This window comes from Rana temporaria, chromosome 4, assembly GCF_905171775.1.
Source record: "Rana temporaria chromosome 4, aRanTem1.1, whole genome shotgun sequence".
Taxonomy (NCBI): Eukaryota; Metazoa; Chordata; class Amphibia; order Anura; family Ranidae; genus Rana; species Rana temporaria.
Window position 1 is genome coordinate 339,771,805 of NC_053492.1, and position 541,793 is coordinate 340,313,597.

Genomic DNA, 541,793 nt, shown 5'->3' on the forward strand with positions numbered 1-541,793 from the left:
AGGATCCATATGAGGAATGTTCTGTATGTGCCAGATCTTGAAAGCAACCTTTTGTCAGTAAAGAAACTCATTAACCAAGGCAATGTAGTCACATTTCAGGGTGACAGTTGTATCATAACAAAAGGGGATTGCTTGCTTGCAAAGGCTAAAATCATAGATGAACTATATCAGCTGAACTGCAGTGAAATGGTTAAAATAGCCAAAGAGGATAAACATTCAAACTGCATCCACACTTGGCACTTGAGCACACGCCGGTCTCTGAGACTAGCCAAGTAACGTAGCTTACACGCTGGCTTTTAGCAGCCACGAGCACGGCTCTCAGCAGACTACGGTCCTTATTTTGTTTATCCATTTCTTTTAAGTATACAACAACTTTTTTTATTTATGCTATAGTTGTGCACTTCTTGCAAGGAGTGATTTTGGGGACATTGCTACTGTCTGTACCCTTTGTAGTGGCTTGCCCCACAGCAGGCTATTGCATGGCACTATTTTAATAAATATAGATTTTATCTAAGCCACCAAGGTCTCATGCTATATCACACTATTGGAGCCCTCGATTTTTTCTTTTTGAGGAACTAAGAAAACAGAATACTGGGAACGTTTACAGTCCACACATTTATTTGGGAAAGAGAGGAAGCAGTGGAGTGGACCAGCAGCTACAGGATTCCCCGATATATGCATGCTACCCCAAGAGGGGACTTCGTTCTGGTGAGTGGGGAATCTTGAGGGGAGCACCGGGATCACGTCGAATTCTGTTGTAGGAGCACCTCATCTGCCACACTCTGCTTCACCAAGACTCTTCCATATATTATATATATGTTTTTCCCTATGCTTAAGGACTAGCGGACATGGATGGACTTTAGATGCTATTTACACTTACTGTTTCCAGGATTTTCTGTATTTATTTTCCTTGACATTCTAGCATCACGGATTATTTTCTATTTTATATGTGGTTAGATTGCAGTTGCGGTACTGATGCCGGCCTTCATTGCATCTGATACTGACCTTTGATATAATCTTATTGGTATTTTCTGTATCTTGTTAACATTTATTGTTAGGGTGAGGTTCCTTTTGTCTATTAGGGACACATCGATACTTGTACTACCACTGTCTAGCAGCACACTTCCTTTAGGTTCAGCTTTTGCGCTTCACCAGCAGAGCACTTAAGTGTAGCTGATGGCCATTTGAGCCTAGACTCATTGGTCCCTGTGGGACATTGGATCATACCCCTTAGGCTTGCTGGTCTATTGGAGATCCAGGCACCCCCCTTGGGGCTATTTCTGACACCTATTCCTGGTTAGGTAGCACACCTCCAGGGTTTATTACAGCAGGTGTACACTTAGGCAGCGCCACTTATCCTACTTACATACTTACAGACGATTGGGGCACAGAAATTCTGATACAATAAAGAAAATAGTTGAGAATAACTATGCAAGTGGTATTAAGATTAATCCATGTGATCACATAATGATTTGTACCAGCTGTATTAAAGGAAAAATGGCAAGGACACCTTTTCCCAAGCAGACCAACAGCAAAGCTCAAAAACCTCTGGACTTAATACATTCAGATCTTTGTGGTCCAATGAAAACTATGACTCCAGGAAAGAAAAAGTACTTCCTGACCTTCATTGATGATTACTCCAGATATACCACAGTATTTCTACTTCACAATAAGGATGAAGTGCCAGAGAAATTAGAAGAGTATCTCGCTCAAGTAAATAATATTTTTGGCGGAATGCCCAGAGTACTACGAACAGATAATGGCTCAGAATATACAAGTGGTAAAACACAAGCCATTCTCAGGAAGCATGGAATTATGTTCCAGACAACAGTTCCATATAACCCGGAGCAAAATGGAGTTGCAGAGAGAATGAACCGCACACTGTGTGAAAGTGGGAGGAGCATGCTATTTGATGCTGATATGCCAACTACATACTGGGGAGAAGCTATCACAACTGCATGTTATCTTCAAAATCGCTTGCCGGGAAAAGCAACTATGAACTGTGGAACAAAAGGAAACCAGATTTAAGACACATCAGAATTTTTGGAAGTAAAGCTTATGTACACATTCCAAAAGAAAAACTTACAAAATGGGATGCATGTGCAAAAGAAGGTGTACTTGTGGGGTACAGTGAATCTCAAAAAGGATACAGGATATTGCATCAAGACACGAACAAGGTAACAGTCAGCAGAAGTGTGATTATTGATGAAACTTCTTTGTGCTCAAAGTTTGAACCACAGACACAAACTATTCAAACCGAGAAAGAATCAACATCAGTCACTCAAGAAAATAAGGAAAGTGATACAGAAATAGAAATTACTGCAGAAGAATCAAAACCTGAATCTGAACCAGAAATACCTTCAGTCATAAAATCAACCAGAATCAATAAAGGTGTTCCAGCTGAACGTTTATCTTACATAGCTCGCAGAGCTGTTCAAACTGAACCAGGTTCATGGAAAGAGATGCAGAAACTGCCAATGCATGAGAAACAAGTATGGAATAAAGCCTCTGATGAAGAAATGACATCACTCGAAGATCTCCAGACATGGACACTTTCAGAGCTACCTCAAGGTAAACATGCCATAGGATGTAAATGGGTTTTTAAAACCAAATGTAACTCTGAAGGGAAAGTCTGTCGGTACAAGGCAAGGCTGGTTGCTAAAGGTTACTCACAGAAGTTTGGTGAGGACTATGATGCTACTTTTGCTCCAGTTGCTAAACAAAGTACATTCAGAACACTAATGACAGTGGCTGCCATGCGTACAATGATTGTGAAACATCACGATATTAAGACAGCTTTTCTTAATGGTGATATTGAAGAAGAAATTTACATGTCACAGCCAGAAGGATATTTGAAAAGGGGACAAGAGCATCTTGTCTGCAAGTTGAATAAATCTCTTTATGGCCTTAAACAATCAGCTCGAGCATGGAACCTGAAGATTAATCAAGTTCTACTAAATGAAGGATTTACAAGAAGCAAAGCTGATCCGTGCCTATATGCTAAACAAGTAGACACTGAGTGGATGTATCTGCTAATTTATGTAGATGACCTGATCATTGCTCACAAAAACAAAAATGAAATTGCAAAGTTAACAGGAGTACTCAACGAGCACTTTGAAACTAAAGACCTAGGTGAAGTGACATATTATCTTGGAATTGACATCCAGCGTGAGAAAGATGGAAGTTTCCTGTTGAATCAGAGTGCACAAATTGAATCTATTCTTCAGCAATTCAACATGACAGAGGCGAAAGGAGCAAGCACACCTATGGATACATCCTATCCAAAGTTAGGAGATGATCTTCTCACATCCAATGAACAATACAGACAAGCAGTGGGGGCACTTCTCTACATTGCAACCACTACACGTCCAGACATTGCAGCCAGCATGTCTCTTCTTTGCAGGCGAGTTGATAAACCACGTCAAAGAGACTGGAATGTGATCAAAAGAGTTATGAGATATCTGAAACAGACAAAAGACTTAAATTTGAAACTGTCAGCAAGTGGTGATTTAAACCTCGTGGGATATGTGGACTCCGATTGGGCAGGTGATCACAGCACATGCAAATCCACAAGTGGTTACTTATTAAAATTGGGAGACAGTCCTATATCATGGTCCAGCAAGAAACAGATGTCAGTGGCATTGTCCTCTACAGAAGCCGAATACATATCTGCAGCTTATGCCAGTCAAGAAGTTGTGTGGTTACAGCAATTACTCAAGGATCTTGGAGAAGCAACATCAGAACCTACCGTCTTATTTGTAGACAATCAGGGTTGCATTAAGCTTGCAACAAGTGAGAAGATTAATGGAAGAACCAAGCACATCGATGTCAGACATCATTACATTCATGACTTAGTTGATCAAAAAGTGATTGAACTTGTGTATTGTGAGTCGGAAAAAATGATTGCTGATGCTTTGACAAAGCCACTAGCTAGAAACAGATTTGTTGATCTTAGATCAGAAATGGGATTGACATAGATAGTAGTTGTTGAGTGGGGGTGTTAGCATACAAGGTTTGTATTTAATAAGCAACAACCACTATATGTCATTGCTGTGTGCCTACTACATTGTATGATCACTAGATGGCAGTGTTACGTTTGTGAGTTCATGTTTTGTCTATGCCTTATAAGTAATAAGAGTTCCTGTTCCTGTCGCAGTTTTTCCAGAGAAACAACAGAATGTCTGTGTGTACTTTGTTTAGCCCCAAAAGATTATATCTAACAGTGAAGACTTTTGATTCCGCCCCCCCCCCCCCTGTACCCACAGTTTTTTTATTCTCCTCTCCTTTTGCTTTTCTCATCACATTTTTCCTTTTTCCACAAAAAACACACCACTCCAGAACCTCCCTTCAACTGCAGGGGAACCAGGGTGCTAGCCAGGGGAACCTGCCCCTTTTTTAATGCAAGAAATGAAACTGTGCATTGCTATTGACATGATTCAAGGTACAAAACTTTATTGAATCAAAAAGGTACGCTGTGATTCCCTGCCTGAAAACTGCACCTGCTGACACATTTCACCATTACAGGCTTAGTCATAGTGAACCTTTTTGTTCAATACATTTTTCTATTTTGAATGAAATCAGCATTCAGCCCTTTTATTTTAGAAATTTTTGGAATGTTTACATAATATAACAGCTCTTGCTGAAAATAAAAATTAAAGACATCTAACCATAGGTGTGTGCAGCCTAGTGCATTTAAGGTTTGTACCCCTAAACTACAACACAGAGCAACAGAGGCAGTGGCCAGGGGGGTAATCACTTTTAATTCTGTCCAAAACTAAAAAAAAAAATTGCCCTTAGTTATACTTTAATATGAAAATAGTAATAAGATACTCCCCTAATATAATGCCTTTGTTTGTTAGGTGCATAGGCATGCACCAGAGCCGATAAGGTAGTACAGCCTGCCCTCCTGTACCAGGCCGGATCCGTGTACTATAAGATCTAATGGGGTGCCTGGGCACCTGCCGAGCAGAAGGACTGGCTGTACTTCCTTATTGCAGATACCAAAGCTCTTGTTTCTCCCCCTGCAGCGCTACTGGCTTCTCCTCCTCCTCCGGCTGGAGGATCAGTTCTAGCATCTGTCACCCCCCCCCCCATCCTGTCCGCAGCCCCTTTCGCAGTCTTAAATGTAAGACACCAGGGGTCGAACCCTGATATTTCACCAAAGCCTCCAAAAGGGCATTTGCAAATGCAAAAGAAAGAAAAATGAAGAACTGGTAATGGACTGTGGGGGGGACCCCTGCTGTTTTTTTTAATGAGTTTAATCTGTATTGCCCGGACCGACAATTCATTAATAGCCTCGGGTAGTTTTAAATGGCTTTTTTTCCTTTAGAAATTGCACTTTGTGCAGGGACAGTTCTAAACACGGGAAACATGCACTACTTTACAGGCATACTATACACACCCCCCAGGTATGCAATTTAAAGGAATATTTCACTTTTATTGTTTCACTTTAAGCATTATTAAAATCACTGCTCCCGAAAAAACTGCTGGTTTTTAAAACTTTTTTTTTGCATTGATGCATGTCCCCTGGGGCAGGACCCGGGTCCCCAAACACTTTTTATGACAATAACTTGCATTTTAACCTTTAAAATTAGCACTTTTGATTTCTCCCATAGACTGGCCTTCAGGAGAAAGATCAAGACCCATCTCTTCTGAGGGCCCAGGGAATGGATACCAAGCACCCAGAGGCGATTCAGTTTGCATGTGTTGCGCTATATAAGTTCCTCACTCACTCAATTTTAAAGGGTGTTCTGCGGCTTTTCAAATGTCCCCCGAACACCCCAAATTTTTTGCCGAACAAGCGAACAGCCGATGTTCGAGTCAAACTCATGTTTGACTCGAACATAAAGCTCATCCCTATTCCTGAGTGTTTTGGATGGCTGCCTCTTCCCACTAGCCACTGTGGCACCCCACACCAGCTGCTATGCAAGGAGTGTGTCAATGCAGCAAACATTCAACAAACCTGGAATTGTCAGATATTGAAGACTCTAGTTACGCCTCAACCCTTTCAACACAGATGAACCCTTGAAATAACTTTCTGGACCCCTGCAAAAAATTACTATATTTGCAATTCATGATATATTAGTGTGATGGTTAGTGAGAATAATGCTCCTTATACTTGTGATTATAGGAAAGAATTACCCCCTTTGAAGATAGTTAAAAGTCTCTAAGGCCGCGTACACCCGGTCGTTCCAAACCGATGAAAATGGTCCGATGGGCCATTTCCATCGGTTGACCGCTGAAGTGGCCTGATGGTCTGATGTGCGTACACACCATCGTTCCAAAAACCGATCGGGTCAGAACGCGGTGACGTCAAACACACGATGTGCTGAATAAAACGAAGTTCAATGCTTCCAAGCATGCGTCGACTTGATTCTGAGCATGCGTGGGTTTTGAACCGATGCTTTCTGTACTAACCATCGGTTTGGACTGATCGGGCAGCGGGCCATCGGTTCGATTTTAAAGCATGTTTTAAAATTTTGGACCGAAGGACAACAGACCGATGGGCTTTACACACGGTCGGTTTTGACCGATGAAACTGAACCTCGGTCCATTCTCATCGGTTTTGTCCGACCGTGTGTATGCGGCCTAAAGCAGGAAGTAAGAGATATTTTCAAAGTTAGGGGTTTTCCCCCCAGACAGTCATCACCAGAACAGTCATGCCACTACTACATTCTGTGCTGAAGACATTGATCACCAGGATTAATAGTGAGGTCAATATCCGGAGTTGGCATTAACAAAAAAACAGGCAAAAGGTTCTAAATCTTCCAAAGTTCCTTAAAAAAAAAAAGTTTACAAATAAACCTTTTATTTAAAGATGAAAAAAAGTTTTGGCTTTACATACACTTGAAGCAATATAACAACGAAGCAGCTCTCACAATCCATATTTCATTGCTTTCTGTGTTAACAGGTTCAGGTGCAAATACCTTTGAATCCTTTGATTCCTCCTTTTTACTTTCCTCTGCGTTTCCATTTTCTAACAAAAGCAACATAGCTTCATCAGTCATTTCTTCCTCAAATCTACTCTTCTTCATGGTGAGGTCCAACTTTTTTCTCCAGCTTCGACAGCATGATCTCTTGCAGGCGTTCTTGAAACTGGATGTGGAACATACCTAGCTTGTTGGCTAACCATCTTGCATTAGCTGTTTTCCCAGTGCCACCTGTTCCAATCAAGAGGACTCTTAAGGGTGGTGCCTGAAAAAGCAGTGAGAAACTTGTACAATGCCACAATAAAATCAAAAAGGTATTACAAGTTCAAATGTATTCATAAGTACTATTGGGGTCTAAGCTTGATATAAAAATTGCATTACTTGTAATGGTTCTTTATGGACAACATAATTCTCAGGATTCTGTAGAAATGTATTTCTTGCTTCAGGGCTTGAGCAGTAGTATGTCTTCTCTCTGTATAAAGCTGCATTATCCTGGAGTCCTGGCTGTAGAATAAAGTTGTCCTTTATTGCGACTGGGCAGACGTGTTTGGAATCCCCATAGTGCTTCTTTTCACTTATAACTTCTTCATCCTGTGTGCGATAGTATTGTTTTGAATGAAATTAAATATTACTGTCCAGTTGGTATATATAGAGAAAACAAATGAAAAAAAAAGTGAGATATAAACAATCTTATTGAGTGTAACTACTATAATAATTTTTATGGAAAAATGTATTTAAGAGACCAAAATACATGCCAATTTTTCCGACAACATGTGTGACCGCGTGTATGCAACACAAGTTTGAGCCAACATTCCGTAGTCAAAAAACCCACGGTTTTGTTGTCAGAAATTCCGATCGTGTGTACGCGGCAAAATAGTGCACCCAAAAAGAGTGCACCCACAGACTTCGTTGATGGGCTAACATTCATAAAAATGAATCAGTCTTGGATCAGCATCCATCAAGCACCAGATGCTGATGTAACTGATTGAATTTGCTATGGATCTGGGATCCCTTGAAGACTGTCTATGCTGACCATCTTATTCCTCCTCAATCTTGATGATGCTAGCTTCCAACAATATTTTTGGTTTAGGGCATCATCACCACCACCCAAGGACAATTTTTCTGTCCCTGTTTAACAGGGACATGCAATTGCTATTTTTTATATAATATTTCACAGCAGGGCCCTTTCCTGTGTCCAACAAGAGTAACTGTGAGGGGTTACAGTGTTGTGGCACCACCACCCAAGGCCCAATTCTTCTGCTCCTGTTTAACAGGGATATGTAATTACAATTTTTGATATAATATTTCACAGCAGGGCCCATTTCTGTGCCCAACAAGAGTATCTGTGAGGGGTTAGTGTTGTGGCATGTCCTGCAAGCAGCATCTAAATGAGCCGCGCATTCAAAGCGCCATAACACGGGCGTTAACCCCTTCTTTGGGCGCTAGTGGGGGTTAAAAGTGCCCTGTTAGTGGCCAAAAAGCACCGCTTAAACAGCGCTAAAGCACCTCTACAACAAACACCGCTAACGGTGTAAAAGGGGTCTGTGCCCTATCCTGAAAAAAGCCCTAGTTAGTCATTTTAAAAATATGTAATCCGTTTTGTAAACTGATTTTTTTTTTTTACAGACCCCTGACATCTCCCCTTTGAGACAGAGAAAAGACTGAGGACACAGTTTCCCCAGTTCCTTTCTCAGCACTGAACATGGAGAGGAGACAGAGGCTCCTGTCCATTCATAAAACTAAAGCAAGTTTACTCTGCTTGGTTATCACAGGACACAGGAGCGACCTCACTCACTGTGTCCAATTCAGACAAGGAAGAGGTCAGTAAATGACATATTTACCCAGCCCCTTCCTCCGCTCTCCATCCTGACAGATCCCCCTCAGCTGGCAGGAGACAAGTGAAGCCGGCTGAGGGGGCAGAGGAGCAGGACAGAGGGGGGTGGAGACAGACAGGGGATCAGAGGAGCAGCACACAGGGAACAGCGGGAAATATTTGGTGCAGCCGGGAATAGGTTTTTAGCTGACAGCCACAGGAGGGAGAGAAGGGGAAGTGTCTGTAAGCTAAAAATCTATACAAAGAGATCAGTGTTCACAGCTGTTCCCCGCACCACTTCAATATCAGGAACTTTCGCCCCTTCCTGCCCAGGACAATTTTCAGCTTTCAGCGCTGTCACACTTTGAATGACACGGTACCCAAACAAATTTTTTATAATTTTCTTCCCACAAATAGCTTTCTTTTGGTGGTATTTGATCATCTCTGGGGTTTTTATTTTTTTCTAAACAAACTAGCACCAATATATATTGGGCAACAGTGATGTGTTAATGACAGGTGTTACTGCTGGGCACTGAGGTGGGCACTTTTTTTTTATTGGGGCACTGATTGGTAGCCGATTTGCACATCTGAGGGGGCTGTGCTGATAATCAATGTGCGGATTATCAGCACAGACCCCCTCCCTCTGACAAGAACTATCAATTTCGGCTCTCCCTGTCAGTGCCAACCGAGGAATGACGTTTACCGGCACTTCCTGGTTCACGCGATGATCAGCTGTGATTGGTCACAGCTGATCACGTGGTAAGAAGCCTCTGACAGAGGCTTCTTATCACGATCGTAGATGCGGGGTGTCAGACTGACACGCTGCGCGCCCCTACAGGCGCGCACCGGCATGTTATCCTGCTGGACGTCATATGACGCCCAGTCAGGATAACAGAACCACTTCCCGGCCGTCATTCTGCAGGCGGTAAGTGGTTAAAGCGGGGGTTCGCCCTAAAAACACATTTTTAACATTAGAGCCAGCATACTAAGGACATTTACTGTATGCAGCTCTACTTTTTTTTTTTTTTTTCTCCTTACATACCGTTATATTCTGATTTTTGTCCAGGGCTTCTGGGATCTGATGACTGCGGGACTAGGCGTTCCTATCCCTGCCTCAGGCCCCATACACACGAGAGGATTTATCCGCGGATACGGTCCAGCGGACCGTATCCGCGGATAAATCCTCTCGAGGATTTCAGCAGATTTCTATGCGATGGCGTGTACACACCATCGCATTGAAATCCGCGCCGAAATCCTCTGGCGATGACGTGTCGCGCCGTCGCCGCGATTATGACGCGGCGACGGGCGCGACGCTGTCATATAAGGAATTCCACGCATGCGTCAAATCATTACGACGCGTGCGGGGAATCCCTTTGGACGGATGGATCCGGTGAGTCTGTACAGACGAGCGGATCCATCCGTGGGATCCGATTCCAGCAGATAGATATTCGGTGCATGTCGACAAATATTTATCTGCTGGAATTCGGAAATATCCGCGGATAAATATCCGCCGGAGTGTACACACCATAGAATCTATCCGCTGAAACCCATTCGATGGGATTTATCTGCGGATAGATTCTATCGTGTGTATGGGGCCTCAGGGTTCTAGGGACTGGGTGTTCCTATCCTTGGATTACATGATTGACGGCTTGTGAAACAGTTCCCCTGTCGCACAATGCGCGTCACCAGATTTCTGGAAATAGCCGAGCTGCGAGCCGGCACTATACGGCGCCTGCGCAGTCGGCTCTACACGGCGGGCGCAGGCGCCGTATAGTGCCGACTCGCAGCTCGGCTTTTTCCGGAAATCTGGTGACGCGCGTTGTGCGACAGGGGAGCTGTTTTTAACAAGCCGTCAATCATGTAATCCAAGGATCACGCTCCAGATGATGTCATTAGACGAAACCGGTCGAGCAGCAGATGATTCCATATTTCATATTTATTTTTATTTTTTATAATATATGTTTTTTGTCCTAATAATTTTTGTCATAACATGGATTTTGCACATTTCTAATATAACGTTTAAATCACGCTAATTATTACTAGCGGACTATATCACAGCTATATATTGGTTAAGCATTGGTTTTTGTCATTTTACATATTTTTTATATACATCCAAATATATTTATTTTTTCACTTTTATGTAACAGGAGGCGCCACCACCTACTACCCCAACCTCATTCAAGGATAGGAACGCCCAGTCCCGCAGTCATCAGAACCCGGAAGCCCTGGACAAAATGACAATATAACGGTATGTACGGAGGAAAAAAAAATTACCTGCATACAGTAAATGTCCTTAGTATGCTGGATGTGATGTTAAAAAATAAAATTAAAATTTGGGTGAACCCCCGCTTTAAGGACCGAGCCTCTTTCTGACAATTGTTGTTTACAAGTTAAAAACTCTTTTTTTTTGTTAGAAAATTACTTAGAACCCCCAAACATTATATAAAAAAATTCTAACACCCTAGAGAATAAAATGGCCGTCGCAATACTTTGTCACACCGTATATTTGCGCAGCGGTCTTTCAAGCAAACTTTTTTTTTAAGAAATACACTGTTTTGAATTAACCACTTCAGACCCGCGCTATTGACAAAAGACGTCAACAGCGCGGCTCTCAAGTGCCGGGTGGACGTCTTTTTAAAAGCATTACCCGTGCGCGCCACTGGGTGGCGCGCAGCGGGTAAACACTGTCCCGGCGCATCGCTGAAGAGCCGATGCGTGTACCTGGTGGCCGCGATGTCCGCCGGGTACACGCGATCGGCGGTGACACAGCCAGTGACAGCAGGGACGTGGAGCTCTGCTGTCAGAGGAGAGGAGACCGATCTGTGTCGCTTGTACATAGGGACACAGCATCGGTTACCTTCCCCAGTCAGCCCCCTCCCCCCACACAGAACACACCCAGGGAATACATTTAACCCCTTCCTCACCCCCTAGTGTTAACCCCTTCCCTGCCAGTCACATTTATACAGTAATTAGTGCATTTTTATAGCACTGATTGCTGTATAAATGTAAATGGTCCCAAATTTGTGTCAAGTGTCCGATATGTCCGCCGCAATATCGCAGTCCCAATAAAAATCGCAGATCGCCGCCATTACTAGTAAAAAAAATCAATAAAAAAAATCATAATTCTGTCCCCTATTTTGCGCTATAACTTTTGCGCAAACCAGTCGCTTATTGCGATTTTTTTTTTTTTTTTACAAAAATACGTAGAAAAATACATATCGGCCTTAACTGAGAAAAAATATATATAAAAAAAAAAAAAAAATGGGATATTTATTATAGCAACAAGTAAAAAAAATATATATTTTTTTTAAATTGTCACTCTTTTTTTGTTTAAAATATATAGTGCAAAAAATAAAAACCGCAGAGGTGATCAAATACCACCAAAATAAAGCTCTATTTGTGGGGAAAAAGGATGTCAATTTTGTTTGGGAGCCACGTTGCACGACCGCGCAAATTTCAGTTAAAGCGACGCAGTGCTGGAAGCTGAAATTTCGCCTGGGCACGAAGGGGGTTTATGTGCCCAGTAAGCAAGTGGTTAAATAAGACGAGTAAAGTTAGCCCAATTTTTTTTATGTTTTAAAAGATAAAGTTATGTTGAGTAAGTTGATACCCAACACGTCATGCTTCAAAATTGCGCCCACTCGTGGTTTGGCGACAAACTTTTACCCTTAAAAATCTCCATAGGCGACGTTTAAAAAAACAGGTTGCATGTTTTGGGCTACAGAGGAGGTCTAGGGCTAGAATTATTGCTCTAGCTCTACCGCTCGCGGCGATACCTCACACGTGTTGTTTTAACACCGTTTTCATATATGGGCGCTGCTCACGTATACTTCTGCATGCGAGTTCGGTGGGACAGGGCACGTTTTTAAAAAAAAACATTTATTTTACCTTTTATTTTTTACACTGTTTTTAAAAAATAAATAAATGTCACTTGTATTCCTATAACAAGGGATGTATACATCCATCTATACATACATGTAATAGAAAAAAAGCGAAGTGCGCCACGGCAAAAATGGGCATGGCTTACACTTAGTATTGGGCGTGGCTTAAATGGGCGTGACTCAAAGGGGTGTGTGGTTAGCATTTGAGATGAACAAGGGATGGAGGGGAGAAATAAAGAAAGAGCACGAAATAAAGAAAGAAAGAGCGCGAAATAAAGAAAGAAAGAGAGCGAAAGAAAGAGAGCGAAATAAATAAAGAAAGAAAGAGAGCGAAATAAAGAAAGCGAAATAAAGAGAGAAAGAGAGCGAAATAAAGAGAGAAAGAGAGCGAAATAAAGAAATGGAGGGACAACAGGCCCAGATCCTACACCACAATAGAAATATGTATTTCCGAAAATGTAACAATCAGCAGATAAAGATACTCCAAACACCTGGTGTTAGCGCTTCGATCATCTCTGCACCATGGTGTCAGGATTAGAGTTGAGCGGACACCTGGATGTTCGGGTTCGGCCGAACTTCGGAAAAAAGTCCGGGTTCGGGACCCGAACTTGAACTCGAACCCCATTGAAGTCAATGGGGACCCAGACTTTTGACTACTAAAATGTCTCTAAGGCTCCATTCACATCTAGGCAGACAAAATTTGCGGCGTTTTGTCCCGCGAATTGCGGTGGCAAATAGCGGCGTTTTGTACCGCGACAAAACGCTGCGATTGTCCGCCTAGATGTGCCCCTCTATGGAGATGGTTCCCGAAGGCCGCCTGAAAAAAAGGTCCAGGACCTTTTTGCAGGCGGCAGGCGACATGCGGCAGGCGTTCGGCGTGGAGATGTGAACCATCTCCATAGAGGGCAATGTCTTTTCATCCCTCTGGCGGCAGCGGCGTCGCACTACAGGCGACAAAACGCCTAGATGTGAATGGGGACTAAAAAACTAATGGAAAGAGCTAGAGGGCTGCAAATGGCAGCAAAATGTCAGTAAGAGCATGGAAAGTACTCTGCAAATAAATGTGGACTGGAAAATAACTTAAAATAACACAAAAAAAAAAAACATAATAATCTTGACCTAGGAGGATGAGGTCCATATGGAGGTGGCGGTGGATGTGGCGGTGTAGGTGGACGAGGTAGCCAACACAGCTTTTTGTTTTTAATTTATTTATTTTTTAAATTGGGGTATACCCCAAAAGAGTGAAAAAGATCTAGGGTTGCCACCTCATCCCTTTAAACCCGAACACATAGTAATTTCACAGGTTCTGGGGCTAATTTAATGTCGATAAGGCACCAAGTGAGTTTAATTAGCACCTTAATCAGCCAGAGAACCTGTGTAATTAATGTTTTCGGTTTTAAAGGGATGAGGTGGCAACCCTAGAAAAATCAGAAATACAAAAATGGCTGGGTAAGGCCGGTATACGTGTCTATTCTGCACAAGGTACGGACAAGTCCTGTGGGATCCATGCCTGGTTCATTTTAATGAACGTGAGTTTGTCCACATTGGCTCTGGACAGGCGGCTGCGCTTGTCTGTTATAACGCCCCCTGCCGTGCTAAATACACATTCAGATTATACACTGGATGCAGGGCAGGCCAGCACCTCCAAGGCGTAAGGGGCAATCTCAGGCCATGTGCCCAATTTAGATACCCAGAAGTTTAGGGGGGCAGACCCGTCATTCAGTACGTGTAGGTGTGTGCACAGATACTGCTCCACCATGTTGGTGAAATGCTGCCTCCTGCTAAAACGTTCCATTTCAGCTGGTGGTGCTGTTTGTTGTGGCGTGCTGACAAAGCTTTTCCACATTTCGGCCATGCTAACCCTGCCTTCTGAGGTGCTGGCGGTGCCCCGGCTGCGGTGGCGACCTCTTCCTCCTCTGCCTTCGCCTTGTGCTTCCACTGTGCCCCCGCTGTTAGGTGGAAATTCCGCCAGCAGCGCGTCTACCAGCGTGCACTTGTACTCACGCATCTTGCGATCACGCAAGGACGGTACATTGTACTTGTAACGGGGATCCAGCAGTGATCCACCCAGTAATCAGCACCTGTTAAACTGTGCAAAACACAGCGCTCGTTGTGGAGACACTGCAGCATGCAATCGCTCATGTGTGCCAGGCTGCACAGAGGCAACGAAAAGCTGTCCTCTGTGGGAGGTGTATCGGCTGTGTCCTCTGTATCCCCCCGGCCATGAGCTAGTCTGGATGCCACCCTGCTCCTCCTCCTCGTCATCCTCCAGAACTGTGCCCTTGCTGGACAATTGTGTACCTGGCCTTTGTTGGTGCAGGAACCCACCCTCGGAGCCACTTGTGAATGACTGCCCTGAAAGCCTTGGAAATGATCCCGATTCCTCCTCCTTCTGTGCCACATCCTCTTCCATCATCGCCCAAAGCGTTTTTTCAAGGAGGCATAGAACTGGGATAGTAACGCTGAGAACGGCGTCATCGGCACTGGCCATGTTGGTTGAGTACTCGAAACAGCGCAACAAGGCTCTCGCATGGAGGCCCAGTTATTGGTGGTAAAGTGGTTCTGTTCCGCAGAGCGGCTCACGCGTGCGTGCTGCAGCTGAAACTCCACTATCGCCTGCTGCTGCTCGCACAGTCTGGCCAGCATGTGCAAGGTGGAGTTCCACATTGTGGGCACGTCACATATGAGGCGGTGAGTGGGAAGGCCGAAGTTACGCTGTAGCGCTGCCAGGCGAGCAGCAGCAGGGTGAGAACACCGAAAGTGCGCACAGACAGCCCAGACTTTCTGCAGCAGCTGTGGCATATCTGGGTAAGTTTTAAGGAACCTCTGCACCACCAAATTCAGCACAAGCGCCAGGCAAGGGATGTGCGTCAAACCGGCTAGGCCCAGAGCTGCTACGAGATTTCGGCCATTATCGCACACCACCAGGCCCGGCTTGAGGCTCACTGACGCCAACCACTCATCGGTCTGTTGTTTCTTGTCCCTCCACAACTTCTGCGCGGTGTGGGTTTTTTCCCCCAAACAGGAAAGTTTTTAAACTGCCTGCTGTCGTTTACCCATGGCTGTGCTGAAGTTGGTGGTGAATGTATTACGCTGACCGGGTGAGGAGGCGGTAGAGGATGAGGAAGCGGAGTAGGTGGAGTTAGCAACAGGAGGCAAACTGAAGCGCCCTACAATCCTCGGTGGTGGAAGAACATGCGTATGCGCCTCAGGCCCAGCCGCCACTGCATTTACCCAGTGCGCTGTTGGGGAGCTATAATGTCCCTGGCCGTGCTTACTGGTCCACGTATCCATAGTTAGGTGGACCTTGGCACAGATGGCGTTTCGCAGTGCACACCTGATTTTGTCCCCCACTTGGTTGTGCAGCGAAGGGATGGCTCGCCTGGAAAAGTAGTGGCGGCTAGGCACGACGTACTGTGGAACAGCCAATGCCATCAGGCTTTTAAAACTCTGCATCTCCACCAGACGGAATGACAGCATTTCAAAGGCCAGGAATTTTGAAATGCTGGCATTCAGGGCCAGGGATCGCGGGTGGGTAGAGGGGTACTTCCTCTTCCGCTCCAGTGTTTGGGAGATAGAGAGCTGAATGCTTCCATGGGACATTGTGGAGATGTTTGGTGACCCAGGTGGTAGTGTTGCTTGCCGGTCCTCTAATTGAGGGGTGGCAGGTGGCACTGTCACTACAGAGGTGGATGAAGAGGCCGAGAGGCCCGAGACTGAAGCAGAAGAGGAAGCAGGAGGAGCCAAAGACCTTTCTTGGTTTTTGAGGCGTCTACTCCACTGCAGCTCGTGCCTTGCACTTAGATGCCTGGTCATGCAGGTTGAGAACGTTTATACCTCGCTTCAGGCTCTGATTGCACAGCGTGCAAACCACTTGTGTCTTGTCATCAGCACATTGTGTGAAGAACTGCCACGCTCGGGATCTCCTTGGACCTGGCTTTGGTGTGCTCGGTCCCTTGCTGCATTGGGCAGTAGCAGGCGTACTGTCTAGGGGACGGACGCGCCGCTTTGGCACCCTGCTCCCTCTTCTGCTGTGCTGGTGGCTCTGTGCGACCACCGCCTCTTCCTCCGAACTACATGGGTCACCTGCATGAGGTTGATTCCATGTGGGGTCGAGGACCTCATCGTCCACCACATCATCTTCCACCCAGTCTTCACCACTGCCCTCCTTGTCGGTCTGCACAATTGCGAAAGCCGCAACAGTTGGCAACTGTGTTTCTTCATCATCCGAGACGTGATGTGATGGTCCCCCCATGTACTCATTTTGAAACATAAGTGGTTGGGCTTCGGTGCACTCAATCTCTTCCACTTCTGGGGCAGGGCTAGTTGGATGGCCCTGGGAAACCATGCTAACAGAGTCATCAAAAAGCAGAAGAGACTGCTGCATGATTTGGGGCTCAGACTGCTTGGCTGATTTGGAAGGGGGTGAGGTGAAAGACTGATGGACATCGGCTGCAGGTGCCAACTCTGATCTTTCAGCACAAGACTGGTTGGGAGACAATGTGAAGAAACTGGAGGCACTGTCAGCAACATAATTTACTATCGCCTATTCTGCTCCTGGCCTCAACATTCGTAGAGCCGGATTAGGCCCCACCAAATACTGCTGCAGGCTCTGTCGCCTACTCGCACCTGAGAAAGGTGTTTCACTTGTGCGTGTAGCTGGCACAGATCGACCACGTCCTCTCCCTGTAACAGGAGCTCCACCAGCAGCACCACCACGACAGCGGCCATGTCCCTTATTTGACGTTCTCCTCATATTTTTCAAATGTAGGATCTTGCCCTAAATGGGTGTTTTTTGAATAGAACAATAGAAGAACACTAGCTAAAGTGTTTATCTCACACCTACAGATATGCAGGAAACGCACCAAAAAAAAGATTTGCCCTAAATTGTTTTTTTGAATAGCACAATAGAAAACAGTATGTAAAGTGTGTATCTCGCACGTACAGGCAAGACTGCAAACACTGGAGGAAAAACTGCAGAGTATCTCACAGGAACATATGCAGTGCTGGTGCAATATGCAGAGTATCTCACAGGAACATATGCAGTTCTGCTGCACTTTGATTTGTGAAGCAGGACAGACTCCTATATATTTCTCTCCCTAGAAGCACAATCAGGAAACTTGCCTTAAACTATCTTGCAGAGTATCTCTCAGTAACATATGCAGTGCTGGTGTTTCTGAAGCAGGACAGTCTGATCTAAATCTCTCCCCGAGAGCAGCAACATTTCCCTACCCTAGCTAAAGCAGAGTGACAAGCTGTGCTATGTGCCTCTAGCTTATATAGAGGCTGGGTCACATGCTGCACTGGCCAATCACAGCCATGCCATTAGTAGGCATGGCTGTAATGGCTTCTAGGTCACACAAGTAAAACAAATGGTGATTGGCTGCCCTGCAGCGTGCCATTACATTGCCGAACACCGGACCCGAACTTACAGCAAATTGTTCGGGTTCAGGTCCGGGTACCAAAAATCCCAAAAATTTGGTACGAACCCAAACTTTACAGTTCGGGTTCGCTCAACCCTAGTCAGGGTGGTTGAAGTGCATTATTACAATTATTACATTGTAATATAAAATTAAATACTCACCCTAATGCAGAATCAATGGGAACCCCGAGTGTGTCACTTGCTATGTTGCCTGCCACCAGGCAGCCCCCTTACATCAGGTATTCCCCAGCATGCAGAGACTCTCTCCGCTGCCATTATGAACAACACGATCAAGTGTAACTAAATAAGCGGAGCCGCTAGGTGGCTGCCAATATAAATTCAGCTGTGACACTACCCACCCCCGCCCCTTCCCACACACTACACAGACAGACCAGCAGCAGGGCGGGAGGTATTGGCAGCCAACCCTGGCCTCTAGTTTGTGCTGGTCTTCAGGAAAATGGCGGCCGGTGAAGACAATGTCTCCGCCGGCCGCTGACCCCTAGCGGCGGCGAAAATTGGGAATACAAGAATTTCTCTGGTCCTTTTCTGGGAATCGCAAAAAAAAATGGAAAATGCTCTAAATCCTGTAACATTCTGGACAGTAGGTATGTCCGAAGTGGAGCTTGTGTGCTGAGGATTCAAGCAAAATCTTAGTCAGGCGGGTCAGGTCAGCATAGGATCGGGCAAAGATGTACACGATCGAAATCCAGAGGGTGGTCAGGCAGGCAGAGGTCATACACAAACTGCCTGAATTCCTGACGATGCTTGCTGATTTTGTGCTTCAATGCCAGAGGTTCACACGTGGCAATCCACGCCACACACCTTATCACAACACCCAGGGAACTAGTCCAACAAACAGGCACTGAAAGACACGAAGTGCTGCTATTTGTGGGAAGCTTTGATTGTAGATTGTCCACAGCTGGCAGCAGGTGGGGCTAGTGAGTCCAATGTAATGCTTCAAACTGAGAGGACATTGCTATAACTCCAGATCTCCTCAGTGGCAGAACAAGTAAAGCCAAGACAGGCAACCATATCTAAATAGAGTATACAATGAAGTCCAAGACTCTCAGTAGCATAGACATAAAGAAGCTATCAGAACACAGCATTTTCACTGAGCTTTCATACATGATTAGTGGCTTGTAGTTGGTGCTTTGGGATATGACCCTAACGAGAATATTGAGTACATAGTAACTGTAGTACTCTGTTCTTCTCTTGCATCTCTTTTGGAGATTTTAATCTATGTGTGGTAGCAATAAAGCTGTTCCGAAAAAAAAACTGTCTTGTCGGCCGGGCACGGGGGCGTGTCCAGACATCACAGTCACGTGACGGTTGCAAGCTAGCACTCCTGGCCTCTGAGAAAGGCGCATGCGTAGTGGCTGCTTCTTCCAACGGCCGCTGAGCCTAACTGTCGGGAGAGAAAGCTGGGGCATAAACAATAACAACAACAAAGTGACGCAGTGGGATTTATCCTGGGTCCCTATACCGGTGTGCGACGCCGACCTTTGACAGCGAGGAGAACAGGCGGCCAGTGAGACGGAGAGGGGGAGGGGAGACGGGGTGCCCGCTGCTATCACCCTGCCGGGGGAGACTGGCATCTGTCAGGTGACGCCCGTTGGCCCCCCGGAGTGTCTGCCATGAGGTGCTGGTGATCTCGTCCTCCTCACGATCACCGGGGCTGCTGTGTGCGTGTGGGCCCGAGAGGGCAGTGCGAGCAGCTGCGGCCTCCTGTGTGATCCTGAGGTAACTGATGTGTGCAGACAAGTGTCCTATATGTACAGGCTGTCCCCTCACAGCGGTGTCCATGAGCCGCCAGCCATCTCTTCTCCCCTCAGGGGTGCTGCTGCTGTGTGTTCCCTGTCCCTCCATATGCTGCCCCTGCTAAGGGGCACCCTCCTCCCTCGCCCTGTACGTATGGATCCTCTGCCCTAAGAAAGGCCTCTGCAGTCGGGGACGTGTGATCGCTGTGGGCCGGAGCCATCCATTCAGGTGGCCTGTTTGCTTCAGGGGTTCTATTGTGAGGACCTAGAGGAAGGAACGAGTCATGCAGGCACCCCAGCTCCAGTACGATTTCTTCAGCGAGGAAAATGCCCCCAAGTGGAGGAATCTGCTGGTAACCTCCCTGAAGAAGGTGAGCCGTCCATTCCTTCTACTCCACCAACCTGTCTTTTCTCTTCTCACCTCTGTCAACAAAATGATCAGGTTTTGTTTATTTTAGAAAATATAGAATGAGGAATTGAAGGTCGCTTCCAAGTTTTGATAGCCTATTCATTTCAAATGGAATGCCAAACGTAACTGAACGCGGAAAAAACGCTACTTTTTCAGATCCCGGTGCGGTGGCCCCAAATGCTCTGCATTTTGTGGCGCCATTAATAACTAATTTGCGCCCGCACGTGTCTTACAAGGGCACACTTGTGTGAGCCAGCCCTAGGACTGTAGCAAGATTCCAGGTATATCACATGACCATTAAAGGTGCGGACCAGGAAAAGTGGGGCCACCCACTTAACTGTTTATGTCTAGTAGAGATGGGTGTGTTTGGGATCCCACTTGCCTGATCCTACCAGGAAGCCGATACTGCACACCGCTAATCACAGATAGTGAGACATTTTCCCGATCCCCATCTTCACAGATCGAGAAATGTCTCACTGCTTGTGATTAGCCGTGAGCAGTGTTGACTTCCTAGTGGGATCCCAAACACGCCCATCTCTAATGTCTAGGGGATTTGTACAATATTTTTTTTACCTAATCCTCTGCTCCTGCAGGCGCCTCCATGCTGCTAGGGCAGTCCCTGTAACCTCCTGTCCCCATCACAACGATGGCCTAAGGTCCTCTGATGTCATCATGACCGATGCAGGGGACAGACCACTGCTGGAGCAGAGGATCGGGTAAGTAAAATGCTTATACAGTCACCTAGGCCTCTAAGAGCAGTTGAAGGCCAAGTTCACTTTTGTGAACATGTTACACCCATATTTAGGGTTTAACATGTCCAACATCTGTCTTCTCTCACCCCAATCCACCTTCACAGTGACAGCGGGCCAGGGATTCTCTCCCCGCACAATTGAAGAAGAGTGCAGCTGTCCGGGGCTCTGCCAATACAGGCAAGTCATTAATTCTGTGTTCTGTGAATGAATGAATTCCCAAGTAATTCCAGCATTTGTGGCTGATGATTTGTAGTCCTCAATGAACCGATGAGCACTTTAGGTAGTTTGTTGATCTTCCTGCCATCAGTAACTGCTTGCCTGTATCGAAGGTAAGGGCAGACAGCTACACTGACAGTTTTAAGGAGCCTGACATTGTACCTGCAATCTGCTGATCACGGTACAATGCTTTACATTGCTCCTAAAAAATAAAAATATGCATTTATTATGTTCTATTTTTCCTGATTACCATTATTAAAATGAAAGTGAAAGAAAATCTTAAATTTTGGGTTGTCCCTGGAACAGGAGTAGAGAGGAAATCTGGTGATAACCAAGGGCTTCCTCACTTTACAGGGATTTCCTCTCATTTCCTGTTCTGGCTATCGAACAGAAAGTGAAGGAAAATCTCCCCAATTGGACACATAGGGCAGGAAATCCCTGAGAGGGGTTATAGCCCTCCCTTATTCTATTCAACCACTTCAGCCTCGGAAGGATTTACCCCCTTAATGACCAGGCCATTTGTTTGCTATACGGCACTGCGTCACTTTAACTGACAATTGCGTGGGCGTACAATGCTGTACCCAAATAAAATGTATTATTTTTTCCCCCCACAATTAGAGCTTTCTTTTGGTGGTATTTGATCACCTCTGCGGTTTTTATTTTTGCGCTATAAACAAAAAAAGACTCCCCTGTCAGAACGGGGATCTGCTTTGTTTACATAGGCAGTTTCCCATTCTGCCTCTCTGTGGAGCGATTGCGGGTGGCTGGCGGACATCATGGCTGGCGGACATCATGGCTGGCGGACTCCCCTGTCGTGCAGCAGACGCACGCAGTGTGTCGTTCACGAAATTACGTATGGGTACGTCTTTTTTTTTTTTCTTGCACAATAGGGCCGCCCTGCCGCAGTATATATGTGGTGGCCAGTCCTTAAGTGGTTAAAGTAAAAAAATTAAAAGGTGAACTAACGCCATACACCCTCCTTACACCCCTGGTCCTTGCTGTACTTGCCTTCAATGATGCTGAGCTGTCAGTGCCCACACAGTGTCTCACTGTGCATGTGCTGACCAATCGGAATCACTCTGGTCTATCCTGGAAGCACTGCATAGAGAACTACGGGATTTCAAATCCTCGGACCACTGGACTGTGGACACCTCAGCATCATTGAGCGGGGACTAGGTGGGGGGAAAGGGTGTATAGTGTTCACTTTTTAATTTTGTCTGAAAAGGTATAATGAGAAGTACAGCCAAAGCTCGTTTCGGGGGGAAAGAGAATAAGCAGAGAGTCGGTGACTGACAATCAGCCGTGTTTCATCACTCTTGGAGCTGGCGGGGGACAGATGAAGCACCAGACCAATGCTGCATCCACCTAGGCAAGTATGATTTAAAAAATAAAATAAAAAATACCAAACTTTCCTTTTAACAAACACTTTAACCCCTTTCCTCCGAGTGTACGCAGATATGCGTCCTCGGCTTTAAGGGGTTGTACCGGGATGATGCCTGCAGCTGCAGGCATCATCCTGGTATAATTTTTTAGAGCGGGTGACTTGTCGTTAAGGTTCCCCTATCGAGATGGTTCCTGTAAGGACTGCGCAGGCGCAATCCTTGCCGACAGAAATCTCCGAACCTCGGCCGGCATCCAAGCTCATTCTTTAACATCCCCGTGGATTGGAGGATGTTAAAAAAAAGAGCCAGGAGGCCGAGCGAAGCCACTTCCCTTAAATTCCACGTCGCCCTGGATGCCGGCCGAGGTTCGGAGATTTCCGTCGGCAAGGATTGCGCCTGCGCAGTCCTTACAGGAACCATCTCGATAGCCAGAACCATATCGGCAGATCACCGGCGATTGGCTTTTCTAGGATAACAACTGATGCAGCTAAAAGCCGCTCGGTTGTTATCCCGGAGGAGCAAGAGGGGACACCCTCCCTCCCGCCGCCTCCGCCGCTCTTACTGTGCCTCCTGTCCCACCGGGAGACCTGATCCACGATGCGCCACCTCCTGGGGCCTAGAGAGAGACTGAATCGAAGCCGCGAACGGCTTTGATTCAGTCTCTTAAATGTAAATACGGAAGCAACGTCATCATGTCCCTTCCGGGTTACTTGGATTTAAAAAAATATACAGTCTTCAGAATTGCCGCTTTCGCCAATCTGAATACTTTGAAGTGCAAAAGAGGGATTGGGGGTCTTTTTGACCCCCGATCCCTCCATGAAGAGTCACCACTTTTTACTGTCACAATGGATGTTTAACCAGTTCCCGACCCCCGCATGTACATATACGTCCACAATATGGCACGTACAGGCACATGGGCGTACATGTACGTCCTTGCCTATTAGCGGGTGGGGGGTCCGATCGGGACCCCCCCCGCTACATGCGGAGGTCGGGTCCGCTCGGGGAGCGATCCGGGACCACGGCGCGGCTATTTGTTTATAGCCGCTCCGTCGCGATCGCTCCCCGGAGCTGAAGAACGGGGAGAGCCGTGTGTAAACACGGCTTCCCCGTGCTTCACTATGGCGGCGCATCGATCGCGTCATTCCCTTTATAGGGAAGACACGATCGATGACGTCATTCCTACAGCCACACCCCCCTACAGTTGTAAACACATACTAGGTGCACCCTAACTCCTACAGCGCCACCTGTGGTTAACTCCCAAACTGCAACTGTCATTTTCACAATAAAGAATGCAATTTAAATGCATTTTTTGCTGTGAAAATGATAATGGTCCCAAAAATGTGTCAAAATTGTCCGAAGTGTCCGCCATAATGTCGCAGTCACGAAAAAAATTGCTGATCACCGCCATTAGTAGTAAAAAAAAAAAATTAATAAAAATGCAATAAAACTATCCCCTATTTTGTAAACGCTATAAATTTTGCGCAAACCAATCGATAAACGCTTATTGCGATTTTTTTTTTACTAAAAATAGGTAGAAGAATACGTATCGGCCTAAACTGAGGAAAAAAAATGTTTTTATATATGTTTTTGGGGGATATTTATTACAGCAAAAAGTAAAAAATATTGCATTTTTTTCAAAATTGTCGCTCTATTTTTGTTTATAGCGCAAAAACTAAAAACCGCAGATGTGATCAAATACCACCAAAAGAAAGCTCTATTTGTGGGGGAAAAAGGACGCCAATTTTGTTTGGGAGCCACGTCGCACGACCGCGCAATTGTCTGTTAAAGCGACGCAGTCCCGAACTGTAAAAACACCTTGGGTCTTTAGGCTGCATATTGGTCCGGGGCTTAACTGGTTAAAAACACAATTTTGTCTTATAAAAATAAATAAGAATTATTATTTAATTTTTTTTAAAGCGCCCCTGTGCCTGCGAGCTTGTGCAGCAAAGAAAACGCATATGTAAATCGCTCTTTTACATTATAAAAAAAAATTGGGTTAACTTTACTTTTAAATTTTTTTTTTTTAATTCATGAAAGTAAATTTTTCCAAAAAAATTGTGTTTAAAACACTGCTGCACAAATACCTTGTGACATAAAATATTGCAACAATCGCTGTTTTATTCTCTAGATTCTCTGCTACAAATATATATATATATATATATATATATATATATATATATATATATATATATATATATATATATATATATATATATATATATATATATATATATAATGTTTGGGGGTTCTAAGTAATTTTCTAGCAAAAAATATGAATTTTAAAGTGGAGGTTCACCCGGAAATACCATTTTTTACCCTTAGATTCCTGCTCATTTTGTCTAGGGGAATCGGCTAGTTGTTTTAAAATCGAAGCTGTACTTACCGTTTACGAGATGCATCTTCTCCGCCGCTTCCGGATATGGGCTGCGGGACTGGGCGTTCCTATTTTAATTGACAGTCTTCCGACAGGCTTCCGACGGTCGTATCCATCGCGTCACGATTTTCCGAAAGTAGCCGAACGTCGGTGCGCAGGCCCCGTATAGAGCCGCACTGACGTTCGGATTCTTTCGGCTACTCGTGACGCGATGGATGCGACCATCGGAAGCCTGTCGGAAGACTGTCAATCAAAATAGGAACACCCAGTCCCGAAGACCATAACCGGAAGCGGCGGAGAAGATCGCTCTCTACAACGGTAAGTACAGCTTCGATTTTAAAACAACTAGCCGATTTCCCTAGACAAAATGAGCATCAATCTAAGGGTAAAAAAAATGTTATGGGTGAACTCCCGCTTTAACTTGTAAAAACCAAATGTCAGAAATAGGCTTAGACACGAAAGGGTTAAAGTTAAACTCCAGGTGTGATCTACAGATGTCATTAGAAAAATTTGAGTACCGTACAAAAGTTAATTTATTTCACTAATGCAACTTAAAAGGTGAAACTAATATATGAGATACTCATTACATGCAAAGCAAGATAGTTCAAGCCGTGATTTGTTATAATTGTGATGATTACAGTTTACAGATCATGAAAACTCAAAATCCACAATCTCAGAAAATTTGAATATTACATGCAATCAATAAAAAAAGGATTGTACATATTGAAAAGTATAAGCATGCATATGTACGCAGTACTCGGTTTGGGCCACTTTTTGCAGCAATTGCTGCCTCAATGCGGCGTGGATCAGCCTGTGGCACTGCTGAGATGTTCTAAAAGACCAGGATGCTTCAATAGCGGCCTTCAGCTCTTCTGCATTGCTCGGTCTCATGTCTGTCATCTCTCTCTTGGCAATGCTCCATTGATTCTCTATGGCAGGGGTCACCAAATCCTGGGCTGTTCCTGAAGCCCACACCTTTTCTCAGCCGCCCAGCTGGGCTGTTCCTGATGCCCACTCAGCCTCTTTGCAGTTGCCCATTCAGTTCACGGCATGGCTTGGGGGGCAGAGAACTAGATGTCAGCTGACTGGTGAGGAATGTGAAGTGGGAGGGGCTGGAGGAGACCCTATCTCCTGATTTCGGCATAGGTGTCACTGCCGCGAGACACCACAAAGTCAGAGACAAAGTGAGTGACACTACCTGTGATCATAGTTGTCATTAAAAGTCCCCACCACAGTTGTCAGAGTCAGATCAGCAGATGACATTGATCAAGAGCACCCAAGTTGGCTGATCAGAACTCCCCCCAGCATTGCTACTCACCCCCCCCCCCCCACCACCAAGGAGTAATAGAAGAAATACAAATAGAGAATTATATGCAAGGGAGAGGAAAAGAGGGGGAGGAACAAAGTAAAAGGGGGGGGGGGGAAGAATAAGAGAAAGAACTGGAAAGGCTGGTAGACAGAAGGATGGGGGGGGACAAGAAATTAGGATAGAGACAGATGAAAGGGAAAGAAATGAGAACAAAATGAAAGAGTGGTACATCCTAAAATGTACCATAAGGGGTTTTATTACTGTACAAGTAAAAAGGAGCACTAAATGTCTGTGGGTTAGGGGTGCAAATTACTTGTCTTGCCTTGGATGCCAAAAACCCACGCTACAATTTTTTTTTTTACTGTTAGGGGTCCCCACAACTTGGGAATATTTATCAAGGGGTCAAGGCACTTGTAGGTTGAGAACCACTGCTCTGTGGGGGTTCAGGTCAGGCGAGTTTGCTGGCCAATCAAGCACAGTAATCTCACGGTCATTGAACCAGGTTTTGGTGCTTTTGGCAGTGTGGGAGGTGCCAAGTCCTGCTGGAAAATGAAGTCGGCATCCCCATAGAGCTCGTCTGCGGAAGGAAGCATGAAGTGCTCCAAAATCTCCTGGTAGACGGCTGTGTTGACCCTGGACTTAATGAAGCACAGTGGACCAACACCAGTAGATGACATGGCTCCACAAATCAACACAGACTGGAAACTTCACACTGGACTTAAAGCATCTTGCAGTGTGTTCCTCTCCATTCTTCCTCCATACTCCGGCTTCTTGGTTTCCAAATGAGATGCAAAATGTGCTCTCATCAGAAAAGAGGACTTTGGACCACTGAGCAACAGACCAGGTCTGTTTTACTTTAGTCCAGGTAAGACGCTTCTGACGTTTTTTGTTGTTCAGGAGTGGCTTGACAATTGGCACAGGACCTGAAAGAATGCAGCAATTACTGTATTAGCATCATCTACTATAGTGATTGCCATCTTTCACAGAGGTGCAAACTTGCATTGTTCCAAGAATACGACATTTGAAGCCCATGTCCAGGATCCGTCTGTGGTGGCTCTTGATACACGGACTCCAGCCTCGATCCACTCCTTGTGAAAGTCCCCAACACTTTTGAATGGCCTTTTCCTGACAATCTTCTCCAGGCTGCGGTCATACCTGCTGCTTGTGCACCTTTTTCTTCCACGCTTTCCCCTTCCACATAACTTTCTATTAATGTGCTTTAATACAACACTTTGGGAACATCCAACTTCTTTTGCAATTACCTTTTGAGGCTTTTCATCCTTATGGAGGGTGTCAATGATGGTTTTCTGCACAACTGTCAGGTCAGCAGTCTTTCCCATGATTGTGATTCCTACTGAACCAGACTGAGAGACCATTTAAAGGCTCAGGAACCCTTTGCAGATGTTATGGCTTAATTAGCTGATTAGAGTGGGACACTTTCAGCCTAGAATATTGCACCTTTTCACAATATTCAAATTTTCTGAGATTGTGGATTTGGGGTTTTCATGAGCTGCATACCATGATCATCACAATTATGACAAATCACGGCTTGAACGATCTTGCTTTGCATGTAATGAGTATCTCATATATTAGTTTCACCTTTTACGTTGCATTAGTGAAATAAATGAACTTTTGCACGATATTCAATTTTTTCGAGTTTCAGCTGTATGTTATGTCTTTACATTGGTCAGGCTTGGAACAATGCAAGTTTGCACCTCTGTGAAAGATGACAATCACTATAGTAGATGATGCTACTACAGTAATTGCTGCATTCTTTCAGGTCCTGTGCCAATTGGCTGCATACTGTTCACCGAGGCTCACTCACTTGGCATTGCTGCCAGCTGCTGCAAAGTCTCCCAGCTAGAATGCTCACTTTCTAGAAGCTGCAAAGTATGCAGGGAATCCTGGAGGTTGTAGAAAGAGATGACCAGCAGACAGGCAGGACTTTTCAAGATGGCTTATATTGGATTGTCATATACAACAATTTTTTGTATCGCTATTACAATGCGTATGTTATAAAGTGTAAGTTGTGACCATAGATTTCCTTTAAAAAAATAAATTGACATGTATTGTAATATAAAACAAGTAAAACATGAACCAATGGTATATTTAGGCCTCTTGCACACAGGTCGTTTTTACAGCCGCTTTTACCAGCGTCAGAGGTATTTATTTTTTGCAGTTTAACCATTTTGCCGCTCGCCATATAGCAAAATGACGGTGGCAAAGTGGTTGTGTTATCCTGATCGGATGTCATGTGACGTGATCGTTGCGGCGTGTCACTCGGTCTGACACCGTGACTCTGATCTAGATAAAGAGTCTCTGACGGAGACTCTTTACCACGTGATCAGCCGTGTCCAATCATGACTGATCACAATGTAAACAGGAAGAGCCGTTAATCGGCACTTCCTACCTTGCGTCTGACAGACGCGAGCCGATTGGCTGCTCTCCTGAAGGAGGGGGGGGGGTCTGTGCTGATTGTTTATCTGCACAACCCCCCCCGCGGATGAGCACCCAGGACCACCAGGGGTACCACCAGTGATGACCACCAGGGGTGGTATCCCTGGTGGCCATGGATGGCAATGTGTGCCCACACATGATGCCAATCGGTGCTTCCTAATCAGTGTTGCCCATCAGTGCCCATCAGTATCACCTCATTGGTGCCGCCTCATACGCGCTCATCAATGCCACTTTATCAGAGCCCATCACTGCAGCCTCATCAGTGGCCATTAGTGGTGCAACGGATCGTCACCGATCCGGCATCCGAACAGGTCACCCTGTTTGGATCGGCACGCGATCCGCGGGGCTCTCCTCGGCCATAGAATAGTCCCCACCTTCGGCATAGCTCCGGAGCGGCGGCCATCTTGGTACACCCGGCGGCAGCTGTCTCGTCAGGAAGTTATGTTTCGTCGCCGCCATCTTGCTCCACCCCACACTCCTGCACAGTAATGCTACTGAGAAGCGGGCATCTTGTTACACCCAACAGAGGTTTAGATTTCACAGTTCTTTTCAACACAAAATTGTGCTTCTGTGTTTTAAATACAGTATTTGTAAATCTGACAGACTGTTTACATGTTAAATTTTAAAAGCAGCAAATTCACTCTCACCCCTCAGATATGAATTCTATACGCTAAGATACCGGATGTCCCTCCCCTTGCACTAGATTATTTCATTCCCTTTGCAGCGCCATCCAATGGATGATAGCGCTCAATTGGAGATCTAATACTATACTATGGTCACAGGTATTGGATAGAATGGAGATGCTTAAGATATCAGAGAGAATCTACCATACCCTTAATGACAGCCTCCATCTATTTAACCTCAAGTGGTCATACTGGAACCTCACGCAATAATCCTGCTACCTTTCCACACATCATTCCTCAGTCTGCTTCTCCTTACCCCTCCTACCTGTTTCATTAGAGGCCTCATTTCATATTCTCCTTCCTCACACTCCGCTCTATTTTGTTATTTCGCTCCGTGATGTATGACGTGTTCTATATTTTTCCCGTTGACGTATTAGTGAATATATTCTCATTCTCTGTATGCATTCCCTTTTGTTTATTTTTTTTTATATCTACAATAAACTTTTGTAAACAATTTATTTTTTAAAAGCAGCAGCAAACCTTACATGTGCTAACAAGTATCTTATATGCGTGAACAGACAGTTCAAAAAGATAAACAGCGCTAATGAGATGTTATGTCAACTCAAAAAATAAAGAATTTAAAAGCCAGTGGACCCAGTTGGTGTAAAGGTAATCAAATCCTAAGTGTCAGTGCACCAAGAACAGCTCAAGAAAAAGGTACCTCTGTAGGTGGCCAAACTCACCCACCAGGGGTGTGAGTCTACCACAATAGAGCAGGGTTGAAGCTCTATAAATACACCATCTGGTCCTCCAGGTATTAATACGTCAAACACACGTCTCAGCAAGGTGTCATGTAAGGCAAATAAAGAAACAAATGATAGTGCAATAATGCCTGAATGAGCCTGACTACAGAGGGTTAAAAAACCTAAAGTGAGTGCCCGTACAATAAATCACTCAAAGATATGCATAAAAAACGATCACCGCTGTCACCGTCGTTTAGAATCCTCCAGGGGCCGCGCGCGTGCTGAGCAGAAGCTGTTATGACAGGCGCTGGATCGAGGTTGGTGGATGGTGGAGCGCGGTGGAACGCAGGCTATGTCCGTATGTAGCGTCGTTGTAGCCACGCCCTGACACGTTTCGTCACTTCCTGACTTCAACAGAGGGCGTGAAAACACGTCAGGGCGTGGCTACAACGACGCTACATACGGACATAGCCTGCGTTCCACCGCGCTCCACCATCCACCAACCTCGATCCAGCGCCTGTCATAACAGCTTCTGCTCAGGACGCGCGCGGCCCCTGGAGGATTCTAAACGACGGTGACAGCGGTGATCGTTTTTTATGCTTATCTTTCAGTGATTTATTGTACGGGCACTCACTTTAGGTTTTTTAACCCTCTGTAGTCAGGCTCATTCAGGCATTATTGCACTATCATTTGTTTCTTTATTTGCCTTACATGACACCTTGCTGAGACGTGTGTTTGACGTATTAATACCTGGAGGACCAGATGGTGTATTTATAGAGCTTCAACCCTGCTCTATTGTGGTAGACTCACACCCCTGGTGGGTGAGTTTGGCCACCTACAGAGGTACCTTTTTCTTGAGCTGTTCTTGGTGCACTGACACTTAGGATTTGATTACCTTTACACCAACTGGGTCCACTGGCTTTTAAATTCTTTATTTTTTGAGTTGACATAACATCTCATTAGCGCTGTTTATCTTTTTGAACTGTCTGTTCACGCATATAAGATACTTGTTAGCACTACTTTAAATGGGGCTTCCCTGTTTTATCTAAACAGCTGCTTATTAGACAACACCTCTTTCACTATTTGAGGTGTTCTCTCACATTTTGTTTGGTAACTTTTATGCCACTTTACACATAGTCACTTTAAAGGTGTTTTTGCAACACTAAGCGCCGGCAGTGCAATAGTAGGCCTTTTATTAGCACTCTTCACTTTATAGCAAACCTTACATGCTTGCTAATGTGACAGAACACCTCTGATTTTCACATTTAGTTCAATGTGAAAATCAGAGGTGTCCTGTCACATTAGCAAGCATGTAAGGTCAGCAGGTTTGCTGCCGCTTTTAAAATTTAACATGTAAACAGTCCGTCAGATTTACAAATACTGTATTTAAACACATAAGCACCGTTTTGTGTTGAAAATAACTGTGAAATCTAAAACTCCGGTGGGTGTAACAAGATTTGTCTTGTCTTGTATATTATTATTTTTTTTTATTTTTTTTGCTGATCCGAAAAATGATCTGATCCGTGACTCTGATCCGAGGATAGATCCGATCCGTGAGTTTTTTGATCCGTTGCACCCCTAGTGCCCATCAGTGAAGGAGAAAACTTAATTATTTACTACATTTTATAACAAACTTTTTGAAAAAAAAAAAAGAAAAAAAAAATTCGGTCTTTTTTTAAATAGCAACACATAAAAACTGCAGATGTGATCAAATACCACCAAAATAAATATTTTTTTTTTGTAACAAAATAACAATTTTGTTTGGGTACAGTGTAGTATGGATTGCGCAATTGTCATTTAAACTACGACAGCTCTGAAAGCTGCAAAAAAAAGAAGACAACCCAGGTGCCAATGTTTTCTGAAGACCAGTGTTACAGCTGTAAACAGGTTTGACACTGCTAAATGACACTAAATGGATACAGTGTTAAAGCGGAGGTTCACCCAAATAACATTTATATAAGACCAAATTCTTTATACTACCAGCATGTACAGTCGGCACTTTTTTTTTTTTTTTTTAGGCTGTACATACCTTATAATCTATATTTGCAATCCAGAGTCCGGGTACTTCTTCTGCAGGAGTAGGCGTTTCCAAGCTGATCCGCAATGTAATCTGGGCGTTCGCCCAGATGATTGATGTCTATTAGAAAATGTTCCCACCCGGCAGATAAGGCCCCGCCCCCGTATTGCGTAGTTGTGTCACTGAGTTTCCGAAATGAGCCAAACAGGTAAAGCTGCGAGTCGGCTCTATACTGTGCCTGCGCAGTCAGCTCTACACGGCTCCTAGTCGGTGTGCAGTCGCCGTGTAGAGCCGACTCGCCCCTTTACATGTTCGACTTTTTTTGGAAATTCCGTGACGCGCCTTTTTTTTTTTTTTTTTTTTCAGGCTTCCCAGCCTAGAGGTGAGATGTGGGATCTTATTGACCCCATATCTCACTGTAAAGGGGACCTGTCATGCTATATTCCTATTACAAGGGATGTTTACATTCCTTGTAATAGGAATAAAAGTGATCAAAACATTTATACATAAAAACGTGTCAAACTAAAAAAGTAAAATGAACAATAAAAAAAAATATTTTTTTTTAAAGCGCCCCTGTTCCCGTGTGCTCAGAAGCGACCGCACACGTAAGTCCCGCCCACATATTTTTCATATGTTCAAACCACGCATGTGAGGTATCGCTGCGAACATTAGAGCGAAAGCAATCATTTTGGCCCTAGACCTCTTCAACTAAAAAGATGTAATCAGTAAAAATATTTAAAGCGTCACCTATGTGGATTTTTAAGTAGCGAAGTTTGGTGCCATTCCACAAGCGTGTGCAATTTTGAAGGGTGACATGTTGGGTATCTATTGACTAAAAAAAAATCTTGATTTTTGCAAAGAATTGTGGGAAAAAATGACAACTTCAAAAAACTCACCATGCCTCTTTCTAAATACCTTGGAATGTCTTCTTTCCAAAAAGGGGTCATTTGGGGGGTATTCGTATATTTCTGGCCTGTTAGGGTCTCAAGAAATGAGATGGGCCGTCAGTACTGCAGATGTGATCAATTTTCAGATATTGGCACCATAGCTTGTGGACCTTATAACTTTCACCCAGACAAAATAATATCCAAATTTGTTTTGTTACCAAAGATATGTAGGCATTTTAGGCCAAATTTATGAAGAAAAATATTTTTTTTGCAAAATGTTATAATAGAAATGAAGAAAAAATCATTTTTTTTACAAAATTTCCGTTCTTTTTTTCATTTATAGCGAAAAAAAAAAAAACGCAGAGGTGATCAAATACCACCAAAAGAAAGCTCTATTTGTGGGGAAAAAAGGACAAAAATTTCATTTGGTTACAGTGTTGTATGTCTGAGTTATTGTCATTCAAAATGTGAGAGCACTGAAAATTGGTCTGGTTATTAAGGGTGTTTAAGTGCCCAGTGGTCAAGTGGTTAACATTGGCTGCGCCATCTTTTTGGTGGAATAACTTTAGGCCTGAAAACGCCTTGCGTAAACGGCGTATCTTAACTGCGACGGGCAAGCGCACGTTCGTGAATAGGCGTATCTTGCTGATTTACGCATTCTAGGCGTAAATCGACGTACACGCCCCTAGCGGCCGGCCTAAAAAGACAGTTAAAATACGACGGCGCCCGCGCTCGTATCTTAGCTAGATTTAAGTGTATCTCAATTTGAGAATACACTTAAATTTACGACGGCACAGATTCAGAGTTACGCCGGCGTATCTACTGATACGCCAGCGTAACTATACCGTCTGATACTGCGCGTCACGAGTTGCCGAAAGAAGCCGAACGTCGGTGCGCAGGCGCCGTATAGAGCTGCACCGATGTTCGGCTTCTTTTGGCAACTCGTGACGCGCTGTATGCGACGGTCGGAAGCCTGTCAATCAATTAGGAACGCCCAGTCCCGCAGAAGACATACCCGGAAGCGGCGGTGAAAATACAGTATGTACGGGGATAAAATAAAAAAAAAACAGCCAATTATCATTATGACAACTCGGCTGAACGTAATGTTAAAAATGTTTTTTGGGGTGAACCCCCTGCTTTAAGGTATCTTAAATAGAAAACTATTTTTAGATAGATTTTTACTCCAAAAGCATTGTATTAAAATACATTCAATAAAAATCAAAAATATTGATTTAAATCAAAAGAATGTGATTTAAATAAAAAAAATCATTATTTTATTTAAAAAATAAAATCATTGATTTTTTTTTTTATCCACCCTGGATTGAAGTTGAAATGTTCAAAGCTTGGGATATTATTATTATTATTTTTTTTATAATAATCTAACCCTGCTTTAAACTTTATCCCTGACCTGTGTGGTGTGTTCCTTGGCCTTCATGATGCTGTTTTGTTCACAAAGGTTCTCTAACCTCCTGAGGGCTTCACAGAACAGCTGTATTTGTACTGAGATTAAATTACACACAGGTGAACTCCATTTACTAATCGGGTGACTTCTGAGGGCAATTGGTTCCACTAGATTTTCGTTAGGGAGTATCGGAGTAAAAATGCACGCCACACTTTTCAAATATTTTATGCAAAGAGACACGAAACACAGCATCATCAATTACAATAAAGAGGCACAGTGGTATAGCATAATGTGAACCAACATACCATGTCATAAACAAAGTTGTTATATACAAGTAAGCATAGCGTATCATGCTCTTCCTTCATTCTTCACAAGTATCGTCATCCCGTTGAAGGGTCCGTGAAGAAGTGGCTGAAAGCCTCAACAATTGGGCAATTAACTGTCTATTTCACCGGGATTCAGTACGCTACAATGAGCAGTTCCGTGGATCCTGCTCCAACATTTTAAAATATTATATAGCAGTGGAAAAATATAGAGATATGAATAGGAAAGGGCAAATCGTGGGAAAACATTAGGGGGAGGGTGAGAGGGAAGGGTTGGGGGAGGGGGGGAGGGGGGGATGGCCCATGGGCAAAATTTTCACATACTGTATTTGCAAAAAGTCTTGAAAACCATTCATCATTTTTCTTCCACTTCACAATTATGTGACACTCTGTGTTGGTTTATCACATAAAATCCCAATAAAATACATTTACGTTGTATGATTGTACCGTGACAAAATGTGTAACATTTCAAGGGGTACCTGCCTAGAGTTCATAAGTTTTATTCTAGGATGTTCTGAAACTGCTTTTTTATTTTATTTGTTTTTTGTACTGTTTCAGCTTGGATTTCTGCTGGACATGACAATCTTCTCTTTGTATGTTGACAGCAGATACATTTAGAATGCCTAACATTGAACAGGATATGTTAGAAACCCCATATTTCAATTTGTCTTTAGTTCTTTGTGAAAAACACCTTTCACTCATTGTGATAGTCTCCCTGCTTAGAACCCCCGTTGAGAAGCTATCTGCAGAGTTAAAACAAATAGCTCTGGGCCATTGTCAAATTTTTGGATTTGTTCTCTACTTTTTGTTCTTGATATAAACATTTTAAAGAATTACAAAATTATGCAATAAGGGCAATTCACACATTACAGCATCATGAGTGGAAGTTACGGTAATTTGATCTGTTCTTATTTGCAATTCACAAAAGCTGGAATCGTCGTTGCATACTCAGTTTACTCTGTGATATGTGTGCATTAAACTGGTGTTGTTTTAACATCAGGGACTTTATTTTATCAGTATTATGGTAGCTCAATGGGTGGAGCAGATGACTGTTTAACTTTCATCACGTCTAAAGCAGAAGTTAAAGTGGATGTAAACCCACTCTCATCAATTATATAGTCCCCAAAAACGGCAGATTTAGTGGGCAGGTCTGTTATCGGCGCTCAGTGGGCGGAGTCATGATGTCAGCAGATTCCCCGCCACCTCTACACTCCCCTTGGCCAGAGCCTGCACAGGAGAGGCAGAGCGCGTTCTGGTCAAAAGCAGAGCACACTCACAGCCCCCTGTCACCTCCTGTACACACATGTGAATGTCCAGTGACAGTTGGGGATGATCGGTGCAACGGGACAGCTGTGAGCACCGACCCCTGCATGATTTTCATCATCTACTCCTTCTCCCTCCTGTGGCTTTCACCTGAAAAGCCATGCAGGGGAATCGGTGCTGACACCAGTCCCCGTCTCACTGATCATCCCTGACTTTTCCCTTGTGTTTTTCTCCAGCGCAGTGTTCTCCTCCGCGCCCCCCCACATGTGTCCACAACCCCCCTGCTGTGTTGTCTTCCTTCTCCACCCCTCCCCCGCAGCCACCAGCTCTCCTCTCCCGTGGGCTGCAGGGGGGGGGGCACGGGGGAATCTGTCAGGATGGATATTGGTGAAAGGGGCCGGTCAATTACTGGCCCCTTTCTTTTCTAAATGGGACAGCGAGCGTTCGTTACAAATCGCTCTGTGTCCTGTGATAACTGAGCAGAGTAACCTGTGTGTTACTCTGCTTCAGTTTATGAATGGAGAGGAGCCGCTGTCTTCTCTCCATTCATTTTCAATGCAGAGAAAAGAACTGTTGAATCTGTGTCCTCTGTCCCTTTCTCTGTCTCAAAGGGGAGATGTCAGAGGTCTCAGATTAGACCCCTGACATGTCACCAAAGCCCCCAGCAGGGCTGATTAAAAAAAAAAAAATCCAAAATCCAAGTTGTAAAAAAAAAATGAATTTAAAAAAAAAAATGACTGACACCACAATCGCCACCCCCTTACCGACACGGTCCAGAGCCCCAAGACCACTAACACGACCACTGACACCGTCCACTGCCCCATCCCCCACACCCCCTTTCCCAAAAGCACTGTGAAAAAATATATTTTAAAAATAAAACCACATTGTTTAAAATGGTTAAAAAAAAAATTAAAAACCTTTTGAAAAAACAAAAAAATTTAATTGTAAAATAAAAAAATAAACTACTGACACTGTCCACTATCCTGACACCGTCCTGCACGTACTACCCACCACTGTACACTCCGCATTCCTGTGATTCGCACCGCATTGCTGTTCAGATCACATGTGATGTCTGTGCGATTTGATTTTGTATGTTTGTATGGCTGATATCGCACCGCATTCAGACCAAATGCACACTGGACCCTTTTTTTAGTCCGCACTAGAATCGGATCGCATGGGTGTTCACACCTATGCGATCCCATTTATGTCCAAACTATCAGTTTGCATTGTGATATGCGAGCTGAAATAGGGGTGTCGTTAACATTGTATAACACTCCCCAGCAGTTGGCATATGGCAGTGTGAACTGCTGTGCGAGTCGGGTGCGATGTGGGAACCCGCAGTGGATTCGCAGGGTTCCCGCATCGCACAAGTGTGAACCCAGCCTTGGTGGGAGCAGTCAGGTGACATTTGTAGGCTGTATGCTTTGAGCTCATTTAATATTGCACCATGTCAATAAGCAGATGACTGGAGCTTCTCCTCTGCCCAGCTCTGACAAAATGCATCTCCCCTAAATCAAATCACTTGTCTGTGTATCTTCTGCTGGCTGTCCTGTGAGTTTACCATGCATTTCCTTCTCAGTGCATTTCCTTTTTCACACTGAATTGTGGATCACACCCCATGATGAGAAACATCCAGTCAAAACACAGGAAAGGCAGCCAATCCTGGGAGGAGTAGAGTAGAGTAGAGTAGAGTAGAGTAGAGTAGAGTAGAGTAGAGTAGAGTAGAGTAGAGTAGAGTAGAGTAGAGTAGAGTAGAGTAGAGTAGAGTAGAGTAGAGTAGAGTAGAGTAGAGTAGAGTGTCTCAGGCTTGTGCATGAGATATGTAAATCACCTGTCATTCACAGAATGGGGGAAGAATGGACAAAGTTTTCTCTGTCTGTTTTATCTTGCTGAAAAAAGGATTTTTGTACTCACCGTAAAATCCATTTCTCTGAGTTCATAGACGGACACAGCAGCCTTTGACCTTAGGGTTATGCTTCTTCCTAAGGTCAAAGGCTGCTGTGTCCGTCTATGAACGAAAGAGAAAAAAGGATTTTTGTACTCACCGTAAAATCCATTTCTCTGAGTTCATAGACGGACACAGCAGCCTTGGCCCTTAGGAAGAAGCATAACCCTAAGGTCAAAGGCTGCTGTGTCTAATTAGAGGGAAGGAGATGGCAGTGAAAACACAGGGTAAGCTCCATTAGTCTTGTCATGCCAATGGCCACCACAAGATGGCGCCAGATCACAGAAAGGCCCAACACGATCGTGCGGTGGGAGAGGTGGGGGCGCATGGAGACACAGGATGGTCAGGCCGCGGGCAGCTGGTAATTGAGGCCGCGGCTTTGCGGCCTTCTGCAGGCCTATGCTTCCTTCCCCAGGCGCCAGGTCGTGAATTCTAGTTGCAAAAGTCCTTTTGTTAAACTTCCATAAAAGCAAATAGTCACACACCACAAGACAGTAGCAAGTGCATCAGGTAGACATGTTTTCACCCGATTTACATTGTGCTTGCTCATTACCAATGGTAATACTTCAGTGTGCAGCCACTCCTCCTTTTTTAAATTTTTTTTTTTTTTTTTAATCGGCCAATGTTTCCCGACATTCACCTCGTGTGTACCTGGCTTTATTTCTCATGGCAGGATATTGACTTATTGACTTGGCTCAAAGAGGAAACTGTGACTTTGATCCATTATTCTGCAGGATGGCTTGGAAAGAAGTGTTTTGAATCAAGCCTGTGGAGTAAGCCAATTGATGTACAATGCATTTTTTAACCACTTAAGACCCGGACCATTATGCAGGTTAAGGACCTTGTCCCTTTTTTGCGATTCGGCACTGTCGCTTTAACTGACAATTGCGCGGTCGTCCGACGTGGCTCCCAAACAAAATTGGCGTCCTTTTTTTCCCACAAATAGAGCTTTATTTTGGTGGTATTTGACAGGGCTGTGGAGTCGGAGGAAATTTTGGTTACCTGGAGTCGGAGGAAATTTTGGGTACCTGGAGTCGGAGTCAGCAAACAATGCGCCGACTCCAACTCCTACTAAATTTAGATTGTCGGAACATTTAGGAGTCAAAACATGTATCTACCGACTCCACAGCCCTGGTATTTGAGCACCTCCGCAGGTTTTTATTTTTTGCGCTATAAACAAAAATAGAGCGACAATTTTGAAAAACATGCAATATTTTTTTCTATAATTAATATCCCCCAAAAATATAAGTTTAGGCCGATACGTATTCTACCTATTTTTGTTAAAAAAAATCGCAATAATCGTTTATCGATTGGTTTGCGCAAAATTGATAGCGTTTACAAAATAGGGGATAGTTTTATTGCATTTTTATTAATACATTTTTATTTATTTTTTTACTACTGATCAGCGTTTTTTTTTTTTTTTTTTTTTTTCTCGTGACTGCGACATTATGGCGGACACATCGGACAATTTTGACACATTTTTGGGACCATTATAATTTTTCACTTCCTCCAGAGGTTGTTCTGGCCAGATCAGTAAATTCCTTTAAAAAATGTTTTTGTTTTAATGTACATAATATGGGTATTAACATTTTTACAGGTGAAGTTGATCCAGGGAAAATCCGATTGCCTCTTGGGGGGATCAGGAAGGATTTTTTTTTTTTTCCCCTGCTGTAGCGAATTGGAAAATGTTTTACCAGTGTTTTCCGCCTTTCTCTGGATCAACTGCATGTGTGTTCATGTTTTTTTTTTCTTGGTTGAACTAAAAAATGTGTGTATTTGAATCTTTACTCGGATGCTCTTTGGAGCTGAAGTTTTGTGATTGATCGGGCTGTGTACTATTGCTGATTATCACCGGCCCCAGAACACCTGCAGTTATCTTGTCCTTGGGTCATGTGATATTTCAAAGTACAATAGGAGACAGAGGCAAGCAACCTGCCTGCCTTTACTTCCCGGGGCCTCCATTTTGACAGGAAGTCCATTGGCAACAATGTTCAGGCAGCAATCTGCCTGTACACAACTTGTGCAGACATGCACTGTTTTTGTATTTTTCTATTGATTTGTAACATTTACATCACTTGGAGTTTGTGCTTGTCTGTTACTATGCATTTTGTAAGACAAGGAAGATGTAAAGACAAAATATGTGGTAAAGAACATACAGTGATGAAAATAAGTATTTGAACACCCTGCTATTTTTCAAGTTCTCCCACTTGGAAATCATGGAGGGGTCTGAAATTGTTATCGTAGGTGCATGTCCACTGTGAGAGACATAATAAAAAAAAAAATCCAGAAATCACAATGTATGATTTTTTTAACTATTTATTTGTATGATACAGCTGCAAATAAGTATTTGAACACCTGAGAAAATCAATGTTAATATTTGGTACAGTAGCCTTTGTTTGCAATTAGAGGTCAAACGTTTCTTGTAGTTTTTCACCAGGTTTGCACACACTGGAGGAGGGATTTTGGCCCACTCCTCCACACAGATCTTCTCAGATCAGTCAGGTTTCTGGGCTGTCGCTGAGAAACACGGAGTTTGAGCTCCCTCCAAAGATTCTCTATTGGGTTTAGGTCTGGAGACTGGCTAGGCCACGCCAGAACCTTGATATGCTTCTTACAGAGCCACTCCTTGGTTATCCTGGCTGTGTGCTTCGGGTCATTGTCATGCTGGAAGACCCAGCCTCGACCCATCTTCAAAGCTCTAACTGAGGGAAGGAGGTTGTTGCCCAAAATCTCGCAATACATGGCCCCGGTCATCCTCTCCTTAATACAGTGCAGTCGCCCTGTCCCATGTGCAGAAAAACACCCCCAAAGCATGATGCTACCACCCCCATGCTTCACAGTAGGGATGGTGTTCTTGGGATGGTACTCATCATTCTTCTTCCTCCAAACACGGTTAGTGGAATTATGACCAAAAAGTTCTATTTTGGTCTCATCTGACCACATGACTTTCTCCCATGACTCCTCTGGATCATCCAAATGGTCATTGGCAAACTTAAGATGGGCCTTGACATGTGCTGGTTTAAGCAGGGGAACCTTCCATGCCATGCATGATTTCAAACCATGACGTCTTAGTGTATTACCAACAGTAACCTTGGAAACGGTGGTCCCAGCTCTTTTCAGGTCATTGACCAGCTCCTCCCGTGTAGTCCTGGGCTGATTTCTCACCTTTCTTAGGATCATTGAGACCCCACGAGGTGAGATTTTGCATGGAGCCCCAGTCCGAGGGAGATTGACAGTCATGTTTAGCTTCTTCCATTTTCTAATGATTGCTCCAACAGTGGACCTTTTTTCACCAAGCTGCTTGGCAATTTCCCCGTAGCCCTTTCCAGCCTTGTGGAGGTGTACAATTTTGTCTCTAGTGTCTTTGGACAGCTCTTTGGTCTTGGCCATGTTAGTAGTTGGATTCTTACTGATTGTATGGGGTGGACAGGTGTCTTTATGCATCTAATGACCTCAAACAGGTGCATCTAATTTAGGATAATAAATGGAGTGGAGGTGGACATTTTAAAGGCAGACTAACAGGTCTTTGAGGGTCAGAATTCTAGCTGATAGACAGGTGTTCAAATACTTATTTGCAGCTGTATCATACAAATAAATAGTTAAAAAATCATAAATTGTGATTTCTGGAATTTTTTTTTTTTTTTGATTATGTCTCTCACAGTGGATATGCACCTACGATGACAATTTCAGACCCCTCCATGATTTCCAAGTGGGAGAACTTGCAAAATAGCAGGGTGTTCAAATACTTATTTTCCTCACTGTATAGTCAAACTTAGATCACATCAGCTTGGTTTTTTTTTTATAGTAAGGGGAAAAAGTTGCGCTACTGGTAAGAAATGATCAGTGTAGCTGCCTGCACCAACAATAAGACAATATTGTGTACAAAAGTGAAAGGAAAAAAAGTGCGGCGATAGATATGATATAGTATGACCTATAATCAAAAAAACAAAGTGTATAGTGTCCCTAGTGATAATAAATGTCACCTTGTGTGTATAAATAAACTAAAAACAACTAATAACAGCAATAATTAGTGACATATGACCATTACTATATAACTGTGCATATGAGTGTATCACAATGGACCGAACAGGGTGGTACAAGTCCAGATTAGCCACAGATATATGTGAGATCAACACACAATAGTGGGATGGCATCCCATATGGCCAATGAGCAGAAAAGTCCCGTTGTGCGATTATGCTGAAGCATGTGAGGTGAGTCGCATCATTTCAGAAGTTTGAAAGCTCACTGGTGGGTCCACCATACAATCCAGAGATAGCCAAGACATGTAAGAAATGTATATTCTTACCAGACGTGTTGGACACACTCGCCAGCGGCGGTATGTCAGACAAGCGTAAACAAAATCCTCAGGATGATGACATCAACAGAGAAAGCGATGAAGCTTCAGGGATATCGTTGTGGTTCCACGTCTTTGGGTCTTGTATGTCTGAGATAAAGTAAACGGCAATGGAAACTCCTCATAGAGGGCAGTAGGAGAGCATACTCATGTGAAGGAACATGGAAAAAAATAAAGAGGCTCCACATAGTGTAGTTAATCCCAATGGGAGGTAGAAAATCCTTTATTGGCGTAAATAAAATAAGGATAAAAACAGTAAAAATACAAGCCCTTGTGAAGAGGCAGGTAGGTACAGGTGATCACAAAAAAATATATAGCAGAGCGTGGTGAACAAGTAGCTGTAGTAGGCTATGTACCCGACATGTTTCGAGCGATGGCTCTTCAACTGGGGCTCTTCAAAACCGTTGTTTTGTTTTCAATTTCATGCACACTGGAAGCTAAAAAAAAAGCTATAAAAAACGCCAGTAGCTTTTCAGGGAGCCTTTCAAAGTTTTTTAGCGTTTTTCCAATAGCGTTTATTAGCATATTTCAGTGTAGCGATTTTTAGCTTTTTTTTTCAATGGATAAAAAACGCTAAACGCTGGCGAGCTGCCTTTTTGAGCGCTTATTATCGTTTATCTGCGTTTTTTTGTGTTTTTCCCTGACGAAAAACGGCACTTTGAACTCAAATTTCTGGCATTCAGAAAAAAGCCCATAAACTCCACTGCTCATTAACACTAAAAAACATCCATGTGTGCATTGACATATAGGCTAACATAGGGTGCAGTTTATGGGCTTTTTAAAAAAAAAAAAGCCAATAAACTACAGTTTTTCAGCTTCAGTGTGCATGGAGCCTTAGGGTCCTTTCACACGAAGCGGACCGTTTCTGTGTCCGCTCCGTGTGTCCGCCAAAGCTCAGCGGGGATCCCCGCTGAGCTGTCGGCAGATAGGGCGGTCCCCGCACACAGTGCAGAGACCGCCCTGTGTCTGCTCCGCTCTCCCCTATGAGGGGTCGGATGCAGACGGACCGTCTGTCCGTCTGCATCCGATCCGTTCCGCCGAACGGAAGAAAAATAGGGTTTCTTCCGTTCGCAAAAGCGGATCCCGACGGACGCTAGCGGATGCTCCATCCGCTAACGGACGCGATCCCATAGGGATTCATTACAAGTCCGTTAACGGACTTGTAATGAACGGACGAACGGTCCGCTAGTGTGAAAGGACCCTTTATCTTTCTCAAATGCAAAAAGCTTTTACAATTGTACAAGATTCAGTTACAATATACATTATTCCCACTAATTATTCGATGTACCGAGTCTTGATAAGTATCTACTGATTACTTTCTCATTAAAACAATATACCTTTCATCATTTATCAGCTTGGTTGTTGGTCATGTTAGCAGCAGCACTGAAGCACTTGGATGTGTTTCTTTGTATAATTGTATAGTATGCTTGCAGAATATGTTCTGTTTAGTTCTTAATGTCCCTATTTGACTGCACATAATTTTAGTTTTAGATTTTTATATACAGTAGTATAATGTTCTTTCCATGACGTGAAATCTGATATTGCACGCCATCACTGCTATCTGCGCCTTCTAAAAGAATGTTTCTGGTTAAAGGATGCCATACACATTTTTTTTTCAATCTTAACCTGTGGTAAGTTTGGATTCAAAGCATATACCGTATTTATCGGGCTATAGCGCGCCCCGGCGTATATGGCGCAAAAAAAAATACTTAGTTTGGATGCCCCTCGTCGGTGTCTTGCCCGTCGTCCATCGCGTCCTGCCGTCGTCCATTGGCGCTTTCGTCCGGTCCGGCGTCCTTCTGCGGCCATCGTGGCGTCCTCCCCGCTCGATCCCCACTTCCCGCGCTGTGTTCGAACCACTGCGCCGACATATACCGAGCGGAGTACACTCGGGTATAGTCGGGCGGGCTCGGCTCCTCTCGCGTAAAGGACGTACAGGGCGCACAGGACGTGACCGCGAGAGTAGCCGAACCTTGCCCGACTATACCCGAGTGTACTGCGCTCGGTATATGTCGGCGCAGTGGTTCGAACAAAGCACGGGAAGCGGGTATCGGCGTATATCGCGCACCCACGATTTTGCCCTGATTTTCAGGGCAAAAAAGTGCGCGTTATACGCCGATAAATACGGTAATACCCTTTATTGGGTAGCTAAAAGTTATATTAAAGGATAAGTATAGCTAAAGTTCTATTGGCTATACTTCTCCTGAGGATCACAGGAGTGCAGTTCATTCTGCACAAATGTGACTTGTTTTCAGTCAACAGCAAGCCAAAGTCTGTCGGCTGACGTCACTTAGCCGAGCCAGGCTTGGTAAAGGTCCTAACTTTACAGTCTAAATCCACCAACATGCCTGGATCGGCAATGGTGGCTCAGGTTCTCAGCGAGCCGTTGAGAGCCTGAGCCAGCCTCTCCAGTCCCTTCCACAGCCCACTAAGCACTGATGGGCAGAGAAGAAAGACTGTGACTGACAGTTACAGGCTCTCAGCTCACTGAAGGCTGAGAACCGAGCATTCAATGGTCTTTACTCGGATTTCAGTCTTAAAGCTGGCGGGGTACAGATGCAGCATTGAATCGATGCTGCATCCATCTAGGGGAGTATAAATGGTTATTTTTTCACAAGCCATACTTCTCGTTTTAAGATTCATATTTAAGCAATTTTTTAATAAATGAGAACTTGTGCTTTTTATTTCACTTCCATAGTTGCATAGGTTGAAAAAGGTCCATCTAGTTCAGCCATAAAAATAAATAAAATAAAAAATATCATACAATCCCATATACCCAATTCTGTACCCACAGTTGATCCAGGGGAAGGCGAAAAACCCCAGCAGGACATGATCCAATTTGCTACAGTCGGGGAAAAAATTCCTTCCTGAAACCCCAAGAGGCAATCGGATTTTCCCTGAATCAACTTTACCCATTACTGTTAGTACCAGGGCTGTGGAGTCGGTAGATAAATGTTCCGACTCCTCAGTTTTTTGTACTTCCGACTCCTCTATTAATATGCGAATGTATAAGTATTGCCGCTCCTAATTGTGCATTGCGTGCCATATAGTGAAGCACATGAAAAGCATGCTTCTTCACGGTCACTTAACGTGTTCATTTTGCGGTTACGTGAGGCACTGCATGCATTGGTCTTTATTCTTACAGTAGAGAAGTCATTAATTATAACTTTTTGTGAATTGGGACATTTAAACTTGCTTTTTTAATTCCAATCTAAATTTAGTAGGAGTCGGAGTCGATGCATTGTTTGCCGACTCCGACTCCAGGTACCCAAAATATCCTCTTAGTACCCAGTTATATTATGTACATTTAGGAAAGTATCCAGACCTTTCTTAAAGCAATCTACTGAGCTGGCCAGAATCGCCTCTGGAGGGAGTCTGTTCCACATTTTCACAGCTCTTACTGTGAAGAAACCTTCCCGTATTTTGAGATAAAAATCTCTTTTCCTCTAGACGTAAAGAGTGCCCCCTTGTCCTCAGTGTTGACTGTAAAGTAAATAACTCCACCAAGTTCACTATATGAACCCCTTATATATTTGTATCCCCCGTTAATCTCCTCTTCTCAAGAGTAAATAAAATAATTTCCTTTAATTTTTCCTCATAGCCGAGTTCCTCAATGCCTCATCAATTTGGTTGCCCTTCTCTTTCTTCAGTTCCCAGATATTGTTTTTGAGAACTGGTGCCCAAAACTGAACTGCATATTCCAGATGAGGTCTTACAAAATTCTCTCTCGCTCTTTTGAGTCCTGCAGGAGTCTCTTCTGTGTGCTCGCTCCCATTTGCCACTACAATGTTACATGCAGCTGTTCACAGCGCTGCATACGCAAGCATTGCAAGATGGACACACTGCCATGTTTTTCCTCCTCCACAGCTCAAGAACCTGTCAGTCACTGCTGTAGAGAAGGAGAGCTGTGATTTTGGCTCTGCGTCCCTCTTGCACTGCGTGTGTGTGTGTGGTGCTGTGAACAACTGCGTGTAAAATTGTATTGCATCATTTACCCAGGTGTACTGATCTGTTCACCCTTGGAAAAGCCATCTTCGTCTGCATTTGGGAACACACCTGCATGTCTGTTAATTTTATATGTTACTGAGAGCCTTGCTTCACAATAATTTTGAAAAGTGATTTTGCAGCAAAAAAATAAAATGTCCATGGGTTAAATGGCGGTTGTGCTGTCATTATCCCAGTTTATTTACAGCATATTAAAGTGTCTTTCAAGTCTAACACTAAGGCCCCATACACACGAGAGAATTTATCCGCGGATACGGTCCAGCGGACCGTTTCCACGGATAAATCCTCTCAAAGATTTCCGCAGATTTCGATGCGATGGAGTGTACACACCATCGCATTGAAATCCGCCCGGAAATCATCTGGCGATGACGTGTCGCGCCGTCGCCGCGATTATGACGCGGCGACGGCGCGACGCTGTCATATAAGGAATTCCACGCATGCGTCAAATCATTACGACGCGTGCGGGGAATCCCTTTGGACGGATGGATCCGGTAAGTCTGTACAGACGAGCGGATCCATCCGTTGGAATGGATTCCAGCAGATGGATTTGTTGTGCATGTCAGCAAATATCCGATCTGCTGGAATCCATCCCAGAGGAGATTTCTCCGCGGAAACAGATCCGCTGGCGTGTACACACCATAGAATCTATCCGCAGAAACCCATTTGCTGGGATTTATCTGCGGATGGATTCTATCGTGTGTATGGGGCCTTACAGTTCTTTAAAATGATTCCTTTCCCTCTCCTACCTATCCTACATAAAAAAAGATCTGTTTCAGCTGCTGCAGGGGAGAGGAGAAAGCACTGACAGGAACTGAACTTATTCACTCTTGAGCAGAGGAGAATTGGGGGGGATATGATCCACATGTACAAATATATAATGGGTCCATATAGTGAACTTGGTGTTGAGTTATTCACTTTACAGTCAACACTGAGGACAAGGGGGCACTCTTTACGTCTAGAGGAAAAGGGATTTCATCTCCAAATACGGAAAGGTTTCTTCACAGTAAGAGCTGTGAAAATGTGGAACAGACTCCCTCCAGAGGTGGTTCTGGCCAGCTCAGTAGATTGCTTTAAGAAACGTCTGGATTCTTTCCTAAATGTACAGAATATAACTGAGTACTAAGGTTTGTAGGTAAAGTTGATCCAGGGTAAATCCAATAGCCTCTCGGGGGATCAGGAAGGAATTTTTTCGTCTCGGATATACAGTTTGTGCTTTGTTCAGCTTTCATGACTAAGGCTTACAACCATTTTAAGGTGAAATACGTTTTAAAAGTTGCTGTGCCCCCCTCCCCTCTAAACGCTTCCCTCCTGCATCGATCCAGCTCTGAGCCTGACTGTAATCTTCTCTCCTCTATCCCTCTTAACACAGGAATAAACAGGCAGCAGCGGGAACCAACAGGAGCCATTGGCTCATGCTGTTGACATTACAATTCACTGAGGAGGGAGCAGGGGGGCTGGGCTGAGCCACACGGTGTGTACCTATAAACGAACACAGTGAGGCTCGGGATGGAGCCAGTACTAGTGTCGTCACAGCAAGTGGCTTGCTATGGAGACAGTTGGAAAAGAGGAGAGGCCAGGATCGCAGGCGGGGAACCCCAGAAGAGGACGTTCAGGGCCACTCTGTGCAATAGCATTGCACAGAGCAGGTAAGTATAACATGTTTGTTTTGAAAAAACTCAGGAGCCTTTACAGTCCCTGAAAGATTAGCAGGTGTTCAAGGGTTTGTAAAGGATTTTTTTTTATCTTAATAGCTTCCTTTACCTTAATGCAGTGCTGTTTTCATGTCCTCATTGTTCGTTTTTGATCTCAAGTTGCTGTAATTCTTCTCTGATCTCCACACTTCCTGGTTGTCAGTTTCCTGATAACCACAGTACTGGGAGCTTTCTCTCTGTGGTCACTATAATCAAGGAGGTGCGATTACTGTGTGTCTAAAACCGCACAGCACCAATCAGTTTCGTTTTACAAACCATCACTGCCCTGTATTGGCTCTCTGGCTCTGTACATCACAGAAGCAGGAAACAGCATGCAAAAACGAAACTAAAACTGTAGGTACATTATATGATTGATTTTTATCTATTTTTAATAATTTTTAAAAGGAATCAGTTAACTATTATGTCTCTATGCCCTGTAAACAGTCATTTCAGCAAAAAAAAAAAATGTTCCTTTACAACTCCTTTTAAGCTTGAATTCCACTTCAATTTTCATAGGCAAACCTGTGCTGGTATTATCATTAAAATATGAAATGTGATATTTGGGTAGACACTAGAAGGCTGAATTTAGTTATTTGGTGCTATCATCAAAAAGGGGAGTGTTCTTGGTAAATTAACTCCCCCCCCCCTTTATTAGGGGGGGGAAATAATAGGCTTGCTGCCCCCTTCCACTTACAACCGCAGTGAGACTCTGACAAGGGGATAACATCTTAGCAGTTCCTAAAAGTTTCAAGAAAGTTAAGGGGTGATTTAAAGGATTTTTTTTGGCTGAAATGACGGTTTACAGGGTATAGAGACATAATAGTTAACTGATTCCTTTTAAAATGATTAAAAATAGATAAAAACCAATCATATAATGTACCTGCAGTTTAGTTTAGTTTTTGCTGTTGTTTCCTGGTTCTCTGATGTACAGAGACAAAGAGCCAATAGAGGGCAGTGATGCTTTGTAAAACTAAACTGGATTGGTGCTGAGAAGTTTTAGACACACAGTAATCACACCTCCTTGATTAGTGACCACAGTGAGAAATCTCCCAGTACTGTGGTGATCAGGAAACCGACAACCAGGAAGTGTCCAGAACAGAGAGGAATTACAGCAACATCAAAGCAAAAACGAACAATGAGGACATGAAACCAGTACTGCAGTAAGGTAAAGGAAGCTATTTAGCTCAAAAAAAAAAAAAAATTCCTTTAGTGACCCTTTAAAAACACCTTTTATTGAATTATGCTTGCTGGCTGGGCAAGTGTCACAAGTTTGTAATAAAATGCAGGTTTGCATCTTTATATTTATCCATGTGCCTCTAATTTTCAAACCTTGTAGGAGTGAAAATAACTGTCGCCTGAAAGTAATGCTTCTTATTCTTGTACTAGCTTTGAGAACCGAGTCTTGCCTCATTTACTATCATTGATAAGAAAGATTATTTGCAAAGCGTTGCGGAAACTGTTGGCGCTATAAAAATTCTGTATAATATTAATAATTTTATCATTGTTAAGAAAGGTTGTTTTTTCTGCATAATGTTATCCCTTTCTCCCAGCAAACCACCTTGCAGGATACTAGTAGAGTGCAACAGAGCCTTGGGGAGAGCGAGAGTTTTTTTTTTTTTTCAGTAAAACAAATGAAAGATGATCTGAACTTGGCAATGGAAACATGATTGGAATTTGATGTGTGCATAGTTTTCTGTGGGAAAGAGCTCACACTATTGCTGTTCCCATGACACATTTACATATAGTGAGTGGTTCCTTTCTTGTGTGGATTCGGTTGCTAAATGAGACTTGATTAAGAGTTGCATTTCTTTTAATACCTGATTAAATCATATTGATATCATTCTGATACTTTCCTTCAAAATTACTTTCCAGTCAGAATTGAAAGTTAAGCCTTGAAATGTATACAGGACACAAGTGCCATCTGCTCAGGGTTTCTGTTTTCATCCAGGCATTAATTTAGTAGATCAGGCCACCCCACTGCTTTAACCAATTCAGCCTCGGAAGAATTGGCTGCTCAATGACCATGCCATTTTTTTGCAATACAGCAAAACAAAGCTGACATCCTCCCCCCCCCCCCCCCCCAAATAGAGATTTATTTTGGTGGTATTTAATCACCCCTACGGTTTAAAATGTTTGTGCTATAAACATCAGTTTAGGCCTATATGTATTCTACATATTTTTGGCGTCTACAAAATAGGGGATAGATTTATGGAATTTTTTATTATTATTTTTCTACTAGTAATGGCGGCGATCTGTGATTATTTTTTAGTTTTTAGTTTTTTTTATTGGGACTGCGACATAATGGTGGACAGATCAAAAACTTTAAGTGCTATAAAAATGCACTGATTACTGTGTAAATGTCACTGGCAGGGAATGGGTTAACACTAGGGGGCGATGAAGGGGTTAATTGTGTTCTCTAATGTGTGTTCTAACTGCGGGGCATGGGACTATAGGAGATGACAGATTGTGTGTTCCTGCAATCTGGGAACCACGATCTGCATCTCCTCTCAGAACATCGATGTGTGTGTGTTCTTCCTCTCGCGACCGCTCGTAGCTGACGGTCATTGCGACCATTGGTCACAAGCATCGGCACCCCCTGCTGTGCACCCCCAGCTATCACGCTTAAAGAGATTGACTTACAGCTACGATGGTCTGCAGGAACGAACCGACCTGCTGCAGTAAAATGACAGCGGCTGGCCGGCAAGCGGTTGAAGTGTATGTTATCCCATTAAATTCTATCTTACATATGGGTCTGTTATATCATATTGGTTGGGCTAAATCTAGCCTGTTTCTTTGGTATTTTTTTTTTTCAGGATTGTGGTCAATGGAGAAATTACACTTTGGTTGCTTCTAGGGAAAAAAGTTATAGGCTGGAGTGCTAAGTAGAAACTGTTTGCAAGTCTGAATGTCCAGAATTTACTCTGATCTATTGAAAAACACTCAGGAGTAGGTAGGTACTCAAGGCTCTGGGGGGGGGGGGGGCGGAACTACCACTGTAGGTAGAGGTGTGAAACGTTCTGCGATGTCAGGTTCAGTTATAGCTGGAGCTCCAGAAACTGCTGTAGCCGATGCAATAGTGAGAAACTGGATGCAACCGACCAACAATACCTAATACCCTTCTTGAAAATTCTTCATAGCCTAGGTCAAAGCGCAAATCCACTGACATAAATGGGGAGATTTACTAAAACTGGTGCACTCAGAATCTGTTGCAGCTGTGCAAAGTAACCAACCGGCTTCCAGGTTTTAGTGCCGGTTCACACTTCTGCGATCACAGACATTGCATGTGATGTATACCACACTGCTGTACAGATCACATGCTATGACTGTGCGATGCGAATTCAGCCATACAGATTCACACTTCGCACTGGAATATGCAATCTGATCTGGGGGTGTCTTTACTTTTGTATTGAAACCTGCAGTGGTTCACATAGGGCAGTGTGAACTGCCTGTGAGTTGTGTGCAATGTGGGAACCAGCACTTGAGCTACTTTCACACTGAGTCGCTTTAGCTGCAAAATATATAATGCGCCTCTTTTCTCACTTCAGTGTAAAAGCCTGAGTGCTTTCACGCTGGAGTGGTGCACTGGCAGGATGCTTAAAAGTCCTGCAAGCAGCATCTTTGAGGCGGTGTGTACTCCGCTTCTAAAGCGCCCCTACCCATTGAAAACCATGGGCAGCACTGGCATAGCAGCGCTTTGCATGCCCTCAACATGGGGGGTGGATGCTTTGGGGCAGGGGGGCGCACTGCAGGCCCCCCTACCCCAAAGCACCCTGTCCATATGTTGATGAGGACAAGGGCCTCTTTCCCATAACCCTGGCCATTGGTTGTCGGGGTCTGTGGGAGGGGAGCTTATCGGAATTTGGGAGCCCCCTTTAATAAGGTGGCCCCAGGTCTCGGCCCCCCACCCTATGTGAATGAGTACCCCTACCCATTCACCTGGGGGGAAAAAGTGTCAATAAAAAACACACCCACTACACAGGTTTTTAAAGTAATTAGGCAGCTCTGGGGGTCTTCTTACTTCGTGGGTCTCTTCTGACTTCTCTCCGGCCTCTTCTCCCGCTCTCCGATGCCTTCTGTCAGCCTCCTCCGCTATCTTCTGCCAGCTCTTTTACTAGCGTTGGCCTGGTCTTCTCCGTCCTCTTCTTCCCTCTTCTCTTCTACCGATGCTAACACGACGCTCTATCCCGCTGTAATGCTGTGTGCGCTGTGCACAACGACTTGTATAAGCATGGAATGTGGTCACTGGGTGATGTCGCCCGGTGACCCCCGCCCCTTATGATGTCACCACCCCCATCATGCCCCGTGCAGGGACACCATAAGGGACAGGGGCACCAGGTGACATCACCCGGTGACCACGCCCCATACCTATATAAGTCGTTGTGCACAGCGCACACGGCATTACAGCAGGAGAGAGTGTTGTCAACATCGGAAGAAGAGATGAGGGAAGAAGACGGAGAAGACCGGACCAACGCTAGTAAAAGAGCTGGCAGAAGATAGCAGAAGCCGGAGAGCGTGGAAGAAGACCCCCTGGAGCTCCCTAATAAATTACTTTAAAAACCTGTGTAGTTTTTTTTTTTCTTCACTTTTTTTTCGCCCCTGGTGAATGGGTAGGGGTGCGAATGGCCGGGCTGCGTGCTCGGATAAGGGTCTGGTATGGATTTTGGGGGGACCCTCACGCCGTTTTTTCTGCATAGGGGTTCCCCTTATAATCCATACTAGACCGCAGGGCCTGGTATGCTCTTGGAAGGGGAACCCAATGCCGTTTTTTTTTTATTTAAAATTTGCCGTGGAGTTCCAAGTTCCAACTCAAGTTCACCAGAGCACAAGTCGCATGCTAAAGTCGGATCATGCAAGACGGAGTTCCGACTTTGATCAGACTTCAATCCGACTTCAATGGGCTTCAAAGTCGGACCAAAGTAGTACAAGGAGCATTTTCAAAGTCGGACCGACATGTGTCGGACCAGTTTAGACGGCTCCCATAGGGAAACATTGATTTTCACACGACATGGGCTCCCAATGTCGGAGCGTTTGTCGCACCAGTGTGAACCCAGCCTCTTTGTCAAAGCTTAATTGAACAAGCTGAAGTTAGAAGTTAATTGTTTACTATGCACAGCTGCATCAGATTCTGTGTGTACTTGTTCTAGTAAATCTCCCCCTCAATGTCCAGTTAAATAAATTCAATTTTAAATAAAAGGTATACATATATAGATCGATAAGTTGTATATAGATTATTACTTTCAATGTTTCACAGTATAAATGAACCCCTTTATAGTAGTGATAATCTGCTGATTTTGTACTAAAGCAGGGGTCTCCAGCCATGAGAGCCAGGTAGATGAGTGATGCAGGCGGGAAAGCAAAGATGACATCTCTCTCCACTCCCCCCATCACCGCTCTTCAGCCCTCACAGCCAGTGTTCTGCCAGCCTCAATGTCGGAGGTTCGGCGGGCCCACATAACCGCTCTTCTGCCTTCACTTGGAACCCACCACAGGCCTCTGTGCTAAATGGACTAGAATTTCCACCAGTGCAGTGGCGATTCACATCTGGTGGCAGGCAGTGTGGCAAGTGACAATCCACATCAGGTGGCAGGAAACAAGCTGCATATGAAGGCAGGTGACGTGGCAAGTGACAATCCACATCTGGCAACAGGCAGCTTAGCAAGTGACAAACCACATCTGGCGGCAGGCAGCGTGGCAAGTGACATTCCGCATCTGGTGGCAGGCAGCATGGCAAGTGATATTCTGCATCTGGTGGCAAGTGACATGCTCATGGCTCCCACCGATTCTGCATTATGGTGAGTTTAACTATTTCATTTATTACTACATTGTAATAATAGAAATAATGTGCTTCAATCACCTGATGCCATATCAAGCATGGTGCTGTGATGATTGAAGCGCTAACACCAGCCATTGCCCTGACATATTGGCTGTGAAAAATCGCTTCTAAATGTCTTGGTTTTAAGTTTTAGACCACATGTTGTTATTTTATAGGTTTTTATCTGATTATTCAAAACAATAATTGGCCCACTAATTCACAATGAAAATGATCATTAGTTGCAGCCCTACAGAGAACACACAGCAAGAAGGTCGATGTAACACACCTTAGTGATTCTGTTGTTTGTGTAGTCTATTGCAAAGCTCATGCCAAACTCATTGGTACAGTGAAGCCCAGCTAAGGCCCGCCCACACTCTGTCAGGGCTGATCTTTTGAGGCATATACTCAGAGTGACTTACTGTTTGTAAGCTGGACCAGGGATTGTTTGGCCTGTAGCTTGGCTGATTGTGCACATATACTCCCAAAAGGCCATGTAATTCAGAGTTCTGTGAATGAGTGAACTGCATGTCCCGACATGCTTCTAAATGAGCTATCAGGGCGCTGGTGAGCGTTCTAGTAGTTCGTTAAACTGAATGTATTGTAAACCCACTCTCATCCTTTCTAAACTACTGCCATAGTGCTGATCTATAAGGATATACATGCCTCCTGCATGTATCCTCACCTGTCAAATGTCTCCCCTCTGTCCGTTATAAGAACTGAAGAACTGCAGATTCTGTGGGTGGATCTGTTGTCTGGAGCTCGGTGGGTGGAGTACTGATGTCAGTAGACACCTCGCCCACCTCTACACTCCCCTTGTCAACATCCATTTTCTTGTGTGTTTTTCTTACACGGAACTTCTGCTATGATCACTAACATCCAGTCAAGTCCAGAAAAGTAACCACATGACTTCAGGAAAGGAGTGGGGGTGGGAATTAAAGAAATAATGCTTGTCTCCAGGCTAGTGCATGAGATATGTAAATAACCTGTCACTCACAGCAAGGGGGCGGAACGGACTAAGGTTTTTCTCTGTAAGTTTGTTTTAATTCACTGAATAATAAGAGGATTGCTCAGAGCTGGATTAACTCTGTGTGGCAAGACTGGGCACAGATGATAGGAAATCTTATACTGTACATTGGGACATCAACAAAAACAATTTGGGTTTACATCCACTTTAATTCTTCCTGTCATTCAGTATCTGCCTACCCGTACAATGTACAGGTAGACCACTATATACAGACAGTCTGCAGGAGCCTGAGATTGCACCTGTGAGCTGTGTGATCGCAGGTACAATGCTTTACAGGCGTATAAAAAAAAAAAAAAAAAACATTTTTTTTTACCTGCAAAAAATGCATTTTTTTTTTATATATATATTTTTTTTTTAGGAAAACTTTATACTTTAAGGCCTCATGTCCACGGACGTTTTTACAGCCACTTTTCTGAGCATTTTTTGCAGCTTAATGTCCCTCCATGTTAGCCTATGGCCTCATGCCCACCATGACGTTTTTGAGCTGTAAATGGCTGAGCTGTTTTTAAGCTGCAAAAAAACCCAGGACCAGTGCGTTCTGAAGCTCCAGCATTAGAGCTGTAAAGACGTCAGACGCCGGTAAACGTGATTTAAGGAGGCTTAACGCTGTGTTAAGACTTATCCAGCGTTTCTTTCTCCATTCAAAATCAATGGTTCCCTATGGGAGCCCATTGATTTGAATAGAGGTCACACCAGAAGTCAGATCAAGATGATCCGACTTGCGGGGCGACTCAAGTGCGGAGGATCTTGAAGGGGAACCCCACGAAAATAAAAATAAAAAATTTGCCTGAGGTTCCCCCCAGGATGATACCAGACCCATCGGTCTGGTATGGATCTTAAGAGGAAACCCCCACACCGAAAAAAAAAAAAAAAACGATGTGGGTGTTCCCCCCCAGGATCCATACCAAACCCTTATCCGAGCATGAAGCCCGGCAGGTCAGGAACGGGTCGGCAATCGAGCCATACCAGGCCACATGCCCTCAACATGGGGGGCGGGGTTGGTGCTTGATGGGCACCAGGGCCTCTTCCCGACAACCCTGGCCGTTGGTTGTCGCAGGCGGAGGGCTTATCGGAATCTGGGATCCCCTTTAATAATGGTGCCCCCAGATCCCGGCCCCCTACCCATTCACCTGGGGGAAAAAAGTGTCAATAAAAAAAAGCTACAGGTTTTTAAAATAATTTATTAGGCAGCTTCGGATATGGGTCTGGTGTGAATCCTGGGGGGAACCCCCACGCCATTTTTTTTTTCGGTGTGGGGGATTTCCCTTAAGATCCATACCAGACCCGAAGGGTCTGGTATCCTGGGGGGGAACCTCACACAAGTTTTTTTTTTCGTGGGGTTCCCTTTCACGATTCGCCGCACACAATCATCTTGATCCGACTTCTGGTTCGACCCCTATTCAAATCAATGGGCTCCCATAGGGAACCATTGATTTTGAATAGAGAAAGGTAAAACGCGGCTGAATTCAATGCAAAATGTGGAAAAAAATTGCGTTTAAAAATGCTTCTTTTTTTCCTGGCGTCTGTACTAGCTTTACAGCCCGTTTTAAAAACGTTCGTAGGCATGAGGCCTAAAACAGCAGCTGGCTCTTTCTAAATCATCAAAGTGCACTGTTCATTAAACATTTTTTTAAAGCGGTTGTAAACCGCATAAACATTTTTTTTTTTTTTACAAACCTGCAAGGCAAAAGGCATACTCAGCAAGTATGCACCGCATACTGGCTGATTATGAAATACTTACCTCGGAACGAGGTGAAGAACACTTACCTGGTCCACGCCGAGCAAGATGTCATCTTGCTCCAGCGTGTCTTCCGGGTATCGCCGCTCCAGCGCTGTGATTGGCTGGAGCGGCGATGACGATTTAAATTCGGCAAGGTCCGGCGGCTGCCGGTCCTTTCGGCGTGGATTCCCCCCTGCGCATGCGCCGCTGCAATCAGCGGCGCATTGCGAGGGGAATATCTCCTAAACCGTACAGGTTTAGGAGATATTCTTTATACCTACAGGTAAGCCTTATTATAGGCTTACCTGTAGGTAAAAGTGGGTTTACAACCACTTTAATGGTTCCTTGCTGCAAAATATGTGTTTCCAAACCTGCTGTCTTCTCAAAAACATAATATTCCAGCAGGCAGGGTAGAATATATCTGTTATGTGTACCTTTTATCCAAGTCACAGTGGCAATAGCTTTATTTTCATTTTCGATTGTCTGCTCTTGGCTCTTTATCTTGGAATGCTGTATTGGGACATGCAGACCTTTTTTTGGCAACGACTTGTGTAGGAGTCTCAGGTCATTGTCTGCAAAAACATTAAATGTTTTATTGTAATGAGCCTGAAAAATTATGCTTTCAAAGCAGGTTCCTCTTTGTTTACTGAGCAAACCTATGAGATGGCAAAATAGCATTCTTGGAATTGAATTTGGTCTCGTGACCTTCCGTAAGAAGACTGTTGTAACCATAAAAACCACATATGCAGTGATGTGAAAACAAAGCCTTAATTCATTTTACTTTTTTAATGCTACGAGCACAATTTGAATGTCTCTTCTGTAGATTACTTAAGGTATTGACCAGGTTTTTTGTTAATCTGAATTATTCTCCTTGTACAAGAAACAAGTACCGTATATACTTAAAGCGGAGGTTCGCCGGTAAAATGGTGTTTTTACCCTTAGATGTATGCTCATTTAGTCTAGGGGAATCGGGTTGTTGTTTAAAAATCCGAGCATTACTTACCGTTTTAGAGGGCGATCTTCTCCGCCACTTCCGGGTATGGGCTGCGGGACTGGGCGTTCCTTCTTGATTGAAAGTCTTCCGACAGGCTTCCGACGGTCGCATCCATCGCGTCACGATTTTCCGAAAGTAGCCGAACGTCGGTGCGCAGGCGCAGTATAGAGCCGCACCGATGTTCGGCTTCTTTCGGCTACTCGTGATGCAATGGATGCGACCGTCCGAAGCCTTTCGGAAGACTGTCAATCAAGAAGGAACGCCCACTCCCGAAGACCCATACCCGGAAGTGGCGGAGAAGGTCGCCCTCTACAACGGTAAGTAATGCTCGGATTTTTAAACAACAACCCGATTCCCCTAGACTAAATGAGCATACATCTAAGGGTAAAAGAGCAGAAACGGCCTTTATGGGTGAACTCCCGCTTTAAGTATAAGCCGACCCGAATATAATCCGAGCCACCTAATTTTACCACAAAAAAATGGGAAAAATTATTGACTCGAGTTTAAGCCTAGGGTGTCCATCTGCATGCCTCACTGTGCCTCCATGCCTCACTGTGCCTCCCTGTGCCCATGCCTCCCTGTGTCCATGACTAGACTGACATTTTAACATGGGCGTCTGGAATGGGTGCCTGGGTTTGAAAAATCGGTGCTCCCCGGCCATAGGTCCCCCGGACAACATACTTTGCACACTTGTAAAGGAAGAGTGGGGAACCTATGGCCGGCCAGTACCGGGTCCCCAAAGTCCAGGAGATTGAGATCAGGCACAAAAAATTTACTCGAGTATAAGCCGAGGGGGCATTTTCAGCACAAAAAAATTTGCAGAAAAACTCGGCTTATACTCGAGTATATACAGTATTTGTATTTGTTCCTGAAGCAGTTGTAATATTGTTGTTTTGCTTAGAATTTTTTTTTATAGTTCAATGTTTTTATTAAAGTAGTAAGACGATGTCATATAAAGCACAATCTTGGCACAATAGTTCAAATTGGTGTAAAACCATAAACACAGGAGTATTCTCCCCTAAAATATGCATAGACATAAAACTTCCTAATGTAAAACAGGGAGAACCCAACAATAAACAAACATTCTCAGTAGAGATACCAGTAAAGACAAGAAAACTGTTCATTAAAGTGGTTGTAAACCCTTTACAACCACTTTTACCTACAGGTCACACCAGAAGTCGGATTAAGGGGTTGTAAAGGTTTGTTTTTTATTTTCTAAACGGGTTCCTTTTAAGCTAGTGCATTGTTGGTTCACTTTTCCTTAGATTTCCCTAAGTTTGCCCCCAGAACAGCTTACTGAGGAGGAACAGGAAGTGAAAAAATTCAGACAAAGAAAAAAACATTTAGAAGGGATATCGAAGGAAACAATGCACCAATAATGCACTAGCTTAAAGGAACCTATTTAGAAAATAAAAAACCTTTACAACTTCTTTTTAAAGAGGAAGTAAACCCTGATGGTAAAAAAAGGTAAAGCATAATGGACTACTATGCATCGCATAGTAGCCCATTATGTGACGCTTACCTGCAGGAGAAGCCCGTGATGTCCCTGTCTTCCTCGCGAGTAGCGAGCGGCATTTTTTCTTCACCCCTCTTCCTTCCGGGGCCACGAACTCCGGCTTTGTGAGTGGCTGGAGGCGCGGGAGCCTCCACTCACGGCATTACCCGAGTTAGAAAGGGCACAGCGTGCCCTTTCTAACTGGCGCATGCGCAGAACAAATTGCCATACGGCAGTTTGCAAATATCTCCTAGACTGTGCAAGTCTGGGCGATCAAGCACCTACAGGTAAGCCTTAATCCTAGACTTATATGTAGGTTAAAGTGGTTGTAAAGGGTTTACAACCACTTTAAGGCTTACCTGTAGGTGCTCGAAATATCTCCTAAACCTCCACGGTTTAGGAGATATTTACAATAATGACAGGCACAGGTGTACTTTCTAAACGGCGATCATGACGTGACTGGCGACTCCTGCTCGCATGCACCGGCCAATCGCCGGAGCGGCGATACCTGAAAGTAACCCCCTGGAAGAGATGTCGGCCGCCTGAGTGGTGTACGAGGACAGCTGTGGGGGCTTCGATCTGAGGCGAGTATTGCATAATGAGCTAGTGTGCTATGCATACTAGCTCATTATGCCTTTGTCTTGCAGGTGGTGTTTTATTTTATTTGAAAAGTGGGTTTACAACCACTTTAAAATATAATTATTACCAACAGGGTCGGGGATATGTCCAATTCACTAAGGATTGATTGCGCGATGTCCCATAAGGCCAACGTGGTATGTGAAACTGGTAATGATTATTTCACGGGTAAAAAAAAAAAAAAAACGTAGGGGGCAGGGAGGGAACAGGAGGAAAAGAAAAGAGGGTGTTGGGTGTGGGACAGAGAGAGAAAAAAATTGCATAGCAAGTGACGTTCCGCATCTGATGGCAGGCAGTGTGGCAAGTGGCATTCTGCATCTGGTGGCAGGCAGCGTACCAAGTGAAATCTCGCTATTTTCGGTGGAATTAAACAGCCACAAAGAAAAAATTTAAGGAGAAAAGGAGAGAAAAGAGGATAGATCAATGAAAAGAAAGAGAGAGAGGAGAAAGATAAGAGAAACTCATTAGTTTACAGATAAGTATTGTATCCATGAGTCCCATGTCGCATCAAATTGTTTAGTAGAGTTACGAAGAATACAGGGAAGTCTATCGTTAACCATGATCCAGTTAAGTTTATTCTTCATGTATTTAAGGGAATTGTTGACTGCTTCCAATGTTTAGCAATAGTTATTCTAGCTGCTAAAAATATATATGTAACGAGTTTCGCTGATTTATTAGGGACCTCATCAGGAAACTTTTGAAAAAGCACTGGTTCTGAGGATCTACGGATATTAGCCCCTGTCACTGAATATATCAAATTAAATATTTGGATCCAAAATCTGGAGACTAAAGGGCACTGCCACCAAACATGGTACATTGTACTCACCTGGCCACAAAGCCGAAAACAGTTAAAACAATTAGGGGTGTAGATGGGTGTATCCTAGCAACTGTGGTCGGGACCAAATACCAACGTAGGAGTGGTTTTAATATTTTGCCTCAATAAGCGTTGTGTTAATAGATACTTTTCGATAAAGCATAGGCAATATCTTGACAGTCAGACAAGTGGTATTTAAGTCCAGTTCCTATTGAGTCCTATAATGGAGCTTGGTAGTGGGGTCAGTAAGAGTGGCGTACACCGCAGATACTCGTCTCTGTAAAAGACCTTTTGTTTGACAAGATAATTAAAAATTTGTGAGTGTAAGGGGTCCTGCTAGCAGATTAAGTTTACTGCATACAAAAGAGATAAGCTGATTGTACCTAAATATTTCACTAGAGGGCATGTGCAACGCATCCTTAAAATGTTGAAATGAGTATGGTTCATCACCGTTGAGGTAATCCCCTATCCTAAAGAGCCCTTTGTTGAGCCACCATTGGAGTCAGTCTGGGGGAAAAAAAACAGGGTTGCAGAACAAGGGGGCAAGCGGGGTATGTGGAGATGACAGGGGTTTTAAATGTTTCAGTTCATCCCAAACTGCTAGTAAATGAGACAAGGTAGGACACAGAATTGGGGCAAAGATGGCTAGGAAGCCACATTGGAGAACCAATGGCAAAAGGGTGGGAGGGCTTCAATTGAGACCCAGAGGGGTGTAGGTCCCTTGGCCATTGTGTAGGAAATCAGTTATTTGGGCTGCTTGATGGTAGGCCTGTAAATTAGGAAGGCCAATTCCACCACTCGGTCAATTTATTTATTCAAGGTTTGTTAGTACCCCAAATAAAGCATAGAACTCCTGATTTGTAAACTTTGTAGATCTCCCTTTGGAACGGCAATTGGTAAAGTACGAAAATAGTAAAGTATCCTGGGTAGAAATGTCATTTTAATTCAGTTGATTCTGCCAAACCAAGATGAGGGATAATCTGCCCATCCTTTAAGATCTTCTTGAAGTCGACGAAAAAGTAGAGGATAATTCGTTCAATAAAGAGTGTCAATTGAAGGAGTCAAATGGATGCCTAAATATGGAAGGGAGCTTAACGCCCATTGAAGACTATAAGTATTTTATAAGGTCTGAACCTCTGAGGGAGTTAAAGGGCCGCTGTTTTTTTGGGGTATTCAAGGAAAGGCTTGAGATCTGAGAAAATTGACGTAACAGTGTTTCGAAAATTAGGCAGGGTAGTTTGAGGATTAGTAATATACTGTACATGAGGACGTCTTCAGCAAATGAGTAGCATTTATGCTCCTGTTGCCCACAACATATGCCATGTAGAGTAAAATGAGATCTAATTGCTATAGCTAAAGGTTCAATCACTAACACAAACGGCAATGGAGAAAGTGGACAGCCTTGTCTTGTTTTGCGTTGAATAGAAAATGACAACGACCTATAGCCTTTGATGGAAACCTGGGCCGACGGATTGCTATAAATTAGGGCTGTTACTGATTAAAATTTTCGTGTTCGATTAATCGATTTTTTTTTTTTAAATCGATTAATCGACTAATTTCGATTAATTATAACACACATAGATTTTTCGGATCACCACCATATATAGTCCCCACTGTAATATCCACAGACATCTCCCCTACTGTAATATCCACAGACATCTCCCCTACTGTAATATCCACAGACCTCTCCCCCACTGTAATATCCACAGACCTCTCCCCCACTGTAATATCCACAGACATTTCCCCCACTGTAATATGGTCCACATCTCCCCCATTGTATAGGAAGATTAGTGCTTGCTTAGTCTTACCAGAGAAGCCGGCTGAACACGAGCAGTTGAGGCCGGGTGATGACATCAGCGCGCCGCTCTAGGCTCACCTAGGCCGCTGCCGGGTGGACCAAGATGACCGCCCGCTCCGGGAGCTAGGCCGAAGCCACGGCTTTTCCTATGGCCGAGGCAGCAGCGGAACACCGTGGATCATGTGATGTGCCGATCCACATATGGTGATTTGTTCGGATAATGGATCATTTACAATCCGTTGCACCACTAGTACCAATCAAAATAATTTTGATCGATCAAAAAAATTTAAGATTAATCGAGGAATTAATCTTTAATTTCCACAGCCCTACTATAAATGTTTGAGTGAAATAAAAGTAGAGCCAAATCCAAAGGCCTCCGAAGTGGTATATAAGTAGTCCTAATTTAAACTATCAAAGGCCTTGTGAAGGTTCAATGAAAGAATTAATAGATAAAGGGGTATCCCACTTGGAGCGTCCTGCAGAAATCTGTGCTATAGACAGACGTATCTGGTCTTACGTTTGGCGTTTAGTTATAAATCCAGATTGGTCTCTATGGATATGTTGCACAAAGCTAGAAGTTTTGTCAGAATCTTGAGATCACAATCAAGGATATAGGGAGGTTATTAAGGATGTCAGTGGAGTCCTTGTTCAATTTGGGGATGACGCTAATGTAAGCCCTATTCCTCAAGATGGACTTCACCATGCATAGAATTAAAACAGAGAGCCATATAAGGAGCCAATTGTTCGGAGAACGTTGTATAGTAACTATTGGGAAGCCCGTCAGGACTAGGTAATTTATGAAATTACAATGTTTTAATAGTACTATGAATTTCTTCACCTGTAAAAGGTTGGTCCATAAGTTCCTTATGAGATTCAGTGAGAGATGGTAGAGATAAAGTATTCCGGAAATGGCTAAGGGAAGAATGAGAGTCTAATTTTCAGGAGGACTGTATGGGTATGTTTCGGGGTAAGTTTACATGCTAACAGTGAACCTGGTCAATCACACCAGGTAAAAAATCTGGTTCAACGTAAGCATTTTTCTGCCTTCGTAGTAAGCCAAATTTTATGTTCAGTACAGGCTTGGTTGAGTTTGTGCAACAAATCAGGGTGTGGGGAATGTTTGTGTTAAATAGCTAGGGCTTCATATTCCTTAGTTTTGGTAGTGATCACCTTGTTGCAGGCTTTCCTTAGTCTGGATGCCAACTGGATCAGAAAACCTTGAATGGAAGCTTTGTGTGCTGCCCAATTGATGACTAGATTTGTGTTCTCTGCCTTAATGAGATCAAAATAGGCTTTCAAATGGGTCTGGATATCTAAGCAGCAAGATTTGTTACTGAGAATAGATTTGTTTAATCGCCAATGAGATTTTGCCAATTTAAATGGTCACTAAAGGATTTTTTTTTTTTAGCTAAATAGCTTCCTTTACCTTACTGCAGTCCTGGTTTCATGTCCTCATTGCGTGTTTTTGCTCTGATGTTGCTGTAAAACTGCTCTGTTCTGGACACTTTCTGGTTGTCTGGCTCTGTATGAAAAAAGTCATGGGAGAGTTTAGTTTAGTTTTCCTAGCCATGAATCTCTATGGCACGGTCCAGCACAGAGGCATAAAATAACATGCAAAGACTAAACTACTTTCAGTTTCGTTTTTGCATCTAATGGGCACATTATATGATTGATTTTTATCTATTTTTAATCGTTTTTAAAAGGAATCGGTTAACTATTATGTCTCTATACCCTGTAAACAGTAATTTCAGCAAAAAAAATATTTTCCTTTTAGTGATCCTTTAATCGTCAAGTATTTAATGGAAGATCCCTCAAGGTTTTTTTTAGCAGCGAGATAAGTATTTGAAAAGTAAAAGATGTTACGTAAAATTGATATTTATTTATTAGTTAAATGATATCAAAAATGTTTTCCATAATTACATAGAAGTCAGTCGTAAAATAGTTATAGCCCTAACATTGGAAAACTACACATAACTCATGTTGTGTAAACTCTTTGTACCTTTATAGCGCTTCACACAATATTCCTACGCGTTTCGACCTTTCTTGATCTTCTTCAGGGGATAAATTGCTATGTGAAAAAGAAAAGATTTACAAATGATGTTTATAGATACAGTACATCATTTATATACTGTATTTATCGGCGTATAACACACACCCTAACTTTAAGAGGGAAGTTTCAGGAAAAAAACTTTCCACAGCCCCCTGCATATAACACGCAGGCACAGTTTACACTCCATTTTCAGGGTAAAAAAGTGAGTGTTATACGCCAATAAATACAGTAATTTTGTATATTCTAATACAACAGAGTAGTAATATATATATATATATATATATATATATATATATATATATATATATATATATATATATATATATATATATATATATATATATATATATATATATATATATATATATATATATATATATATATATATATATATATATAAAATCTCTACCACTTTTCAATGAGGAAGCCATGTCCTGTGGCCAGACAAATCGCTGTTTCTCTAAAAGCACACCAAGCCTCAATGGTCCAGATTGTCCACACGCTGCTCATCTGCCCTCCATGGACGAGCCCCCGCCTTCACATCTTTTTCTACTATAGCTCAGGGCGTCGAGACCATCTTACAGAGAACAATTTGGTTAGTTGACCAAATGATTAATTTGTGAATAGTGATTATGAGCTCTAGAAAAATGGGAGTAGTCTCGAGTGGTAGTATTGGCCTCCCTCCAAGCATCAATAAGATCATGATGATGTAACAGCTGAGCACGTTTGCGGCTTCGATTAAGGGGGGAATGTAGTCAAGATATGTGAGATTTGTCTAATATATGATGCAGCGCCAGATTAGCGTCGCTGGCCAAGATAGCATCCCCTTCTAACTCTGACGCAAGAGATAAAAGTAAGGAATGGAAAAAAGACACCTGGTTCGTATTAGGGGCATATTAACCACTTCCGGACCGCACGCCGTCGGTTTACGTCGCTACTTTGAAGAGGAATACCGTTGTTATGGCATAAACTAGCTGCCATAACCCTGGTATCCTCTTCAAGAGTGGGCAGTCCGCTTTCCGATTAGAAGTGGTACCTGCGTCGGATTTTCAGCGAGATCACTTTTATCTGCGGCGGGAAAGGGCCCCCCCTTACTGGAGCTGCCGGTAGCGACTGAGGCGATCAAATTCTCTTATGTCAGTGATATGGAGATGAGTGAGGGGAAGATGACCCCCACATGTTTCCATACCATTGCAGGACAGAAGCAACGTCAAAACGTTGCTTCCACCCAATAAACTTAAAGAGACATATTTTTTTATTTCTTTTTTTTTTTTTAAATGACATTTAAAATTTTTTTTATGTTTTTTTTTTTATTTCTTTTTTATTGCATTTTAGTGTAAATATGAGGTGCTTTTAACCCCAGATCTCATATTTAAGAGGTCCTGTCATGCTTTTTTTTATATTACAAAGGATGTATGTTTCTAGATTGTAAGCTCTAACGAGCAGGGTTCTCTGATCCCTCCTGTATTGAATTGAATTGAATTGTATTGTAACTTTACTGTCTTCCCTGATGTGGTAAAGCGCTGTGAAAACTGTTGGCGCTATATAAATCCTGTATAGTAATAATAATATATACATTCCTTGTAATTAGAAATACAAAGGGACACTTATTTTTTTACACTGTACTTATTAAAAAAAAAAAAAGGTAAAATCAATAACACGCCCAGTCCCACCGAGCTCATGTGCAGAGAAGCTAACGCATACGTGAGCAGCACCCGCATATGAAAATGGTGTTTAAAACCACACATGTGAGGTATCTCCATGATCGCTGGATCGAGAGCAATAATTCTAGCACTAGACCTCCTTTTGTAACTCAAACATGCAACCTGTAGAATTTTTTAAGAGTAAACATTTGTCGCCATCGCAGGAGATGGTGCATTTTTTTGAAGCTTGACATGTTTGGTATCAATTTGCTCTGCGTAACATTATCTTTCACAATATACAAAGAAATTTACTGTTGTCTTATTTTTTTAATTCCAAAAAGTGTATTTTTTCCCAAAAAAGTGCGCTTGTAAGACCACTGTGCAAATACGGTGTGACAAAGTATTGCAACGACCGCCATTTTATTCTCTAGGGTGTTAGAAAAAATAATATATAATGTTTGTTTTTCTAGCAAAAAAAATCATTTTTTACTTTTAAACGCCAATTCTCAAAAAGAGGCTCACTTTAGTGGCTAAACCAAAAATGTTACCAAGTTCTCTCCCAAGTACCCTTTTACTAAAAAGTATCGCCTTCTTTGTCTTTTAGTATTGTAGTTTAATGAAAGCTGCCGTGATAAGCAGAACATCAGCCCCCGTTTTTTCTCTGTAGCAATAGCAAAGTAACAAAGTAATCTTTATGTACATATCGGGGAATAAAATGCATTTCCTGAAGAGCTACAATATCAGCGCCTAGCGACCTATAGTGATTAAATACCTTAATAACTTGGACATGGTAAAAAGATAAAAGATAAACTGTAGACTGACAGACTTACCCACCAGCGGACACGAATCTTGGAAATCCAATAGAAATTGGGAGGAGTCCGACAAACTGGGGAGGGCATAGCTTCCTTCCAGCACAAATATTATATAGGAAGTAATATAAAGTGCCCTCCTAGGAGTTCTTGGCCACTTAAGCCCCGGACCATTTTGTTGCTAAATGCCCAGGCCAGGTTTTTGCGAATCGGCCCATGCGTCGCTTTAACAGACAATTGCGCGGTCGTGCGACATGGCTCCCAAACAAAATTGGCGTCCTTTTTCCCCCACAAATAGAGCTTTCTTTTGGTGGTATTTGATCACCTCTGCGGTTTTTATTTTTTGCGCTATAAACAAAAATAGAGCGACAATTTTGAAAAAAATGCAATATTTTTTAGTTTTTGCTATAATAAATATCCCCCAAAAACATATATAACATTTTTTTTCCTCAGTTTAGGCCGATGCGTTTTTTTTTATACCAAAAATAGGTAGAAGAATACGTAATAAGCGTTTATCGATTGGTTTGCGCAAAATTTATAGCGTTTACAAAATAGGGGATAGTTTTATTGCATTTTTATTAATTTTTTTTTTTTTTTTACTACTAATGGCGGCGATCAGCGATTTTTTTTTTTTTTCGTGACTGCGACATTATGGCGGACACTTCGGACAATTTTGACACATTTTTGGGACCATTTTCACAGCAAAAAATGCATTTAAATTGCATTGTTTATTGTGAAAATGACAGTTGCAGTTTGGGAGTTAACCACAGGGGGTGCTGTAGGAGTTAGGGTTCACCTAGTGTGTGTTTACAACTGTAGGGGGGGTGGCTGTAGGACTGACGTCATCGATCGAGTCTCCCTATAAAAGGGATGACTCGATCAATGCAGCCGCCACAGTGAAGCACGGGGAAGCCGTGTTTACATACGGCTCTCCCCGTTCTTCAGCTCCGGGGAGCGATCGCGACGGAGCAGCTATAAACGAATAGCCACACTGTCGTCCCGGATCGCTCCCCGCGGGAATCCGACCGCCGCATGTAGCGGGGGGGACCCCTGAACCGCGGAAAGGCGGGGACGTACCTGTACGCCCATATACCTGTACGTGCCATTCTGTGGACGTACATATACATGCGGCGGTCGGCAAGTGGTTAAGCAAAAAATAAATTTTTATAATAGACCAACAGTAAATAAGTCTATAAATGAACAAGACCCAGGTAACCTAGAAAACAAACACCAGGTTTAAGGCACATAAAAAATGTAAACAAAACATAGGCAGTGCCTAATGTCCCGTAAGTGGACCACTGAGACGCCACCACCACAAGAAAGAATCAACTGATGTCGTTCAGTAAGTTCTCAGGTAACTCTGTGTGGAGTTGCAACTTTCTTCGATAAGGAAGACCAGAGAGGTGAAAGCGGAGGAGGGGATCTTGGTTCTGGAACGAGGGGCTATTTGAAATTAATCCCAACTTAAGCAGAATCGTTTCACCATCTGCAAATGTAGAGAAGGAGTATGATCTACCGTTATAGGTAAATTGCAATCGGAAAGGCTAGTTCCAGAGGTAATGTTACGTTACCAGCGAAAAAAGCAACGGTTTAAATGCTCTCCGTTTCTGAATGGTAGCTTGTGAAATGTCTGAAATCTGGATTCTTTAGCCTTCAACTTTCAAATACGGATGTTCTCTGGCATATCACATGATTGCTTCCTTGACGCTAAACAAAAGGGGTTTCACAATCACATCTCTAGGGGGCGCGTCAGGTTTTGTGGGAACTAGAGGGCTGCTTGTGGAGGCTGGAAGTGCTAGAAGCGGCTTATCTGCTCATTAGAGGTCGACCAATGTATCAGCAGATTTTTGGCACTTTTTTTTTTTTTCAATTGTTTTTATTAAAGTTTTCACAACATACAGAAAAGAAAAAAAAAAGAATATTTAAACAGACAAGACATAGACATACAATTACACAGCTCAATTGTGCATACAGTATATAGGAAACTTTGTGCTACAGTTCACTACCACAGTGCGCTTCAGTTGCTATGTCAGGCACGATGGGGGCAGGGGTGTATCCAGCTATCAGTATGTCATTAATTCACATGTCGACACCTGAGACTAATCTATATCAGCGGTGGGGCCTAGGTTAAATGATAGACTTGACGGTTATATGGAATAATCAGCCAGCAGTTTCCGACTCAGCCAACCAGGCTCGCCAAATTTTATCATATTTCTGCGGGCATCCACGGTTGAAATAAGTATCTTTGTACAGGGGGAGGCTGGAGTTGACCAGACGTCTCCACTGCATTAGGGAGGGGGGCGTGGATTTCTTCCAGTGCATAGCAATATTCTTACGTGCATAAAAAAGAAGCAGGCTTACCAGTGTACGTTTAGCGGAGGATAGAACAATATTTTCAACGATACCCAGGAGGCAGACCTCCATTGCCAGGGGCAGTTGAACTGCCGCAACCTTGTTAACCAATGCAAGCACCTCCTCCCAATATTGTTTCACTACAAGGCATTGCCAGAAGATGTGAGAGAAGTCGCCAGGGGAGGCGTTGCATCTCCAACACTCCGGGGAGTGTGCAGGGTTCATTTTATGGAGTCTATGCGGGGTGAAGTATGCTCTATGTACTATTTTGAATTGCACTAGCCTGTCCCGAACCGAGACCAGGGCGCTAAAGGGGAGGTCCCACACGTCATCCCAATCGTCTGTATCTAATGTAGGTATGTCACTCTGCCACCTGGATCTCAGCCCGTCCAGGGGAGGGAGAGACACAAAGGTCAGGTAGGAGTACAAGCGCGAAGTGGGCTTCACATCGCACCCAAACCTAAGTGTTCTCTCCAGCTCCGACTGGGCCACGATGCATGATGACCGAGGAAATTGGGCTGTAAACGCATGTGACAGTTGGTGATGTCTGAAAGCGTAGTGTGGAGGTAGATTAAATGTGGACCGGAGCTCCTCGAAGGACACCAACTTGTTTTGCGAGACAATGTGTGACATCAACTTGATGCCGCGTCTCGACCACGCAACAGGATCTGGAAGTCTATGGAAGTGGTCTAAGGTAGGGTTCAGCCAGATAGGGGCATTGGGGGAAACCTCGGTGGGTTTACATTTTTCAATAGCTAGTCCCGTCCGCCATGCCCGTAGCGTGGTAAGCATGGAAGGTGTCAGGGGGTACGGCGCGCGTGGGCCCCGGAACAGCAAGAACCGGAGGGCCTCCAGCGAGCCGACCACCGATGCCTCCAGAGCAGTGGAGGTGTTTGTCCCGTCCGGGCATAACCACCAGGCCGCTGTCACTAACTGGGTTGCCAGAAAGTATTTGTAGCAGTCGGGGAATGCCATTCCCCCCTGCGTCCGAGGCCTCATTAAAGTTGCCAATTTGTAACGTGGCGGAGAGGTGCCCCAAATGAAAGAGGAGAAAATTTGGTTTAATTTGCAAAAGAAGGACTTGGGCACCCACTGGGGGGAGTGGCGGAAGAGGTATGTAAGCTTTGGGACAATTTTCATTTTGAGGAGATTAACCCTTCCCCAAACAGATAGTGGGAGATTTTCCCAGGCCTTAATCCTCGACTGAGTCTCCAGGAGGAGTGGGGTCAGATTTAGTAGAATAAAGTCTGTGGCCAAGGCTGAGACATGTACTCCTAGGTACTTGAATGAATCAACCCAACAGAGGGGATTATCAGGCGGGGAGGTAGACCTGGCCGCCTGGTCAATCGGGAAGAGCAGCGACTTGGACCAATTCACCCTGAGTCCAGTGACCAAGGCGAACGCATCCAGCACAGTCAGTGCACCCCGCAGCGAGGGACCCGCGTCATTTAAGAATAGCAGCATATCGTCCGCGTACAGGGCCACCCTCTCCTCCAGCAAGCCCACACGAAGTCCTCTAATAAGTGGTGAGGTGCGGAGAGCCTCCGCCACCGGTTCAATGGCAAGGGCAAAAAGGGCTGGAGAGAGAGGGCAACCCTGCCTCGTTCCCCGGTAAAGCCTGAAGGGGACAGATAGTCCCCCATTCAGACGCACCGAGGAGGTGGGAGCCCTGTAAATTACTTGAAGCCAGTCGATAAACCGTAAAGGGAATCCCATTCTTCGCAGCGTTTCCCATAGAAAAGGCCATTCGACCGTGTCGAAGGCCTTTTCGACGTCCAGCGAGGCCACAGTCCTCGTTCCTACGTTTAGGTGTTGGGTGTGTATGTTGGTGAAAAGCCTTCTGAGGTTCACATCCGTGGACCTCCGGGGCATGAAACCCGTCTGGTCTGAGTCTATTACCGTGGGCAGCATGGGATATAGTCGAAGGGCGAGGAGTTTAGTCAGTATTTTAAAGTCGGTGTTGAGGAGAGCAATGGGCCGGTACGAAGCACACAGAGTTGGGTCCTTGGGAGGTTTGTATATCAGTGTCAAGTGTGCATGGTACATGGACAAAGGAAGATTCCCGTCTGTCAGGCTTGAAGTGTATATCTGGGCCAGCAGGGGGGCCAAGAGGCCTACATGTGCCCTGTAAAAATCTAGGGGGAGCCCATCTGGGCCAGGCGCCTTCCCCGGCGGGAAGGACTGAATTGCATTCTGTACCTCAAGGGCCGTGATCGCTCTAACCAGAGTCTCCCTCTCCCCGTCCGAAAGCCAGCCTAGTGCCAACGGGTCCAACAACGCATTCAGGGACTCGGGTCGGAAATCTGTGGGTAAACTGGAGGAATACAATGTCTTATAGAAATCCCCAAAGGTTTGGAGAACATCTTGTTGGGAGGACACGGTTCCCCCCTTAGGAGTCTGAAGGGACGAGATTGTCGTGAGGGGTTGGTCGTGTTGGGCCATCATAGCCAGCAGGCGACCATTGCGGTCCCCTTGTTCAAAGGCCCGCTGCTTGCTCTTTTGGATTTCCAGGCGCGTTGCCTCTGCCAAATGCAGCTGCATGTCCCTTTGGGCCGCCATCATGAGATCAAAGTGATCCGGGGTGGGGTCCAAGTTGTATCTGTCAGTTCTGTCAGTGGCGATGCGTTCTAGCTCACTAGTTTGGGCCGAGTGTTGTTTCTTGACATTGGCTATGGAGGAGATGTATTGCCCTCTAGTGAATGCCTTAAAGGCATCCCAGACAACCCCGGGGGAGGAAGTTCCTGCGTTATGTACCCAGAACTCCGATAGTAGGGGGGGTAAGGTTTCGGCTATGTCAGGGTGAGTGACCCACTGCGCTCCCAGCCGCCACAGCGCAGCACTGCGCGATGTCGGAGACCGGAGCTCTATTACCAAAGGATTGTGATCCGACAGCCCGCTAGGAAGATATTCCGCCCCCAACACATCCGCTAACAGTGCGGGGTTGGAGAAGGCCAAATCTATCCGAGACGCCGTCTTGTAAGAAGCCGAGAAGCACGAATAAGCCCTCGCCCCTGGGTGTTTCCATCTCCAGATCTCCTCCAGACCCACCGCCTGAGCCCAGGCAGGCAGGTCTAGGGACCTATGTTTAGGCGGCACCGGTCTGTCTAAATCATGTGACAGTATAGAGTTGAAGTCCCCCATTATCAGAACCCTCCCCGGACAGAACGGGGTAATCTTATCCATCACCTCGTACAGTAAGGCAGGTGAGAAGGGGGGGGGATGTAGAGGTTAACAATAATGTATCTCTGAGCCCAGAGCGTGAAGACCAATATCACATATTTACCTAGGGGGTCCGTACGGACCTCCTCAATCACACAAGGGAAATTTTTGTGAATAAGGATTGACACCCCCCTGGCATATGTAGAATAGGTAGCATGTATCGCCCGTTGAACCCATGGTTTTTTAAGAGTTAGGATCTTGCTGCCCATAAGATGAGTCTCCTGAAGCAGAATGAGCTGGGGTGAGCGGGCTTTTAGGTATTGGAAGAGGGTGGCGCGTTTAAACTTGGAGTTCAGGCCCCTGACATTCCAAGAAAGGATCGAGAATGAATCAGGCGAGCGGTCAGCCATTCGGTAGAATAGGCAAAAAATGGAAAGGATAACTATCTAGATACACCCCAGGGCATCCCAGGGGCAGCAAGATCCCAAGCACACAGCACTGTACATTACAAGTATCTATGTTTGGCACATTCAAAAGGCAGTAAAAGTCATTGAGCGTAGCACACTGAACAGACAATAAAAAGAACAACATTCCCAGGCACTGAGTGCCTATCCTACTATGTCCCGGCCCCCAAACAACGGTCAGGGGGGCGGGAATAGTTTTTCCCCAATAACAGTCAAAAAAAGAAGGTGTAAATGAGCCCCTAAAAATTGGGGGCCCTACACAACAGGCGCCAGGTCGCCTACTTTGGTACCCGGGCAGCGGGTATAACCCAGACCGACGGTCTGTGTCCAGGCTATTAATAGCAAGCGTGTCCAAAAAAAAAAAAGAAAAAAAAAACACAACAGCGGAGGGGGCAAGTCACACAGGGGGGGGGGGGTAGCAACCTGGAGAGCCACCCCGTCCGTGGGCCGAGAAGGTGTATTCTAGCTTGTGCACTGAGCAGCCTCCGCTCCTATGGACCATAAGAGAGCTGATTCCTGAGCAGAGCAATGCACAGCTGCCGCTTCCCAGAATCCATGAAGGAGGAGGGGGCCTGTGGGAGGTCAGGGTCACTAATGTATACTGGAAGAAAAATGGTGGGAAGTAAAAAATTAAAATGCGAGGCAAAAAAAGAAATAAAATTTGGGAAGGGACCATAGGTATATGCATAGGGAGCAGGGAGAGGATGGCGGAGCCAGAGTCTAGTGTCAGGAGACCTCACAGGTAGGCCAGACAACCCGCAGATCCACCAGTGTAGGGAGTGAAGGAGGAGGGGGAGGGATCCCGATTACTGTAAAACAGGCTTGAGCGGCACATAGAAAGGGAACAGAGAAGTAAAAATGTAAAAAATGGGAGCATAAAATAAAAGTATATATAGAGAAAAAAAAAAGGGGATGCATCCAGGGGATGGGAGCCAGTGCAGGTACAGGAGGCAGTATCTGAAAGATGGCAATGCCGGCCAACTCGCCAAATGGGGGGGAGGCTGACATCACAGGGGGAGCCAAGTGGGCAACAGAGAAGGATACTTGCCACGAAGTGAAGACCCTCAGCGACTCTCCAGCCATGACATGGCCGCCTCTGGATCCATGAAGAAGCGTGTGCGGTCCCCGTCGATCACTCGCAACTTGCTGGGATAGAGTAGGCTAAATTTGAGGCCTTGATCCCGCAGGCATCTTCTCACCTCTGTGAAGGAGCGACGTCGGTGCTGCACCTCTGGAGAGTAGTCAGGGAACAACATGATCTTGGCTCCGTTGTAGAGTAGGTCTCGCTTCTCTCTGGCAGCAGCAAGGATACGGTCCCTGTCTCTGTAATTTAGCAGGCGGAGGAGGAAAGGCCGAGGAGGGGCTCCCGGGATCGGAGGCTTGGGGGGGACCCGGTGAGCTCTTTCCACAACGAAAGTAGGCGGCATGGCCGGCAGGCCCAGGAGGTCAATCAGGAAAGTCTCGGTGAATTCTGCAGGCCTGGGGCCCTCCGCCCTCTCAGGGAGGCCAAGGATCCGAATATTATTCCTCCTGAGCCTGTTTTCGGTGTCTATAGATTTCTCTTGCAGGGCCTTAACCTGGAGTTGCAAGGCATGCAGGTCCCTGGAGTCAGCTCGTGTGGAATCTTCCAGCTGTGAGATGCGGCCCTCCGCCTCCATGAAGCGGGCCCTAAATTTGTCCATGTCATGGCGGATCAAGCTGACATCCGCAACTAGGTGGTCAATTTTAACCATGACTGAATCCCGACCCTCCTTAATCGCCGCCAGAAGCTCAGCATGCGAGGCGGCGTGGGATGGCTGTGGATTAGGGGAGGCTGGAGAGGCAGCCGACATCTCCTGCGCTGGAAGCCTCGTGGGCAAGATGGCCGCTGCAGCTCGGTCCCCTGTCCCCCCGGAGGAGCGTAGCTTACCCGGAGACAGTGGAGGGGGTCTCGGAGTACCGGGTGCCTTCTTGCGCCCCAGGGTGTCGGGCTGATGGGTACTGAAAGACGGAAACAGCGCTGGAAAACTGCCCAGGATAACGGTAGGAGCGGAGCTCAGCTAGCACACGTCTGGTCTCTCTCACATCCCGGCCACGCCCCCATTTTTGGCACTTTTTAATTAATTGGCATCGGCCGATTGCTTTAAAAAAAAAAAAAAAGACGATTTACTTCAGCGTGACTTGCAAATAACATCTGCATCATAGAAGTCAATGAGTTGTCTCTGGGCAGCCTGCCATGTGTGAGGAAAGAATACAATGTTTCTACTTATCAATGAACTCAACTCTGTGTGTAGAAGTTCTCAGTTTAGTCTCTTATAACCCAGCTAGCGGCCGATGAAGAGGTTAATTGCGCCCGTGTAGCACCGCTGCAGAAGCGCTTTGCAGGCGCTTCGGCAGCAGTGCCCATTCATTTCAATGGGCAGGAGTGGTGGAGGAGCAGTATACACCGTTCCAAAGATGCTGCTTGCATGACTCTTTTTAACGTCCTGCCAGCGCACCGCCTCAGTGTGAAAGCACTCGGGTGTTCACACTGAGACTGCAGGGGAGCCGTTTTGCAGGCACTTTACAGGTGCTATTTTTAGCCCAAAAGCACCTGAAACACACCCCAGTGTGAAAGAGGTCCAACTGTTAGATTTTATGAGATTAAGGGGAATTTTTTATTTTTTTTCTTAAATCAGTTTAACAGCCCAAAAAAAATTGGCATCATATATTGGCCATCGGATGCCGCAATTTCTAAATATCGGCATCGGCCAAAGAAAAACCCATATCGGTCGACCTCTACTGCTCATGCTTCCCGTGCATGCGCTCCTTTACACTGTAGAAAAATATTTTATTAATGCATTTTGAAAAAATATTTTTATGGCAAGTGTTCCAGTATTTCTTGGTAGAACATTGTTTTACCAAGTTTCTCCAGTCCAGTCTACTTCCTGTATGCTAACCCCTTTTAATCTGTAAATGGGATTACTATGCAAACTTTTTTGAATAATGGTTTCCCACCAAAATGCAGGGGATGGGGGGATTTATAAACAAAAAAAGCCGCGCCACAAAACAGCCTGTTGGAATACAGTCTCTGAGCTTGTGATTTTGATCCGTGATTGATTAAATAGCAGTTGTATGTTCACGAGGTAGGCAGATTAGACCCTGGCGATAGTACTTCATACGTTCCACACCACCAAGTGACACCTAAACAAAAGTGACCCTGCACCGGAAAGAAGAGCCGCTTACCAGAGGGCAAGCAGTTAGGGCAGATGGCTATAACCCAGCCGAGGCCTTTAATCCTTGGACGTTTTCCATCAGGGAGCCCACTGTCTTTTGAGCGTGATGAGTGTCGGCTCCCTTTTTTCTGATCTGATCGCCGTTTCAGCATGTCCTGTTCCCTGCCATTCCAGTTCATTAACCACCTGGTGAAGGAGACTTCACCAGGTAGTTAATGATCTGGAATGGCAGGGAACAGGACATGATGACACGGCGATCAGATCAGAAAAAAGGAGCTGACACTCATCACGCTCAAAGGACAGTGGGCTCCCTGGTGGAAAACGTCCAAGGATTAAAGGCCTCGGCTGGGTTATAGCCATTTGCCCTCTGGTAAGCGGCTCTTCTCTCTGGTGGAGGGTCACTTTTGTTTATGTGTCACTTGGTGGTGTGGAACGTATGAAGTACTATCGCCAGGGTCTAATCTGCCTACCTCGTGAACATACAACTGCTATTTAATCAATCACGGATCAAAATCACAAGCTCAGAGACTGTGTATTCCAACAGGCTGTTTTGTGGCGCGGCTTTTTTTTTGTTTATTTTTGCCTTTGTGTTATCGCACGCCAGCTGCTGCCTGGGGTCAGAGGGTGGGAGGACACTAGCGCGGTTTCTTGTTTTTTCTTTGATGGGGGGATTTACTTAAACTGGAGCAGCTGTACATAGTAAACAAGCAACTTCTAACTTCAGGTTGTCAAGTAGAGCTTTGAAAATGAAAGCTGCACAATAAGGCAGTTAGTTGTACTGCAGTGCTGTGCTGACAAGGAACATGTTGACAGATCATTAGTTTGCAGCTTCCCCCTTTCACTGTCTAAATACAGGGTTTTGGGGGGGGGGGGACAAGATCTGTAAGTGTTGCTTAATTTCAGCAGTTCTAACTAGTGAGGTTTACCTGAACGTCTGTCCCTTCCCGCCAGACAGCTCAGCCTTTGCTCCCATAGTTGTATTTCATTTGTGTATTAGCTGTTAGCCTGTAGTTCAGTTTTTAGGGCCTTTTCATTCTAATGCATTACGGTAATGGTACGTTACATGTGTTGGTGAGCTGCATGCAGTTGATTTTGAATGGCTTCCCAATGACCGATGCGTTGTGGTGCACTGGGTTACTCATTCAGCCAATGACAACTTTTGTGATATCTGTGGTTTGTCACAGGTATCCCATGGTACAAAGCAGCTATGATTGGCCTTGTACCATGTGATCGCTTTGACCACTTACAGAGATCACAGTAGTTAACAATGACACCATTAATGACAGCCATTGTTTGCTACTATTTACTGTGATCACTGTGATTGGTCACATCAATAACATGGTACAGGGCAAATCGGTGTCCATAAATCCCGATCTGTGATCTGGACACAACAGTCGCAGATCGTGTTGCTGTGTGAGTGAGTGAAAAACTTGTAAAGCGCAACACATGCGAACTGAATCGCCTCTGGGCGCTGTATCCATTTCATGGGTAAGGAACCCCTTGACCTCAGAAGAGATGGGTTTTAATCTTTCTCCTGAAGGCCAAGTGGTCCGACTCCAGTCGGATGGTAGTTGGTAGAGCATTCCACAGTCGAGGTCCCTGGACTGCAAATCTTCGATCTCCTTTGGACTTGTATCTGGCTTTGGGTATCTGGAGTAGATTTTGATTGGTGGATCGCAGAATGCGATTGGGGTTATGGGCTTTTATTTTTTCGCATCGATATTGGGGGGCGTTGCCTTGAATACACTTATGTATTAGACAGAGTGCCTTGAAAGTGATTCTTTCTTTTACTGGCAACCAATGAAGGGATCTCAGTGAAGGTGAGATTGATTCCCATGTTTTTTTTCCGGTCACTAGTCGAGCGGCCGTATTTTGAACGACTTGCAGAGGAGTGATTTGGTATTTGGGGAGACCGAGATAGAGGGCATTTGCATAGTCCAGTCTGGAATTGATGATTGTTCCCACCACGACAGCAATGTCCTCTTTTGGGATAAAGGTGGCGAGTCTGCGTAGTAGGCGCAGCAGATGGTGCGATCAGCTGACTACTGACCCTATTTGTGCTTCTGAAACCATGCACATGCAACAAGAGGCGTTACCTGTATGTCCACCCCACCCACATTGGCGCTGCTCCTGTCCACCGATATATGTACATTGGCTGGACTGGAGGTGTTTAGTGATGACATTTTCAAGTGCTGCATGACATCCACTTTATTAGAATTCATGCATCTTAAATCTGCGATTTACATTATGTGACAACATACGGCTACCTTAACATGCCAAATGTGTGTATTGTGTAATTGTGTTCCCAATAGCACTAATTATATTTATTTTGTTAATTTTGCAGGTTCAAGTACAGGTCCATCCAAACCTCTCATCAGCCGAAGATGCTCTCCAGTATGTCGAAGAGTTAATTCTACAACTGCTAAGCATGCTTTGCCAGGCGCAGCCCCGCAGTGTCCTGGATGTTGAGGTACTTGGAAATAGTTTTATATATTTATATGCTCATAAAGATGGCACTTAAAAGTATTGCATTTTATTCCATTCCCAAAGACTGTGCTCAGACAAAAAATCCATCAATCTTCCTTTTTGCTCTGTAGCTACAATATTTGGAACCGTTTTATTTTGGCTTATGTAATATAGTTTCTGCATTTTTGCTATCAGCTATAAATCGGTTGTGATGCAAGGATAGTAAAGTTTTTATACAATGGTGGACACATATTGTGTTCTGTCTCAAATGTTGTTTTATGTAACAACATACCTTCTGAGACCCAGGCTGCATGGAGCATGTAGAAACATTTTGGATTTGAACAGATCCACACGCAGAGTTATGTACCAAAAAGACACAGAATTATTATCCAAGGCAGGGCCAGATTAAGAACATCATGGGCCTGGTGCTGAGGATTTTGGTGGGGCCTTTTATAAATAATAAATAAATGCGTGGGAATGACATCAACGCAGCCCGGCCAAGGCAAGTGACCAAAAGCACAGAACCCAGAAGGAAGACCGGGTGAAGATGGAATCGCCCGGGCCCCGCCGCATTCATCACAGCCCAGCACTGGAGGGCTCAGTCTGAAAATTTAAGTGTACCCTAATGTGCTAATATGCTGTGTATACTTGTACGTTGTGGCATAACCTACCCCAGGGCCTCTAAAAAGTAGTAATGTCAGGAAAGTTTACTACCGCTTTAATATCACAGGATCCCAGGAGCATCTCATGGGGCCCCCTACTGACCCGGTGGGCGGTGGGCAGTGCCTAAGTGCATAGTTGCCAACATTTAAAAAATATTTTCAGGGACACTTTTTTTATACAAGTGCTATATTTAGAGTAGCTGAGATCCCCCTATGTTCCTCTATACATCACAGTAGTAATCACAAAATTAAATGAGTACTAATAATGGGGCAGAACAAATATGAGTACTGGGATTTCCTTTGGTTGAACTATCAAAAGTGTGTCCATTCTAGAGCTGGTAACATTGAGGGTATTGAGTATAATTTTAAAGAACTGTTTTTGTGGCTAAGCGACATAGGAGAGGAGTATGGACGGTATATAAGTGGGAAGTATGTGCAGGTGAGGGAGAAGAATGTGGAGGGTCCAACAGTGGGCATTATGTACAGGAGAGGAGTCCAAAGGGTACGGCAAAAGGCACTATGTACAGGAGAGGAGTGTGAAGGGTATGACAGTGGGTAGTATGTACAGGAGAGGAATGTGGTGGGGATGACAGTGAGCAGTATGTACAGAAGAGAAATGTGGAGGGTATGACAGTGGGCAGTATGTACAGGAGAGAAGTGTATGACAGCAGGCACTATGTACAGGAGAGCAGTGTGAAGGGTATGACAGTGGGCAGTGTGTACAGGAGGAGTGGGGGGGTATGACAGAGGGTAGTATGTAACAGAGAGAAGTGTGGAGGGTATGATGGGGCAGTATGTACAGGAGAGGAGTGTGGAGGGTATGAGAGTGGGCAGTATGTACAGGAGAGGAATGTGGACGGTATGATAGTGGGCACTATGGAGAGGAGTGTGGAGGGTATGACAGTGAACAGTATGTACAGGAGAGGAGTGTGGAGAGTATGACAGTGGGCACTATGTACAGAAGAGAAGTGTATGACAGCACGCAATATGTAAAGGAGAGGAGTGTGAAGGGTAGCACAGTGGGCGCTCTGTATAGGAGAGGAGTGTGGAGGGTATGACAGTGGGCACTATGTACAGGAGAGGAGTGTGGAGAGTATGACAGTGAGCACTATGTACAGGAGTGGAAGGATGTTTAGGGACTGCGTAGTGGTTAAGCCGGTCATGCATGGAAAAAATTACGCCAATTATGCAGAGACCAACCATAGTGGATCTATGTATGGGCTAGCTGGTTTTACACAAGTCATTCTATTAATCAACTTGAGTACAACCAGCCTGTTAGGTTTTTCCCAAAACAATCAGTGCTGCCAGCTATAGTTAGCAACACTGATCATTGTACACACTGGCAGAACACAATAACACTACAGGAGTGATTCCCCCATCCACAGGTCAGCAGGTGAGAGGGTGTGTGGGGACAGGCTGGGGAGAGATACCAGTCAGTGGCTGGGTAGGCACTGGCTAGTATCAGAGCCAGATAAACACAGGTTACATACGCCACGATCGTTAGAGCGAGAACAATAATTCTAGTACTAGACCTCCTTTGTAACTCTAAACATGTGACCTAAAAAAAATTTAAAGCATCGCTTAGGATACCAAAAAAAATCGTGCTAACTTTAGTGTTTTTTTTTAATGAATGAAACAGTTTATTTCCAAAAAAACACGCTTAAAAATTGCTGCGCAAATACCGTGCTAGAGCTGCACAATTAATCGTTAAAAAAATCGTGATTTAGATTCAACCCCCCTGACGATCTGCAATGCAGAGTTTACTGATTCTTTCATATAACAAGTGGAGAGACTTTCAGGTGTCAAAAGAAAATATCTGGGGAGTCTGCCAAGTTTTTTTTTTCACATTTACTCTTTTATTTTCCTTTTTTCAATTATAACAAGGTCACAAGAGATTATCATACAAATATATACAATCATACATTCCATTATTCTAGACATAATGTCTCTTCCAAAAAAAATAAAAAAAATAAACAGACACAAATCCAAAAACACAGTTATAGCCAATTCAGTTTTCACTCTTATTCTTAACTACACCCGTTATCGATTCGGCCTACTTTGTCTGCTCCCTTAGTTAAAAAATGTATAACTTCAAGCGCCTCCTCCCTTCTGTTTCCTTGTTATCGGTATGCCCTTACTTATCTAACCCCTTAGATGGGGACCCCCCAAACTACACAAAGCAAAACAGAACAAAACAAAAAAACTAAAAAAAAAAAAAAATTTTAGATTTTTTCCTGAGCCACATTCTTCTCTCTCTCCCTCCCCCCCCCTCCAACCGCACAGGTCCCCCCCGGCTTCCAGTCTTCCTTACCTTCGGCTCACTTCTATTCAGTTGAACTCCCTCACCTCCCGTCCCTCTTCCGATAGTTTCTTCCCCTCTTCTGTAAGTATGAACTCATTCCATCCTGCCCATGTTTCTACGTATTGTTCCCTTCTATTCCTAGACGAAAGCATTAAGTCCTCCATAGCTCAAATTTCCCTGACCCTATTGAGCCATCTCGCTACAGAGGGAGGTCTACTGTCTCTCCACTGGAGACTTATTCCCATTTTTGCTGTATTTATCAGATGCCGAAGCACCGACTTTTGATACTCCCCTACTGGAATCTGTGAGCTATGGAGGAGAAAAAAAGCTGGGTCATCTGGAATTTCGTAAATTTTTGTCCTATTCTATGCACCTCCTTCCAGTAGTCTTTCACCTTTACGCAGTCCCAGAATATATGCCGCAAAGTCCCCTGCTCCAGACCACATCTCCAGCAATTCTCTGAGTTTTCGTTAGAGAGTTTGTGCAACTTTACTGGAGTGTAGTACCACTGCGACAGTAATTTATAATTGCATTCCTGGATCCGTGTTGATGCAGATGAATTTAAAGCCAGAAATACTATTTGTTTTCGTTGGGTCTGTGAAAAGGTTATCCCCAGGTTTCTTTCCCATTTGATGATTCCTGGGAAGACAAAATCCTCCCGGGGAACATTCAATATTTTATACATTTTAGAGCCTACTTGCTGTATTGGTTCTTCCTCATCACAATATTTTTCGAATTTTGTCAGTTGCCGCCGAAAATTTGAAGGGTGTCCCAACGAGCTTAGGGAATGTCTAGTTTGGAGCGCCTGCCAGAAATTTAACTCATATTCTCCCCCTACCCTCATCAGTTCAGCTATTGGTGGCCACCCATCTGTTTTCAAAAAATGGGATACCTGGACTTTACCTTTCCCTTTCAAATTATTATAAACTGCTCCGGCCATCCCCGGTGTAAATCCTGGGTTCCCCAGTACCGGGTATAGGGGTGAGTGTTTAGATGAGAATTTAGAGTTTTTACATATTTTAGCAGTGACGGACAAGGTCGCTCCAATTAAAGGGTGTTTCTTCATCTTACTTGATAGTAGTTTATAGCACCAGGGTGCCCTACCTAGTGCCACTGGGGAGATCTGCTGTTCTACCTCAACCCACCTTTTATATTGTCTATTTCTACACCAGTCTATTAATCTCGTCAGGTGGGCTGCTTGATAATATTTAGCTATATCCGGGATTGCCATCCTTTCCCAGCTCTTTGGAAATTTCAACACCTCTTTTTTTATCCTTGGCCTTTTCCCGTTCCAAACAAAACTCATCAAAGCTGTGTCCAGTTGCCGGAGAAAGGCCAAGGGTATTTTAATCGGCAGGGTCTGAAACAGGTACGTTATTTTTGGCAAAATACAAATTTTCACTATATTGTTCCTACCGAACCATGAGTGTATTCCATATTGCCATTTCTTCATAAGCTTGCTAACTGAGTTAAGGAGAGGTGGGAAGTTTAATTTAAACGTTTCTTTTATGTTTGCTGGAATTAGAGTACCCAAAAATTTTAGCGCCGTCTTCCATTTAAATCTGAAATTTTGTTGTATTATAGTCCGCATCTGTATTGGTACTGCCACAGTGACTGCTTCAGATTTAGCCTGATTTACTTTTAAATTGGATAATTCTCCAAATTTTACAATTTCTTTAACCAGATTGGGAAGAGAGACATGTGGTTTTGAAATAGCAAACAGCAGATCATCCGCGAACGCTATTACCTTATGACTCCCCACCCCCATCTGAATGCCCTGTATATCTGAATTTTGCCGAATTCTTTTTAAAAGAGGTTCCAGGGACAGAACAAAGAGCAATGGTGACAGGGGGCATCCCTGTCGTGTTCCGTTCGAAGTTGCAAATACTTTAGAATGTATCCCATTTACTCTCACCGAGGCTCGTGGGTCAGTGTACACACTTCTGATCCAGCCCAACATATTTTCTCCTAGGCCCACGCGTCGCAACACAGAGAACAGGAACTTCCAGCTGACTCTGTCAAAAGCCTTCTCGGCATCGGTATTTAGGAACACGGCAGGGATGCCTCCCTCAGATGCCCCCTGAACCAGATTTAGGGCCCTTATCGTACCATCTCTTGCCTCTCGCGTGGGGATAAATCCTACCTGGTCTCTATCTATCAACTCCGGAAGCCACACTTGTAGCCTACTAGCTAATATCTTCGTGAACAGTTTCAAGTCAGAGTTTAACAACGAGATTGGCCTGTAACTGCTGCACTCCGCCGGATCCTTCCCCTCTTTAGGGATCACTGTGATATGGGCTAACAAAGCCTCCAGTGGGAATGCAGCAGATTGACCCATCTCATTGAAAACTTTTGTCATTTGGTTACTCAGGAATGGTAAAAACTCCTTATAATATCTTATCGTGTAACCATCTGGCCCCGGAGCTTTCCCATCTTTCATAGTTTTTAACGTTGACTCTAATTCTTCTACTGAGATGGGAATATCTAAGCTGGCCTGAGCGATAGGTGGTAGTCTAACTAGATCCGCTGTTGAAAGATAATCGTCTATCTCTGTTTGGGACACCGATGTCTGAACCAGATTGTACAGATTGGAATAGTATCTGCCAAATTCCTCCGCTATCTCCTTTGGTTTCCGTTTTAATTGCCCCTCCTGCCCCTTGATTTGTGGGATATACGTTGCTTGGCTCTTTTCTTTCAGCTTCCCTGCCAGCAGTTTGCTACACTTGTCCCCAAATTCGTAGTTTGTTTTTTTACCCCTTTGTATAATTGCTTTAGCCTTGTATCGTAATAATTCTGTGATCTGCCTCCTCAAATGGCTCAATTCTCTACCTATTTGGGGGGTCAATGTCTTTTTATGCTGGAGTTCTAATGTTTGGATATCTGCTAATAGATTCTTTACCTGTTGGTCACGTTTCTTTTTTATTTTCGCTCCATGTCTCATCAATGTCCCTCTAATTACTGCCTTGTGGGCTTGCCACACCATCCCAGGGTTGCTCCCAGGAATATCATTCAGTTGGAAGTATTCTGTGATTTCCCGGGCAACATCTTCTCTCACTTCTTCATTCTGTAGGAGACTCTCGTTGAGACGCCACCTTCTTTCCTGTGCCAACTCCGTCCCTGCCAGCGAGATACATAAGCTCACCGGCGCGTGGTCTGACCACGTTATGTTTCCTATGGATACCTCTGTTATAGATGGAATCAGATACTGGGGTACCATAAACAGATCGATCCTAGAGTACACCTGATGTGGGTTGGAGTAAAAAGTGTAGTCTTTCTCCTCTCCATGCAACGTTCTCCATACATCCACTAACTGGGCCTCATAGAATCTACCCAACACACCCCGTCTGATTCCATCTGCAACAGAAGAAGTCCCCCCGGAGCAGTCAATCTTTGGATTTAGCGGAATATTAAAATCGCCCCCCAGGATTAATTTACCTTCCGAAATTGCCATCAGATCCTTCAGGGTTTTCCTCAGAAATACATCCTGTTGTACGTTAGGTAAATACACCGTAGCTAGAGTCACCTTAATCCCTCTTATTGTCCCCTTTAGAAAAAGATATCTCCCTTTTGGATCTTGATATATATTTTCAAGTATCCAAGGAATCCTATTAGAAATCAAGATAGAAACCCCTTTGGATTTCGCTTCTTGGTTTTCCGCATGATACACATATGGATAATATTTATTTTGTAGCATGGGGAGCCCTCCTGATCTAAAGTGCGTCTCCTGAATATAACCGATGTCTGTTTCTGTAGATCTCATATCCCTCAATAGCATCCTGCGTTTCTCAGGGGTGTTAAGTCCTCTAACATTTAAAGATGTAATTTTTATTCCCTCCATCTGGGCACCAAGGGGAAAAGCTGTGCCCGGGGGGAGCAAGAGAGGCAGAAAAACCGGGATACCGGAGTGGCCCAAAAAAAAAAAAAAAAAAAAAGGGGGGGGGGGGGGGGAAACCCCTTTATATTTTAGGGTGAGTCCCACACCCAATAACCCCCCTCTATTTCCCTGTTCCCCTTCCCTCCCACCTCCCCCCCTTATGTCTCACCTGGAGAAAGAACCCACTTGTGACCCCCAACCCCAATTGGTCAGTGGATAATCCTATTCCAGGGAATGGACCAATTTGGCAGAGCGCTGAATCTGGTTTTATCTGATTATTCCCACTTAACCGTAATATAAATATAGAGAAACAAAAAAAAAAAAAAAAAGATTCCCAAAAATAATATATAAAGACGTGGAAATTTTTTTTACTCCCAGCTACTCCACCCCCGCCCCTCCGATTTACTGATACCCTATAGATTCGTCCCAATTTCCTTCCCATCTCATTTTCCTCCCTCCTTAACCTCCCCTCTTCCCACTACCACAACCCAAGCCTCCCCCCCCCCCCTCCTCAGGTCGACCCTCCTCTCCTCCTGGGGTTCCCAATATTCTGCTTCTCGCTTCCTCTTCTCCCCTACCCCCCGCCCCCCCCACAGATCCACTGGGGGGGAGAGGAGGCATGGGGGGCAGGGGGGAACACCCCCATCGAAGGCGGGGAGGACCTCCTACATCCCACCCTCCCATCCACATACCACTAATTTAGTGCACTATACTGTGCTCCCTATCTATTTCAGGGGGTATAGGGGCCGGCTCCCCCGCCTTCAACCCACCCCTCCCCTCCTCCTTCTTAGTGCTTGCACACCCACTTCGTGATTTAACATACATATTACTTGTGTTATCAGTGTTTGACCTCTAGGGTCTACTGTGTTATACTCTCGTCTCCTCTTCGAGGGGATCAGAGTAATTATAATACAATTATACAATTATAATGAAAAAAAAAAAAGAAAGATCCAGTGTCACACATATTCTAACAATAACACACTTATGATATTCCCTTCATATCACTCTTGATGTTGTACATCCTCTGTGGGCAACAACACCTCATTTAAAAAAACACCCTTCTTTAGGGTCTCCCAAACAAAAGTAAAACTTGGGGGAGACATATTAATAAGTCGGAACTCCAGTTCCTAATAGGGCCTAAGCTCCCCAGTAAACACATCTAAATAAAGTGAAGCCAAATAACGTAGCGTTAATCCAAAGAAAAAAGAAAAAAAAAACGTGTTTTTATATGTGGTATGTGGTATTGATGGGCCCCTCCAAGTTGTCCCCGCCCGCAGTCCAGTAAATCCACTGGAGGTCAGGCAGGGGGCCCCAAGGAGGCATGAACCTCCAAGAGAAGGGTTAGCCTAGAAATAAGAAACTACCTGGAAAAAAAAAAAAAAAAAAGGGGGGGGGGGGACGGTACGTGGGGGATCAATAGACCAGTAGAAGGGGAAAAATCACCCCCTCCCTCTCTGGCCCTGGTGGCACAGGGATTCCGTGAAAAAGACCTTGAGTTTGAACTTATGACCTTCAGGGTAAAAAAAAAAAAAAAAAAAACTGAGCCCCCAAAAATAGAGGATAAAAAAAAAAACACCACTTTAGGCCCTTCGTTCCTCTATTTTTGGTCAAACAAAGCAATAATAATCCATCATTCCTCTAATGGTCACAAGTCCTATCACATTATGGGGTATAAGGACGTTATATCCTATGAAGACACTGCTCTTCCCTGGCCCCTTTCTATCCTCTCTGATCTCTTTGGCCCAGTGAAGTTTGTTGTATTGTAGGTTCGGTTTGGTAGGTGTTGTAGCCAATTTGGGACCTCCATCTCCTCCATCTCCATAAACCTAAACATCTCAGGTAACTCCATAGGCTGTTGTAAATGAAATGACTGTGCATTCTTCTTAATAACGACCGCTATGGGGTACCCCCAACGATATGTTCCGCCTGCTTGTTTAACCTTATCTAATACCAAGCGCAGCATGGCTCTCCTTTGTAAGGTAGCACGGGAGAGATCTGGCAGTATTTGTATTCTAGTCCCTTCATACACCACTCCTCCTGCGTCCCAAGCTTTCCGACTCACAAGTTCTTTATGTGAAAAGTTCAAGAAGCAACCAATCGCATCTCTTGGTTTACTGGGGTTCGGTGAGGGGGGGCCCAGCGCTCTATGCAGCCGCTCAAACTCCAATGGTTGGGAAAGGCCCTGGCCCACCAATTGTTGACAAATTGCTACTATGCATTGCTGCAGCGACTCAGTCCCCACTGTCTCGGGAACCCCCCTGAACCTCAAATTTTTTCGTCTGCTTCTGTCCTCAATCTCTTCTATCTTTAACTGTAGGAGATCAACTTGCAGGGAATGTGTACTCTGTATTTGTTCTAATTTAGCTACTCGCTTTTCCAACATTCCCCCCTCAGTTTCAACATGTGTCAACTTATCTGTCAGATGTTGTATCTCCCCATGGACAGACTCCATCTCTCTCCGGTGGGATTCCTCCATTCGTGTTACCAGCGCCTCCATCTCTGCACGTGTAGGGAGCGCTAATATGTCAGCCCGCGTTGGTAAGGTTTGTAACACCTCCTTTAGGGACCTCAGTTCTCCCTCTTGCAGTCCCTGCTGTGGCTCCATCTCCAGTTGTCTCCTCTCTCCCAGGCACAAGCTACCAACGCCCCCTCCTTTTGCTCCGCTGTCTGTGACAGCGCCGACCTGGGGGAACTCACTTTGATCTGCTTTCTCTCTGTGTGTGGACGAGGACGCTGACGGAGCACACGCTTCCTTACTCCCACGTGACTCGGCTGCTCGAATCCGGTTCACCGCCGCCCGTGTCTGGGGGAAGAACTGCTGGATATCAGCTTGTACACGCACTCTGGAGGGTCTGGAGGTTCTCTCCTCCTGCTTCATCCCCAGTACACCTCTTACTGGGTTTAGATCCCCGGAACCGCCATGCCACTACTCCCTCCAACCAAGCAGGTAAGATGCACTTTTCCCGGCCATAGGGTATTGCTCAGCTACTCACTAAAGTCCGGAGGTAAACAGGGGTTTAGAGGAGCTCTGGAGTCAACTTGCCTCTACTCCGCCATCGTTAGGCCACTCCCCCCCCGACCACAATCGTCTGCCAAGTTTTTAACAGGAAACATTGTAACTAATGCTTCCTTCTTGGATCAAAGGGATACACTTCTGTGTGTAAAGAACAAATCCCCCAAGTTTGTAACAACATGAAACATTGTAACCAACTATGTTCTTGGATCAAACTTCTGTGTGTAAACAGGAAATTTAACCACTTAAAGTCCAACACTTTTTTCTTAAGTTAAAAAGCAATATTTTTTGCTCGAAAATTACTTGGAACTGCCAAACATTATATATATTTGAGACTCTAGGGAATAAAATGGCTATTGTTGCAATATTTTATGTCACACTGCATTTGCCCATTTCAATGAATAATAAAAACCACAAAAACAAAACTGTAAAGTTAGCCCATTTTTTTGTTTTGTTTTAATGTGAAAGATGATGTTAATCTGCAAGAATCGTGAGAGAATCGTGATCTATCTTCTAAGCAAAAAAATGCAATTCCTATTTTAAACAGAATCGTGCAGCTCTACACCGTGCAACATAAAACATTGCAAAGACCACCATAGAGTATTTTTCTAGCAGAGAAGTTGTAGTAGAGAAGTGTCAGAATTGGCCTGGGTGGCAAGGGATTAATTACCATGAGTAATATACAAATAATTATTATAAGCACTGTGATCCTATCAGTCTGCTGCAGTGTGTCAGCTTGTATTTATATTGGCCGCTCTAAATGTAGCTTCTGACAGGCTGTGCAAGCAGGCCCGTATCTCCGGAACCATAAATGATAGCCGTCCCATATTTTGACCAGGGGTAGATCTTCAACTGCCTACCCCCCAAATGTGGTGTGTCTGTGACCTCTGGTCATCGAGCTACAACCTTCTTTTTTTTTTTGGGCAAATGGGCCTATCTTGAGAAAGGGGCCTGGAGCTGCAGCTCCATCAGCCCCTATGTTAATCCGGCCCTGATCCAAGGTGGTTTAACCCAGATTTTAGACAAAAATATGTTTTTTGCGTTTCCCTGCAGGTAAAAATTAATCCATCGGCATCTATATCTTCTCTAACTTTTACTCTTGTATTTCTTTTTATCTAGTTCTGAGATTAACACAGCTCTTCCACACAAGCTATCATTGTCTTGCAGTGGAGAAGACCTTAATTTTTAATTTTTTTTTGCAGTTCAAGGTCTAACTGTGGTGACTTCCCAGAAGGGACCAATACCTGCAGTACAGACCATGGGACCCCTGTTACTCTATGCACGTCCTCATCTGGAGTCTTCTACAACTCCACAGCGGTATACCAAGTCCTCATTTGCGTCCACAAGATCTTTAAAGTGATTTGTAAAGGAAACATTTTTACAAAAAACAAATGTCATACTTGCCTGCTCTGTGCAGCCGTTTTACACAGAGGAGCCCCTATGCTCCTCTTCTCAAGTCCCCCGCCGACTTGAGAACGGGGCCACTCATGTGTGCTCGTTCCCGAGCTCAGCCCTGCACCTGCTCCCACCTCACTAGCTGTGACTGACAGAGGGAGCAAATGGCTTCTAAATGCACTGTGGAACTTCTGATCTTTAAAGTGTATGTAAACCCTCACCTTGTAAAACAACTCATTCAGGCTAAAATAGAAATGAAAGGCAAAACATTTGTGTATAGATATAAAAAAAAAAAAAAAAAAATTATATACTTTTTTTTTTTTTCCCCTTCTTTTTTTTTTTTTTATAAGTGATCACATACCCTCTGTTCACAGCACAGAGAGGTGGGGGAGGAGAAACGGCAGCACACTGATCTTCCCACTGATAGGCTGTGCGAGGGGGTTGTGTCAGGTGGAGAGTACACGCAGTTCCCAGCACAGCTAGAGAACTGACAACACAGTGTGCGCTCATGCCTGATGCACCTTTTAATAGTAAATTAGAGAGACTGACAGGAACACCAGAGGAAAAGGATTACAGTGGACACATACTAAAAATGACATTTAAATCCTGCACGGCTATATAAAACACCTGACCATATTCAGCAAATAAGCAAAAAATATGGGGATTTGGTCACACTATATGACCACATAGTGCGTAAGTCCACTATTGCGTCAAAGTACCCCATTAACAGTGGGTTCTACACTATTCATAGAATGAATGGCAAGTACACCAGGGAATTCACACAAAAGAAGCGATACAAAGACAACAGGACACTTTTTCATACAAATACACCATGCTCCTATCAGGATTATGAAATGTTGGCTTTACACATTTATTAATGGTCTTCTACCCCTAAGTGTGCCAAAGGCCCTATTATCATCTCTGATAGATTCAGAATAATCACTGCTTTCCCCTGAAAGCAAGTTTCATATGACTCAGCTTTACAATACTTTTTTGATCTTCTACTGCAGTGTGTTCTGTCCTGTATTTGATTTACTGTCCTGCTGTCCCAGGCACAGGGTCTTTAAGGGGATACAAAGAATGTCACAATACATTTATTCATAAGTGGTTTCTGTGCATTTGTAGACATTTTAGTCATTCACCTAAACAAACATACCACCGAACAGGTTGATGTTCTTACCTTTTTGATTTCCCTATTTGGGTTTCAGTTTGAGTCACAACCTTATTGGTGGTAAACATGCCTGGATGGGCATTTGCCCGGTGGGCCACATATCTTTTTGGGTCATGACTCCCTAGGCAGCTGGACTGCTGCTTGGGCCGACGACTGTCACATGGCCAGCTCCACAAGAGGACCGCATGTCCTTCTGGCTGGGTCCAGAATCCCAAGGCAGCAGGGCTGCTCCTTGGAACGGCACCGCTCACCTGGCTTTTCCAAAGTCGTCCGGCCTCCTATTCAGTTCAGGCCCTCAGAGTCAGGAGTGGAAATTGGGTGTCTGAGCTAACCGTGAAGGAGGAGGAGCTGGAGGAGACCCCTTCGCCTGATGTTCGGAGGGGTGTCACACCAGGGCCTGAACCGCTGATAAAGTGAGTTCCACTATGCCAGACTGCCTGTTTGCCAAATAAGATGATTTTTGTACACTGAAAACTCTTTCTCTCACACAATGTGAGTAATGCTGAACAGAGGGTAACGGAAGGTAAAGTGATGGCATCAGACATTGTGTGAGAGAGAGTTCTTGGACCCAAAAGGTGTCCTCCATTTAAAGTGAATATATGATATTTTTAAAGCTGCACTTACCGAGCCAGTACTAAATATACCATAATTTATATATAAAATGTGTTTGTACATACACAAAATATGGTTGTCCATGAAAAAACTTAAGCAGTCCAAAGTTGCACAGAAAATGTCTCCTTTTTACAAAGAGCCAGTGGTCAAAAAGTACTTGAACAATGCTTTCTTCTATGAATAATAAAGTGCCACACTCCCCACCTGCGTTTTAACCAATTAAGGACAGTCCGAAGCTCCGTGACCGTGGGACCAGCTGACCCGATCGCCGCTGGAGTCCCGCGATCAATTCCCGGAGCTGAAGAAAGGGGAGAGCTGTGTGTAAACAGAGCTTCCCTGTTCTTCACTGTGGCGCCGTCATTGATCGTGTGTTCCCTTTTATAGGGAAACACAATCAATGACGTCACACCTACAGCCACACCCCCCTACAGTTAGAAACACAAATGAGGTCACACTTAACCCCTTCAGCGCCCCTTTGTGATTACCTCCCAAACTGCAATTGTAATTTTCACAGTAAACAATGCATTTTTAATGCATTTTTTGCTGTGAAAATGACAATGGTCCCAAAAATGTGTCAAAATTGTCAGGAGTGTCCGCCATAATGTCGCAGTCACTAAAAAAAATCGCTGATCGCCGCCATTAGTAGTAAAAAAAAAAAAAAATTATAATAAAAATGCAATAAAACTATCCCCTATTTTATAAACGCTATAAATTTTGCAGCAAACCAATCGATAAACGCTTATTGCGTTTTTTTTTTTAACCAAAAATAGGTAGAAGAATACGTATCTGCCTAAACTGAGGAAAAAAAAATGTTATATATTTTTGGGGGATATTTATTATAGCAAAAAGTAAAAAAATATTGAATTTTTTTCAAAATTGTCGCTCTATTTTTGTTTATAGCGCAAAAAATAAAAACCGCACAGGTGATCGAATACCACCAAAAGAAAGCTCTATTTGTGGGAAAAAAAGGACGCCAATTTTGTTTGGGAGCCACGTCGCACGCCCGCGCAATTGTCAGTTAAAGCGACGCAGTGCCGAATCGCAAAAACTGGCCAGGTCCTTTAGCTGCCTAAAGGTCCGGCTCTTAAGTGGTTAAAGTAGTTGTAAAGGATTTATTTTTAAATAACAAACATGTCATACTTGCCTGATCTGTATAATGGTTTTGCACAGAGCCGCCCTAATCCTCCTTTTTTTGGGTGCTCTGGGCTCCTCTCTCTTGCTGGTGCCCCCAATAGTAAACCGATTCCCATGGAGGCACGCGTGTGCTCGCTCCCGAGCCACGCTGCTGCGTCTATTGACACAGACAGTGGGAGTCGGCTCTATCCCCTGATGCCTCTTCACTAGATTTGATTGACAGGAACAAGAGCCAATGGCTCCTACTTCTATCGTACTGCCCAGGGAGAAGGTACAAAGCCAGGCGAGCCGCAGCTCTCATGCACAGCGCTGGATCATGATGGGGTTCAGGTAGAGGGGGTGAGTCTGTGACACAGATTTTTCTTTTCCGTACATCACGGGACACAGAGCGGCATATTCATTACTATGTGGGTTATATGGAGTACCTTCAGGTGATGGACACTGGCAATCTCAAACAGGAAGTCCCCTCCCTATATAACCCCCTCCCATAGGAGGAGTACCTCAGTTTTTTTGCCAGTGTCTTAGGTGTTGGTCACAAAGAAGTTTGCCTCCAGGTCCTTGAGACTAGGCAGACTATACCGGATCTGTCCAGAGTGCCTCAGAGCCAAAGTGGACAGTACCCGGGCCCCAAGTCGTGGGGTTTCGCCTAGAATGCCTCTTCGCAAGGGGCTGGATCCTGGGCCCAGAACTTTGAGCTTTCTAATGCCCAAAAGGTACTGTTGCCAGGATGCTGTATAGGTCCAGGGCAGTGGTGTTCCACAGGACCCGGGTCCCTGAAGGTCTAGTACAGAACCCACGGAGATGGGAGAAGATTGGGCCTCTTGCTTTTGCAATACCCTGCAGCGTGGAGCAGGTAAGAGGGGGGCCTGCGGAACTTGGTTCGTCGGCAGGTCCCTCAGGGGGAAGACTAGTTGGGTTAGCCTGGGATGCTCTGCATGGGCAACTATTACCACTATGTCTGCTAGACAGGATGGTCACCTCCCATTTACTAGTATACCCCCCCCACCCCCACGGACTGTGTTGCTTGTGGCTGTCCCGCATGGTTTTGGGGGGTAGAGGCTCTTTGCCTGGTTCTAGGACAAGCAGGGCAAGCCCACCCCCCGTTATCTCTCGGCTAAAAGGCCAGGGGCTTTCCTGTATTGGGTGCGTTTTTTCCCCTGCAGCTCTGGGTCCTCTTGCGCCGCCGGCGTGCTGCTCCTCTCCTCAGAGACATGCTTCCCCTCTGGGACGCGCGCGCGCGTGCGCGCGCATATGATATAGATACGCGCTGAGGGGGCGGGGAGCGTCGCGACGTCGGCGGGGAGAGAGGGGCGTTCCCCCCTCGCTGTTATCTTCAGCAGTTCTGTCCTCCGGTCAGTGTAGGATTCGTCTGCTGACTGGAGGGACATAGAGCAGGACAGAGCGGAGCAGGGTGACACCTAGTGGCGGTAAAAGAGACCTGTTTAGGTCTGGAGCTAAGCTCCTCACTGACTAAGGGGAGAAAATAGGAGATGTTCCCCTGATTTTCTCTATTAGCCAAAGGTCTTTTTTTGACAGCAGTCTGGCTTTCACACAGTCCCTTTAAAGTGCAAAAAAAAAAAAAAAAAAAGGATTAAATATTTAAAAAAAAAAAAAGTTTTCTTTCAGGGAAAAGGTGTGCACTACCTTCCCATTGGCTTATAAGGTTTCGGGCCTTAAGCTACTTATATTATTATTTCTTTTGTTCTCCTTGCTACATCAGTCAGCTGTTAGTAGCGGAGTGCCTCAGTATTGTATCATGGGCCCTAAAGGTTCGGGGACTAAAAGTGCTAAAAATGCAAAGAAACAGAAGGGTTCCCCCTCTAGCTCTGAGGATCTTAATCAGACTATGCCGGTTCTGTCCTCTCCTAAAAAGCTAGAAGATGCCGCCTTTGAGGAGCCATTAGGTGTGGTGGGTGCTGTGGCTGGCCCCATTCTGCCCGACCCAGTGTTTGTCACGCAGGATATGTTATCTGTCTCCCTGCAGGGGTTAGAACAGAGGCTGACAACTTTGCTTACTAATTCTCTGGCAGGCAAAAAGCGGACTAGATCTCCGTCCCCGAAGTTGGTGTCCTCTGATGCTGAGATTCTCTCCCCAGAGGAGTTAGAATCCCAGGAGGACCAAACGGATCAGATCCTAGAAGGTTCAGACATTGAGGAGTCCACTATTGAGGAACCTTTTTCGGTCTCTCAAGCAGAGAATCTGTGGGTACAGTCTTTAACGGACATGGTCCGCTCAGCTTTTAAGCTGCCCTCGCCAGGGCCTCAGATTCCTGCCGTGTCTTCTTTGGGCTCCTTAAAAGCTCCATTAAGTAATGCAGTGTTTCCGGTTCACCCTTTGTTGGAAGACCTGATCTTTCAAGATTGGGCCCGGCCCGATAAAATTTTTGTGCCTCCTAAAAGGTTTTCTGTTTTGTACCCCATGGAGGAAAGATTTTCAAAAAAATGGGTGCTTCCCGCCGTGGATGCGGCGGTCTCCTGCGTAAACAAATCTTTAACTTGCCCAGTAGAGAACATACAGATGTTCAAGGATCCGGTTGATAAGCGGTTGGAAACCCTTTTGAAAGCATCCTTTTCTACAGCAGGGGCAGTTGTGCAACCGGCCGTGGCTGCAATTGGCGTTTGTCAGGCGTTAAAAGACCAGACTAAGCAGATGCTAAGAGAGCTCCCGGCTCAGCAAGCACAGGATCTGGCCGACCTTCCCAGGGCTCTGTGTTTCGCGGTGGATGCCATAAAGGACTCCATCCAACAAGCTTCCCGTCTGTCGCTATTTTTGGTACATATGCGAAGGCTCCTGTGGCTAAAGAATTGGTCGGCAGAGACTCCGTGTAAAAAGCTGTTGGCGGGTTTTCCCTTCCACGGAGGAAGGCTTTTTGGGGAAGATCTGGATAAGTACATACAGACAATATCAAGTGGCAAGAGTACTCTTTTACCGGTCAAAAAGAGATTTCGAGGTCCGGCGTTTAAGCGGCAGCAATCCCCAGCCCCAGGGCCCTCGGCCCCCAGGCAGTATCGACGGCCTCCCGCACGGTCAAACTTTGGTAATAAGTCGCAAGGGCAGGCCGCGGGTGGCAAGCGACCATGGGCCCGCAAGCCAGTTAAGCCTGCTCCAAAGTCAGCTTTATGAAGGGGGGCCCCCACTCAATCGGGTGGGGGGCAGGCTTCGATTCTTTGCAAAAGTTTGGGAAGCCAAGATCCCCGACAAATGGGTTCTTTCCTTGGTGGCGGCTGGCTACAAAATAGAGTTTCGGGAGTTTCCCCCTCCGCATTTTCAGGAATCAAGAATTCCAAGCGATTCGGAAAGGAGGGCTGCCTTGCTAACAGCCTTGGATCATCTTCTAAACCAAGGGGTAATCGTAGAGGTACCAGTTCAGGAGCACAAGCTAGGCTTTTACTCCAATCTGTTCATCGTGCCAAAGCCCAACGGAATCTAAAGATTCTAAACTCTTACCTGAGGATTCGGTCCTTTCGGATGGAATCCATACGGTCTGCCGCCGCAGCCTTGCAGCGGAACGATTTTTTGGCCTCGATAGACATAAGAGACGCGTATCTTCATGTTCCAATTTTTCAGGGGCATCAAAAATTCCTACGGTTTGCAATCGCAGGGCGCCACTATCAATTTGTGGCTCTCCCTTTCGGGTTGGCTACAGCCCCCCGTGTGTTTACGAAGGTCCTGGCCCCCATCTTAGCCAATCTAAGGACCCAGGGAATCCTGATCCTGGCCTATTTGGACGACCTCCTGATCATAGATCACTCAGCTTCGGACCTGGGTCGAGCGGTAGCCCTTTCAGTTCAGTACCTCGAGGTATTCGGTTGGGTTTTAAACCAAGAAAAGTCGGCTTTACAGCCCACAAAACGATTGGAATACCTCGGCATGCTGCTAGACACGGAGAAACAAAGAGTGTTTCTTCCTTTAGAGAAGTTCAAAGGGATCAAAGAATTGATCCAGTTGGTGCTAAGCAAAAGGAAGCCAACTATCCGATTGTGCATGAGATTACTGGGAAAGATGGTGGCCACCTTCGAGGCAATGCCATACGCTCAGGCACACACTCGAATCCTACAGACAACCATCCTGTCAGCATGGAACAAAGATCCACAACGCCTGGATCTTCCGTTGATCCTTCCATCAAGGGTCCGGCAAAGTCTCTACTGGTGGCTAAAGCCTCGGAACCTCCTAAAAGGAAAATCATTCAGTCCCATCATCTGGAAGTTGGTAACCACAGATGCCAGCCTGAAGGGCTGGGGAGCAGTCTTGGATGGGCAAGTCCAGCAGGGGGTTTGGACAGAGTCGGAAAGAGGGCTGCCAATCAATGTCCTGGAGATCAGGGCGGCACGCTTAGCCTTAAAAGCCTGGACGTCCAGACTTCAGGGGTTTCCAGTGAGGGTGCAGTCCGACAATGCCACGGCGGTGGCATATATAAATCACCAAGGGGGCATGAAAAGTCGAGCCGCCCAAAGGGAAGTGAGCTTAATTTTCCTATGGGCAGAGTCGCATGTACCATGCATCTCGGCGATTTTTATCCCAGGGGTGGACAATTTACAGGCGGACTTCTTAAGTCGCCAGCAGCTGGTGTCAGGGGAGTGGTCCCTCCATCCCCAAGTCTTTCAGGAAATCTGCCAGAGATGGGGATCTCCGGATGTGGACATCATGGCGTCAAGGTTCAACAGGAAACTGAGCAAGTTCGTATCCCGATCAAGGGACCCTCTGGCCTGTGGAACCGATGCGTTGGTTTGTCCTTGGCATCCGTTCAGTCTGCTGTACGCCTTCCCCCCGTTACAGATGCTGCCCCGCCTGCTGCGCAGGATCAGGGTGGAGAACAGACCAGTCATTCTGATAGCCCCAGCATGGCCCCGGAGGTCGTGGTACTCACTAATCGTGAGAATGTCAGTGGGAGAACCATGGACCCTTCCACTTCGGCCAGACCTACTCTCTCAAGGCCCGATACTCCACCCTGCCTTACGGCATCTAAATTTGGCGGCTGAATCCCTGATCCTCAGGGGTAGGGGCCTATCTAGCCAAGTTATTTCTACTCTGATTAAAGCTAGAAAACCAGTCTCCAGAGTAATTTATTACAGGGTCTGGAGGGCCTACGTAAGCTGGTGTGAGTCCCAGAGATGGCTTCCACGCAAATACACCGTTGACAGGGTATTGCGTTTCCTCCAGATAGGGGTAGATAAGGGCTTGGCCTTAAGTACTATTAAAGGACAGATTTCTGCCTTATCAGTATGGTTTCAGAGGCCGTTAGCCACGCACTCTTTGGTTAAAACCTTTTTACAGGGGGTCTTGCGCATTAATCCCCCCATCAAATCTCCGGTTTGTCCGTGGGATTTGAATCTTGTGTTGTCAGCGCTGCAAAAACAGCCATTTGAGCCTCTGGCAGAGGTTCCGTTGGTATTACTGACTCGGAAGTTGGTATTTTTGGTCGCTATGGCTTCTGCTAGAAGAGTTTCAGAGCTGGCAGCCTTGTCTTGTAAAGAACCATACCTCATTCTGCATAAAGACAGGGTGGTTCTCCGTCCACATCCGTCTTTTCTGCCTAAGGTGGTGTCCAGTTTTCACTTGAACCAGGATTTGGTCCTACCATCCTTTTTTCCAAAGCCCACTTCTAGAAAGGAAGGGTTGCTGCACACCTTGGATATTGTCAGGGCCATGAAGGCCTATCTCAAGGCTACAGAAGAGATTCGAGAGACGGATACATTGTTCATTCTGCCGGAAGGGCCCAAGAGAGGTCAGGCGGCAGCTAAAGCTACCATCTCTAGATGGATTAAGCAGGTAATCGGTCAGGCCTACGGCTTGAAGGGGTTGCCTCCTCCTTTATCTGTTAAGGCCCATTCTACTAGGGCCATGAGCGCCTCCTGGGCAGCACACCACCAGATCTCTATGGCTCAGGTTTGCAAGGCGGCAACCTGGTCATCGGTCCACACGTTCACAAAATTTTACCAATTGGACGTGAGACGAAGGGCCGATGCAGCCTTTGGACAGGCAGTGCTGCAGGCTGCGATTTGAGATCCTCAAGATTCGGGGCACCCTTGGTTAATTAATGAATTAATTAAATTAATCAGAATAATTATTTTTTGTTGGATTTAATTTGGATTTATTATGATTTAAAGAATACTTTCTGAATTAAATCTCCTGGCTGAGATGTCTCCCTCCCCTCATTGGAAGCATTGCTTTCGGACATCCCACATAGTAATGAATATGCCGCTCTGTGTCCCGTGATGTACGGAAAAGAAAAGGGGATTTTTAATACAGCTTACCTGTAAAATCCTTTTCTTGGAGTACATCACGGGACACAGAGCTCCCACCCCTCTTATGGGGAACATTTTGGGTGGCATACTGCTTGCTACAAAACTGAGGTACTCCTCCTATGGGAGGGGGTTATATAGGGAGGGGACTTCCTGTTTGAGATTGCCAGTGTCCATCACCTGAAGGTACTCCATATAACCCACATAGTAATGAATATGCCACTCTGTGTCCCGTGATGTACTCCAAGAAAAGGATTTTACAGGTAAGCTGTATTAAAAATCCCCTTTTTACCTTGATGCATAGAATGCATTGTGGTAAAAAATGTTGGGGCTTTAGAATTCCCATCTATTGTACATTTTTCTAAACGTCTCGGTAAAGATGCAACTGGCTGCATTCAGCTCTAAGCACACAGTGAGAGGAAACAATGTTGTTCCTCTCACTGTGTGACATCAGAAACAGGAAGCAACATGGATTTCGTTGCTTCCTGTTTCTGTTCTTTGGTTGCTTCACTGGCCATTAATGGCCAGGTAAACAATCAGACTCTAACAGACCACAGGTCTCTCCATAAAGAAGACCTGTCACGGCCCATGCTATTACAAGGATGTTGAAATTGCAGTCTTCTGGATGGAAAGGATGAGGCTCTTTGATAAACTTGCTCTCAAAAACAACTGTTAACAAAGTAAAACAAGCTATTTGGATGCTTATCCAGGAAAATATTTCCAAAGAACGGGAAGCTGGGATGTATTCAATTCAGACTGATAAAGCTCAAGGATTCACTTCCAAAGATCAATGCTCCATAATTATTCGCTATGTGACTACAGTGGAACCTTGGTTTACGAGTAACGCGGTTTATGAGCGTTTTGAAAGACGAGCAACTTTTTTCAAAATTTTTGCTTTGGTTTGCGAGCGCCGTTTTGATATACAGCCCTGGTTCACACTGGATACGATTTGGAACGATTTGAGATGCGATTTGACATGTCAAATCGCATCTCAAATCGGCGGCATTTGCCAGCAATTGTCGGCAATGGCACTGTCCTAATCAGTGCGACGCCGCATCTGCGATTTTAAAAAGTAGTTCCTGTACTACTTTTTGCGATTTCGGGCAGCGATTGTTATTAAATTGCGGCGAAATCGCGGTAAAATCGCGCATTTTCCCGCGATTTTGAATTCGCAGCAGTGTGAACCTAGGCTCAAGCATGTTTTTTTTTTTTTTTGTTTTTTTATGTTAAAGCGGGGGTTCACCCTATATAAAAAAAAAAAAAAAAAAATTTCCCTCTAGCATTAAATCCGGCGTACTCACTGTTATAGCGTACATAGAAGATTCCGGGGAATGGGCGTTCCTATGGACAGGGAAGGTGATTGACGGCCGGCCGTGGCACGTCACGCTTCTCCGGAAATAGCCGAAATAGGCTTGGCTCTTCACGGCGCCTGCGCATAGCCTGTGCGCAGGCGCCGTGAAGAGCCGAGACCTACTCCGGCTGTCTTCGGGGAGCTTGACGTGCCAGAGCCGGCCTCCCTCTTGCTAGGAAAGCCCATTCCCCGCGGCAGACGGAATCGTCAATGCACGATATAACCGTGAGTACCGGGATAAAAAAATTAAGACCGGCATAGTGTAGCTCGCGCTACTATGCCGGATTTTATGCTGCATTGTTCTTAAGGAGGGTGAACTACCGCTTTAAGAAAAATAATTACAATCGCATTTGAAGGATTCCGTTGGCCATCCTTGCAAAACCGCCGTGTATATGACCAGTTAAGCCGCACAGTGCAGTATACAGCACAGCTTTGTGCACTGTATGTGGCCAGAGGACGACTCACAGCACTTCCTGGAGACAATCGGACACTCCCAGCAAGGGCGGGCTTACCCGCAAGTGATGTCGACAGTTCAGAGTTCTCCAGGAAGTGCTGTGAGCTGATGTTGTGGACACATGCAGCGTTTTTGTGTACTGTACACCAGCTATACTAAATACAGTACCCTGTACAGTAAAAATATAAGCACCAACCCCTTTGGTCAGCTTCTCTACATACAGTACAGTATACAAAGCAGGTGAGCACCAGACTTCTTAACACTGTGCACATTCTTTTACTGTACTTTTGCAACACAGAACCACTGCAAGTTGAGTTTAATTTGTTTTATGTTTACAGTAAAAAAATGTTTACTGTATTTTGTTTTGCCGTAATCATTTTTATATGAATAAATGGTTGTGGAACAAATTATCTGAGTTTCCATTATTTCCTATGGGAAAATTTGATTTGATATAAGCGTTATTTGGTTTAGGAGCATGCTTCCGGAACAAATTATGCTCTTAAACCAAGGTTCCACTGCACATCAATGAAAAGCTTCTTGCAGTTGTTGAATATGAGTCTTCAACAGAACTAAACCTTTTTAAATTGCTAATGGAAGCCTTAAAATCATGCAAACGTAATATTACCAATTGCAATGGCAATTCAATGGATGGAGCAGCAAATATGCAAGGCCAATACAATGGTTTCACTTCCTGGCTGTCAACTAAATCACCAGGGAAAATTCATATCTGGTGCTATGCACACAGTCTGAATTTAGTACTTGCAGATACGATAAAGGTGGTAGTTGAAAGTGCATAACTGTTCAGTTTGCTGAATATTGCGGTGTTTGTGATTCTTATCATTGTATTACCTAGCAACAAGTTAGCCAAGACCCTTACCATTTTTGAAGAATTTCAGTAATTGGGGAAATACGCTGGTGGTCAAAAGATGCTGCTTTAAGAAAAGCGTTTGGGGAATTTTCAAAACCTGAGATGCGTGTCATCGAAACCTGAGGTGTGTGTTAGAGCAAAATCTTATGATGAATCCTTGCTCAAATATAAAACCATTCTCGCAGCTACATTTTTCTGCGAATATTTGAATTGATAACACCATTGTCCAAATATCTGCAAACAACTCAGATGGTTATCTCGAAAGCTTTTCAAATGGTACAGGGCATTTATGAAAAACTATCACCAGAGATTTTGATGCCATTCAAATCACTGCTGATAAGTTTTTAAGTAGGCAAATTACATTATTCAAGAAGAAGAAATTTTCTCAACTCCAGTCATCAAGGCGCCCCAACAGGTCATGTTTTCATTATTTCCCTCAGATGATACGGGCTGTGGTAATTACTAAGGCAGTGAAACTGATCAAATCACTTGTGCAAAATAATGGAAATCCTGAAAACATGACCTGTTGGGGCGCCTTGAGGACTGGAGTTGAGAAACACTGACCTAGAAGTACAGACCACTCTGCCTCAAAAAGAAAAAGAAAGCAATGGAAGTACTAGGCAAACGATTAGATTTTATGAGAGAGCAACATCCGAAAATTTGCGTTTGCAATGCAGTGGGACAGGCTGAAAACATCCCTCCTTGAAGAATATAGTATTGTAATATTGGAGAGGACTAACACTTGTTAGTTTTTATTGCCATCTGTGTCCCTGAGGGAGATTCACCCTCTCTATTTGTCCTGTTTACTATTATCAGTGAAAGTAAATGAAAATCCAGAATTTTGGGTTGTTCCCAGAAAAATAATGGAGGGGAAATTTTCCAACTGGTGACTTGGGGGTCCGCAAGAGACTCTCTTAACCACTTAAGCCCCGGACCAATATGCAGCCTAAAGACCCAAGGTGTTTTTACAGTTCGGGACTGCGTCGCTTTAACAGACAATTGCGCGGTCGTGCGACGTGGCTCCCAAACAAAATTGGCGTCCTTTTTTCCCCACAAATAGAGCTTTCTTTTGGTGGTATTTGATCACATCTGCGGTTTTTAGTTTTTGCGCTATAAACAAAAATAGAGCGACAATTTTGAAAAAAAAGCAATATTTTTTACTTTTTGCTGTAATAAATATCCCCCAAAAACATATATAAAAACATTTTTTTTCCTCAGTTTAGGCCGATACGTATTCTTCTACCTATTTTTAGTAAAAAAAATCGCAATAAGCGTTTATCGATTGGTTTGCGCAAAATTTATAGTGTTTACAAAATAGGGGATAGTTTTATTGCATTTTTATTATTTTTTTTTTTTTTTACTACTAATGGCGGCGATCAGCAATTTTTTTCGTGACTGCGACATTATGGCGGACACTTCGGACAATTTTGACACATTTTTGGGACCATTGTCATTTTCACAGCAAAAAATGCATTTAAATTGCATTCTTTATTGTGAAAATGACAGTTGCAGTTTGGGAGTTAACCACAGGTGGCGCTGTAGGAGTTAGGGTGCACCTAGTATGTGTTTACAACTGTTTGGCGGTGTGGCTGTAGGAATGACGTCATCGATCGTGTCTTCCCTATAAAGGGAATGACGCGATCGATGCGCCGCCATAGTGAAGGACGGGGAAGCCGTGTTTACACACGGCTCTCCCCGTTCTTCAGCTCCGGGGAGCGATCGCGACGGAGCGGCTATAAACAAATAGCCGCGCCGTGGTCCCGGATCGCTCCCCGAGCGGACCCGACCTCCGCATGTAGCGGGGGGGGGGGTCCCGATCGGACCCCCCACCCGCTAATAGGCGAGGACGTACGTGTACGCCCATGTGCCTGTACGTGCCATATTGTGGACGTATATGTACATGCGGGGGTCGGGAACTGGTTAATTTGCAGGATTTTCCTTTCACTTCCTGTTTGGCTAGGGGACAGAAAGTGAAGGGAAATCTCTGAAATGGAACACAGATAGTGAATTTTTTTTGACAGGGGTTATAACCCTCCCTCACCAAAATGAAAAAAAAGTTTTGCCTGTAGTTCTACAAAGAAGTGGGCAATTTCTGTAGTTGATCCTGCGGTCTCTGTCCTAAATAAGCATCTCGCTGTACCTATTGAACATATTCCTTCTTTCAAAGATTCTGCAGATTTTGAGGCGCTCTCCTTAAATGGTATGTGAACCCTAAACTTGTAAAACGGCCCATTGAGTTTTAAATATAAATGAAATAAATAACGTTTGTGTGTATAGATGGATGTGTGTGCATAACACTTTTTGCTTTTTAATAAGTGATGACGTAACCTGTTCTCATTTGCATAAGGGGCATAGACAGACGGTTGGAGACTCCTGATGATGTCAGGGGAGGGATGTGTTCTTGAACCAGCAGATGGAGCAGAGAACAGACTCTGTTCTGTGTAAAATGCAGACAGAAATATAAGCTGGGTGGGGGGGTGTCTGCAGGAGGCAGTAAAGCAGTAGTACAATGGTCTTCCAAGTGAAGAGCTGTGTGTGTGTGTGTGTGTGTGTGTGTGTGTGTGTGTGTGTGTGTGTGCGTGCGTGCGTGCGAGGGGGAGTGGGGGCACATGTATGCACTTTACCAATTTATCGAAAGATGTCACTGATTGGAAGGTTTTACTTCTACAGCGAATGGTCCCAAAACTATATTATTCAGCTCTCCAAAACACAGTTCAGCCCTTTGTACTAGAGTTGATCCACCACAGCTACCAAGCCTTTCCCAAAGCCCTCTTAAAAATGAAGGGGTGCCCTCACCTTGAAGAGTGGGGGTTGTCTGTTACAGTATGTCTCGTTTTGGGCCACAGACATCACAGACCTGTGGATTCAATTGGTGTGTTCAAAAGGGTACAAAATAAAGGTTAATACTCTACCACCTCACCGCTTTCCTTTTTCAAATCGACCAAAACTGACCAAGGACAGATTTTTTTAAATGCCCAGAACCACCTCTTGTCCCAGGTAGTCGTTGTGCCAATACAGCCAGAAGACAGGTTGAGAGGTTTCTACTCAACTCATACATACATGACATATGTGAATATCCCAAATGCCTATCTACATTGTACCCATTTACCTTGCCTCAGCTCTTACTGCACTTTGCTTTTGCAGACAACCACTTCTAGTTTGTTGCACTTCCCTTTGGCCTAGCCTCTGTTCCTAGAATATTTTGCAAAGTTCTTGGGACCTCTGCATGCCCTGCACAGAACTCGGGGCATCCAAGTCACAGGCTATCTAGATAACTGTGTTCTGAAAGACTCCTCTCCCTTGCAGCAGGCTTTTGTCTTGGTGATCAGTTTCAGCAAATCTTTTCTCCAGCCTTCTCTTCACCTGGAAGGAATACTTGGATCTGGTCCTGGATACATCCCAAGAAAATCTTTCTACCAGGGAAAAAAAATGCAGCATTATTTGTTTACATATCAGGAAATACAGTGAAGCACACATACAGCTCAGTACACAGTCTATACATGTCAGTAAGTGCCTGAGAACTTGTGAATGTGTGAGGAGCAATGCCTCATGGGACATATAGTCCTGGGCAGGAAGTGAGATGTTCTATGCTTTTTCCTCATCCTCCCTGCCTGTCAGCTAGTCAATCTGCTCCCCGCCCCTCCCTCCCTGATACTAAAATAACGCTGTCTTATTCCTAGAATCCACTGTTCGACCAAGTTTATGTGCCCCAATGTACGTGCTTTTAAAAAATAATTGAGTATTATACCTTATTTCACAGTGCTGCTTGGTGCTCACGTGACCGCCTGCCTCTCTCATCCCCTCCTCTTGACTGACATCAGTGGGGGATTCTCAGCCCCTCCCATTGTAATTATCAGATCAGAAGAGGAGAGCGACAGGCAGTCACGTGAGAGCCGAGTGCGGTTCTGAAATAAGGTATAAAGCTGCATATTTTTTTTATAAAGCACGTACACTGGGGCCATAACTTTAATCTAAAGTGGATTCTTGGAATAAAACACAGTGGCTTTGCAACCACTTTAAGCCTGCCTTGCAGCACCTTGTGCTTCCTTAGGGTCTCAAATTTGGTTCTCATTAACCTGCAGAAGCCACCTTTCTTTATCGTACATCACGGGACACAGAGCAGCATAGCCATTACATATGGGTTATATATTGTACCTTCAGGTGATGGACACTGGCACTCTCCGACAGGAAGTTCCCTCCCTATATAACCCCCACCCATAGTGGGAGTACCTCAGTTTTTTCGCCAGTGTCTTAGGTGTTGGTGCACGTTGAAGAGCTCTGCCTATAGTTGTCCTTGGGACCCGGGCAAGCCTACCGGATCCGTCCAAGGTGCTTCATATCCAAAGTGGACGGTACCCGTGCCCCAAGTCGTGGAGGGGTTCTGCCTATAATGCCTCTCCTTTTGGGAGGGCTGGACTCTGGGTTCCAGGACTGGTTTTCAATCTAGCAATCCTGATGCCAGCAGTGCTATATAGGTCCAGGTGTGTGGGGTTCCTAAATTGGACCCCGGTCCCTGAAGGTCTATGACCATATCCACGGAGATGGGGGAAGATTGGGGCCTTTGGCAATACCCTGCGGCGTGGAGAAGGTAAGCGAGGGCCCACGGAACTTGGTTTGTCAGTGGGCCCTCCACAGGGGATTCGGGGGCAGCCTATATCATGCCTCTGTGCAGGGGCAATATATATCACCACAAAGTCTGTTGGCACTGGATGGTTTTCTCCCCCATGTAAATTTTCCCCTGGCTGGTCTAGAGGCTTGCTGCGCTGCCATAGAGGGAAGGGTCCTGGAAAAAGTAAGCTGGACTTACCTCCCAGAGATGGGAGTCTTCCCTGGGTGCCTGTCTCTCCCCATAGCTCCATCAGCGTCCACGCTGTCTCCCTGAGACTTCCTGGTTCCTCCAGCAGCGTCAGACGTGCGCGCGCACGTTGTAAATAACTTCGGCGACGCAGCGTGGGGGGGCGGGCTGAGCGTAGGGCGGTCCTTCTGAAGCCTATATTAGGCTCTCAGTCAGTCACGATCGCCGTGGGACACGGAGCTGCAGCCTGAGCTGCGTATGGTTTGTTATACCAGGGTTTTTTTTGGGGAGAGTGACACCCGGTGGCCAAATTGGAGTACGCACCCTAATAAGAGCTTGGCTCTTAAATAGTGATTCTAAAAGCCGGTGTACTTGCAGCAGCCTAAGCTAGTGGGTAAACCCAGGCTTCTGGACCAGCAATTTAAGGGGGTAATACCTGACTCATAGTGGTCCTGTGAGTGACAAGCCCTTGGGGCATTGTATTACCTATCCTCTTAGGTTTGGGAAACAAGGATTTGTAATATTACCCTAACCTATTACTATTTCTATTTTAGTAACTGACGCCTCTCTTGTTAGGGGGCGTGTATTTACTCCGACTTAATAGTCAGTGGTATTATAGCGGAGTACCTTGGGTTTGTATCATGGCTCCTAAGGGCGCAGGAGGCTCCAAAAATGCCAAGGGCCCAAAGAAACAGAAGGGTTCCCCATCGGGCTCTGAGGATCTCAGCCAATCGTCGGCTGTGCCTTCCTCCCCAGATAAACTGGAGGTTGCTGCCCTAGATGTGCCATCAGGGTTGTTGGATGCTGCGGCTGGCCCCATTCAACCAGCTCCTACCTTTGTTACGGAGGAGATGTTAGCCACCACCTTGAGTGGTTTTGAGCGGAGAATGGCTGCTTTGATTTCAGCCTCATTACCTGGGAAGAAGCGGGCTAGGTCCCCATCCCCTAGGGTTGAGTCTCCAGATGAAGAGATCCTTTCCGCAGAGGAATTAGATTTCTCAAGGGAGCAAGGGGAAGACCACTTGGAACAGGGTTCTGAGGAGTCAACAATGGAGGAACCGTTTTTAGCTTCCCAAGCAGAGAGGTTATGGATCCAGTCCCTAGCGGACATGGTACGGACGGAGTTTACAAGATACAAGGCGTGGCTATGGGCACCTTCTGTGCCCCGGCCTACGCCAACTTGTATCTGGGGGGGTGGGAGAGGGAGCTTTTCTCTGATGATACCATGTCACAATATACTGACCGCATCCCTTGTTGGATGCGGTATATTGATGACGTCTTTTTTGTATGGACAGATACCAGGGAAAGGCTGGATGACTTTGTCCGGAAGTTGAACTTAAACATCTTTAACTTGAAATTTACTTTTGAATGTAACACGAATAAAACCAACTTTCTTGATATAACCGTGTTCCGTAGTGGGGATGATTCCCTAGCAGCTGATCTATACCGTAAGAAGACTGCCGGTAACACTTTGTTACATGCATCTAGTTCACACTCCCCAGCTCTAATACGTAGCATACCTTACGCACAATACATTCGCTTAAGACGTAACTGTACCCTATTATCGGACTTTCAAAGCCAATCCAAATTGCTCCAGACCCGCCTACTGGCTCGAGGATATAGCAAAAAACTGCTATGTCAGGCATACAACAAAGCACTTAATCAAACCAGAAACGCCTTGCTATTCACAAACAAAATTAGAATACCAAATACCACAGTCAAATTCATTACCAAATTCTGTTCCCAGCATGACAGTATTAAGTCTATTCTGGAAACCCACTGGCACCTACTACGAGAGGATGTGACCCTGATGAAATATGTGGGTACTCACCCACAGATAATATTCAGACGAGCATCGTCTATACGTGATAAACTAGTCAAAAGTTATTATACCAGACCAACTATAGACCGTCTCCCCCTTCCTTCGGGGACTTCCCGCTGTGGTGCTTGCTCCTTTTGTAAATGGATAGCTCCGTGTAAAACTGCTAAACTCCCTAATGGTGAGATTTTGACACCAAAATTCTCTGCCAACTGCCGTACACAGGGCCTAGTGTATCTGATGACATGTAATTGTGGGGCCTTTTATGTGGGGAAGACAGTCAGGCAATTCCGTCAAAGAATCAATGATCATGTATACTATTCAGGGAACGGCAAAATGCTAACTCCCATTAGCAGACATCTGGATTTGTATCATCATTTTGATACATCTTGTATCAGTTTCATTGCCCTGGCTGTCATTCCCCAGAACCCAAGAGGAGGTGAATGGGACAGATTTGTTCTCCAAAGGGAGACCATCTGGATCGAGAGGCTCAATGCCACCCAATCCCCTGGACTAAATGAAACGCAATCGTACAAACCTTTCCTATAGTTTTATTTGGGCACTTTGATCACTGAATATTATTTTGGTTTACACTTATGATATCACCTGGTTTCAATATAGAATATAACAATATAAAAAATCTATGGATACCCTATGTTCTTGATGACATAGGCATTATCCTCTAATCTTGTTAACATTACTCACTTTAAAATTAATTCTTTACTGTTTATTATTTTTTTGATTGCTGTTGATGTGACCATCCTTCCCCCCCCCCTCCCCTCCCCTTCCCCCCTCCTTCTTTTCCTAGTCACACAAAGTATTCCATGTGTGACATTCATATAATTGATTCCCTATGAGGCATATTGACTCGTTATTATTACACAAAATATTTTTTACACTTATATTATCTAACTCACAATAATTCTTTTTCCTTTCCCTTTTTCACTTTAAACATCACCTCACCTCTATATGATATATACTTAGACCCAAATAACCTAATATATTATAGGTGTACAATCTGTCTCAATAAATCCTCCTTATTCCCCATTTCATTCACTCCTGTGTAGTCGCTTCCTCTCTCCCCTTTCCCCCCCCCCCCCCCCCAAAAAACAATTACACTGTGAGTTTTCGACCAACAAATCTATATACACGAATGACCCCTTAAAAATAGACTAATGAACAGTGACTGGTCAAAAAGAGTATGCACAGTTATATATAATTGTCTGATATGCTAGTATAATGAATATCTGACCGGTGTCAAATAAATTGAAAATTGTATATTCTCCAGCTATTACTTTTGAAATATGAGAAACTTTTTAATTCTTCTTTGTTCATGATTGAGATGAATGTTTTAAATCTTTATTCAGTGCAGCATCCCTGACATCAGGGATTATGCATTATGTGTATTCATAGTAATAATGTCTGCCAGGCTAGTGCGGTGCAGCATTGGGCTGTGTTGTGTCCCTTTTAACCTATGTCTCTCAATTCTCCACTTAAACTGTTAGCTTCCGTCAATTTTCCTTACTTCCCATTTACACTACTAAATGGATAAAGATCCACCAAGCCGACTAGGGAATCCTGTATTTTATGTGCATGTTCCCCGTCGACTATGGAGTTCCTCTCCCATTCTCTTCCCCTGCAGGATTGTTTATTGTTGGGCTCCGGCGGCATGCCCGCCCCTCTGGGCGGATCTCTTGCTGATCCGTCGATGTGTACTGTGTGACGCTGTTGGACGTCCCCACCGTAACCCACGTGGGGACGACCATATGTTGCACATCCATCTCCAGACCGTGAGGCGGTACCCTGCCCTTCCACTCGTTTTTCCAGGCCTCTGATTGGATGGGATGCTTGTTGCATCCGCCCCCATCACCGCCCCCACCATCCACCAACCCTAAGCTTTGAGCCGGTCATGTGATGAGCGATCGATGATGACGTCATCACGGGTGCGACGGGCTACGCCGATCCAGCTGATCCAACTTATCAACAACCAGGTAGGGGGATATATAAAACGGACACAACACACTTTACAACGTATCGGCGTCATCGCTTTCCTGGGGACACATGCGGTTTTCACCTTGCTGATCAGGCTGCAGGTACACTGAATCGTTACAGACTCTAATATTAGGGCTGCAATAACCTTACCCTGGTGTTATTTGTTTCCTTATAGGAACTAGCTCTGGGAATCCTATACAATACCTCTGGGTTTATATACCCAGGATTTTTTGGATTGCCCTATGATATGTTAATATATATCCTGTTCAGCCCAGCTCTGTGAAATTTTGAAATAACCGCATGCTAGTGATCCCTGGATCCGAATTTCTAGTGCCTACCAGCACTTGACTGTCCGAACACTTGTATGCTTACAAATCAGTGTTTTTGGTGAGTAAGCTTTTATCCATGCTGGTGGTGGCTGCTCTTTATCAATTTCTTTCCCTCCCCTCCCCCCCTACTTTTTGGTCAAACCCTCCCCCTCCTCCCTTCCCCCTCCCTTTCCCCTATTGTGTCCCAGAGAAACAATATACTTATTTATGTTTAAAGCCCAATTCTTTATCATTTACAGATTATCTCCCCACGTTTGGCTGGCTTGATATAGCTTGTCCGCCCAGCCACTGTGGGGCTAACACGCTATTATCGCTTGGTTACCCCCAATGCGACCTATTTTTGTAAGTCATGTCTTGCTGCTACATATTCAACATATTTATATCTCTTCCTTTTTTCTTTTTCCCTTCCCCATTCAATTACAAAATTTCCTATGACACTGCCCCCCCTTTTTTCCTTTTCTCCCTTTCTCCTCCTGATCTACGTGGGCTTTGGGTGACGCACCACTACCCCCCTGCTGTACCGCACTCGTACTGATAGACATAAATAATCTTTTTAGTTTTATAAACTGTTTTTGGTTCTCCTTTATTTACTGTATTATGTATATTTTTACTGTATATAAGAAACTCCTTTTTATATATGTATACTTGTGAACTCATTGTTTTCTTGTATATATGTTTCAGTAGATGCAATATCTTATGCTCCTGAGGAAGCGCTAACGCGCGTAACATGTAGAGCAAGCTCTTTACCAAATCTTGGAATACTACACTGGATATGCAACTCAACATTGTACCTGTAACTGTGCTTTCTAAATGAAGCCTATATATGATATGATTGTATAGTGTTGTAATCACAGCTGTGGTATTAGTTGCTGACCTACTCTCTTTTGATTTTATGTCATTCCACTTTTATGATATTTCATACTAAATAAATCTCTAGTTTTCTACATCTTTTGGTATTGTGTGCCCTTAAAGCCCAATTTATTAGTCCTTTCTTCAAATAACGGACGGAGTTTAAGTTACCCCTGCCTGAACCTCAGGCTGCCGTATCCTCTCTAGGTTCCCTAAGGGCACCTCAATCCAATGCAGTGTTTCCGGTCCATCCCTTACTGAGGGACCTAATTTTTCAGGACTGGGTCAAACCAGATAGGATTTTTCTTCCTCCTAAAAGGTTCTCAGTGCTGTATCCTTTGGAAGAAAGTTTTTCTAAGAAATGGGTTGTCCCTACAGTGGACGCAGCCATTTCATGTGTTAACAACGCCTTAACTTGTCCAGTAGACAATATTCATATGTTCAAGGACCCTGTCGATAAGAGACTTGAAACATTGTTAAAGGCCTCCTTTGCCACTGCAGGTGCAGTAGTTCAACCAGCTGTGGCTGCCATAGGAGTATGCCAGGCATTGAAGGAACAGACCAAACAGGTCTTAAGGGACCTTCCGGCACAACAAGCTCAGGACCTAGCTGACTTGCCCAGAGCCTTATGTTTTGCCGTAGACGCCATTAAGGATTCCATCCAGCAAGCTTATTTCTGGTTCATATGAGAAGGCTTCTCTGGTTAAAAAACTGGTCTGCAGAAACCCCCTGCAAGAAACTCTTAACGGGTTTTTCCTTCCAGGGTGAAAGATTGTTTGGAGATGATCTAGACAAATATATTCAGAAGATCTCCAGTGGCAAAAGCACTCTTTTGCCTGTTAAGAAGAGGTTTCGGGGGCCTACCTTTAAACGTCCAACCTCTCCAGTCTCAGGACCGTCACCCTCTAGGCAGTATCAACGGCCTGCTGGCCGTTCGCCTGCTAACAGGTCGCAAGGGCAAGCTTCAGGCAACAAGAAGCCATGGTTTCGTAAACCAATTAAAGCTGCCCCTAAAGCGAATTTGTGAAGGGACGCCCCCACTCTCTTGGGTGGGGGGAAGACTCCGCTTCTTCTCGGAGCTTTGGAAGGCCAGAATCTCCGACCAATGGGTTCTGTCCTCAGTGGCCCAGGGGTACAAGCTGGAGTTTTGGGGGTTTCCCCCTCCCCACTTCCAGGAGTCAAGGCTCCCAAGCGATCCTTAAAAAGGAGTCTCGCTTCTCGCGGGCCTAGACCGCCTCTTAAATCAAGGGGTGATTATGGAGGTACCAGCCCTGGAGCGCGGACAAGGATTTTATTCAAATCTATTTGTAGTCCCGAAGCCCAACGGCGATGTAAGACCAATATTGGATCTAAAAGCCCTAAACCGCTTCCTAAAGATTCGCTCTTTCCGAATGGAATCTATTTGTTCGGTAGTGGCCGCCCTACAAGGGAAAGAATTCCTCGCATCTATCGATTATCAAGGATGCATACCTGCACGTCCCGATCTTTCCCGGGCATTTCAAGTTTCTCCGATTTGCTCTGGGACATCGGCATTTTCCGTTCGTGGCCTTGCCCTTCGGGCTAGCCACGGCCCCTCGGGTTTTCACAAAAATTCTGGCCCCAGTTCTGGCCAACCTAAGATCTCAGGGGATCCTGGTTATGGCTTATTTAGACGATCTTATAGTGATCGATCTCTCAGAGGCCAGTCTGAGGCAAGCAGTAGGCCTAGTGGTAACCTACCTGGAATCTCTGGGTTGGATCCTAAATCAGGACAAATCAGCCTTACAGCCCACAAGAAGATTGGAATATCTTGGGCTGATTCTAGATACTGTGCATCAGAAAATCTTTCTTCCCCAGTCCAGGGTGGATTCTATAAGGGAGCTAATTCAAGTAATTCTAAGCAGCGCAAGGCCGACCGTTCGTCTGTGTATGCGCCTATTGGGCAAGTTGGTGGCGACCTTCGAAGCGGTGCCCTACGCCCAAATCCACTCTCGAAAACTACAGAGAGCAATTCTCGCAGCCTGGGACAAGAGGGTCCAGGCCCTGGATCTTCCCATATCTCTATCCCATGCAGCACGTCAGAGTCTGTGCTGGTGGTTAGCCCCGCACAACCTTCTAAGGGGAAGATCGTTCAGTCCAGTCTCATGGAGAATTGTCACCACAGACGCGAGTCTATCGGGTTGGGGTGCAGTCCTGGAAGGATTGACCCAGCAGGGGAAGTGGTCAAAAAGAGAGTCGACTCTATCCATAAATGTCCTAGAGATACGAGCAGCCCGGTTGGCTCTAGTGGCATGGACGGATGTATTACAGGACTCCCCAGTAAGGATGCAGTCCGACAACGCCACTGCTGTGGCTTATATAAACCACCAGGGCGGCACCAGAAGTCTGGCAGCCCAGAGAGAGGTGGACCGAATCTTTTCTTGGGCAGAGACCCATATTCCATGCATTTCAGCAGTGTTTATCCCCGGAGTGGACAATTGGCAGGCGGATTTTCTCAGCCGCCAACAAATGTCCCCGGGAGAATGGTCTCTCCATCCCGAAGTGTTTCAGGACATCTGCCAGAGATGGGGAACTCCGGAGGTGGATGTCATGGCCTCCAGGTTCAATACGAAACTAATCAAATTTGTATCCCGGACAAGGGATCCATTGGCCTGCGGGACGGACGCCCTGGTATGTCCTTGGCAACAGTTTGCGCTGATCTACGCCTTCCCTCCGTTACGGATGCTACCCCGTCTTCTTCACAGAATCCAGGTGGAGCGCAAACCAACGATTCTGGTAGCCCCAGCTTGGCCCCGGAGGCCTTGGTACTCCTTAATAATAAGGATGGCAATAGAGGAACCTTGGGTCCTCCCGTTGCGGCCGGACCTCCTCTCACAAGGGCCGTTCTTCCATCCTGCCTTACGGGCCTTAAATTTGACGGCCTGGCGGCTGAATCCCTAATTCTTAAAGACAGGGGCCTTTCTGGCCAGGTTATTTCCACCCTAGTTAATGCTAGAAAGCCAGTTTCTAGACTTATATACTATAGGGTGTGGAAAGCCTACATTGCATGGTGTGAGGCTAGGAAGTGGCATCCCCGCAAGTATGTCATCGGGAGAATCTTGGATTTCCTACAGTTAGGAGTAGAGAAGGGTCTAGCTGTTAGCACAATCAAGGGGCAGGTTTCTGCCTTATCAGTCTTTTTCCAAAGACCCTTGGCCTCTCACTCTCTAATAAAGTCGTTCTTACAAGGGGTTATTCGGATTAATCCTCCGGTGAAGGTTCCCCTGTATCCTTGGGATTTAAATTTGGTTCTATCGGCCTTACAATTCCAGCCTTTTGAACCCTTATCTGAGATCCCGCTGGTCTTGTTAACTAGGAAATTGTTTTTTTTGGTGGCTGTCTTCCGCCAGAAGGGTGTCCGAACTGGCAGCCTTGTCGTGTAAGGCACCCTATTTAGTACTACATAAGGACAGGGTCGTTCTTCGGCCACATCCGTCCTTTCTTCCGAAAGTAGTATCTAATTTTCATCTAAATCAGGACTTGATTCTTCCGTCATTTTTTCCTAAACCTTCTTCAAAGAAGGAGAGATTACTACATTCCTTAGATGTGGTCAGGGCTGTTAGGATTTATTTGAAAGCCACAGCCCAGGTTCGCAAGACTGACGTCTTGTTTATTCTGCCAGAAGGACCCAAGAAGGGTCAGGCAGCGTCTAAAGCCACCATTTCCAAGTGGATTAGACAGTTGATTATTCAGGCCTATGGCATAAAAGGGAAAAACCCGCCTTTGTCGGTTAAGGCTCACTCCACTAGAGCTGTGAGCGCCTCTTGGGCAGCGTATCACCAGGTCTCTATGGCTCAAGTCTGCAGGGCAGCGACCTGGTCATCTGTTCATACGTTTGCTAAATTTTATCAAATGGACGTTAGGAGGAACGCTGATTCAGCCTTCGGGCAGGCGGTTCTACAGGCCGCAGTATAAAGTCCTCTTGTCCTTTGGCACCCGCTGTTTTTTTGCTTTACCTGGATGCTCTCCCTCCCCTCATTTAGCATTGCTTGGGGACATCCCATATGTAATGGCTATGCTGCTCTGTGTCCCGTGATGTACGATAAAGAAAAAGGGATTTTTAATAACAGCTTACCTGTAAAATTATTTTCTTGTAGTACATCACGGGACACAGAGCTCCCACCCCTCTTATGGGGAATTTTTGGGAGACATATTGCTTGCTACAAAACTGAGGTACTCCCACTATGGGTGGGGGTTATATAGGGACGGAACTTCCTGTCGGAGAGTGCCAGTGTCCATCACCTGAAGGTACACTATATAACCCATATGTAATGGCTATGCTGCTCTGTGTCCCGTGATGTACTACAAGAAAAGGATTTTACAGGTAAGCTGTTATTAAAAATCCCTTTTTTAAACCTATCGGGGATATCCTTTCAGAAGATTTCTCATGCAAAATAGCTCTTTTGGTCACTGACATCTTTCTGACATGTTTCTGAACTGATAGCCCTTTATTGTAAAGAGCTTTTTCTCATTCTTTACAATGACAAGCTTGTCTAGCGTCCAAAGCCATTCTTTCTTAAAGCGGTCTCAGCATTCCACCTCAACAAGGACATTATTCTCCCATCCTTATGGCTTGCTCTCAAGGATCCTAAGAAAATCTCTCTACATTGTCTGAATGTAGTGAGAGCCATTAGCGTATATACCACAAGGCTACAGCTCGAATAGGACACATGGATTCCCTCTTTGTCCTGTTCTTAGGACCTTACAAGGGACAATGGTGTATGACAGCCCTCAAAATTTCCACTCGCCTACTAGCATTTGGCGAGTTGATTTAAAGCGGATTTCCGGCCACAATTTCACTTTTTCCGGCCCTGTAATACACAAGCTTAATGTATTCTAGTAAAGTTGGCCTGTAAACTAAGGTCCGTTTTGTTAGGTTGTTACAGCATTTAGACACTTTATAAAATAGAAATTGACTGGGGCCATCTTAAGTGTGGGCATCATGAAGCCAGACTGTATGACTTCCTGGATTTCAGCCTTGCAGATCTCGAACATCCTCAGTGCTGCACAAGCAGTGTCAGATCAGGTTTCAGCACCTGTACTGTCCAAGTCACATGATTCTTTGAGACTGGGGAGTGCACAGACTCCTGGAAAGTTACACCCACTACATTCCCAGTAGTCTGTGCGGTGTAGGTTAGGAAGAATTAAGCACCTAGGTGCAGGAAGTGGGAAGATTAACTATTCTGCCTAGCAACAACACTTTGAAGGCATCTAAAAAAAAAAATAAAAAAAAAATTCGTAAAGGACTAATGACATTTTTTTAAAACTACTGATGTAATGTTATATTTATGGGTGGAACTCCACTTGAAGCTGGGGGCGAGTGATGACAGCGATACATGACCAATCTCCCTCCAATCTGTGCCTACAATTAGAGTCCCGATGAGATTGGCGGCTCACTGAAAGTTCCCCTGACATGAGAGCTGCAGCCTTCCAGTTTGTGCAGTTTTCTTCTCCTTGTGCTCCATGTAAGTGTTCAGCCTGAGCACTGTGAACAGACTGTGTGCTGTGCGGTGTCAGTGTGCGCTGTGCTATGGTGTCAATGGCTGTGCAGTTGTGTGGATCTCAGCGCTGGATTGCACTCCCTAACGCTGTGCTGCAGCTCCTTTCCTCACTGCCAGCCTGAATAAAAGGGGGAAGTGGGGACATGCAAGTGTGGAGCCGCACACACAGGCTCTGATGATGAGATGAATAGGAGAGGGAGGGAGAGAGAGAGAGAGAGGATGGATGGCAGTTACAGAGGAGACAGCAAGAGAATGGGGAAGAGACCCAGTTCTAGTGCCCTGTCCCCCTGGTCTGCCCCCAGTGCCCTGTTCCATTTTGTTAAATTTGTTGTTGGTAATATTTAATTGTGTAACTTGATTCTGCATAAAACATTTAACAGTGTCATTCTATGAGATAATCTACGAGGGAGTGTTTACAGGTGCAATTAGGCGCAGGGCAGTGTATGAATTAGGTGGGGCAACTGGTGGCGAGTAACTCTTGAGGCCTGGCTAGTAGCTCAGGACTTGACATTTTGAGCCCTGGTGTATGATATATTAATGTTTTTAATCCCTAAGTGCATTAAGGTCAAGTAAGTTGGAGACCTTCTGTAGGAATGTTATTCCAGTGCATAGCTTGGTGTCCTCTGCAAACACAGGAATGGTCTTTTTTTTTTTTTTTTATCCCAGACTTTATATTTAATAATATAATTTATAAATAAGTTAAAAAGTAAGGGTCCCAACCCTGAACCTTGGGGTACACAACTGATCACCTTGTTATGTCCTGCTATGCCTCATGGGACTTGTAGTTCTGCAACTGCTGGAGGTCCACTAATTACATATCCCTGTCTTAGACCATTCAGTATTTGAATCATTAATCGCTAATCTTTTACAATCTTTAGCTAGTTTTGCATCTGTTCACAAACTGAAATTTGTAAGCCTGTATACTTCAATTTATACATTAGCTTTGTGTGGGGAACTGTATCAAACGCTTTTGCAAAGTCCAAGTATACTCTATCCACAAGCCACTCTTTTAGCTATGTTTTTGACTGCTTCTCCAGAAAAGGAAAGAAGATTTGTTTGACAGTTTTTTTCATTAATTCATTGCTTCAAATATTGTTTTCTAACAAAAACTGTATGTGATCTGTAGTTACTTGGTAAAGACTTTTTGATCCCCTTTAAGACCCCTTTCACACTGGGGTGCTTTGCAGGCACTATAACGCAAAAAATAGCGACTGCAAAGTGCCCTAAAACAGCCGCTGCTGTGTCTCCAGTGTGAAAGCCCCGAGGGCTTTCACACTGGAGCGGTGCGCTAGCAGGACGGTAAAAAAAGTCAACAGAGGCGCTTTGCGGTGGTGATAACCCTTTCTCGGCTGCTAGTGGGGGGCTAGTGGCCAAATAGTGCAGCAAAATTGACGGTAAAACACCACTAAAAATAGCGGCGCTTTGCCGCCGACGCACCCACCGCCCCAGTGTGAAAGGAGCCTTAAGTATAGGCACCGCATTGGCCTTGCATCAGTCTTGTGGTAACGAGCCAGTCAACAAAGAGACTCTAAAAATTGAAAACAATAGCTTTGAAATAACAGAGTTCAACACTTTTTTGAGAACAAATGGGTGTAAACCATCTGGTCCAGGTGCTTTATTCACCTTTTATTTTGTTTTAGATGTTTAGACCATATAAACTTTAAGCCATTGGGGTTCTTTTGTCAATAGTACCCTCTTTAGACCCCTTTCACACTGAGGCATTTTTCAGGCGTTTTAGCGCTAAAAATAGCACCTGAAACCTGCCTCCCATGTATCTCAATGTAACCTTTCACAGTGAGGTGTTGCGCTGTCTGGGCGTTGACAAAACTCCTGCAAGCAGCATCTTTGGAGCATGTTTGGGGCGCTTTAAATAGTGCTATAAAAATGCCTATCTCCAAAGAAATTAATGGGAACCACTGTAAATGTGCCCTAAAAGCGTCTGAAAACTGCCCACAAGCTGTGGGAAGGTCACATGACCGCAGTACAGTGGAGGATGCTGGAATACCAGGAAATCTGGTTGGCAAGTGGAGAGGAGACAGACGGAAATGATGGATGATGAATCAAACCAGGATATGCAGCCTAGAGCTGAGGAAGTCTGTAGAACAGAGAGAGCCTCTGCCTGTCTGTAGAACCGGAAGAGTTTATCCACAATGAGCGGTCACACAGAACTGTGGAATAAGAAGCATCAGTGGTATGCCAATCGAATCAAGAATAGTGCTGGATGGAATGCAGTTGCCACCCTTCATATTCCACACTGGCTTTACCTAACCAGAAATCAGAAAACCAGCAAAAGTAAGTTCAAATCCCAACTTAGCCCCAATCCCGCTACCCTTTACCCTATACCCTATTCCCAGTCCCGTGAGTCCCTAACCATAATCCCAATTCCTATGGTCCCAAAGCCCCAACCCTTATCCCACTCCCGGTAGTCCCTAATCCCAAACACCTAACCCTAATCCCAGTCCTGGTAGTCTCTAACCCTAATCCCAGTCGCTATAGTCCCAAACCCCTAATCCCAGTCCTTATAGTGCCTAACCCTAATCTCAGTCCCAATAGTCCCTAACCCTAATTCCACTCCTGATAGTCCCAAACACCCAACCCTAACTTTAATCCCACTCCTAATAGTCCCTAATCCCTAACCCCAGTCCCGGTAGTCCCTAACCCTTAACATGATTGTATTGATGTTTGTAGTTTTTACATTATAAATGAAATGTGAATGACTCACAAAAATATTAAGTGTATTTATGATAACATGCCTGTAGTCAATTGATACATCAAATATTATAGCAGAAGGCTATAATCTAACTAAATATATACAGACATATAACAATTCCAAAGAAATATGTATCAAATATAATTAAGCCTCTAAATTGCATATATTTGAAGGGTTTAATCATATCTCCTTGCCAACTTTGTGCACCATTCATTGTGCAAATTCATCCCTTATTGTGAAACCCACTCTCGGACCACGAACATGAGGGAAATCAGCTGGTTCCATATTGTGTGCCAATGTGTCTTCAAAATTTACGACATCTCTCTCCCGTACAAAATTATGTAACACACATGCTACCTTTATTACTTTACATGCATTTTCAACTTTTAGGTTTATCGGTTTTAAGAAAAATTTGCCATTTGTTTGCTAGTATACTAAAAGGGAAAATGAAAAAGCTGCGCTATTAAAATGAAAACTAATAATATAAGGTGAACTATAAATAAATACGAATTAAATCAATAATAAGTGCTGTACTTGTACTAAGACACACTCCATGTAAAAAGAGAGTGACTATATAGACATACAGTGCCTTGCGAAAGTATTCGGCCCCCTTGAACTTTGCGACCTTTTGCCACATTTCAGGCTTCAAACATAAAGATATAAAACTGTAATTTTTTTGGAAGAATCAACAAGTGGGACAAAATCATGAAGTGGAACGAAATTTATTGGATATTTCCAACTTTTTTAACAAACAAAAAACTGAAAAATTGGGCGTGGAAAATTATTCAGCCCCTTTACTTTCAGTGCAGCAAACTCTCTCCAGAAGTTCAGTGAGGATCTCTGAATGATCCAATGTTGACCTAAATGACTAATGATGATAAATAGAATCCACCTGTGTGTAATCAAGTCTCTGTATAAATGCACCTGCACTGTGATGGTCTCAGAGGTCCGTTTAAAGCGCAGAGAGCATCATGAAAAACAAGGAACACACCAGGCAGGTACGAGATACTGTTGTGGAGAAGTTTAAAGCCGGATTTGGATACAAAAAGATTTCCCAAGCTTTAAACATCCCAAGGAGCACTGTGCAAGCGATAATATTGAAATGGAAGGAGTATCAGACCACTGCAAATCTACGAAGACCTGGCCGTCCCTCTAAACTTTCAGCTCATACAAGGAGAAGACTGATCAGAGATGCAGCCAAGTGGCCCATGATCACTCTGGATGAACTGCAGAGATCTACAGCTGAGGTGGGAGACTCTGTCTATAGGACAACAATCGGTCATATACTGCACAAATCTGGCCTTTATGGAAGAGTGGCAAGAAGAAAGCTATTTCTTAAAGATATCCACAAAAAGTGTTTAAAGTTTGCCACGAGCCACCTGGGGGACACACCAAACATGTGGAAGAAGGTGCTCTGGTCAGATGAAACCAAAATCAAACTTTTTGGCAACAGTGCAAAATGTTATGTTTGGCGTAAAAGCAACACAGCTCATCACCCTGAACACACCATCCCCACTGTCAAACATGGTGGTGGCAGCATCATGGTTTGGGCCTGCTTTTCTTCAGCAGGGACAGGGAAGATGGTTAAAATTGATGGGAAGATGGATGGAGCCAAATACAGGACCATTCTGGAAGAAAACCTGATGGAGTCTGCAAAAGACCTGAGACTGGGACGGAGATTTGTCTTCCAACAAGACAATGATCCAAAACATAAAGCAAAATCTACAATGGAATGGTTCACAAATAAACATATCCAGGTGTTAGAATGGCCAAGTCAAAGTCCAGACCTGAATCCAATCGAGAATCTGTGGAAAGAACTGAAAAATGCTGTTCACAAATGCTCTCCATCCAACCTCACTGAGCTCAAGCTGTTTTGCAAGGAGGAATGGGAAAAAATTTAAGTCTCTCGATGTGCAAAACTGATAGAGACATACCCCAAGCGACTTACAGCTGTAATCGCAGCAAAAGGTGGCGCTACAAAGTATTAACTTAAGGGGGCTGAATAATTTTGCACGCCCAATTTTTCAGTTGTTTGTTAACGTTTGAAATATCCAATAAATTTCGTTCCACTTCATGATTGTGTCCCACTTGTTGGACAGTTTTATATCTTTGTTTGAAGCCTGAAATGTGGCAAAAGGTCGCAAAGTTCGAGGGGGCCGAATACTTTCACAAGGCACTGTATGTGAAATATAATAATCCGGTGACAGGTGAAATCACTCAGTCCAAATAATGAACAATCCATCTACATAAAAATTTTCAAATTGTAATCTTCAAGTGAGAATCCACAACATCCAGGAAGCGTGAGGATAGAAAGGCACCTCCACCATAAGTAATTGCTGCCTTTTATCAGCTAGGTGTAGGTATTCTCATTCAGTGTATATAAAGATGTGCCATATAAGAGAGAAGGACTCGCATAGTGTAAATTCCAAGATGCATTTAATTTAAAACTTAAACATGCCCACTTACAAAGATATCCAATGTTAGAAGCATAAAAGTATCGATCCGACCGACTCCTTGATCTGCCTGCCCATGTCTTCCGGGTTTGGCGGGTAACGCGGTGACGTCAGAACATCGCTTGCCCAACGTTTCGTCTCAAAGGGGACTTGTTCACAAGATCTAAAGCACATTTAACTTGTCTACATGCCCGACAGAGCCGGTAATTGAATATTCTCTTCCGGGTGTCGAGATTTCTCAGCGAGTAGGGCTTCATTAGATGTTCATGGATAGCAAATGCGTCATCAGCCACAAAACAAATGGCTTTTTAGGACCTTCTGTCCCGGGCAATGGTCGGTTCTCGGGCAAATCAAGTTGATTAGAAGCGGGACGCTTTCCGAATTTAGAATTCTGGAAAACGGTGGAGTCTGCACAGCTCCCAAACGATCCTATATCAACAAAAATGTATTTATAGTCCTGCATCTACCACAGCCATCAAAACAGCTAAAAAATACTTCTTGTAGTTTTAGTAATGACTTCCACTATGGCATGGTTTTATTAACCTAATATGTTTGCCATCTATTGCTCCTAGACAGTTAGGAAAGTTAGTCTTGCTCAAGAACCGCCGGTGTAACATCTTCCCATTTCTCTTTATTTGGAATAGGCATGAATGTATTTTTCAGATTCCAGATTGCATCACGTTTGCTTTATAATATCATCAATGCAAAATTCATACTGCAGTGATGTGTACTTATTACTGTGGCAAGATATCTGTAAAAAGAAAACAATTCATTTTATCTTTTGGTACTCATGTTGAAGATTTGATGGAAGATAATGCAAAGTAATTTTTGTAGAGTTCACAAAATATAAGAAGTGGGGCAAGCGGCAAATCCGGTAAAGTTTATTTACATTATTCAGAGCTCCAATTTTTGAAGCCCGTGATGCAGCAGAGACGGTAAGTATACTTAAATATACACTATTTAATCATTTTTATTCAAGTAATTTATAAAAATAATAGCAATGATCATGTAGCATTGTCCAATTTATTTATTTTTTCTCCAGAACAGAAAGCAATATTAGCTCAGATTCTGAGGAGGAGGTGAACCCGACACAATGTCGAAAACATCGACAATGCCCAATTACTTTTCGACGAGGAAGATGCAGGAGATGCACCAGAGCACACACCGGAGCCACAGATGGGAAAAAAAAACAAGATAAAAAACAGACACAACAAACTCAAGAATTTATTAATGTTGTGAAGAACCTTATTACCTCCAAAAAAATGAATTGGGTGAAATTGCCTCCTTCACAATGAGTTTGAGTTTAAAGGGGTTGTAAAGGTAAAATACATTTCCCCTAAATAGCTTCCTTTACCTTAGTGCAGTCCTCCTTCACTTACCTCATCCTTCGATTTTGCTTTTAAATGTCTTTATTCTGAGAAATCCTCACTTCCTGCTCTTCTGTCTGTAACTCCACACAGTAATGCAAGGCTTTCTCCCAGGTGTGGAGTGTCGTGCTCGCCCCCTCCCTTGAGGGGGAGGGGGCGAGCAGGAGAGTCAGGACGCTCTCTGCGTTGCAGATAGAGAAAGGAGCTGTGTGTTAGTGGGCATCCTGACTCTCCTGCTCGCCCCCTCCCCCTCAAGGGAGGGGGCGAGCACGACACTTCACACCAGGGATAAAGCCTTGCATTACTGTGTGGAGTTAGACAGAAGAACAGGAAGTGAGGATTTCTCAGAAGAAATTAGGACATTTAGACCCCTTTCACACTGAAGCATTTTTACAACGTTTTGGCGTTAAAAATAGTGCTCTTAAAATGCTCATAAAATGCTCTCCATGCATCTCAATGTCCTGCAAGCAGCATCTTTGGAGCAGCTTTTGAGTGCTGAAAAAAATGCTCCAAAAACTTTCCTCTCCATTGAAATGAATTGAAAGCGCTGTAAAAACGCCTTACCCTTTCACACTGAGGCACTGCAAAAATGCCCTAAAACGTTAGGGTCTTAGCGGTGCTTTACCAGCACATTGGGATTGCAGATGAGGCTTCGCTCGAATAACGCTCAAAAAACGCCCCAGTGTAAAGGGGCCTTAAAAGCAAAATCGAAGGATGAGGTAAGTGAAGGAGGACTGCACTAAGGTAAAGGAAGCTATTTAGGGGATTTTTTTTACCTTTACAACCCCTTTAATCCCTCAAATGTAGAAGGTTGATCAGGGGTTGCATTGTGACCCAAGAATTGATATGATGAGACTCATACAGTCATATTAACAGAGATCATGGTCTACATCTGTCCGCTTTCAGACATATGATGATCCCAACCCAATGGCAGTCAAGCATTGGGAACATCATATGAATCTTGTGTCATGTCCTTCCCACCTATACCAGGACCAAATCAGAGGCCTCCCCGCTACAATAATGCCAGTTTTCAGGGTGGGCCATATGACATGCCCCTTTATCGTCCCCCCAACCCAACATCCCCCTCCCTTTGAGAGGATTCACACCTTCTACCACCGTTTTACCAAGAGCTGTAGATTGTTTGCCTAGTCATCAAAGTTAAAATGCAATTTATAGTTTTATATGTTTTGAATAAAGTTTTCATAAAATTTTGTTATTAATATTATTACGTTTCTGATCAAAGTTTTATCATATTAATATATAACTTTTTTATAATAAGAGTTTAATGAAGTTAATTTTATATATATATATATATATATATATATATATATATATATATATATATATATATATATATATATGGCCAGATTCAGAAAGCATTTACGTCGGCGTATCTCCAAATACGCCGCCGTAATTTCAAATGTGCGCCGTCGCATCTTTGCACCGATTCACAAAGCAAGATACGTCCAAAAACATGGCTTCAGCCGTCCGATGTAACTTGCCTATGCCGGCGTATCGTGGGCGCATAGTTACGCTGGACGCATTCAGCATTCCCATTATAAAGATGCAAATGACCTAGATACGCCGATTCACGAACGTACTTGCACCCGGCGTATTAATATACGCTGTTTACGTAAGGCGTACGACCGGCGTAACTTTACCCCTCATAAAGCGGGGTAAGTCATGTTAAAGTGGAGGTTCACCCAAAAACACATCCAAACTAGCATCAGCTAAAGTATGCCTTTTTTTTTTAATGCGCTGTACTTACGGTTTAATCCGTAAGTTTCGTTTCAGACACCCGCGGGGAATGGGCGTTCCTATGAAGAGTGGAACATGATTGACGGCCGGCTATGGTGCGTCCCACGTTCCGAAAATAGCCGGAGTAGGACTCGGCTCTTCAAGGCGCTATACGGCGCCTGCGCATCAGACTAGAAGCTGACTGCGCAGGCGCCGTATATGTCGGTGTCCTATTTTGGCTTTTTTCGGAAGGCATGACGCGCCATAGCTGGACGTCAATCAAGTACCCCTCTTCATAGGAAGGCCCATTTCCCGGCCGGAGTCTGAAACGAAAGTTACGGATTAAACCGTAAGTACAGCTAAAAAAAAAGGCATACTGTAGCTGACGCTAGTATGCTCGTTTGTATGGTAGATCAATAAAAAAAAAAAATTCAGGTCGAACCCCCGCTTTAAGGTATGAAAGTCGGAACGACCGTCGAAATTTACATAGTTTACGTAAGTTGTACATGCATAGGGCTGTGCGTAAGGTACGTTTACATCGTAGGCAGTGTTCGACGTATCTTGGGCATTCTAGGCGACGTGATTTTGAGCATGCACACTGGGATACGTCCACGGACGGCGCATGCGCCGTTCGTTCAGCCCCTCATTTACATGAGGTCACGGCTCATTGTTATACAACACGCCCACTGCCTTGATAATTTGAATTAGGCGAGCTTACGCCGGCCCATTTACATTACGCGACATAACTTAGGGCGCAAGTTCTTTCTGAATACGGTACTCGCCTCTCTAAGTTATGGCGGCGTAGCGTATATGAGATGCGCTACGCCCCCCGAAAGTTATGCCATTCTTTCTGAATCTGGCCCATTATGTTTCTAAAGTTTTATAATATATTTTTTATTTATGCACATGTTGTGCAATTGTATGTTTGAAACAGGGATACAGTTAATAAATGTTTACAGTTTATCCAAAAAGTTTTGTGTTTTATGTATTATGAGTTTACATATAAACGCGTTGATTCATCATATAAATTACCTCAGCGTTATAAGTAAGTGTTCGCATGTTGTTATTGCATCCCTGCAATTGGTATCCTGTCTCAACAAAGCAGGTGTCAACCGATCAAGAAGAAAGTCAAATCTAGTGAAAGAAATAGATCTGTTGTTAACAACAACGGAAGGTGGTGGCTTCAGAATCAGCCAATAAGACACTTGTATTCTTTCGAAAGAACCAATCACACACATGTATATATTCAAATAGAATTCCAGTATTGATGTGTGCAGAGTCATGTGGCAAGCGTCTTGTGAGACACTTTTGTGTCTCACAATCTGAACAAAACTTACATGGCTCTGAACACTTATCGGACGCCCATTCCCACTGCTACCAGATCTGCTGTGTCCACGGGACGGTTTCCGCAGCCAATGGTCTTCCACCAACTTCTGTGCAAATATGCTCGCTTGAGTGTATTTACAGCAAAACTGAAACTGGGGGACATCTGACAACACTTGCCACTTGACATTAACCACTTGCTTGCTATTACAAAATGACGGTGGCAAAGTGGTTTTAATATCCTGACCCGACGTCTTCAGGATATTAAGCCGATGCGTGCCCCCGGGAGCGTGCATTGCGGCGATCGTTGTTGCGGTGTGTCAGTCTGACACCCTGCAACACTGATCTAGTTAAAGAGTCTGACGGAAACTCTTTACAACTTGATCAGCCGTGTCCAATCACGGCTGATCACGATGTAAACAAGAAGAGCCGGTGATCGGCTTTTCCTCACTCGTGTCTGTCAGACGTGAGTGGAGGAGAGCCGATCGGCTGCTCCTCTGACAGTGGGATCTGTACTGATCTATTATCAGCGCAGCCCCCCCCCCTGAGTATGCCCACACTAGACCACCAGGGATGCCACCAGACAATCAGGGATGCCCACCACCAGGTATGCCACCCTAGACCACCAGGGATGCCAATCAGTGCTCACAATAGATGCCAATCAGTGCCCACAATGGGCATCACTGATTGGCAGGCATTATTGTTTGGCACTGATTGGCGTCCATCAGTACAATATATTACAGTACATACGTGCCACCTATCGGTGTCCATCTATACCCATTCGTGCCGCCTATTGGTGCCCATCTGTGCCACCTATCGGTGCCCCATCAGTGCTGTATATTAGTGCCCATCAATGCCACCTCATCAGTGCCTCTTCATTGGTGCCACCTTATCGGTGCCCGTCAGTGCAGCCCCATCAGTGAAGGAGAAAACTTATTTACAAAGTTTTATAACTGAAACAAAAAAAAACATTTGTTTTTCAAAATGTTTTAATTTTTTTTAGCAGAAAAAAAAAATCCCAGAGGTGATTAAATACCACCAAAAAAAAGCTCCATTTGTGGGAACAAAATTATAAAAATGTAGTTTGGGTACAGTGTAGCATGACCGCGCAATTGTCATTCAAAGTGCAACAGCGCTGAAAGCTGAAAATTGGTCTGGGTAGGAAGGTGTATAATTGCCCAGCATTGAAGTGGTTAATAAAAAATGTCCTATTTTTTTTTTTTGCGCTATAATCAAAAAAAGACTGCTAATTTAAAAAAACAAAAAAAAAACTATTTTTTACTTTATGCTATAAAACATATAGCAGGTTTAAGCAAGGGTTGTGGTGCTTTGACTAGTGGAAGAGACAGGTTCTAGTCCCTGCTTTGCAGAGACACATGATCGCCCCTTTCCCTTGTCGGAACTAAGATAAACCTTGTTTACATAGGCATATCTCCGTTCTTTGTGTTTTACCGACGGTCGGTGGGTGCTGAAGAACATCTCTTGTCCCCAGAATCCGCAGATCCACTTCTGCTGTGAATCATTACAGCAGAAGTGGCCCGCGTGCACACCCTGAGGGCGGAAATGCAGATTCATGTGTATATATACATGTTTATGCCTACAGCTGCCGCCCTGAACTGTAAAAGTGCTATAGGGCGGTCAGCAAGTGGTTAAAGTGTCACAAAACACTGAAGTTACTATATTTGGCCTCCCACAGTACACAGAACATCGAAATGCAATCATTTTTTTGTATACTGCTAAATATCTTTTCTCATCAGCAGTGTATAGCAGTCTTTTGACTTTTATCAGTGTCCGGCCAAGCACTGGTTAAAGCAGGTAAGAGGAGTTTTAATTCTCTTCTGACTGCCACATGTGGCTGCATGACCCCTGATCCTCTGTCTGGCCCTGTGTTGATCACATACAACCAACCTCCTAGCAATACACACCAAACTGAGCAAGGCTCTGTACTATTAGGAGATGGATTGGGAACTGTGGAAGAAGGGGAGGATCAGAGAAGAAAGAATCAAACAGCCTTTTTACACAATGCACATGATTAACCCGTTATGCCGTGTAGACACCATCACTTTATGTGATGAAAAAAAAACTACGTTTTAAATCATGAAAAAAAAATAATTTTTTGGAAATTCATTTTCAAAAACGACTTTGCCTACACACCATCGTTTTTTCAAAATGCTCTAGCAAAGCGCGGTTACTTTCAGCACCTTTTTTCCATTGAAGCTAGCTTCATAACTTGCTTCTGAGCATGCGGGGTTTAAAAACGTAGTTTTAAACGTCGTTTTGCCCACACACTATCATTTTAATTGACACAAAAAACAACGTTTTGAAAAACGACACAAAAAATTGAAGCATGCTTCAATTTTTTTTTGTTGTTTTCCACAAGACCTAAAACGTAGTTTTCCCCCCACACACGGTCATTTTAATTGACGATTTTCAAAACGTCGTTTTTTTCATCACATAAAGTGATGGTGCATTAGGTTTCACAGTAAAACAAGCATACTTTTCTGCATATACAGACTGGTTTTACTGTTTTTGGTTTAGTAACATTTTAAGACATGATTACAGAATACTTCCAATTTCTTTATCGTACATCACGGGACACAGAGCCTAGTAATTACTAAGTGGGTTATATTCCACCTCCAGGTGCTAGACACTGGTGTAATCAATTAGACCGGAAGTTTTCTCCCTATATAACGCCTCCCATACTGGGACCTCGGTTTTTTCGACAATGTCTAAGGTGTTGGTCACGAGTGAAGATGTGCTCTGAGGAGCTCCACTGGAGGGATCCATGCTGGATTTAAATGGCCTCCATAAAGACCAGATCCATCCAAAGTGCCATTGAGGCCAAAGTGGATGGTACCTGGGGCCTCGTACCCGAAGCACAAGGTTTTTGCCTGTAATGCCTCTCTTCGGAAGCGTGGATCCTGGGTTCCAGTACTTTGGTTATAACCACATACCAAAGATTTTCTGGCAGAATGTGGTACAGGTGCAGGGGTGTGGAAACCCTGTCTAGGATCCTAGTCCCTGAAGGTCTGTTGACTTAACCCGCCGTGATGGGTGAACATTGGGTCTGTCTGTGCTCAGCAGTATCCTGCGGTGGGGATAAGGTAAGTGAAGACAATTCTAGGTAAATACCTTAAGGATTATCTTCCATGAGTAGCTGCATGTCTTATCTTTTTTTCCCCACTAGAGGCAGTAAAGAGACATACTTGGTGTTTCACTTACCATGCTCTCCAGGAACGAAAGCTCGGTGTCAGCCGGTTGAGCGGCTCACTTCCTCCGATTCGTAGTCCGAGGTCCACGGTGCTCCTTTTGAGGGATCTCGCTCTCCCCCCCCCCCACCATTTCCTTACGCGTGCGTGAAGGGAGCATGCTTTTGAAGCCGGTAGGCTGTGGGTTGCCACTGGTGTGCGCGCCGGCTCATGGTGCAGGCGCAGGGCGGGCCCTTCCAAAAAGCCCCAGACGTCAGAGCTCTGTAATGCCAGAGGGACACAGCAGCATGGGGCACGTAAGCACCTCCTGTGTGTTGGATACAATCATACAAGACGCCTAGTCAGCATCAAGCTGTGCAGATTAGCAGGCATTGTGTTTTTGCTAGACTAAGTTCAGCTGTTGATGCACCTGTGTTAAGTTCCTATGCTTTTAGCTTAGGACTATGTCTCCCTGTAGAAAAGGTTCAGGGGCAGGAATATAAAAGGGCACCAAGATATCGCCATCTGAATCTGGTGGCTCTAATCATGCTTGCATGATACCATCCTCCCCTATAGAGACTTGAGGCAGCCGCACAGGTTGAGCTATCGGCCCTGTCAGGCATTGCAGCCTCCCCCAACATTGCAGCCACTCTGCATATGTCAGTTTGGAAGTTTTTTTTTTTTTTTTTGCATTGCATTTGTTGGTCTATAAGAGGTTAACTGCTATATTCGCAGCATCCTCACAAAAAGCAGAAACCGGAGTGTGCACCTTTCCCTGCTTTTAAATCCTCAAACAAGAGGATTAAAGTCCTGAGGATGAAAGTTCACTGTTGGAGGACAGGAAACAGGTGCAGTCTAACGAGGCTGAGGTATCGGAAGCCTTACAAGTTCTGGAGTGGCAGCTGCAGTCTTTTTCAGAGATTTATAGTGCGTATAACTTGCCCTCAGCCTAGACGGCCAAAGCCTCTGTCTTCTCCTTGGGGTTAAAAAATATAAAATAAAAAGTTCCATAGGTTGCTTGTACCTTCCCACTCCATCCATTACTGCAACAGTTTATTTCTGCTGGTTGGACAGCCACATAAGCAGTTTTTTTTTCTCCTAAAAACTCTAGCCGAGGAGTATAGGTTGCTAGAAAAACCTCCACAGTATCCTCATCCTGGTGCTGGCTTCAGGCTAGCCAAACACACAACTGCTGGGATGCACAGTTGCTGGTGCACATTGCTAACGCACAACAGCTATATTGCATGATTGCGGTAACGCACATCTGCAGAGGATACCAGTTGTGACAGGAAGTCAGGTAAATCTGTGGGTGTTGTCACAGACGGGACATACATTTCTGCCTTGTTTAGACAATACACCAATTGTTATTAGGCGTCGGCTGCAGAAGTAGCCAGAAAAGGTATAAGGGCATTGAAAAACTTCAGCTGTTCAGAATGAGGCAATTAACCACTTAAGCCCCGGACCAATATGCAGCCTAAAGACCCAAGGTGTTTTTACAGTTCGGGACTGCGTCGCTTTAACAGACAATTGCGCGGTCGTGCGACGTGGCTCCCAAACAAAATTGGCGTCCTTTTTTCCCCACAAATAGAGCTTTCTTTTGGTGGTATTTGATCACATCTGCGGTTTTTAGTTTTTGCGCTATAAACAAAAATAGAGCGACAATTTTGAAAAAAAAAGCAATATTTTTTACTTTTTGCTGTAATAAATATCCCCCAAAAACATATATAAAAACATTTTTTTTTCCTCAGTTTAGGCCGATACGTATTCTTCTACCTATTTTTAGTAAAAAAAAATCGCAATAAGCGTTTATCGATTGGTTTGCGCAAAATTTATAGTGTTTACAAAATAGGGGATAGTTTTATTGCATTTTTATTTTTTATTTTTTTTTTACTACTAATGGCGGCGATCAGCAATTTTTTTCGTGACTGCGACATTATGGCGGACACTTCGGACAATTTTGACACATTTTTGGGACCATTGTCATTTTCACAGCAAAAATGCATTTAAATTGCATTCTTTATTGTGAAAATGACAGTTGCAGTTTGGGAGTTAACCACAGGTGGCGCTGTAGGAGTTAGGGTGCACCTAGTATGTGTTTACAACTGTTTGGGGGTGTGGCTGTAGGAATGACGTCATCGATCGTGTCTTCCCTATAAAGGGAATGACGCGATCGATGCGCCGACATAGTGAAGGACGGGGAAGCCGTGTTTACACACGGCTCTCCTCGTTCTTCAGCTCCGGGGAGCGATCGCGACGGAGCGGCTATAAACAAATAGCCGCGCCGTGGTCCCGGATCGCTCCCCGAGCGGACCCGACCTCCGCATGTAGCGGGGGGGGTCCCGATCGGACCCCCCACCCGCTAATAGGCGAGGACGTACCTATACGCCCATGTGCCTGTACGTGCCATATTGTGGACGTATATGTACATGGGGTGGTCCTTAAGTGGTTAAGGCCTCTATAAGTAATCCAGAGGATTACCACTGATTTGCTGCATCCCGAGGCTTTGTGAGTAAGGAGAGCAGTGTACTGAAAGTCTTCTGAGGAGGTGATTGATTTTTCTGTGTGATAAAAATCAAGACTATTGTTTTTCTGCTGTATGACCAGCAGTGTCTGCCCAGCACTAGGCTGTGCCAGACTCCATAGATAGGTTCCTGTGTGGTGAAGATAGACGCCCCAAGTGGCCAGGATTTATTTTATGTTTGATTTTGTTTATGCTGTTTGGATGCTTGCACTTGTTTCCAGCAAGAATAAACCAAAATCTTTGTTTTCAACCGTCTTCGACTGCCTGTCTGTATAAATTCAGTGTGTAGTGAACCCATCCAAGGGGTCACACACCCCGCTACCAAGCTAACCCCTTACACAGTCCACATGTTTGCATAAATACATGAGTTTGGAATGTACAAAATGCATGTGGTGTAAAAACAAGTAACAGAACATGTTTATTGTTGATCACATAAAGATACATGTTTCTGTTTGTATGGATTTACATATTTTTTGCATAGTCGCATGAGGATGCTTGTAAACATTAAAGTGTTAAGTCGCACGAGAGGCTTGTTTGCACAGAAATGCCTAAAATTGCATAAAAATGCTTTATTGCATAAAGATGCTGGGTCACACAGGGGTGCTTGATCACACAAGAGTCCTTGGTCACACAAGGGTACTTGTCCGCACAGTAGTGCTTAAAATGCATAAGATGTTTGATCGCATAAAAAATGCTAAATCGCATAAGTATGCATGATCGCCTAAAGTTGCATGTTCGCCTAGATTTTGCATGGTTGCATAATAAGGCATGATAATTTAAGTTTCCTTAATTATACAGGATTCCTTGTGTTCATATAGGAATACGTGTCTGCATGGGTACATGTTGCGCAATGTTGCATAACACATTCATAAATGCTTGCTTGCAAGATGATCGTTCCATAGCACACGTGCTATATGTATACGTGTATACAGCGCACGCTTTTTTTATGTTTTGCCTAAAACATATTTGTATGAATTCATGCTTCCATGAAAACACGCTTCCATAGAGGCATATGGCTTTAACACTTGCCACATACACATATGGGGAGCTATTTACATATGTGTTCATTTAGATGGGACTGCTGAGGTTGTCTTTATTTCGCAGGGGAACAGCATCTTCTCTAGTTGGTGGTCTTGCCCTTTGGGTTAACCACCATGCCCGGATTTACATGGTGCTAGGGCCCGCCTCTAGCAGGTCTAAAGGCCCAGGGTATAGCAGTAATGGCAGGGTTTGACAAATTTGCTTGGAATCTAGGAGTCAGCTTCAAAAGTTAGGAGCCAGAAAACGCACCCCGTCCCGACGAGCTTGCGCGCAGAAGCGAACACATACGTGAGCAGCGCCCGCATATGTAAACGGTGTTCAAACCACACATGTGAGGTATCGCCGCGATTGGTAGAGCGAGAGCAATAATTCTAGCCCTGGACCTCTGTAACTCAAAACATGCAACCTGTAGATTTTTTTAAACGTCGCCTATGAAGATTTTAAAGGGTAAAAGTTTGTCGGCATTCCACGAGCGGACGCAATTTTGAAGCGTGACATGTTGGGTATGAATTTACTCGGCATAACATTATCTTTCATAGTATTAAAAAAAATGGGGATAACTTTACTGTTTATTTTTTAATTAAAAAAAGTGTAATTTTTTCCCAAAAAAGTGCGCTTGTAAGACCGCTGCGCAAATACGGCGTGACAAAGTATTGCAAAGATCGCCATTTTATTCTCTAGGGTGTTAGGATAAAAAATATATATAATGTTTGGGGGTTCTAATTAGAGGGAAGAAGATGGCAGTGAAAATAGTGAAAAATTACATTAGAATTGCTGTTTAACTTGTAATGCTTAACTTGTAATACCAACGGCCACCACCAGATGGCGCCAGCTCACACAAGGAAGAGCTGGGGACTTCACAAAATTTTTTTATTTTTTTTTTGCCCACCTTCCAAGCCAAGTCGCCAGGATGCTATTTCTAGTCGCCATGGCGACCAGGATTTGTCGAGCCCAGGTAATGGCATACCAAGGCAATTTGCTGCCGATAGATCAGTCAGTAGCATGGCTGGACCTAAGTGTGTCCAGCTTGATCAAGTATGTGGAACTTCTGGGTTAGGAACCCAGTTCGGTAAGAAGCTTTGGAATGTTTGGGACACAGACCAAAAAGGAATCGTAAGGGTGATAGTAGAGGACCCAGGGTCCCTTACATCTTGTCCAGACCTACTTCGTAAGGGGGCATTCCATCCTGTCTTGCAAACATGGGAATTGATGGACTGGCTGTTTTAGCCCGCATTCTTGAGGATCGGGGCTTTCAGATTCAGGGACAAATTACCTTGATTCGTACAGGAGAGCTGGCCTCCAGCACCATGTATCATAGGATCTGGAAGGCCCATGTTCCTGGTGTGAAACCAAGGGGTGGCATCCTTGAAAGTATGTCATTGTCAAAATTCTTGCCTTCCTACATTAGGAAAGGAGATGGTGCTAGCCTTAAGTTTCATCAAGAAACCGATCGCGGCCTTGTCAGTATTTTCAAAGGCCGCTTGCTTTGCACTCTTTGATACAGGCCTTTATACAAGGGGTAACGCGTATACGTCCGCCAGTTAGGTCACCCTTGTGCTCGGGGGGATTAAGTCTAGTTTTGTCGGCTTACAAGTCAGCACCTTGGGCTGATGCACCATATTTCCCTTCATCTTTCTAACAAGGGAATTGGTGTTCTTGGTTGCGTTGGCCTCCGCAAGTGTATTAGCAGCGTTCTTTGTATAGAGCCATTATTATGGACTTAATTATTCTTAAGGATAGGGTGATGTTAAATCCTCACCCAGCCTTATTTTCTAGAAGGATCTAGTTTTTATTTGAATCAAGATGTTTTTTTGCCTTCCTTTTTTTCCAGGGTCTTGTTCTGCGGAAAGAAAAGTTTTATTACTGTTCTCTCAATATAGATGAGAGCAGTTAAAAATCCATCTGAAGGTTTCAGATATAGGAAACTGACGTTTTGTTGTGCTGCCAGAAGACCCTAGAAATAGGCAGGTAGTGTTCAAATCAGCTATTAAAAGGGTTACACTCTCTCGTTAGAGCAGTCAAGGCATATTTTAAGCGGCTGTTTAGATACGGAAAACTGATGTTGCGCCATCAGGAGGCCCCCGGCAAAGGTTAGGCAGGGTCTAAATCAACTGTTTCTATGTGGATTCATCAGGTTTGATTTAGGCTTGTGGTTTAAAGAGAGGGTTTTTCACCGTTTCCTTTAGAGTACACCCTACCAGGATAGTAAGCGCTTCATGCGCAGTGCATAACAAGCCTTTATGACTCAGATTTGCAAGGCTGCAACTTGGTCGTCGGTGGATACGTTCACTAGTTTCTATTAGGTAAATGTGAAACTGCAAGAGGCTGACACTTTTTGGCGCAGTATGCTGCAGGCAGCAGTATAGGTCCTCACGTCCGATGGCAGTCTGCGTTATTTGTGTCTCCCTTTCCTCAGTAGGAATTGCTTTGGGACGTCCCACTTAGTAATTACTAGGCTCTGTGTCCCGTGATGTACAATAAAAATAGGATTTTTATAACGGCTTACCAGTAAAATCCTTTTCTTGGAGTACATCTGGGGATATTGGGACACTTTGCTACAAAAACTGAGGTGCTCCCAGTATGGCAGGGGTTATATAGGGAGGAAACTTCCTGTCTAATTGATTACACCAGTGTCCAGCACCTGATGGTGGAATATAACCCACCTAGTAATTAGTAGGCTCTGTGTCCCGTGATGTACTCCAAGAAAAGGATTCTACGGGTGAGCTATTATACAAATCATATTTCCCCTCTTCTTCATAACATGGGGGGTTTGTGGTTCACATATGTACAGTAGCTGGAAACCGTGCTAACTGATGAGAGTACAGGAAATTATCAGCTTACCAATATTTTTTTTTTTTTTTTTAAATAAGTGATGTATATTTGACTTCAATTATTTTTATAGTGATCTGTTTTTCCTTGTTTTTTCTTTTTTTTTCACTTTACTACATTTTAGAAATGGGTACACATTCAGTCAAGCACATACTTGCTCAAAACAAGATAAACCTTTTGGATATTTTTTTTTCTTAAACATACCTAGTAATTATGCTATTCACTTTTAGTTTCACATTCATTAATTTCTTTCTTACTTTTTTTCCTGTAGGAGCGAGTTCAGAAAAGCTTCCCTCACCCCATAGATAAGTGGGCAATCGCTGATGCTCAATCTGCACTTGAGAAGAAGAAGCGACGAAATCCTTTATCTCTCCCTGTAGATAAAATCCATCCTTTACTAAAGGTAAAGAAAACAAAGAAATTGAACTTCATGCATGAAAATTTGGAAGCTTATGGAAAGCAATGAGGTTTATTTACTAAAAGCAAATCCACTTTGCACTGTAAGTGCAAGGAAAATAAAAAACTGCATTTTTGCTTGTACATGATTGGATGATAAAATCAGCAGACCTTCCCCTCGTTTCAGACCTTCCCCTCGTTTCAGACCTTCCCCTCGTTTCAGACCTTCCCCTCGTTTCAGACCTTCCCCTCGTTTCAGACCTTCCCCTCGTTTCAGACCTCCCCCTTCCCTCATTTCAGGGTCTCCCCCCTTCCCTCATTTCAGGGTCTCCCCCCTTCCCTCATTTCAGGGTCTCCCCCCCTTCCCTCATTTCAGGGTCTCCCCCCTTCCCTCATTTCAGGGTCTCCCCCCTTCCCTCATTTCAGGGTCTCCCCCCTTCCCTCATTTCAGTGTCTTTCTGTTTAAATCCAATTTTACAAGACTGCGAGGTAAAGGAGAAGTATGGCCAAAGCTCTTTTGGCCTGCCTTCTCCTGTGGGTCACAGAAGTGCACCCTTGTGACTCAGATGACAGTGGACTATAAAACTCGCTGTTGGCTGACGTCACTGAATCAGTCCAGACTCTGGAGGCATCCCGACTTTAAGAACCACTTAAGGACCGGAAAATTTTCTCCCTTAATGACCGTGCCATTTTTGGTGATGCGGCCCTGCGTCGCTTTAACTGACAATTGCACGGTCGTGCGACACTGTACCCAAACAAAATTTACATCCTTTTTTCCCACAAATAGAGCTTTCTTTTGGTGGTATTTGATCACAACTCTGGGTTTTATTTTTTGGACACTGGCAAACCCAATTAAAATTGAGTTCCTCCCCTATATAACCCCTCCGAAATGGAGAGTACCTCAGTTTTGTAGCAAAGTAATAAGTGTTCCACGTTTAACTCCGAAGAGGGGTGGGAGCTCTGTGTCCCGTGATGTATTCCCAAGAAAAGGATTTTTACAGGTAAGCTGTATTAAAAAATCCTATTTTCTTGATCATACATCACGGGACACAGAGCCTTAATTACTTAATGGGATGTCCCATAGCAATGCTAAAATTTGAGGGGAGGGAGACACCGATCAGAATAAGACCGCCATTGAGCCAGAGGATCTATACTGCTGCCTGCAGCACACTACGACCAAAGGCGGCATCCTCGTAACCTCTCACATCTACCTGGTAGAACTTAGTAAATGTATGGACCGAAGACCAAGTAGCAGCCTTGCAGATCTGAGCCATGGAGGCCTGGTGATGCACTGCCCATGAAGCACCATCTGCTCTAGTCGAGTGCGCTTTCACCTGAAACATTCTCCATTTTTAGACAATTTGTCTTAACGTGGACTGTTGAACAGCAATTATTTTGGAGATACTTTTATAACCCTTTACAGCTTTATGCAAGTCAACAATTCTCAATCGTGGGTCTTCTGAGAGCTCTTTTGTGCGAGACATCATTCACATAAGGCAATGTTTCTTGTGAAAAGCAAACCCAGAACTGGTATGTGTTTTTTATAGGGCAGGGCAGCTGTAACCAACACCTCCAATCTCATCTCACCGATTGGACTCCAGTTGGCTGACACCTCACTCCAATTAGCTCTTGAAGATGTCATTAGTCTAGAGGTTCACATACTTTTTCCACATGCACTGTGAATGTTACATGGTGTGTTCAATAAAAACATGGTAATATTTTAATTCTTTGTGTGTTATTAGTTTAAAGGGGTTGTAAAGTTTTGTTTTTTATGTTCTTAATAGTTACTTTAAGCTAGTGCATTGTTGGTTCACTTACCTTTTTCTTTCAATTTCCCTTCTAAAGGTTTTTTTTATTTGTCTGAATTTCTCACTTCCTGTTCCTCCTCAGTAAGGTGTTCAGTAAGCTGTTTTAAATTACTTTCCACCGCTCGTATGATGGTGGAAAGCTTACTGAGGAGGAACAGGAAGTGAGGAATTCAGAGAAAATAAGACAAATTTTTACAACCGCTTTAAGCAGACTGTGATTGTATATTGTTGTGACTTAGATGAAGATCAGATCACATTTTATGACCAATTTGTGCAGAAATCTATATCATTCCAAAAGGGTTCACATACTTTTTCTTGCAACTGTATGATTTAAAAACATGTTGGGTGTAGAGACCATTCTCCTGGACTCAGTTGCTGGCGGCTCAAAAAATCCACTTGACAATTTTCTACCCCTGGAATGAAGACCGCAGATAGGCAAGGAATATGCTTTTCTGCCCAGGCCAAGATGTGATTCACCTCTTTTTGGGCATCCAGACTTCTGATGCCTCCTTGGTGATTGATATAGGCCACGGCTGTAGCATTGTCGGACTGAACCCGAACAGGCCAGCCTTACAGTCTGTAAGATCAAACTTTGAGGGCCAAATGAATTGCCCGAATCTCCAGAATGTTGATGGGTAGGAGCTTTTAAGCCCCGAACCAATTCCCCTGGGCAGATGCTTCTGCCCCCCAGCCCAGAAGAACGGTGCCTGTTCACCACTTTCCAGGTAACTGGAGTGAAGGATTTTCCTTCTGACAGATTTTGGGGGAGCAACCACCAATTGAGGCTCTGGCGAACCCCTGGAGATAAGATCATAGGAAGATCCAGGGCCTGAACATCTTTGTTCCAAGCTGACAGAATTCTGCCCTGTAACGGTCTTGAGTGAAACTGGGCGTAAGGGACAGCCTCGAATGAGGCTACCATCTTTTTCAATAATCTTATGCATAGACAGGTGGAAGGCCTTCTTTTCGTCTTTACCACTCAGACCAAGTCTCCTATGACTTTTGCCTTTGGCTTGGGAAGTAATACCTTGCTTAGAGACATGTCTATAATCATGCCCAAGTACTCTAGCCTTTTTTGAGGCTGCAAGGAATATTTCTTCAGATTAAGGACCCAGCCTAGGTACTCTAAATATTCCACTGTGCTGTGCACATTATGGCCCAAGCGTTTGGCGGACTGATCTATGATCAACAGATTGTCCAGGTAGGCTGTTACTGCTATGTCTCGTGCCCTTAGCCTTGCTAGGGCTAGGGCCAGTATTTTTGTGAACACTCGAGGTGCTGTAGCCAGCCCGAAAAGGAAGGGCCACAAACTGAAAGTAGCACTGATCCACCGTAAGCCTTAGAAACCTTTGGTGAGTGGGAAATATTGGCACATGTAGATATGCATCTCTGATGCCTATTGATGCCAGGAATTATCCTTCCTGAAGGGTGAAAACAACTGAATGGACAGACTCCATGCGGAAGGAGCGAATGTTCAGAAACTAATTCGGACTTTTCAGATCTAGGATAGGTCTGACATCCCCGTTTGGGTTTGGAACTGTAAACAGGTTTGAATAGACCCCTGATCCTCTGGGGGTAACTCCATGATTACCCCTTGGCACAACAGGTGTTCTAAGGCCAACAGTAAAGGCCTTCTTTTTTCTGGATCTTTGGCAACTCTTGATCTCAGAAAACAGGCTGGCGGAAGTTCTCTGAATTCTAGCTTGTAGCCTGTGGACACTGTGGCGATGACCCACTTGTCCTGAACTTCGTTTAAAAAATGCAGCAGCCTTCCCCCCTACTCGGCCAAGCGGGGCATCCCTTCATAGGGAAGTTTTGGGGGTCTGTTTAGACTTTGAACCCCAAGTTCTTTTCTGCCCTTCAGCTTGGCTCTGGTCTTTTCCCCTAGTGTTAGACTAGGGAGGCCGTTGCCACTGCCTAGAGACTGAGTTTCCAGGGGTTGGAGAAAAAGTATGTTTAAATGAGGGACGCTTAAGCTTAACCCGGCAACAGAGTAGACTTGCCTCCGGTAATCTTTTGGATGTATTTATCCAGCTCATCCCCAAACAGGCGTTCTCCCCCAAAGGGGAACACTGCCAAGTATTTTTTTTTTTTTTTTGAAAGAAGCCTCGGCCTCCCAAAGTTTTAACCAAAGGGACCTGCGCATGTGTACCTGCAGGAGATTCAAGCGAGATGCTTGTTGAACATGTCCATAATCGCATCAATCGCAAAGGCCTTAAGACTGTCCATATAAACCTCAATCTCCTCTGTAGGGAGGAGGTTAGTCATTTGCTTCATTTGTTCCTTGAGGAACTGACATACACCAATGGCTGCAACTGCAGTTTGTACTACAGCCCCAGCCATGGAGGAGGCGGCTTTTAATAGGGACTCCAGCTTTTTATCGGTTGAATCCTTAAAACCCTGCGTGTTGTCTAAAGCACAGGTCAGGTTTTTGTTTGCACAAGAAATGGCTGTATCAATAGCAGGTACCCCCCATTTCTTGGTGAAACCTTCCTCCATAGCATAAAGGAGAGAAAACTGTTTATCTGGGTGAACCCAGTCATCATACATCAGTTTATCCAGCAAGGGATGAACTGGAAAGGCTCATGCAGCCTGCAGGGATTTCCGGCATCCCAAAGAGGAAACAGAGGGCCTAGAACAGGGGTGTCAAACTGGCAGCCCTCCAGCTGTTCCGAAACTACAAGTCCCATCATGCTTCTGCCTGTGAGAGTCATGCTTGTAACTGTTAGCCTTGCAATGCCTCATGGGACTTGTAGTTTTGCAACAGCTGGAGGGCCACCAGTTTGACACCCCTGGCCTAGAAGCTTCAACAGGAGGCAATTTGTAAGTGGCATGCACCATCTCTGCATAATATTGCACCTGCATCTTTAGCGACTGAGAGGTAGCAGGAATACTCTCATCCTCTGAATCCTCAGACTGCACATGATCCTCATCTCCAGAGAGATTTTTCACCCTCAGAAGGCTCATCTGAAAAAAGAGCCAGAGCAAATGAAGTGGGATCTAACCCCTTTTTCTGCTATCTCTTAAGGAGGTTGCGACAATATTGGCAATCCTTCCTTCTTCTAAGCCACCCAGGGCAACTTTTTTAAAGCGTCCTCAGTGACGTATACAGGAGCTGCCATAGAAGAAGCTGCCAAACCAGACAGGGGCTCATCCTGTGAGGCTGCTATCAGGCTGACAGAGGGGGATGGTAAACTGCAGGCAAGCTCAGAATCCTAAGCCGTACGCAGGGATTTTCTGGTGCCTCTTTTACTAGCCCTATACCCTCTTCTCAGGGACTTAGTCCTTACTGCAAAGCAAAGGTACTATCCACAAATCCAAATGCAATCACTGTTGTTCTATAGTCTTACAATACAGAAAATATCAGCACAACCTGATGACGAGTTGAAGTCTTGAGTTTGCCTGGTTCAATCCACAGGGATGCTTACAGCCCACAGCTCTGTGTCCATGCCACTTACAGAAGACTCTGGCGTGCTGGGCTTTTGAACCAGCCTCTTGGCGCCTGCACACAGGTGTCCTGCGTTGCGCACGGATCACTAGCACCCTATCCATGTCTCATTAGACAGCAAAAAGCACGCTCCCTGCGCGCGCACACGCTGCTGTCATGGCGGCGTCCAGGAGATGAGAAAGAGGGGGGAGAGATTACTGGGGGGCATCATTGTGGACCCCTGTATGCGTATTGTGGCAGAGCCTGCAGCAGAAGTAGGTGAGTAGTGTTATATTTGACCGACTTCACTGAGCATGTATCCTGGAAGGCTATGCAAGAAAAACACCAGGTTTGCACTTGCTTCCTCCAGTGGTGAGAACCAGGAAAGACATCCTACTCAAAAGAAGATAATACATAAATAAAATTATTCTCTTATTTTATCCACGCTGCAGGAAAGCTTCTAAAAGTAGTTCCAGCTTTCACCCATCATGGTGGGCAAATTTTGCAAAGCTTCAGGTTTACCAAGGGTTTTATTACAGAAAACCTCATACCTGGACCTGTAGAAGACTCTGCCAGAAACTTTTCATGCCACAGATGTATTAGTATACCAAAGTCTGGATCCCAGAGCCCAGACCTCCGCAGAGAGACGTTACAGGCGAACCTTGTTTCTTCTTACACGAGGCCCGGGTACCAACCATCTTGGGCCTTTGATATCAGCCCGGGGAATGGATCCGGTAATAGCTCCTAGGTCTCCACTGCCAGACCCTCAAAAGAGCATTTTCTTCTTAGCACATGTTGAACGTGACCAACCACCTTAAACACTGCCGAAAAAACGGAGGTACTCTCCATTTGGGAGGGGTTATATTGGGGAGGAACTCAATTTTAATTGGGTTTGCCAGCAGGGATGGACTGGCCATTGGGACTACAGGGAGTTTCCCGGTGGGCCGATGGCTCAGTGGGCCAGCTTCAGTGACAGTGGACCGCCGCCCCCCCCTCCGCTCCGCTGTCTCTCCCTTCCCACGACGCTCACCTCCTCTCCCTCCCTGCAGCGCTCAACTGGGGGGAGCAGAGAAGCAGGGGGAGGAGCAGGGGGGACAACAGAGAAGCATGGGAGAGGGAACAGACAGCTGACTCAACAGCTATGGCCTGGGAGTTTCTCACTTCTGCCTAATCTTGTCCCATAAGGGGGGGCACCGAACTGATTCTTTCCCCTGGGTGAAATAATGTCTAGCTTTCCCACTGGTACTGCCTATAAGAGTATCAGTACCAGCCATTCTACTCTAATAAAGTAGAATGGTTAATGAAGGGGGAAAGAGGGGGCTTGGGTGGCTGGGGGGGGGGGTGCGGGAGTTGTCCGGTCACCATGGAAGAGACCTGTCAAAGTGGGCCAGTCTGGATGAAGTCCAGGGCCAAATTTTTGTCCCAGTCCAGCCCTGTTTGCCAGTGTCCAATCACCTGTGGTGACTACATAACCCATTAAGGCTCTTTGTCCCGTGATGTATGATCAAGAAAAAACTATTTCTTTGCTATAATAAATATCCCCAAAAAAATATGTAAAAATACATTTCTTCATCTGTTTAGGCCAATATGTATTCTTCTACATATAAAAAAAATCGCAATAAGCATATATGGTTTGCACAAAAGTTATAGCGTCTACAAAATAGGGGCTAGATTCATGGCAGACCCGTGAACGCTGTGTCCACTGGCCGCAGTGATCAGTACCAGCAGCCAGGGTATCATGTGATCAATATAATTGGTCATAGCGATCACATGATTCCAGTGTGATGCTGTGATTGGCCCACAATTTTCACATGGTACCTAGGCCAATCACAGCACCCCATACCACGTTATTGGCTGTAGCCAATCACAGATCATAATAGTAATAAAGCTGTCATGAATGAAAATGTATATCTGTAACTCAATATATACCAGTAACACTTATTTTTTTTTACAGGAGGTCTTGGGTTATAAAATTGACCATCAAGTATCTGTTTACATAGTAGCAGTATTAGAATACATTTCTGCTGATATATTAAAACTTGCTGGGAATTATGTACGGAATATCAGGCATTATGAAATTACAAAACAAGACATCAAGGTTGCAATGTGTGTGGATAAGGTAAGTGCAGGATTTCCTTTGTAAACCAACACATTTTCTGCTTGTGTGTTTTATTCTAGCTTGAATTATGTGCATCCAGGGCACCTCCTTACTATGAATCCTATGTTTGGTCATTATTAATATTTCTGCTATTCCAACTTGCAAATGAGTAGAGCAGGAGCCTTTGGTTTCCTTTGCTTTAAAACGGTCACTAAAGGAATTTTTTTTTTTAAGCTAAATAGCTTCCTTTACCTTACTGCAGTACTGGTTTCATGTCCTCATTGTTCGTTTTTGCTTTGAAGTTGCTGTAATTCTGCTGTGATCTCCACACTTCCTGGTTGCCTGTTTCCTTATAACCATGGTACTGGGAGATTTTCACGGTGGTCTAAGCTGTCATTACTGTGTGTCTAAAACTCCTCAGAACCAATCAGATTCATTTTAAAAACAAAACACTGCCCTGGATTTGTTTGTTTTTGTTCTGTGAATCTTCCCGACTCACCTCTCACCCGGAACTTCACTTATGGACCTTTAAAACCGAAAGTGAAACTAGAGGCACATTATATGATAGATTAAATTCAATTTTTAATCATTTTTAAAAGGAATCAGTTAACTTTTATGTCTCTATACCCAATAAACAGTCATTTCAGCAAAACATTTTTTTTCCTTTAGTGACCCTTTAAATATTTGCAGGTTTAAGATTAGCAAATTATGGTAATTTGCGGTTTCATCTTTGCATGCATTTTGTGTGTTCAGGGCTCTCATTTTCTGTGAATCCTGTTAGCGGGTATCACAGTCTGTTGGATCTCCATGATTCCTAACCTGCAAATATGCAGGCCATAGAAATCAAAGTCCCCTACTATGCCCATCTGCAAGTATGGGGATATCGAAAATATTTATGCTTATTATTATTATTATTAATATTATTATGTAGGGCTGATAATTCATAAGAGAAATTACCCAAACTGCCTTCAATATGGCTTCCTCCCCAGTTAATGTTACACAGTACAGAATGTTTAGCACCGTTTGTTTTTTGTCAGGATTTATCAGAATATTTGATGCTCTTCATCATTTTCTGTGCATACATTTTCATATATATTTTGATTTAATGTTTTATTGAGACAGTTTTCCAGTGTTACTGCCATACATTAAAAGTATATTGTCAGATCAATACCTGCTACAAACTGATTACATACATGGGTGTTGAGGTGTCATCTTCAAACGCCATGGTTAGCAGCCTGAGAGCCTTGAAATCTGAAGCATTGTTATATGCACATTTCAGTCCTTCCCTGTAGTGTAAATGGCAGGCCTTCAAGCTTGTGTACATCCTAATTGGCCTGTGAAGTTACCCATCATGAGTCAATAGGCAGATATAGGAGGGAAGTGATTTGCCTGCAATTCCAGAAATGTTAAACTTTAGTTATTTAAGAACTCTAGTTTTTAGTATTCCCAAGACATTCATGAAGAAATCTGAAGATGTATGCTTTCACATGCAAGTTCATTTTCAAAGGGTTTTCACCTGACTGGTATACTTTAAATTGCCAATATGGAATATACCTTTTAGGAACTGAATGGATAATATCAAAATATCTTAATTATACTGTGTAGGGCACATACTGGATATTCATAGATCCTGTTTTTTTTTTTTTTAGGATGCTACCTTCAGATGTTTGGAAACGGGCAAAAGCTTTGCTGGGCATGCACTCTTATAACGCCACAACACTCCATGTGTCCTTAATATTTTTTTGCTAGTGTCTTTAACGACTTGCCTACTGTGCACATACACCCCCTTCCTGCCCAGACAAAATTTTAGCTTCCGGCACTGCGTCGCTTTAACTGACAATTGCGCGGTCGTGTGACGTGGCTCCCAAACAAAATTGACGTCCTTTTTTCCCCACAAATAGAGATTTCTTTTGGTGGTATTTGATCGCCTGTGCGGTTTTTATTTTTTGGGCTATAAACAAAAAAAAAAGCGTAAATTTTGAAAAAAAAAACACTATTTTTTACTTTTTGCTATAATAAATATCCAATTTTTTTAAAAAAATTAAAATTTTATCTCAGTTTAGGCCGATACCGATTCTTCTAAATATTTTTGGTAAAAAAAAAAAAAAAAATCGCAATAACTGTATAGTGACTGGTTTGCGCAAAAGTTATATTGCCTACAAAATAGGGGACATAATTATGATTTTTTTATTTTTTTTTACTAGGAATGGCGGCGAACTGCAATTTTTTTTTTTTGGGACTGCGACATTATAGCGGACACATGTGACACATTTTTGGGACCATTCACATTTATACAGTGAACAGTGCTATAAATATGCATTGATTACTGTATAAATGTGACTGGCAGGGAAGGGGTTAACCACTAGGGGGCGGGGAAGGGGTTAAATGTGTCGCCTAGTGAGTGTTCTAACTGTAGGGGGGTGACTGGGGGAGGTGACCGATCTGTGTTCCTATGTACAAGGGACACAGCATCGGTCTCCTCTCCCTGACAGGACATGGATTTCTGTGTTTACACACAGAGATCCACGGTCCTGCTCAGTTATTGGGCAATCGCGGGTGCCCGGCGGCCGCCGGGCATGCGCATTGTGTTCCCAGTAACGCGACGGTTGACAAGCAGTTAAAAGATGGACCTTCTTTTTCTTGTGAACTATACCCTGCACTGTGGGTACAGCCTGTAATATTACTTTGGGCACTGGATCCTGCTTTGGAGCTCCCCTTGGTACCTGTGTGGTTAGCTGCAGGTTGCTATACAGGTCCAGGACTCTGGTCCATTCGTTTGGTTCCCAGACACCAAGACTCTGATGCTTTCTCCAGGGCTATGCCTACTATGATGGAGAAAGCCTGGACCCATATAGGGACTAGCGTTATGGAATCTTAAGACAGGTTTATCCTTGTTATCGGATTGCTACTGTAGCTTCACAGCAAGTGTCAAACACAGTACCCCTATGACTTGCAGTATACTTATTTAAGGGTCTACTGAATAGTATGCACTTTGTGCAAAACTATCAAGAAGTTGGGAATGTGTTCGAGTTTATAACTTATTTGGAGTTTAAACCCTCAGTTTTGGCAGTTAAAAAATCCACCATTCAGAGTGTAGTGTCAGGTGGATGACTAGGTGATGCATCACACCACAGGTCGCATTTTACTACTACTTTTTCCAAAAGCCCTTATAAGGTACTATAGCATTCCTCCCACCCTTTTGCCACGAGGACTTCGCTCAACACAACTCACTTCCTCAGGGACACCGGGCAGTCTTAAAGGAAGTAAGTCTGATTCCCTGCTGGGCGGACAGCCACTTCCCAGCAATTTCTGCTGTTCACATTTCCCCCACTGGAGCAAATTGAATTCATGCTTAATTTATTTCTTATTTTTTTGCCTTTTCTATGGATCATCTGTGGGTATAGGATAGTGTATATGGAGGTTCTCTATTTATTTGAGTATTTTATTTATTTATTTTTTTTCCTCTTGAACTGGATGAACTTTGTGTCTTTTCGACCAGTCTATGTAACATTCCGGTTGTGGGAAATTAGCAGACAGATTTCCTCAGCTGTCACTGTGTGGACCAGGAAAAATTGTCCCTTCATCCTGACATCTTCAATTTCATAGATCAGAAATGGTGGATTCCAGGAGAGGACATTCTGGCCTCCCAGGTTCAACGACAAGTTACCTCTGTGTGACCAGAAACAAGGAGCCCCTAGCACTGGCATTGCAAGCCCTGGTAATTTCCTGTATTTCTTATTAAATTTGTTTATTGATGTTATGGATACTCATAGAGTTTGGAAGTACAGAGGGCAATAAAACATAGTGTACAATGAATACAGTTTTGTCGAGTCCCTGTAACAAACCGGAAAAGTCACTAGAATGAAATAACACCATAACAGTGGAGTGGGAGGAAAAAAAAGGGGGTAGAAGGAAGGAGGCACGAGAGGAAAGAAAGGGTAGTGGGGATAGATCCACAAGCTGAACTATAGGGACAGGAGTTCGCTGTTAAATCCTACGGGAAGGTTACCTAAGGTTCATGGTCCCCAAATTTCTTGGTACTTTTTGATCATGTCTGTAAGTTGCGCTTGGATCTTCTTATGCAAATGAACCATGTTTATTCTAGAAATGGTCTCACCTAGGAACAGAGTAGGAAAGTTTCATTCTTTAGCAATGTTTGTTTAGTCGCTATAAAAATGTGCAGTGCTTGTTTATTCCTGGGGGATTGAAATTTAACAGACCATATTGGGGAACATATGGAATAGGGGTATCAAAAAGTTCTGAGATCATCAGATTATAGCGGACTAAAAATGGTGTGCTATGGGACATTGCCACCAAACGTAAAGGAACGAGCCAATCTACCTCTAGTTGCAAAAGCACCGAGCAGTGTCCTGAGTTGTAGCGAGCCACTCTAGTGTGGATGAGGTACCACCTAGTCATAACTTTGTACCTCGTCTCCACTGCCTGCACATTTGTGGAACATGGTATCCCAAATTTAGGCCCATGTCTGGGAATCCGATTTTGTATCAAGGTCTGGTACCCATTTTTCGGTATCGGCAGGGAGTTGCTAGGACAGGGGTGATAGAAATAGCGCATAAAGGAAGGAGATCATGCCAAGAATGTGTGGGTCAGAAGTGCATTTGGACTCCTAATATATGAGTATTCTGGGGCCTTCAGGGTACGTTGTTTTGTAGAAAGTTTTTTATCTGTCGGTATCAAAGTTTGTTGTGCGGGAGTTTTTTTTGTTGTTGTTCAATGAAGGGTTTCACCCCTGCTCTAGTTACCAGGTGTTGCACTTTAGTGAAATTTTTAGCAATCCATTCATAATATACTGAGGGGTCTGAGAGGCCTAGAGGAAATGCAGAATAATAGGTGGAATCCATGAGGGATTTGTGTGAAGAGGGTTATGGGAGACCGCATCCCAGACTCTTAAGCTAAATTTGGTAATGGGATTAGTAATAAAGCGTCTGTCTGAAGGGAGGATCCAGAATAGATTGTTGACCTGTACAGGGTCACAGCTTAACACTTCCAAGGAGACCCAGATACATTCCCTGGATTTAATTCAGGTTAATGTAATCCTTCTTTTCAGCGCAGACTGTTCTCGACTACTCTGCAATATAGAGGAAGTGAAGAAATCAGAGATTCTGAAGGGGCGTGGCTTGCTGGAGCTGAAAATGAATGCTTAATTGTACAGCTCCTCTGTGAGGGAGAAATAACAGGGGGACTAGAGCCCGGTATCGGCGCACATTCCTTGTCAAAATCACCTCAGAGCTGCTACTAGTTCCAGCCGACGATGTCCCGCAAACGGATGGGAGATTACAAGCCTAAAAAACTCACCACCTTCATGTTCCCGCTTGAGGCCCAGGTTCGTGTATATCCTGAGGTAAATGGCAGCCGTGACGCATTGAGGGAGGCTTATACAGACTTGCCTGATGATAAGCAGGCTGATAATACTGTCACAACACTACCAATACCTCCCACACCTGATACAGAGATTGATCCCTTCACATGCAGCCCAGCTAAGGCAAAGATGCGGATGGATGCACTGCTCCCTCAGCCACCCCAAGCGCAAATTGGGCCCCAGGCTTTTAATCCACTGCAATCTCACCAGGCCATGTCATCCTTCCCCACTACAGGGAACCTGTCATGGATACCACTTTAAAGGATATGCTCATATCCTTCCATACTTCTCTGATGACTGATTTGTCCTCCCTTTTTCACCAAATTAATACTGGCATGCAATGTATGGGCCAGAGAGTCGCAACAATTGAACAAGGGATGACTGAATGCACAACTACTGTGAATGATCTAATAGATACGATTGAGGAGGTGAAGGATGAACAAGACTGCGTCCGGGCCAAGCTGTCCGATTTAGAAGATAGATCAAGACGCAATAACATAAAACTGAGGGGAGTCCCTGAAACTATATTGCAGATTGACTTGCAGAAATATGCCAGAGAACTCATACATACCATTTTACCTGATGCTTCGCCGAGACATTGTTGTTGACAGGATCCACAGAATTGCGAAGCCCAACCATCTAGCAGCATCTGTGCCCAGAGATGTACTTATGCGCATACATTTCTTTCACATTAAAGAAAGGCTGTTATATGAAGCAAGATCCAAATAGCCTCTCCCTCGTCCATATGAAGAGATCCAAATGTTTCCAGATCTATCTAAATACACACTGCAACTTGGAAGGAACCTGAATCCTGTTACTAAGGGCCTCCTGAACCATAAAATTCAATACAAGTGGCGTTATCCTGAAACTCTTCTGATTTCTAAAAATGGCACCACCCATGTTGTCAGTGACTTACAAAAAGGATTGCATCTCTTGCAAGACTGGGGCATCGTTTTGGAACCCATCTCGTCTGGCATCCCACACCTGCAACAACGTAAGGCACAACCATCTTGACGCTCTCAAGGGAACACAAGATCCAAACAATGATCTATTACTTGATTTCTATGGGCTTATATCAAATATAAAGCCTTTCCCTCACTGGTTTTCTGGTACTCACTTTGTTTCTTAAGTTACTAACTGTTTACTGCCACTGTCGGCTTAGCTGATTTCAGCTTATTTTTGCTTGTTTTTGCTGCATCTCTTTTTATTTATACATCTTAACAGGAGAATCTTTTTTTTTTTTTTTTGTTTGTTTGTATTATTGTTTTAACTTATTGCCTTATTTCGCAGCTCCAGTTTTACTTTTGCAGGATCACAGCGCCTTTTTAACGGTTGCATTGCAACCTTTGATTGAACTGTTTGCTCCTGCCACGTACCTACCATCATCTAACTGTAAGGCCTCGTACACACGACGGGACATGTCCGATGAAAACGGTCCGCGGACCTTTTTTATCGGACATGTCCGCTGCCGGAATTTGGTCTGATGGCTGTACACACCATCAGACCAAATTTCCCGTGGACAGCGAACACGGTGACGTGGCTGCGCCATCGCCGCGACGACGTGTGCGACCCTGGAAGGTCAATGCTTCCATGCATGCGTCGAATCACTTCGATGCATGCGAGGGCTTTCGGTGAGTCGTACAGACGACCGAACATGTCCGACGGACAGGCTTCCAGCGGACATGTTTCTTAGCATGCTAAGAAACATTTGTCCGCTGGAAACCTGTCCGATCCGCCGGAAATTTGTCCGGTCGGCCGTACACACGATCGAACATGTCCGCGGAAACTGGTCTGACGGACCAGTTTCAGCAGACATGTTCGGTCGTGTGTACGAGGCCTAAGTGTTTTACTACCTTATCTTACTTACCACATAACACAGGAAGACTACCATGCCGTTCACTGTTCTATCACTCAATGTAAAAGGTTTGAACCACCCAGTCAAACGGCAATCTCTATGGCTCACAGCAGAAAATCTCAATAGTGATATCGTTTGTGTCCAGGAGACGCACCTATTATCCGACTCCAAAGCTCTTTGCTATAACGCCAAATATCCTATGGTGTACCACGCAACATTGACTTTCACCTGATACGGGAAATCTCTGATCCCTATGGCAGATACCTTATTTTATTATGTACTCTCAATGGCATCAACTACACTCTGCTGAATCTATATGCCCCTAATACCCAACAGATGAACTTCATTCGGAGGACCATATGTAAAGCTCAATTACTCAAGCAGGGCCACCTACTTGTTTGTGGAGACTTCAATTTAACGTTTGATATACATATGGATTCCACTTCAGCAGCCAAGAGAAGAAAGTCCCCCTTGAAACAGTTCCTCACGTCACAGGATTTATTTGACGTTTGGAGATGTCATCACAGTTCCGAAAAAGATTATACATACTACTCTCCGCGGCATAATTCATACTCGCGTATAGATATGTTCCTTACAGACAAATGGTTATTACAAAAGATTAGCACATCTGTAAACCACGCTCCAAATCACGATTACCATTAACGACACTGGACATCAGAGGAATGCGTTTCTCTGGAGAGCCAATAACTATGTTTTACAACATTCAGTCTACTCCCAGAAAATAACCAAAAATTTAAAAGAATATTTTGAAATTAATGATGGTTCGGTCGGGGACCCCGCCGTGGTGTGGAATGCGCACAAAGCGGTAATTAGAGGTATCATAATGAAATTCAGTCACATATGTAAAATGAAGAGGACGCAGCGTATTGACGAATTAACTTCACGTATAGCCAATCTTGAGACCCTCCATAAAGCCAATTCCTGCCCGACACACCTGGCCCAATTGCTAGTTCTTAGGCAGGAATTGGGGACAACACTCCTTGACTCCTTCGAGAGAGTGCAACGTAAATTTAAAGCCACCTCTTACTCCACTTCTAATAAGGCAGGGAAAAAACTGGCACAACGCCTGAAAGGTAGAAGAACCAAATCAAAGATAACTCACTTAATTCACCCTCACACCAATCAGAAATTGACTAATCCTCAGGATATTGCAGATCCGTTTAGTGACTATTACAGTAACCTATATAACATTAGAAGTGACCCCTCTTCGCCACAACTCTCAAGGACTGACATTGACGCATTCCTTCAACAAATCACACTCCCTACTTTAACAGAAGCACAACTGTCCTCCCTGAATAGACCCTTCACTGGTCAGGAAATACTTGCAACTATTAAATCGTTACCCTCTGAGAAAGCTCCAGGACCAGACATCTTAACAGGGGAATATTATCAACGATACTCCGACCAACTAATCCCATACCTGACACAATTTTGTAATGACGCTGCCTCCTCTTCCACATTTGCTAAAGAGTCTTTAAATGCTATTATTGTTACGCTCCCGAAACCAGGGAAGGATCCAACTTCCCCACAAAATTTCCGCCCCATATTCCTCCTAAATGCAGACGTTAAGATCTATGCCAAATCCATCGCTAGACGTTTGTTAGAAATTATGCCGACTCTCATACACTTGGATCAATCCGGCTTCATCAAGGGGAGACAGGCACCTGATGCCACGAGACGTATGATAGATCTGATACACCGTGCTGAATCCAGCGGAACGCCTTCTCTGTTGCTTTCTTCGAACGCAGAGAAGGCATTTGATAGGGTACATTGGGTGTATCTGCAAGAGGTACTCCATAAATTTGGTTTTCGGGACCACATCTTCAGGGCTATCATGGCACTCTATTCAAATCCTTCGGCGCAAGTGTATACTGCGGACATGTTATCTCGACCATTTGACATAACAAATGGCACACGCCAAGGTTGCCCCTTATCGCCACTAATATTTGATCTGTTAATGAAACCTCTAGCGGCGCATGTACGATCGAACCCCTTGATCACAGGTTTGACAATAGGCAATACGGCACATAAGATAAGTCTCTTCGCGGATGATGTCATCTTGATCCTGTCTAATCCGATAACTTCATTGGCAGAAACATACAAGTTACTGGTATGGTTTCCTATTACAAACTTAATACGTCTAAGCCGCAAATTATGGACCTTAATCTCGATGCCACATTAAAAAATTTTATACAGCTCCAATATCCGTTCGCTTGGTCAGATAAGGACATTTCTTATCTCGGGATCCATCTCACTAAATCGGTTTAACACCTTTTCTCGGCCAACTATAAACCACTCCTTTCCAAATTACAATCTGACATTCAATCTATCCACAAACATGAACTATCGTGGTCAGGCAGGCTAGTAGCATTCAAAATGCTCCACTTACCACAAATTCTATATTTATTTAGAACTCTCCCGATACCCGTACCTAAGTACTTCTTCTTTAAATCTCTCCAAACCTTGCTTAATAAATGCATATGGAGGGGTCTAGACCCAGATGTGCTCACTCCACCCTTAAAAAAAAAAAAAAATCAGCAGGGGGATCGGGCACTATTGATTTTAAGGATTATTATACAGCTTCACTGTTAGATCAACTTACAGAATGGTTTCAACCGTGTCCCACTAAATTGTGGAGCATTATTGAGGCTTTAACACTAATACGCCCGAATCTTAAGTGGTGGGTGATGAGCACTCCCCTTAAGACTAAATTACCTTTAGCAATACCTCCCACCATGTTGGCATCGGCTTTGGCATGAAAAACATTGACCCAGGAAATTATTGTACACCCAAAAGCCCCACAGATACCATTCCCTCTAGAAGTTCTTTATCGTTTAACCCTTTCACGCCGACGGGACGCATATATGCGTCCTCGGCGTTCGGGGGTTATACTGCAGGCATCATCCCGGTACCGTTGTTTAGAGCGGGCGATCGGCTATCCAAACATAACCGATGCGGCTAAAAGCCGCTCGGTTGTTATGCCGGAGGAGCGGGAGGGGACATCCCCCCCCTCCCGCCGCCTTTCGCCGCTCTGACCGGGCCTCCCGTCCCACCGGGAGACCCGATCCTCCATCCGCCGCGTTCTGTGTTCAGGCGGAGACTGACACTAAGCCGTAAACGGCTTTGATTCAGTCTCCGCATTGAAACCACGGAAGCGGCGTCATGACGTCACTTTCGGGTTTCTCGGCTGCCAATGGCGCCGGATTTAAAAAAGTACACAGTATTCAGAATCGCTGTTTTCGGCGATCTGAATACTTTGAAGTGCAAAAGAGGGCTCGGAGGTCTTTTAGACCCCCGATCCCTCCATAAAGAGTACCTGTTACCACCTATTGCTGTCACAAGGGATGTTTACATTCCTTGTGACAGCAATAAAAGTCATCAAAATGTAAAAAAATAAAAAAACACAATTTAACCAGTTAAGCCCCGGACCAATATGCAGCCTAAAGACCCAAGGTGTTTTTACAGTTCGGGACTGCGTCGCTTTAACAGACAATTGCGCGGTCGTGCGACGTGGCTCCCAAACAAAATTGGCGTCCTTTTTCCCCCCACAAATAGAGCTTTCTTTTGGTGGTATTTGATCACATCTGCGGTTTTTAGTTTTTGCGCTATAAACAAAAATAGAGCGACAATTTTGAAAAAAATTCAATATTTTTTACTTTTTGCTGTAATAAATATCCCCCAAAAACATATATAAAAACATTTTTTTTCCTCAGTTTAGGCCGATACGTATTCTTCTACCTATTTTTAGTAAAAAAAATCGCAATAAGCGTTTATCGATTGGTTTGCGCAAAATTTATAGTGTTTACAAAATAGGGGATAGTTTTATTGCATTTTTATAAATTTTTTTTTTTTTTACTACTAATGGCTGCGATCAGCAATTTTTTTCGTGACTGCGACATTATGGCGGACACTTTGGACAATTTTGACACATTTTTGGGACCATTGTCATTTTCACAGCAAAAAATGCATTTAAATTGCATTCTTTATTGTGAAAATGACAGTTACAGTTTGGGAGTTAACCACAGGTGGCGCTGTAGGAGTTAGGGTGCACCTAGTATGTGTTTACAACTGTAGGGGGGTGTGGCTGTAGGAATGACGTCATCGATCGTGTCTTCCCTATAAAGGGAATGACGCGATCGATGCGCCGCCATAGTGAAGGACGGGGAAGCCGTGTTTACATACGGCTCTCCCCGTTCTTCAGCTCCGGGGAGCGATCGCGACGGAGCGGCTATAAACAAATAGCCGCGCCGTGGTCCCGGATCGCTCCCCGAGCGGACCCGACCTCCGCATGTAGCGCGGGGGGGGGTCCCGATCGGACCCCCCACTCGCTAATAGGCAAGGACGTACATGTACGCCCATGTGCCTGTACGTGCCATATTGTGGACGTATATGTACATGCGGGGGTCGGGAACTGGTTAATATTATAAAAAAAAAAATAAGAAAACAAAAAATTTTTTTTTTTAAAGCGCCCCCCTCCCCATGAGCTTGCGCAGCAAAGAAAACGCATACGGAAGTCGCGCCCGCATATGAAAACGGTGTTCAAATCACACATGTGAGGTATCGCCGCGATCGTCAGAGCGAGAGCAATAATTCTAGCACTAGACCTACTCTATAACTCTAACCTGGTAACCGTAAAAAAGTTTAAAGCGTCGCCTATGGAGATTTTTAGGTACCGTAGTTTGTCGCAATTCCATGAGTGCGTGCAATTATAAAGCGTGACATGCTTGGTATCTATTTACTCGGCGTAACATCATCTTTCACATTATGCAAAAAAAATTGGCTAATTTTACTTTTTCATTTTTTTAAAATTCATGAAAGTAAATTTTTTCCAAAAAGTTGTGTTTAAAACACCGCCGCACAAATACCGTATGACATAAAATATTGCAACAATCGCCATTTTATTCTCTAGATTCTCTGCTAAAAAAATATATATAATATTTGGGGGTTCGAAGTAATTTTCTAGCCAAAAATATGGATTTTAACTTGTAAACACCAAATGTCATACATAGGTGTAGGCATGAAAGGGTTAACCTGTCCATAAATCATTGGTCTGCCCGGGGTATCATATCTATTCAAGATTTATTTAAAGACTCCAGTCTGAAATCATTTTGTCTCCTTCAAACATAATTTAACTTACCATCCTCTGAACTCTCTACTTACTTCAAGGTTAAAAGATACATAGACACATTTCAATCGCCTATCTACACAATACACCCGAAGGCTTGGGAACGCCTAAATAGTGATTCCCGCAAAATTAAGGGCATATCTTTGTTTTATAATGTACTACAACAAAAACACCAATTTGATAAACTTTCCCCCCCACACACGTTGGGAAAACGATTTGGGCCGAACTTACACAAACCACCAGTGGCAACAAGCATTGCAGTCTATTTATAAGGCTACTCAAAAACTGTCCCTCAGATGGTACTTGACTCCAGCGAAACTGGCCTCATTCGGTCTCAATGTCAATGACATGTGTTGGAGATGTAATTCAGCCAAAGGTGATTTATTTCACATAATGTGGAATTGCAATTCTCTCACGCCTTATTGGAGGACTATCTTCCAAATTCTATCAGACATCTTGAACCAACACATTGCCCCCACACCTGACCTAGCGGTCCTCCAATCTTTCTATAGATTCAGTACCCCCTATTGCCAGGCATGTGACTACACACATATTATTAGCAGCTAGACTGTCTATAACTAGACTGTGGAAGTCAGATAAAATTCCCTCCATAGAAAACACACTTGACTTGGTGAACCTTCATTATGGATATGAAATGACTATGGTGTCTAGTGGTGGATATTGGATTAGGGGAAAAACACTTGGTCACTTTAGGAAAAATGGAATAGAGCTGTGAAGTTTCTTTGACTTTGATTGTTCTTAGTTCATAGTGTCATTAATGAAGGCAAGTTCAGCCATGTGAGCTCTCATTATACATGATGTTTGTCGCCTGTGACATACCTCCGGGAAGGTAAAGAGATCCCAGTTGGGTTCCTGGGGGTATGGTATTGGTGACTCCTGTGAATGTATTTCTTACAATGTATTTATTAACATATGATTTGCGATCTAGATTTTCCAGTTAAATGATATTTTAGCCTTATATTTGTATTTTGAAATGTCAACGGATTTCTGTAAACAATGTACAATGTACACATTGTCTTTCAATGTTTATGATAAAAACTGATTGATGGAAAACAAAAAATCAGAGATTCTCATTGCACCAATCTGGCCCAGAAGAACATAATACACACATACAAAAACTTCTGGCAGAGGACCCCTGGCTTCTTCCAAACAAGCTCAGTTCAGCGCTTTTCCCCTGTGTGGGATGAGCTACACTGGAAATGGACACTATTTGATGACATCACAGCTGGGGCACACTCAGGTTTACAGCATGGCTTAGCCTTCCGAGCGATAATGGGGTTATGTGTTGGCCAAGTGGCTCTGACACTGCTGTGATCTCTAGGGTATGGTGAGTTGGCCCAACCTCACCATGTTTATTGCTGCTTCTTGGGGTCCCTTGGTGTTTTTTTGGGCATAATATTTTCTGATGATTGGGTTTGCATACTGATTTCATTGGCCTACTCATTCTTCCCATTTGTCAGATGAGTTCTTTCCCTCCAATCTCTCTCACTGTCTCGTCTACGAGATCCTCACATGGCTGTGTGTGACCTATTTTCTTGGTAAATTACAGCCTCAGTCCCTGGCTGGAGTTGTTCCAGGGGTTTTTACTACAACCTGTTTTCGCTTCTAAAGGAGGGAGGGGTCTGGCTGATCTTGGGCCTTGGTAACTAAATTCTTTGGTGTGGCTATGCTAGCTTAAGATGGTTTCCATCTGTTCCATGGTGACCTCTTCTCATCTGGGGAATCCATGTTCTCCATGGACCCCAAGGATAAGTATTTACATGCTCCAATCTGGGCTGGAGTCCAGAGATTCCTGCACTTGTGGTAGGGGGCGCTTGGTAACAACTTTTGGTCTAGCCTTGCCCCTCAGGTCCTGATGTTACTGAGACGATGAGGGCTAGCCGTGGTAGGCTATCTAGAGGTCGTCCTCCTCGGAGCAGTCTCATTTTCTGCTGCTGGACAACGTGGCTCACTATATGCACTCTACGGGAGTTTGGCTGGGTTCTGCACGTTTGCAAGGAAGTTCTTTATGTCTTTTGTGTGGTGTGTGCTGGCTGAATCCCAGACTAGCAGACCTCTTTGGCCACCTCTCAAAACAAGTGGCAGCATTAAATCGACCCACTTCCTTATAACTGCTTGTGTGCACCAGCCTTTTTCGGTTTCAAGAACCTAAATGCCTGAAACATGTTCAATCTTATCTTTATTGCCCTTTGCAATGATTAGCGGTGTGGCTTTCTTTCCATCCCGACAAATTGCCAAAATACAGGTAACACGTACACTTTCATAATCAGTGGAGGGAACGTAGATTGGCGATGCTCTCCTCTGATCAATTGTCGTTTGAGAGCCTTGGCCCATAAACACTGCAGTTTCATCCATAGCAAGTTAGAGTTGCTATGGATGTTGCTAAAGAACTTTAATGCAAGTGCACGTTTAACATGTCGATCTTCTTAGAGACAGTCAATTTCGCTGAAGGAAGCCAGCCAGTAGTGTGATGCTTTTAAATTGTTCTGGGGATAGTTCAAACTGTGGTGCCACTGCCATTGCAAGAGCAAATGCTTGAATATCAGCCCAGCGTACAACCAAAGCCTTTGCACTTTTGTCAGCAATCCATTCACAGATGATGGCTGTCGACCTGATCCACACTTGCGCTTCTTAGCATTTCCCTTGTCCACCTTTTGACCGAGGTTAATGGCCATACTCTGCTCGCCTTTTTCTGACCATTCGAGGATCTAATTTAATCTCTTTGCAGAAAGCCGTAAGATTTTTAACTTGGGAGTCCTCCACGATTCCTTTCTTGTAGCTCTTTCCTTTTGCATCCTCTTGTCTGTGGATCAAAATACCGCATTCACTGCTTAACCACTTCAGCCCCGGACCATTTTGCTGGTCAATGACCGGGCCACTTTTTGCGATTCGGCACTGCGTCGCTTTAATTGACAATTGCGCGGTCGTGCGACGTGGCTCAAAAACAAAATTGACGTCCCTTTTTTCCCCCACAAATGGAGCTTTCTTTTGGTGTTATTTGATCACCTCTGCGGTTTTTATTTTTTGCGCTATAAACAAAAATAGGGTGACAATTTTGAAAGAAATTCAATATTTTTGACTTTATGCTATAATAAATATCCCCCCAAAACATATAAAAAACATTTTTTTCCTCAGTTTAGGCCGATGCGTATTCTACATATTTTTCATAAAAAAAAAATCGCAATAATCGTTTGGTTTGCGCAAAAGTTATAGCGTCTACAAAATAGGGGATAGTTTTATGACATTTTTATTAATATTTTATTTTTTACTAGTAATGGCGGCAATCTGCAATTTTTATCGGTACTGCGACCTTATGATGGACACATCGGACACTTTTGACACATTTTTGGGACCATTGGCATTTTTATAGCGATCAGTGCTATAAAAATGCATTGATTGAAATTGCATTACTGTAAAAATGTCACTGGCAAGGAAGGGGTTAACACTAGGGGCGATCAAGGGGTTAATTATCTTCCCTAACGTGTGCTCTAACTGAAGGGGGGATGGGACTGACACGCACAGCTCCCGGTTCTTGCTTTGTGACGAGTGATTGCGGTTCCCCGGCGGTGATCACGCCCGCCGGGCACTCGCATCAGCACCAGGGGTGGCCGCATAGCAACATCATGTTATATTACGTGATTTTGCGCAGCCGAGCCGACCTACCGCAGTAAATCTGCGGTGGGTGGTCGGCAAGCGGTTAAAGACCTCCCCACTGATTGGACAGTGGGTTTCCGGCGGACCCAATGTCTGCCTGGACCCGCCGATCGTTCCCGAGACAGATCGTCGGTCTGCCTACGTAAAAATTTTTGTCAGAGGGGATGATGGAGAGTTTGTGTTTCTGCTAAGCAGGAACACATCTCTCTTTCCCCAGTCAAAGCATCCCCCACACAGTTAGCAAGCACTCCCAGGGAACACATTTTAACCCTTTGATAACCCCTGATGTTAACCCCTTCCCTGCCAGTGTCATTAGTACAGTGACCGTGCATTTGTTTTTTAGCACTGATCACTGTATTGGTGTCACTGGTTCCCAAAAAGTATCACTTAAGTGTGAGGCCCCGTACACACGATAGAATCCATCCGCAGATAAATCCCAGCAAATGGGTTTCTGCGGATAGATCCTATGGTGTGTACACGCCAGCGGATCTGTTTCCGCGGAGAAATCTCCTCTGGGATGGATTCCAGCAGATCGGATATTTGCTGTGCTGCACAACAAATCCATCTGCTGGAATCCATTCCAACGGATGGATCTGCTCGTCTGTACAGACTTACCGGATCCATTCGTCCAAAGGGATTCCCCGCACGCGTCGTAATGATTTGACGCATGCGTGGAATTCCTTATATGACAGCGTCGCGCCCGTCGCCGCGTCATAATCGCGGCGACGGCGCGACACGTCATCGGCAGAGGATTTCCGCGCGGATTTCAATGCGATGGTGTGTACACTCCATCCCATCGAAATCAGCGGAAATCTTTGAGAGGATTTATCCGTGGAAACGGTCCGCTGGACCGTATCTGCGGATAAATCCTCTCGTGTGTACGGGGCCTGAGATGTGTTTGCCGCAATGTCGCAGTCCTGCTAAAAATTGATGATCGCCGCCATTACTAGTAAAAAAAAAAATCCATAAATATATCCCATAGTTTTGTAAATGCTATAACTTTTGCGCAAACCAATCAATATATTTTTTTGGGGATTTTTTACCAAAAACATGTGGCAGAATACATATTGGCCTAAATTGATTACATTTTTTATATTGGATATGTTTTATAGCAGAAAGTAAAAAATATTGTATTTTTTTTTAACCACTTAAGGACCGCCTCCTGCACATATACGTTGGCAGAATGGCACGGCTGGGCACATGTACGTACAGATACGTCCTGTACTAGTACCCAGCCGTGGGTCGCGGGAGCGCCCGCGACCCGGTCCGTAGCTCCGGGACCCGCGGACCCGATCACCGCTGGAGTCCCGCGATCGGTCCCCGGAGCTGAGGAACGGGGAGAGCTGCATCGCTCGTGTCATCCCTTTTATAGGGGGACACAATCGATGCACTCCTACAGCCACACCCCCCTACAGTTGTAAACACACTTCAGGGAACACAACCCCAACAGCACCCCCTAGTGGTTATCTCCCAAACTGCAACTGTCATTTTCACAATAAACAATGCATTTTAAATGCATTTTTTTTGCTGTGAAAATGACAATGGTTTCAAAAATGTGTCAAAATTGTCCGAAGTGTCCGCTATAATGTCGCAGTCACGAAAAAAAATCGATGATCGCCGCCATTAGTAGTAAAAAAATTTTTTTTATAAAAATGCAATAAAACTATCCCCTATTTTGTAAACACGATAAATTTTGCGCAAACCAAACGATAAACGCTTATTGCGATTTTTTTTTTTTTTTTTACCAAAAATAGGTAGAAGAATACGTATCGGCCTAAACTGAGGAAAACATTTTTTTTAGATATTTTTGGGGGATATTTATTAAAGCAAAAAGTAAAAAATATTTAATTTTTTTCAAAATTGTCGCTCTATTTTTGTTTATAGCGCATAAAATAAAAACTGCAGAAGTGATCAAATACCACCAAAAAAAAGCTCTATTTGTGGGGAAAAAAGGACGCCAATTTTGTTTGGGAGCCACGTCGCAAGACCGCGCAATTGTCAGTTAAAGCGACGCAATGCCGAATCGCAAAAAGGGGCAAGGTTTTTTAGCTGCATTTTGGTCCGGGTCTTAAGTGGTTAAATGGTCTTTTTTTGTTTATGGCATAAAAAATAAAAACCGCAGAGGTGATCAAATACCACCAAGAGAAAGCTCTATTTGTGGGGGGGAAAAAAGGACATAATTTTTTTTTGTGTACAGCATCACACAACCGCACAATTGTCAGTTAAAGCAACACAGTGCAGTATCGCAAAAAATGCCCTTGTCAGGCAGGGGGATGAATCTTTCCTGAGCTCAGTGGTTAATATACCATACACATCACGTGCGCAATAAGGTTTGAGTCTGTCTGGCTGGTGATCTTAAGGTGGTTGTAACCCTAATAAAAAAATATCCTGATTCTGTCTGGCTGGTGATCTTAACCACTTCAGCCCCGAAGGATTTGGCTGCTGAATGACCAGAGCACTTTTTACAATTTGGCACTGATAAAGGTTTTAACTCCCTGAATGCCCCCTAGTTAACCCTTTCACCAGTGATCACCTTATAAGTGGGGTAACGCTGGTTAGTTTTCTTTTTATAGCTTCAGGGCACCCGTTTTAACTGGTAATTACGCGGTCATGCAATGCTGTACCCAAACAAAATTTGCGTCCTTTTGTTCCCCACAAATAGAGATTTCTTTTGATGGTATGTTATTGCCTCTGCGATTTTTTTTTTTTTTTATTGCGATATAAATAGAAAACGACCCAACATTTTTTTGTATTTAGCCACATGTCATTGGTAAAAAAAAAAAAATGTCAATAAGCGTATATTTATTGGTTTGCGCACAAGTTATAGGGTCTACAAACTAGGATATATTTTTGGGAATTTACATAGCTTTTAGTTTATGACTGCCTCTATTTTCTTGAGGTGCTAAAATGGCAGGGCAGTACAACCCCCAAAATGACCCCCCCCCCATCTACCCCATTTTGGAAAGTAGACACCCCAAGGAAATTGCTGAGAGGCATGTTGAGCCCATTGAATATTTTTTTTTTTTTTGTCACAAGTGATTGAAAAATGACAAAAAAATACACAAAGTTGTCACGAAATGATATATTGCTCACACATACCATGGTTATATGTGGAATTACACCCCAAAATACATTCTGCTGCTTCTCCTGAGTATGAGGATACCTCGTGTGAGACTTTTTAGGAGCCTTGCCGCATACAGGACCTCGAAAACCAATCGCCGCCTTCAGAATTTCTAAGGGCATACATTTTTGGTTTCACTCCTCACTACCTATAACAGTTTCGAAGGCCATAAAATGCCAAGAAGTCAACATCCGAGAGAATAGAGTTCATTGTAATAGGATGTAAAGCACTCATGGCCCTAGAGGAAGTCTGTCTGACCCCCACCGTCAACCAATGAGGGGACGCTCACGGAGGCCGATTGCTCCCTGACCAACCATGCCAGCAGCTAACCCCCCCCTGTTCACACTCCTCAAAGATCCTCTGGGACTGTTTGAGTAGTTTCTTTTTAGTAAGTGAGGTGCGAAGCAACATGCCCTCTCTGGTGCCCTCTTGGAGTTTAGTGTGGAGCTCTGAGTCCCCCGACTGGGCATAATAGGCCCTCAATTGTCTGCTAGCACCGCCAATAAGTGTTTGGTAATGGCCCATGGAGGAGGTCTTAAAGGCATCCCACACCACCGCTGCTGAGGCCGACCCCGTGTTACAGTGGGGATCGAAAGTTTGGGCACCCCAGGTAAAAATTTGTATTAATGTGCATAACGAAGCCAAGGAAAGATGGAAAAATCTCCAAAAGGCATCACATTACAGATTAGACATTCTTATAATATGTCAAAAAAAAAGTTAGATTTTATTTCCATCATTTACACTTTCAAAATTACAGAAAACAAAAAAATGGCGTCTGCAAAAGTTTGGGCACCCTGCAGAGTTAATATCTTGTACTGCCCCCTTTGGCAAGTATCACAGCTTGTAAACGCTGTTTGTAGCCAGCCAAGAGTCTTTCAATTCTTGTTTGAGGTATCTTTGCCCATTCTTCCTTACAAAAATCTTCCAGTTCTTTGAGATCTCTGGGCTGTCTGTCACGCACTGCTCTTTTAAGGTCTATCCATAGATTTTCAATTATGTTGAGGTCAGGAGATTGTGAAGGCCATGGCAAAACCTTCAGTTTACGCCTCTTGATGTAATCCCCTGTGGATTTTGAGGTGTGTTTAGGATCATTATCCATTTGTAGAAGCCATCCTCTCTTTAACCTCAGCTTTTTCACAGATGGCATCAAGTTACCATCCAAAATTTGCTGAAATTTTATTGAATCGATTTTTCCTTCTACATGTGAAATGTTCCCTGTGCCACTGGTTGCAATACAACCCCAAAGCATGATTGATCCACCCCCATGCTTAATAGTTGGACAGAGGTTCTTTTCATTTAAATTCTGTGCCCTTTCTTCTCCAAACATACCTTTGCTCATTCCGGCCAAAAAGTTATATTTTAACCTCATCGGTCCACAGAACTTGTTTCCAAAATGCATCAGGCTTGTCTATATGTTCATTTGCAAAGTTCAAACGCTGATTTTTGTGGTGAGGACGTAGAAGAGGTTTTCTTCTGATGACTCTTCCATGAAGACCATATTTGTACAAGTATCTCTTTATAGTGGAATAGTGTACCACAACTCCAGTGTCTGCCAGATCTTTCTGGAGGGATTGTGCAGTCAAACGTAGGTTTTAAATTGCTTTTCTCACAATCCTGTGAGCTGTTCTGTCTGATCTTTTTCTTGGTCTTCCAGATCTTGCTTTAACTTCCTCTGTTCCTGATGACTGCCATTTCTTATTTAACATTCCGAACAGAGGATATTGACATCTGAAAACGCTTTGCTATCTTCTTATAGCCTTCTCCAGTTTTGTGAGCGTCAACCATTTTCAGTTTCAGTTTTCTAGACAACTGCTTAGAAGAACCCATGGTGATGATTGTTGGGGCAAGGTCAGATGAGTCTGGGCATTTAAAACCTTTGAGATTGACATCACCTGGTCTTCCCAGACGATGATTGAGAACAATCCATGACACTGGCAGGTCTCAGCTTTGCAAAGGGGGCAGTGCATGCTATAAATTCTGCAGGGTGCCCAAACTTTTGCAGACGCCATTTTTTTGTTTTCTGTAATTTTGAAAGTGTAAATGATGGAAATAAAATCTAACTTTTTTTTTTACATATTATAAGAATGTCTAATCTGTAATTTGATGCCTTTTGGAGATGTTTCCATCTTTCCTTGGCTTCATTATGCACATTAATACAAATTTTTACCTGGGGTGCCCAAACATTCGATCCCCACTGTAAGTGCCCAGTAAGTGTGCGTTTTTGTAGGCAAAACCCGGAATCCACCCCAAGGTTAGAGATCCAGAATCTCGACAGTCTCCACAATCTATCCAAACACAATGACGGCACGAAGGAGGGAAATTTGAACCACAATACCACACAAAGTGGATAAATAAATAGTTATAAAAAGGGAAGGGGAGGAAGGGAAACGAAAAGTCCAGTGACTGGATGATAATAAAGCATGGTAATGAAAGTCACAATATTTAAAGTTTGTGTATAAACAGTTCAAAATGACATGTACACCGTGGCAGCACTTTGGAAAGTGAAGCAAGACTCTGTAATGGCAAAAAAAAAAATGCGCTTACTAAGTGCAGTATGTCTGATAATATGGAATTTATTCATTAAAACAGCCAAATGGCTACTCACTAAAAAGTAGTAAAAAATGTGCTCATAAGAAGGGAAGTGTAGTCACTGTGTATCGTCAGCCGATAATGGTGGCTTCTCTGGTGAAGGTTTTGTTGATTGCTGTCTAGGGAAGAAGTGAGGCAGAGCACTGCGGGCAAAGCGAAACCCGGAAGTAACTGTTCGGCGGCGTGCGTTCCAGCCTAGAGCGCCCACGACTCTCTGCGACAGGAAGTGACGTCAGGCAGGGACTCAAGATGACGCGTTTCAATGCTTCCGCATTTTCATCAGATCTAATGGGAGGAGGAGACTGGCATGCTTATATATGCTCTGTGGGGCGATGATAATGGGCGGTCATTTTTAAAAAAAGGCAGGAAACATACTGAGCCTTACATAACATACACTTAAAGGGCAACAACTCAAAATACCAGGAAATGGCTATAACGGACAAAAATACAAGATTACAAAAATGCAAATAAATGACTATTAATGCAAATATCCGCTATATATATATATATATATATATATATATAATCAAATCAATAATCAAATCAATAATCAAATATGTATAAAAAATCTATATATGACTCAAATGATAAAAAAAAGGGAGAAAAAAGGGTAAAATTATAAAAAAAAATGATAGAGAGAAATGTACATCCCTCATTATTATTTTATGTATGTATATATGCAAGTCTTAGTATTATTCCTAGTATTATTATTTTTGACATATAAATTTTATTGAGATGTAATAATACAGGACTTATTCTTCAGTATGTATTTCACAGTATGTACGCAGGTACATGGACTTGCATATATACATACATAACATTGTAGTAATGATGGTTGTCCATTTCTCTCTCTTTTTTATCATTTTTTTTTTTTTTATAATTTCCCCCCTTTTTTCTCCCTTTTCTTTTCCCCATTTTTATCATTTGAGTCATATATATATATATATATATATATATATATATATATTTATACATATTGGGTTTTTTATATATAGTTGATATTTGCATTTATTTGCATTTTTGTAATTTTGTATTTTTGTCCATTATGGCCATTTCCTGGTATTTTGAGTTGTTGCCCTTTAAGTGTATGTTATGCAAGGCTCAGTATATTTCCGTCCTTTTTTTAAAAATGACCGCGCATTATCATTGCTTTCCAGCCCCATTTCGCCCCACAGAGCATATATAAGCATGCCAGTCTCCTCCTCCCATTTAATCTGATGAAAATGCGGAAGCATTGAAACGCATCATCACCACGAGCCCCTGCCTGACGTCACTTCCTGTCGCAGAGAGCTGTATGTGCTTCAGACTGGAACGCACGCCGCCGAACAGTTACTTCCGGGTTTCGCTGTGCCCGCAGTGCTCTGCCTCACTTCCTCCCTGGACAGCAATCAACAAAACCTTCACCAGAGAAGCCACCATCATCCGCTGACGATCCACAGTGACTACACTTCCCTTCTTATGAGCGCATTTTATACTTCTTTTTAGTGAGTAGCCATTTGGCTGTTTTAATTAATAAATTCCATATTATCAGACATACTGCACTTAGTAAGCGCATTTTTTCTTTTTGTTTCCACAATCTATCTGCAGGGGATCCCACCAAAGACAACTTGAGGAGTGGGGCATGGTCGGATATTCCCCTAGGATGATTGGAGATCTGCTGGACCCTAGGTAATAGAGGTCTCCACGCGTACATCAAATCAATGCACGAGAGAGTTCTATGGGTGGCCGAATGGCAGGTAAAGAACCTATTGGAGGGGTGACGCCACCTCCACAGGTCTGTCAGTCCATAAGTCTCTGCCCAGACCGAGAGATCCAAAGTGGATCCCCCTGCTGAGTTAAGGCAATCTAGCCCAGGGTTAGGTGGCATGTTAAAGTCCCCCACAAGCATCAGATTTTCTGTACCATAGTTGACAATGAGAGGGCCCAGTTTGTGAAGTACCTTGATCGAGACGGTGGGGGGTGGGGCAAATAGACACCCACCAGCACCATCTCAAGACTCTCCACCATTGCATGCAATATTATGAAGCGTCCATCCGGGTCAAGCACCAGCCTAAACGACAGGGACTTTCTCACAAGTATACTAGAGCGCAGCAGCCGCTTGGTAAACATGGTGGTATCATTCCCCTCTGCTCCCTCAGACAGCCCTATGATGCGCAAATTGTTGTTGTCTGTTACGATTCTCAGAATCATCAGCGTGGGACTCCAGGTGCTTGACTCTGATTTTTAGTGTATGGAGGTCAGCCGTGTGCTCCCTCTGCACATCTTCTGCTGCAGACACACGCTGCTCCACCTGTGTCACCCTGCCCTTAAAAGCATCCATGTCTCTCCTAATCGGGCCCAGTTCAATGTACACACTATCAATTTTCTCAATCGGCCGTTTTACAGCCATAAATTGCTTCCAGGAGTGCTGTGTGCTTGCAGGGGAGGGGGGGGGGCTCAAGGAGCTGCAGCCTCGTGACTCATCTCCTATCCCTGAGCTGACATGGTGGGGGAGACTGCCGCGGCCTTCCCCTCAGTATGCCGCGCAGTTTCGGTCTTTTTTGGCTCTGTCGGCGCACTACTCCCCCTCCTCTGTAGCCAGGCATGGCCAGGCAAAAAGCAGATCGTTATGCCAGCGTATGGGCTCCCAGCACCGCAGGGATGGTGGATTACAGATCCGGGCGGCAGGGCGGAGTTAAAACACGTCCGCTCCTGTCGCCATCTTGTACACGCCCCCCCCCCCCCCGACATGTTTGTTATTAAAAAAATAATAATAAACCTTTACAATCACTTTAAAGGGTGAAAAAAAGATTACCCAAGCCTCAACCTCTAACACTTTTTTTTGTAAAATCTTGATTTGTGAACGGCAAAGTAGTACATCACAACACAAGTTGTCAGACGCATTTGCAGCAGACAGTAAGCCATAAAGTATTCAACATAACATAAAAACAAATTGGACATTGAAAACCGAGAAACATGTAAACCCATCGGGACCCAGTATCCTAATGGGCATAACTTAAACTTTTAGACCAGGCAGCGAGCCGGGGGTGAAGTCTCCCCCTCCGTATAAAACACTTTAGCCGAAAAACAAAGCGTGAGAGACACATTTCGAGCCTCTCATCGACTGATAAAGATGGGTGCTGGCTAAGGAGGGGCAAGGGCCGGAAGTCGAGCCGGCCGGTCAACTGGACAGCAATTGGTACATTAAATAATGCACAGATTCGAGGGTAAGCCAGCTGAGCGCGCACAAGGGGGGGGCCTCTATAGACCTCCAGCTTACCTCCCTGCATGCAACGACCTCGACCGACCTCCACAGTGATCGAGACGCCCGCCCCAAGGTGGTAAAATAAGTGCCTGTCCCCAAAGGGGAACAAGCTGCCCCTCGGCAACGGGATCTCGAGTCTGTCCGACCGGCCGACACCCCCAATGCTCACACCCCTCCCGGTGTATCAGCAACCAGGTCACTCAATGTCAGAAGGTTACTAGAAGGAAGGCAGAGAAAAATAGGGCAAAGAAGACAAGGGAGAGAAAGAGATAAAAGAAGAAAATAATTAGAATCAGTAGGAACATACCTGTGGTCGCACGTCCAGCTCCTCCCCCACACCACTTGCCTCCACCACCTCACAATCTATTAGTAGCTGAAAAGGAAAATTGCCTCATCTCCCTTCCTCCTCTGGCTGCCTAATGAGGCCAAAACCATGTTATCGAGGGCTCTCTACCAAGCTAGGTAGCCCGAGATCTTTGCTTAAGGGAAGGGTCTGCCAGCTCCAACAATGGCACATCCAAACTGGAAGTGACATATCCTGGATCCGAGACATACGTTGCCCAGGTCGACCAGGTGCTGGAAATGCACTCCCGAGTATTCCTGCAGGTGGCGATCCAGTCCTCCATCTCCCGGAAGCAGCCGATTCGCTGCATTCAGAAGGTGGGGCAGTACACTGCGTCTGTATTGGCTCACTGGCAGGGGAGAAGTGTGCAATAGAATGTGGATCGGGGAAAAAGAAATTGTGTAATTGTCTGTAGCGCCAAAAGTCCATGGGAAAAGTCCTGTGTCGTTCTCGAAGTGTCTCTAGGGGCAAGAGTTTACCGTCTCGCAGAAACTTACCACAGCTAGCGCTATTATCCTCGACCCAGGGCCCAAAGAACGCCACTTGTTCCCGGCGGGAACCACAGCCTCCCAATGGGGACACGGGGGGGGGGGGGCCGGAGCCAGTCTAGCATTAAGCCGATCACAGATTCCTAAGGTCTGAGTCGTCAATGGGAAAGTAAACTCTGACAGCCCCCTGTCCCCCCGAGACAACCACGGGGCATAAGACGGGTTCCTACCCGCCCTACACTTCTCCAGGGAAACCCAGAGCTTGGAGGCAGTGTGGAAGCGCCAATTGAGTATCCTCCTGAGGATGATCGCCCTATGATACCTTTGAATATCCGACAGACCCAAACCCCCCGCCTCCCTCGGGCGTGTCCGCAACCTAAGCGCAATTCTCGGTTTCCGGTCGTGCCAGATAAATTTCGATATCAGACTGGACACCTGGGTAAAGAAACCCCTAGGGAGGGACATGGGTATCATCTGCATATAGAACAGAATGCGTGGGAGGATGTTCATCTTTACTACAGCCAGCCTCCCCATCCAGGTAAAGGCTGTCTTAGTCCAAGTGGCCAAGTCGTTTTTCACTGTAGCTAACAAGGGGGGGGGGGAAATTGGCTGCATAAAAGGTGTCGTAATTGTCAACCAGACACCCAGGTATTTCAAGGATGACTTAGCCCAAGTAAAGGGGAAGGCAGTTTGCAACCGGTCAGCCAGCGGGGGTGGTATCTGAATGGGGAGTATTTCTGATTTTGAATAATTAATTTTAAAATTAGAAAGCGACCCAAAATGGTTAAGTTCCCACAGCAGATTTGGCAACGAGATCAGGGGTTCCGGAACGTCAGGTGGAATAGCACATCGCCAGCGTATGCTGAGAGTTTGTGCTCTGTATGGCCCACCGTCAGTCCTTTTAATGTTGACATTAGCCCGTACGGTGCATAGAAATGGCTCTAGCACCAGGGCAAACAGGATAGGCGATAGCGGGCACCCCTGTCTCGTGCCATTTCTGATCGGGAATCTGGGGGAAAGGAATCCGTTGACCTTAACTTGTGCACATGGGTGCGAGCACAACACCATGATCCAGGTCAGCATGTGTGTGCGGAGACCCATGCTTTCAAGTACGGCACCTAAGTAGGTCCAATCCACCTGATCAAACGCTTTCTCCGCGTCGGTAGAAAAATGAGATACGGGGGAGAGTCAGGGGGAGGTACGCGCCCAGTGAATGAGCTGTATAGCTCTGACGGAATTGTCTCTGGCTTCACGGCCTGCAACAAACCCAGTCTGGTCGGGGTGGACAATGAGCGGGATTAGATGTTTCAATCTGGTGGCGAGGATCTTTGCTAAAAATTTTACGTCCACATTGAGGAGGCATATGGGTCTGTAACTTTGGTGCAGTGTCGGGTCCTTCCTCTCGTTGGGGATGACTGAGATATGACCCAGCAGCGCCTCCCCAGGAATGGCGTTCCTGTCTGCTATGGAGTTGAAGTAGCTACACATCGACTCTGACAGCAGAGGTAGGAATTGCTTATAATAAGCTTTAGTGAACCCGTCAGGGCCAGGGCTCTTACCATTGGGCAGAGACTTCACCGTTGCCTCTATCTCAGCAGGGGGGATAGGGGATTCTAGCTGGGAACTTTGCTTGTCCGTCAGCGGGGGAAGGCCAGACGCTGCTAAGTAAGTTTGGATGTCAGTCAGTCTCGTATCACAAACCCCCGGGGAGCGTGTCGAACCTAGGTCATAAAGGGCAGCATAATAATCTCGGAACACAGAGGCTTTGGGAGGACCTGACCACGAGTAACCCAGAGGGTAGGCACAGCTTATGTACCAGCATTTGCGCACGTTTCTTCCTGAGAGCTCTAGCGAGCATTCGGCCACATTTATTGCCATGCTCATAATACTTGTGTGACATGTAGCGCAATTGTTTACGCGCCTGGCGATCTAGTAAACGCAAGAATAATTCCCTCATATCGGTCAACTCCCGCAAAGCCTCCGGGTCACCGGTATGTTTATGTCTGAGTTCAGCCTTTTGGAGAGCTTGGAGCACCCTGTTGAAGTCTGCCTGCTGGGCCTTAAGTCTAGATCCTTGAGAGATCAGTTCACCCCTCAGCACCGCCTTGTGACCTTCCCAAACAATCCCCTTGCTCACCCCCTCAGTCGTATTTTCCCGAAAGTAGTGGGACAAAATGTCCGCAACCTCCGAGACTGTCGCCTCATCGTCCAGCAAGGACTCGTTCAACCTCCATGACCAAGCCAGACAGGCATCCGGCTGCAAGGCCAACGTGGTCGTTGCAGGAGCATGGTCAGATATAGTGAGACCCCCAATAGATGAAGCCTGCAGCACCTCCAGGGCCAGGTGATCTACACAGATTAAGTCTATATGGGTATAGACATCATGGACCCTCGAATAATAACTGTAATCTCTGTCAGAGGGGTGTAGTACACGCCAGCTGTCAAACAAACAGTGGGTCTGTAGGGATCTACGAAAGTGCCTAAGGAAAGCGTGCGAATGGAAGGGTCGGTTGTGGGAAGTGTCGAGCTGCGGATCAGGACTGACATTAAAGTCGCCTCTCAGGACAAGAGGACCCTCCCTAAAGTCCGCCAGGAGTGCTATCAAGGAATGAAAGTTCACCCGAATTAGGGGCGTAGATCGTAGCTACAGTGAGTTTCTGACCCATTACTGAACCCTTCAAAAAACATACCATCCCAAGAGGTCTACTCTGCTCTCTGCGACTTGGAAGGGGCAAGATTTATGTATTGCAATAGCCATGCCCTTAGATTTAGGGTCCGGTGAGTTGCTTAAGAACCATTGGTTGTATAAGTGGGTTGGCAGTTTGGGCATTGACCGGGGGGTAAAATGCGTTTCCTGTAAAAGGATCACCTGTGCCCCTCACCGCTTCAGTTCCCACCACAGCTTACTACGTTTACATGGAGAGCAAAGACCTCGGACATTATAAGAAAGTACCTTAAGTGAAGCCATCAGAGGGTCTGTTTGCTGGAGGCTGTCGTGTCACAGAGATGGGTGTAGTGCGGGGGGCGGAGCTGGAGGCCGTTCCTGTGGAAAAAAATGAAAGCAAGAGAGAAAAAATAGAAGGGGGAAAAAGAGAAACGGCGAGGAACAGTAAAACAAACACATAATACATATGGTAACTTAGGGGAGAGAGCCCCATACCAAAACAGGGGGATGAGCCCCGGGGTCAGCCCTACATGGGAGTGATCTCCGAGACTCATTCCCATTTCCAAAAAGGAAATATACCTAGCAAGGTACGGCCTATGGGGGGAACGTGGACCAATGTGAGAGGGCAGGGTGCGAGGGTCAGCCCCCGCACCCCACCGCACAGTTAACATATAGCAATCATTTAGGAGGGGAAATCGGCTTATCAAAACCCAAAAATAAGGAGAATAAAATTAACAAAACATGAACTGGGACTTCAGGGAAGCCATCAGTGGGATCAGGGTCAGACAGGGGGCAAGGCCTCAGCTACAGTTCGTCCACAATGGCCGATGATAGGGAGTCCAAAGTGGCCCCAGTCCCTGCAGCAAGGCATGCAAAGGCGCATAGCGCAACAATGTCTAAACCCACCCACCCAAAACGGAGATGACTTCACAAGGTCTGGGCATTGAAGGAGTTGCAAAAGTAGCAATGGGTGAAGATAAACCCAAGGGGGAGGCAGACAGCAGCTGGGAAGCAGCAAAAGGTGCACAAAGGTTAAAGTTCCATTAGTTCCCTGTGGGCTCCGAGCCCCGGGGGGAGTTGGTAGAGGGACGTCCTTGGTCCCGCCTGCGACTCTTGCGGCTAACCGGCATCCATGGTTGTGGAAGTTGTAGGTAGGGATGTTCAGACAGTCCCCTCCAGTCAGGAAAATCCACCGGCTCTAGCCCCAGGGTATCCAGAAAATGCGGAAGGTCATCCTTATTGCACAGTGTGGCTTGCTTGCCATCTTTGGTCGCCTGGAGGTAAAAAGCAAACCCCCCAGCGGTAAGGCAGTTCCGCTTTTTGTATAGCTTCCAGCAGCGGGCGGAGGGCTCTACGCTGCATGAGGGTACGCCGTGAGATATCTTGGTAAAAGGAAAGTTTGGCCCCATCAAAGTCAAGGTACTCCCTCCCTCGCGTCTTTTGCATGATCCTGTCCTTCAAAGTATACTTGTGAACCCTGCATATTATGTCTCTAGGATTATCCAAATCCTGGGAGGGGGGTCTAAGGGCCCTATGGGAACGGTCGATCTCAATGATCGCTGTTGCAGGCAAACCCAGAATCTCCCTGAATACATCTTCCAGGGTAGGAACAAGATCTTTGTGAGCAGTGGCTTCTGGCAGGCCGCATATGCGAATGTTACCCTCCCTGGTGCGATTCTCAAAATCGTCTAGCTGGCAGAGTAAAGCTTCTATTTTCCGGTCCTGGGCACTGCACCTGTCCTGTAGCATGGAGATGGCTGGCAAGGCCTCATCCAGCCCTCTGTTCCACTGACTCCATTCTAGCCCCCAGGTGATTGGTGTCTGCTTTGAGCTGTGCTATGTCCGCTGTGAAGGCCTTCTCCACTCTAGCAGTGAATCTTTCCAGGTCTGCACGTGTGGGGAGAGACCAAATATGGCGCTTCAAATCCCCATCGCTCAGAACGTCCGCCATGTCGGGGCCCTGATCATGGGAGGTGGAGGATCCCGGGGAAGGCGGGGGGAGCAGTGTCAATCACCAATTCCGGAGAGGGGATCTGGAAGTCCGCAAGCTGCTGCTGCTGGGCCGCAGCTTTCTGTGCTGCCTTGGATGCCTTAGTCGCCTTTGGCTTCGGTGCTATCTTGGAGGTTTCAGGGCCCGGTCCGCGGGACCCGCCAAAGAAGGCTTCCAGCTGCTCCTGCCGGGTCCCATCTGTCCTCGACTGCTGGGAGAGTGCCCGCTGTCCCTGGGACATCGTTTCTGACGCTATGGGGGTGAGTCGCCCCTCCGTGCTGATGATTACTGCGGCGGTGTACGAGGAGCTGAGGCATTGCACGTCCTCACTCCTCCATAGTCAAGCCACACCCCCGTCAACTAGCTTTAAACCTACAGAACTGTGCAGGATTTTGAATTCAAATACTGTATGTAATTATAATTACAGTACCCATTTATCTTTATTTAGAGTTGGACCTACCCAGGTTGTGATATGCGTATTTGCATATTTAACCTCTTGACCACTGGGCACTTAAACCCCCTTCCTGACCAGACCAATTTTCAGCTTTCGGTGCTCTCACAATTTGAATGACAATTACTCCGTCATACAACATTGTACCCATTTGAAATTTTTGTCCTTTTTTTCACACAAATAGAGCTTTCTTTTGGTGGTATTAGATCACCTCTGGGTTTTTTATTTTTTGCGCTATAAAAGAAAAACGACCGAAAATTCTGTAAAAAAAAAAATAACTTGTTTCTGTTATATTCGCAGGTTATTTCTCACACACAGCATATGCATACCACGAATGACACCCCAAAACACATTCTGCTATTCCTCCCGAGTATGGCGATACCCTATGTGTGCAACTTTTACACAGCGTGGCCACATACAGAGGCCCAACATGCAGGGAGCGCCATCAGGCGTTCTGGAGCACCCAGGCCAATTCTGACATTTCTCTCCTACATGGAAAAATCACAATTTATTTGCTAGAAAATTACATAGAACCCCAAAACATTATATATGCGGAGTATTGGGGTATTGCGGAGTATTTGGGTATTGCAGAGTATTGGGGTATTGGGGGTATTGCAGTGTATTGGGGTATTGCGGAGTATTTGGGTATTGGGGGTATTGCAGAGTATTGGGGTATTGCAGAGTATCGCGCAGGGATATCGGGGTATTGCAGAGTATGGGGTATTGCAGAGTATCGGGGTATGGCAGAGTATCGGGGTATGGCAGAGTATCGGGGTATGGCAGAGTATCGGGGTATGGCAGAGTATCGGGGTATGGCAGAGTATCGGGGTATGGCAGAGTATCGGGGTATGGCAGAGTATCGGGGTATGGCAGAGTATCGGGGTATGGCAGAGTATCGGGGTATGGCAGAGTATTGCGCAGGGAGGGATGGCAGAGTATGGGGTATGGCAGAGTATTGCGCAGGGAGGGATGGCAGAGTATGGGGTATGGCAGAGTATTGCGCAGGGAGGGATGGCAGAGTATGGGGTATGGCAGAGTATTGCGCAGGGAGGGATGGCAGAGTATGGGGTATGGCAGAGTATTGCGCAGGGAGGGATGGCAGAGTATGGGGTATGGCAGAGTATTGCGCAGGGAGGGATGGCAGAGTATGGGGTATGGCAGAGTATTGCGCAGGGAGGGATGGCAGAGTATGGGGTATGGCAGAGTATTGCGCAGGGAGGGATGGCAGAGTATGGTGTATGGCAGAGTATTGCGCAGGGAGGGATGGCAGAGTATTGATGGTACTGCAGAGTATTGATGGTACTGCAGAGTATTGCGCAGGGAGGGATGGCAGAGTATGGGGTATTGCAGAGTATTGATGGTACTGCAGAGTATTGCGCAGGGAGGGATGGCTGGATCTGTGACTGCAGTTGTCACAGATCCAGCCCACAGCAGCTGCTGACACCCCGCGCTCCCCCCCTCCTCTCCTCTCCTCTCGCACTGTACCGAACGGTACAGAGAGGAGAGGGAGGAACCGGCGTCATCAAATGACGCCGGTTTGTTTACAAGTGATCGCTCCGTCATTTGACGGAGCGATCACGTGGTAAACAGCCGCGATTCGCGGCAATTTACCGTGATCCGTGATGCGCCGGGTCTTCTAGACCCGGCGAGCACGGACACTTCCGCGAGCGCGCCCCAGGGGACGCGCAAACGCAGAAGTGCACGAGGACGTCCCAGGGACGTCCTGTCACAGTAACTCGACCGCGCTGTAGCAGTATTTTTGCTATAGCGCGGTCGGCAAGAGGTTAATATAGACATGCGTATGCAGGGTCAGTAATTCAACAGGAAGTAATGGAAGGATAAGGCTTGACAGCCTTGGAGTCTGCACATTCAAGAAGCAAGCCAGCAATGGTATATTTTACCATGTGACCAAATCCAGGAAATTTCAAAAATCTCCTTATGCATTGTGGCTGCACCCACACTGCAAGGGCTACCTGCTTGTTTAGGTCTAGGGGAGAGCTGAGCCGGCAGATGACAAGTTCGTCTCTGCTCACTGTGGAGAGATGGACCTGTCAGATCTCTGCTTTCCTCTATGGGGAGATCCGATGAAAACTGACCGCCTGTCTGTTTTCATGCGATCCGCCAGACGGATGGAAAATAGGGTTTCCAATCCGTCTGGATTTAGTGGATCGGAGATATGTCACCGCTAACATCCGGTGCTCCATACAGGTAGATGGAGCGTTCGTTCAGGTCTGCCTGAAAAAACTGACAGGCAGACCTGAACGGTCTGCATGTGTGAAAAGCTCCTAAGTAGGTAGCACTTCTGCCTGGCAGGACTAGGGTTGTCTGCTTGAATCACAAACGCAGCACTATCTTCCTGTAGTTAACGTGTTCTGCCTGTGCCACAATTCAAAAGATTGTAAGCTCCTTGTTCCGATGGACTGGTGTAATGGTACAATATATAAATTATTAGCTGCGTAAATGATCGGCACTATAGAAGTACCTGTAATAAGAAAATGCATACAACATTTCTTAGTTTCTTACAGGCACTCCATTTTGAAGCTTTGACTTAAAATCTGGTCACTTACTATTTTACAATCCGCCGCCGATCCTCATAGATATTCAAAAAAGATAGTTTATAAAACTATATCTACACTGTTGTCATTTTGCTTGTGGGCTATGTGAAGCCTACAGGCACTTACTTCCTGGAAGTCTTGAATGGGGAGTGATAATTGGACAGCGCACTGCATCCTGGGAAATGATGAGACACATTTCCCAGGAGCATTAGAGGGAGGTGTCAGAATCCTAGGTGGTTTCAAAGGCAGATTTCGTGGGACCGCATAGCAACAGGCATTTCCAGATGAGTAAAAAAAAAATGTTCTTTTTTTTTTTTCTTTTTTAGTCGTAAGCTACAGTTTAAAGCAAAATTGTTTTTTTTTTATGGAACCTCCACTTTAATGAGTAGCTGCATTCCAAACCATCAAAGATTATTGAATCTGACACACCAAGTATATATTGTTAGGTTAGAGCAGTAATATTTTTTTTTAACTTTCTCCAATGAGATGAGAATTTTGTGAATGCAGGCTGTACTAATTGTCATTTGCATGTTTAAATTTGGCAAAAGCTTTAATCCACAGATTTGTGTAGGTATATGTAGTTACTTCTAAATTAGTGATTGTGGTACCCATTTACCTACATTTACAGACCAACACTTACCCCCCTTCCTGCCCAAGCTAATTTTCAGCGCTGTCGCTGTTTAAATGACAATTGCACGGTGATGCTACACTGTACCCAAACAGAATTTCTATCATTTTGTTCCCACAAATAGAGCTTTCTTTTGGCGGTATTTGATCACCTCTGCGGTTTTTATTTTTGCTAAACAAATAAAAAAAGACAGAAAATGTTGAAAAAAATAAAGTTTTGCTTTTGTTTCTGTAATAAAATTTAGTAAATAAGTAAGTTTTCTCCTTCACTGATGGGCACTGATAAGGTGGTACCAATGAGCGGGCACTGATGGGCACCGACGATGGACACTCATGGGTGGCACTAATAGGCACAGATAGGTGACACTGATAGGCAGCACTTCTGGGCATTCATACGTGGCACTGATGGGCATCCCTGGTTGCATTTCCCTGGTGGTCTAGGGGGGGGGGGGGGCATACCTGGTGGTCCAGTGTGGATGGCCATCCTGGTGGTCCTGGGCAGCATGATGGTGGTCCTGGGCGGGATCCGAGGGGGGGCTGCGCTGATAAACAATCAGCACAGACCCCCCCTGTCAGGAGAGCAGCCAATAGGCTCTCCTCTACCCGCGCCTGTCTAGCGATGTCCATGAGTCCCTCAGCTGTCAGGGACTCTGCCTCCTGATTGGCTAATGGCTGCTGTGTCTCAACCAATCAGGAGGGAGAGGGGGCGGTGTCGAGTGGCAGCGCCATGTCTGAATGGACACACAGAGCTGCATCTTGGCACGGGTGCCCCATAGCAAGCTGATTGTTGTGGGTGCACTCGACAGGAGGGAGGGGCCAGGAGCAGTGAAGAGGGACCCGAGAAGAGGAGGATCCAGGCTCCCCTGTGCAAAACCACTGCACAGAGCAGGTAAGTATAACATGTTTGTTATAAAAAAAAAAATAGACTTTACAATCACTTTACCTATGACCGTGCACTTTAAAGTATGGAATTAAAAAGCAAATCTTTTTAGAACTAGGATTTTGGGTTGGGCTAAAGAAACCTATCAGCGGTTAGTCTATATAGTTAAAGATTTTTGTAAAAAGCTTTCCCTAATTGTCCTTTATGAGGAGAATATCTATTTTGCTCTCTCTCTCTCTCTCAGTATATGTTAACGCCTCAAGGCAGGTGGTAGCACCCATAGCGATAAGATGATTGAAACTAATTTAGGAAGCGCTTTTGAGGTACCTAGAACATTTAAGAAGCTAATAGATGAGGAATTACACTTACAACTGACTTATCACTTTTGGGTAGACTTGCTTTTATTGTATAATATTTTATTTTCTTGTCTCAAACTTTCATTTTGTTTGAATTTGGTGTCCTCTAAATACTGCCACCCTTCTTTTACACAGGTGTTGATGGATATGTTTCACCAAGATGAGGAAGACATGAGCGTATTGTGCCTAGCTGATGAAGAGCCATCCACTTTAGGGGAACAAACATATTATGACCTTGTGAAGTCTTTTATGGCGGAAGTTAGACAATATATAAGGGAACTGAACCTCATCATTAAAGTATTTCGAGAACCTTTTGCCTCCAACACAAAGCTGTTTTCAACTCATGTGAGTTTTTCACCTCACACTCCTGTTTAATATATTGCGTTACTCTTACATTTTTCAATAATTTATATGTGAGTTCTGTTGCTATTATTTATAAATGGGGACGAGAAACTCCTGCCTGGGTTTGATTCTGGGCCAGTTTCACAAACTATTCTCAAAATGTGGAAATCCTTAACATCTTCCCAAACCCTAATGTAGTCTATGAAGGGTGGAAGAGTCTTTATATTCAGTTAGTTTCTTTTGTGGGGACTAATAAGCAAACTACTGTCAAACAAAAGATATAGGAAACGGAGCATTGCCAGGGCGAATATTTACAAAAGCCAAAAAAACAAAAAACAAAACAAATGGCCTTTTCATGCTGCTTCAAGGACAACATTAAAATGATTAAAAACATGTAACCACTTGTTACAGGTCACTTATACCTCCTTCCTGCCCAGGCCAGCTTTCAGCGCTGTCGCACTTTGACAATTGTGTGGTCGTGCAGCACTTTTTTTCACACCAATAGAATTTTTTGCTAAACAAACAAAAAAAGACTAAATGTTTTTCATATTTGGTTTATAAAATTTTGCACACAGGTAATTTCTCCTTCACTGATGGGCACTGATAGTGGGCACTGATGGCACTAATAAGCAGCACTGGCAGGCAGCACTGACAAGTAGCACTGATGATGAGGCAGTGGTGGGCACTGGTAGGCAGCACTGGGCATCACTGATGAGGCAGTGATGGGCACTGGTAAGTGGCACTGATGGGCACTGGTAGGCGGCACTGCTAAGTAGCACTGATGATGAGGCATTGATGGGCACTGATTAGCAGTACTGATGGGCACTGGAGGGCAATGATTGGCAGAACTGGTGGGGACTAAGGGGACCGATGTCCCTCTAACCCAGGGATCTGCAATTAGCGGACCTCCAGCTGTTGCAAAACTACAAGTCCCATCATGCCTCTGCCTCTGGGTGTCATGCTTGTGGCTGTCAGAGTCTTGCTATGCCTCATGGGACTTGTAGTTCTGAAACAGCTGGAGGTCCGCTAATTGCATATCCCTGCTCTAACCGAAGCCGGTTAATGGCTTTATTATTTTTTTTTCACACTGACAGCGTGAGAAAAAAAAAAGTTGATAACCAGCTTTTGTTTACTTCTGCAATCAGCTGTTGGCTGACAGCTGATCATGTGATAAAGGACTCGCTGTGATTGGCCCTTTACCCTGATCGGTGATCAGCTGAGTCCCAAGGACTCAGCAATCACAGAGCGCGCCGCCTGGGCAGAGTGAAAACGGGAGGACGTCCATGTACGCCTTCCCAGCATTTTAAGCCCGTGCTGTAGCCGTCAAGTCATTAAATTCCAGGTTTGCGGGTTCAATAAAGCTTTCCATGCTGTTGAAGAATATCATGATTTTCAAAAACAGCCTGAGAAAAAGCAAACTGACAGCTCATACTTGCATACTTGCATAGTTACATAGTAGGTGAGGTTTAAAAAAGACAAGTCCATCAAGTCCAACCTGTGTGTGTTCTTTTATGTTAGTATTACATTGTACAGTATATCCCCCTGTATGTTGTGGTCTTTCAGGTGCCTATCTAACAGTTTTTTTTAAATATTCGAAGTTCCCTTCTGAAACCACTGCCTGTGGAAGAGAATTCCACATCCTTACCGCTCTTACAGTAAGGAACCCTCTACACAATTTAAGGATAAACCGCTTCTCTTCTAATTTTAGTGAATGGCCTCATAACCAAGGTCCTGCCGTGCCCTTTATTAGCTTTGTTGCCCTTCTCTGGACTCTCTCCAGTTCCAGCACATCCTTCCCGAGGACTGGTGCCCAGAACTGGACCGCATACTCCAGATGCAGCCCGGACCAGAGTCTTTTAGAGTGGGAGAATTCTCGTTTTATCTCTGGAGTTGATCTCCTTTCTAATGCATGCCAATATTATGTTTGCTTTGCTTGTGTTAGATTTTAAATTTATTAATATTTTTATGTGATAAACGTTTCTGAATAAATGTTTAAACATGGTAGTTTTAAGATTTGCTGAGGATAGAGAAATGCCATCTGTCGTAGACTACATTTATTCTTGAAGTTCTACGTCAAGACAGTGGGTGGAGATATGTTACTTAAATATACTCAAGTGGGTGTTACGTTTGTGACAGAAGCTTGCCACCATCCTTGGAGCTATTCTAAATGTGAATTATGCTTAGCTTGGCTTTTAAAACAGTATAAGAACACATGTAGTGTGCGTAGCTAGCTAGGGACCTCAGGGTCACTCAACCCGACGGGGAAGGGACCCTATCCAGCAGAGAGATGTACCATCTAATTCCTTCTTCTGAATTATCATCCTGCCATGTTTTACCAGCTGCCAATATGTAAGCATTGACTGTCTTGCTATCCTGTCTTTGGAAGAATAAACATCGTATTATGAAGAAAACCTGAGTCTGTATATTGGGAACGAAGAGCGCCTGGGAAGGAGACTATTGACATATCACATGACACGTGTTAAAAATGTCCCCTATCTCCCACATTCTACAGCTTGCAACAGCTTGGCATTGCATACCACTGCCGAGTCCATCATCCACTAGGACCTCCAGGTCCTTTTCCATCCTAGATTCCCCTAAAGTTCTCCCCCTAGTGATTAGATTGCATTCATATTTTTGCCACCCAAATGCATTATTTTAAATTTTTCTACATTAAACCTCATTTGCCACATTGTTGCCCACCACATTAATTTGTTCAAATCTTCTTGCAAGGTTTGCACATCCTGCGGAGAAATTATTGCCCTGCTTAGCTTAGTATCATCTGCAAATACGGAGATTGAGCTGTTTATCCCATCCTCCAGGGCGTTTATGAATAAATTAAATAGGATTGGTCCCAGGACCCTGGGGGACCCCGCTTTCCACACCGGACCATTCCTAGTACTTCCCATTTATCACTACCGTCTGAACTCACCCCTGTAGCCAGTTTCAATACATGTACTCACCCTATGGTCTATTGCAACAGACCTTAGTTTGTACAGTAAACGTTTATGGGAAACTGTATCAAATGTCTTTGCAAAATCCAGATACAACATGTCTAGGCCTTCCTTTTTTAGATGACACCTCACCCCCCTTTTGATGTTATTAGATTGGTTTGGCAAGAACGATTCTTCATGAATCCATGCTGATTACTGCTAATGATACCATTTTCAGTACTAATCATCCCCTCCAAGAGCTTGCATGCTATTGATGTTAGGCGAACTGGTCTATAATTCCCAGGGATGCATCGTGGCCCTTTTTTAAATATTGGAGCTACTTTGGCTTTTCTCCAATCTGGTACCATTCCAGTCAATAGATATATATAAAAGGTACTACAGTGCTAATATGATCAAATAAGGAAAAAACAACAAAAAAAATAACCAAATGATAAAGCTGCATACATATAGGTGCTAAACCAGTGAAAAAAATTGGATAAATTAGGATGAATGCGCTAAATCAACCCTTGCTATTGTACAGTACACATCAAGTGTGTGTGTGTGTGTGTGTGTATATATATATATATAGATATGTGTAAATAATGTGTGTAAACACTCAGATGTTCAAATGAAACAATATACAAAAACAAAAAAAAGTACCCAAAAATATATAAAGTGCACTTGTGCATCAGTGCAAACACTGTGAAGTGAAAAACACCACGTAAAAGCAACAAGAAACGAACCATTCACAGTTCCAGCATGTAGACTGACTTAATGATAGAGAGCACCTGTGATATGCTCAGCACTTCACCATACCTCCCATCCACAGTCCAATACTGCCACTTGCTGATTTAGAAAGCCAGCTCATAGAGAGGGAAGAGAAGAAAAAACAAAGGAGAATGCTCATAGTGTAGTATGGCCGAGAAAAAACAGAGATTGTGGACTGATTAGAGAAACCACACTCCACAAATCCTTTACCACATAGACAGCCTGTAGATACAGCTCAGTGTGGCGATATCCTCATGCGGATGTATTTCCTTTGATCGCGTCACTTAGGCTTCTCCACAATTCAATTCCAATTCAATATCCAATTCCAGTCAGTAGATCGTTAGTAAAATTTAGGAACAATGGTCTGGCAATTACTTGACTTTTGGATTTTTTAAGTAGTTTACATTCAGCAGCAGTGCCACAACTTGATTAACTTCAGTCGAAAAAAAAAATAATTCTCTTGTAATTTTGTCATTGACAAAGGTGTCGATGTAGACCACATCATTTTATTCCACCCATGTGTAATAAATAGTGAAAAGAACAGCGCTGAACAGCAGACATAAAAAAGATCCTCAGGTACAAGACAATAGCACTTTATTCCATTGGAAGTGAAAATAATCACCAAAGCATACAGCAGTCTGTCCGTTTTCAGACTGCTGTATGCTTTGGTGGTCATCTTCACTTCCAATGGAATAAAGTGCTATTGTCTTGTACCTGAGGATCTTTTTTATGTCTGTTGTTCAGCTCTGTTTTCCCCGTTTTGTTTGCTTCCATCTCATTGGTCACTGAGTTCAAGACCGCAATGGCCAGCTCCATTCATTAATTTTCTATTTACTTGGTATTTTGTCTATGCACCTGGGCATTTGTTTTACCCATGTATAATGCCTAGGGTTTGGGAAGATCAAAAAGCCCCCCCCCCCTCCTCTTTTGCCTAATAGTAGCACAAGCACACAGGCAGAGATCAATAAACTCTCCAAAGTGGGCCTGCATACATTAACAGTTTGAACCAATGCCAACCTCAGTTTACACATGGATAAGCTTATGTTTTCCTATGGAGTTTATATTATTAAAATGGCTGTAAACATCTGACCTTTTTTCTTCTGCATCAGGAATTGGTGAAAGGAAACTTGAGAAGTCTGATGAGTTGCCTTTGGGGCAGTGTCACCAGAAGGATTTGAATGACTTCTAACTGATGTTATCGTCAATATATACTTGCCCCTTTACAACCTTCTTCCTTCTTTTCAGCCTCTCTATCTGGCCCCCCCCCCCCCCTATTCTGCCATCTTTGGCACTTGTGCAGTCTGGCTCCTCATATTCAACCACCTCTTCTTCACAGGAGACTTCTTTACATTGCGCTCTGGCTATTGTCAATCTGCTGTCTTTTTCTGCCTGCTGTCCCCTGCCTCTAGCATTACTGAGCTACTCTCTTCCTCTATATAGGCATCCCATTTGCACATCACACTTATCTTCCTATAGCTGCAAATCTGTTATGATACAGTCAAGATGTTTTACAGACTACTTAGTCTTTAGAACTATAGTGGGATTAGTGGTGGAGGAGAGGAGTAAAGTGTGCAATAGTAATGCTGGCAGACAACTGGCCGCTCTGCGACTGGGAGGATATAGGTATGAATGGTTTGGTCAGCAAGTTGACTGCTGGCTGTGCTGTGGATGTATTGGTCGGCCATTCTAGGGAAAACGACTTCTAGTTTGTGTGGCCTCACCACTGCTACAGTGGGAATAATAATTATTTAACCCCCTGCAGATTTTGTAAGTTTAATAATAGTAAACAAAAAATGTAGCGCTAAAAACCAAAAACTCCAGAGTATGTAATACCATGTGAGGTGACAAGGTTCGTATGAAAGTGCATATACATAAACCACTGACATATAAATGTAAATAGCTCAAACAGTGCTTGATGCAAAAGAAAAAGTCTATATTACAAAGTAGAAAAAATCAATTGAGTGATGGGTGCAGGGAAAACAGATGAGCTGCTATCCGTTGATTGGGATACAACAGGTGCACAAGTTGTCTGTAGCACTCTATGAGGATCACAATCACATCAAGGTAGGTAGTGGATGAAATACGCTTACCGGATGGGTTGGACTCTACTACTGTACAGCAAAGAGTCAGCCAGACATAGTGGTCTTTGGAAACCGGGACCACTCAAACCGGAATGGGACCATAAGCGAGACTGGAACTCCAAATTGACATGGACGGCAGGAACCAGCAGAGCTTGAATGGTGTGTTGGATCAATACCACGAGCTTTGAATAATCCTTAGACCATCAGTCAGGAGATGCAAGGCAGGATGTTGCTAAAGCTCTCAGGAAACCATGGAGTGGATGATATAAAAATGGAAAAAGAACTCCAATAGTGCAGGTCAATTAAAACCAATGAGGTTTATTTGTAAAAAGTCATGGGTAAATATGACAAGGATAAAAAGTGATCACGTACAGAGAATGGCAATGTGGGGTGCTCAATAGCAATACCCGACGCGTTTCGGCTAAGTAAGCCTTCAACAGGGGCATAAGGATGCACCCCCACATTGCTCGCTTAAATACACAGAATGGTTATAAGACCCTCCCCCAACAGGGCGGTGCCCTAAAACAGGATGTGATGTAATAGATGTGCATTGTGACAGACATAATATAAAAGGAAATGATTCTTTAAACAAGTATATATCACATACTAATATCACCTCAATCACATAGAAATGCAACAAATACCACCATATTATACATATCATATCAATGAGAGGCAATCATCTGCAACATTCTATGATAAAAAATATAAATATAAATATAAATATCACAGCTGTTGCTGTGTCACCGGATGAGGAAACTCTCATAATTCTATGAGCGGGGACACTGCGCCATCATGTTGTTTTTACAAACGTTACTTTGACAAGTATTCCCACTGAGCATCTACTGACTGCTTCCTTGTAAGGGCGCTCGTCCTTGGGGCTAGACAACCCCACTGTGCTCATAGATTAAACACGATCGCCCCAAATTGTCACCGATCGGTACAGCGCTGATACCAGCAGTCCGCGCGTGCACCAATCAGGTGCATTGGGGGCGTGGCATAGAGCCAAGGCGGCCAGTCAGCGAGCATCTATAGCTAACCTCCACACCCATCATGTGTGCAGCGATGCTCACACCAATGGGATGTGGAGGGGCGTAGCTTATGATCGCACCATCCAACCAGCGGTCGGACGTTCCCTAAACCAATCGGGAGGGGGGCACGAGTCACATGGACACGGCTTTCAATAGGCTAGCGCCGTGAACCTGACAGCGCATCGCGCATCGGAGCCCCGCCCCCCGAACCGAGGGGGTACTCGGAGCTACAAGGCATGATAGCCCGAGACATGGCAGTGCCCCTGGTCGATGGAACGGCCCCAAGCGTGGTCACAAATATCGAGTGCTCCAACTACACGAGCACTGCAGTACACGGGCAATTCACCTAGATGTTATAATAACTCGCAAGGCATGTAGGAGACTCCTCGGCACCTTTAAACATAGATAAAGGGGACTGTATGCATTGTGAGGATGGCCCCAATTGGCCCGCCCAGACTGGGACAGCGGGGACCACCCACAATGCAGAACTGTACTGTAAGAGGGACTTATAATAAAGAGTCAGCATGAATGACAAAGTCACCATATTGAATCTAAAACTGATGGAGAAATGAATAGACATAGAACATAAAGGAAAAATAATAAGGATAAACGAGCTCAGGATGCTCACCCCTGGTTAATGAAACAGTTGATGTCCCAGTCAACGTTCATACCATAAGGGGTGTAGCACCTGAGCTCGTGTATCCAAAAAGTCTCGAGTCTCGAGACGCCCCTTAATCTGGAGTCTCCTCTCCAGTGAGGGACGAATCTGTCGATCACCTGAAACAATGATCCCTTGGGATCGGAGTTATGGTGCTCGAGATAGTGGCGTGAGACAGTATGTTTGGGACAACCCTTTCGGATTTTAGCTATGTGCTCGTTGACTCTGATGGAAAAGTTCCTTATAGTCCGTCCCACATATTGGGATTTGCATGGACATGTTATAAGATATACGATAAAGCTAGTGAAACATGTGGTAAACTGCTTCATAGTGTATATCCGACCTGTCACTGTAGAGGAAAAAGAGTCTATCTTACGTCTGACTATGGTGTTGGTGACACAAACATTACAGGAGCGACATGGATAGAATCCATTAGCCTCTGGGAAGAAGGATATCTTCTTTGGGGGGTCGATAGTATTAGGAGCTATGTCGCTTTGAACAGAGCGGGCACCCCTGAAAATGATGCCGGCTCTATCTGGTAGCGACGGCCCCAAAATCCTATCGTTGAGAAGGATTTTCCAATGTCTATTTAGGATTTTGCTAATCTCACTGTGTTGGATGGAATAACTGGTGAAGAAAGACCACTTGAAGCTATCCTGTTTAGCCATCTTAGGTTTAACCTGTAGGAGAGAAGTCCTATCCGTTGCAGACACCAAATTGATAAGTTTGCCCACGTACAACAAAATTAAGGGTCTATAATTATCATAGGTGTATTTTAAATGATAGAGACAGAATTTCAACCAAAAATCCAGAAAAAACACAATACAAATGTTATAAATGGAGTTGCAGTTCAGTGAGTAAAATAAGTATTTGCTCCCATACCAACTAACAATGATTCTGGCTTCCACAGACAGGCTAAAGCATGTGCTCTTGTGGTACACCGATTAATCCTGTTAATTTAAGAATGTGCTCCGAACAACAACTTGTTATGTGTATAAAAGACACTTGTCCACAGAATCCTTTTTCCATTCAAACCTCACCATCATGGATAATTTTATTTATTTTATTTTTATTTTTATTTTTGCTATAATAAATATCTGCCAAAAATATATAAGAAATTTTATTTTTTTCCTCAGTTTAGGCCGATACATATTCTTCTACCTATTTTTGGTAAAAACAAATTATAGCGTTTACAAAATAGGGGATAGTTTTATTGCATTTTTATTAATTTTTTTTGTTTTACTACTAATGGCGGCGATCAGCGTTTTTTTTTTTTTCGTGACTGCGACATTATGGCGGACACTTCGGACAATTTTGACAAGTTTTTCGGACCATTGTCATTTTCACAGCAAAAAAATGCATTTTTAGAGGGAGCTGCGGTGGCTCAACGCGATTGGCACTGCGCTGACAAGCCATTCACCTCTGCAGCTAGGGGTTCGGATCCCGGTCTCGGCTTAATGTGAATTGAGTTTGGTGGTCTCAGCCCGGCTCCCGGTGGGTGTGCTATGCAAGGTAAGCCTGTGCTTAGTACACCCACCCCCCTCCCACAAAAACCACCACACCTACACACGCACTCTAAATTGGGTTAACACACGCACATTGACCACGCGGTCTCTAAAGAGAGGTGAAGGACTAATGGGGCTGGTTGAGCGGGCTAATCCTCTCACTCCCTTATAGGGAGTCCCTCTGCCCTGTTGGGCTTCAAAGCGGAGCAGGTAGGGCGGGCTGTGTGGGAGGACCCCCTCACACACCCGCCATTGCCACCCGGGGCATGGAGAAAGGTGGCAGATTGCCTCTGGGGGAGGCCTGCCTACTCCCAACTCCTGCAGTCCGGCTCCTCTCTCGAGTACACGCACAAAAATACACTTTAAAAAAAAAAAAAAAAAAAAAAAAAAAAAAAAAAAAAAAAAAAAATGCATTTAAAATGCATTGTTTACTGTGAAAATGACAATTGCAGTTTGAAAGTTAACCACAAGGGGGCGCTGATGGGGTTATGTGTGACCTCATGTGTGTTTACAACTGTAGGGGGGTGTGGCTGTAGGTGTGACGTCATCGATTGCGATTCCCTATATAAGGGAACACACGATCGATCACGGCGCCACAGTGAAGAACGGGGAAGCTGTGTTTACACACAGCTCTCCCCGTTCTTCAGCTCCGGGGACTGATCGCGGGACTCCAGCGGCGATCGGCTCCGCGAGTCCCGTGGCCACGGAGCTTCGGACCGGGTCGCGTGCACGCCCCCGCGCCCACGGCTGGGCTTAAAGGGCAACTTACAGGTACGTTGATGTTCCCAGCCGTGCCATTCTGCCGACGTATATCGGCGTGAAGGGGTCCTTAAGTGGTTGATGAATAATAAAAAAAAAAACAATGAGCTACTCCGATTTCTTTGTATAACGTGAAAGATGATGTTACACTGAGTAAATAGATACTTAACATGTAATGCTTTATTTTATTTTTTTAATGGATTAAAAAAAAAAAGAAAGAAAATCCATGTAATCGTGGACGAGAACCAGACGTGATGTCGGAGGTGGCTTCGGTCCTCCAAGTGCATAGAGCCGAGTGGGGGCCATATTTCCCTCACTTTGCTGCCTGCCCAGCAAACGTCCGCACCCACCGGATGGGTATGAGAAGGGCGGGTTGGCCTCTCCTGATCGCCTATAAAAGTGATTCCCTGGTGATTGCGCCGGCAATACTACTTTTTTATCGTGTAGAGAGTTGCCCACAATACATGATACAGGGGTTATGGCAGCTAGCTGCTGCCATAACACCGGTATTTAAAGACAAAATAATGACTTGTATTTACTGTGGCCATTCGGCAAGTGGTTAAATTGATCGTAAAGTCTTCTTTTTTTTTTTTTTTAAATAACAAATATGTTATACTTTCCTCCTCTGTGCAGTAGTGTTACACAGAGTAGCCTGGATCCTCCTCTTCTTGAGTCCCTCTTTGGCTCTCATGGCCCCTCCCTCCTGTCAAGTGCCCCCACAGCAAGCAGCTTACTATGGGGGCACCTGAGGCGAGCTGCAGCTCCATGTGTCCATTCAGACACAGAGCTGCTGTTTGGCCCCACCTCCTCTCTCCTGTTTGGCTAACTGACTTTCATTGACTACCACGGTAGCCAATGGCACCGCTGCTGTGTCTCAATCAGGAGAGTCCCGGACTGCTGAAAGACTGGCGGACATTGCTGGAGAGAGATGGGGCTCAGATAAGTATTAGAGGTTGCTGGGGAGGCTGCTACACACGTTGTTTATCCTAATGCATATAATGCATGAAGATAAAAATCCTTATGCCTTTACAACTCCTTTAAGGCAGCTGGGACCACAGTTCTCAAACAAACCATTGGTAACACAATACACCATCGTGGATTGAAACCCTGCAGCGCCTGCAAGGTCCCCCCCTTAAGGCACATGCCCAGGCCTGTCTGAAGTTCGCCAATGAACATCTAAATGATTCAGAGAAGAATTAGAAGAAAGTGAGTTCTTTGGCATTAACTCATCTCATCACCGTGTTTGGAAAAATGCTGACTATTACACTAAGAACACAATTCCTACAGTGAAACACTGAGGTGGAAACCATTATTCTATGGAGCTGTTTCTCTGCTAAAGGTACAGGCCAACTTTGCTGCATTGTGGGGCCATTGGACAGGGCCATGTATTGGATCTTGGATTAAAACGACCTCTTAGCCAGAACACTGAAGATGGGTCGTGGATGGGTCTTCCAGCATGACAATGACAAAAAACATACCGCTAAGGCAACAAAAGAGTGGTTCAAGAAGAAGCACATGAAAGGGGTTCTAACCCCCCCTTTTTTATGCAAAAACAAAACAAACGTGCCTATACTTACCTGCTGTGTGCAATCATTTTCACAGGGCAGCCCTGTTCCTCTTCTTAGGGCACCCTGCCACCTCTCCAAGCCCCTCCACTTTATCTGGTGCACCCACAGAAAGCTGCTTTCCTTGGGGGCACCCGTGCAGGCTCACTCCCGAGTCCCACTGCTGCGTCTATTGACACACATAGTAGGATCATCTCACTGAATTTGATTGAAAGCAGCTGGAGGCAATGCCTCCTGCTGCTATCAATCACTTTAATGAGGAGAAAGACAGCCTCTGGAACCGCTGCGCTCGTGCACATCGCTGGATTGAATCGGGCTCGGGTAAGAAAATGGGGGTCGTGGGGAAGCTGCAGCACAGGTTTTTCCACCTTACTGCATAGAATACATAACTTTAAAGTGATTGTAAAGACAGAAATTTTTAGAAGTTTTTTTTATCTTAATGCATTATATGCATTAAGATAACAACTTCTATTTGCAGCAACTAGAGGTCCATCTAGTTTCAGCGATGTTGTAGGAGTGTGTCTGCTGCCTGGGACTCCCCCCCTCATTGGCTGAGAAAGCAGCAGGGCGCCATTGGCTCCTGCTGCTGTCAGCCAGCCAATGAGGAGAGAGAGGGGGACAGGCAGCGATTCTGTGTCTGAATGTACACAGGGAGCTGTGGCTCGGCTCACGTGCCCCCATAGCAAGCTGCTTGTTGTGGGGGCACTCAACAGGAGGAAGGGGCCAGGAGCGCTGAAGAGGGACCCGAGAAGAGGAGTATCTAGAAATATAGACTTTAGTACCACTTTAAGGTCATGGAGTGGCCTAGCCAGTCTCCAGACCATAATCCTATAGAAAATTTATAGAGGGAGCTAAAACTTCGAGTTGCCAAGAAATCTTAAAACCACTAACTGTCCAGCCGCCAGTTTTACGGCGGCAGGTCAGCTCGGCTGCGCGTAACGACGTAATATTACGTAATTTTGCATTTCAGCCATTAGGTTCGCCGTATGCGCGTGCTGCCTGCTCGCCCCTGGTGCCGACGGGCGCGATCGCCGGGCACGCGCAATCGCTCGTTATAGAGCGAGAACGGGGAGCTGTGTGTGTAAACACACAGCTCCCAGTCCTGTCAGGGGGAGAAATTACAGATCGTCTGTTCATAGAATGTATGAACAGTGATCTGTCGTTTCCCCTAGTCAGTCCCACCCCCCCTTCAGTTAGAACACACCTAGGGAACATAATTAACCCCTTACTCGCCCCCTAGTGTTACCCCTTCCCTGCCAGTGACATTTTTACAGTAATCAATGCATTTTTATAGCACTGGTCGCTATAAAAATGCCAATGGTCCCAAAAATGTGTCAAGTGTCCGCCATAAGGTCGCAGTACCAATAAAAATCGCTGATCGCCGCCATTACTAGTAAAAAAAAAAATGCCATAAAAATATCCCCTATTTTGTAGACGCTATAACTTTTGCGCAAACCAATCAAATGCTTATTGCGTTTTTCTTTTTTTTTTTACGAAAAATATGTAGAAGAATACGTATTGGCCTAAACTGAGAGAGAATTTTTTTTATATATTTTTGGGGGATATTTATTACAGCAAAAAGTAAAAAATATATATTTTTTTCAAAATTGTCGCTCTATTTTTGTTTATAGCGCAAAAAATAAAAATACCACCAATAGAAAGCTCTATTTGTGGGAAAAGGACGCCAATTTTGTTTGGGAGCCACATCACACGACCGTGCAATTGTCAGTTAAAGCGACACAGTGCCGAATCTCAAAAAGTGGCCTGGTCATTGAGCAGCAAAATGGTCCGGGGCTGAAGTGTTTAAGGATTTAGAGAAGATCTGTAAAGAAGAGTGGACCAAATTCCCTCCTGATATGTGTGCAAACCTAGTAACCAACTACAAGAAATGTCTTACCTCTGTGCTTGCCTACAAGGGTTTCTCCACCAAGTACAAAGTCATGTTTTGCTTGGGGTTTAAATATTATTTTGCTCACTGAACCGCAACTCAATTTATAACATTTGTGTCATATGTTTTTCTGTAAAAGTGGTATGTAAATGAATAAGAAATATTGCCAAATACAGTTGCCACAAAAAGTATACGAACCCTTTTGGAGTGATATGGATTTCTGCACAAATTGGTCATAAAATGTGATTTGATCTTCATCTAAGTCACAACAGTAGACGCTCACAGTCTGCTTAAACAAATAACACACAATTAAATGTTACCATGTTTTTATTGAACACACCATGTAAGCATTCACAGTGCAGGTGGAAAAAGTATGTGAACCCCAAGACTAATGACATTTCCAAGAGCTAATTGGAGTGAGGTGTCAGCCAACTGGAGTCCAGTCAATGAGATGAGATTGGAGGTGTTGGTTACAGCTGCCCTGCCCTATAAAAAACACACACCAGTTCTGGGTTTGCTTTTCACAAGAAGCATTGCCTTATGTGAATGATGCCTCGCACAAAAGAGCTCTCAGAAGACCTATGATTAAGAATTGTTGACTTGCATAAAGCTGGAAAGGGTTATAAAAGTATCTCCAAAAGCCTTGCTTTTCAACAGTCCACAGTAAGACAAATTGTCTATAAATGAAGAAAGTTCAGCACTGCTGCTACTCTCCCTAGGAGTGGCCATCCTGTAAAGATGACTGCAAGAGCACAGCGCAGACTGCTCAATGAGGTGAAGAAAAATCCTAGAGTGTCAGCTAAAGACTTACAAAAGTCTCTGGCATATGCTAACATCCCTGTTAGAAAATCTATGATACGTAAAACGCTAAACAAGAATGGATTTCATCTGAGGAAACCACAGAGGAAGCCACTGCTGTCCAAAAAAATCATTGCTGCACGTTTACAGTTTGCACAAGAGCACCTGGATGTTCCACAGCAGTACTGGCAAAATATTATGTGGACAGGTAAAACCAAAGTTGAGTTGTTTGGAGAAACACACAACACTATGTGTGGAGAAAAAGAGGCACAGCACACCAACATCAAAACCTCATCCCAACTGTGAAGTATGGTGGTGGGGGCATCATGGTTTGGGGCTGCTTTGCTGCGTCAGGGCCTGGACGGATTGCTATCATCAAAGGAAAAGTGAATTCCCAAGTTTATCAAGACATTTTGCAGGAGAACTTAAGGCCATCTGTCCACCAGCTGAAGCTCAACAGAAGATGGGTGTTGCAGCAGGACAACGACTCAAAGCATAGAGGTAAATCAACAACAGAATGGCTTAAACAGAAGAAAATACGCCTTCTGGAGTGGCCCAGTCATAGTCCTGACCTCAACCCGATTGAGATGCTGTGGCATGACATCAAGAAAGCCATTCACACCAGACATCCCATGAATATTGCTGAACTGAAACAGTTCTGTAAAGAGGAATGGTCAAGAATTACTCCTGACCATTGTGCATGTGTGATCTGCAACTACAGAAAACGTTTGGTTGAAGTTATTGCTGCCTTGATTAGTGACCACAGAGAGAAATCTCCCAGTACTGTGGTTATCAGGAAACAGACAACCAGGAAGTCTCCAGAACAGAGAGGAATTACAGCAACATCAAAGCAAAAACGAACAATGAGGACATGAAACCAGGACTGCAGTAAGGTAAAGGAAGCTATTTAGCTAAAACAAAAAATTCCTTTAGTGACCCTTTAAGCAGACTGTGATTGTCTATTGTGACTTGGATGAAGATCAGATCACATTTTATGACCAATTTGTGCAGAAATCCATATCATTCCAAAAAGGTTCACATGCTTTTTGTGGCAACTGTATGACATGGGGATCCATGATCTTTGGTCATAAAAGGGTTAACAGTAACAACTAAGCAGGTAATTGACTCCTTGCAAAGTAACTATACTTGCTGTAACTGATAAAAAAATTTTTTGCCATTGAATAGGGCCATTAGATGGAATGTGTCAGGATGGACATTTGGGAGCTGCCATTCCCTGTTTGTTTTCAAAGGTGCGTATACTAGATCTGTTAACCTTATCATTCCTTTACTATTGAGTCACCGACCCAGAACGAGGATGTACATGTGGTGTGCACAGCTGAATACCTGAAATGCACATGCTTGTACTAGGTCAGTGATTGAGCAAGTAGTTACGGAAGGATAAGGATGACAGCTCTGGGGCCTCCACCTTTTACTACAAGTTAGCAATAGCAGCTTTAACCACGTAGGCACTTGAAACAATGACAGAAAATATTGAAAAAAAAAACTTTTAGTGTGCCGTGTTGACTCTTTTTAAAGCAAATCTCAACCAGCCACTGTAGTCAGCTTAGCTGTGTGTGTATGTGTATGTATGTGTGTATATATGTGTGTGTGTGTATATATATATATATATATATATATATATATATATATATATACATACACACACACACACACACACACACACAAATGATGACTTGTATTGCATTATTTGCATATTTAATCGCTGAATGTTTCCATCTTTTTATTTAAAATTCAGATTGCTAAAGAATGATTCTGCATTTAACTCTTGTTAATTTTTTTATATTTTTTTGTTGTATAAGTAGTAGTAAAAATAGTTGTATGTTTTCTTGCTGTAAAAAAAAAGTTGTTTTGTTGGCAGTTGTGACACTAAATGTACAACAATGTGATATATTGCACCATAGAAGTAACTGAGCCCTCTTCTATCATTTCCCATGTAGGATGTTGAAAATATTTTTAGTCGCATCATCGATATCCATGAACTAAGTGTAAAGCTTCTGGGCCTTATTGAGGACACAGTAGAAATGACAGATGAAGGCAGTCCTCATCCTTTAGTAGGTAGCTGCTTTGAGGACCTAGCAGAGGTGAGTTCTGGGATAAGCGTTTTTTTCCCCCATCTCTATATTGATTTATTTAGTTAATTTACTTACCAAGTTTATTGGCCATATATACAGTATCTCACAAAAGTGAGTACACCCCTCACATTTTTGTAAATATTTTATTATATCTTCATGTGACAACACTGAAGAAATTACACTTTGCTACAATGTAAAGTAATGAGTCTACAGCTTGTAGAACAGTGTAAATTTACTGTCCCCTCAAAATAACTCAACACACAGCCATTAATGTCTAAACCACTGGCAACAAAAGTGAGTACACCCCTAAGTGAAAATGTCCAAATTGTGCTCAATTAGCCACTTTCCCTCCCCGGTGTCATGTGACTTGTTAGAGTTTTAAGGTCTCAGGTGTGAATGGGGAGCAGGTGTGTTAAATTTGGTGTTTGCACTCTCACTCATACTGGTCACTGAAAGTTCAACATGGCACCTCATGGCAAAGAACTCTCTGAGGATCTAAAATAAAAAAAAAAAGAATTGTTTTTCTATATAAAGATGGCCTAGGCTATAAGAAGATTGCCAAGACCATACAGCGGTTTAACAGAACAGGTTCCACACAACCAAAAAAGTTAAATGCACATACTCTGCTTCGTATCCAGAGGTTGTCTTTGGGAAAAAGACTTGAGTGCTGCCAGCATTGCTGCAGAGGTTGAAGGGGTGGAGAGTCAGCCTGTCAGTGCTCAGACCATACGCCACTCACTGCATCATATTGGTCTGCATGGCTGTCGTCCCAGAAGGAAGCCTCTTCTAAAGATGATGCACAAGAAAGCCTGCAAACAGTTTGCTGAAGACAAGCAGACCAAGGACATGGTTTTCTGGAACCATGTCCTGTTTGTCTCTTGAGAACCAGATAAACTTATTTGGTTCAGATAGTGTCAAGCGTGTGTGGGGGCAACCAGGTGAGGAGTACAAAGACAAGTGTGTCTTGCCTACAGTCAAGCATGGTGGTGGGAATGTCATGGTCTGGGGCTGCATGAGTGTTGCTGGCACTGGGGAGCTACAGTTTGAGGGAACCATGAATGCCAACATGTACTGTGACATACTGAAGCAGAGCATGATCCCCCCCCTTCGGAGACTGGGCCGCAGGGCAGTAATCCAACATGGTAACATGCCTAAACACACCTCCAGGACAACCACTGCCTTGCTAAAGAAGCTTAGGGTAAAGGTGATGGACTGGTCAAGCATGTCTCCAGACCTAAACCCTATTGAGCATCTGTGGGGCATCCTCAAACGAAAGGTGGAGGAGCGCAAGATCTCCAACATCCACCAGCTCGGGTTGGGTGGAGCATTTCCAAAGATGGACGTGTGAGCGAGTGATGTGACGTGTGATGGGCGGATTTCCTGTGTGAGGCATCCAGCAGGCTCCCTGCAGCTACCAGCGTGTGTGAGACGCTAGTTTTGAAGTGCCAAGGGATTCCCCTCTTTCCATGTGAGGCTTCCAGCAAGGCTCCCAGCAGCTATGAGCGTGTGTGTGACGCCAGCTCTTAAGTGCCGAGGGGTTCCCCCGCCCGCCCCTTAGATCGGCTTTAGAGATAACACTGCATTTATGCTATTGAATCCCCGCTGAATCCCGGAGGAGCGCGGGGAAGAATTAATTTTTTTGAATTTTGGCGGCTACGGAGGTACTGTCCTATCTGCTCGTGCTGGTTGGATGCTGGGGTAGAGGAGGAGGAGGAGCAGAGGTGTTAGCCTCCGTGGTGTCTGGCTCCGGTGCCCTGGTTCTCGGCGATCTGTGACTGACATCTCGGGATTTCAGTTGCTTGGTTCCTGGGTCCTGGCGGCTGGCTGTTCAGCCGCTTGGTGCGGGGGTGACTGCACTTTCCAGCTCTCCCTGCTCTTGGACTGTCCACGCTTCTGTATCCTCCTACTCCCGGTGGCCAGTTAACCCTCAGGTGACGAGACGGACGATTAGACCTTGGTTGGTCTCCCCTGCCTTTTTTTTTCTCACCCTACCACTGCACGGTTTTAAAAGACTTTGTATTCTTAGGTTGGAAGGGGGAAAGACGTCGGATATAGAACATTTCGCATTATTATTATTACGACTGACCCCCTTCCATAAGATTCACGGTGCTGTTGGAAAGTTATAGATACAGATACACTTAGACAAAGGAGCGAAGGTGAAATATCTGGACTGACATATCTTATAGGAGGAAATAGAGCCAGATGGTTCAGAGTAAAACACTCAAAGCTCAAATCAATACGCCTTGCATCTCCCCTTCCCAAAAGTTAGCTAAGGCAGCAGAAAAAGGAGTGGTTGGATCTCCCCAGACCGGACTGTCCATAAATACACAGAAATTTACAGCTATAGCTAAGGAAATGGAACAGGAACACGCACCACCTGGGAAAGATATTATGGCAGCTATTAAACTGTGTAGTGAAACACTTACAGTAAAAATTGATGCATTAGCTATAGATATTAAAATCATGAGACATGACTTTAAAAAAAGTCAAACAAAAGACTTCAGAAATGGAAGTCCGGGTATCAAAGGAGGAAGACATGACAAGAGTGGACCTTAAGGAGTTAAATGCGTTAAAAAAACAAATTAATATTCTGCAAGACAGGGCAGTAGATCCTGAGGGGCGTCTGAGGAGAAATAACATTAGGATTATAGGCCTACCAGAGAGAGTTGTTGGAGATAAACCGTTGGAATTTATTGATAAATGTTTTGCATCTCTCGAATAGCTCATAGAGCTCATAGAATCTCTTTCCGTACACCAAAACCGGATTTTTTTTATTTATTTTTTCCCCCGGTAACACAGTAATGAAATTATTTTTTATACAGATCTATTTAATATGGAAAAACACTAAGGATAAATAAGATATAGGTAACATGTATGAAATATAAATACCGTAGAGCCCATCACACGGCAGAATGGAAGGACAATTGTATTTGGTGTTGGGGAGGGTGGAGTTTGAGATATGGTGGGTACTGATCATGAAATAGATACTATGATCAGTGGAAAAAGGGATGGTCGAAGTGCCTCTCCATTCTCGTTCAGATATGGATGGGATTTTAGGTGGAGAGGGATAGGGTGGGAGGGATATTAGGTGGGAGGAGGGAGGGCGGTGTTAAGAATGATGGGTGTAAGTGTTCAGAGGTGTAGTTCAGGATTCAACAAGGTACTCCCCCCCCCCCAACTGAAAGGCGTAGGAGGCAGCTATATGAGCTCTAAATATAATGCCAGGTAAAAATAATAGTTATTCTGTAATACAGTCCTGATCAAAAGTTTAAGACCACTTGAAAAATGGCAAAAAATCATATTTTTACATTGTTGGATCTTAAAAAGGTTCCAAGTAGAGCTTCAACATGCAACAAGGACAAATTAGAGTGAGACACAACATTTTTTGAGAATTCAATTAATTGAAAATAATGAATAAACTGAAACGGGCTGTTTTTCAGCTGATCAAAAGTTTAGGACCACATGCCTTTTAAAAGGCCAAATCTGTGCAAAGATGTGGATTCATTGTCATTTTCTGTCAGGTAGTCACACGTTGTGATGGCAAAGGCAAAAAAACTAAATTTTTTAACGTGGTCGGGTTGCTGAACTGCATAAGCAGGGTCTCTCCTGAAGACACTGGACGATCCTCGACCCAAATTAAGGCCCTTACTGGTGCTGACTGCAGCCCCATAACCATCAGACGGCATCTGAGACTGAAGGGCTTCAAAAACAAAAAACTTCTTCAAAAACCTTGTCTCCTTGAACGCCACAGAACTGCTCGTTTGGACTTTGCAAGAGAGCACCAAACATGGGACATTCAAATGTGGAAGAAAGTTTTATTCTCTGATGAGAAAAAATTTAACCTCGATGGTCCTGATGGTTTCCAACGTTACTGGCATGACAAGCAGATCCCACCTGAGATGTTTTCTACGTGCCACAGTGGAGGGGGCACCATAATGGTCTGGGGTGCTTTTTCCTTCAGTGAAACAATGGAGCTTCAGGAAGTGCAGGGGCGTCAAACGGCCGCTGGCTATGTCCAGATGTTGCAGAGAGCATTCCTCATGACTGAGGGCCCTCGTCTGTGTGGTGACAACTGGGTTTTTCAACAGGACAACGCTACAGTACACAATGCCCGCAGGACAAGGGACTTCCAGGAGAATAACATCACTCTTTTGGCCCATCCTGCGTGTTCCCCTGATCTAAATCCAATTGAGAACCTTTGAGGATGGATGGCAAGGGAAGTTTACAAAAATGGACAACAGTTCCAGACAGTAGATGGCCTTCGTGCGGCTGTCTTCACCACTTGGAGATATGTTCCCACTCACCTCATGGAAACGCTTGTATCAAGCATGCCGAAACAAATTTTTGAAGTAATCAACAATAACGGCGAAGCTACTCATTACTGAGTTCATGTTTGGAAGTTGGATTTCTGTTTTGGGGGGGTTTCGTTTTTTTTTTTTGGAGGTGTGGTCCTAAACTTTTGATCAGCTGAAAAACAGCCTGTTGCAGTTTTTTTTTTTTAAAGGTAAATTGCCTGTTGCAGTTTATTCGTTATTTTCAATTAATTGAATGCTCAAAACATGTTTTGACTCACTCTCATTTCTTCTTGTTGCATGTTGAAGCTCTACTTTTAAACCTTGTTAACTACTTGCCGACCTGCCGCCGTCGTTTTACGGCGGCAGTTCGGTTCCCCTGCGCAAGAGCCCGTAGCTCTACGTCGGCTCTCGCAGGCGCGATCGCCGACGGGCACACGCGATCGCCGACGGGCACACGCGATCGCTCGTTAGAGCGGGGTCCTGTCAGGGGGGGAAATGCTGATCCTCTGTTCATACAATGTATGAACGGAAGATCAGTGATTTCCCCTAGTGAGGCCACCTCCCCTACAGTTAGAACACACCCAGGGAACATACTTAACCCCTTCCCCGCCCCCTTCACTGCCAGTGCCATTTTTATAGTAATCCAATGCATTTTTATAGCACTGATCGCTATAAAAATGCCAATGGTCCCAAAAATGTGTCAGAAGTGTCCGCCATAATGTCGCAGTACCGAAAAAAAACCGCTGATCGCCGCCATTACTAGTAAAAAAAAAATATTAATAAAAATACCCCCTATTTTGTAAACGCTATAACTTTTGCGCAAACCAATCAAACGCTTATTGCGATTTTTTTTACGAAAAATATGTAGAAGAATACGTATCGGCCTAAACTGAGGGAAAAAAAGTTATATTTTATATATTTTTGGGGGATATTTATTACAGCAAAAAGTAAATATAAATTTTTTTCAAAATTGTTGCTCTATTTTTGTTTATAGCGCAAAAACTAAAAACCGCAGCAGTGATCAAATACCACCAAAAGAAAGCTCTTTGTGGGAAAAAAAGGACGCCAATTTTGTTTGGGAGCCACGTCGCACGACCGCGCAATTGTCAGTTAAAGCGACGCAGTGCCGAATCGCAAAAAGTGCTCTGGTCTTTGACCAGCAATATGGTCCGGGGGTTAGATGGTTAAGATCCAACAATTTAAAATATGATTTTTTGCAATTTTTTCAAGTGGTCTTAAACTTTTGATCAGGACTGTATCATGGAATGTCAGAGGATTAAACTCTAAGTTTAACCACTTCGTTACTAAGCCTGTTTTTCAGATTCAGTGTTTACGAGACTAAAACAGTTTTTTTTGCTAGAATATTACTTAAAACCCCCAAACATTATATATATATTTTTTTCTAACACCCTAGAGAATAAAATGGCAGTCATTGCAATACTTTTTGTCACACCGTATTTGCGCAGCGGTCTTACAAGCGCACTTTTTTTGGAAAAAATTCACTTTTTTAAATTAAAAAATAACACAACAATAAATTTGGCCCAATTTTTTTATATATTGTGAAAGATAATGTTACGCCGAGTAAAATGATACGCAACATGTCACGCTTAAAAATTGCGCCCGCTCGTGGCATGGCGTCAAACTTTTACCCTTAAAAATCTTGATAGGCGACGTTTAAAAAATTCTACAGGTTGCATTTTTTGAGTTACAGAGTAGGCCTAAGGCTAAAATTATTGCTCTCGCTCTAACGATCGCGGTGATACCTCACTTGTGTGGTTTGAATACCGTTTTCATATGTCGGCGCTACTCGCGTATACGTTCGCTTCTACGCGCGAGCTCGTCGGGACGGGGCGCTTTAAAAAATTTTTTTTTTGCTTTTCGCATTTATTTTTAGTTATTTTAAAATTTTTAACACTGAAATAAAAACAAAAAATTATCACTTTTATTCCTATTACAAGGAATGTAAACATCCCTTGTAATAGAAAAAAGCATGACAGGTCCTCTTAAATATGAGATCTGGGGTCAAAAAGACCTCAGATCTCATATTTGGGCTTAAATGCAAAAAAAAAAATTGGAAATGTCATTTTTTCAAATGACAAAAAAAAAGTCTCTTTAAGAGGCTGGGCGGGACTGACGTTTTGATGTCACTTCCGCCCAGCAGAGCTATGGGGGACGGGCGAAGGAGATTTTTCCTTCAGTCTCGTCCCCGCTCAGCTGCCGGATGGTCGCGATCCCCTCCGCCGCTACCGACGGCTCCGGTAAGCGGCGGAGGGCGCAGGACAGCGGCGGGAGGGGGGGGGGCCCTCTCCCGCGACCGATAACGGCGATCTCGCGGCGAATTCGTCGCGGAGACCGCCGTTATCGTGTACAGGACCGTCGGCACTAAAGATGGATACCTCAGTTGTGGCAGCAGCTGCTGCCGTTACTGAGATATCCATCTTTAAAAACAGGACGTATTTTGACAATAGGCTGGAAAGCAAAGTGGTTAAACAAGCTCTGATGTTTCAACATATAAGAAAACACAGCCCTCAACTGATTATACTTTAGGAGACATATCTAATGGGGGGAAAAGAACAACGCTAAAAAAAAGCCTGGGTACAAAAAGAATACCCTGCCACTTACTCATCCTATGCCAGAGTGGTATCAGTCCTAGTCAATAAATCCTTCCTGTGGAAGGTGGAAAAAGAATATCTAGACTTATAAGGGAAATATGTGATTCTACTGTATACGATTGGGCAACAAAGGTGTATTATAGTGGCAGTATATATCCCACCACCCTTCTCGGTTGTAATCCTGAATGAAATCATGGAAAAAATTATTCAATATCTTCCAGAAAAGTTTCTGCTTATTGGATATTTTAATTCAGTGCTGTCTGCCGATCTAGATAGACCTAGACCTCCAAAGCAGCACTCAGCTGATTTATATAATTGGGCACAAGCGACAGGGGTAACAGAGATATGGAGATGGAAAAACCCAGAAAAAATAATGTATTCATGCTAGTCCACCTCCTATAAAACAGCTTCTAGGATAGATCTGGCATTCGCAGATTCTGCAATGTTAATGGACATTGCAGATGTGGTATATTTACTGAGCGGCTTGTCGGATCATGCCCCCTAATTTGTTACACTACGGATTCCTAATTCCAGAGATGCAGCATTTTGGAGGCTATCCCCACAATGGGTGCTATATCCAGAAATAGCAGAAAAGATAACTATAATAAATGATATCCTCTGTGGATATGGTCTGGGACGCGTTCAAGGCATACCTGCGTGGACAATATATTTCAAATATTGCAGCAGTAAATAAAAAAAAGAATGTTGAGGTACAAGAGTTACAAATACAGGTAGAGCACAGTAGGGAAAAATAAGTCATGATTCAAGCAATCCCAATTTTGATTTAATGATGGCTGCACAAAGAGAGTTACAACTACACATGGAGGAGATAACAAGGTTGGACATACATAGAAAGAAACAAAATATCTTTGAACAAGGGGATAAAAGTGGGAGGTTTATGGCTAGACTGGCACAACAAGAGTATCAAGCTACAACCATAGCAGAGATAGAGACAGCAGAAGGAATGAGAGTAAAGGAACCCGAGGAGATCCTGAAGGCCTTTAGCGATTACTATAGTGGGTTATACGCCTCCTCTCTGCCCTCCGATTTCCGACCGGAGAGCATGTCGGATCTATTAGACTGGGTGGCCCTCGGTTGGTTATCGGATAGGGAGAGGGAGGCATTGATGGATCCAATTACAAGTGAAGAGCTAATCAAGGTCATAGTTGAATTCTATAAAAAAATATGAAGCCCTATTGGCTCCAAAACTGGCAGAGGTATTCACAAGTGGGCTGATGAAAGGGACACTACCAGACTCAATGAGGCAGGCACATATAACTTTAATATATAAAGAAGGGAAAGATCCAAAAATATGCTCTTCATATAGGCCGATAGCATTATTGAATATAGATTTCAAAATATTAACAAAAATATTAACAATAAGACTACAGCCACTATTAACCACTTCCTTACTGGGCACATATACCCCTTCCTGACCAGGTGAAATTTCAGCTTGTGGCACTGCTTCACTTTAACTGACAATTGCGCGGTCGTGCGACGTGGCTCCCAAACAAAATTGGCGTCCTTTTTTCCCCCACAAATAGAGCTTTCTTTTGGTTGTATTTGATCGCCTCTGCCGTTTTTATTTTATGCGCTATAAACAAAAAAAGAGCGACAATTTTGAAAAAAAAAAACTATTTTTTACTTGTTGCTATAATAAATAGCCCAATTTTTTTTAAAAAACATTTTTTTTCTCAGTCTAGGCGATACGTATTCTTCTACATATTTTTGGGGAAAAAAATAATAAAAAAATCGCAAGAAGCGTCTGGTTTGCGCAAAAGTTATTGCGCTTACAAAATAGGGGACAGAATTATTATTTTTATTATTTTTTTTTACTACTAATGGCGGCGATCAGCATTTTTTTCGTGACTGCGACATTATGGCGGACACATCGGACACTTTTGACACATTTTTGGCGCCATTCACATTTATACAGCGATCAGTGCTATAAATATGCACTAATTACTGTATAAATGTGACTGGCATTGAATGGGTTAACACTAGGGGGTGAGGAAGGGGGTAAATGTGTACCCTAAATTGTGTTCTAACTGTAGGTGGAGGGGGGGTGACTGGGGGAGGTGACCGATCTATGTCCCTATGTACAAGGGACACAGATCGGTCTCCTCTCTCCCCTGACAGGACATGGATCTCTGTGTTTACACACAGAGCTCCACGTCTTGTCCCTGTAGCTGCCGATCCCGAGTCCCTGGCGGACATCACGGCCGCCAGGCACTCGCATCGGCATCTCAGCGATGCGGCGAGCATGCGCGCGCCGCCGGACGCGTGCGCGCCCGCGCCGCTGGATGCGCGCGCAGGCTGTAAAAACAAGGCCTGTTAGAGATTCAGAACCACCCCGCGGCCGTATAAAGTCGTACGGCCGTCGGGTAGTGGTTAAAAACCATGATAGATTCAGATCAGACAGGATTTATGCCGCAGAGAACGACAGATGTTAACTTACGTAGACTATTTACGAACATACATGCTCACCACAACTGTGAATGAAATAGGACAGTGGTCTCATTAGATATAGAGAAGGCGTTCGATACAATCAAATGGCCTTTTCTATGGGAGGTACTTAGAAGAATGGGGTTTCCATTAGTATTCATTAATTGGGTACAAACAATATATAGAAAACCCATGTCAGCGGTTAGATTAGGAGAACAACTTTCATCTGCTTTCAGTTATATAGAGGCACAAGACAGGGTTGCCCTCTTTCTCCAGCACTCTTTGCAGTAGCAATAGAACCAGTGGAAGAGGCTCTGAGGACCTCGCAAAAGATCCAGGGACTTCGAGTAGGGGGGCTGGAGGAGAGGGTAGCCCTGTACGCCGATGATATGTTCTTGTTTTTGAGGGATGCGGGTCCATCATTGGAGGGAGCCTTGGAATTTCTGAATACCTTCTAATTTTTTACCGGACTTAAAGTAAACTGGGCTAAATCACTGCCATTTGCCATTGATAAAGGAGCACAGGATACAGCGAACCCAATTATGCCATTAAAATGGGTAACAGAATTCAAATATTTAGGTATAATAATATCGCAACAGGTGGAAGAATATAAAAGGTTGAATTTAGATCCAGTATTGCAGGAAAATAAGAAAAAACAAAAGCTATGGGAGACTCTCCCTCTTTAGCTACTGGGGCGCATAAATTTAATAATAATTAAGATTCTGCCAAGGCTGCTATACTAATTTAGAAACTCACCGCAATGGCTACCAAATGTTTTTTTTTCATACAGTTGCATGGTATATTATCTTCATTTATATGGCAAAATAAATCAGCTAGAATAAAACTGAGTACACTTATGCGCCCAGTGGCACAGGGGGGATTAGCCTTCCCAGATCTTCGTAAATATTACTTAGCAACACAGCTGGTGACAGTGGGAAGGTGGTTAAACCCTGATGGATATGACACTGCTACAATGGTGGAGGCCGCAGTGGTCCAATCTGTGGAGGCACTGCCATTCCGCGGGTTAAAATATAGGCGAGATTTAACTCCATCAATGATAACGCATGGAAAGCCGACATGGCAAGAGAAAGTAACTCAAAAAACAGAAATATCTCCGAATGCTCCATTATGGAGAAATCCAGAGTTTACACATTTGGCCTCCATTCAAGATCCTAGAGCATGGACAAAAATATAAAGTTAAAAAAATATCACAAGTAATACATGAGGGGAAAATATGCTCATTTGCAGATATGAGAAAAAACTGTAATGTGCCCGAGAGCTATTTTTTTTTAGACATATGGCACATTGGCACATGCCTTGTTGGTTCAGTTTTCCGAAGGCATTCCACAATTAATAGAATCAGGTTTGGAACAAACGGTGAGAGAGAAGGAAAAAAAGGGATGATTTCAATTTTATATACCCATTTACTAGAGACAGAAGTGTCAGATATGAATAAATTGTGTGAAGGTTGGATGTGAGAGGTCGGTAGAAAAATGGGGAAAGATATATAAATTTCCATTCCAAATTCTAGTCTCACTTCGAGAAAAATTAATTCAATTCAAAATAACACATGGGAGTTATTATACACTGTATAAAATGTTCAAAATATTTCCATCAAATTCCCAAAACTGTTGGAGATGTGCAGGCACTCCAGGAAAATGTATTCATATATTCTGGTCCTGTCCGAAGATAGTGCTATTCTGGAGAGAGGTCTTGAGAGTAATTGATAAAGTGACGTCAGTACAGTTCGATCTAGAGGCAGAGGTCTGCCTATTGGGACTGGTAGAGGAAAACATGGCCCCTATAGAAAGAACACAGGTAGGCCTGCTGCTCTTCTATGCAAGAAAGGCAATAGTATTAAATTGGAAGAGGGTAGAAGCTCCCTCGTTGGCGCAATGGAAACATTTGGTCAATAGCAACTTGTCGCTGTATAAGGAGACATATTGTAATAGAGGAAACAGGGAGAAATGCGGAAAGGTATGGGCAAACTGGATAGAGAATATGACAACGGCTTCAGGATAGGGGAGTACAGAAGTGGGAGGGAACTACACCAATGGAAGAAAGGGTTAAGAAAGAGGTTAAATGTATATAATATACTAATGAAAAGTATGTAATTGTAATGAAATAATTTGTATGATCTTATAGCAATTTGGAGTAAGTTGACAAATGTGAAACGTGAAAGATATATTTGAATATGAGAAAAAGAGAAAATTTAATAAAGAGATTTATAAAAAAAAAAAAAAAGCATCCACCAGCTCCGTGATGTCATCATGGAGGAGTGAAAGAGGACTCCAGTGGCAATCTGTGAAGTTCTGGTGAACTCCATGCCCAAGAGGGTTAAGGCAGTGCTGAAAAATAATGGTGGCCACACAGAATATTGACACTTTGGGCCCAATTTGAAAATTTTAATTTAAGGGTGTACTCACTTTTGTTGCCAGCGGTTTAGACATTAATGGCTGTGTGAGTTATTTTGAGGGGACAGCAGATTTACACTATTATACAAGCGGTACACTCACTCCTTTACATTGTAGCAAAGTGTCACATGAAAAGATAGAATATAATATTTATAAAAATGTGGGGTGTACTCACTTTTGTGAGATACTGTATGTGTATAAAAAAAAAAAAAAAATATATATATATATATATATATATATATATATAAGGGGTGCTGAATATAATCGATGCATCGAGATTCGGGGGCCCCCGATTCTGCATCGATGCATGTGATTCCAATAATCGATGTCGGGTGACGTCATCCCGACTTGCCCCGCCCCTCCCGGGAGAGCGCTCCGAGCGTGTGTTTTAAAATGCTCGTTTTGCAATACATGCTGCTATAATCCATTCAGGGGACACTGCTGCGTGTGCTTTTTAAAATATACTGTGTTTTATTCCTATATTTCTGTCTGTATACACTGTCTGTATATTCCCCTTATGTGACTGCACGCTCTGGCCCGCCTCTGACCTCCCACGTCCTGACGTCAGCCCCAAACGCCTCTACTCATCTGATAGCTACAGTACAGACGGTGGGCGGGGCTGAGAACTCCCACTGATGTTGGGAAAGAGGAGAACGAGAGGCAAGAGGCGGGCTGTACAGGACAGGACAGAGTCACGTCCGGAATATAGAGCATACACAGACAGAAATGCAGGTATGAGAAGCTGTATATATTTTAAAAAGCACATGCAGCAGTGGACATTTAATGGTTTAGAACGGCATGTATTACAAAACGGGTATTCTTAGTTACAGCAGTATTCTTTCTCCTACACGTGCTCTGTGTTGACATTTCCCTGGTCTCCTAAATTTGCACATTCCATTGTGTTAACTCCTAGTGTGCTGGAATGTGTGAACTTGGGAATCCAGGGAAATTTCATCACAGACACAGTACAGGGAACTTCACAGGGCTGTTTGCTGTGGATTATAATCTCTCCTGACCTCCCAGCACCACATGTGTATATGTCTGTACCCTGTAGTGCACCGGATTAGTGCACTACTTATAGCGGAGTTCCACCGTTTTTTAGTTTAGTAAAAGTCACCAGCTACAAAAAGTGTAGCTGGTGACTTTTATTAAACTGACACTTACCTGTCCCTCAGTCCAGCGATGCAGCCGCACAGAGCCCCGTACACTTCCCCGCTCCTCAACCCCGCCATATCTACTGTGGGCACCCGGCCATGATAGCTTACGGCTTCATGGCCAGGCACGCACTGTGATCTGCCATTGGCCAGCCAATCTTCTGGGACCTGTGTCCCAGAAGATTGCTGGCAAGGAGGAGCCACCTAGGGCGACAGGAGGAGTCACCTAGGCAGCTGGGACAGAAAGTCCCATTAAAAAATGACACCCCCCCCCCCAAAAAAATGGCAGGGGGCGAGGAGTGCTTAAAGCAGAAGTTCCACTTTTGGGTGGAACTCCACTTTAAGGGAATGAGGTTATTTTTATTTAAAAGCAGAGTTCAGTAAAAAATTATTAAAAGTCAGCAGCTTCAAAAAACAGTGTATCTTCTGACTTTTAATAAAGACACTCACCTGTCCCACAATCCAGCGACGTGGCCACCCGAACCCTCCATTCTGTCCACGGCGCTGGCAATACTACTGTGGGCATCCGGCTGTGACAGCTTGCAGCTTTACAGCCAGGTGCGCATGTCTCACTGCGCTGTCCTGCATAGCTGGGCAATCTTCTGGGACCTGTGATGTGTCTCAGAAGATTGCGGGGATGAAGGTCCACCTAGGCGGGCCTAAGCGGAAGTGAGAGCTCGTTGGTAATCTTGATGCATCGTGATGCATCGCGGAATCGAATCGAATCGTTGACCAGATAATCGTAATCAAATCGAATCGTGAGACCGGTGAAGATGCGCACCCCTAATATATATATATATATATATAATATGTGCGTGTGTGTGACATTTTAGCAACAGAAGGAAAGTACTAGATTGTTTACATTTCAAGAATATATTTGTACCATTTTGATCATTTGGGCAAAGAAGCTGGTTATTTGATAATACCCTTTATTAGTACAACTAAACCCACTGATGCAATCTTACAAAAATCTAAGCTCTTTTAAATTTACAGTCTCATCACTTAAACATAAAAAACTCACATGTGGACCAGATACAGAAGTTGAAGAAAGTCTACCAGTTTTGTCCTTTTAGCAAAAGTATTTTGGATATCCTACTATAATTATAGAGCTTGTGATGATGGGAACCTGCTATTAGTGTAACTGCATGAGATTGATATCCATTTGCAAGTCATTAACTGTTCCCTGGCTCTTTATGTTTCAATAGTTTTTATTAAAGTTTTACAAAAAAAATTTTTGCCTTATGAAATATCCTACCTTATCAGGGTGACACATTGGTATACCGGTACACTTGCGGAAACCTCCTCTCATATCATGCATAGCCCATTTTTACAGTCCAATACACTTTGCTACTTGGACCATGTCCCATAGTATACCCCCTATTGTAGGACATGGAGCACCCCTCGCCCCCCCCCCTGCTCAAGGACCATCTATCGGAGGGGTATCCAACATCTCCAGCCACGGGTGGGGGCCTCCCCACGCCCCTCAAGGCCAAGTGTCACCAAAGGCGAGCAGACTAAAGCCAAAAATTTAAGCCTAACCATAACAATAACAAAATGGGTTGGAACAATAAAAAGAAAGAAAAGGCACTAAGGGAAAGACAGAGAAGGAAAAATTGGGAGGGGGGGGGGGGGGACTGTGGCTCCGTGCTCAGCACAGCAATCCTCAGGACTGCATCTAAGTAATGATCGTCCTGGTATCAGTTGTCAAATATCTAATCCATGGGTCACAAACTTTGTGAAATAACATCATCTTATCTTGTACCCGATCTGTTAACCGTTCATTCAACATAAGCCATGACAGTTTATGTTTAAGTTAGTCAAATGGCAGAGCTGCAGACCTCCAGTTTCTAGCTATAGTTATTTTAGCTGATATGAATATAAAAGTAAGGAGCCGCCTGTGGGATCCGGATGCCTCAGCTACCCTGCCACCCAGGAGTGTGTGTGTTTTGCGGATTTAATCAGGTTAGTCTGGGTAAGGGTATAGATGAAATTGTACACTCTGATCCAAAATCTCCTGACCTTAGGGCACGTCCACCAGTTCCCTGACTCTTTAATTTCCATTTTTCTAAAGAAAATTTGGTATGAAATAAACTACATGTGTCAGAAGCAGTGTTTATTTTTAAATCAAATTTCGAGTTAGTTTTAGTTATAGTTGTTTGAGTAAAATGCCATTTTAGTTGTAGTCGTATTTTAGTCATCTGAATTGTTTTAAACCTCCAGTACACAGGCGACTAAAATCTAAGCCCCTTTCACACGGTCGGACCGCTCAAGGTCCGTCTTTCAGTTTTGTCGGCGGACCTGAACGGCCACTCCATTCATCTCTGTGGAGTGTCTGATGTCAGCTGAGACATGTCCGCTGACATCCGACCCTATCCGGGTTCATCAGATGTCAGTTTTCATCAGATCTCTCCATAGGAGACAGCGGCGCTCGACAAGCCCCTCCCCGCTCAGTGAGCAGAGAGGGACTTGTCATCCGGCTCAGTGGAGATCCACTGAGAGATCTCCCACTGAGCTGGCAGGAGCTGGTGGACTCCGCTGAGACGGATCCGCCTAGTGTCCACCTAGCCTAGGGGCCTAATGGGTTTAGTTAATTTGTAATGCAATATTTAAGCATTTCTCCAGAATTGCCAAACTCGTATACTCCTGGAGTAAAGATTTTATAACCTGTTGTTATTTATGGTATTAAGGTTCGAACATGCACTTTTAGACACAGGTTTAGCCAGGTTTCATAAACAAGCAAAAATATTGCTTTTTGACAAACAGAAGTGCAGCTTTAAGGCCCCGTGCACACTGGACATTAAAATAAAGTTTTGCAGTGAGTTTTTCGACTTTTGTCAACGTTTTTTTGCAATAGCGTTTTTAAGCATTTATTAGAGTTTTTTGTGTGTTTTTTTTTCGAAGACCTTTTTTTTTCCCAATGGATCAAAAATATTAAATGCTGGTGAGCGATGTTTTTGAGCGTTTTATCAGCGTTGGAGCATTTTTACAGCTGTAAAAGAGTCTCTCAAAACCCACACTTTTTTTTTTTCACTGCTCAAAAACGCCACTGCCCAAAATTGCTAATAACAGCCTATGTGTGCAAGGACACATAGGATAACATGATAGAGAGTTAAATGACTGTAGAAAAAAACGTCTACAGCCGAAAACAGCTGCTGTAAAAACGTAAAAAAAACGTCCAGGGTGCATCTAAAAAACAATATGATGGCACCCCAGTCTGGCCACTCCTGTGTACCATATTGGTGCTTCCACATCAGTGAAGGAGAAAAATTACTTTACAACATTTTCTGACAAACTAAGAAAAGCTTTTTATTTGTTTTCAAAATTTTCGGATTAAGTTTTTTTAACAAAAAACAAACAAACAGTGGTGATTAAAGCGGATGTGCCATGGGAAAATAATATTAAAAGCCAGCAGCTACAAATACTGCAGCTGCTGACTTTTAATATAAGGACACTTACCTGTCCTGGAGTCCAGCGCCGATCGCAGCAGAGGACGAGCGATCGCTCGTCTCTCTGCTGCTCCCCCTGCCATCCACGCTGAGGGAACCAGGAAGTGAAGCGCTGTGGCTTCACTGCCCAGTTCCCTACGGCGCATGCGCGAGTCGCGCCGCGCCCGCCGATTGGCTCCCGCTGTGTGCTGGGAGCCGAGTGTTCCCAGCGCACAACGGGGGGGCGACGGGATGTGACGGAATGCCCGTCTTTTGCCCGAGAATGCCGGGCCGTAAGTGGGTGCAGATACCTGTCTTTAGACAGGTATCTGCACCCCCCTCCCCCCTGAAAGGTGTCAAATGTGACACCGGAGGGGGGGAGGGTTCCGATTAGCGGACTCCACTTTAGGGTGGAGAACCGCTTTAAATTCCACCAAAAGAGTTTGTTAGCTCCCACGTGAATGCACTGAGTAGATTAGATACTGAGCCATAGGGAGCAGAAAATAACTGTCAAAAGACCTGCATAACAAGGTAATGGAACTTTATATAGATGGAAAAGGATATAAAAAGATATCCAAAAGTCTTAAATTTGCTAGGAAGTACTGTTCCATAACTTTATAAGAAGTGGAAAATTTGGAAATCTCTTGATGCCATGGTCGAGCAGACCAAGATTGATTGCAGCCACAACTGCCAAAGGAAATGTTCAGGATGCAAAGAAAACCCCACAGCTAAACTCAGGAGAAATACAGCCTGCTCTGGAAAAAGTTGTGTGGTTGTTTTTAGGAAGCACACTTCAATACTTGAACAAAAATTATGTGCATGGTCTAGTTGCCAGAAATAAGCCTTTACTGTGCCAATGCCAATAAAACGCTTGGTTAAAATATGCCTGACAACAACTTGACATGCCTCACCATGCTTATTTTGTGGTATTGGTGCAGTAAAGGCTTCTTTCTGGCAACTCAACCATGCAGATAATTTTTAAGTATTATCATATTGTGCTTCTAAATACAATCACACTGTCCTTTTCCAGAGTAGCCTGTATTTCTCCTGAGGTTACCTGTGGGTTTTTCTTTGTATCCTGACAAATTCCTCTGGTGGTTGTGGCTACAATCTTTCTTGGTCTTCCTGATCTTGGCTTGGTATCAGGAGATGCCCTAATTTTCCACTTTTTAATAAGTGTTTGATCAGTTTTCACTGGCAAATTTAAGGCTTTGGATATCTTTTTATATCTTTATAAAGTTCCATTACATTGTTACGCAGGTGCTTTTTCAGTTCTGTCCTGCTCTCCATGGCTCAGTATTAGCCTGCTCAGTACATCCACATGAGAGCCAACACTCTCATTGACAATTTGTACACAGATGCCAATTGCAATTCAAAAAGCCACAGATGTGGGGAATTAACCTTTAATTGGCATTTAAACTGTGTGTTTCACCTTGTATATCTGTACCAAGGCCAAGAATTCCAGGGTATTTAAACTTTTGGTCAGGGCCATTTGGGTGATTTCTGTTATTTTGATTTAAAAAGGTTTTCTGGCATGATGATTCATATTTTAAACATTGATGCCGAATATTTACGTATGTAAACTCTTGAACACAACTATTTTTTTCCCTCTTGGGTAGATCAGAGAGTGGTTAAAACCAACAGAATTTTTTTTTGGCATCTGTGTGCCTTTGAGAAAATTCCCCTTTTTTATGTACTGTAAACACTACAGGAAGTGAAAGATATATCTTTAAAGTGGGGGAAATCCCTTTTTATAAAGATGCAACTAAGCTATTAACCACATTACATTGCCCCTCTATTTCTGTTTTGGTGGCAAAACAGAGTTTTGGATTTTCCCTCACTTTCATTCCTAGTAATAGTAGTCTCCAGGACAAATGGTAAAAGTAAATCCCCATAACTGGGATACAGAACTCAATAAAAATCTAACTTGGGATGTAAACCTTTACCGCTTTATCCAAACAAAAAAAAAGATTTGACATTTTAATACGCTTTTTCACTAAGTATGATATTTATCATTTTGAATAGCATTAAACTTGTTAAAAGCAATATGAACAGTGTGATTACGCAGTTGTATATAGTGCATTTTACTATGATTTATCTTACTTTGTCTCCTTGTAGGAATTGGCTTTTGACCCATATGAGTCTTATGCTCAGGATATTCTTCGACCAGGTTTTCATGATCACTTCCTTGGTCAACTTTCAAAGCCTGGTGCTGCTCTTTATTTACAGGTAATACAAGCTGTTTAGGGGACAAGATATAAATTTAACTTGTAGCTCTTCAAAATTATTTTGTAACTTTTACTCCTGTTTAATATTTTCTTTTGCAAATTTGTCTGTCATATTGTACTGATGTTTTTGCGGTGCTTTTCGGCCACTAGCGGGGTGCTTTTAACCCCTGCTAGTGGTCGAAAAAGGGTTAAATGGTTGAGTTCAATGGGCAGGGGCGCTTTAGGAGCAAAATTGACGGTAAAGCGCCACTAAAAATAGCGGTGCTTACCGCCGACTCTTCCCCGACCCAGTGTGAAAGGGGTCTAAGCGAGACAGCAACACAACCAGTTTTTTTATAAGTAGGTCAATAATGGTACTCATGTATAACTTTTAGCGCAGTTACTTTAAAATTATGTAAAGAGGGCATTGAAGGATTGGCTACTGAAAAGCTTTAGGTCACTGGAAGTGACAATGTGACCTTCCCCTTCCAGAAGTAATGTTGTGTCTGTTCAAGATAGTTACTTATAGGCTCAAGGATGAGTCATCTGGAAGCAGAGATTTTCCCAACTGTGAGAATACCAGACACAGGTTAACAAGCATTAGCTTTATTTAGCCTAAGATACAGAAATCTGCTCCCTTCAAAATCATTGTTCTGTGAGTTGTAAGGGGTTAGCTCGGTAGCGGGGTGTGTGACCCCTTGGATGGGTTCACTACACACTGAATTTATACAGACAGGCAGTCGAAGACGGTTGAAAACAAAGATTTTGGTTTATTCTTCCATCTTGCTGGAAACAAGTGCAAGCATCCAAACAGCATAAACAAAATCAAACCTAAAATAAACCCTGGCCACTTTGGGCATCTATTTTCACCACACAGGAACCTATCTATGGAGTCTGGCACAGCCTAGTGCTGGGCAGACACTGCTGGTCATACAGCAGAAAAACAATACTCTTTTGATTTTTATCACACAGAAAAATCAATCACCTTTTCACCTCCTCAGAAGACTTTCAGTACACTGCTCTCCTTACTCACAAAGCCTCAGGATGCAACAAATCAGTGGTAATCCTCTGGATTACTTATAGAGGCCTTAATTGCCTCATTCTGAACAGCTGAAGTTTTCCAACGCCCTTAGACCTTTTCTGGCTACTTTTGCAGCCGACGCCTAATAACAATTGGTGTATTGTCTAAACAAGGCAGAAATGTATGTCCCGTTTGTGACAACACCCACAGATTTACCTGACTTCCTGTCACATAGTGTACACAAGTCCATCAAGTCCAACCTACGGAATGTTATTTTGAAAAACATGGCAGTCATCTAAAAAAACAACATTTCAGGATGGTGACATGTAAAAGAAACTGCACAATTACAAATAAATCAAACAATTTAAAAGGCCTGCTGTATCGGTTATGACATCATATTGTCAGATTCTAGTCTAAATGTTGTAATTAAACTATATTTTGGGATTCGCAAACCATCTGCTCGGATTCCAAGTTGATGCCTGAACTTCCTGACACAAGTCGGCTGCTATCAGAATTCACAATTCTTTTACAATACAAAAAATCTACAACTGGTCATAGAAAGCAATTATCGATGCTCCCCGCTGAAACCACTGCCTGTGGAAGAGGATTCCACATCCTTACCGCTCTTACAGTAAAGAACCCTCTACGCAGTTTAAGGTTAAACCAGTTCTCTTCTAATTTTGGTGAATGGCCGCGTGTTTTTTTTTTAAATTCCCTTTTGCGGAAAAGTTTTATACCTATTGTGGGGTCACGGTATTGGTACATTGAAATCATATCCCCTCTCAAGCGTCTCTTCTCCAGAGAAAATAAGTTCAGTGCTTGTATCATTTCCTTATAACCAAGGTCCTCCAGTCCCTTTATTAGCTTTGTTGCCCTTCTCTGGACTCTCTCCAGTTCCAGCACATCCTTCCTGATGACTGGTGCCCAGAACTGGATGGCATAGTCCAGATGCAGCTGGACCAGAGTCTTTTAGAGTGAGGAAAAATATAGTTTTATCTCTGTTGTTAATCCCCTTTTTAATGCATGCCAATATTCTGTTTGCTTTGCTTGCAGCAACTTGGCTTTGCATGCCATTGCTGAGCCTGTCGTCTTCTTAGACCCCAGGTCCTTTTCCATCCTAGATTGCCCCAGAGGTTCTCCCCCTAGAGAGTAAATTGCATTCATATTTTTGCCACCCAAATGCATTATTTTACATTTTTCTACATTAACCCTCATTTGTCATGTAGTTGCCCATCACATTAATTCAGATCTTGCAAGATTTCCACATCCTGTGGATACATTATTGCCCTGCTTAGCTTAGTATTGTCCGCAAATACTGATATTGTGCTGTTTATCCTATTCTCCTGGTCGTTTATGAATAAATTAAATAGGATTGGTCCCAGGACAGGACCCTGGGGGACCCCGCTTTCCACACCGGACCATTCCTAGTACTCCCCATTTATCACTACCCTCTGAACTCGCCCCTGTAGCCAGTTTTCAATTCATATGCTCTATGGTCCATGCCGACAGACCTTAGTTGGTACAATGAACATTTATGGGGAACAATCCAGATACATCACATCTACGGCCCTTCCTTTATCTAGATGGCAGCTCACCTCCTCGTAGAAGGTTAATAGGTTGGTTTGGCAAGAACGATTCTTCATGAATCCATGCTGATTACTGCTAATGATACCATTTTCATTACTAAAATCTTGTATATAGTCTCTTATCGTTCTCTCCAAAAGCTTGCATACTATTGATGTTAAGCTAACTGTTCTGTAATTCCCAGGGATGTACAGTTGTGCTCATAAGTTTACATAGCCTGGCAGACTTCATAATTTCTTGGCCATTTTTCATAAAATATGAATGATAAAACAAAAACTTTCCTTTCACTCATGGTTAGTGTTTGGCTGAAGCCATTTATTATCAATCAACTGTGTTTACTCTTTTTAAATCATAATGGCAACAGAAACTACCCAAATGACCCTGATCAAAAGTTTACATACCCCAGTTCTTAATACTGTATATTGCCCCCTTTAACATCAATGACAGCTTAAAACCTTTTGTGGTATTTGTAGATGAGGCTCTTTATCTTTGGATGGTAAAGCTGCCCATTGCTCTTGGCAAAAAGCCTCCAGTTCCTGTAAATTCTTAGGCTGTCTTGCATGAACTGCGTGTCTGAGATCTTCTCAGAGTGGCTCAAGATATTGAGGTCAGGAGACTGAGATGGCCACTCCATAACCTTCATTTTATTCTGCTGTAGCCAATGATAGGTCAACGTGGCCTTGTGTTTTGGATCATTGTCATGTTGGAATGTCGGAATGTTGGAAGTACGTTCCGTGCGCAGCTTCCTGGCTGATGAATGACAATTTTTCTCCAGTATTTTTTGATAACATACTGCATTTAGCTTGACAACAATTTTTACCAAATTTCCTGTGACTTTGTAGCTCACAAATCCCCAAAACATCAGCGATTCACCTCCGTACTTTTCATCATAGGCCTTGTTGACTCCTTTCCGAATGTAGTGTTTATGGTTGTGGCCAAAAAGCTAAATGTTGGTCTCATCACTCCAAATGACTTTGTGCCAGAAGGTTTAAGGCTTGTCTCTATGCTGTTTGGTGTATTGTAGGCAGGGGATACTTTGTGGCATTTGCGTAGTAATGGCTTTCTTCTGGCGACTCGACCATGCAGCCCATCTTTCTTTCAAATGCCTCCTTATTTTGCATCTTGAAATGCCCACACCACGTGTTTTCAGAGTCCTGTATTTCACCTGAAGTCCAGAACAATTTTCCTGGCAGTTGTGGCTGAAACTTAAGTTGGTCTACCTGACCGTTGTTTGGTTTCAACGGAACCCCTCATTTTCCACTTCTTGATTAGAGTTTGAACACTGCTGATTGGCATTCTTAATTCCTTGGATATCGTTTTATATCCCTTTCCTGTTTTATACAGTTCAACTACCTTTTCCCGCAGATCCTTTGACAATTCTTTTGCTTTCCCCATGACTCAGAATCCCGAAACGTCAGTGCAGCAATTGATGAAAGATGAAGAAATCATAAATTCTATTGTATGTAAACTTATGAGCACAACTGTATCTTGGCCCTTTTTTAAATATTGGAGCTTCATTGGCTTTTCTCCAATCTTCTGGTACCATTCTAGTCAGTAGACTTTGTAAAAATTACTGGTAGTGGTACTGGTGGATCCACAATCTCCAGGTGAATGTGACAGCTCATCACCTCAGTGCAAAGTTCCCCCTTTCTCAATCAAGCTGCACACCACCAGATTGGTAAGTGCTTTATAGTATCTCAAATTTGCAAGGCTGCCACCTGGATTTCTGTTTGCTTTATGTATCGTTAAGTTTTACCAGATAGATGTTCCAGTCGTCAGCAAGTGCCCATGGAGCATACAGACGGTCAGATTGTCCGAAACATATCCGTCGGACCATTGTTGTCGAAAAGTCCGATTGTGTGTATGGGCCTGTAATGGAATGACCCGTGACAAACAGAGACTTTGGAAGGATGAGGGGTACTCCTGTGCCAGCGTCACTAATAACTCTTGTGTCTAGGGTCACCCTGTGTCCCTTTTGGGCATAGGGTGACTGAGAAATATTAATTAGAAATGACATGACAGGGGACATTACTGATGGCTCATATTGCAGGATCTTGAGATATTGCAAAGTGTTGGTTTATTCTGACCCTACCGGTCAATAGAATGACTCTTTCAATGCTTAGCCCAGGCTATTGAGTTGTTAAATGAGACTGGCTCCTGAAAGGCCTTTCATTGTGTGATAACACTGTTTAAAGCCTATTGATGATCAGGTGTGAATACCTCTCTGTCGGAGACAGACCGTCTGTCTAAAGATGTGGATTGAGGGGAAATCATTGTGTGATGGTGTTTTGTTTGAATTCTATTAATAAAGGAATGTGACTTCTCAGGTGTAGTGATTATGTCATGTTAATTATAGACCGGCGCAAAATGTCTGGAATGTTTAGTAATTAGCCAATCTGAAGGTGTATTGAAGCCCCCCCAGTGTGTTATGTGTGGGTGGAGAGTTTGATTGTTCCTGTGATCACTTAAACATGCCTTGTAAACTGTATATAAACTTGAGAGCTAACCATTAAAAATGTTCATACATTTTGAAGCAGAGAATTGAGCTGTCAGTCTAATTTTCTGGGGAATTGATATGGATTGTGTCTGCTGGTATGTCGGATAAGCGGTCGTGGGTTGATGGAAGGTCGTAAACGGTGGTGACCGTTACAGGGCCTTTAGAAGAAAAAAAATAAAAAACCTGTGGGGGAAAATATTAATCATTATACTTATCACTAGCTTCTGCCTAGGTGAAGTTGATGTCACCATCATTAAGCAAGATGCTGGGGAATGCAGAGTAGCCCACGCTCTGGACTGTGCAGGAGCATTGTCTTGGGAAATTTGGGCTACTTCACATTCATCAAGATCTTGTTAAAAGAATGACGACATCACTCCCTGCAGCACAGAAACTTGGGGGGAGGGGGTAAATTTATTATTTTAAAGTGATTGTAAACAATCACCTTGTAAAACAACCCATTCCATTTAAAATAGAAATGAAAGGCAAGCCATTCTGTGTAGATATAAAAAAACATAAATATCTTCTTTTTTTTCCCCCTTTTTTATAAGTAATCACAATTCCTCTGTTCTCAGCTGCATAAGAGCTGGGGAGAGGAGAAACAGCAGCACACTGAGCTTCCCAGTAAATGTTTTTTTGCAGTGGGGGGATGTAAGGACATGTCTAATTATTGGAGGAGAGCAGCCTAAGTTCCCAGCCCAGCTACAGAACTGACCATGATGTGATTTCCTGCTTAGTGTGGTCCATTTTCAATAGGAAAGAAAGGGGACTAGCAGGAACACCAGGGATTTCACATAAAGGAAGCAATACAAAGAGAACAGGATACTTTCTCATACAAATACATGGTACAGCAGGCACATATCAAGAATATGTGTTGGGGTAACAAACGCTTTAACTTTCCCCCACACAGGTTTTTGTTTTCTATTTAGTTCAGCCTTTTAGCAAGGGGGAAGGGGTCCTTATAAAAACAAACCATTACTGGGATTTGTAACACTTTAATAGTTCAGTTTTATGTGTTATGAAGTGTTTTTAATGTCTAATTATTTTTCTCTACATTATTTACAGTCTATAGGTGAAGGTTTTAAAGAAGCTGTGCAATATGTTTTGCCTCGGCTACTTCTAGCTCCTGTTTACTACTGCCTGCACTACTTTGAATTCATTAAGGTAAGATGGAGTTTTAGGGAGGAGTTTTTTTTAAATCAGTAAATAATTTTATAAAAAATGTTATAGTTAAAGTGAAACTGAAGTCTCATTTTTTTTCTCATTAAAAATAACAACCATGTTATAAATATCTTCTCTGTGCAGTGGTTTTACACAGAGCAGCCCAGATCTTTCTCTTCTCTGCGCTCCTAGCCCCCTCACTCTTGTCAAGCAGCTTGCTATGGGGCACACCCGAGGCGTAGCTGTGTGTGTCCATTCAGGCACGGAGCCACGGTTCGGGCCGCTTCTGTGTCTCAGCCAATCAGGATGGAAAGCCCTGGTTGGCCGAGGCACTCGTGCACATCGCTGGATCGAGATGGGGTTCAGGTAAGTATTAGGGGGCTGCAGCACATGGAAGGCTTTTTATCTTCATGTATAGAATGCATGAACATAAAAAACCTTCTGACTTTACAACCACTTTAATTTAACTCATTAGTTTAAAGGGGTTGTAAAGATTTGTTTTTTATTTTCTAAATAGGTTCCTTTAAGCTAGTGCATTGTTGGTTCACTTACCTTTTCCTTCGATTTCCCTTCTAAAAAAAAAAATCTTTGTCTGAATTTCTCACTTCCTGATTCTCCCCAGTAACGGTGCTTTTTTCCCCAGTGTGCAGGTTACCAAGCTAATTTTAAGTCCTCCGCTCAAAGTATCTAGGATCAGCACTGGCACAAAGAGGATAATTTAGTAATCAGTAAGCTGCCTGAGCTGGGAGGTCTTTTTGATAATCTGGACTTCTTCATTTAGATATTTTCCTTCAGATATTTGTTTTCCAGGTCCTATACTGTATATCTAAGCTGCTTAGTTTAGATGATCCTTCTTTATCGTATATCACGAGACACATAGCAACCATAATAGTGACTATATGGGTTATACGCCACCTACTGATGGATGGACACTGGCAGATAGTCAAACAGGAAGTCCACCCCTATATAACCCCTCCTACCTCTGTTTTTTCACCAGTGTCTGTAAGGTGGATGGGTCACTGATGTGATACATGTGCTCTTGGAGCATACTTGGAGGTCTGGACTGTTCTATTTAGAATCATGGACTTCATTTTGATCCATTTAAAAAAGCTATCAGCCAAAATAGATGGTACCCAAGTCTGATTAGAAGGAGAGAAGATTCTTCAAGGTTTTTTGGAGCCCTGTGCAGTGTTTTTTTCTGATTTAAGTTGCTTTCCTACAGGGTGCGATACAGGTCCAGGGGAGTGGACCCCACATTAAGGGGGACCCAGTCTCTGAGGGTCTTTTATTAAAAAGCTCTCCGTGATGGGTGAAGATTGGACACCTGTTATGTTTAGAGTCCTGCAGTAGGAATAGTAAGTTTGCAGTTTCTCTTTAAAAAAAAAAAAAAAAAAAGAGAGATCCGACTGTCTGTTTTTCCCAGTGGCCACTGGGGGCAGTGTGCTGTTTAATCATGCTGTGTACTTCTTAGTCGTGTGGGCTGCTGATTCTTCCAGTCGCTAGAGGGCTCAGGCTTGCTCAGTATGGCCTATTTTTATATAGGCAGGAAGTGGAAGGGTGGCCATGAAGTTGACCGCTTCAGCAGGGCCTCTTAACCAGGCCATCGATACTCGTGAAGTGTGAGTACTTACTATGGGAGAACTGTATAGCTTGCATGCTTGAATAAACACATGTTTTGCAAAGATCATGCATGCATACATGTGGCATAAGCACATATTTGGAAGTTAATGGGCATCGGTGCACTTTAAGACGTTGTCTCCAGAATAGCATGCATTGGGTCTGCATAAGCTTAGTTTTGGGTTCCCTTTTCACACTTGTGCGATTTGAAAGTCATGTATTTTGGCTGCAACTTTGATGCGATTTTGCAGCGACATGAAGCAGTGCCTGTGTAATCTTGAGGTCGCGCCAAGGTCAGACCGGAGTGGTGCAGGGGCTGCTTTTGAGGTCGCTGCGACTTGAAGTCGCACGGATGTGAAGAGTACTCATTGGTAATCAGGGGGTGCGACTTGTCAGGCGACTTTGAAGTCCCAAGTCGCAGGATGGGTCGCGCAGGTGTGGAAGAGGCCTTTGGCTGTTGAAGCAGCATAGAGGCTGCACTGGATGCCTATGTGCTTGGCTAATCCTGACTATAACTAATATGGGCCCAGGTGCTGTTGAGCAGGTGCAGCATAGTATACATGCTTGCTTACTTGCATAGAACACAAGCCTCCATAGGCACATGTTTGCAGAGGGCCCCGCCCCGTGACCCCCATTCTCGACAAACAGGTGCCGCCCAGCATGCAGCCCCCCAAGGCTTGCAAGGCTTGCTGTGCGTTTTGGGTGGACGCATTTTGCATAGACGCAGGTTTTTATAAGCATTTATTTGTATAGACGTGTGGGCATAAGTGTGTATGCATGTTGCATAGATATGTGTTTGCGTGGATGCATGTTTGCATAAACACATGGCGCATAGACACATATTTGCATAGTTGCGTAATATGTTACATAAACGCGTTTTAAAAAACGCATGCTTGCTTGTTCCGTAAATGCATGTCTCCATGGGCACGTATTGCATAAGTGCGTGTTTGTATGGACACGCGCTTTCGTGTTTTGCTTAAATGCATATTTGCTTAAGCACATACCTACATGCTTCCATGCATGGAAGGGATGACGTCAATGGCGGTGCGGAGGATGGTCAAGATGTGGACAGCTTTAACCCAGATGTGCTTATTGCCTTGAGCTGCAAACATAAATGGCAAGAATACTTGCATACCTGGGTACCTGCATACCTACAGGGTTGTATAGCAGTAGACCAGCATTGTCTCGGCCTGCATCCTTGTGGAACTGCATATTAGTTTGTCTAATACAGTCACTTTATTATGTATCTGTTACACCACCCTTAGGTTCAGTGGTCTGGCAAGGTTCACGTCTCCTGTTGGACCAATGGTATCGGGGTGATCTGAGCCACTGTGGCGCCTGGTTAGTACTTGAATGGGAGACTGCCCAAGTTTCCCTCCTAAGTGAGGGAGGCATCTGAGGTTGCTGTGTTTAAGAGTATCTCAGACCATAAGATTTTAGACCAGTCTCTGAGGTGGTTCGCTCCTTCCTTAATCGGGTCTGCCTAGGCCTTACGTTGGGTCTTGGAGCAAAAGTTATGGGCTCATTATTGTAAAACAATTAAATGGTAGCAGCTTCAAAACTGAATAGGGACATGAAGTCTATCTTAAGATCTCAATCCGCTGGGCATCCTTCTGGTTCAGATAGGCTCTGTCTGTTCAGTGATGACCTCTCTGCAAGAGGTAGATTGCGGGGGCCCATAATAATCGGGAAACGCACAGCTTCATGTGCCTGGTTGTTTCCAGCCTCATCAGATTTCTGTAGTTGCAGCGGAAAGTCATCTCTTTTATTTTTTGTGACCATTCTTTGTGCTGGCCACAGCGTCTGTGGTTCACAAAGCTCCTTGCTCCGGTGCTGGACTTGCTAAAGACGCAGTATACCTCAACCTTTTTTCAGGAAGCAGTTGGTCCAGATTTTTATTCAATACATTTTGCAGTAGGAAGCTGTATCTTGGTCCAACCACATTCCTTATGTACAGTCCTACTCCAGGTCTTGGTAGAGGATAATTTTCTGTGTTTGGAACTTGACGATCCAGGCATTGGATTGTCCAAGGGCTCTGTTCCCGGGGTGTTGCACAGCTAAAGATTGGTGGTTGATGGGTTGAATTCTTCCTTTCAGGTATTGGAATATAATAACCACGGATGACAGTTTCTCTGTTTGGTTTGAGGGTGGTTACAGTTCAGTGGACTTGGTCTCCACAGGAGAGTATACTGCCCATAAGTACTTGGAGCTTTTAGCCAGTACGTCTTGCTCTGGATTATGGTACAAACCAGTTGTAGGTTTTATCCAGAAAAGCCTTTGTAGGGACATATATATCAACCCCCAGTGCGGCACAAAGAGTCTTGCGGCTCAGGAAGGTGAACCACATTCTGTCTGGGACAGCACAAGTGCTGTCTCTTCCAGGTATAGAATAGTGGCGGGGGAACTCTGCCGGTGAATCTACTAGATTCCAAGTTCTCCAACAAGTTGGGGCAGGTTGTGTCCGGGACGAGTGTCCCACTGGCAATGGGGATAGATGCACTGGGTAACGCCTTAGGGACCATTTCTCCCTTATTTGATGCTTTCCCTCTGTTTCGACTTCTGCCACATCTTTTGCGAAGAATCCGGAAGGTGGTAACACTGATAATGTTAGCCGTAACACTGATGTTAGCCGAATTAACCCAGGAGGGCTTGGTACACTGAGCGAGTCTTGCAGTGGTTGCTCCTGGGGCACTCCCAGTCCAGCGGGACCTATTGGTTTTGAGTCCTGTAACTCTGCACTGTTGAGCCCCTGGAAGCCAGCTTTGGGGAACTTCAATTACAGGACTTGGAAATATTTTTTTTTTTGCCTGGGGTGAAGACCAGGAAATGACACACGCAGATATGTGAGTGGGAGATTTTCTTTTTCTTTCTCCAATCGGCAGGGGAAATGAGATTGGCCTTAAGTACCGTTACGTCCCTATAATTTTTTTTCCAGGGGTTGTTGTTTCTCACTCCTTGATTTATACAGCGTGTAACGTACAGTCTTGCCTGTCAGGACATTCTTGTGTCCTTGGGACTTGAATTTGATCTTGACTGTCCTTGCAGAGGCCACTTTTTGAACCATTTGGGAGATAGGGCACTAACAATCTCAGAAGGTGGCTTCTTTGGTTGCTATCACTTCACTATGTGGAGTGTCCGAGTTGGTGGCTCTTTTATGCAAGGACCCGTTTTTGGTCTTGCATCATGTTAAGGTGCTGTTGCGTCCTCATTCATTTTTTGCCAAGAATGGTGTCTAGTTTTCACTTGAATCAAGACAATGTCTTGCCTTCTTTTCTGATCCTCAGTTGACAGGAGTTTGATCACTGCATATTCTGGAAGTAGTTCTGGCGGTCAGAATTACTTTATTTGTACAGGTCAGGAATCCTGGTTTGTGCTACCAGTAGAGCCCAGGATGGGCGGGAGGCATCCAAGTTAACTATTTTCATTTGGATTTGCCAGTTAATTATTTGAGCCTATAGCTTTTTTTTGGTAAAAAGTTCTCTCTACCAGGTGTGTGGGGGCATCTTGGGCCATCCACCATCAGTTGTCAGTGGCTCAGGATTTACATGGTCTTTTGTTCATACATTCACAGAATTTTACCAGATGGCTATCAAACCCACGAAGGATACTGCTTTGGCCACAGTATGTCTTGGGCCGCAGAAGGAGTCCTTCTCAGGTGGCAGTTTTTGTGATTGTCTCCCTCTCCTCAAGTCCATTGCTTTAGGACATTTCATATGGTCATTATTATGGTTGCTCTGTGTCCCGTGATGTACGATAAAGAAAATAGGATTTTTTTCATCATACTTGCCTGTAAAATTATTTTCGGGGAGTACATCACGGGACACAGAGGTCCCTCCCATCCATTTTTTGGGATATTCATTGATTTGCTATGTGTAGGAAGGGTTATATAGGGGTGGACTTCCTGTTTGACTATATGACAGTGTCCATTCATCAGTAGGTGGCCTATAACCCATATAGGCATTATTATGGTTGCTCTGTGCCCCGAGATTTACTCCAAGAAAAGGATTTTACAGGTAAGTATGACAAAAAAAAAAAAAATTCCTTTAGGTATTTGTTTAGTTCGTCTCGTTTATTACCACAGTGATTGTGACACCTCAATATGCTTTATTCGGATGCTGCATACATTTCAATATACAGTAAAACCTTGGATTGCGAGCATAGTTTGTTACAGAAACATGCTTGTAATCCAAAGCACTTGTATATCAAAGCAAATTTCCCCATAAGAAATAATAGAAACTCAAATGATTCATTCCACAACCATTTATTCGTAAGTCCATCGGTTTATAGTCCATATAAAAAGATTATAGCAATGTGAAAATGTTTATTCACAAATCGCAGCTTCCACTAGGGGATTAGAAGCAAAATCCAGCAGGAGCTACAGAGCATAAAAGAGAAGAAAGGCACCTCTAAGTATAGAAATATGGTTACATTTAATGAAGGTATAACATTTTAGCAACTCACATGGTTGATGATTAAAAGAGGCACATCTAAGTATGCAGGCATCTGGGTTAAAGCTGTCCACATAAGCCATCCTCCGCACTGCCATCTCTCACCGCTGTCAGTCTGCAATCATAACCGGGAAGATTACCCTAAAGTAGAGCAATCTGAAAGCGAAGCCTGAAGCACTCGCGGAGCGCAGTGTGGAAGGGATAACGTCAATGGCGGTGTGGAGGATGGTCTATGTGGACAACTTTACCCCAGATGCCTGCATATTTAGATATGCCTCTTTTAATCATCAACCATGTGAATTGCTAAATGTTGTACTTTCATTAAATGTAACTGTACACTTAGAGGCCCCTCTCTTCTCTTTTATACTCAGTTGTTACTTTACGCTACTTCAGACATTTTTTAAGACATCACTCGTTTATCAAGTCAAAATGTATTAAAAGTTTTTGCTTGTCTTGCAAAACTCTTTCAAACCAAGTTACTCTCAAACCAAGGTTTTACTGTACTGTTGCTTTGAAAAATTAAATTTCAGTGTTCCATGATACCAAGTGTTATCTTGATTGGCTATGCCAAAAGCATGTTTGTGGACTTCAATATTTCTTGAAGCTGGTGGCTTTAATAATTTTATTTTTAAAACCGTTTCTGTTCTTCATTACAGCAATTGGAAGAAAAAAGTGAGGATGAGGAAGACAAAGAATGTTTAAAACAGTCGATCACTGCTCTACTTAACCTTCAGAGCAGTATGGAAAGGATATGTTCTAAGAGCCTGGCAAAGAGACGACTCAGGTATTCAGGAACTGTACATGTCATTGCTTTTTAAGGGTTCTTATTTTATTTTTATTGGCCATTGTTTCTTTGAAATGTGTATGGAAGAAAATAAAAAATCTATATCGTCAAATGTTAGACAGCTGTTAATGACAGGAAGTTGTCATGTTTACAATGTAGATTAATACAATAACGTCATTGGCACATATAAAAAAAACACCTTTTCTCTTATCGTCCATGGACGGACACAGCTCCTTAAATCTTGACAAGTGGGTTATGTTCCTGTTCACAGGAGAGGACTAGGCAGAAACATATTAGATAATTAAATACATGTTACTTTAACAGAGTTGAACAGCCCCGCCCAGGGGGGCGGTCCCTCCGGACATAACACTCCTCTCTGCAGTATGCAGCCTCAGTTTCTTTCTGCCTAGCAAAGGAGAAGGACGTATGGCTCCCCTTTGGGCCCAGCGCCCAGAGGAAATTTTTCTTTTCTTTTCTTCTGAAGAATCTTCTATCAACTGTCGGCTGAGAGACAGGCTGGATATTATAGATCCTTGTAGTCTTCTCAGTCCGGCCAGCGAGCGTGAGCACACCTTTACAAAGAGGCTGGGTCTGCCACAACAAACCCCATGGCTCCTGGGGTGGCCGGTGAGCTTTGGCTCCAGGGTCCACATATGACTGGGCTGTGGTGTTGTCTCACTCACAGTGGACCGGGCCGACAGCTACTCCTACGCGGTGTAGGTCTTTCAGGAATGCGTCAGTGGGTCCTTGCATGGACGGGTAAGTACAGTCCTTCCCGCTTCGACTGGTCGGTACGGTTGGGCATTCCTGAGGCCTTCTCATCCTTGTCGCAGCGTTTTGTCGCCATTTTTTGCAGTGCCGGTGCCATGTTTTTGTAGCTTGTTGCTACCATTGTAAATCTCCATTGGTGGCCATTTTGTTGTGGCCGCGCTATGGCTCAGTTTGCTATTGCGGTCGGCCATTTACCTGTGGCCGTTCCCTGCTCCACCTGAGGCGTCCGGCGGCCATTTTGGAGGGGGTTTTGGCCTCTAGTGCTGGGCTTATACAGCGCACATCACGGATCATCTCCATGTTTTTTGCTTTACCTCACAGCATTTCTCCCCACACACACACGCTGTGTTCTGAGTGAAGGCAGCTGTGCTAAACGGTCTCCTCTGGTGATTGGTGAGTCCCCTGGGTAGCCCCCGGTCAGTGTCTGGTCTTCCTCCCCAAGGCATGCCAAAGGTGGCAGCTGGGGTTCCTGTAGTTAATGGACACTTTGTTAGAGCAGCGTGTGTGTGTTCGGGGGGGTTGAAATGTGCCCCCTCCCCCCACCATCCCCTGGGGACTGCTCTGCCTCAGACCGGGACCTGGCTGTCACGTCCCTGGTTCTGTGTGGTCTGTGTAAGTGGACCAGGACCCTTTTTGTGAGAAAAACTCCTCACTGGGGTCAGTGACAGGGCACTTGTCAGTGCGCTGCTGCAAGAAACTTGCTTATGTTGTATTGTGCAGCGGAGGTATCCTCTGAGGGCTCGGTCTTTTTTGTGCAGACAATCCAGACCGCTTTGTAAAGGTTTTCCTTATATATCCTTTTCTTTTGACAAGTTCCTTCATAAGGAATGGGAAATCCGTAGAAGTCTGTGTAGTTCCTCAGCGCCTGGCGGTTTGGTACCCCTTTGAGGAGAGTTTTTAAAAAAATATATATATACGCTTCTCCTCAGGTAGTGGCCTCCGGTGCCAGGTTAAAAATGGGTGACCACTCTCCCTATAATAGGGACCCCTGTCTTCAAGGACCATTCTGATAGGAGGTCCAAGGCGCTGACCCGCTCCATGCTGTGGTCTGCATTGGGGCCTGTTGTGGCCGCAATCTTGGTGTCTCGCTGGTGACACCCGCTGAATGGGCAAGGTTTTGCACCAGACTGTGGAGGAGCACCAGTTCCCCCCCTGATTTGTTAGACTGGCCGACCAGTTGGTCCAGGGCCTTGTATATGTCTGTGATGCTACATGGGATGCAGCATCCTTGATATCCAGAGCCTCTGTTTAGGCGGTAGTTTTGCGCCGCCTGATTTGGTGGAAATGCTGGTCTGCTGACCAAGCATCCAAAAAGCCCTGGCTGATTTACCCCTCGGGTAGGAGGTTTTGGTACCTCCGAGAATGACATTATCAAGAATGTCACTGGGGGTAAGAGCACTCTCCTCCCTCGCTGGGGGGAAGGAACCACGCCGTGTGCCGGGTCCTTCATTCCCCGCTCAGAAGCAGTATTTTTCATCAGTCAGGGCCCACGGGTAAACCCTCCCAGGCTGACAAAAGCTCAGCTGGGGGACGGGATCGTCTCTGGGTGCGTAGGCCGAACACGCGGCAACCAAACCCGCCAATATACCGTATTTATCGGGCTATAACGCGCCCCAGCGTATAGCGCGCACCCCCGAATTTGAAGGAAGATTCCTGCAAAAAAAAAAAATACTTAGTTTGTATGCCCCTCGTCGGTGTCTTGCCCATCGCGTCCTGCCCGTCGTCCAGCGCGTCCATCAGCGACCTCGTCCGGTCCGGCGTCCTACTGCGGCCATCCCCACTCGATCCCCGCTTCCCGCGCTCTGTTCGAACCACTGCGCCGACATATACCGAGCGGAGTGCACTCGTGTATAGTCGGGCGGGCTTGGCTCCTCTCGCGTAAACGACGTACAGGACGCACACGACGTGACTGCGGGAGGAGCCGAGCCTGCCTGACTATACCCGAGTGTACTGCGCTCGGTATATGTCGGCGCAGTGGTTTGAACAAAGCGCAGGTATCGGCGTATATCGCGCACCCTCGATTTTGCCCTGTTTTTCAGGGCAAAAAAGTGCGTGGTATACGCCGGTAAATACGTTATGTAGCTTCCCGTCTCATGGGGGGGGGGTGGATTTGCAGGTTCACAACTCGGTGAACCTTCCTGCTCTCCGACCAGTGGGTCTGCGAGGTGGTCTCTTCGGAGTACTAGATAGGGTTCCTCCTATCCACTGAACAGATTCTTTCCCTCGAGTCTCCCTCTCCTTCTGGCTCGTCTGTCGGCCCTGCTGGGGCAGTGTGGGACTTGCTAAGCTACGGGGTAATTTTACCTGTCCTGCAAGGTTTTAGGGATTCTAATCAAATCTGTTCTCGGTCCCCGAAGACGGACGGGGTCCGTCAAATTTTGGGCCTCACAGCCCTAAATGCCTTTGTGAGAGTTAGGTAGTTCCGCATGGAATCCATTCGTAGCTGCGCTCCAGCCGGGGGACTTTCTGGCATCCTTGGACATCAAGGACTCATACTTGCATGTCCCAATTTGCGCTTCGCAATAGGGGAGGACCACTTTCAGTTTTGTGGCCCCTCCTTGTGATCTAACGCCAGCACCAAGAGTTTTCACCAGCTCGCACTGATCCTAGCTTTGCTGGGACAGCGAGGCTTTGCCATCGTGGGTTACTTAGACGACTTTTTTCTGAGAGCAGCTTCTGGCTCAGAATTAGAGGAGGATGTGTCTATAGCCAGTCAGACCCTCCAAGAATTTGGGTGGTTGTTAAACATTTAGAAGTCGGTCCTGGTTCCGACTTAGCGTTTGGAATACCTAGGGTTGATCATGGACTCCTAGGTGGCAAAGGTTTTTCTTCCCCTGGAGAAATTGCAGACTCTTCAGTCTGCAGTGAAGGTGTTGGCATCACTCAATCGGTCATCTCTCCGTTTTTGTGTGCGAGTCCTGGGCCTTTTGGTAGCCTCCTTCGAGGCGGTTCTGTATGCCACGGCTGTGGCTTGGGTCTCTTATTGGGTAAACTCACAGGCGGACTACCTGAGTCGCCAGATGCTGGTTCAGGGCGACTGGTCTTTGCACTCAGGGATGTTTCAACTCCCTTGCAGGAGATGAGGCTCACAGGGCATGGATCTCCTGGCCGCCCATCTAAACTGCATGGTGTGGAAGTTCGTGGCCAGGTTTGGTATTCCTGTTAAGACGCGTTGGTGGGGTCAGCATCGCCTACTTTTTATGCCTTTCCTCCATTGTAGTTGCTTCTTCGGCTGCTCCACAGAGTGGAGGCCGAGGGGATCCCGATGATCCTAATCGCTCCAGATTGGCCTTGGCGTCCTTGGTATGCTGATCTCGGGCGCCTGGTGGCGGATGTACCCTGGCGGTTGCCAAGGAGGGAGGTCCTTCTGTCTCAAGATCCCATACTTCATTCTGTTGTACAGTCGCTAGCTTGCACGGCATGGCTTTTGGTAACCAGGTTTTTAGAGGACCAGGGTCTGTCCGACTCGGTCATCTCAACCATGCTGAGGGCACGGTAGTCTTCTTCCAGAAAGATCTACCATCGTACCTGGAAGGCCTACATCTTTTTGTGCGAAATGATGGGGTGACGTCCGCGGACATACTCGGTGTCCAGGGTCCTGCTGTTTTTCCAGCTTGGAGTGGATCTGTAAACTGTCTTAAGCACCGTTAGGGGGCAGTTTTCAGCCTTGGCTGTGCTTTTTTCAGTGGCCTTTTGCGGCCCATTCTCGAGGGGGTTTGTCATTAACTTCCCCCTCTTGACCCACCTCTTCCCCCATGAGTTTTGACTCTGGTGCTCTTGGTTCTTCAGGAACCTTCCTTTTGAAAACATCAGAGAGATTCCTCTCTTGGCACTCTCAGTAGGTGGCCTTTGTTTGGTGGCCATTACTTCTGTCAGAAGGCTTTCTGAGTTGGCGGCCTTGTCTTGCAATTCGCCATACTGGATCCTTCATAAGGCTAGGGCGGTGTTGCGCCCGCAACCTTCCTTTCTTTCGAGGGTGGTTTCGGCCTTTCACCTGGATGAGGACATTGTTCTTCTATCCTTATGTCCTCAGCCGGCGCATCCTAGAGAGGTTGCGCTACATACTTTGGACGTAGTACGCACTTTACGGGTGTACCTGTCTGCTACGGCTCTGTTTCGGAGATCTGATGAACTTTTTGTGTCAGTGTCTGGTCCACAAAAGGGCCTGGCGGTCTCATCAGCCACTATTTCTCAGCGGATCAGGCACACCGTCATACAGGCTCATGCTCTTAGGGGGCGGGCACCCCCTTTTCCGGTCACAGCACATTCGACCAGGGCAAATGGTGCTTCCTGGGTTTTACGACATCTTGCGTCTGTCTCACAGGTGTGCAAGGCGGCGACTTGGTAGTCCGTTCACATTTTTTCCAAGTTTTACAAGGTGGATGTGAGTGCATCATCTGATGCTTCTTTCGGCCGCAAGGTTTTGCAGGCGGCTGGTTAAAGTTCTGCTTGTTTGGGATGAAGTTAATTTGTTTTTACTGATACTGTTCCCACCCCTCGTTTTTGACACTGCTTGGGGAAGTCCCACTTGTCAAGATTTAAGGAGCTGTGTCCGTCCATGGACGTTAGGAGAAAATAGGATTTTTTGTACTCAACGTAAAATCCTTTTCTCTGTCGTCCATGGACGGACACAGCACCTACCCCTCCTTTTTAAGTTTGTACTGCTTGTTACTAGCTGAGGCTGCATGCTGCAGGGAGGAGAGTTCTGTCTGGAGGGACCGCCCCCTGGGCGGGCCTGTTTAACTCTGTTAAAGTAACAAGTATTTAATGATCTAACATGTTTCTGCCTAGTCCTCTCCTGTGAACAAGAACATAACCCACTTGTCAAGATTTAAGGAGATGTGTCCGTCCATGGATGGCAGAGAAAAGGATTTTTCGGTGAGTACAAAAAAATCCTATTTTCTTAATTGTACTACATTAAGGGACTTAGGACGACATATTCACATACATTGGCTTATGCTGCTGCCTTCAGAAGATTGGATACTGGCAAACAGCCTAGTATGACCTCCTTCTCACTTACTGGCCATGTCAGCAGGTGAAAAAAAGCTTTAAAAAAAAGAAAACCAAATGCAGCCACCATATTTAAGAATTGGTAAGCTGCACTACTGTAATGGTAATTTTTAGTTTTTGGTTTGAATACCACTTTAACATCCTGGATGTCTTAACAGCCCCCAGGCTGTTAAGATGCTTTTATTCCTTTGCCTTTTGCGATCTGTGTTTGAATAGTGATTGGCTTAACCACTTTAGCCCCGGGAGGATTTAACCCCTTTAATGACAGGCCGTTTTGTGCACTATTGCACTGCATCTCTTTACCTGACAATTGCGCGGTCATGAAACGCTGTACCCAAACAATTGATGTCCTTTTTCCCACAAATAGAGCTTTCTTTTGGTGGTATTTGATCACCTCTGTGTTTTTTTATTTTTTGTGCTATAAATAAAAAATGACTAACAATTAAAAAAAAATATATATATATATATATATATATATATATATATATATATATATATATATATATATATATTTTTACTTTCTGCTATGATATATATGCCCAAAAAATATATTAAAAAATAACTAATTTATTCATCAGTTTAAGCCAATGTATATTCTTCTGCCTATTTTTGGTAAAAAAAAATCGCAATAAGTTATAGCGTCTACAAACTATGGGATAGATTTATGGACTTTAATTAATTTTTTTATTGTTTTTACTGGTAACGGTGGTGATTTTTACCGGGACTGCGGGAGACAAATCTGACCCCAACTGACAGTTTTTGGGGACCAGTGATATTATTACATTATTTTATTCCCCCGATCTCTGGTGGCTGGCGGACATAGTCTGCCGGACCCGCGGCCGTGCTCCCTCCCACATTATCACATGCAAGGACCGACCTTGCTGCAGTATATATGCAGAAGACGGTCGGCAAGTGGTTGATACAGATATTTTTTGCTCCTTCCAGGTGTTTTGCCCCTGAATATCGTATTGAGTAGGGGTTCCTAAAAATAAAAAGTAGAATGTCCCTGTTGTGCACCAAGGCATCATTCTTCTTTGCAGGCCCTGCAACTTGCCATTGCTGCCATTTCCATCTGCCAGACCTTGGGTGTCTGGTCTAAGGACATGTTTCGGAATCCTCCATCTATCCTGAAGAATCCTTTTGTCCTCATGCTACTGGAATGCATGCCCGTGGCTCTTTTTCTACTGTGTTGAATTGTAATGAAATATCCAGAATTGGCCTCCTTTCGATATACATGCAGAGAATCCTTTGGCTCAAATGTTTGTCTGTGGAGCATCAGTGCAAGAAATGCCTCATGTATACTCTTTTGTCAAAGCTTAGATACCTTTATCAAGGAGGTTGCCTGGGGAAGAGAATGTTGAAAGAGAAGTATGGACTTTATCCCGCTGTCGGCTCAAAAGGGGTCACATGAGTGCATACTAAACTGCAGTTCTGTGACATACAGGAGAAGTATAGCCACCTTGGACTGTCTACTTTAAAAAATATATATATATCTATAAGATAGATCTATCTATTTTATATATATATATATATATATATATATATATATATATATATATATATATATATATATATACTCGATCTCTTCCTACAGACTAAATAATATACACTGATTTGGGTTATTTTCACCTAAGAAATTTAGCAGTATAAATTTTGATCTAATGTTACGAAGAAAGATTATTTATTTGCAAAATTCGATTACAGAAACGGAAAAAAATTGTCAATTTTCTCAAAAAAAAAAATGATTTCTTTGGCAATAAAAAAAAAAAAAAACAGCAGTGATTAAATACCATCAAAAGAAAGCTTTATTTGTGTGAAAAAATGATATGATAACAATTTCACTTGAGTACAGTGTTGCATGCGCAATTGTCCGTCAAAGAGTGACAGCACACCCCCTTTCTGCCCAGGAAACTCAATTCTCATCTGCTTTGCAGGACTGAGATGGAGGGCACTCTGGTGATGTTCATTGCTCCTGACTGGCCCTGGCAGATGTGGTAAGCTGATCTGGTAAGACTCCCGGCATACACACTGTGGGAGTGTCTGGATCTTCTGTTGCAAGGATCGCTAAAACCTAGGAAGTCTATTTATATTAAGGTTTTTCATTGGACATAAAAGGCATTGTTTACTTGACTGAGTTGGGGCTTTCACCCGAAGAGTTTCTCTGTGGGATGAATCCGGTCTAGACCAGCCTTTGGCTTTCAGCACTATAAAGGATCAGATTTCTGCCTTTTCTTTTTGTTTCAGAAGCCATTGGCCTCTCATTCTTCTTACTTTTTTTAATTAAGTGGTCTTGCATAGCAAGAGCACTTATTGTAATCTCACATATATATTATTAAGTGGTCTTGCATAGCAAGAGCACTTATTGTTATCTCACATATATATTATTATTATTCTTATAGCCAAATTTGCCCCCCTAACTCCTCCCACAGTTTTTACACTACATAGACGAGTAATATATCGAATCGTGCGGATTGTTCCCGATCGGTGGGCTATTACTGTGTGGAAAATTTCGCCGAATCGTTCGCGAAATATTGTAATTTTTGCGGCAAAATTTTCCCATAGGAATGAATGGGGAGCGGTAGAGTGTGGGATTTCTAAAAATGAAAAATCATTACATGATTTGCAAACTGCGACCACACCCTTATTTTCAAGCCGACCTACACAAATCTTATATCAAAACGTTCAGCTATCCCTGCTGCCTCCACACGTGTTCACGGCTGAGTGATTGATCAAACCGTTTTCACAATATGATAATTTGTTTGCAACCTACGCCATCCATTATTTCAATGGAAGTCAATGGAGGTCAAAGTTTAGAAAACTAAAATCATCTTTGGAATTTGTAAACTGCGACTGTGCCTTCAATTTTATTATTTCAGAGACATACTATACATCAAAATGTAGGTCTGGGTCTTGTGATTCGTAAAATATAAAGATATTCGCTGTACGATTCATAGTTTTTAAAATACAACCATTTGAATAGGACAAGTATTTAAGAAAAATCCAGGATCTGAGTCTCTGCTTAGAGGCTGCATGCTTATGTTTACATTGGTTTCCTAGGAGACGCTGAGGTAATAAAAACTCCTCACGCACAGCTGTAAGGGGATTCTATAGCTCCTCCCACACAGTTGTGAGGCAGTTGTGAGGTGTTTTCTGTGAGGTAAATACCTTCATACACACAGTTGTGAGGTAGTTGTGAGGTGTTTTCTGTGAGGTAAATACCTTCATACACACAGTTGTGAGGTAGTTGTGAGGCGTTTTCTGTGAGGTAAATACCTTCATACACACAGTTGTGAGGCAGTTGTGAGGTGTTTTCTGTGAGGTAAATACCTTCATACACACAGTTGTGAGGTAGTTGTGAGGTGTTTTCTGTGAGGTAAATACCTTCATACACACAGTTGTGAGGTAGTTGTGAGGCGTTTTCTGTGAGGTAAATACCTTCATACACACAGTTGTGAGGTAGCTGTGAGGTGTTTTCTGTGAGGTAAATACCTTAATTTGAAGGACAAGTATTAAAAAAAAATTCCTCAATTTCTGATGTGTTTACAGAGAGCCTGCAAACCAAACAATTGGTTTCCTAGGAAACGCTGAGGAGTTTAATAACACCTCACAAACAGCTGTGAGGTGAGTTGGCTCCTCCCACACAAGGCTGAGGGAACTTTCCTCTGCTAACAAGGGTCTCAAACTGGTGGCCCTACAGCTGTTGTAAAACTACAAGTCCCATCATGCCTCTGCCTGTGGGAGTCATGCTGGTAACTGTCATTCTTGCAATGCCTCATTGGACTTGTAGTTTTGCAACAGCTGGAGGGCCGCCAGTTTGAGACTCGAGTGTGTTTGCATATGTTTACATTGGTTTCCTAGGAGACGCTGAGGTAAAATCCTTCATACACACATCTGTGAGGGCTTTCTATAGCTCCTCCCACACACTGTGAGGTGATATGGCTCAGTTTTTTTTGGCTCTGCGTAACTTCTGCATGCTCTGCATATAGCAACCATACATAGCAACCAGTCCATAGAAACCAGTCCATAGCAACCAGACCATAGCAACCCTCCATAGCAACCAGTCCATAGCAACCAGTCCATAGCAACCGTCTATAGCAACCAGTCCATAGCAACCAATCCAGAGCAACCGTCAATACCAACCAGTCCATAGCAACCAGTCCATAGCAACCAGTCCATAGCAACCGGTCCATAGCAACCGGTCCATAGCAACCGGTCCATAGCAACCGGTCCATAGCAACCGTCCATAGCAACCGTCCATAGCAACCGTCCATAGCAACCAGTCCATAGCAACCAATCCATAGCAACCAATCCATAGCAACCGGTCCATAGCAACCATCCATAGCAACCAGTCCATAGGAACCCGTCCATAGCAACCAGACCATAGCAACCAGTCTCTAGCAACCACTCCATAGCAACCACTCCATAGCAACTGTCCATAGCAACCATTCCATAGCAACCATTCCATAGCAACCGTCTATAGCAACCAGTCCATAGCAACCACTCCATAGCAACCACTCCATAGCAACCAGTCCATAGCAACCAGTCCATAGCAACCAATCCAGAGCAACCGTCAATACCAACCAGTCCATAGCAACCAGTCCATAGCAATCAATCCAGAGCAACCGTCCATAGCAACCAGTCCATAGCAACCAGTCCATAGCAACTGTCCATAGCAACCAGTCCATAGCAACCCGTCCATAGCCATCAGTCCATAGAAACCAGTCCATAGCAACCGGTCCATAGCAACCAGTCCATAGCAACCAGTCCATAGCAACCAGTCCATAGCAACCCATCCATAGGAACCGGTCCATAGCAACAGGTCCATAGCAACAGGTCCATAGCAACCGGTCCATAGCAACCAGTCCATAGCAACCGTCCATAGGAACCCGACCATAGCAACCGTCCATAGCCACCAGTCTCTAGCAACCAGTCTCTAGCAACCAGTCCATAGCAACCAGTCCATAGCAACCACTCCGTAGCAACCACTCCATAGCAACCACTCCATAGCAACCACTCCATAGCAACCAGTCCATAGCAACCAGTCCATGGCAACCCTCCATAGCAACCAGTTTTTGATGGGGCAAATAGGATGGTGCAGTTTTGATGGGGTAGTTTTTAATGGAGCAGTTTTTGATGGGGCAATGGACCGAACTGGCTCGACACACTGTTGGATCACATTTACATCTCCAGGGGCACCGTCTCCAGTCAGGAGTATTGGTGGAGGCAAGACCACGCCACACAATTTCCCCAGAAATTGTATCTTTTCTAGTTATTATTCTTATTATTATAGCCAAATTTTAAACGGTATCTCCTCCCACAGTTTTTACACTGCATAGTTGAGTAATATATCGAAACGTGAGGATTGTTCCAGAATGGTGTGCTACTACTTTGTGGAACGTTTCGCCAAATCGTTTGCGAAATATCGTCATTTTTGCGGCAAAATTTTCCCATAGGAATGAATGGGGAGAGCTAGAGTGTGAAATGTCAAAAACTGAAAAATCATTACATGATTTGTAAACTGCGACCACTCCCTCATTTTCAAGCCGACCTACACAAATCTTATATCAAAACGTTCAGCTATCCCTGCTGCCACTACACGTGTTCACGGCTAAGCGATAGCCCCAAGCGTTTTCACAATACGACAATTTGTTTGCAACCCACGTCAAACACTGACCTCCATTGACTTCCATTGAAATTCAAATCAAAACCCCTAAAAATCTTAGGACAATATATAAACTGCGACTGTGCTTTCAATTTTAATATTTCAGAGACATACTATACATCGACAGATGTATAGTAAAAGATATTCGCTGTACGATTTATAGTTTTTAAAATACAACCATTTGAACAGGACAAGAATTTAAAAAAAAAATCCTCAATTTCTGCTGTGTTATGGAGCAACCACTCCATAGCAACCAGTCCATAGCAACCGTCAATAGCAACCCGTCCATAGCCATCAGTCCATAGAAACCAGTCCATAGCAACCCATCCATAGCAACTCATCCATAGCAACCAGTCCATAGCAACCAGTCCATAGCAATCAGTCCATAGCAACCATTCCATAGCAACCATTCCATAGCATCCAGTCCAAAGCAACCAGTCCATAGCAACCATCCATAGCAACCCATCCATAGCAACCCTCCATAGCAACCCTCCATAGCAACCAGTCCATAGCAACCCTCCATAGCAACCAGTCCATAGCAACCCTCCATAGCAACCAGTCCATAGAAACCGTCCAAAGCAACCAGTCCGTAGCAACCACTCCATAGCAACCGTCCATAGCAGCCCTCCATAGCAACCAGTCCATAGCAACCACTCCATAGCAACCACTCCATAGCAATCCGTCCATAGCAACCAGTCCATAGCAACCAGTCCATAGCAACCCTCCATAGCAACCAGTTTTTGATAGGGGAAAAAGGATGGTGCAGTTTTGATGATGCAGTTTTGATGGTGCAGTTTTGATGGGGTAGTTTTTGATGGAGCAGTTTTTGATGGGGCAATGGATCGAACTGGATTGACACACTGTTGGATCACATTTACATCTCCAGGGGCACCGTCTCCAGTCAGGAGTATTGGTGGAGGCAAGACCACGCCGCACAATTTCCCCAGAAATTGTATCTTTTCTAGTTTTTTATTATTTTAACGAGAACTGCCTCTCATTTTTTTACACCTTTGTGTTAAAGCTGCACGATTAATCGTTAAAAAAATCGCAATCTCGATTTAACCCCCCTCACGATCTTAATACAGCATTTCCTCAATTCAGTGCAGAGAGTTCTCTGCTCACAGCTGACAGTTGTCAAAAAAACAGGCAACCTGCCAAGTTTATCACAACATTGTCATGCTGGGAGATGACTATAAACAAAGTATCATTTAGATCTTTTAGATCAAAGGAATGAACTTTGGTTTGTAAATGAGGTCAGTTTAACCATTTAAAGACTTGGCCCCCTTTCACACTTATACAACTTGTCCCACGATTTTGGACTGCAAAATCGCATGACAAGTCATTCTCCATGATTTTGAATGACTACCATTCATATTGGCACGACTTTAAGTTGTGGCGACTTCAAAGTAGTTCCTGCGCTACTTTATTTCTGAAGTCAGATCAAAGTCGGATTCTGTATTAACAGATCCGACTTTGGCATGCGAGTTGTGCATGAAGGGGAACTCCGCCCATTTTTTTGAAAAAACAAACAAAAACGCATGGATTCCCATGGGTTCCCCCTTCATGAGCATACCGGGCCCATCGGTCTGGTAAGGATTTTAAGAGGAACCACCACACCAAAAAAACGGCCCCCCCCCCCCCCCCCCCAAAAAAAAAATATCCATTTGACAGTCTTGTCAAAATCGCGGCAAAATCACGCAACTTTGAAGTCACACAAGTGTGAAAGAGGCTTAAGCCTTTTTTTGACACTTGTTGCTTACAAGTTAAAATCAGTATTTTTTGCTAAAAAATTACTTAGAACCTACAAACATATATATATTTTTTTTAGCAGAGACCCTAGAGAATAAAATGGCAGTTGTTACAATATTTTATGTTACACTGTATTTACGCAGCGGTCTTTCAAATGCAATTTTTGAGGAAAATATACACTTTTTAACGAATTAAATAAAAAAAAAAACACTAAATAGTAAAATTAGCCCAATTTTTTGGTATAATGTGAAAGATGATGTTTTGCTGTGAGAATCGTGAGAGAATAGTGATCTTTATTCGAAGCAAAAAAAAAGTGATTCACATTTTAGCTAGAATCGTGCAGCTCTATGTACAGTATTTCACCCTTTAAATTTCGCAGTGATGCTATAGGATTTTAATCTTCTTCTCTCTGCACTCTGATGGGTTAAGACTAACATTTTAACCTAATAGAGACATTCCTGTATCTGCTCTCACCCACAAGGTAGTTTTCCTTGTAGCAGTGACATGATTGTGACATCCACCCACCTCTTCTCTTTTCCCAAAGGAAGCCTTTATTCATTGATAAAAATAGAAGGCTTTTCCTAAATTTTGGGGATGTAAGAAGACCGACTCTATCTATACCCAGCAGCAGACAGGACGTGTCTCATACTGCTGCTGGAACACAGAGATACTTACTGTATGTAGCTTTTGCTACTACACTCTGTTACAGCATCCCTAGCGACCAAACTATTCTGACAAGAAAACTATTTAACGTGATGTAAACAAGGCCATAATGGCTGAAACGTGTTAACATCTGCTGTATGTATTCATCTTTTATAGAGTTACAATAAATTTGGACTTATTGAAGAGCATGTATGGAATTGTGGATTGTCTTCTATTCAGTAATCCCAATTTGGCTTTTTACAGCCAAACTGGGAAAACACCTTCTTTATATTTGTTACATGCCCCCATTCACTTTGAATACTTATTATAAAAATGCAGCTTACCTTTTTTTAGACACTCTATTCTGGTCCCTCCAGCAAGGAAAATGCTAGGTAGAGCTCTGTTTATGAGGGGACTTGGCAGCTTCCATAAGTTGACCATAGTTAACATTGTCTGTGCAGTGCAGGCAGATCTTCATTATCAATTTTATATAAATTAAGTAACTAGACTTGAGCACAGTCTGTCCTAACAAAGGGTTAAAGATGTAAAGGCTTGGCTTCTGGCACTGTATGTTAATGAGGACAGACATGGGACAGGCTCACTTTAACATTGTTCTAAAAACTTTGCAGCCAGCCATGACACTACCTCCTGAGAAACCCTACAGGGGTCTAAAACTGGTGGCCCTCCAGCTGTTGTGAAACTACAAGTCCCATGAGGCATTGCAAGGCTGAAAGTTACAAGCATGACTTCCACAGGCAGATGCATGACGGGACTTGTAGTTTTACAACAACTGGAGGGCCACCAGTTTGAGACCCCTGCGCCTAAAAGGTCTAAATATTTTAAACATATAATGGGGATTTGACTGCAAAAGTGCAAATACACTGTACAATACAGTGTAGTTTCACCGATCTATTAAACAAATGCGATACATTTAGTACAGTGCAATCATCAGTAAAGTGATAATATAACATACATAAAACGCAATATAAGTGTACCAAAAATAAAAAAGTCTCAATATGCTAGTACCGGTATATAAACACAATTCACTCTTCTTCCCAAAAACTTGAAAAAAACAAAACATTCAAAACTAGAAACAAACAAATAAATCTTTAGATCGAATATTCTTCAACGATCACAATAAATAAAAAAAAGGGGCTCATGCAGTCCACCACCAGTGCAGCTCACCTCCAACTGTGACTCCTGTTTTACCAGAGTTAAAGCATGCAGTTCCCCTTTGAGGGATATGGAGATCTGTGCAGATGGATGGATATCCTTATAGCTTTCATAGCCCAGCTCTCTCCTTCATGGGATGCTAGTGCTCCCTGTAAAAAAAATTGCCATACAATCCTTATAGTGGTTCACTCACATAAAAGGCACTGAAAGCCGTGCCAGCTGAAAATTGCACAATGTAAAATCCACCGGCTTGCCACTGTCCAGTGGCAAGCGTTCGCTGCCAACTCCATACGCGTTGTGTCCTCGTATGGACGACTTCTTCAGCCCACTGAAGAAGTCCATACGAGGACGAAAAATGTATGGAATAAGGAGTTGGCAGCTGACGCTATCCTGCGACCATTCTTAACCAGATGGCAGTAAGCAATTTTCAGCTGGCACGGCTTTCAGTTCCTTTTATGTGAGTGAACCACTATAAGATTTTATGGCAATACATTTATTTTTTACAGAGAGCACTAGATGGTTTGTTTTCTGTTTTATATGGTGAGTATTGCATGTGAACATCCCATGAAGGAAAGAGCTGGGCTGTGAAAGCTATAAGGATATCATCCATCTGCACAGATCTCCATATCAAGGAGAACTGCATGCTTTGTCTCTCTCTGGTAAAACAGTAGTCAAAGCTGAAGGTGAGCTGCTAGAGAGCACTGGTGGTGGATTTCACCTGTTTTTGATTTATTGTGATCATTAAACACAGAGGTGGCAAGAATATTCGATCTAAGGATTTATTTGTTCTTTTTCTAGTTTTGAATGTTTTTTTTTCCAGGTTTTTGGAAAGGATCGTGAATTGTGTTGATATACTTGGCTATTAAGAGACTTTTTTCTTTCTGGTACACTTCTATGTGTTTTATGTATGTTATATTATCACTTTACTGATAATTGTGCTGTACCAAATGTATTCTATATGAGTTAAAAGTTGAGGTGAAAACACTTTTTCAAGTACTGACAACAATCTATTCACTGCTGGCATTTAGTGCTGATTGATATTTGTTTGCCCTGATTAATACAATATATACACACTGTATTAAACAAATGGGACTTGCGTGTCAACTGTGAAAGTAGTTTGAAGCCCTCTACTAGTTTGGTTTAAACATCTATACACCCAGAGTGGACAAGGCAGATTTGCCATTACTTAAAGGGGAAGTCCACCCTAACACTAAAATTCCTACATTTAAAGGCATTCACAATCTAAGACTAATGTATCTAACCCTGTAAAGAAGAAATCGCTATACATACCTTTTTTGAAGCCGAGCCAGTCCAGTCTCCAGCGGACACAGCTGACAACAGCTGTGAAATGAATGGGGAGTGACGTGGTCCATAGAGTTACTATGGGGCTTCTGTTGTCGGCTGCCTCCTCTGCGGACCAGACCTGTTCATCTTCAGAAAAGGGCTAGATAAGTTAGTCTTAGATCGTGGATGTCTGTTGATGTAGAGATTTTATTGATAGGGTGGACTTACCCTTTAAGATAACAGAGTAATACATTTATTTTTTTAGGACAAACAATGATGTTGTCTTGTACAATGATTTTCCATTTTATGCAATCCATAGACCAAAAAATATCAAAACAAAAAAAATGTACTTCCTTCTACTTTTTGCTCAGTGTTGGTTTAAAAAAAGATTATTACTGTAGATCAAAAGTAAAAAATATATGATTTATCCTGTTTAAAATTGCACTGAATTATGATTCTGGTAAAAAGTATTGCAACAAATGCTTTTTGTTTCTCAATTTTGCTAATATTTATTTTCCCAAAACGGCTTTCAGGACAGCACCTGAGAGATATCATGGCTCCTCCTCCAAAGGAAACACCTCCTCCAATCAAGACTTCAAAGGGAGGCCTCCCCTTCCACTCCCCAGTTTTTTGTGTTTCCTCCAGCTGGAGGAACACCTCCGGTGGGGGCCATGATATCTCTCAGGGCTGCCTGGGAGACGTGTGGTTCTCACCCTTACCTTTTTTCTTGAGGGAAATGACTCTCCCACTTGCCTGGTGAGGGTGGTCCGTGGGTTCCTTCTCCCTCTTCTGTGCTCGGGGAGAGCCCGTACGCCCGGAAGTTGTGGCCCGTTTTTTCCGACGGAGCAGCGGGGTCCGTGAAACCCCATCGCAAGGCGAGAGGCTCCGGCGTCAGAGGAGGGCCTCAGACGCGTCCTGTATTCAGGAAGTGGCAGCGCTTCCGGGTCGGCGCAGCGTAATTTCCGGCGCAGGCACAGAGGGAGGAGGCAGGGTCTCCTGGTGCCTTAAAGGGGACTTCCGGTTCCGGGTCAGCGTGGCGGCGTTTTTGAATCCTGGAACCGTGTCCTCATTCAACTGCACGCTGCTGCAATACTCTGCAATGGAGGAGGATACTGCAGCTAAGGGGGCAAGCCAAGGCACCAGCAAGGCTAAGGTAAGGGAAGTGTCCTGCACTACCTTCAGCTATCTCTCTCTTAGGGGGGTTACTTCACCCATCTCCCCCTTTCCCCACCTTCCACCTCCCTGTCTGGTCTGTGTCTATATGGATGTATCTACCTACATAGGGGTGCCATGGTGGTGATGGTCTTGGCTTGTAGGGCACAGGGGATTACTGCTAAGTTTCCTTAGTGCACCTGGGTGTCAGTTTATTACTGTCATTTTAGTTTTTGAGCGTGCATGCTTTGTCTTGTCTGTTTAGACAGGGAAAAGGCTCTGCTCAGATTGTGAAGAAGCGATGCCCTGTTTGCAAAGAGAAGCTCAGTGATTCTTGGAGTAAAACTCTTTGTGCAGACTGTACTAAAGATGTGCTGAAAGAAGCTCCTTCCGTGGGTGGGGACTTAATATCCACCCTTAAGAAAGAACTCCGTACCACATTTCAGGCCTTTAGATCAAGCCTGGATCGGGCCAGACCTGTGGAGGAGGCTGGAGTTTCACAAGACCCTTCGCTGGGTGAAAGGCATAACCTCTTTAACCCTTTAAACCAGGACGATTCTCAAGAAATCCCGCTAAATTCGGATTCTGAAAATGAGGATGAGGCAGAACCTGCTTCAAAATATAAATTGTCGCTGGAAGAGGTTGCAGGCCTTTTAAAAGTGATCCATGCAACACTGGGGATAGAGGAAGAGAAGAAAGAGCTCTCCCTGCATGATTGAATGTATGCAGGGTTAGGGGATACCAAAGGTCGGGTGTTCCCAGTACATTCATTAATCACTGAGATGATTAAGAAGGAATGGGTGGAACCGGAGAAGAAACCGTTTTTTTCTGGGACTCATAAAAGGAGGTTCCCTTTTGAGGAAAACCCGGAAGCCACCTGGAATAAAATCCCAAAGTTGGATGCGGCATTTTCTCAGGTTTCAAAATCTACGGACTTGGCCTTTGAAGACATGGGCTTACTATAGAGCTGCTGCTTAAAAGAAACTGGCAATCTGTGATGAACAATCTTAAACCAGCTATGGCATCAACTTGTGTGGCCAGAAATCTGGAACACTGGTTAAACCAGTTAAAATCACACATCTCAGCAGATTCCCCAAAACAGGAGATCTTGGACTCCTTTAATACTCTTTTTGCAGCCGTGTCGTACATTGCCGATGCTTCAGCGGAATCTATCCGTATGACAGCAAGGTCAGCATCTTTGACCAATTCGGCCAGGAGAGCCTTGTGGCTTAAGACCTGGCCGGGAGATGCGGCCTCAAAAAATAAATTGTGTGGTTTACCTTTTGCAGGGGATCTACTGTTTGGTCCAGAATTGGAATCTATCCTTGACCGAACGGCGGATAAAAAGAAGTCCTTTCCGATCAAGCCTAAAAAGGCGCCGGTCCGCAAACGTTTTTTTCGTCTGCAAAGGCAACAGGAAGAAAGGACTCAGTTCAAGAAGAAGTGACCTGCGCAAAGAGGTCGCGGTAGGGGTGGAGTGCTCCTCCGTCCTCCTCCAGCCCCCGAGAAACCGCAATGACTCTCCGCTACAGGTAGGGGGAAGACTTCAGGAGTTTGTCCCCCAGTGGAGAGGCAGCACCCCAAATCTGTTTATCTTAAACCTTCTTCAAAAGGGTTACGAGATAGAGTTCAGGGAAGAACCCCCGAAGAAATTTCTGGCAACAAATGTTCCAAGGGATCCCGCCAAGGCCCTGGCTTTGAAGTCCCTAATTCAGGAACTGATGGACCAAAGGGTAATTGTGCCGGTTCCAAAAGCGGAATTTTTTCAGGGGTTCTATTCTCATGTTTTTCTGGTAAGAAAACCATCAGGAAAGTACCGCCTTATCTTAAACCTAAAGGAACTAAACCTGTCAGTGTTGTACAGAAAATTTTGCATGGATTCCATCTTTTCCGTAAGAAACCTCCTAAGTCAGGGTTGCTTCATGGCAACAATAGACTTACGAGATGCCTACTTACACATTCCCATTGCGGCCAGCTCCCAAAAGTTTTTGAGATTGGCTCTGAGGGAAGGAAAGAAAGTAGTTCACCTACAGTTCAGGGCTCTTCCCTTTGGCCTGTCGTCATCCCCAAGGGTATTTACAAAAGTGATGGCAGAAGCGCTGGCACCTCTTCGTCTAGAGGGGATCTCTGTGGTCCCTTATCTAGACGACCTGCTGTTTTTTGCCCAGTCCAGGGAGGGGCTTCAAAAGGATCTAGACAGGGCCCGGTCTCACTTGGAAGCCATTGGGTGGATCCTGAATCTCCAAAAATCGAGCCTGGTTCCTTCTCAACAGGTTCTATTTTTGGGCTTCCAGATAGATTCTGTGGAGCAGAAGGTTTTCCTCCCAGAAGAAAAGCAGAGAAAGGTGATAGAGATGGTTTCTCTTCTACAGGGCAGTCAGGAGATTTCCATCAGGAGGATTATGTCAGTTCTGGGAACCCTGACTTCCTCTATACCCGCAGTGCCCTGGGCCAGGACCCACTTCAGGCCGCTTCAGGATTTTTTGTTAAAGGTCTGGGACCGCGATCAGAGGTCCCTAGACTTACTGGTCAAAATTCCCACCAAGGTGAAAAGGAGCCTCTGGTGGTGGAGAGACCAGGAAAGACTGTCGGTGGGTCTGTTGTGGTCCTTCCCATCCCAAGTAAGGATAACGACAGACGCCAGCTCCTGGGGGTGGGGGGCCCACATGAACAGTCGTTGGACTCAGGGGTCATGGTCCACAGGAGAGGCGAGGAATTCCTCAAATTGGAGGGAATTAAAGGCGGTAGAATTGGCTTTACTGGCCTTCGCTTCAGAAGTAGAAGGACAACATTTACAGGTCCTATCGGACAATGCCACAACAGTGGCCTATGTCAACAGACAAGGGGGCACCAGAAGCAAGGGGCTTCAGGTCTTAGCCGGAAAGATCCTAAAGTGGGCAGAGTCCCATACTCTATCCTTGTCCGCGGTCCATCTAAAGGGGACCCTGAATTGCGTGGCAGACTTCTTGAGCAGAAACTTAATTCGGGAAGCGGACTGGCAGTTGAACCCGGAAGTGTTCAATCTGATAACAGAAAAGTGGGGACAGCCAGCGATAGATTTGTTTGCGAATCAAGAGAATGCACAGATCTCTCAGTACTTCTCCTTACACAGGAGCAAGTCAGCTGCGGGGACGGACGCCCTAGAACACAGCTGGAATTTCCGTCTTTGTTATGCTTTTCCCCCTTTCCAGCTCATTCCGCAGGTCATAGCAAAAATACAGAGGGAAAATACTACAGTAATTCTGATCACCCCATTTTGGCCCAAAAGGCCTTGGTTTTCTGCCCTTCTACTGATGCAAATCAGACCGTTCTGGCATCTACCTCTGAGACACGACCTGCTTTTACAAGGTCCTCTGTTTAACCGAGACATAAAAAAAACTAAGTCTTACGGCTTGGCTTCTGAGGAGCAACTCCTCAGGAGAAAAGGGTTTTCGGCCAGATTAACAGCAACTCTCCTGTCGAGTAGGAAGCAGGTCACGAGGGCTATCTATTTCAAGGTCTGGAAGACTTTCAATACATGGTGCTCTGCATCAGGCAGATTTGAAGAAGAAACTTCCTCTATCTTGGAATTTCTTCAGGAAGGAGCCGACAAAGGGTTAGCGGTGAGCACCCTGAAGGTTCAAGTAGCCGTGCTTGGGGTATTCCTAGAAAGATCTGTTTCAGCAGATCCATTAGTAATAAGGTTCTTTAAAGCCCTTGTTAGGTCCAGACCGATAGTGGTAAAGGATTGTCCCTCATGGGATTTGCCAGTAGTCTTACAGGCCATGACCAAGGAACCTTTTGAACCTTTGAATATAGCGTCTCTTAAGTTATTAACATTAAAAACGTTTTTTTTAGTGGCTGTTACTACAGCTCGCAGGATCAGCGAGCTGCAAGCCTTGTCCGTCAGAGAACCTTTTTGTTTAATTTTTTTCGGACAGAATTGTGTTAAAACCAGACCCAAGTTTTTTACCGAAAGTTGCTTCGTTCAAAAATCGGTCTCAGGAAATTATACTGCCTTCATTTTGCTCTAATCCAAAAGGAAGAAAGGAAGAAGAATTCCATACCTTGGATGTCAAGAGAGCTGTTTTATGTTACTTGGAAACCACAAAAGCGTATAGACGTTCAGATGCCTTGTTTAAAAAGGAAAGCAGGCGTCAAAAGGAACCATTGCCAGATGGCTCAAGATGGCCATCTCAAATGCTTATTCAATCTCAGGTCAAGAATGTCCGGAGAATCTTAGGGCTCACTCTACTAGAGCAGCTGCGGTAAGTTGGGCAGAAAGAGCTGGTGCCACCCCCGAACAGATCTGCAGAGCAGCTACCTGGTCAAACTTGTCTACCTTTGCCCGTCATTACAGACTTGATCTAATGACGGCAGATGATCAGGCGTTCGGGAGAAAAGTCTTACAGGCTGTGGTCCCACCCTAAGGGGGTAAGTCTCGACTGTCCTCTCAGGTGCTGTCCTGAAAGCCGTTTTGGGAAAATGCAAGTTAGGCTTACCGGTAACTTGTTTTCCAGTAGGCTTTCAGGACAGCAACAACCCGCCCTTGGTTTTTTCATTATAAAGATACTGCTGTAATACTATGTAATAACTGTCACTTATGTGTTGCAGCCGGGGCTGGAGGTCTCTACAAACAACTGGGGAGTGGAAGGGGAGGCCTCCCTTTGAAGTCTTGATTGGAGGAGGTGTTTCCTTTGGAGGAGGAGCCATGATATCTCTCAGGTGCTGTCCTGAAAGCCTACTGGAAAACAAGTTACCGGTAAGCCTAACTTGCATTTTTTTAAGTATGAAAAAAATAAAGCCGAGTAGAAACAAAAACAAAAAATCAACACGATTCCCCCATTCACGCATACGATGTGGATGAGGGAATCCATCCCGGTTAGTTATTATATTCTGACAGTGGGTAGACTATCACACTGTCAGAATACACTGATCAGTGCCGCTGGCTGTAGCTTGCAGCTCTGATCGATCAGGGAACTCCAATACGCTGGTTGTTCAGAAGTAAATCAGTAAATAAACTTCTGAACCAGCCAAATTTTGGTCCACGTATGGCCACTGTACTGTATACAGTATAAGGGGTTAAATATGAATAAATTTAGTTTTAAAAAAAATTACTTGTCGGGTTGCTTTAACCAACATCATGTGCATATCATCCATTTGATCTGCAGATAAATAAAACAGAGTAGATACAAAAGTAACAATGTATCTTTATATGTATCTCATGTCTGAACACCATGTCATAGTCCTTTTGGCAGCAGCTTCTACAATTGCTGTGTTTACACAGCAACTCCAGTCTGTCAGTTTGACAGCTGGCAATTGTAAGGTGCGAGGGACAGAAAGACGGGGGGGCAAACTACACATTGTGCATTTCAAATAAAACCCAACTCTTCCTGTGAAGTGGGGCTGCACCTGCACTGCAAGGGTCAACAGGGGGAGAGAATAAAAGCAGATTTTACTCATCTGATCCTTTTCACTCCTGCGCTGCCGCATGCTGTGGGGGTTGATGACATCAGGACCTTAGACTGCCAGAGTATGGGGGAGAAGCACTGCAGAGACTGAGGTAGCAGTGCATAGGATTTGGTAAGTAAATCTACTTTTTTATGCCCCCTAGTCCTAAATGAGCAGTTAACTCTTGCAGTGCAGATTCAGTCACACTGCAATGGAGCAGTTTTAGGTTTTTAGAAGTTAATAATCATAACTTTAGTCACGTTTTTCTTTCTCACTTGTGAGATTTTCCCTCACTTTATCTTCCAGTGACACCAGGACAAAAATGAGCCGGCAAGTATCACTGGAACTGAAAGGAACAAAGAGCAGTAAACACCTTAAAGATGTTTTAACCCCATCTCACTCAAATAAATGTGCTTTTGTTGCTGTCTCTACCTCCATCAGATAAAGATCCCTTCAATGTCATGTACTTCATACCTTTAACACCCCTCTATTTAGGATGCATTGATTTTAATAAAGGACAACTTGATCTTAAAATAAGGGTTTGGTTTATTTATAAATCCGGTAATATAACAAATCTAATTATACTGAAATGAAAAAGGGTTAGGGGAATAACGGGGATGATGAAGGAAGATGAAAAGGTCGTTCATTTATTCAGTTTCACTGCCCAACAAGCCTTTGCTAGCTGTTTTTTGGTCTTCAGCTTTCTTGCACAAAGCCCATTGCTGTGTTTTTTTTGTCTTCAGGATGCATGTTAACTTTACTGATGTGGGCCTTTATCCACTGGGCCACGTATCTGTGTACCGGTCTTTGTGCTGGTATCGTGCCACACGGCACGCTCCAAAATCAGAGACCAGACTCTCGCCAACGTTGGGGACTTGCAACTCCCAGTCACCTGATCCCTGTGCCTCTGATGGCCTATCGCAGTGATCAGTCACTGTGCAGCCTGCCCATGTATTTACTTTCTTTTCTGAATAGAGAGGAGGTTACATTTTGTATTGCTCTCTATAATCCACCTAGATACACAAGGTCGTTGTGACATGTACAGTTTTACTAACACATGTTAATGTTGCAAAATTGTGTTGAGGCAATAACATTTGTTTAACCTTCCATCACTAAGTTGGTACATTTATAATATTTTTGCATAGATATCAATGTTATCAGTTCAAACAGCCATCATACCTTCTGCACTACTCTCCTAGAAATACCTCATGTCCTCATATCCCCCACTCTCATTTTCTGCACCTTCTAGCAGAGTGGAGTGGCAGACATACCGTTTGCCACTCCACTCTTACGCATACAGTACTGTCCGCTGTCATACCCTCCGCACTCCTCTCCTGCACATACAGTACTGCCCATTATATGCTTTGCATGCCTTTATTGCATGTACTGACAAAATGCCCTAAGTGCTGCTTTCCATCACATACTACCTGTCACTATGATCGTCACTGCCCGTTGTCATAACCTATGCACTTCTCTCCTGCACATTATGCCCATCATCATAACCTTTGCATTTTTCTCCTGCATATACCCCATTTTAATGGATGCCCTGTACTCTTCTTCAGGGCATACTGTTTGCCATTATAAACTCCATCCTCCTCTCTTGCACATACAGTAGGTGACCGCGATATTGTGTCAATCTCGCTCCCTTTCTCGACGAGATTGACCACCCACGAGCCCCATCGTGGGAGCCAGCGCCGAGCTGGCTTGCCGCGATGGAGACAAAGCCGTCATAGAAGCGACGGGAGATCCGACTTGGATTCCCGCCAATTCTAGCTGCGGCATTTGGTATGCATTCCTGAGAGGGAGAACTCCACGCCAATTTGTAAATAAAAAACCGACATGGGTTCCCCCCCAGGAGCATACCAGGCCCTTAGGTCTGGTATGGGTTGTAAGGAGACCCCCCCCTACGCCGAAAAACCGACGTAGGGGGTCCCCCTACAATCCATACCAGACCCGTATCCAAAGCTCACTACCCGGCCGGCCAGGAAAGGAGTGGGAACGAGCGAGCGCCCCCCCCCTCCTGAGCCATACCAGGCCGCATGCCCTCAACATGGGGGGGTTGGGTGCTCTGGGGCAGGGGGGCGCACTGCGGGGCCCCCCCACCCCAGAGCACCCTGTCCCCATGTTGATAAGGACAGGGCCTCTTCCCGACAACTCTGGCCGTTGGTTGTCGGGGTCTGCGGGCGGGGGGCTTATCGGAATCTGGGAGCCCCCTCAAATAATTTATTAGTCTGCTCCGGGGGCCCCCCTGTCTTCTTTAGCTCTTTTACCAGGGGAGCTTCTTCTTCCGCTCTCCGGGGGGTCTTCTCCTGCTCTCTGGGGGGGTCTTCTCCGCTCTCTGGGGGGGTCTTCTCCGCTCTCTGGGGGGGTCTTCTCCGCTCTCTGGGGGGGTCTTCTCCGCTCTCTGGGGGGGTCTTCTCCGCTCTCTGGGGGGGTCTTCTCCGCTCTCTGGGGGTCTTCTCCGCTCTCCGGGGGTCTTCTCCGCTCTCCGGGGGTCTTCTTCTATCTTCGCCGCTCTCCGCTGTTGACTCGGCACACCCCGGTTCTTCTCCCGCTGTCTGGTGCCTTCTCCTTCAGGGCTGGCCGCCGCTATCTTCGTGTGTTAGCTCAACTACTAGCAGGCGGCCAGCCCGCTGTTCTGTGACGTCTTTTTCTTCTCTTCTCTTCTTCTCCCTTCTTCCGATGTTGACACAACGCCTCTTCTCGCTGCAATGACGCAGTTTGCATCCGACTTATATAGGCCTCACAGTCCCATCATGCTCCGGTATCTACCCACGTGGGTAGGTACCGGAGCGTGATGGGACTGTGACATCATAAGAGAGGCCTATATAAATCGGATTCAAACCACGCACCCGTCATTGCAGCGAGAAGAGGTGTCGGGTCAACATCGGAAGAAGAGAAGAAGACGTCGTCACAGAACAGCGGGCTGGCCACCTGCTAGTAATTGAGCTACCACACGAAGATAGTGGCGGCCCGCCCTGAAGGAGAAGGCTCCGGACAGCGGGAGAAGAACCGGGGTGCGCCTAATCAACAGCGGAGAGCGGCGAAGATAGAAGAAGACCCCCCGGAGAGCAGGAGAAGACCCCCCGGAGAGCGGAAGAAGCCCCCCCTGGTAAAAGAGCTAAAAAAGACAGGGGGGCCCGGCGCAGACTAATAAATTATTTTAAAAACCCTGTGTCTTGTGTTTATTAACTTTAACACTTTGCACGATGTACCCCATATCCATTCACTTAGGGTGGGGGCCGGTATCTGAGGGCCCCCTTATTTGAGGGGGCTCCCAGATTCCGATAAGCCCCCCGCCCGCAGACCCCGACAACCAACGGCCAGGGTTGTCGGGAAGAGGCCCTGTCCTTAACATGGGGACAGGGTGCTCTGGGGTGGGGGGGCCCCACAGTGCACCCCCCGGCCCCAGAGCACCCAACCCCCTCCCCCCCATGTTGAGGGCATGCGGCCTGGTACGGCTCAGGAGGGGGGGGCGCTCGCTCGTCCCCACTCCTTTCCTGGCCGGCCGGACAGCGTGCTTTGGATACGGGTCTGGTATGGATTGTAGGGGGACCCCCTACGTCGGTTTTTCGGTGTAGGGGGGGTCTCCTTACAACCCATACCAGACCTAAGGGCCTGGTATGCTCCTGGGGGGGAACCCATGTCGTTTTTTTATTTAAAAATTGGTGTGGAGTTCTCCCTCTCAGGAATGCATACCAAATGCCGCAGCTAGAATTGGCAGGAATCCAAGTCGGATCCCAGTCGCTTCTATGACGCGCTCGCTGGAATGTGCTTTGTCTATTCCAGCGAGTGCGAGATGTCGGCACCATGTCGCCGAGAATCAGCGCGATGCTGTCGTGCTAGAAACACATTCTCGGCAACATGTACTGTACTGCCACACTCCCTCTCTACATTTTACTCACTTAAACTGTTATTTTATATTATTTTTAATATACCCAACCTTGTCTGTTTTGGAACACTTGTTAATTCGAACCTATCATTTTTTTCACACAAATTTAGCTTTCTTTTGATGGTATTTAATCACCACTGGGTTTTTTTGGGGGGGGCTTTTTATAGTTCGTTATAAAATTTTGCAAACATGTAATTTTTCTCCTTCGTTGATGTGCGCTGATGGGCTACACTGATGGGCACAGATAAGACAGCACTGGTAGGTGACTGATGGGTGGCACTGATGGGCCCTGGTAGGTGACACTTATGGGTCCTGGTTAGCAGCCCTTGTGTTTACTGAGTAAGACCAATGTCCCTCTTACAGAAGCCGGCAATTGGCTTTTTCGCCTTGCGCTGTCGGTGTGAGGGAGAAAAAAGCAGATTGACGGCTTCTGTTTACATAATGTGATTAGCTGCCATTGGCTGACAGCTGATCATGTAGTAAAGGGCCGGGTTTGGCCCTTTACTTTGATCTGTGATCAGCAGAGTCAGCATGGGAGGGCATACATGGACACCCTCCCAGCAGTCTAAGCCTGCACTGTAGCCGTCTTTTGGCTATAGTGTGGGTGTGAAGTGGTTAAACTTAACCACTTGTCCCACCGTCAAATGACGGCAGGAGGAAGACCCTCTTGTTCTGAGCGGACGTAATATGATGTTGCGCCTTCACAAGCCACTAGGAGGAGCACGTCGCCTGGTCGTTGGCGCACCCGCCGTGTCACTGGGTGCCCGACGGCCATCGTGGCCGCCGGGCATGCGCGATTGCCCAGTAACTGAGCAGGACCGTGGATCTGTGTGTGTAAACACACAGATCCACGTCCTGTCAGGGAGAGGAGACCGATGGTGTGTCCCTTGTACATAGGGACAACCATAGGTCATCTCCCCCAGTCAGGTCCCCCCCCCCCACAGCAAGAATCACTCCCTAGGGAACACATTAACCCCTTGATCGCCTTCTAGTGTTATCCCCTTTCTCTGACAGTCATATTTATACAGTAATCAATGCATTTTTATAGCAGGGATCGCTGTATAAATGTAAATGGTTCGAAAAATGTGTCAAAAGTGTCCGATGTGTCCGCCGCAATATCGCACTCGCCATAAAAATCGCTGATCGCCGCCATTACTAGTAAAAAAAAAAATAATAATAATAAAAATGCTATAAATCTATCCCCTATTTTGTAGCTGCTTTAACTTTTGCGCAAACCATTCAATATACGCTTATTGTGATTTTTTTTTTTTTTTTTTTACCAACAATATGTAGAGGAATACATATCGGCCTAAAGTGAGGAAAACATTTGTTTTAAAAAAATGGATATTTATTATAGCAAAAAGTAAAACATATTGTGTTTTTTTCAAACTTGTCCCTCTTCCTTTGTTTATAGCGCAAGAAATAAAAACCACAGAGGTGATCAAATACCACCAAGAAAGCTCTATTTGTGGGGAAAGAATGATAACAATTTATTTTGGATACAGTGTTGCATGACTGCGCAAATGTCATTCAAAGTGTGACAGTGCTGAAAGCTGAAAAATGGCTTGGGCAGGAAGGGGGTGAAAGTACCCTGTAGGCAAGTGGTTAAACATGTTAATTTTAGTTAGCATACACACAGGCCAGCTCAAAACAAGCCTTTTTCAAAATAATGGTGTTGTCGATTTTCTTTTTGCCAGTTAGGCTAAGGCATGGGTGCTCAACCTGTGGCCTGCCAGCTGCTGCGGAACTAAAAGTCCCATGAGGCATTGCAAAGCTGACCGTTACAAGCAAGACTCCCAAAGGCAGAGGCATGATGGGATTTGTAGTTCCAAACAACTGGAGGGCCATAGGTTGAGCACCCATGGGCTAACTAAAGCTTGGGGGCGGTTGTGAAGTGGTTTGTTTATTTTTTGCTACTATACGTTAAAGCGGATGTGCCACTAAAAAAATATATTAAAAGCCAGCAGCTACAAATACTGCAGCTGCTGACTTTTAATATAAGGACACTTACCTGTCCTGGAGTCCAGCGTCGATCGCAGCAGATGACGAGCGATCGCTCGTCACCCTGCTGCTCCCCCCTCCATCCACGGTGAGGGAACCAGGAAGTGAAGCGCTCCGGCTTCACTGCCCGGTTCCCTACGGCGCATGCGCGAGTCGCGCTGCGCCCGCCGATTGGCTCCCGCTGTGTGCTGGGAGCCGAGTGTTCCCAGCATACAACGGGGGACGGACGGGAAGCGGAGAAAAAACCCGTCCTTTGCCCGTATCGTAGGGCCGGAAGTGGGTGCAGATACCTGTCTGTAGACAGGTATCTGCACCCCCCTCCCCCCTGAAAGGTGTCAAATGTGACACCGGAGGGGGGGAGGGTGCCGATCAGCGGGACTCCACTTTAGAGTGGAGATCCGCTTTAAGTTTTTGGTTAGTGTAAACATTATGTAGTGAATACAAGGGAGTGGGAGTGCCTGAGCCTTGTCTTTTGTTTTTAAAGGAAGTGACATTAAAGGCAGGCAATTGTTATTGTCTGAAAGCATTTTATATTTAGCTATCTCCACAAGTTCAGGTCACTCACACAACCAGCCTTTAAAACCCCACACATGGATTACCTTCAGGTTTGTGTCCTCTATTACTGAATATGAATTGCTGATGAATGACCATCGTTTTTGTTTTGTTTTTTGTTTTTTTACAGACATTTTACTTTTGTGTAAATTGTAGTTTTATGTGTGTAAATGATATATATTAAACACACATACATATAGGTTTATCAGTGTTAAAATTCATTGGCTTATTTTAATTCTTATTGATTATTTTATTTGTGTTTTCTTGATGTATTTATTGCTTTTGTGCATTAAAATTGCTGCGCTGTAGCCTTCTGTGCATCTTTTAGTATGAATCTAATTTTAAATGATTTTGTGGGACTTGATTTATTTACAGAAATTTATATTGGTGTTCATCTTAAATAGTTTTGTCTCGGTTTCTGATTATAACTGGTCTGCTTGAATTCAGCTTAATTCATCTCCAATATCAGACACCAGAATAATCAGCTGAGTGCGCCTGCTGTTGACACCTATAATATACAAAGGAAGAGTGGCCATGCATAGTCCCTTTTTTTTCCTGTTTCTAATGACTTTTGAAGGCATAGGGAAATCAGAAACTGGTGTGTGTGTGTGTGTGTGTGTATATATATATATATAAAGGATTATTTTATTTGGAAATTGCATTGGGTTTATTTAACTGTGCAGATTATATGCAAACTGTACTTGACAACTAATGGGGGGGGGGGGGGGGGGTCCTGCAAAGCACCCTGAAAGAGCCGCTTCTCTCCAGTGTGAAAGCCTGAGGGCTTTCACACTGGAGCGGTGCGCTTGCAGGATGATAAAAAAAGTCCTGCTAGCCGCATCTTTGAGGTGCTGTACCGTAGGAGTGGTGTATACCCTTTTTTGCCCGCTAGTGGGGGTGTTAAAAGTGTCATGCTAGCGGCCAATGGGCGCAGTGAAAATGACGGTAAAGCGCCGCTAAAAATAACGGTGCTTTACCACCGATGTCCCCACCGCCCCAAGTGTGAAACGTCTCTAAAAGCAGCATCTGTCTGCGGACGGCGCTGGACTCCAGGACAGGTAAGTGTCCTAATATTAAAAGTCAGCAGCTGCAGTATTTGTAGCTGCTGGCTTTTAATATTTTTTTTTACTGGCACGTCCGCTTTAAGGTCCTTTCCCACGGGCGGTTCCCATGATGATCCGCCTGCTCAGCGGGGATCGCTCCGTTGATCCCCGCTGAGTCGGCAGATGACAGGGCGGTCCCTGCCCACTGTACAGGGACTAATGTATGTCCCTTTTTCATCCGTACACTGATGGATGAAAAAACGGACATACGGTCCGCATGTCTGAAAGGGGCCTTACATTGAACAATTTATTGGAGGAGATCTTAAGATGTGTTGCAAGTCTGAACGTCCAATCCATTTTGTATCTTAAAATGGTTGTTCCCCTTGTATGAAAATAAATAAAAAAAGGGGGGGGGGTGTGTGGAGAACTTCCGGTGGATGCTCCACAGCGATTTGACCTGCAGTGGGAGCAGGTACCTGCAAAAACCAGGTACCCACTACTCCCCCCCCCCCCCCCCCCCCCCCCCCCCCAAAAAAGGGCCCAAAAATAGTAATGGAGGGGGGAGAAGGGCGTAAAGCAGATCTTCTCTGAAGATAATGTAATCTTAGTAAAATCCTTATAGCATAAATATTGCAAAAAAAATGTGCTCGTACAAATATCAAAGTAATGAATATTAAACTAATTTCTTAAAACTGTGTACAATACCATGTACCCTCAAAGTTCTCTCAAAACATAAGAAACAACAAAAAGTCGCTAACCAAAATGATATAGTGATGTGTCCTTTTTACTTTATTACCTCTGTGAGGCCTTATTCACAGTAGAAACACAGGCATAAATGAGCAATGTGCTTGCAGTGCTATTATTTCCTAAAGGCACCCCAAATGTGGGTGTTGCATTAAAAACTTACTATACATAAACGCGCTTCGCCAATCGAAAAAATTTGGTACATTTGTTACATGCATGAGCTTCTTTTATTTTTGGAACGGGCGAGACTGATAACATAACACTGTAGCGGCACTCAAGTGGGAACACCACTCTTGGCACTAAATCACACACCACAGTTATTTTGACCTTTGGCTCAGCAAGATCTTAAAAACCTAAATGCATTATAAATTTTCCTACATGCACCTTTTAATTATCAACTGCAGATGTGCATTGATCATGTATTTTCATGGTGTCATTTGATGCTCTGTATGCACAGCCTATAGCATAAGGAAACTTACCATTCCAGTTCCAGAAGTTTCTGTTTGTGTGTGGCATGGCAATGTACAGATTAATGCATGACCTCTGTCTTTAGTCTGAGAACTAACATTTCTTGTGAAGAAACTAAATATCCCACAATCCCTGGGGGTCTCAGTCTAGTGCTCTGCAGGTGAACGCTAATTAATTAGATCTGACAGACACAAGCAGGCAGAGCAATTAACATAGAACTCACCATTCAGTCTTTCTTTATATTAGCACTCCCACATTTGTAATGCAACATAGAGGCATGGCTTGTGACCCTGAACAATAAGTTGCCTGTCCCTTAAGTGAATAGGGACAAGCTAAATGGATAAAGCCTAGGTTAACATTGGTGCGGGTTAGAAATCACGCAAGTTCAGCTGAACTCGCACGATTTCAACCCGGCAATGCAGTCCGACTTTAGGGACGACTTGACAGACATCTGTGCGGCTTCACACCTGAGGTCGCCAATAATACGGCAGGAACTACTTTTGGGAAACGGTGTGATTGCGACAATAGCCGCAGATATGCCATGCGATTTGACATGTCATGCCAAATCGGACCAATGTGAACCTAGGCTAATGCATAGAAATTGGTGAATGAATCGGACATGACACTACAAAGTGCATACACAACATGTGGGCCCATCATTACAAGGTAAGGCAAACAAACAACACAGGGAATATAGCTACACTAATACTTAAAACAACAAAAACCTTGTACAATGCCTTTTGAAAATGCTATTTAATAAATTTTTATATTCAAAACAATCTCATTGATTTGATTCCATCCAATCCGATCTGGTCTTTTACTGTAATTTCTGTCTGCCATTTCATTCCTCTGCTATTAGTATGAATCACTTCTGACAAGTTTTCCTGACTCCAAGAGAAAAAAGGTGACAGGGGAGGAACCTCCAACACACACAAAACTGCAGAGCTCAGTAAGAGCTGATTGGAAAAAGAACACGCCCCCCTTCACAAAGCACTCAGGAACAGAGCCGAGACTGTCAATAACAGGCTGTGTGCTTTGTGAAGGGGGGGGTGTTTCTTTTTCCAATTGGCTTTCATTGAGCTCTGCAGTGTGTAGTTTACGCTCTCTGCTCCCTATTTTCTGACAGCTCAGACAAGCTATATAAATTCAGTACAAATTATGTAGGAGAATTGGTTTAATCTCTGTATATCTCCTGAGGCAGTTACTTCACTGGGTATATATAAAGATTTATAGCCACTTAAACCACTTGCCGACCGGCTCACGCACATATACGTTGGCACAGTGGTTAGTTTTTGTGAGCCCTAGCAGGCGCGTGCATCCTCTGCACTGCAGGGGACCCGATGTGTGTGACCAGTGGGTGCGATAGCTGCCGGCCGCGATCGCAGGCACGAGAACCAAAATGAGGATTTGTGAGAGTAAACACACACATCCTCGTTCTGACAGGAGAGAAGAGATAGATCTGCTGTTTGTAGTAATTATGAACAGCAATCTGTCTCCTCTTCAAGTCAATCCCATCCCCCCACAGTTAGAAACACTCACAAGGGAACACATTTAACCCCTTGATCGCCTCCTAGTGTTGCCCCCTTTCTTGCCAGTGACTATCAGTGCATTTTTATAGCACTGATCGCTGTATAAATGTCAATGGTCCCCAAAAAAGTGTCCCATCTGTCTGCCACAATGTCGCAGTCCCGCAAAAAAAGTTGCAGATCGCCGCCCTTACTAGTAAGAAAAATGATAAATGCCATAAATCTATACACTATTTTGTAGACACTATAACTTTTGTGCAAACCAATCAATATATACTTATTGCAATTTATGTAGAATACATATTGGCCTAAACTGATGAAGATTTTTTTGGGGGGGGATATTTTCATCTAGCAAAAAGTTAAATATATTTGTTTATAGTGCAAAAAATTAAAACCGCAGATGTGATCAAATACCACCAAAAGAAGGCTCTATTTGTGGGGAAAAAAAGGATGTTTTGGTACAACGTCGCACAACCGCACAATTGTCAGTTAAAGGGGAACAAATCTTCCGGGGCTGAAGTAGTTAACTTCCTGGAATACATTTGCCCTTGGCTCAGGCGTGCAGGCAGGAGGGTGTGCTTAGCTCAGAAAACCTCTCCTCCAGATAAAAGAAAAAAATGCAGATGACAACATCTGGGATATATGACATAATTTTGGCATAGGCCAGAGACCAGAAAGCAACTGAAGAAATGTAAAAAAAATAAAGATAAAACAAGTAATTATAAAGACCTTACTATCTATTTACTAAATCTGCAGCATAAGGATTAAAAATAGAGAATTTAGAGAGAATTTAGTTCCAAATTATTGCTAGTTTCAATGAAGACCTCTCATTACATCATCACGTGATATTCCTAATTTCTCAAAAAATGCCAGCAAAACAAAAGTACTCAAAATTGTGTTTTTAACATTTTAAACCTTTTATTTGAAGAAAATATATCCACTTATGTTTTTGAGTGCTAGATTAGAAAAAACTCTCTGGCTCCACCATACACTGCCCGATCCAAGATCCTATTTTTCACAAATATGTTCTATGGCATTTTGATCCTAACTTGTCTTCTCCAACCTGCAAGGTTCACACATATAGTAACATTTGGTGGGAGACATGGAAATAGCGATCACTGATTCAGTGTCTCTAAGCCACTGGAAAGACAGCCGCTCTGTGTATTTTTCCTGCCTGCATTGTAGGTGGGTGTGTTAACATGCACAGGCTTCTCCCAATGTGTTTCGTCCTGAGGAATTTGTCAAGGGACACAAATACAATATATCATTACTTTTTGATGATCCTTATGTTTTGAGAGAGAAATTTCACCGTAAAGATACATTGTTGCATGGAATATTACAAAGTATGTTAAGTGGATATTAGTTTATTATTTCTTATGTTGATATTATTATAAACACATATTTGATGGGATCAGTTTTTTTGTTCACCATTTACACTACATTTAGAATATGACCTGGTTAGGGAATGTTTAAGTGTTCCTAAATTCACAACAGTAAAATCTGTATATGCAGTAAAGCATACTTGTTATACGCACTGTGGAACCTAATGGGTTAATACCCTGCATTGTGTAAAAAAGCTGTTTGATCCCATCTCTGATCCTCTCTTCCTTCCATTGTTCCCTGATAATTTCCCGATAACACAGCAAATGGAGTCAGACTGCACATGCTCAGTTTGGTGTGTATTGCTAGAGATTTTTTTTTCTTGGGAAAGTGCATGTGATCAGCACAGGGCCAATCAGCACTGTCCAGACAGAGAGTCAGGGGTCTTGCAGTCTCATAGGGCTGTCAGAAAACTTCCCCTACAAGCTTTAACCAGTGCTTGGCTGGTCACTGATAGAATTCACAAGACTGCTCTAACTGCTGATGAGAAAGGGTATTTAGCAGTTTATATTTACTAAAATAATTGCATTTCCATGTACTGTGGCAGACCAGATATAGTGAATGCAAATCAGGCCTCAGCTGATCAGTGAACAGGGTAAAGGGCTAATCACAGCAGGTCCTTTACCACGTGATCAGCTGTCAGCCAATGACAGCTAATCACGGAAGTAAACACTCGGGTTATCAGCTTGTTTTTCTCCTCCCGATCAGCGTGAGCAGAGAAGCAGAAAGTCGGTAACCGGCTTCTGTTACAGGGACATCGGTCCCTGCCGTGGTGCCTGCCGACCAGTGCCTCACCATTCGTGCCACCCACCAGTGCCGCCTCAAACTATGATTTTTTATTTTTTTTAAATGTTAAATCTTTTTTGTTTCTTTAGCAAAAAACAAAAAACCCAGTACTGTTTAAATTCCAAAAGAAAGCCCTATGTGTGTGAAAAAAATAACAATTTAGTGTTGGGTACAATATTGCAATTATCATTCAAAGTGTGAAAGCTAAAAATTGGACTGGGCAGGAAGGGGTTGCCCAGTAGGCAAATGGTTAAAATGGAGACCATGCAAAAAAACAAACAAGTCTTGTACCTTCTTTAATGGAAAATATCTGGTCTCTACATTTTAACCACTTGGCGCCCAGAGGACGTCATATGACGTTCTGAGAATTGTGGTACTTTGTGGTGCTATATCTAAATGATGCCTGAAGCTACAGGCGTCATTCAGATATAGTCATTTTCAGCTGGCAATTCCCTACACCATAGGATCGATCACACCGGCTGTTCCGCCGCTTGATCGCTTCTACGGGCAGCGAAAGAGGACGTCCTCCCGCCGCCCTCCCGTGCTTCTACCGACTCACCTGTGCGATCGGTGAGTCGGCCCCCGGATGCAAATCACAGAGAATTCCGGCGGACCAGGTAGTCGCCGAAGTCTCTATGATCGTCGGAGGCCGGGTGCGATGTTATGACGTCACGCCCGGCCTCTGCATTCAAAAAAAGGCGCCACTCCGGCCTAGCGGTGAGATGTGGGGTCTTATTGACCCCATATCTCACTGTAAAGAGGTCCTGTCATGCATATTCACCCCATATCTCACTGTAAAGAGGTCCTGTCATGCATATTCCTATTACAAGGGATGTTTACATTCCTTGTAATAGGAATACAAGTGATCAAAAAAAAAATTTTTTTTAAAGTGCCCCTGTCCCCGTGTGCTTGCACGCAGAAGCGAACGCATACGTAAGACCCGCCCACATATGAAAATGGTGTTCAAACCACACGTGATGTATCACCGCGAACGTTAGAGCAAGAGCAATAATTCTAGCCCTAGACCTCCTCTAACTCAAAACATGTAACCAGTAAAAAAATGTAAAGTGTCGCCTATGGAGATTTTTAAGTACCGAAGTTTGGCGTCATTCCACGAGCATGTGCAATTTTGAAGCGTGAAATGTTAGGTATCTATTTACTCTGCGTAACTTCATCTTTCACATTATACAAAAAAATTGGGCTAACTTTACTGTGTTTTTTTTTTTTTTTTTTAGCATGAAACAGTTTTTTTTTAAACTCGTTTGAAAATTTTCTACGCAAATACTGTGAGAGATAAAAAGTTGCAATGACCGCCATTGTATTCTCTATGGGCTCTGCTAAAAATATATATATAGGCCCGGATTCACAAAGCACTTACGCCGACGTATCTCGAGATACACCGCGTAAGTCTAGCTATGCGCCGTCGTATCTGTGCGCCGTGCCCACAATCTGAGATACGCCTAAAAATAGGCTTCCTACGACCGACGTAACTGGCCTACGCTGTCGTATCGTGGGTGCATTTGCCGCTCCCATTGATTTTCTATTCACATATGCAAATGAGGGAGATACGCCGATTCGCGAACGTAGTTGCGCCCGGCGCATAATATACGCGGTTTACGTAAGTCCTACGTCCGGCCTAAAGTTATTCCACATATAGGAGGCGCAACTCATGCAAAGGTATGGACCAGGGAACAGAGCCGTCGTATTTTACGTTGTTTACGTAGTACGTGAATAGGGCTGGGCGTAGGTTACGTTCACGTCGTAGGCAGTGATCCGTTGTATCTAAGGGAGTAGTTCCGACATGATTCTGCGCATGCGCACTGGGATGCGTCCACGGGACGGTGCATGCGCCGTTCGTTTTAAGTACTTCTATGGCGCTTGGCCCATCATTTGCATGGGGTCACGCCTCATTAGCATGGCTCACACCCACTTCACCTACGCTGGCTTACGCCGAGGAAGCCCAGCGTAGATTTGAGAGCGAGTGGGAGCACTGGCTTCATGAACACTGTGCTTGCCTCTGTGCGCTGCGTCGGCATAGCATATATTTTATACGCTACGCCCGCATAAATATGCGCCGATGTATGTAAATCCGGGCCATAGTGTTTGGGGGTTCTATATAATTTTCTAGCGAAAAATAGCAAAAAAAAAAAAAAATCTTTACATGTAGAAACGAAGTGTCAGAATTGGCCCGGGCCTGAAGTGGTTAAAAGTACATTTTAGGTATAGCTTTGTTATATTTTTGTGTTAATTGACGCATCTAAATTATAGAGGACACTCTAGCCAAGTAGGTAAGACAAGAGTAACCTTAAAGGGAACTGCATGCATGGTTGAGCTGACCACAGCTTATTGGATTGCAGACAGTCTTGCTATTTTTTGAATAAATATTGTTAAAGCATTACACTTGAGATATACATACTTACTTGATGTCTTTTTAGGCCCCTTTCACACGGGCGGATAGAGTTCAGTTTTAGCTGCGGAATAGATCAAGTTATCTACCACGGCTAAACTCAGACAATGCTTTCCTATGTCCCCATTTACACACTGCATTTAGCAACAGTTTTGTTACATGGGGTTCGGTGCGGTTAGAAAAAATTAATTTGACTGCGTCCAGGACCGATTTATTGCAGCTATCTGCACATAACTGCAGGTAATCGCAGTGTACTATTTCACTTGCAGATAGCAGCGGCAACAAGGAAACAAAAACAGGAAGCACGTCAGAAATGGCAAGAATGTTTCAGAGCAGCTAATCGCAATGTACAACTGCAAGTGAACGCTGTGCCAGGATTTTCTGAAATTCTAAATAACAAAACATGCTTTTAACTGCGGCAGAACTGCCGCCATTGTGAAGGGGGCCTAATTCTATTTAGCTAAAATGCAAATAAGCTCCCGAAGAAGCGTTCTCCGCAAAACATGTAGATATTTCCCAATACTACTACTCCAGCCGTGTTGATTACCATCAGAGTCTTCAGATTCTGTGACCCTGATTCAAGCTGCTGTAGTTGGAGATATCAAGTTTTAACTGTAGGATGCTACAGTAATGTTTTTACATGCTATTTTATAACTTATATGTGAATTGTTTAAAAAAAAAATTATCATTGGTGCCTACATAGTCCCAGTTTCTTCTTCAAAATATATACACTAGGCAGCACGGTTAGGTGGCGCTGATAAAGAGGCACTGATTGGCAGCGCTGATGGGTGGCACTGGTTGGCAGTACTGATGAGCACTGGTTAGCAGCTGTGACTGTGGTGATTGTGTGGGAACGATGTCCCTTTTACAGAAGCCAGCTTCTGTTTACATCATGTGATCAGCTGTCATTGGCTGACAGCTAAGCACGTGGTAAAGGGCCGTGATTGGCCCTTTACTCCGATCTTTGATCAGCTGAGTGACAAGTTCCACTCATTTAAAAGTCAGCAGCTACAAAAAGTGTAGCTGCTGACTTTTAATAATCAGACACTCTTCTGTCCCAGGGTCCAACATTGCGGGCGCATGAAGCCCCGCTCCTCTCCCCCTTCTCTCCACAGCACCAGCATTCTAACTGTGGGCGCCCACAGGCAATAGCAATCTTCTGGGACCTGTGATGTGTCCCAGGAGATTGCAGGGAGGGAGGGGGGGTGATCTTCCTTCCAGTGCCAGGGGAGGCAGTGGGAGCTGGGTGCCTGTAAAAACGCTCCTCCCCAAAAAAAATTATATGCCAAATGTAGGGGGATCACCAACACTTAAAGCGGACGTTCCATTTTTGAGTGGAACTCCGCTTTAATCTTTTATTAAAAAAAATATATAAAACTAAGATTATACTGTGAAACCAGGATGTGTTCCCTAATCTGCAAAAGGCGTTTTCAAGTTTATTTTTCTTTTAAGGCTCCATGCATGCACACTGGACGCTAAAAAAAATTATAAAAATGCCAGTAGCTTTGCAGGGAGTCTTTAAGTTTTTGCAGTAGCGTTTATTGGCGTTTTTTTAACTTTTTTTTTGTATTTTTTTTCCAATGGATCAAAAAATGCTAAAAAACGCTGGCAAGCTGCGTTTCTGAGCATTTATTGGCGTTTTGTGGAAGTTTTTCCCGCCGAAAAACTGCACTTTGACTGCAAATTTCTTGCGTTCAGAAAAAAAGCCCATAATCTCCACTGCTCGTTAACGCTAAAAAAAAGTCCATGTGTGCATGGACACATAGGCTAACATAGAGTGCAGTTTATGGGCTTTTAAAAAAAAAACAACGCCCAAACGCCAATAAACTGTAGTTTATGAGCTGCAGTGTGCATGGAGCCTAAGGAACATTGTGCTAAACTGTATAATATAATGTCATCTGTTCTGTGATAAAACTACAGTAAATTGTATGTGCGTTGTATTTATATTGATTGATTCTAACATTATGATTTTCTTTGCACAGTGAATCTGCATGTCGTTTTTATAGTCAACAAATGAAGGGAAAGCAATTGGCAATTAAGAAAATGAACGAGATACAGAAGAACATTGATGGATGGGAGGGAAAGGACATTGGACAATGCTGCAACGAATTCATCATGGAAGGGGCCCTAACAAGAGTAGGGGCTAAGCATGAAAGGCATATTTTCCTCTTCGATGGCTTGATGATCTGTTGTAAATCAAATCATGGACAACCAAGGTTACCTGGTGCCAGCAATGCTGAGTATCGGTTAAAAGAGAAGTTCTTTATGAGAAAGGTACAAATCAATGACAAGGATGACACTAATGAATATAAACATGCTTTTGAGATTATCTTAAAGGATGAGAACAGTGTTATTTTTGCGGCAAAGTCCGCAGAGGAAAAAAATAACTGGATGGCTGCCTTAATATCCCTACAGTACAGAAGTACTTTAGAGCGAATGTTAGATGGGACAATTCTACAAGAGGAGAAAGAAGAACAGCTGCGCCTTCCAAGCCCCAAGGTGTACAGGTTTGCAGAGCCTGACTCGGAAGAGAATATAATATTTGAGGAAAATGTACAACCCAAATCTGGCATCCCCATCATTAAGGCTGGGACTGTAGTGAAGCTCATCGAGAGACTAACTTATCACATGTATGCAGGTATGGTATTTCTGCATCCTCTTTTATGAATGAGCCTGCAGTAAAATTTCTTTGTGGCTGTAGATGGGCAGATCATTTAGACAATCTGTTAAAAAGCATGTTGCCTGTTGGTGTGCTGTGGTAAAATTCATTCTTTATAGTACTTTGGCATATCTTGCAGTATGCCAACGCAGTGCAACAGTGTGAACCCAGCCTTAGGCTGCATTCTCACGACAGAAGTATATAAACGCATGTAAAATCATGCACTTTTGCGCTCGTTCACAAAACGCTCAATGCGTCACAATTGTTAGTGGCATCCCAAACTTGGCAAACAAGATAAAAGTGCAACAAATTGTACATGTTTTTTAATAAATACCTTGCTTTTTAGCATGCAGTAATACAATCTAACACTGTATCTCTATCACTGTATCTGTCATTTTCTTGGTGCACTTGCTTTGCACAGGAAGAGAGGCACGGTGACATTAGCAGCATAGCTTAAAGTTTTTACAACACAGGACATTGCCTGAGAATATTTATCTACAAATTGCAGAGGCCTCTGTTCAATTAAAGTGGTTGTAAACTCTCACATATACCCAGTTAAGTGAACAGCCTTAGATGATAAACAGCCCTGGAAGGTTTTACTCCCTTTACCACTTCCCGCCCAAGGATGTCATATGATGTTCTGGACTTTCAGTGGGGATATCTAAATGATGCCTGCAGCTACAGGCACCATTCAGATATCCATCTTTTCAGCAGGCGATTCTGCGCACCATAAAAACAATCTCAGCGGATCGTTCTTATGGGCGACAGGAGGGGATGTCCCCCCGCCGCCATCTGGTGCTTCTCCGGGCTCTCTAGTGCCATTGGGGACCCGGAGAAATGATCTGCCGGCGCCGGATGGGAAGCATAGAGATGACTGGTGACCAGATGGTCACCAGTCATCTCTATGGCCGTCGGAGGCCTGGCCGTGATGTTATGACCAGGTACTCGGAAGTAAACAAATAATTTTCTCTTCTCGTCCATGGACGGACACAGCTCCTTAACCACTTAACCCCCGGACCATATTGCTGCCCAAAGACAGAGCACTTTTTGCGATTCGGGACTGCGCCGCTTTAACTGACAATTGCGCGGTCGTGCGACGTGGCTCCCAAACAATTGGCGTCCTTTTTTTCCCACAAATAGAGCTTTCTTTTGGTGGTATTTGATTACCTCTTCGGTTTTTATTTTTTGCGCTATAAACAAAAATAGAGCGACAATTTTAAAAAAAAATAATATTTTTTACTTTTTGCTGTAATAAATATCCCCCAAAAATATATAAAAAAACATTTTTTTTCCTCAGTTTAGGCCGATACGTATTCTTCTACATATTTTTCGTAAAAAAAAATCGCAATAAGCGTTTATTGATTGGTTTGCGCAAAAGTTATAGCATTTAAAAAATAGGGGGTATTTTTATGGCATTTTTATTAATATATATTTTTTTACTAGTAATGGCGGCGATCAGCGATTTTTTTTTTCGGTACTGCGACATTATGGCGGACACTTCGGACACTTTTGACACATTTTTGGGACCATTGGCATTTTTATAGCGATCAGTGCTATAAAAATGCATTGGATTACTTTAAAAATGCCACTGGCAGTGAAGGGGTTAACACTAGGGCGGGGAAGGGGTTAAGTATGTCCCTGTGTGTTATCTTACTGTGGGGGGGGGGGTGGCCTCACTAGGGGAAACACTGATCCTCTGTTCATACATTGTATGAACAGAAGATCAGCATTTCCCCCGCTGACAGGACCGAGAGCTGTGTGTTTACACACACAGCTCCCGGTCCCCGCTCTGTAACGAGCAATCCAGACAGAACTCTCCTCACTGCAGCATGCAGCCTCAGTTTCATTCTGCCTAGCAAGGAGAAGGTTGTATGGCTCCCTTTGGGCCCAGCGCCCTGAGGAGAAATTGTATTTTATTTTACTTTTTCTTGAAGAATCTTCTTTCAACTGTCGGCTGAGAGACAGGCTGGATAATATAGATCCTTGTAGTCTACTTAGTCCGACCAGCAAGCGTGGGCACACCTTTGCAAAGAGGCTGGGTCTGCCACGCCATACCCCATGACTCTTGGTGTGGCCGGTGAGCTTTGCTCCGAGGTCCACATATGACTGGGCTGTGTTGTCTCACTCACAGTGGACCGGGCCGACGGCTACCTCCATTGCGGTTGTAGTTCTGTCAGAAATGTGTCAGTGAGTCCTCGCTCAGACGGGTAAGTACAGTCCCTCCCGCTTCGGTGGGTTGGTACGGCTGGGGTTCGGGGGGTCCTCTTCTCCTCCCTTTCCTGCTCCTTTTCCCTTGCTGCATTGCTAACATTGTCGCTGTCAGGGGGGGGGGGGGGGGCTTCCTGAGGGGACTGTGTTTTTTCTTTTTTGTATGGGACCTTCCTGTGAGGGGTTTTTCACTGTTAAAAAGCCCTAGGAGGCTATTCCTGTTTAAACGCGGCATTTTGCCGCCATTTGGCACACAGGTCCCTGCAGATGCCACACAGTTACCTCACGGTTCTTTTCCTTTCACACGCTGTGTGCTGAGAGCGGACGGCAGCGCTGGGCAGTCTCCTCCTGAGGTGAGTCTCCTGGGTACCCCTGATTGGCGCAGCAGGTGGGTAAGAGGCCCTGAATAGGGCTCTAGGAGCTTTTGTTTATTTGTAAGGACAGGTGTGCATATTATACATACACACTATGTAAATATTATTAATATTTGGAGTCAGTATCTGGGTCCTTCCCCAACATGCTGGTGGTGGCAGCAGGTGTTAGCACCTGGGTTTCCCACAGAGGTTTTATTGTTAGTCCTGGACACGTTTGTGCCAGGGCAGGGGTGGACTGCGGGCGGTAAAAGAATGCCCCCTTCCCCCGTTATCCCCTGGGGAATGCTCTGTTATGGAGCCATGGACCAGGTACCTGGGTAGTAAAAAAAAAAAAAGAAGCAGGATAAGGTATTTATGAGTGCGCTTCTCACTGCTGCAAGGGACTCTCTTAAGCTGGATAGTGCAGCTGGGTTTTTGCCGGGGGCTCGGTCTTTTTTGGATCACACAAATCAGACCACTCTGTGTAGGTTTTTTCCTTCTGTGCCCTTCTTTGATAATTTCTAAGAGGTGGAATGAGAACAGCCGTTGAGGGCTTTTGTAGTCCCTCACCGCCGGGCGGTTCAGTGCCCCTTTGAGGAGAGCCTTTTCAAAAGGCTCTCTCTATTGCAGGAACCCCCGCTTGTATGGATCTGACTGATAGAAGATACGAAGTACTGACCCGTTCCATGTTTACCATGCTGGGGTCTGACTTGCAGCCTATTGGGGCCACTACTCTGGGGTCTCAGTTGTCGCTGGCGCCATTTTATGGGAGGTTTTTCATTTACAATGAAAACTCCCATTGGCGAACATTTTGTCGTAGCCATGCTATGGCGCAGCTTACATTGCGGTCGCGTTCTGAACGCTTGGCGGCCATCTTAGAGTAGTCCTGACCCCTAGTGCAACTCACGGAGGGAGCATTTTGCACCAGACAGTGGAGGAGCACCGACTCTCCCGAAGTTATTAGGCTAGCGGACCAGCTGGTCCAGGGCCTCATATAGGTCTGTGGTGCTTCATTGAATGCTGCACCCTTGTTATACAGGGCTTCTGTTTCAGAATGGTTTTATGCACACGGTGGTGTAGTGGAGTGGTTAACTCCATTACTTGGCAGCAAGAGAGTCATTGGTTCGAATCCAGACACTGATGCCAATCTGCCTGGATCTTGCATTGTCGCTCCCTGTGTCTGCGTGGGTTCCTCTGGGTACTCCGATTTCCTCCAAAGGCATGTGTGCATACACCTACATAATATACATACACACTATTAGCTGGATTCAGAAAGCTTTACGTCGGCGTATCAGTAGATACGCCGACATAACTCTGAATCTACGCCGTCCTAAATTTAAGCGTATTGTGGAAACCAGATACGCTTAAATTAGGCCTAAGATACGAGCGTAAAGTTAGTCGAACAAATAGCTGGCCTAGTCAATGTTAAGTATGGCTGTCGTTCCCGCGTCGGAATTTGAAATTTTTACATCGTTTGCGTAAGTTGTCCGTGAATGGGGCTGGACGTAATTTACGTTCACGTCGAAACCAATACATCCTTGCGGCGTACTTTGGAGCAATGCACACTGGGATATGTACACGGACGGTGCATGCGCCGTTCGTAAAAAAATTCAATCACGTCGGGTCACCTACCCATTTACATAAAACACGCCCCCTCATCCTCATTTGAATTAGACGCGCTTACGCCGGCCCCATTTACGCTACGCCGCCGTAACTTAGGAGGCAAGTGCTTTGTGAATGCAGCACTTGCCTCTCTGACTTACGGCGGAGTAGCGTAAATATGATACGCTACGCCGCCGCAAAAATACACACATGTACCTGAATCTAGCTATATGTGTGTGTGTATTATTTAGGGGGCAACCCTCCCAGGCCGTCAAAGGCCCAGCTGGGGGACTAATCCGTCCTTGGGTGCGTAAGCCGATCACGCCAGCACCCAAATCCTGCCAATGCATGTAGCCTTCCCTCCCTGTCTCTAGGTGGGAGGGGCGGCTTGCAGGTTCACAATTCGGTAAAACCTCCCTGCTCTCCGACCAGCGGGTCTGTGAGGTGGTCTCTTTGGAGTACTAGATAGGGTTTCCTCCTATCCACAGAACAAAGTTCTTTCCTTGTGTCTTCCTCTTCCGGCCCGTCGGTCTGCCTTGGGCAGTGTGGGACTTGCTAAGCTGCGGGGTAATTTTACCTTTCCTGCAGGACGAGAGGTTTGGGGTTTTCTATGGGCCTCAGGCCCTAAATACATTTTGTGAACGTCGGGTAGTTCCGCATGGAATCCATTCGTTCGGTGGTAGCTGCGCTCCATCCGGGGGACGTCCTGGGACATCAGGGACCCATACATGCATGTCCCGTTTTGCGCATGTCAGTGTTTTTTTCTGTGCTTCGTGATTAGAGAGGGTCTCTGTCAGCCTGTGGCCCTCCCTTTTGATCTAGCGTAAGCACCATGGGTTTTCAGCTGGGAGCTCACACTTATCCTAACTTTGTTGGGACAGCGAGGCTTTGCCTCATTGGCTAATTGGACGACTTTCTTCTGAGAGCAGCTTCTATCTCAGACCTAGTGGATGTGTTATTCCCATTTAGACCCTACGAAGATTCGGGTGGGTGTTAAAAGGTTTAGGCCAGAAGGTGTAGCTCAGTGTCAGCAAACCTGCCCTCCATGTGTGCGACCCAGGGTTCAAATCCTGGGCATGCTAGGTTCCGACACAGTGTTGGAGTATCTAGGGTTGATCCGGACTTCCAGTGGTCGGTGTTTACGACGGATGCCAGCCTCACGGGTGAACCTGGGGGGTCCAGTCGGCCCTGAGTCGCTGGACTTGCGTAGACCTACGGCCACACCTCCCTGAATGTGCCCGCTCTCGTCTGGTCTCGGTAGCTACCCAGGGACGGGCCTGGCTAGTGCCTGGGTGGGAGACCGCCTTTGAATACCAGGTGCTGTCTACCGTTCATTGTCCTACTATTTTTGGCGATCAGGCTATGCTTCTCCTTGTGGTTGAGGAGGTTGCAAGGTCGTCCGATCTGGTTTCAGCCGGACAACGCCACAGCCGTGGCTTCGTTCTACCATCAGGTATACCGGCAGGCGGACTACTGGAGTCTCCAGATGCTGGACCAGGGCGACTGGTCTTTGTGCTTGGGGTGTTTCGGCTCCCTTGCAGGAGGTGAACCTCACAGGGCATGGATCTCCTGGCCGCTCGTCTCCACTGCAAGGGTGTCAAAGTTAGTGGCCAGGTCTAGTGATCTGGTACAGACGCGCAAGTTGCGCTGGTGGCCCTGTTGGGTCTGTATCGGCGACTTTTTGCCGTTCCTCCATTGTAGTTGCTTCCTCGGCTGCTCCACAGATTGGAGGCTGAGGAGATCCCAATGATTCTAATCGCTCCAGATTGACCTTGGCGTCCTTGCTACGCTGATATCGGGCATCTGGTAGCAGAGGTACCCTGGCGGTTGCCAGGACGGGAGGTCCCTCTGTCTCGAGGTCCCCTACTTCCTCCTGTTGTACAATCACTGACTTGCTCAACATGGCTATTGGAAGCCAGACTTTAAGTGACTGGGGTCTGTCCGACTCGGTCATCTCAACAATCCTGAGGGCACGGTAGTCTTCTTCCGGAGGATCTACTGACACACCTGGCAGGCTTACATCTTTTGGGGCGAAGGGATGGAGTGACATCCACGGATGTACTTGGTGTCCAGGGTCCTGCTGTTTTTACAGCTTGGAGTGGATCTAAAAACTGCTTAAAGCACCGTTTGGAGGCAGATTTCAGCCTTGGCTGTGTTTTCAGTGGCCTTTTGCGGCCCGTTCCCTGTTGGGTCCCTTTTTGTGTGCAGGGGGTTTGTCATATACTTCCCCTCTTGGCCCATCTCTTCCCCCATGTGTTTTGACTCTGGTGCTCTCGGTTGTTCAGGAACCTTCCTTTTGGAAACATCAGATAGATTTTCCTGTTGACACTGTCTCAGAAGGTGGCCCCTTTAGTGGCCTTTACCTCTGTTAGAGGGGTTTCTGAGTTGGCGTTCTTGTCTTGCAAGCCGCCATGCTTGATCCTCCATAAGGATTAGGTGGTGGTGTGCCCGTGACCTTCCCTTCTTCCGAAGGTGGTTTCGGCCTTTCGCCGCAATAAGGACATTGTTCTTCCATCCTTCTGTACTCGGCCGGCGCGTCCTACGAAGGTTGCCTTTCATACTTTAGGCGTGGTACGCGCTTTACGGATGTACCAGCCCTGCTACGGCTCCGTTTCGGAGTTCTGACTGTCTTTTGTGTCAGTGTCTGGTCCACAAAAGGGCCTGGCGGTCTCGTCGACCACCATTTATCGGTGGATTAGGCAGGCTGTCATACAGGCCTATGCTCTTAAGGGGCGGGTCCCCCTTTCCGGTCACAGCACTTTCGACCAGGGCAATTGGTGCTTCCTGGGTTTTTTTCCCGACATCGTGCGTCTGTCTCACAGGTGTGCAAAGCGGCGACTTGCTCGTCCGTTCACGCTTTTTCCAGAATTTACATGGTTGCTGTGAGTGCATCTTCTGATGCTTTTTTTGGCCGCTAGTATTTGCCGGCGGCTGTTTGAAGTTGCACCTCCTCCGTTGAGGAGCTCTGCTTGTTTTGGGGTGAAGTTAAAATTGGTTTTACTGATATATTCCCCACCCCTCGTTTTTTACACTGCTTGGGGACATCCCACTTGTCAAGATTTAAGGAGCTGTGTCCGTCCATGGACGATAAGAGAAAATAGGATTTTTTTGTACTCGCCATAAAATCCTTTTCTTGGAGTCCATGGACGGACACAGCACCCACCCCTCTTTTTTAGGTTTGTACTGCTTGTTACGAACTGAGGCTGCATGCTGCAGTGAGGAGGGTTATGTCTGGATGGACCGGCCCCTGGGCAGGGCTGTTCAACTCAGATAATTAAATACATGTTACATTAACAAACATGTTTCTGCCTAGTCCTCTCCTGTAAACAGGGAACATAACCCACTTGTCAAGATTTAGGGAGCTGTGTCCGTCCATGGACTCAGAGAAAAGGATTTTATGGGGAGTACAAAAAATCCTATTTTTTTTTTACGATCTCATGCTTTCCAGCCTGGAGGAGAGTTGTGGAGTCTATTTGACACCGCATCTCTCCATAAAGAGTCCCGTTGGTTTCCAGGATTTGCGGGCAGGGGGCTTATCGGATTCTGGGAGCTCCTTTAACAAGGGGTCCCCATGTTTACCAAGCCCCCCCCCAGCCCCAACCTCACCTGCACTGCTCCCCTCCTTCCCCCCCCCCCGCTCTCCAGCTGAGTGTTGGGAAGCAGCTGCAGGCGATGGGAGGGGAGGGGAAGGAGGATGCTGTCCAGCAGCAGAGGATTGGTGAGGCGGGGGCGACGATATGTTTTGATCCCCTCTAAGCACCTGAAGTCGGCAGGAGTGGCAGAGGAGGGAAGCTGGCTTTTGAGGGTAGCTGCAGGGGATCAGGTTTTCTGTGGGGGGGGGGGGTCGGATCAGTTTGGGGGGAGTTAATCAGTGCTGGGGGGAAAAGGGGAGATGAAGGGAATGGGAAAGTAGAGCGGGGGAAGCTTTTTTTAAATGAAGGGGAGCGACGGGAGGTGAAGAGGCTGGGGACAGGGCTGTGCGGCAAAATGGAGGGGAGGGCGATCACATTTGAGCTGAATAACTCTGATCAGCAGATTGTAATCCGCTGGACAGAGTTATAGGATGGTTCGGCAGAGTTTGCTGAACACTTCTGCTATAAGTTTTTATGATCACTGAAGTGACCATGAGCTTATAGTAGGAGGAGAAATTAGGTGCTTACAGACCTAACTAGCTGGAAGCAGTGCTGTGGAGCCATACGGAACTGGCAGTGAAAGAGTTAAAACATGTTTTTAGTCTTATGAGAACATCATAAACCTCATATATGTGTCAGTGATTGATAGATGAATATAATGTAATATTTTATATTCCATGTTGGTACATAGGGGTGTCCAAGAAAAGGTCAAGGTGTACAAATAGTTAAAAATAGTTAAAAAATGTATGTGAGAAGATAAAAATACAGATACTGCCAGTAGTTGGTTCAAAGCTGTCATTCTGGTCCTAACTTGCTATGGTGGCTGTTTATGAATGTTTTGGCAAAAGATTCATGCACCTTAAACCAAAAATTCACATATTTTTCTATTTGGATTTGGCCTGCGAGGTGTTAAGGCAACAGATAAGCACAGATGCTTAAAAATTACAGATGTACAGTGGATATAAAACTTCTACACACCACTGTTAAAATGTCTGGTTTTTATGATGTAAAAAAAATGAGATAAAGATTAATAATTTCAGAACTTTTTCCACCTTTTAATGTGACGTCTAAACTGTACAACTCAATTGAAAAACAAACTGAAATCATTAAGGTGGAGGGAAGTAAAAATAAAAAAAATAGTGCACACCCTTAAACTAATACTTTGTTGAAGCATTTTATTTTATTACAGCATTGGGTATGAGTCTGTCAGTATGGCACATCTTGACTTGGCAATATTTGCCCACACTTCTTTGCAAAAACACCCCAAATCTGTCAGATTGTGAGGGCATCGTCGGTGCACAGCCCTCTTCAGATCACCCCAGAGATTTTCAATCGGATTCAGGTCTGGGCTCTGGCTGGGCCATTCCAAAACTTTAATCTTCTTCTGGTGAAGCCATTTCTTTGTTGATTTGGATGTATGCTTTGGGTCGTCGTCATGCTTCAGCATGAAGTTCCTCTTCATGTAAAGCTTTCTAGCAGAACCCTGAAGGTTATGTTGACTGGTATCTGGAACTGTTTATAATTCCCTCCACCTTGACTATCGCCCCTGTTCCAGCTGAAGAAAAACGGCCCCAAACCATGATGGTGCCACCACCATGCTTCACTGTGGGTATGGTATTCTTTTGGTGATGTGCAGTTTTTTGGCACTAAACATATCTTTTGGAATTATGGCCAGAAAGTTCAACCTTGGGTTTCATCTGACCATAACGCATTCTCCCACATGCTTTTGAGACTTCTGATGTGTTTTTGAAAAATTTAGCAGGGAGGTTGGATGTTTTTTTTTTCGTAAGAAAAGGCTTTTGTCTTGCCACTTTACCCCATAGCCCAGACATATAAAGAATCCAGTAGATTGTTGTCACATGTACCAAACAGTACTTGCCAGATATTCCTGCAGCTCCTTTAATGTTGCTATAGGCCTCTTGGCAGCCTCCCCTGACCAGTTTTCTTCTTGTCTTTTCATAAATTTTGGAGGTATCCTGACTAATACCTTTTAACAATGAGATCCCTCTGATGCTTTGGAAGATATCTGCGGACCATGGCTTTTGCTGTAGAAAATGTCAGGAAAAGCCTACTAGAACAGCTGAAGTTTATTTGGGATTAATCAGAGGCACTTTAACTACTTCCCGTCCAGCCTATAGCAGAATGATGTTTTTTTTTGCAGCTTAAAAACGGCTCAGCCGGGGGCTTGGCCTGACACAGCATGGAGTAGGACGTGCAGGCATTGTGCTCCGTCCAAATACTCCTTTTTGCACACATCCTGAGCTCCTGAGCTACACCTGCCCAGCGGGGCCCCCTGAGGACCCTGCACACCTGTGGCTGCAAATCCCCCATCATCGGATCGTACGGCGGCATCCGCGGAGCCGCGATCCTGTTCGCGGGTGCGGCATTCAGGAAAGTCCGCGGCTTCGGAAGTCGGCAGCCATCTTGCTCCACCCTGCCTGCCGCCTGTGCTGCCTCCCGGCCCTCCTGCTTCCAGGAATCATCCTCCAAGGATCCACAGAGACCTCCTAAGGACCCCGCACACCCGCAGCCTCTGACCACCCAGCCACAGCATCAAGGAAAGGCCGTGGCGGCCATCTTGGTTCACCCGCCCTGCCGCCTGTACTGCTGCCGGGCCCTCCTGCTCCCAGGTAACACCCTGCAGGGACTCATCAGGACCCCCTGAGGACCCCGCACACCCGCAGAGGAGGATCCGTCAGCCTCTGACTGCACAGCCACGGTGTTCGGGGGGGGTACTGGGACTCTGCGGCCTTCTTGCTTCACCCGGCCTGCCGAATAGTGGGTCTTCTCGGCCTGCCTGCCCTGCAGCTCTCTGCCCTCCAGAATAGTCGGACCTGCCTGCTTCAGGGGGGGAGGGATCACAGCAGATACCTGCCATGACTCCGCCATAAACGCCAAAGGCCACCCTGGCGAAATCAGAACCAGTATCGCCGCCAGGAGGAGGAGAGTGCTGGGAGAGATGGTGGGGCCGCATGCGCCGTCCAGGCCACTTTGGGAGGCGACACAGCTAAAGTGCTCTCGAGGCAATCACATACTGCCGGACGTCCCTGACAGCGCAAATAGAGGAGGTCAAGGTGGACATTTCACTCATGCGACAAGACTTCCACAAAATTTGTGAGCGTGTCACAACAGCCGAAACCTGCATAGGAGAGGTGGAGGACGCCATTGCGCCGCTCCAGGTCAGCTCGGATCGAATGCAGCTTCAAATTAATCAGATTCTCTAAGCAAGCAAGATGATATGGAAAATAGGCTCCGGAGGTGCAATCTCCGTTTCATTGGGCTCCCAGAGGGAGCTGAGGGCAAAGATCCTACCACCTTCTTGGAGCAACTTCTTGTTGGCACCTATGGCCACGAGGCCTTCTCCCCCACCCTGGCAGTAGAGAGGGCCCATCGTATGCCTGCCAGACCTCCTCCTCAGGGGGCTCCCCCCCACACGTTTATAGCTAAATTCTTGAATTATAAGGACAGAGATGCAGCGCTGCGCATGGCCAGGGAAAAAGGTAACATCCACCTTGGAAACGCCAAGTTCACTATCTTTCCCGACTTTTCTGCCGAGGTGCAGCGCCGCCGCCAGGGCTTCATGGAGGCGAAGAGGAGGCTCCGGATACAACATCTTAAATACTCCATGCTATTTCCAGCTCGTCTTAGAGTTGAAAGAGATGGTCGTGTGTTCTTCTTTGAGGATCCTGGGGACGCCGTTGCCTAGTTGGAGCGTCCAGGGCCCTCCGCAAAGGTGGTCGAGTGACCTGACCGAGCATGTTCATTGGCACTGTTGATCGTCACCATTACCCACACATTACATGCTGCCGCGGGAGTCTGCGAATACACCGATTCCTGGTATGTTACCCCATTTTGTTGTCTCCTTACTGCCTGCAGCACATGCCCTATTGCTCCTTACCTCTGAGACCTCCTGGGACCCCCCTTTGCCTTCCCCTGCTTTACTCTTTCAATTGTAACCTGCAGAGGGGTCTCCCATACTCAGGGCCTGTTGACTGGTTGAAACATGTAACTACCCTGGAGACTGTAATTGTGGAGCACAATCAGTCCTACAATCCACATGCCTAACACAGCGAATTTTTGCCCCCCAGCAACCGGACCACTCATCCCTCTATTATGTGACTGCAGAACTTTGGCTATTATCGACCTCGCACTGCACTTCTGGTTCACAGTACAGGAAGAGCCTGTTGCTCCTTATTTTCCGGCCTTGTATCTTTTACACCTTTCATGCGAACCAATTGCTGCAGATCTTTCACGTAACAGCAGGACATTTTGGTTTTACCTGCTACCGGCTGCTACCTTTTTTTGGTTTTGGGCACATACCCGCATCAGTTGGGGAAGATGCAGGGTGGGGAGGGGGAGGTTAGTTTTTACTTGATGGAATGCAATACATCGAAGTGTATGCTAACATTGATACTGCATAGATGGCAAATCTTGTATTCATGTAATGCCACTGTTCCACGATATGTTTTAGAGTTTGTATTATGGCATTGATAAAACTGCTCACTTGGAATGTGCGTGGGCTCGGGAACAAGGTAAAGAGATCCGCCGTTTTCTCATTTCTCAAAAAACAACGTGCTGACATTGTGGTGTTGGTGGAGACACACGTTGAGGGTCGGCTCCAGATGGCACTCTGCCGGCCATGGATCGGGTGTGCCTATCATTCATCCCACTCCTCTCTTGCTCGCGGAGTCTCAATCTTGATTCCCAAGACGGTACACTTTGAGCTATGTGATGTCCAGTCTGACCCACAGGGACGATATGTCTTTCTCTCGGTTAAATTGTATGGTGAACCTTTCCTATTGATGGCATTCTATGTACCTCCACCATTTAACTATACTATAGTTACTGAGGACTTACTATATATGACTCGTCATCCTTCGATTCAGGTGGTGTGGCTGGGGGATTTTAACGCTACGCTGAACCCTACATTAGACAAACTGTCCCCCCTCACCATTACCTACTACAGCTCCAACCCACACTTGATTCTCCCGACTTATCTCTTCCTTTAACCTCACTGACACCTGGCTTTTTAAATTTCCGCTCACCCGAGCTTACTCCTGTTTCTCAGCTACCCATAATACTACGTCCCGTATAGACTTTATATTTATTTCTAATACCCTTGCCCCAAGATTACTGGGAGCTGAATTTGCCCCCAGATTACTCTCGGACCATAGCCCATATTGGATTAGCCTCTCCGTCCCATTAGACAGACCGCCCCGTACGTGGCGCCTGAATCCGTTTTGGCTCACCCTCCTGTCGGAGGATGACGAACTTGATAACAGTTTGAGAACCTATTTTTCGGAGAATGACGGATCTGCATTTCCAGATATAGTATGGGAAGCCTTTAAATTACACGCACGCATGACTTTGACCTCCTGTATTAACAGGCTGAAGGCCAATTCGTCGGCTGCACTGGACGGGGATATATGGCAAGCCCCTCTCCTGCTGGGGCTGCCCAACTCAGGTTACAAACCAGGGTGTCAATCAGCTACAGCACGAGACGGCCAGGAAAAAACTTTTTTTTTTGCCAGACAAAAACTGTATGAACATGGGGAGAGAGCGGGGAAACTGTTGGCCTATCTAGCACATAGCGAGGTTAGACCCCCTACGGTAATTTCCCTCACTGGTTCTAACGGGGAAAGGATTATGGAACCCCAGGCTGTCGCTTCCAAATTTATGGACTTCGTTTCTCAACTTTATACGTCCCAGGATTTTACCACTGAGGCTCAACTGGAGGATCTACTGGCGGAAATCACCTTTCCACAGCTTGATGACACTCAAATGGCTATGCTAGATGCACCTCTTACACTTGACGAAATAACCACAGCGATTGCGATCCTTGCCAGTTCCAAGGCCCTAGGTTCAGATGGGTTACTCATTGAATTTTATGCCCAATACTGCGAGATACTTGCCCCCAAGTTATTGTCCCTCTTCAATCATTTATTTGACAACTTCACCCTTCCCCCATCGATGGGTGAGGCGGTCATTATCCTCATACCTAAACCAGGCAAGGACCCAGGCCTCCCGGAATCTTATAGGCCCATATCACTCCTTCAGGTAGACATAAAGATCCTGGCTAAAGTACTTGCCCCTCCGCCTTAACCAAGTGATTCTAAGCCTGATCCACACTGACCAGGCTGGATTCATGCCGGGGCTCAACACTTCCTTCAACCTCAGGAAATTGTTTATTAACTTGCAGGTGACACATGCTAACGTTGGGTCCCGGGTGGTGGTGGTGGCCTTGGACACCGCCAAGGCCTTTGACTCGGTGGAGTGGCGGTACCTTTGGGAATGTCTCCGTAGCTTTGACTTTGGACCTAACTTTATCAAGTGGGTTCAATTATTATATCTGGCACCCAGGGGTAGGCAAAAACAATAAGGATATGGACAGCCGCACTCCAGTAACTTGAAAAAAGACGTGCCCTTTATTGGGTACAGGAAAAAATGCACTACAGATATCAGCACACAGTGGGATAAACAGCTGACGCGTTTCGCATTGAGTGTCAATGCTTAATTATAGCTATGATTAAGCATTGACACTCAATGCGAAACGCGTCAGCTGTTTATCCCACTGTGTGCTGATACTTGTAGTGCATTTTTTCCTGTACCCAATAAAGGGCACGTCTTTTTTCAAGTTACTGGAGTGCGGCTGTCCATATCCTTATTGTTTTTGCACATCCTGTGCATTGCCAGCACCCATCTGCTTCTGAGTGGACACCAATTACCCTAGTGAGCTCACCTGGAGCGGCAGCTCTCTTACCCAGGGGTAGGGTGGTGGCCAACGGGAGGACCTCCCAGACGTTTAATTTATCCAGGGGCACTAGGCAGGACTGTCCACTGTCTCCACTCCTCTATGCCCTGGTGGCGGAGCCCCTTGCAATCTCCATTAGAGAGGACCCCGAGATCCAGGGTCTTTGCCTTGGTTCCCTGACTGAAAAAATTAGCTTATACGCAGATGACACGCTGCTATACCTGGTCGACTCTACCACATCTCTCCGGAAGGCACTACATATGATCGAACACTTTGGTCAGTTCTCTGGCCTTAAAATTAATTGGGAGAAATCCCAAATATTGCCTATGGATAGTTTCCCCTCCCCCGAGCTACAGGCGCAGCTACCACTCCAGCGAGTGAACACTATTAAATACCTTGGAGTATTGGTGAATAGAACACCGGCTGACTATGTATCCCTGAATATAGAACCCCTTTTCGATCTCATTAAGTCTAAAACCCAAATATGGGCGAGATTGCCGCTCGGTGTGTGGGGCTGCATTAATATCGTTAAAATATTACTTCCTAAAATATTGTATATACTTTGGCACACACCCGTATACTTACCCTTGAAATTTTTCAAGTTAATGGAGGCCATACTACGGACATTTATCTGGGGTACCAACAGACACAAGCTGGCCTGGAGAGTCCTTAAAAACCCCACTGATCTAGGTGGAACAGCCCTCCCTGACTTAAATCTCTATTACCTCGCATCCCAACTGTCTCAACTATACCACATAGATAAAACCAACAGACCCAGATTTCTCAAGCTTCTCTGTCCACGGTGGGCGCAACTAACCGCTGATCCGCTTACTGCAATCACGGTGGAGCATAGTGGGAACAGCTCCAATAGAGACAGGGGGTCCCTATTATATCAATATAGGCGCGTATGGGATATTGCCACTAAAACGTTGACGGTCCCTAAACCCAATGACTACACCCCTTTATGGCACAATAGATTACTCTCATGCCGGGTACACACGAGAGGATTTATCCGCGGAAACGGTCCTCCGGACCGTATCCGCGGATAAATCCTCTGGCGGATTTTGATCTCCTGGTTGTACTAACCAGGAGATCAAAATCCCCGCGGAATTCCGTCCGCGGTGACGTGTCGCGCCGTCGTCGCGATGATGACGCGGCGACGTCCGCGACGCTGTCATATAAGGATATCCACGCATGCGTCGAATCGTTACGACACATGCGAGGGATGGGTTCGGACAGATCGATCCGGTGAGTCTGTACAGACCGCTGGAGCCGATTCCAGCGGATAGATTTCTTAGCATGCTAAGAAATTTTTATCCGCTGGAAATCGGTCGGCCCGAAATATATCCGCGGATAAATATCCGCTGGATCGTACACACCAGCGGATCAATCCGCTGAAACCGATCCGCGGATCAATTTCAGTGGATCGATCCTCTCGTGTGTACGGGGCCTCAGAGTTTCTCTCGATCCCTGACATAGAGATATGGTGCGAGCATGGAATATATTATTTGCACCACATAATTTCTGATGGCACACTTAAAAACTTTGAGGACCTCCAAAATGAGTTCCTGCTGCCTAATTCCATGCTTTTTAGATTCTTTCAGGTGCGTCACGCAGCCCAAGCTCAGTTCCCCCAGTCTTTGCCACAATCTGCACCAAATGTCATCATGGCAGTGGTTAACCTGCTTAGCGGTATCCCCGAGCGTGACTCGGGTGGTTTTTTCATGCTACTATCGGTATACCCGAGTCACGCTCGGGGTAGATGTGCAGAGCCTGCAGCGGCGCGGCTTACCTTTGGCAGCATCTACAGACAAAGTTACTTACCTTGTCCCTGGATCCTGCGATGCATCCCCGCTGTGTGAGCGAGCGGGTCCTCGCTCGATTCACAGTGTCCCCGCGTGCTGCCGATCTCCGTTCCCTGCGACGTTACGACGCACGGGGGCGGAGAACGGCGCCAAATTAAAAAAAGTAAACAAACACATTACATACAGTATACTGTAATCTTATAGATTACAGTACTGTATGTAAAAAATACACCCCCCCCCCCTTGTCCCTAGTGGTCTTCCCAGTGCCCTACATGTTCTTTTATATAATAAAAACTGTTCTTTCTGACTGCAAACTGTAGATTGTCCAAAGCAACCAAAAGTGTCCCTTTCTGTTAAAAATGGTTTCAGAGCAGCTAGAAAACAGCGATAATAAATTATAATCACTTGTAGAATTGAGCGATAGCGATTTGTACCGCTTTTGGTACGTAATTCCAGACCGAATCATACCGCCAGGGAGGTTAAGGGTGTAGACCCACGTAAACTGATCTCTGATTTTTACGCCATGCTCCTCACTTCGTCATCTACTACGCTAGCTTACAGCCTTAAACCAAGATGGGAAAGAGAGGTGGGCCCAATGGAGGGTGAGGAGTGGAGTGAAGCACTTGACACATGCAAGACTGTATCCCCCAAGCTCTCCGACAGGTTGACCCAGTTGTACGTGGTGCACCGGGAATATCTCACCCCCCTAAGAATCGCCCACTTGGCGTGCCCGGTCCTTCAGGGTCTGTGGAAGCAGATTGTGGACTTCCTCCATGATGACATGGGATCCCCATTGTCCCTGGATCCCAAACAATGCTTACTCGGGATATTCCCTGATGCAGAAATGGACAAATTCACTAAAATATTTTTGCATGAAACATTGTTTTCTGCTAGAAAAATTATAGCCAGACAGTGGATGAGACCCACTCCCCCCAGCTTCAACGACTGGAAACTAGATATAAATAACACACTTCCCTACAAAAAGTTCATATACATTAACCACTTAAAGCGGTTGTAAACCCATCGATGTAACACTTAAAAAAACTGTTAACATTCCCGGCATGCCGGGAATGCTAACTGCACATTGGTTGTGCTCTCAACCAAACTGTCAAACCATCCAATGGCTCGTGTCATAACTGATCACATGTGCAGCTTCATGGCAGTTGAAGATTGAACAAAGGCCAAGATGGCAGCTTCCTTGGCTGAAAAAGATAGGAGGGTTTACAACCGCTTTAAGCCCCGGACCTTTAGGCAGCTAAATGCCCAGGCCAGGTTTTGCGATCCAGCACTGCGTCGCTTTAACAGACAATTGCGCGGTCGTGCGACGTGGCTCCCAAACAAAATGTACGTCCTTTATTTTCCCACAAATAGAGCTTTCTTTTGGTGGTATTTGATCACCTATGCGGTTTTTATTTTTTACGCTATAATCAAAAATAGAGCGACAATTTTGAAAAAAATTCTAGATTTTTTACTTTTTGCTATAATAAATATCCCCCAAAAACATATATACAATTATTATTTATTTTCCTCATTTTAGCGATACGTATTCTACCTATTTTTGGTAAAAAAAAAAATCGCAATAAGCGTTTATCGGTTGGTTTGTGCAAAATTTATAGCGTTTACAAAATAGGGGATAGTTTTATTGCATTTTTATTACTTTTATTTTTTTTACTACTAATGGCGGCGATCAGCGATTTTTTTTCGTGACTGCGACATTATGGCGGACACTTCGGACAATTTTGACACATTTTTGGGACCATTGTCATTTTCACAGCAAAAAAAGCAGGGCAGGAATTTGACACACCAGGACTCCTGTAGTAAACAGCAATGCATCAGAGTTTAAAAACAGATGGCTACCAGAAAGGCAAGTATACAATATATCATCTTTAATCAACCAGTTCAGTTTTAATTTTTTTTCTATCTTTCATAATATATACCCTCGTTGACAAACATTTTTGCATATATATATATATATATATTTTAACATGGTTATGCCCAAGCACAGGGAACAGTAAAGCCTCATACACACAATCGGATCACGTGTACAGGCCTTAAGGGGAATTTATTAATTTAAATCTCACATCTTTTCTATTATGTTGCAATATAGACTTTACTTTAAGATTTTTTTATTTTTTTTGTCAGTTTAAAAATAACTTTATGGCCCACTCCCAGGACAAACAAGACACACATATGATGCTCTTCATTTGCTGTAAAACGTTTTTTTTTGGCATAGTGCAAGTACTGATGAAATACAGAGCTTGCTCTTTATTACTTTATTATTAGAATCCAACTATTGCTCTGGTCTTACTGAACAGAGGCTACAGCTCCAGTGAAAGGAAATGATCTGTCTTTTATCTTGTCTTTCATAATTAATTTGTTCTACAAAGAAGTGATGTTTGGGTACTGACTCTCTCCCAGCAAGTATTGTTCTCTGAATCTGAGATAATCTATTTCTGGTTTTCTTCTTGTATGCAAAAATAGCACTTGTGCGTCAGTGCTAAGTCAGTTTCCTTTCTTAAGGAATTCAAGGGAGATTGTTTAGAGCCAATTGTAGGTCACAGCATTGTTTTCTGTTATCTTGGTGCATTTGAGACACTTACAAAGAAATTAAGGGTCTATAATTTTTATCATAGATGTATTTTAAATAATAGAGACAGAATATCAACCAAAAATCCAGAAAAAACACATGATACAAATGTTATAAATTGTGTTGCAGTGCAGTGAGTAAAATAAGTATTTGATCCCCAAGCAAAACATGACTCGGTGTTGGTAAGCACAGAGGTAAGAGGTTTCTTGTAGTTGGTGACCAGGTTTGCACACATCTCAGGAGGGATTTTGGTTCACTCTTCTTTACAGATCTTCTCTAAATCCTTAAGGTTTCTTGGATGTCGCTTGGCAACTCGAAGTTTCAGCTCCATATATATATATATATATATATATATATATATATATATATACATATATATAATATATATACTGGCTAGGCCTCTCCATGGTCTTAATGTGTTTCTTCTTGAGCTACTCCTTTGTGGTCTTGGCTGTATGTTTTGGGTCATTGTCATGCTGGAAAACTGATCCATGACCCATCTTCAGTGTTCTGGCTGAGGGAAAAAGGTTCTCATGTAAAACTTTACAATACATGGCCCCATCCATTGGCCCCTCAATGCGGCAAAATCAGCCTGAACCTAAAGCAGAGAAATCGCCCCAAAGCATTATGTTTCCACCTCCCTACTTGACTGTAGGGATGGTGTTCTTTGGGTCATAGTCAACCTTTTTTCTTTCTCCAAACACATTGAGCCCTGTCCCCCGCCTCAAGAAGGCATTTGTACAGTCATACCAATGAACATCTAAATGATTCAGAGAAGGATTGGGAGAAAGTGCTATGGTCAGATTAGACTCTGTTTGGAGGAAAAAAAATATCTGTGCTGCCTCTCCAGTGCCTGTCAGTGAAGGAGAAAATGTACTTATTTACAAAATGTTATAACCGAAAAAGAAACCGTTTTTTATTTTTTTTAAAATTTGCGTTTTTTATTTTATTTGTAGCACAAAAAAAAAAGCCAGTGGTGATCAAATACCACCTAAAGAAAGTTTAATTTGTGGCGAAAAAATATAAAAATGTTATGTGGGTAGTCATTCAAAGTGTGACAGCGATGAAAGCTGAAAATTGGCCTGGGAAGGCGGGGGGGGGGGGGGGGGGAGTGCCTAGTGTTGAACTGGTTAAAGCTGTTGTATACCGCTGGAAAACTTTTAATTTGTTTTCTTCCTGCAAGGCAAAGGCATAATGTGCTAGTAAGCATTGCATACTAGCACATTATGTGAAACTTACCTTAAAACAAAGCTGTTCTAGTGCCGCGATGTCAGCATTGCAGCCGCATCCATTTTCACCCGTCTTGCTCCCAAGTTCACGGGCTCCGGCTTGGCGATTTTGCGGGAGGGCTCAGAAGGAACGGCACCCATGATATCACTGGCTGCATGTAATGTAAATATCTCCTAAACGGTGCATGTTTAGGAGATATTTACTTTAACTATAGGTAAGCCTTATAGGCTTACCTATAGGTAAATGACAGCAGAGGAAGTTAACTTCCTCTTTAAGGTACTGGAGTGGCCTAGTCAGTCTCCAGGCCTTAATCCTATAGAAGATTTAAGGAGAAAGCTAAAACTTGGAGACAGCCAAGAAACTTTGATGCCTCGTACACACGACCGGTTTTCCCGACGGGAAAACTGGCATGTTTGCTTTTTGTCTGGAAAACCAGACATGTGTATGCTTCATAGCAGTTTTCCCGACAAGAAAACTGCCCGCAAAAAAATTAGAACCAGCTCTCTTTTTTTCCCGTCGTGATTCCTGGCGGTCTTTTTCCCGTCGCGAAGAACCGTTCGTGTGTATGCTTTTCCAAGGGGAGGGAAAAAACATGCATGATTGGAATCAAGTATGAGACGGGAGCGCTCATTCTGGTAAAATTAGCGTTCGTAATGGAGATGGCACATTAGTCACGCTGTAACAGACTGAAAAGCACGAAGACTGAAAAGCACAAATCGTCTCTCACCAAACTTTTACTAACTCAAGGATCAGCAAAAGCAGCCCAAAGAGTGGCGCCATTTGAATGGAACATCCCCTTCATAGTCCCGTCGTACGTCACCACGCTTTGGTCTGGCGGAATTTGGCATGAACGTCTGTATGCAAGGCAGGCTGGAGAGGAATGTCGTCGGGAAATTATTATTTTATTTTTTCCTGACAGGAAAAAAACGGTCGTGTGTGAGGCATAAGGATTTAGAGAGATTATCTGTAAAGAAGAGTTGGACTAAAATCCCTCCTGAGATGTGTGCAAACCTGGTCACCTACTACAAGAAATGTCTTACCTCTGTGCTTACCAGTAAGGGTTTCTCCACCAAGTACCAAGTCATGTTTTGCTTGGGGATAAAGGACTTATTTTACTCACTGAACTGCAACTTAATTTTTATAGCATTTGTTTTATGTGTTTTTTCTAGGTTTTTGGTTGATATTCTGTCTGTATCATTTAAAATACACCTATGGTAAAAATTATAGACCCTTAGGGCCAGATTCACATAGAATTGCGGCGGCGTAACGTATCGCATTTACGTTAAACCGCCGCAAGTTTTACGGGCAAGTGCTTGATTCACAAAGCACTTGCCTGTAAACTTGCGGCGGCGTAGCGTAAATTTGTCCGGCGCAAGCCCGCCTAATTCAAATGGGGCGTGTATCATTTAAATTAGGCGCGTTCCCGCGCCGAATGTACTGCGCATGCTCCGTTTTGAAATTTCCCACCGTGCTTTGCGCCAAATGACGTCGCACCGACGTAATTTTTTGAACGGCGACGTGCGTTACGTCCTTTCCTATTCACGGGCGACTTACGCAAAAAATTTTTTTAAATTCGACGCAGGAACGACGGCCATACTTTAACATGGCAAGTCTAAATTTAAGGCAAGAAATAGCAGCTGTAACTTTACGCCGGGAAAAGCCGACTAGCGATGACGTAAGAGAATGCGACGACCGCGCGTAACTTCGTGGATCGCCGTAAACAGCTAATTAGCATACCCGACGCTGGAAAACGACGCAAACTCCACCCAGCGGGCGCCGAAGTATTACACCTATGATCCGAAGGAGTACGAAGCCGTACGCCTGTCGGATCGAAGCCAGAAGCCGTCGTATCTTGGTTTGAGAATTCAAACTAAAGATACGACGCAGCAAATTTGAAAGTACGCCGGAATATTAGCAGATACTCCGGCGTACTTCTTCTGTGAATCTGGCCCATAGTTTCTTGTTAACCACTTAAAGACCTCAGGTGTTTTTCAGATTTGGTGTTTGCAAGACTAAAACATTTTTTTCTGCTAGAAAATCACTTAAAACCCCCAAACATTATATATATATTTTTCTTTATCGTACATCACGGGACACAGAGCGGCATTCATTACTATATGGGTTATATGGAGTACCTTCAGGTGTAGACACTGGCAATCTCAAACAGGAAATGCCCCTCCCTATATAACCCCCTCCCATAGGAGGAGTACCTCAGTTTTTCCGCCAGTGTCTTAGGTGTTAGTCATGGTTTAGCTTGCCTCCACATCCTTGGGATTAGGTGAGCTAACCGGTTCTGTCCAAAAAAGCCTCAGCGCTAAAGTGGTCAGTAACCGGACCCCAAACCCTTGGGGTATAGCCCATAATGCTTTTCTTTTTAGAGAGCTGGACCCTGGGCCCAGAACTTAGAAACCTTTGGGTGCCTAATGTTTCTGTTGCCAGAGTGCTATATGGGCCCAGGACAGTGGATCCTTCATAGGAACCCAGGGCCTGAAGGTCTAGACATCCCCACCGAGATGGGGGAAGATTGGGCCTCTTGCTTGGCAAAGTCCTGCGGCATGGAGCAGGTAAGTGAGGGGAAAACTTGCGGAACTTGGTTCTTAGCAGGTTTTTTCTGGGGGGTCACAGGGGACATGCCTAAAGTTATGCACTGCATCTGGCAAACTAGTCACATATCATAAAGATAGGATGGCTCTATATGTATTATTCCCCATAAGATGTGACCTCCCTTGTAGTGTTGGAAAAGCATTGAGTGGGGCCTGTGTTATATAAAAATATATGTGTGTGTCAGAGAGCTGTGCTTACCTGCAAGCCTCCAGGCGATGCTCCATTCAGTCTTCCTCCTCACGGCCTGCAAAGCAGGCAAAACGCTGACCTCCTCATGGCTGCAGTTTGCTGGAGCAGAGAGGTCCCTTCCTCCCAACCCCACCCCCCCCCTGTCGGGAGGGGCATTTCCTGTTTGAGATTGCTGGGGGGGAAGGGCGGGTCAGTGGCTTAAGGAAGGGGCGTTCCTTCCTTGTTTGTTCCATATAGCTCATTCAATACTTTGGAACTGAGGAGGAAAGACCAGAACGGCAAGCACGGGGCGCCGAGGACACACAGTGGCCAGAAAGAATATTGCAGTCTTCAGAAAGACTGTTTTCAAGCCTAGGAATAGGCTGTTTCTTTTCCATCTCATAGTTTTTCTTGCAATACTACTCAGGGGGACAGAATGTTTTTTCTTTCCTAGATTTGAAAAAAAAAAAAAAAAAAAAAGAGAAGTGTCATCTAGGGGAGAGGAAGCATTTTTTATCCCCCAAACAGGTGTTTGGGCATTTAACTATTTATAAGTCCCAGGTACCAATAAGTAGCAGGTGTACCTCGGTATTGTACCATGGCATCAAAAAACAAGGGTACAAGAGGTGGGGATTCCCCCAGAGAGTCTGAGGTCTCGGACAATGCTATGCCGCTGCTTTCCCCACAGGGAGCCTTGGGGCCATCGGGATCTGGGGCTGGAGCTGACGCGGGTCAGTCCAACCCTAAGATGGTCACGGAGGAGGTATTACTCACCTCTTTAAAAGAGATGCAGAAAAGCATGGGTAAAATGATAGCCGCAGCTATGCGGGGCAGTAAGCGGAATAGATCTCCGTCGCCCGAGCGCGGACCCTCAGAAGAGGAGGTCCTTTCCTCAGGGGAATTGGACGACCTCTTGGACAAGGACCAAGTAGGTTCAGGGATCGAAGATCCGGATACAGAGGAGTCTGGGGCAGTCTCCCTGAGGGAGAGCTGGTGGATTCAAGGATTGTCGGACTTGGTCCATAGGGCATTCAACTTGCCAGTACCAGATCTCCAGGTATCGACGGTTTCAGCTTTGGGTTCACTGAGGGCGCCTCAAAGCAATGCTGTGTTTCCGATCCATCCTCTATTAGAGGGAGTTTTGTTCCAAGATTGGAACAAGCCAGATAAGATCTTCTTACCACCTAAGAAGTTCTCTGTCCTATATCCTATGGAAGAAAAATTTTCCAAAAGATGGGCTACTCCTGCAGTGGACGCAGCCATCTCATGTGTTAACAAATCGTTAACATGCCCTGTAGAAAACATACAGGTGTTCAAGGATCCAGTTGATAAGCGCTTGGAAGCACTACTTAAGAACTCCTTCACTACTGCAGGGGCAGTAGTACAGCCAGCTGTGGCTGCGATTGGGGTCGCTCAAGCATTATCGGATCAATTTAAGCAGATGCTTAAACTTATTCCTGCCCAGCAGGCAGAAGAATTTTCGGATGTCCCTAAGGCCATATGTTTTACGGTAGACGCAATCAAGGATTCTATCCAGCAAGCGTCACGTTTATCGTTATCCCTTATCCATATGAGAAGACTCTTATGGTTAAAAAGCTGGGAGGCTGAGCCCCCATGCAAGAAGCTCCTGGTAGGGTTCCCCTTCCATGGAGGACGACTCTTCGGAGAAGACCTAGATAAATACATTCAGACCATTTCAAACGGCAAGAGTACTCTCTTGCCAACTAAGAAGAAGGTTCAGGGGCCTGCGTTTAAACGACAGTATTCCCCTGGGCAGGGGCCCTCTAATGCCAAGCAGTATCGACGGCCTCCTGCAAAAGCAAACTTCGGCTTCAACAGCAAATCACAAGGACAGGCTGTTAGAGGCAAAAGGCAGTGGTTTCGCAAACCAGCAAAACCAGCCCCCAAGCCAACCTTATGAAGGGGCGCCCCCACCCACGAAGGTGGGGGGAAGGCTGCGACTCTTTTCAGAGATTTGGGAAGCCAGCATTCCCGACGAGTGGGTACGGTCTTCCGTGGCCACAGGCTACAAATTAGATTTCCTAAGGTTTCCTCCTCCTCATTTCCAGGAGTCGAGGATTCCAAACGATCCGCCTCGGATTCCGGCCAGCCTGGAACAGGGGCTGGGTTTCTACTCCAACCTATTCATCATCCCCAATGGAGATGTCAGGCCAATTTTGGACCTAAAGATGGTAAATGCATATCTAAAGATCCGCTCATTTCGGATGGAATCCGTGCGGTCAGCAGCTGCCACACTCCAGAAGGACGACTTCATGGCGTCCATAGACATAAAGGATGCCTACCTTCATGTTCCAATTTATCAGCCACATCAAAGATATCTACGCTTCATGGTGGCTTCGCGTCACTTCCAATTCGTGGCGCTTCCCTTCGGGTTGGCTACGGCCCCCCGGGTGTTCACGAAGGTCCTAGCTCCGATCCTAGCCAAGCTAAGGATCCAAGGGGTCACGATCCTAGCATACCTGGACGACCTCCTAGTCATAGACCACTCGTCTCCCGGCTTGGAGCGAGCAGTGGCCCTCACGGTCCAATACCTCGAGAGGTTCGGCTGGGTCCTAAATCGAGAAAAGTCAGCTTTCCAGCCCACAAGGCAGTTGGAATATCTCGGCATGAGATTAGACACAGAACAACAAGGAGTGTTCCTACCTCTGAGGAAGGTAAAAGCCATCAAGGAATTAATCCTACTGGTTCTAAGCAAGAAAGAACCGACTATTCGCCTATGTATGAGGTTACTAGGCAAGATGGTGGCCACATTCGAGGCGGTACCATACGCCCAGAGCCACACTCGCATCCTACAGGCAGCCATCCTGTCAGCATGGAGCAGAAGGCCACAGGCCTTGGATATCCCGTTGCCGCTCTCATCAAGAGTCCGACAAAGTCTGTGTTGGTGGTTAGACCCTCAGAATCTACTGAAAGGGAAGTCTTTCAGCCCAGTGGCTTGGAAGATAGTGACCACAGACGCCAGCCTGACGGGCTGGGGAGCAATTTTGGATGGTTGCACTCGCCAAGGTACTTGGGCAAAGCCAGAGAAGCAGTTGCCCATCAACATCTTGGAGCTCAGAGCTGCTCGACTAGCCCTCAGGGCTTGGACGTCAAAATTGCAGGGGTTCCCGGTGAGAATTCAATCAGACAATGCCACGGCCGTGGCATACATAAATCACCAAGGGGGAACCAGGAGTCAAGCCGCTCAGAGAGAGGTGAGCTTGATTCTCCTATGGGCAGAGGCTCATGTGCCCTGCATATCGGCAATATTCATTCCAGGAGTGGACAACTTTCAGGCGGACTTCTTAAGCCGCCAGACTCTATGGCCGGGGGAATGGTCTCTGCATCCACAAGTCTTTCAAGCACTCTGCCAAAGATGGGGAGTGCCGGACGTGGATATCATGGCATCGAGACTCAACAAGAAACTAGACAGGTTCATATCCCGCTCAAGGGATCCGATGGCCTGCGGAACCGATGCGTTGGTTTGCCCTTGGCATCAGTTCAAACTTCTTTATGCGTTTCCCCCGCTCCAGTTACTACCCCGCCTGCTGCGCAGGATCCGGGTGGAGCACATACCAGTCATCCTGGTAGCTCCAGCATGGCCCAGAAGGGCATGGTACTCACTAATCTTAGGGATGGTAGTGGGAGACCCTTGGACTCTTCCTCTACGGCCAGACCTGCTATCGCAAGGTCCGATCCTCCACCCTGCCTTACGGCATCTAAATTTGACGGCCTGGAAGCTGAATCCCTGATTCTCAGGGGTAGAGGTCTGTCTCAGAAAGTAATCTCTACCCTAATCAGAGCCAGGAAACCGGTCTCTAGGGTGATTTATTACAGGGTCTGGAAGGCCTATGTAGGCTGGTGTGAGTCCAAGCGATGGCTTTCTCGCAAATTTACCATCGATAGAGTATTAAGTTTTCTCCAGCTAGGAGTGGATAAAGGATTGGCATTAAGCACAATCAAAGGACAGATTTCTGCTCTGTCAGTGTGGTTTCAGCGGCCGCTGGCCACCCACTCGCTGGTTAAGACCTTCCTTCAAGGGGTCTTACGTATTAGACCTCCAGTTAAATCCCCGCTTTGTCCGTGGGATTTAAATCTTGTTCTGTCAAGTTTACAGAAACAACCGTTTGAGCCGTTGGCTGATATTCCTTTGGTTCTACTGACAAGGAAGTTAGTATTTTTGGTTGCCATAGTTTCCGCAAGAAGAGTTTCGGAGCTGGCGGCCTTATCCTGTAAGGAACCATATCTTGTTTTTCATAAGGACAGGGTCGTTCTCCGCCCTCATCCTTCCTTCCTACCGAAGGTCATATCCAGTTTTCATTTGAACCAGGATTTGGTATTACCATCCTTCTTCCCTAAACCTACTTCCAGAAAGGAAGGGTTGCTGCATACCTTGGATATTGTCAGGGCCATGAAGGCCTATCTTAAAGCTACAAAGAAGATCCGGAAAACAGATGTGCTGTTCATTCTACCGGATGGGCCCAAGAAGGGGCAGGCAGCTGCAAAGTCCACCATTTCTAGGTGGATTAAGCAATTAATCACTCAGGCCTACGGCTTGAAAGGGTTGCCTCCTCCAGTATCATTAAAGGCTCATTCTTCTAGAGCCATGGGCGCCTCCTGGGCAGCACACCACCAGATCTCTATGGCTCAAGTTTGCAAGGCGGCAACCTGGTCTTCTGTCCACACGTTTACAAAATTCTACAAGTTGGACGTAAGAAGGAATACTGATACTGCCTTCGGGCAGGCAGTGCTGCAGGCTGCAGTTTGAGACCCTCGGATTCCGGGGGCTCCTCTTTTTTGAGTTAAATTTAAAATTTAAAATTATTTTTCTCAACTAAGTTGGATTTATTATGATTTGAGTATATCTCTAAATTAAATCCTTTTGTCTTGGAGATGTTCTCCCTCCCCTCATTGTAAGCATTGCTTTGGGACATCCCATATAGTAATGAATGCCGCTCTGTGTCCCGTGATGTACGATAAAGAAAAAGAGATTTTTAATACAGCTTACCTGTAAAATCTTTTTCTTGGAGTACATCACGGGACACAGAGCTCCCACCCCTCTTTTTTGAGGACCATTTTGGGAGGCATACTGCTTGCTACAAAACTGAGGTACTCCTCCTATGGGAGGGGGTTATATAGGGAGGGGCATTTCCTGTTTGAGATTGCCAGTGTCTACACCTGAAGGTACTCCATATAACCCATATAGTAATGAATGCCGCTCTGTGTCCCGTGATGTACTCCAAGAAAAAGATTTTACAGGTAAGCTGTATTAAAAATCTCTTTTTTTCTAACACCCTAGAGAATAAAATGGCGGTCATTGCAATACTTTTTGTCACACCGTATTTGCGCAGCAGTCTTACAAGCGCACTTTTTTTGGAAAAAAAATCACTTTTTTGAATTAAAAAATAAGACAACAATAAATTTGGCCCAATTTTTTATATATTGTGAAAGATAATGTTACGCCGAGTAAAATGATACCCAACATGTCACGCTTTAAAATTGCGCCCGCTCGTGGCATGGCGTCAAACTTTTACCCTTAAAAATCTAGATAGGCGACGTTTAAAAAATTCTATAAGTTGCATTTTTTGAGCTACAGAGTAGCTCTAGGGCTATAATTATTGCTCTCGCTCTAACGATCGCGGCGATACCTCACTTGTGTGATTTGAACACCGTTTTCATATGCGGGCGCTACTCACGTATGCGTTCGCTTCTGCGCGCGAGCTCGTCAGGACGGGGCGCTTTAAAACATTTTTTTTTTTGTTTTCTTATTTAATTTTATTGATTTTATTATTTTTTACACTAAAATATAAAAAAAAAAAAAAATGATCACTTTTATTCCTATTACAAGGAATGTAAACATCCCTTGTAATAGAAAAAAGCATGACAGGTCCTCTTAAATATGAGATCTGGGGTCAAAAAGACCTCAGATCTCATATTTAGGCTTAAATGCAAAAAAAAAGGAAAATTTGTCATTTAAAAAAATGACAGAAAAAAAATTGTCTCTTTAAGAGGCTGGGCGGGACTGACGTTTTGATGTCACTTCCGCCCAGCAGAGCTATGAGGACGGGTGGGGGCCATCTTGCCCTCACTCAAGTCCTCACTCTCCTGGCGGCAGCATCGGATCTCCTCCGCCGCTACCGACGGCTCCGGTAAGCGGCGGAGGGCGCGGAAAAGCGGCGGGAGGGGGGGGGGCCCTCTCCCGCCACCGATAACGGCGATCTCGCGGCGAATCCGCCGCGGAGACCGCCGTTATCGTTTACACGGCCTCCAGCTAAAAACATGGATATCTCAGTTGTGGCAGCAGCTGCTGCCGTTACTGAGATATCCATGTTTAAAAAGAGGACGTATATATACAGTAGGGGGTCCGTAAGTGGTTAAGTGGGCAAACTTACAAAATCTGCACCGGTTCAAATAATAATTTTCCCCACTGTAAAGTTTATTTAATATATACAGATATTTTCTAAATGATCTTATCTAATCGTGTAGAATAATATGCACATTTTGGAAAAATACACAGGTAGTTGACATTTTCCAGATTATAAATTATATATGCGGGGCAACCACAAGTATTGCCTATGGTACTGTCATGGTCTTACCTCTTTGCAGGCTGCTTACATCTGACATGTGCTGGCGGCCATGTTTGCTTCCTGGGGTTCTTATAAACTTACCACACCCTGCGGCTCCTCCTTCCCACTGGGAGGAGCTGGTAGCCTTGCATATATATAGGAGGGCTGTTGCTGCAGTTTCTTGCTTGGTTCTCTTGTATACACATACTCCTAGATTGTGCTGCTGCTCTTGGTTACCGACCCGGCTCCCACGGACGATCCTTCTGGCTCCTGATCCCCGGCTTGTCTCACCACCTCTCTCTTGTTACGGACTCCGGCTTGGCTGACTCTCATTCCTGGCTATCGAACCCTGGCTCCGGTGGAAGACTCTGCTGACTGTTTGATCATCCGTTTGGACTTTAACCTTGCTGTTTGGTTTTTAATAAAGCCTTCCTATTTCTTTTATCTGTTGTTGTACGTCTGATTCATGCTTCCGTGACATTAGGACCAAGCCATGAATTCTGACGGTACAGGGCCACCTTCGCTACCCATGCTGGTTGCCAGACTGGATCAGCAGGATCACCTGCTGGGTCAGTTCGCTCAGGCGTTGCAAACCCTGCTTGCACGCACGGCTCATCTCGCTCCCATTGCCGATAGGCCGGTTGTCGCTCCTGGGTCCGCTCCTACTGCCGCTCCGGTTGTTGCGCCAGAGTCTACCCCAACACCTGTTGTTGCGCCTGCGGTGTCTCGGGGTATGACCGGTTCTGCCCCCCTTCCGCAGCGCTTTGGGGGAGAGCCAACTCAGTGCCGAGGTTTCCTTAACCAAGTGGGCATTTATTTGGGTGTGGGTGCCACATGCCTTTCCCACTGAGAGATCGAAGGTGGGCTTCTTGATCTCGCTGCTCTCGGACAGGGCCTTGGCTTGGGCAAGCCCCTTATGGGAGAACAACAATCCGGTGGTTGCCGAGTTTTCCAGTTTTGTTGCTTCTCTTCGGAAGGTGTTCGATGTACCAGCTCGCTCTGCCTCTGCTGCGAAGCTCCTTATGTCAGACAGGGTTCACGATCGGTAGCCGAATACGCCATTGAGTTTCGTACCCTGGCAGCAGAGGTGGGCTGGAATAATGAGGCTCTGGTCGCTGCTTTCTCCCATGGTCTCTCAGATGCCTTGAAGGATGAGGTTGCGGCTAAGGACCTACCTGTGGAGCTCGAGGCTCTTATTTCTTTCCTGATATTGATTGACACCAGACTCAGGGAGAGACCTTCCTTTAAGGAGAGCCTGCGGAGGTCTCCTAACAGATTGGCGCCTTCGTTTGCTGTCCCACCCGTGCCTCCCTCTCCTCCCACGCCTCCTGGAGTTGACTTGCCTGGGGGTGAACCCATGCAGCTGGGGTTTGCTCGCCTGTCCGAGGGGCAGAGGGCCAATGCATGTACTGTGGTCTCGGTGGGCATTTTCGGTTGGCATGTCCGAACCGTCCGGGAAACGCACCTGAGATCCTGTCGGGGGCAGATCTTGGCTGGAGTCTCTTCGTCCCCGGTTTCCCGTGCTGATAAACTACTGATCACCGTTGTTCTCTCCTGGGTCGGGGGCTCGGTGACGACCCAGGCGTTGGTGGACTCTGGTGCTGGTGGATTTTTCATTGATAGTAAGTTTGCTGCCGCCATCTCCATTCCTCTGCAGGCTCGAGTTTCCCCGCTGGTTCTCGAGGCGATAGATGGCAGACCCCTCCAGCCGTCGCATGTGACTCATGAGACCCTTCCAGTGGGCATAGCCATTGGGGCCGTTCACAGGGAGTCGGCCTGCCTTCAGGTCATTTTGTCTCCACACTACTCGGTGGTCTTGGGGTACCCCTGGCTCCAGAAGCATAATCCGACTTTCGATTGGAGATCGGCCGAGATCCTCTCGTGGTCACCACAGTGTGGGGCTAGTTGCATCCATGGGCCTGTCAAGTTGTTGTGTACCTCCTCGGACTCTGTGTTGCCTCCTGAATACGAGGGGTACCGGGATGTATTCGATAAGGTGCGCGCTGGGTTCCTACCCCCGCATCGCCCTTACGATTGTGCCATAGATTTACAACCTGGTGCCGTTCCTCCTCGTGGCAGGGTCTATCCACTGTCGGTTGCGGAGAATGAGGCCATGGAGGAGTACGTGAAGGAGGCGCTTTCCCGTGGTCACATTCGCAAATCCTCGTCCCTGGCAGGGGCTGGATTTTTCTTTGTGAAAAAGAAGGGCGGAGAGCTGAGGCCTTGCATCGACTATAGGGGCCTTAATCGCATCACGATCAAGAACGCATACCCGATACCCTTGATTTCCGAGTTGTTTGATCGCCTGAAAGGGGCCACGGTCTTTACCAAACTCGACCTGAGGGCGGCGTATAACCTGGTAAGGATCAAGGCTGGTGACGAGTGGAAGACCGCGTTCAACACCAGGACCGGTCATTATGAATCCTTGGTTATGCCCTTTGGGTTGTGCAATGCGCCCGCAGTCTTTCAGGAATTCATCAACGATGTTTTCCGTGACCTGTTGCAGCAGTGTGTGGTGGTCTATTTGGATGACATCTTGGTATATTCTGAATCCATGGATGCCCACATTCTGGATGTCAAGCGAGTGTTGCAACGGTTACGAGAGAACAAGCTTTTCGGTAAGCTTGAGAAATGCAAATTTCACCGGTCCCAGGTAACCTTCTTAGGTTACATCATTTCCGCGGAGGGGTTCTCCATGGACCCTGAGAAGGTTTCGGCTGTCTTACAGTGGCCCCAGCCCAGTGGTCTTCGTTCCCTGCAGCGCTTTTTGGGCTTCGCCAATTATTATCGGAAGTTCATCAGGGACTTCTCCATGCTGGCCAAGCCTCTCACGGATCTGACCAGGAAGGGCAGTAATTCCCAGGTCTGGCCGGCCGAGGCCATCCGGGCTTTTGAGGCTCTAAAATCTGCCTTTGTGTAGGCTCCAATACTGTCTCATCCCAACCCTGGGTTGCCCTTTGTTCTCGAGGTGGACGCGTCTGAGACGGGAGTAGGCGCCCTTCTGTCTCAGCGTCGGACACCAGAGGGTCCCCTGCTTCCCTGTGGGTTTTACTCCCGGAAACTGTCTCCCGCGGAGTGCAACTACCAGATTGGTGACAGAGAGTTGTTGGCCATCGTGCAGGCTCTCAAAGAGTGGAGGCATTTGCTTGAGGGTTCGGTGGTTCCGGTTCTCATCCTGACGGACCACAAGAATCTGACTTACCTTTCTGAGGCCAAGAGATTGACACCCCGTCGGGCCAGATGGGCTCTGTTCCTGTCACGTTTTAATTATGTGGTCTCCTACCTACCCGGTTCCAAGAACGTCAGGGCGGATGCCTTATCACGTCAATACTCTGAGCTGTCCATGGAGGAATCGATACCGACTTCGGTCATACCTCCTAATCAGATCCTGGCCGCCATTCGCACCAGCCTGACCTCTCCCCTTGGAGAGCAGATTTTGGCGGCCCAATCTGGTGCTCCCTCTGGGAGACCCAACGGCAGATGTTTTGTGCCTGAGGAGTTGCGCACTCAGTTGTTGCGAACCTACCATAACTCCAAGACCGCGGGGCATCCTGGAAAGAATCGGCTGTCCTGGGCTGTTTCACGTTTGTTCTGGTGGCCTTCTCTACGTTCTGACATCGCCGCATATGTAGCGGCATGCTCTGTTTGTGCCCAGAGTAAGTCCCCTCGCCACCTTCCGTTGGGCCTTCTGCAACCCATCGCCACTGGGGAGCGCCAATGGTCAAACCTTGGGATGGACTTCATTGTGGACCCTGCATCCCGAGGCCATACGGTCATTCTCATGATTGTGGATCGGTTTTCCAAAATGTGCCTCTGTGTTCCTCTCAAGAAATTACCCTCTGCACAAGAGTTGGCCACGGTTTTCCCCAGGGAGGTCTTCCGATTGCACGGTTTGCCCAAGGTGATAGTGTCGGATCGGGGAAGTCAGTTTGTGTCCAGGTTCTGGCGCGCCTTTTGCTCCCAGTTGGGGATTCAACTCTCCTTCTCCTCGGCCTACCACCCTCAGTCCAATGGGGCCACAGAACGGTCCAATCAGGCCCTGGAGCAATTTCTTCGTTGCTATGTCTCCGATCATCAAGACAATTGGGTTGACCTTCTGCCATGGGCTGAGTTTGCCAGGAACACGGCGGTTAACTCTTCCTCTGGGACGTCTCCCTTCATGGCCAATTCTGGGTTCCAACATGCCGTGTTACCGGAGTCATTCTCTCCCCAAGATATTCCGGCTGTGGAGGATCACCTTTCCGCTCTACGTGCTTCTTGGGTACAGATCCAGAGGTCCCTTGAGGTCTCCGCTCAGCGCCAGAAACTCCAGGCTGATCGCAAACGGGCGCCTGCTCCTTCCTACCAGGTCGGAGACCGTGTATGGTTGTCCACTCGCAACCTCAACCTTCGAGTGCCAACTCCTAAGCTGGCTCCTCGCTTTGTTGGTCCCTTCCGAGTGCTTCGCAGGGTGAACCCGGTTGCCTATGCCCTTGCGCTCCCACCTGGCATGCGGGTCTCCAATGTGTTTCACGTTTCCCTGTTGAAACCGCTGGTGTGCAATCGTTTCACCTCCTCGGTTCCTCGGCCTCGTCTGGTCCAGGTGGGCGATCATGAGGAATATGAGGTGAGCGATTTCCTGGACTCACGCTTGGTCCACGGTCGGGTGCAGTTTTTGGTCCACTGGCGTGGTTATGGTCCAGAGGAGCGTTCCTGGGTTCCCTCCGCAGATGTCCATGCTCCTGTCTTGCTCCGAGCCTTCCACGCGCGCTTCCCCCAGAAACCGTTTTTTGCGCCGCGGAGGAGGGGCCCTTGAGGGGGAGGTACTGTCATGGTCTTACCTCTTTGCAGGCTTCTTACATCTGACATGTGCTGGCGGCCATGTTTGCTTCCTGGGGTTCTTATAAACTTACCACACCCTGCGGCTCCTCCTTCCCACTGGGAGGAGCTGAATGCCTTGCATATATATAGGAGGGCTGTTGCTGCAGTTTCTTGCTTGGTCCTCTTGTATACACATGCTCCTAGATTGTGCTGCTGCTCTTGGTTACCGACCCGGCTCCCACGGACGATCCTTCTGGCTCCTGATCCCCGGCTTGTCTCACCACCTCTCTCTTGTTACGGACTCCGGCTTGGCTGACTCTCATTCCCGGCTATCGAACCCTGGCTCCGGTGGAAGACTCTACTGACTGTTTGATCATCCGTTTGGACTTTAACCTTGCTGTTTGGTTTTTAATAAAGCCTTCCTATTTCTTTTATCTGTTGTTGTACGTCTGATTCATGCTTCCGTGACAGGTACTCACCCCTGAAGCAGACGGGGTGGATTTGCAACCCAGCACTGGAGTCAGGGATACCCTTTCCCCCAGGGACTTAAAAAGTTCTCATAACCAATGCCAGTCTGTCAGGCTGGAACACAGACCTTGATACCCTCTTGGTGCTGGGAATTTGATCACCAAGGAATACCTCCTTGCCATCAATATTTTAGAGCTCAGACAGATTCGGTCTCTTCAGTGCTGGGACTTGTTTGAGCTTCAGGCGATCGTCGTTTCAGCGTTCGGCGTTGAGATGTGAACAGTCTCCATAGAGACTAATGTAATTTCGACCCTCCGGCGTATTGTAGCGTCGCGCTTCAGGCGTTAAAACGCCTAGGTGTGAATGGAGCCTTAGGCTGCATTCACACCTGAGCGTCGGTCGTTCGGCGTTTTTTTCGGCGTTTTGTCGCGCGTATTCATGCTTATTTGCGCGTTTGCATACAGCGTTGTCAGACGTTTTTGTACTTTGACGTTTTTTATTTTAGCCAATAGGAAAAACTATCATCTTTTCATCACTTGTAGCTATGTTGGTAGATTTTTTTAATTTTCTGCATGGGCGACAAGTTCTATTGATTAAAGCGACGAAACGCCCGTAGCAAACGCCCGTTGTCGCGCAAGTCGCTTGAATCGAGCGTTTCCATTACTTTCTATGGGAAATGGAAACGCTCAAATACGCCCAAACCGCCCGATACGCGAGACAAAAAAGGGTCCGGAACTTTTTTTGGCTACAGGCGATGGGCGTCAGGCGCATCAGCGTTCAGATGTGAACCATCCCCATAGACTTTAATGTATTTTGGTCCCTCTGGCGTTTGTGAGCGTCGCGCTACAGGCGACAAAACGCCAAGGTGTGAATGGGCTCTTAGACTGCCTCATGCCCCCCTTACTGAAAAACGTCCCAAGCCACCTCCCACCTTCTGCTGAGAGAGACAGACATCCCTCAGCCTGACACTTTGGGCCCAATTTGGACATTTTCACTTATGGGTGTACTCACTTTTGTTGCCAGCGGTTTAGACATTAATGACTGTGTGTTGAGTTATTTTGAGGGGACAGCAAATTTACACTATTATACAAGCTGAATGTGTGCAGAATTTTTTTAAAGACCCCTTGGAGGTGTGTGTATGTATATATGTATGTGTGTATGTATGTGTGTGTGTGTGTGTGTGTGTGTATATATATATATATATATATATATATATATATATATATAATTTATTAAAAATGTTTAAAAAAAATGTATTGCATGCTTCCTTCAGATGCCATTGCTGTTTTTAACTTTAATACATAGTGGAAGTCCTCTGTAGACTTATTTCTGTAACATTCTGTTTTTGCAGACCCCAACTTTGTGCGAACATTTCTTACAACATATAGATCATTCTGCAAACCCCAGGAACTTCTGAGCCTTCTCATAGAAAGGTAAGTGATATTTCCTAGCAGCATATTGGATCTGTCTGAATGGCAGGCTTGGGTTTTAGATGTGGGAAGGGTATTTTATGCCTCTACCTCTGTGTCTTTTAATGCATGTAGGATAGAATTGTTTCACTACTTCAATTACAGAGCCCACTCTAGAGAACCATTTGCTTGTTGCACGAGAAGATACGGTGCAGCAGATCTTGGTACATTTAGTTATTTGACTGGAGATTATTGATGCGATTTCAGCCATATTCTCCAGTAGTATATAGTCATGGCTGCAATTGTTTAATTATTGCAGAACACTTTAGTGAAATTCGTGGAGTTGGTGTTACTACTTTAATTTTTTGAGTGGAATAGCAGATCTCTGGGTATACACCCTGTCTCCCAGTGGTTGGGCACTAAGCAAATTAAGAGGCACTGCTCCTCCTAGTGGCTGCACCATCAAGGGTCAAATGTTTGACACTGGCAGTCGCTGTTTCAATTTACCTTTGAAGTCTGTTCACTGCTCTGAACTTTAGTACAAGGCGTTGCTAACATTATCTCCCCTGTCAAGGCTCTATGGTACCTTAATCTAGTTCTGTCTATCCTTACAGGCCCTCTGAGGCCTTTTGCAGTTGTCATCGCTTTGATTTGGAGGCTGTAGGGGCTGGCTACTCTATCCTTTAAGTCACGTTTCCTTATTCTCCACAGGAAAAAGGCAAATTTGTGACTGCGTCCTTTTCTGGCTTTACAAGTAGTGTTGTCATTTCATATGAATGAAGACTTTGTTTGTACAACCGCATGCTTTTTATACTATGAGGAAATTGTGCTACCCTCTTTTTGATGAATTCCTTCTTATCCTAAGGAACGTTGTGAGGTCGGTCAATATTAACCTGCCTGCTACTGCACCATTCTGTAATAATGGCCTGCATTTTATTTTTCTGGATCTAGTGACAATATTTCACATTGGATTTGGCAGGTTCTACCCCAGGTATATTCTGTTAAGTGATAGAAGGCACTGTTTACTGTCATTACTCATTCTACCCGAGCTGTACATGCTTCCTGGGCCTTTTAGCACCAGGCATCTATTTTCTTGGTTTGCAAAACTACTGCTTGGTCCTCATTTTACAAGGTTATTTTCCTGTAGATATCAAACCTTTAGCCGATACCAATTTTGGGCTTGTGGTCATAGAGGCAGTTATGCAATTCTGCTACACAATCATACTTCAGACACAGAACAAAACACCACTCCAGGTGGGTTCACAATCAAACTGCCACATCCAGTACAGGTGTCGATTCAGTTCGCCTCTGCACGATATAGTGTACTTCAATTAAAATAGATGACCTCACACTATTAAAAAGCCAGCCTTTTTATTGTATCAATTCAAGACAACTCCCACAGACCTGCAGAAAGGGAAGAGAGACCGCCAATGCAGTAGCGCCTAATCATGGCATACGAACTAAATGGTACAGATGTATAAATACAGAGTCCCTGCCATAATCGGAGCTGAACAGAAGCGCATCAATCTATTTATTTTTTTATTTTTTGGTAACAGTGTGCGGTCATACATTTGAGTTCAATGATACAGATTTTGGTGACATTTTTTTCCCTTGTGTGTTAGGGTATGCTTTTGGACATCCTAGAAGTCTGCTGTGTCTTCCCATAAACACTATATGGTAAAACAATTGTAAATACCATGAAATATTCCCTTCTCCTAAAATGGCATTTCTTTTTCATACATCATGGGACACAGAGTCAGGCTAATATTCATTACCTGCTGGGTTATACTTCATCATCAGGTGAACGACACTGGTAGATCAAAGATCTTTAGACAGGAAGTGCCCCTCCCTATATAACCCCTCCCATATGGAAAGCACATAATTTTTTTACCAGTGTCTACAAGGTGAATGGCACAGTTTGTTGGAGCTCTCTGAGCTCCGGGTCTCTATTCCCACAAATGGTTCTTAAAATGAATCAAGGGATTGACCGATCGGATCCATTTGAATACATACTTTTATGCCTAAATAAATGGTACCCGAGCCTCGCAAAAGAAGACTCTTGATCCTGCAAGGTTTTGCCTGTAAGCTCCCTCTGGCCACTGGACCCTGCAGAGTGGTATACAGGTCCAGGGGAGTGGACCCTAAAAGCTGAAAGGGTACCCAGTCCTTGAAGATCCCGTGTGACTGGAACTCACCGTGAAGGGTGAAAATTGGGCCCTTAGTTTCTAAGTGGCCCTGCGTCTGGATGGGTAAGTGAAACCCCTTTTGGATCACAAATACTGAAAAGTTGAACTTGAGACTGGCTCAGAATTTAAAGTATCTAGGTTTGATCCTAAACACGGTCTAAGCAAGACTATTTTCATCACCAGTAAGGATCTGTGCCCTAAAGAATCAGGTACAGCAGATAAGGGGCAACAGACAACCTCAATTCGGCTCTGTATAAGCCTTCTAGGGAGGATGGTATCCTCTTTCGAGGCAGTGCCCTATGCCCAACTCCACTCCAGGCCCTTACAACAAAGCATTTAGTTGGCTTGGAACAGAGGAAGAAAAGCCCTGGATTATCCAATGTGCTTATCTCCTCAGGCATCATTAAGCCTAAATTAGTGGCTGCAAGATCAGAACCTGCAAAAGGGAAAATTCTTTCTCCCAGTAACCTGAAAAGTACTGATTTACAGATGCCAGTCTCTCGGGCTGGGGAGCAACCCTAGACGGGCTCTCAGCCCAGGGGAGATGGTCGGGAACAGAACAGATCCTGCCCATCAACATCCTGGAATTATGGGCAGTACGTCTGGCCCTACACTCCTGAACGCTGAAACTTCAGGACTATCCTATCAGTCCAGTCCGACAATGCCACCACTGTGGCATATATAAACCACCAAGGCGGTACCAGGAGTCGTTCAGTTCTAAAGGAGGTGAACTACATTCTTGCCTGGGCAGAAAGATATGTGCCAATGTGGCAGTCCATATCCCGGGAGTAGAAAACTGGAAGACGGATGATCTCAGCCGCCAGCATATCTGCCCGGGGGAATGGTCCCTACACCCAGAGGTGTTTCAGGAAATTTGCCAGCATTTGGGATGGCCAGAAGTCGACCTACTGACATCCAGATTCAATAACAGTTTGTCTCTCGGACAAGGGATCCTCTGACAATTGGAGCAGATGCTCTGATAGTTCCATGGAGCCAATACTCCCTGGATTATGCTTTCCCTCTGATCCCTCTCCTTCCACTTTTGTTACGGAGGATTGAGAAAGGGGGTCCCAGTCATTCTGGTAGCACCAGCCTGGCCCAGAAGGTCCCTGGTTACCAGAGATTGTCAGACTGACAAAAGACAGACCAATCATGCTTCCACAGCGCCGTGACCTACTGTCTCAATGTCCTATATTCCACCCTAATTTACAGTCTAAATTTGACTGAGGCAATTCGGAACCAGTGATACCCTAGTGAATGCTAGAAAGGCTGTCACTAGAAAAGGCTTTCATAAAGTCTGGAAGACTTATATTGCTTGGTGTGAAGCCAAAAAAATGGCATCCACGAAAATATGTTATTGGGAGAATTCTCTTTTTTTCTACAGTCAACTGTAGAAATCAAACTGGCTTTGAGTACAATCAAAGGTCAAGTTTCGGCCCTAAAAGGTATTCTTTCAAACGCCTCCCATTCACTGATCCAAATTTTTATGCAGGGGGCAACTCATTTGCTTCCCCCTATTAGGTCACAGACGTGTCCTTGGGACTTGAACTTGGTACTTTCTGTATTACAGAAACAACCATTTGAACCTATTAAGGAAATTCCATTAGACTTGCTGTCATGCAAGCTGGCCTTCCTAATGGCTATCACCTCGGCTAGAAGGGCGTTGGAGTTAGCAGCCCTTTCATGCAGAGAACCATATTTTATCCTTCCCCACGACAGGGTCATGTTACAACCCATTCCAGCCTTTTTGCCAAAATTAGTGGCCTTTCATTTAAATCAGGACATTATTTTGCCGCCTTTTTTCTTTCAGCCTCGTTCGGCAGAAGAGAGACGACTGCATTCTTTGGAACGTTGTCCAGGCAGTCAAGGTTTATTTGTCTAGATCTGCGGAGATCTGAGGATCAGACTCTTTTTTTTGTTTTTTTTTTTTGTTTTACCAAAGGGACCCAAGAAGGGGCAAGCAGCTTCCAAAGCTTCCATTACCAATTAGATCCATTAATTCGTCATTCAGGCCTACGGTCTACCAGGGGTGTAGGAACCTCCTGGGCTTTTCGCCATCAAATATCTGTGGCTCAGATTTGTAAGGCTGCTACCTGGTCTTCAGGGCATACATTCACAAACGTTTATCGAGTGGATGTTGTATGAAAAAGAAAATGGGAATTTTTTGTCATACCTGTAAAATCCTTTTCTTTAGAATACATCATGGGACACAGAGGTCACACCTCTTTTTTTGAGGACTCTGCTTGCTACAAAACTGATGTTTTTTGGGGTGTTCTCTGTATTGGGCATATTGCTAGTTCAGAATGTTTTTTATTAGAACGCTATGTATTGTGCTACCCTCAAAAATAAAATTGAAAAAGAAACGTGAGCTGGCAAGCCCCGAACTGGTTTGATAATGTACATATAAAAGTTATAAGTATATTGTGTAAAGACAATTAGTAGTGTACTTGCACACCATACCGGGCAACATATGTGGAGCCGACAAAATAACCTTCATTCACACTTGCCCACCAACCCAGGCAACGTGTGTAGGACCAACAAAATGACCCTCATTTGCACTTATTCTTTAAACAGTTAGGGCTATAACCTACAGTTCTTCAGTACAGTTAATGCAATATTTGAAGTTTCTAAAATAAAAATTCTGTAAGACCCGGTTCACACTGGGGCGACACGACAGGCGGCTCAGCCGCCTGACGAGTCGCGTCCCATTGAATGCAATGGAACCGTTCTAATAGGAGTGACGAAAGTCGCTCAGACTTAGAAAAAGGTTCCTGTACGACTTCGGGGGCGGCTCGGGGCGACCTGCATTGACTTCTATACAGAAGTCGTTTTGCAAATCGCCTCTGAAGTCGTCCTTAGGACGACTTGCAGAGTCGCCCCCGACGTTGTGCCGCTGCAGTGTGAACCGACTCTAACTGTGAGCTTTGTCTTATTTGGATTTGTCAAAACTATATCTAATCTCTGGAATGTGTAAGTGGTTTTACTAGTGTATTAAAGACACTTTTTTATAAACCCTCCTGAAATGATAAACATGTTTTGTATTTAGGTTTGAAATACCAGAACCTGAACCAACTGAAGCCGACAGGATTGCCATGGAAAATGGAGACCAACCCCTTAGTGCAGAGTTAAAAAGATTTAGAAAAGAATATGTACAACCTGTACAGCTAAGGTATGATTTTCCTTTTCTATGTTGATTGGCAACAAAAAAATTCTAACACACACAAGTTTTGTATTCACTAGACAACTGCGCTTGAAAACATGCAACGGGCTCCCAAACACCGCTACACATATTGATCCAAAAAATAAATGGGTTGGAGCGCAGATTTGTGTTTATTCAAAGTACATAAAACATGGAAATATATACAGTATCTCACAAAAGTGAGTACACCCCTCATCTTTTCATGTGACAACACTGAAGAAATTACACATTGCTACAATGTAAAGTAGTGAGTGTACAGCTTGTATAACAGTGTAAATTTGCTGTCCCCTCAAAATAACTCAACACACAGCCATTAATGTCTAAACCACTGGCAACAAAAGTGAATACACCCCTTAGTGAAAATGTCCAAATTAGGCCCAATTAGCCATTTTCCCTCCCCGTCGTCATGTGGCTCGTTATTGTTATAAGGTCTCAGGTGTGAATGGGGAGCAGGTGTGTTAAATTTGGTGTTATACCTCTCAATCTCTCATACTGGTTACTGGAAGTTCAACATGGCACCTCATGGCAAAGAAAAAAAAAATTTTGCTCTACATAAAGTTGACATAGGCTATAAGAAGATTGCCAAGACCCTGAAACTGCGCTGCAGCACGGTGGCCAAGACCATACAGCGGTTTAACAGGATAGGTTCCACTCAGAACAGACCTCGACATGATCGACCAAAGTAGCTGAGTGCACTTGCTCAGCGTCATATTCAGAGGTTGACTTCGGGAAATAGATTTTATAAGTGCTGCCAGCATTGCTGCAGAGGTTAAAGGGGTGGGGGGGGGGTCAGCCTGTCAGTGCTCAGACCATATGCTGCACACTGCATCAAATTGGTCTGCATGGCTGTTGTCCCAGAAGGAAGCCTATTCTAAAGATATTGCACAAGAAAGCCTGCAGTTTGCTTAAGAGAAGCAGACTAAGGACATGGATTACTGAAACCATGTCCTGTGGTCTGATGAGACCAAGATTAACTTATTTGGTTCAGATGGTGTTAAGCGTGTGTGGTGGCAACCAGGTGACGATTACAAATACAAGTTTGTCTTGCCTACAGTCAAGCATGGTGGTGGGAGTGTCATGGTCTAGGACTGCATGAGTGCTGCCGACACTGGGGAGCTACAGTTCATTGAGGGATCCTTGAATGCCAACATGTACTATGACATACTGAAACAGAGCATGATCCCCCTCCCTTCGGAGACTGGGCCGTAGGGCAGTATTCCATCATAACGACCCAAAACACACCTCCAAGACAACCACTGCCTTGCTAAACAGGGTAAAGGTGATGGACTGGCCGAGCATGTCTCCAGACCTAAACCCTATTAAGCATCTGTGGGGCATCCTCAAACAGAAGCTGAAGTAGCACAAGGTCTCTAACATACACAATCTCCGTGATGTCATCATGGAGGAGTGGAAGAGGACCCCAGTGGCAACCTGTGAAGCTCTGGTGAATTCCATGCCCAAGAGGGTTAAGGCAGTGCTGGAAAGTAATGGTGGCCACACAATATATTGACAATTTTGGCCTAATTTGGACATTTTAATTTAAGGGTGTACTCACTTTTGTTGCTAGCGGTTTAGACAATAATGGCTGTGTATTGAGTTATTTCGATCAAAGTGTAATTTCTTCAGTGTTTCTTCAGTGTTGTCATCTGAAAATATATATTAAAATATTTTTAAAAATGTGAGGGGTGTACTCACTTTTGTAAGATACCGTATATAAAAATATTAGTTTAGCTCTACGCAGAAAGCTTTTAAGGAATCTCTTCACTTCAACTTGCGTTCTTAGGGCTTTTTTGCTCACTTTTAAGGGGGCCAGTTCCACCTGATATTTCTGCCTGCCTCTCGTCTGCTCCGCAGGATTGAGATGAAGCATTCAAGTAATACTTATCACACTTGCCCAGAAGGACACAGTACTTGTACATGCAGGTGAAACTCGTGCAAAAGTTCATTTATTTCACTAAGGGTGAAACTAATATATGAGATAGACTCATTGCATTCAAAGCAAGATAGGTCAAGCCATGATTTGTCATAATTGTGATGATTATGGCTTATAGCTCATGAAAACCCCAAATCCACAATCTCAGAAAATTAGAATATTACATGCAATTAATAAAACAAGGATTGTACATAGAACAATACCGGACTTCTGAAAAGTATAAGCATGCATATGTACATAAGATGACATGGCTCCCCAAAGCAACACACTGTGGAAACTTCACACTAGACTTCAAGCATCTTGCAGTGTGTTCCTCTCCATTCTTCCTCCATACTCTGGGTCCTTGGTTTCCAAATGAGATGCAAAATTTGCTCTCATCAGAAAAGAGGACTTTGGACCACTGAGCAACAGACCAGATCTGTTTTTCTTTAGCCCAGGTAAGACGCTTCTGACATTGTTTGTTGTTCAGGAGTGGCTTCACAAGAGGAATACGACATTTGAAGCACATATCCAGGATCCGTCTGTGTGTGGTGGCTCTTGATGCACTGACTCCAGCTTCAGTCCACTCCTTGTGAAAGTCCCCAACACTTTTGAATAGCCTTTTTCTGACAATCCTCTCCAGGCTGCGGTCATCCCTGCTGCTTGTGCACCTTTTTCTTCCACACTTTTCCCTCCCGCATAACTTTCTATTAATGTGCTTTGATACAGCACTTTGGTAACATCCAACTTCTTTTGCAATTACCTTTTGAGGCTTTCCCTCCTTATGGAGGGTGTCAATGATGGTTTTATGCAGAACTGTCAGGTCAGCAGTCTTTCCCATGATTGTGATTCCTACTGAACCAGACTGAGAGACCATTTAACTGCTTGCCGACCAGCCGCCGCAGTTATACGGCAGCAGGTTGGCTCTGCTGGGCGAGATCACGTAGATCTAACTCATCTCGCCATTCAGCCAATAGGGACGCTGACGCGCGTGCCCGGGTGTGATCACCGCCGGGCGATCGCTCGTTACAGAGCGAGAACCGGGAGCTGTGTGTGTAAACACTCAGCTCCCGGTCCTGTCAGGGAGAGAAATGCCTGATCGTCTGTTCATGCAATGTATGAACAGCGATCAGTCATTTCCCCAAGTCAGTCCACCCCCCCTTCAGTTAGAACACACCCAGGGAACATACTTAACCCCTTCCTCGCCCCCTAGTGTTAACCCCTTCCCTGGCAGTGGCATTTTTATAATAATCAATGCATTTTTATAGCACTGGTCCCAAAAATGTGTCAAAAGTTTACGAAGTGTCTGCCATAATGTCGCAGTACCGATAAAAATCGCTGATCGCCGCCATTACTAGTAAAAAAAAAACAATATGAATAAAAATGCCATAAAACTATACCCTATTTTGTAAACGCTATAACTTTTGCGCAAACCAATCAATAAACGCTTTTTTTTTTTTTTTACAAAAAATATGTAGAAGAATATGTATCGGCCTAAACTGAGGAAAAAAAAATTTTTTTTTATATATTTTTGTGGGATATTTATTACAGCAGAAAGTAAAAAATATTATTTTTTTTCAAAATTGTCGCTCTATTTTTGTTTATAGCGCAAAAAATAAAAACCGCAGAGGTGGTCAAATATCACCAAAAGAAAGCTCTATTTGTGGGAAAAAAAGGACGCCAATTTTGTTTGGGAGCCACGTCGCACAATTGTCAATTAAAGTGACGCAGTGCCAAATCGCAAAAAGTGGCCTGGTCTTTGACCAGCAATATGGTCCCGGGCTTAAGTGGTTAAAGGCTCAGAAACCCTTTGCAGGTGTTATGGCTTAATTAGCTGATTAGAGTGGGACACTTTTAGGTAGATTCAGAGAGATTGGACTAACTTTAGGGCGGCCTAGCCTGTTAAAGGAGTTCTCTGACCTAAAACTTTTAACCCCCGCTGTTCCCGGGCTGTAAAAAAATAGAAAATAAACTGTCACTTACCTGCCTACGATCCCCCGTTGTTCCGATATCGCCGTCCCGTTCTCCGGTCCCGGGCCCCTTCCGCTTCCTGTGTGTCGGTGACTCATAGTGCGCTCAGCCTATCAGCGGCCGCAGCAATGTCCCGTCGCGGCCACTGATAGGCTGAGCGCACTATGAGTCACCGACACACAGGAAGCGGAAGAGACCGGGACCGGAGAACGCGACGGCGATATCGGAACAACGGGGGATCGTAGGCAGGTAAGTGACAGTTTATTTTCTATTATTTTACAGCCCGGGCACAGCGGGGGTTAAAAGTTTTAGGTCAGAGAACTCCTTTAAGGCTACACCGCCGTAAATTAACTAGGCTAGTAGTGATTTTCAATCTACTTACCTGCTAATCTACGGCGGCGTAGCCTCAAACGAGCGGGCGTAAGGGCGCCTAATTCAAATTGGTTGGAGGGGGGCGTGTTGTATGGAAATGAGGCTTGACCTCACGTTTTTTTACGTTTTTAGCTACTGCGCATGCGCCGGGCGCCTACACTTCCCAGTGCGCATTGCGGCTAAGGACGCCGTACGGGCCTATTGATTTTGATGTGTACGTAAACGACGTAACTCCCGATTCGCAGACGACTTGCGCAAACGACGTAAAAAAATTCGAACCTTGCGGCGGGAACGGCGGCCATACTTTAACATTGTTATTCCACTTCATAGGTGGAATAACTTTAGGCCGCCTAAGGCCTTTTACGGAAACAACGTTAATCGACTGCGGCAGGCTCGCGTACGTTCGGGAATCGGCGTAAAAGCTCATTTACATAATCTACGCCGGCCGCAATGGAAGCGCCACCTAGCGGCCATCCAAAAAATTGCAAGCTAAGATAGAACGGCGCAAGCCGTCCTATCTTAGCTTTGTTTAAAGGGTCACTAAAGGAATTTTTTTTTTTAGCTAAATAGCTTCCTTTACCTTGCTGCAGTCCTGGTTTCATGTCCTCATTGTTCGTTTTTGCTTTCATGTTGCTGTAAATCCTCTCTGTTTTGGACACTTCCTGGTTGCCTGTTTCCTGATAACCACAGTGCTGGGAGATTTCTCACGGTGGTCACTAATGTGATTATTGTGTGTAAAACGAAACTGGATTGGTGCTGAGGAGTTTTAGACAAAGTATCACTGCCCTCTATTGGCTGACTGCCCTCTAGTGGCTCTCTGTACATCAGAGAACCAGCAAACAACAGCAAAAACGAAACTACACTGCAGGCACATTATATGATTGTTTTTTTATCAATTTTTAATAATTTTTAAAAGGAATCAGTTAACTATTATGTCTCTATGCCCTGTAAACAGTCATTTCAGCAAAAAAAAAATTTTCCTTTAGTGACCCTTCAAGCGTATCTCTGTTTGAGCATACGCTTAAACAAACGCCGGCGTAGATTCAGAGTTAGGCCGGCTTATCTACTGATAAGCCGGCCTAACTCTTTGTGAATCTACCTATTTGAGCCTAGAATATTGCACCTTTTCACAATATTCTAATTTTCTGAGATTGTGGATTTGGGGTTTTCATGAGCTGTAAGCCATAATCATCACAATTATGACAAATCACGGCTTGATCTGTCTCATATATTAGTTTCATCTTTGCAAGTTGCATTAGTGAAATAAATTTGCACAATATTCAAATTTTTCGAGTTTCACCTGTACTCAGACACCTAGCAGACACTCCGAGGGCCCTTCTGGATGATCCAGTCCACCATCCTGCTTTTCAGTCTCTGGCTTTAACAGCTTGTCTAAAGGCAAAACTTTTCTAGAGTTTGAATGATGTGGAAATCGATTTAAACACCTGTTGAGGAGAGCTCAAACAGCTGATTGGAGGGAAGAGACACAACCCTCCTTCACACAGGAACAGAGCTGAGGCTGTCAATCAGCTGAAGCTCCCTCCAATGTCACTTTTTTTTTGGCATCAGGAAAACTTGTCAGAAGTGATTCATGCTAATAGCAGAGGAATGAAGCAGCAGACAGAAATGACACTTGGTTCTCTTAATTTAGAGAAGTACAAACTATACAGGGGATATGCTTTGTTCACATTTCATGTCTGAGGTTTGCCAGCACTTTAAGCCTGTAATCCGCTTAGTGGAATGTTGGTCCCGCCATTCATCCTACATGAAGAACTATACCACTGCTGCTTCTGCTTAAGAAGCATATCTGAAATAATCTGTTTTCAGGTTTCTTTCCACTGCTTGCCCAAATTAACTTGGTTACCTCCAGCCACCTGCGTCCCTCATCATCTGTTTGCCTTTGTATCAGGTTTGTAATAGGTTTTACCTCACTTTGGACCTATTTTTTAATGGGTCAATCCTCACTGAAGTAGCCTTTCTAGGCTTGTGTCTTGCATGGTGGTGATGTCTGCTCATATGTGTAGGGAACTTTAGTTTTGTGCCTGGGATGTTGAGGATATGCCTAAGAAAGTTCTGATTTACTTACCCTTTTAGGGCATCTTGTTGGATCTGCCCTTGACAGTGGAATTTTTTATTCTACTGCTGGTTGCACTGTGTGTGTGTGTCTGCCTCAAGGCAGGAGTTCCGTAGGTGGGGTGAAGGAACCCTAGCCATTATCTACTACTTCAGTAATAAGATTTAGAGGACCAGAGTCTACATCCCGCTCAAGCAGCAGATCTTAGAACCAGATGCCCTCTGTCTCATTTGCTCAAGCTTTTTCATGAAGGTGCCCACGCCCCCTCTGCAAGTTGGGACATTTTTGTTCATGCTACTTGGTCTCTTGGTAAATTTACCTTATCAAGGTTTAGATGCTCAGGTTTCCTCTTGTAGCTTTCCACTGTATTCTTTTCAATTGGGCACCTCCTTCAGCTGCCCTTTCTCATCTTTCTGGTAATTCTGTATCCCATTGTGCATCTACTCAAGTTTATTTGGATTCTAAATCTGATAAAAGCTTTTTTTTAGGAATAGTTTCCCACTCAAACGTGAACTCCTTCCTGCAGAGGAGCCCTTTGCTATTATGGATTATTGCACCTGTTGCTGTGCTCACATCTCCTCAGTTCTATCCCTCACCTGAGAGACCTCTTGGCCTACAAAGCAGTAAAAAATTGGTTTGTTCTGTTTTCTTAGTAAGAACCTGACACTTATGTGTACCCCATCAGTTCTGGACCCTGCTCACAGCACTGACCCTTAATATGGGTGTAACATGTTGATGAAGCTGAACTTGGCCTTTAAGAAGGATTCAGGCTTAGTACCCTTAATTTCTTTTCTCCTAATTTATTTTTAGTTATTATTATGTTTTATGTTGTGATGGCTCTGACATTCATTCTAATTTCTTTAAGAGATTAGCGTTTGAGGTAAAATTCTGCCCTCTGTGTTATTGGTTTTTAAACTACTTGCTCAAAAAACTGAAGCATCATAGTTGAAAGTGGGGTTATATGGGGTCTGGCTTAAAAAGATTTTGCCATGTCCCAACCCCCTGTAGGTGGAAGTATGCACCAACTTTTAAAGAAACCCTAACATTCCTGTATTTCTCAATAAACTTCAAGAAAAAGATTTTAATGGCAAGTCTAAAATCTTATTTTTCTCCCTGTCAGTCATTTGGATGCCCTTTACCATGTGTATGCCAGAAACCTAGGTGACACACACACCGTCCACACTCTTGACAGCCAGTGCCTCACCCCCCTCTCTCTCTGCCTTTGGGACAGTGCGAGTTTTGCCAACAAAAGGTTAAAGCATTCCAGTCCATCAGCATTTCTTCATAAAGTCTTATGACCCTTGCATTGTTCATAGCCATTTGCTGTATTGGAGAATAGTCTGTTATCAGTCGGAACTGTCTGCCCAAATGGTAGTACCTCAATAATTCCAGTGGCCAGACATTCCCTTTCCACTTTTGAATAGTTCTCTACAGGTGTTCGTTGCCGGCTGAGGTATACTATTGGATGTTCTTCCCTATAAATTTTTTGGGTTTAGTCTGCTCCCAGGCCAATATCAGAGGCATTTGTGTGTGCAAAAAATATTTGACGGTTGGGGGTGGTTAGCACTGGTCCCTTACACAATACTGCCTTTGGCTTTTGAAAAGCTCTCTCTGTCATCTTATTACTAATTCACCAGGGTGGACTTGCTCCTTTTGGGGAGATCAGTAAGTAATACTGCTATTGTAGTAAAGTTAAGCACAAACCTCTGGTTGGATCCTACAGTCTTGGACAACAGACCGGGGGGGGGGGGGGGCACTCCATAGCATCAGATACAGGAGGAACTGTCCTAGCTGTCATTAAATGTGCTGCCACCAAACACTGCCTTTCCCAGCAATCTCCAAAACTTGTGTCCCAGACCAGCATAAACAGAAAAAACGATTGAGGGGAGGCTGTATCGTCTTCCAAGTCTCGACCAGCTCGGCCTCCCTAGGATGCTGTTCTGTAAACCTGTCCTGCACTCAACAGGAAAGTTTATTTTTGTCTATGTGCATGTATGTTCGAGATGTGTGTGTGTGTATGTATGTATGTATGCAAGAGTGTGTGTATGTTGTCAAAACACCTCAAAGTGGTCACTGCTGCGCTTTGAATAAAGGTGGGGGGGGGTGGAATTTATCATATGGGTTGCTGTGCACTAGGGTGAATATACTACTGACTCCTGCAACACTATACGTTCCTTGCTCCTGAAAGCTAGTGCTACTTTAGTAAAAGCAGGCTTGTAGTGTTGTGAATGACCATGCTGGACAACATGTATATAAAAACACAACACTGCATGTCATCTACTACTCTCATCTAGACTGTGGTTTTTCCTTCATCCTATCTTATTTCCTTTGTACAGCTGTTTCTCTTGGTAATCAGTTGGTATAATAAACATAATGTTATGGATTATATACCAGTTTTCTTTCTTTTGTGATATTTCAAATATCTGGTTTTACTTTGTTTTGCAAGAGGAATATTTGGAACTCCTAACTAAGGATGAGCTCCGGCGTGTTCGCATAAAACACGTGCGGAGCCCGCCAGGATGTCGGCACCCGCGCTGCTCTAATCACAGCCAGGCAGACATTTCCCGATGCTCGGCTGCAGAGATCGGGAAATGTCTGCCTGGCTGTGATTGGCGCAGCGCGGGTGCCGACTTCCTGGCGGGCTCCGCACATGTTCTATGCGAACACGCCGGAGCTCATCCTTACTCCTAACATTCTGTTTTCAAACAGTACATTAAGGGCTCATTAACGTGTGTTAATACCCTGTTAGGTGGCATTTAGGCAGCATTTTTCCAGCTTCATAACCTCCCTTCTATGCCTGCCATAAATATTACAATGGAGTCCCGGAACCCACCGACTATTGCCCAATGGCTCCATAGAGTCAATGATATTAGCCGATTGGAGGATTTGATTCACACTAGGCAACAAAGGCAGGAGGCGTAATCCAGGACCTAACAGCTATGGAATATATTTAAATATTCCAATGAAGGACAAACCCTTAGGGGAACCGATTTGAATAATTGATAACTGGCGTCGCCACCCTTCTCTCCTATTAAATGACTGCGACCCTAGACTCAGAGTTGCTGAGACGCTCTGCTGAGATTATAAGCTTTCAATGGAGTTCACCCAAATTCACACCCGTTACACCTGTACCTTTACCTGGTTCCCCTTTCACTATTCCTCCCCCCCTCCTCTGCTTGGGATCGCTCCAGACTCTTCCTCTCTGGGGGTACTAGGCCCCCCCCCCCCCTTCTTCTCTTTTCTTTTTTTTCTTTCTTGAAGTTTTTTCTGTATGATAAAAGGAAAACTAGAGGAGAGGCTGAATCCACAGACTTAAGGATCTTGGCTTATTTACATCCCCCATATTTCCTATACCATATAAGCATAGAATTGGGACTACCGCGGAACCGAACAAGGCCCACTTTCACACGGACACCTGTGTAGCGGTCCCATTTAACTGTACTATCCCACTGGGGAATGTATGTTTCTATGTCAGTATCTATGTTGATGTTACCTTGCTGCTGTTGTGGTCCCTGTGGATCGGTTTCTCTGTTATAAATAAACAGGGGAGGCTGTATCGTCTTCCAAGTCTCGACCAGCTCGGCCTCCCTAGGATGCTGTTCTGTAAACCTGTCCTGCACTCAACAGGAAAGTTTATTTTTGTCTATGTGCATGTATGTTCGAGATGTGTGTGTGTGTATGTATGTATGTATGCAAGAGTGTGTGTATGTTGTCAAAACACCTCAAAGTGGTCACTGCTGCGCTTTGAATAAAGGTGGGGGGGGGGTGGAATTTATCATATGGGTTGCTGTGCACTAGGGTGAATATACTACTGACTCCTGCAACACTATACGTTACTTGCTCCTGAAAGCTAGTGCTACTTTAGTAAAAGCAGGCTTGTAGTGTTGTGAATGACCATGCTGGACAACATGTATATAAAAACACAACACTGCATGTCATCTACTACTCTCATCTAGACTGTGGTTTTTCCTTCATCCTATCTTATTTCCTTTGTACAGCTGTTTCTCTTGGTAATCAGTTGGTATAATAAACATAATGTTATGGATTATATACCAGTTTTCTTTCTTTTGTGATATTTCAAATATCTGGTTTTACTTTGTTTTGCAAGAGGAATATTTGGAACTCCTAACTAAGGATGAGCTCCGGCGTGTTCGCATAAAACACGTGCGGAGCCCGCCAGGATGTCGGCACCCGCGCTGCTCTAATCACAGCCAGGCAGACATTTCCCGATGCTCGGCTGCAGAGATCGGGAAATGTCTGCCTGGCTGTGATTGGCGCAGCGCGGGTGCCGACTTCCTGGCGGGCTCCGCACATGTTCTATGCGAACACGCCGGAGCTCATCCTTACTCCTAACATTCTGTTTTCAAACAGTACATTAAGGGCTCATTAACGTGTGTTAATACCCTGTTAGGTGGCATTTAGGCAGCATTTTTCCAGCTTCATAACCTCCCTTCTATGCCTGCCATAAATATTACAATGGAGTCCCGGAACCCACCGACTATTGCCCAATGGCTCCATAGAGTCAATGATATTAGCCGATTGGAGGATTTGATTCACACTAGGCAACAAAGGCAGGAGGCGTAATCCAGGACCTAACAGCTATGGAATATATTTAAATATTCCAATGAAGGACAAACCCTTAGGGGAACCGATTTGAATAATTGATAACTGGCGTCGCCACCCTTCTCTCCTATTAAATGACTGCGACCCTAGACTCAGAGTTGCTGAGACGCTCTGCTGAGATTATAAGCTTTCAATGGAGTTCACCCAAATTCACACCCGTTACACCTGTACCTTTACCTGGTTCCCCTTTCACTATTCCTCCCCCCCTCCTCTGCTTGGGATCGCTCCAGACTCTTCCTCTCTGGGGGTACTAGGCCCCCCCCCCCTTCTTCTCTTTTCTTTTTTTTCTTTCTTGAAGTTTTTCTGTATGATAAAAGGAAAACTAGAGGAGAGGCTGAATCCACAGACCTAAGGATCTTGGCTTATTTACATCCCCCATATTTCCTATACCATATAAGCATAGAATTGGGACTACCGCGGAACCGAACAAGGCCCACTTTCACACGGACACCTGTGTAGCGGTCCCATTTAACTGTACTATCCCACTGGGGAATGTATGTTTCTATGTCAGTATCTATGTTGATGTTACCTTGCTGCTGTTGTGGTCCCTGTGGATCGGTTTCTCTGTTATAAATAAACAGTTTAAAAAACAAAAAATTACAATGGACACTACACAGTGCAGTACACACAGAAGCGGTAGCTTTGCGTTGTGTTAAAAATGAAGCAGCATGTTATTTTCATGAGGCCTTTTTTTTTTTTTTTTTTTGAGGCATCGACACTTGTCAGCCGCTTTCATTAATTTCAATGGTAACGCGTCAAAACGGCACCTTCAGTGCACCTATAGCATTTACGGTGTGTGAGTAAAGCATTTATAAAGTGTGAAATCTAATGATGCTAGCAGTGTACTCCTGTGCTATCTGAAATCAAATAAGTATACAAATGAGCAGAAAAACCCCAACCAAATATACCAGCTGCCGCCTCAAAGTGCACCTTAATAGCAGGCAGCGCTATGACATTAAATGTACGCTAAAAAAACAATCATACAAAAACACATTGATGTGCTCATGTGATAACTAAAAGCCATACATATAAAGTGTAGTATGTGATCAAGTGTCTTATATTCTCTCATTATATTGGTCCTCCTTCATATCACACCACTGATGTGAAAAATTTTCAGTCCTTCCATGACACCACAGGTGACTCGAATATAAAAAGTGCTCAATCACCAAATGACCAAATGACCATGATCTCTTATAAAAAATTTAAAAAAGCAGGTCAAAATCTGCATTTTACAGAAGAAACGCTTATTTAATGTCATAGCACTGCCCCTTTCTTTTTGTATAAATTTAAGAAGTGTTAGCTGGGTTCTGGGGGAGAGACGGTGGAGTTTCCTGTGTCCCAGAATGCATTGGAAAATAAAAGAGAACTACACCCACTTCTTGTTAGTACAGAGCAGCTCAAGTGGTGAAACCATTTGCTTCCATGTGCAGGCACAAGCATCAAGCCAGCTGGCAATGCTTTCAGTGCCAGGCAGGAGCAGAAACATTGAGCATTATTTTACTGTAGCAAAGCTTTTTGTGGCAGCTAAAAACCTCACCAGCAAGTGTCTGTACATGGAAAAGATAGTGCGGGCAAGTGTCATGATTGCTAATAATGTATCATTACCCATAGAAGAAGTGGAACAGCATCTAACAAGTCACCAAGCAGGTATTATTCTAAAGCCTAGTACGCACTACCCAGTGGGCTGAAGGAAAAAAAACTGAAGCGCTTGCGAGGAGCAGTTGTACTAACTATGCGGTTAGTTCAGCGATTTTCCCCTCTGAGCTATTGGGGCAGATCCACATAGAGAGTACGCCGGCGTATCTACTGATACGCCGGCGTACTTTCAAATTTCCCGCGTCGTATCTTTGTTTTGAATCCTCAAAACAAGATACAACGGCATCTGGGTTAGATCCGACAGGCGTGCGGCTTTGTACGCCTTAGGATCTAAGATGCAATTTTTCGGTGTCCGCTGGGTGGCGTTCACGTCGTTTTCCGCGTTGAGTATGCAAATTAGCTATTTCCGACGATCCACGAACGTACGAGCGGCCGTCGCATTCTTTTACGTCGTCTCTAGTCGGCTTTTTCCGGCGTATAGTTAAAGCTGCTGTTTCGTGGCGTACAGTTAGACCTGCCATGTTAAGTATGGCCGTCGTTCCCACGTTTATTTTGATATTTTTTTTTTGTTTGCCTGAGTTGTCTGTGAATCGGGATGGACGTAATTCACGTCTATGTTTAAAAAAATTACGTCCTTGCGACGTCATTTAGCGCAATGCACAGCGGGAAATTTAGGGACGGCGCATGCACAGTTCATTCGGCGCGGGGACACGCTTAATTTAAATGAAACACGCCCCCTAATCGCCGATTTGAATTACGCGCCGTTACGCCGCCAGAGATAGACTACGCCGCCGTAACTTACGGCGCAAAATCTTTATGGATTTGAACCAAGGACAAGTAAGTTACGGCGGCGTAGCGTATCTCTGATACGCTGCGTGGGTGCAGATCTCTGTAGATCTGCCCCAGAGTGTTCTGACTGGGGGGGTGCCCCCCACCCCCCATAACACAACGGTCAGTGTCATCTTCCAATTGGATGGCAATTGGCAGAACTTTTTCAGTCATGCCCTTTCGACAGAAGCCATGCAAACGTCTGGCTTCTGTCGGACCAACTGTAGTACACACGGGCTGGATGTCATCCGGTTTCTATTGAACCAGATTATGCCGCCTGATATTCGGCCCATGTGTGCGGCCCTTTAGAAGATTAAAGTATATGAACACATAACTTGCAGAGAATTTACCAAAATGGCTGCGATCACACCACAAGATAACCACACCTCCCCTTTAAGCACTTCCCATTAGAAAAACAACACTTTCATTGGGCATTTAAAGCGGATGTGCCACTAAAAAAATATATTAAAAGCCAGCAGCTACAAATACTGCAGCTGCTGACTTTTAATATAAGGACACTTACCTGTCCTGGAGTCCAGCGCCGATCGCAGCAGATGACGAGCCGATCGCTCGTCACCCTGCTGCTCCCCCCTCCATCCACGGTGAGGGAACCAGGAAGTGAAGCGCTCCGGCTTCACTGCCCGGTTCCCTACGGCGCATGCGCGAGTCGCGCTGCGCCCGCCGATTGGCTCCCGCTGTGTGCTGGGAGCCGAGTGTTCCCAGCATACAACGGGGGACGGACGGGAAGCAAGGGAAAAACCCGTCTTTTTCCCGCATCGTAGGGCCGGAAGTGGGTGCAGATACCTGTCTGTAGACAGGTATCTGCACCCCCCTCCCCCCTGAAAGGTGTCAAATGTGACACCGGAGGGGGGGAGGGTGCCGATCAGCGGGACTCCACTTTAGAGTGGAGATCCGCTTTAACAAGCATTTTCGATGCTTTTTCAATGCTTCAAAGCACGTAAAAAATGCTATAGGTGCATTAATGAAAGTTGCTTTATTTGTCATAATCAACACACACGTGAACTAACCCTAAGATGCAGAAGAAATAAAATGTTTTGTTTTTTTTTCCTTTGTTGCACATGGCTGTGTATGTATATATAATATTTTTTTTTCTCCACTCTTGTATAACACACCAGTAAATTAACTTTTGTCCTGTGAACTTTTGCAGAATTGTATCATTGTAGATATCCAACTGTCAAAGGACATTCTATCAGGTTATACTATTTACACAGTCAATTCTGTTTGTTTTCAGAGTGCTAAATGTTTGTCGACACTGGGTAGAACATCACTTCTATGACTTTGAACGAGATGCAGACCTATTGGTGCGTTTAGAAGAATTTATAGGAACAGTCAGAGGTATGGCCTTGTGTCTACATTTCTAAACATGGGTTCACATTTACTGGCAATCTAGTTGCTGGGCAGTTTTTACATTCTTCTTGTGTTTAAAGTACTTGTCAGTATTAATGCTCTCTGTTAGGCAGTTACCGTACTTCTAATTTCCTATCCTATTAACAAATTTGTTACTGGGACACAAATAAAATAAAAAATCTCTGTTTTTGTGAGGGCACATAGAGAGCTCTTTAAATGTACTGAAAAAAAATGTTCTTGGGCCTTATTTATGTTTCTTGTGACTGTTTAGCAGTAATAGAGTGCATTTTTTTAAGGGCTTGTTAAAGGGGTTGTAAAGGTACATTTTTTCCCCTAAATAGCTTCCTTTACCTTAGTGCAGTCCTCCTTCACTTACCTCATCCTTCGATTTTGCTTTTAAATGTCCTTATTTCTTCTGAGAAATCCTCACTTCCTGTTCTTCTGTCTGTAACTCCACACAGTAATGCGAGGCTTGCTCCCTGGTGTGGAGTGTCATGCTCGCCCCCTCCCTTGGACTACAGGAGAGTCAGGTAAAGGGTGGGCTTTAATGCCCACACACCACAAATATGTGTCACTGGACAGCTGTGCTGAGGTGCTAATAGCATGCTCCCTGCACAGAGCCCGAGCTACCAATAATTAGTTGCCAGCAGGACTGGCTCCTGTTCATGTGACAGTGGTCACATGATCACCAATCCTTCCCACTCCCGGGTATACAGATCCAATTAAAGGAACGTTGGGTTTGGGCCAGAAAAGGTTAAGGGAAATTTAAAAAACTGTATGTTTATGCTTTCTAACAGTAAAAATGACATTGGTTTTGCTTATATGGTGGCTTTTTCTTTTTTTTTTAAATGACAGAGGTTAAAAACTAAAATCCATTCTGATGTTACACTTATATTTTTATAGGAAAAGCTATGAAAAAATGGGTGGAATCCATCACGAAGATCATCCTACGAAAAAAACAGGCGCAAGCCAATGGACCTAGCCACAATATAACATTTGAAAGTTTGCCACCTCCCATTGAATGGCACATAAGTAGGCCTGGACAGATAGAAACCTTTGACCTTCTTACATTACATCCTATTGAAATAGCTCGTCAGCTGACTTTATTAGAATCTGATCTCTACAGGTACTATTTCATAATGAATTTTTTTTTTGATATCCAAAATTACATGGTTTCAGTAGAAAAGTCAAATCCTGAATCACACATTATTAATGCAGTATGAAAAGCTACAAGTCAGCCAATGTGATCTAGAAAACCCACTGATAAAGATCTAACACATCCTAAGTCTCAGTTCCAAACTACTGAAGCAATGATTGTTATTGGACAAAAAGCCAATATTTTGTCAGCCGTTGTCAAATGACCAGATCACACCAATGTACACATGCATATGTATAGCCAAATATGCTAAAGATGCGGGTACATTCTCTCAAGTTCATGATATGTACATGTATGGCCAACTTTTAATCACTGCTACTGTTTGAAAAGACCTGCTGCGCTATCCACCGACCATGCAAACTCATAAAGTGCTAATAAAAATTATGAACATTCCAAAATTGTGCTGTATTCATTAAAGATAGTGAGATTTCATCAACGTGTTAATTTATTGCACAAATAATAAATATAATAAATTAATATATGACACAATGAGGTTGATTTCCTAAAGGCAAATATACTGTGCACTACAAGAGGAAGCTCTGCTGATTTCTATCATCCAATCATGTGCAAGCAAAAATGCATTTTTTTTTATTTTCCTTGCATGTTCTCCACAGATCTAGAGCAACTGCACTTGCGGTGCACAGATTATTTGTCTTTAATAAATCAACCCCAATGTCCAAAGTAAGTCCCCATATAAATGTGCAAACAAAAATAAAAAATCACTATTCAAGGTGATTTGTTCCCAAGGAAGAAAACCTTCACCAACACCAAAGGATAAATGCTCCCCACCTGATTGACCTTCCTTACACAGGTCAAATAAGGATGCGTCATGCACCATGACCCAAAGGCGACCAGGATCAAGGTTAACCACTTGCCGACCAGCGCACAACAATATACGATGGCACGGCTGTGCAAATGGGCGTACAGGTATGTCCCCTGTAAATCACGGCTTAGTGGGCGTACTCTGTGACCGTGCACGCGGGCCCCCTGCAGACTTGATGTCCGCCTGTGTCCTGCGATCCTGTCGCAGAGCTGCAGAACGGGGAGATGCCTATGTAAACAAGGCATTTCCCTGTTCTGCCTATCAACATGACAGTGATCTACTGCTCCCTGTCACCGTGAGCAGTGATCTCTGTCATGTTCTAGTGAGACCAGCCCCACAGTTAGAATCACTCCCTAGGACACACTTAATCCCTTGATCGCCCCCTAGTGTTTAACCCCTTCCCTGCCAGAGTCATTTACACAGTAATCAGTGCATTTTTATAGCACTGATCGCTGTATAAATGACAATGGTCCCAAAATAGTGTCCAATGTGTCCGCCATAATGTCGCAGTCACAATAAAAATCGCAGATCGCCACCATTACTAATAATAAAAAAAATACCATAAATGTATCCTCTATTTTCCTATTTTGTAGACACAAACCAATAAATATACGCTTATTGCGTTTTTTTTTAATCAAAAATATGTAGAAGAATATGTATCGGCCTAAACTGAGGGAAAAAATATGTTTTTTATATTTTTGGGGGATATTTATTATAGCAAAAAGTAAACAATATTGCCTTTTTTTTCAAAATTGTTGCACTTTTTTTGTTTATAGCACAAAATAAAACCCTGCAGAGGTGGTCAAATACCACCAAAAGAAACCTCTATTTGTGGGGGAAAAATGGACGTCAATTTTGTTTGGTTGCAACGTCGCACAACCGTGCAATTTTCAGTTAAAGTGACGCAGTGCCATATCGCAAAAAGTGCTCTGGCCAGGAAGGGGGTAAATTCTTCTGGGGCTGAAGTGGTTAAAGAACAGGCTTGTCTGTGCGACTAAACAGCCCAGCACAACTTCTGCCTCGGTCAAGCATCCACATAAAACATCTAATCTTCAGGCTCAGAAATAAAAATGACAAACCATGGTGCTCACTGTAAAAATGTATAAACGCTTTATTACCATACCTCAATTAACTCACAGGTAAAATGGCAAATGAATGCACCTCTCACAATTATCCAAAGGCAAGCAGTGTTGTCCCGGTGGTGAAAGCTCAATGCCACAGTAGTAAAGTCAAAAAACCCTCCCTCTCACTACTGTTTGGCTGACTACATAAAGAGAGATTCCCATGCTATACTAAAGTATGTTTGGTCAACTGAATCCTGGTGAGTCAAATATTGTAATCAGCAGTAGCATGCTGTCCGTTAAACATTCTAAAGGAACTGACATTTAGTGGCTCACATGACACTGGTATCTGGAGAGTTACCGGTACTTTTGTATCCAATAAAGAGTTAAAAATAAGCAGTTACATGGTGTGTATACATTCTATTTTTTATATATATATATATATATATATATATATATATATATATATTGTAAGGGGTTAGCTCGGTAGCGGGGGTGTGTGACCCCCTGGATGGGTTCACTACACACGGAACAATACAGAGAAACAGCCGAAGACGGTTGAAAACAAAGAATTTGGTTTATTCTTCCATCTTGCTGTCAAACATAAAATAAACTCTGGCCACTTGGGGCGTCTACCTTCACCACACAGGAACCTATGGAGTCTGGCACAGCCTAGTGCTGGGCAGACACTGCTGGTCCTACATCAGAAAACAATAGTCTCTTTTTTATTTTTATCACACAGAAAAATCAACAGCACCTCACCTCTTCAGAAGTATTTCTGCTCACTGCTCTCCTCCACTCAGAAAGCCTCAGGATGCAGCAATCAGTAGTAATCCTCTGGATTACTTATAGAGGCCTTGATTGCCTCATTCTGAACAGCTGAAGTTTTTCAACGCCCTTAAATCTTTCTGGCTGCTTCTGCAGCCGACACCTGATAATAATTGGTATATTGTCTAAACAAGGCAGAAATGTATCTCCTGTCTGTGACAACACCCACAGATTAACCTGACTTCCTGTCACTATATATATATATATATATATATATATATATATATATATATATATATATATATATATATATCTCTCCCTTTACAGCAGTTGATGAAGTGATACTAAAGTCTTGCTTTTTTTTTTTTACTTTAAAAATAACAAACATCTTGTACTTACCTGCCCTGTGCAGTAGTTTTGCACAGAGTAGCCCGTATCCTCTTATTCTTGGGTCCCTTCCTTCTATCGAGTGCCCCCACAAGAGCTACTGCTCTGTGTGTCCATTGAGACATGGAGGCGTGGTTTTGCCCCGCCCCCTTTCTCTCCTCATTGACTGACTTATCTCAGCCAACCAGGAGGGAGAGTTTCGGACAGTCGAGGAACTTTTGCACATCGTATGGATTTAGATGGGGCTCAGGTAAGTATGAGGGTGCTGCGGCACACTGAAGGTTTTTGTTATCCTATTGCATTGAATGCATAAATTACACCCTTTTGCAAAATGGTAAAAACTTCTGCCTTTACTCTCTTTAACAACTTGCCGACCAGCCGCCGCCGTTTTACGGCGACAGGTCGGCTCCCCTGCGCGAGAGCCCGTAGCTATACTTCGGCTCTCGCGCAGGCCAGTAGGGGCAGGTGCGCGTCGCCGGAGGCACACGCGATCGCTCGTTACAGAGCGGGGACCGGGAGCTATGTGTGTAAACACACAGCTCCCGGTCCTGTCAGGGAGAGAAATGCTGATCTTCTGTTCATACAATGTATGAACAGAAGATCGGTCATTTCCCCTAGTTAGACCACCTCCCTACAGTTAGAACACACCCAGGGACATACTTAACCCCTTCCCCGCCCCCTAGTGTTAACCCCTTCACTGCCAGTGGCATTTTTATAGTAATCCAATGCATTTTTATAGCACTGATCGCTATAAAAATGCCAATGGTCCCAAAAATATGTCAAAAGTGTCCGAAGTGTCCGCCATAATGTCGCAGTACCGAAAAAAAAATCGCTTTTCGTCGCCATTACTTTGTTTTTTTTTACGAAAAATATGTAAAAGAATACGTATCGGCCTAAACTGAGGAAAAAATTCTTTATTTTTATATATTTTTGGGGGATATTTATTATAGCAAAAAGTAAAAACTATTCTTTTTTTTTTTTCAAAATTGTCGCTCTATTTTTGTTTATAGGGCAAAAACTAAAAACCGTAGAGGTGATCAAATACCACCAAAAGAAAGCTCTATTTGTGTGGGAAAAAGGACGCCAATTTTGTTTGGGAGCCACGTCGCACGACCGCAAAATTGTCAGTTAAAGCGACGCAGTGCCGAATCGCAAAAAGTGCTCTGGTCTTTGACAAGCAATATGGTCTGGGGGTTAAGTTAAGGAGAGTCTGTTTTTTTCTGACCTTGGATTATTTTTTTTACTGCACTTTTCTTCTTCTTTTCTTTTTTTTAATAGGGCTGTACAATCTTCAGAACTTGTTGGAAGTGTATGGACTAAGGAAGATAAAGAGATAAATTCCCCCAACCTTTTAAAAATGATCCGGCACACAACTAATCTCACATTGTGGTTTGAAAAGTAAGTTCATTGTTTATTTGCAGCAATTGTGTCTGATGTATCCAAAATGTTGTCTCTCTTGCTCAGTTGATCATCTTATTCTTATAAATGTTGTCTTCCCCAGATACCTTTTTTTTTTATACATAGAGAATGCAGAGAGGTATTTGTGACTGTTGTGCCTTTTGTAGCTTCCCACTGCCAGGCCCTGTGCTCCACTTTTAAACGGTCAGGCCATTTTTGCAGTTTTTCCATTGCTTTTCCATATATTTTTCTGAAAGCACATGACTAGTAGACCAGTAGAATACAAATAAGGTGCTACAGATTTTTAGGGCACAATGATATTTGCGCAAATGTTTATCAAAACAATATTTTTGCTAAAAATACACTACAATCATAGCAGATTATTTGTTATTACAAAGCACATTTTACAAAATTACTACTAAATATAAAAGCTAACCTGTATTGAGTTAATAAAACCACTATTTGTAAATTTGCCTTTTTGCGAAATGGTGAAAACATACACAAAAATTTAAATATCCAATCTTTTTCTAAAAATCTAAAGGTTTTTATTCTTCCATTACAGCTTTCAGAGTTTGTTAACCACTTGACCACCGGGCACTTAAACACCCTTCCTGACCAAACCAATTTTCAGCTTTCGGTGCTCTCACATTTTGAATGAAAATAACTCAGTCATACAACACTGTAACCAAATGACATTTTTGTCCCTTTTCTCCCACAAATAGAGCTTTCTTTTGGTGGTATTTGATCACCTCTGCGGTTTTTATTTTTTTCGCTATAAATGAAAAAAGAACGAAAATTTTGTAAAAAAATGAATTTTTCTTCATTTCTATCATAACATTTTGCAAAAAAGTAAATTTTCCTCATAAATTTGGCCTAAAATGTATACTGCTACATATTTTTGGTAAAAAAAAAAAAATTCGGGGATATTAGCACTGTAGTGGCACTGGGCACGGTAGTGGCACTTATGGAGCACTGGCGGCACTGATGAGTACTGTAGTGGCACTGGTGCGGCACTGACAGACACTAGCAGCACCAATGGGCACTGAAGTGGCAGAGGTGGCACTGGTGGGGACTGTAGTGGGCACTGGTGGGGACTGTAGTGGGCACTGGTGGGGGCTGTAGTGGCCCTGGTGGCACAGATGGGGACTGTAGGGGCACTGGTGGGGACTGTAGGGGCACTGGTGGGGACTGTAGGGGCACTGGTGGGGACTGTAGGGGCACTGGTTGGGACTGTAGTGGCACAGATTGGGACTGTAGGGGCACTGATGGGTAGTGTAGTGGCACTGTGTGGCACTGCTAGGCTCTGCTGGGCACAATGTAGATTTTCACTCACTTTAAAAATCGCTTCTCTCCTCACATGCTGTATCGGTGTGAGGAGAGAAGAGAAGACCTCAGGATGACCTTTTTTTTGTTTACATTTCTCTGCTCCCTCATTGGAGGGAGCGATCAGGTGGTGAAGAGCCGCTATCATTGGCTCTTCACCGTGATCCGTGTTGCGTCGGGTCCCCTGGACCCGGCGAGCACGGACACTTACGCGAGCGCGTCTCAGGGGGCGCGCAAACGAGGAAGTGCACGAGGACGTCCCAGGGACGTCGTGTCAAAACAACTCGACCGCGCTGTAGCAGTATTTTTGCTATAGCGCGGTCGGCAAGTGGTTAAAGAGCCCCCAAATCATATATTTTCTGAAAACACATAACTAAATATAAAAGCTTAATCTGTATTGAGTTAATAAATAACAAATATTAGTAGTTTAAATTAAATTACGCCTTTTTGCAAAATGGTGAAAATTGAATGTACACAAAAATGTAGGTTACGGTGAAGGTGGATATCTCTCTGGTCTGGCAAGCCCTACATAAGCTTAAGGCGTGGGTTAAGACCTTTAAGACCAGATTGGGGGAGGTGGAGGACACGATCCCGCCGTTACAGAGTTCATCCGAACACATGCAGAACCAGATCAATCAACTCCTTGCAAAACAGGACGACATGGAGAACAGACTCCAAAGGTGCAATCTTCGCTTAATTGGTCTGCTAGAAGGGACTGAGGGCAAAGACCCAACTACGTTCCTAGAACAATTACTGATCACAACGTATGGCAGAGAGGCCTTCTCAGCCACATTTGCGGTTGAAAGAGCGCACTGCATGCCAGCTAGGCCACCACCACAGGGTGCTCCCCTGTGAACATTTATTGATAAACTGCTGAATTACAAAGACTGATACGCAGCACTATGCATGGCACGAGTGAAAGGCAACATACCCATTGGCAATGTCAAGGTCACCATTTTCACAGATTATTTCCACTCAAGTGCAGAAGCACAGACAAAGCTTTACAGAAGCCAAAAGACGCCTACGCATCAAAAACCTTAAATATTCCATGCTGTTTCCTGCACGCCTTTGCGTAGATGATGATGATTGCACCATTTTGTTTGAAACTTCTGAGGACCCGATCACCTGGCTAGAACGCAGAGAAACCAACAAGAGAGCAACCGATTTAATCTTCAATATACAGCACCCGGCTGTGTCTGCAAGCCCCCCTCACTGCGACATAAAGGGAAATTGTACCACTTATCTTAGGTCCTGTAATCTCCCTATTGGACCGCTCTTTCAGTGTCTCCTGTTTGCCGCTCACATCGCTCCCCTCTGTCCCCACCTTTGTCATGGTGGCGAGATCCTATCTTTAATGCGTGCAGCCTGAAATAATATAACACTCGATCATACCTCCCAACTTTTCAACTTCAGAATGAGGGACAAATGAGCATAACTAAGTTGTTGAGCGGGGGGGGGGGGGGTTCGCGGATCAAAGTTGTTGAGCGGGGGGGGATTCCGTGGATCAGCGTTGTTGAGCGGGGGGGGTTACGTGGATCAGAGTTGTTGAGCGGGGGGGCCCGAGGATCAAAGTTGTTGAGCGGGGGGGGGGGGGTCCACAGATCAGAGTTGTTGAGCGGGGGGGCCACAGATCAGAGTTGTTAGCGGGGGGGACTCCGTGGATCAAAGTTGTTGATCGGGGGGGGTTTGTTAAGGGAATATGCCTACACCAGTTGTGGTCGGTGTTGTGCTGGGTAGGAGGGAGTGGGGAATGTTATATTAAAAGTACAATGCAACAATTACAAATGCTGTCATTTACGGTATGCAAAGTTCAGTATATCTTCACATGCTTTATCATTTGGAGAGCTTCTTTGCTGTGTGTATATAGGGCAAGGTCTCCCTCTTGTGTGACACTGTGGTACTGCTTGATCAAATTCCTCTGTCACTCTTATCAAACTTTACCATGGCATCTCTGAAATTCTTGACCTGGAATGTCAGGGGATTACAACACAAAATTAAACACTCAGCAGTCCTGACTTATAATAAAAAACAGGGCAGACATCATAGAGATACATATAGATGGCTGTCTACAGCTTGCTCTTAAACGCCCCTGGATTGGCTGGGCATATCATTCAGTTTATACCCCACACGCAGGAGGGGTGCCATTGCTCATAACCAAGTCCTGCATTTTGAGTTGTGTGACCTGTGCTCAGACCCACAAGGTCGCTATGGTTTCCTACATGCTAAAATATACGGAGAACAGATTTGCTGATGGCTTCTTATGTAACACCCCCATTTTGCATGACAGTCTTGACGGAGGGACTAGACTTTATGGCACAGCATCCGACGATCCCTGCCATTGGATGGCACATTACTATATCTAGCGGATTCAGGCCCCTCCCTGGCTGAAGCTCTACGAACAATTGAACGTTTCGGCTCCTTTTCCAGACTCAAAATCAATTAGGAGAAGTCACAAATTCTCCCACTTGATTTTGCCTCCCAAACTGAATTGCAGTCACAACTACCCCTACAGCGAGTTAACAGTATCAAATAACCTGGGAGTGAACATCACTAGGTCACCGTCCGATTATGTCTCTCTCAATGTAGTACCACTGTTTTCCCTGATTAAATCTAAAACACAAATATGAACACATCTCCCTCTTGGGGTACTAGGTCGTATCAACCTCATTAAAATGATACTCCTCCCTAAAATTCTATATATACTCTGGCACACCCCTGTGTATTTACCACTGAAGTATTTCAAAACCATAGATGTAATTCTCAGACCCTTTGTTTGGGGGAAGAATAGACACAAACTGGCATGGTGACTACTTTAAAAATTCCACTGATCTAGCCGGCGTGGCCCTACCGGACTTCAGTCTATACTACTTGTTCCATATGGCTAAGACTGACAGGAAGAGATTTATTTTACTCCTATGTCCTGCCTGGGCCCAACTGACAACAGACCCCATCTGTGCCATAGCGGCAGGCATTGAGGGTACTACAAACAAAGAGGAACACAACTCCCTCCTAAATCATTATAGAAAGATATGGAGACTAGCCTCTGTCAAACTAAACATACCCACACATAACGACTATTCTCCCATCTGGCATAAGAATTCTTGACTGTATTAGACACAGAAGCTTGGAGCAGAAGTGGAATTGTCTACTTCTCCCACCTACTGATGGCATATTGAAAACATTCAACACATTTAAAAATAAAATTTACCCTACAGAACCACATGTTTTTCTGATTTCTACAAATCCGACATGCTATTCATTCCCAATTCCCAGAATCACTACCTAACCCTACCCGCAATCCAATAATGGATATAGTCAAAAGTGAGGACCCCCAGAAATTAATATCAATATTCTACAACATGCTACATACTCCATCAGCTAAAATGGCCTACAATATAAAAACACGATGGGAGGGTGACCTGGGGAATCTCGAGGACGAAGATTGGAATGAGGCACTGGACACATGTCAAGCTGTTTCACCCAAACTGTCTGACAGATTAACCCAAATATATATTCTGCACAGCACATACCTCTCGCCTGTAAGAATGGCTCGATTTAATCAGGTACAACCTTCCACATGCCTGTTATTTAAACCAGAAATGGGTGCATTCTACCACCTCCTGTGGTCCTGCTCATATATACAGGTAAATGAGGTAAAACTTCTCTTTGCAAAGAATACTCAATCACATGCAAGGAAAACATGAAGTTCAAACCAAGCATCAGAATGAGGAAGAAAGGGCATTTAAGCGACTTTGAACGTGGCATAGCTGTTGGTGCCAGACGTGGTGGTCTGAGTATTTAAAAAACTGATGATCTACTGGGATTTTCACACACGCACACAATCTCTAGGGTTTACAGAGAATGTTCTGGAAAATAAAAAAAATCCAGTGAGCAATAGTTGCGTGGATGAAAATGCCTTGTCGATGTCAAAGAAGAATGGGCAAACTGGTTTGAGATGATAGAAACAGTATCTCAATTAACTACTCGTTGTAACAAAGGTATGCAGAATACCATCTCTGAACGCACAACAGATCAAACCTTGAAGCACATGGGCTACATCAGAAGACCACTCCGGGTGCCACTCCTGTCGTCTAACAGGAAAGGAGACTACAATTCACACAGGTTCCCCAAATTGGACAGTAGAAGATTGGAAAAACATTGCCTCGTCTGATGAGTGTCAATTTCAGCTGCATTCAGATGGTAGGGTCAGAATTTGGCGTAAACAACATGAAAGCATCGATCCATCCTGCCTTGTATCAATGGTTCAGGCTGATGGTGTTGTAATGGAGTGGGGGATATTTTCTTGGCACACTTTGGTCCCCTTATTACCAACTGAGCATTGTTTAAAAGCCACGGCCTACCTGAGTATTGTTGCTGACCATGTCTATCCCTTTATGACTATTTCCAGCAGGATAATGTCACAAAGCTCAAATCATTTCAAACAGATTTTGTGAACATGACAATGAGTTTATTGTACTCCAATGGCCTCCACAGTCACCAGATCTCAATCCAATACAGCACCTTTGGGATGTGGTGAAATGGAAGATTAGCATCATTGATGTGCAGACGACAAATCTGCAGCAACTGCGTGATACTATTGTGTCCATATGGACCAAAATCTCTAAGGAATGTTTCCAGTACTGTACCTTGTTGAATCTATGCCTTCAAGAATTAGGGCTGTTCTGGAGGGGAGGCAAAAAATGAGTCCAACCCGATAAGAAAAGGTGTACATAATAAAGTGGGCGGTGAGAGTATATGATTTCAGACTTGCTTTTCTCCAAACTATAGCACGTTGGCAGGTATACATAAGAAACTTGCTTTTCATGAGGAATTGAGCATTGTTTCAATAAGCTGTAGGGGTACCAACAATTCAGTCTATAAATATAGTTGATTCACCTGCTGAATGAGTTTAGATTGAGTCCACATAATACAGTATTTATTATGTGGACTTCCCCATATTAAGAAGGTGGCACCGGAATGTTAAAAAAAAATGCCACAAACTTTTTAGAGATATGCCAAGGATTGAATCCCTTTTGGTCTTGGAGAGTTTTTTCTGTCTTTTAGATAGAATAGGAGATAATCTTGCTACTTTAACCGGTTCCCGACCGGTGACGTATATTTACGTCACTTTGAAATTCCCGCCGGGCACGTGCACACGCCCCTGCTGCGAGCTCCGTGATTGTGCCCGCGGGACCCACAGACTCGATGTTCGCCGGTGTCCCGCAATCAGGTCACAGAGCTGCAGAACGGGGAGAGGCAAGTGTAAACATGCATCTCCCCGTTCTTCCTAGTGGCACTGTCACTGATCGTCTGTTCCCTGTCATCAAGAACAGCAATCAGTGACGTGTCACATGTAGCCACGCCCCCTAACAGTAAGAATCACTCCCTAGGTCACAGTCCCTAGATCACACTTAACCCCTTCAGCGCCACCTAGTGGTTAACCCCTTTAATGCCAGTGTCATTTTCACAGTAATCAGTGCATATTTATAGCACTGGTCGGTGTAAAAATGACAATGGTCCCAAAAATTTATCAAAAGTGTCCGATGTGTCATAATGTCACAGTCACGATAAAAATCGCTGATCGCCGCCATTTCTAGTAAAAAAACGAAAAATATTAATAAAAATTTCATAAAACTATCGCCTATTTTGTAGACGCTATAACTTTTGCGCAAACCAATCAATAAACGCTTATTGCGACCAAAAATATGTAGAAGAATACGTATCGGCCTAAACTGAGCAAAAAAATGTTTCTTATCGTCCATGGACGGACACAGTTCCTTAAATCTTGACAAGTGGGTTATGTTCCTGTTCACAGGAGAGGACTAGGCAGAAACATGATAGATAATTAAATACAAGTTAATTTTAACAGAGTTGAACAGCCCCGCCCAGGGGGGCTGTCCCTCAGCCATAACCCTCCTCCCTGCAGTATGCAGCCTCAATTTCGTTCTGCCTAGCAAAGGAGAAGGACGTATGGCTCCCTTTGGGCCCAGTGCCCTGAGGAAAAGTTTTATTTTATTTTATTTTTTCTTGAAGAATCTTCTATCAACTTTCGGCTGAGAGACAGGCTGGATATATAGATCCTTGTAGTCTTCTCAGTCTGGGCAGCGAGCGTGAGCACACCTTTGCAAAGAGACTGGGTCTGCCACGACATACCCCATGACTCCTGGGGTGGCCGGTGAGCTTTCCGCTCCGAGGTCCACATATGACTGAGCTGTGGTGTTGTCTCACTCACAGTGGACCGGGCCGACAGGTACCTCCATTGCGGTTGTAGGCCTGTCAGGAATGTGTCAGTGAGTCCCCGCTTGTACGGGTAAGTACAGTCCCTCCTGCTTAGGTGGGTTGGTACGGCTGGGTATTCCTGGGGTTCGGGGGTCCTCCTATCCTCCCTTGCCTGCTCCTTTTCCCTCTGCTGCATTGCTAAAATTTCTGCTGCCGGGGGGGGGGGGGCTTACTTAGTGGACTGTGGTGCGTTTGTCCTGCGTTTTCTGTGCTGGGGGTCTTTTTACTGTGATGTGTTTTTGCATTTTTAGCCTAAGATAGGCTTTCCCTGTTTCCCAGCGCCATTCTTTAGGTGTTTTTCACTTACATTGAAAACTCCCATTGGCGGCCATTTAGTTGTAGCCTCGCTATGGCGCAGCCTATGTTGCTGTCGGCCATTTTCTTGTGGCCGTGTTTTGCTCTATCTGAAACGCTCGGCGGCCATCTTTGATGAGTCTTTGGCCTCTAGTGCTGGTTCTACGGCGCACACAGGTCTCCACACAGATACCTCATGGCTTTACCTCACGGTTTTTCTCCTCTCCACACTCTGTGTACTGAGGGTGGGCAGCAGCGCTGTGCAGTCTCCTCCTGTGGTGAGTCCCCTGGGTAACCCCCTGGTCAGCGCAGCAAGAGGGTGGGTTTTCATTCTAACACTGAATAGGGCCCTGGGAGCTTCTGTTTTTGGAGTCAGTATCTGGGTTCTTCTTCCCCAAACATGCCTGAGGTGGCAGCTGGTGCTCCTGCACCTGGGATTCCCACAGACACTTTGTTGTTAGTCCTGGAAACTCTGGTTACCAGGGTGGGAGCGGAGTGCGGACATAAGGGGGGTAAAAAGCGCCCCCCTCCCCCCGCTATCCCCTGGGGAATGCTCTGTATCAGACCAGAACCTGGCTGCGGCTCAGGTCCCCGGTTTTGTTTTATCTGGAGCAGTGGACCAGGTACTTGTGAGGATGTTCCCTCACTTGGATCGGTGCATGACAAGGCACTTGTTGGTGCGCTTTTCACTGCTCTGTGCAGGTTTTCCCTTCTGTGCCCTTCTTTGATAATTTCATAGATGCGCAATGGGAAAAGCGGCAGATGGCTTTTGTTGTCCCTCACCGCCTGGCGGTTCGGTACTCCTTTGAGGAGAGCCTTTAAAAAAAAAAGAGGGCTTCCCCTCTGGTGGTGGACTCTCCGGTTGCCAGGGTGTATAAGGTACCCACTCTCCCTATTGCGGGAACCCCTGCTTGTATGGATCTGACTGATAGGAGATCCGAAGCACTGACCCCTTCCATGTTTTCCATGCTGGGGTCTGCCTTGCGGCCTATTTGGGCCACTACTCTGTGGTCTCAGTCACTCACTGAGTGAGCATTTTGCACCAGACTGTGGAGGAGCACCGGCTCTCTCCCGAAGTTATTAGGCTGGCGCACCAGCTGGTCCAGGGCCTTGTATATGTCTGTGATGCTTCACTGGATGCCGCGCCCTTGATATCCATGGCTTCTGTTTCAGAGATGGTTTTATGCTGCTTCCTCTGGTTGGAATGCTGGTCTGCTGACCAGGCATCTAACATATGCCCTGGCGGATTTACTCTTTAAGGGTGGGAGGCCTTTTGGGTCCTCGCTGGACGACATTATCAAGGATGTCACTGGAGGGAAGAGCACTCTCCTCCCTCAGTCCTCCAGAGGGAAGGAGCCCCGCAGTCGGCCGGGTCCTTCCTTTCCCACGCCGAAGCGGTATTTTCGTCAGTCAGAGTCCGCGTGCAAACCCTCCCAGGCCGACAAAGGCTACAACGTTCCTGGGTGCGTAAGCCGATCACGCCGGCACTCAAACCCACCAGTGTATGTAGCCTTCCCCTGCCCATCTCTGGGGTGGGGGATTGGCTTTGCAGGTTTACATCTCGGTGAACCTCCCTGCTCTCCGACCAGTGGGTCTGCGAGGGGGTCTCTTTGGAGTACTAGATAGGGTTCCTTGCTATCCACCAAACCGATTTTTTCCCTTGTGTCTCCCTCTTCTTCCGGCTCGTCGGTCTGCCCTGGGGCAGTGTGGGACTTGCTAGGCTGCGGGTAAGTTTACCTGACCTGCAGGACGAGAGGTTTGAGGGTTTCTATTTGAATCTGTTCTCTGTCTCGAAGATGGACAGGGTCCGTCCAATTTTGGGCCTCAAGCCCTAAATGCCTTTGTGAACGTTGGGTAGTTCCGCATGGAATCCATTAATTCGGTGGTAGCTGCACTCCATCCGGGGGACTTTCTGGTGTCCTTGGACATCAAGGACGCATACATGCATGTCCCATTTTGCGCAAATCACAGAGGTTCCTGTGCTTTGCGATGGGGGAGGACCACTATCAGTTTGTGGCCTTTCCTTTTGATCTGGTGTCAGCACCAAGAGTTTTCACCAGGGAGCTCGCACTTATCCTAGCTTGGCTGGGACTGCGAGGCTTTGCCATTGTGGGCTACTTGGTCGACTTTCTTCTGAATGTGTCTGTAGCCATTCAGACCCTCCGAGAGTTCTGGTCCCGACTCAGCGTTTTGGAGTACTTAGGGTTGACCCGGACTCCTCGCTGGCGAAGGTCTTTTTTCCCCTGAGGGAATTGCAGACTCTTCAGTCTGCAGTGAATGCATTGGCATCACGCAATCGGTTATCTCTCCGTTTTGCATGCGAGTCCTGGGCCTGTTGGTAGCATCCTCGAGGCGGTACCGTATGCCCAGTTCTACACTTGTGTCTTCCTGAGGGAAATACTGTCCAAGTGGTACAAATCTTTGTCTCTGGATCATCAGATTCAGGTGCGCCACCTCGTCAGAGTCTTTCTGAATTGGTGGCCGAGATCCCTGACTCTTCGGTCCGGGAAACTCGTTTTTTCCCTTCCAGTGGTCGGTGATTACGACGGACGCCATCCTCACGGGTTGAGGGGGGCTCCTGGGGGGTCCAGTCGGCTCAAAGTTGCTGGAATCTAGGGGGCCTACGATGTGTCTGCTCTCTTCTAATCTCGGTAGCCAACCAGGGTCAGGCCTGGTTAGTACTTGAATGGGAGACCGCCTGGGAATACCAGGTGCTTTAAATCCTGTCTACCAATCATTGTCCTAGTACTTTGGGCAATCAGGCTATGCCTCTTCCCGTGGTCGAAGAGGTTGCAAGGTCATCCAATCTAGATTCAGCCGGACAACGCCACGGCCGTGGCTTCGGTCTACCATAAGGTATACCGGAGTCACCAGATGCTGGACCAGGGCGACTGTTCTTTGTACTTGGAGGTGTTTCAGCTCCCTTGCAGGAGATGAGACTCACTGGGCATGGATCTCCTGGCCGCTCGCCTCAACCGCAAGGTGTTAAAGTTTTTGGCCAGGTCTAGTGATCCTGTACAGACGCGTCAGTCGCGTTGGTGGCCCTGTGGGGTCAGTATCGGTTACCTTATACCTTTCCTCCATTGTAGTTGCTTCCTCAGCTGGAGGCTGAGGGGATCCCGTTGCTTCTAATCGCTCCAGATTGGCCTTGGCGTCCTTGCTATGCCGATTTCGGGAGCCTGGTGGCGGAGGTACCCTGTCGGTTGCCGGGACGGGAGGACCTTCTGTCTCAGGGTCCCATACTTCCTCCTGTTGTACAGTTGCTGGCTTACACGACATGGATAAGGATTGGGTGGTGATGGTGCACCCGCGACCTTCCCTTCTTCCAAAGGTGGTTTCGGCCTTTCGCCTGAATGAGGACTTTTGTTCTTCCATTCTTATGTCCTCGGCCGGCGTATCCTACAGTGGTTGCGTTTCATACTTTAGGCGTGGTACGCGCTTTGCGGGTGTACCTGCTGGCTAAGGCTCCGTTTCGGAGATCTGACACTCCTTTTGTGTCTGTGTCTGGTCCACAATAGGGGTCTGGCGGTCTCATCAACCACCATTTCTCTGTGTATCAGGCAGACCGTCATACAGGCCTATGCTCTTAGGGGGCGGGTGCCCCCTTTCCGGTCACGGCACTTTCGACCAGGGCAATGGGTGCTTCGTGGGTTTTCCGACATTATGCGTCGGTCTCACAGGTGTGTGAGTGCATCTTCTGATGCTTCTTTTGGCCGCTAGGTTTTGCAGGCGGCTGTTTAAGGTTGCAACTCCTCCGTTGAGGAGCTCTGTTTGTTTAGAGGTGAAGTTAAATTGGTTTTACTGATACTGTTCCCACCCCTCATTTTTGACACAGCTTGGGGACGTCCCACTTGTCAAGATTTAAGGAGCTGTGTCCATCAATGGACGATAAGAGAAAATAGGATTTTTTGTACTCACCGTAAAATCCTTTTCTCTGAGGTCCATGGATGGACACAGCACCCTCCCCTTCTTTTTAGGTTTGTACTGCTTGTTACAAACTGAGGCTGCATACTGCAGGGAGGAAGGTTATGTCTGGAGGGACCGCCCCCCTGGACAGGGCTGTTCAACTCTGTTAAAAGTAACATGTATTTAATTATCTAACATGTTTCTACCTAGTCCTCTTTTGTGAACAGGAACATAACCCACTTGTCAAGATTTAAGGAGCTGTGCTGGTCCATGGACGTCAGAGAAAAGGATTTTACGGAGAGTACAAAAAATCTATTATTGCTGTTTTTTTTAATTTTTTTAATTGTCGCTCTATTTTTGTTTATAGCGCAAAAAATAAAAACCGCAGAAGTGATCAAATGCCACCAAAAAAAATCTCTATTTGTGGGAAAAAAGGACACCAATTTTGTGTGGGAGCCATGTCGCACGGCCGCGCAATTGTCAGTTAAAGGGACGCAGTGCCGAATCGCAAAAAATGCTCTGGTCTTTGGCCAGCGAAATGGTCCGAGTGGGAAGTGGTTAAACAGGTAGCAGCAGACAGTGGCCTGGTATAAGCCTCTTGCTGACCGCCAGCAATACATTTACTAAAGCAGGCGGCAGCCCCAGCCACCATGACATACCCGTACTTTGCAGTGTACCTCTTGGTTTAGAGGCACGCACCCTCTTCTGACCTGTTCTGTGATTGTCCACAGTACAAGTTTGTCAGGATACAGCCAATCATTTTGTCTGTACACCTGCTGATCGGCTGTGGCCAATCACATCACAGCACAGAAATCTGTGTGCTGGTAAACACAACACACAGATCTGGCTGAATTGGAGAGACCCAGCCAGATGATTTGTGAGTAAAAGCAGCACACGTACAGCTGTATGCACTTCACACAGTTAGGCCCTTTTCTCACATGCGGATAGAATTCAGCTTTTAGCTGCGGATAGATCGAGTTATATACTGCAGCTAAACTCAGAATTTCCTATGGCCCCATTCACACACTGTATTTAGCAACGGTTTTGTTACATGTGGTTGGGTGCAGTTCAAAAAAAATTATTTTAGGTTTATTGCAGCTATCTGCACATAACTGCAGGTAATTGCAGTGTAGTATTTCACCTACAGATAGCAGCAGCAACAAGGAAAGAAAAACGGGAAGCACGTCAGAAATTGCAATAATGTTCCAACACAGCTAAATGCACCTGCATGTAAATGCATGTAAACGCAGCTTATCGCAATGTACAAATGCAAGTGATCGCTGTGCCTGGAGTTTTGGAATTTCAAAATCACAAACATGCTTTTAACAGCGGCAGACCAGCCACCGTGTGAAAGGGGTCTTAACCTCTCGATTCACTCCTGTCACCCAGCTATTGTCATTAGTACAGTGTACAGTATTATTACTAATCATGTTTTAAACAAATAGTGAAAAAAAAGAGAATATTAGGCGCTCCTTCTGATTCCTTCCACCCCACTGCGCCAATGACTGTGCGAACCTCAAAAAAAGCAGCTACTTTCATAATAATGTGTACCAAAAATTCTGAATGAACAAAATAGTAGCGCTAAAAAACAAACTAAACGTTTCTAAATATTAAACAATACATTCGTGATACAGAAAATATTGTGAGGAATGCAGGAATATATAAATAAAGTGAGAAAATTGTATAAATATATATGTGAAAAAGCGTCCACATAGAAAATCCAAGGTGATAATATTCCAGGTGAAAACAATTAAAGTGTCCAAAGGAAAACAAATCTTCAAAAAATCTTCTTAATATGAGACCTTTCACCACACCAAAGTGCTCAGTGACTCCACACCCATAAGAATTGCGCTTACCAATACGATATGCCTTGCATTCTCATGCTTGGCACAAACAGCAAAATATTTCTCCACACGAACTGACCAATTCCACCAGTGATTCTCACAAGCCGAATCGTTGTTCCACATGAAAGGTAAAGTGACTCCAATGGTGAAGTATATCAAGCTTGTTTATTTAAAATCAGTAAAACAGCTTCACACATTGCACTCACATTTGATACAGCAAATCAAGGCACTTCAATAGTGAACTAAGCAGCGGGTTCCTCACAGGTGATTATCTTGTTGCATTATGGTCACAGCGGACCTAAATAAAAACCGTCAGCCTCACCCCCTGCTCTGTTCGTCTTACTCGTCACTTCAAAAAACACACTACACATGCGATGGTCGGTACTCGGACGCTTCCTTGGTGTGCCGTGTAACTTTCCCTAGACTAGTTTCGTCGCTCTGAACTTGGTTTACAGTACACGGACTCATAACTTCCCTTTTATCAATGGGCTGACCTCTGACACGCATCATGTTACGCCCACACGTTCGCCGTCAGTCCAAATGTGAATCACACTCTAATTACAAATGCTAATCAGTCCATCCACCCGTCTGTTCCAAAGAACCTGCATCACATTATGTCAGCGCTCATTGTTTAATATTCAGAAACGTTTAGTTATTTTTTAGCGCTACTATTTTGTTCATTCAGAATTTTTGGTACACATTATTATTATTTAAGTCGCTGCTTTTTTTGAGGTTCGCACAGTCATTGGCGCAGTGGGGTGAAAGGAATCAGAAGGAGCGCCTATTATTCTCTTTTTTTTCACTATTTGTTTAGTACTTTGAGTTGGTTTACCACGTGCAGCCATGGATGTCATCAATTTTTTATCTAGCAGACAGTTAAATCTTGAGTGCATCTTTTCCTCTAATGAGGAAATGACAGAGTGTGAAGAGGATCTCACAGGGACACTAAAGACACTAGAGACTCTTTTGGAAAAACAATTGAAAACCTGGTGGGACATCCTCACATTCGAACATTATCAAAAGGAAGATATTCTTTTCAGAAGTTTGAGGTGGGAGGTGTCCCCCCAGGATGGTCTAACTGAGTCCAAATACATGGAGGAGTGGTTGGAATTTTTTAATAGGGCGGGTAGAGAACTCCATGGGTTGGTTTTAAAGAGGAAACGTATCAAGTTGGAATTGCTTAATGAGGGCATCACTAATTTACAGGCTAAAATGGTGCCTCATAATGAATCCAAACAGGTCAAGGATTTTAACATTAGTATGCGGAAAAGATTGAAATAATTAGACAGGGACATTCAAAAAAAGAAGGTCAAAAAGTTTAATCGGTATTCCAATGATTTTAAAAATAAAAAAGTTTATATATGGCAGGGTGTCGATGCCACCAGGGTCACTGGTCATGAGGCCACTGGGGGCACTGACACTAGTAAGAAGATTGTCCCATCCGGGAACAGTGTGGGACAATTGACCCAGACTGTTGGGGAGAAACTATCTAAAAAAGGAAGGAATAATACCATGAAAGGGAATACTCATAACACCCCTAGGAACAATGGAAACTGAGGAACTAGAGATCAATATGATGGTGGTGAATTTGAGAGACCCCCGAGGGCTCAAAATTACCCCCAATCCAATAGAGGGGGCAATTTTGCCCCATACCCTCAGGCTGATTATCGGTACTGGAATCAACAAGTCCCTGCCCAACACATGGATCAGGGCCATCAGATCCCTGTGCAGAATAGATATCAAGTCATGGAATATGAGGAGTGTGGAAGAAATGGAGGGTATCAACAGTCTTTTTTAGACCACCGGGGAGGGGAGGGGGTACTCCGTACAATCCACCCCAGTATGGAAACAACAGAGGGGGAGAAAGGAACCCTGCCCCGTACTACCCCAACAGGGAAATGCCGTTGCCCCAAAGGGGAGGAGAGGTTGTAGGGCAGGCAAACGCATACAATCCCAGAAAAAGGAGGGCCAACTGAAAACTGGAATTTATAACCTCAGTAATGTTGCTTTAAGTGATAGCGAAAATAACATTTTGGACTTGGGTTTAAAATGTGCCCTGAAAAAACAAATTAATAAATTTGATGTGTTTATTGACACACACACATTTATTCGTACACTAAATATGAAAAAATATTTTTTGAATCATCCAAGTGACACATCCAAACAGATAGTGAGAACCTCTACTAAAATAGATAGTGGCCTGCGGAATAAATCAGTTTTTAACCCCCAGAACGCCAACAATCACATTGTAGAAGTATTCAAAAATATGGTAATTAGAGACATTGAGCAACTCCCCCTAAAAAAAATGGATTAACCCCGAATATATCCGAGAGGGAATAAAATCCCTGGAGGATAGAAAGGGAATTATCATGCGCCCAGCGGATAAGGGGGGAGGGGTGGTGATACTGGAGAAACCCTTTTATCACAATCAATTATTACAACTTCTAAGTGATAAAACGACATATAGGACTTTGGCGAATGATCCAACAGAACCATATAGATCTCAACTTAATGTATTAATTGAACGGGGAAGTAGATATGAAGCACTGAATGCTAAAGAGAGTCAGTACCTTAATCCATCATCCTGCAGAATACCGATTATCTTCACTTTGCAAAAAGATTCATAAAAGTGTGGATAATCCCCCAGCACGCCCTATTGTTAACGGTATTGGGTCAGTCACGGCAAGACTTGGGGAGTACCTTGACCGATTCCTCCAACCTAGTGTTAAAAGCACTAAGGCTTACCTTAAGGATACAAGTGACCTTCTACGTTTGTTGGAGGGGGTGGAGGTTAAACCAGCTTGCCAGACTTTTCTAGTAACTGCGGATGTAAGCTCATTATATACGATCATACAACATGATGATGCCTTACTGGCACTCAATTGGGCATTAAGCAGACGTGAGGACAGACGGCATGTGCAAAAATGCTTTTTGGGCAAAGTGCTGGACTTCTGTATGGCCCACAATTATTTCTGGTACCAGGACCAGTTCTTCTCCCAGCAGGTTGGCGTGGCTATGGGAGCCAAGTTTGCCCCTAGCAACCTGTTCATGGCGGAGTGGGAGGATAGACATGTGTTTTAATGAGGCTAGACCAGAGTTAAAACTCGATAGAAGATTTATAGATGATCTTCTGTTTATATGGGAGGGATCGAAGGAGTCAGTGGAGATATTTTTAAAACATCTAAATCACAATACTAACAACATTGTGCTAGACCATGTTATCAGTGAAAAGGAAGTAAATTTCCTAGATTTAACCATTATGGTTCTGTGATTAGCACAAAGGCTTACTTCAAGCCCACTGACAGAAATAGCTACCTGGCCATAGGGAGTGGACACCACCCATCTTGGATTAAAAACATCCCTAAGGGCCAGATCTTGAGGATTCGCCGAAATTGTACAACATCTGCTGACTTTTTAACGCAGGCTAATATATTGGGGGATAAGTTCTTGCAGAAAGGATATAAGGAAGATTTCATAAATAACACCATTGCCGAGGTAGCTTCAATGCCTAGGGAGCAATGTTTAAGGAAGAAGGAGGATGTGGTCACTAATAATTATCATCAGTTGGGGTTTATATCAGAGTTTCACTATCAGTATAGGGAAATAGAGGATATTTTCCGTAAAATGAAGGATAGTGTGAATCTGCGCTACGGAGTATATTTAGAAAATATATGCTGCAAGAAATAGATGCTGGAAATTTAAAAATAATAATATTCAACTGTGGCTGCCCCTACATATGTACCCCACCTATATGGAGTAAAGAATGGATAAGAAAAAGTTGTAGGTAGTGGAATATGTAAATATATATCCAGAAAAATATATATATGTGATTTTTGTGCTGTGCTTTCCCTACTGTGTCCACACAGTCGATATTAATCTTCTAAACAAGTGCTATGCTTTAGTGCATGAGTGTTAGAAATAATCTAAATTATTAATAATAATCAAACATTCAAGTAGATATATATATATATATGAATGAATCAATACATAGTGCATACTGTGCTACCATTTAAAAAGTGTACAAATAAATAAAAAATGAATAAAAATTGGTGAGTTATACTGGATGTAAACTCAGATACTCAGTCCAGTTTGTAATACAAAAACAGATGCTTTGAAAACTACTCAAAAAGCATGTTGAAAGCTGCTTAAACATATAATAACAGTCCATGCAAAAAAAAGTGATATGTGCTTCGTGCCAATTCTAATAGATGGTTCAGGTGTTACTCTGTGCTCCCTTCCTCCGTGCTCTGGTGTTTCCCGCACTCACCAGATCCACATCCCCTCCTGGGGTGACAGGCGTTCACAGTATACGCTCTGTGCAGTGCTGTGGCAATTCTTATTCCGCTTATGGTCCTTTTCCAGTGTTTTTCTCAGAAAGAAAGAAAGCCCCAATAGTGTGATACCATTGCAACACAAAATTTTATTAAAAGGAAGTGCTAGGTACTCAAATTTGGTTAAAATCAAACAGGCATTCGTGTATGTGTGGAAGCGTTGGGATCAGCGCACGTTCACTCGGCCGGTTTCGTTGTGATGACGTCATGTGGGCTGTACTATGTAGGGAGAACTAAGCGTCTCCTTAGGATACGTATAGCCGAACATCTGGCTAATATTAAGAAAGGATTTATACATCACAGCGTTTCCCTGCATTTTAAGGAAAAACACAATCAAGATCCCTCAGTTCTTCAATTCTGTGGAATAGATTGTACTTTCCCTGCCTGGAGGGGTTCTAATCGAGTTAGGGAACTCTCTAAGAGAGAAACGAAGTGGATATTTCTCCTTGGGAGTCTCCACCCTAGAGGGTTAAATATCGAACTTGACCTGAACTGCTTTATTAGCAACTCCTAAATTTTATTTATGTGTATAGTTTTAGTAGGAATGCTAATGCCTATCCGTCTGTTTGGGATATATATATATATATTTTTTTTTTTTTCAGATATGATGGGGGTATATACATGTTGGGGTTTTTTTTTTTTTACTTGACCTGATCTGTATTTTATAAGGTAGAATTTATGTGGAAGTATGATCACTCACATTCACATTTGGATATGTGGACGTGGTTAGTGGCATATATACACACATTTTTCCCAACCCAGAGAGGCATGTTATTATGCACTCAGATGAGTGCATTATTTTATTTTATTTTATTTTTTTCAGTTATGTTTTTTAATTTAAGGCTTTGGATTATCTATTTGATACATAGAACCATTACACACCAAGATTAATCAAATAGCAATGTCATAATATGTATATTTGCGGTGTATTGTAAATTATTGATGGATTGCTACCATTTCCTGTTTGTAGACACTTAATGCATTGTGGTCATGGGGACACGCATTGAGCTCTGACATAATGTGATGCAGGTTCTTTGGAACAGACAGGTGGATGGACTGATTAGCATTTGTAATTAACAGTGTGATTCACATTTGGACTGACGGGCGAACGTGTGGGCGTAACATGATGCGTGTCAGAGGTCAGCCCATTGATAAAAGGGAAGTTATGAGTCCGTGTAAACCAACCCTGCGTGAAGAAGTCCAGAGCGATGAAACTAGTCTAGGGGAAGTTACACGGCACACCAAGGAAGCGTCCGAGTACCGACCTTCGCATGTGTAGTGTGCTTTTTGAAGTGACGAGTGAGACGAACGGAGCAGGGGGTGAGGCTGACTGTTTTTATTTAGGTCCGCTGTGACCATAATGCAACAAGATAATCACCTGTGAGGAACCCGCTGCTTAGTTCACTATTGAAGTGCCTTGATTTGCTGTATCAAATGTGAGTGCAATGTGTGAAGCTGTTTTACTGATTTTAAATCAGTATGACTCGCCATTGGAGTCACTTTACCTTTCATGTGGAACAACGATTCGGCTTGTGAGAATCACTGGTGGAATTGGTCAGTTCGTGTGGAGAAATATTTTGCTGTTTGTGCCAAGCATGAGAATGCAAGGCATATCGTATTGGTAAGCGCAATTCTTATGGGTGTGGAGTCACTGAGCACTTTGGTGTGGTGAAAGGTCTCATATTAAGAAGATTTTTTGAAGATTTGTTTTCCTTTGGACACTTTAATTGTTTTCACCTGGAATATTATCACCTTGGATTTTCTATGTGGAAGCTTTTTCACATATATATTTATACAATTTTTTCACTTTATTTATATATTCCTGCATTCTTTACACTTTTTTCTGTATCACGAATGTATTGTTTAATATTTAGAAATGTTTAGTTATTTTTTAGCGCTACTATTTTGTTCATTTAGAATTTTTGGTACACTAATCATGTTTTGTTATTTTGGAATTCCAAGACTCCAGGCACATCGATTCACTTTTGTACATTGGGATTAGCTGCGTTTACATGCGGCTGCGTTGGAACATTCTTGCCATTTCTGATGTGCTTCCTGTTTTTCTATCCTTGTTGCCGCTGTGATCTGCAGGTGAACTAGTACACTGCGATTACCTGCAGTTATGTGCAGATAGCTGCAATAAATCAGTCCTGGACGCAGTCAAATACATTTCTTCTAACCGCACCAAACCCCATGTAACAAAACCGTTGCTAAACGCAGTGTGTGAATGAGGTCATAGGAAAGCATTGTCTGAGTTTTTAGATGCGGTAGATATCTATCATCTATCCGCAACTAAAAGCTGAATTCTATCCTCCCGTGTGAAAGGGGCCTAAAGTGTTACTAGCAACATCCGTGTCAGTTGGCTTTAGTGTCTGTATGGATCTGTATCTTGATCATGACCAGAACTCTACTAGTGTTCCCAAAATGCTGTTTGTTTTTTCCAAAGACATGGGATCTGAGCTGAAGCCAGTTCTTCATTCAACTTACATTGGAGTTGAATACAGTGTGTGGTGTATGCTATATTACATTCTACATTTTGAAGTGAGATGTGCTCTATTTATGCCAGTACCTGAACCCAGAGTGTAAACTTGGGAGACTGACACTGCAGGCTTGGAACGACAACGATCTGTTATGTTGTTAGAGAGTAGAAAATGTTTTTTTGTTTGTTTGTTTATATAATAAAATATAAAAAAAACAGTGGTGATCAATACTACCAAAAGAAAGCTTTATTTGTGTGAAAAAAATGATATAAATTTAATTTGCGTACAGTGTTGCATGATTGAGCGATTGGCAGTTAAAAAAGTAGCTCAGTGCTGAATGGCAAAAATTTCCCTGGTCACGAAAACCTTCTGGAGGACAAGTGGTTAAAAAATTATGGATAAGTAGATTTTTTTTTTCTTTAAACTGGTGATAATTATCTGGCTCTACATGTTAATTTAGATAACTATTTTAGTTCCTCATTCATAGTTGATCGTATATATGCCTAGGAATCCCCTGTTTAATATTGTATGTTTTGTTTGTCCTTTTTATTGATCATTTTGTGTTTTTTTCTTTGTACTCTGCTGCAGATGCATTGTAGAAACAGAAAACCTAGAAGAGCGAGTGGTAGTTGTGAGTCGAATCATAGAAATTCTGCAAGTCTTTCAAGAGCTAAACAATTTTAATGGAGTACTTGAAGTTGTAAGTGCTATGAACTCTTCCCCAATATACAGACTTGACAACACTTTTGAGGTGAGTCTTTTATGTATCCGTGATGAATATATACCTAACCCACTTCTTAAACTGTTTATATGATATCAGGTTATTAGATTATTAACTAAACATATCCATTTATATGTGATATTTAACCAGTTTATGTAATATCGCGACCACCGGCCAGCCTCTTTATTGAACTTGCACAACAGGCAAACAAGAACCGTTTCCTTCAGCAAAAATAAAGCAAACAGTCCATACTCCTCTTATAACAAAATCATATGCGTGGCTCACCACCCATCAACTTGTCCCCTAACAGGGTTAAAGGGTAACTCCACTTTCATTGTGAAAAAAAGTAGCAAATATAAAAAAAATTATATAGCATATACAGTTGCTACACAAGTCATATTGAAATGGAACTTTATTAAAAATGTCCTTTTCCTTTTTTGTGTGATTGGCTTACCGATTGTCCCAGAAGTCTGCGCTAAGATACAGATTTTGACCATTTCCTGCAACAAAAATATATTTTTTGTTGTATGTATATGTTGCCTCTGTTGTACTCCAAGATATGGAATTTACAGGCAAGTCAAAATTCCTTTTTTTAATGAGGCTCATCTGCACATGAATGATAAGTGGCAGTGGCATATTTCCTAAAATATACATACACAAGTTTCATTTCACACACATGTTCCAACAACACAAGACAAAACTATTGGTACAAATATTACCATACTGTCAATAAGTACCACTGAGTAACAAACAGAACCTAATTTTCTTGAGTAGTTATGATGGCTCTCACACATGTGCACATAACCTGTCTGAATTCCAAGTTAGAAGCCAAACAAAGAATAAGCAAACACTTCAATAATGAAAAAGCATGAGTCCTATCTGCTTTAGCAATCTGCTTCAATAAAGTGTAGCATTCAATATTTTACATTTAATAACATAATTTCACATGCACTCAAGCAAGACAAAACTTCTGCATGTTCAATGAAAAGACTTGCCACACTTCAATCCTGTTTTTTTACATAGGTTGAAAAAAGACACAAGTATAGTTCAACTGATTTAATGTCTAAGATCCAGCTGATTTTACAATGAGATCCTTTTAGCAAGCCTGGTCTGTGATTCCAGAAACCTGAAGCATTACAAGTCTGTCTAGTAGATTTTACAATGTGTACACTCTGGGGTGCCAAATGTACAATGCGCTCTGTTTGCTGTGCCATGTTTTGATAATCTGAGCCAACTGGATCTCAAAATATGGTTGGGTTTATTTCTAAATATGGATTTACATTAATTCTAATTAGAAATAGTGACAGACATAATATCTATGAGAGGAACTGAAGGGGGGAGGGATACGTTTGTTTTCGTTTTTTTTCGTTTATTTATTTTTTAGCTTCCCCACATTCATATTTTCTCACTAGTAGTGCGAGAGACTTCTCACTTTCATTTCACATTTAATGGGGTTGCAAACAATCACCTTGTAAAACAACCCATTCAGTTAAAACATTATAAATACTTTTTTTCTTACAAGTGATCACATTCCCTTTGTTCTCAGCTACATAAGAGCTGGGGGGGGGGGGGCACACTAAGCCTCCCAGTAAATAGCTGTGCAGTGGGGGGGGGGGGGTGTCAGCATAGGTCTGATCATTAGAGGAGGTAAGGCTAAGTTCCCAGCATAGCTAGAGAACTGACCACAATGTGCTCTCCTGCTTAGTTTGATCAGTTTTCGATTGGAAAGCAAGAGGCCTGGTCACTATGCTAACAACCTCAGGTGGTGTATTTTAGTTAGTCAAAGCTGCACAGATGTCAGTTTTATCAATTCCATCATACAATTAATTTTGATTCTTCAGTCTGGGCAAAAGTACCCATGAATTGTGTTCTGGGCATACAGTCATGGCCAAAAATATTGGCACCCCGGCATTTCTGTCAGATAATGCACCACGTCGCCCCGAAAATTGTTGCGATTACAAATTTGTCAGTATTGGTATGACACAAAGTGGAGAGACAAGCCAAATCGGATGCATTCCACGCAACACTCCAAAATTGGACTGGACAAAACGATTGCCACCTATTCAAAATTGTAAGAAATACCGTATTTATCGGCGTATAACATGCACCCTAACTTTAAGAGGGAAGTTTCAGGGAAAAAACTTTGCACAGCCCCCTGCGTATAACACGCAGGCACAGTTTACTCTCTATTTTCAGGGTAAAAAGTGAGTGTTATACGCCAATAAATACAGTAATTGCATTCCAAATTGTTGATGTTGTATCAATTAGGTACTGACAATATAGAAATCACATCGGCAACCAGTTAAAATAGTGAAAAATTGGCCCAACTTTTCTGTTGTGTGTCTCTGTGAGCTGTATAAAGTATGAAGAAGAGAGAGAGCAGCAAAGGATTGAACTGAGGATTTGAGAACAAAAATTGTGGAAAAGCATGGACAATCTCAAGGTTAAAAGTCCATCTCTAGAATTCATAATGTTTCAAGAAGTTTACAGCCCCAGCACTGTAGCCAATCTCCCTAGACGTGGACAAAAGAGAAAAATTGATTAAAGATTGCAACGAAGGATTGTTCGAGTATTGAATAAAAGAATCTCAATTAACTTCCAGACAAATTTAAGCTGACCTTCAGGCAGAGGCTACAACTGTGTCAGCTTGCACTATACGTCACCATCTGAATGAAAAGGGACGCTATGGTAGGAGACCCAGAAGTACCTCACTGATGACACAAACATAAAAAAGCAAGATTGGAGTTTGCCAAAACTTACCTGAAGAATCCAAAATCCTTTTGGGAGAATGTGTTGTGGGTAGACAAAACAAATCTACAACTTTTTGGTAAACATACTTCTGTTTTCAGAAAAAGAAATTAGGCCTTTAAGGAAAAGAATACAATGCCTACAGTCAAACATGGCGGAGGTTCACTGATGTTTTGGGGTTGATTTGCTGCTTTAGGCACTGTATGTCTTGACCTTGTGCATGGCATTATGATCTCTGAAGACTAGCAACGAATTCTGGGGTGCAATTTAGGGCCCAGTGTCAGAAAATTGGGTCTCCGTCAGAGGTCATGGGTCTTGCAGCTGACATTGACCTGCTTGTCACACGCCTTTTTGGCACACGCCAAAAAGCAACCAGAAATGGTTTAGGACATATCGCTGGAGAGTACTGGACTGGCCAGCAATGAGTCCAGATCTAAAGCCCATAGAGCACCTATGGAGAGATCTCAAAACGGCAGTTGGTAAATGGAACCCTTCCAATCTGAGAGACCTGGAGCAGTTGGCAAAAGAAGAGTCGTCCAACATTCCGGAAGAGAGGTGTAAGAAACTCATTGGTTACAGGAAGAAATTTTTTTCAGTGATTTTTTTTCCAAGGGGTGTGCTAACAAATATTAAATTGAGGGTGACAATAATTTTGTCTAGTCCATTTTTGAAGTTTTGTGTGGAATGTGTCAGATTTCCACTTTTTTGTGTGTCGTACCAATAGACAAAAGATATTAACATGAGATTGCCTAAACATTTGTATTTGCAATTGATTTCTGGCGAAGTGATGCATTATCTGACAGAAACGCAGGGGTGCCAATAATTTTGCCCATGGCTGTACATAAAATTCATTACTTTTTGCTACTGCTTCTTGGAACTGAATGCTAGCTCCCTGATGACGTTTTCAGAAGATGACACCACAAAGACAAGACTTGGGGGGGGGGGGGAATAAGCTCATACTTGCCAGCTTAAAGTGATATTAAAGGCTTTCTCTTTTTTTTTTAATACAAAACATGTCATACTCCCCTGCTCTGTTCAGTGGTTTTTGATTTTGCACAGAGCAGCCACAATTTCCCTCTTCTTGGGTTCCTCACCTGCCCTCCCTCCTGCCCCCAGAGTAAGCCGCTTGCAATGGGGGCACCCAAGCAGGCTCATTCACGAGCCGAGGCTCTGCGTGTCCATTCACACACAGAGCCGTGGCTTGGCCCCCGCCTCCTCTCTCTCCTCATTGGCTCACTGACTGTGAGGAGGGAGAATCCCTAGAGAGCTGAGACTCATGCACATTGCTGGTTCAAGGTGGGGCTCAGGTAAGCATTGGGGGGGCTGGGAGTGCCTGCTGCACAGAAAAGATTCTTTACCTTCAACTTTTAGATGCCTTTCGTCTAACCAATTCTGACATTTCTCTCCTACATGTAAAAATCATATTTTTTTTGCTAGAAAATTACACAGAACCCCCAAACATAGATGTTTTTATTTTTTAGCAGAGACCATAGAGAATAACACGGTGGTTGTTGCAACTTTTTATCTACCAATGTATTTACGCAGCAATTTTTCAAACGCATTTATTTCATGCATTAAAAAAAAGAAAAACAGTAAAGTCAGCCCAATTTTCTTGCATAATGTAAAAGATGATGTTACGCCGAGTAAATAGATACCCAACATGTCACCCTTCAAGATTGCACATGCTTGTAGAATGGCACCAAACTTCGATATAGAAAATCCCCATAGACAATGCTTTAAAAATTTACAGGTTACATACGGGGACAGGGGCACTTTACTTTTTTTGTTTATTTTTTATTGTTAATTTACTTTTATTTTTCTAGTTTGATCCTTTCTTTTTGGTAACATCACTTGCAATAGAAATAGTGTGTGACAGGTCCTCTTTACAGTGAGAGCTGGGGTCAACAAGTCCCCACATCTCACCTCTAGGCTGGGAAGCCTGAAATAAATAAAAAAAAAAAGACCCTGATTTCCCAGCGGGGGCGGTGGCATTTTTTTTCAAAAGCAGAGGCCGGGCGTGATGTCCTTTTCCAGTTCGCTGATGGCAGCAGTGAGCCAGGAGAAGCAATGGAGGCTGGCGGGAGGGGGGGGCGTCCTCTCCCGCCACCTTTTAAGAACGATCAAGTGGCTATGATTGTTCTTCTGGTGCAGGGAATCGCCGGCTGAAAAAGAAGATATCTGAATGATGCCTGTAACTGCAGGCATCATTCAGATATCACTGCTTAAACCCCACAAGGTCATATGACGTTGGGCGTGCGGGAAGCGGTTAATGATTTAATGAATAGAACTTGAGACATCAGTTATAGAATTAACCCCAGTTTAATGTGCCCAGTAGGTTTACAATCGGAGAGTATTGCAAGTTCTTTTATGCAATCCCCTTTACACTTTTATGCATGTGTGCCTGATAGCCTTGGAGTTGAATTGGCTTACCACCAGCATTCTAGGTTATATAGGGAGCGATGCCCCATTTAACTCTCTATTAGTCACCAATGTGAACAGGGGCAATGGCATTATTTGGGCTCACAATGCTGTCTGGCTGTGAGCTTGCTAGGCACTAGCTAGGAACTGGAGCATTTGAGATTGTGCCATTGCCTTATACCACTGCGTTCAGATTTATTTTTCTGCACATCCATTCAGGAACTGACTCAAAATATTTCTGGCATAATGTTTTTCATTACGTTTTTTTTTTGTTTTTCTTCCTTTGTAGCAAATATCAAGTCGGCAGAGGAAAATTCTAGAAGAAGCTCATGAATTGAGTGAAGATCACCAAAAGAAGTATTTAGCTAAACTCAGGTCAATTAATCCACCATGTGTGCCTTTTTGCGGTAAATATTGTTTGATGTTTAATTTCAAAATAACTTATGTGGTAGATTGATGAATACTCATCCACATCCCTTATAATTTCAAAAATCACAATGGTAGACCAAGACAACACATTCTTAAATAAAATGTATATATTTATCATATTACATCATAAAAAATACATTTAACCCTTATGCTTCCAGGTCCATAATTCGTACGGACCTATCAGCAGGGGTTTTACAAACACTGTGTGTATATGTGTGTGTATATCTGACCAGCCTTCTCAGCCCCTGGACTAGCTACTTTGTTTGTAAAATATAAAATATGGTGCTGCGCCGGGTAAATAGATGCTAAACATGTCATGCTTTAAAACTGCGCACGCTTGTGGAATGGCGCCAAACTATGGTATTTAAAAAATTACATAGGCAGCGCTTTATAAGCCTTTACAGGTTACCAGTTTAAAGTTACAGAGGAGGTCTGGTGCTAGAATTATTGCTTACACTCTGATGTTTGTGGCAATACCTCACATGTGGTCTGATCGCAGTTTACTTATGTGAACCGGACCAATGCGTACGTTCGCCTTTGCATGCGAGCACAGAGGTGCTTTTATTTTTTATTAATTTTACACTATTTAAAACATTTTATTTGGTACACTGTGACATATGTTGATGGGGACACTAGTACAGATGCTGTGCACTGTGGAAAGGGACAGATAGTGCAGGTTCTCTTTAAAGAGACATCCAGGGTCTAAAAGACACATTTTATTTAATTCCTTTATTTTAGTTGTGGGAAAAATTACAACTTAAAAGAACTCACCATGCCTCTTCCTAAATACTTTGGACTGTCTACTTTCCGTGAATGGGGCTGGACGTCATTTACGTTCACGTCGAAACCAATGACGTCCTTGCGGCGTACTTTGTAGCAATGCACACTGGGAAATTCCACGGACGGCGCATGCGCTGTTCGGGGAAAAACGTCAATCACGTCGGGTCAAGCCTGTTTTACATAACACACGCCCACCTCTTCACAATTTGAATTAGGCACTTGCCTGTAAAAGTTGCGGAGGCGTAACGTAAATAGGATACGTTACGCCCGCACAAAGTTACGCGATTCTACGTGAATCTAGCCTATAGTGTTTAATGTAAGCAGTATAGGGATGTTGATTGTTTCAATCCAATATATTAGACCATCCCACCTGATCGTAAAAACAGAGCTAATCAAGAGGAGAAGTGTGCACTTGTGTAGATGTAATGACACCACCACCGAAATAAAGTAATAGTAAGGCAGGTCAGTTGAAAAATGCCTACCATCCAAAGTACTGGGTTATATTTAAAGATTAATAGTCTTGAACAGGATTAAGATTATAATAATTGGTAGGATATTCAGAACTTCCCGGAATGCCTCATTAATATTCAAGGTGGAGCACATCTATCATGGACAACAATCCATAGGAGAAAACAAAAAGGTGAACCACAATTAGACCTTCTTCATAGGGACTGGTTAAAGTTAGTAATCAAGAACTAAAAATAATAAAGCATATCACTGAGTGTGTGTGAAAATATGTAACACACACCAGCCCATACCTATTTATCAGCTAAGAGGGGGTACGACCGTGGCCCAATAAATTCTATGTATGTGGATGATTGTAAACCCAAACCATAAGGAGAACAAATGTCCCATAAGATTTAGAAAGTACGTCTAAAATCAATTTTGGCCATATGGGTCAAGCCTGCTATGCGGGAACGAGTGTCTGGAAAGAAAGGAGAGTAGGACCAGCCCCCCTAGTGGAACCAGTGGGACGTGCCGATGTACGGCCGTCAATGTGATGGCATAACATAGTTGGAAACCAATCTAGGAAGAGTGGCCGCAAAACTCCATTTCACGCCGCAGAGTGCATTGAAGGAAGTGCACTCTGCGGTCAGCTGGCCGTACATCCCCATCCGCAGGATCCAAAACTGACAACAGGTGTGGGCTCCAATCCAATCGCATGCATAGGACATAATAAAAACAGATTAATTAAGAATGTGCATAACATACATATACAGTGCCTTGCGAAAGTATTCGGCCCCCTTAAACTTTGCGACCTTTTGCCACATTTCAGGCTTCAAACATAAAGATATAAAACTGTAATTTTTTTTGAAGAATCAACAAGTGGGACACAATCATGAAGTGGAACGAAATTTATTGGATATTTCAAACTTTTTTCAACAAATAAAAAACTGAAAAATTGGGCGTGCAAAATTATTCAGCCCCTTTACTTTTAGTGTAGCAAACTCTCTCCAGAAGTTCAGTGAGGATCTCTGAATGATCCAATGTTGACCTAAATGACTAATGATGATAAATAGAATCCACCTGTGTGTAATCAAGTCTTTAAAGTTTGAAATATCCAATAAATTTCGTTCCACTTCATGATTGTGTCCCACTTGTTGATTCTTCAAAAACAATTACAGTTTTATATCTTTGTTTGAAGCCTGAAATGTGGCAAAAGGTCGCAAAGTTCAAGGGGGACGAATACTTTCGCAAGGCACTGTATCTCGTTGGAGTTTTTGCCCCTTTTTTACCAAAATTTCCTTATTAAAAGTTTCAAGATGTGTTTTTAATTTTAGTTCTCAATTGGGTATAGATTTATGTGCTTTAAATTTATTTAATTTCCTGATCTTTTTGCATATTCACTTATTAAACCTACAGAGCAAAAATTAAGTACTTTTTCACAATTACTTTTGAAGGTGGGTTCCAAAGTCGGGAAGATCTGTACCCCAAGTCCTATGGGATTAATTAGTTTATTTGTAATAATCCTTAAATGATTTAACGTGCCAAAATAGCGAGGATTTTTTTTCCAAGGTCTTAGAAAGCTTGAAAAAAAAAAGTCTTTGCTTGTGAAGTTGGCCATATTTTTTTATTGGTTAAACAATATAATTTTTGATTTTTTTTTTTTTTGAAAATTCTTTTTATTAGGTTTTTGCACACAAAAACAACACATACAGGCGGGCAACATACCCACCAACAAAGCGGCCGCGCAGGGCCTAAAACACTTTTACATAGGGAAAACACAGTTCCCTGAACACACCCTCCCCCCCCCCCCGACCAACACCCTCCCCCACAACCCTTGCATACAGGAGTTTTGTGCATATTCGATCTAACAACCTTAAAAATGAGAAATCTTGCATAGGTGCAATCACATAATACAGTAGTCAATTGACTTAAAGGTCTAACCCACCGTTACCGGACTGTCTAACCATGCCTGCCAAACCTTTGTAAACTTTTTCCCACAACCTCTTGATCTGTATGTGGCCCTGTACAGGTGAATTACAGAGTTTACTAGTCCCTTCCAGTACTCTAGCGTGGGAGCAGCAGACTTTTTCCATCTCAGTAAGATAGCTTTCCTGCCATAGAAAAGCCCTATATTTATCAAGGTGCGATGGGCCAAGGAGGGAGCAACCTCCTCGACCAATCCCAGGAGACAGACTCTAGCCGTCAAGGGGACCGGTATGCTGAGAACCTCTGACAAACACTCCACCACCCCTGTCCAGAAAGTTTTTATGAGGGGGCATGTCCAGAAAATGTGTTCCGAATCCGCTGGAGAGAATACACACCTCCAGCATCGACTGCTAGTCGATGGGTACACTCGGGATAGCCTAGCCGGAGTATAATAAATACGGTGTAGAAACTTAAAGTGTATTAAGCGATCCCTAGCTGAGACTAAATGTTTGAAGGGATGATCCCACATATCCTCCCAGTCTTCGCCTTGAATGTCTGGAACTTCCCTCTCCCAACGCTCTCTACATCTGGTGATTCCTATGGGCGTCTTCGTGAACAATGCTTTGTATACTGTGGACAAAATCTTGGGCAGTTCTTCACTTCCCAAGAGACTCTCTAGTTTCGAGGGCAGAGATTCCACCCTGCGATCTCCGAACTGCGCCTGAAAGGCATGGCGCAGTTGTAGGTATCTGAAGAAGAAAGAATTCGGGAGACCATGCCTATCTTTTAACTGGTCAAAGGTAATGAGCTCGCCCTCTCTGGTGATATGCTCTAGCAACTTAACTCCCCCACAAGCCCAAATCATCGGGTCCGGGAGGGAGCAAAAGTCCGATAAATTAGGGTTCAGCCATAGAGGAGCCGAGGGGGACACACCCGAGTAGGAGGGTGACATCAGGACAGTGGCAGTCTCCCACGCTCTGATAGTCGCCTTCATGGAAGTGGTGATAGGTAAGGAGGATTTCGGGCCCCTATAGAGGGCCAACCGTAAGCTTTCATACGAACCTAATAGTGCGGCCTCTAGTACGGTGGCCGTGTCCCCCTCATCCGCCAGCAGCCACCTCCTGGCGAACACCATCTGGCCAGCCAGATAGTATTTCTGCCAGTCGGGAAGCGCCAGCCCTCCTTGTCCCCAGGGTTCCTGTAGAACCCTGATACTAATCCTGGGTGCCCGGGGTGACCAAATGAAAGCCCCAATTAAACCATTCAGCTTGGTGAAAAAAGATTTTGGTATCCAAATTGGGGAGTGTCGCAGGAAATAGAGAAGTACTGGTAGAAATTTCATTTTAAGCAAACTGACTCTGCCTACCAATGAGAGAGGCAGCTTCTTCCAGGCCTGTATTTTCTGTTTCAGGGACTCCACTGCCGGGAGGAGATTCAGGGGGATAAAATCATATATATTGGCGGTAACCTTCACCCCCAAATAGGTGATGGAGGAGACCCAGATCAGCGGCAATGTGACATCCCTCTGCGACTGGGCCTCCGGGCCCAGAGGGAGAATAGACGACTTGCCCCAGTTCACCCTCAACCCCGAAAAAGATGCAAATCTGTCCAGGATCCGCAAGGCCGCCTTAAGCGACGACCCCGGGTCTCGGAGAAACAGGAGCAAGTCGTCTGCATAGAGCGCAACAGATTCCATGATGGAGCCAACCCTAATTCCTCCCACCTCATCCGAACGCCTGAGGGCCCTGGCGATGGGTTCCATCATTAAGGCAAAAAGGAACGGGGAGAGGGGACACCCCTGCCTCGTGCCCCTGCCTATTGTGAAGAAGGAGGATACCCTGAACCCCAATCGGACAGCCGTCCGTGGGTCAGCGTATAAAAGCCGAATCCATTGGCGGAAGCCTGGGCCGAAACCCATTCCCTCCAATACCGCATGCATGTAGTGCCAATCAACCGAATCGAATGCTTTTTCGATGTCAATGGAAACAATCACTTTGGCTAAACAGTCAGAATTATCCATTTGGATATGCGTGAACAGCCTCCTTAAATTTGTGTCCGTCGACATGCCTGGCATGAAACCCGTTTGATCAATATCTACTATGGATGCTATAACTTTTGCTAATCTCGAGGCCAATACCTTGGTTAAAATTTTAAAATCCGTATTTAAAAGCGCTATGGGGCGATAGGAGGAACAAGCTAGTGGATCCTTACCGGGTTTCAGGAGGAGCACCATGTAGGCCTCTTTCATGGAGTCCGGCAAGGCTCCCCTCTCCCAGCAGTGACTGAAAAGTTTGTTAAGTCTAGGTGCTAGGTGTGAGCCAAACGACCTGTAGAAGTCCGCCGGGAACCCGTCCGGGCCCGGCGCCTTACGCGGAGGGAAGGCCTGAATCGCTGCCTCTATTTCCAACACCGAGATAGGTTCGTCTAAAAATGCCATATCTGAATCCGACAGACGCGGCAGCTCCAAACCTTGCAACAACTCGTCTAGGTCAGACGGGCTATATGCTGGAATGGGTGAGTATAAGGCTGCATAATAATCCACAAACTCTCCCAAGATTTTCTCAGGATCGGTGATCAGGTCCCCTCCCCCACCCCTCACCACAGGAACACTAACCGTTGTTTTTTGTTCCGCTGCCAAGTTGGCTAGGAGCTTCCCATTTTTATCCCCTTCTGCAAAAACATTTTCGGCCTTTTTCCTAACCTCGGTGTGCGCCAGGTTCGAAAAATGTAAGGAGAGCGAGCGCCTAGCCTCCAGAAGGGAAACATACGAGGCCTCCGAGGGAGAGTCTGCATGTGTTTTAGCACTCTCCCGCTCGTTGGCCATCAAGGTCTCACCCTCCTGGTTAAATTCCTTTCTGGCTGATTTTATGGCTGAGATACACTCACCCCTCGTCGCAGCCTTGAAAGCATCCCATACCACTGAGGGCTCCGCCGAGCCCTCATTGGTCTCCCAGTATGTAGATATGGACTTGCTCAGATGCTCCGATACCTGGTCCTCTCCCAACCACCCCGGGGACAGTCTCCAGCCCCCCCTGGCACCACCTTCCGGAAATGCCAGAGTGGCCAGGAGTGGGTTGTGATCAGAGGGGCCCCCCGACAAATATTCCATTGCATACACATGTTGTAGGGCAAAGCAATTACCAAACGCTAAATCTATTCTAGCAGAAGACCTGTGTGTAGTGGAAAGGTGGGAGTACGAAATGACACCGGGGTGCTTCCATCTCCACAACTCGGTCAGCCCCGCCACTGACGCCCAGGAGCCGAGATCCCCCGACGCCTGCCTAGCAGCATTGGAGGAGTCCAGCACCGGGTCGAGAATGGCATTGTAGTCTCCCATAATAAACATCGGTAGATGTAAGTGTGGGGCCAATGTCACCAGTAGGTCATGTAGCACCTGTACCTGAAAAGGAGGAGGCAGATATATATTAACTAGCAAGATTTTGTGCGTGGATATCTCCAAAAGGACTGCCACATATCGACCCCCCGGGTCTGTAAAGACCTGGTGGATTACACAGGAGAGGGCTTTGCTAATCAGGAGAGAGACCCCCCTCGAGTAGGTAGAATAGGTGGAGTGAACCGCCCTCTGCACCCATTGCCTGCGTAGGGCCAATATCCTACTCCCTTCTAAATGGGTCTCCTGGAGGAGGACGATATGTGGTCTGACCTGCTTGAGGTATTGAAACATAGCCGCCCTCTTGAATTTGTTGTTTAAACCCCTGACATTCCAGGACAAAATCTTGATGCGACTATCCATAATCCATTTCAAAAGCAAAATAACAGTGTCTCCATAATGAAGCAACCATACAAGAATAGATAATCATATACGTGCTATGTATAGGTAAATCAGACCAGTTCAAGTCCCAAAGTGAGTTGCGAGGGTAGAGCCCATGGTGTTGGTCAAACAAACCCCCCCCCCCTGCCATTATACCAGAAACCCCATTGAACAAAAAAAAAACAGATAACTGTCTGGTATGCAGCTTGAACCCTGTAACAAACAAACCAGGTGGAGAACCACCTTCTGCGATCATAGTTCGGCATGAACAGATGATAGAAAAATCTGTGTCCATTGTCAGAGCTCTATCGGCTAAAAGAAAAAGTATTGGACAGCCGACCGACCAAAAATAAAGAGCAACTAGTAGGTCAGCCACTGGCACTGCAGCATTTTGAAGTATGAGGAGTGATGTAAAGTATTAGCATGTATCTTGCTTCTTAAACTCCTAAGGCCCCAGTCCACACACTGACATATTGATGTGACCCCACGCATAACGTGAGGGGAAAAAACAAAAAACAAAGGGAATCGTCAGTGGGAGCATTTATCCGCGGAGAGTAATCCTATAGTAAAAGATCAAAAATAGAAGCAAATCACGAGGGGGGGGAAAAATAATCGGAGCACAAACCAGCTGAAGAACTTGCGAATCCAAACGGATCTGGAGGCCTCAGAGAGAACGTTCTTCACGGCAACCGATCCAGCCAATCACAAGCATCTTGCGGGCGATCAAAGAACTTTACCGAGCCTTTGTGCTGCACCCTGAGGCGACTAGGGTACAGCATGCTGTATTTCAGATCCTTATCTCTGAGCCGTCGTTTCACGTCCGTGAAGGAGCGACGCCTCTTCTGGGTCTCGGCAGAAAAGTCTGGAAACAGCATGATGCGGGCGTTGTCATATTTCAAATCCTTCTGTCTACGCGCCTCAGACAGCAGCATGTCCCTGTCCCTATAGTTCAAGAACCGGACTAGGAACGGGCGCGGGGGGGGCCCCCGGAGGCCTAGCAGCCGTGGGTACTCTGTGGGCTCTTTCCACAACATAAGTGGGGGGGGCGATCACCGAGGTCTAGCAGCTCCATAAAAAATTTCTCCGCAAAATTGGCAGTGTCCTTCCCCTCAGCCCCCTCCGGTAACCCCACCACTCTTACATTATTGCGGCGTTGGCGGTCCTCGGCATCATCTGCCCTGTGCTGTAAGGCCCGAACCATGTCTTGCAGCTCCGCTAGTTGCGAGTCATGGGCATGTGAGACGTCCTCAACCCCGGAGATACGATCCTCTGCCGAAGACAGCCTGCCCCTTATTTTTTCCAGGTCATGGCGGATGAGGTTGCACTCCGTCGCCAGGCTGTCAATGCGGCCCACCAGCTCGGTTTTGGAGGCCGCAATGGCCTCGAGGATCGGGCCCGTTATGGCCGCCGTGTCCACCTCTATCTCCTGAGGTACGGGAGAGGAGGCCTCCAAGACCCCCCGAGGTACACCCTGCTGTGTCTCCATCTGAGCGGGAACAAACTTGGCGCGCGCCACGGAGGAGCAGGGAAGCAAGATGGCGGGGGCGGAGCTAGCCGCCATGCTGCCCTGTGATCGGAGCTGCCGCTGCTCTAACGGAGGCTGTTTCCGCTGTCCCTGTTGCTTCTTTTGGGACGAATGTGGCATGGTTCTGATCTGCAGTAGTTCCCCCAGCAGTCTATCACTTCCTCGGTGCAAATGTGTCGGTCTAGCCGTCAGAAATCGGATGTTTTAGCGGAGGAAAGCCGGAGCTCTAAGAAGACAGGTCCTGCCGCGATCACATCCGGCCACGCCCCCTAATTTTTGATTTTTAATAGAGGTTATTTAATTTTAAAAAGACATAGAAAAAGAAAGATTGTTTTTAAAAGAATATTCAAAAAATTATTGTTAAATAACACTGTCAATGAAATCATTCATGGATATTGAACAATTTTTTAAAGAAAAAGGGGATGGTCGGTGGGTGTGTTCTACTAGATCAAATGCCACATCCAAAATAAGTTACAAAAAAAAAATGAATTGCCCTAAGTGGACTTTAAAAAGCATAGACCTAGAAAAATATGTAATAATGCCCAGTATTGTATTCAAAAATATTTATTTAAACAACAAGGTTAAAAACATGAACTGGACTGTATGCAAATCTGTATGAAGACACCAATATTCAGCATAGAAGCAGATGTCGTCTTTCATCTGGCGCATTTCACTTTTAATGGGTCCCACTACCTCCAGTTACAGGGTGTGGTGATGGGTCTTGTTGTGCCCCATAGTAGGTCAACCTGTATTTGGGGGAGTGGGAGCAAATGCTCTTCACAGATGAAAAAGAATAGAATAGAAGTTAATAGAATGTAATAAAATAGAACATGACGGTCTTCCGAAATTCGAATAGTATAAATTTGAATTCTAGAATAGAATTAAAATTTATGGAAAATAATATAATAAATATAAATATATAAATATAAAAGAATAGAAAAACAATAGAACAGAATAGAATCAATTATAATATATATTATATTTTATTCTATTCTCTTGTTTTTCTTTTCTATTCCATTCTAATCTTTTCTATTCGAATTTGAATTTATTTTATACGAAATTCGAATTTGAATAGAAAAGATTATAAAAGATTAGTTTCATATTAGAATTTGAATAAATTTTGACCGAATTCCTAAAAAGTCGATCAAATTTGAAAAATGTAATTAGATTAGAAAAAATCTACTGCATTCGAAAAAATTCTACCGCATTTGAAAAAAATCTACCGAATTAGAAAAAAATACCGCATTTGAAAAAAATTTACTAAATTAGAAAAAAATTTACTAAATTAGAAAAAAACACCACATTCAATTTTTTTTTTTTACATATAACCATTTTCCAAAATTCGAATTTCATATAGAATGAAATCGAATTGAATAGTAAAGATTAGAATAGAATAGAAAATAATAGAAAAGTTAATAAACTAGAAAAACAATAGAACAGAATATAATCAATTATAATATATATTATATTTTATTCTATTCTCTTGTTTTTCTTTTCTATTCCATTCTAATCTTTTCTATTTGAATTCATTTTATACAAAAGTCGAATTTCTTATTGAATGAAATCGAATTTGAATCGAAAAGATTATAAAAGATTAGTTTCATATTAGAATTAGAATTTTTTTTAACCAAATTCCTAAAAAGTCGATCAAATTTGAAAATTTTTAGATTAGAAAAAATCTACTGCATTTGAAAAAATTCTACCACATTTGAAAAAAATCTACTAAATTAGAAAAAACTACCACATTTGATTTTTTTTACATATAACCATTTTCCAAAATTCGAATTTCATATAGAATGAAATCGAATTGGAATAGAAAAGATTAGAATAGAATAGAAAATAATAGAAAAGTTAATAAACTAGAAAAACAATAGAATAGAATATTTTATTCGCTTTTGTTCTATTGTTTTTCTAGTCTATTCTTTTGTACTCTATGCTAATCTTCTCTATTCAAATTCATTGTATATGAAATTTGAATTGCGGAAGATGTTTTTATAAGTTCTGCTCTATTTTTTTCTATTATTTTAGATTCTATCCTAATCTTTTCTATCCAAATTCGTTCTACAGTATATGAAATTCGAATTTTGGAAAATGTTGGAAAAAATTTAAAATATATATATGACATCTTCCAAAATTCGAATTTTGCATATAATGATTTCAAATATGAATACAAAAGATTAGTATAGAAAATAGAAAAGAATAAATTAGAAAAACAAATTCAATTTTATTCTATTCTGTTCTATTGTTTTTCTATTCTATATCATATATATATATATATATATATATATATATATATATATATATATATATATATATATATATATATAAACAAAATTCGAATTTCGTATAGAATGAATCTGAATAGAAAAGATTAGGATAGAAAAAAATAAAATAGACTAGAAAAACAATAGCATAGAATGAAATATAATATATGTTATTAGGGTTGTCCCGATACTAGTATCAGTATCGGGATCGATACTGAGCATTCTTTTCTGCCCCCGCTTTCCGCCCCCTCTCGTCACAAAAAAAACAAAAAAAGTATCGGGTTAAGCATCGGGAGCATTTGCGCGAGTACAAGTACTCGCGCAAATGCTCCCGATGCTTAACCCGATACTTTTTTTGTTTTTTTTGTGACGAGAGGGGGCGGAAAGCGGGGGCTGAAAGGAGGTGGAGAGGAGGCGGAAAGCGGACTGAGTGTGGGCTGTGGGAGGGGCGGAGAGCGGCTATGAGGAGGCGGAGCGGTCACTGAGTACGGGCTGTGAGAGGGGCGGAGAGTGGGCGGAGAACGGCTGAGAGGAGGCGGAGTGGTCGCTGAGTGCGGGCTGTGAGAGGGGCAGAGAGTGGGCAGAGAACGGCTGAGAGGAGGCGGAGTAGTCGCTGAGTGCGGGCTGTGAGAGGGACGGAGACGAGGAGGCGGAAAGCGGGCTGTGAGAGGGGCGGCGAGTGGGGGGAGAGGAGGACGAGCAGGACGAAGAGTAGAGCGGTACTCCTTGCGTAAGCAAAATAGAATGTGTTCACTAAATAGTACTGTCACTAGCATACATCCCAACTTTTGAACCATGGACTGCGGGACAATCTAGCTGGCAAAGGATATGTACAGTAGGTGAACCCGATTTTGTGTCAATCTCGCTCTCTTTCTCGGCGAGATTGAGCACCTACGAGCCCCATCGCGGGAGCCAGCGCCGAGCTGGCTTGCCGCGATGGAGACAGAGCCGTCATAGAAGCGACGGGAGATCCGACTTGGATTCCCGCCAATTCTACACGTGTGCGGCGTTTGTTATGAATCCTGAGGGGGAAGTCCCCGCCGGATTTTAAATAAAAATCCGGCATGGGTCCCCCCTCAGGAGCATACCGGGCCCTTAGGTCTGTTATGGGTTGTAAGGAGAGCCCCCCCTACGCCGAAAAAAACGGCGTAGGGGGTCCCCCTACAATCCATACCAGACCCGTATCCAAAGCACGCTACCCGGCCAGCCAGGAAGGGAGTGGGGACGAGCGAGCGCCCCCCCCCCCTCCTGAGCCGTACCAGGCTGCATGCCCTCAACATGGGGGGGTTGGGTGCTCTGGGGCAGGGGGGCGCACTGCGGCCCCCCCCCACCTCAGAGCACCCTGTCCCCATGTTGATGAGGACAGGGCCCCTTCCCGACAACCCTGGCCGTTGGTTGTCGGGGTATGCGGGCGGGAGGCTTATCGGAATCTGGGAGCCCCCTTTAATAAGGGGGCCCCCAGATACCGGCCCCCCACCCTAAGTGAATGAGTATGGGGTACATCGTACCCCTACCCATTCACCTGCAAGAAAAGTGGTAAAAACACAAATAAACCACACAGTGTATTAAAATATTTTATTTTTCTGCTCCGGAGGCCCCCCTGTCTTCTTTATTAGCTCTTTTACCAGGGGGGGCTTCTTCTTTGACGTCTTCGGGTGGGTGGGGGCCGCCGTCTGGTTCTCTTCCACCGCCGGGGGGGGGGGTGGCTTTTAAAAAAGCCCCCACCCCCCCGGCGGGTTTCCTCCGGCGTCTTCGGCGGGGCTCTTCTTCTTCCGCTATCCCGACGGGTCTTCTCCGCTATCCGGGGGGTCTCGCCGCTCTCCGCGTGGGTAGGTATCACATGGGTAGGTACAGAGCATGATGGGACTGTGAGGCCTATATAGGTCCGATGCAAGGCGCGCATCCGTCATTTCAGCGAGGAGGACCGGCGAGTCAACATCGGGAGAAGAAGAGAAGTGAAGAACATGACGTCACAGCGCGGAAGAAGAACTCACAGCACGGAAGAAGACGTACAGCACGGAAGAAGGGACCGGACTGCGAGACGAAGAACCGGGGTGCGACAAGTCAACAGCGGAGAGAGGCGAGACCCCCCGGATAGCGGAGAAGACCCGTCGGGATAGCGGAAGAAGAAGAGCCCCGCCGAAGACGCCGGAAGAAACCCGCCGGGGGGGGGTGGGGGCTTTTTTAAAAGCCACCCCCCCCCCGGCGGTGGAAGAGAACCAGACGGCGGCCCCCACCCACCCGAAGACGTCAAAGAAGAAGCCCCCCCTGGTAAAAGAGCTAATAAAGAAGACAGGGGGGGCCTCCGGAGCAGAAAAATAAAATATTTTAATACACTGTGTGGTTTATTTGTGTTTTTACCACTTTTCTTGCAGGTGAATGGGTAGGGGTACGATGTACCCCATACTCATTCACTTAGGGTGGGGGGCCGGTATCTGGGGGCCCCCTTATTAAAGGGGGCTCCCAGATTCCGATAAGCCTCCCGCCCGCATACCCCGACAACCAACGGCCAGGGTTGTCGGGAAGGGGCCCTGTCCTCATCAACATGGGGACAGGGTGCTCTGAGGTGGGGGGGGCCGCAGTGCGCCCCCCTGCCCCAGAGCACCCAACCCCCCCATGTTGAGGGCATGCAGCCTGGTACGGCTCAGGAGGGGGGGGGGCGCTCGCTCGTCCCCACTCCCTTCCTGGCTGGCCGGGTAACGTGCTTTGGATACAGGTCTGGTATGGATTGTAGGGGGACCCCCTACGCCGTTTTTTTCGGCGTAGGGGGGGGCTCTCCTTACAACCCATAACAGACCTAAGGGCCCGGTATGCTCCTGAGGGGGGACCCATGCCGGATTTTTATTTAAAATCCGGCGGGGACTTCCCCCTCAGGATTCATAACAAACGCCGCACACGTGTAGAATTGGCGGGAATCCAAGTCGGATCTCCCGTCGCTTCTATGACGCGCTTGCTGGGATGTGCTGTCACTATTCCAGTGAGTGCGAGATCTCTGCACCATGTCGCCGAGTATAAGCGCGACGCTGTCGTGCTAAAAGCACAATATCACAAACACCTACTGTAAATACATGCAGCCAGTATTGTGACCCATCCAGCCCTGCCAGGCAGCAAAGACAGATTATAGACATCCTCTGCAGCACAGAGTGGTCCAAATCACAGGTTAATGTAAACTCCAAACCCAAAATGGGAAAACAAAAGAGCAGCAGCACATTGATGAGTGATCCATCTGCTCACACTCTTCTCTCCTGTCCTCACCTGTGGAGCCTAAGGGGTTAATCCTAGGGTTGTCCCAATACCGATACTGAGCATTTGCGCAAATGCTCCCGATGCTTTACCCGATCCTTTTTTTTGAGTGATGAGCAGGGGGCGGAGAGCGGGCTGTGAGAGGAGGCTGAGAGCGGGCTGTGAGAGAAGACTGAGAGCGGGCTGTGAGAGGAGGCTAAGAGCGGGCTGTGAGAGGAGGCTGAGAGCGGGCTGTGAGAGGAGGCTGAGAGCGGGGCGGAGAGGAGGCTGAGAGTGGGGAGGAGAGGAGGCTGAGAGTGGGGAGGAGAGGAGGACGAGCAGTACGAAGAGCAGAGCCATACTCCTCGGGTAAGTAAAATAGAATGTGTGAATACTGTCACTAGCATACCTCCCAACTTTTGAACCATGGACTTGGTGCAGCTGTTCCCTTTTCCCGGAACCTAAGAAAGGCTTCTTTTTTTTTTTTTTTTTTAAGTATCGGTGAGTACATGAAAAAAAGTATCGGTACTTGTACTCGGTCTTAAAAAAGTGGTATCGGGACAACCCTATATGTTATATTTTATTCTATTCTGTTCTATTGTTTTTCTATTCTATTTTTTTCTATTTTCTATTCTAATCTTTTCTTTTCCAATTCAAAATCATTCTATACGAAATTCGAATTTTCGAATAATGCATATATATGTTTATATGGTTAAATGTTTTTTTTTCTCTCTCCCCTTTTTGGGGGGGGGGGGGGGGGGAGGAAGAGGGCAGAGGTAGAAGTGAGATGAAAAATCAGGAGGATGTAGGATTGACCCATATTGTTGTTATTGCTGTGATTTATGTTCATGTAATGTCGAATACGTTTTAAAAAGTGATTCCTTTTGTACGCTTATTGGAAATAAAATGTAAATTATATCTGTGTTTTAAAAAATCGAATAAAACAAATTTAAACACTAATGGATATATATGTAAATATTAGGGTTTGGATTAAACCTAACCCTATATATATATAACCATTTTCCAAAATTCGAATTTTGTATAGAATGAATTTGAATTTGAATAGAAAAGATTAGAATAGTAGAAAAGAATGGACTAGAAAAACAATAGAACAGAATAAAATATATATAATTTTTCTTTTTCTGTTCTGTTGTTTTTCTATTATTTTAAATTCTATCCTAATCTTTTCTAACCAAATTCGAATTTTGGAAGATGTTTATATATAACATCTTCCAAAATTCGAATTTCGAATAGAATGAATTTGAATTTGAATACAAAAGATTAGTAAAAGATTAGTATAAAAAATAATAGAAAAGAATAAACTAGAAAAACATATATTCGATTTTATTCTATTCTGTGTGTAACGGTCACCACCGTTTACGACCTTCCATCACATCCACGACAGCTTATCGACACTCCACAATCAGGCAAACGAACGAGACCCATAAGAATTCCCCCCAGAAACGAGACACACAGCTCTTGTTTGAGGTCTAAAACAGGGAATGACTCTTTATTATCTGCACATGGTAATACATTTCTCCTCAAAATACATCCCTCCACCCTTGGGAAACAGGGTGGGTTAAATTGTCCAATGACAATGGTGATACAGGTCAGGTGTGTTCAAACTTCTCCTTCAGTAAACAGTCTTAGCAGGGGGGGGGGTTGCTGGAGTGATTCCCCCCTTTCCTCACAGCAAGACTCTTAAACATCCTATAATAGGTATCCAGACTACCAAGCTCCAATCCACATAGCAGACTTAATTACCACAATAGACAATGGAATGCAACCACACCCCACCCCTTTCATCACAGCAAGCTGACTAGTATACATCAACCACCAACACACAATATATATACAATATCTGACCGCATTAAATGTGACTAGCACAGACCATAGTGGGGTCACAATTAACCAACATCTTACAGTGTCTCAAAATCCTGCAATACGATGTCCCATCTCATGTAATACATGAATTACGATTCACTTGCCACCCCATGCCCAAAGGGCACAGAGTGGACTCAGACCCAAGAGTTATCAGTGACGCTGACACAGGAGTATCCTCCATCCTCACAAAGTCTTTGGGTGTCACGGGTCATTCTGTTACACTGTGCTATTGTTTTTCTATTCTATTCTTTTCTGTTTTCTATTCTATTCTAATCTGTTCTATTCTAATTCAAAATCATTCTATTCGAATTTCAGGAAATGGTTATATATAGTTGTGTTTAAATGTGGTAGCATTATTTCGAATTTGATAATTTTTTTTAATGCGGTAGATTTGTTTTCGAATGCGTTAGAATTATTTTGAATGCTGGAGAGTTTTTTATAATGCGGTAGAATTTTTTTCGAATACGAAATGAATCCCTAAAACGAATGCAATGAACTTAACTAAACGAATTTAATTAAATAACGAAACGAAACACATTTTTTCATCCTGCACATGTCTAATATATATATATATATATATATATATATATATGTGTGTGTGTACAATACTTGCCTCAATATAAATTTTGTACAATGTTGTAGCTATACGCCTATGTCTGTCTGCTAAAAACACACCCCTGAAGAAAAAGTTGTTTACTTTTAAACGCATTGGGTGAAAGACGACATCTGCTTCTATGCTTGAATATTGGTGTCTTCATACAGATTTGTATACATTCCAATTCATGTTGTTAACCTTGTTGTTTAAATAATTATTTTTCAATACAGTACTGTGCGTTATACATATTTTTCTAGATCTATGCTTTTTAAAGTCCACTTAGGGGAATCCATTTCTTTTTAATAACTAGTATGAGGACAACTTTGACGGTCAATTGTGTAACCCCCCCCCCCCCAACTATTTTTGATAAAACAATGTCCCACTCAACGTTAAAGGGGTTTTCCACTTTTTTTTATTAAAAGTTTATTAAAAGTCAGCAGCTACAAAAAGTGTAGCTGCTGGCTTTTAATAAACTGACACTTACCTGCTCCAGCGACTCGCCGGCCGGGGCTCCGCTCCTCGCCTCCCCTCGCCGGCCGGCGTCTTCATTCTTAGTGTGGGCACCCGGCAGTGACAGCTTTCGGCTTCACGGCCGGGCACCCACTGCGCATGCGCGAGCGGCGCGGCGCCGTCCGATTGGACAGGCGCTCGCCTACAGGGAGGGGCTGTGAAAAGGCGATTAAGCTAATCGCCTTTCCAGCCCCTCGGCGGAAGGAGGAAGTGGGACAGGAAGTCCCCTTCTCCTGAAGCCCCCACTCCCCCCCCAAAAAAATTACATGCCAAATGTGGCATGTAAGGGGGCGAGGAGTGGGTTAAGGGGAAGTTCCATTTTTAGGTGGAACTCCTCTTTAAGACCAAGTGGGACAGAAGTTTTAAGACAACAAATCCACTGATATTTCTCGCACTATCGTGGACCTTTGCATAGTGTTTAGAAATGCTGTGACCTGGAAAGCCAGACTTAGGCCCCTTTCACACGGACGGCTGTTTTGCCGCAGATAAAAGCATGTTTATGTTTTGCTGGAATTCAAGACTCCAGGCACAGCGATTAGCTGCATTTGTACAGTGCTTTTAGCTGCGGTTGCGTTTAGCTGCGGCACGATATTGAACAGGGATCTGACTTTGATTCCTGCCAATACCAAGCACTGTGTCTGGTATGAATCTTGAGGGGGAACTCCACGCCAAATTTCAAATAAAAAAAACGCCATGGGTTTCTCCTCCGAGAGCATACCAGGTCATTGGGTCTACTATGGATTTTAAGGGGAACCCCCATATGCCAAAAAAATGTTTGGGGGTTCCCCCAAAATCCATACCAGACCCGTATCCGAGCAGCAGCCTGGCCGGTCAGGAAAGGGGGTGGGGACGAGCGAGCACCCCCCCTCCTTAACCGTGCCAGGCCGCATGCCCTCAACATGGGGAAGGTAGGTGCTTTGGGGCAGGGGGCGCCCTGCAGCCCCCCACCCCAAAGCACCCTGTCCCCATGTTGATGAGGACAGGGCCCCTTCCCGAAAGCCTTGGTTGTCGGGGTCTGTGGGCGGGGAGCTTATCGGAATCCGGGAGCCCCTTTTAATAAGGGGGCCGCCAGATCCCGGCTCCCCACCCTAGGTGAATGAGTATGGGGTACATCGTACCCCTACCCATTCACCTGGCGGAATTTTTTTAAAAAAAAACACACTACACAGGGTTTTTAAAGTAATTGATTAGTCGGCTCCGGGGGGGGCATTCTGCCGGGCCCCCCCCCTCTCTTCTTTAGCTCTTTTATGGGGGAGGGTCGGGCTTCTTCAACCTCTTCTGCGGGTGGGCCCCGGTCTTCACCGCTGTCTGGTTCTCTTCCGCCGGGGGGGCACTTTCTTCTTTAGCTCTTTTACGAGCGCCCCCCGTCCCGGGCTTCTTCGATGTCTTCTTCTGGGAGGGGGGGGGTGTCCCGGTCTTCACCGCCGTCTGTGCATAATCCTAGTGGTGAAAGCTGAACCCACATATTTAATAAACTAATTTATATTCATTAAGGAAACCTTAAAAATACACTTGGCTTCATGACTACAAATTGTTGTGCAGATGGGGTTCTCATTTTTGATTTATCATGTTTAGCATGTCTCTGTAGAGAATGATTTGTGCTGTCATTATGAACGCTGACTGAAGTAACCACAAAACACAAAGTTTTATTCACTGCCAGTGGAGAGAGGATTTTGCAGATACAGTTCCATTTTTGGTCCCAACTTTTTTGTTCAATCCATACAGAGCGAGTAAAATAACTGATATACTCAGAAAGAAAGAACATCTTTATTGCTTCATGTAATGCAAATCAACTCGAGAAGTGCCTTTGAAGTATTATATTTTCCAAAAAACTGAATAAAAATATATGTGAAGCTGCATTCACACTATGGTGTACGTTTAATAAACCGTGATAAGCGGAGATCATGATGATCAAGGCTGATCACTGCTTATCACAGAGCATTGCCGGTTTAATAAACTGTGATAAGGAGCAGAGAACACATTCTTCACTTCACATCACAGCACATGGATGTTTTGTCACAAACGGCCAGTTTAATAAACCGTGATATGAAGATTTCACAGCTCTTCACCTGAAATATCTCCCTTCCAGATTCACCAGCTCAGAGGTGGAGAATCTGGGAGAGAAGCTGGTGTGATAAGAGGAAGACGGCTTATTTCTTCCTAATTTCAACACCAGTGGGTTAAAAATGAATATTAACAACAATATACACGTGTGTGTGTGTGTATGTATATATATATATATATATATATATATATATATATATATATATATATATATATATATATATATATATACACACATACAGTATCTATATAACACATGTGTGTGTGTGTATATATATATATACAGTATCTATATAACATGTGTGTGTGTGTGTGTATATATATATATACACACACACATATATACCGTATTTATCGGCGTATACCGCGCACTTTTTTGCCCTTAAAATCAGGGCAAAATTGTGGGTGCGCGATATACGCCGATACTTGCTTCCCGCACTGTGTTTGAACTTTGCCGCCGATCCCTGCTTCCCGCGCTGTGTTTGAACGCCGCCGCGGACATATGCCGAGCGCAGTACACTCGGGTACAGTCGACCAGGCTCGGCTCCCTTCTAGGTTATGCGAGAGGAGCCGAGCGTGCTCGAGTGTACTGCGCTCGGTATATGTCGGCGGCGGCGTTCAAACACAGCGCGGGAAGCAGGGATCGGCTCAGAGACAGCGCGGGAGCAGCGGGGAGGACACCACGAAGGCCGCAGATGGACGCCGGACCTTACAAGGCCGCCAGGCAAGACACCAAAACTGTAAGTAATAAAAAATAAATAAAATTCAGGAATTTCACGTCCAGAGTAGGGGTGCGCACTATACGTGGGTGCGCACAATAGGCTGATAAATACGGTATATATGTATGTATATATGTGTATATGTATATATATATATATATGTGTAATTTTATATATATATATAATATGTTATCACATGTCTGAAAACATTAATTACATGTTCTTTTAAACTTTAGTTTCACTTTTTGAATTCGGCTGCACCGTAATCTCACAATATCTCACGAGATTACAGGCAGTCCACCCACTTTCACACGGATCTAGGCTGTTTTCAGAGAAAAAACTTCACCTCTGTTCACCATCTGAGAACTGAAGTTCTCAGTTTATTAAACCGGCTGCAGAGGAGATAATTCTCCTCATGAGAACTGCCGTGAACTGCTGTGAACTGAACTGAGAAAAAACGTCACAGTTTATTAAACGGACACCTATAGTAGCACATTAACAAAACACTCAAAAAATGCATGGCATGCTTGTAGTGCTATTCATAGTTAATGGCTCCTCAAACATGGCAAAAAATGCTGCCCTATGCACAAAGCTTTACAATCCGCCAAAAACATAAGAAAACATACATGTGCAACACAGTGTGAAGGGGGCTTAGAGGCAATAGTTCCTCTTTAAAGTGCTCCTCACAAATCTTTGTGGAAAAAAGTGTATGACTAACCACTTTCTCTTTCTACTTTTGTAGGAATTTATTTGACCAACATTTTAAAAACAGAAGAAGGCAATCCAGATTTTCTGAAAAGGCATGGGAAGGAACTGGTGAACTTCAGCAAAAGGAGGAAAGTGGCTGAGATCACTGGTGAGATCCAGCAGTACCAGAACCAGCCTTACTGTTTACAAGTAGAGGCTGACATCCGTGTAAGTAGATTTTTCGTTGTGGTAGGTTGGGATAATGAAACACAGAACTTTAAAAGTGTAGATAAACTACTATAAAGAGAGTAGGTGATGGCAATACTATACTACTCCTGTGTAAACAGGGATTTTTTTACTTTATAATATTCTTCAAGACAAATTATTATTTCTAAAAACCACACTCTTTCTTAAATGGAAAACTGATCTTGGAGCTTCCTGCACCACTACTCAGTTGATAAGGGCTTTTTAACCAGTATACAAAGCTTCCAGTTGGGAACCACTGGGAATTGAGCCAAAAAAATGCCCTGTGGTGGTACCTGATATCATTTAGATTAGCCAAATTCTCACCCTCTCATACCCCACACTGATGAACAGGTTGTGGCTCTATGGGAAGCTTGTTGCATATTCTATGGTCTTGCAAAAATCTTACCAGCCTCTGGTGGAAAATGTTTCAAAATATTTCAGAGACTACAGGAATTCTCTTTGAGGTTGACAACTTCTCAGTGCACCCTTGTTCTGTAGTGACTAATATAGTTTTAGCAGCACAGCTAACTTTTGCAAGGCAATCGAAGAGTCATTTAGTGCCTAATCTATCATAAGCTGGTTGACATGATCAAAACACATATGTATGAATATATGTTGGCTGTGAAAAGTGATTCCCTGTTGGCCTTTGTTTATTAATGGAGCTTGTGGAATACTTGGCTTACATAGCTATACTATGCATCTTGATTGATTTTCTATCATGTGTATTGCTAAACAATACTTTTTCTATTTGTACCGCTTTGTCTAAAACCTTACCAGCCGATATAACTCATGTATTGCCCTGCGTGATACTCCCATACCTTATTCTTTTCTGTATCCACATTAACGTTTTACACCTTTAAAACATATAAAGAAGTTATATATATATAGAAAGGGTATTTACTTTAGCCTCTTGATGAAAATACACTATATTACCAAACGTTTTGGGGCACATGCCTTTACACGCACATGAACTTTAATAGCATCCCAGTCTTACTCCGTAGGGTTCAGTATTGAGTTGGCCCACCCTTAGCAGCTATAACAGCTTCAAATGTTTCTGAGAAGCACATTTTTGAGGTCAGGCACTGATGTTGGACAAGAAGGCCTGGCTCACAGTTTCCGCTCTAATTCTTTCCAAAAGTGTTCTGTCTGGTTGTGCACTGGTCCAAATCATTTGGTGGAGGGGGAATTATGGTTTGGGGTTGTTTTTCAGGGGTTGGTTTCAGTGAAGGTAACACTTAAGGCATCAGCATACCAAGACAATTAAATGCTTCCAACTTTGTGGGAACAGTTTGGGGAGGGTCCCTTCCTGTTCCAACATGACTGCGCACCAGTGCACAAACAAGGTCCCTAAATACTTGGATGAGCGAGTTTGGGGTGGAGGGACGTGACTGTCCTGCACAGAGTCCTGACATTAACCTGATAGAACATCTTTGGGATGAATTGGGATGAATTAAAGCGGAGACTGCGAGCCAGGCCTTCTTATTCACATCAGTGCCTGACCTCACAAATGCGCTTCTTGAAGAATAGTCAAACAGTCCCATAGACGCACTCCTAAACCTTGTGGACAGAAGAGTTGAAGCTGTTATAGCTGCAAAGGGTGGGCCAACTCAATATTGAACCCTGCGGACCAAGACTGGGAAGCCATTAAAGTTCATGTGCGTGTAAAGGCATGCGTGTATATAGGATGGCCTCTTAACCTGCTAAGAGGCTGTAATTTTTATCCTTTTTTGTGCAGCTGGCTACCTATGCTTGTTCATATTTGTGTTTCTCAGTGTTCCCTGGGGGACACAATGGATACCTTGGTCTATGCCCTTGCTTCTCAGAGGTGGACATATAGAAGGTAAAGTTCCTCCCTTTGAAATATTCTGTCCAGCATTGTGCAGTTTAACTTAGTTATCTAAAGAAGGTAGGACAAAATTTCTGTATTTACTCGCCTTGTGGGCTCCTTCTGGCTTCCTCTGAGGGGAAAAGGAAAAAGGAGGTGCTGCTGTGTCCCTGAAGTGGCTAAGGTTTCCCCTTAAAGGGTCACTAAAGGAAAAAATTATTTTAGCTAAATAGCTTCCTTTACCTTACTGCAGTACTGGTTTCATGTCCTCATTGCTCGTTTTTGCTTTGAAGTAGCTGTAAAACTGCTCTGATCTCCACACTTCCTGGTTGTCTGGCTCCTTATAACCATCATACTGGGAGCTTTTCACGGTGGTCTAAGCTGTCATTACTGTGTGTCTAAAACTTAACAGAACCAATCAGATTAATTTTAAAAACAAAACACTGCCCTGGATTTGTTTGTTTTTGTTCCGTGGGTCTCTTTACTTCACATAAACATGAAACCAGTTTAAAAACGAAAGTGAAACTACAGGCACATTATATGATTGAATTTAATCTATTTTTAATCATTTTTAAAAGGAATCAGTTAACTTTTATGTCTCTATACCCTGTAAACAGTCATTTCAGCAAAAAACATTTCTACCTTGCTTAGGAAACTTCACCTCCAGCATTGCTTAAAAGAACCTTTCATGCTTAGCCTGCTTCTCGTGGGCACATTTCTGGTTGCACCCCAAAACAAAGTGAGCGGAGCATGTGAAGATCACCACTTCACTTTTAGAATGTCTGGAAACACATCTTCCCCTGCATCTCCCTCATGCCCAATACGTTACAATCTTTTTTCAGTTCTGCCAGTCCTGTGCTTTAGTTACCAAAGAAAAGCAAACTGTTGGAATGCATCACCAGGACCTCACTTGACAGTTTCGCTTACCCCTAAGTTTCTCTACTCTGAGATGACAACCTAGCATCTAAAGGGTCCATTAACATTTCAGTAAAGTTTTGCTCTCTCCCATTTAACACTGCTTTTTTCAGGGGTAGGCTACCTTAAAGAAGTGGAGGTCTACCTAAACAACATAAGAAAAGCCAAAGATCACAAGGTACAGTGTTGCCCAGTGTGCCTACTCACACCTGATTTAAACCTCACATTGCCGTACTACCTTGCCACAATCGCATGCAGTGCACGGCAATAATGGGCTTAGATCAGGTGGTGAGGAGGCAACATATCCCATCCTCACTACCTGTCAAACACACCCAGATCGCTTTTCAGAGGAGCAGCAGTGCATGCTGCACTTGTTATTGAGCCCTTGGTTGCATTCGGCAACAGGTACCCTTGGGGTCTGTGGTTGAGTTTACCACCACAAAACCCTACCCCCCTTTAGCTGCTGAGGCAGCAGCCAAAAGTGTACACATTCCGCAGCAAGAATTAAACCCCTTGTTGCTTTTGCTTTGTGCTACCGCCTGCCAATCATGACCCATTCAAGTAAATAGGGCCACTCTGCAAGCGCCCCACAACTGCATGCTTCTGTGGGATACAATGGGTTAAACCAGGTGATGGTAAAGCAACACAACGCTGCCTGATTTTGCCGCTTGTTTGCTGTACTGCACAAGGTTGCAGGGAACTTGTAGAGTGGCTCAATTCATTTAAATGGGTCATGCTTGGCAGGTGCTAAATACACCAACCATGACAAGGCGTATAACTCCTGCTGCGTCTGCGACGTGTGTACACCCCTGACCACTGCAGTTAAAGGGGGTGTGTTTGGGGCGGGGGTGGTAAAAACACATCTTATGCTGCTCTTGCTCCCTACTACAGCTCCAACTTTACAGGTAGTCCCTCTGCATTGCACTCGGTTTGATGCTCTGGGATGGCAGGTCAGCAAGCCCAGATTGTGATCTATCTATTACCTGGCTGCGATCTACTGGTAGATCACGATCTACAGGTTGCTGACCCCCACTCTAAAGCAAGAGGTAGCACATCTTACACTAGAATAAAGGTAAGTTGCCATCCAGAAGCTGGCTGACCTTTATAAGCCCATAATTTTTTCTGCGTGTGGCGACTGCTGACCAAGCTTTGACTGAAGCGTGATGTGAAGCTTGCAAGACCCCTTCAACATCACTCATGTCAAAGTCCACTTAAGATTTTTTTTTTTCTGGAACAATCAGGTGTGGCAATTGCAAACAGTTCGTATTCACAGCAACTACTTCCATTCTGGAGGGGTTTGGATGCAACATTCCTGTATAGCAGGGACAGTGCCCAATTGAAGTCTAAGGAATGTTCGTATGCAGGCACTGGCAACCCAACTTTTGTTTTTTACCAGCTGCGCTGCCAATATACAGTGCCTTGCAAAAGTATTCACCCCCTTGGCTTTTTACCTATTTTGTTACCTTACAGCCTTTAGTTCAATGTTTTTTTTATCAGAATTATATGTGATGGATCAGAACACACTGGTCTAAGTTGGTGAAGTAAAATTTGAAAAATATATATATAAAACAATTTTTCAGAAATAAAAAAAATGATAATTGACGTGTGTATGTATTCACCCCCTTTGTTATGAAGCCCATAAAAAGCTCTGGTACAACCAATTACCTTCAATAGTCACATAATTAGTGAAATGATGTCCACCTGTGTGCAAGTATCACATGATCTGTCATTATATATACTCACCTTTTTGAAAGGCCCCAGAGGCTGCAACACCTAAGCAAGAGGTACCACTAACCAAACACTGCCATGAAGACCAAGGAACTCTCCAAACAAGTAGGGGACAATGTTGTTGAGAAATACAAGTCAGGGTTAGGTTATTAAAAAAAATCTTTGATGATCCCTAGGAGCACCATCAAATTGCTTCACAATTGAAAAAAAATCTTCAAAGTTGTGGGCATGTTCTGTAAATTAAATGATGCAAATCCTCAAACAATCCATGTTATTTCCAGGTTGTAAGGCAACAAATCACGAAAAACGCTAAGGGGGTGAATACTTCCGCAAGGCACTGTAGTTTGTAACTGGGTGATCCAGCACTGGATTCTAGCCGTCTCTTCATATTGGCACAAACTTTGTATGACTGCTTTTAACCAAGGACCCTTTACACTAGAGAGTGGCACCATTTTCTGAAAACTAGTTCTTTATTCTACTCTAAGGTGATGCATGCCCTGAAAACCACAGCTCCCAAAGATTCTTTATTTTGGTGCCTTAGGGGGCATTATTCAATTTCCTGCTTCTTCTCAAACCTGGAGTGGTGGAATTTGTTAAGTCCTGGACCTAAAACACTCAATGCTCTTGTGAGATTTCTGAGGCTCCATATGGTGTCTTTGTAATCTGCTATTACTCCCCTCCCCCCCTCTCCACATACACCTTTTTATTTCTCCTTATTTTTTGGTCACCAACACTTTCTTTTCTTAGTGTCATTACCAGTTTTTGGCTTTCCATTTTGCCCCTAGTGGACTTCCTGGATGACATCTTGTACAGAGTTATGTTAGCCCAGAAGCCAGAAAAATAACATGGGTATCACTCCAAAGACTTTGGAGAAGTTTAGCTGGATGTCCAAAAGTCCTTTGTCCCTGTCCCTTCAGTTGGATGATCTTTATTTGATCCTGGTCTCTGCTGTGCTCAGTGTATGTCCTCCTCCTTATCGAGATGATAATGCAGGTGAGAAAGGTGACTGGACCCGATGGTCACTTCCTTTTGACTTGGTCCCCTTCACTAAATTCCATACAAAGACTTGGCAAAGGTAGAACTTTTCATTGGACTGGGAAAGTCATCTCTGATCAGACATTGGCTTCCCTCTTGTGGTTCAGTGTTGACCTCAGGCAATGCCTCACTCTCAGGTGGAAAATTCTTAGGAAGAACACAAGCCTTTCTGGTTGGGTGGGAGTTCAGTCTCTTATTTAGTTTGTTGATGCTCCGGGCGATACTACTGTCCCTGATTAACTGGACAACACTTCAGGAAAGCCATCTGTTGAAAATCAAGTTCGACATTACAGTGAGCATATGTAAACCTCCAAAGTGGTTCAAAGAGATCGAACACATTCTCTTATTGGTGGAACAGTGAGACTCGACAGTCCTACAGTTTACATTCCCAGTGTGGGAAACTGGAAAGCAGATTTCCTAGTTTTCAGTTTCTCCATCTAGGAGAAAGGTCTCGGCACCAATAAGAGTGTTATCAAATCTGTTAGGGGTGTGAAATTTGGGCGTTGATCTGATAGTATCGCAACTGGATAGGTTTGTTGCAAGATCCAAGTTTGTGTAGATGCTTTAGTAGCACCATGGGATGAATACATTCTGAAATTTGTTTCCTTGAAACTTCTTTCCTGGCTTCTGTAATGGAACACTTCAGACTAGCCCAGGAGGGCTTGGTACTCAGACCTGGTTTGTCTGCTCGCAGATACACCTTAGTGTCCATCAGAAAGGCTGGATCATTAACCCAGAATATAGTCCTGCAACCTGCTTTTCAGTCAATTAATTTACTATAGCTACATGTCGGTTAAAGGTCAGGTGCTGAGCAAGCAAGGCCTGCAAATTCACATTCGTTCAAGGTTTACCATTGCACCTGAAAGACTTACATTCGATAATGCTGGTCCCTTGGTTTTATCTTCATTTGTATTAGGATTTCGGTCCTATATCCATATGGGCCAGATCAGTGGTAAGCACACTTACTTACAAGTTTTGGCCATGACTTTTTTTTCCAACAGTCTTTGGCTAAACCATTTCTTCATTCTGGAAACCTTTGTTCTCCATTGTTCCCCATGTGATGTCTTGTTTTTGGCCATAATACTTTGAAATTTGTCTTTCAGACCTGCAGTGCCTTGAAAAAGTATTCATACCCCTTGACATTTTGTCATGTTACAACCAAAAACGTAAATGTATTTTATTGGGATTTTATGTGATAGACCAACACAAAGTGGCACATAATTGTGAAGTAGAAGGAAAATGATAAATGGTTTGCAAAATTTTATTTTTATTTTTTTAATCTCTTTATTGATTTTTTCTTTCCTTTCTCATATACAAATATACATTACACATTTTCATTTATTTGCAAAATGTTTAAACAAATATCTGAAAAGTGTGGCGGGCATTTGTGGTCAGCCCCCTTTACTCAGATACCCCTAACTAAAATGTGGAACCACTTGCCTTCAGAAGTCACCAAATTTGTGAATAGAGATCACCTGTGTGTAATTTAATCTCTGTATGAATACAGCTGTTCTGTGACGCCCGCTAGATTTGTTAGAGGACCTTGGTAAACAAACAGCATAATGAAGGCCAAGGAAAATACCAGACAGGTCAGGGATAAAGTCGTGAAGAAGTTTAAAGCAGGGTTAGGTTATAAAAAAAAAAAAAAAACAAGCTTTGAACATCTCACGGAGTACTGTTTAATCCATCATCTGAAAATGGAAAGAGTATGGCACTACTGCAAACCTACCAAGACATGAAACTGACAGGACCGGAAAGGAGAGCATTAATCAGAGAAGCGGTAACTCTGGAGGATCTGCAGAGATCCACAGCTCAGGTGGGAGAATCAGCCTACAGGATAACTATTAGTCGTGCACTCAACACATCTGGACTTTGTGGAAGAGTGGCAAGAAGAAAGCCATTGTTGAAAGAAAGCCATAAGAAGTCTTGTTTGCAGTTTGTGAAAAGCCATGTGAGGGACAGAGCAAACATGTGGAAGAATGTGCTCTGGTCAGATAAGACCCAAATTTAACTTTTTGGCCTAAAAGCAAAACACTATGTGTGGCAGAAAACTAACACTGCACATTACCCTGAACACACCATCCCCACCGTGAAACATGGTAATGGCAGCATCATGCTGTGGGGATGTTTTTCTTCAGCAGGGACAGGGAAGCTGGTCAGAGTTGATAGGAAGATGGATGGAGCCAAATACAGGGCAATCCTAGAAGAAAATCTGATACGCGTCTACTAAAGAATTGAGAATAAGTGTGCCAAGCTTGTAGCATCATACTCAAAAATACTTGAGACTGTAATTGGTGCCAAAGGTGCTTCACAGTTACACACAGCCAGGTTGAAAAGACATCCATCCAGTTCAACCAAAAAAAAAATCCCATATACACAATCCTTTACTAAGGATGAGCTCCGGCGTGTTCGCAAACCCCATGTGCAGAGTCCACTAGGAAGTCGGCACTGCGTTGCGCTAATCATAGGCAGTGAGACATTTCCCAATTTCTGCAGCCACGCATCAGGGAAATGTCTCACTGCCTGTGATTAGCGCAGTGCCGACTTTCTTGCCGGGCTCTGCACGTGGGGTTTGCAAACACACCGGAGCTCATCCTTATCCTTCACCCACAGTTGATCCAGAGGGCGGCTTCAACAAAGTATTAAAGAGGAAGTAAACTTCCTCTGCTTACATTTACCTATAGGTAAGCCTAAAATAAGGTGTAAGCTATCCATACATTGTACAATTTTCTTGTTCAATTTCCTTTAGATTTACCTTCAACTATGTAGTACAAATGCCTGACTGAATGCATGCAAATTGAAAGTGTTTAGCTTTGACCTAATATTATATGGTTTTAGTAAATCTAAGGGAAAATTGTGCAAGACATGTGTATAATGTATGGCCAGCCTTGCCTATAGGGAGTGAAAATATCTCCTAAACGTGTACCATTTAGGAGATATTTACATTACATGCAGCCAGTGACATCACTGGCGCATGCGCTCTGAAGGAACGGGCACAGGTGCATGTGCGGGAGCGACGTTACCGCGGCTCTGGCCAATCACAGCGCCGGAGCTTGCGAACCCAGAAGTAACTCTGGGAAAGATGTCAGCTGTGTGCGGGCACTGCTGCAACAGCTTTGTTCTAAGGTAATGGCAGATGTTTTATACTGAAATATTAAAACAGTATTAGATTTATGGAATTATGCACAATTCTGTGTTTAAGGAAACAACCAAACAACGAATTTAAGTTCATTTATCCATGCTGGTTTGAAGACAAGAATTAATATAGTGATGTGCTAAAATAAATTGCTAAAGGTTACAGCACATCATCTCCTCACTGCCTGCACAAAATGGACTGGGGTGGAGAGGGGACCCATCAATAGAAAGTAAACTTCTAGGAATCCTGAGGCCTTGTACACACGATCAGTCCAAACTGATGAAAATGGACTGAAGTTCAGTTTCATCAGTCCAAACCTACCATGTGTATGGCCCATCAGACTTTTGTCCTTCAGTCCAAAGTTTTAGAACTTGCTTTAAAATCGGACTTATGGACGCCTGACCGATCGGTTCAAAACCCGCGCATGCTCGGAATCAAGTCGACGCATGCTTTTTTTCAGCACGTCGTTGTGTTTTACGCGTTGGACTCGATCGGATTTTGAACTGATGGTGTGTAGGCACATCAGACCATCAGACTTCAGCCTTCAGTCCGTTTTCATCGGATGGACTGATCGTTTGTACATAGCCTAAGACTCCTGGGATCAGTGGCAATGCTGGGGGGAGGGGGGTGACCAGTGGCAATGCTGGGGGTGTTGATGGGATCAGTGACAGTGGTGGGGGGGATATGATTAGTTAGAAGGCATTACACTGTGACAAATTCTGAATCATGTAGAGCAAAGCTGGAAATCTTTGGCAAGTATATACAGGCACACCCCGCTTTAAGTACACTCACTTTACATACACCCGCGAGTAAGGACATACCCACAAGTGTATGTAAAGTGGCTTACAAGTACTGTACAGACATTTTGCAGCCCCATTAGAAGGAGTTGAAGCTCAGAGAGCATAGCCCGCCCTGTTCCAGTGTGCCCCTGACACCCCCACTTCAGCCCCTGGGACCTCAACTACAGCTTCTGACACCCCCACTACAGCCCCTGACCCCCCACTACACCCTAGAAGTGAAAAAAGTTATTGTTTCACTTTAAGTACATTTTCGTTTTACATACATGCTCTGGTCCCATTGTGTACTTAAAAGTGGGGTATGCCTGTAGTGGGGGATTCTTCTAATGTAGTGGGGAATTTACAATGACCACCAATGCGAGGGGGGATTTACACTGACCACCATGTAACGAGGAATTTTACGCCACCCACCAATAGAAAAGAGGGATTTATACACTGACACCAATGTAATAAGAGCATTTACACCAACCACCAGTGTAAGGGGGAATATACAATGATCCCCATGTAAGGGGGAATTTACACTGACAACCATTGTCGAGATTTGTACTGACCACCAATGTTAGGGGGGATTTACACTGACCACCAGTGTAAGGTCAATTCTGCAATTACCGGCAATGTAAAAGGAAATGTACACTGATCACCAATGTTATAAAGATTTTACACTGACAACCAATGTAATGGGGAATTGTACATCAACAGCCAATAAAGGGGGATTTATACACTGGCCACCAATGTAAGGATGATTTTACACTCGCCACCACTTTAAGGGGGCTTCTACATGGACCACCAATGTAAGGAAGGATTCGAAACGGACCACAAATTCAAGCTTTGGATTTTTTTTTTTTAACAATTACCAATATAAAGAGGAGTTTTTACACTGGCCACCAATGTAATGGGGATTTACACTGACCACCAATGTATTGGGGATTTACACTGACCACTAATGTAATAGGAGCATTCACAGTAACCACCAATGTAAAGAGGGGTTTACACTGACCACCAATGTAAAGGGGACCTCTACAATGGGCACTAGTGTGAATGAAAGGATTGTACACAAAACCCCAATGTAAAGAGAATATGTTCACTGACCACCAATGTAACTGAGACATTTAGGCCTAGATTCACGCAGAGCGGCGTAAGTGTTGGCAGGCGTAGCGTATCGTATTTACGCTACGCCGCCGCAACTTAGAGAGGCAAGTGCTGTATTCACAAAGCACTTGCGTCCTAAGTTACGGCGGCGTAGCGTAAATGTGCCGGCGTAAGCGCGCCAAATTTAGATTGTGAAGAGGTGGGCGTGTTTTATGTAAATAAAGCATGACCCCACGTAAATGACGCTTTGAACGAACGTTACATGCGCCGTCCGTGGACGTATCCCAGTGCGCATGCGTCGGATAGAATGCCTAAGATACGTCGAACACTGCCTACGACGTGAACGTAACTTACTCACAGCCCTATTCGCGTACGACTTATGCAAACGACGTAATAAGATACGCTTGTTCCGACGTCCATACTTTGCATGGGCTGCGCCAACTAGAGACCTGCTTTATCTTTACGCCGGCGTATGTCTTACGTAAACGGCGTAACTAAATGCGACGGGCGCATGTACGTTTGTGAATCGGCGTATATAGCTCATTTGCATATTCAACGCGGAAATCAACGGAAGCGCCACCTAGCGGCCAGCGTAAATATGCACCCCAAGATACGACGGCGTAGGAGACTTACGCCGCTCGTATCTTGGCCAAATCTATGCGTAACTGATTCTATGAATCAGGCGCATAGATACGACGGCGGCCATTCCGACTTACGACGGCGTATCTGGAGATACGCTGTCGTAAGTCTTTAAGAATCTGGGCCTTAGCCTGCATTCACATTTGTGTGTGTCGGAAATACATGCAAAATCGCTTTCCTTACACCACAGAAACATGCTGCCCTTTAGCAGATACACAGAAGTGACATTAATTGGTAATAACATCCTCATGCATCAGTTGAGAGGTGCATATTCACATACACCAAAATTCAGGGTGCTGTGGCACCATGTTCTTTTTGAAGAAGTATTCCACCTCCAAGTTGCTTACCTTTGCAGGACAGGCTGATGTTAAGCTTAATGATTATAGTTGTAGGCAGGACTTTCAAGCATGCTCCTTTACCGCCCCAGTGGGCAGCATTCAGCAGAAGTGATGATAGGCATGACCTCAGGGGGGACATAAAAGTGCTGCCTCCATTTACAGAATAGCAACAGAATTTTACCCTGCGATATCGGGACACAGCTCAGGACTAAAACTTCAAGAGATGAGGGAATTTAAACTGGGATAGTTGGCAAGTATGAGGCAGCTGCTTTGGCCCCCAAAGCAATGATGGGGCCCAGTGCCGTTGCCCTTTTTGTCCTGCCTTAAAAAAAGGTCCTGCATCCAGTGCATGCTTTGTCATCCACTCTGTCTCATCACAAATGTTGGAGTGCTGATGTAATGGAAAAAAAAAATCTTCCAGCTTCAGCAGTGTGCTCTCTGTGTCTGTGAGGATCGGTTCAAACTTGTGCAATGCGGGAACCCTGCAAATCCACTGCGGGTTCGCGCATCGCACCCGACTTGCACAGCATTTCACACTGCCGGGAGTGTCAATACATTGTTAATGAAACCCCCCATTTCAGTTTGCATATCGCACTGCGAACTGACAGTTCAGACATGAATCCGATCGCATGGGTGTGATTCTGGTGCAGACCAAAAAAAGGGTCCTGTGTGAGTTTGGTCGAAATGTGATGCGATATCAGCCATACTATCTGTATGGCTGGAATCGCATCACACGGACATTGCATGTGATTTCCACTGCAGTGCGGTGCGTATCACATGCGATCTCGCAGAGCACGCTGGTGTGAACGGGCACTGAATGTGCTTGTGTCTGGCAGATCTAATTACTTTTTGCTAGCCCTCACTTGGCGAGCACTAGACTGAAAGACCCAGAGATTGTGGCATATGTAATTTATTCACAGGAAAATGCAGTTCTCACACTACAGACAGAGGTCATGCATTAACCTGTGCAGTGCCATGTTCCATGCTGCATGTTTCTGCACAAACAGACATTTCTGACCAATTAATGTGACAATTTACTATACTATAGGCTGTGCATAAAGGGCAAAAAATGGCACCACAAAACTGCAGGATCCATGCGCATCTTATGCAGATGAAAAACAGTGTGCAGGTAGGAAGGTTTATAATGCCTTTTTAATTTGATAAGCTGGAGTACCTACTAAGCCAGTCCCCTCAGAAGTACATGTGCTAAATGTTTAGATTTACTGGCTTGCATATCAGATGAACACCTAACAATCAGCACAGTAAGAACAACCTGTCAGTTGTGCGTTGTACCATGATACTAGTTGCCAGGTAAATGTTTTCATTTTTTTTCTTTCTAAAGGGAACTGTGACCATGTTATGGAAGAGTGCATCTCAGATCTTTATAAATGTCAGTGTGCCAGGGGTTTTCAGTACTTAATTTCTTATTTCTTGATCATATTGCTAGAAGGTTCATTTGCCTTACGAGCCAGTTCATACCAAAAGTATTTCCATGCGCTTTCTTTCTGCACTAAAAATGCATGCACAGTGTTTTCCATGTATTCCAATGGCTCTAGTTCACACCAATGCAGTCAGTTCCAGTCCGTTTCTGCATCGGATACTGACTGGAACTAACTGTACTGGTGTGAACTAGAGCCATTGGAATAAATGGAAAACACTGTGCATGCATTTTTAGGGCCAGTTTACACCACAAAAATGCACTCCGTATATGTTCTGGATCAGTTTTTGCTTACAGTTCACCACACGCACAGTTCTGTGCAGAAAACTTTAACTTTTTTTTCTGCACCAGAAACTGATTGCACTGGTGTGAACTAAAACCATTGGAATACATTGAAAACACTGCATGCATTTTTAGTGCAGAAAAAAAGCGCACAGAGCTGCATCTGATGTGAACTCGCACTAATAGGGAATATTTGGGCTCCGGGAAAAGGAGGGAATTTGTTTTTTTACTTGATTCACTTTTGTTAAACAACGTGTGCTAGACTAATACAACCTTTAAATAACTTTCAGAGATTTTTTGAGAACCTGAATCCAATGGGGAATGTTGCAGAGAAGGAATTTGAAGACTACTTGTTCAAGAAGTCGCTGGAAATTGAGCCACGAAATGCAAAGACTTTGCCAAGATTTGTAAGCAGCTCTTAGTTCATATCTAATGCCAAACATTAATGACAAGTGTTTTAGTCTACAGTCATGTGAAAAAGTAAGTAAACCCCATGGAAAGGGTTTACCTTTTTGAATATATTTAAACAGGCAAACATTTGTTCTTCATTCAAACAGTGCCTACAGAAAATTTGCCTCTTCAATAATTTGTAAAACAAAAATATCAATAGATGTAATGGGATAATGTGAAAGGTAAGTACACCCTTGTTTCCAGAACTGGTATTGCTCCCTTTAGCAGAAATTTCCTCTTGTAGGAATTTTGCATAGCTGGCCACCATGTTCAGGGATTCAAATCATGGCTTGGCTCTATGGCCCTCCATTTTATTTATTTATTTCTGTTGCCTTTTCTTGATAGATTTGCTAAGATCATTTAAACATCCATTTCCAATTTAACTTCAACTTTTGGACAGGTGGCCTTGCATTCTCGTTTATTACACTTTGATATGATGCATAATTCGTAGTGACGGAATTTGCCCAGGCCCTGAAGCAGCAAAGTCGTGCAAAAAAACGCGACGTGATTTGTCGTGATTCCTCTCAAGCCTTCCTTGCATACAGACGTTTGTGAAAAAAAATGCTTGAGCAAAGCGCCATGACGTACAACACGTACGACAACACTATAAAGGGGAAATTCCGTTCGAATTGCGCCACCTTTTGGGCTGCTTTTGCTAATTTCCCCGTCTCCTAACTTGCTTCTGAGCATGCGCATTTTCCCCTCCCTTGTAAAAGCGTACACACGACTATTTTTCACGACGTGAAAAACGAGAAAAAATAGAGCAGGTTCTAAAAAAAAATCGGACATTTTTCTCGTCGTGTGTACGCGGCATTAGGCTTAATTTATCCTGGAAAGGCCAGTCCTGGATGGATTTGAATTCGATTGAAATCTATGCCACTCGATTATTTTCCTGACAGTGCAATATTTGATTTTAATTGATTTATCAAGCTTGTAAAACTTATGCCAGACATTTGTCATCCACAGCCTTCTTTCTGACTGAAATGTTTTGATCCTGGCATTATTAAACCGCACAAGTCAATATGCAAATAGACACCAGACTCCAGATATCTGAGGTGTAATTGTACACTATACAACTTTCTTGTACAACTTTCCTTTAGATTTACCAAAACCATATAATATGAGGTCAAACTTTAACACTTTCAATTTGTATGCAGGCCCTTGCACTACATAATTAAAGGGGTGTTCCTGGCTAAAAAATAAAAGCCAGCAGCTACACATATTGCAGCTGCTGGCTTTTAATAAATGGAGACTTACCTGTCCTGGTGTCCTTTGATGCTGTTTCCCATCAGCTGTCGGGTGCTGCCATCGCCGGGAACCCTACTGCACATGCACGAGGCCCGCTCCACTCTCCTATTAGCCCGGCTGCCAGAGGAGGAGGAGGGAGCCCCACGCTGACGTCACGGCCGCGACCGGACTCCCGGAAGGTATCCTGCCCCCCCCCCTCGAAAAGGGGCCAATTGTGGCACCGGAGGGGGGGAGGAATCCCATGAGCGGAAGTTCCACTTTAGGGTGGTACTCTGCTTTAAAGGTAAATCTAAAGGAAATTGGATAACTCATTATGGAGCACATTGGCACATAATCTGGAACACCTGATTTATGGATTTGAAGTGGTGGTAAATATTGTAGGGGTATAATTACTTTTTCTATATGACAAATCTGCATTTTCATTCATTGAGTTTATGGGAATGCCACTTTTTGTGTCATTTGTTCCAATATATCACTTTTTTTTCCCCGTGTTCACTGTTTGAATAAAGATTTAATGTTTCTCTATTTAAAAATATTGAAAAATTCACAATTTCCATGAGGTGTGCTTACTTTTTTACATGACTTCAAGTATGAATATATTTATATTAACCACTTCAAGACCAGGCCTATTTCTGACATTTGTTGTTTACAAGTTAAAAATCTGTATTTTTTGCTAGAAAATTACTTAAAACCCCCAAACATTATATATATATTATTTAGCAGAGAAATATAAAATGGCAGTCGTTGCAATATTTTATGGTACACTGTATTTGCTGTCTTTAAAACGCATTTTTTGGGGGAAAAAATACACTTCAATAAATTAAAAAAACAAACTGTAAAGTTAGCTCAATTTTGTTTGTATAATGTCAAAGATAATGTTACATAGGGTAAATAGATACCTAACATGTCACACTTTCAAATTGCACACGCTTGATGAATGGCGATGAACTACGGTACTTAAAAATCTCCATAGGCGACACTTTAAAAAACAGTTACCTGTTTAGAGTTACAGAAGAGGCCTTGTGCTAGTATTATTGCTCTCGCTGACGGCGATACCTCTCGTGTGGTTTGAACATGGTTTACATTTGCGAGCGTGACTTGCGTATGTGTCCCGATGGGACGGGAGACCCGGACAGAGCAGCGGGGAGGGGAATGTCCCCTCCCGCTCCTTGTTTTAACAGCCAAGCCGCTGCTTAGCCTCATTGGTTGATACCACTAGAAAGCCGTCCGTCCACTCTAAACAACGGTACAAGGGTGATGCCTGTAGCTGAAGGTATCACTCTGGTACAACCAGTTCAGCAAAATTACGTACAGGTATGTGATTTCGCGGGAAGTGGTTAGGGAGAGAGTAAACTTCCAGTGCTTTGGCGAATCCAGCAGAAGTGGGAGAAGGTACCTAACAAAACTAAGTACCTGCTCCCCTCCCCCCTTTAAAAAAAAAAGGTTTCCAAAAGTTGAAGCATTGGAGGGAGAAGGAGGACCCTCTGTGACCCCACTATCCTAGGGTTACCTTGTTTTAAATGTTTAATTGTAAAACAAAGATGTACAATATGTAAAGCTAAAACTTTTTTTTTTTTTTAGCACTTCGCCCTGTTGATCACTGTCTCCGATACAGAAAGTAATGGAAATGCACAATTTTTTTCTATTTTTTCTAATAACAGGAGATATTGGGACATCTTCCCATAGGGAAGCGTGTTCTGGGGATGACTATCTAACAGAGTATTACCTTGCTTTAAAGCAGTGGTTCTCAACCTGGGGGTCGGGACCCCCTTGGGGGTCGAATGATGATTTGCCAGGGGTCACCAAATCCTGGCCCGTTTCTAAAGCCCACACCGCTCTCCCAGCCTTTTCTCGGCTGCCCAAGTGGGCTTTTCCTAGAGCCCGCGGCTGACCACTCAGCCTCTTTGCAGCCACCCGTTCACGGCATGGCTGGGAGGCAGAGACTAGAAGTCAGCTGACTGGCGAGGAAAGTGAGGTGGGAGGGGCTGAAGGAGACCCTATCTCCTGATTTCAGCATAGGTGTCACTGCCGCAAGACACCACTGTAGTACGGGTTCCACGCTTTACTGTTAGGGGTCCCCAAAATGTGTGAAATGTTATCAAGGGGACACTACACTAGAATGGTTGAGAACCACTGCTTTAAAGCCATCTGTTCTTTCTTTTATGCTGTGTCTATGGGACAGAAAGTAAAGAGAAATTACATTGACGCAACACAGACAGAAAGAAACTGTCAGGGGCCTTATCGATTTCCTACTCCATAAAAAAATACAAATTAACTGCAAACACTGGCAAAAGATCGGCCTTTAAAGGGGAAGTCCTGCCAAAGCTTGTTTGGCTGGGCTTCTCCTATGGGTCACAGGAGTGCAATTGGTTTTGCACTCCTGACTGAAGTCCACTCTCTGCTGATGTCACAGAAATCAGTTCAGGCACCGCGTCATCCCGACAGTGGATGTCTGAAACCGCCGGGTGCCTGGACTGACACCCATCTCAGCGAGCCCCTGAAATGGCTGCTTCCCGCCCCCCACAGCTCAGTGCCCCAGTAAGCGAGTTGAAGCAGAGCGGAGAGCTGCTGATTGACAGTCAGCAGATATCTGCTCGAGGAGCTGTGAGAACCGAGCCATCAGCGACGGTTGATCGCTCGGAGGCACCAGGGGCAAATGCATCATCGGACCGATGCTGCATCCACCGAGGTAAGTATGATACTGAAAAAAAAGTTACATACTTCTCTTTTAATGTGTCAGACCTTGAATATTAGCTTTGCACTTCTGTACACAAAGTGACAGGCAACTTCTGGTGGGTTGATCTAAGCATTTTATTTTTTAGTACTGCCAAGCCTCATTGAGCTCTGATGTGCTTGAAACTATATGTACTCTTATGCCTCGTACACGCGGTCAGTTTTTCCAACAGGAAAACCGCTGGGTTTTTTTTTCAGCAGGAAATCGGATTGAAATTTGTCTTGCATAACACGGTCGCACTAATCTTGTCTGAAATTCAGAACGTCAAGAACGAGGTGACGTATGACAAGCCCAGATCAATAAAGTTCAATAGGCAGTTTGGCTCTTCTGCTTGATTCTGAGCATGCACAATTTTTTTTGCGTTGTAATTGCATAAAGACAACCGCGATTTACGATAGGAATTTTTCCTGTCACGAAAATTGAGATCCTGCTCTCTCAATCTTTTCTTGGCAGGAAAACTGACAGAAAAAGTGTGATGGGGCACACACACACGGTCGGAATTCCTGACATAAACCTCACATTGCACTTTTCTTGTCAGAAAAACTGATCCTGTGTACGAGGCATTAGAGTCTGTAATTATGTGGGCCATTATTGCTCCACATGGTACAGCAGTGTTTAGTCATGTAGGCCAAAATGGGATGATACGGCAGATTTTTATTCTCAGCCTGCCCTGTTGTATTTTCAAATTAAAAAAGAAATTGTTGTTGAAGTTTGTGCTTAATGAATTGTTTTACAATATATTATGACATCTTAATCACTCCTTTTCTCTTTCTTTTTTTCCTTTTTCTTTCCTCAGCAAAAAAAGTACAGTTATCCACTTAAGTCTCCTGGTGTGCGTCCATCAAACACAAGGCCAGGTACAATGAGGCACCCTACTCCTTTGCAGCAGGAACCAAGGAAAATCAGCTACAGTCGCATCCCAGAAAGTGAAACAGAAACAGCAGCGTCTGCCCCGAACTCGCCTAGAACACCCTTAACGCCACCTCCACCATCTGCAGCATCCAGCACCACAGATGTCTGCAGTGTGTTTGATTCTGACCCATCAAGCCCATTTCATTCACGTAGGTGTTATCACATCCTGATTTATTTAGTTGTTTTTGTTAGTGCTTGCTCTCCTCTTTCTAAAACATCTCTAGCTGTGTAGTGAATTAGCCTCCCACCATTCACATTCCTCTTGGCCACAAAGGATGTCCTTCAGATGAATGGACCAGCATAGGCATGGGTGTAGGAACCCTTACAAATCTGGGGGGGACAGCATTTTTACTCGCCAGGTAAATTCTTATTCAGTAAACTCGGACTCCCACATGCCATGTGGGTTAATTGTTACTTATGCCATGGGCCACAAGGCATTAGTAAAAATTAACCCACATGGCATAAGTAAAGATTAACCCACATGGCATAAGTAAAGATTGACAATAGTTCCAGGTTAGGTAGTAGTGGCAGGCTAGGTGGCACTGCCAGGTTAGGTGGCATACAGTAGTGCCAGGTTAGGTGGTAGTGCCAGGTTAGGTGGTATACAGTAGTGCCAGGTTAGGTGGTATACAGTAGTGCCAGGTTAGGTGGTATACAGTAGTGCCTGGTTAGGTGGTAGTGGCAGGTTAGGTGGTATACAGTAGTGCCTGGTTAGGTGGTAGTTTCTGGTTAGGTGGCAGTGCCAGGTTAGGTGGTATACAGTAGTGCGGTAGTGGCAGGTTAGGTAGTATACAGTAGTGCCAGGTTAGGTGGTATACAGTAGTGCCTGGTTAGGTGGTAGTGGCAGGTTAGGTGGTATACAGTAGTGCCTGGTTAGGTGGTAGTGGCAGGTTAGGTGGTATACAGTAGTGGCAGGTTAGGTGGTAGTGGCAGGTTAGGTGGTATACAGTAGTGGCAGGTTAGGTGGTATACAGTAGTGGCAGGTTAGGTGGTAGTGGCAGGTTAGGTGGTAGTGGCAGGTTAGGTGGTAGTGCCAGGTTAGGTGGTAGTGCCAGGTTAGGTGGTATACAGTAGGGGCAGGTTAGGTGGTAGTGCCAGGTTAGGTGGTATACAGTAGTGCCAGGTTAGGTGGTAGTGCCAGGTTAGGTAGTATACAGTAGTGCCAGGTTAGGTGGTATACAGTAGTGCCTGGTTAGGTGGTAGTGGCAGGTTAGGTGGTATACAGTAGTGCCTGGTTAGGTGGTAGTGGCAGGTTAGGTGGTATACAGTAGTGGCAGGTTAGGTGGTAGTGGCAGGTTAGGTGGTATAAAGTAGTGCCTGGATAGGTGGTAGTGGCAGGTTAGGTGGTAGTGCCAGGTTAGAGTGGTAGTGCCAGAGTAAATACATGACATGAATAGATAAGAGTCCTGTTCCCCATTACTATACCTCCCCCCTCTCTGTAAACTGTCTGTAACACCCCCCCCCTCTGAATACTATATCTCCCCCCTCTCTGTAAACTGTCTGTAACACCCCCCCCCCCCTCTGAATACTATACCTCCCCCTCTCTGTAAACTAACTTCCCCCCTCTCTGTAAAATATACCTCCTCCCCCCTGTACCTCAACTGTGTCGTTCTGGCTCTCCATCACATGCAAGTCTCTCTGGCTCTGCATGTTTAGGCTGGTCAGGTGTAGTGTGGCCTCAGTCTGAACACGAGTGTCAGTCTGGGCCCCGCCCCCTTCCTGCTCCTTTCTCCCATTCAGCAGAGCGGCCAGCACAGCTATGCATGTCTGTGTGCAATCAGCTGTGCGCCGCTCGGGAGGGGAGGGGTCAGGGCTGGATCGGCACTGAAGGGGGGGAAAAGCAGTGACCGCAGTTGGACTCGGCGGCCCCTGCCTGCGATCCGGAGACGATCTCCCTATCCTAACCTTGGGGGGATTTTACTATACCTGTCCCCCCCGCATTATTTCCTGGGGGGGATGAGTCCCCCCCGGTTCCTACGCCCATGAGCATAGGGTGCACCTACACCCACATGGATGTCAGATCTGTACTTGCAGCTGCAGTGTCCCATTTGACATGAATAGGACTGTCTGCACAGGGATGTGCAGAATACCCGTGTATCGCCATGCAGGTAAATTACAGCCCTCCAGTTGTTCAGAAACTACAATTCCCATCATGCCCAGTCATGTCATGCCTCATGGGATGTGTAGTTCCACAACAGCTGGAGGGCAGTAGTTTGAGGATCCCTGCTTTAGCACACCCAACTGATTGAGGCCTTCGTATGAATTTAGCAGGAATTACATAAGTTATATTTTGTAAATAGTGATTTGATAAACCTTTGTCCTAAAATTGCGGGGCCTTAAAAATCAGTAGCACCACCTTTTTATTCTACTTGTCATGTTCTTTCAGAAAGTAGATGGTTTGGGGGGTCGTTCACAAATTCTGAATGCTTTAAGGGAAAAATTAAAACCTTCAGTTTTTTTGAGAAATTTGAGAGATATATTTACATTTTTGCGTACGTGCGATTTTCACCATTTTGCAAAAAGGCGCAATGTAAAAAAAACTATTTTTTGTTATTTATAACTCCACACGAGCTTTTATATTTAGTAGAGATTTAGCAGGAATTTTGTCAAATTGACTGTGTTTTTATCTTCTAATAATGATTTTAGTGGATTTTTTGCATAAATATTGGATTTGATAAACATTTGCGCAAATATCGTGAGACCTTAAAAATCAGTAGCACCTTCTTTTTATTCTACTGATCATGTGCTTTCAGAAAATATATGGTTTGGGGGGTATTTTACAAACTCTGAAAGCTATAAGTAAAAAATAAAAAAGCAAAGGAAAAATTGCAAAAATGGTCATGCCAACCTGAGTGTAAAAATGGAGCAAAGGGCCTTGCAGTGAGCGTTTACTTTGTTATTAGCTTTTCAGATTTAATGTGGATCTTTTGGCAAAACCTGTAGATCCTGTTGCAGGAAATATTAAGTCTTCATGAACAGTACTATAGTCTTATGAACGTGTTCATAATGGTTTAGATTGAAATGCTTAAAAAAAAAATATGTGTCATGCACTAATAAGACTGTATGCCTCACTTAAATGACATTGCATGTGAGTGCAATATGAGGTGGATATTCTCACATTTTTTTTATAAACAAACAAGAGATATGCTGTGTAATGCTGCACCTCTGGTGTAGATTCTTTATTATTCGCCAAGCCTGTTTTGTTGATACTGTGTGCATGCAAAATGCAGTAGGAGGTAACAACAATCAGTCTACATTGCATTCAAGCATGATCAAGTATGAAAAAACAGACTTGGTTATTTAAAATACAGCACCTGCAAGCTTACAGTGCTGTCTACCTGGTTTGTTAAAGCATTTGGTAACCCCAAAAAAATACAAACCCTGTTCCCTTAACCACTTACCGCCTGGCCTATAGCAAAATGACGGACGGGCGGTGATTGCGTTATCCTGACTGGACGTCATACGATGGGGGCACGCATCGCGGCGATCGGTGGTGAGGTGTGTCAGTCTGATGCACCGATCTCAGTAAAGAGCCTCCGACGTAGGCTCTTTACCATGTGATCAACCGTGTCCAATCACGGCTGATCACGATGTAAACAGGAAGAGCCGCTGATCGGCCTTTTCCCACTCGCATTTGACAGACGCGAGTAGAGGAGAGCCGAACGGTGGCTCTCTTGACGGGGCGGTCTGCTCTGATTGTTTATCAGCGCAGACCCCCTCAGATGCCCAAACTGGACCACCAGGGAAGCCTCCAGGACCTCCAGGGAAGCCCCTAACATGTTGATGGCCAGGTACGTCCCCCATGGCCATCCACATGTGCAAATGTATGCCTAACATATGCCAATCGGCGTCCACAAATGGGCACTGACTGGCACCATCATGTTACAAATAAAATCAGTTATGCCCAGCAATGGCACCCATCAGTGCTCATCCGTGCCACCCATAAGTACCCATCACTGCCACCCATAAGTGCTGCCTATGAGTGCCCACCAGTGCCGCATACCAGTGCGACCTCGACGGTGCCCATCAGTGCCACCTCGACGGTGCCCATCAGTGCCGCTTTATCAGTGCCCGTCATTGAAGAAGAAAACAAAGAAAAACATATTTTTTCAAATTTTCTGTCTTTTTTTTTTTTTGTTGCACAAAAAAAATATCACAGAAGTGATCAAATACCACCAAAACAAAATGATAAAAAAAAATTGTTTGAGTACTGTATAGCTTGGGCAGGAAGGTGTATAAGTGCCTGGCATTGAAGTGGTTAAAGCATGTTATAGAGCACAGTGCTGTGTCATTTGGTCCCCTGTATATCCTAAAAAAAAATGTCCGATTCTGCCTGGCTGTACCCTCTACTCTGCAAACAGACCACGATAATCGTGACTGCTGAGCCCTGACATCGTGGTCCATTTGCGTGCTTCAGTCATCTGAAGCCCTGCTATCTGCAGCTCTCCTGTGTCTCCTCTGTCCTCCTCCATTTTTTTGCGATCCTATTCTGACCATACTTTTTCAGAGAGCGTTTTTGTAGATCCGGGTTAAGATTCGGTTATTTGCCTGTGTGACAATCGGAGAGCTTTTAAAGCCACATCAAGTTCCTAGAATGAATTTGTATTTTTGCAGGGCCAGCACCAGGAAAACCCATCCCTAGTCCTCTTTGGACTGGATAACCCTTCTCCTTAGACTGACCATACACTATACAATCTGATTGTACAATCTCCTTTACATTTACCATCAGCCATGTAGTACAAGAACCTGCCTGATTTGATATTAATTGAATCTGCTGTTTAGGTTTGCTCTTGTAATACATCATTTTGTTAGCGCTAAATATTGTAAAATTATTGTTCAACCACATTGTAAATGTATGGTTAACTTTATAAGTGCAGAACATGCCCATAGTGACCAATGAGGTTTAAATTCTGAGACAGTGAAAGAAGAATCAAGAGTGTTTAATGTGACCAAGTTTTCTCACAAACTGTGACTCACATGGCAGTGTACGTTAAAAGAAACCTATGGTCATAGTATACACGTCAACATTGTAATTTTTGTAATTTTGGTCAATCCCAAATAAGCTTACTTTAATTTCGAAAAATGTAATTTCTTATTGTGAGTTCTCCCTGTCTGCTGGTAATCCTATTCCACACCCCCTGGATTCCCTGCAGGCTTTTTATTTTCTCCTCTGCTTTCCATTTCCAAGGACTGAAAAAAACGTTGTTTTTCAAAATGTTATTTAAAATGATCGTGTGTGGGTTTCACATCATTTTTCAGGTTCTGAAAAACGACAAAAAAAAATCGAACATACTGCATCTTTTTTTTTTACATCAAAAAAGTTTTTATTGAGCAAAACAACAATTTACATGGTATACAAAAAGCGTTCAGGTACAGTGAGCATCAGGTGGTAATAGAATGCAAAGAGAAAAAGTAAAAAAAAAAAAATATAGTGGGCCATACAGTAAGGAGGAGCATGACATGCAGTAATAAGTATTCTTAAGTGTCTAGGAACAGGTTAGGGATGAATTCAGCCACTTGTCCCATATCTTTTCATATTTGGCCGGGCAGCCCCTGTGGGTATAGACCACCTGGACTTCAGGGCGTAGGCGGAGACCGTCGCGCTCGGGAGCGTGATCATGGTGTGAAATTGGGTGATTAATTTTTTTGGGTCGGGGTACTTAATTGCGGCCATCAGGGGATTGTCAGCCAGTACCAGGTCGTCCTGGGGAAACTGAGCCCGAAAGGCGTGTCGCAGTTGGGCGTAGCGGAATAGCATATGGTCGGGCAGGTCGTACTCAGCTTGCAGTATATTAAAGGGTTTAAGTTTTCCACCTCTAGTGACGTGTGACAGATAGTATATCCCCCTAGAACTCCACATTTCAGTGTCACGGATGCGCTCTAGCTCCGGTAGGGCAGTGTTGTGCCACAGGGGGGTGTAGACATGCAGGGTCGGGATGCCCAGCTTGTCTGAAACCACGCTCCACACCCTTCTGTAGTGATACAGCAGGGATTGTCGGTCCCCTGTCAGTCTCATCCCCCCCCCCCCGTTATTGTCTCTAGGGGGTCGCCCGTCGACTGAGTCCATGCAGGGCACAGAAGCCTGAGGAATCTGATCCTGTCAATCTTATCTACATGGAATAGCTGCGACAGTTGGGCAGCTAGGTAGTACGCGTTGAAGTCAGGTAGTGCCAGTCCAGCCAGGTCTGTGGGATTTTTTAGTTTATGCCAGGGGAGCTTGTGCCTCGCTGAGCCCCAGATGAATGGTTTGAGGAGGGCCTCCATCTGCTTGAAGCACCGAAGCACCAGGTAAACCGGCGAATGCCATACCATGTATAAAATCTTTGGCAGCAAAACCATTTTCACTAAATTTATGCGACCCGTAACTCCCAGTGGGAGACGAGCCCAGACCTGTGTTCTCTGTTTGAGCATAGCATACAGTGGCGTGACATTCAGTGAGATCTAGTCTGCCGGGTCTCTGGTGGTTCGGATTCCTAGGTACTTAATTTCAGCGACCCTTTGCAGAGGAAGCAGGGCCCTGTCACCAGTCACCGGGTAGCTGTCAAGTGGGAGAATTTGGGATTTATCCCAGTTGATTCTGAGTCCCGAGAAAGCGCCGAAGCGCTCTATCAGGGCCAGAGCCACCGGGAGGGAGTCAGTAGAGTCGTCCAGGTATAGCAATGTGTCGTCAGCATACGTACTTATTCTTTCCTCCACTCCATCCCTCCATAGTCCAGTTATGCCAGGGTGCGTGCGTATAGCAATTGCCAGCGGTTCCGCCGCCAGTGCATACAGCAGCGGCGACAGGGGGCAACCCTGTCTCGTGCCCCGTCGTAAAGGAAATCGGTCCGATGGCCACCCGTTAGCCAGTACTCTGGCCACTGGGTCCTGATAGAGGAGTTTCACCCAACGGATAAATCTAGGGCCTAGTCCAAATTTTGCAAGGCATGTCCAGAGATACCGCCACTCCACTGAATCGAACGCCTTGGCGGTATCCAGGGCGACTATTATTCTGGAGCCTGTGTTGTCATGTGGGGCCTGAAGGTTGATGAACAGCCTCCTAAGATTGAAAGAGGTGTTCCGTCCTGGCATGAAACCCGCCTGGTCAACGTGCACAAGGGAGAGGATCACGGTGTTAAGGCGGGCTGAGAGCACTTTGGCCAATACCTTAATGTCCACCTGTAGCAGGGAAATGGGGCGGTATGACTCGGGTAGGTGAGGGTCCTTTCCTGGCTTGGGGATCAGCACTATGGTCGCTTCCCTCATTGATGGTGGGAGTTCGAAACCATCAAAGATGGAGTTGTACAGGGCTAGGAGTCTAGGGACTAAAGTATCAGCGTAGGTGGAGTAGAACTCGGCCGGCAGGCCGTCTGACCCTGGAGCTTTAGATTTCGGGAGGCCAGCCAAAGCAGCGAAGATCTCCTCCACCGTCAGCGGCTCCTCAAGTGTCAGAGTCTGTTGTGCGGTTAGTCGGGGGATCGACAGGTCGGTCAGAAACGTTTCCGATAGGGAGTCGTCGTTTGGAGCTACCGTGTCATATAGGGAAGAGAAGAAATCTCGAAACATAGTGGTCACCTGCTCCGGGTCCATTACAAGGTCCCCTGCTGGGGAGCGCGGGGAGATCACTACTGGAGGTCTCTCCTCACAGTGCACCAAGTAGGCGAGTAACTTCCCTGCTCTCTCCCCATGTTCGAACGTTCTTTGTTTAAGAAAAAAAAGTTTCATACTGCATCTTTTAACGTAGTTTTAAACTATGTCGTTTTTCGGGTTGTAAAAAATGATCGTGTGTGGGCTAAAACTACGTAAAAAACCTGCGCATGCTCAGAAGCAAGTTATGAGACGGGAGCGCTCGCTCTGGTAAAACTACCGTTCATAATGGAGTAAGCACATTCATCACGCTGTAACAGACAAAAAATTGCGAATCGTCTTTTACTAACACGGAATCAGCTAAAGCAGCCCAAAGGCGAATGGAACCTCCCCTTTTTCTCTATCGTACATCACGGGACACAGAGCGGCATATTCATTACTATGTGGGTTATATGGAGTACCTTCAGGTGATGGACACTGGCAATCTCAAACAGGAAGTCCCCTCCCTATATAACCCCCTCCCATAGGAGGAGTACCTCAGTTTTTTCGCCAGTGTCTTAGGTGTTGGTCATGGTTTAGCTTTGCCTCCACATCCTTGGGATCAGGGCAGGCTAACCGGATCTGTCCAAGGGCCTCAGTGCTAAAGTGGACAGTATCCGGACCCCAAAGCCATGGGGTTTTGCCCATAACGCTTCTCTTTTTAGAGAGCTGGGCCCAGGACTTAGAACCTTGGGTACCTAAAGCTCCTGTTTGCCAGGGTGCTATATAGGGCCCAGGACAGTGGCTCCTTCATAGGAACCCAGGGCCTGAAGGTCTAGACGCCACCCACGGAGATGGGGGAAGATTGGACCTCTTGCTGTGCAAAAGTCCTGCGGCATGGAGCAGGTAAGTAATGGGGAGCTTGCGGAACTTGGTTCACGGCAGGTTCCCTGGGGGGGGTTGCACAGGGGGACATGCCTGGGTATGCTCTGCATTGGCAGGTGAATCACTATGTCTATGGCAGAGACAGGATGATTCTATGTTTTCCCCCAGGGATATGTGACCTCCCTGTTAAGTATTGCTGTAATAGACAGTGGCTGGCGCTAGGTGTGGGAACACTGTGACCCAAAGGGAGCTGTTTTCCCATGCTAAGGAGGAGGTCTGTGACCTACCTGAGGGCTTACCTGCCTGGGTGCTGCGCAGCTCCGTTCTCCTCCATGTGCGATGGCCCCCCCCCCGCCGACGGGCGCGCGCCCGAGATATTCGTGCCATTGGCTGGGGGGGGGGCGCGTCCCTGTGGGCGGCGAATCGCAATAAAGGAAGGGGCGGCCCTTCCACTAGCTGCCAAAACCTCAGTGTCGTCCTAAGCTAGAGGAGAGGAGGACGCAGAGCGGAGCGCGCTGAGGACACCCGGTGGCGGAAGGAAAGATTGCAGTCTTTTTAAAAAAAAAAAAAAAATAGACTGTCAAACCTACAGATAGGTTTTCTTTTCCTTTTTTCAGCAGATGGCTATTGGCAATACTTATTAAGAGACAGAGTATTTTTTCCTATTCAATCAAAAAAAATAAAAAAAAAGGGGAAAGAACTTTCTGATCTCCCTTCTCAGTTTGGGCGTTAGTTGCTATCGTTCCCAAACCGGCATATCCCCTTAGCTACATCTGTGGCTGGGTGATAGCAGGTGTACCTCGGTATTGTACCATGGCTTCTGGGTCAGAGGGTACAAAGGGTGGGGATTCCCCCGCAAAATCTGAGGGCTCAGACACGACTATGCCGCTGCTCTCCCCACAGGACATACCAGGGCACGCCTTGATGGGACCTGGGGGATCTGGTGCTGGGGCTGGTTCAGGTCAGTCCAACCCCGGGTTTGTCACTGAGAGGGTGCTTGCTGTTTCTTTAGGAGAACTAGAGAAAAGAATGGCAAAAATGATAGCTAAGGCTATATCGGGTAGAAAGCGGACTAGGTCTCCGTCACCCGAGCAGGAACCCTCAGACACAGAGATCCTTTCCCTAGGGGAATTGGATAAACTTGACGTTTTGGACCAGGGTGGTTCAGAGATCGAGGATCCGGATACTGAGGAGCCTGGTTCAGCCTCCCAAGGGGAGAGTTTGTGGGTTCAAGCCTTAACGGACATGGTCCATGAGGCATTTAAGTTACCCGTACCAGAACCTCAAGTATCGGCGGTTTCAGCTTTAGGCTCATTAAGGGCGCCTCAAAGCAACGCAGTTTTTCCGGTCCATCCTCTACTAGAGGATGTCATATTTCAGGATTGGACCAAGCCAGATAGAGTCTTTTTACCACCTAAAAAATTCTCTGTTTTATATCCTATGGAGGAGAAATTCTCCAAAAGGTGGGCGCCCCCGGCTGTGGACGCAGCCATCTCCTGTGTGAACAAATCTTTAACTTGTCCTCTAGAAAACTTACAGGTGTTTAAGGATCCGGTTGATAAGCGCTTGGAAACATTACTTAAGGCCTCCTTTACTTCAGCAGGGGCGGTAGTTCAGCCCGCTGTGGCTGCTATTGGAGTTGCCCAAGCATTATCAGACAAGACTAAGCAAGTGCTTAAACTTATCCCTGCCCAGCAGGCAGAGGAGTTTTCGGATATACCCAGGGCTATACGCTTTACGGTGGATGCTATCAAAGACTCCATCCAGCAGGCGTCACGTTTATCGTTATTTCTAATCCATATGAGAAGGCTCTTATGGTTGAAGAATTGGGAGGCAGAGCCCCCGTGCAAAAAACTCCTGGTAGGGTTCCCCCTCCATGGAGGACGACTCTTCGGAGAAGATCTGGATAGATATATTCAGACTATATCAAGCAGCAAAAGCACTCTCTTGCCAGTCAAGAAGAAGGCCCGAGGGCCCGCGTTTAAGCGCCAGCCCTCCCCGGGGCAGGGGCCCTCTAATACCAAACAGTATCGACGGCCCCCTGCAAGATCAGGCTTTAACAATAAGCCGCAGGGCCAGGCCACTGGGGGCAAGAAGCAGTGGTACCGCAAGCCTGCGAAGGCTGCCCCCAAGTCGGCCTTATGAAGGGGCGCCCCCACCCACGATGGTAGGGGGAAGGCTGCGTCTCTTTGCAGAGGTGTGGGAGGCCACCATTCCCGACAGCTGGGTACGGTCTTCCGTGGCCACGGGCTACAAACTAGAATTTCTAAAATTTCCTCCTCCTCATTATCAGGAGTCAAGAGTACCAAGCGATCCTGTGAAAGGAGCCGCATTAATGGCGGCATTGAATCATCTGCTATGCCAGAAGGTGATAGTAGAAGTACCAGTCCGGGAACAGGGACTGGGGTTCTACCCCAACCTATTTATCATCCCAAAACCCAACGGCGATGTCAGGCCAATTTTGAACTTAAAGGGAGTAAATGCGTACCTAAAGGTCCGCTCATTCCGGATGGAATCTATTCGGTCAGCAGCCGCCGTGCTCCAGAAAGACGACTTCATGGCATCCATAGACATAAAGGATGCTTACCTTCATGTGCCAATTTTTCAGCCACATCAAGTATTTCTACGCTTCTCGGTGGCTCAGCGTCATTTCCAATTTGTGGCGCTCCCCTTTGGGTTGGCTACAGCCCCCGGGGTATTCACGAAGGTCCTAGCCCCAATCCTAGCCAATCTAAGGACCCAAGGGGTCACGGTCCTGGCTTACCTGGACGACCTCTTGGTCATAGACCACTCGTCTCCTGGCCTGGAACGAGCAGTGGCCCTCACGGTTCAGTACCTCGAGAGGTTCGGCTGGGTCCTAAATCGAGAAAAGTCAGCATTCCAGCCCACAAGGCAGCTGGAATATCTCGGCATGAGATTGGATACAGAACAACAGAAGGTGTTCCTACCCCTATTAAAGGTCAAAGCCATCAAAGAGCTAATACAAATAGTTCTAAGCAAGAAAAAGCCAACTGTTCGCCTATGTATGCGGTTACTAGGCAAGCTGGTGGCCACGTTCGAGGCGGTACCGTACGCTCAGAGCCACACTCGCATCCTGCAGGCAGCCATCCTGTCAGCATGGAGCAAGAGGCCTCAGGCCTTAGAAATTCCTTTGCCACTCTCACCAAGAGTCCGGCAAAGTCTATCTTGGTGGTTAAACCCACAGAATCTCCTGAAGGGAAAGACTTTCAGTCCTGTGACCTGGAAGATAGTAACCACATACGCCAGCCTGATGGGCTGGGGAGCAATTTTGGATGGTTGCACTCGCCAGGGCACTTGGGCAGCGGCAGAGAAGCAGTTGCCCATCAACATCTTGGAGCTCAGAGCTGCTCGACTAGCCCTCAGGGCTTGGACGTCCAAACTACAGGGGTTCCCGGTGAGAATACAATCGGACAATGCCACGGCGGTGGCGTATATAAATCACCAAGGGGGAACCAAGAGTCAAGCCGCTCAGAGAGAGGTGAGCTTGATTCTCTTGTGGGCAGAGGCCCATGTGCCCTGCATATCGGCTATATTCATTCCCGGAGTGGACAACCTACAGGCGGACTTCTTAAGTTGCCAGACTCTGTTGCCGGGGGAGTGGTCTCTGCATCCACAGGTCTTTCAGACACTCTGCCAGAGATGAGGAGTGCCGGACGTGGATATCATGGCATCGAGACTGAACAAGAAGCTAGACAGGTTCATGTCCCGCACAAGGGATCCCAGGGCCTGCGGAACCGATGCGTTAGTTTGCCCTTGGCATCAGTTCAAACTTCTTTATGCATTTCCCCCGCACCAGTTACTACCCCGCCTGCTGCGCAGGATCAGGATGGAGCACAAACCAGTTATCCTGGTAGCTCCAGCATGGCCCAGAAGGGCATGGTACTCACTAATCCTAAGGATGGCAGTGGGCGACCCTTGGACTCTTCCTCTACGGCCAGACCTGCTCTCGCAAGGCCCGATCCTCCACCCTGCCTTACGGCATCTAAATTTGATGGCCTGGAAGCTGAATCCCTGATTCTCAGGGGTAGAGGTCTGTCTCAGAAGGTAATCTCTACCCTGATCAGAGCCAGAAAGCCGGTCTCTAGGGTAATTTACTACAGGGTCTGGAGGGCTGGTGTGAGTCCAAGAAATGGCTTTCCCGCAAATTTACCATTGATAGGGTATTAAGTTTTCTCCAGCTAGGAGTGGATAAAGGACTGGCATTAAGCACAATCAAAGGACAGATTTCAGCTTTGTCAGTGTGGTTTCAGAGGCCGCTGGCCACCCACTCGCTGGTTAAGACCTTCATTCAAGGGGTCTTACGTATTAATCCGCCAGTTAAGTCCCCACTCTGTCCGTGGGACTTAAATCTTTTTTTGAACCGTTGGCTGAAGTTCCTTTGGTTTTGCTAACAAGGAAGTTGGTGTTTCTGGTCGCCATAGTGTCCGCCAGAAGAGTATCAGAATTGGCAGCCTTATCTTGCAAGGAGCCATATCTTATTCTGCACAAGGACAAGGTGGTTCTCCGCCCTCATCCTTCCTTCCTACCGAAGGTTATATCCAGTTTTCATCTAAACCAGGATTTGGTACTGCCATCTTTCTTTCCAAAGCCTACTTCCAGAAAGGAAGGGTTGCTACATACCCTGGATATTGTCAGGGCCATGAAGGCCTATCTTAAAGCTACAGAGAAGATTCGGAAAACAGATGTGTTATTTATTTTACCGGATGGGCCCAAGAAGGGGCAGGCAGCTGCAAAATCCACCATCTCGAGATGGATTAAACAGTTAATCACTCAGGCCTACGGCTTGAAAGGGTTGCCTCCTCCGTTATCATTAAGGGCTCATTCTACCAGGGCCATGGGCGCTTCCTGGGCAGCACATCATCAGATCTCTATGGCTCAAATATGCAAGGCGGCAACCTGGTCTTCTGTCCACACGTTTACAAAGTTTTACCAGGTGGACGTAAGATGAAATACAGATACAGCCTTTGGGCAGGCAGTGCTGCAGGCTGCAGTTTGAGACCCTCGGAGTCCGGGGGCTCCCTTTTTGAGTTAAAATTTAAAGAATTTTTTTTTTCTCAACTAAGTTGGATTTATTATTATTTGAGTATCTTCCTCTAAATTAAATCCTTTTGTCTTGGGAAGATGTCTCCCTCCCCTCATTAAGCATTGCTTTGGGACATCCCACATAGTAATGAATATGCCGCTCTGTGTCCCGTGATGTACGATAGAGAAAAAGAGATTTTAATACAGCTTACCTGTAAAATCTTTTTCTTGGAGTACATCACGGGACACAGAGCTCCCACCCCTCTTATGGGGACCATTTTGGGAGGCATACTGCTTGCTACAAAACTGAGGTACTCCTCCTATGGGAGGGGGTTATATAGGGAGGGGACTTCCTGTTTGAGATTGCCAGTGTCCATCACCTGAAGGTACTCCATATAACCCACATAGTAATGAATATGCCGCTCTGTGTCCCGTGATGTACTCCAAGAAAAAGATTTTACAGGTAAGCTGTATTAAAATCTCTTTATAGTGCCGTTGTACTTGTTGTACGTCACCGCGCTTTGCTAGATAATTTTTTTAAAACGATGGTGTGTAGGCAACATCGTTTTAATGATGAAGTTGGGAAAACGTTGTTTTTTTCGACATGCTGAAAAATCATCATGTGTACGCGGCATTATTCCTGTGCTGACTGTGCCTCCTGAAACTCCTCTTTCCAGCACTTCTGTAGTTGTTTTCAAATAATTCAAGGAAGTAAATGCGTGAGGATGTTTAAAAAAAGTGAGAGAATGCAGATGAATAGGAGTAGGCTAGAAAATAATTTAAATACAATGTGAAATTTCATTTATGATTTTACATTTTGACCATACAGTTTAAGAATTAAAATGATACCAAATAATATAGCGCAGTGGTGCCAACTTCCTGTGACTTTTTTATTTACTGACAGAGCACATTTTTACTGACAACCTGAAAAATGGCAGAAACCGCGTACACATAATCATTTTTCGGGTTATAAAAAATTATGTGTTTTTTTTATGTCATTAAAAACGATTGTGTGTGGGCTTCAGAGCATTTTTTGGGTTCTGAAAATACGGGCCGAATTTTTTTCGAACATGCTCTATTTTTTAACGATGTTTTTAACATTGTAGTCTTTTGGGTTGTAAAAAATGGTCGTGTGTGGGCTTCAACGACATGAAAAATCCGCACATGCACAGAAGCAAGTTATGAGACGTGAGCGCTCGTTCTGGTAAAACTACCGTTCGTAATGGAGTAAGCACATTCATCACACTGTAACAGACAGAAAAGCGCTTTTACTAACACGAAATCAGCTAAAGCAGCCCAAAGGGTGGCGTCATCCGAATGGAACTTCCCCTTTATAGTGCCATCGTACGTGTTGTACGTCACCGCTCTTTGCTAGAGCATTTTTTTTTTCACGATCATGTGTAGGCAAGGCTGTTTTAATGGTCAAGTTGAAAAAAAACTTTTTCTAGAGCCTGAAAAACTTTGTTTTTTACAACCCGAAAAATGATCGTGTGTACGCGGCATTGGAAACGGCATTAGAATCAAGGACATATAATATTTAAATAGTATAAACAATGGGTAAACATTGGCAATGCCCGTAACAAGTTATCTGTCTGACTTTACAATTAAGACGTCAAAACATTAAGACAACATGTTCGTCCCTAGGGAATCCAGTTGAAAAACAACTTCTGCTATCCCTGCCATGCCAAGCAGTGTGCATGACCAGATTAACAATGGGAGTGGCTTACAAGGTGGTTATTAAACAGAACCTGTATGTAATAGCTGCACACATGTCTCACAGGCACATAAAAACCTTGGAACAAGGGATCATGTTTTACCTCTTTCCCACCGGGCTTGTTTTTCAGATTCGGTGTTTACAAGACTAAAACAGTTTTTTTTGCTAGAAAATTACTTAAAACCCCCAAACATTATATATATATATATATTTTTTTTCTAACACCCTAGAGAATAAAATGGCAGTTATTGCAATACTTTTTGTCACACCGTATTTGTGCAGCGGTCTTACAAGCACATTTTTTTTGGAAAAAAATCACTTTTTTTAATTAAAAAATAAGACAACAATAAATTTTGCCCAATTTTTTTATATATTGTGAAAGATAATGTTACGCCGAGTAAAATGATACCCAACATGTCACGCTTAAAAATTGCGCCCGCTCGTGGCATGACGTCAAACTTTTACCCTTAAAAATCTGGATAGGCGACATTTAAAATATTCTACAGGTTGCATTTTTTGAGTTACAGAGGAGTTCTAGGGCTCGAATTATTGCTCTCGCTCTAACGGTCGCGGCGATACCTTACTTGTGTGGTTTGAACACCGTTTTCATATGCGTTCGCCTTCTGTGCGCGAGCTCGTCGGGACGGGGCACTTTAAAAAACATTTTTTTGGGTTTTCTTATTTAGTTTTATTTAGTTAATAATTTTTTACACTGAAATAAAAAAAAAATGTATCACTTTTATTCCTATTACAAGGAATGTAAACATCCCTTGTAATAGAAAAAAGCATGACAGGTCCTCTTAAATATGAGATCTGGGGTCAAAAAGACCTCAGATCTTATATTTAGACTTAAATGCAAAAAAAAGAAAAAAAAAATTGAAACTTTCATTTTTTCAAATGACAAAAAAAAAATGTTTCTCTAAGACGCTAGGCGGGACTGACGTTTTGACGTCACTTCCGCCCAGCAGAGCTATGGGGACGGGTGAAGGACATTTTTCCCTCACTCGCAACCCCAGTCAGCTGCTGAACGGACCCGATCTCCTCCGCCGATACCGACGGCTCCGGTAAGCGGCGCAGACTGCCGTTATCGTGTACACCACCGCCCACTGAAGAGATGGATATCTTGGTTGTGGCAGCAGCTGCTGCCGTTACCAAGATATCATCTTTAAAAAGAGGACGTCTTTTTGACATGGGGTGGTGGTCAAGAGGTTAAGACTGGGTTCACACTTCGATTGGATGCAGCGCACAGCAGGGATCCAGTGTGTCTGTTCTTTGTTTCAGGGATGAATCTGGCCCAAATTTTTGCCTGAATTCGAACCTGAAGTGGAGCCAAATATGCACAGGGCCCCTGTACAATCTGCTTCGCAGCCACCATGGAGATGTGTGAACTGGTACCATTGAGAGCCGGGCACACTCACATGTCATGCGTATTGAATGCAGAGAAACTCGCATCCAATTCACAGTGGTGTGAACCCAGCTTAAATTAATACTTTTATATTACATTTGCTTTTCTGCAAATGAAGAAGAACTTTTTAATAAAATGGTCAAAATTGGTCAAGACTATGTAATGTACAACATTTTTTAGCATGAGGAGTCTGAAGTAAGTAACACACAGCATATAGAGTGCAGTAGTCAGCATGACAAAGGAATGGGGAGTGGGCTAGGGTGGTCTAGAGACAAAGTGAGGGGTATAATGTCAGCAGATCTTCACCTAAGAATGTTCTAAATGATGTGCACCAAAATCCTAACAACCTGACTGAGGTTCTAGACACTCACCACTCTTTCAAAATGTTAATTTTTTTTTGTCTTTTTACATACATTATAAAGCACCTAATGTTTGCAATGGCCGAATGCAATAGCAGGACTGGAGTACAGTTTGTAACCTAGTAGAATATTATCTTTAGTGAGCATGTCCCATACACAATCCTTTTATATTCTACAATGTATATTGTAAACCCTGTATATGCATTTCTGTATTCTCCATTATAAAAACCCACGAAATGTGATGGTGGAAATTAAAGGATTACCATAATACAGTTGGCATGTGCTCTTGATAATCTTATAAAATTGGACATATTCATGGATTGAGTAGCCTGAAGAAAGAAATGAATTCTGTTTTTATGTTCAGCTTTAAAACGGGAGCTTTAGTAGTCTATAAGTTATGATTTGTCTTCCTCTCCAGGCTCGGCCTCTGTATCTTCCATCAATTTCTCTAAGAACTGTGATGAAATTCAGGTTCCTCCACCTGTACCTCCTCGTAGACGACCTGAATCTGCCCCAACTGAGTCATCCCCATCAAAGGTAAATGTATGAGTATGTTTCTTGGCATTGCATTATGTTAAGTTATAGCAATCATTTCTAAACAGCTTTTTGAAGATGAAATGAAAGCTGAAACCTTAGGCTTGCATCCTTTGCTTACTGTAATTCAGAGACCCACCTTTAAACTAATTAGAGACATTCCTTTGAAAGACCTCATGTATGAGGTTGCCATTACATCTGTTGGCAGCTCTTTACTGTAAAGAACCTATTAATGTTTTTCACAGACTAAAACCTTCCTTTTTATTTAAGGCTCTTTTCACCTCAGGTAGTACATTGTTCTCCTTCCTCTCTATCCTGCCCCAAACATTACGGGGAAGTTGTCCTACACTGCTTGGCTGTGGTGAAGACTATCAGGTCTACCTAGTAGAATCAACTTCTGTTCACAAGTGTCTTTATCCTAGCTGTTGGTCCTCATAGAGGACATCCTGCTTTCCATTCCACTATTGCCAAGTTGATCAGACAATTTATTTTTTCGAGGACGCAAGGGGTCCTTTAAGCAAGGGGTCCTCCCTTCCCTGTAATGGCTTATTCCACCAGGGCTCTTGAGCTTTTCCGCATTGGTCCTCTGTACACACATTATTCAAGTTCTAACAGATGGATGTTCAGGCCTCAGCTGATGTAAGCTTCGGCTGTAAGGTGCTTCATGTTGTTGTCTGAGTGTGTCCCAGTTCTTTAACACTTGTGGTTTTGTGGGCCTGTTGGCAGTTCTGTTTTACTATGTTTTTTGCTCTAGCACTAGTATCAGCTGGGATTGACAAATTCATAAAACTACTAGATGTTATACTTGTTGAACACAACCCACAGGAATATGTGTACTCTTAGTAAACAAACGTAAAGCTCCACTCTGGGATCAGTGTGAAACCCATTTCCCTCACTTCACCTTCCCACCTCAATCTATCTAATTGCTGGCACACCATCAACAAAAAAAAAACCTTATCTAAATGCCCGTTCTTACCTACTGTAACCAGTGTCCACGTGATGCTGCAGTCCCAAATCTTTTCATTCTGTATCCTTCCTGCTTGGGTCCTTCAGGTGTGCACATCAGTGGCTACATGATGTGAACACTTTGTGAACCACAAAATGAAGACATCACAGATGGATGGTTGTGGACAGATGATCTTTGGCTCCATTTGCACTGCTGGTTTTGCGGTCCCCCTCTCCCAGGAGCAGCAGGGACGTGGGGGAAGACTTGGGAAAGTATATCTAGCTTCACAAGTTAAAAGATAAACATACATAGCAGGATGGGTTAGATGTGGATGGGAGGAAGGAATGAGGACAAATAGTATCAGCCTGGATTGGGGTTTAAACACAAACGCACACAAATGCAAAGGTTGTACTGGATGATCCCGTGGGTTTTTTCCCAACCTTCTCTACAATGCAACTATATAGTAAAATAAAAATACAGTATATGTGATCTTTCTTACCTGCTGCAGGATTTGTCATTTTGTGGAGATAGCCTTTGTAATTCTAGATACCTCTGTCATTTTAAATTGTGACATCACGATATATTTTAACTTTGCAACTACCTGTGGAAAATGAATCAGTAGTTTACAGATATGTCATTTTTTTATAACTGTGTTCACCTGTTTACCTTGGCTTACTTTTTTTTTTCAAGAAACATATTTGGCAAGTACAGTATATATAAAATAATATGCAAAGTGGTTGAAGGGAAGCTTCAGGATGGCCAATATGTTTTATTACAAATTATGTGAGCAGACTGCAGTTCCTCTTTAATCATTTATTAAAGCAGTATCACCATGAGTTCAAAATATATTTTTTTCAGCCTGGAGTGGAGCACAGACAGAGACAAAAATGTGCTTTTATTTTCTAATCACAGCACAGATCTAAAAGTAACTACATGTATTGTCACCTGGGGGATTCAAACATGATTTAAACTTTTTTTGGGAAGATTTAGACACTGGCAAACAAAGCTGTTATTCAGGCAGTATAACACCTTGCATTCCCATTATGGTTCAGTTTTTTTCTAGTGTCTAGGGATGAGCTTAGTATTCGAGTCGAACATGAGTGCGATCGTTCGTCGAATTACGAATGTTTTGGGCCGTTCGCGCCAAATTCGAGTTACGAGTTAATGCCAGTGCTCGGCTGGCAGACCTCCAAAAGGAATACAACCTGCCCAAGAACCGCCTAATCTGTGACATGCCCACCAGGTGGAACTCTACGTTGGCCATGCTGCAGCGTCTGCTCACGCAGCAGAGGGCCATCAATGAGTATCTGTGCCAATATGGCAGCAGGACAGGGTCAGGGGACCCCTTTTTTTTTTCCCCCACGCCAGTGGGCCATGATCAGGGATGCATGCACTGTCCTGTCACCATTTGAGGAGGCCACGAGGATGGTGAGCATTGACAGTGCATGCATCAGTGACACTGTGCCTGTTATTCACCTGTTGGAGCACACGCGTCGAATAATGGACAGGGCCCTTGAGGCAGAACAGAGGGAGGAAGAGGAGGACTTCCTTACCTCTCTCCCCCTTTATCCAGACAGTGTTCCTGCTTGCCCGCCTATCACACAGGAGGAGGAGGAGGATTGTTTCAGCACGGAGGTGGAGCCTAGCACTCAGCGTCAGCAGCAGTCTTCAAGGGATCAATTACAGTCCCAAGAAACCCATGGACTTGTACGTGGCTGGGACAAGGTGGCTGCGGATCATGTCGTCCTCCGTGACCCAGAGGACTCCGCACCAAATGCCTCAGCAAACCTACGTTGTATGGCCTCCCTGATCTTAAAAGTCTGCGGAAGGATTCTCGTATTCGTGCTATTAAGGAGAGGGATCATTACTGGCTGGAAACCCTCCTTGATCCACGTTACAAGAGTAAGGTTGCAGACCTCATCTTGCCAGCACAGAGGGAGCAGAAGATAACCTGGACAACGTGTTGTTGAGGCTTTGGTCAGTCACAGAAGGAGCGGTGGAGAAGGTGGCAATCTTGGCAAGGTGAATTGCAATCTTCTGAACAGATGCACACAGACGGCAAACCAAATGTTATAGGGGTGATAACCCTTCTCTATGTTTTCAGAAAAGCTTAAAATAGATTTTATGGCTGGAGCTACACTTTAACCACTTGCTTACTGGGCACATATACCCCCCTCCTGCCCAGGCGAAATTTCAGCTTCCGGCACTGCGTCGCTTTAACTGACAATTGCGCGGTCGTGCGACGTGGCTCCCAAACAATATTTTTTACTTGTTGCTATAATAAATACCCCGATTTTTTTATTGGGACTGCGACATTATGGCGGACACATCGGACACTTTTGACACATTTGTTGTGCCATTCACATTTATACAGCGATCAGTGCTATAAATATGCACTAATTACTGTATAAATGTGACTGGCATTGAAGGGGTTAACGCTAGGGAGTGAGGAAGGGGTTAAATATGTACCTGTATTGTGTTCTAACTGTGGGGGGAGGGGGGTGACTGGGGGAGGTGACCGATGCTGTGTCCCTTTGTACAAGGGACACAGATCGGTCTCCTCTCTCCCCTGACAGGATGTGGAGCTCTGTGTTTACACACAGAGCTCCACGTCCCTGCTCTGTCATTACCGTTCGCGGGTACCTGGCGGACATCGGGACCGCCAGGCACGCGCATCGGCATCTCGGGGACGCGCCAGGCGTGCGCGCGCCCCCCAGTGGCCGGAGGAATCCAGGACGTCATATGATGTCCTGTTGGATTTTCAGAGCCACCGTGAAGCCGTCATTTGACAATGGCCCGGGGCTCAAGTGGTTAAAGAAGTACCAGTTCAAAATTACAAACAGATTCTACTTAACAACAAACCTACAGTCCCTGTCTTGTTTGCGCCGCCTGTATACTGCTGTTCAAAGTATATAGGGCCAAAGGGGCTGGTAATGACCTGGGAGAGGGGGGCGGGGAAACCCATGCTATTTTTCCCAATGATTTTCATCCATATTGCAGGGACCAGACATTACATTAAAGCCACAAGCAGTTTTAAATTACTTTTTTCTTATAGTAATCTCATTTTGTGCAGGGACAGTTCTAAACATGTGCCACTTCACAGGCATACTATAGACACCCAGCAGGTACGATATTTAAAGGAGTTTTTCAATCATTAAAATCACTGCTCCAGAAAAAACAACCGTTTTTAAAACTTTTTTTTATATTGATACATGTTCCTTGGGGCAAGACCCGGGTTCTCAAACCCGTTTTATGACAATAACTTGCATATTAGGCTTTAAAATGAGCACTTTTTATTCAGAACGTTCGAGTCCCATAGACTTCAATGGGGTTCCAAATGTTCGCGCGAACGTTCGGTCCGTTCGAAGGTTCTGGTGCGAACCGAACGGGGGGGTGTTTTCGGCTCATCCCTACTGAGTATGTATTTTGATGAAGAACATCTGTTTGGTGCCTTCTTGCACAGCTTTATAAAAGATGGCCCAGGAGAAAAGAGCATCCTTTTTCCCTCAGCATGTTAAATGAACCACTTCCCGACCGCCGCATGTACATATACGTCGGCAGAATGGCACGTTCAGGCACATTGGCGTACCTGTACGTCCCTGCCTAGACGTGGGTCGGGGGTCCGATCGGGACCCCCCCGCTACATGCGGCGGTCGTGTTCCCTCGGGGAGCGATCCGGGACGACGGCGCGGCTTTTTGTTTATAGCCGCTCCGTCGCGATCGCTCCCCGGAGCTGAAGAACAGGGAGAGCCGTATGTAAACACGGCTTCCCCGTGCTTCACTATGGCGCTGCATCGATCGAGTGATCCCTTATATAGGGAGACTCGATCGATGACGTCATTCCTACAGCCACACCCCCCTACAGTTGTAAACACACACTAAGTGAACATTAAATCCTACAGCGCCCCCTGTGGTTAACTCCCAAACTGCAACTGCCATTTTCACAATAAAGAATGCAATTTAAATGCATTTTTTGCTGTGAAAATGACAATGGTCCCAAAAATGTGTCAAAATTGTCCGAAGTGTCCACCATAATGTCGCAGTCACGAAAAAAATCGCTGATCGCCGCCATTAGTAGTAAAAAAAATAATAATAATAAAAATGCAATAAAACTATCCCCTATTTTGTAAACGCTATAAATTTTGCGCAAACCAACCGATAAACGCTTATTGCGATTTTTTTACCAAAAATAGGTAGAAGAATACGTATCGGCCTAAACTGAGGAAAAAAAAAAATTTTATATATGTTTTTGGTGGATATTTATTATAGCAAAAAGTAAAAAATATTGCATTTTTTTCAAAATTGTCGCTCTATTTTTGTTTATAGCGCAAAAATAAAAACCGCAAAGGTGATCAAATACCACCAAAAGAAAGCTCTATTTGTGGGGAAAAAAAGGACGCCAATTTTGTTTGGGAGCCACGTCGCACGACCGCGCAATTGTCTGTTAAAGCAACGCAGTGCCGAATTGTAAAAACCCCTTGGGTCATGTAGCAGCATATTGGTCCGGTCCTTAAGTGATTCAAGCCTCGTGTGAAAGAATCTTCAAGCTCTGAAGCATTCCTTCTGTATCTCCCATTGCAAAACTTTTGAACTCCCACATATTCCAAGCCTGCAAACATGTAGTCCTCAAAATAGGGAGAGATTTCTGTTGGTCTTTGTAGCCTCTTTCTAATTAGTCATCCCCATTGTTCTAGAATAGAAAAGGTTTCTACTCAAACTTATTCATAGTTCTCAAGGGGGGAATATGTCTTCCAGTTCCAGATTCCAGTTCAAAAATTCTGCACCAGGTCAATCATTGCTTCCCTCCATCCAAGAGATGTTCTAGCCTCTGGCCATCAAGGATGCTTACATTCCAGCACATCAGTACTACCTGCATTTTGCTTTGGTCACACTACCAGTCTATTGCCCCTTTTCTGCTGTCTGTATATGGCATCTGTAGTATTCAACAAACTGCTACCCCCTGTGCTTGCTTTGTTGCACTCACAGGGCATTTCTATCATAGGATATCTAAACAAGCTCTTCCTGAGGGAACAGTCGTCTCAGACCCTGTCGGCCAATGTCCAAAGGACTGTTCAGTCTCTTCTATAGATTGGTTGGATCCTGAATCTAGAAAAGTTAATGCTGGAAGCGACTCATCACTTGAAGTATGTAGGTCTTCTAGATACTGCTCAGAATTCCCACTGCCCCATTCAGACTCTGCAGTGCAGGAGCCATCCAACCCTTCACTTTTGCATGAGAGTTCTGAACTTGATGGTGGCCTCCTTTGCGGCAGTCCCATATGCCCAATTCCACTCCAGACCACTGCAACTCAACTTGTTGGCCCAAGTAGGACAGGGAATGTACAGTCTCTGGATTCACCTATTCTCCTTACACCCAGGACCAAGTTATCTCTGGACCGGTGACTCCTGAATCCAGTTGTGGAGAAGGGGTGGTCCTTTTTTACATTGGTCTGGAAGATTTTATGTTCCTCGATTAACAATTAAGAAAACAGGATTTTCTTTTTCATGCATCATGGGACACAGAGTTAAGGCTAATATTCATTACCTACTAGGTTATACGCCATCTCTAGATGAATGGACACTGGTAGACAAAGTCTTAGACAGGAAGTGATCCCCTATATAACCCCTCCCATACAGGAAGTACATCAGTTTTTTACCAGTGTCTGCAAGGTGGATGGGCATGTTTGTTTGAGCTCTCTGAGCTCCAGGTCACTAGTCCCACAAACTGTTCTTAAATGAATCAAGGGATTGACCCATCGGATCCATTTGACACAGGCTCTATATGCTTAGATGAATGGTACCTGAGCCTCGCAAAGAAGACACAAGATCCTGTGAGGTTTTGCCTGTAATGCGACATCCGGGCGCTGGACCCTGCAAAGTGGAATCCTGGACACCACAGCGCTAAGGCATTCCTGCAGGGTGCTGTATGGGTCCAAGGGAGTGTACTCTAAATATGAAAAGTGTACCCAGTCTTTGAAGGTCCTCAAGTGACAGGAACTCACTGTGATGGATGAAGATTGTGCTCTTCGTTTCTAAGCTGCCCTGCACCTGGACGGGTAAGTGAAATCTATTTACCTATTGTGGGGGTGTCCCAGTGATTGTAACAATCAGTCAAGCTAGCTAGAGGCTGGACACCTGTGTGCGGTGACCATATGGGGGAGTTTTGGGCTAGCTGTGGGTGTTTGCAACGTGTACTTTTTTTGCTTGTGTCTGCCTGTTTTTTACCTGTATGATGGTGCATTTTTGCCATTTCGCCTTGGTTCGCCATGGCGCATGTGCATTCGAAAGCCATTTGTTTGACGGCCATGGCGCAGGAGGACAAACCAAAATAACGATGCATTTACTGGAAATCTTGGTGCTCAGGTATCTGGACGACCTCCTGCTCAGAGATCACTCACTACAGGCTCTAGAACAGAACATAACCTGCACAGTGCGGTATTTAGAAAGCTTAGGCTAAATCATAAATACCGAAAAGTCAGCCTTGAGACCAGCTCAAAGTCTGAAATATTTGGAAGTATTTGGGTATGGTCCTAGATATGGTCCAAGCAAGGGTATTTTTGCCACCTGTAATGATCTGTGCCCTGAAGGATCGGGTGCATCAGATAATGGGCACCAGACAACCCTCCATTCGGCTCTGTGTGAGTCTTCCAGGAAAGATGGTGTCCTCCTTCGAGGCAGTACCCTATGCCCAGTTCCATTCCCAGCCTATACAACAAGACAACTTGTTGGCTTGGAACAGAAGAGGACAAGCCCTGGATTATTCAATGTTCTTATCTCCTCGGGCAGGCTTAGGCATAAACTGGTGGTAGCAGGATCAAAACCTGCAAAAGGGAAGATCCTTCCTCCCGGTAACTTGGAGAGTACTGACTACAGATGCCAGTCTCTCAGGCTGGGGAGCGACCCTAGAGGGGCTCACAGCTCAGGGGAAATGGTCAAGGACAGAACAGATCCTGCCCATCAACGTCCTGGAGTTAAGGGCAGTACATCTGGCCCTATGGTCCTGGACGGAGGAGCTTCAGGACTGCCCTATCGGTGTTCAGTCCTATAATGCCACTGCAGTGGCCTATATAAACCACCAAGGTGGTACCAGGAGTCGTTCAGCTCTGAAGGAGGTGAACCACATACTAGCCTGGGCACATGTGCCGATTCTATAGGCAGTTCATATCCCAGGAGTATGAGAACTGGAAGGCAGATTATCACAGCCGCCAGAAGATCTGCCCGGGGGTCCCTACACACAGGGGTGTTCCAGGAAATTTGCCAGCGTTGGGGATGGCCAGAAGTCGACCTATTGGCATCTACATTCAACAATAAGCTACAGCAGTTTGTGTCCCGAACAAGGGATCCTCTGGCAATCGAAGCAGATGCTCTGGTAGTTCCATGAAGCCAGTACTCCCTGGTTTATGATTTCCCCCAGATCCCTCTCCTTCCACATTTGTTGTGCAGGATTTGGAGAGGGGGTTCCAGTCATTCTGGTTGTACCAGCCTGGCCCAGAAGGCCCTGGTTCCCCGGAGATTGTGAGACTGACAATAGACAGGCCATGGACGCTTCCACGTAGCCCCGATCTCAAGGTCCTATGATCCACCCCAATTTACAGTCTCTAAATTTGACGGCATGGCTATTGAAGCCAGGGTGTTGAAGGACCGTGGCATCTCGGGACCAGTGCTGTCTACCCTAGTCAATGCTAGAAAAGCTGTCACTAGGAAGATCTATCATAGATTGGCTTTGAGTACAATCAGAGGTCAGATTTCGGCCCTGTCAGTACTCTTCCAAAGGCTGTTAGCGTCCCATTCGCTGGTCCGAACCTTTATGCAGGGTGCAACTCGTTTGCTTCCCCCAGTTGTAAAGGAAAACATTTTTTTTGCTGAAATGACTGTTTACAGGGTATGGAGACATAATAGTTAACTGGTTCCCTTTAAAATTGATTAAAAATAGATAAAAATCAATCATGTAATGTACCTCTAGTTTCGTTTTTGCATCTAGTTTCGTTTTGGCATGTTATCCTGCCTCTGTGCTAGACAGAGCCATAGAGCAGTGATGGTTTGGAAAATGAAACTAGAATCTCCCAGTACTGTGGTCATCAGGAAACAGACAACCAGGAAGTGTCCAGAACAGAGCAGGAATACAGCAACATCAGAGCAAAAACAAACAATGAGGACATGAAACCAGGACTGCAGTAAGGTAAAGGAAGCTATTTAGCTAAAAAAAAAATCCTTTAGTGACCCTTTAAGTCACCTATGTGTCCTTGGGACTTGAACTTGGTGCTGTCTGTGTTACAGAAACAACCATTTGAGCCTATCAAGGAATTTCCATTAGACTTGCTGTCACGCAAGCTAACCTTCCTGATGGCCATAACCACGGCTAGAAGGGTATCTGAGTTACCAGCCCTTTTGTGCAGGGAATCGTACTTGAGTCTTCACCACAACAAGGTTGTGTTATGACCTGTTCCATCCTTTTTGCCAAAAGTGGTGTCAGCCTTTCATTTAAATCAGGACATTATTTTGCTTTCATTTTTCTTTCAGCCTTGTTCAGCGGAAGAGAGGCGACTGCATTCCTTGGACGTTGTCTGGGCAGTTAAGGTTTATTTGTCTAGATCTGCGGAGATCCGAGGATCAGACTCTGTTTTTGTTTTACCAAAAAGACCCAAAAAGGGGCAGTCAGCTTCCATTGCCAATTGGGTCCATCAATTGGTCATTCCAGCCTTTGGTCTGAAATGTAAAGCTCCTCCCTATAGGGTGGGAGCTCATTCTACCAGGGGTGTAGAAACCTCCTGGGTCTTTCACCCTCAGGTTTTTGTGGCTCATCAGTGGATGTTCAAGCAGCCGAGGACTCGGCTTTTGGCCGCAGTGTACTATGGGCTGCCGTGTAAGGTCTGATGGCTATTGTTTGTAAGGTGCCTCCCTCCCCTCAAGGCTATTGCTCTTGGACGTCCCAGTAGGTAATAAATATTAGCCTAACTCTGTCCCATGATGTATGAAAAAGAAAATAGGATTTTCTCTTATCGTCCATGGACGGACACAGCTCCTTAAATCTTGACAAGTGGGTTATGTTCCCTGTTTACAAGAGAGGACTAGGCAGAAACATGTTAAATAGTTAAATACATGTTACATTAACAGAGTTGAACAGCCCCGCCCAGGGGGCGGTCCCTCCAGACATAACCCTCCTCACTGTAGCATGCAGCCTTCGTTTCATTCTGCCTAGCAAGGAGAAGGACGTATGGCACCCTTTGGGCCCAGCGCCCTGAGGAGAAATTTTATTTTATTTTACTTTTTCTTGAAGAATCTTCTTTCAACTGTCGGCTGAGAGATAGGCTGGATAATATTGATCCTTGTAGTCTACTCAGTTCGACCAGCAAGCGTGGGCACACCTTTGCAAAGAGGCTTGGTCTGCCATGCCATACCCCATGACTCCTGGGGGGGCTGGTGAGCTTTGCTCCGAGGTACACATATGACTGGGCTGTGGTGTTGTCTGACTCACAGTGGACCGGGCCGATCAGCTACCTCCATTTCGGTTGTAGTTCTGTCAGGAATGCGTCAGCGAGTCCTCGCTTGGATGGGTAAGTACAGTCCCTCCTGCTTCGGTGGGTTGGTACGGCTGGGCATTCCTGGGGTTCAGGGGTCCCTTCTCCTCCCTTCCCTGCTCCTTTCCCTTGCTGCATTGCTAACATTGCCGCTGTCAGGGGGGAGGGGGGCCTTCCTGAGGGGACTGTGTTATCTGGCCTGTGTTTTTTCTTTTTTGTATTGGGCTTTCCTGTGAGGTAAAAAGCCCTGTGATGAGCACAGATGTTTGATTATACTTCAGCAGACGCTGACTGATTGGTGACACCTGTAACGGTTTTGCTTTTTATGCTGTATCTTTGTCTTATTCTTAGATTAAAAAAGCCCTAGGAGGCTTTTCCTGTTCAAACACAGGTCCCTGCAGATGCCGCACAGTTACCTCACGTTTTTTTTTTTCTCTCGCACGCTGTGTGCTGAGAGCGGACAGCAGCGCTGGGCAGTCTCCTCCTGAGGTGAGTCCTCTGGTTACTCCTAGTCAGCGCAGCAAGTGGGTGAGAGGCCCTGAATAGGGCTCTAGGAGCTTTTGTTTATTTGTATGGACAGGGGTGCATATTATAATACACACTATGTAAATATTGGAGTCAGTATCTGGGTCCTTCCCCACATGCTGGTGGTGGCAGCAGGTGTTGGCACCTGGGATTCCCACAGAGTTTTTATTGTTAGTCCTGGACACGTTTGTGCCAGGGTGGGGGTGGACTGCGGGCGGGCGGTAAAAGAGTGCCCCCTTTCCCCCGTTATCCCCTGGGGAATGCTCTGTTATGAAGCCATGGACCAGGTACCTAGTTTAAATTTAAAAAAAAAGCAGAATAAGGCATTTATGGGTGCGCTTTTTACTGCTGCAAGGGACTCTCGGTGCAGCTGGGTTTCACACAAATCAGACCGCTGTGTAGGTTTTTTCATTCTGTGCCCTTCTTTGATAAGTTCTGAGATGCGGAATGAGAAAAGCCGCTGAGGGCCTGTGTAGTCCCTCACCGCCGGGCGGGAACCCCCGCTTGTATGGATCTGACCAATAGAAGATCCGAAGTACTGACCCGTTCCATGTTTACCATGCTGGGGTTCTGTTTGCGGCCTATTGTGGTCACTACAATTTTTTGGGAGGTTTTTCAATTATATTGAAAACTCCCATTGGCGCCCATTTTGTCGTAGCCGCACTATAGCGCAGCTTACATTGTGCCTGCCATTTTCCTGTGGCTGCGTTCTGAACGCTGGGTGGCCATCTTGGAGTAGTCCTGACCCCTAGTGCTGTATACAACTCACGGAGTGAGCATTTTGCACCAGACAGTGGAGGAGCACCGACTCTCTCCTGAGGTTATTAGGCTAGCGGACCAGCTGGTCCAGGGCCTCATATAGGTCTGTGATGCTTCATTGAATGCTGCGCCCTTGTTATCCAGGGCATCCGTTTCAGAATGGTTTTATGCACACGGTGGTGTAGTGCTTAACTCCATTACTTGGCAGCAAGAGAGTCATTGGTTCGAATCCGGACACTGACGCCAATCTGCCTGGTACTCCGGTTTCCTCCAAAGGCATGTGTGTATACACCTACATAATATACATACACACTATGTGTGTGTATTATTTAGGGGCAACCCTCCCAGGCCGTCAAAGGCCCAGCTGGGGGACTAATCCGTCCCTGGGTGCGTAAGCCGATCACGCTGGCACCCGAATCCTGCCAATGTATGTAGCCTTCCCTCCCTGTCTCTAGGTGGGAGGGGCGGCTTGCAGGTTCACAATTCGGTGAAACCTCCCTACTCTCCGACCAGTGGGTCTGCGAGGTGGTCTCTTCGGAGTACTAGATAGGGTTTCCTCCTATCCACAGAACAAAGTTCTTTCCTCGTGTCTTCCTCTCCTGGCCCGTCGTTCTTGCCTTGGGCAGTGTGGGATTTGCTAAGCTGCGGGGTAATTTTACCTTTCCTGCAGGACGAGAGTTTTGGGGTTTTCTATGGGTTTCAGGCCCTAAATACCTTTGTGAACGTCGGGTAGTTCCGCATGGAATCCATTTGTTCGGTGGTAGCTGCGCTCCATCCGGGGGGATGTCCTGACGTCCTCGGACATCAGGGACGCATACATGCATGTCCAGTTTTGCGCATGTCACAGTTTTTTTTTTCTGTGCTTCGTGATGAGAGAGGGTCTGTCAGCCTGTGGCCCTTTCTTTTGATCTGGCGTCAGCACCATGGGTTTTCAGCTAGGAGCTCGCACTTATCCTAACTTTGTTGGGAAAGCGAGGCTTTGCCTCATTGGCTACTTGGACGACTTTCTTCTGAGAGCAGCTTCTGTCTCCGACCTATTGGATGGGTTATTCCCATTCAGACCCTCCGAAGATTCGGGTGGGTGTTAAACGTTTAGGCCAGAAGGTGTAGCTCAGTGGCAGCAAGCCTGCCCTCCATGTGTGCAACCCAAGGTTCAAATCCTGGGCATGCTAGGTTCCGACTCAGCGTTGGAGTATCTAGTGTTGATCCAGACTCCTCGGTGGCAAAGGTCCTTCTTCCCCTGGAGAAATTGCAGACTCTTCAGTCTGCAGTGAAGGTATTGGCATCACGCAATCGGTCTTCTCTCCGGGCGCCTGCTGGTTCGGGGCCTGTGGGTAGCCTCCTTCAAGGCGGTACTGTATTCCCAGTTCCACACCCTGGTTTTCCAGGGGAAATACTGTCCAGGTGGTAAAAATCTCTTGTCTCTGAAATCATTAGATTCCTGTGCGCCTCCTAGTCAGAGTCTCTCTGAGTTGGTGACAGAGATCCCCGACTCTTCGGTCCTGGAAGTTGTTTATTCCTTCCAGTGGTCGGTGTTTACGACGGATGCCAGCTCACGGGTTGTGAACCTGGGGGGTTCACAAAACTGGGGAGTCCAGTCGGCCCTGAGTCGCTGGACTTGCGTGGACCTAGGGCCACACCTCCCTGAATGTGTCTGGTCTTGGTAGCTACCCAGGGTCGGGCCTGGCTAGTGCCTGGTGGGAGACCGCCTGGGAATACCAGGTACTGTCTACTGTTCATTGTCCTACTATTTTAGGCTATGCTTCTCCTTGTGGTCGACCGATCTGGTTTCAGGCGGACAACGCCACGGCGGTGGCTTCGGTCTACCATCAGGTATACCGGCAGGCGGACTACTGGAGTCGCCAGATGCTGGACCAGGGAGACTGGTCTGTGCTTGGGGTGTTTCGGCTCCCTTGCAGGAGGTGAGGCTCACAGGGCATGGATCTCCTGGCCGCTCGTCTCCGCCGCAAGGGTGTCAAAGTTAGTGGCCAGGTCTAGTGATCTGGTACAGACGCGTCAGTCGCGCTGGTGGCCCTGTGGGGTCTGTATCGGTGACTTTTTGCCGTTCCTCCATGGTAGTTGCTTCCTCGGCTGCTCCACAGAGTGGAGGCTGAGGAGATCCAGATGATTCTACTCGCTCCAGATTGACCTCGGCATCCTTGGTACGCTGATATCGGGCACCTGGTAGCGGAGGTACCCTGGCGGTTGCCAGGGCAGGAGGTTCCTCTGTCTCAAGGTCCCATACTTCCTCCTGTTGTACAATCACTGACTTGCTCAACATGGTTATTGGAAGCCAGACTTTAGATGACCGGGGTCTGTCTGACTTAGTCATCTCAACAGGGCACCGTAGTCTTCTTCCGGAGGATCTACTGTCGCACCTCTCTTGGTGCGAAGGGATGGAGTGACGTCCACAGACGTACTCGTGTCCAGGGTCCTGCTGTTTTTAAAGCTTGGAGTGGATCTAAAAATTGCTTAAAGCACCGTTTGGGGGCAGATTTCAGCCTTGGCTGTGTTCTTTCAGTGGCCTTTTTGTGGCCCGTTCCCTGGTGGGTCCCCTTTTTTTGTGTGCAGGGGGTTTGTCATATACTTTCCCCTCTTGGCCCATCACTTCCCCTATGAGTTTTGACTCGAGTGCTCTTGGTTCTTCAGGAACCTTCCTTTTGGAAACATCAGAGAGATTTTCTCTTGACACTATCTCAGAAGGTGGCCCCTTTAGTTGGCGGTCTTGTCTTGCAAGCCGCCATGCTTGATCCTCCATAAGGATTAGGTGATGGTGCGCCCGCGACCTTCCCTTCTTCCCGAAGGAGGTTTCGGCCTTTCATACTTTAGGCGTGGTACGCGCTTTGTGGGTATACCAGCCTACTACGGCTCCGTTTCGGAGCTTCTGACTCTTTTGTGTCGGTGTCTGGTCCACAAAAGGGCCTGGCGGTCTCGTCGACCACCATTTCTCAGTGGATCAGGTAGGCCGTCATACAGGCCTATGCTCCTAAGGGGCCCCCCTTTCCGGTCACGGCACTTTCGACCAGGGCAATTGGATGATTCCTGTTTTTTTTTCCGACATCATGCGTCGGTCTCACAGGTGTGCGAGGCGGCGATTTGCTCGTCCGTTCACGCTTTTTCCAGAATTTACATGGTTGCTGTGAGTGCATCTTATGATGTTTTTTTCAGCCGCTAGTTTTTGCCGGCGGCTGTTTAAAGTTGCACCTCCTCAGTTGAGGAGCTCTGCTTGTTTTGGGGTGAAGTTAAAATTGGTTTTACTGATATATTTCGCACCCCTCGTTTTTTGACACTGCTTGGGGACATCCCACTTGTCAAGATTTAAGGAGCTGTGTCCGTCCATGGACGATAAGAGAAATAGGATTTTTTGTACTCACCGTAAAATCCTTTTCTCTGAAGTCCATGGACGGACACAGCTATTTTTTACTTACAGTAAAATCCTTTTCCTTGAGTTCAATAAGGGGCACATGTCATACCCCTCTGCATTATTATCTCTAATCCTTCTGCTTTTGTGCAATCCTGAAGCATGATGGAGGTGGAAGAGGGGGCTGATTAACAGCTTTGTTTGCCAGTGTTCTATTCTTCTGAAGGTAGCAGTATAACCCATATGTCTCAGAATCCTTCTGACTCCATGTGCTTTAATAAACTCAAAGAAAAGGATATTACAGTAAGCCAAAAATCCTATTTTCTTCCCTCACTCTTTGTCCCAGTAGCATAACGTGAAACAAAATGTGCAAGATGGACACACCTGAGGTTTTCTAGCCTTCGCCTACACTAAAAACACTTTTACTTATAATTTTTCATTTCTGTTGCCTGTTGGAGCATTCCTCTTCTTTCTGGTAAAATCTTGTCAGTAGGACAGTAAGTGAGGGGAAATCGGCAGTAAAAACCCTACATAGGTCAGATTGAAAACGACACAAGTCCATCTAGTTAAAGCAATAGAAAAGACAAAATAAATTATCCCTTTTTAATTATAGGCACTACATTGGCCCTGCGCTAATCAAATGGTATTAAGTCGGTTGTTAAAGAGTCTCTAAGAATTAGAAACAAAATAACATAGACTTCAAAATAACAGAACCAAATTCTTTGAGGACACATGGCAAGGCGATAATGGTAAGCCATCTGGTCCAGGTGCTCTATTCACCTTTATCTTGTCTAAATGTTTCTGTACCAGTATATGTCAACACGGTTCCCATTCTTTCCTCTATAATTTACAGAATCGGAAAGAAAAATTAAAAAAAATAATATGATAAACCTCCACTGTTATTGCATAAATAGGGCTCATAGCAGATACTGGCAATCCCCAGCTATTCAGAGCCAAGAATATGGATAGAAAACGTCCTGGTCTCAGACCCAGCTCCCCAGACTACTTTCGGGGAGTCAAGCTTTCTGTAGGGCAAGGAGTACAAAAACTAGTCCACACACATTACCAGTATAGTAGGATTTCTGGATTTATCGCTAGGAAGCACCAATGATCTTTAATATTATATCAGTTGGAACCTACTAGGGTAGAGAGAAAGGAATGGAAAGAAAAGGTAAATTTGCCAAGGCTGACAACGAGGGCTCTGCCCAGGCCTCCTTAGTCAAGTGAAATGTATCTAATCCAAGAATCCCAGGTTTTGTTTTTGTTCCCAGGGTACATGCGAGTTTGTCATTGATCATAATCCAATTCAATTCATGTTTGACATATTCCATGTGCACCATGGTCTATTTCCAACACCTTGCTTTAGCAATTCTGTCTGCTGTGCTATGAATATAGTTGAGGAATTTTGGAAAGGTTTGTCTTTCATAACCTGTTGTTCAGTTAGAATTTTTGTGACCTTGATTTCCTCTTTATATATATTTTTCTATTCTTTGTAACTGTCAAATGAGGATAGCGTTACTACTTTTTTATATTTTTTTAAATGTAATTTTCCTAATCTTTATGCCTTTTTTATTTAAATTTGAACATGAGCCAACATAGGTTTTACTTTTTAGCCTTTTCAACTTAGTGCCCATAGGTATATATCTTGCAGTGTGTTTCCATACAGTCGAACTGAAACATTCCCATTTCTGCTCTATGTTCTTTGTTGACCATATCAGTCTTAATCTTGTAGAGCAGTCTTTAGCCTTGGAAAATTTGCTTTCCAAATTAAGTATTTTTACCTTTTCATTATATCCGTGTGTTTTTTTTTTTACAGCTTATGTTAAAATAAATCATTTTATGATCACTGCTGCCCGGATGTTTTTTTACATGAACTTAAAGTATATGCTCCACATTGTTGAGTCAACCATTTCTATTTGGGGCTTCGATAAACTGTACTATAAAGTTAGCTTGTAATAGGTTTATAAACGTCCACCCTTTCACTGTTCCAGAAGTGCTATTACCCCAGTCAGAGAAATGGCATAGAGCTGCCCTGCAGATGATAACTGGTAGGGTACTGAAAAGTTCAGCAGGAAAGATGAACCACAGAATGAACAAAGTTAGAGCAGGAAGATGCATGTACTGAGGGGCCTCAAGCTTCCTCTCCAGGGGATGTTCACAAAATTAATGTAAAACACTGTAGTAACATTACCAATTCTCACTTAAAATCTCATTAAATTGCCATTATGAGAGGTAATTCAAATTAGTGGTGGTCAACTTTGTAAATATAAAGGGTTTCAAGTGCGGCCCTCGACATGACTAAAGAGCCACATAGTGGCACCTGTAAATAAACATAGATAACTTGCTTTACAACAAAAACAGAGCTGTGCTATTTTTTTTTTGAAGGCCGCACACCACAACTGAGATGGCTTACATCTGAGCACTGTGGTACGTGTGGTGCACAAAAAGATGCAGGTGTGTAGTAGTGCACAGTGTTCTGTTCATTGCAGCAATGTATTGTAAAATGCACATATTGCTGCAACTGGTCTAAAAAGGGCCTAATGCAGAAAGTAGTTTAAGGCCAGCTTTTTCAAATATTTGGTAATGTGCGGTAATGCAATGCACAGTAGACAATTGGTGTTGTGGTGCCAGTTCACCCCAACCCTTCATCTTCCTAGGCAGCCTCTGCTGATGTAAAAGGTTAGTTCTTTATAGATCTCAGACCATTTTTCTTGGCTACAATATATTTTTATGCTGGTTGTTACCTGTTACATCACAGGGGAGCTCTGTGAAAAATTTGCTGACCATAAGGGAACTAATAGACTGCTTTGTAGCTATGGCTCAAGGTAACACTGCAACTGATTTCCTCTATTTCCCTCTCTTTAGGTGTAGAGTGCAGAAACTAAAATAAGCAGAACAAAACTGTCAATAGCAGTTACTTCCATGCAGTATCTCTCTTTCATTCTTGGTTTGGCTTTAAAATAAACTTTCAAATGCATTCCACAGGGGAGGAAAGACTTAAGGAATATAGCAATGTTTTCTGAAAGGCAGCTCCCGAGAGCAGGAAGATTATAGGCTTGCAGCAGAGTGCTGGAATCTATGGACAAGCAACATTGCATATACAGCCTGTCGACTGGCTGCACACAGGCACTGAATCACTTTTGCATAATGAGGTGGAGACATAAGGGCAGCAGAAGAATTGACCAGAGCTCCTGAAGCAGAAAAACTGTAGCTGCTGATTATTTTTTAATTCTCTTACTGATGCCCAGTATTTTAAGGTCTGCCAGTGTTTCAGGCAGCCAATCGTAGCCAAAGACATTTTTATGACCTAACACAGCAGATGTAAAGATAAGAGGCTACAGGCACAGTCTCATGTCCCCCTTTTTTTTTTTTGTGCATAGGTTCACTTTAATATTTGACTCTTGGCTTCACATTAGTGTCTGCAGTATTTGTGATATTGTAATTAATTATTAATATCTTTTCCTTTTCAGATAATGTCTAAACATGAGGACAGTCCTCCAGCAATACCACCGAGACAACCCACATCAAAAGCATACTCCCCACGATACTCAATGTCTGACCGCTCCTCATTCTCCGAGGGACCGGAAAGCCCCCCAGTTCTACCACCACGAGAACCAGTACGTACTCCTGATGTCTTCTCCAGCTCTCCACTGCACCTTCAACCACCTCCACTTGGACGAAAAAGTGAACATGCTACCACGTTTTTTCCTTATAGTCCTTCACCGTTTACCCAGCCTCCACCTCAGACTCCATCCCCTCATGGAACAAGAAGACATTTACCTTCTCCCCCTTTAATAGTACAAGATGTAGAACTGCCCCCCATCACTGGCCCTCCTGTACCGCCCCGACAAAGCACTTCTCAGCCTATACCGAAACTCCCTCCAAAAACTTACAAACGGGAGTCCCCTCATCCTTCTATTCACAGGGATGGACCTCCTTTGTTGGAAAATGCCAACTCCTTGTAACAAAGACGCTTTATTTTAAACACTAAAAACATTTGTTTCCTCTAACTGCAAAGAATGGCATGAATAAACCTGAATTACTCAAGAGAAGGAATGATTCTGATGCTATTCAGTTCAGATGCAAATTGCACCAATATTAAAGACTGTTGATCAGGCTGGAAATTTGTTGCAAACAGAAAAAGAAACTGCAGTTGATGTGGCAGAAATGATTGAAGAGATTCGAACTAGAATATTATGCACTTTTATTTTTTTATATATATATATATATATATATATATATATATATATATATATATATATATATATAAAAAGCAGGGATTTTTATATCCTACTTAAATTCTTTTTTTTTTTTTTTTGCTTTGTGCCTCTGCTTAAAATTGTTTTATAAAATCACAATTAGCATTGTGACGACTATCTGTGGTACCCAAACTTTATAAAAAGAATAGCGCTGTATTGCCATTCAGTTTACAAAATGTTCGATGAGTTTAGTTGGTACCTGCCTCACCAAAGAGGTAATTTTTTATTTTATTTTTTCCTTCTTCATTTTTTTTTTTTTTTTTTATAAAGTGACAAACAATGACGGTGCCAGTTTAGAAACGAACATTTTAGCTGCAAAAGATGTGTAATTATTGTCTTCACAAAGGGGAAACAGTTTTATCATTAAAGCAGTAGCAAAGCTATGTGTAGCACTTTGTGATTTATGTGCTGTTTAAGCCTTCTGTTTATCATTTTTTTTTTTCAATCCTTTTTTTGTTCCTGATTGGTTATGTGACACTTATACATATATATATATTTTTTTTAGGGCTTTATTTTAAAGGAGCTTCCAGTTTGTATCAAAACCTTGATCTGCGTTTTCCTTTTTCATGTAGTTAATGGGGGACATTGTAATTTTCTGCAGTTCTGGATTTTACCGGTTTTAGCAGCTGTAATTCCAAATTTTACTAGCAGCATCACCTTGAGTGAAATATTAAAATTCAGCTCCTAGGTTCTTACTTAAAGATGTCCTATAATCGTAATTCTTATGGCTATAGTATAAGGATATCCCCTGGTAATAAATTGGATCTAAACCCTTTAAAACTAAAATTACTAAAATCTTAGCTACAAGCTTTGATGTGTTAATGTGATATAAAAAAAACATCTTTTAAATCTGCATTGTTTTATTATAGTGCATGGTAATCCTGACATTATTGTCCTTGTTCAGGCGCTTCCTGTTATAGGATTCTCCCAGTTACATTACTGTGTTGTCACTTTGTCACATTTGCCCCTGGTGAAAACCACAAGTAGTTCTACCGACACACATTGCACAGACATGATCCACTGTTGTCACTGTCTGGAATCCATACCAGGGCAATTATGGAGCACACATACATGTAGACTGGAGGTGATCTGCACTGTGGAAATACAAAAAACGAATGAAAAAATATGAAAATTATATTTAACTCTTGTGGATATTTAGATAATATCTAATAATAAATAAGTCTTAACACCCCTGTTAAAATGTCAGGATTCTGTGATGTAAAAAAATGAGACAAAGATAAGTAATTTCAGAACTATTTTCACCTTTTTATAAACTGTACAGCTGTATAACTGTTGAAAAACAAACTGAAATCTTTTAGGGGGGGTGGGTAAAAATAAAATAATGTGGTTGCGTAAGCGTTTACACCCTCTTATAACTGGGGATGTAGCTGTGTTCAGAATTAAGCAATCACATTCAAACTCATGTTAAATAGGAGTCAGTACACACCTGCCATAATTTAAAGTGCCTTTGATTAACCCCAAATAAAGTTCAGCTGTTCTAGTAGGTCTTTCCTGACATTTTCTTAGTCGCATCCTACAGCAAAAGTCATGGTCCACGGAGAGCTTCCAAAGCATCAGAGGGATCTCGTTGTTAAAAGTTATCAGTCATGAGACGGGTACAAAAGAATCTCCAAGGCAATAGATATACCATGGAACACAGTGAAGACAGTCATCATCAAGTGGAGAAAATATGGCATAACAGTGACATTACCAAGAACTGGATGTTTCTCCAAAATTGATGAAAAGACAAGAAACTGGTCAGGGAGGCTGCCAAGAGGCCTACAGCAACATTAAAGGAGCTGCAGGAATACCTGGCAAGTACTGGCTGTGTGGTAGATGTGACAATCTCCCGTATTCATCATATATCTGGGCTATGGGGTAGAGTGGCAAGATGGAGAACCTTTTCTTACAAAGAAAAACATCCAAGCCTGGCTAAATTTTGCGAAAACACATCTGAAGTCTCCTAAAGGCATGTGGGAAAATATGTTGTGCTCTGATGAAACTAAGGTTGAACTTTTTGGCCATAATTAAAAAAGATATATTTGGTGCTAAAACAACACTGCACATTACCAAAAGAACACCATACCCACAGTGAAACATGGTGGTGGCAACATCATGCTTTGGGGCTGTTTTTCTTCAGCTGGAACAGGGGGCCTTAATCAAGGTGGAGGGAATTATGAACAGTTCCAAATATCAGTCAATATTGGCACAAAACCTTCAGGCTTCTGCTAGAAACCTTAACATGAAGAGGAACTTCATCTTTCAGCATGACAGAGACCAAAAACGTACATCCATTAAAAATCGCCAAAAGTAGTACAGAAACTCCTTTTGGAAATCGATGCGGCATTGCACCGATCAGGACGGTGCCATTGCCGGCAGTGACGCTGATTTGGCATGCGATTTGACATTTCAAATTGCACCAATGTGAACCAGGGCTAAATGTGGAAAAAGTTCTGAAATGATTTATCTTTGTCTTATTTCTTTACATAGTTACGTAGTTGCATAGTAGGTGAGGTTGAAACAAGACACAAGTCCATCAAGTCCAACCTATGTGTGTGACTATATGTCAGTATTACCTTGTATATCCCTGTATGTTGTGGTCATTCAGGTGCTTATCTAATAGTTTCTTGAAACCATTGATGCCCCCGCTGAGACCACCGCCTGTGAAAGGGAATTCCAGATCCTTTCCGCTCTTACAGTAGATAACCCTCTACGTAGTTTAAGCTTAAACCTCTTTTCTTCTAATTTTAATGAGTGGCCACGTGTCTTGTTAAACTCCCTTGCGCAAAAAAGTTTTATCCCTATTTTGGAGTCACCAGTTTGGTATTTGTAAATTGAAATCATATCCCCTCTCAAGCGTCTCTTCTCCAGAGAGAATAAGTTCAGTGCTCTGCAACCTTTCCTCATAACTAACATCCCCCAGACCCTTTATTAGCTTTGTTGCACTTCTTTGCACTCTCTCCATTTCCAGTACATCCTTCCTGAGTACTGGTGCCAAGAACTGGACAGCATACTCCAGGTGTGGTCGGACCAGAGTCTTGTAGAGCGGAAGAATTATTGTTTTAATTCTCAAGTTAATCCCCTTTTTAATGCATGCCTATATTCTGTATGCTTTGTTAGGCTCAGCAACTGCATGCAAGCTGTTGCTATCATCTACTAGGACCCACAGGTCCTTTCCATCCTAAATTCCACCAGAGGTTCTATTTTGTATAGTAAACGTTTATGGGGAACTGTGTCAAATGCTTTTGCAAAATCCAGATACACCACGTCTACTGCTAATGATACCGTTCTCATTACTAAAATCTTGTATATAGTGCCTTATCATCCCCTCCAAGAGCTTACATACTATTGATGTTAAGCTTACTGGTCTGTAATTCTCAGGGATGTATTTCTGGCCCTTTTTAAATATTGGTGCTACATTGGTTCCAGTTCAGTCAGTAGACTGTCAGTAAAAATTGTGAACAATGGTCTTTCAATTACTTGAATTGAGTTCCCTAATTTCCCTCAGGTGCAAGCCATTTGGTCCCGGTGATTTAGTAATGTTACGTTTTTCAAGTCTAATTTTAATTCTGTCCTCTGTTAAACATGGAGGTGCTTCCGGTGATGTTTCATGAGGCTAGGCACTGCAGTTTTGGTTGCTGAAGCCCCCCAATTCCCTCGTGAAGACTGAGGAGAAGAATGTAACCAGATGTCCTTCCTCATTCTTTATGGGACCAATATGGTCTGTCCTCCTTTTTTTTTACTGTTTACATACTTCAAGAATTTCTTGGGATTTATTTTGCTCTCCTCCGCTATGTGTCTTTCATTTTCTATCTTAGCTGCCCTAATTGCACCCTTACATTTCTTGTTGCATTCTTTGAAGTCTGAATGCTGATGATGGTCCCTCAACCTTGTATTTTTTGAAGGCCTTCTCTTTTGCTTTTATATGCATTTTTACATTGGAATTAAGCTATCCAGGACTTTTGTTCGCTCTTTTAAATCTATTACCCAATAGGATGCATTGGCTAATGCCCTTATTCAGTGTCTTTTTATTCCCCTTATGTTTCTTATTTGTATGGTTTATACTGAAGGATTGACCTGTGATCACTTATCTAAATTGCCCCATATTTCCACATCTGTGATCAGGTGAGTATTGTTGGTAATCAGTAGATCTAGTAACGCTTTATTTCTAGTTGGTGCATCTTCCATCTGACCCATATAATTGTCCTGCAAGACATTTAGGGACTGGCGAGTCTTAGATGAATGCGTGGTTCCCTCCACCCAGTCTATGCCTGGATAACTAAAATCCCCCATTATGATAACACTTCCTATCCTTGCCGCTAATCCAAATTGTGATACGAGATCTGTCTCCTCCTCCTCCCTCAGATTAGGGGGCCTATAGCATACTCCCAGTATTTTTTTCCCCTTAGCTTCATCCCTTTGGAGCTCTACCCATAAGGATTCCACTACTCCCTAGCTCCCTTAGTGATGTCATTTCTTCCATTCACTTGTACATTATTCTTGATATATAGACATACCCCTCCCCCTTTTTTACCCTCTCTATCCTTGCGATAAAAGGTTTACCCTTGAATGGTCGCCAGACAATCACGAGAGCTGTTAAACCAGGTTTCTGAAATTCCTACAAAATCCAAATCCTCCTCGTACAACAATATCTCTAGTTCACCCATCTTGTCCGCCAGGCTCCTGGCATTGGTGAACATGCCACATAGTTTAGACCGGTCGCATACGATCCTCTTATTGGGTGTTCCGAGATTGCAACTAGGACTTGCTACTATACTTACCTTGGGTTTATGTGCTTTGGTTACCCTACCACTAATGCCCCCAATACTACCCTCTGGAATATGTTCCACGCTAACCATCTCTACCTCTGGACTCTCCCCCATCACCTGGTTTAAAAACCCCTCTAACTTTTTGGCCATTTTCATTCCCAGCTGATCTGCACCCTCCTCAGTTCTATAGTACTGGTTATCGACTGAGAAGTCAGCCCAGTCCTCCAGGAACCCAAACCCCTCCTTACTACACCAGCTCCTCAGCCCCTTGTTTACTTCCCTAATCTCCCTTTGCCTTTCTGGTGTGGCTCGATGTACCGGTAGTATTCCTGAGAATACCACCTTGGAGGTTTTAGCCCCCAAGTCCCTAAAATCTTTCTTTAGGACACTCCATCTGCCTCTGACTTTGTCATTGGTGCCAACGTGCACCATGACAGCTGGGTCTTCCCCAGTCCCTCCCAGTAATCTGTCCACCAGATCCGTGATGTGCCGAACCCAAGCGCCCAGTAGACAACATACAGTTTGGCGCTTCAGGCCTTTGTTACAGATTGCGATCAAGGGGTTAAATGTGTTTCCCAAGGAGTGATTCTAACTGTGGGGGGAGGGGACTCACAAGGGGTGGGGATCGATCAGTGATCCTATGTACTGGGAACACGCCATCAGTCTCCTCTCACCTGACAGGATGTGGATATGTGTGTTTACAGACACAGATCCACTTGCCTGGCTCTTTTGCCGGTAATCGTGGGTGCCCGGGGGACATCGTGGCTGCTGGGCACACGCACCGGCTCCAGAGTGACGCGGCGGGCGCACGTACCCCCTAGATGTCCGGGAAGCCCAGGACCTCATATGATGCCTGCCCAGGATGGAAGATCCCTCCTGCGAACGTCATATGGCTGGGATGGGAAGTGGTTAAACTCTTGGTTTTAACTTGCCACTTAGTCCAGTTCCACCTACTCTTGGTTTTAACTCACCACTTCCACAGCTCAAAATGAGTTCTACAGAAATGTATATAGGCCTCGAGCACCTGTGACCAATTAACCACTCCTCCTAATTAGTAGGCTGAAGGAAAAAAAGTCTGTTTAAAAAGTGTACATAGTGCCAGAAAAGGTGTTAAAAAAGCTGCAAGGAAAATCCCCAAAAAGAACCTAAAATGCAACACGGCAATCATCAACAGTCAAAATAAAAATAAAAGCTTGTTCACACTCTCCACTGTCTAGCTTACAAACAACAAACCTGACATTTTAACAGGGGTGTGTAGGCTTTTTATATCAACTGTATGTATGTGTATGTGTGTGTGTGTGTGTTATATATATATATATATATATATATATATATATATATATATAATTATGTGTGTGTAATATATATATATATATATATATATATATATATATATATATAATCTGTACATGCATGGATGGGTAGCAAGTCTATTTTCGCATTAAAAGGAAAATCCTTAGAACTGATAGAATGGATTTGATAGACCTTTCCTGTGTTAATTCTATTTACTGTCATAGGAAACCAGGGTTGTAAACTCTACAGTTGGCCTTAGTTGTTATTTTCACTAACTGCAGGTGGAGTATTTCATCTTAACAGTAGGATCAAAAGTGTTTGTATGAATAACCAATCAGCTTCCTTTGCATTCTAGTGGATGAGGAGTGGGTATATATTAGTGGAGGTTGGAAGAGTAGAAACAGAGGGAAGATTTGACTGCTAGGGATGAAAAGGATGTTGGGAGGAAAGGCCTAGGTTAGAGGGCAAAGGAATGCATGCACTTACATGAAAGGCACATAAGTGCGACACTTTAAGCGCCTTTACACATTACCAATTTAGAGATACACAGGAAGTCTGGTACTAGAATCATTACTCTCACTCTGATGTTTGCGTCAATACCTAAAATTTGTGGTGCGATCACTGTTTACATATGTGTGTGGGAGAAACGTATGCGTTCACATTTGCGTGTAAGCATGGGGGGGGGGGTAGTGCTTTAAAAAATGTCTTCATTATTATTCACTTTATCCAAAACTTTATTGCTATCACAAGGGACGCAACATACTCATCGCTTCCTGTTTCTGGAGTCGCAGAGAGGGAGGAACAACGTCAGGAATATACATCGCTCCAGGGGCACCATAATCTAAACACTTCCTCTGCATAAGTGTGTTAGCCTGGTAAAGATGTAGAAGATAACTCAACGTGACTGGGGTCTTACTACAAGCCTTGCTGCTCTCTAAGACTGGGGACATCCTGAAGCCACTACAAGAAACAAACAAAAGAGGGTGCACCAGCCTAGTGCATTATCCCACAGCATTTTATTATTTTTAAAATCCGCATAAATTATACTCCCAAATGTGAATTAAAAACCGTTTGTCAAGCTACTCATCTGTAGTCCTGTGGTCCTTGACTCGGCACACTCCAAAAACTGCCTCACCAGGGTCCTATTGGCTAACACATTTCGAAGGCAACTCCTTCTTCATCGGAGCCCCCATGATCATGAAGGGACTGCCTTCGAAATGCGTTAGCCATTAGGACCTCGGTGAAGTTCCCCCAGGTTTTTGGAGTGTGCCACACTAGGCAGGTTTTCCCTCTTTTGTTTGTTTTCTCTAGTGGCTAAGGGGCACCCATGTAGGTATGCTCCTGAGCAGGGCTGTGTGCGTCCTTAGCCACACTGTGTGTGTCCATAAAAACACTCAAAGCAATGACATGCTCCCTTCTTACAGCCAATTGACAGCAGCAGCCTACTGCCATGAGAGCCTCCGGTGAGACCAGGAAGAGAGAGGAGCGCTCCTGCAGGTGGGACAGCACTCGATTGGTGAAAGGAACTAGGTAAGTGTTCGGGGGGTACCTTAAAGCAGAGAATGCATTAAGGTAAAAAATAATTTGGGTTACTTTAAAACTTCTTTAAAGTGGATGTAAACCCAAAAAATGTTTTATTATTTTTTTCTGACACAATGTAGAGTATAATATTTCCTATCATCTGTGCCCAGTCTTGTTGTCCGTTCCTCCCCCTTGCTGTGAGTGACAGGTAATTTACATATCTCATGCACTAGCCTGTGACAGGCACATCTTGTGTACAAAGTGAAATTATGAAATTTCCAGTTTGTCAGGGGGGTTTCCCATTAACTTCAAACTTGGTAGTTACAGGTTTAAATTCTACCTCCATGCAAAATTAGGGGTCTCTAGACCCAAAGGGTTCCAAAATGTCATTTCTGGAAACCACTCAGCAGGCTTTGTGTCAACCTAAAAAAGTCAAGCTATTTTCTGCAGCAGAGAATGACATTTTACGAACCGTTTATGCTAGGTACACCAGCTTTGGATATGTTGTAGTGCTAGGTCTCCTGAGCGTGCACCCCTGGTTGGTATATATTTGGTATATAGGTACGGGGCCCCAAAGTCGCTTAAATGGAGCAAAATTTGGGGCCCCTAGCGTTAATGGGGCACGAGATATTCGTTACCAAGCTGACCAACTTAGTAGTTTTACCGCTCCCTTTGGGGAGCCGTATGTCTCCCGATCCCCATATTTCTACCACATGTAGCCCCAGTCCTCCTCTACAAGTGTGCAACGTTTGATGTCCGGGGGACGTGCAACAAAGGGAAAAAGCGGCACATCCAGAGATGAAGAAATATGTGTTGGTTTATTGTAGAGTCAAAGGTTTAAAAAACATGACACCCAAGGAATCCAAACTGTTCAGCAATTGCGTTTCACACAAAGTGCTTATTCATTGCGGTGGACACCAGTGGACGGTGTGAGTAGGGCAGTGGTGTCTGCGGACCTACGGTGGACACCAGTGGACGGTGTCTGTAGGGCAGTGGTTCGTGTCAGTAGGGCAGTGGTCGGTGTCAGTAGGGCAGTGATCGGTGTCAGTATGGCAGTGGTCTTGCGGGTCTGTCGGTCTTTTATTTTTTCTTTATATATTTTTTTATCAGCCCTGTGAGATGTCGGGGATCTAAACCGAGACCCCTGCCATCTCCCCTTTGAGACAGGGAAAGGGACTGAGGACATATTTCCCAGTCCTTTTCTCTGCATTGAAGATGAATGGAGAGAAGACAGCATTACACGGCACGCTATCAAAACTTGGGACAGAGTTCACAAGAGGGAAAAATGGGATTTCAACTCACCATTTATGCCATTAAATGACTCAAAATATTTTGCACCAGCGTTAGAGAAAATTTCTGGGAAATGGATTAAGAAAAAAAATGCTCAGCTGAAGGATGTCATGACGCAAGACAAATTAGGTACCTATGAGGAATTAAAGGACAGAGGGGAGGTAATAGAGATAAACGAATGGCGGTATGGCCAGTTAAAACATTTTTTTGAGGCTCTCCCACAGCCATATAGATCTGTGGAAAACCTACGTCCCCTGGAGAGAATCAGTCAGGGGGATTTAGGGAAAGGAGTTATCTCAAAAATTTATAAATGTCTAATAGAAGTTGGTCACTTGGACATTCCACCATATATCAAAAAATGGGAGGAAGAACTGGGATCATCTTTGAGTTTCCTAGAATTAAAACAAATATGGAGAAGAGCGCATACCTCGTCAGCTAATAGTAAAATAATCGAACTAAATTACAAATGTCTGACGCAATGGTATATCACCCCAGACAAGGCTCATAAATATAAGAAGGAATCCTCAGAACTGTGCTGGCGAGGATGTAGACAGATCGGAGACATGGCGCATATATGGTGGCAATGTCCAAAAATTAAGTGGTTCTGGAGTTAATCACCAAAGTAACGGATATAGAGATTCCAGATGATCCATGGGGATGCTTGCACCAAAGGATTAGATTACCTATGAAACAATATCAGAAAAGTCTTTTACCCCATCTTTTAACAGCTGCTAAAAGTCTGATAGCCAGTCACTGGCAAGACAAGGAAAGTCCCCCCATTAAAGAATGGTACAACAAAATAAACTCCATCCAAAATTTAGAATTTTTAAGGCTAAGTGACACAGATGGCTTAGAGGAATATGAAAAGACATGGTCGAAGTGGTCAGAGTTCAAACATTCCATGGTATTTGCGGAGTTAATGGGTGCATAGGGTATGACTTTGTAAGATTATTTAGATATTCAGGGCGGGACACAATTTAAGAAAGCAACAAGATAGAAAATAAGATTGAATAGAAGATACAGAAAGGTAACTGGAGGTACAGGGGGAGGGAAGCGGGGGTAGAAGGGCCACGAAGGCACTAAAGTGTTAAAAAAAAATAATAATTTCCTGCATTAGTAATCAATGTATATACTTGTTCCTTGTGGATTTGGAAAAAATTGAAAAACGAAGAACAACAAAAAATATATATATATACACATACAAAAACTTCCACATATGATGCGAAATCAGAAGGAGACTTGTTGGGCAAATGAATGGCGGGAAAGTCTTGCTACCTTCCTCCGGTAAATGGTTAAGTCTGAAGTGGGGAAAAAAAAAAAGAGAGAAGACAGCGGCTCCTCTCCATTCATAAACTGAGCATAGTAACACACAGGTTACTCTGCTCAGTTATCACAGGACACAGAGCCATTTGATGATAATAGACACAGGACAGAGAGGGCAAATCTCCCTAATGGGGGACACAGACAGCAATAAAAACCTGACATGGATGCTAATCCCTCTCCTCTCTATGTAAAATAAAATAACAATTACTATTATTTACACTTTAAATAGTGCATCCTTCTAGAATTCGGTAATACAATTCAGGGAATTCAAAATAGTCCTAACGACAATTCTCTGAATTTCTCTTAAGGCCCCTTTCACATACACAAGTCCATTTTGACGGACTCCACTTGCTTAGCAGGGATCGCTCTGTTGATCCCCGTTGAGCAGGCGAATGACAGGTCCATCTCTGCTCACTGTGCAGGGATGGACCTGTCAGAGCTCCGCTCTCCTCTATGGGGGAGCTGATGAAAATGGACCTTCTGTCCATTTTCATCCGATCCAATCTGCCAGACAGATGAAAAATAGGGTTTCCATCCATCTGGATTCACCATAGACCAGCATGGAGCATCCGTTCAGGTCCGCCTAAAAAATTTACAGGTGGACCTGAATGGTCCGCATTTGTGAAAGGGGCCTAAAGTAGAACTAAACTCATTGATTTAAAAGTTTCAGGCCAGGAATGTAACTGTCACATTGGTTGTGCTCTCACCCAAACTGTCAAACCATCAAATGGCTGGTGTCATAACTTATCACATGTGCAACATCTTGGCAGTTAAAAATCAGGGGCCAAGATGGCAGCTTCCTTGGTTAAAAACAATAGAAGGGTTTAGTTCCACTTTAAAGCGGAGTTCCACCCAAAAGTGTAACTCCGGCTTATAAGCTTCCTCCCCCCCCCCCCCCTTCCGGGTGCCACATTTGGCACCTTTCAGGGGGGAGGAGGGAACAGGAGACCTGTTTTTGACAGGTCACCTTCCCCACTTCTGGAGATAGGCCATGGCCCGGAAGTTTGGCCCTCTCCTTCCCCTGCCGCCAATTAGAAGGTGCAGCGCGCTTCGCGCATGGGCAGTAGGGAAACCCAAATGCTTCACTACCAGGTTCCCTTACCAGGAATTGCAGCGATCCAAAGATCAGCTTGGGTGTCAACATTGCGGGCACCCTGGACAGGTAAATGCCCTAATATTAAAGTCAGCAGCTACAGAGTTTGAGCTGCTGACTTTAAAAAAAATTTCACCCAGGCTGAACCTCCTCTTTAACTACTTGCCATCCGTAGGACATCCATGGATGTCCTCGGGTTTCAGTAGTTATACAGGGTTGATGCCTGCACCTACAGGAATTATCCCAGTAAGGATCTTTTCAGCCGGAAATTCTCAGTAAGGCAGAAGTGATGCGAGTGGCTAACTTCTGTGAGTGGTGGAAGAGGGTCTCACCCCCTCCCACGGCCTTTCCAGGGCTCACAATCCCATTGCAGCGCTCGTGGACCTGTCATGGCACATTCTGGCATTCCTTGTGATAGCAATAAAGTTATTCCAAAAAAAAATTTGTAAGAAAATGTGTTTTATATAAAAAATTTAAGTGCCCCGTCCCACCGTGCTTACGTGCAAATGCGACCATATACATTACTCCCGCACGCATATGTAAACGGTGATTGCACCACATGTCAGGTATTGTCACGAACATCAGAGTGAGAGCAATAATTCTAGTACCAGGCCTCCTGTGCAACTCTAAACCATTAACCTGTAAAGGCGTTTGAAGCGTTGGCTATGGAGCATTTTGAGCACCGTTGTTTGCTGCCATTCCATGGGCAGACACAATAGTATGACATGTTATGTATCTACAATCATGGCCAAAAGCTTTGAGAATGACCATTCATGTGTGGGTTTGCTTCTCAGCCAAGGGAATGGGCTCACTTACAATTTTGCACAAGAAAACCGCTATGAATAAAGAATGGTACAAAAACATCCTCTGAGAGCAACTTCTCCCAACCATCCAAGAACAGTTTGGTGATGAACAATGCCATTTCCAGCATGATGGAACACATTGCCACAAGGCAAAAGTTATAACTAAGTGGCTTGGGGAACAAAACATCAACATTTTGGGTCCATGGCCAGGAAATTCCCCAGACCTTAATCCCATTGAAAACTTGTGGTCAATCCTCAAGAGGTGGGTAAACAAAAAAAACCTCAAATTTTGACAAACTCCAAGCATTCATTTTGCAAGAATGGGCTGCCACCAATCATGATGTGGCCCAGAAGTTGATTGACAGCATGCCAGGGCGCATTGCAGAGGTCTTGAAAAAGAAAGGTCAACACTGCAAATATTGACTCTTTGCATAAACGTAATGTAATTGTCAAAAACAGCCTTTGGAGGGAGGAGTCTAGTAATGGCGCCAGACAGGAGCATGCCGTAGAAGTTCCAGGACTCCAAAACCCGGAATGAAGCATAATTGAGATCTCCTATACCCCTGCTTGGCTTAAACCTCCTCTTTGAGACCCCTGTAGTCCTGTACCTGGACCTTGGATCTGTCTTTGTCAGAGTTCCGCATCATGCTGTGCTGTGGACAGGAGAGAGGATTCCCCTCGTTGGTTGTGGTCCGTGATTGGTCTCCATCGCCAGCAGTGTGGACGGCGGCAAGGGAGTGCCTGGAGGTACTCAGGGGAGCGTGCTGTGCCCCCTCCCCAGTGGGGAGAGTAGTAGTGGTGGGAAGGCGGCCGCAGAAGTCCAGCAGAGTACCTTCGGAAAGCCGGTGTCGGCGTTCAGAGAATCTCAGAGAAGGTAGGAGGGGACACAGGTATTTAGGTTGTTCCGGCGGTAACTCGGCAGACAAAAAATAGCCAAAGGCAGCCGAGAACAGCTGAGTAGAGACATGAGGAGCCGAGAGGAAGCCGTCCTTAGTGGCGTTCCCTCTGGGTGCTCGAAACTCGGAAAGAGGAGGTATCCCGCAGTATACTTGTATATCACAGTCCTCCGTTTCCCCCTCTCAAAACAAAGGAGTGAAGTGTTTCTAATTTCTCGCCCGCCTCCTGCTGCTGGCAGTTGCATGGGACTTTTTTGATTAATATTGTTTTTTTTTTGTTTGTTTTTTACATTGAACTCCATGAGGTGGATTCAGGTAGGGGCGCGCACTACTACGGAGGCGCAGCGTACCGTTTTTACGCTACGCCTCCGTAAATTACGTGCGCTACACTTCATTCACGAAGCAGTAGCTCCGTAATTTGCGTGTGCGCTCCGTAAAACTGCCCGGCGTAAGCGCGCGTAATTTAAATGATCCCGTAGGGGGCGTGGATCATTTAAATTAGGCGCGTTCCCGCGCCGAACGTAGTGCGCATGCTCCGTCGGGAAACTTTCCCAACGTGCATTGCGGTAAATGATGTCGCAAGGACGTCATTTGCTTCAACGTGAACGTAAATGGCGTCCAGCGCCATTCACGATTCACTTACGCAAACGACGTAATTTTTAAAAATCGCAACGCGGGAACGACGGGTATACTTAGCATTGGCTGCCCCTGCTAATAGCATGGGCAGCCTTACGCAGAAACCGACGAACGCAAACAACGTAAAATGCGAACGCAGGGCGCGCGTACGGTTGTGAATCGGCGTGAGCATGCAATTTGCATACTCTATGCTGACCACTATGGGAACGCCACCTAGCGGCCATCGTAAGAATGCAGCCTGCGATACAATGGCATAAGAGCCTTATGCCAGTCATATCTTAGGCTGCAGTCGGCGTATCGAGCTTTCTGAATACAGAAAAGTCGATACGCCGGCGCAACTAAGTAATTACGCTGCGTATCTATGGATACGCAGACGCAATTGCTTACTGAATCTACCCCCTTGTGTATTGTCCGGCCGCAAGCTGACTTTTAGAAACCTTTTTTAGCAATATTATGTTTGAATGGTTTTATGAATTGCATTTATCAATAGATAACTTATGAAGACCTGAAGCCTTTTTTTCCTTCTCTATCTCTACTGGTCACAATCATGTAAAATACTAAGCCTGACATTATACTTGATTCGAGCAGTATTGAAAAAAAACTTCTTCATTTACACCGTGAAGTTGATGACCAGGGGAGAGAGGGACAGGTAGGGGGAGATGGGAAGAGGGAGAGAGTGGTGAGTATCTCCCCTAGTACATCTGCCCAGTATTGTTTTTTTTTTTTTTCCCCTCAAACCTTGGATAGCTATACTGTGATATTGATATATTTTGGGACTGCACTGTGTGGTGTAAAAATACAACGGAATCTTAGGAAAAGGGTATGGATATATAATAATTTGCCAGAAGAAGATGCGCAGTGGCAATAGAGATTTTTTCTTTTTTTGTGTCCTTAAGCTCTAGACTGTTATACTGTACCATTGATATATCTGGTGGTCGTACTCCGGAGGGCTCTCCTCTTTCCCTTTTACCCCAGGTACTGTGGAGGAGGTAGAGAAAATGGGAGAGGGTATGAGGGGAAGATCCGAAAGGGGGAGAGCAGTGGCAAAGTCACCCCGTCCAAGCTTAAGCCCTGGTCCTATGAGTAAATACGTGATACAAGGAGGGAGTAGAGATAACCAGACTATGGAAAAACAACAGAATACCAAGGGGCTTCAAACTGAAGCAAAGGAGAAAAAATAAAAAAAGGCCCAGTATTAGAAATAGGTAGGCTTACAGACCCTAGAATGGAGATAGATGTTGAAATAGAACCAGAAACAGTGAGAGATGAGGAACACAACTCCCAACGAAATCGGACATGGCAATTATGTTTGCGGCTTTAGAGAACTCTCTGAAAATAGAGACGGCAACAATTCACATGGATGTGGGCCACTTACTCACAGGAGTGGAAGAAGTTTACAGGAAACCAGGAATGTGTCCTGGACGGCAGGTACATTTCCCCTAATATTTGAGTTGTGGTCCTTTTGGAGACATTGCTGTAGTCAGGGGTTCTCACCCATACAGGGTTAGGTGTTCCAGGGGGAGTTTGGCTAGAGAGAGGACTGATTTCCAGTACTCTCTGGTTTGGTAAGTCCTTATTAGGGCACCAGAATTTCAGAGGTTCAAAAGGATTTGGTTGGGAAGAACCTCCAAATCCTGACTACCAGGACTCTGGAGCCAAAGGGTTAAGTCCCAGGCAAAGGAGGCTTGAATGGCAGCAGGGTGAAATCAGCACCTGTGTCGAGGAATTTACAAGTTGTGAGTAAGGTGAATTCCCGTGGAAACTCGACACTTGTTGATGAACCCCCTGCGACCTGTACAGCACCCTAAAACACAGAGGAACCCCACCGAAGTGTGGGACCAAGAGATTGTCGTGTGCCAGTCATGTAGTTCCTTTTACTAAATCTGTGAACCGTTTATTTGCCTTTTTATAAAGTAAGCTATTTATGTTGACCTGTTTGAAAAAAGCATACAGTTCTTTATGAATTCCTTCAAATGGGTGATGATCATCTCGGGCCCCATATTACAGCAGATTTGTCTGAAAAGAGAGAGGTTGTGTGTAACATGCAGCATGGAGTCTACAGTAAGGTCCTGTTCACACCTGTGTTTTTCTGCAGTTTAGGTGCAGTGTGTGGAAAAAAAAAAGTACTTCATGCTGCATCTTTGATGCACTTTAATCAAAACAAAAAATGTATTGAGCTCAATGGTTATGCACCCAAAACGGATGTAAAATGCGTTTTACACGCAGCCCACCAAAAACGCCACGCACAGATGTAAACTGGCTCTAAGAGAGAGTCCACATGTGACAGCCTAAAGCCACTGTACTGTGTTCCTTTCTAAACCCTGCCCACTTCCTGTGAAGGACCCAGCTAAATGAAGAACCCCAAAAAGAGGCCAGAGGAGGGGTCCTGAAGTAAGGCACTACAATGTTGGGAGAAAATGTCTAAGAAGAGCTAGTGTAACTTACAAGACACATTGCATAATAAAGCAAGGAAACTTCTTACAGTAAGAATTTAATATATATTTTTTTTATATAAAATAAAGTCTATTGAAGCTGAGGAAATTGTATGTACCTGGATAGGAAACTGGTTACATGAACAGGTCCAGGCAGTAGTGATAAATGGCTCATTCTCACGATTAGACATGTGCAATTCGTTCTGTTTCTAATTCGTTTTTTTACGAAAATTCGGAAATTTGTGAATTACGAATTTTCGTATTTACGAATTTTTTATTTACGAATTTTCGGACTTCCGAAAATTTTGAATTTACGAATTTACGAATTTTCGTATTTCCGAAAATTCGAATTTACGAATTTTCGTATTTCCGTTTTTTTTACGAATTTCGGAAATTCGGATTTTCGGAAATTCGGAAATCCGAAAATTTTTCAATTTTCGAATTTTTGAATTTTCGAATTTTTGAATTTTCGAATTTTTGAATTTTCGAATTTTTGAATTTTCGAATTTTTGAATTTTCGAATTTTTGAATTTTCGAATTTTTGAATTTTCGAATTTTTGAATTTTTCAATTTTTCAATTTTCGAATTTTTCAATTTTCGAATTTTTCAATTTTCGAATTTTTCAATTTTCGAATTTTTCAATTTTCGAATTTTTCAATTTTCGAATTTTTCAATTTTCGAATTTTTCAATTTTCGAATTTTTCAATTTTCGAATTTTTCAATTTTCGAATTTTTCAATTTTTCAATTTTCGAATTTTCGAATTTTTCAATTTTCGAATTTTTCCAATTTTCGAATTTTCGAATTTTCGAATTTCGAATTTTTCGAATTTTCGAATTTTTGAATTTTCGAATTTTTCCAATTTCGAATTTTCGAATTTTTCAATTTTCGAGTTTTTCCAATTTCGAATTTTCGAATTTTTAAATTTTCGAATTTTTAAATTTTCGAATTTTTCAATTTTCGAATTTTTCAATTTTCGAATTTTTCAATTTTCGAATTTTTCAATTTTCGAATTTTTCAATTTTCGAATTTTTCAATTTTCGAATTTTTCAATTTTCGAATTTTTCAATTTTCGAATTTTTCAATTTTTCAATTTTCGAATTTTCGAATTTCGAATTTTTGAATTTCGAATTTTTGAATTTTTCAATTTTCGAATTTTACCAATTTCGAATTTTTCAATTTTCGAATTTTTCAATTTTCGAATTTTTCAATTTTCGAATTTTTCAATTTTTCAATTTTCGAATTTTCGAATTTCGAATTTTTGAATTTTTGAATTTTCGAATTTTTGAATTTTTGAATTTTTGAATTTTCGAATTTTACCAATTTCGAATTTTTCAATTTTCGAATTTTTCAATTTTCGAATTTTCGAATTTTTCAAATTTCGAATTTTTTAACTTTTCAGATTTCCAATTTTCGTATTTCCGAATTTCGAAAGTGATAAATGGCTCATTCTCACGATAGTCTAAAGTTGTAAGTGGTGTGCCCCAAGTTTTTGTATTGGAGCCAATGCTGTTTAATCTATTTATTAATGATCCAGAGGTTGAAATTGAAAGCTCAATTTCAGTGTTTGCTGATAATACAAACTATGCAGGGAAATAACTTAATCACAGGATGTAGCATCATTACAACAAGATCTTGACAAAAAAGGGGGTTGGTTAGCTACCTGGCAGAGGAGGTTTTACAATTGAGAAATGTAAGATTATGCACTTGGGTGTCAAAAATACAAAAGCAAAATATGCACTGGGAGGGGCTCCCCTGTGAGAATCGGTGATAAAAAAGGGATCTGCGGTTGCATGTAGACCACAGCCTTGACTATTGTACAATGCCAAGCTGCAGCTAACAAAGCTAGGAAAATACTGTCATACATTAGGAAGGTCATTATAACAAGAGATAAATCAATAATTCTACCCTTTGACAAAACACTGGTTCAGCCTTATGTTGAATATGCAGTTCAGTTTTGGTCACCAAAGCTCAGGAGAGATGTTGAATTAGATAATAATTTTGTTGGCCATTGCTGAACTGTTAGGGGAGATGGAGGATCTTAGGTATGAGGATCAATTACAAAGATTACAAATATGTACGCTGGAGAAGAGGCACTGAAGAGTGGATGTCATTACAATGTACAAATATATCAAAGGTGTAAACTGTTTACGCTAAGATCCCTGTGGTTGGACTGGATGGACTTGTGTCTTTTTTCAACCTAACTAACTATGTAACACATGGCAACGATTTTAAGTTGGAAGAAAGGAGGTTAAATCTTAGATTGCAGAGTGGATTATTTACTGTTAAAGCAGTTAAAATTAGTAAATCTTTCCCTCAAGAAGGTACTAGCTGACAACTTCAAAAAGCTTTTTAGATGTCTTCCTCAGAAAGAAAAGAAAAATATACAGGATATGGGAAATGAGGGAGGATACAGAATCACACACACATAGGTTGTACTGGGTGGACCTGTGTCTTTTTTTTCCAGTATACTTAACCATGTACATTAACCCCTGAAATGTAGTTCTTATAAGAGTATCACAGACACACTCGGAAGAGCATAGGGATACACAGTAGTTGTAGCCAACACAAAGTATAATAACCAACAGTTTGAGAAACCTGAGAACAAGGGTCCCACCTCAGGACAAAAAATCACTGTGGGGGGGGGGGGGGGGGTCATCCCGGGTGCCATATTCTCTTCCCCACCTACGACCTGGCCCTTACGCAAGCAGAAGATCCATAATCGGATCAACCAGGGCTAGACCTGGAAACCGCCAACCATCTTGCCCAAATCTTTTCACACTCCCTCTGTGTTGATATATGTATTTCTCCAGTCTAATAGTGTCTCCCATGTGATTCCGCCATTCCCTCACTGTGGGGGGTTCCTCCGACTTCCATGGCTGCAGAATACATTTCCTCACCTGGAAAAGGGCTCTTGCTATCCCCAACCTAACAGGATCCTCCTCCGGCACATTGTCAATAATTCCCAGCAGACACAACTTAGGATGTGCAGCAAGCTGCACCTGAAATACACAGTTGACAGTATCCATGACCTCCGTCCAGTAAAGATGTAATTTGGGACACCTCCATAACATATGGATCAGGTCACCATGATCCCTCATGCACCTAGTACAAGAAGGGTGCTCTCTCAACCCCATTTTTACCAGTCTAGCCGGTGTGTAATGCACACGCAGCAGAATGTATAGCTGAGACAGCCTTTGGGCCACATTAACCACTTCCCGCCCGGTCAATAACAGATTGACGTCCGGGAAGTGGTTGTGAAATCCTGACTGGACGTCTATTGACCGTGGGGGGCGCGCAACGCGGCGATCGGTGATGGCTCAAAGTGATATGGTCCAGAAATATTTAGACAGAATAAAGGTGGATAAAGCACCTGGACCAGATGGCATCCACCCACGAATCCTAGGTGAGTTGAGCTCTGTCATTTCAAAGCCACTGTATCTAATATTTAGGGACTCATTAATGACAGGAATAGTACCACTGGATTGGCGCAGGGCCAATGTGGTGCCCATATTTAAAAAGGGAACAAAGTCTTTACCAAGTAACTATAGACCTGTTAGTCTAACTTCTATAGTTGGGAAGATACTGGAACGTTTAATAAAAGACCACATGGATGAGTTCTTGCTGGAAAAAAACTATTTAAGCAGCAGACAGCATGGATTCACGAAAGACAGAAGTTGTCAGACAAACCTGATTTCCTTTTATGAAGAGGTAAGTAAAACCTTGGACAGAGGCGTGGCTGTGGACGTGATATATTTGGATTTTGCAAAAGCGTTCGATACAGTTCCGCACACGGCTCATGTGTAAGGTAAGGTCTACAGGATTGGATATATCAGTTTGTAAATGGATAGAAAACTGGCTGAAAGACATAATTCAGAGAGTCGTGGTTAATGATTCTTACTCTGAATGGTCCAATGTTATCAGTGGAGTACCCCAAGGTTCAGTGCTGGGACCCTTACTTTTCAATATATTTATAAATGATATTGGGTCTGAGATCAAAAGTAAAATTTCTGTCTTTGCAGATGACACCAAGCTATGCAGTGGAATAACGTCCTTGCAGGATGTCGCCAATTTACAAGCCGACCTCAATGCTCTGTCTAATTGGGCGACTGAGTGGCAGATGAGGTTTAATGTTGATAAATGTAAAGTTATGCACTTAGGGAATAAGAATATGAATGCATCATACATGCTAGGGGGAGTACAACTGGGGTGGATCTGTAGTGGAGAAGGATCTGGGGGTCTTGGTAGATCATAAGCTCAATAATAACATGCAATGCCAAGCTGCGGTTTCCAAAGCGAGCAAAGTCCTTTCTTGTATTAAGAGAGGTATGGACTCCAGAGACAGAGATATAATTTTGCCCCTGTACAAATCATTAGTAAGACCTCATCTGGAATATGCAGTTCAGTTTTGGGCACCAGTTCTCAAAAAGGATATCGGAGAACTGGAGAAAGTGCAGAGAAGGGCAACCAAACTGATAAGAGGCATGGAGGAGCTCAGCTATGAGGAAAGATTAGAAGAACTGAATTTATTCACTCTTGAGAAGAGGAGAATTAGGGGGGATATGATCAACATGTACAAATATATAAGCGGTCCATACAGTGGACTTGGTGTTGAGTTATTCACTTAACGGTCAACACTGAGGACAAGGGGGCACTCTTTACGTCTAGAGAAAAAGAGATTTAACCTCCAAATACGGAAAGGTATTTTTCACAGTAAGAGCTGTGAAAATGTGTAACAGACTCCCTCCAGAGGTGGTTCTGGCCAGCTCAGTAGATTTCTTTAAGAAAGGCCTGGATACTTTCCTAAATGTACATAAAATAACTGAGTACTAAGATTTGTAGGTAAAGTTGATCCAGGGTAAATCCGATTGCCTCTCGGGGATCAGGAAGGAATTTTTTCCCCTGCTGTAGCAAATTGGATCATGCTCTGCTGGTTTTTTTTTGCCTTCCTCTGGATCAACTGTGGGTATGGAGTTGGGTGTATGGGATTGTACTGTGGTTTTTATTTTGTTTGTTTATTTTTTGTGGTTGAACTGGATGGACTTGTGTCTTTTTTCAACCTGACTAACTATGTAACTATGTAACTATGTACTCCTCCTGCAGGGATGGAACCCTTTAGAGAGGGGGAAAAAGGAGGGCTTAATTGGGGGATCTGAAATGTTGGGGGGAATTTGATTTTTTAAAGATGTAGCTTCTCTATAAATCACCCCAGCATTGGTAGGAAGCGAAGGTCCCAAGACAAGATCACTTTTTAGGATCTTCCAGTGCTTCCAGATGATCTCTTTAATCTGTCTGTGTTGAAGTAGAAAAGGTGGCAAAAAAGGAATTCTTTTTTATGTCCACCCTTAACCACAATGAGGTTGGAATTAGCCTCTCCTATGAAGCTAGTTTTTCTAGCATCCATTTCCTTGACTTGGAAATCCAGGCCGAGGATAACCAACTGATGACCAATGATGACTGAAGACCAATTTTAAAAGCACAGATTGGAATGGATACATTCCGATCAACAGCTGCCATCATCCTGCCTGGTTGAATTCTGTGCCACGGAGTCAGTTGCTGCGTATTAGACGCAACTGTTCGAACATCACAGATTTTCAAGTCCAGGCACAAATTTTGAAAAATAGATTTATGGATAAAGGATATTCCAGCCAGGATGTGAATAGGGAGATTGATAGGATTACTATGATTGATCGGACTACACTAACAACTGAACGACAAAAAACTGCTCAGGAATCGAGATTCAAGAATTCCTTTTTTACCACCTTTTCTACTCAACACAGACAAATTAAAGAGATCATCGGGAAGCACTAGAAGATCCTAAAAAGTGATCTTGTCCTGGGTCCTATGCTTCCTACCAATGCTGGGGTGATTTATAGAGGAGCTACATCTTTAAAAAATCAAATTGCCCCCAACATTTCAGATCCCCCAATTAAGCCCTCCTTTTTCCCCCTCTCTAAAGGTTTCCATCCCTGCAGGAGGTGTAACGTTTGCTTAAACAATGTGAGTGGCAGAAAGAAAACAGTTTGTTTCAGATCTACCTATACAGGAATGGAATTCCCAATGAAGCATTTTTTCACTTGCCCCACTAAGCATATTGTTTACCTTATCACCTGCCCTTGTGGAAAACAGTACGTTGGTCGTACCATACGGAGCTTTTCCACAAGGGTAGGTGAACACATTACCAGTATCAAAAAAGGCCGCACCAATGGTACTAGACAGGGCTGCCCATTATCCCCCTTAGTATTTAACCTAATGATCGAACCTCTGGCGGAACATATTAGATCTAGTTCGGCTGTATCGGGTATTTCTATTGGCGGTCGTACTCACAAGATTAGCCTGTTTGCGGACGATATAATATTATTACTATCATCCCCTTACTCTTCTCTTTTGGAAGTTAGGAAAATTCTGACCTGGTTTAGCACAGTTTCATTCTACAGAGTCAATGACAAAAAATCATACGCCATGGATATAGGTATTGATGCTGTGACGAACAATCTGCTTCAGCACCAATTCCCTTACTCTTGGGCGGAACACAGTATTCCATATCTTGGCATTCACCTGTCCAGAAACACTAAATCTCTATTTACACACAATTACATTCCCCTTAAAAAAAGATTACAAACTGACTTGACAAATTTAGGCAAACATGAGTTTTCCTGGTGGGGTAGAATATCTGCTTTCAAAATGATGCATTTACCTCAGGTACTATACTTGTTTAGATGTTTACCTATACCTATCCCCATCCACTTCTTCAAATCTTTACAATCTATCCTTTCTAAGTTCATTTGGAAAGGAAAGAAGTCAAGATGTGCCCACTATAAATTAATCAAACATAAGATGTGGGGGGGAGTGGGATACGTTGATTTCCGTGATTACTTTCATTCCTCTATATTATCCCAAATGAAAGAATGGTTTCAACACTCTCCAACTACATCTTGGGGTCAGATTGAGTCCTCCTATTGCTGTCATGGCCCTGCCAATCTATGGCTGTTTGGCGCACACTTGGGGATCAAAATCCCCACGCAACTTCCTCCCACGATGAAGGTATCCATTACTACCTGGCTTACAGTTTTAAAATCGGTGGACTCTTCCGTCTCCAATCGTATAGCTAATATACCCTTAAATGTACTACGACTAGTTTTGAAACATGTTCCACTAGATCTCTGGGGGAATCACGGTATTGAGTACGTCCGCGACCTATATGATGATAAGGGTGTGGTTAAATCGTTCCAATCCATACAATCTGAATTTAATCTGCCTCTATCCTACCTGGATCACTTCTCTCTCATAACAAACTGTTTGCAAAAATTGACCGTAGAAAATATACAAATTCACTCTTCAATGTGGTCTTATCTTTCTTCGCCTGAACCTAGGAAAAAAGGTATCACCATATTTTATAATTTACTACAAGAAAAACAGACATTTTCAAAAACCTCCTCACATTTACAGTGGGAAACAGATCTGGACCAGTCATATACGGATGACCAATGGCGTACAGCATGCAGATTCAATCAATCATCTACTAAGTGTACTTCCTTATGGGAACTAGCAATTAAAATCACTTTACGGTGGTATTATACTCCAGATGTCGTATCTAAATTTAGTGACAAACACTCGGATAAATGTTGGAGGTTATGCGGACTCAAGGGTGACTTGCTCCATACTTTGTGGGGCTGCCCTTTGCTTACAAAATATTGGAAGGAGGTATTTGCAATTATTTCTGTTTTATCGGGCACTCGGATTACCCCTAACCCCGCCTTAGCTTTGCTCTCTTTGGGCATTGAAAACTTTGTATTGAACCTCAGGAATTCCATTATCCATCTCCTTATGGCTGCCAGGCTTTCAATTACCAGAAAGTGGAAAGATCCGTTTCCACCTTGTATTCTGGATGTTATTGATTTAACTAATTTACATTACACATATGAGAGGATGATGGCTGTACCTTTGCTTACTCTACCTACACATACTTTATCATGAGCACCTTGGAAAAACTGGTACGAAAACAACATATAAACATTGGTGCTTGTCCTTTTCTTGATACTGCTGTTGCTTGTGCTCTACTTTACGGATCTTGAGGCCCTAAATCTCTATTTCAGCCAGGGTGCAACCTAAGATAGCTTAATGTTCTTTTATTGTATTTGTTTCCAGCTTCATATTACATACGTTTGGGGCCTGCTGTAATTGAAGAGATGTTGTGAATTTCTTTATCTTGTTAGATTTATTTTCATTGATCGCTTGCAAATCCTTTCGTGAGCTCATTTCTGCTGTCCAGACTAAAAGTTGTATAATTTTATGCATGTTTCTTATCTCTACTTACTTCCATCAATACATGTGATTTTTGTAAATGTTTTATTATAATCCAATAAAAATTTATTGAAAAAAAAAAAAAAAACAAGGCCGCACCAATCATACGGTGCCCAGACACTACCTTGAACGACACAACAAGAAAATGGAAGGTACCAACTTCCAAATTATCGACAGGTTTGTCCCCCCACTGGAGGGGTGAACCTAGTGTCAGAGGGGTATCCAAGTTAGAAGTATTCTGGATATATCAACTTAAAGCGGGAGTTCACCCATTTAAAAAAAAAAAAAAAATCTCCCCTTAGCTTCCTGCTCGCTCGGTCTAGGGGAATCGGCTATTTATATTAAAATATAAGCAGTACTTACCCGTTTTCGAGCTGCATCTTCTTCCGTCGCTTCCGGGTATGGGTCTTCGGGAGCGGGCGTTCCTTCTTGAGTGACAGCCTTCCGAGAGGCTTCCGACGGTCGCATCCGTCGCGTCACTCGTAGCCGAAAGAAGCCGAACGTCGGTGCGGCTCTATACTGCGCCTGCGCACCGACGTTCGGCTTCTTTCGGAAAATCGTGACGCGATGGATGCGACCGTCGGAAGCCTCTCGGAAACCTGTCAATCAAGAAGGAACGCCCATTCCCGAAGCCCATACCCGGAAGCGACGGAGAGGATGCGTCTCGTAAACGGGTAAGTACTGCACATATTTTAAAATAAATAGCCGATTCCCCTAGTAATAACGAGCAGGAATCTAAGGGGGAAAAGTGCCCTCTAAGGGTGAACCCCCGCTTTAAAAGTTATGTACCTTATGGCCTAAACGTTGAATGGGATGTGAACGCTTTCATCAATCAATCTAAGGCCCCGTACACACGACCGAACATGTTTGCTGAAACTGGTCCGCGGACCAGTTTCAGCAGACATGTTCGGTCGTCTGTACAGCCAAACGGACAGGATTCCAGCATACATTTGCCTGCCAGACCGTTTTCGAGCGGGCAAATGTTTCTAAACTTGCTTAGAAACATGCCCGCTGGAATCCTGTCCGTCGGACATGTTCGGTCGTCTGTACAGACTTTTACCGTACATGTCCGAGCGGCCGCCATCCCTCGCATGCGTCGAATGACTTCGACGCTTGCGTGGAAGCATTGAACTGCCAGGGCCGCGCACGTCGCCGCGTCATCGTCGTGGCGACGGCGCGGCCTCATCACCGCGTATCATGTACGATGGTGTGTACAGCCATCATACAGAAATCTCCGGGCGGGCATGTACGCTGAAACCGGTCCGGCGGACCGTTTTCATCGTACATGTTTGCCTGTCTGTACAAGGCCTTAGATGTCCCATGGGGGATTGGGGATGTGTATGCTTTCTATCAACCAGTCCTAGATGCCCCATGGGGGATGGGTGCTGGCCACCTCTCATATGTTATTTGCATGTCATTTCATCTCTTTCTGTAATATGGTTTTTCAATATGTTTCACCTATTGACATCCGCCCTTGTGAGACCGGGTTTACCCACATTTCTGCCGTTCCGATGATCTGGTTATGACGCTTGGTCCATTTGGACAACTTGTCCTACTATATAAGGTCTAGGCAGTGTTTTATCTTTGTTTTAGTTTTACTCTCCTGAGATCCCCATGGTTTTATATGACATTTTTGTCTACCTTCTAGGTCCCACGACGCTCAATGAATCCTTTGGAGCGCACGTTCTGTATGAGTGCAACGCATGTTGCTGTTACACTTCCGCATCACGTGACACACATGCCGAGCTGGCTGTGTGCACAATTGGATGCGGGTGGAGCACACGAACGTATGCCGTCATGACGCTCGCCGCGCTTACAAAGGCAGAGTTGACTGGCTGAACGTGGAACGCTCCATCCCCTTCTCTCCTATTGGAGGTTGGGACGAGGGGAGAGCCATCACCATCCAGGGATTGGGGCCTAAAACAACCTATGATAATATAGGATTTACCCACGCACTTCCGGAATTTGGAACGCAGGTTCCCGGATACTAGCTGCTATTGACACGCACGCCGGTATTGAGCGACGGAGGAAAAGGGGTCTCACACAGGTGGGTGCAGAGGGTATTTAAGTGCTGATGAGAAGTGGGGCCCAGCTGTACACCCCTGTTGAAGTCTCTATTAGACGAAACCGGTCGGGTACGCTCGTCCTACCACTTCTTCACTGCACTATTTTTCGATTACATCTGTCCATCCATCCAAGGTGGAGAGTTGCTGTGTGATTTACCTTCTACGTGTGGTTTTAAGATTTTTTGATACCTGTTTCTGTCACCAGTGTGAATTTTGGAAACTTTTTATAATTTTTTTTATAATTTTACACTATGAGGAGCTTTTTTTCTTTTCCTCCTTCTTCCCCCAACCTGGAACTAATTGGGTACCACCACGGTGTTATCACGGTGCCTGTCTATGTACCGGAGTGAAATTTCTGGCTACAAGTGTATCCTGGATACATCAGACATCAATTACGCCGAGGACAACCATCTTGCCGGTGATCGGAGAGGGCAATCGGCCCATACAAGCCTTTGAGACCCCCCCACCGTATGGTGAGTTGAGGGTCCACTACATACGGTAAGGGTACCTAATTCATACCTGTTTACAACAATTGGGGATTGCACTTTGGAATATGCATTGTATTCAAGCCTACTAGAGGGAAGATATACTCATATCACTGTCACGGTGTATGGACTAATTTCTCATCTTGTTTGGGACTTTTACAGCTGGCATTATATTTATTTTATTTGTATGGTTCACCACTGCACAGTTGTTCACATAACACTGTTACCCAGAGGTTTTTTGAACACTCACCCATTGAATGACTGTCTAGGTCAATGCGTTATTACCATCGTATGGGGTAACATCTCTCACTATAGTGTGTGAAGTACACTACGAGGGAAGTACCATTACGCATATTAGTTTTCAGTGCCGGATTAAGGGACTTAAGCAATTCCTTTTCTGATGATATCTAATTGACCTATTTATTTATGTATTAGTTTGTTTGTGTTGATTCACCAACTACTCACAGCCAGTATTACTATTGCTGCATTCGCTTACAGTTGATGCAGTTTAATATTGGAATATTGTCACTCAAGGTCTGTGATTACTTCATCACTAGGCCAGCAGGTGATCCACCGCATAGGTGGTTCCCTTATTGACGCTACACTTTATTTTCACGTTTTCCACAATTATCCTTTTGTTGTGTTGGCGTATCTTTCTGCGGGCGTAGCGCATCTCATATGCGCTACGCCGCCGTAACCTAGTCAGGCGAGTAGTGTATTCACAAAGATCTTGCGCCTGAAGTTACGGCTGCGTAGTGTATATGGGCCCGCGTAAGCCCGCCTAATTCAAAATAGGCTTGTCGGGGGCGTGTTCTATGCTAAATAATCATGACCTCACGTTTTTGACGTTCCTAACGTACGGCGCATGCGCCGTCCGTGAAAGTATCCCAAATTACGCTGCAAATTGTCAATGCTTTAGACGTGAACGTAACTTACGCACAGCCCTATTCGCGTACGACTTACGTAAACGACGCAAAATTCTACGCTGGCCCGACATCCATACTTAACATTGCCTACGCCTCATATAGCAGGGGTAACTTTACGCCGGAAAAAGCCTTACGTAAACGACGTAAAAAATGCCCTGGGCGCACGTACGTTTCTGAATCGGCGTATCTACCTAATTTACATATTCTACGCGTAAATCTACAGAAGCGCCACCTAGCGGCCAGCGTAAATATGCAACTAAGATACGACGGCGTAAGAGACTTACGCCGGTGGGATCTTAGGGAAATCTATGCGTAACTGATTCTAAGAATCAGGCGCATAGATACGACGCCGCACACTCAGAGTTACTTGAATCCAGGCCAGTGAATCCACCACCATACAAAGTGCACGCTTACCAGCTGCACAAGTTTGGATAGGCTCCATTCAATCACCACGTTCCTGACCAGACAGCCTGCAACTGTGTGTTGACCAGATCAATATTGGAACGCTCTTGAGGAAAAGGCCCTGGCTGGGTATTGGCCACAAGTATCCAAACTCTTGCAGCTTGTAAGTGTGCACGTTATATGGTGGTGGATTCACTGGCCCGGATTCAGAAAGCAGTTATGACGGCGTATCTTCTGAGTGCGGGCCGTCGCAACTCGGCGTCTGATTCATAGAATCAGATACGCCACAATGTTGCCTAGATACGAGCGGCGTAAGTCTCCTACGCCGTCGTATCTTAGGGTGCAATATTTACGTTGACCGCTAGGGGCGCTTCCCTAGACTTCCGCGTTGAATATGCAAATTAGGTAGATACGCCTATTCAGAAAAGTACGTCCGCCCGGCGCATTTTTCAATGTCGCTTACGTAAGGCTTTTTCCGGCGTAAAGTTACCCCTCATAAAGCAGGGGTAAGTCATGTTAGGTATGGACGTCGGAAACGAACGAACAGCGTCGTATTTTACGTCGTTTGCGTAAGTCGTTCGCGATTAGGGCTGTACGTAAGTTACGTTCACGTCGAAAGCATTGACAGTTTGCGGCGTAATTTGGAGCATGCACACTTGGAAAAGTTCACGGACGGCGCATGCGCCGTTCGTAAGAAACGTCAAATACGTGGGGTCACAAGTAAGTTAGATAAAACACGCTCACATCATCCACATTTGAATTAGGCGGGCTTACGCCGACACATTTACACTACGCCGCCGTAACTTAGGGCCCAAGTTCTTTCTGAATACGGAACTTGCGCCCTAAGTTACGGCGGCGTAGTGTATCTGAGATACGCTACGCCCGCCGATAGATACGAAAATGTATCTGAATCCGGGCCACTGAGTTTATAAAGTTAAGTCACAAACATTTTCACAGAACTTTTGGCTGTTGACATGTCCTTCTTGGAAGGAATCTTCCGAATTTTGAATAAATTATTAGAGTCAACAATTTCATAGTTGGGACTTTCTCGAATATTTACAATTTTTTACTATTTATTTATATTATTTTTTTAGGTTGTTTATTTTTGTATAGCGTTAGTGCACAACAATATTTTTTCATTTTGATATTTTGTGTGTATTTCACTTTGAGTTGCAGCTTTCTTTCCAGTGCAGTTTTTATTTTTTCTATTTATGTACACTTGTCTTTGTGCTCCTCACCTGGTTGCCGCCACACATTCTTGACACCTTCTGAACCAAAGTTTATCTTGGTCTCATCAGACCACAGGACATGGTTCCAGTAATCCATGTCATTGGTCTACTTGTCTTCAGAAAACTGTTTGTGGGGCTTTTTGGTGCATAATCTTTAGAAGAGGCTTCCTTCTGGAATGAAAGCCATGTAGACCAATTTGATGCAGTGTACAGCATATGGTCTAACCACTGACAGGCTGACACCCACCCTTTTAACCTCTGCAGCAATGCTGGCAGTACTCATTTCCCAAAGACAAACTCTGGATATGACACTGAGCACATGCACTCAACTTTTTTGGTCGACCATGGCGAGGCCTGTTCTGAGTGGAACCTGTCCTGTTAAACCGCTGTATGGTATTGGCCACCGTGCTGTAGCCCAGTTTCAGGGTCTTGGCAATCTTCTTATAGCCTAGGCCATCTTAATGTAGAGCAACAATTCTTTTTTTTTTTCAGATCCTCAGAGAGTTCTTGCCATGAGGTGTCAGGTTGAACTTCCAGTGACCAGTATGAGAGAGTGAGAGCGATAAGACCAAATTTAACACACCTGCCCCCCATTTACACCTGAGACCTTGTACCACTAACAAGTCACATGACACTGGGGAGGGAAAATGGCTAATTGGGCCCAATTTAGACATTTTTTTTTCAAAATATTTTTATTGAAGGATTTTCAAAATACAGTCGTAACATTACATAAGTGAAATATGAATGTATAAATGAAACACAACGAGTATAGCATAGTATAAAACTGGGCCACAAAGATGTGCAACATTAGAACAAGAGATCAAACAGAACCAATTTAGACATTTTCACTTAGGTGTGTATTTGCTTTTGTTGCCAGCAGTTTAGACTTTAATGGCTGTGTGTTGAATTATTTTGAGGGGACAGCACATTTTCCCTGTTATACTGTCAAGGCTGGGCTCAGCCCTTCCTTCTCTGAGCTGTCCGCTCAGCTTTTGGCTAATTGCCAGCTCCTTTCTGTCCAGAGTGACTCACCTGTTGATGATCTGCTTGTCAGCCCTGCCTACTTAAAGCCTTCGAGCTCACTTCATCTCTGCCTTCGCCTTTGTCAACGTCACAGAGACTTTCTCCTGTGTTCCTGTTGTGGACTTGCTCGGCTGCCGTTCCTTCTGGCTACTGATCCTGCTTGTTGGACTACTACGTTTATCTCTGGCTCTCTGATATTGGCTTGGCGGACTACCCGATCCGGTTACTGAACTCTGGCTATGTTTTGACTACGCTTACTCTGTTTACCTTTTTATTATTATTATTATTAAACAAGTGTGATTAAACTGTACTTCTGTCTCGGTCTGATTCATGGTTTCTGACATATAAAAGCTGTACACTCACTACTTTACATTGTAGCAAAGTGTAATTTCCTCAGTGTTGTCACATGAAAAGATATAATAAGATAAAGATATAGTAAAATATTTACAAAAATGTGAGGGGTGTACGTACTCTTGTGAGACACTTTATATCTGTAGTGTTTGCTTTTCTCTCTCCAAAGCTCTAAGTCCTGTGTCTTTCTGCTGCTCCGTTCCCCTGTTATTAGCATGCTAACTTCTGACAAGTTCTCCGACACATGAGATAAAAGCAGCTGAAAATTTGTGTTGGGGAGGAAGCTTAGAGGGAGATGAGCAAAGAGCTTGTCTATTCACAGAACAGCTCTGCAATTTTTTTTCGTTCCTCTGCTATGTTCAGTGGGGGTGTGTGCCTTTGCTCTAATCAGCTCTCACATAGTGTAAGCACCACACCCACTGCTGAAAAAGGAAGAAAGATTTGTAACACAATTTGCACTTTCTAAAGATGAAGAAGTGATCAAACACCCAGGAACCGGAAGTGATGCAGCTGCGTTGCAAAGGTAGGAAGCAGCCGGACCAGAAGTAACGTAGGGACAGGCCATTGTAAACATCCTACTATGGATTCTGAAGCCTAAATTAAAAACAATGGCCCAGATTCTCATACATTCGCGCTGCTCCTGGGCAGCGTAATGTATGAGCTCTACGTTACACCGCCGCAGGTCTACAGGTTTAAATCCTGATTCTCAGAACACTTACCTGTAAACTTGCGGCGGTGTATCGTTAGATTGCTCGGCGCAAGCCCGCCCAATTCAAATGGGGCGGGCACCATTTAAATTAGGCGCGCTCCCGCGCCGAGCGTACTGCGCATGCTCCGTCGGGTAAATTACCCGACGTGCATTGCGCTAAATGACGTCGCCCCGACGTCATTTGCCTAGATGTATACGTAAATGGCGTCCAGCGCCATTCACGGACGTCTTACGCAAACGACGTAATTTTGATTCAATTCGACGCGGGAACGACAGCCATAGTTAACATTGGTTGCCCCTGCTAATAGCAGGGGCAACCTTACGCGTCGGGTACGCTACGCAAACAACGTTAATTCGCTACGTCGACCTCGCGTATGTTCGGGAATCGCCGTACTTACCTCATTTGCATAGACGACGGGGAAAAGCGACGATGCGACACCTAGCGGCGGGAAAAAAAATTACTTTTAAGATCTGACAGCGTAACAGCCTTACGCTTGTCAGATCTAATGGGTACCTATGCGCAACTGATTCTAAGAATCAGTCACATAGATACCCGGGGCCAGATGAGGAGTTACGACGGCGCTAATGGTGTTGCGCCGTCGTAACGCCTTCGAGAATCTGGGCCAATGCTCATTAAAAATGGTCTGGTGTTACCAGTGCTTTAAGTGGGCCAAAAGAGGTGCCGGTACTCTATTAGGCGCCGGTGCCCCCCCCCCCCCCAATACTGAACATGAAAATATATATTTTACAAACCCTCTCTTAGACGAAACCTAACATTTGATTTTGCTGCTAAAATTACATAAACCAGCTGATGTCAGAAACTAAAAAAAGAGAAGATAAAATGGGCACAAAGCATGACAAGGGACAGACACCACAGAAAATAGATAGAATAATGGATGTTATTCACCAGTCACTCTGAGCAGTCCATGTGCAAGCTTGCAACAATAATCATACAATGAACATCTTCCTACTTTTCAAGAAGGTTTAAAATAAACATAAAAGGAAAATAACAGGGCAAGTCTGCATGGCTGTCTGAAACGAACAATGATAAATTGATAGGAGAAGTGTATACATATCAGTCTGTGAGCAGCCATGGGTAGCAATAAAACACTCACCAGTACTCTGTACTTCAGAAGTTCAGATCCAAAGCAAAGTCCGGTGTTTTTCACTTTGCTGCACCGTCCTGACTCCTAGGAGGGCCAGTCACCCGCTCACATTCACCACGCCGCACTGATCGCTCCTCACAGGCGCGCGGAAAGGAGTTGATGTCGCCTAACGTGAGGTCAACTTCCTGCCTGCGCCTGCACGTACGGCTCAAGCCGTACTCTGCACGCGGCCCGCCCCCCTCCACTAGCTGATGGCCGGCCCAGCCAATGACATTATGGAGGAGAGAGACGGTGCGCGATGTAATTCGCCCAGCGCCGGCCAGCCACTACAATGCTGTAGCTAGCTCTCCGCTGCGTTCCGGTACCGGAAACCCATGTACTGGGCGCACGGAGAGGTGCTGGTACTCTCCAGGGCCATTTTTGGAAGTGGCGGTACTGAGTACCGCCGCGTTCCGGCCCACTTAAAGCACTGGGTGTTACCAATATCACCCAAATGGCTTATATAAATTGCAAAAAATAGAAAACAAACAAAAAATAAAAAATCTGTTTAAAAGACGATAATATGTGACGCTGTCATTATAGATGGCGCTAGCATCAATATCATATCATCTCATCGTTTTTCTTCATTGTAGTGAAGCTAGTGGTTGGAAACACTTTTTACACAATAACAAAATAATAAATATGTGCTTCCAATTTTACATTGAGACTTTCATAATGCACAGTACTCTAGGACTGGAATCAATACCCCACATTATATACAGGCTGGTTTTAAATAAACATAAGGCTCTATATACATAGGGCTAGGTTCAGGTACAGCGGCGTACCTTTTGGCTGGCGTAGCGCATCTCATATGCACTACGCCGACGTAAAACAGTGAGCCCAGAACTTTATTCTCAAAGATCCCGCGCCGTACGTTGCACCGGCGTAGTGTAAATAGGCCGGCGCAAGGCCACCTAATTCAAAATAGGCAGGTAGGGGGCGTGCCTCATTTAAATTAGCCGTGACCCCATGTAAATGAATTCCCGTTCTTACGGCGCATGCGCGCGCATGCTCAGAATCACGTCGCAAATACTCCCTAAGAAACGTCGGCTCAATGCTTTCGCCGTGAACGTAACCTACGCACAGCCCCATTCTCGTACCACTTACGTAAACAACGTAAAATTCGACGGCTGTTCCGACGTCCATACCTTAACATTGGCAGAGTCTCATATAGCAGGGATAACTTTACGCCGGACGTAAAACTTACGTAAACGGCATAGCGGGCGCAAGTACGTTCGTGAATCGGCGTATCTAGGTCATTTACATATTCTAAGCGTAAATCTATGGAAGCGCCCCTAGCGGCCAGCGTAAATATGCAACCTAGATACGACGGCGTACTAAGACTTACGTCGGTCGGAGGAAGCCGAAATTCAGGCGTATCTAGCTCCCTGAATAGCAAGCATAGATACGACAGCGCATCTTTCAACTTACGCGGCTTATCAATAGATACGCCAACGTAAAGGCTTTGTGAATCTAGCCCCTATTATACAAAGCAGGAGTATAAGCTATTATTATGAAGGTGTTTACATCCCACTCGATGTTTAAACCATGAGGCCTACAAGATCTTAACCAGTAGATTTAATTGGTTTCAGCTTGGAGATTTACCTCTTGATATGACTGTCTCTCCAGTGAGGATTATAGGCCCAGATTCTAAAAGGGCTTACCGTCGTAAATCCTAATCTGGGCCGTCGTATCTATGCGACTGATTCTTAGAATCAGTTACGCATAGATAACCATTAGATCCGACAGGCGTAAGGCTCTTACGATGTCGGATCTTAAATGCAATTTTTTTTTTCGCCGCTAGGTGTCGCCTCCGTCGTTTTCCCGGTCGAGTATGCAAATTAGCAAAATACGCGAATTCCCTAACGTACGCGCGGTCGACGCAGTGAAGTTACGACGTTTACGTTAGATTTGCAATGCGTAAAGTTGCCCCTGCTATATGAGGGGCAACCAATGTTAAGTATGGCCGTCGTTCCCGCGTCAAAATTTAAAAATGTACATAGTTTGCGTAAGTCGTCCGTGAATGGGGCTGGACGCCATTTACGTTCACATCGAAACCAATGACGTCCTTGCGACGTCATTTAGCGCAATGCACGTCGGGAAATTTTAGGGACGGCGCATGCGCAGTTCGTTCGGCGCAGGAACGCACCTAATTTAAATGATCCACGCCCCCTACCTGACTCATTTGAATTAGGCGGGCTTGCGCCGGGGGATTTACGCTATGCCGCCGCAACTTTACAGGCAATTTCTTTGTGGATAAAGCACTTGCCTGTAAAACTTGCGGCTTTACGTAAATGACATACATTACGCCGCCGCAGTTTTACGCTCAGATACGAGAATCTGGGCCATAATGATCTGTGGCCATAAAAGAAGTTCCTTTTGGATTTCTACCATGATGCAAATCAAAATTTAAAAAGACTGTGGTTGGGAAACCCTTTTGAATGTTGGCGATATGTTCTTTCATCCTTACCTGTAACGTACGTATAGTATGGCCAACATATTAAAGCCCACATGGGTAAGTAATAAAGTATACAATATTTTTAGATGAACAAGTTAGAAAATTATCTCATATAACTTGGATGTGGTATTAGACTGAAAGGATGTGTATTTTCTATCCCTTAGGCCTCGTACAGACGAGGGGACAGTCTGCTGAAAACGGTCCACCGGACAGTTTTCAGCGGACATGTCCCCTCGGAGATTTCTGTCTGATGGTTGTACACACCATCAGACAGAAATCCGCGCGTACATGATCCGCAGTGACGTGGCCGTGCCGTCGCCGCGACGATGACGCGGCGACGTGCGCGGCCCTGGAAGTTCAAAGCTTCCACGCATGCGTCAAAGTGATTCGACGCATGCGAGTGATGGCGGCCGATCGGACATGTACGGTGAGTCTGTACAGACGACCGAACATGTCCGACGGACAGGCTTCCAGCGGACATGTTTCTTAGCATGCTAAGAAACATTTGTCCGCCGGAAAACGGTCGGCTGGACAAATGTCCGCTGGAAACCTGTCCGGTCGGCCGTACACACGACCGAACATGTCTGCTGAAACTGGTCAGCGGACCAGTTTCAGCAGACATGTTCGGTCGTGTGTACGAGGCCTAAGACAACTGGTCTGGCAGACCATGCACTTTCTAAAGGGATAGAATTCCTTCATCTGGTAAAACAAAACTGCGTTTTTTAGGGGTATCAATTATATTGGGGGCAATCTGTAACCTCAAAGGAGGGACGCCGTAAAGGTGACAGCTGGAACCTCTGGCAATAATGTACCCAACGCTCTATCATTAAGGACATCACAATGCTTTTTAAATATATTTTTAATAATAAAATGCTGAGTATAGGGCCTGTTAATGTTTATTTAAAACCAGCCTGTATATAATGTGGAGTATGAATTCAAGTCCTAGAGTACTGTGCATTATTGTAGTCTCAATGTAAAATTGTAAGCACATAGGATGTTGTTTATTATTTTGTTATTGTGTAATAATTGTTTCCAACCACTAGATAGCGCTACCAGTTTTTCTTCATTGTAGTGTATCCATAATGACGGCATCACGTAATATCGTCTTTTATACTATTTTCTTTTTTTTGTTTGTCTTCTAGTTTTTTTTCAATTTATATAAGCCATTTGGGTGATATTGGAAACACTAATTAATTTTTAATAAGCATTGTTTTTAATTTAGGCTTCAGAATCCATAGTAGGATGTTTACAATGAGCAAGGGAAGAGGCACCTTTTCTATCTTCTTTCCGGCCCCCAGCTCCCCCTACCCCAGCCGGCTTTCTACCACCTATCAGCAGTGCATGACGACTTCTAGCAGCACAGCGCCCCAGCAGGAAAAGGAACAGACTGACTGACCTGAGGATCTCTTCTCTTACCCATGGAATTCGTACTATGCCTACTTTTACCTCGCTAAATGTGAGTTGCCTGTACTAAACTTGTCTATTACATTTTTTTAAACGTCTGCACTCAGAGGCGCTGCTCTTTGTCTACAGTATTGGAACATGGTTTCTGTTTCCCCTATGATGGCAGCCCTAAGAATGTACACGTGACCACTGCAACATGTTTCCCTTCATTGTCTTTGGACTCTACCTCATATATCCCCTGAGCTTGGACTCTTCCCCTACTGATTGTACATCCCCCTGTGCATCAATCATTACCACTGCTATTTATTTCCTTTACATACCAGCAAGATACTAGTCGCTATTGGGCTCTTGCGCATTTTACTTGTGTATTGGATGTTTACAATGGCCTATGCCTATGTTACTTATGGTTTTCAGGAGTCCGGCTGGACCAGTTGGGGAGCTAGAGGAGACCTTAACAAAAAATGTCAGGGAAGTAAATAAAGTTAAAGGGGTTGTAAAATGTTTAAGTTTTTCACCTTAATGCATTCTATGCATTAAGGTGAAAATCTTTCTGCTGCAACTGCCCTCCAGAGTCCCCCCTATTTTTTTACCTGAACCAAATCGTTCCAGTGACAAGAGAGCAGGGGGCAGGAGTGCCACTGTGGCACCCCAGAAGGAAGATTGGGACTGCTCTGTGCACATGTTTGTTATTAAAAAAACAAAACAAAAAAAAAACGAACATTAACAATCACTTTAAGGCAAAACAGGTAGAATATAAACAGAAAAGTTTAGTGAATAAAGGAAAAGGGGAGAAAAGACAGGGGGTGCAGTGAATACCAGGCTAGATATCAAGTTGAAACAGTTTTTTTTTTGTTTAATCTCTCCTTTATTACATTTTTTTTTACATATAGCATTTAACATTTAACATGTCTTGATACTTAAAAGGCAGTTCGATACTACCTTCCTTTACTATATGGTGGTTTCCGACCCCCCCCCAAAAAAAAGGGGATGGGAGGGAGAACGCAAAAAGGCGTTTGTGACTATAAATAATGTATTAATATATGTGTATTCCTAGTGTTATATACTTGTGATATTTATTATGTTTCCTCTGTGCCTTCTTATATTTATTTATCTGTGATTGAGGGGTAAACACCCAGAAAAAAAAAAAAAAAAAGTTGTGTTTAAGATGTTATATTTATATGTGTATTCTTATTTATAATTGTAATATTACCTTCTAAATGATATGTGTTTTTGGATCCCAACCAAAAAGGAAAAAACACCCATGCATACCCCCCCCCCCCCCCCACAGGATAGGTGAGGAGAATCGTTAGAAACCTTCCCATGTTCTTCTAGTGTCACATTCTCTGCTTCAACATATTAACAAGACATACATAAAAACATACACATTAAAAATAAAAGCTGTGGATTGTTCCCCATCTTTCTTTTTTTATAGTTCCAATCTCCTTTTATCTTTTTTTTATTTTTTTTCCGAGCTTCATAAGCCTTTTGATTTTATCCATCTATTTCTTGGTTATGATTTTCCCAGATTTCCCAGATTCTTTTAAATTTCTCCTGTTTATGCCTGATGTCATGTATCCATTTTTCTGCTCCCATTATTATAACTACTTCCTGTTTCCATTCTTGAAGGGTGGGGCATGTTGCTTGTTTCCAATACCTTGGAATTAATCTTTTGGCCGCATTTAATAAATGTGGTACAATGCTGTTTTTATATGTTTTCACAGCTCTTGTGGTTCCATGGAACAGGAACTGTAACGGTGTAAACTCCATTGTTTCCTCAGACATCTTCCTGATCCATGGCGCCACTTCCTCCCAAAAGACCCTTATCCCTGGACATGCCCACCAGATGTGGAGGTATGTTCCCTGCTCCCCACACCCCCTCCAACATCGATCATCTCTTGTTGGGTATATTTGAGCTAATCGCACCGGGTGCGGTACCATCTTACCAAGAACTTATATGACATTTCCTGAATGGCTGAGCTTGTGCATGTGGCATGTGTGATTGTGATTATTTTTTTTAATTGAGATGGGGGGAATCGGCTGACTGTTGAAACAGTTAGTGGGAAACCTGTTGTGTGCAGAAATGCCAGTTCTTTATAGTTATCAAGATTTTTTTTTTTCCATGGACACCTTTTTTGTTGTGCTGTCCAGTAAGCCAATGTAAACAGGTTTATTAGGGATGGTACATTAATTTAAAATGGGTGCGGTTATAGAGGCATATCAATAACCTATTGTAAAATTTAACTTTAAAATACTGTTTGTACAAAAGGATTTATTATATTAAGGACAGAAAGAAAGCTAAGGGGGTATTGTTTATTAGTAAAAATGCATTGTGTATTTGTTAGCAAACTGGCCATACATGGTTCCTGCTGAATCAGCAGAAATTGTAGCTATGGGTTTGCACCACCCAGCTCAACAAAAGCCGGCTTTAAAATCAAAGGGACTGGGTGGAAACTTATGAACCAAAAAGTGACTGCATCCAAACAGTTTTCAGTTTTTTTGTGGGAACATCTCTCAGGAGATGAGAAGAAGATGTGCTTGCTCAGCTTACAGAGCTGGGCCTGTCTCCAAGTGCCAAGATGACAGTTTCCTGTGCATGTGCAGGAGTGACATCATCACCAGCTGGCCAATAAAGAGGCACAAAGTACAGAACATGCCGGCACCAACAAAGGACTGTTGGAAGGGTAAGTATAGACACTATGGGTCAGATTCTCGTATATCCGGCGTATCTGTGCGGCGGCGTAACGTGTGTCATTTATGTTACGCCGCCGCAAGTTTTACAGGCAAGTGCTTTATTCACAAAGTACTTGCCTGTAAAGTTGTGGCGGCGTAGCGTAAATCACCCGGCGCAAGCCCGCGTAATTCAAATTAGCCGGGTAGGGGGCGTGGAGCATTTAAATTAAGCGCGTTCCCGCGCCGAACGTACTGCGCATGCGCCATCCAGAAAATATCCCAGGGTGCATTGCTCCAAATGACGTCGCAAGGACGTCAATGGTTTTGACGTGAACGTAAATGGCGTCCAGCCCTATTCACGGGACGACTTACGCAAACAACGTAAATTTTTCAATTTCGACGCGGGAACGACGGCCATACTTAACATTGGTTGCCCCTCATATAGCAGGGGCAACTTTACGCCGCGCAAACCTAATGTAAACGTCGTAACTTCACTGCATCGACCGCGCGTACGTTCGGGAATTTGCGTATCTAGCTAATTTCCATACTCGACGGGGAAAACAACGGAGGCGACACCTAGCGGCGAAAAAAAAAATGCATTTAAGATCCGACAGCGTAAGAGCCTTACGCCTGTCGGATCTAATGGATATCTATGCGTAACTGATTCTAAGAATCAGTCGCATAGATACAATGGCCCAGATTAGGATTTACGACGGCGTACATTGCGTTGCGCCGTCGTAAGCCCTTTGAGAATCTGGGCCTTTAATTCCACTTTAACAGTGCCATTTCTACTACTGGACTTCCTCTACTTCATGAGACTGATCTATTCAAGCCCCATCTTGTGGTCAAGAATTAAACTGCAGTCCTTATGTATTATCTCTAAATGTGTGATACATAGCAAATTAATGAATAAAACAAATATAAAAAAAACATATATATATTCCACCAATTTAATTTATAATCCACTTTGAAACAGATTCGATTAAATTCCATATTCAGTGCATTTTGGCCTAAACAATTCAATTCATAAATCCAGTATGTTTCATTTCTGGAAATTTCTCTGGTTTTATTAGATGCTCTTCAGTGTTCAGACACTATCGATTACACAATACATCAGTTTGGCTGGATCCCAATTGTAGGCATTCCAAAAGTGTTCATGAAGGTTATGATACTTGACATACACATTCCCCTCTTTCACAAATATATTCAAATCTAGAAAATTGATAGTTTGCACATTGACAGTTTTAAAAAAAATCAATACCATATTCATTTTTTATTGATTAAAGTAATATATACCCATAGGGATTCCATGCTTCCCTCCCAAACTACTAGTTTGGTGAAGCAGGCGAACAATGAAAAAAAAAAAAAAAGAGAGCGTACACTTCCAGTGACTTAACTCCTGGACTCCCTAATGAAAGGTCAGGAAGGAGGACATCAGCAACCATGGCATGTGCAGGTATGTCCACCAACGTGCATGGGGTCAGCTGGGGCGGGGCCGGAGCTTAAGCAGAAAGCAGTTATAAAGGCTCCTCTACGCAGAGGATCCTGGTGGCTGACCATGTCTGACGCGTCTCTACCCTTCCCTGTAGATCCTGCAAGCCAGGATAGCTCCAAGGTAAGCCAGAATACTCCAGAGTCACCTCTGTCTTAACCTCACTGTAAAAACTGCCCACATACAGGCAGTCTTTAACCACCCTTCCTCACGGGGACCCTTTTTGTGCTTGATTTCAGGCAAGGACCCCAGAGGAAAGGAAAACGAAAAGCAACAAAACATGTGCTTCATGCAGCCACCGATTTTCACCTGAATGGAAAAAACCTCTTTGCCAAAAATACGTAGACAAAATGGTGGCGAAAGAATCGCAAGGTTATCTGCAAGAACTGCTCAGCTCTTTTAAGAAAGAGATATAGAACACCATGGCACCGCTACGCTCAGCTATTGAGAAGTTAGAGGCACCAACAAATACTAGTCAGATCTGTACTCCATCTACCAGCAGGACATGCATCCCTTCATGTAACAGGGAACAGGCAGAACAACAGGAGGAGGATTCGGATGAATCCGAGCAATCCGAATCAGAGGATGAACTTTGCTCAGACTCTGAGGAGGAAGATCCAGGTTCTGAGGGCAACTTATTTCTCTCAGAAGACACGGATAACCTTCTCAAAGCTATAGTAGACACGCTAGGTATTAAAGAGCAAAAGGCCATAGAGCTCACATTACATGGCAACATGTACAAAGAACTACAACCCTGGAAACTTAGAACATTCCCTGTACACCAAACTCTTTCAGATATTGTCAAAAAAGCGGAAGACCCAGAGAGAAAACTCCTCATACCAGCTGCAGTCAAGCGCAGATATCCGTTTGCAGAGACAGACACCAAAACCTGGGCTAAATGCCCCAAAGTGGATGCCTCTCTGGCAAAAGTCACAGATAAATCTGACTTAGCCTTCGACAACGCGGATACCTTAAATGATCCCATGGACAAGAAAATAGAGGCCCTGGGAAGCAGGGGCTGCGAATCTGAATCCGGCAATAGCTTCCACCTGCACAGCCCGTACCTTGCTAATCTGGTTAACCCAGCTTTAAGAACTACTGGAAAGTGACACACCTAGAGAAGAATTAATAAAAACCATCCCCACACTGAGGAGAGCGGCAGCTTTTCTAGCAGATGCTTCAGCTGAAACCATCAGAATATCTTCAAGGGCTACAGCGCTACTCACCTCAGCCCAAAGAGCCCTGTGGCTGAAACCTTGTGGAGGTGACATCTCTTCAAAAAACAGGCTGTGCGGAATTCCATTCACTGGAGACCTAGTGTTCGGGCCTGAACTAGAAACGGTGCTAGACAGGACTGCAGCAAAGAACAAGGGTTTTCCCCAGACCAAAAATAAACAAGGTAAGACGCCCTTTCAGCAATTCAAGAAATTTAACAAGTTGGGAGCAAAGAAGCACTGGGGACAACAAAACAAAAAAGGCAAGGGTGAATTCATCCTCAAGCCTCCTAACCCAAAGAACAAAAAACAATGACTGTCATCAGGTAGGGTGCAGACTCACAGCTTTTTCCCACCAATGGATGGTAGCAACAGATGGCTATGCGATAGAATTTGCCACTCGCCCCCCAACCAAGTAGCTAGTTCCAGATACCAGATACCTCAAGAAGAGGAACAAAGGGGGTTCTATTCCCATATATTTGCAAAGAAAAAAACGTCAGGCAAGCTGAGGTTCACACTGAACCTCAAGCCACTCAACAGATGAATAAAATACAAAAAAATCTGAATGGAGTCTTTTTACTCGATCAGAAACATCCTAACACAGGAGACATTTAGGGCAACCATAGACCTACAGGATGCCTACCTACATGTCCCCATAAAGGAGGATCATCAAAAATTCCTGAGGTTCGCTGTACAAGGGCCAGCAACCACTCTGCACCTGCAATATACAGCTCTCCCTTTTGGCATCTCCTCAGCACCCAGAATCTTCCTTAAAGATAATGACAGGAGCGCTAAAGGGTCCAAGACAACAAGGCATTGGCATAATACCATACCTAGACAATCTACTATTCTTTGCAGATTCAGTGGAAACCCTAGAAAACAACCTGTGCACAAGCATGTCCCATCTGCAAAACCTGGGGTGGATAGTGAATGCAGAGAAATCACAGATGACCCCAAGTCAAAGAGTGGTATATTTGGGGCAGCGGTCCATCGGTTCGGTTTTGAAGCATGTTTTAAAATTTTGGACTGAAGGAAAACAGACCGATCGGCTATACACACGGTCGGTTTGAACCGATGAAACTGAACCTTGGTCCATTCTCATCGGTTTTGTCCGACCGTGTGTACGGGGCCTAAGATGGACCAACGCCATTACAATCAGACAGGGAACGACAGTGCTAGGGCTGATGACATCTTCAATCCCAGCCGTCACCTGGGCACATATTCACACGAGACCCCTACAGAATTACATTCTGTCCCAGTGGGATGGCAACCACTCATCCCATTCCGGTTCCGACCACAGTCAAACAAACACTCCAATGGTGGCCCAACTCACTTCGATACATCGAAGGATGCAAATGGGCTCAATCCAACCCATTTAGGATCACCACCGATGCCAGCCCTCTAGGCTGGGGGGCACACATGGAGGGCCTCTGCACACAGGGGAAATGGAGTTCCAGATGGGCCCAAGCCTCCTTAAATATGAGGGAGCTAAAAGCTGCGGGTGAAGCATTGAAAGCGTTCAAACCAGCAATACAGGGGAGAGATGTAAAAATACTATCGGACAACACCACGTGGCATACCTAAACAGGCAAGGAAGGACAAAGTCCCAAAGCTTGATGAGGCTGACGGAAACAATCCTGCTATACGCGGAATCAAACATAAGGTCAATATCAGCCATCCACCTGAAAGGAACAGACAATACTCTGGCAGATTCCCTGAGCCGGAAGACCATAAGTGGTCACTAAACCAAACGACCTTCGAACAAATCACTCAAACGTGGGGGATGCCCGAGGTAGATCTGTTCGCCTCCAAAGCAAACACAAAATCCCCAACGTTCTTCTCACTAAATTTTACTTGATGACAACAGTGGAGTAGATGCCTTCAGTCAGAGCTGGAGATGGCAACTGTGTTATGCATTCCCTCCTACTGCCATAATACCCAGAGTGATTCAAAAAATAAAGGCATGGAGAGCAACGGTGATACTAGTAGCACCGCACTGGCCCCAAAGAGCATGGTTCAGCCACTTGAAAAACCTCAGCATCCAACCTCAACTGACACTGACGGACCGGCCAGATCTCTTATCACAGGGCCCAGTCAACCACCCAAACCACAGAATCCTGAAGCTTTCGGCTTGGTTACTGAAAGGGGAAGACTTCAGAACAAAGGACTGTAAGACAAGGTGATCAATACCATTCTAGACAGTAGGAAGCCCGTGACCAGGGCAATCTATGAGAAAGTGAGGAAAAAGTTTGTCTGTAACAAAAACAAACTGATCCGCAGCAGACGAATAATCCCAACAATTCTGGATTTTCTGCAAGATGAAGCAGACAAAAATATCTCCCAAGCCACGCTGAAGGTACAAGTGGCAGCACTCTCCTCGTTCATGGACTACAGACTCGCAGAGTTTCCCCTGATAAAGCGATTCCCAATGTCACTTAAAAGAGCTAGACTGGCTAAAATTAATATAACTCCAACTTGAGACATGTCTTAGAGCAGTGGTCATCAACCCTGTCCTCAGGGCACACTAACAGGCCAGATTTTATGTATTACCTTGGATAGATGCAGACTAGAATACTGCAATCACTGAGCAGCAAATGATATCACCTGTGATGTATTTCAGTTATCTTGCAAACCTGGCCTGTTAGTGGGCCCTGAGGACAGGGTTGATGACCACCGTCTTAGAGGATTCCTCTCCCCTCCATTCGAACTTATAGAGGACAGCTCAAACAAAAACCTTACTCTAAAAACTGCATTTCTTGTGGCCCTAGTATCCACCAGAAGAGTAAGCGAAATCCAAGCCCTGTCCGTGATGGAACCATACTGCCTAATACACTAAGACAAAATAATTCTCTTACCAGACCAGACCTTCCTACCCAAGGTCTTTTCAACATTACATATAACCCAAAATATCATCATCAATTACAGCAAACTCGATGTAAGAAACACACTTATTACATACCTCGAGAGAATGAAGATTTGGCAAAGAACGACCTCTCTCTGTCCTCTATGCGGAAGTTAACAAGGGGAAGCAGGCATCCAAGAATACCATCAGCAGATGCATTAGAATGGCCTATGAGGCACAAAACCTCACTCCTCCAGGCGGGATCAGAGCACACACAACCAGAGCCTGGGCAACCTCGGTCGCAGAGAAAGCAGGGGCGACTCCGGAGCAGATCTGCAGGGAAGCGACGTGGTCAAGCTTCAGTACCTTAGCAAGGCACTATCGTATAGACCAGCTGTCCGACCAAGACCAGGCATTTGGTCCCAAGGTGCTCCAGTCTCTACCCCCACCCTAGTAAGTATTGCTTGATACATACTCTCGGATGCTGCCCTGGAAGACGATTTGAGAAAATAGAGTTACGTACCAGGGCAGCACTAGTTCCCACCCTTAAAGGACAAATACCAGGTACAATGGGGGAGCTTTAAGCTTGCTGAGATTTCCTTCTGTACTTTAATACATTGCATGCCGCGTACACACGACCGTTTTTCGGGTTGTAAAAATTTTTTTTTTTTAATGTCATTAAAAACGATCATGTGTGGGCTCCAGAGCATTTTTCACTATGTAAAAAATGGCCATTAAAAATTTAGAACATTCTCTAATTTTTCACGACGTCTTTAACATTGTCGTTTTTAACGTTGTAAAAAATGGAGTAAGCACATTCATCACGCTGTAACAGACTGAAAAGCGCAAATTGTCTTTTACTAACACGAAATCAGCAAAAGCAGCCCAAAGGGTGGCGCCATCCGAATGGAACTTCCCCTTTATAGTGCCGTCGTACGTGTTGTACCTCACCGCGCTTTGCTAGAGCATTTTTTTTTACGATCGTGTGTAGGCGAGGCCGGTTTAACAATCGGGTTAAAAAAAAAATCTTTTTTTCTAGACCATTAAAAATGTCATCTGAAAAACGGTCGTGTGTACGCGGCATGAGGCATGCAGGTGAGACTGCGAAATTTATAATGGTGGACTAATGTGTTTCCTGTTTCAGGGAGGAGGAGCCTATCTCTCGGATGCTGCCTTGGAAGAATTCTTAGAAAAAGAGTTACCAGGTACCTAACTCTATTTTTTCCACTAGATAGTGCTCTAGGTGGAAGTGGTGTTATAGTGTGTGACCAGTGGTGTGATGTAACACCTGCCCATCCACTGTTCAACAGTTCAGCAAAAAAGATGTTAAAAATTCTTAAGGGTAACAAAATTGTAATAGACTGCACTTTCTATGTTTTCATGAAAAGGATACACTTTGGAAATTTTTATAGGTCTCTTTCTGCTCAAGGGGGTGTGGTGAGATGGAGGAGAGTCATCAACCTCCTGCACAATACCAAGGCTTTTGCGAACAGAGGCAATGAGCTTTTCAACATTGACAAGAATGTTGTGTGAAGCTTCCTCTTCAATATAGTGTCCAGTATAATTTGGAGGGGAGAAATCTTCTTCAAATTTCTCCATCCCTGCCTTCACCTCCTCTTAATTCCCCTCTGACCCAGTGTCCTATAAGACCTGCACATCAGAAAAGGTGGGGAGTTTCTGAGTCCTGGACAAAGACGACTTAAAAAGAACATAACTTGTTTGAGGAATTGTGAATTGTGACATGGCTGCAGAAAATGTTTCTTTTGTCGTGTAGGGTCGCTTGACGCATGCCTGAAATAGTTAGAATCAGATGCAGAGACCAGTGTTCAGAATGGTTCCTGCTAGAGATGAGCCGAACAAAACCCCGTTCGGTTCGCACCAGAACCTGTGAACAGACCAAAAGTTTATGTGAACTTTAGAACCCTGTTAAAGTCTATGGGACTCGAACGTTTGAAATCTAAATTGCTAATTTTAAAGGCTAATATGTAAGTTATTGTCCTAAAAAGTGTCACTTTAAGCATTATTAAAATCACTGCTCCCGAAAAAACTGCATTTAAAAAAAAAAAAAAAATTGCATTGATTCATGTCCCCTGGGGCAGGACCCGGGTCCCCAAACACTTTTTAGGACAATAACTTTTTAGGACAATAGCATATTAGCACTTTAGATTTCTCCCATATACTTTTACAGGGTGTTCCGAGGCTTTTCGAATTTGCAGCGAACACCCCAAATTGTTCACTGTTCGCCGAACAGGCAATGTTCAAGTCGAACATGAGTTTGACTCGAACTCGAAGCTCATCCCTAGTTCCTGTTGAAATTGATATAAGTTCGCGCCACAGAGCAAGATTTGAATGTTACCACTGAGATAACATAAACCTAAATTATGTGAATAAAAAATAATATAATACATTTCTATCACAACTTGGAAGCAGCCTCCCTATAACAGTATCTGAACCGTGATAATGTGAAATAGGTGGGGTAGGGGGCGCTACATACAATATATATATATAAATTAAATCTTAATAACATATGTGGAAAAAATATATGAATAAATAAATAAATACATGTGCATTTATGTGTGTAAAGTCCATCAATCACCAACAACAGTTGAACAAGATGAACAGTATTAAAGTCCAAAAACCAGGTGTATCCAATAATTGCCAAGATGCACACAGGATATATGCAATATTTGTTGGTTTGCTGGATGGTATAATCCGTGCTCACAAAGCCTTCACCATGAAATAAAACACCCAACGTGATCAAGTAAAGGATGGCTCCTTACCAACTCCTATTGACTCTTTAACTAAAAAGAAGTCAAATGCGCTTTTGGGGAACCCTGTCCCATGTGATATAGTCGAATCTTGCAGTCAGTTTGATGATACATATACCAGGGAGAAAGACCACAATAGTGTGATACCTTTTATTAAGAACTTGAATACATAAAAACTTTAGCCAAATGGCTGCTCACCGGATCAGGTGCCACAATCCCGGCACTGAGGCTGTAGGCATATCTCAAAGTCAGGTAGATTAGAGAGGGTCTCCTTTGCGGTATGCTGTAGACAGCGTCGCATGCGAGGCGGCGTGCGTGTCAGCGCCGACAACCAGCAGACCTGGAAGTGCGTCGTACGTGAATGGTGTACGCCTCTGGTACGACACACTTCCGGGTCTGCTGGTTGTCGGCGCTGACACGCACGCCGCCTCGCATGCGACGCTGTCTACAGCATACCGCAAAGGAGACCCTCTCTAATCTACCTGACTTTGAGATATGCCTACAGCCTCAGTGCCGGGATTGTGGCACCTGATCCGGTTAGCAGCCATTTGGCTAAAGTTTTTATGTATTCAAGTTCTTAATAAAAGGTATCACACTATTGTGGTCTTTCTCCCTGGTATATGTATCATCAAACTGACTGCAAGATTTGACTATATCACATGGGACAGGGTTCCCCAAAAGCGCATTTGACTTCTTTTTAGTTAAAGAGTCAATAGGAGTTGGTAAGGAGCCATCCTTTACTTGATCACGTTGGGTGTTTTATTTCATGGTGAAGGCTTTGTGAGCACGGATTATACCATCCAGCAAACCAACAAATATTGCATATATCCTGTGTGCATCTTGGCAATTATTGGATACACCTGGTTTTTGGACTTTAATACTGTTCATCTTGTTCAACTGTTGTTGGTGATTGATGGACTTTACACACATAAATGCACATGTATTTATTTATTTATTCATATATTTTTTCCACATATGTTATTAAGATTTAATTTATATATATATTGTATGTAGCGCCCCCTACCCCACCTATTTCACATCATCCGTAGTTCCTGCCCCAATGCAAGTGACACATCGTCACTCTGAGTGTGGATGTTTTGCAAGCCATCAGCAGAGCTAATGTTCACCTGTTGTTTAGAATTAGCTCCCTTTAGTCTGGTCTCTGTCATCGCTACAAGTGAGGGTATTCCTATGTGGGGTACTCATATAGTATAGTGCAAGAGATAGGGTAAGCGTGTTCAGGACGAGAATGCGAAAACCCAGATATAGACTGTCCTGCAACAAATCCTTGTGATGGAAAGAAGTGCCTAAGTACCTTATAAGTGCTCTAGGTGGAAGTGGTGTTAAAGTGTGTAACCAGTGGTGTGATGTAACACCTGGCCATCATGAGATTTAGCTCTGGTTGAATTTTAGCAACAAGTTTACACTGTGAAGTAAATACTTTCTAAAGATAGCCCTGTTGTACACAGTAACAATTTCCCAATAGGGACACCTGTTCTAGTGAAAACTATCAACGTTAGGATTTCCCTTCACGATGGGATGCCTTCACTTCCTGTTGCATTATTGGAACAGGAGAGAAGAAGGAACAGACAAAATAAAAACTTTACAGAGGTGTAAACCTTTCACCACTTTTGGCTGGAATGCTATTTAAAATATGATTGCTTTAAATCCTATCTGCATGCAGTATTTTTGCTTCATAGATCACACCCTAAAAGGAAAGAATAAACAGACCCCCACTCATTTATATATTTGCAAAAACTTTTATTGCTTTTAGACAATGTCAGCACCATCTTGATCGTTTCAAAACAGAGATTTATTTAAACTAAAAAGTGCCTACAGAAATAACAATATATAAAGCAATATTTTTTATTCTATGCCATTTAATATTCAACTAACGTTAAGATTAAAACTGCTTATTTAAAGGACCTTGAACATTTTTGTTTTGCCACATTTGCATTCAAAAACTGTTGAAAACATTTGTGTTTACCAATGTCTAACCTTCTTGTTTCCATTACTCTCATTACTCATTAACATTACGCTCCTGAAAAATTTATTTGAACTATATAAATAAAACGAGTGTCAAAAAACAAAGATTGGCGCCCTATGTGATATGTTGAGCAATATAGTAGCTGCCCCTTTTAAGAGTGAATGGATTACTTAATATTAGTAGTGAAAATGTAAAGGTAGTGGTGCTTAGTGTTCATGCAAATAGTGTGAACCATATAATGAATACATCGTAATTATCCAAAATTATGAATACATAACAGCAATCATAAAATAAAGTTCAATAGCAAAATGAAAACATATAGGGCCAGATTCACAAAAGGGATACGACGGCGTATCTGCTGATACGCCGTCGTATCCCTGTTTCTATCTATGCGACTGATTCATAGAATCAGTTACGCATAGATATCCCTAAGATCCGACAGGTGTAATAGTTTTACACTGTCAGATCTTAGGATGCTGTACCGCGGCCGCCGCTGGGGGGATTTCGCGTCGTAAACCAGTGTCGGGTATGCAAATTAGCAGTTACGGCGATCCACGAAATTTTTTCCAGTCGTTACGTCGCCGCAAGTGTTAGTTTGCCATCGCAAAGATAGGGCACCTTTTACAAAGTGTAAACTTAGTACACCATGTAAAAGTATACCCGTCTTTCCCGCGTCGCTTTCGATTTTTTTTTTAAGGAAGGACTAAGAAAAGGAAACTTGTCAGCCGAATGACACAGCGAGCGGCGGGGCTGGCCTGTCCACGATCGTGTTAGATCCTGGAGTCCCGCCCCCACCCATTTTCAGTCTCCTGCACTCTGTGATTGGGCGAAGGCGGGACTTAACAACGTCCAGCACCAATCCCACACAGCAACGAAACCTCCCGCCCCCCCCCCCATTTACATTTTACGTTTTTTTTTTAACTTGCTACTGTATGTGCATTCTTATGTGTCGGCCGCAGCAGGGGAGGGACTATTTCTTGAATTTCGGGCGCGGAAGAATACCTCATCCGCGCCCGTTCCTCATGCCATGCTGGCTCAAGTCCCAGCCATCGCGTCCTCTGTAGTGCTGTCACCTCCTGGCGCCGCGGAGTGATTCTGATTCCTCTCTCTCCGTGTGAAGAGAGAGTAAGGCAGTGAAGCGACTCAAGGGGAGCAGATTAGTTCCACTGCTGACACCACTTGACTCCAATGTTCCCTCAGGATAGAACTAGGATTTAAAAATGACTCCACAGAGACATATGAAAAGTCTCATAGTGTAGTACGTTTATTGATTTGATATAAAAGCAGTAAGGTATGTAATGCACTCACATGTAGAAGTGCCTGTATCCCAGCACTAGGTGTGTACAGCATGCGCAGGTTTGGCTGTTTCCTCCGGCTCTAGCATGTGATGCAAGCCTTGCTCTAGATGGTAAAGTCAATAGGGTATCTCACAGGACCTGGAAATGATGATCCTAAAGGGGAACATTGGAGTGGAGTGATGTCAGCAATGGAACCAATCTGGTTTTCCAAATGTGTTTTTGGACCATCCTGTTAAAAGGGGTCAAACACCTCTGGTGAGTTGCCACCTTTCTATTGAGCACCTGTGGTGAAAGAACTAGAAGCTATCTACATATAGAAGCAAATTGTTTTGGTGTTGGGGTCTACCACATATGGACTTTATGTTTGCATATTATACTTTTGAACTTTATTTTTTGATTGCTGGTATGTATTCAATATTGTGGATTATTATGGGGTATTCATTATATGGCTCACACTATTTGCATGAGCACTAAGTGCCACTAACTTTGCATAAATAAAATGCCAATGGTCTCTTTTCTTTATATTTAGATTGGCTTATACTCTGAATATTATGAGCTTTGTGCTTTAGTAATGTTTATTAAAACGTTTGTTTCTAGAATACCTGTGCTGAGAGAAATTGGTAAACTGCTATTGCTGACTTCTGTCCCTAAAAAGCTAGCTACTTGGTTGTCCTGTTAATCCAGGTGGAATCAAACTTCATGTTATTTTTCAAAATGTTTGTTCGATTTTTTTAATGGAGAGTGTAATATTGTAATGAAACCTGTTTAACCACTTGCTGACCGCCGCACGCCGATTTACATTGGCAGAATGGCACGGGCAGGCAAATGGGCGTACCTTTGAATTTGCCTCCTAGCAGGCGTGTGAGCTGAACGCGGCAGGAGAGTGCACGCGGGTTCCGTGAACTTAATGTTTGCTGGCAGCCCGCAATTGAAGAACAAACAATGAAATGTATATTGAAAAAAATATAATGGGGCTGGCGTGAGTGAGCCCTAAGGCATGGATTGAATGTGGACAGGCTTTATTTGTGGGGCTGAACCAATTCACACTTGGAAGTTGTGCAATGTGCGTTGCCAAAAAAACTTGCTCTAAGGCTATTAGTGCTTGGCGGTGCTCCAGTCTGAGGTGTAAGGCTCCATTGGCATTCAAGATAGTAGGGATTCCAGTGTAAGAAAAATCATCCAGTGAGCAATGAACATAAGCATGAAACTGCCGCTCACCATAGCCAATCCTAGTGTAGATATATTTATGTGAAAGCCTCAGTCAAGGCCATTCTTTGGGCCATACCCATGATGATGTATGGGTGGGGCAAAACATGTCAGGGGGCATGGCCCGAGGAGCAGCAACTAGGATCGACTATGGTGAGCAGCGGTTTCATGCTTATATGCGAAAAATGATCACCCAATTGTGTCATTTTTTGTTGAAGCACATTTTGCTTTAATTACAGCCTTTAGTCTGTTGGGATATGTTTCTACTAATATAGCACATCTAGACTTTGCAATATTTGCCCACTCTTCTTTGCAGAACTGCTCAATTTCAGTTAAATTTGATGGCGACTGTTTTTTGAACTGCAGTCTTCAAATAATTTCCCAGATTTTTAATGGGGTTTAAGTCTGGGCAACTGGATAAAACAAAAACTATATCTGCCTTAGGCTGCAAAGCAACATGTAATTATCTTAAAGGGGGTTGATTCTTTTCTATACCAACTGTATGTGAATATACCCATATGCTAATGCACCACAATTGCTTTACTGTGAATGGGCCCAGACACTTTTAAATTAATTGTACCAACTGCTGAATTATCATTTTAAAGCACTTTGGTTTATATTGACATGGACATTCACTGTATTGTTCATTTAAGCACAAGAGACTCCATCTTGTTCACGCTGTTGAAATGTGTTCTGTAACCTTCACCTAACAAACAGACACGTCTGTTCTTTCGGTCTCTACTCCCCCTCCCCTCTCAACGTTTTACTTTTGCAATTGTTCTATTCGATAGCTTTTAATAATATATTCCTATTTGTTAGCTTTTAATAACATAACTCTATTTAATTGTTTTTAATAACATCTCACACCACCCCTTTCTTATCTATGTATAAAATGTAAAAAATGGGGTTGGGACTTTATATGAGGCATGTGGTTTGGGTCACCACAGGCCTCCATCCCTGTAAGGATAAAATATGGACGGTTGGGACTTTAAATGAGATGCGATTAGCAATATGCGATTAAGTATAAATATATATATATAATGGCAAATGTAAAAATTCTTACCATAAAGACCAGGCTCAAAAATACCAAACCAAAGAAGCACAAAACCAAATTAGTCTGTCTAACTGAATGTAATTAAAACAGAGGCTCAGTTGCAGTCATTTGCAAATGTCTGGGAAGCTGCAGGCCACGTCACGGCACTCTGTGTAACTGCAGTCCTAACTGTGATTTTTAAGGCCTCCAAAAGGAGGAACCCAGGTGTGCTAATTAATAGACAGGGAGCAGAAAGCAACATAGAACCGCCCCTATCTATGGTTGGTCTGGCAAATGAGAGCACTGAAAAAACAAAATACAAAAAACAGGGGTGAAACCAAAAACATGCCTACCAAACCAAAATACCACCAAACTGGGTGCGGACCACATCAAACTGGGTCAGCTAGTCAAAAAACGACAATGCATGAATTAACTTGTTGGTGGTAGATCTGTGGAGGCAATGTGTGACACTCCTGGAATCGCATCTCCATCCCTGGTTAATGTAAAAAATGGGGTTGGGACTTTATATGAGGCATGTGGTTTGGGTCACCACAGGCCTCCATCCCTGTAAGGATAAAATATGGACGGTTGGGACTTTAAATGAGATGCGATTAGCAATATGCGATTAAGTATAAATATATATATATAATGGCAAATGTAAAAATTCTTACCATAAAGACCAGGCTCAAAAATACCAAACCAAAGAAGCACAAAACCAAATTAGTCTGTCTAACTGAATGTAATTAAAACAGAGGTTCAGTTGCAGTCATTTGCAAATGTCTGGGAAGCTGCAGGCCACGTCACGGCACTCTGTGTAACTGCAGTCCTAACTGTGATTTTTAAGGCCTCCAAAAGGAGGAACCCAGGTGTGCTAATTAATAGACAGGGAGCAGAAAGCAACATAGAACCGCCCCTATCTATGGTTGGTCTGGCAAATGAGAGCACTGAAAAAACAAAATACAAAAAACAGGGGTGAAACCAAAAACATGCCTACCAAACCAAAATACCACCAAACTGGGTGCGGACCACATCAAACTGGGTCAGCTAGTCAAAAAACGACAATGCATGAATTAACTTGTTGGTGGTAGATCTGTGGAGGCAATGTGTGACACTCCTGGAATCGCATCTCCATCCCTGGTTAATGTAAAAAATGGGGTTGGGACTTTATATGAGGCATGTGGTTTGGGTCACCACAGGCCTCCATCCCTGTAAGGATAAAATATGGACGGTTGGGACTTTAAATGAGATGCGATTAGCAATATGCGATTAAGTATAAATATATATATATAATGGCAAATGTAAAAATTCTTACCATAAAGACCAGGCTCAAAAATACCAAACCAAAGAAGCACAAAACCAAATTAGTCTGTCTAACTGAATGTAATTAAAACAGAGGTTCAGTTGCAGTCATTTGCAAATGTCTGGGAAGCTGCAGGCCACGTCACGGCACTCTGTGTAACTGCAGTCCTAACTGTGATTTTTAAGGCCTCCAAAAGGAGGAACCCAGGTGTGCTAATTAATAGACAGGGAGCAGAAAGCAACATAGAACCGCCCCTATCTATGGTTGGTCTGGCAAATGAGAGCACTGAAAAAACAAAATACAAAAAACAGGGGTGAAACCAAAAACATGCCTACCAAACCAAAATACCACCAAACTGGGTGCGGACCACATCAAACTGGGTCAGCTAGTCAAAAAACGACAATGAGCCTGGTCTTTATGGTAAGAATTTTTACATTTGCCATTATATATATATATTTATACTTAATCGCATATTGCTAATCGCATCTCATTTAAAGTCCCAACCGTCCATATTTTATCTATGTATAAAATAACATGTAATAATACATTTTAACACTGAACGGACATTTTACACACAGTGATTGCATCTTGTGGATCTGTTCCTGCAGCTGCAGTATTAACTTCTGTTTTTAGAGTCCCAGTCAGAAATATTTCCATAACAGTTTTTTTGGCGAGTCAGATATAAGGAGTTTGGCAGAGTCTCCAGAAGGAACCGCGCTTTGATTGGGATAATTGGGAACGCAGACCTCTAAATGCCGGCTAGGTAAGTTTTCCTTAAAGCGGGGGTTCACCCTATATAAAAAAAAAAAAAATGTTTTTTTCCTCTAGCATTAAATTCGGCATAGTAGCGCGAGCTACAGTATGCCTGTCTATATTTTTTTATCCCCGTACTCACAGTGCTATTGTACATTGAAGATTCCGGGGAATGGGCGTTCCTATGGAGAGAGAAGGTGATTGACGGCCGGCCCTGGCACGTCACGCTTCTCCGGAAATAGCCGAAATAGGCTTGGCTCTTCACGGCGCCTGCGCCATAGCCTGTGCGCAGGCGCCGTGAAGAGCCGAGACCTACTCCGGCTGTCTTCGGGAGGGTGAACCACCGCTTTAAGCTTGCTATATTTCTGCCTTTCCTATGTATCCTATCCGGCGGTTCTCAAGGAAACCAGACCACTCTTGGACCTTTCTGGTTGGGTAACGTGTGTGTGAATGTGTTTGTGTTCCGCTTCACGGGTTGGACTGTGTGTGGATAGGGAGAATCCTCTGTAGTTCCCTGCATTGACTCCTTGTGGGCGCCCAGATAAAACCCAGAAAAGAGAAAAGACAAGGAGCGTCTCTTAATGAGTGTTTTGTCTATTGTCATAAACCCCTTCTATCTTATAGATAAGTAGAGACTATTCTTGTAAATCTGCAGATTTGCTGTACTATTTGTTTTAGAGGCAAGAGGGTATAGGCACAAGTAGAGAAGACTGGCCAGTCATTATGGGCATTAAATTAAATAAGGTAATGAAGGGTGAGAGGCCTTCAGATATTTCCCAGCACAAGATGAGCGCTAGAGAATATATGAACCAAAGGTACAGTTCCGCCTATACTGAGCCCCTAGATAAATGGGTAGAATGGACAAAAGGAACAGCTAAACATTTAAAATCTGAAGGAACTTTTGACATGTATGGCAAACTTTTCTGCACGATTATGGCCCACTACTGTGCAGTGAAGGAACGTGGAGAATAGCTTGCACATGGGAGACAGAAGCTAAAGTAAAAAATCAAACTGGCTTGACGGAGATGTTTAACCACTTGCCGACCCGCCCATTGCTGAATGATGGCTACAAGGCGGGTCGATAATTCTGCGAGGGCGTACATCGATGTCCTCCCAGAATTTCGCTCCCGCGCACCCCCTGGGCGCATCACGGTACACAGCCGCTGATAGCGTCCGTTTACCATGTAATCGACCATCAAATGAAGGAGCGATCACTTGCAAACAAACAGGCTTCATGTCATGACGCCGGTTCCTCCCCTCTCTGTTCCGATCGCCTATGGGGATTTTTAAGTAGCAAAGTTTGGTGCCATTTCATGAGCGTGTGCAATTTTGAAGGGTGACATGTTAGGTATCTATTTACTCGACGTAACTTCATTTTTCACATTATGCAAAAACATGGGGCTAACTTTACTGTTTTGTTATTTTCTAGCAAATAAATGATGAATTTTACATGTAGGAGAGAAATGTCAGAATTGGCCTGGGTGCTCCCTGCATGTTGGGCCTGTATGTGTCCACGCTGTGTAAAAGTCTCACACATGTGGTATCGCCATACTCGGGAGTAATAGCAGAATGTGTTTTGGGGTGTAATTTGTGGCATGCATATGCTGTGTGTGATAAATAACCTGCTAATATGACAATTTTGTGAAAAAAAAAAAAAGAAAAAAATCTTGATTTTGCAAAGAATTGTGGGAAAAAAATTACAACTTCAAAAAACTCACCATGCCTCTTCCTAAATACCTTGGAATGTCTTATTTCCAAAAAGGGGTCATTTGGGGGGTATTTGTACTTTTCGGGCATGTTAGGGTCTCAAGAAATGAGATATGTCGTCAGTACTTCAGGTGTGATCAATTTTCAGAGATTGGCACCATAGCTTGTGGAATCTATAACTTTCACAAAGACCAAATAATATCCAACAATTCGTACTTATGTTTATCGTAGCAGTATAAATTTTGGCCAAAATTTATGCAGAAAAATTACTAATTTGCTAAATTTTAAACAGAAACAAAGAAAAAAACTTTTTTTTTTACAGAATTTTCATTTTTTTTCTTTTATAGCGCAAAAAATAAAAAACCCAATGGTGATTAAATACCACCAAAAGAAAGTTCTATTTGTGTGGAAAAAGAGGACAAAAATGTCATATGGTTACAGTGTTGTATCAGAAAAAGAAAATACCGCGCTTTGACATTTAAAATGGCTAGCTAAGCTGCAACATGACAGTGTCATACAAACACAAATCACATAAGAACAGGAAGAATGTTGCGCTATTAATAAAAACTAAACTAGACAAACAGTTGATAACAGAAAAAAATTGAAAATGTTATGAATGCAAAGAAAACCCCTAAATGAAAGAGGAATAAAACAATAACTGGCAAAAAGAGTCTTTGTATCAATCAACAATCGTTACAAGCAAGTTCTTCAATAATGAATAAACTGTTGAAAACATAAACGAGTGGAGGCTTACCAAATGGCAAGCAATAACCAGCTTGCGGCTGCAAACCCCAGCCAGGGCCTTTTGATGATCCTCGTAGGGGGATGACAAGGGGGTAGATGTTGAAGCTTCCCACTCCAAGAGCCACAAGATCACGGCGTGTCACACACAAAAAGAAGGAACTCAATGGTGAAGTACAGCAGGACCAGTATGTATAAGTTATTCGTGACTCAAGGGACCACCACCACCAGAACACCCTAATTTTAGAAGGCTTACCAGAACGTAGGCAATATAAACATGTGGCTAAACCCCTAGCCAGGGCCTTTAGGATCCTCACGCGGTGATATATCCTACAGGTCCTCCGGTATGTAAAGGTCAGTGGGTGCATAGAAAAAACGATAATGCCCACATAGTGAAGTATGCAAGTTGAGGGATTTAATATAAAAAAATAGTACACTTACAGGTTTAAAAGCAGAATAATAGATAGAAGCCGGCCGGCTCTAACAATCGCCCGTCCACACGGAACGACGAAAACGTCTTGCGTCAGCACGCTACCTTCCCGACGCACGTTTCGTCAAAAGTTGACGTCATCAAGGGGCACGGGCGACGTGCTGACACCACACATATAAATAAGCTAAAACCAAGCCTCGATCTGAGTCACGGGCTAAGTGACCGCCAAGAAGGCCATGCTGGAACGCATAAATGAAAACAAAACCAGGAAAGGTTTTAACGTAACATAAGCTAGATGGCCATCTTGTGGTAAAATAAGTGAATATTGAGGAAGTTTGATCATCTTAAATCATTTAAGATGATCAAACTTCCTCAATAGAATTTTGTATATAATTGGTATAGCTGAATGAGTTCTTTACACATTTGGACCTGCACCGTTATTCACTTATTTTACCACAAGATGGCCATCTAGCTTATGTTACGTTAAAACCTTTCCTGGTTTTGTTTTCATTTATGCGTTCCAGCATGGCCTTCTTGGCGGTCACTTAGCCCGTGACTCAGATCGAGGCTTGGTTTTAGCTTATTTATATGTGTGGTGTCAGCACGTCGCCCGTGCCCCTTGATGACGTCAACTTTTGACGAAACGTGCGTCGGGAAGGTAGCGTGCTGACGCAAGACGTTTTCGTCGTTCCGTGTGGACGGGCGATTGTTAGAGCCGGCCGGCTTCTATCTATTATTCTGCTTTTAAACCTGTAAGTGTACTATTTTTTTATATTAAATCCCTCAACTTGCATACTTCACTATGTGGGCATTATCGTTTTTTCTATGCACCCACTGACCTTTACATACCGGAGGACCTGTAGGATATATCACCGCGTGAGGATCCTAAAGGCCCTGGCTAGGGGTTTAGCCACATGTTTATATTGCCTACGTTCTGGTAAGCCTTCTAAAATTAGGGTGTTCTGGTGGTGGTGGTCCCTTGAGTCACGAATAACTTATACATACTGGTCCTGCTGTACTTCACCATTGAGTTCCTTCTTTTTGTGTGTGACACGCCGTGATCTTGTGGCTCTTGGAGTGGGAAGCTTCAACATCTACCCCCTTGTCATCCCCCTACGAGGATCATCAAAAGGCCCTGGCTGGGGTTTGCAGCCGCAAGCTGGTTATTGCTTGCCATTTGGTAAGCCTCCACTCGTTTATGTTTTCAACAGTTTATTCATTATTGAAGAACTTGCTTGTAACGATTGTTGATTGATACAAAGACTCTTTTTGCCAGTTATTGTTTTATTCCTCTTTCATTTAGGGGTTTTCTTTGCATTCATAACATTTTCAATTTTTTTCTGTTATCAACTGTTTGTCTAGTTTAGTTTTTATTAATAGCGCAACATTCTTCCTGTTCTACAGTGTTGTATGACTGAGTAATTGTCATTCAAATTGTGAGAGCACTGAAAGCTGAAAATTAGTCAGGTTAGGAAGGGGGTTTAAGTGACCAGTGGTCAAGTGGTTAATAAAAGTACTGCCCAAATTTACTACATTTGGCCAGAAGACTCTGTAGAGGAGGACCCCCCTACCTTATGTGGCTGCCAGTTTGGCTTTAAGGGGTCCATCCACAACAGCACAAGAATTGGATTACATGAAACACACAAAAGATGAGCTGGGCAATATAGTAGAGAGCATAGGTTTAACAGCCCCATATCAACCTACAAAGAGGGATTTGACTCATATCCTAGAAACAGATGATTGGTATAAATCAAAAGGCACATATGCAAAACTAGATCTCTCTAAACTTAAGGCTTTGGCCAGAGAAACAGATAGGGCCAGATTCACATAGGTTAGCGGATCTTTAGATGCGCGTAACCTATCTGATTTAAGATCCGCCGCCGCAAGTTTTTGAGGCAAGTGGGTAATTCACAAAAGTAATTCACAAAACACCTCAAAACTTGCGGCGGCGTATCGTAAATCCCCCGGCGGAATTCAAATTCCGCGGCTAGGGATAGTGTATTCAAATCAGGTGCGTTCCCGCGCCGATCGAACAGCGCATGCGCCGTCCAGAAATTTTCCCAGCGTGCATTGCTCCAAATGACGTCGCAAGGACGTCATTGGTTTCGACGTTTACGTAAATTACGTCCATCCGTATGCGCGAACGACTTACGCAAACAAAGTAAAAAATTAAAATTTAGTCGCGGGAACGACGGCCATACTTAACATTGGCTGCGCCTCATAGACCCAGGGGTAACTATCCGCCGGAAAAGGCCGAACGCAAACGACGTTTCTGAATCGGCGTATCTCCTCATTTGCATATTCGTTGCGTAAATAAACCGAAACGTCACCTAGCGGCTGGCCTGGAATTGCAGCCTAAGATCCGACGGTGTAACACAGTTACACCTGTCGGATCTTAGGCATTTCTATGCGTAACTGATTCTATGAACCAGTCGCATAGATACGACCGGCACAACTCAGAGATACGACGGTGTATCAGGAGATACACCGTCGTATCTCTGTGTGAATCTGGCCCATAGACTCTGAACTTCCAGAGCAAACCATCATTTCCAAATTGTGGCAGCTAGATGAAGAGAGTAGGAAGGGAGACGCCACCCCTTCTGACCCTGTCACAGAGCAATCTGTTGCAGTTTATCTTGTCAGAACCCAATTAGTTTTTGAAGGTAATGCTGTTGACAGCAAGTCTCAAATTAAATGGCATGTACCTTTTAGTCCTCAAGAAATGAGAGCCATATTAGAGGGATTGGGAGACCCTAGAAAGAATCCAATAAGCAAACAAACTTAGTGCTGCACAGGAAGAATATGAGGCTTCTGCTACTGACATTCATCAGCTTCTTATTAAAGCAGTGGGAAGCAACATGTCTGGCTATATACTTAAAGAATGTGATGTAGAATAAGTGTGTGTCACAATCTGATAAAGGCTCATATTTTGCTGGAGGCCCTTTCTACCTCCATAAGAGCCATACAATCATGAGAAAAACTCTCAGGTTTTACATCAGTACCATTTGTTGCATCTTTCTCGTCAATTATAGGAAGAAGAGTACCACATCGTTTGATTGTCAAATTCGATGAAGCAAAAAGAGCAGACTGGTACTTGTCAAATCTACTGGCAGACACATGTCTGGTATTTACTGTACTTGATTCATGATTTTCTGTACTGCATGTGGCACATACAGGATCATAGCAGAATCTAGTACAAGCTCAGTTACTTCGTCTAGCAGCAAAATTAAGGCTGCTATGGCTCACATTATTTATTTGTTATTTTTTATGATTTTTCCATACTTCACACATAATGGATTACTATACCATTTTGCTATCTCCTAGGTGTATACATATAGTTTGTAATTTTTTACAAGACTTTGGAGTAATATTCAATTGAATTTTTCTATTCTAACCACTGAAGGTGCAATACCTCCTTCTATGGGCACCATAGGCTGTTTTTTTTTTTACATCAGGAAGCATTGACACCCCAGATGTCAGCACAGGAAGCAAAGTTGTGTGCTGTAGTCAAAGCATGTCATCTCCTAGAGAATCAAAGGGGAAACGTTTACCCTGACAGCACATATGCGTTTAGAATAGCTCATGATTTTTTGGGCCTATTTGGAGAGCACTGAACTTTTTGACTAGTGCATGGAAGCCAGTGAGACATGAAAAACTCATAGAGCGGCTATTTGAGGCCTTTCAGAAACCAGCAGAAGTTGCCATCTTGAAGGTAAAAGAACATGACAGCCAGAGGAAATGCTTTAGCAGACCAAGTGGCAAAGGATGCTGCCCTTATGCCATTTGAAGTCACACCCACTGTAGGGGTCACCCAGGTAGCGGGGACAGATTCCCCTCATTAAGAGCAGTGGGATATAGAAACTTTAATTCAGTTGCAGAACTAGGCCCTTGATGAAGAGAAGGATAAGTGGATCAAATATAATGCTACCCAAAATCAGCGGGACCTGTGGAGTAGACATGTGCAATTCGTTTAGTTTCTAATTCTTTTTTTTAACGGAAATTCGCTAATTCCGAATCTTCGTATTTTTTATTTCCGAATTTTCGGACTTCCGAAAATTTCAAATTTCCGAATTTTCGGATTTACGAAAATTCTAATTTCCGAATTTTTTAATTTCCGAAATTCCGAATTTTTAATTTCCGAATTTTCGTATTTCCGATTTTTGAATTTCCGTATTTTTTTAAATTTTAAATTTTTTTAAATTTTAGAAATTCCGAATTTTCGTATTTCCGAATTTCGGAAATTCTGATTTTCGGAAATTTGGAAATACGAAAAATGTTCGTTTTTTTAAATTTTCGAAATTCCGAATTTTCGAAATTTCAAATTTTTCATTTTTTATTTTCGAGTTTTTCAATTTTGTAAATTTCGAATTTTTTATTTTTAGAATTTTCGAATATTCGAATTTTCGAATATTCGGGGCGTGGCCAAGCCGGCAGGGATGATGGACGCTTAATCTGAGCACTCCTGTGCTATACATAGCCTGGGCATCACTGAACCAAAAAAATCGCCGCCCGAGACCGCCGAGAACAGAAGCTCCAAACCGGGGGAAGTGCCCTAGGAAAGGCCGCGGCCTCGGCCTAGTCGTGGAGCGGCGGCCATCTTGGTCCTCTCGGCGACGGTTCTTGGAGGCTTCACTCGTTCCCCCTTACTCCTCATCACTCCACCACCCCCTGGACCAGTGACCGAGGGACCCGGGGACACCGTCAGGGAGTTCAGAGCCAGGTACTTTTGGTCTGAAGAGCCGCGAATTCGGCCAGCAGCGCATGACGGCGGCCATATTGGTCCTCCCGGAGGTGACCTCCCGCTCCCAGTACTGCTCCCCCTGACACCCAAACGTTCCACCACCTCCTTCAACGGCAACCGGATGGTCGGGGGACACCGCAGCTACTAGCAACACCCGGTACGTACTGCGGGAAGGGCCGTGAACCTGGCTAGTTCCCTCAGGTCGGCGGCCATATTGGTCCACCCAGGGATAACATACTGCACCTTTGGCTGTTTTTCCTTCCTGTCAATAATTCATCCCTCTGCAGCCTACTGTTAAGAGACCCTGCAATTTAGATATCCCCGACTGCCCGGGGGAGTATAATCACCTGACACGGTCATTATTCTGCTTGACAGCCCGGATAGCATGGGGACAGCTTCCCGAAGTTCTTCTGGCTCCCGGTCCCGTTCCCCACGTGAAATCATTGGGGCACAAAGCCAGAACGTCCCGGAATTGTTCCGCACTCCCCGAGGAAACATGGCGCAGACACGCCGGGGTCCCCCTCAAGACTCAGCACACGCGACCTCACAGGACCACGCTGACATAGTGCTTAGCGCACCAGACGCAGTGTCTCCCCCGCCATTTGGAAGAAGCCAGGCGGACTTAGAGCCCACCACAAGACCACACCTTAACATCATGGACCTGAAAGCCGTGGCAGCAGATATCAAAGATACCCTCTCGGCGGCCATTGCTGAGCTCCGCATTGACCTACGCTCTCTCACCGATAGGGTCACCCGCACCGAACAGACAATGGATGAACATGACACGGTTCTCCAGAAATCAACAAGGAAAATTGACGACCATACCCTCCAGCTGAGGGAAGTGAACCGTCAGTTAGAAGACCTGGACAATAGAGGCCGCCGCCGGAACCTGCGTGTGAGGGGGTTACCTTAAACAGTTGAAGGAGAGCAAGTCCAAAGTGAAATTACTGCCCTGTTCAATTCTATACTTGAGAAGCCCCGTCAATCTGCTATTAACTTTGAGAGGATCCACCAAGCTCTTCGTCCCCGGGGAAAATACACAGATCCCCCTAGGGACATAATCTGCTGCTTAATTGACTTTAAGCTAAAAGAGGAGATACTGCGCCGAGCAAGGGGTCAAAGGCTTTGCTGCGGAGATACTCCAGTTCAGTTGTACCAAGATCTCTCAGGGATCACTCTCCAACACAGGCGTGACCTCAAACCACTTTTGGATGCCCTAATATCGAGAGGAATCAGGTACAAATGGAAATTTCCTTTTTGCTTGGCAGCATCCCATCAAGGCCGCAATGCCTCACTGAGAGTGCCGGAAGACCTGCCCAAATTTTGCGAGACGCTCGGCCTACCGCCAATTTCAGTACCAGATTGGTATGCACCTTACCGTCGCTCGGTAGGTAGATGGGGCAAACCGCCCGAGACACCCATGGAAACCCAAACGACAAGTTTCCGTAGGAGGAGATCCCCCTCTACCTCAAGGCACCCCCAAGGCTTACGTGGAACTAGAAGGGACCAAGACCAGTTGACCCCTCCGGATGCCCGAAGGGCCAGAATAGATAACTGAGAGTAAGTGCCTATTTCTTACCAACAAGAGTTCTAATGTCTACAACATAACCCATTTGGCCTGTTTAATGATTGCCGTTTGTTTCTTGGCCACAAGACGATAAGAGAACTGCCCGACCCTGTTCCTTCTACTACAGACTGTATTATGGTCATGTTTGAGCGGTTTAAATAGAGTTTGTACCTCACTGGAACAGTCACAGTGATTGGCCTATACTACCAGTTACCACATTGCTGCGCAAGTTTAACGCATGCCAGTTACCTCGCGACTTTACTCCTCTATGGTCACAAGGCAGAGCTCCAGAAAAAATGGTACAACATGCCAACAGTAATGTTATTCCTGGACAGATGAGTAAAGCAAAACTTTCTCTCAACATCTTTTGAAGTCATCTTACCCCTTTCTTTTACCTCCGTCAACCGATGGGAATAGTCAGGGGAGATCAACACGACACACATCAGTCGCCATCCCCATCGGGTACACAGGAACTCGGCACGAAAAAAAAAAAAAATACCTGCTGGAGTGGCTACGCCATAAAGACGGTTTCAGGGAACAGACATTTCCCACAGATAATTACTTATGCGGTTAAACACGGTTTGTGTTATAGGTAAGGGGTACTTATTAGACATGTTCAACATTCACTTTGATCGCCACTGTGTTCCCCAATAGGGGGATGGTTGGGAACCCCGGGCTGATGCCCAGACAGGGAGGGGGGTGGATTGTCGTTCTGAGTAAAATTTCAGAGATGGTGCATCCACACCTTTTTAGGAGTTGGTAATGAGTGCCCACTATACTCGCCCCCCCGACAGACTTACTCTGAGAGATCCCTAAACAGGTACTCTGATTACTGGCACTTTGTGCACTGTACTCTTTAGTAAATTTGCACCCAAAATTATCTTAATTTTCAATCTCAATATCTGCCTTCTCTCAGCCTGATTCTGCTCTGAGGTGGCATGGAATTATTCTATCCTTTGTTACCTCCAGTCACATTTCATTTTTGAAAACGTATCATTAAGTATCCTGCTGTCGTTCCATTTCGTTGTCTTGGTTCTGGTTAACCCCACAACAGTGGTGCACCGGTGCTTCTAGGCTCCCTGGGGAGGGTGGTGGCCAGGTGCTCACTGTACTACTCCGATTACTCTTTGTATATAGGAAGTGGGTGAAGTGTATTCCACCACTTAATCGGTTATTATAAGTGTAGGGTTTTAGACCCCCACTGTTAGCCCTCTCTATAAAACTTTGGCTCCCTCTGATACCTCTTAAATCCCTATCCCACCCAGACCCTTCCTACCTATTCTCCCCCCCCCCCTTCCCAAAAAATTCTCCTATACCACAAGAATGAATCCCGCTTCGTACCCTTCATCTGCGGATGTGACAGGAGGAACTTTAGATCGGGTCAAATTGTACTCCTTGAATACCCCTGAAAAGCGTTCACGTCTGCTTTATACATTATGGAAAGAAAAAATACATATAGCACTTCTTCAAGAAACTCATTTCCGTTCTGACGGAATTCCTAAGCTCACCGACAGAAACTCCCCTGTGGTTTACCACGCCCCTAACAACACAGCGAAATCAAAAGGAGTGTCGGTCCTAATCTCCCGGCGTTGTCCCTTTCAGGTCACAGAAATCCAAAGAGACCCTCACGGCAGGTTCATTTTTCTCCGTGGCTCTTTACACAACTTGACTTACACAATTGCCAACATATACGCCCCAAACACGAAACAAGTGTCCTTTTTTCGATCTGTATCATACCAATTAACGGCCTTCCAAAGAGGTACTCTTATCCTGGGTGGGGACTTTAATGTCCCACTACAGCCGGCCCTAGATACATCCAATGGATCCTCTTGTATAAAATGTAATGCTCTAAGGGCAATCAAGTCCAGCCTAAACACATTGACCCTTCAGGATGCCTGGCGCACTTTACACCCCAATGTAAAAGACTTCACCTACTACTCGCCCTTACATAAAAAGTACTCACGGATTGACCATTTCTTCCTTTCACAAGCTGACCTTACCGCATTGGTTGAGGCTACCATCGACCCCATGCTAATGTCCGATCATCATCCGATAACGATAACACTCTCAATCCCTTCTCACCGGTCTAGATCACCCATTTGGAGATTGGACGACTCCATCCTGCTAGACAAAACCAACATCACGAATATTTCAAAGGTCCTATCTGACTATTTTAGAGAAAACACAAGGGAGGATACCCCTCACCACTGGTGTGGGCTGCGCACAAATGTGTGGTTAGGGGCTCGTTCATCTCCCTAATGGCCAAAACGGCCAAACTACGGAAAGCGCGTGTTGTGGAGTTGTCTGACAGGATCAAAGCCTTGGAACATAAACACAAACGCACGCTAGCAGATCAGGTACATGATGACTTAGTGAAAGCAAGGGAGGAACTCCTTGGGGAAATTAGGAAAAGGCTTACGCGTAAATATACCCTCACCAATAAACTTTTCTACGAACATGGTAATAAGTCGGGTAAACTTCTGGCGGCCGCTTTACAAAAGAAAAAAGCCTCTTATACCATTAATGCGATTACATCATCTTCCGGTAATTCCATTGAAACCAATAATGGAATTGCGGAACAGTTCTTACAATACCTATCTGGCCTATACAACTTACAATCACCAACCCCTATACACACAACTCCTAATAGAAAGACCATGATTGAAGAATTTCTAACTGATTATTGCCCCTCTTATTCCTCACCCGGAGACATTTCAGATTTGGGTTCTCCAATCACTCGGGAAGAAGCCACCCAAGCTCTGAGGCAACTCAAACCCGGAAAAAGCCCAGGTCCGGATGGCCTGCCGGTGAGCTATTACAAAGCTTTTACCGACCTATTGTTACCAAACTTCCTGACAACTTTTAATGCCATCGCTGACTCTCCTTCCTATAACAAAGACCTTCTGGAGGCACATATTTCTCTTATCCCCAAACCGGGTAAAGACGTTACTCGTGTTTCCAACTACCGCCCAATTTCACTATTGAATGTGGATATTAAACTCTACGCCAAAATAATAACTAACCGTCTACTTCCATTGATCCCCAAACTAATTTTGACCGACCAAGTGGGGTTTGTCCCTGGTAGAGAAGCCAGGGACAACACCACCAAAGCTCTCAATGTGCACCATTGGCTAACATCCTTTAAAAAAACGGGATTTTTTCTGTCCCTAGATGCTGAGAAGGCATTCGATAGAGTGGCCTGGGATTACATGTCAGCGGTACTGTATAGGGTAGGTCTACCGGTCCGTCTTGTCCAAATGATCCTGACGCTATATTCCAGCCCTTCGGCCCGGATCAGGGTCAATGGCCGCCTATCGAATGCCTTCTCCATAGCCAGTGGAACTCGCCAGGGTTGTCCCCTTTCCCCCCTCATTTTTATCCTCTTAATGGAACCTTTTCTCAGAAGATTACGCGCAAACGATGCCATCAGGGGGGTCGAAATCCGGGGGAAGCAGTACAAGATCGCCGCATATGCGGATGATGTGTTGATGTTCCTCTCGGACCCGATTACCTTGATCCCCAACCTCCTATTGGACTTCAAATTATTCAACTCACTATCTAACCTCCAAATCAACTTTGATAAATCAATAGCACTAAACGTCACCTTGCCGGCCCCAGTAGTAGATCTTTGTAAAAAAAAAATTCCCTTTAAATGGGAGACAGAACACATCACATAGGTATTAAAATCCCGAAAAACCTAAAGAAACTATACGAATTAAATTTTTTACCTGCCCTGATGTCCATTAAGACAGACATGTTGGATTGGAATAAGGGTAGAATATCGTGGTTTGGCAGGGCAGCAGTCCTCAAAATGAACGTTCTCCCACGGATTCTTTATCTCCTTCAAGCAGTCCCAATTAGGCTACCACAGACCTTTTTTAACACATTTAAAAGACATTGTAGGACTTTTCTTTGGGCAGGCTGAATTCCAAGATTGAGCTGGTCCAAATTGATCCAACCAAAGTGTAATGGCGGTTTGGGCATTCCTGATATATCCATTTATCACAAAGCTTGCCTTCTCACGAGACTTGTTGATTGGCACCTCCATAGGTCTAATAAGGAGTGGGTCGAAATAGAAAATGCTTGCCTCAAATTTCCCATCTCCCATTTGCCCTGGATAGATTCTAGTTCTATACCCAAAAATTGTTTAGACCACCCGTTGATTGGCCCTACGTTACTGAACTTTAAAGCTGCGTGTAAAACCCTTAAACTGATCCCTTCTCCAGGCCCACTGACGCCTCTATCACATAGTCCAGACTTTCTTCCCGATATCACTTATAAGCACACAGTATCTAAACCGGCTCTCCGGACACTCCGTGCACACCATTTTTTCCACAATGGCGATTTACTAGCCTATCCGAATTTAATCACTAAGCTTCCACACATTTCCATTTCAGTCTTTAAATAGCTCCAATTTAAACACTTTTTTAGTACTGCCCAATCGCAATCGACGTGGGGTAGAGATCGAACACCCCTAGAACAACTATGTGCAGCCAGGGAGCCAAAGCGCCATCTGATATCTGTTCTATACTCCTTGTTATCCCAGGAGGGAGTTCTCAACCCTAATACCCGAACTGCTTGGGACACCGACCTTACCTTGACTTTATCTGACGATGATTGGAAACTCATTTGGGAATACACACACAAGGGCTCTATCAACGTCACAGCTCAAGAAAATAGATATAAAATATGCACTAGATGGTACCGGACACCCGACAAGCTGCATAAAATTTACCCAACAGTGTCCCCAAACTGTTGGAGATGTGACAGAGCGGATGGCTCGCTCTTGCACATCTGGTGGGATTGTCCTTCATTGACCCAATTCTGGACAACAGTACATGAACGTATAGTCCAGGTTACCACTCTGCCGATAGCTCTTTCACCAGCACAATTTTTACTACACCACACTCCCATAGCGAAATCACAGTACCAGCACTCTCTGGCGCTTCATCTAGTGAACGCAGCCACACAATGTATCCCTCTGTACTGGAGATCTAGAACTCCCCCGACAATTGAAGACTGGCACACACGGGTAAACAAAACAGAAGGAATGGAAAGACTTATCCACCAAGCTAAAGATTCACATGAAAAATATAGACACACCTGGGCAAGCTGGTTGCACTATATAGACTCCCTATCACAATCACATGTTCCCAATCGTATAGACTCTTTATCGACAACAGAGACAGGGATTACTTGTTGACCTGACCACATATTTTCCCTCCTATCCCTTGTTTTCCCTCCACCATTTTCCTATATTGTCCTCTTAGGGCTAAAGAGGAATTATTGATATAGGGCTAGGGAAGCACTAAGTACGTGAAGTATGCCCCGAAGTTATGCTTATGTTGCCTTTCCACTTACCATATCTTCCCCCTTATGTCACCCACAGATTGTTCCCTTTACGGGGTGGGTGGGATGGGGGGGACCTCCTTCCATTCTCTAAGGCTCTACCACAGTATAGTTGCAACATTTTGTTATTATGGTTTTGAAACGATGTTTACAAGAATAATACTTTATACACTATGTTTTTTTTTGTTTTTTTCTTTAAGAAAAGTGTATAAATGCTCTCACTGCTGGATTATATTCTTATATCTTATACTACACAACTTGTTTATGTTATTTAATTACTTATTATCTTATGTATTACTTCATCCTGAATAATTTGTACTGTTGAAATACTCAATAAAATTATTTGGTGAAAAAAAAGAATTTTCGAATATTCAAATTTTCGAATATTCAAATTTTCGAATATTCGAATTTTCGAATTTTCGAATATTCGAATTTCGAATATTCGAATTTTCGAATATTCGAATTTCGAACTTTAGAATTTTCGAAATTTCGAATTTTCGAATAGTTCACTTTTTTACTTTCGAAATTTCGAAATATCGAATTTTCGAAATATCGAATTTTCGAAATATCGAATTTTTGAAATATCGAATTTTCGAAATATCGAATTTTCGAAATATCGAATGTTCGAAATATCGAATGTTCGAAATTTCGAATTTTTGAAATTTCGAATTTTTGAAATTTCCATTTTCGAATTTTTCATTTTCGAATTTTCGGCATTTTTCAATTTCGAATTTCCAATTTTTCAATTTTGGAAATTTCCAATTTTTCATTTTTTATTTTTAGAATTTTAGAATTTTCGAATATTAGAATTTTCAAATTTCGAATATTCGAATTTTTTATTTTCGAATTTCGAAGTTTTCAATTTTCGAACTTTAGAACTTTCGAAATTTAGAATTTTAGAATAGTTCACTTTCGAATTTTTGAATTTTTCATTTTAGAATTTTTTACTTTCGAAATTTCGAAATTTTCAATTTTCGAAATATCGAATTTTCGAAATATCGAATTTTCGAAATTTCGATTTTTCGAATTTTCGGATTTTTCATCTTCGAATTTTCGAATTTTTCATTTTCGAATTTTCGCATTTTTCAATTTCGAATTTCCAATTTTTCAATTTTCGAAATTTCGAATTTTCGAATTTTTCATTTTCGAAATTCCGAATTTTCAATTTTTTTTTTTTATTTTCGAATTTTTCAATTTTGGAAATTTCGAATTTTTCATTTTTAGAATATTTGAATTTTCAAATTTCGAACATTCAAATTTTATTTTTCACATTTTTCAATTTTCGAATTTCGAATATTCGAATTTTCGAACATTCAAATTTTCGAATATTCGAATTTTTTACTTTCGAATTTCGAAATGTTCAATTTTCGAACTTTAGAACTTTAGAATTTTCGAAATTTAGAATTTTCGAATAGTTCACTTTAGAATTTTCGAATTTTTCATTTTCGAATTTTCAAATTTAGAATTTTCGAATTTAGAATTTTCGAAAATTTGAATTTTCGAATTTTCGAATTTCAAATTTAGAATTTTCAAATTTTGAAAATTCGAAAAATTAGAAAATTCGAAAAATAAAAAAAATCGAAAATTCGAAAATAAAATCTGAATTTTCGAAATTGCGGAATCTTCGAAATTGTGGAATTTTTGATTTTTTTAATTTTCGAATTTTAGAAATTCCCGAATTTTATAATAAAAAAAATTCGTACTTCCGAATTTTTTCATTTATGAATTTTCCGAAATTTTCCGAATTTTTAGAATTTCCGAAAAAATAATTTTTTTCATTTTCGTTTCATTCGTTTTTTTCGGAAATTTACGTTTTTTCCGTTTTATTCGTTTTTTGCTTTTTCGGAAATCCGAAAATTCGGAATTCCGAATTTCCGAAATTCCGAATTTTCGAATTTACGAAAAAAGCATAAAAACGAATAAAACGTAAAAAAAATATTTTTCGATTTTCCCGAATTTCCGAAAAAAAACGAATGAAACAAAAACGAAAATATTTTTTTTTTGATATTCCCGAATTTTCGAATTTCCGAAAAAAAAAAAAAAACGAAAATAACATAAACGAAAAAAACGACATTTTTGGCAGTGGAGTGCTGACAATAGGTGGTGTCTACACAGGAGTTTGTACCCAGTTTTGACACATGGCGTCATTCATCTTGCTAAGGGCGCGATCGTCGCACTTACTGACTGCTATTGGATAGCACCTGGATTTAGTGCATTTGCAGCCAGGTTTTGTGCTTCATGTCTCACTTGTGCTCTGTACAATGCAGTGAGGCCTGTCCATGTTCCCCAAAAGCATTCTCCAGATTTCCCTTTCCAAAGAAATCAAATAGACTACATTCAGATGCCCAAAATAGGTACTTATGAGCAGGGGCGGAGTGACCATTGGGACACTCGGGCACTGCCCGAGGGCCCCGTGCCATTAGGGGGCCCCATCAGGGTTGCCAGGCTCAATAAAACCAGGGACAGTATGTAAAAATCTGTGTTTTTTTTAACGAAACGGACATGCTTTTGATGTGAAAATCCTGAGATTTTAGTTGCCCCGTTGTGGTAGCCATCTGTAAGCCCGGGGGCCCGATAAGCTTCTTTTGCCCGGGGGCCCCATAAGTTGTCAGTCCACCCTGCTTATGAGTATGCTCTAGTGTGTGTTGACATGTTTTCAGGTTGGCCTGAGTGCTGGCCGATAGCTAAAGAAAATGCAAAAACAACATCAAAGAAAATATTGAATGAAATAGTTTATAGATATAGAGTTCCTGAAACTATTGAGAGTGACAGAGGAACCCATTTTACTGGGGAAGTAATAAAAGCGGTAATGGAAGCAATTCACATACAGCAAGCTTTCCATATACCTTATCATCCACAAGGTAGTGGTAAAGTTGAGAGACGTAATGGGATTTTGAAAAACAGATGTGCAAAAATTAAAGCCGATACAGGAAAAGGATGAATGGAAGCTTTTCCATTATGTCCCCCTATGAGATCTTATTTGGAGGGCCACCCAAAACTGGACTATATTTTCCCCAACAATTGCAGGCTTCTCACTCTAGTCTGCTAGAATATGTTCATATTTTGCAAAGAACTTTGAATAAAATACATGAAGGTGTTTATAAATCAATCCAACCCCCGACCCAGATTCTGTTTCAGGCATTCACAGAATCCAACCAGGTGACTGGGTGGTGGTCAAGCGACACTTTAGAAAGCCGCTAGAATTTGACAGACCACATTTGGTGTTTTTGACAACTGGTTCCGCTGTTAAGTTGGAAGGAAAGCCCACCTGGATTTACGCCAGTCACTGCAAGAAAATCCTGAAGTGATGATATCCTTTGAAAAAATAACGATGATGTTCCTTTTCTTTTTGTTGTTTGTGAGAACTGAGATATGGAAAAATAACCCTTTCATCCAAATGTTAAAATTGCATGCAACCCATAGCAACGCTAGTAACTGCTGGGTTCTCATTTACATCCCAAAACAGGAACAATGCCCATGATAGCAATACCTCTCAAATTCACTAATCTAAACAGGACAAGGATAAATGGCTCATACATATAGGTAGATTTACATACATTGCCGCAACTTTGCGGCGGCGTAGCTTAAGGCATTTAAGCTACGCCGCAATAAGTTAGCGAGTCAAGTACATGATTCACAATGTACTTGCCTGCTAAGTTACGGCGGCGTAGCCTAAAGCGGGCGGGCGTAAGGGCGCCTAATTCAAATGTGTGTAAGGGGGCGTGTTTTATGTTAATGGAGCTTGACCTTACGTTTTTGCCGTTTTTTTTTAACTGCGCATGCGCCGGACGCCTACATTTCCCAGTGTGCATTAAGGCTAAGTACGCCGCACGGGCCTATTGATTTCGACGTGGACGTAAACGACGTAAATGCCTATTCACGGACGACTTACGCAAACAACGCAAAAATTTCAAATTTCGAAGCGGGAACGTCGGCCATACTTTAACATTACTATTCCATCTATTAGATGGAATAACTTTAGGCCTGATAATGCCTTACGGAAACAGCGTAAATGTACTGCGGCGGCCGGGCGTACGTTCGTGAATCGGCGTATCTACTGATTTGCATATTCTACGCCGACCGCAATGGAAGCGCCACCTAGCGGCCAGCCTCAATATTGCAACCTAAGATAGGACGGCGCAAGCCGTCGTATCTTACATATGTTTAAGCGTATCTCTGTTTGAGAATACACTTAAACGACGAGGATGGTGATGGACGCTTTCTGGACGAGCTCTGTCTAGCAGATTGTAATCTGGAGCCATCGGTTACCGGTATTACCGTTTTAATTACAAAAACACCCCATCCTGTATCAGCGACTTTACCTGATCTATAAAATACCTTTCTTGAGGAGTTTCGATACGAACTCATCCATTGCTGTGACCCGGGGCCTCCTCTTCATACAGTGGCGTCATCGCCATTTTGAGGCCTACAGATTATCGGACAGCCCCGGACTCGAGTACGGATCGCTGAGCCCATTAACCTGCATCCACCCCTCCGTCCACCCGGGATACACTGCTATAGGCGTCGGAAGTGACAGGCGACACTCCCTCACCTCCCTCAGTCACTCAAGGCCCGTGGTCTCGGCCTACCTCCGGAGGCCTGGCGGCCATCTTGCTTCACCCACTGCCTCAACTCTCATATACCCCTTTCTCCTCAGGGCTCAATACTGCTTCCCCTACATCCTTCAAGGTGGATAGGCCATTTCTTTATTTTATGGCATAATACCCTTTGATGGTTATATGTAACAGTTGAAAGGGTGTCAGAGGCCAGGACGGGAAGTATATGGATATGCTCTGAGGAGGCTATGTGACATCCCTCTTTTGTAGACTCTGCACGGACAAGAGATAATTATATGTTATATAATAGGAATCCGAAACCATTTTAGGATCTCCAAGTGCTAGAAATACATAAACTGAGGTGATAATTAATGTACTTGACCGCTGTCCTCATATAATTTACCTCAGGAGACTGCAGCTCAGTGTGGGGACAGAGGCTCATAATCCAGCAATATATTTACAAGGGCCTGATAGTTTCTTGAAACACCTTCTCCTCAGAAGTCTCATGTAACTGTTTGCAATTTATGTGATTCATGTTAACACACTACAGTGCAGGATTTAAGACCCGGTCTATTATTGATATTATCAATATTTGATACCTAACGGGTAATCTTTCCCTTACTGAATTGCTTTATTACTATCTAGCTACCTGAATGCAGGAATTGCCTGATTGTGATGCACTGTGAAACTCTTCCATTGAGGTAACAACGCCATCTTGTGGTATACACGTTTATTACAGCATAAAACCATTACCCAGCTATTCGCTTACAGGGCACTGACAGTATCTTATTAAATCTAGTTGTCTGGACACCATAACATTTAACTATACAAATGGACCATAATACCTCGGTTTTGTGAAGATTAAAGGAACAGGACTGTCAATGTCAATATGAATTTCTGACAACTTTAGTGTTTTTTTTTTTTCTCTTATATATTTTTTTTTTTTTTTTATATTTTGTGCTATTATTTCTTTCTAAACTGGATTATTTATTCATATGCCCTGACCACCTGACTGCACTAGGAAACTGTCCGCTGATATCAAAGTCAGGCTACCGACTGGATACAGTTCTCAGTGGCTGTCATATACACCGTCGGATTATACTATGATTATCTTATAGGAGTACACTGCAGATTTCGCAATACATTGATATTTGAATACTGTTGTCAGATATTTATTTTAACACTTCATATATATGAAGGGGAAACAAAGTAAAAAAAAACAAAAATAGAATCATCAAAGAGTCTCTTTATGATATAGACTCCCCTCCTTCTACAAGCCCTCAGACATCTGTTGGAGATACTGAGTTCAACGGACAAGTCTCGTCACTTCTACTTCCCACCTCATCACCTCCTTCTCTGGGTTCAGCAAAGCTTCTAAATTTATATCCTTCTACAATTGGGGGAGCTCTCACAACTACAATGGCTGACCACATGATTCCTATTGAGTCCGTCTCTCAGGATCCTAAACAGGTAACTGCAAATACTGAACATGTTCCGGAAGCTTCTTTCAATGTTGCTGAACTGTATAACAAAATATCTGAAATGATGGAAAGGGGTTTAGCTCTTACTGCCGAGAAAATCACTAACGATATCAGGGCTGACTTTCATTGTCTTGGCAACAGGATTGATTCTATAGAACATAAGTTAGATGCTAACGTTTCGAAAACTGAACAACATGATAGCCATATGCATTTCTTGCAAGATCAACTGGAGGCTGCTCAGGATAAGATTGATGATTTAGAAAACAGGTCAAGAAGGGAGAATTTTAGGGTCAGGGGTCTTCCTGAATCCATTGTGGATGTCCACTCAGCAATACAGGACATTATAAAAATCCTTCTACCATCTATACCTACTCCAAAAATGGAATTAGACAGGGCTCATAGATCATTGGGTCCACTAAGAAGAGATGGTTTACCCAGAGATGTGGTGGTCAAGCCTCATTATTTCTCCACCAAGGAGGACGTTATGAAAAGATCTAGACAACAGGAGAATCTCCAATACCATGGTGCTACAATACAAATATTTTCTGACATTTCTCCATACACCATCCAGAGAAGAAGAGCGATGAAACCGTTATTGTCGGCCCTCGTGGACAATGACATCAAATACAAATGGGCCTTTCCCTTCGCCTTAAAGTTCAATCACAATGGCAGACACCATGTGATACATAATCTCCGCAAGGGTGAAAAACTTCTAATTGATCTAAAAATTATCTCTCTTAAACCAGCTATGGACACTACTTCACCTCAACTACCATCAGGCAAGAGGACCACACCTACTAGTCCAAATCTGAATCCTTGGAACAAGGTCAAATACAGAAAAGTTGGAAAAGATTCCATCACCTGAATATTGAATAGTCTTACCCAGGAAGTATCTCTCAGGATTTTTTTTATGTCACACAGTGTCCGAGATGATTTTTTTTTATTTTTTTAGGAGAGAGGGAAAAGGGAGAAGGGAAATTTTTTTTTTTTTTTTTCCCCTCTTATTTTTACTTTTAATACGGAGGAGGTTACTTCTTCATTTCTGAAATATATAATATAATACATATATAGTATGGTTTTCCCCCTTTCTTTTTTTACCCCTCTCTCCTTATTTATTTTTTATTTTTTATGGTCCCTATTAATTGAATGCCATTGTTCTTGAAAAGGTTTTTATGATGTAAAGTTTAATCTGTCGACGACTGACGACGGTGAGGTATTGGACCTCAACTTACCTCTTGGAGCGACACTTTGTCGACCCAATGGGTAAGAATATAGTCCATTTAAGGGACTATGCTAATGTTTTTCGTTTGAATGAGGGAAGGAGACTCTTTCTCTTCCCCCATTCTGGGTCACGATTTGACCTTGCACGATTTAGTGACTTGTTGTGCAGTATGTTTTTTTATTCTTGTCTTTTTGCCTCTTCTTTCTGTTTCCCTTTTTTCCTTCTCGCCCTCTTCTTCTCTTTAGCCTGCCTGCCATTGCTCGTAATAACGGTGTTACAGATGATATCCTTGCGGTCCTGCCTAACCATAGTAGTAGACAAGACTTATGGCTGGATCAAATGATGTATCTAAACCCCTTAGTGTTGTCACTCACAACACTCAGGGGTTGAATTCTCCTATTAAGAGACGCAAAGCTCTTCAAGTTTACAAATCTCTTCATGTAGATGTGGTTTTCCTTCAAGAAACCCACTTCCCTAAACGATACAACCCCACTTTTATGCATGCTCACTATCCATTATTTTTTCTAGCTAAAGCGGAAAACAAAACTAAAGGTGTGGCCGTTTTGTTCTCTAGATACTGTAATTTTAACTTGATCAAGGAATATGGAGACCCGGAAGGTAGGTTTATCTTGATAAAAGGTACTCTTGACGAAAAAATGTACACATTCGTTTCTTATTATGCTCCTAACAGAGGTCAAAAGCGGTTTTTCACTCAGATGCTTGATACCCTCCGTCCATTTATGGAGGGAATTATTGTTATGGGAGGAGACTCTAACCTGGCTTTCGACATTGGATTGGACAAATCCAAATCTAAAGCCGATAAGGTCATCAGACCGACTAAAATTAGTTTACAAGTAGCACGTATTTTACATCAAAACAGACTGACTGATATCTGGAGGGAATTAAACCCAAGAACTAAAGACTATACTCACTATTCTAACCCCCACCAGTCTTACTCTCGTATAGATCATATATTGATATCAAACCATCACGTCCCGGCAGCCATTAAATCTAATATAGTTGATGTTTCCTGGTCGGATCACTCAATGGTTCTTTTGTCACTAAGGAGAGAGGATACTTCTCCTAAAGTATCTCATTGGACACTTAATAGATCTATTTTGAAAAATCCTGTCCTAATAAAGGATATTGAGCAATCCCTTCTAGAATATTTTGAACACAATGATACAGATGATATATCCCCTGAAACTTTGTGGGCTGCTCACAAGGCTTCTATCAGGGGCAAAATAATACAATTGGCCGCTAACCTCAAAAAACAGAAGAACCTAGAAATAAAAAGACTGGAAATCAACTATTTAGACCTGTGTAGAAAACATAAAACTGATCCTCATAACTTTCCTACTCAGGCACTTGATGCGGCCAGATCTGCTCTGAACCTGGTACTTACGACTAAGGCGGGGGAAGATATAAAATGGACAGGAGCTAATTTCTATAAATTTAAAGATACAATAGGTCCAATGCTAGCACATAAATTGTCACCTAGATTTCAATCAAGAACTCTCCCTAAAATAAAGATGATTGACTGTTCATTCTCCCTAAACCCTAGGAGAATAATGGAGGCCTTCCATGACTTTTATTCTAAGCTTTATACCTCTACTGAGGATTCTTCTTCAGAGAGGATAGATGATTTTCTTAGCAATCTGAATCTTCCTAAATTGTCTGAAATACATACAGAGGTGATGGAGGCTCCCATTTCAATTGAGGAAGTATCGACAGTGATTAAACACCTAAAATTAGATAAAGCCCCAGGACCTGATGGATTTTCGAGTTCATATTACAAAACATTTTCAAGCATTTTAACGCCCCAATTTGGTGAGATTTTTCAACCACATGACCGAGGGAGATCCTATAGAAAGACAACTCAATTTGGCTTATATATCGGTGATCCCTAAGCCGGAAAAGGATCATAGCCTGGTGGAGAACTATAGACCGATATCTCTTATCAATAACGATCTTAAGATACTTACTAAAATAATGGCCAATATGTTATCTTCTTTCATTGGTCAATATGTTAGTAAAGATCAAGTTGGCTTCATTACTGGGAGGCAAGGTCCGGATCAGGTTAGGAGAGCTATTGATCTGATTTCTATACTGAACTCAGGATGGTCTGGTGATACTGGTCAGAAGGGTATGCTTCTTTCCATAGATCTTCAGAAAGCATTTGACTCAGTGTCTTGGCCTTTTATGTTCAAGGTGATGAACCATTGGGGGTTTGGCGCTAAATTTCTGGGTATCCTGTCTGCACTTTACTATTCCCCTGAAGCTAAAGTACGCTTTCAAGGTATTTTTTCAGAATCTATCGAGATCCGTAGAGGTACAAGGCAGGGATGCCCTTTATCTCCCCTGATATTTGCAATTGTGATTGAATCCCTGGCTATAGCTATTCGTGAAAATGCAAATATCAGGGGTGTTCGATGTGCCAAAAAGGAACATAAGTGCGCCTTATTTGCAGACGACCTTTTACTTTTTTTGACTGCACCAGAAACATCCCTGCCCGAAGTATACTCTCTTATGGACGAATTTTCTCTGGTTTCAGGTCTTGCTGTAAACATAGCCAAATCCAGGGTCCTCAATGTTTCACTTACTGAGTCCACTGTTTCTCTACTGAAAGAACGTTATAGATTCAAATGGGACGCCTCTTATATTAAATACCTAGGCATTAATTTGACCCCCAATATTCAGAATTTATATCTAGCCAACTATCCCCCTATGTATAGAAAACTTGAGAAGGATCTGAAAGACTGGGGTACTCAGAATATAGGTTGGATTGGTAGAATTAATTCGGTCAAGATGACTCTTCTCCCTAGGCTTTTGTATCTCTTTCGATCATTACCTATACCTATACTACCTATACGATAATCAAAAGTCAACTAAAATCCTTTCAAGGCAAAATTACCAAGTTTATATGGAACAACAAGGATCCACACCTTCCATCTCGCACTCTCTATAACTTATCTGAACAAGGCGGTCTAGGTGTGCCTAATTTGATATGGTACTACCAATCAGCGAGATTAGCGCAATTATCAGAAATTTTTCTTAAAAATGAACGTCCTGATTGGATAGACATCGAAGAACAGGCGATTCCGAATCTAACGATAGAGGATTTAATGTGGAGTCATACCAAGAAAAGGCCTTCTATATTATCTCCGACTCTATCTCAAACTTTAGTTTTATGGGATTCACTTAAAAACAATCCCTCTCTAATCTCTAAAGGTAGGCCTTTATCGAATATTTTCATAGACCCATTCTTTACTTCTAAAATTGATAAAGATTCCTTTAAATGGTGGCATGATAAGGGGTTGTATCGTATAGGACGCTTCTTTTCTCGTTCGGGTCCCCTCCCCGAGCAACATTTTATTGACAAGCTAGACCTTCCTGTTTCAGAAAAACTAAGATTTTCTCAACTACATGACTACGCTCAAAGCCTATGGGATAACGACTCGATATCTGGACTTTTGACACCCTATGAAAGTAAATGTGATCAGGGTTTGTCCAGGAAGGGGAATATTTCAATTATATATAATTCACTTGCTACTAATGACACCAAATTGCCGCATATGCTGGCATGGGAAAAGGAACTTAATAACGAATGGGATTTGTCGGACTGGTATAAGAATTATACCAGATCCATTAAAGGTTATGTGAATGTCTCTCTTATAGAAGCGAACATAAAAATTTATACTAGATGGTATTTAGTTCCCGTCAAACTGACCTCTATGTATCCGACAACTTCTCCCCTATGTTTCAGAGGCTGCCATGGATTGGGGTCTATGATACATATTTGGTGGGAATGTCCCAAAATTCGGGGTTACTGGAATAAGGTGTTCAATATAATCAGACGAGTCACAGGCTGTAACCTGCATCAATCTCCTACTATTGCTTTACTTAACGGAATGTTACCTCTAACTTCTAAGGTTACCAGAAAACTCATCTTATATATAATGACGGGTGCCAGGATTACACTCGCAGCTGCATGGAAAAAGACTAATGTTTCCATCCTATATATGAAAAGAAAGGTCACATGGATTATGGAACAAGAGAAAAGGGTCTGCTCCATGTTGGATAAGTCTACTCTTTTCTATGAAATCTGGGAACCTTGGTTGCAATACATGGGGATAACTTATACTCCGTGAAGGTTTTGATGACATCAGTGTCTTTTGGACGATGCTGGTAGATGGCAGGCAGGCTAATTTTCTATCACTCCTGATTTTCTTCTGGCTTTCTTTTTTCACTTCCTCTCTTGTCTTTTGTCACTCTTTCTTTTTTCTTCTGATTCTTCTTAGGTTTTATCTCATTATTTTATCTCTGGGGATAGAATCCTTAAGATTTTTGGTCCTCAGTTTGTTTTATTTTGAAAAGATAAGTTTATGTTTAAGTAATTGAAGGATTCTACCAAACCTTTGAAATAATTAGATTTGATGGGGATTCCAAAAATTTGTTTTCGGTTATCGGAGAGTTCCAGTAATAGTTATTGGAGGGAGGGAGGGAGGATTGGAGGTTTTGCTCAACCTCTTGGACACAGAAAGTTCCCGTTAGGGGTGTCGGAGAGGTTGATGCACTCCGGATATCTTATCCTTTAATTATTCTAAGTAATTTAATCTGGTACACTCAATTAGTTTTATCCCTTATATAACTTATTGTGTGATAACGCTAGACCTAGGAATTCCTTGATATATGAAAATATTCTGTTTCTCTTTCAAGTTTAAAGTATTACTTTGAAATAGTCTTTTAATTTAGCTTATGTGAACTGCCTTACTTTCACCACATGGTGTAGAGCATATAGGATGGATAGATATAAGTGGCAGTTAATAAGACAGGAATGATTATTATGAATTGAAATGTATTTAAATTATTATATTTCTGCGTGCTATTGACTTATTTCTTGCTAATTTAATACAAATGTATGTATTTATTTTATTGAAAATAAACTTAAATTTGAATGAAAAAAAAAACTTAAACATAAGTCGGCGTAGATTCTGAGTTAGGTCGGCTTATCTGTAGATAAGCCGGCCTAACTCTTTCTGAATCTAGCTATTAGTCTCCACGGCTAATGAGCACAGATCAGTAACATTGATGGTTTCAAAACAGATAACACTCCACAGATTTGTTTAAACATTACACGCCTGTTTAACACTAAGGCTGCGTACACACGATAGGATCGCCAGAGGAGAACAGTCTGAAGGACCGTTTTCATCAGTCCAAGCCGATCATGTGTAGGCCCCATAGGTTCTTTAACCTTCGGTCAAAAAAATGAGAACTTGCTTTAAAATTGAACCGATGGACGCCTAACCGATAGGTCAAAACCGATCGTTAGTATGCAAAAGCATCGGTTAAAAACCCGCGCATGCTCAGAATCAAGTTGACGCATGCTTGGAAGCATTGAACTTTGTTTTTTTCAGCACGTCGTTGTGTTTTACATCAATGGTGTGTAGGCGCGACGGACCATCAGTCAGGTTCATCAGTTAACCGATGACAACTGTCCTTGGAACCGTTCTTATCGGATGTACCGATCGTGTGTACACGGCCTAAATGTACACGGTTGGGCAATTGAAGTTGCACTGGAGCAAAGATTACAAGTTTTGGAGGAAACAATGGTCAATATTATTATATCCCAGACCCAGAACTAAATAGAACACTTTTTAGTACAAATTGTTCACAGTTTCCAATATGTGAAAATATTGGTTACCTGAGATTTCATGTTATTGCTTTCAGTTTTTTAGGAGCAGGTGTATCATCCATACGTAGAGGGTTATATTATATATTTCAAATTTAGGGGAAGTCTGGGTTTAATACTTGGGCCCAGACCTGTTTGATTAAACACAAATTTGCCTCTGTTCTGGCTGTGGTACTACTTGGTAGTTTCCCTTATTGCCTGCAGGTGGTGTTGCCATCTTGGCCCTTTGTTGGAACGCAGGTGTACCATGGTGTGGTGGGTGTCCCTTCTCAGCAGCGGTGCAGTGGGAGTGGTGACCCCACTGTGCATGCTGGGGAGGGGTACTTAAGGGACAGACGCCATTGATCGGGGCCCATCCTTCACCTCGTTGCCCTCCTGGCACGAGGTGTGCGTGTGTGCCCGACTTTGGGGCAACGTTGTCGGGCACGGCTTAAAGGATCTTCTACTGCTTGGCTGGAGGTTCGGGACTTTGAAATCCTGTAACAGAGGATTCCTGGACGCATCCAAGTTCATTCAAAGGTCTGTGGCAGAGACCGAGTTCATTCAAAGGTCTGTGGCAGAGACCAAGCTCATTCCAAAAGGTCTGTGGCAGAGACCGTCTGGACACTAGTTCGTGCATCATCCCAGCTGCTAGGCCAAGTGAGAGGGGACTACCTGGGTGAGCAATACCCACTCAATAGCTGAGAGTGGAGACTGATGTATTCTGTACGGTGTGCCTGAACCTTCCCCTGCTCTTCTCCTAGCTCCTACTTTCTCTATTTCAAGTTACCTTGCAGCAAAAAAAATAAAGCCTAACTGTTGGAGGTTTTACATCTGCCTGGACATTGCATTTATTATGGACTTTCCCACCCTGACAACAAAGCTAGAGAGGTAACGTGCAAACCCAAAATTTAACCAGCAGCTCCTCCGGGGGTAGTGCTACATATATGTGGAAATAAAGCTTATGCCTGGCTTCCTGCTAGTGTTACAGGTACATGTTATATTGGAAAGTTAGCACCTGCTTTGGCTGTGCGCAAAGATACAGTACGACCAGATCAAAGTCCAGAATACCCTTTAGTGTTCAAAAGAGAGCTGTTCACTGAAGGTGACACGGCATGGTCATGGTTCACTTCCTGGACAGGATGGGAAATTGAAGCAATGAAATGAATAAATAATTACACTAGAATTGTAGATGAGATTATTTATTAACCTTACTACCACTGATATAGGTTTATTAAGTGAAGAAATGTCTCATCTTAAAAATAGAGTATTAGAGCACAGACTAACGTTAAATTATCTCACTGCAGCTCAAGGTGGTGTAAGGTATTTCACACTGACTGTTGTATATACATTTCTGATAATGATGACATTATTAAAGGACATCTTGCTAAGATAAGAGAACTACAAAATAAGGCCAGAGATATTGCTAAAGATGGATGGAACCCCTTTAAGGGTTTAGGAGGTTTTGGTGATTTTTTTATATGGCATAGCAACATGGTTACAGAAATTAGGCGCTTACATTGTGATGTTCCTATTTCTCATATTTGTTACCGTATTTATCAGTGTATAACACGCACCCTAACTTTAAGAGGGAAGTTTCAGGAAAAAAACTTTCCACAGCCCCCTGCGTATAACACAGAGCCACAGTTTACCCTCTATTTTTAGGGTAAAAAAGTGAGTGTTATACGCCAATAAATACAGTATTTACTTCCTCATCAGGCTATGCCTCTGTGTGACTACCCACTATAGCAACAAATGTACCAGCCCTGATGATCCCATTATTGTGAGAAAACTAGGAGAAAGCTGAACAGCACGCTGTCTCTCTGCGCAAATGTAACAGGAGTTGCCAGCAATCGGCTGAATGTAACATGGAGAAGAATGGTGTCAAATAAACAAAAGGAGGGAAATGACATGGACATTCACTGTATTGTTCATTTAAGCACAAGAGACTCCATCTTGTTCACGCTGTTGAAATGTGTTCTATAACCTTCACCTAACACACAGACACATCTGTTCTCTCTGTCTCTACTCCCCCCTCCCCTCTGAGGCCTTGTACACACGACCGAACATGTCTGCTGAAACTGGTCCGCAGACCAGTTTCAGCGGACAGATCCGACCATGTGTACAGCCTAGCAGACAGGTTTCCAGCAGACAAAAGTTTTAAAGCATGCTTTAAAACTTATATGCTGGAAACCCGTCCGTCCGACATGTCCGCTGGTTAGTACGCTTAACCAGTGGACCGAAATCTCCCGCATGCGCCGAATGGATTCGATGCATGCGTGGAAGCATTGAACTTCCGGGTTTGCGGACGTGGCGGCGTCAACATCACCGCCATGTCACCGCGCTGTCTGTCCGCGGGGATTTTGGTTTGATGGTGTGTACAACCATCAGACCAAAATCTCAGAGCGGACATGTCCGATGAAAACGGTCCGCGGAACGTTTTCATTGAACATGTTGGGTGGTGTGTACGAGGCCTCAAGGTTTTATTTTTGCAATTGTTCTATTCGCTAGCTTTTAATAATATATTCCTATTTGTTAGCTTTTAATAACATATTTCTGTTTGTTCGTTTTTAATAACATCTCACACCACCCTTTCTTATCTATGTATAAAATAACATGTAATAATACATTTTGACACTGAACGGACATTTTACACAGAGTGATTGCGTCCTGTGTATCTGTTCCTGCAGCTGCAATATTAACTTCTGCGTTTAGAGTCCCAATCAGAAATATTTCCATAACAGAATAATAACAACTGTTAAAATGTGTGAGTGAGTTTTGATTTTGTCTTTATTAAACCTACTGTATTTTAAAAAGTTTTTAATATTTTATCGTCTTGAAAAACACTGACAGTTTGGCATCTTCACCCTGGGCACTGGATGACCTTGCCACAGAATTGAGTGCAACAGTAACCTGACTAATTTCTCTGTATTTGAAAGCAGAAGAGAGGGTATAACAGGTATACAAGTAATTTCTCTGATTCATCCAGTTGTGTGTGTAATATGAGTGTCCCCTATTGAGCTACAATCGGTCATATACAAATGTTGTAATCAGGCCATGTACGATCAGCATCATGTTGGCCCTAAACATCATGATAAGTGATCAATCATATATTCAGTCATTTCAAATGATCTTTTAAATGAAAACGATTGTCTGACACATCAAAGAACATTAATTCGGTTTATTTCTAATGTTTTTTTTTCAAGACAAAATTTTCTCTTTTTGTTCAGAATGATTGTTCATAGTTCAAATTATTTAGTGCAATTGGTGGAAAAATATAATACTTTATTCAAAATAACAGTTTTATCAAGTGACCATATCATTACATACATATACGGCTGGCATTAAGTTATTCATTAAAACAGCTTTGCCGCACCTGGTAATGGGGAACACATGCAGTGTTAGGCTGTATTTGCATGGGTGCTTCGCCATGCTGCCAATCCCAGCAGCAATCTACTGATTCCTCAGACTAGGATTGACAGCTGTGTGGGATATCTGCAGCCAAAGAGCCCATACAGTGCAATGAGTGGCTGTAGGCAGCCGCAGCTATTCATGTTCGCAGAGACAGTGATTACCTGTAGTAAAACTATTTCAGTAATATGGGAAGAATACAGAACAATATATCTATGCAGTTGATGGTTTTCTTACATGTGTTCATTACAATAACTATAAATAATACTAATACTACAACGCTTGAGAGGAGATACCAATGCTTCAGAGGGGATATTATAGCAATTTACAAATACCTCAATGGCGATGCCAGCATAGGAAAAAACTATTCAGTCTCAAGGAGTGTCAGAAGACACAGGCCACACAATGAGATTGGAGGAGAAGCGGTTTAACCTTAAACTGGGCAGGGGGGTTTACGCTGTCAGAGCAATAGGGATGTAGAACTCTTTTCCACAATTGGTGGTGGCTGCTGGGAGTATTGATATTTTTAAGAGACTCTTGGATGTGCATCTTAACGAACACAACATACAGGGATATGGTAAATAATTATAGACACTGGCACCTACACAGGTTGAACTGGATGGACTATTGTCTTTATTCAACCTTACCTACTATGAACCTATGGAACTATACTGCATATCTGAAGTAGGTACAGTAGGGCTAGCTTTAAGAAAACAATATAATACTGATTCTAGAGTATGTTACATACAGTAGTTAATCTGATTGAAAAATAGACAGAAGTGCATCTATTTCAACCTACAGAAATAAAAATACCAAAACACACAAATCAAAACCTCCATATACTGTACATAATCCTCACAATTGATCCAGAAAAAAGGCAAGAAAAACCCCAATAGCATAATCCAATTTGTTCCAGTAGGGGAAAAAAATTCCCTCCTGGTCCCATAAGAGGCAAGTATGTATGACAAATTAAGCAGTAATTCCTATACAGTCCTGGACTGTTGTATGCAGAACCCACTACAGAATGACCTACATATTCTCTGTAAAAATAGGTAGTTATATCAAGAAAGTCCGTTTTTTTTCAAAGAACAGCATCATTATACTACTTGTAATAAAATAAAATATGAGGGCTACCGCTGCTGATATCCTTCTGTAAGTTCTAATTGTCAGTGTTATTTGCTGCCCCAACTGCTTTAATAATTTCTGTGTCATTGACATGGAAAATTAATAAATAGTGGGGACAATTGAGGGCCCACAACATGGGTTTGTGGTCGCCGCATTTTTTATTAAAGATTTAAGCTTTTATTAAAAAAAAAAAAAAAAAAAGAGCGGGCTTGTCACTGGGCTTTTAGGTGGAAAATATGTTTTTCCGCATGTGTTGGGGTCTATAAAAACCCCTGTTGTGACAAGACCTGCTCACAGTTGTCCTGGATTAGCTTGGCGGGAGCTCCGCTATCATACTGAGCTATCCATACCAATGCTCGCCAAGCCGTGACAGGACATGAAGTCCTTAGTGCGGAAGGTATTGGAGAAGGCAGCGTCCGAAGGCGACGATGAATGGCTATGGTGGTGCCTGGCAATGGCCGAAGAGGATCCGGCATTTGAAGTAGTGGCGTCGAAACCACTGTCTCCCCAAAGAAGAACAGAGTCAGAAGAGGGGACCCCGCCAGTGAACCCTACCTCAGCCCAGTGCTTCCCAGCTCGCAGGATTCAATGGAGCTTACCATCCAAACGACCGGAGTCAGAGTTGGAGCAGAGGGGTAGGTCCCACCCGGCAGTAGAGGAGAAGGATGACATACCAGTCGCTTAGCATGCCGGCCGATGTATCAAGAGGAGGAGGCGGATCTTCTTAACATCCCCATTACGGAGCAGTGAAGGACGAGGGCGGGCGAGTTGTTCCCTTGCATACTCCTAGTGTTACTCCTCCTTCTGCCGAGTTAATGGCGTCCACCGTTAGAGCCACTCTGCCCACAGCAAGTGAGATCCCGCCCACAGTAGAGGTAACTCCGCCCCCAGCTACAGCACATTCCAGGCATGTCGCTCCGGTTTCCAGAGCAACAGCATCACAGGCATCCAAGGAGTCCACATTACAGTCATTTGTAAATATCCGGAGCCTAATTAGGCTGGTGAGTCCTCTCAAACTGATTTAATTAACAAATTGCTTAATTCTCTCAATAAATTTAATGAGGTTTTATCTGTGCAACAACCATCGTCTGTCTCACCTTCTCCTGGTGATGTTTGGTCCTCTAATTTTGTTTCTAATATTAATCCTGTTTCTACAATTACTAACATTCCTGTCAGTTTGTCTGCATCAGTTCCTGAGTCATGTTTTAATGAGGTCTCCATTAGGATTTCACTTGGCTCTAGTTAAAGAGAAGATTTGGAGGGATGAGTTTTTAGATCTGTTATCTTTATTACCTATTTCAAAAGTTATTTTCTAGCAAACTAGACAAGTGGTCTGATGACAGCTAATAATGGGCGCTGTCCAGTTTCTAGATAATTTTTTAACTGGTTGCAGGCTTTTTGCATTTTTTCTGCAGTAATGGGTAAAAAGCATCCTGAAAAGTGTAGCAGGTTGTTTCAACATTTGGAACATATACTAGAAGCTTATAAAAGCTTTGGTGGTATGGGATGGTTTAATTATGATGAATCTTTTCACCAGAAGATTGCTATTTATCCTACTCTAAAATGGGGTAACAAAGAATTGGGTTGTGGTTGAACCTTATTATTCCTCAAAAACCTTAACAAGTGCCTTTCAGTATATAAGAAAGGCACTTGTTATAGGCTCCTGAGATGTGAATTCCGGTTCTGGAGAAAGAGAGGTGGGGGGAGGGGACAAAGAAAAATGGAGAGAAAGAAGGAGGGATAGAACGAACAAGAAAGATGGATAGGGAGAGAGAGAAAAGGGGAAGAAAGGAAAACAGAGAGCAAACATTAGGGTAAAAAATATTTGAATTTTTTTATTGGGGGGGGGGGGGATTGTGACACCATATTTTACCGCACCAGGTGACACCAACCCTAGTGACGCCACTGCTTGTTATGCTTATAATGAAACTCAATGCAAGTGGTTAAATTCATGGCGTTATCAACATGAATGTTCCTTTTGCTTCGGGAACCATCCAGTTTCCAAGTGTTTTAAAAGATCTTCCAGCAGGACACCAGTGAGGCTGTCCGCAATGTATCATTGGCTAATGCTATACCCAGACAAGGAGAAAGCACAGCTGTTAATTGAGGGTTTTTTGTACAGGTCTAGGTTGTCAATTGTCAACATTTTTAAAATCGGTCTTAATTCATACTGATATAGTGAGGGATAAATTAATAAAAGAGATTTCAGCTAGCAGAGTAGCTGACCTTTTTATTTCACCCCCTTTTCTGAATTTTCGTGTTTCACCATTGGGATTAGTCCCAAAAAAGGAGCCTAATTCTTATCGCCTCATACATCATCTTCCATTCCCTGTAGGAAATTCTTTGAATTATGAAATTGATCCATTATCAGCCTCAGTCACCTATGCTACTTTCAAAGATGCTATCCAAATTATTAATAAAATTGGTGCATTGTTAGCAAAAAGCCGATATCAAATCAGATTTTAGATTATTGCCCATAGCTACAGAATCTTATAACCCTTTAGGTTTTTGTTTTTATGTATATTTTTTCTACGACAAATGTCTTGCTATGGGTTGTTCCTTGTCATGTTATTATTTTGAGGTTTTTGCCACTTTTCTTCAGTGGGTAATAAGCTATGAATTTGATCATAGTGGAATAATTTGTTATCTTGATGATTTCCTTTTCATTAGTCCCTCAAATTCTTTGGTTTGCTCTTTAATATTAAGGTTATTTTTTCTCATATTAAAATTTTACGGTATCCCTCTTGCAATTGAAAAAAATGTTTTTCATCCCCAATTATTGAATTTTTAGGTATCAGAACTAACAAATTTTTATTTCAATTTGAGCTTCCTTCGTTTAAAATTGATAGGCTTCAATCATTTATTTAGTTTTTTTCTGCATCGAAAGAAGATTTTTTTGAAGGAGTTTCAATCCTTTTTACGGTCTTCTTGCTTTTGCGAACCGTATTATGTCTATGGGCAGAATATTTTCAAGAAGATTATCTTTGAACATGTCCGGTTATAAATCCCCTTTTTCTCACATTCGTATCACTTCAGATTTAAAGGATGATTTGTTGGTATGGTCACAATTTTTTATGGACTATAACGGAAGGTCATTTTTTCAGGAAGAGTTTGTTTTTTCTGCCGAGATTATTTTTTCACAGATGCAGCTGGTTCTTGTGGATTTGCTGCTATTTTTCGCACTCACTGGTGTTCGGGCAAATGTCCTCCTTTTTGGGTTTTTAACAAAGCTACTGAGAATATAGTTTTGTTGGAACAGACAGACAGACAGAGGTGTGGCAGTGGACATAGTATACCTGGATTTTGCAAAAGCGTTCGATACAGTTCCGCACACACGGCTCATGTGTAAGGTAAAGTCTATAGGATTGGAAATATCAGTTTGTAAATGGATAGAAAACTGTCTGAAAGACAGAATTCAGAGTAGTGGTTAAGGATTCTTACTCTGAATGGTCTAAGGTTATCAGTGATGTACCCCAAGGTTCAGTGTTGGGACCCTTACTTTTTAATATCTTTATAAATGATATTGGGTCTGAGATCAAAAGTAACATTTCTGTCTTTGCAGATGACACCAAGCTATGCAGTGGAATAACGTCTTTACAGGATGTCACCAATTTACAAGCCGACCTCAATGCTCTGTCTAATTGGGCGACTAAGTGGCAGATGAGGTTTAATGTTGATAAATGTAAAGTTATGCACTTGGGGGCTAAGAATATGCATGCATCATACATACTAGGGGGAGTACAACTGGAGGGATCTGTAGTGGAGAAGGATCTGGGGGTTTTGGTAGATCATAAGCTCAATAATGGCATGCAATGCCAAGCTGCGGTTTCCAAAGCGAGCAAAGTTATTTCTTGTATTAAGAGAGGTATGGACTCCAGAGAGAGAGATATAATTTTGCCCCTGTACAAATCATTAGTAAGACCTCATCTGGAATATGCAGTTCAGTTTTGGGCTCCAGTTCTCAAGAAGGATATTGGGGAACTGGAGAAAGTGCAGAGAAGGGCAACCAAACTGATAAGAGGCATGGAGGAGCTCAGCTATGAGAAAAGTTTTAGAGGAACTGAATTTATTCACTCTTGAGAAGAGGAGATTAAGGGGGGAGATATGATCAACACGAACAAAAATATAAGCGGTCCATATAGTGAACTTTTGGATTTCACCACCAAATACGGAAAGTTTCTTCACAGTAAGAGCTGTGAAAATGTGGAATAGACTCCCTGCAGAGGTGGTTCTGGCCAGCTCAGTAAAGTGCTTTAAGAAAGGCCTGGATACTTTCCTAAATGTACATAATATAACTGGGTACTGACATTTATAGGTAAAGTTGATCCGGGGAATATCCGATTGCCTCATGGGGGATCAGGAAAAAAATATTTCCCCTGCTGTAGCAAATTGGATCATGCTTTGCTGTTTTTGTTTTTGCCTTCCTCTGGATCAACTGTGGGTATAGAATTGGGTATATGTGATTGTACGATATAATTATTATTTTATTTCTTATGGTTGAACTTGATGTCTTTTTTCAACCTGACTAACTATGGAACTCTTTTCAGTCGTCGTGGCATTGGAGATTTGGGGAAATCTATTTGCTAATAAACAAATTATTATTAATACAGATAACAAACATGTGCTTTTTGCTTTAAATTGTCTTTCTTTCAAATATCTATTGGTCATTAAACTTTTACATTATTTAGTTCTTTTATGTTTGAAATTAAATATTTGGACTAAAGCGAAATAAGTGCCAGGTAAGCAAAATGTCATTGCTGATGCCTTATCTCGCCTCCAGATGGCTCGTTTCAGACAGCTTTTGCAAAATGCAGACATGGTTGGGCACCTTTTTCCAAGTCATCTTTGGAATCTGATCTAACTCTAGTCCTGTCAGCTATTAAAAATCAATTGCCCCAAAAACATGGATTGACTACTCAGTTGCATGGGAAAAATGGCTGTCTTTCAATATAGTTAGTTTTTTCAAGGCTTTCTCCCACTAAACATTCCATTTTAGTCTTTATTTGTTCACTTATACAGCTACATTTTTCTTTCAATCATATTAATAAGACATTAGTTGGAGTTATTTTTTTCCTTAAACTTCACTATTTACCAGCCTGTAATAGTTTATTTTCAAATGGATGGAGTACAGCGCTCAGGGTGTTTGCACACAACAATCAACTAAAGGGTTAAAAATTAATAAAAATAATAAAAATAAAATTGATTGAAAGAATCGATTGGTTTAAGATAAAAATCACAAAAACACATTGGGGATATGCAGTATGATAGTTCTTATTCAAAAATCCATGATAGGTTCAGTCCCAGCAAAACTGCCTAAAAAGGCTGTGGAGGATGAAAATGAAAATGAGGAACTGATGTGGTTGAAGGCAGTAGTTCAGGGCTGCTATCCGGGAGCGAAGCCAGCTCGGTGTATACAAGAGAAAAACAAAAGAGAGAAGCGCCTCTGAGTATACTGCTTTTAATTTAAAACATAAAAATATATCCAGCACTTACATCAAAGTAATATGGTGCAGTCGTGGAAGCTGGCGTGCATCTATGGAAGACAGTCCGCAAAGCGTGAGAGATGGGCAGCCGGAGAGAGCCGGGGAGAGAGACGGCTAAGTCCTAGTTGTTATGCCGCTGCTGGGCAATGGAATCATCAGCTGTTGCGTGACGTCAGGTCGGACGGAGGCTGAGGGGGACCACAACGCGTTTCAGAGCCTGCGCACGGAAAAGACCAGCGCGCTCCTTTTTCAAGTGTAATGAATGGAAGACAGAGCTCATATTTTAAACAGTCATGTGATTGGTGCCAACCAATGGGCGTACAAGGATAACGAACAAAATAGAAATAAATGGAATTGCTTGGTTGAAACTGACAGCGGGACGAAAATTATATATATATATACTTAAAATGGAAAGGTATAATCTAAATAGGGTGAATATTAAGTGATTATCTATATATGTATAGTGAAAGTAACTATATATACACATATAGTGGGGGAAGCATGATTAAAAAGATTAAAAGATAAAAGCTACGTATTAAAAGCATTGGACACTAGAGGGCCGCCAAAGTAAAAATATATATAGAGCCGGTGCCTCAGTTTAAAGTTATATTATAATAGGAATGCTTATAGGGGGCATTGCTTAGGGTGGTGGCAATAAGACCCGCAAATCTGTGATGAGAAAATATGAATATAAACATGACATGAAATTAAATGTAAATATAAATATAAATAAGAATTAATCATATCAAGAAATAAAATGAAATAAATAATAAAATACAATACAAAGACAAGTAGGAACAATCATTGAATATATCAGGCCTAAATGTAAATGGAAAATGATACGTAATAGAGTATAGGGGGGTATGGTGGGTGGGTAGGACTGCATACATAAACACACATATGCATGCATCCACATATACATGTTGAGATGTAATAACACAGTGAAGTTAAAATGTAAAGAATATGTATATTTGGGTATTTAAAGAATGGCATTAACATCTAATTCTTCGTTGAGGCCGAGAGGAGAGAGACAATCAAGAGTGAATATCCAGAAAGTCTCGCGTTCGCACAGTCTGGAAAAACGCTCAGCCTCAGAGAGGCCCCTAGGTATGGATTCAATGACCCATACCCGTAGGCCCTCCGTAGACTGGTCGTGATGCTCCAGAAAATGGCGAGGCACACTATGTTCATCACATCCAGCCTCAACGAAGCGTTACATGCCCCTGTAAACTACTTTATGTTGGTCGCACCATCAATCCTTTGAGACAGCGGTTTGGTGCACACCGACGCTTCGTTGAGGCTGGATGTGATGAACATAGTGTGCCTCGCCATTTTCTGGAGCATCACGACCAGTCTACGGAGGGCCTACGGGTATGGGTCATTGAATCCATACCTAGGGGCCTCTCTGAGGCTGAGCGTTTTTCCAGACTGTGCGAACGCGAGACTTTCTGGATATTCACTCTTGATTGTCTCTCTCCTCTCGGCCTCAACGAAGAATTAGATGTTAATGCCATTCTTTAAATACCCAAATATACATATTCTTTACATTTTAACTTCACTGTGTTATTACATCTCAACATGTATATGTGGATGCATGCATATGTGTGTTTATGTATGCAGTCCTACCCACCCACCATACCCCCCTATACTCTATTACGTATCATTTTCCATTTACATTTAGGCCTGATATATTCAATGATTGTTCCTACTTGTCTTTGTATTGTATTTTATTATTTATTTCATTTTATTTCTTGATATGATTAATTCTTATTTATATTTATATTTACATTTAATTTCATGTCATGTTTATATTCATATTTTCTCATCACAGATTTGCGGGTCTTATTGCCACCACCCTAAGCAATGCCCCCTATAAGCATTCCTATTATAATATAACTTTAAACTGAGGCACCGGCTCTATATATATTTTTACTTTGGCGGCCCTCTAGTGTCCAATGCTTTTAATACGTAGCTTTTATCTTTTAATCTTTTTAATCATGCTTCCCCCACTATATGTGTATATATAGTTACTTTCACTATACATATATAGATAATCACTTAATATTCACCCTATTTAGATTATACCTTTCCATTTTAAGTATATATATATATAATTTTCGTCCCGCTGTCAGTTTCAACCAAGCAATTCCATTTATTTCTATTTTGTTCGTTATCCTTGTACGCCCATTGGTTGGCACCAATCACATGACTGTTTAAAATATGAGCTCTGTCTTCCATTCATTACACTTGAAAAAGGAGCGCGCTGGTCTTTTCCGTGCGCAGGCTCTGAAACGCGTTGTGGTCCCCCTCAGCCTCCGTCCGACCTGACGTCACGCAACAGCTGATGATTCCATTGCCCAGCAGCGGCATAACAACTAGGACTTAGCCGTCTCTCTCCCCGGCTCTCTCCGGCTGCCCATCTCTCACGCTTTGCGGACTGTCTTCCATAGATGCACGCCAGCTTCCACGACTGCACCATATTACTTTGATGTAAGTGCTGGATATATTTTTATGTTTTAAATTAAAAGCAGTATACTCAGAGGCGCTTCTCTCTTTTGTTTTTCTAATAGTTTATTTTCGGTTAGGCAGGCTCTAAAAGGATTGAAAAAGAAAGGTTGGTCCTCAATTTGCGTAGACCAATTACATTAGACATATTGTCCAAGCAGTGCTTGGTTACATCTAGTGTTTGCGTTTCAGAATACGAGGCTTTGTTATTTCATGCAGCTTTTGTTTTAATTTTCTTTGCTGCTCTTCATATCTCTGAAATGTTACCACATAACAAAGTTTAGCCGGTTTACAATTATCTGAAGTTTCTATTTTGAATGACAAAGTTCTTATTTTTATTAGGAGATCTAAGACAGATCAAGCAGGTAAAGGCCACTGGCTCAGTCTATCTGCTTGTGGCAAATCCATAGTTTGCCCCTGTTTAATTCTTAGTAGATACCTTTCTTTTAGACCAATTTCTGGAGGTAAATTTTTAGTTCACTTGGACTCTTCTCCTATGACAACATTTAAATTTTCAGCAGTTTTCAAATGTTGCCTTGTTCTATTAGGTTTAAATTATTTGAAATTTTCCTCTCATTCTTTTCACATCAGAGCCGCTACAGAAGTTTCTAGATTGGGTTTAAGTGATGCGGTTATTATGAGATTAGGTAGATGGGAGTCTAGAAGGTTTAAGATTTACATTCGTCCTAATTTATCTTTTTGATTTATAGGTTCCAAGTCTTATATTTGGATAGTTGGACATTCATATATACATTGGGCTCACAAAAGAGCTTCTCAGCGTTGCTACAGTTCCAACCTATCCTTACCTTCAGAAAAGCTTCAAATTCTTTGCAAAGGCATTTGAGGTCTACAATGGACTGATCTTTTCTTTCAGCTGTCTACTTTGTTTAATTCCTGGCCTTCCCCATCTATTATAATACTGCACCTTGGAGGTAATGTAATGTTTTTAATAAAACAGGATTTACATAGTTTGAAACTTTCCTTTCCAGACACCTGTATTATTTTCTCTGAAATGGTTTCCGTTTAACTTGGTTATTTTCTCCGGGAAGCAAAACGCTTGAAAAAAAGAAGAGTCAATCACTGTTGAAAAATTCATTCTCTGGGGGGTGGCTTCCCTAATTTATATAAACAGGATGGTGTACATCTCTCTGATGTTTGTTTAGACAACTTTTATGTAGGCCTTCAGAATAACATTGAAAGGGCCATCGTGCTGGGGTAGCCGGGTTGTTTACAACAAGCCCGGCTGGTGGGGACTTTGTTTTTAATGAATTGATTCATTTATAGCTCGAGTTCTATGAGTGAGCGAGTTTAGAGTTTGGGAATGCCTAACGCCGATATACGTCAGCAGAATGGCATGGCTGGGCACAGGCATGTACCTGTACGTTGCCTTTAAGAGCCCAGCCGTGGGTCGCGCGTGCTGCCGACAGCACACTTGCGACCCGGCCCGAAGCTCCGTGACCGCGCCCGCGGGACCCGATCGCCGCCGGTGTCCCGCGATCGGGTCACAGGAGCTGAAGAACGGGGAGAGGTGTGTGTAAACACATCTTGCCCGTTCTTCTGTGTGACAGTGTCACTGATCGTTTGTTCCCTGTTATAGGGAACGACGATCAGTGACGTCACACCTACAGCCACACCCCCTACAGTAAGAATCACTCCCTTAGGGAACACTTAACCCCTTAGCGCCCCACAGTTATCAGTGCATTTTTATAAAACTTTTCACTGTGAAAATGACAATGGTCTCAAAAATGTGTCAAAAGTGTCCGATGTGTCCGCCATAATGTCGCAGTCATGAAAAAATCGCTGACCGCCGCCATTACTAGTAAAAAAAATATTAATAAAAATGCCATAAGTTATCCCCTTTTTTGTAAACGCTATAACTTTTGCGCAAACCAATCAATAAACGCTTATTGAGATTTTTTTTACCAAAAAAAAGTAGAAGAATACGTTTTAGCCTAAACTGAGGGAAAAAAACTTATTTTTTTTATATATTTTTTGGGGATATTTAATATAGCAAAATATAAAAAATATTGCATTTTTTTCAAAATTGTCGCTCTATTTTTGTTTATAGCGCAAAAAATAAAAATAGCAGAGGTGATCACATACCACCAAAAGAAAGCTCTATTTGTGGGAAAAATGAAGAAATAAATTTTGTTTGGGAGCCATGTCTCACGACCGCGCAATTGACAGTTAAAGCGACGCCGTGCCGAATCGCAAAAAGGGGCAAGGTCCTTAACCTGCATAATGGTCCGGGTCTTAAGTGGTTAAACATTTTAATATACCAGTAATTTTATTTATTGATTGTTATTTGAATAAAGTTATTAGATTTAAATTTGAATACCAATAAAGGTGCCTCAGCCATTTTAATACCAAATCTGTTGTACAGTGTTTTTACTAATAAGATGTTTATAAAATATATGTGTGCGACCTACAATCCCATGCAAATCAGGAAAGCTAGAAGCTGGTCCAGTTCATTGACACAAAGCACTAAACAAAAGGGCCAGCCAGGCAGCCAGTACTTTAAGCAATGGTAGTCTAAAAGTAAAGCCCTCGTTGTTTTTCCCCGACGAGATTCCTGGTAAGATTCTCTTGCCGGCCGAGTGTACAGACACACCATTCAAAAGAACCGCCATTCTTTTGAATGGCACGAACACGGTGACATCATCGACTATGACGAGCATGCGCTCGTCACAATTGATGCCGTCGCCGCCATCTTGCTTCACCCTACCTATGTCTTGGAAGCTACTGCGCATGTGTCAAAGTCATTTCGAAAATACAGGCTAAGGGAGGAGATTGTGGTGGAGGAAAGTGGGCAAAACACTGCAGATGAACGGCATAGAAATGAAGGAAAGAAGGGAACATGGGGCGCCAGAGTCTGTCTACACAAAAGCATTTTACCGTCCCCCCCCCCCCCCCAGGCTGATGCCCTAAGGTGGCTGCCTATGCTGCCTAATGGTGGCTTTGGCTCTGATCCCACTGTATGTAGGAATGTAGCCACTCTCTCTTGCTTGCTTCCAAGATAGTTTAGGAACTGGGGACTATGAGATGTGTAGTGTGAATTAAGTAATGCACATGACCACAACTAATGTGTTTGCTACAAACAAACGTAAGTGAGGTGTACAAAAGGAGTGGTTCAGGAGCTCATGGAAAGCTTTTTTTCCAAGTTGAAATTAATCATGTTGGGGATCTGATGCTGTATTTAAGTCAAGCTATATGTAAAAGTAAAAAATAAATAAATTGAAGGACACATTCAAAATATGTGATGCCAGATTATAATGTCACTGACCCTATCTTTGAACATTTTAACATAACATACAACTCAATTGCATCTTCCAAGCATGCAATCTAAAAGACTAGTGTTTTTCATATATAGCTCTTGTGGAATGTACCATATTTATCGGCGTATACCGCGCACTTTTTTCCCCTTAAAATAAGGGCAAAATCGTGGGTGCGCGATATACGCCGATCCCCGCTTCCCGCGCTGTGTTTGAACGCCGCCGCCGACATATACCGAGCGCAGTACACTCGGGTACACTCGGCCAGGCTCGGCTCCCCTCGCGGTCACGCCCTGTGCGGCTCAGGGCCTGACCGCGAGGGGAGCCGAGCCTGGCCGAGTGTACTGCGCTCGGTATATGTCGGCGGCGGCGTTCAAACACAGTGCGGGAAGTAGGGATCGACTCAGAAACAGCACAGGAGAATACCACCAGGGCCGCAGACGGATGACGGACCGGACCGGACAAGGCCGCCGATGGACGCCGGGCAAGACACCGACGAGGGGCATTCAAACTGTGAGTTTTTTCTTTTTTTCCTGAAATTTCCCTTCCAGGTTGGGGGTGCGCGCTATACGCCGGGGCGCGTTATATGAAGATAAATACGGTATTCACTCTGTTGGGACTGCTATGTTTGTGTCTTTATTGTGTATAGTATAGCTTAGCAGTTGTTTAAGACAAACTATTGGAGACAGTGTTTTCTTTTCGTATTTTGCATTTATATATTGACTACAACGTTATTTTTGTTACACAAGTGAATGAGTCAGAGCAATGACCTCCTCGACCCATTCCTTCAGTGGTAGGGTGACCAGATGTTCCCTGCAATTTCGGTTGCTCAATACTAACCTCTGCTCTCTGCATTACCTACTACTGACCCCTGCACTCTGCATTACTACCGACCCCTACACTTTATTACTTACTATGAACCTCTTCACTTTGCATTACTTACTACGATCCTTGTACTTTCTGTTACTCACTACTGACCTCTGCACTTTGGGGTTTATTTACACAAAGGCAAATCCTCTTTGCACTACAAGTGCACTTGGAAGTGCATTTGCTGTACATCTGAGGGGGACATGCAAGGAAAATAAAAAAAAAAAAAATTTTTTGGTTGACAAAATCAGCAGGGCTTCCCCTCATTTCAGATCTTTGCCTCAGATCTACAGCCACTGCATTTCCAAGTGCACTTGTAGTGCAAAGTGGATTTGCCTTCGGTAAATCTACCCCTCTGTATTTCTACTTACCCCTGCACTATGTGTTACAAACAGCTGACCTCTGCATGATTACTGCTCTCTGCACTGTAAGTTACATACTTCTGACCTCTGCATTACTTACTGCTGCCCCCTGCAGTCTGAGTTACCACTGACCCATTCACTTTGCATTACTTACTGCTAATCCTTGCACTTTTCATTACCTAATACTGACCTCTGCATTACTACTGACCTCCAAACTCTGTGCTACTTACCTCTGTGCTCTTTGTTACTACTGACCTCTGCACTTTACATTTCTTATTAATGCCTTTGCACTTTGCATTACATGTTACTGACCTTTAAACTCAGCGCTACTTACTACAGACCCCTGCTCTCAAATCCTGTTCTCATAATTGACCAGTCCAAGGTGAGCCTCAAGGGAGCCACAGTGGGTCATAACACCCCCAGTTTTCCCTCTGACTATTCTTATGATTGCCTGTTTGTTGCTCTTGTATTGTCATGGTTACCTGTATGTTGCCCACATACAGTATATAACAATTGCTGTATTGCTAAATAAGTGACAAATAGAAGGAAAAAACTGTGGGTGCTTCTGGCATTGTGCAGATGCAATGCCAGGGTCTGGTGGTTCACTCTGTACATTACGCACTCCTGACTCCTGCACTCTGTTCTATGCATTCCTGACTTATACAGCCTATGAACTGGCACTACTGACCTCTCCACTCTGTGCTTTACACACTCGACCACTTTTTTTTCATATATACTCTTTAGTCTCATTCCACTGTTGAGTGCATGCACAATTTACATGCTGCTAATAGCCCTTGCTGCTATTAGCCCTGTCCCTCTCCAGACCTATTAAAAGTCGATGTAGTCAGTAGGGTATCCCTGAATTTAATTTCGAAGATCTCATCATCTTATTCAGTGTGCTCCTTCAGAATTTTTTGAGAGATAAAGGGGTATATCCACAAAGAAAGTACGCCGGCGTATCTATTGATACGCCGGCGTAATTTCAAAATTCCCGCGTCGTATCTTTGTTTTGAATCCTCAAAACAAGATACAATGGCATCTGGGTTAGATGAAATTTTTCGACGTTCGCTAGGTGGCGTTCCCGTCGTAATCCGAAAAGCGAAAACAATGACATCCTTGTGACGTCATTTGGAGCAATGCACCCTGGGAGTTTTGACGGACGGGGCATGCGCAATTCGTTCGGCACGGGGACGCGCTTCATTTAAATGAAACACGCCCCCTACTCGCAGCATTTGAATTACGCGCCCTTACCCCGCGAGAGATACCCTACGCAGCCGTAACTTACGGCGCAAATTCTTTCAGGATTCAAGGAATAGCAAAGTAAGTTACAGCGGCGTAACGTATCTCACATACGCTGCGCCCATGCAGATGTATGTGGATCTGCCCCAAAATGTCTGAAAGGAGACAAATTGTGCTGTGCTATCCTTTGCTGTGCTATGGATACACCTTGCATGAAATAGTTTTTCTTGTAAATACAGTATATACATATACTTATACAGTATATATCAATGCAGAAATTAGCCACTCACAGGACGTTTCAGGAGTAGGGTTCACTTGTGAGCACTAAAAGCTGACCGTTTAGACCAGTGGTCTCCAAACTGTGGCCCGAGGGCCGGATCCGGCCCTTGGAGCACTATCCCTCCCACTGATACAAGACACTATTCTGCCATCTGACACAGACAGTGGAGCACCATTTCTCCCACTAACACCATTAATGGGGCACTATTCCTCCCTATGATACCAAAGATGGGGCACTGTTTCTCCCCCTAATACCAGATGTTTAGTCCCACTGATGCCAGGCAAATTTCCAACCCCGCTGGCCAAAGTCCAGCCCTCCAAGAGTCTGAGGGACAATAAACCGGCTCTTTGTTTAGAATGTTTGGAGACCCCTGGTTTAGACATTAGGCTTTGCTACAGAATTTAAGCCTTAAGGAATATCGTATCTACTTCTCATTTGCCCCTTTTAGAGAAAACAGATCCATACCAAAATCCTTCTTTCTTACAAAAATGGGACAGCTTACTTTCTCTGACGAGCAACAAAACAGAATACTCCTCCATGTCCATATGGTCTTAACTATCAATACATTTCTGGATAAAGTTGTGACTAGGATCGCCAAAATGTATCTCCATATGAATACAAATGCTGATGTCGTACAAAAAAAGGCACTCTGCTACAGATTTTCTGGGAATGCCCAATTCTGACCCCATTGTTGCAAGATGTTACCAACATTGAGTGCTACTTTACACCAGTGAACGCAGTTCCGCAGTTCCGTTCAGTTCCATGCGCTTTTTTTCTGCACTAAAAATGCATGCACAGTGTTTTCCATGTATTCCAATGGTTCTAGTTCACACCATGTAGTCAGTTTCCAGTCAGTTTCCGGTGCATAAACTGACTGGAAACTGATTGCATGGTGTGAACTAGAGCCATTGGAATACATGGAAAACACTGTGCATGCATTTTGTGAAGAAAAAAAGCGCACAGAACTGCATCTGGTGTGAACTAGCACTGAAAGGAGTTCTGATGGTACCTGCTAGTAGATGTAGATGTATAATGTTGGTAACATCAAAAAAAAGAAAACCCCTAGGAGTGGGACTTTTAGGGCACTACAAAAAGAAATCAATGATGTATTAAAAAAATATATAATTTATTGAAAAGTATGTCAAAGACAAAAATACTTAACATGGTCATGATATATGAGGAAAATCATATATACATGAGGAAAAGGATATATACGACAACTGTAGATATCGTGTCCTGTACCAAACACGTTTCAGAGCTGAATTTCTGTTCTTTCATCAGGGGTTAATAGGATGTATATAATCTACAAAGTTCAAATACGAACAGTCAACAATAAGTTTAAAAATTTCTCTAGACAAATATGAGAGAGACATATATGTATCTTCATATATCATGGTCCTCATGACCATGTTCAGTATTTTTGTCTTTGACATACTTTTCAATAAATTATATGTTTTTTTATACATTATTGATTTATTTTTGTAGTGCCCTAAAAGTCCCACTCCTAACGTATATATTGTTGTTTTCTAGTCCTCATGACCATGTTCAGTATTTTTGTCTTTGATGTATTTATCAATAAATTATATATATTTTTTTATACATTATTGATTTCTTTTTGTAGTGCCCTAAAAGTCCCACTCCTAGGCCCTGTACACAAGATCAGTCCATGCGATGAAAACGGACTGAAGGCTGAAGTCTGATGGTCTGATGTGCCTATACACCATCAGTCCAACGCGGTGACGTAAAACACAACGACGTGCTGAAAAAAACAAAGTTCAATGCTTCCAAGCATGCGTCGCCTTGATTCTGACCATGCGCGGGTTTTGAACCGATGCTTTTGAGTACTAACCATCGGTTTCGACCGATTGGTCAGACATCCATCAGTCCGATTTTAAAGCAAGTTCTAAAACTTTGGACTGAAGGACAAAAGTCCGTTTTCATCGATTTGGACTGATCGCATGTATAAGGCCCTAGGCGTTTTCTTCTTTTTGATTTTACCAATATTATACATCTACATCTACTAGCAGGTACCAAAAATCCAAAGCAAACTTACTGCACCTTACCCCTCTGTCCAAGAAAAAATACAAAACATCTCTGTTGATACATTCTTTAAAATATTAAATTGAAGGTTCCAGAACCTTGCATAAGTGATGCTTTATTCATATTTTTTTTATTATTATTTTGTTTCAGCCATTATTTCTGAGTATATTTTTAACATCATATCATATCCAAAATGTATAAACCATAGTCTGAGTCCATAGAAGTAGATGTCATAGTTTCTTAAGCCCTAATGAAGGGGGCCCCTGAAATGCATTTTTCCATTTAAAATATATTTTGGATTAAAACCTTACTTTGGACTTTAATATTTTACTGTGGTGCTTAGTTTTTTTTTTATAGTTTTTGGCAGCTAAATCATGTATCCCATGTAACTAGATACTGCTAAAGCCCAAACTGTGGTGCAATGGTTTATGAGGATGAATTATGAAATGTTGATGAAAACTTCACAGCTGCCCTTACAGAAGATCACAACAACCTAGTTTTATCAGACACTTTGTCAACAGACTATGCACTCATCATAGTTCGCTCCTCAACACAGTAACTAACAGAATACAGATAGATCTTTATACGAAAAGCTCCTCATTCACCTCACTTTATACCAAAGCAAAGAAACACAGCGCTTCTAAGTGCAGTATTGGTAAACCAATTAATGATAAATCAAAAGTTAAATTACTACTGACAAAGGGAGCATAAACACAAGCATTATGGTAATCCTGCAGCAAAATACGGGGGTTTTCTCCTAAACAACCCTGTCTCTGAAGTGCAGCTGACAGCTCATGAGGGTGAATTCCAGCATTCGCAGCCTATGGGAATAGTATGGAACACAGGGGAGATCGGAAACAACGTCACTTCCGGGTGCAGGGTGAGAAGAGGCGGCTTCGTATTTAGAGCATGCTTGCTCCTTCCTCAGGCCAATGGATGGCCAAAGTTGCTATGGACTTTGTCCTTCTTATTGAGAGACTTTTTTAATCACATTTATTTGATCTGTGTACACCTTCAGGGTCTCTCCTTAAATAAGTGCTGAGTTTATTTTTTGTCTGTTTGAACCTTACCTTGTACACAATGGGCCAAATTCTCAAAAAAGCTGCGTAACTTAACTTTCAGCAGTTAAGTTACACTGACTTAAAATCTCTACCTAAGTGCCTGATCTTCAAAGCACTTACCTAGAAATTTCAGGCCGTGTAACTTAAGTGCCGCCGCCGCAAGGCGGTCCTCCTCTCCGGGGGGCGTTTAAAATTTAAATGAGGCGCGCTCCCGCGCCGGCCGTACTGCGCATGCGTGTGACGTCATTTTCCCGACGTGCAGCGCGCGAACGTAATTAACGCCGGGCGGCTTTGAGAATTGCGACGGGACACTAAAGTTGCGACGGGTGAAAAAAAATATACGCGCCGGGAAAACAAATAATTATATAAAAAAATGACAGCGTCGCTCAGCATGCATTCCTGAGAGGGAGAACTCCATGCCAATTTTCAAAGAAAAAACCGGCATGGGTCCCCTCCCCCCAGGAGCATACCAGGCCCTTAGGTCTGGTATGGGTTGTAAGGAGACCCCCCCACGCCGAAAAATCGACGTAGGGGGTCCCCCTACAATCCATACCATACCCGTATCCAAAGCACGCTACCCGGCCGGTCAGGAAGGGAGTGGGGACGAGCGAGCGCCCCCCCTCCTGAGCCGTGCCAGGCCGCATGCCCTCAACATGGGGGGGTTGGGTGCTCTGGGGCAGGGGGGCGCACTGCGGGCCCCCCCACCCCAGAGCACCCTGTCCCCATGTTGATGAGGACAGGACCTCTTCCCGACAACCCTTGCCATTGGTTGTCGGGGTCTGCGGGCGGGGGCTTATCGGAATCTGGGAGTCCCCTCAAATAAGGGGGCCCCCAGATACCGGCCCCCACCCTAAGTGAATGGATATGGGGTACATCGTACCCCTATCCATTCACCTGGAGGCAAAAAGTAAAAGTTAGTAAACACACAACACAAGGGTTTTTAAAACAATTTATTATTCTGCTCCGGATGCCCCCCCTGTCTTCTTTATTAGCTCTATTACCAGGGGGGGCTTCTTCTTCCACTCTCCGGGGGTCTTCCACTCTACGGGGGTCTTCTTCCACTCTCCGGGGGGGGTTTCTTCTTCCGCTCTCCGGGGGGGGGGGGCTTCTCCGCTCTCCGGGGGTCTTCTTGTCTCTTCGCCGCTCTCCGCTGTTGACTCGGCGAACCCCGGTTCTTCTGCAGATGTCCGGTGCCTTCTTCTTCAGCGCTGGCTGCCTGCTATCTTTGTGTGTTAGCTCAATTAGTAACAGGCAGCCGGCGCGGTCTTCTGTGACGTCACCTTCTTCTCTTCTGTTCTTCTCCCCTCTTCCGATGTTGCCTCATCGCCTCTTGTCACTGTAATGATGGAAGTGCGCCTTGCATCCCATTTATATAGGCATCACCGTCCCATCATGCTCCGGTAGGTACCCACGTGGTGGGTGCACGTGGGTGGGCACCCACCAAGTGGGTACCTGCCGGAGCATGATGGGACGGTGATGCCTATATAAATGGGATGCAAGGCGCGCTTCCATCATTACAGTGACAAGAGGCGACGAGTCAACATCGGAAGAGGGGAGAAGAAGAACCTGACGTCACAGAAGACCGCGCCGGCTGCCTGTTAGAAATTGAGCTAACACACAAAGATAGCAGGCAGCCAGCGCTGAAGAAGAAGGCACCGGACATCTGCAGAAGAACCAGGGTTCGCCGAGTCAACAGCGGAGAGCGGCGAAGAGAGAAGAAGACCCCCGGAGAGCGGAGAAGCCCCCCCCCCGGAGAGCGGAGGAAGAAACCCCCCGGAGAGTGGAAGAAGACCCCCGGAGAGTGGAAGACCCCCGGAGAGTGGAAGAAGAAGCCCCCCCTGGTAATAGAGCTAATAAAGAAGACAGGGGGGGCATCCGGAGCAGAATAATAAATTATTTTAAAAACCCTTGTGTTGTGTGTTTACTAACTTTTACTTTTTGCCTCCAGGTGAATGGATAGGGGTACGATGTACCCCATATCCATTCACTTAGGGTGGGGGGCCGGTATCTGGGGGCCCCCTTATTTGAGGGGACTCCCAGATTCCGATAAGCCCCCGCCCGCAGACCCCGACAACCAACGGTAAGGGTTGTCGGGAAGAGGTCCTGTCCTCATCAACATGGGGACAGGGTGCTCTGGGGTGGGGGGGGGCCCGCAGTGCGCCCCCCTGCCCCAGAGCATCCAACCCCCCCATGTTGAGGGCATGCGGCCTGGCACGGCTCAGGAAGGGGGGGGGCGCTCGCTCGTCCCCACTCCCTTCCTGACCGGCCGGGTAGCGTGCTTTGGATACGGGTCTGGTATGGATTGTAGGGGGACCCCCTACGTCGATTTTTCGGCGTAGGGGGGTCTCCTTACAACCCATACCAGACCTAAGGGCCTGGTATGCTCCTGGGGGGGGAACCCATGCCGGTTTTGAATTTAAAAATTGCCGTGGAGTTCTCCCTCAGGAATGCATGCCAAATGCTGTCGCTTGAATGGGCTTTTACAAGGTGTGACTAACTTTACACATTATAAAACCAGCCCTAGTTTTGCGCAAGCAAATTCGGAACTTACGCAGAAATCACAATGATGAAATGCTTTGAGAATCTGCTTAAGTCCTCATTTGCATACTCAAAGCTGCATTTCAATGAGAAATGCCCCCAGTGGCAGATGCGGTACTGCATCCTAAGATCTGACCGTGTAAGTGTCTTACACATGTCAGATTTTCTGCCTAACTTTGGAAAAAGCCTTTTGAGAATCGTTTCCAAAGTTAGGCACAGACTGAACAGCAGTTAAGTCTGCGTATCTCTTTTGAGAATCAGGCCCTAACTTACTTACCCCCCCTTTATATTTTTCCTTCCCTCTTCCTCTCTCTGTCATCTCCTTCACCCCACTTCTCTCACCTTCCTCATATTTCTGGCATCTACACTTTCCTAACTCTCCTTGCCCTATCAGAGGAGAAAGCTTTCCTGCATGTTCACTTTTTTTGATTTCAAAGCTAGCACACGCACAACGAAAAAAAAAAAAGAAGAAAAACAGGCCGATAAGCTGACTGCTCTTGTAAATTGTCTTTACAAATTATAATTTCAATATTATTTTGTGATGTATTTTTACAGACTTTGCTGTTATTGTTGACTGGATATTGTAGATATATATGTATATATAGAATAGATAACACATATATGTGAGTTGTGGATACTGCACACCCCAATTTGTAGTATTTAATGGAAGATCCCTCAAGGGTTTTTTTTATCAGTGAGATAAGTATTTGAAAAGCAAAATATGTTACATAAAAATTGGTATTTATTTATTAGTTAAATGATATCAAAAATATTTTCCATAATTATATAGAAATCGTAAAAAACAATTCTGACCCTAACATTGACAACATACTCATTAAAAAATTGAAAAACTACACATAACTCATGTTATGTAAACTCTTTGTAATTTCCTCACATTAAGCTGGGCTTACAAACCCGTCAGATGTTAGACTAGGCTTGCATAATGTTATGTTTCGTGTACTCGCATGCTTAACCTCTGAGTGGTAGCAACATGTATAGAACACCGATACTTTTATGTCTCAGGTATTATCCATTCATGTCCATTTGTATGTTATGTTACGATTATACAACTGCATATGCTGTGTACACTGCCTTTACTCTTCTCAATAAAGCACCACGTTGTTCGTAAAAAAAACTCTTTGTAATTTTGTAGAGCTTAACATAATCCCTACGTGTTTCGACCTTTCTTGGTCTTCTTCAGGGGTTTAATTACTATATGAGAAAGAAAAGGTTTACAAATTATTATGTTTATAGATACATCATTTATATAATTTGTTATATTCTAATAAAACATAGTAGTATATATATCTACCACTTTTCAATGAGGAAGCCATGTCCTGTGGCCAGACGAATCGCTGTTTCTTTGAAAGCACACCAAGCCTCAATGGTCCTGGATTGTCCACATGCTGCTCACCTGCCCTCCATGGACGAGCCCCCACCATCACATCACTTACAAGAAGTCACCCCTTAATTGGACTTGGTAATGAACCAAGGGAGATGGAAGGGCACCCACAGTTTTCTATATTACAAAATAAAAAATTACCGTTATTCTACTATAGCTCAGAGGATGCTGAAAACAGATCAGTAATGGCTTTGCAATATCTGTCTGTCAATGACAGTGCGATCTATGGTTAACATAGTTGTTATTATTTTATTTTATGATCTTGTAGCTGATACAGGGGTACATGCAACATTGATTTGTTGTATGTATATAATACTTCATTTCATGGAATTTATTAGAACCAACATTTTGTTGTAAATATATGTAAATAATTTAATGATATTCGCTAGAACCAATAATATGGGGGGTATCAATTCAATGTCTAAAATAGTATTATCAATCACATTATCTTGGGAGCAGTGCATGTACACAGGTCCAGCAACTTCACCAATGTTCCTATCTTGTTTTTGTGGTGTTTTTATTATTTTATTCATTTTATATTTTGTTTTATTTTTATAATTATTATTTTTGTTATTATTAAATTATGTCTGTGAGTGAACGTGCAAAGAATGTTATATTCAATTGAATAAAATAGTGTGAGGAAATAATTAAAAATGAATCGTTCGACCATGTGCATGTACCCCTGTATCAGCTTCAAGATCATATCACTTCACATGACTTCTTGTAAGTGATGTGAAGGTGGGGGCTCATCCATGGAGGGCAGGTGAGCAGCATGTGGACAATCCAGGACCATTGAGGCTTGGTGTGCTTTTAAAGAAACAGCGATTCGTCTGGCCACAGGACATGGCTTCCTCATTGAAAAGTGGTAGATATATATACTACTCTGTTATATTAGAATATACCAAATTATATAAATGATGTATCTATTAACATAATAATTTGTAAACCTTTTCTTTCTCACATAGTAATTATTCCCCTGAAGAAGACCAATAAAGGTGGAAACGCGTAGGGATTATGTGAAGCTCTACAAAATTACAAAGAGTTTACATAACATGAGTTATGTGTAGTTTTCCATTTTTTTATGAGTATGTTGTCAATGTCATGTCGCGTACACACGATCATTTTTCGGCAGTTTTTCCAACTTCATCATTAAAACGACTTTGCCCACACACCATCGTTTTAAAAAAATGCTCTAGCAAAGCGCAGTGACGTACAACACGTACGATGGCACTATAAAGGGGAAGTTCCATGCGGATGACGCCACCCTTGGGGCTGCTTTAGCTGATTCCGTGTTAGTTAAAGACGATTCGCGCTTTTCTGTCACAGCGTGATGAATGTGCAAATGGTAGTTTTACCAGAACGAGCGCTCCCGTCTCATAACTTGCTTCTGAGCCTGCGCGGGTTTTTAACGTCGTTTTAGCCCACACACGATAATTTTTTACAACCCA

General features: G+C 44.0%; 1 protein-coding gene and 1 long non-coding RNA gene across 3 annotated transcripts; one reads left to right on the forward strand and one right to left on the reverse strand.

The window, feature by feature from the left end:
- Positions 1–7,054: 7,054 nt before the first annotated feature.
- LOC120935414 lies at positions 7,055–7,615 on the reverse strand. Its single transcript, XR_005748468.1, has 2 exons — positions 7,311–7,615; positions 7,055–7,194 (listed from the first exon to the last, which is right to left on the reverse strand). It is a non-coding gene; the product is annotated as an uncharacterized LOC120935414 (long non-coding RNA).
- An 11,762-nt stretch (positions 7,616–19,377) lies between these two features.
- Positions 19,378–431,964, forward strand: SOS1 (SOS Ras/Rac guanine nucleotide exchange factor 1). Of its 2 annotated transcripts, XM_040350763.1 has the most exons (22): positions 19,378–20,173; positions 78,263–78,388; positions 136,207–136,338; positions 143,521–143,685; positions 179,165–179,374; positions 195,313–195,456; positions 213,911–214,021; positions 220,164–220,262; positions 226,981–227,108; positions 266,763–267,418; positions 303,565–303,646; positions 308,855–308,977; positions 323,636–323,739; positions 324,655–324,877; positions 329,225–329,344; positions 350,390–350,552; positions 355,978–356,095; positions 376,568–376,740; positions 390,271–390,387; positions 395,209–395,473; positions 412,694–412,812; positions 431,388–431,964. In XM_040350763.1, the coding sequence occupies exons 1-22, from the start codon at positions 20,087–20,089 to the stop codon at positions 431,880–431,882; spliced, it is 3,960 nt and encodes a 1,319-aa protein (XP_040206697.1). In that variant the 5' UTR covers positions 19,378–20,086; the 3' UTR covers positions 431,883–431,964. The 2 variants fall into 2 exon arrangements, with proteins under 2 accessions (XP_040206697.1, XP_040206698.1); XM_040350764.1 differs by lacking the exons at positions 19,378–20,173; positions 78,263–78,388; positions 136,207–136,338; positions 143,521–143,685 and adding an exon at positions 167,003–167,098.
- Positions 431,965–541,793: the final 109,829 nt, after the last annotated feature.

Bases quoted from the DNA above. Each gene is read 5' to 3' on its own strand.
- SOS1 (XM_040350763.1), top strand. From the start codon at position 20,087: ATGCAGGCACCCCAGCTCCAGTACGATTTCTTCAGCGAGGAAAATGCC. The intron at 227,109-266,762 runs GTATTCAGGAAC...TTCTTTGCACAG, and splicing joins CTGGCAAAGAGACGACTCAG to TGAATCTGCATGTCGTTTTT. The intron at 350,553-355,977 runs GTGAGTCTTTTA...CTTCCTTTGTAG, and splicing joins GACTTGACAACACTTTTGAG to CAAATATCAAGTCGGCAGAG.